The sequence below is a fragment of the Festucalex cinctus genome, chromosome 6 (genome assembly GCF_051991245.1).
Source record: "Festucalex cinctus isolate MCC-2025b chromosome 6, RoL_Fcin_1.0, whole genome shotgun sequence".
NCBI classification, from domain to species: Eukaryota; Metazoa; Chordata; class Actinopteri; order Syngnathiformes; family Syngnathidae; genus Festucalex; species Festucalex cinctus.
In genome coordinates this window covers 10,925,001-11,450,000 of record NC_135416.1, presented here as the reverse complement: position 1 = coordinate 11,450,000, position 525,000 = coordinate 10,925,001, and the positions used below count along the sequence as shown (strand labels likewise).

Here is a 525,000-nt window from a genome sequence, read left to right as displayed (position 1 = left end):
ATTTCTCCATGAAAGGTAATCTGTCCTGGACACAGTTTGAGAGACAGCAATTGTGGTTCTACAACCAGAATTCATGGATGCTATATAGATCATCAAAGTTTCAACGTATGTTTTGGCAAACATCCTCCCATATACTCAGACAGTCTGGTGATTATATAAGTGACTATTTTATGTCCAGTCCTTGAAAAACGAGTACCGCGAGGTGCAGATAAATGAAAAGAGCTAAACAAGCCTCCATATGTTCCTCCAACGTTCACACGCTAATGTAGATCAGAGTCAAATGAGCATCACCAGAATTTCAAATGAATGTTATTCGACAGGTCAGCCCAAGAAGCGGGAGCACAAGAATGATTAAGTCTATGCAGCCAAATTCAGGGCCTAATTCATAATGAATGAAACACTGTTAAGTTACTGCATAGACAGCATGCGGGAACGAGGGATCCCATTTAGACATCAGAGAATACGAAGACTTATGAAGTGGCAAACATTAATTATTCCGAATTGGATTGCTGATCCTCATTATTTCAATTGCAGTCACTTTTGGGCCACAAAAACTTGGGCATGTCAAGTTACAAGCACTGCCAATTAGAGGGATGATGTAACCAAAGCTGAGAATGAATTCAATTCATTTTCTGTGTCAGCGTGCACTCTTTATTCACCCATGGAGGTTGAGTGTTCACTTTGTGTTTCATTGCTATAATTTGCCTTAGAGGGTCATTTCTGAGAAGGCCGTGCACGCTCAAATGTGTTTGTCGGTGTATGAATGAGAGTGGCAGATATGTGAATGAAAGGTGAAGACAAAAGCAAATAGCGAGAGAGTTCCTTCCATTCCATTTTTACACCCCTTAGATTTGTGGGCAAGCTGTATTTTTATTTATTTATTTTTTTAATGTGGAAACTGGCCTGAAAACCAGATTCACGCCCCGAACCTCAGAACTGTGAGACAGACATGCTAGAGTGACAGAATTGAGGTCGGAAAATTTAAGCCAACCAGAGGCATCCCCACGGATTTGGGGACACATGAAAAATATCACATTCTGCCCCACCTCTTCAGTGCTGCAAATGGAAAATGCTATTTTGCAGGGTCACTGTCAGTCAACAGGCCCTTTAGAATCGTCGTCGCTTTTCTTCAGCTTATGACACCACTGCAGTCAACTAATGAAATTCTACATGAAGAAGAAGCGTGAAAGTGACAACTTTCAATAAGAACGTGCGTGCGTGTGTTACCTGTCAGCACCTCACTGACAGTTCAATCTCTCAAGTGAATTTTGGAGTGAAATCACCTGGTGTGTACATAACATAGCCAAAAAGGACACAACTACAGACAAATACTCAGGATTTGCTTTTTTGTATTAACACATTGACGACTGTGGTGCACTGTTGTTGGCGCTAAATTCATTAGCTCATTCACTAGCAGCCATTTTCACTGAAGCAACCCCCTTCGCTCCTGTTTCACTGGATTTTGACTGATTTTGCAAGGCCCACAGAATATTGTGTTCTACTGCTATAAAAACATGGAACCTCCCAAAAGAAAGATTAGAGTCTCTTATTTCATCGGGAAAAAGAGCATATTTGTATCTGTTTCCGTTTTGCAGATATTAGCATTAGAATATAGCTAAGTTTCATCATCATTCACAAACCTGCTCAAAACAATGGGGAAAAGAGCTTGTTGCAACATGGCCCTGATTGATCTCATACTCTGCTGCCACATTTTTTAACGTTTTCTTCTTTTTTTTTTTTTGTAATAACTACCATTGCTTTAAGCGACCTCTTCAGGTCAGAGACTGCATCAAAGCAGTCTGTATGCTATAGCATAAAAAAAACATTAAAAAACAAACAAACATATAAATACTTTTTGGGACCATGGCAATATTTAAAATAGAACGTTTTTATACAGCAAATGAATTAATAACAAAGGCCCCTCCTACAAATTGGCAACGACCGGACAAAGGAAGACACTGCCCCTTTTTGGCGCTGATTTCTGTAAACGTGCCCACCTCTACTGTAGGCAGCGTTGCATTTTATTAGAAAATTTATTTAGACCACCTGCCTTAAAACGGCTCTGCCAAAAACTTGCTCAGTTAGCACGTACTTTGAAGTACCTGTATTTGTGTGTGATATTGTAGTGCCAAACTAGTAAAAAAAAACAAAAACAAAACAAAAAAACAAAAAAAAACTATATATATTAAAAAAAATTAAAAAACACCTATATATATATATATATATATATATATATATATATATATATATATATATATATATATATATATATATATATATATATATATATATATATGATGATGATGAAGCTTTATTACAGACTCGAAGTCCAAACACACACAGACCAATAAAAAAATAAATAAATATATAAATATATATATATATATATATATATATATATATATATATATATCCAATAATAGTACAATGATTGGGTTCTAATTGGGAAGGCTGTTCCTGCCAATTACAATCTTCTAGGTTTCACTATCATTGATAAAGTGAGCATTGAAATCGCCCAGTAGAATGAGGGAACCACCAGAGGAACGTTAACCTCAAGAGGACTCGTGAGCCTGACAATAATTGGAACTTTTCAATCTTGCACACCAGCCCGCTCATGTTCCTTCCCTTCCGGAAAGGTGACACATCCACATCTCAAGCATCCGACCCCTTTGGCGCCTCCCACAGGTGGTGAGCCCATGAGAAGACTGTATGTTGCCTCTTCAGGCTGTGCCCTTTGGGTGCAGGCCTGGCCACCAGGTTCTCAGTTTTTGTGCTTTGTCTGGCCTCCTCACCTAGGCCCTGTTGCCTTAGGTGACCTCATCAGAACTTTATATGGGGTGAATTAGAAGCATTTTAAATAGCGGCAGAAACACGTTTTAGTCAATGTGATTGGTTTATTCTAAACACGTGCTACATCCCCAGCCACATTATCTTATTTGTTTCAGTTTCATTCCCTCCTCGAAAAGATATTTCTTTAAATTGAGTAATACAGGTTATGGTTACAGGTAAGATTGATCTTGCTCTAATTTTTTTTCTCATCACAAAAAATGGCATTTGAACGTAGATTTTTTTTTAATACCCACTGTATGAGCCTGGTGCCAATATCTTATTAATGAATATATCTCTCACAAGCCATGAGCTGTAATAGTCTCCCTTGGAACCAGACTGCAGAGACTGATGAGCTTGAGCTGGCTCGGAGTCAGCGTTTTAATTCATGCCAAATATATTCAATGGGTAATACATGGGCCCCTGGAATCTTTTGCAGGCCACAGAGGTTTATCCAAAACAAACTTGGAAAAGTGCTCATTATGGACCTCACTTAGGGCATGGGGTCATTGTAATTTTACAACAGGGAATGGTCCACACGCCCCTATTGACTGGAAAGTCAGACGATTTTGCAGTATTTTGTTTATCCTTAACTGGAAACAAGGAAATCATTACAGACTTCTCTTCCAAATGAATACAGAATACAAATTCAGTGTACTCAGAACCTACACAGTGCAGTAAGATTCAACAAAAGCTGTACTATTTAAAATGGCCTTTACGGAGATAATTACTGGTAAGTTCAACATGCAATAATTTTCGGACTATAAGTTGCACTTTTATTGTGGGAATGCTATACGTTATTGTGATTTTTTTTCTCCACATTTTTTTTTTTTGCCGCGGAACAACTCCCACATAATACTTCCAATTTACACTGTTCAAATTTCAACTAGCTTAAAAAAATCATGCCTCCCAGGGTATATATCATCTGATTACACATTACTTACAGTATTTGCACAATTTAACTTGTAATATCAACTTTTCTCCATTCATTCTCAATGGGACAGACATTGAACTTTTTCTAAGTATCACTTTCCATGCCCACTTCCATATATATATAAATTATCAGCATTACCAGGTGTCTTATACTGCTCCATGGCACAGTTGGTAAAGTGTCCAGTAACCAAGAGGTCATAATTTCACAATTTATCTCTCAATTTACTTCATAAGCATTCCACATGCATTCAAATCTTAGCATTCAGCTTTCAGCATTCCCACGCAATTTCTCCAGAAATTGCACTTAGTCTAGTTTTTATTATCTACCTATCTATCTATCTATCTATCTATCTATCTATCTATCTATCTATCTATCTATCTATCTATCTATCTATCTATCTATCTATCTATCTATCTATCTATCATATAATTTTGAGATACACATCCATACACACATTTTGCACAGTAATAGAATGACACTCTCTCAAGTAAAATATACTACGTGAAATAACTTTTGTTTAAATCTCTGGTCTTTTTTGTTTTACTTGGAATTTGTGACCAAGACTATTCTCTCTAAAGTGTACTTTAACTTCAGTGTCCATTAGGTGGCAGTAGCACAGCATTATAATCAGCTGCAGCATGCCGAGTGAGTCACAGGTCACAGAGGAGCATCAGCCACTCAGACAGACGGACAGAGGCGATAAAAAACAAACAAAAAACAAAACAAAACAAAAAACAGAAAACAAAACAGGCCAACGTGCTCAACTGGCCCAGGTCTCAGAGCTTCAACTCCTCTCCTAACCTTCCAGGATAAAAGCACCGCCTGTCTGCAGCAGAGCATCATCCCGGTTTCACTCGCTCAATAAGAGTAAAACGGATCACAACAAGAGTCATGTTTTATGGAGGAGGCATAAAAGGCCTGATGTGCTGTCATAATCCAAAGGTGGCGATCCCTGGCTAAATCGGACAATTTAGAAGTGGGGAAGTGACGCCTCTTATGGATTTCAGGGCAAGCTGTGAGGTGGCTGGTGAGGCATCGTTATGTAAGACAGCACAGGCACTACAAGTATGGTGCAGGGAGAATTTCTTTGCACTTATTCCAAGCATTCTGTACATTCTCTGTAACAGAGCACCGATGCCTCACAGGTTTGAATTTAAAAGATGACGAACATGGAAATTATGTGTATGGGACTATTTGAAGTTTTTTGGTTAAATGCTGATTTCATGTGTCCTTGATACTGAACCCTTAGTTCCACCTATGTTGCAACATCAATAGGCGATTTTAGACTGAATTAAAGTATTTTGAGTACGTTGAAAGTCGAAAGGGGCTATCCAAGTTAAATAAGATTTCATGAATATAAAGCTACAGTAAAAGTGGAGACGAGTGAGCAAATTTAGTGGGAAATCAACCACTTCAGGATGCTACATTGGTTTTTCTTTTTAATTAATTTTTTTTCAAACAAAAGCAATGACTAGACCACACAGACAGCAAACACCCTTCATGATTCGAGTATGGTACTTAAAAAGTTGTGCAGTCAAAGTAAGAGTGTTAATTCATTGACTAATCACAAAAAAATTATCACATTAATCATCTATTAATGCAGATTAAGTAAACTATCATTTTGACCGCAGATGATCCTTTAGGATGGTTATGTTAAAGGTAGCACATGTTGTGTTTGAGCAATAAACATGCGTGCATTAAGTAAAGCATTTAATAAATGTTTGTGTGTGACATTCATATTTTTTAATATCACAATATTGGCGTCATTTTTTTCCAGTATATACAAATAATTAACTAATTAGAAAAAGAGCAAGATGAGAGTGTGCAGTGGATCGAAAAACCTTGAAGATGTCCTAATAGCATTAAATAATTATCTATAAAATCTATTAAAAATGGAAATATATGTTTTAACTACCCAGCAGATAAAGCTTAGATCAAAAGAATTGCTTGGTTTTATTTACTTGGTTACATCAATGTTTACTATTGATAATTGGCTATTTGTTGCTTGGCAGAGTTCAAGTAGAACTCAATCAAAATGACCCCATAGATTCAGTATAAAAAAGTGGCAAATAATTTTTTTTTTTTTAATTGTCAGCAATATGTTTCCCCCTTTTTTACTGGAAGAAAAAATCGACTTCAAATATCGGTTATCGGCCTACTTGACTCAAAATGATCAGTATCGGCCCAGAAAAAAAAAAACATATCGGTCTATCTGTGGTGAGACTATAACGTAATAATAATTGGAATACGTTTACACATTGAATGAGGTGTGTCTAAACTTTTGGCCTGTGCTGTACATGTAGTGCTGGAGCAATTACAGTAGCCGACACTCTCTTGCAGCTGATGTTCTGAGCTTTTGGGCCACAAATTCTCATGCACATCACAAACGTCACCTCTTGCGATGAGCTATTTTAGAAAACTGCTTGATCATTGGTTGAGCAAAGGCTTCACACAATTTCCCTTCATTAGAGAAAGTCAAGATTCATACACTTTGGAGGGGAAAAAAAGCCAAATGGAAATGTATAGAAATAGGCTATGCTTGACATATTATGACAACTTGTTCAGCCGGTTTGCTTGGGAAGACTTATGCGATGAACTAATGCCAAAATGTGGAGGTGTGAGACCGTGGAGTGCGGTCAGGTTCATGACTGGTGAGACACTGACTCCTCTGGAGTCGGATATAAAAATATGAACCCAAAATAGAATATGTATAGTATGCATGGTAGTATGTTTTCTGGTGTTATAACGTTATGTGTGGACCTGATGACCGTGGCCATGTTGTGACATCACAGGAAAACTATCTAATCATGCATACTATTTTTTTTTCTTGTTCAGTCGTCATCTGCAAGTTTTTTTTAATAATTTGCATGCACTGTATATAATGTGTATGCATCCGAATGTTGAAGAAGTAAATTTGTATGTGTCTCCATGTGGTGCTGCGTCACTATCGAACTGTTCGGTGAAAACGACTGTGTCGTGTCCAACCTCCGCGGGTGTCATTTAATCCCGTTTCCTGATGCTAATCTGGGTATTGAGCTTCTGTATGGGGTGGAGGGGATGCTGACACCTGATGGCACAGAGGTCAAAACCGGGTGAACGCGCACCGACGTGCACGCGTGTGCGTATGTGTGTGCTCTTGCCCTTTCCAAATGTCACAGATGGGCCAACTCCTGAGGAGCGGGGCCATATTGTGGGGCCCAGCACACGATGAGTGTGCGCATGTGTGTGTGTGCTGTTAATCTGCAGCATTAAACACTTCAAACACATAGACACAGTGATGTTTGAGCGTGTATTCATCTGTGTGTGCGCGCGCATGGCCAGTGACTCTCCTCTGCATCCTATTCCCGATTCTCTCAGTGCATCTTTAATAGCGAGCGTGCAGAGTGCAGCTCATGAAAGTTAAATTTGGTTTCGAAAGGCAACGATGGAACGTCTGCACTCGTTCAGCCTTAGGTTTCAAACTGGTACACTGGCTTGTAATAATAAGAATTGTGTCTATATCATTGTCATGGCAACCCTAGATCATCAACGTATTGTGGTCTGGTGAGGATGGACTCACATTAATGGAAAAAATGTCTGTCAAGAGTAGGTGCAAAGTGCACAATAAGTGATGTTGTATGACATGCAAGTTTGGTTTGCATATAATCTGGCCATTTTATTGGATTGGCTTCTTTACAGTTGAAAAGAATTGTCATTGTACAGGACTGTCTCAGAAAATTAGAATATTGTGATAAAGTCCATTATTTTCTGTAATGCAATTAAATAAGCAAAAATGCCATACATTCTGGATTCATTACAAATCAATTGAAATATTGCAAGCCTTTTCATTATTTTAATACTACTGATTATGGCTAACAGCTTAAGAAAAGTCAAATATCCTATCTCAAAATATTAGAATATTTCCTCAGACCAAGTAAAAAAAAAAAAAATGCCATAATCAGCAATATTAAAACGATAAAAGGCTTGCAATATTTCAGTTGTTTTGTAATGAATCCAGAATGTATGGCATTTTTGCTTATTTAATTGCATTACAGAAAATAATGGACTTTATCACAATATTCTAAATTTCTGAGACAGTTCTGTACGGTGCAGATGCATTTTATTAAAGGTTACTATAGGTCAAGAAAACAAACAAAATAAATCTTTAAAATCACAAAATAAAAAGACAATAACTAATTGAAACTACATTTAACATTCACAAAACTAAAAAAAACAATAATTAAAGCAAAAATGTCCATTAAAAAAAAAAAAGAAAGAAAGAAAAAACCCTCACAAACCACTATTAAAATTAACGGGAAAAAAAAAAAATCACAAAATAAAAATACAATAACTAATTGAAACTACATTTAACATTCACAAAACTTAAAAAAAATAAATAAATCAATAATTAAAGCAAAAATATCAATTTAAGAACAAAATTAAAACTAATAAAAACTAACAAACCACTATTAAAATTAACGGAATTTAAAAAAAAAAGTCAAAATGAAACAAAAAATAACTACAATGAAAAATCTAAAAGTATTTTAACCCTTCGTCCACATTGGGACTGGGTAGCCAGGACTGCTTTTATAGTCCCGATGATTATACAGTTGTGCAATGGCATTAGAATGACATAATGAATCATTTTTGACAAAAAAAAGCAATGATTCAGTATTTGTCATATGAGTTCTGGCTTGAGGACTCATCTCCACGGAGCAAGTGAACGAGGCATCTTCTCACATTGCTTCACTTTGCCACATCCAATTGGTCGACACATTCATGGTGGGGTCTGTACATAATGTAAATGTTGTCTATGGTAATTTTTGCTAACATTTGTCATAAAGGGCGGTGTTCAAGACTCCTGACTTACTGTTGACAGTACAATCAAAAATATGGAGCAAAGTCCTTTAAGTACTCTCTGTAGGGCATTAATAATATTGCATTTCGTGTGCCTCTTTTAAGACTGTGGTCTGGAGGCGGGTATAGTAAATTCAAAATAGCTTCACCATTATTGTCATTATGATTGTTAATGATGTCTTGTCAGTAAGCTGACTCCATTGTAGGAAGCAAAAAAAAAAAAAAAAAAAAAAATCCTTATTCTGTCGTATTTCTTTTGATAGTTCATCATCAACTATAAAAAACATTCTATATTCTGCAAATAATTTACAAAGCTTTAAAAAAAAAAATCATAAATCCCCATTTTATCATTCAAATCTATCCCTTGCCCATGTGACTAATATGTGCCGGGGGAAAAAACAAAACAAGTGTGTTGCTGGATGCAGGCTCGGCTTGTCCGCCTACAGTCTGTCACCAGTTGGTCCTTTCTTATTCACTTAAATGAGATCCAAATCCATAATTTTCGCCTGAGGATTGTTGACCATCATTGCCAAATGAAACAGAAAACAGAATATGTCAAGCGTTGCTTTATGATGCTAATGTTTGTTTTTTATTTTCCAAGGGAGATTTTCAGCAACACATCTATTTTTTTCTGCCAGCTGGGACTGCACAAAACATAAGACAATGCACAACAGCAAACAAGCCATGCTTGATGTATTCTTTCTCAGCTATCTCCGCTCTCGCTCTATTTCCCCCACTGCTCTCTGAGCCGGCTTTCTTTTTGACAACTTATTATTTGAGTTACAAACACTGATGATTATGCTGTCCAAACACACAGGTAGCCTGTAATAAAATATTGATTATGTCGCCAAGATGTGGTTTTCTCGAAATTTCATCCGCATACTACACGTCTCATATCGATAAACACCACTTTTCTAAAATGCACACGCTCAAAATATGGGCTTTTGTAGTTTTGAAATGCGGCAATAAAAAATCGCATATTTACAGCCAGCGGAGTCAAACTCGGCAGGAGGTGGGGAGGCCGCTGACGGAGGGGTGGGAGCTGCTCTGCAAATACAGAAGAGCGAGAAGAGAATTGGTTTCTATGACAACAATAACACAACAGGTTGTCTTACTCGTGACCAGAACCTCTAATAATGATGTTTGAAGTTGCAAGAATGGGGCATAAAATATTGTCATTATTGGAGTAACAAAACTCCCACAACCGCTACACAACTGCCAAATTCCTGTACTGGGAGCGCAAATGTAAAAAAATAAAATAAAAATAAAAATACATCATTTAAAAGCTCAATAAAATTGCAGTAGAATTCCAGTCATCATTATCATCACTAATGATACATCCTAATAATAGGCTATTTTAGCATTGCTAACTTAGAAAGCCAGTTAGCTTTAGCAAGTAGGCTAATCAGTAAAGAAACAAAGTTGATTTGAAACTTAAATAATCACTAAAGCAATTAAGCTACTTATTCAAGGTTCCATGTTCTTTTTCAACTGTTACTTACTTAGCACTAGCTAAGCGTTACTTGCTAACTTGCTAGCTGTTTATGATGCTATAGAGCAGGGGTGTCAAACTCATATTAGCTCAGGGGCCACATGGAGGAAAATATATGACCAAGTGGGCCGAATCAGTAAAATAATGGTATATAACATAAAAACAATTGCCATCAATTCTACGCAGATTTTCGCTATTTGTGGACCAGCCCTAAATTACGGAGCTCAGCTGTAATCTATTGTTCCAAAAAAGTAACACGAATGCCAATGGAACACGGCAACACTTTGCCTGTATAAGTTCCGCATGTCTTAAATCTACCAGTTTTGCATATATATTGTTCACAGAATGCAATGTATGGCACAATTAATGAAGATATAAGGATGTTAATTTTTCTCATTTGTATTTGTCTAACCAGTAATTGAATTTGTGTCGTATTTACACGTTTGTCGGTCTATGATTTTATTTTATTTTTTTCAGAAAAATTTAAACAAACCGTTACTTTAGGTTGTGTGTAAAATAATGACTCTAGGACGATTCCTTGTACAAGTTGCATTGCTCATCCGAGGAATGCTTGTGAGATTACGAATTTATGTTTGGATTGTGGCCGGCTGATTTATTAGTCTGGCATTACAATTTTTTTTTTTTTTTTTTTACTTTACAAAATCATCTCGCGGGCCAGATTAAACCCCTTTGCGGGCCTGATCCGGCCCGCGGGCCTTATGTTTGACACCCCTGCTATAGAGTCTCTTCTGCTGCATTCGAGGATGGTCGGAAGTCGGATATATCCGAGTTGTTTTTTCCAAGTTCCGACCTGAAAGCGTTCAAGGCGAACGTAAACAACCAAAACGGCGGATAGTGATAAATTGCTTTTTATTTTGGTCCTCAAAACTCATTTTGACCTCTAGAAAACTTACCTTTTTGCAATTTTGCTTCATTTATAGTTTTAATCTTATTTCATAAGCATTCCATACAGTTAAGTAGTTGACCGTATAATTTCATGCAGGGAGATAGCAGCATTACTGCCACATACGTTGAGTTAAGTGGAGTTATGTCGAAGACTTATGAATGAAGAAAGCTGTCTAGTTTTATACGTGAGTAAATTGTGTTTTGCCATTCAGAGTGATGTCACATTGTAGTCCGCCGGTGAAGTCGGGGTCCTTTTTTTCTTCCGACTTCGCAAGTGGAATTTCCGAGTTCAAGGAGGCGTTCCCTTACGCATTTCCTGGTTTCAACAACGGAAAAGTCCGACTTCCGACCATCCTCGAATGCAGCATTTTTCCATAAAGCCTTCATCTGCCTGAAGAGCCCCCGTTTTAGCAACTTATCCTAGCCACAATATATAACTCTATTTTGAACGTACAAATGTGTTCTCTCAGATACCAATTAAGAAATTCACAAATATACAATAACAATCACTTTTTAAATTAATTTAGCTAACAGTATCTCAGCCTTCATTACCCGCATGATAGGTAGCAAACTGACATTAACCACCAATGAATTGAACATGTAAAATCTCCAAAACAAATGTGGTGGCATATTTCCTATTCATTTTTTGTGCTTACAAAGTAGAGATGAAGCCTCACTATCCAAACAAGGCAACACAGCCAAATATCTATTGTATAAAATAACCATTTCCAGTAGGGTAAAGCCTTTTCATCCCTCTGTTTCTTTATTTTATTTGCAGTCATTGGGTTCAATATGCTTAGGCAGTTCTCACGAGAATTAGATAAATATAACTCCTAGTTTCAGTTGCATCACCAATAATAAGAGAAACATTGACCTTGCTTTATCAATCTCCCGCGTATAATGTGTTGGCTAAAGTACTTGTATTGTTCCGAGCCAATTCACAAAGATTAATTCCACTGCTTGAGGTTGGATCATTTTAGCTTTGACCAGCTGGACTGTGTGGTAGCAGATGTCATGGGAACTTGGAGGGTCAGTTTGTGTTTGTGTGCTTCATTTATTCAGAGATTCCCCTGATATCAGATGGCAGCCGTTACTTTCTCAGCCTCTCTCATAATCCTCTTCTCTTCTCATAAGTGATTCCCAGACCAAAATGGAAAACCATTTGAATAATGAGTTTCGATCTGGCACAATATTTCACTTTTTATCCCATTCATCTGCTCCAGTAATAAGGCGACCACTGTTTGGGTTTGGACAATATGGCGAATTAAATGCCGTATTTATCTGTTGTTTGCGTTCATGAAGTAAATAATATTTAAAAAGCTATTGGTGCAACATTACAGTTTTTAAATCAATATCTTCTCAAACCAGACTATAGCTTGAACAGAAAATTATTTGGAAATGAAGAAGAATAAATACTTAAGTGTCGCATGCTGATGGTCCTTGACATGGCGGAGGAAGCAAACCTCCACGGGCGGATGTTCTAAAGTTGGCAGATGACAGCCCTGTGAAGTGAGCACTTGGAGACCGCCTTCCACCTGGATCGTACGTGTCTGTGTGAAGATGACGCACTAACAACTCATTCATTGCTGCATCACCCTTACACGTGTGTGAACCTGCATCCCAAACAGATGAGCACTTCTGCTAATGCTCACATCCAGAGCTTGAAATATCAACCCAGCTCAGTGGCAGCAATCATATGACACTTGAACATCACAGGAAGTGAGTAGAGGAAACATGAAAGCCATGTTAGTGTGTTTGTGTTTGCAAGTTCCACAGATGCCAAAACTAACCGGAAAAAAAACATGCTTGATAGGAATTATGAATTGCTGCACTTAGGAAAAGTGCATTTGAGGAGTGATGCATTATGTATCATATTCCACCCAGATAGAAGGATGTCCTTTAGTTGCTTAGAAGTTTTGATGTGGTTTAATGGTGCCACACTTGACTTTCAGTGTTAATTTTGACAAGAAATTTGAATTTAATTTTAGTTATAGTCTTTTGAATAAAATTAATTTAAGTTTTAGTCACAATTTAGTCATCAGTATTTTAGTTTTAATCCAATTTTAGTCGACGAAAATAAAGAGCAATTTTAGTCGACTAAATTGACAGTTTGGTAGATATTTTCCTTCAGCATACATTTCAACTTTTATACAGAAAATTATAACACACTTATTTGTAACTGTAGTTTGACACGTACGCCAAATTTAATACAGCGGTGTCTTTTTTAGTTTCAATGAAACATGTTGAACTGAATAATATAACTTAGTTTTCACCTTAATAAAAAAAAAAAGGGCATAATTGATTGAGATTAATCTTACAGCTGCACAATGAATGTAAACATCTTTGACATTGAATAAGGTGCAGTGAACACTGGACAGTTTCTCAGTGGTTCATTTTTCCCACCCGCGTTTCATTCATTCATTCATTTTTCGTTTTAGTCATTGACGAAATTGTCAGTCAATTATAGTTATCATTATTGTCTCAGTGGATGGCTTTCTATTTTAGATTTTGTTTAATTTCCGTCTGAAAAACAAATCGTGACGAAACATGACAAAAAAATTTCGGCGACAAAATTATCACTGCTTTCAATTGCCAACAACTTTGATTGGTGAACCTTATTCTTATTATTTACTCAAGTGAAAGTATACAGTACAGTAAATTACTGTAAATAGAAACAAAAAATCCATTATCTAGGGATGTATAGATTGGCCATGGAAAGTTGGGTGGACAGACAAAACAAAAGCTATATAATAAAGACAGAATGATAGCCAGATGGACACAGATAGACCAGTGCTTCTCAATTATTTTATATAATGCCCCCCCCCCCACCCCCAGGAAGAAGAAAAAATTCCCCAATAAAAAAAATTAAAAAAAGAAAGAAATATGGAACAAATTACAACAAAGAATAGCTTTATTAACTGTAACAGAAAAGAATTAAAGTGCATCTGAAATTCAAAAATAAAATCCATCCTTAATTAAACTGTAAACATTTTTTGACTAACCATGTCAAACCATATGATACGGAAAAATAAAATTACATAAAATCAATAAATAATAATGCATTCAAACTGATCACCAACATTAACTCAGGAGCACAATATTAAAAAAAACAAACAAAAAAAAACAAAACTTTAACCTGCAAAACAAAAATATATAAAAATTTGTGCTGATTTTTTTTGCTGTGTGAAAAGCGCACATGCTCGGTGCAAACAAAACCCCTACACCACCAAGCGACTGCTCCCTGCGCACACTCTGCCAATAATGAGAGCGCCACTGCCCCCTAATGTAGTGGAGGTGCAATTGCACTTTATTCTAGGACAGTTAAAAAAAAATCAAAATAAAAAAAGCATGTTCCCCGAGGTCAAACGCGCCCCCCTTGATGGAGCCTCGCATGGATGGACAGACTGACTGAAAGAAGACAGATCAAGAATTGAATGGATGGACAGAGATGGATGACCAAAAGATAGATAGAGGCAGACAAAGATTGACAGACTGACAGATCAGATGGATAGATCAATAGATCAACAGGTTGATGGATGAATCGACGAATAATACATAATGTGCAGTAAATGGATAATTGGTTAGACAAATATAGTAGATGACAGATGAAGAGATAGATGGAAGGATGGACAGGCAGATGGATAGATGTAAGAAAGTCTGGCCAACTGGACCAAGAGATTGATGAAAAGAGAGGAAATACATTAATGGATGAACAGATGGACCAAGAAATATGAGGATGGACTGACAGACATAAGGGTTGCTGGAGAGTCTGATGGAAAGACTTACACAGTATGGATCATTTAGATTAGAGCTGTCAAAATGAATCGATTAATTGGTTATCAAATTCATCGACAACTATTTTAATAATCGAGTAATCATTTGTAGCCATTTTTTTATTTAAAATGATCCAAATCCGATGAGTTCACCATATATTCCGTGTTTAATCAAAATAAGACATTTGCAAGCAAGTACAAAATAAATACCAATCAATGGTTAAAAAAACATAATCAGGGGAACAATGTTTTTGCAATACATTTTAATGCAAAATTAAAAATGAATCTGATTAGTTGATTAATCAATATAATTGACTCGAAAAATATTCTATAGTGACAACTCTAATTTAGATGAATAATTGGTCAGACAAATAGCCCAAAAAATACAGTCCTATAGTTTACCTATATAAACACACAATTTCTGCTTCTGCAATGTTAAGCACTGTGTGCGTTGCAGCCGCCCTGTTTTTAATGGGAACGTGGGGAGCCACTTCGATTGACCAGGAGTCAGCTGCGTTCCATCACACAACAGCACAAAATGCCCTGTTTTATCACTTGCGCTGGGCACGAAAATAGGGCCATAAAAGGTTTTTATTGGTGGATGGGATATGACTACAAAGGATGGACTAACATCAAGAGGAAAACGGACAGACAGATTATAGACAGTTGAATAAGAGGACAGAGAAATAGATCAAGCAAAAGATGGATGGACGGACAGACAGGACTTTTTTTTTCACTGGCTATTATTAGTCTCCCTGGAGACACGAGAAATGTTGGTACCAACAAGAGAGGTAAAATTAAAATTGAGGCACTCAGATGGGGAATGAATCAGGACGAGCTAATTAATGGAAAAATTCTTGTCCTTTTTCGGGTGCTGTGACATCTTCTACAAACTTTGCTGTGTTACATAAGCTATCAATAGGCTTTAGCATTTTTGTTTTTGGTACGATTAACCATCCCCCTCTGTCCTGCTATAATTTACCTTGATGAATATGCACAGGCAATCACGCTCTAAAAAAAAAAGGAGAATGGAACAAGTGCACGAGGAGAATACACAATCCCGCTAAGCGCATCACACCCAGTTCCCTGATATCTCTTCGCAACCTTCACGACCTGAGTGTGCTGTTAATTTGTCACTAAGTATTAACTGTTTGCACTATTTCAAAGCTACCCTCCTGCTGTGGATGCAGCCAGGATACTGCATTCCCACTGTGCGTCATGTGGAGGTGGCATTGTGGAAAGATAACCGAAAGACCTCATGCTGGATAACGTTCAAAGCTTCTACAACGCAGGTGTGACAACACAAGCAGTGCACAATAAGACATTATCCATTAAAATAAATAAATAAATAAATAAAAAGTGAGACGATCATCCAACATGGCGCTAAGTTACTTTTTTAAGGTAAATGTTTCTATACATATTTTCTGTTGTTTTTTTTCTCTGCCTGCCCCCTCTCAAACCTTGTTCTGTCAGACTGCATTACCAATAAATATCCATCACATTGCAAATAACCACAGAGGGAGTATATAACTCCCCAGTTGCACAGAAAACCGTTGCAGCATAAAAAGAATACAGATCCACAATATTGCATGAGCAAGCGGGCCAAACGGGGTATTCCAGAAGGTAGGTTAGGTGAAAACTCTTAAGTTAACTCTGAGAGTAACTCTGAAATATCCGTTGCATAAAGACATAAGAAAAAAATCGGAGTCGATCACCATGGTAACAGACTTTTGTGAAGCAAAACATAAACAGCTCGCTGGCTAATTTTGTATGCGAAACCCTGGCTTTCTACACATATTTTCATTCACACTTGAAGCAAATACAGATTGTCTGTTTGGGCACAATTCCATCAATATTGAGGCACAACTAACTCCCACATTCCTAAAACATGCATGTTAGGTTCATTAAAGACCCTAAATTGTCTTTTTGGTGTGAATTTGAGCATAAATGGTTGCTTTTTTACATCCTGCGATTGGCTGGTGGCGAAAAGGAACACGTACCATCGAACTGAAATGTCAAAGGAAGAAATAAAAGCAGGGTCTTGTGGAGAAACTATGACATCATGGCGAGGCCATTATGTTTCTGTCCATGAACTCATCTGTAATAAAAAGCGGCGCCCGTATTTCAACTATTAGTTGTGGGGGCCGTTAAAAGTTATACTGCAGCTCACATTTAACTAACCTACTGGCACATTTTGCTTTGGTGAATTTTCAGCTTTTTGCACCATTTAATTTTTTTGAACAATTCTTTTAACATTTGATTCAGCGCATTCACAAACCTGAAATCGTTGCGCTTCCCACTGTGAATGACTTGGGGTCAGTAACCACTTCTTTTTCCTATTCACACTATCACTATGGAAACATGCATATACAACAAACTGTGGGTGTGTCTACGCCCACAGAAAAGGACCTCTTTCATCTAATGCTGATCAGCTATAGCGCTTAATTATTCTACTGAAGAAAATTGCAGAGAAAAAAAAAACAGCTCTCACTTGGCATTTGACAAGAAAATTGGACAGATTATAGAAAATATGCTCTTTATTAACAGACCAAAAAAAAAAAAAAAAAAGCATCATTTGACGTCTTTTTCCGTCAATGGCAGTGAATGAGTTAATGGTTGATTTCACTCTAGTGTTTTTTTTTGTTGGTTTCATATATAAGTGAGCCATGGAGTGCAAAATATAAAGAAGACTAAATGGATGGGTGATTACATCCTTGTGAATGTTGTATTGGATAGTAAAGTTACTGCCCGACTAAGGGACATGACTGAGAACCATTTACACTTCAACTTGTGCAATTTCGTTGGCTTGTTTGAGTTTTTGTACAACTGCAATCGCAGAACCAGCTGAGCCTGATGCATCCACTGTGCGTCAAATTCACAACTTCTTCCAAACAGTGACTCTTCTTTTAACCCTTCCTATTTCTGAATATCACTCTTGCTATCTTCACACTTCCCCTAACGCAGCCATTTCCCACTCTCTCTTTTTTTCCACACACATACACACGCAATCTTTCATTTCCTCACACTCCTAGCAATCTTTTCAGACTCACTTCCTTGATTCAGATCTTTGATCCCCCCCATTTATGAACACTTTATTGAGAAGCAGAGAGGTGGCAGAAGAACAGACGTAATTGCCTAGAGGGATAAGTTATTGGAAAATGGATGAATTGCTTTCTTTGGGTAAGGGCTGCGAGAGTGTCAGGAATAAAGCAGGCTCCTTAATAACGCTGAAGGTCAGGTGTGGGGATGTTGGGAAGGCATTTCTTTATGCCACTGCGGTATTGTGTGGTGGCGGTGGGATGAATAAACACAAAGCTGTTTTCTCTCTCTCTCTCCCTACTATTGCATATGTAATTTATCAGAGAGTCTCTGAGGGTGTGTGTGAAGGTTCAGGTGTGTTTCGGGACTGCTGATATTGTTCTTCTTCTCCACGAGGGCTCGGCTGACTAAGGTCACAGCTTCTTTTGATTGCATTATTCCAGTTTGTGTCCAAGGTTGCAAACAGAATATGCAGGTGTCTGTCTTTTGTTTGTTTTTTGTGTGTGTTTTGACCAGTTCAACTAATGTTGTATTTAATTTCAGAAAAATATGACTCATCAAAAGGGACTCAACAATTTGCAATGTGGTAGAAGGGAAGAAAAAAAACAACAACATATTGCTGTGTATCCAGGGCTGGAGTGGCCATCTGGCATACAGGGCAGATGCCCGGTGGGCTGGCCTCTTTTGGGGCTGCTTTTTCGTTATTATTTTCCTACATTTTACTACAAGAGACTGGTCCATGGACCAGTCCAATAATCCATTTTGAATATAGGTAGCAAACTGAAGCATCACCAATAAACATCAATGGCAGAACTGCATGTTAGGCAGGCCTAAGTCAAAATGCCAAGGCAGCCCTGTGTGTATATGTATGTGTATCTATTGTATAAGAGGCTTATAAGATTGCTGATGTAATGACATTGGGCCAATTAATTGTTAAAAAGTTATTACCATTATTTTGATGCTATTTCTTAAAGAGAATGTCGTCTTTTTTTTTTTTCCCCAGTGATATGGCCGATTGTGTTCTATTGATATAAAAACATGGAACCTACCAAAAGAAAGATTAGTCTCTCTTCTTCCACCAGTAAAAAAAAAGTACATTTGTATCTGTTTCCGTTTAGCAGCAATTAACATTAGAATATAGCTAAGTTTCATCATTATTCACAAAACTGTTTAAAACAGTGGGGAAAAAAGATTGTTGCAACATGGCCCTGGTTGATCTCTTATACTCTACTGCCACATGCTGGCCATTTTTTTTTTTTTTTTTTTTTTTTTTGTAATTACTACCATTGTGGCTTCTTCAGGTCAGAGGTTGCATCAAAGCCTTCTGTATGCTCTAGCATTAAAAACAAAACAAAACAAAAAAACGTATAAATACGTTTTTGGGAACATGGCAATCTTTAAAACAGAACGTTTTTATAAGTGACATGACAGTGCCTATGGAATCAGCTTGCAAATATCCCATGACCAAATTAAGAAAACAGATGAGCTGTGATTGGTTGTTGAGCCATTAGCAACTGTGATGACATTTTCAGTTGACAAGTGGCAAAATTGCCGCCTCCTGAAATGGATAAATCGGGTGGATTTTGCTGCTTAATTCATATTTCACAAATGAAATATTAATCAGAATACATGCGTTTAGACTAGTGGGGCAGCATAAAGTGTTTTATTGTTAAGAAAATGTTGTGGTTGACTTCCTCTATAAATGTGTTAGTTTGAGTCAGTAGCTTCTGATTGCACGTTTCGGACCAACTGCATTAGAAGAACAAGTTACAAAACAATACAGTGCTCAGTTTGGACACTGTCAGAGAGTGACAATGTGTTTATTATTGTGGTTGTTAGTGGCAAAGAACTGCCCTGTATCAAACGGAGGAATTGAAAAAGGGGCAGGAATTAACATCTCTCACTTTTACATTACTGCAGTGCAAACTGCAACACAATAATAACACTGGTACATTAATACCTCTCTGACTGTGACAGATCAACACAGAGTTGTTAAGGTGGATTCTAAAGTAGGAATTTAAATGAGGACCGTGTTTATTTATTTCCTCTTTTATTTGTATTTCCCCCCTATGTTTTGGTCCCTAACAATTACTGTGTCAGCTCATACAGTGAAAAATCTAGTATGCTGCAGCCTCGCTAAGAATGTGACAGATAGTGTCGAGATGGGAAGCAAATCTGTTACACAGCATGACACCAGGCATCCATTATTTCTGTTTACCGCTACACAACATGTCAAAAACCTGATCTTCGCCCGGTTCTGTAACAGACCCAGATTTGATAGATGTTTGGGATGGAAGATTTCAAAGAAGAAGACTAAAATCTTTGGGTGATCCAGTCATGCAGTTGTATGCCTAACAATGTTTATAGTGTACATAAGTTCTAGACTTTAGTTTTGTTCAGAAACTAACTAACTAAAACACAATGCAGATCGTTTTAGAGAGAAAGGACAGCCAGAAGAGACAAAAAGAGACCATCCGCCAACAACAGAGGAGGTCTGGGACACCACTTATCTCCCACCTGCAGCGATGTTCTTTCATCCCAGCCCTAGGAGATTTTGGCCCCTCGAGACGCCCGATATTCCAACAGCTGTCATTTCCTCTCTGCCTCAGGTGACTGAAAGGATTCTCTCAAGGCTGTCATTACAACGGTCGGGAGAACTAATGAACCAAGCCTTAGCAGTGACCTTGATAACGACCCCACGGCGGCTAAACGCCTGGGACTCCCCCGAATCAGTTTAAAGCGAAGAAGGCCCTTGGATGAGCAGCGTATTGTCTTCATGAACGAGCCCTTGATTCGACGATCCTTGGGGATTTGTGACAGGCAGCACAATGAGCAAATTAAGTTTCCTTGATGGATGAGGCTCAGTTTAAAATAAACAGTTAATGTATATACCACTGTTAAAAATATTATGGACTAGATGTGTTGAACTGCTAAAAAAAAAAAAAAAAAAAAAAGACTAAAGATAAAAACAGCATTTAAAGTTCAGCCCTGGACTCTCTGTTTGGAAAGACACTCCCACATTCCAAAAATATGCACATTATGTTTATTGAAGACTCTAAATAGCCCGTAAGTGTGTGTGAATGTTTTGAATTTGTGTGACTGTCCTGCAGTTGGCTGGGTACCAGGCCAGGATGTACTCCGCCGTTCAGTTAGCTTACTTGCTAACCTAATTTAGAACAAACACTATAGAAAATGGATGGATGGATTTGCGGGTACACTACACACTTTTATTTCATATTTTAAGGGACATTATTATTAGCTCCACCAAGCATAAAACAGAGAGGTAATGATTTTATTGCTATAGTATTTCTTTTGTCTGAAGTTAGCAAGATCACACAAAGCCAGTGCTAAAGCTAACTTAGGTCCAAGACCAATTAAATTTATCTACAAATACAGTAGAGAAAAATGTAGGTCAAAATTACCTTTCTTAGCATTTGTTCCAAACACAAAATCCTGTCTTATATCATTCCCAGTGACCTGAGCTTGCTAATTACCACAAATACATGTTTTAACTTTTGCTAGAAGTTTCTATTTATTTTTATCAGGTTCAACAAATTACTCAAATTCAAATTCATCAACCAGAACTTCCCCAAAGAATAAAAAATGGTGAACTCACACGAGTCTATATTCTCCTTCATTTACGGTATGATACAGGAAGCTCTGTTGTTGCATAAAGCCTATTGACTTATGTTGAGGTTTATATGACATGATTTTATATTGCTAATCATCTGTCAGCGTTGACGTCATAATTTGTTATTCATTGGCATACTGCTGATTGATGAAGTGTTCATGGCGAAATGTGTTAGGAAAAACAAAGGTTTTTTTTTCCCTCTTACATATGTTGAATGTTCAAGTTTGGCTAAGGTTGTTATAGTTAATGAAAACTAACGGAAAAACTAAAATTGTAAAAAAAAAAAAATCATTTTAAAGAAATAAAATAATGAAAATGGGCTTTTAAAAAAATAAATCACTCATATAAATTGAATGTTCAATCTTGGTGGAGGCCAAGGTTGTTATAGTTAATGAAAACGGAAAAACTAAAATAAAAACCAAAAACATTTTCATTAAAGAAATAAAATAAAAATGAAAATGCTTTTAAAAAATAAAAACAAACTGAAGCGGTATCTTACGTTTGTAAAACAGAGTAAAACTTATAGTATAGTATAATTATAGCGACAATGTGCCTGTCAATATCACAGTCATTTGAAAATTGTAGTATACTTTATCACACAATACTGACAGATATTTTTTTTTGCACGCAACACTGTATATTAAAAAAAAACTAAAACTAATACTAAAGCTAATATAACCTTAACTAAAACAAAGTATTTTCAGAAAAAGAAAGAAAACTAATAAATACTAACAAACCGGTTTTAAAAACAAATTAAAACTAACAGAAATTAGAAAAACTATAATGAAAATTGAAAATTATACCCTGGTGGAGACCTGTGTTCTATTGAGAGCCATTTGTCAGCCACTACCATAGTGGTAGGATTCCTTTGGCGTTAGTTTGACGTTTGCATCTTTTTCCCTGAGTTATCAGTGAGGATATATTTTTTTTAAACATGTTTTAAAACAGTTAGTTGGACTAACAATAGATTAGACACATAATAAGCCCTCTGCAGGGGATGCTGCAGTCACAATATACTGAGGTCATAATATAATTTGAAAGTATAGCGGCAGGAGGCTGCAAAAGGATTGCATCACAATTACACAAATTGCAAGAGAGCCCCACAAAATGACACCATTTAACACTTACATGTAACTATGTACAGAAGAAAGTTTGCCTTTAAGATCCAGAGACAAAGTGGCTTCCTGTGAGTGATCTCCCGCGAACAAACGACACCCAATGACAACTCAGCGTGCTCCCGTCGGCACATATAGACTTTGCAATACTCGTTTGTTTGTCCTCTCATACATTTTCAAATCAACTCCATAAGAGCTGCACACTAGGAAAGTAGGACAAAGTGTTCTGGCAGCAGAAATGGAGAAAATCTAAGCATTTGGCAGACGTGGAGGCTAGCATGTCGTTCTAAAGCCGTTTCGCTGGTTGAAAGCGGGTGTCGACTCGTCTGGCTGTGGCAAGGTTCTCGTCCTGCATACAGAGGAATGGAGGAGGAAGAAGAAGGGGCTAAATTTGGAGCTTTCCGATGAGAATCTCTTTCCTGGTTGTAACAGGATGTATGGAGGGCAAGGAAGAGACAGTGAAGTGGAAAAGGCAAGTAGGGGAGCTGGAAATAGGATGTTCAGAAGTAAAGAGGATAAGACAAGAGAGCAAGTCGGAAAAAAAAAATGCTGATAGCGAGGTGGGGGGAAAAGTGAGTGCAAAAAATCTTTCTTTTTTGCTGCTTTTATTTTTCCTCACTTTTATTCGATATAACCACCCAAAAAAACATGCATACTGTTCACATGGGAGCTAAGCTGTGCCGTGTTTACCAGTGTGTGTATATCAATGTGTATGCGTGCGTGTGGGAGGTGTGAATTTGAGCAGGTGCGTAAAGGGAAAAAAAAAAAAAGAGCATGTGTGAGGCAACTATCGCTATAATATGTGAATGTGTATAGGAGTGCGTGTGGGTGTGTTATTGTGTGTGTTCACGCAAAGGAATGGGAGTATAATTAAACTGCTTTGGGTGTTTGCGGTGAAACGTATGCAAAAGTATGAGTTAAAAGTTGCATCAAGACCGAACAATATATAGTAGTCCAGATTGTTCTGCTTTTAGATGATTTTTTTTTGTTTTAAATCAATCCATGTTATAACTGCCATTGCACTGTAACTAATAATACACGTCTCTGACAGATTACCTCCACTGTAAAAGACACAGTACAATTAAAACATATCAACTGTGTTATTCTGTTCAGTTCTCACTGTTGAGCAGAGTCTACAAGTCGGAAAGTATTTCTCACAAAAATCAGAGCCTACAGTATGTGTTAAAACACACTAACACAATTGAATCCTGCTGCTGTGCGACATTAATGAGGTGCAGCGTGGGCTAATTTTCTCTCATCTCCATCTCTCTATCCACCCATGATCATAATTCTGCACTTTATTCACTTTAAAATGTCCGCCATGAGAGGCACACAACTGGATTAAGCTCTTATTCATTTCTGTGGGGATGTGTGATAAACTAAAGGATTTGGTCAGTCTTTAGATTAGACTGTTCTTGTCAGGGTTGACCAGTTTACAATTTGCAACCAGTCTTTGTTAAACATTCAGCTTTTTCAAATGTTATGTTAGGGGAAAAAACTAACTGTAAACAAACTAAAACGCAAGATGTGTGAGGTTCAAAAGGAATGTAGAAGCTCTACTGTGCCGTTTTTCTTTTTTTTTTTAACCACACATGCTGACTGGGTTGATCAGAAAACCAAACCAACTTCAACACATCATTCTGAACAACGCATGCTAACAACAACGACAATAGTAATGATGGTCTCCAGTATTTATTTATGGTAGCCACATAAGTTGACGAGCAGTGATTCATATCACCCATATGACACCTTCTTAAAACAATCATTTCTTCAGATTTTTCAAGAAACACAAAAAAATTGAACCATTTGCATCAAGGGAAAAATAAATAAATAAATAATTTTTAGTTTAAAAAATAAATAAATAAAAAGGCTTAGGCAATTATTTTAAGAGGGTGACGATATGGTTTTGGCTTAGCAATATCTACTTTTGCAGCTGTCAATATCCAATATCAAATTGATCGATATCTTTGTTCTTTACAAATGTGGTCATTTCTGCATTGTCTCCATACCTGGCATCGATCTGTTCACTCCAGCCGACTGCATCTGCTCTTGTTTCATCCACTTTCAAAGTCTCCTTTTTGGCCACTCACTGTGTGAACTGTGTAGTCAGACCCTCCACAGACATCAACCCTGCTCCACTCATTAGCTCTGCGTACAAATAAATCCACATTTCACTTTTATCGACAGTGTTTGGGTCTCTTATTTTACCATTTTAAAAATTCAATAAACCAATTTATAGTACGTTTCTCAGTCTCTGTATGTGGGTGGCGTTTGCTATCATTTACCTTATGTGCTTGGACGTGATCCATTTTCGTGTTCCACTCAAATTCTGGACACATTCTACTTGATCTCAAGCCTCCATCAGTAGATGTGCCACATGGTTATAAATATCTCGACATTTCAAATAACCCCGCATTTATTCCAGCAAAAGAAGTTCTAAGAAATTGGATGATGTCTGCTGATAGGATTAACAGCACCTTTTTTCTTGCCGTGTAGAAAAACAGAATCAGGGCAGATTTGGACAATGATCGAACTTTTTGAATTAAGTCAACCCAGAGACACATTGGGGCAGACATATATTGCAGGCACTTGCTTGCGGGTGGCTTTAGATAGATAGGGCACTGTTAATAAAATGATACGGGCAATAACTGTCTCAGATCAGATGCGATAGTGAATGCTGTTATTATTAAACTTCCTGTTTGTGTGCGTGTGCATGAGTGTGGGTATGGGAATTGGTCAGAATAATGAGAAGTTATACCACCTAAATATGCCATTGTTGATGTATTAGTGTCAGTGTCTCTCTTCAATTGTGTTCTTCAGGCATTCAGTGCTCCTTACCTAGCATGCTATAACCTTGACCACTGCATAATGGCTTCAGTTCACCACGATTAAACTTGCTATTGACACTTTTCCATGTAAAAAAAACAAAAACAAAAAACAAGGCATTATTTCTAGTAACTGTTCACTCCAGGGTTATGCGATTAAAGTGATGGAATGAACAGCTGGTTTGTCTTTCGTAGCGTTGATTATGAATCCAAACATGCTAACATTAGCTTAACTAGCTGCCATGTCTATGCTCGATTATGCTGCAGTCTTTTGTACTGCAATGTCTCCACTTTGCGGCTTGGGTCCATTTTCAGGTTGCCCTCCATTTTGAAGATATTTTTCTGTTAGAAGAAGAAAGAAAATCTCTCTTTTCTCCACTATATAGTAAATACTTACTGCATGATAAAGACACTATAATGCTGGCTGGGTAGGAGGTGGTTTATGGTTTGTTATGTTTGTTCAGAGGGATGAAATAATGGATGAAAGTATTGTTCATGGCTCCAACTAGAGAAAATTGATTGTAACTGTGTGGAAGATGGACAGATGCTTACAAAACTGGCTACTACATAGGCCTACAGTTGCTGTAGCTTGACAAGCAGCCAGAAAAAGACTGAACAATCAAGAAAAGCCTTGAGTGCTGTTGTTTGCTCTTCTTTCAATAAAGTGGTGTTGTTGAATTCCTTCCAAACAGCAGAAATGTGGATGCTGTGGATAATGTCTTTAGGAGTCTAAAGTTTTGCAGTATCTGTGTGAGCACCACGCTTGGCAAGTATGTGAGATTTCATTTCCTGTATGCCTGCACGTAACCTCAAAGCACCAAAGCCTTCATTCTTGTTCCCAATAAAAGTGAATCAGGTTCAAAACATCTTGTCTCTTGTGGTTTCTAATTTCTCCTGAGTGGACCACAATGAGTTGAGTTGAATGCACAGTGAGTGAAATCATGCCAGGGCCAGGGGCTGCTCTGAGCCGTCACAGTATTTGGAGAGTTTGATGCAGCCCCTCCTACTGTTACAGTAACACATCAACCATAAAATTGGGATTTTGCGTTTTTATTATGCATTTGTAGTATAAAAGAAAGAAAAAGAAAAAAAAACTAATCCATGCATATAAACATGTCCTAATACCAAGGACCAGTAACTTGAGATCTGCTTCTGTATTTTGTTTCCTGATGAAACTGTTGAGTGGCAGTGTGACCCCAGGTATATTCCACATGAAACAACAAAACTTACATTTCTTTCTTTCTTTCTTTCTTTCTTTCTTTTACTTCAAGCAAAATCAGACATAACTGAAACAAACGTTTGTGTTCTTTCGGCCAGACATAGGTCACATTAAGCAACGTGGCCTTCAACTGCGGAAAAAAAATACAGTTGGAAACTTATACATATATCAAAGAACTTTCCATCAGAAAAAAATTGTTTTTTATACTTGTTCTAAAATAATTATTTCATTGCTTTTAATTGCAATTTTCTGGAAGAAGAATACATTACCTGAGGTTAAACGTGAAATGATTCCCTTTTCACATCTCTCCCATTTATAATTTACAACTGATTCATTCCAATCTTTCTGCTCTATTTAAGGAAAAGACCATCATTGCTTTTAAGCAATACGTGACCCCTTTGGTGCAATTTTGTTTTCATCTTTGTGCTACTTTTTTAGGACTTGCCCAACTGAAAATACTAGATATGAAAAGAAGTCTATATTCTGAAATTAAAATGTCCTCATGGTATCGGCCAGTCAATTTTCTTTAAGCTACTGATTATGTCAACCTTCGACCGCCACTTGCCTCATATAATGAAGCCGTGTCCCAATCTTCTTTTCTCCTTTGGCTTCATTAGAAACGTGTCTCTCTACAGTTTTGGAGATCTTAAGCGGATAAGGAATACGTGGGCATGAAGGACATTGAATGATAAGTAAGGAAGCAGCTGAAAAACGGAAAGATGATGAAAATCAAAAATGTAAAATATACACTGGTGTGGGTGAATGAGAGAAAAAGGCAGACGAGTCATGATTCTCCCACCAGCGGTGAGCAGATGTTGGATCCACAGGCCCTCACCAGCACTTAGCACCAAAAGAACCCTAAAGCTGGCCCTGCACAAAACATACAAAATAGCTGTGCCAAACATGTTTTAGTGTGTTAGTGTGTTTAGCTCTATCTATCTATCTATCTATCTATCTATCTATCTATCTATCTATCTATCTATCTATCTATCTATCTATCTATCTATCTATCTATCTATCTATCTATCTATCTATCTATCTATCTATCTATCTATCTATCTATCTATCTATCTATCTATCTATCTATCTATCTATCTATCTATCCATCCATCCATCCATCCATCCATCCATCCATCCATCCATAGCTAGCTATAGCTAGCTAGCTATCTGGCTTGGTCTCTAGTTAGCTAGCTAGCTAGCTATCTAACCTGCTATATGCCTCAGTAGTTATCTGTCTAGCTAGCTAGCTAGCTAATTGTCAAGTAAAATGGAGCAATTATACTACTACCTGACTACAGTCTGGCGGATCTCCTGCACAGTCCAATCCTGTGGGACACAATTAGATTCTCATGCCTTTGTGATCACAATATCTCGCTCCTTAGATTTAACATGAGGATGAAATCAAACTGGTTTAGAAAGACAGCAAATGGTAAATTACACACAAATCATTGTTGCAACTCTGACTTGTATGTCAGAACATTTTTCCACACAAATATGTCCATTAGTTATTTTTATTTTGTTACCATAACTGATCTAGGATTACTATTACAATTTAAGATGTGACTTGTGCAATTATACCCCACCAACAAAAATCTGCAACATAATGAAGACATTTGTTTTCTTCACTTTGTGATTGAGCCCAGTCTTGCTGGAAGGATATGTGGCATGACTGTTGGTATTCTGCCCAGGAGCCCAAATTGAAGCTAAAGGCACTCAGCCTGGCAATCTGTTGCTCCTGACCTGATGAGCTGAGACGGATGTCTGTCCAGATGAGATGGAATCCTTTGTGTCTATCTGATGACGTTGCAATCCCCAGATTATCTGTCGCCGCCAGAGTCAACAATTGGTCCAGCTGATACAGATAGCATGACAGAGAAAACGTGTGCTTTGTGCCTACTTTTAACTTGTATTTATATGACATGAAATAAAAGAAATCAAGTTTAATACTGTCCCTACTGACGCCTATTACTATGTTGCTTCCGCTTTTAACTTTTTAAAATAGATTTCCCTGAAGTCCGGCTCAACCTTTTAGAATGGAAGAACAGTTCAACATGATTTGGAATAACAACTAAATTGTGAGCTCATTTTAAAAGAACAATTTGAATCCAGAGCAAGCTACAGTTGGCCTATTGAGTCCCAATTTGTCCTCATGGGGCTACAGTGAGTCAATGTTGCATAAAGTAGCTGTGGCCTTATTACGCATGTTCTAGTGAAGTTAATCATTTCTCTCTGACGTACTTCTCTTGACTGTGATGGTCAAAGGGAACAATTTTTGTTGATATAAAGCATCATTATGAAAAGTCTACAATGATGTGTTTTGACTGTCAGTGAAAAGAGAGCCCATGTTTTCTTAGGATGGAGCCCAAGGGCAGTAAATATAGTGAGAACAGTAGGGGCCCCATTACAGAGCCTTGTGGAACACCATATGACAGTAGGGCGGTGCAGCACTCGGAAAACCCAAGGCGAACACAGAATGTTCTGTCGGCCAAATGGGATAGAATAAATTGCTACATTAATGCGCTGCATCAGTCTGATTTCTTGTTCCTGTCAGCATCTGTTGTAGGGGGCATGTAGTCCACCTAATTAATGACCCTAATTAATCTTAAACACGCATTTTGATGACCTTCGACCTAAGGTGACCAGACAGCTGAAATTTGCCCTGACAAATTTACTTTTTGAGAGTTAAGAATAGTGTTGACTGTACACATAATGATTTGCCTTTGGCATTGGTGAACAGGTTTAACATTTACAATTTCGGCCATGACCTTTTTACTGAGCAGATCACTTTTAAAACACCCCACAGCACATGATAAAACCGTCCGGATAATCTTTTAGAGACATTCCAGTGATTCAAATTTTGCTAGGGAGAGAAAAACAAACAAACTGAACTCAAACTGGTGGTATATGTATAACCTTCTGATCCAACTAAAATCCGTGCAATCCTACGTATTTGGAGAAGTGCATCTCTTAAATTGTATTTTCACATACAAGTCCATCGTGCCTCCTCAATCTTCACTACTTCTTATTTATTTCCTGATGTAAAATGTATTTACTTGTAAAAAAACAAAAAAAAAAAAAACTGTATTCGCACTTCAAAATGTTTGCTTTGTTCTTGTTTGCTGCAAAACCACTTTGTATACAGCAATGCCTGTTCTTAAAGCGCTTTATAAATAAAGTTGAGTTGAATTAAAGGTAGCAATTCATCTGTTTTAATTCAGAATATTGGACACTTTCTCAGAAAAATCTATTATCATCCTGAATACTTCATGATGTTATTTAAATATTTAACTATCATGACTGTTTGATTTAGTGGAAAGTTGTTGTTGACATGTTTGACATACTGAATTGATATTATCATTTTACTTGTGTTATCAGGTATTTTAGTTCAATTTATTAAGTAAAATTTCATACACTCAAACCAAAACCCTGAAGTCTAAATGACAAATGAAGAAATTGAATACTGTAGTGCTTGTTGACCCTCTCAACCAATTAAGTAATCAATCAACTGCAACTAGGCATCTCGTGGATTTGTACATTCAATACATAAAGTTTATACACACCCCTGTCCAAATGCTTCTCTCTTGTGATAAAAAAAGAAAGAAAAATGAGACAATCTAAGCCATTTAAAAACTTCCTCCACCATAAATGTGACCTACGGTATAACCTCTACAGCTCAATCGAAAAAAAAAAAAATCTGAAACAAAGAAATCTTTTACAGAAGTAAAAACTAACAACTGAGAACATATAATAGCACAAGTGTGTATTTTCTCTTTTCACTGGCAATGTGGCTATTTTTAGAACTTATCAAATTTAGCTGTTGCATAAGACTTTTCTTGACAATTTTCTTGATTTGTAGTTGGAGTCTGAAAGTTCTGTGCTAACACTGACTGGATTTCATAACTATTTATAATTTTCTTTATTATTTTATCATTTCAGTAATTTATTCCATTCATTTGTAAAAAGAAAAAAAAGACTATACAAAACAATTTTTATCATTGAATGAAAAGGAGCAGAAAGAAGACAAGTCTTTTTGTATCTGTTTCTCCCCAGAGGTCATTTACACTGTAATGTAATTAAAAAATCAACATAAAAAAAAATACAACAGAAAAAAAATAAAAAATAAAATCCAAATTGTGAAAAATTGTGTTAACACAGCCTCAATTGAAACTAATTATGACCAAAAAGTTCTTTTTTTTTTCTTTTCTTTTTTGTTTTGGTTTGTTATTGCAAAATATAGCTGGGCTTGAATGTTTTTCTTTGTAAGCTATAAATGCTTCTGCCGATAGCCGAGATATGCAAAGAAGATAGGAGACTGCTTTTACTATACCTGCCAGAAATTCCTGCATTTTGCTGTTGGTCTCTTAGCAGCCTCGCTGATCAGTTTTCCTTTCATATATTCAACAATTTTGAGGGACATCCAATTCTTGGTTATTTCACTGTGATGCCTTATTTTCTGCCCTTGAAAATAATTGACTGTCTTTACGGTGTTCTATTCTATATTTAACACCTTGGGAATACTTTTGTACCCTTCTCCTGACTGATCATTTGACCATCACAACATCTGATGCTGTGGAAGCTCTCTACGGACCACGGCTACAAAAATGTGCGGAAATCCTGCTATTAATTCTGAATAAAACCACATTTCCAGTTTCAAGTTGGTGTATGCAACCACATTATGTCATTTTTTTATTATTATTTTTTTTTAATCCTCTATGAAATTGTCATGCCAGTGTTTTGTTTGGGGCAAGTGCCTGAATTGAACTGATGCAGTCAGCATGTAACCAGCAACTAGTTTCAACTGGTCAGAAGCGATGTGATGTCAGAAGCTATGTGATGTCATGAATCTGTAATCTCGTCATCGGGTCAGATGCCAATCAGTTTTACCCGCGTGTCAGTCAGCAGCGAATCAGAGAAATCTGTGTCAGTCCTGTTTTCAGCGACCAATCAGACCCATTCTCTGTCTATATAAGTCTGACAGAGAAGTGTGTTTTCGCCAAATTATTTCTTCTGCTCACCTCCACAGCCCAAGTTAGTTCCACGTCTCTTGATCCTTGATACCGTCTCGTTTCTGGTCTTGTCGTGAGTACGTTCTAAGAATTGTTATGCGAATAAAGTGTTAAACTCTTATTTGTGTCTGCGTTTTTGCGATCCAACTCCAGAGCATAACAGAAGTATTTCTTTGCTTTTGCAGGTGAGTTGTATAGGTCTGTAAATTTTGACATTGTCTGCCACCTAGCATTTGGTCACGGGTGTGTAGACTTTTTATATTCAGTGTGTATTGAAGTGATCCGATTCATTTTCATTGTTTGATGTCAAATGACAGCAAGTCAGTCAAGTGACCAATGAATATGCAGAGGGCTCGTCTTTTCCGGAAGTCTCTCTTTATCCCTTCATAACATTGTCTGCTATTAAATCAGCCATTGTCCCTGAGCATGGAGTGGCTCCTCTCGTTCAGACAGCTCCGGGGATGATTTAAAGCAATCAAAGGTTCGGCTTGCCCGCCGATCTCAGAATCGAGAGCGCGTATGTGTGCGTACGTGCGCGCGCATGGACGTGCATGGCAATGAAGGGTAATTGAGGTTCCCGGGCCCTGAGTTTTGATAAGGCCACTAATGGTGCATGCGGTTGTCGTGGAAACCTTTGTTTGAACATGGCAGTACAAGGATCTTCATTTCTGCACTCATACGCGCGTCCATCTTCCTGGCTCGCTCTCTGCTGTCATGAGAGCATACTTTTTTTTTTCCATCAGTGATTTGAAAAGAAGCGGCAAATACATAATGAAGAGTCCTTGGATGCTGCGGCAAACGGCCAACTTTTTTTTTTTAATCCTTTTCCCGCCTCGGGGTTGTGCCAGCATTGGACGTTGGACACATTTGGAAGCAGTAAAAAAAAAAAAAAGAGTGAAAACATGCATTAATCTAAACGGAGCAGATGTACACAATAGGAGCCGCGAATACACGGCTTGCACGCGGTTGACCTCGCGCCGAGAGAGTGTTGGTAAATTGTTAATATTGTGAGGTGCATTGCGGCTTATACATTTGAATGGTTCTTAAATTACATTTTAAATTTAGATGAGGTGTTGCAGTTAGCTGACAAATGTGTTGTCCTGCTCAGTGAGGGAGGGAATGTGCAATTGTTGGTGTGGATTTTATCAGTTGCCGACGAGGCAGCCAATCAGAATTCAAGATGTCACATTTCTGCTCACCTCACTCGTGCTGCCTGCGTGTGTTAGCTTTGTGAGCTGTATAAAATTAATTAACATCTTTCATTCAGGCACATCCTTTATAGCAGGTAATCATGCCCTCAGAAATGTAATCAAATTGAATGTTTGATGATTCTGCTGCAATTTCGTTTGCAAACTCCAACATTTACACACCCGCTTCTCACGCACAAGTACCTGTTGGTTATTGTCAATACGCCGCTGAACCCTCCCAGCTCACCCGCTGACTCTATGCAAATAACCATGATCTATGCAAATAATACAAGTACATGCAGGATGGAAAGTATGAGCTTGTAAATGTTTGCGCCCAATATTCAGCCGCGCAACTACTGAGCCAAGCATTTCGCAAGGATGCTCAGTATTCATGCAGTCGCCACGTTACGTGAGCTAAATAAATCCTTTATGCTCCCCAAAGCTGACTGGAGTTGTGATATTTACAGCAGCGATGCTTCGTATACAATATCGGTAACAGAGAGCTCATCACATCCCCCGTCGGACTCTTTTGAGGTTTTGTTTTTGGGAGTTGGCGTAAAATGATCAAAAAGTGGATATGTGGATCTAAGTTATTTTGACAAATGCCCTTTTTGTGTCTCTGCTTGTCTTTAACACAGTTGTACAATGACATCAGACGTACAGATAAGCTTATATTTTCCAGAAATTAGGAACCTTGAAGGAGGCAGAGCGTATTATTTAAAAAGAGGTAGAAATCTGATGTCACACAACAATTGCAGGGACATGCTAAAAAGGGGCATAGACTCTCAAGGGTGTAACAAAAACCGTTTTGATTTGGACAATTTTGATTGAAAAGATGCGAGTGCATCAAATCCAACCAAAACAAATCGTTCCACTTTCAAATGTGCCGTCCTTGAACCACATGTTTTTATATTAGTGCTGTCAAAGCGTTAACTAATTAATTAATCACAAAAAATTATCGCATTAATCATTGTATTACCACAGATTAATCACACTATGAATTTTGACCGCAGATGATCATTTTTAGCTGATAGCGGATGGTTACGTTAAAGGTAGCTGTTGGAGTTTGAGCAATAAACATAACTACATGCATTAAAGTAAAGCATTTAATAAATGTTTACATATGCCGTAGGTAATTTATTCCCATTTTAAATTATGCAAATAATTAATTGATTAGAAAAAGAAGGATGAGCGTGTGCAGTGGCTATAACTTTTTGAAGATGTCCTCGTAACATTAAATGTCGAAAAAATTAACACATAACAGGTGTGCTTCAAATTTACGGGCAAAGTATGTTGGGGAAAAAAAGCATTTTTAAGTCAGTGATTAATTGTGATTAATCAAAATTCTAAGATGTGATTAATCTGATTAAAATTTATATGTATTTATTTTATACATATCAAATCATCCTTTATTAGAGAAATTCACAGTTCTTATATTTATTTATTTTTCTTTCTGAACACAGCCATTTACCACAAACTGCAGTCTGAAAGTTGTTGTGCTGCTTTCATCACCAAATCATCCATCTTTTAGAAATGATTGCGTCAAAGGATGTATTCAAAAAGTGAACAAAACAGGCTGATGACCTTGAATAAGAAAAGATTTGTTTGTGAACAGATATTTAGACTTTTCAATAGTCCTGACCACAAACCTAATGTTTTATGGCAGCATGGATATAAGCAGTTTATGTTAAATTGTGATACCTAATACAACAAATACATGCAGGTAAATTTCGCATTATTTATGTGTGCCTCTTGATGAAGATGGGGGATGTCATTTTTGGGTTGGATCCATTTATTTCCCATGAATCTTCTTTTTTTTTTAATTATTATTATTATTATTTTTATAGTGATGTGTATCGGAACAAAACATTTTTGACCATCTTTACTTCCAACCTGGCCAGCTTATTTGCTCTCAGCAAGGTCCACAAAGATGATGGGGTGAAATTGGTATAGAAGAATTTGAGGGCTTTAATAAATGACATTTATGAAAGGATTCATAATTGTTGTAATACTGTATGTTTGTTTTCATCCAACACTATCAAAAAAACCATAGGAACAAACTAGTACAGCAGTTGTGAGTCAGGCTCTTTCACGTCCAACATCTGACCTCACAAATGGACAAGAATTCCCACAGCGACATGTCAAAATCTTGCAGTCCTCCCCGAAGAGTCGAGGCTGTTGCACTGAGCGACTTGCCTGCATTTGAGCTTCAAAGACTTCAAATTTAACCAACTGCAACACAAAAGCGGCAATTTGTGCATAGCAGTGTCTGAGACAACTTTTTATCTCATAAGCTGTATTATCTAGTATCTATTGTGTGGCCAATGTTCCTTGAAATGGACCTTGGGAATGAAGCATGTTGCATTTCTCACATAGATAGTGATGTACAATGGGTTTACTATTCAAAAATATCTTTGAATAAACAATAATCAAGAGAGATTGTCAATGTAATGTTAACAATACAGTAAAACTACACTACTACTACTAGTGCTATTATTACTACTACTAATACTGTTATGTTCTGGGGTTGGATCCTAAAAACGCAGACACAAATAAGGTTCAACACTTTATTCGCATAACATCAAGAGGCGTGGAACTAACTTGACTAAACCAGAAACAACGAGAAGGCATCATGGATCCAAAGTCATGGACCTAACTTGGGCAGAGAAGCAGATGAGCAGGTGACCAGAGGAATAAATCGGCACCAACACACTTCTCTGTCAGACTTATATAGACAGCGAATGGATCTGATTGGCTGTGGCCAGACATGTGACTACCAGGACTGGCATGGAATTATCTGATTGGCTGTTGACCAGATAAAGAGATTAAAGATTCCTGACATCACATAGCTTCTGACTTCACATAGCTTCTTACCAGTTGAAATTAGTTGCTGTTCCATGCTGATTGCATCAGACCCCAAACAAAGCACAGTCATGACAAATACATACCCCCCCCCCCCCCCCCCCCAAAAAAAATAAACAAACAAAAAAAAAACAGCATGACATTTGTGATGAATTCTTTATGATTCGCATTATCGCAACTTACCAACAATTAAAATTAAAATTTGGACACAAAAATTATTGGTAGGGTTAAAACGAGGTCAAATTGTATCAGAATGATGGAAAGAGAAATACAATGAAGGGAAGGAACAGCTCATGACCAAAAACATTGTCAGCTACAAGGCTCCTGTCTGCCACGTGGCGTCCCCCAATTCACCAATTAAAGAAAAAAATCCAATTAAGAATTATTTGTAGAAAAGCTGAATATTTTACATAATGCATATAGCAACCTTTGAGAAAACAAAAAACAAAAAACGATTCTTTCTTTGACACCTAAATTCCACTCAGTCGCCGTGAGAGCAAAAGTAAACCTTGGAGATGTGGCCTCTTCAACCTTCACTTGAGTCCGACAACATATGCTTTATTCACAAGATGCCGAAGAGTCAAGAGGCTCTCGGCCACTGACACAAGAAATAAGTCTCACCAGTCAAAAATTCCTCTCCCAAGGTGCTTCGCCAAGCTGTCATGTAATGTATCCATAGCAACAAGCAGCCGACATGTCCTGACGGGAATGAGAAAAGGATCTGTGATTCATATCCAAACAAAAGCCAGAGAATCCAAATATACGGAGGTAAAACGCGCCACCCCCAGACTGTGAGGCTGACAGCTTGCAGAAGGAGCACGAAGGAGGGTGAAGACGAAAACAAATACATTCTTTCTTCATTTGCTCATTGTTTGCCTCTAATAATCTCAACCATTTGGACTTCCACTGACACACTTTGTGTTAACTTATGGCAGCATGAAGGAATCAAGGGTAACAGCAGATTTGTTTGCGAGTCAGGTCCTGGAGGGCCTCGAGTAATTTGCGATGATTTACAGTGGCCGTTTCTGGTATGTGCCATATGTGGCGTTTCTGGTAGTGATAAAATGGTACGTGAATTGGTTTTCGTTTGGCATTCTGAAATGTAAATCATTGGCATTTTGTATAGTATTGTGTACAGTGTTGCCGGTGTTGCCAGTGTTGCCAGTGTTACTAAAAAAAAATTGCTTTCCAAAGTAACTAGTAGTCTAACGCGTTACTTTATTCTACAAAGTAGTCTGATTAAAGTTACTGTCCAGAGATTCAATGCGTTACTCCACATTTTCATGAAGAAGGCAAAATATCTCACTGTTGTAACAGTCACAAACAACTGCTGCTAACTACAAAGATGAGGCGGAAGTCATTGATCACCACACTGAATTCAGCCATGGTGTGGTCGTGAATGGTTTGCACATTCAAAACAAAAGTGATGATACTTTTACTACTAGTTTTATTAACCAACAGGCACACAACGCAACAAAAAAAAAGTGTACATTATGGACCATAAAAGTGGTAAAAAAATATATATATATTTTCATCCTCAACTGGTCCGTGAAGCATTCTGGGATGAGGTCGTCTCCGCCCTCTCTCCAGGGGGAGTGACGTCAGACAAGTCACTTTTTAGCATGCACAAGTCGACTCAAGTGTACACACTGGAATAGTGGAACAAACAAACAATAGAGGAATTAAGGGAATTTTCATTTTCAACCTGGATAGATTTTTATTTTTTTGTTTTATAAAAAGTATTTACTTTACAAGAAGTCAAGAGAGACTGCCTATTTTGTTTTTCATAAAAAAAAACTTTATTTTCATGTTAAAAATGCACTTTCAATAAAGTATTTGGAACTCCGTTTCTACCGCATTATTTTTATGTTGAGATGGTGTTATCGGCAGCTGCTGAAAGTAACTAAAAAGGTAACTTTTACTTGTACTTTTTTTTTAAAGTTACTTTTAAAATCAAGTCATCAGTAACGCAATTTAGTTACTTTTAAAACCAAGTAATCAGTAAAGTAACTAAGTTACTTTTTCAAGGTAACTGTGGCTACACTGATTGTGTATTCGTAAGATTTGCACCCCTTACACATTATCCGTGTCACTTAAATCTGACAACCTTGTTGTTCGAACATCTCTGTATTTGGGGGAAGAACTAAGGGTCGCCACTTATTAAATGGCAAGAGATTTCGAGTCCAATGGCCACAGACATTTTGTGGCGTTATTGCATCACACATAGAATAGTGCAGAGCACTTTAAGAGGCTCTGATTTTGTCGAACTGCAGCATATGCACACTCCCAACATGCCTACACAAAAGAGCTCCCACACCTGTGATACAACAAAACAACAGCACAATGAAGTAAACCAAAAAAGGTAAGTAAAATACACATATAACTACACAAAGGACTTCTAAACATTGGCACATAATTACCACAAATGTGGCCAAATAAACAAATGGAGAATCTAGGACTGACACTATCATGAGTTTCTTATTTGAGCTGGTCAATCGATTCACAGATATTACAAAATATACTTTTGCTTCAGTTCTGTTTCTGTTAATATTCTGTTTTCTCTGTACATTCGCAACAGAAATGGTCCTAGCAGGGATCCCTGAGGAACCTCAAAAGTCAGAGTTATCGATTGTGAGTTCATGTTTTTTTAAGTGAACATATTGTTTTGTGTTTACTAGACTACATTTGACACAGAATACACCCCTGTAATTCCATATCCATATGTAGTTTTTATAACGCACCACGGACAGCATGGTTTTTCAATCAATCAAAACCCCTGTGGCATATTTTTTATTTTCTGTTGCAGTTGTTATTGTGTTGACAATATTGAGAAGTGTGTGCCATGGTTTTGTTGGATACGCTTCAGCTCCCACTGTACATCGTGTTTTGTGACAAAATCATCAAGTCTCATGTACAGTAATTTTTTTTCCAGCATTGGCGAAAACAGTGGAATTAAATACGTGTATAGTTTGAGTGTACAGTAGGTTTATCAGAGGTATGATTTTATCAGGTTTCATTTGATTAGACAAACCTTTCTGTTTTTAGAGCTCTGTTGCAGGTGTTTATAAATGGTTTACTTTAACCACACGATCTACAATGTCTCTCGCCTAGTTAATTTCAATGCCATTAATTAATTCTACGTGTTTTAATAATGTCTAGGTTTCAACATAATATTTTTTCTTGGCTTGAATTTTAGATTCTCTTTCCCCTTATTCCCCCATTGGTGCATAAGTCCTTTTTTAAGCACCTCGCCTTGTGTGCTTTTCATTGACACATATTTTCCATCTAAATTCTAACACTCACCGGGTATAAGTTAATAAAGAATACCATATCAACAACGTGTGATTCATTGAGAATGGAAGTTTTCTGGAAATTGTGGATTTTTCCTGAGATTTGGGAACATCATTGAGATCCATGAAAAAGATCAAGCACACTTTTAAATTTGAAAAGGCCACTCAGGCAACAATTGCAATTTGAAGGACAGCATGTTTTCATACAGTTCAATCAAAACATTGTGCTAATGACTGATTGCATGTTTAGAGGTCCACCAATACGTCTACCATGTTCTAAATGATTGATATCTATTATTATTATTTCTTGAATAAGTACCGGTAAGGCACGAGGGTGATTGGTCTGGCTGGACAGCTAATCCTCCAAAAACCAGCACAGATGAATTCTAACCTCACAGTCCAGAGGAAATTGTTGAATGCATTCCATGGCACAATTGTCATGATCTAATTTTCTAGCATTTGTACGCTAATAAACAGCCTCAAAGTCAATATGCAGTATGTACTGTATGTGGTGATTCACTGTGTATTGTAACTGCATCTGAACGTTAAGTGCAATATTGTGTTGCACCTTCCTGGGGGCATTTGGCGTACTACAGCCTTTGAAGATGAGAGGAAAATGCTCAAATTGACAGAAGAATAGAATACGGAGAATGACAGAGCTGATGGAATGACCGTATTTTAGGGCGGCTCCACCCAAAGCACATATCTGGCATGAAGGTGCTGAAATGAAAGACTTCAGTCGACGGGAGAATGCTCAGACAGAAAAGTGTGCCTTTTCCCTCTTGAGCACAGAGGAAAATATGGCCCTTTGTGAGGCATTGCTTTTCAGGATATTTCTGTTTCACTACTTTACGAACCAGCGCACAGTGTTTATCACAAAGTGCAGTTGGAGATTGTGAGCGGTTATTTGGCAATCTTTCTCCTTTGACGTTGATTCTTGTCCAAAGTCAGTTGGGGTGGATACCAGGTCAGTAACAACTGTCAATAGTGGCTAGTAGCTTTTGGCTAGTGGTACTTTGTCATCTGTCAAATGTTAACTGTGTCATAGTAAAACTTAGTCAATGCTATATTAGTTATCTTTTGGAAATGTCTAATTTGTAGCAGTAAAGGGGAACTTTTCAATGGACTTTCTATTTGTTTGTTCCAGACTGAAGCCGAGTTGAACGTCAATGCAAGATTACTGTTATCATGGAGAAGCTGTAAAACAACCCAAGAAATTAATATTTGTCTGAGGGGACAATAATAATAATAATACTAATAATAATAGTAATAATGATAATAATAATAACTAGACTAAGTGCAATTTCTGTAGGAATTGCGTGGGAATGCTGAAAGCTGAATGCTAAGATTTGAACGCATGTGGAATGCTTATGAAGTAAATTGAGATATAAATTCTGAAATTATAAACTCCTGGTTACTGGACAATTCGCTTTACCAACTGTGCCACCGAGCAGTATCAGATACCTGGTAATGATAAGTTATATGTATGCAAGTGGGCGTGGAAAGTAGGGATGCACGATAATGCTATTTTCAACCGATACCGATAAACCAATAATTTAGAGGTACCGATGTCGATAATGTAAGCCGATAATTGTTTGCAAAATTAACTTGAATACAAATATGTTTTCGAGTCCTACTATCAGTCTAACAAATACATTGAAACATTGTTCTAAACTTTGCACAATGTTTCAGTGTATGTAAAGAACCATGAAGCTGAATTTTATTGATATGAGCCACAACCACAACAGATGACCCAACGTGGCATGCCTATAATTATTGCTGGATTTCTTTATTATCTGGTTTATCTGTATAAAATTAAATTGCCGATAATTATCTGCAGATTTCTCTATTATCTGGTTCATCTGTTTGACGTCAAATTGGTCGATAATTGCCGATAATAATCAGCCACCGATAATATCGTACATCCCTAGTGGAAAGTGATACTTTGAAAAAGTTCAATGTCTGTCCTATTGAAAATGAATGGGGAAAAGTTGATATTAAATGTTAAATTGTGCAAATACTGTAAGTAATGTGGAATACCCCGAGAGGTGTGAATTTTTGAAGCTAGTTGAAATTTGAACAATGTGGGAATGCTGTGCATCGCAGGAAGGGAGAAATGGGGAGTACAGCGTTTGAGAGTGTATACAATAAAGAGGGTAAAATCGCAACCAGCGTCTGCTGCTAACATACTTGAGAAACGTTACAGTGCTGCACTAAGGAAATATAGAAAATAGCCACTGGAAATAATGTAATTAAGTCCAACTGCGGGCACCTGGGACATTCGGATTTCACGACGATATCCGCTGATCCTCATGGGAAATGTGGTCCTCGTTTGCATGGTGCCGCCGAAAAACAACAAAAGCCGAATCTTACTTTAGATTGCTTGAAGAGTTTTCTTGCATTATTTTATTGGGCAGATGTACCTAATGAAGTGTCAAGACAATGTAAAGTATAGAGGTAATAAGTGGAAACCACTGTGCCAGACATACACTCATCGTAATAAAACATGCAAGTCCGACTGAATATTGGCCCCTAAAACCACAAGGCACATTTATGGCCAGCACAAACACACAAAGCCGAGAAGAGCAATGTGAATCATAACAAGCAAGATTTACATCTCGACATCACCGGCCCAAAAAAGGAAAAGTCCCTCGATGTGATGCGGTCATCTTCGTCACATTCGACCTGCTCTTGTCAGCGTTAGCCATCAACGCTGCGCCTGCTGGGGCTGTCCGTTGGAAGGAAGCTGTTCCTCATTACCAATTAGAAGAACAAGGGAGACTGGGGCCCCTGAGAGACACTACTTTGGTCTTTTGTGGAGACAAAGCACAGGATGCTCATCCTCACACTTGTTTACCAAGATTCACACTCACATTGTTTCACTTTTACTTGGCAGCAACACATCTTTGTATCCTCTCACTTTGTTTTTCTCTTCTTGACACTATTTTCCCCCCACATCCTTGGAAGCCCAGCTTATTTCAAAACATTTCAGTTCTCTGTTGAAACAACTTTTTGTCTCCCTTGAAAGTGAAACTGAATCTACTGGCTCTTGTGTTCTCAGAATTAAGGTGCATACACAGGTCAGAGTCAAAAGTGTAAGTGCAATATTTATTGTCAGAATGAACATCTGACTTATTTTACATCTCCTTATTATAGACATATAAATACTTTTATTTAAATGCTTCCAATGCCCCACTTTTCATACTGTATTGTTAGTTAATTAGCAGAACTAAACAATAACAAGGTAGAACCAAATACATTGGAAACCTTTGTCCCCAGGTGTTGGAAATTATTTTTATCACATGAGTTCCTTAGTTTCAGATAAAAAAAAAAAAGAAAAAAAAAAGAGGTACTCTACAACATAAGTATCGAAACAGTGAGACAAATCAAAAGATTAGATTTGAACTTTTCAGGTTTCATTTCTAAGTGCAGTATATATTATACATCTGGCTCACCCGTGTTTTCCAACTCAGGGTACACCACCGTGACGGTCTTATATATGAATGGACTAGTTTATTTGTCGTCCGGCAGAAATGAAGCCACCGGCGGCCATCTTACGTTGCCACTCACTAAGCCCGACTAATTAGAATTTAGACTTTTCTGTCTCTATGGCAAAAATGCCACCATACATGTCGCATCACCTCCAGCTCCAAATGCACAAACAATGGGCAATTGGGCTTTGTAATTGGTGGCTCCCAGGCTGTGGAACGCTGACAGCCTGAGGGCCTCGCAGTCTACTGATGCTTTTAAATGGGATTTTAATAAGATTTTTCTTTTTGCAAAAGCCTTCTAGGACCTCCCCCTTTTGTTTTTAATATATATATATATATTTTTTTTACTTTGTGCTACTTTGAGATTGCTGTTATAGTGCATTACAAATACATTATTATTTGTTTTATTATTATTATTATTATTATTATTATTATTATTATTATTATTATTATTATTATTATTATTATTCTAAGTCTGTGAGAAGTGCTACATGTCCAATTCATTGAAAATGTTGGGAACCGCTGTGGTCCATCATTTCGAAGTCAACATTATTTGTAATAAAGAAACACTTTTCTTAAATTTGTGCAAAAAAAGTCTTGGAACATATAAACTTAAAATGAACTTTAAACAAATTAAAGAATGAATAATTCGAAACAAATTTGTTCGGTGCAATAACTGCATCAAGCCGACTCAATGACATCACCAAACTTTTGCATTACTTTTTTTTTTATTACGCTTCCAGTATTTTACTGCAGGCTCTTTGCGTTTACTTTTTTGTTATTTTCTGAGGGGAGTAATAGGACTGATGCTAAATATGGGGTTAGTCATAGCCAACTTTAATCATGGCGAATTGAAGTGGCTCCTTTCATTCCCTTTAAATGTGTCACGCTAGTCATGCACTCGAGTCTGGACATTGCAGAGGCACATGAAATTGGCGAACATGCGCAGCGAGCGTTGATGTGAAAATCTTCCAGCATTTGTGCCACCTTGCAGATGTGCTATCTATGAAAACAAAGCCTGTTATGTAAATGTAAAAATTGCAGCAGATGTTTTGAGCACGTGAATTATGGGGCTTAACGATCCAGCTTCTCATTTGCATTGTCTACCTTCCTGGTGGGTATTCAATCTTTTTGTTATTAATTAAATGTGTTTAAAACATTTTTTAGCAGAAGAAAGTTTAATTCCAAACACAAAAAAAACCTGAAGGAATTTCACATGGCTGATCTCAACAAAGGCGCTTTGGCAGTAAGCCAGTGTTTCTACTGTATCTATCATACGCACCAGTGACAAGCCCACACCTCTTCCTCCCCCTTAGCCATCCCAGCAATAGTCTAAATGTCAGTGTTTTCTGGGCTCCTAATGTGTTCCTGAAATAGCAGCTCCATTGCTGAGGTGCTGCGAAAAAGGCACGCTGGAGAAAAGGCGAAGTGAGTGTGACTCACAGCAGAGGCAGCAGAAACACCGCCATCCCAAAGCCAATTAAACATGCATGGGGGTGTATGTGACCTCAAAAAAAAAAAAAAAAAAAAGCCAGAGGATTGATGTCCCCGTCTCCCCCGCATCCCTCCCGAACCCCCCTCACAATGTTTCACCAATTAGAGTGAATTATTCAGGGTGGCCCCTCACATACCTGTTAAGTGTTTTTCTTCCATGTGCACTCTGTTGGAAAATTGAGGTGAGGAGACAATGAGCGGTAAGTGTGCACACACTGAGACAGACAGCGGCCAATGCAAGCAGATGAGGCGGTATTAGGACTAGCTGTGCATGCACGCAGAGCAGGGTGGCACACTCGGGTCAGGGCAGGGAAACCCGTGTGCATGTTGATGCGATTCGAGATGTCAAAGGCCAGACTGGCCATTCTGAAACAGACTTGATGTGGCTACGGTAAATACTAATTAGCTTTCGCCCACAGCTAGTCGCTCGATTCAACAAAGGAATGGCCGCAGCTGTGCATGCTACTGGACATGCATTTCTTGGATGTTAACGGTAAGCTATTTTACCCTAGCTTGGCTGGAGCCTATATGCTAATGTTTCCCAGCCAAGTCAAGTACAGTACCAAAATCTCATGACACACTACCAAAAAAATAAATAAATAAAAGTCACCAAAGAAAAAAACAACTAAACTAAACAGTGATGCTCTTGGCTCAATTTACTCACGTTTATTGCCAATTTAACGGCAAATACAATTGCCACATCCAATATGGCGGATGCGCTGACATATCACTTCAAACGGCCTGTTTAAACAGTGTCTGCAACAAGAATTAAAAAGAAAAAAGGAAAGCAAAATCCAATCTCGTTTTGGATGGTCAAACAATATGTGGCTTTGTGTGTTTTTTTGTTTCCCAAGTGGCTCTTTAGTTGCCGACACTAATGTATGTCCCTGATCCTTTCTTGCCGTATGCTGGTCGTGTGCACCAGCATCCTTGAGTCGGAACTCCTTATTTACAACTATGTACATGTTATACAGGCATGTCTTGCCATAGTACACAATACCAAAGAATAAAACTTGCAGTTTCACTTTGAAAAATCTACATGACTCTCGCTCGCCAACATTGACGTGCCTAACATTTGTCATGACTGGGTCATGCAAGGGTTATGTTTGGGTCATGACCGTGTGGTCAAGTGTCTGTTTTGAACTGATGTAACCAGCATCTAGTTTCAACTGGTAAGACGCTTTGTGAGGTCAGAAGCTATGTTATGGCAGGAATCTTTAATCTCTTTATCTGGTCAACAGCCAATCAGATAATTCCATGTCAATCCTGTTACCCACATGTCTAGCCACAGCCAATCAGATGGATTCACTGTCTATATAAGCCTGATAGTATGTGTTTGTCAGATTATTTCTTCTGTTTCCTGAGCACTTCCACAGCCCAAGTTATCTTAGCGTCTCATGATTCTTGATACATTCTCGTCGTTTCTCGTCTAGTCAAGTTTGTTCCTACGCCTCTCAATGTTATGCGAATAAAGAGTTAAAATCTTACTTGTGTCTGCGTTTTTGGGATCCAACCCCAGAACATAACATTATTTTCAGTTAAGGCTGTGATGGAAATGAAATCACACCAGTTTCTTCATATTTTTTAAATGTCTTAGTGATATCTCAACATTAGTATTTTTAAACAAAAAAATAGCTACAATGAAAAATATAATTAACTCATTCACTGCCAATGACGACTATAGACGTCAAAAAGCTTTAATTTAAAAATTAGTTTGTTATTCATTGTTTTCATTCATAGTTATTAATCATTGTTTTTATTAATATCAATGATGACAATTTCATTGCTAAGTGCTCCCATCGTGCGTAGAACTGATTCCTGTTACCCTACAACACAGGCGGTCTTGATCTTACTGAGACCACATACTGGGTCTCTGCCTCCAAAAGTCAATTTTAGTTGACTAAAATAAATTGCTCTTTATTTTTGTTGACTAAAATTGGATTCAAACTAAAATACAATCAGGTGACTGAGTTATGACTAGGACTTTAATTAAATTTAGTCGGAAGACTATAACTAAAACTAAATAAATTTCTTTTTTTAAATTAAAATTTTAATATATATATATTTTTTTTCAAAATTAACACTGGCTGTTTGCTTGGATTTTTGACGTATATAGTTGTCATTGGCAGTGAATGAGTTAAAAAAAAAGTTTATTTTTAGAGACCTATGCCTCAGATGGTGGGCACAATCAACTTGGTGGGCGGGCACAGACCCCTATGGCCCGCCCATGGCGACAGGTGTGTGTTTAATGTAACAGATTACAATTCCACTCACAAATGGCGGAAAATATTCTCTGCATGCTTTTTAGTGCTTAGCCGCACGGATGAGGTAAATGGGATGGAAATCTTGAAATGCCACAGCATATATGGATGGGCTGATTTTCTGCATTGAATCAAATTCCAGTTCAGCTTTTAAATGTCACAGTTGCCTTAATTAACAGAGAACAATGTCATATTGGCCGACAATGGGGAGTGCTCGTTACGGTGTCATTCATTCCACCAACACTGGACTCTGCTGCTCGCAGCCTTTAAGTGGCTGGGAGAGGAGTGTGCACTTGCGAGCACAATTCAATCTTTTCTTCCGGACAATAAAAATCTATCCCGTTTATCCTGTTCAGGGTTGTGAAGTCTCAGCTGACTTCGGGCAAAAGGTGGATTGCACCCTGAACTGGTCGCCAGTGAGTCACAGGGCACGTTATAGAGAGAGATAAGCATTCAGATTCACATTCACACTCACTGAGTAGGACCTGAACCCACGCTGCCTGACCCGAGGTCAGACTACACCATCAGTGGCTTCCAGACAAAATGCAAATATAAATATTATCAAAGAAAACACGAGAGAAGAGTATCAACACTTTTTGTTGATATTATTCCAACTGAGTCCTATTGCCATTATTATTGACTGTTTTACACCACGTTTCATTTCAACACATTTTAAAAGCCTGTTTGTAAAAACACAATACAATTATCATTAACGTTAATTATCTCAAGCTATTAATTGTACATCATTACTGTTGATGTTGGAATGCACCTCGTAAACAACCTCAACAATCACTTTTTCTCTTAATGAGAATTAGAGGAACAAACACAAACAAATATTTATTAATTAACTATATCTACACAGGCAGGCCTCTGTGATTTGTGTGTGTGTGTGAGTCTGCGGCGCCTGAGAAACATGTCACCTTGTAAGACATCCTGAATACTTTCCCTTGAAGGAAAACAGAGAAACCGGGAAGATAACATAGCCAGGCAGCACTAAACGATCAGAGTGCTCCAGCAGAGATATGACCCACATAGACCAGCGCTCATTTAGTCAGCCTGTGACTGGCAGGAAGACAGAGAGGAGAGGAGGTGATAGAGGGATGGCGGCTGTTAGTGACCCGCAATGACTTTAAAAGACAGCAAAAATACATTTATTAAAAACAATCTTTTAATCTTTCATCATCAACTTCTCTCCTCATAATTGATTTATGCCCGTTCTTTTTTCCATAAGGCTATCTGAAACTAAGTTTCCACTGAGTGACACAGTTTAGTTCGGGACCATCCATCCATCCATCCATCCATCCATCCAGAGAACACGTCAGAACTTCACAGGTAATTGGTATTAGCTAACCAGCTGTTGACTTTTTTTTTTTTTTTACTGCGCTATGTAATTCTATTCAGCTAAGTGTTGTAATTAGTTAGCTAACTCAACTGCTGTTGTTAGCTAAGTAGCTGACTATTGTAGTTATATAAATAGTGCACTGTTGTAGCAATGCTACTTATCCAAGGCACACTCAAAACAACTACGTTTGGACTAATGCCAGCGATGTAATGTAAACAAAAGTCTATCAACATATTGTATACTGTATATCCATTAGCTCTGAAGAACCGTGCTACCTAAGTAGGCTATGTGTTGCCTGCTGTTGCAGATACATTGTTGTTGAAGTGATAGACCAAGTAAAAATTACATCATTATTCCATAATGACGGTCAAGTTTGTTTATCTTTAAGTGAGTCTAGTTAGCAAATAACCTGCACTGGTGTTGTGTCCATGCTGCTGCCTTTCATGTAGATGACCATAGTATGATTCTCAGCTGATGGGACAAGCCAAAAGCTGCAACAACAAACAGTTCCTGCATGAGCTTTGGCTTAATGGTCTACTTGTATGAATGATGTTGTGCAGACTGAGTCAAAATTCGGTTTGTGCTCTGTTGGGATTGACACATTTTGAAAGCGCATTTCATGCAAACTGCACTAGTGGGCTTGACAAGCGGAAAGCAGCTACCAACAGCAGGTACAATAAGTTCCTATTCTTGTATCTCAAATCTTTGAAAATAGTACAATAGATGTGCCTTAGATGTTCCAAGCACTATTTTTATTTGCTGCTGAACTAGTGAGAGAATTTTTTCTTCTTCTTCGAGAAATCAACTCTTCATACTTCAGTAATCTTCTACCCTCTTGCCCAGAGACGTAGCAATGCGTATCCACTACTTCCCTAGCTAACCTTAAAAAGTACGGTAAGGTACCGTGGCTACCCTAAAGGCCCACTCAGAGTGCAGGCTCAAAACATTAGAGTCTCCTGGGGAAAGTGCTGCAATATCTTACTCCGTAACTGCAACAAAAAAGTCTTGCCTCGGAGTCAAGATGGTCCCAGATGAGCTTGTCCAACATCCAAATTATTCCTGAGAACCTCAGCCGGTGTGACCAATACATGGCCTGGCTCTTTTATTTGGTATATATGTTAAAAGTGGAAGACAAGCCTGAGGCCACTGATGGGCCATAGCTCATTTTCCCCGGAGAAGAAAGAAGAGCAGCACAAATCATTCCTCCGTCTATTTTACTGGACTGCAGTTTTCATTGGACAGCTGCTTTGTTGCCTGCTTGGTCATAAATAAGCAGTGGCAACGGCGTAAATCATGATGAAATAGGATTCAGTTAGAAAAAAAAATAAGTTTATAGGTTTAGGTGCGACAGAGTGTAGTACAGAGGTTAGGTTAAAATAATATAAACTTTATTTGGCTCAAAATAGGGAAATGTGTTGAAATTCAAAATATCTATCTATCTATCTATCTATCTATCTATCTATCTATCTATACTTTTGACACTAAATTTGAATGTAGAACCCAAATTTTTTGCTGAAAACTTAGAACGCCAAATTCTCGTCAATCCTGCTTTTTCCGCCTACAGAAAGCGACAGCTTTAGGTTCTTAGTGAATTCTGCGATAGAATAGATTTTTGGCGAAGTAACCACTTTCAATTCATAACATATATCTTGGGGTACAATTGTGAGTAATAAATTGATCAATTTAGAAATTAAGGGTTTTGTTTACTGTAAACGTGTTTAAAGACCTTAGTACACAAACATGCCTAGGAAGTCTTTAAATAGCACCTTTCTAAAATCGTGGATTTCACTTATTGTGGGGGTGGTCTGGAGTGTAACCCCTGAGATTACTGCAGTCAAATATTTCATCTAAATACTTAAATGTCATGCAAAAATATCAGCGCATGAGTGAACATGTTCAGGTGCACCGGCACTGTTTGCTTTTCATCCAAATTTTCCATCTCAAGTATGAGAGGCAGAAGAAAAAGCCTCAAAGCTATGTCAGTAATTTATTTGTTGGCAAACAACTTTCACTGTTACAACAAATATTAGTTATGAGATCATTCAACTTGTAACCCATACAAAAAGAATAAATAATCAGCAATAATATCGTAATAATCAACATGATCGTAATAATTTAAAATAAAAAACAAACAAAAAAGAACCACCCAGTGCCACTCTATTTACTCCTGCATGAAGTCAGCTCTTTTTCCTCCAAGCTTGTTTTTGCTTTCTTTCAACCGATAAACAGATAAATAAATAATTTCTCTCTCGGGGAACTTGGAAGGGGCTTGTGGGATATATGTGCAAGCTACTCTTAATACACTTTTGAAATTTCCCTTCTAAATAAGTAAACATTGGCTTTAACATTAGACAGTGCTGCAGTGTGCAGTTCTTTCAGTGCACATCGACGGTGTTAAAAAAAAATAAAATAAAAAAATAAAAAAATCATGGCATTTCTTTCTGATTTTGACTTTCGAGAAGGACATTTGTTCCAAACATTTTTTTTTTCTTTTCTGCACAATGACATGTTGACCAGTACGGCTAGGTAATGTCAAATGCTAGAGTATTTGGCAATAAAAACGATATGCTTCATATATAAGTTGCTCAAAAATACCCGGTGTTTTTCTCACCCAGGTACCCCACCCCCCTCCCCCTTGTGCCTAAAGGAAGGAAATGTGTTATTAAATGAAAAAGAAAAACGTCAGCGGACCCACTTCCAGTAAAAGCGCTCCCATGGTAACCCCTCCTATTTTCCCTTTTAACTACACAGTGTAAAATATATAGTAACAATTTGCAAAATGTGAGCATGGTGTCACTATAAAAGGACCAGAAAGACGTGTGCGTAGGGTAAATGCATATTAGTCAGAGTGCGAAACTGTCTCGATGAAAGATTGTTCCTTATCCGCTCCTTCGTCCATCCGTGACCAGAACCAAAGGAGACAGTTCCCAACAGTTCCACAGACAACTGACAAATAAGAATTGGTCATATGCAACATTTGTCTCTGTATTCTATACAATACATAGAAATGATTGAATCATTTCATCATAATTCTTTGATAACTGAGAACTTTTACAGAAGAAAGGAGAAGAAACAACCCATTCGACCCCCACCCCCCTTTTGTTTGTTTTTTAAAACCTATAGTCTCTTGGATTTACAAGCTCTCGTCTTTGTTATTAGCGAAATAAACAGCAGCCGCAATCACTAGAACTCGCAGCAAGGAACATATGACACCAGCCTGGACACGACTCCCGTTGAGCAGATATGGACAGGAAGAGAATTGAGAACATCAGAAAACATATGGATACAGTTTGATTTCTATTTCCTTTTTATGTACTGTATGTCCCCCGCTTGATTGGCAGTTAGTGGGGCGAGGCCTTGCCCGAAACAAGTTCGATCACTCAAGGATGAGTCTTTTGAGCGAGAGAGACGCAAGGACGATTTCTTTCACCAGGAGGATGTGGGGGTGGTCAACCTCAGTGGAGACTATACGATATGCTGGAGGTCCACATTAGAGAACTTTCATGTCTAATCCAAGATTCCAATTAAACACATAGAATTACAGATCCCTCCCTACACCTCTCCCTTCCAGGTTCTACTCTTGTTTGATATTCACAAAGTGTCACCAAGCGTCACCCTGTGGCGACAATACATTCAGCCCCCAAATTGTCCTGAACCGTACACATTAAAAAGCAGGACTCAGTCCAGGGGCGGACCTGTTTGGCCTGTCAGTCAACAACACGCAAGTGGAAGGTTGTGAGAGTGGACTCAGGGAGGGATAGGAGTCTCTTGGTGGGCTCTATAGACTGGTGACCAGGTGGGAAGGGTCTACAGGGGGCTCCTCTGGCGAAGAGTCGGACTCCTCCTTGTTGCCGGACACCATGTATCCATCGCTACCTCCACGGCCCATGTGGTAGTAGCTCTGCAGCTCGTGGAGGTGGTTCCGGGAACCCAGGTTGGGCATACTCTTGTAGTAGACGTCATCTAACTCGGGAGCTGTGGCGCTCTTACAGGGCTGCAGTTCGCCGGAGCTGTCTTCCTCGCCGTCTGTTAGGCCGTTCATCTGGCCGTCCGGGAGGTCCGTGAGAACCGGCATGCTGGTATACAGCGAGTCTCTGTGGTTGGGCGAGTGCGTGTGCTCGTCGGTATGCTCGGTCAGCAGCGGGAAGAAGCTCTCGCTGGTCTCCTGCGGGATGCGGCGCGGCCTCGAGTAGTTGTGCGGGGGAGGCGGCGGCGGGTGGCTGTCGGGCGGAGGGGGGCGCGGCGGTAGGAGGGGAGCGTTGGATTCTTCTCTGATTATCTCCAGGCCCAGGTTCTCCTCGTGGGGGAAGGCTGAAGGGTTGTCCAGCACCATGGGACCGACGTCGTCTTTACCGTTGCCCATGCAGCCACTGACCCCGCTGCTACTGGAGCTACTGCTGCCTCCTGCCATACTCCCTGAAGGAAAAGATGTGTGCTTAGGATTCAACTCTTTGTGATCAAAAACACCTTTTGACTACACGAGAGTGTATGTTTTCTATTCAAACATTAACAGCATTTTTGGATCAGTTGAGCATGGAAAACACGACTTGAAGTTGTAGTTCTTTTTCAGTGCCAAGTCAAAATTAGGTGGAATTTATCATCTCCAGGGCTAACCAATTAGGTATGCTTATTAATGTAAGAATGCACACATACTGTCATTTATCGTGTTTTTTTTTAAATTTTTTTATCAGAGGTGGGCACTTCCATCATTACGTCGGGCCGTCATTGACGGATGCCCAACTTTCGGTGAGTCTTTTCGCATTTTTTGTGAGTGCTTTATGACATGAAGCCTTGAATAAATACACAGGGACTTAGCACCGGCTGAAGCAGTTTTTTGTCTGTCGAACCAGGTTAGTACAGATGGTCCTTCTCAGTTGACGAGACTTTGCGTCATAAAGTACGTGACGGGCCGACGTAACCACCACTGGTATTTATGTTTTGTTATTTTACAATGGTAAACGACTTTTCCAATTGTGTTATTTGTGTGACGATGTGTGAGGCCCATTTTTAGCTTTGTATTACACCTTAACTGCTGGGTGAGATTCTTAACTCATTCAAACACCAAAACCTAAAAATACATTTTTAATACTTTGTCCTACACTTCCAAAAACACATGTATACATTTTTATGTTGTTTTATGCTAGACATAAAGAAGGCTTTGATACAGCTTCTGACATGAAGAGGTCGCTTAAAGCTATGGTAGTTATTACAAAGAACGGCCAGCAGGTGGCAGCAGAGTGTAAGAGATCAGCCAGGGCTATGTTGCAACAAGCTCTTTTCCCCAGTGTTTTCAACAGATTTGTGAATAATAATGAAATGTAGCGATATTCTAATGCTAATTGCTGCAAAATGGAAACAGATACAAATATATGGTGAAAAAAAGAGACTCTAATCTTTCTTTTAGGTTCCTTGTTGTTATAGCAATAGAAAACAATATTTTGTGGACAAAATCAGTCAAAATCCAGCAAAACTGCTGCTTTTTTTTTTTTTGGTAGTCCAGTCAGCAAGCCAATTGTTTGGGCCATGTGTATGTCAATCACACAGTTGTCATAGCGATTCATACAATAAACCAATTAAAAAGTAATTTAACTGTTAAATTCCTTCTATTTACTTTCACATTCACTTTAGTTGCTAGCAGACATGTTTTCATCATCCCAGAACTCGAACTACTTCCTGTTTCCGTGTCTCAGAATCATGGGAAATGTAGTCCTATTAACCTAATGCTGTGGTCGCTGGTCAGAGCCAATGAAAATTGAGCTTTTCTGGCAGGATATATTCAATGTTACAATAGGTGACAAGTGCTAGATAAACGGCACAGCCAACTTCTAATAGTGACTGTGCAAAAAAGCGCATTGCTTGTTGAACTGTCAACCAAAAAGCATATATTATCTGAAGTAATAACACAACCACCCGTTACTTTTTTTTTTTTTTTTTTTAATTGACTACCGATTAAATTTATTAGATGTAGGTGGTGAGGAAAGATAACCTTCTAGGTTCTTAGTTACGCATGACAAGATGAATTCAAAGTAAGAGTTCACCTCCGTTGGCCATGTTGCTGTTGACCAGTTTGTTCATCAAGTTGTGACTGCGCTCGCTGGTGACCCTCTCGTGGTTGTTGAGATATGAGGGGATGTAATTGGAGGTGAGCTCCTTCAAGATCTTTTTTTCCAGAGTAGTCTCTTTGTGGTTGCTATGGGTGCCGTAGCCGCCGCTCCGGTCTAAAATTTGCACACAGTCACTCAAGTATTCGCTGCTGGCCATGCTGTAGTTGTTGCCGTGGTTACCATTAAGGGGGAGTGTGTCCATAACACTGGAGTCTCTTGCGTTGTTCAGGATGCCCTCTGAGGTGCAAATGACAAAAAGTGAAATATAACAAAATGGATTAAAATCTTTTAATGAAGTGGATCTCAGAGGAAACATGAATTATTAAAAATAATTAGCATGATATCATAGAGTTTGCAGATAACTTAGAATTAACAAAAAAGCAACAGTATTTTTTAGTAAGACAAGAAATAATTCGATTTTTTAATTATAGCCGTGACAAATGTAAATTCAACAGCAAAATAAGTCTAAGTAGCATTGAACTTAATTGAATTAGAAGTCAATTTAAAAGAAAAAGCTATTGCATTTTCATTCAAACCACTCAAATGTCATAAAATTAGATCTACAACATTCAGAAAATGCGTTAAAAGCATTTTCCCAGTGAGCAAATGCAGCGATTCAGTATGAAATCAAATAAACCAATGAAACGCTACTTTGCAAAGGCTGACAGCCAAAGCAAACTTCTTCTTGGCAGGAGAGAAACAAGTTTGCTTCAGAAGCGAGACATGAGAAAAGGAAGTCGATGTTACTGAAGTATTAATTTAGCCCGTACTTGTGTCTCGGTAAGATGCTATTGGAGGCATGAGGGACGAGAGAGAAAAGAGAAATGTGAGGTCAGACATCAGAACAACAGATGAGCAGTAAGTGGATGCATGATTAAAACACTTTGGTGCTCTACATTGTTAGCATATTGCTGTCGTATGTTATCGTTTACCAAATCAGACAGAATAAACATCGCAAAATATAGAGTCAACATTCTACAACACATGCACATATCCAAAGCGAGTTTGTGATGATGATGCAAAAATTTCATGATGGCAAGTATAGTGAATGTGCCATGCAGTGTTTAACTGTAGTGTAAAGCAATTCAGAAAGTGAAGTAAGACCCTTTCACACTGCACTTAGCACAGCATCAACCAACCCATTCAATGCATATGTGTTGCCTTAGCGCAAGGCACCTGCACCCGAATTGAAAAAAATTGAAATGCAGCAACTGTTACGTAATCTCGATGCATCCAATAGCAGGGGTGATGGCGCAGTGATTTCAGAGTGACAACAAGAAAGATATTTGGGGGGAGTTCGACAGTGAAAACAGCATGGAAGAGAAAATGGAGGAATCAATAATTAATGAGGTGTCTCGGTGTCTGAGCTCTGGGACACAAGACAGATGTCATGTCGTGATGAGGTAAAAAAGGCAATGCAGGGAGATCTCTACTACTTTAGTCGTACCAGGTTTAGAGAACGTGGTTGAAATGTGTGATATTTGTTCTCTGCTGAGCCTGCCGTACACCGTGAAGTGCTCCTAATGGGCTCTAGCTTACTAATGTTATTATACTTAATGAAAAGTAACACAATAACTCAAACTAAATGGAAAAAAAAAGTTTTCTTTAACAAAATAAAATAAAAATGAAGCATGAGCTTTTGAAGTTAATTTTAAATATGTCTAGTTAGGTATTGCTGTACATCTGTACAGAATAAGGAACGTCCAGCAGTTAGTTATTAGTTCAAACGAACTGAAGTTAAAAAATGTAAAAAAGTTAAAACATATTAATTTAAACAAAAATAATTAAAAAAAAATCCAAAACTATAACAAACCCTATGTTAACAGATGAGCACCCCCAAACCACCACCCGCCCCACCAATCTAATCTCTGCTTCTCATCTCCTCCTCCTCCTCCTCTCCATTATGAGCAAAGCCTTGGCCATCTGTTCTTACAGTGCCAAATGAGCTTTGGTTTACTTTACCTTTAAACCAGTGGGAAAAGGCACCAGACTACTTCCTGCTTTGTCACTTAGTAACCACTGCCAAATGGGCTAGCTTGCGCTGTGCAAACTAAGCGCAGTGTGAAAGCTCCTTTGGTGATACAATAATTTGGTACTTTTACAAATAGATTCATTCATTACTAGATTTACTCTCTTGATGAGAAGGAAAAAAAATCTCATATTTTTTAAATATTCATTTTAATGTGAGAGGAGAATCACTCTGAATGTTCAAGGCTCCTGTTTCTAAGATGCGTTAAGCAAAAATAATGATGCACGGAGGAGTTAGGTGATGTTAGCTTAACTTGCGTTAGCTGACATGTTCTTCCCGACTGCCAAATACTTGAGAGTAAGTGAGCGCCATTTGTTAACCAAATCTTCAATCCAATAAAGACCAATCATACATTTTTATTTATTTTTATTAGTTATGATCAATAATCAATTAATAAATGATTATGTCAGAGTGATTCCCCAATTATTTTACTCAGGAAGCTTAACCACACCACAGAAGCCAACATCTCAATAAAAATAATCATGCCAATGAAATTAAGCTAATGCACTGCATGCAACACATTAAGAATAGGAACATCAGGCACACCTTGGGTGTTGTACATGCCCACAGCAGGGTTGTTATAGACTGCAGAGTCCCCCAGGAGAGTGTTATAAGGATTGTTAGTGCCATGGGGACGAAGGAGAGCATTAGTTATAAGATGATTAGCCATGGTTCCTGGTACAGGCAGATAGAGAAAGGAAGGAGGGAGGGAAAAGCAACAGCCGAGTTAAGAGAAGAAAAAAAAACAAAAGGATAGAAGCATTTGGAGATTGAAGGCAAGAGAGAGCATGTAGATGCGACGCAGTGGGAGTAAGTACAGCAAGAGTCAGAAAAAAGATGAAGGGCGAGTGTGTGGAAGAAAGAGGGAGAGAAGAGGACAAGTGAATTAAACAAGCCAACGCAATTTGAGGTGAAAGCCTGAGTAAAGCAAGTCAAGTCATTCCTGCAGCCACAGATCGTTGCAAAGGGAGGAGACACATATACAGTGGGCCTCGAGTTGCTAGGAAAGTATTTTGCTACCCATTCATATCATTGTATATAATTGTGCTGTATATGCATTAAATTGACGTGTCAATAATATGACCTGTAAACTGTATAATAATAAAAACAATGAAATGTATGTGCAAACTGAAACTAATGTTTTGATGAATCAGCTTTTGCTATAATTAAATATTACTATATGGGTTGAAATCAACTAATTTGCTCCCAAAAACATATAAATATGTTCTGGTTTAAATGTTTTAAGTGTCCCAACGACATATTTATACGTTTTTGTTTTTTGTTTTTTTGTTTTCTTATGATAGAGTAGAGCATACAGAAGGCTTTGATGCAGCCTCTCAACCGCAGAGATCGGGTGAAGCAATGGTGCTAACAGCCAGCAGGTGGCAGCAGAGTATAATAGATTAACCAGGGCCATGTTAAAACAGGCTGTTTCCCCACAATTCTAAACAGATCTGTGAATAATGATGAAACTTGCTGCAAAACGGAAAAAGATACAAATAAACTTTTTTTTTCCCCGATGAAAGAAGAGACTCTAATCTTTCTTTTGGTAGTCTCCATGTTAGTACAGTCTTCCCTCGCTATAACGCGGTTCACTTTTCGCGGTCTCGCTGTATCGCAGATTTTTTTTTAAGTGCAATTTTGCATATTTTTTTGCAGTAATATACCCATTTTATAAAATTTATGAAGTTTTGAACATTATCAATGTTTGAACAAGAGAGAAATGTGAGAACATGTAAATGCCTCAATGAGAAAAGTGTCTAAATTGTGTGGTAGGGGATTTTAGAGCCTTCAAACATTTATAAGAATTGTAAAACATAAAGCTAACTACTTCGTGGATTTCATTTATTGCGGGTATTTTTTGGAACCTAACCCCAGCGGAAAACGAGGGAACACTGTATAGCAAAAGAACACAATATTCTGTGTGCCTTGCAAAATCACTCAAAATCCAGTAAAACAGTGAAGTGAAGGGGGTTGCTTTAGTGAAAATGGCTGGGAGTGAATGAGTTAACTGAATCTGTATTCAGTAGTGCATGTTATGGCAGCCTCAGACACAAAGGATGAACAGCTAAAAAAAAAAAAAAAAAAAAAAAACACTCGCCGCCCCTTATAGTGCCATATATACTGTACATAACTAAAACGAGGAGTAGATGGGTATGAAAGTGGTGGGTCCGAACACTTCCTTCACTAAGTGTGTGATAATTCAGACGGTGACACTCCATGTCTGCTTTAGCATCAATATGTCATGCTAACAGCTTATTAGTGGCCCGGAGGAAAAGCGAGCCACACCTCAACTTGGAGACTAACAAACGCAAGTGCGAGTATATTTCACTGTTTGGATGACACCCTCTTCCTTCGTCTTTGACCTTCACTGGAGGGGCGGCAATAGATATCACTGAATGCAGTGAACTATACTAGACGTATCTGTTTCATGCTCGCACTGGACACTTCATTGGCTCGACTTGCACGACGCAGAGGTTCAATAAAAGAGAAGCAACAATATCTGCCTCCACAAAGTTGACCACAATGTGTCCTATCTGAAATGTTCTTATGCATTCCACAAGTGGTTAGAAAGTGTTATTCAAGTTTGAGCAACCTTAAAGGTATTTATGTAAAGCTTTTGAACAAAAGTGAAAGAGATGATAGCATTTTGGTTTTGTTCAAGTAATATATAAATAATGTATACAGTAAAAGTGAAACAGATCATTTAAGGGTTAACTATGATAGGCCAGGGAACAGGTGAGACCAATGAAGCTACTAACGAGGTACAGTGTGGCTATATTTCACCTGTGAATGAAATTTAAGTCGGATTTGGCCTTCTCATTCAAATTGAGGGGTTTCATTTTCATTCCGTGAGGCCATTTGGATTCATTCAAATCAGATTACAAGGCTCCACGTAAACCCGACTATTATTCCTAATTTCCTGATAAAAAACTGTTTTGCAATATGAACAAGTTAAAAGTCGACCAACGCCTGAAATTGATTGCATTCAACGTGCACAGTATATGATAAAAATTTGAATGTAAACATTTTTAGCATTATTATCTTTAGAAAGCAGCAAAAAAAAAAAAAAAAAGTAATATAATCTAGGGGTGTCAGGCGATGCACTACTTCATCGTTAACTCACGATTAATTCTATATCTGCTCTAAATGTACAATTAAATGTACAAAATATTTCGTTTCTAAGTTTTCATACGCTTGTTAAGATAAAAGTGGAAAAAAATATTAAACTAATAGAAATATGGCTGCATCTTTAAGTCATTGATACAATAATTTCACAATAATTCATAAAATTGAGTTAAAATTAAAAAGATGTCCTGTACTATTAAAAACGAGTGATATTGATTTGTGTTGAGGTCATTTTTCTGCCACTAGATGGCATAGTTGCATTTGTTAGACGTGGATAGCTGAGTGCATTTTTCTTGTCATATTAAGAGCTATCTAATTTTTATCACGAAGTAACTTGTGAAATTCTGCACATTTTTAAAATTATGAAATACAACTTGACCCCAGTCTCAGCAAATATATGCATTATTATTCAATGTGTTACTGCTAATTTTTGACGTGGACGTGTCTGCTGCATTTACGACAGGAATTCCGCCAGCACAGGCTTTCCAAGTAAGGGGCGGTCATTAAGCGCACATTAAAAAAAATTGGTGGCGTTAAAGAGACTTAAATTAACACATAAATTTTGACACCCCTAATATAAACATAAACCATTTTTAGAATGCATTCCTAGAATATGTACTTATAAATTGTGATGGGATGTTTTTCCAAATTATTATGCTCAACGAAAAGCGTCCTTGCTGTTTCATCAAATACTCAGATACAGTATGCACCCTACTGTTGAGGTGTCACATTATGGGATGCATGGACTGCTACCACTTCACTAAATGACAGCTTTTGATAGCTGAGCCTTGTGCAACCAATAAAGAGGATACGTTGACAGTGATGGGGATGCAAATGTGTGGTATCCCACCGTTACCTCTGTTAAGCGTGGCGGAGCTGTTTATGTCTCCCGTGATGAAGGAAGACTCCTGTTTCCGCACGGTGTCATTCCACATCCGCCTGATTCGGCTCTACGCACAGACGGGGGGGAAGCCAGACGGAAAAGGGAAGAGGAAGAAGTGGTGTGGAAAAAAAAAGAAAAGGAGAAACCATGATGAGAGAGGGAGGAAGAAGAGTAAGGTAGAAACAGTGGTGAGTCAAGGTAAAACAAATTTGCGCAAAAAAAACAAATATGAAAGGGTGTGATGTTCAGAAAAATGGGCAATTAGCATTGAAAGGGTAGCCAAAAAGGCATAACAACAAGCAGCAAAGGGATAATGGATTGGGGGGGGGGGGGAAATAACCACCCGTCTATTCCATTTACACTTCAAAACAGTTTGCCAGCATCTACTGTATGGGCACAGCTGTGAGTCAAGGCTGAGGCTAGCTCCACTTTCAACTCCAAATGAACTCCAAAATGTTGCATGTACTTAGCTAAAATGAGTTCAATGCGCCAAATTGGATCGACAGTTGAAAGTGAAACGTGATAGCCCAAAACCCTGCCGGCGTGCAGCTGTCTCACCTGAGATTCTGCTGTGCTGTAGCGTCCAGGTGTGCAGGCAGGTAAGCTCACCTGTGAGCCAGTAGAGTAGCGGCCGGGTGTCCGAGAGGTGGTGGTCTTGGAGGAGGAGATGGAGGTCTCCACGCTTTTGCCGCTACAGCAGTGAGTACGCAGACACTTGCCGTACTCTTTACGCACCTACAAACCGGGTCAGATAGAGATTGTCGCAGGAATAGATTTTGAAGGAAACAAACAATGTTGATAAAAATCTGGGTGGAAACTGACACAGATCATCACAATTGCTAGATTTAGCCCTTTGTTTTAACTCTAGAATTTGTTGAGAAAATCATTTGAGCCCCCAAAGGCTAATTAATGAAAAAGTTAGCATCTGTCAGTCGTGCCAAGTAAGCTATTCCGATGAACAAAAGGCTGACGTAGTCCTTTTGCAACTAAATCACTACGGCAAACAAAATTACTCATCTGCTGGATATGGTGGGCCACCGCCGACCGTTCCCAGTGGAATCGTCGTTCATTACAATTATGTTGTGCATGGGTTTATCTCCAATTATAATTGTTTACAAGATAGAGTATGTATATATATTAGGACTACTAATGTCAATTTGTTGGAAAACATAGGGTGTGGAATGCGGCCTAACGGCCAACACCAATGCCAATTTTTTTTATATTGCTTGATAGCGTTAATTAAACAGAATTTCCTGAGGCATTTGCAATCATTTTTACGTGCCCGATGCATACTGTATGCATACATCAACCTCTGAAAATATATTTTTAATAAATTATCGTACCAATAATTTGTACTTTATGGATGAATGACGTCGTTGTTGTTTCTGCTCTGTACAGCTTAATGGCGCTAAATGGGGAAAACGCTTCTGCACCTCTCGGTCCAACCTCGCTTATTGATAATGTCATCTTTCTCGCAACTGTTACAAAACAACCATGTTCTTGGCGCAAATCCATTGGCATATGTGGTAAATCAGTTGCAAATTTGCTCCAAGCTGTCAGTTTTGTGGGCGTGTTTGCGCCAGTATATGATTAGAGCAATATCCTTAGTGAATAAGTGGGTTAACTGGGCGCAGACTGCGGGTGCAATTGTGGTGCAATATTTCGCGCTATTAGCGGACACAGCGCATTCTTAGTGAATCTACCCCTCAGTTTTAGAGTAATATTTAGACTTGAAAGAAAGTAAAATAAAGAATGGAAAATAAATAAGTAAATAAAAGTCACTCAAGGGTTGAGGAACAAACTCACAATCTTCAGCTTGGGAGACTGCCACTCTACCACCTGAGCTATGCCACGCCTACTGTTTGCTTATATCCAAGAGAAGACCAAACACATTTTTTTGCTCATGGAGTTACGAATATTATGTACAGTTTGTATGAAAGATTGAAGATGAATTAACAACTATGGCTTTGCATTTAAACAAACATTGATGTGACTCTCTGCCATGTGGTCTATTTCTTTTCTTCAAACACATTGTTTTATTTTCACGTTTTGACATCAAATAAAAGATACATTTAGTAGAACACTGGTTGACAAATGTGCCTAGCGGCGCACTGACAAGAAACCTATACAGACCGAAGTGGACTGCGGCCACATCCTGTGTCTACACGCAGCTCCGATGGGCCAATAAGGTTGGCTTAATTTGATATATTACCCTGTGAACTGCTTTTCTTGCTGAGGTTTCTTGAACAAACATCGACTCCACCACAATGTCGGCGTTAGAGGATTAACTTTTAACTTTCCCCATTAACACAGAGCCAACTTTATGACTGCATTTGTAATGGTCATATTCCTCCAGGAGTCATATGATGCACTTGTACACACAAAACACCTGCATTTAGATCCTAATCAACTTCGAACAAATAGCAGTGTAATTGCTTTTTAACAAGCTTGTTGGATCGGCAGCCGTGTTTTGCCGCGCGCTCTGTTTGAACAGCTGTGTGCTGAGCCACTCGGTGCATCTTGGGAGAAACCATGTTGGGCTGCAGCCAAAGAAAACCTCAGCATCGTTCTAAGGACTTTTCTCTAGACACCTGGTCTGATGGCCTAACGCATACCTTAAGTAGATCTCGGACACACACACGCACATTCACACACACGGAAAACCCAAAACCCTCTATGGGACTGACGCTACATTAGCGTGGATTGAGTATTTGATAAAAATTTATCGCCATATCCTGCTCCTCTTCTATTCTCCCAGGTAATGACAAAGTGTGGGAGGCCGTGGAAATATGATGGAATGTGTAGTCTCCTCCTGGAAAACGCCAGTAATTCAAATTTGGAAGAACAAAAATAAACAGTATATGAGGGCTGCAGCTGTTTATTTTAAGAATTGATTATAATCAGTTGATTATTGTGTCAACTAACCGATAAATCAGATAAAACAACATTTTTTAATTTTCATCCCTTCATTCAAAAAAGGACATCATTTCAAATTGGCAGTGAGGAAAATGTGCTAATGTTTAACTCATTCACTCCCAGCCATTTTCACAGAAGCAGTCCCGTTCGCTCCCGGCTGTTTTACTTGATTTTGACTGATTTTGCAAGGCCCACAGAATATTGTGTTTTATGGCTATAAAAGCATGGAACCTATCAAAAGAAAGATTAAAGTCTCTTCTTTCATCGGGAAAAAAAAGTATGTTTCTATCTGTTTCCGTTTTGCAGCAATTAGCATTAGAAGAGAGCTAAGTTTCATCAGTTTTCACAAATCTATTTAAAATTGTAAGTAATTGAGCTTTTTTCTACATGGCCCTGGTTGATCTCCTTTGCTCTGCTGCCACCTGCTGGCCGTTTGTGTAATAACTACCATTTCTGCAACCTTTCTTTGCAGTTGAGAGGCTGAATCAAAGCCTTCTGTATGCTCTAGCATAAAAAAACAACAACAACAAAACGTATAATTACGTCTTTGGGACACTTAGAACATTTTAAAAAAACATATTTACACGTTAATGGGAGCCAATGAGTTAATCATGATTAAATTACGGGTTTGGTTTAAAATGTTTTTATTGATTTCCAAAGTAAAAGCAGATGTTTGCAAATGACTTATTTTGAAAAACACAAACATAATCAATAAGCTCCAGAACACGTGACCCGAAAAAGGAAAAGCGGTTCAGAGAATGAATGGCTGCACAAACATAATCAGTCTGCTTTCATGGTGGACTACAGAAATCAGAGACTATTTATTGTTCTATGTACTGAGATGCTGAGATTCTGATGGCAATTTTAAGTTTAGCCAGGTGACCTTGTGGATGGAATAAATTAGCGAGCATATACATAGACATAAGGTCACCCCAACCTAATATATCTGTAAGGGGTTAGTCAGGACATTGTGACTACGTGAGAAGTTTTCTTGCTTATCTCATATAAATAAAAGATATACAATCACAATCATGCTGAAGCATTCCTACATGTTATTCTGCTTTTTATTCCCCACACTTTTTTGCCGTGTAATAACTCCCAAATAATACTTCCAAATTACACTGTTCAAATTTCAACTAGCTTAAAAATTTCACGCCTCCTGGGGTATATATCATCTGATTCCAAATTACTTGCAGTATTTGCACAATTTAACTTGTAATATCAACTTTTCCCCATTCATTTTCAATGGGATAGACATTGAACCTTTCTCAGTATTACTTTCCACGCCCACTTCCATTAAATATAACTTCTCATCATTACCAGGTGTCTTGGTGGCACAGTTGGTAAAGTGCATCGTCCAGGAGGTCATAACTTCATAATTTATCTCTCAATTTACTTCATAAATATTCCACATGCATTCAAATCTTAGCATTCAGCTTTCCAGCATTCCCACACAATTTCTCCAGAAATTGCACTTAGTCTAGTTAATCCATGCTATTTATACCGTAAACGTTGTACAAGGTAATTCTATCGATATAAACTATTGATGAATTTGCATTATACAGTAGAAGTTAAATGCAGGAGTAAAATTTTCAATTCTACCAATATTTATTGGAAAAATATGCAGCATATCCAAAAAACTTACCTTCTTCTGGAGAATGCAGTGGAAGATGAAGATGAACATTCCCTGCAGTGAGTTGAAGATGGTGAAAAGGTAAGCCATGATGACGGTGCTTTCGTTGATGTACATGAGACCAAAAGCCCAGGTGAGGCCCAACAGACACAGCAGGGCTATGGCCCCGATCACCCAAGACCTGCAGGGAAGGGAAGATCTGTGAGAAAAGCTTTTCCAGTTGTGTTGCACTCAACAAACTACAATCTTTGAAAAGAATGATTATTCTCCTAATGTGTCAGATATAAAGGTCAGTCGAAGCCATGGATAATGGACACCTATTACGGACAGAGTCCTTTTCGGTTAGCGCTACGCTAACCTTATCTCTTGCCCTCGATCAGAAATGCTCTTCAGCCTACTGTGCTGCATGTGCTACCATAAAGGATGAGAAAGGGGTGAGGGAGGGTTCACCTAAATCCCTGACAAAGTTGGATGGAGAAAACCAAGGGAGGTGTTCCTTAAGAGTTTCAAACTCGAACAGGAGGCATCAAACACCGCAGACGTGGAGAAAAGGTAGGAGAGGCCGTGACCTCGCTGATAGCAGCGCTATCGAGAAGATTTTTTTTCCTAAATCCTTAAGTCTTTGATGGGATCAAATCTTATAGACGTTTTCAAGTTCAAGTTCAACTAAATCTTTATTCAATCTATTTTCTATACCGTGCTTCGTCATCAGATTCCTGGGACATATCCGAGCTAACTTTTGTGCGAACCACATTTTCACCATGCTGTCTTTTATTATATAAACCGTATTCCAGCAGTCTTATCAATTGAACATTATTTACCAAAAAAACAACAACAGAGAGGACACGTTTTAATGTGGTCTTCATTTTACTTTGCATGCGGTACATATTTATTTATCTTTTTACTTTTAAGCTTAAAATGGCCTGATCCAAATTTAGCTCTATCCCTTCTTACATCCTCCTGTTCATTTTTTTCCTTCTTATGCAGACATATGGAGGCCAGCCTGGGAAAGCTCACGCTATATTTATTTTCTGAACGGTACAGATTTCCTTTTACTTTTCAGCTCACAAGGTTGCCGCATTCTTACAGAGCCAAATGTTACTTTGCAGTTTGGTGTGCTTAGCCTGCTGTAAAATTCCACTCTACTGTATTCTACTATGCAAATGTTCAGTATTGACATGGTAATTTTGAAAATTGGGACTCTCTCGGTTCACTTTTCATACAAGACGGACTTGTGTGAGATTTTTGCTTTAAATAGTCTTACTTCAAACTTGGCAAACTTTGTCGAACAGTTTAAAAAACACATATTCTGAGCTAAAATGCGACATATGGATAAATAGTCAAAAGTAGTCGACATATAGATACATAGTCGAAAGTAGTCGCAAATAGTCGTCATTTTCACTTTTAAGTGTCTCGGTCAATAAAATATATTATATTCCTGTCACTCAGCACGTTAATAACGTAGTCAGTTTCCTCTCTGCCACAAAAATGTGGTTCTGTCCTGGATTGCTATGTTTCACCATTTTTGTTTATCTCTGCTTGTGTATTTCCGATGGCTTGCGTGCCAAATACATGGACTTATAAACACGTATGTATCGCAGTCGTCGTGGCAAAACGTTGTACCGCCAAATTGTTGCTTTTCAGGAGACCCCCCCCCCCAAAAAAAACGATTTTTTTTCAGCTGTTAATTTTGAATCAACAAAAAAAGAACAAGCCATTTTCAACGCTTTAGATTCGTCAATAATTTGTAAAAATAACACCCACATGTGGCCTGACCAATAGAATTTTGAAAAAATATTAAATTTGGCAAATTGTGACTTGCGAGGTTTTGGCCCGACGTCATCGAGTGTTTATTGCACAATGTGGCTTTTTCGCTGTAATAATGTGAAAATGCTGCGGAGATCAGTGTATTCAAGTTAGGCTCGTTTAACGAGCGGCAACGTAAGATGGCCGCCGCACAAACAAGTAGTTCAGACGAAGATTCCTTGCGTAGAGAGCCTGCGCAGAACACAAACCAAAGTTCCGTTGAACGGAGGTACCCCGATACACGTTATAAGACCAAATATTGGGGTTAGAAAAGGGGTAACATTTGTGGTTTTATATTATTATAATATTGCCAATATTTTTTGAAAGTATTATTGTTGACTGTAGTGCTGTCATGATTGAATATTTTTAGCAATGATTAATCTCCTAATCAGATTCATTTTAATTTTGCATTAAAGTGTATTACAACAGTATTTTTCCACCCTGGTTACTGTTTATTAACCAGTGATTGGTGTTCATTTCATATTTCGTATCCATATAGTGATTTAAAAAAAGGTGGATTTATGTTGTAGTATGTTACGAGTTTGGTCATTGTTTTCCAAAGTAAAAACAGATGTTTGCAACTGTCTTATTTTGATTAAACACAGAAGATAATCAGTCTTCTCTACAGAAATCAGTAAACAATTACTGTTGATCTGCGGAAATCAAAGGATTCGGACAATTTTATTAAAACAGTTATCGATTAATTTGATAATCGATTACTTGTCAGTCGATTCATTTTGACAGCTCTCGTTGACTGCATGTGAACGTAATCTGTGATTGTGTCAAAAAGTGTGGGTCACATAACAGCACGTTCGTCCCGGCATGCGTCCGCCCAGTGTGAGGATTCGGTGGGCGGTAGGTTGGCGGACTTTACAGCCATCAAAAAGCGGCATTTCCCCACAAAAGGTCACAGTTTCTGGTCCGCTTCAACTTCAATAACGGCCTCTAATGCGATTGGCTGACTGGGCAGCGATCACCTCTCGCGGAAGGGATCGAGACACATGAGGAGGGGGATATAGGAAAGGATATTAGCGAGATATTAGAGGAGTCAGGAGGAAGGAGGAGAAAGAAAAGAGGCGAGTAAGTGAGTGCGACTGAGGTGATTGATTTGATGTTGCCCTCCGTGGCACCATTCAGCCGAGACATAAGCGCCAATAAAGCCCGTCTGCCGACCCTCTCCAATAAAGGCGCACACTCATCCCTCTTTTCCTTCCTTCTGTGCCCCCTCTCTTCCCCCCGTTGGTGCTCCCTTAAGTCAGCCTCTCAGCTGCTTCCCCTCGCTCACATCTAACCATTGTAACATTTCAACAGCACATTGGGCAAGTTATATGGGTCAAAGAAACAGCTCACAAATGTCACACACATTCAAGTAATTCATATTCCAGGGAGATGAGTAGACACGACTGGGTCTATTAAGGAAGGGAAGCTGCTTCTACAGACAAATAAAACGACAGGGAAACCAATCAAAATGTCTGCAGGGAGATGCCGGGGCATCTTGATTGGAGGACGGCCTTACCAAAGACAACGTATGATCTCTTGAAATTAAACAGACAAAGAAAACAAAAAAGGAATGAGACAAAAAAGGGCACAATTATGATTAACGAGGAAATGAGACATGACTAATAAAGCCAACTAGATTACAATCTATTCAACCTTCAGCATATTCAGAGAAAGAGAGAACGTCATAAAAAAAAAAATGGTGGGGGGAAAGATCCAAAAGCGTCGTTTTTCTTGAAAGTGCTCTTTGATTTTAATCTATCCTCGGTCCTTTTGATCGCCCCCCTTGAAAGGCACTGAAGGGAAGATCATGTGGTTTCTCCTTAATTTCTGAAATGCTTCCCAGCGCTGCCGCTAAAGGAGACGGCACGGCGGCAGCGGTGTTTATAAGGAACAACAAATGATCAGACCATCTCGTGATTGACTTTAAACATTGTGCGCCGCACGTCGACAGGGCAACCCGCCACCGAGCTGCGGCATATTGTTCAAATTAGACTCAAGCCTTTTGTCTGGCGCGTCGGTGGAATGAGAGAATAACACAGTCGTGATTAGTTAGCAGAAGCAGACAGAAGAGACGCGGCGCTCATTGGAAATGAAGTCATATTTTCAAGTAATGTTCTCAGAGGGTCATATGCAGACAATAATGATGTGACTTTCAATAAGAGGCCTCTCGAGATGATGTCAGACAAAAAAAATGAGATGTGTTTCATGCAAACATGCTGAATTAAAGAAAGACAATGGGTGTTAGATTGGAAGAAACAGTTACACGTTCAGACGTATCTCCCTTTGGGTTTGCACAGTGAATGTGGAGCCAGAATGCAGATCGCTTAGCTGAACACACACATGCAAACAGGTCAAATGCAGCTCAGAGCAAAAACAAAACAATGTGGGGGATGGTGGAGTCTTTGGTATGTTTTTTGAAATGCATATTTCGAGAGAGAGAAAATATATATCTATCATTAGATTCGTAGCCGGAAGATGATGAAATGCTCGTACCAGAATAAGTGGCTTTAAAAAAATAATATTAGTGGTTGACTGACTGGATGATTATTTGGTACCCTATGAATTTTGTTGACATTTAAAACTCACTCATGGAGCTAACACAGCTATTCAGCATAATGTTTTGTTTTGTATTGCACAATTATAAACATGTTTAAACTCACTGACCACAAAAAAAGCACACAGATCTTGATTATTAACAAAACTATTCACACATGATATACTATGATAAGGAAATAAACTAACAGATATAGAAGATAATATACAGAAAAGTTGTTCAAGTTTAAATGGAGTGTTTGCAGCTAATACGCAATGTAGTTTACGCCACAGAATTTTTATTTTGGACATTTTCCAGGATTGTTTGTGTCTAGTATATCTAGTATATCTATCTATCATGCTCCAAAACAAAAAAATAAAATAAAATATGATAAAAAATAAAAATAAAAATCTGCAAATATGTGAAACTTCCACTGCATTTCGATATATATCTTATTTTATTTTAAAAATCAATATTATAGTAAATATTGCAGGTTGCAGTCCATTTTAAACTAATTAACGTACCAAATACGGTACTGAAGTTTAAATCACAGGTGTCAAACTCAAGGCCGGCGGACCAGATAGGGACCGCGACATCATTTTACGTGGCCCATGAACACAAATCATGCGTGTTGACGTCTTGCTCCTTGCTAATTGTCTTCACTTTTAAACAGTTTTGCGATATGAGATATTGCAAGCATTTTTTGTTACCAATCACTCCTTTAAAATAAATGGAAAAAATAGTGTAGAGGACTGTCTCAGAAAATTTGAATATTGTGATAAAGTCCATTATTTTCTGTATTGCAATTAAACAAACAAAAATGCCAAACATTCTGGATTCATTACAAATCAACTGAAATATTGCAAGACTTTTATTATTTTTTAATATTGCTGATTATGGCTTACAGCTTAAGAAAACTCTAATATCCTATCTCAAAATGTTGAAATATTTCCTCAGACCAAGTAAAAAAAAAATGCCAGTCAGCAATATTAAAATAATGAAAAGGCTTGCAATATTTCAGTTGTTTTGTAATGAATCCAGAATGTATGACATTTTTGCTTATTTAATTGCATTACAGAAAATAAAGGCCTTTATCACAAAATTCTAATTTTTTGAAACAGTCCTGTATGTGCACCTAAATTGGTGGCTAACGGGTGGAGTTAGAAAAACATACTTCGATTCGCAAGGTGTTGCAAAACCAGCAATTTTCTTTTTTTTTTTTTTTTTGTCTCCATGGTGTTGCTGGGCAACAAGTTTAGATGTTGCCCAAGTGAAGCCAATTGCTTCAAAACGTCCATTTTTATGGATCAAGCAGACAATACATAATGTGTTGATGGGCTTTAAAGCGACTGGTAGATGGATTCCAGGATAGAGCAAGGACAGCTTTTCTCACTTTCTCTATAAAAGTAAAAGCTGGGTGCTGGTCCGTGCATTTTACACTTCAAATGTCTCAGCTTTGTTATCTCACATTCTAAAAGATAGTATTGATGTTTCTTATCTTTATGCACATGAGCGTGCACCGTCAGCAGTTAGCCTGGACCGAATGTACACTCACTTGATGTTGTCCAGACAACCAGAATCCGGTTTGAGGATGGCTGTATGGTGGAACATCTTATAGAGAGCAATGCCGAGGAAGATTACATTGAGCTGAAACACACAGACAGATAGTAGTTACTTCCTTTGTCCTTACTCAAACACACAATTCATTCTCAAGCAGGATACGGGACAACAGTAACAAGTTTGGTGACTTCATGTAGTGAAGGCAAAGAACATCCTGTAGTCATTATATCCATTCAGGATCACTGTTGGAGGACATATCCAAGTATCACAGTTGCCGTTGGTGTTTTAATAAAGACGTTTTGTGCTACATCTCCGAGGCTGTCTGGTTAGCGGTGGGTGTAAAGTCTGCACACTACACTGCCCCCTCTCATAATCTTGGTCAGATCAGCGATAGAAGGCAGCAACAGCAGGCCGACTTTCAGACAAGCACAGAGCACAGCAGTGTGCATTCTGGCATTCATTTAATTGGGAACATGTCCCACTGCTACCAATCCGGTTGTGTGCGGATTGTGTATTTTATCCGCGTCTGACAAAAGCTCCAACTCTATTTCCAGCTCTGTGTTCAAGTCAAAGTACCAGACGAGCGCTTCCTCTTAGAACAGATTATGAAGGGACACTAATATCCACGCGTGTTCCCCTTGTTACATTGCTGGCACTTTATTAAAGAAACTGAAGTTTTCAAATGTTTGTGCTCGCAGGCTCTTGTACAGTAAATGGTAGAACCGCGTGCAGCTCAAGATATGAAGATTGATAAAGCTTCTTCAGTGAAGTGTACAATTACTGGACCCAGCAGAGACACATTACTACCATCCATCTATTGTCAACAGCTTATCCTGTTGAGGGCCGCGGGGGATCTAAAGGTCATCACAGATGACCGCGGTCAAAAAGGAAAGATCGCCAACCTTATTCCTGAGTACTCTGATGGAGAAACAATTCTGGGCTCAACTTCCTGTGTGATACCAGAAGTAGCAGAGTGACATTTGTTGCAGCGGCTTTCGTTTCCCAGAGCGGTTTATTTGAATGGTTTTAATTTCTTTCCTAAACAATAGTAAGCTATTTCAGCATTTAAAAAAAGTCTTGTACGGCTTGGGGACTTGTATGCTATGAACTCATTCAAACCCAAAAACGTATAAATACGTTTTTTAATGTTTTGACCTTCCCTACCAAAAACCTATTTATACGTATGTATACGTTTTTGGTTTTTTTTCTATGCAAGAGCACACAGACGGCTTTGATGCAGCTTCTGACCTGAAGAGGTCGCTTAAAGCAATGGTAGTTATAACCAAAAAAGGCCAACAGATTGCAGCAGAGTATAAGACATCAACCAGGGCTATGTTAAAACAAGTTCTTTTTCCCAGTGTTTTTCAAAATCCAGTTGCTTTTGAACATGCACCGAGGACGAAGAGTGAACGCCATATAAAGATTGGTAGCTATGTCACATGAACATCAGGTTATTAGTTTGGCAACAATATATCATTTTTAGGGATAGGTGATACCATATATCAGTTATCAGTGCAGATGTGAGCCTTATTGTAAGATATTGTACCAATGTTATTTTAGTTAACTAAAACTAACAAAAAAACTAGAACTAAAATTAAAAAAAAGCAATTTAGTTAATTTAACTCATTCACTCCCAGCCATTTTCACAGAAGCAATCCCGTTCGCTCCAAATGTTAGGCCAAGTTTGAAAGCAGTCAGCTCACTTAATACTTGACATGTCCATCAGATGCAGTATATGTTACTGTACTATGACAGGTTGTGATGTCACAATATGCAAATGATCAACTTTGTTTTTCTTATTTTTATTTTGTTTGGATTCGCTTTATCTTTTATCTCACTGTTAGTGACTGACATAAAGGCTGAACTGAAGATTAACTCATTCACTGCCATTGACGGCTATACACGTCAAAAATCCATTTTAACTGGACTTTCAGTGAATGAGTTAAGCAGCTGCCAAAAATGACTATAAACTGAAACTATTCGAAATATTTTCATTTTTTAACACATTCACTGCCAGCCCAAAAATGTATCATTTGACGTCTTTTTCCGTCAATGGCAGTGAATGAGTTAACTCAACTAAAATATGAGCGTTAATCCACAAGTAAGGAGATTTTAAATGATACATTTTCACACCAAGGAGGAGATTTGGCAACACTTCCACTTAAGTTGCACAAAGAATACGGCAAGCCAAGCCAAGTGCGCTGAGAGTGAGCATGCATGCGTGTGCGCGCGTGTATCTCACCATTATGATGAGTGTAGCAGGGCCTATAAAGCTCCAGATAAAGTATGTATCCAGTCGCAGCCAGCACCTAAAGAGAGAGGAAAGATGCAGGGGGATTAAAACATGTCTCCGAGGGATGCTGGCTGGCAAAGATTTACTAGCAGATGACAGCTTATGCATCACACACGTGCACTCGCGCGCGCTCCGGAGGGGAAGGGGAACAAGTTATTTACATGACTTTCAAATGCATCACGACAGAGGTGGAGGACAAATGGAATTGGGAGAAATACGGGAACGATGGAGTGAAAGACAGGAAGCACATGGCTCAATCATACATCAGAACACTGAAGGTGAGATGGCGAGCGATGATCACCTGTCATTAATACAACTTTACTCTCCCCCATGGGCACATGATGGGGTGATGAAACATATAACATGATGTATTCATGTGAATAAGACTGGAAGACTATTTATAGAGTGTGGGGTTGAGAGTACTATGAAGAACAGAGGGTAATACATGCAACACAAATACACACTTTGCATAATTACACAAAAACTCATTTCCATAAAACTTCAAGGTACCAAAGGAAAACTCTTTCAGTTCTGGCGAGCCAGATCAGTGGTTCTCAAACTAAAGTCACCGCATGTATGCATATATTGCTACACCTAAACTTTCCTCATTTGCAGCATGCAAGGGATGAAAAAGCGCACCTTCCACTCGGGGGGTTACACCCCCGCGCTGAAAAAGTTTCACAGGAGCAAAATGGCCGAGTGATTCACGGCCAGCTGCTTTTGAATTATTAATCTTTCAATTTCCACCACATTAGAGCGCTCCTCCATTACGGGGGCCCCGCACTGTGCCACTGTATCTTCCACCATGGCCTCCTGCGTCAAGTCATCGCTCCCCACCTTCATTATGAGACATGAGCGAGATTTGGGGCGCAATAGGGGGCGTTGTATCATATTTTTGTTCAAAAAGACAAGAAGTGGTGCCATTTCCAAGGCGGTGGTTGATAAATGAGTCGCATAACTCATGTTTTGCTTCTACAAATGGTGCCATTACCATTAGCTGGATTTAATATCCAATCAGTCATGGAGGGACACAGGTTGTTTAGGTGAAACATTACACTAACTGGCCACAAAGTTCGGCATATCTACACATTGCAACAATCCAACACATTGCAAAGGTACTGTATTAACAATGTGATATATTTGTCACTTACATTTTGTCATACAGGCCTTTGTTTGATCACATTTACTTACTTAAAGGTTTGAAATATTAATAAATAAATATATATAATAAATATAATTAAAAAAATAATAATTAATAAAAACTGTACTATGACTGGGCAATAAATCAAATTAATTCAATTAATCATCATTTTAAAAATCGAATTGTTGAAAATGTGCTAAATTGTGAAGTCAAATTTTTGTCTTCTGGATTATTAAAAGCTGTTGTTCTTATGTTTTGTTACATCCAAATGTTATTGTGAGTTTTTGCCCAAGTGGCGGAATGCTGGATGGGTTGTTTACAACACGTTTACAATACAACTACTTAATTGTAACATTTAAGCACAAACTATGAATGTTAAGTTTATGTTAAAACTGATTTAGAATTATTATTATTATTATTATTATTATTATTATTATTATTATTATTATTATTATTATTATTATTATTATTATTATTATTATTGTCTGAACATTTTGCATCGGAATTATTTTAAAACAAATGAACCTTTAATAAATACATTTTTTTGTTTTCTTTTTTAGATTAAAATTTATTAAAATAAAAATATACATATGTATTTATATCATATTGAGATTTCAGTTTTTGGGCATATCGCCCAGTTCTGAACTTCACACATTTTTTAATAGTTAGTTGTACCAAATGACATGTCCAGTGAATTATATGAAGCACTTTTTTATGCACTTCAATTAAACAAATTTTCCCATTTTATTTGGATGAAATAATCTTCAATTGATATGATAGCTGCTGTTTGTTGTTATTGACACTGTCAAGGTATTTTAATTTGTGAGAAAAAAAAAAGACTATTTTGGGCTCAGGCCAAGTTTGATTTGGAAGATGAATCGCTTGGTTTGATGCTCATGTGAATGGAGGCCTTGTGATGAATTGATAGCTTCAAATCTAATATTATAATTAAAACATGTTTTTGAAACTTGCTGGTTTGTGACAACACTCTGAAGTCTATTGTAGTAATTTTGTCTTTTTTACTGTGCAACAAATCTAATTGTCTAAAAAGATTTCTGTCAGCTGGCCCACAAAAGTACACCGTGTGAACATTCAGCTGGAGCCCGGCATGCAGATTTATCTTTTATTGATTATCCAAAGATGAAATATTGAACTAAGTGGCATCGGTGCATCTTCAACATCAAATTCAAGCCTTTCCCACTTGCCCAACTTCCACAGAGTGATGCGCACCTCGTGGAAAGCTGAACTTTTACAAACGGTATCCGGAGCAGCAGAGTGAAAATGTGAATCATTTAACAGCTTGATAATGTGCTGTCATTGTTCACTGCCTGCATGGAAGCACTTATTTATAAGGCACCCGGGCAATAGATTTTAAATGTTTAACATAAACGTCTAAAGTTTGAAAAATGCAACATTCATGCACAGTCCTTATATTTCCCAGTGCATCAAATATGTGTGGTGCATTTTCAAATCATGTCTTAACTATCCAATCAAAATCAAGTATATTCAAGTTTGAGCTTTTGTTTGTTGCCTAAAATGAAGCCACAACATTAGGTACACCAATACAGTCTGATGATAGCCAATAGCGCACGGACACACAAGCTACATAGTTGGAGGTCTCCAAGACCAACTTCTTAGATCTGTGACCTTCCTAGCTAACTTTATATATATCATCCAGTCATACCTCAGTTCATTTTTCTGCGATGTCAAGGACTATCAGTGTGTTTCCCATGCTCCACATTGAAAGGGAATATGTCATTCATGGTCACAACGGCGCACAACAAAAATACCAACACTTGGTCTAAATCTGTAAGGGCCGTTTTAGACCAATTTTTCCATTGCAAAACATACTCACATACTCAAACTCAGACTATTTGTATGGCACAGTGGATCTTTATAAAGTGACATGGCAACTACTGACCTGGTGTCAGTATCACAATTATTTGTGTTGAACAGGGTAAAGTTTTGAAAACACTGTCATCTTTTACTGTTTTTACTTGGTTATTGTGTCCAATCAGAGTGTTCGAGTATAATTCCTGAATCTCTCACATCCTATGATATAGTTACATGGTAAACAGGAAATTCTGTCGAGTAAATTTTACTCTATTTAGAGTGGGACCAAATAGACTCAGTTATAGAGTGATATTTAAACTTGGAAGAGAGTGAAAATAAAGATTTGGAAAAAATAAAAAATAAAAGCAACTCAAGTGTGGAGGAACGAATTCACGACTTTCAGCTTGGGAGTCAGCCGATCTACTCCCTGAGACATGCAGCTCCTGCTTTCTGTTAGTATATCGCTCGTGTCAGCTGCAGCTGATTCCATGATTGCATGGACTCTTCCTCTCTAAGAGACCAAAAACAGTCTTTGGAGATAAGCAAACAGTAAGAGGGGCAGAGCTCAGGTGGTAGTGTGGCAGCCTTCCAAGCTGAAGATTGTGAGTTCGTTCCTCAACCCTTGAGTGCCTTTTATTTTTTTGTATTCTTTCTTTTACTCTCTTCCTAGTGTAAATCTTAGTTTACTCTAAAACTGAATCTATTTGGTCCCACTCTAAATAGTCAAATTTACTCTACATAATTTACTGTGTATCTGTGGATTTCCACAAAATAGTTGAATTAAGCAGCCCTATATCTATTCTTTCATGCATTTATGAATGGCGGGAGCATTGTTAGTTATTGGGCTGTAATTTTAGTCGCGTATAACTCAACAATATCATGGTGGTAGTGTGGCCCAATGGTAGAGTAGTTGTCTCACAACCCAGAGGTTGTGGGTTTGATCCCATGCCATTGTGACCATGTCAAAGTCTTCTTGAGCAAGATACTGAACCTGATGCTGTGTCATGAGTAGTTGAATGTGAAGTACTTTGAGGGCGTTGTAAGATGGAAAAGCGCTATATAAATAAAGTGCCATTTACCAGGAACAATCATACTAATATTTTTCATCCTGATATTTTGTTGTTGTCACTAAATAAGCTTTAAAATGTTATTATGCAGGCTTATGTAATGTTGTGGCCAGTGAGTGCACGAGCATCTCTGAATAAACTGGTGACCTCATTCCCCAGGCATAGGTCATACATGTTGAAACTTTCATGAGATTGACTCTTGCGCATGGGGCATGCATATGCTTCGTACGAATGAGGTGTTGGCTGCCTTGTCTCTTGGATTCAGTCTGCGGCTCAGTCAAGCATGCATTCATATGTCGTCATGTACGTCTCCCTCTCGGGAATAAATCTGCTGCACACAAAGAGGCCAAGCTTTCGTATTCACACCCTTTCAATATTCTCACATTGTTGTGCTCCTGTAGGCAGTCTCACTTCTCTCTGCCCCTATTCCGCCATCCTTCACTGCTTTTTCCCTATCTCAGCCTCTCTGTAGTGACACTTCTCAAGCGCTCGCAGAGTCCAGTGCCACAGCCAAAACGACAGCAGGCACACTCCCTCCATCCCATCCCTCCTTCACCCCCCCCATATCGCTTACACTCGGTCGGTGCCGTAGCTCCTGTAGTCCACTGCTGCGGAGACGGCCACTATGACAGCAGGCACGCCATATCCTGCCAGGTAGAAGTACTTAGTCCGGGAGTGTTCGCTCTCAAACACCTCCACCAGCATGATGTATAGCTGCACCCCTTCCAGGAACATCCAGGTGAAGGCTGCCAAGAAGAAGAAATGGAGCAGGGCAGCAAAGACTGCGCAGGCAATCTGGTGAGGAAAAAAAAAAAAAGAGGAGATGATTTAAATAAATAAACACTATCACAGCACTTATATAATATTCAAATTGATGGCTGTACAGTTTTTTTTTAAGAAAGTTTAAAAAGAAGGCAAAATAACTTTGGCTGTGACTCAGATTCCTAAAGCACTCCAGTAGTTTATCACATTCAAATAAGGGAGGAACTGTGAGCATTTGGAAACTGGGTTGCTAATAGTGGAATTGACATTTGAGTTGAAGGTAGACTAAATAGAAAAAACAGCACACTCTCACTCATCACATATTCTAATGACAATTACAGACAACGGAACCACTTCGAGACAACACTAATGGTGGAGCTGTTTCTTAACCTCAACAAGTCCCCAAAGAAGACCGGTCAAAAAATATAAGTGACAAGCTGGCGCCACAGACGCTGATTTACACTTGCTGGTGAGACAAGCGCACCCTTCAAAAGGTCTGCGAGGAAGATTAAGAAATGAGTTGGGGTGACGCTCAAGAGGAATAGAATGAGCAAAATGGTTTGGATGGTTGAGCAGTAAAAAGACAAGAAAGGCCAAACTAACCAGCTAATTCATATTAAATAGTTTGTGTTGAAATTAAAATTTATGTATGGATTTCCTGATGGAAACAAATGATTAACATTCAAAGACAAAATTACTGAAGTTCAACATTATCATCCATTTTCTATATGATTTATCCTCATTAATTCGGGTCATGGATAAACTGCAGCATATCTCAGAATCAGATTTATTGGCCAAGTATGTAAAGCAGGGGTCTCCAAGTTCGGTCCTCGAGAGCCCCTATGCAGCCTGTTTTCCATGTTTCTCTCCACTAACACACCTGAAACATGATCGGGATCGTTATCAGGCTTAAGGAAGCCTGACGGTTTGCTAAACAACGCCCTGAGTTTCTTAGGTGAAAAAAAAAGGACAAATATGAGGAAGAGGGGAGTGAAAAATGATTTTGGAGTACAGCAGGCAGGCTTGAAGACAGGCCCTCCGCAATGATAGCCGACATACAATAGACAAAAGTGCTATACTTTACAGTATTTAATCATAACTTCAATGCAGTTGTGATTCATTGGTTGCAGTAAATAACCTCAAGCAAAGACCAACATTTTCCCTGCCAATGAACGGATTTCATTCAAAATAGAATTATAGTTATCATAAAAAAAAAATGAACGACTATAATGCCATGGATATACTGCATTTGATTTTTTTTTTTTTTTACCCCCACACAAAACACTGTTCATATAATAGACACAACGTCCACACTCATTTATTTACTCAATACAGTTAGGGGTGTAAGACATAAGTGTGAACACAATACACTTCTACTAATTACAGTGAATTACAAACTGTACACAATTATTGTAATAACAGGCTGCAAATAACAGCATTACCTGTGCTAAGGCATGGTTAAATGTTGCCAATGAAAATGATGAATGCACGTATATCACATTGCGGTCGCCAGCACATGCTGACAGATGATAAAGATGTAAAATGAGTTAGAGAGGCAGATGATGAGACATTTAAAAAGCCCTCTGAGAGAGACTGTCTGGCAGATATATACAGTATATATATATAAAGAAAAAGAGAGCAGCAAAGATGAGCAGTTGGAAAATGAAAAGAGAAGCATCGAGCCTAAAACAGCATTAACAATTGAGGAAATAGGGCAGGAAGAAAAGAATAGTGCTTAAGAAAAGAGGCAGAGGGAAGAATGATCTGTGCGATTTGGACCATCATTTCCATGGCGATCTAAAGAGTCGTTGAATGAAAACGCTCAAAGTGTGACTTTTTCTAATGAAAGCGCTTGCAGAGGGAGACAATTACCTAATGTCTGATAGACAATGAGTTTAGGGAGCCGGGGAGTCGCTCATTTCCATTTCTAACGACGCCGCGTTTTGTCTTTATGCACACAAAGACACACACAGGTATAAAATAAGGCTGTGCTGCTTATGCACAGTCATTTGGTTTTCCTGATGGATTTACTGGCTTAACCGGCTACAAGCTAAGTGACGCTGAAGATGTTAATGGAGGTCACGAGTAGCCACCGGTAATTAACGGGAGAGTGGTCTGCGCACGCACGGCGGCAAGCGCGCATAGAAAGACACATGATCCCGTCCACGAAGCCGCAGAGAAGCACACGACCCCAAAAGACAATATCGAAATGTGTTGTTCTCTTCTCTGCCATTGACAATTAGAAGCTTTTCCTAATGGACACTTGCAAAGCTACTCTGTGGAGGCGATGAAGGATGCTGCCAGACAGGCGGTCCATCAATAAATGTTTCTAAAACACAAAATTATGTGACCTATACAGAGCTGGATCAATCAGTTCCACGATTGGGGGATCTCGCTAGGATGAATTAGTCATGCTTTTGTGCAAATGACTTCTTTTAGTCACAATACAACATTTGCGCCACAAAGTTGACTAATACCAGTTGTTTTCATCAAAGATGACGACAAAAATATTTCTTTGAAGGCCCTTTTTCATGACAATAACAATGATTATAACATGGCTAGAAGTGCACATTTTTGTGGATGAGATAATAGGGGACGGAAATGTTCGTGTCCGGTGCGTGGCAGAATTCTGCGTGGAGGCTGGTTAGACCTGATGTTGGTAAATCAAAAAATGAGCACAGGCTGGTGGATCTGTGTGAGGCACAGCTGTGAAGCCACAACCGACTTCAATTATCAAACCCGCTCCTTTCATTCCCTTTGACCTTCACTCCCAAAAATGTGTTTACATGTTTTTCTATGCGTTTTTTTTTTTTTTATGGAAGAGCATACAGAAGGCTTTGATGCAGCTTCTGACATGAAGAGGTGGATCAAAGCAATGGTAAAAACGGCCAGTAGGTGGCAGAAGAGTATAAGAGATCAGTCAGAATTTATTTTTTATTTTTTATTTTTTTCCTCAGCCAGGGCCATGTTGCAACAGGCTCTTTTTGTCAGTGTTTTCACCAGGAATGAGAATATTGTTGAAACTTAGAATTATTCTAATGCTAATTGCTGCAATACAGAAACAGATACAAATATATATATATATATATATTTTTTTTTTCCTGATGAAAGAAGAGACTCTAATCTTTCTTCAGTGTAAATGGCTGTTAATTGCGGTGCTAGCGTCTCGACATGGTGGAAGCACATCAGCGCTGATACCCAGTGGAATGATGTCAAAAATATAAAACAACAATTAAGAGGGTTTTATGCCTGCTGTTTACATAATTATGAATGAAATACTTTGTAGTCGAACAGCTGTCTATCCTGTGCTGGTGTTAGATGTGGTCTGAGTATGCGTAAGGTTCAGATTGACTTCCTGCCACCAAATTGTCACTCGGCCAGGCGCATCTTCCAGACATTCCTTCAGCTGTGCCTGCCCGCCAAGCTTGGCTTGAATTGTTTGCTAAATTGGCAAACATGCACATATGCAGTGAGCCTTGCTGATTAAAAAAAAAATAAAACAAAATCAGTTGGATTGAAAATCAATTGAGTTTGTCAAACACATACACATACATACCCAATATATAATGCATACTGTATATCCAAAAGCCGAATTGCTAGAAATGTTGTTTCATAATTGATTGATTTTTTTTTTTTTTTTTTTTGAATGAATGGAGCTTTACTTAGTGTGCATTACATTTGCAGCCTTGAAAAAGTCCCAAGGTGACGTGTCCGTGTCCAGCTTTGTGTCACTGCATGCTTGATGTGTGGATAGGCAAACTTTTGTATATATGCTAAATAAACTACTTCATTTCAAACAATTCTGCTTGCTGCTACGCCTCACCGAACTCGGAAAGAGATAACATTGTTATCCTGATATGTTTGCCGGGCATTTTTATTGGGAAAATTGGATTTCGTTTTGTCATTGTTAGTTTCTGTTTTCAGTTTGCGGCTACGTTGACTGACAGCAAATGAAGCCCACAAGGGATTTACTTTTGTTTTGCATCGTCATCTGCACAGAGTATACTCTAATTGATCAGCTAATGTAACAGATTTAGCTCATGAGTCAGCAAGCAGGTTGAAAATGTGTTTTGATTTTTCTTTCTGCAGCGGTAACAGAAACAAAAGATATATAATTATAGTTAGAGAAAGCACACTAAAATGAATGAGCTTGACATCCCAAATTAACCTACAATCTAATTCCCAGCTTCTAAATCATAATGAATAATTGTTTTCAAGCCGAAAGTATTGGAATCACGTCAATTGAGATTAGCGAAGGGTCTGGCCAGCCTTGGCTATCGCTAATCAACTGAACGCACTGCATCAGTGAGCGTGATGAATATGACCAAGAAGACCATGAAAGGACTCCACTTCACACTGACACAGTGACCCGGAATAAAACTGCTCAAAATGATCTTGTATTATTGGATATGAACTCAGATTCTCAGGTTTAATATGAATATAAAAAGACAAGTGTGCTGCTGCGCAGGCATCATTTACATATTTATGTATTTATCCCTTTTACATCCCAAACATACTCAATTCACACAATAAAACAGCATTGGAAAAAATGTGTCTGCTTAATGTCTGCATGTTGAATGTGTCTGTATGGAGCAGCTTGTAAAATGTAGGTTGAACTGAAATTCATGCATTAAGATCCCTGGCAGAACCAAATGGATTTTGGGATTAAAAAAAATAAAATAAAATATATTCATACTAACCTGAGGGTGAATGACTCATGGAAGAAAGTGAAGCAGGATTGAAGTTGCACATTATTAGAGGCAGAGCCAATACATAGCCATGTGCACATACTCCATTATGAAATGTACCATATTTTTCAAACTATAAATCACATTTTTTTTTCATAGATTGGCTGGTCCTGCGACTTATACTCAGGCGTGACTTGTTGTATATTAAAATAAGAGCTTGGACTGCCACACAAAATCCCCATTCCCAAATCATATTGACATTCTGTGCATTACTACCTCTTTCATTCCGCTGGTGGTAATGCACCAAAATAATCTGCCAAGCGGCAGAACAGTAGAAGAGGAAATGGAAGAAGATATGGAAGAAGTCATGCATGAGCGGTTGGTTGCACCAAAAGTGGCAACTGCCAAAAGAAAGTAGAAATGAAAGAAGAAGAAATATAAGACGAAGATGAAGTAGTCGTCATGGCAACTAATGTGTGACATAATTATCACTAGCACGCAGTCAAGACAACAATTTACTATTTACAGCAGCAAAAGGTGCACTAAATCAACCAGTATTCTATTTTCTATTATCTATGTGACACAGGATTGTACGTAGTTAAGGTAAGCCATTTTAAACATAAAACAACAACAACAACAAAAAGTGTTCGTAGTTAGAAGAATTCGAATGCAACCAGAACCAGCAGTTGATGAGCTGTTTTCTTTCCTTGTGCTGCCTGACAAATTGAGGCTTTGGCACTCCTTTTTTGGGGCCATGTGAATATCCAAAATGGCACATTTCAACAATGCTCTCAGTTTCTGAAGGGTCAAGAGTTGAAACAGTGCGCACTCAGAGCGTATTTCCGATCGCACCCACGGTTTGGGAACGGGAAATTTGAAGGCGAATCTCAGCTCTACTGTTCTTGGTCTTGTTTTTTGTAAAACAAATTTCCACTCATAAATGTGACTTATACTCTGGATTTAAATGTTGTTTTTTTTTTCTTTTTTTTCTGCAAACATTGCATTGACTGGTGTGACTTAAACTCTGGAGCGACTTATAGACTGAAAAATATGGTGCACGCCTCTGGATTTAATGGTGTATTAATTTATTTAATTTTGGCACTTTTGGTCCTCCATACATGCCTACAGGGATATGGCAGGGATGTAGCGCCTACGATCCATTTTTTTCAACAATACTATACGTATACAGTGCTCAGCATAAACGAGTACACCGCAACAGTTTGTGAGAACACCTTTAGTTTCCTATCAGAATTAAGATTTTCTTTTTGATACTATACTAGAAAATACTCCCACAAATGTGGGCCATTGATTGCAAACAAGATTTGTTAATTAGTATCCACAAAAAGTTGTATTTAATTAAATTTATTAAAGTCAATTTAGCACAAATAAGCAGACCCCGAGAAAAAGACAATTTGTTAATTCCAGGCCTAGCAGACAAGTTGCTATCCATAACAACTCATGGAGGTCACAGAAAATACTAGGTGGTGTCGTTACTGTTGTGGAATGCATTTTTTTTTTTTTTTTTTTTTGCATTACTTAATTTCATTAAACTGAAGATTTTGTAATCTATGCATTCTATTACAACCTTAGTTTCATATTGTGAGAAGTGCATATTCTACAGAAAACATTTTGTCAAAATTTAGCAAATTGTTCTTATGTTCATTGAGATATTGAATAAAATGTTTACATTTTTCGAAGGGGGTGTACTCATACGATATATGCTGAGCACTGTATATAGTATGGGACTTATAAACTGAAATGACTCTCTGATAGGAAAAAGGTTCCCCACTTAAATAAAAAAAAAAAAAAAGAAAAGAAAATGGGTCTTCTGCATTCCATATAAGACATTTCAGTCACGCAAAGTTACTTCTATTACTGTTTTTTTTTTTTTTACTTCACACAATTAAAAGAAAAATGTTATGTAATGCTGGTTTGACTACAAAGCCTTTATTAGAGATTTTTTCAGTGCCGGATTTTTTGGCAATTAATCTGAGTGAAAAAAAAAAAAAAGAGTGGCTTGTGGGTCAGGAAGAAATTGAAACCTGTTTCATTCCGTTTTTTTATTTTTAATTTAAGCTTCCTCAGCCATCTTGTACCACACGCATTACTACTGCACATGATGACAGTGGCTCATTTGCAAGGACTTAAGGTTTTGGAATCACAAGATCAAGTTTGAAGAAAATGTCAGATGGAAACTAGCTGTTGGAGAGATGCTAGTTTGCTTTCTGACTACTATAAAGGTGCCCTTGAGCAAGGCACTGAGCGTGTTCCTGAGCTCAAAAGGTACATAACGTTTGCACATCCTTTTCAGTTTAACATCTCTCCTTTGCCTGCATGTACGTAATATGGTTATTTGTGGAGTCTGGGTTGGGTCAAGCTGTATTTTACAATTTTCAAAATGTGCAGAATTTCACACATTATTTCATGTTAAAGATTAGATAGCTCTTAATATGAAAAGGAAAATGCATTGAGCTGTCACCAATGTCTTACAAATACAATTATGCCATCTAGTGACAGAAAAATGACCTCAACACAAATCAATATCACACTCGTTTTTTTCACAGTACCGTACAGCTTTTTAATTTTAACTCAATTTTACGAATTATTATGACATTAAAATACTGATCCATGATTAAAAGACAAAGCTATATTTCTATTAGTTTAACATTTGTTTTCCACTTTTATGTTGACAAGAGTATGAAAACTTAGAAAAAAATATTGTACATTTTATTGTACATTTAGAACAGATATAACATTTATGATTAATCCTGAGTTAAATACTGAAGTCATGCGATTAATTACGATTAAAAATTTTAATCGCCCGACACCCCTAAAAAAGTTAATATTTCTGGCCCAGGACAAGTTAATAATAATAATAATAATAATAATAATAGTTAATAATAATAATAATAATAATAATAATAATAATAATAATAATAATCCATTTACTGATCCGCTTATTCCTCACAAGGGTCGCGGGGGTGCTGGAGCCTCTCCCAGCTGGTTTCAGGCAGTACACCCTGGACTGGTTGCCAGCCAATCGCAGGGCACACAGAAACAAACAACCACTCTTACTCACAAGCACACCTAGGGACAATTCATAGAGTTCAAGTAACCTGCCAAGCATGTCTTTGGAATGTGGGAGGAGACCGGAGTACCCGGAGAAGACCCACACAGGGACGGGGAGAACATGCAAACTCCACCCAGGAAGGCCAGAGCCTGGACTCGAACCCGAGTCCTCCGTACTGGGAGGCGGACGTGCTAAAAACTCAACCCCTGTGCTGCCCAATAATAATAATAATAATAATAATAATAATAATAATAATAATAATAACCATAATAATAATGCTCCAAATTTCCAAAGTATTTTGTCCATATAATGCATACAACAGCAGTGATTTCTGCAACGCTATTAAAAAAAAAAAAAAAGACTGCCTGGTCCTACCATATTGCATCTGTTTTCTTACCGGCTGGTCTGCTCTGTTGATTCCGACCAGGAAGAGCGACTCAGCAATGAAGAGGCTGATGCAGAGGTTCTTATGGATGGTGTTGCGGTCGCTCTGCAGCCCGCGGAAAAAGCAGAAGGTGAAGATGCAGATGAGCAGGCAGACCAGGGACAGCAGGATGCCCACCCAGGTGATTACGTCCAGGAGCAGGTCGTGGATGCTGTCTGCTTTCTGTGAACAACACGAGAGAAAAACACAAGCAGTGTATATCTGACCAGAATATGAAACAAACAATGACATGAAATGACCCTCCCAGACGTGAATGATGGCGGTCTGGCTGTGTGTCATTGAGCGTTCGGAGTCAGGGCGTTCCACAGTGTTGCACAGGTGTTCCACCTCTATCTATCAGTGTCCTGCAAGCTGGCAAGCTGATCTGTGTTCAACACAGCAGTGGCGTGATCGATATACCGTTTCAAAGCCTCACGCTGCATTCGCATACGGCCGCCAAGTAAGCGAGCCCTGACAATGACCTCTCTTTGAAATAACACTCGTCCTCTGGCTGAGAGGCAGTGAATAGCAAAACATAATTGACCCTATTATAAACATATAGTATTTATCTCTTTATTCTTACGTGATTTGGACTGACTGCGTTAACCAGAATAGCAAACAATTGATCGTAATCAACAATCTTTGTTGTTTAAATTGGCATCAATCACTTTGAGGTTTGAAAGTGAGATATTTTGTGTGGGATAAATCCAACTTCACACCTTCCTTGAATGCAGCATTATGTATGACTAGTAATTGGCCCCCCGCGGCTGAAGCCAGAGGGCAGCCATCTTACATTGCAATTTTTACTGGCAACTTCTGTTTTTTTGTTTGCTGAAAACACGTCAGTGCGTGTTTTTTGCTAGGAACCCCATATGGAGTCATGAGAGCTTCTCAAAGAATGAACTTCACTGTTTACATTGACCATTCAGAGAATTATATTATATTTTTCATCATTCATGTGATTCAGAGTATATTATCTCAATATTTGGGACACGATTCACGCAAACTTTTTCTAATGTTTGCAAAGGTAGCACATTTTGATTTCTCGTTAAAGGTCACAACTTTCACTAAACGTTCGACAAATGTTTGAAACCTTTTGCTTGTTGCAAGTAAATTTTAACGTACGACATATTGCAAGGCTGACACATGCATGACTTTTGGCCACGATCTTGTCGTGGCAAGTCGTGCCATTGTGGGGCACGAAATGGGAGGTTTCCACACTGTTCACGACGACTTCACGAATGCGTGACCATTCGTGTCCACATTGACATGAACTGGCACGACGAGTTTGCGCATAGTTCGCGCATAGTTTGCGCATAGTTTACGCACTTCCCACATTTGCACGACGAGTTCGCGCAATCTGGACGGTGTCGTGCCGACTTGGGCACGCCATATAAAAAGGGGGCCTCCCCAACCCCTATTCGTGGCACTTCGTGACAGTTGTGGCATGGCGCGCATCCTTCCCGCATCGTCCAGACGAGTTCACGAACAGTTTGCGCATAGTTCACGTCCCGGTCGCGAAATTTTGTCGTGACAAAAATTTTTAACATTTCAAACACTTCACGCCACATTACGACTAGTTCGCCAATTCGTGCAAGCGTCAGCCTTGCATATCCTTGTGACAATCTAAACCGTCAAAACGTTAAGCAAACGTTGCGACAATGAACTAACTCTTTGAGTAGCACTCAGATACACCTTAACAGAAAATTAATAATCATATTCTTAGCGATGAAACGTACGTTGCTACAACCGCACGCCACACACTATTGCATTTTCACCAAAGTGACAGTAAATAACGTGAAAAGCTGCAAAGAAACCAATATGCGTATTCATTAAGCTGTGCAAGCTTAGCGAATGGCAACGTAAAGATGGGCGCTGCTGGCATCACTTCTTTTAACGGTGACTAAGTGGCAGTGTTATTCCATTCATATATACAAATCTGTGGACAGGGGGCCGGCCCTTGATGATGTCAGCATTTTTCCGTACTCTGATTGGTTGGCGGCTGCCCACAATACATTTAACATTCTGCATCTCTGTGGAGTATAATGTGATTTATTAAATGTTTGTGTTTTGAAATGTTATTAGATTAGTATTGATTAATGTTGTTCCGATACCATTTTTTGGCCCCCGATACCGATACCCAGCTTTACAGTATCGGCCGATACCGATACCTAAGGTTTTTTTGGTTAGTTTTTTTTTTTTCTCAACATGAAAAAGCTGTCCTGCCATTGGTTCAGAGCATTCAAGGGCCAATAGGATATCTTAGATCGGCATGCAGTGAACATGTTACATATCAGTGAATGTTGTGCACGAGCAAGACACATGATGCTGCATCCAAAATCCTATATTAGTGTTGGAATTAATGGTATCGGCATGTTACTTGTGAGTACTCACCGATACCACTGTTTTAATGCAGAATCGGCACCTTTGCGGAACAACACTAGTATTGATTCGAACTGTAAATGTGCCACAGTTGCGTGCTGTTGCATTTTCGCAAAGGAGAGGTGGATTAAGTCCCGATTGAAAGATAAAGTACAAAATGCATGGCCCGCCACTGCTATCTACTATATCTAGATTGTGTGTTTTAAGTCCCTGGTTTGTTATAATTTAAATAGTAACATCTGATATTATGATCAGGACGTCTTAATAGAGTTTGTCAAATCACTTGTAAAACTTTCCAAAGTATGATAACTAAGTGGTGGAGTCTAGAGAGTTTTAAATCCATTTGCCAGATGCCGTGGCCCATTCTCTTCCTGTCCTCCACCTCCCTCCTTTTTAAGATGTGTTACTGCAGCCTTGCATGGAATCTCAAATGATTCTTTCCAGAAGCATGCTGGTCAGGCTCAACCAAAGTCACCGCCTACCTTGACCTCCACGTGGGCCATGAGCACGGCAAAGCTGGTGAGGTGAGTGCAGGAACAGCTGGTGTGAGTGCGATTGGTAGCCAGCAGACGACAGTCCTGCGTGGACCAAAATCCCGTCATGGTGCGCTTGGAGTAGCTCCAAAAGGAACAGTTGGGATTGAAGTTCTCTTCGGAATGCTGGTGAAGAAGAAACGGGAAGTCGATTTAAAGATGGGACAAAAAGCAGGAGGCAGGGATGGCGAAGATGATAGAATAACGGAATTGTGTGAGAAAACATTTGGAGGGCTCGGTGAAACAAACAGGATGGGGTAGAACGATTAGAGTACAACAAACAGAAGGGACAGAATACGCAGCGACAAATGTCATGTCAAGAGGTGACGCAGCAAAGGCTGCTTGTGTGTGAGATTGTGAGTGAAGGAGCTGGTGGTGGTGTGACAACGGAGGAATGTGAGTGCTACTTTCCAAATGAGCACCTAAAACATGAAGTGTTCTTTTACTGCCGACAAACTGGACTTGCATGCTGCACGAGCAGTCAGAAACAGTCAATGGTAGTTTGATTTTCAATAAAATAATCTGGGATGGTAACAATTATTCTCCTTGGGGGTGAATCCTCATGTACACTATAAAATAGTCTCTAAAATTACGACAAACGTCAACAAATAAATACCTGTAGACCTTTAAAACTCTCTGGCGTGATCACTACAAACTTTGAATGGCCATCTAAAATGTCTCCCAATGGGCAGCCTCAAATGTATGTACAATATATATCAGTCATGTTCCAATAGTAAAATCAGATCAGATGTGATAAAACTGTTAACAAACTGTTTAAAAAGTTCTCAGCCAGCCGACGTGAGAGGACCACACTATTTAGCCCAATTGGTTCTCAGGGACTACAATGACTTTTTAAAGCCTATCAGGGTATATAAAAGCGACACATCATAAAGGGAATGACAATTTAAAAGTACTAATGTGTTTCGGAGAGTTTTTAATCACAAATAAGGCCCCTGACCCTCGTTATTACAATTTACTTGTTGAGTGTTGTGCTGGGATTTGCTACTTTAAAAATCCCTTCTTTACATGCTTTATGGACAAAAGTATTGGGCCTTGTAATTATGAATCAAGGGATCTTTAAAGCACTTAGATGTAGCACTTTTGCAGCAATTTGGGATTTTTCTTTCGTTTTGACTTTTTTTATTCAGATTTTTTAATTAGTATTTAGAGCAGGTTTATTAAGTTACGTTTTTTATAATTAGTTTTTATTTTTTCGAAAATGGCTTGGTTTTGTTTTTTATTAGTTTTAGTGTTAGTTTTCTTTTTTTAATATATATGGAACATTTGCAAACATTTTATTCTATTATTATTATTGATAACCAAATTATTTCTTTAAATTTTAGTTGCAGCTATTTTTAGTACAACAACTTTAGCTTTTTCACAGTCGTATAAATAGTATGTAAAATGTATAATAATGTTTAAAAAAAGCCTTTTTTTTTCATTAAAAAAAAAGAAAAAAAGAAAAAAAGAAAAGTCAAATATTTTCCTAACTTTGTCCACCATTAAAGGTGGGTTCAAGAATATTTTTTGTCGCTGCGTCTTCCGGATTGGTCATCTTAACGATTGTTTCTCGAGCCTGTCAATCAATCTGCAGAACGAGCAGGAGAGCTGGTAGGATGGTCTTCCGCATGCGCAGTTTTTCAAACGTGACAAACAGATGTTCGGCTTCCACTTTTCGAGAACATCATTGAATCCACCTTTAACTCATTCACTGCCAATGACGACTATAGACGTCAAAAATCCAAGCAAACAGCCAGTGCAAATTTTGACAAGAAATTTGAATTTAGTTTTAGTTATACATTGTTTTCATTCAGAGTTATTAATCCCAATTGTTATTAATAACAACAATGACAACAATTTCATTACTAAGTGCTACCATCGTGCATAGTGATTGGTCTTGGTCTAACTGAGACCACAAACTGGGTCTCGACCTCCAGAAGTCAATTTAGTCGACTAAAATTGCTCTTTATTTTTTTCGACTAAAGTTGGATTAAAACTCAAATACAATCAGGTGACTAAGTTATGACTAAGGCTTTAATTATATTTAGTCAGAAGACTATAACTAAAACTAAATTGAAATTTCTTTTTTTTTTAATTAAAATTTTTATTTAATTTTATTTAATTTTATTTTTGACGTCTATAGTCGTCATTGGCAGTGAATGAGTTAATGTGACTTTAATGTAACTAGAAAAATACATTTCAGAGAGTAGTAGAAGTAAACAGAAATAAATGAGCTTATGTCTTTGCACAATTGTTTGTGTGAGCCTTACTCACCTGGAGATGTTTAACGGTGAAGATGACAGGTTCCGACAGGTAAACCTTGTTGCTCTCCTTGTTGATGGATGCCATGATGACGGGGGAGTTGACAATGACCGAATAGTTGGGGTAGACGGCCTCGCTGCTCAGTCGGACGCTGGCGTTCTCCGTGGAAAGATAGGAACCCAAGTTCCTATAGAGGACAAAGGCCATCCGTATCTCACCTGTTGGAAATCAGCACGGAGTTGAGCCGGATCACCACAAGCAGGAGTTAGTGTGAGAGATCGGTTGGCGCGAGAGTCTGAGATTTCCTCGTTACCGTTTCTACCGTGCTGCTTGAGAGTGCTGGCTGACAGCTGGATGGAGTTTCCGTGTAGCTCAGACTGAGGGAATGTCAAGTCGGTGAGGCTCCCATCCGTGCTAAGCCGAGCCACTTCCAACTCTGGAACACACACACACACATACACATACACATTAACACACCCTCAAGTCAAGTCATTGCACAGCATGTTACATCAGGTTTGTTTTGTAGACTCTTGTACAAAGCGTGTTTTCTCACTAAGTGCTTCACGGACGTCGTTCCTCAAGCAATTCTCACTCATACCTCAAAACTAAAAATATCTGACACTCATTAAAGTGAAGTAAATTATCTTTTAAACACTAAAGTGGCAACAGTGTCTTTAGGTAGATAATCCTTACATTGTGTGAATCTAATTTGGCCGTCGGAGTTTGTTAGCACATCCTTGATTAGGGCTGCGTAATGTAATAGATAAAGACTCTAATTAACAACTAATTAAGGCTTTGGTGTATCACTATCATGGGTTTCGGAGAGATTTGATGATTTAGACACTGCTTTCCATGTGAAAACAGCTCACACATCAAATCAACCACACAAAGACATTTTAGATGAAAAGAGGAGGTCTAGCAGGAGGGTTGTGGGTAGAGGGAGAGGTCAAATTGAGGTTCTGAAATGAGCTAAAAAGAAGACATTTCAGTTACAGGATTGGGATGAAGGGTTGTCGGAATTTGGTGTCATTTCACCTTGAACAAACACCTTCCACATTGTAGGGATTGAACCCTGGCTATTAAATAAAGAACATAGCATCAGTCATCGCCATGACAACCCAAGATCATCTTGTAACATTGTTCAACCAAACAATTTAGTTGTATCATTATTTGAAAAAGTGATGTGATGCCTCTGACTGGTGTGTACTGGTTTAAAAAAAACAAAACAAAAAAAAACTTGCTGATGATTTTAATTAGCTACAAAGTCTTAAAAGGGAGCCACAGTAAAAAAAAACTAAATAAATAAATAAATACAATAAAGTAAAAAAAAAAAAAAAGAGCCCATTAAAGCCACTTATTGCTACTTTCAAACCTTTATTTTCCATTTGAGATGAAAAATTAAAATCATGAGAAAATTATTTTGCTATGTTTTCAGTTTGATTACTTGATATTCTTTAAACTCAATGTGTATATATATATATATATATATATATATATATATATATATATATATATATATATATATATATATATATATATATATATGTATGACAGTTTGAACGTATTTCTATTCTTTTATTTATCTATTTATTATTTATTTATTTTATATTATTCTTGTTACAGCTCTCCATCATGAGTCTTTGTACACATACCAGAAAATAACCAATAAAACACAATCTAGCTTGCTGTTAAGCTGCCCAATAAACATTTGTCCACTATCCAATATCTAACATCACCTCAGGAAGTATGTCAACAAACTTTGAAGGAGCCCAACATCTTTGTTTTCTTACTGTGGCTCGAACGACAAGACCCAGCCACAAACACACGCGCACATCCATACACATCTCGGCGGGCTATCAAAACAAGCTGCGCCTAAGCTAATTAAAGCATCCTTGTCATGACGATCCACATCATAAGAAACACACTCGTTCATTATTGTCATCACACGTGTGCGTGCTGATGCCGCCGTGTTATCCCTTCAAATCACTCCTTTGCTATCGCTAATAATTAAATCATATGCCTATTACTGAAGCGTACACATTCAATAATGTCACATGCTTCTTGGGCTTCTTCGGGATGTCATTCATATTCCTGTTGCACACATCCATGAAAGACTCAGTGGGGGGGAAAGTAGGGATAGAAGGGAGAGGAAGTAGAGGAGCATGATGAGAAGTGTGATCAGGCCAGTTATGAATAAAAAGAAGAGATAATCGCGGCGGATCTGCCCACTGGATTAGCTGGGAGGGAAGATTAACGGCACAAAAAAAGAGAAATGAGCACACAGCAAGATTATTTCCTGTTTTTAGTTCTTTGGCGATGAGCTAGCCTACATTTTGGTGTTAAGGAGCAAGGAGGGAAAAGCAAATGACAGTTTGTGGCAATGAAACCTATTTCAACTGAAGTGGGTAAAGTGTAATGTTCGAAGCACATTAGGTGAATAGCTGTGATTTCATTGCCTAGTGATGTGAAAGAAAAACTCAGAGCATCATGTGACATTCCACCACCGCCATCAGCCTCGAGCACGCACTCGTTGAGTCTTCATTGCTCGTCGTCTCTGGCTTCATTTCCCTTCCTGCTCCTCCTTTTCACCTCTGATGGCGTAACATACAAGCGGAGTGAGCCTTCGCACCGGGGGTGCTGCTTGATGTGATGTGTGGGAAACGTAAGATCAAACCACACACGGGTAGAGAGGAGGAGGAGCAGGGTGAAGGAGGAAAAGACAAGAATGACACTCCATGTTGTGGGTGCAGATGAAATGAAGGCCAACACGCAAACTACAAATCACCGTGTCTTGTTCTTGTGAAGCGATCACTGATTAGCAGTAAGGAAATTCACTTTAAGTTTGGCGGTTAGCAATAGCTACCTCAACCTCTTGTATTAGATGATTATTCTAAGTGATTCGGGTACTTACACAGATACACAACAATCATTTTTGTGAGACTGAACATTGGGTCCAAACAATAATCTTCTGTCTGAAGTCTCGTAAATAATAGAAATAAGCCTTAGCAATTTGCTGTAAAGATGTCGACCAATAATCGATGATCAACTTAATCAACAAGTATTTTAATAATAATAGTAATCATTTAGAACCATTATTTAACTCCAAATTGTAAAATCAGTCCTCTGATGTCAACTGTACCGTCTTTTTCGGACTATATGTTGCTTCGAAGTGTAAGTCGCACCAGTCAAAAAAAAAGAATAAAAAAAATAAATGCATCATGAAGAAGAAGAAAAAAAAGAAAAAAAACAAAAACAAACATAAGTCACTCTGAGACCCGAGACCCAGAACGGTAGCGCTCGGACTAGCAAAAAAACAAAACAAAACAAAAAAAACGTTCCCTAAAAGTGTTGACGGCAGCCGACGAATTCCGGTCGTACTGAAAACTTCCGCTTCTAACTACAAAAATGTTTTTCTTCATACTTTCAAAATGGCTTTCCTTAACTAGAATTGTCCATCACATTGTGGCTAAAGGTAGAATTCTAGTTATTGCGCTTTTTGGTGTAAATCGTAAATCCTTGTCATAGTGGAAGCCACATGCTAGAGAAGATGGCGGTAATGCACCAAAAGTATTTGCCAACCACCAGAGATGGGCACTTCCGTTGCCCATCGTGTGCCCACCTTTTGGCCAGTGCTTCCGCATTTTGGCGCATGCTTTATGACGCAAAGCAGCGAAAAAATACACGTACTGGTCTGACCTAATTAATGGACGTAAACCTGCTTCAGTCGATGCTTAGTACGTGTATTTATTTGTGGCATCGCAACAGAACTCACTCGCCGAAAATGCGGAAGCACTCGCTGAAAGATCCGTCAATGACGTAAACGACGGAAGTGTCCACCTCTGCCAACCACCAAAAGAACGTAGAAGAGGAAATGTTAAGAAACAGAAATAGTCATGGCAACAACTGTGGGACGTATGTGGGTAGTTTAGCATGGGGCATCTGCCACAACAAGGATTTACTATTTACAGCAGCAAGATTCAACTGTTGTTCCCTGGTCGTTCTAGGACGATCGCTTGAAAATTTGGCCCAGTACTGACAACCAACATGTTCCCATGAGAGACCTCAGTGACTTCTGTTATATTTAAGTTTAGCTAACCCTTAAAATGAACGGGATTCCACCTTAAAAATAGAACAATCATCCAAGTGGCGAGCGGCAGAGAACTATAAAACGCTGACAAGACATCCTCCGCAGGATGTGGTTGAGCAGTGACCAACCCTGCATAGGTTCTGTCCCTTTACAAGGACTAAATTGAAGGCAGGCCCTGAGCATGGACACTTTTCGGCTTTTCACTCGGCCATATTTCAGACTTTTTTTTTCTCTGCAGCCGACTGATCAGAATGATGGGATCAGTGAGAGGAGAAATGATGGAGGACCGTGAGGCAGAGAAGAGAAGGCAGGATGCACAACGCTATAATAATAACTAGCTTTGTTTTTCTTTGCCTAGAAATATGTGCACGTGTGTGTGTTAGGTATGAAAAAAACAGGTGTCTTTGACAAATTCATTCCCTGTTATGGGAGCCTCAAGGTCATTTTCCCCCTCTATCTTGTGTTCACTCAGCAGACGTCTCAGTGGAGTCAAAGCTTCTCATTGAAGCTCTTCATCCTGCCTTGCCTTTGACAGTTACACACACCCGCTCAGTGTAACACGTGCGCATGCATCTTGCAAATTCAAGAAGCCGCTATCCCCTAGCACAGAATTATTTTAGGCAAATGTGATAATCACTGTGAAAAGCAATTAAAGATCTTTATTAAAGATTTACTTTGATTCTGAATCTCAGGGCGTCGGTATCAAAGCGACAAGTATTGTTAAACAACTTTCTACCTTTTCAATTTGTGCTCTAATAATGTTGGCATGTTCCAAGTGCTAAAATTAACAACACCTCATACTTGCCACAGTTCTTCAGGCAGCTCAATAATACAGTCTAATACAAATAATACTTCATTCATGCGAAATTCTAATGGACTACTTCCATTAAATCACAGTTAGGAGAGAAGATACATCTGCACATTTGAGCAAGTCTTTATCCTTGAGCTACATATTTTTAAAAAATATTTATTTAATTCGAACTATTCATTTAAAAAATAAAAAACAATAATCACATAGAGCAAACTTCTAACGTATACTTTTAACAAGTGTAAGTAAGTAAAAAATGTGGGACTAATTGGCCACGAACCATACCTGAAAAACAACTTGGGGGACAAGAAATACAAATTCAATTCATCCTCTGTGTACTACAGTATGAATTTAATATCTAAACCTTTTGTCCACTGTTAAAATGACTTTTCTTTTCGACAGTCTACATTGGGGAGCAGTATTTTTAAAACTACTCACGGATGTTGTCAGTAGTCTCCTGCACAGTGTCGGTCTTGAGGAGGTTGTCAGCTAACATAAAAGCGCCGGTCTCCACCGTGTCGAGAAGCAGCGTGGCCGAGTGCAGCTGCTCGCCGGTGGACAGCTCTCTCCACGCTGTCTGGGCTCGCGGCTGCAGCAAATTATTCACCGTCTCCACCATGGCCTGAGGGGCGAACAGAAACATTGAAGGAAACACTTAATAAATGATTGGAACGTGACCAGTTAATGCCAATCCATTAACAGTGCATGTAACATTAGTGTTCCGTGACAAGCGTAGTCAATAACACGAGACAATGGGAATGTAGTAGCCTCTCATTTATCATGTTGATAAATTATGTTGACAAAAATGTAAGGGATGCAAATGCAGCATTCCCATGCAGACGGCAAAAGAAATAAAACAACATTAAAAAGCACATTTTCAAAAAATGTGACCCAATCATTTGCTGGGTTTATAAACTTGTCCCCCCCCCAAGGTAAAGCTGCCTTTCACACAATAAAAACAAAAAACAAAACAAAACCATATCACAACAAACCTTTTCTCTTATTACTCAAGAGAATGGACAGTACAGACGACTACAGTAGCTACACCGATAAAGCTGACTGGATTTTTTATTTTTTTCAACATCATGAGCAAATGGTTTGCCTTCACCGGGCTGCTATAAGGCATGTTGTCCTCATATCTGCTAACATAGTAATATCATGTTTATAGGCTAAGCTACATCATGCTATGTTTATATGCGACTTGTTACGTCATGCCAGCACAGATACCCTCACACATGCTAATACCTTCTGTTTATATGCTTCTTGTTGCTATGTTATGCTAGCCTCATACATGCTAATGCCATTTGTTTGTATGCTCCTTGTTGCTACTTTGTGCTAGCAGCTAGCCTCATAAAGGCTAATGCCATCTGCATGTGCTACTTGTTGATGTTATGCTATCTTCATACAAGCTAACACCATCTGTTTATATGCTACTTGTTGCTACGTCAGGGTATCCTCATACATGCTAACACCATCTATATGCTACATGTTGCTATATCATGCTCTCCTCATATGTGACTTGATATCATGACAGCTATATTCATGCTAATACCTTTTGTTTACATGCTACTTGTTGATACATCATGCTATGCTCATACATGCTAACACTATCATTTGTTTATATTTGTTATATGCCACTTTTAGCTATGTCGCACTATTATCAAATGCTAATGCCATCAGTTATGCTCATATGATACTTATTGCTATGTCATGCTATTCTCATACAAGCTAGTACCATCTGTTATATGCCACTTGTTTCTGTCACAATGATGTGCCCTTTCGGGTAAAAATTCCAAAAACAGCATCACACAGCATTCACTTATCAGATGCCAAAAATATCTTTAATTAATGTGCCGACGTTTCGGCACAGCCTTTCTCAGATCATTTGTTGAGACACAGCATGGGTACAGCCTGATTTCCTCAGGTTGATCAGGTCATAATTGGAATGCATTTTTTTTTTCACCACAGAGTAACCAGACCAGAGTTGGTTCATGTTCTAATGTACTTTACATTGAAAAGTTGGATCTATTTTGGATCTGACCAAAAGTTTAGGAAACACACCTAGAGTCCAATTAAAAGGGACTAAGGATGCTAGTATAAAAGCGCCATTAAAAATCTTCCAGCTGTTTGTTCTGAAAATCAAACTAAACTAATGAGCTGATTGCGGCTTCATGCAGGAGTATCTTTTATGTTTCAAAACAAACACTGCCTTTTTGAGTTGGTGTTCTGGATGGTTCAGAGAAGAAATGATATATGCGATTGTCTACTGGGTCACATTCAGCCATGCATAGCAGCTTGGAGTTTAAAATGATTAGCCAAGTAAATGGAAGAAATGTAGCAGAAGAAATATCTTTTCGGAAACAATACTTATTTTGTCTCCAGCCCACATTCCTTCATGCTCTTAAGAATTTGCCTCCTCATTTTCAGACACATTTTAAAAGACCCTGGGAGAGATAGAGAAACTGAGAAAAGGAGGGGGCCGGGCGTGGAGGGGGAAGAGACACGAAGGGAGTCATGGGAGAGCGATAAAACAGTCCAGTGCTTCCACGGTGACAGGCGTCCCCTGGGAGAAGTAGAAGAGCGAATACAGGTGCTATCATAGGCACACATCGCACCCTCCCATCTGCCTCTCAATTTTTCCTCTATTTCTCACTCCCGACTTGTAAAGCATCCTCTCTGCAAACGTCCCGCCATCGCTCACTCGTGTCTCGCTCTTTTGCTGCCTCTCGAGAAGGAAGCTGGAGGAGAGCAGGTGGCCTTATACAAGCATAAGGGCTCGTTGGTGAGGAATGGCAGGGGTTCGGGAGATGAGTGAAATATGTCTGTTTATTGGCGATCTGAAGGGGATCGTAATGGACATAAAAATAAATGGTACTTAGTTGAGTGCATACCTTCCACAAGGCCGAACAATATGAATTTAGATTACCGCCATCCATTCACTTACAATTTTCTTCAGATGTTTGAACCAAGCTTTATTGATTCAAACTACGTCAAATCTTACATTACGTACACATTTAGTTTTTTTTTTTTTTTTTTTTTTTTAACTCACAGATAAAAGTGACAACTTATGCATGTCAATTTGCTAAAATCACACAATATGACCGCTAAATTCAATCCAAACTGTTTTCTTTTTATTCAAATAAACCTCGGTATAATCACATATGAAATGAATCCGGGATGCTAAAATTATAGTGTGATGCCCCGCTCCAGCTAGCAGCTAATTAGCTGTGATGCATGTTGCATGAGTTGGGGAATGGCTGCTTGTAAACCAAACTAATTAAGCCAGTGATTCGGCAAACAAATAGAAGTTGGACATAATATTAAACACACAAATGCGTGCCACGTGCAAAAACATTCGATTTTTCCTGTTTAGTCAACATCAAGCTTCAACAAAGCCTCTGATGGAGAACTTTACACACAACAATGAAACATAGAATTTAATTAATATTTACCTTGTCAAATTAGACTGTGCCATTTTTTTTTAAATCTGCTATTTAATGTGATTTTCCCAGAACACCATGGACATAACCATATTGACCCGCATCTCATATCAAAACTCTTGATTCAAACTTTTCAGATCTGCAATAATTGCTTTCAATATATCACATGTCAGCTTCTGGTTCAAGTCTTGAAGTCAGCATAACTTCTCAATAAATTGTCCACCTAGGATTTAGACTGATTATTAAAAAGAATTTTTAAAGTTCTTCATTCACTACAGAAAAATTTCTTCTGTACAGAAAATAGGTCACAGTTTTACTGAGACAGGGGTCGTCAACCTTTTTGAAGCTGAGTTACTTCTTGAAAGCGCTATATAAATAAAGATGACGACTTGGGTAATTATTAATGAAAGTGGATACCAGTTTGAGACACTCTTCTGAAATAATAAATTTGCTCAAATTATCTTTAATGATGGTATTATTAGGGCCCGAACGATTTAATTGGCCAATATTAGCTATTATAAAATAATCCAAAAATGACACCCCCTAAAAAAAACAAAAAAACAAACAAAAAAAACAAAAAACATTACAGCATAGATGGACAAAGATAACAATGTTCAAATATCCACCCACAAAATAAATAGGTGAAAAAATTGGCCATTTAAAAAAAAATGTTACCTCTCTATTTTAGTTACCGCTAAGTTAGTTATTTATCCATCCATCCATCCATCCATCCATCCATCCATCCATCCATCCATCCATCCATCCATCCATCCATCCATCCATCCATTTTCTTAACCACTTGCTCCTCACAAGGGTCGTGGGGGTGCTGGAGCCTATCACAGCTGGCTTCGGGCAGTAGGCGAGGTACACCCTGTACTGGTTGCCAGCCAATTGAAGGGGCTGGTAAGTTAGTTAGTTTAGTTAAATAAATACTAAAGGACAAAGTACTACTGCATAAAACAGTCAGACATTGGGGCTGTTATTCATATTTTTATTACAGTTAGTGTTATGTTTTTTAATTAATTAGCTAAATAATTGGTTATCAGAATTTTGATTTGCCAAATATTGGACTTGGCACAGGCTAAAAAAAAACACCTCCATATTGGTTGGGCCCTCGTTATAAGTGTTATCATTAGAAATTAATGATATTCATTTATGTGAAGACAGTGACAATTAAACTGATTGTCAATACATTTTATTTCTATAAATATGTGCCAGTGTTCACATTTTCAATTGATCAATCCTGGAAAATTACAATTGTGCCATCAGTGGTGAGTTCTTTTTAGAAGGGGCTTGCAGACTACTCATGTGGTCTTTGCGGGCTACTTGGTGACCCCTGTGCTAGGAACATGTATTAGTAATGACTTGTAATAATGTGATTGGGTCACAATGGGTTTGTCCACAACCCTAGTACACATTATTTAAGATAAATATCAGTTACAGTATTTCTTTGTGCTTCCTTTTACGTATTGGGAATCACATCTGATAGAAAATGAAAATGACAAGATATGAAAAGCAGTGTGTGGGTGCCTTTTTGTTTAATATGCGAGCTTACAAATGTATGAGATGTGTTTGTGTGTGTGTGTGTGTGTGCATTGGGGGGCTCAAGAGGAGAGGCATTGCAGTGCATCATTCTGCTCCACTTGCTGAGACTATTCTCAGTGCAGGCTCTGTTTTCCATTCCCTCATGCTGTACTTTGATGTGTTTCAGATAACCACCAACTGCCACCCACCATCCCATCTAACTCTCATTAAACTTCTCATAGCTTTTTATTGAACTTTTGATTATCTTGCATTTTCTATTCCCTATAATTTTTTTCCATTGAAATGTAATTCTCCGCTGCCGAGATTACATCTGCAGAGGAGAAGGTATGCGATTTCTTTCAGGTCCAGACATCTACACATCATAAAAGTCATGGAGTTGATAGTTGTGTGTGCGTGTGTGTATGCTTTAAAGCACAGTTGCCTTTGGTGACGTCTACACAATTCTGGCGACTGGAGGGCTAAAATTATGGCCCCTTTTTTAGGGGGTTACTCGCTCTGCGGAAAAAGATAACGGTGTTCATTTCTGCATTTGTGTATGCACATAACAGGGACGCTCATGTGCACATTGAACGCACGCATGCACGCCAGTAAATGGGGCAGAAGTGAACTCCTTTGAAGCGTTGGGGTAATCCAGCGTAAACAAGAGCGGCAAGACAGACGAGAGGCGGCCTGTTCCACTTCTCGCAGCAACGCGAGGGCTCCACGTGCGCACGCACGCATGAGCGCTCGCCCGTGGACGGCCGGTGCGTACGCTCACGCACGGCGAGACGCACTTTTAAACTGACAGCATTCGGATGTAAAAGTAGAAAAAAAAAATCTTTTCTTTCTCGCTTGACTGCTCTTGAAGAAAGTGCATGTTTTTGAGAATGTTTTCATCCGAGAAGCAGGCTTTTCTGTCATTTGTTGTCGGACTTCTCTTCTGTCCTTCCTGACAGAACGAGTTTAGAGCTAAATCGGGCTTTACATTCACAGCATGTCATGTTCTGACCCGCCATCCATAAATAGAGGGCACATTAGACATTGTCATTGAGCATTGCAGTCTCCTCACTGCCCATTCTTTTTTTGGTCTGATCACATTTCTGTTTCTGCAAGTGAACGACATACTAACTGATCCTTGAGAATTCAATCATATGGAATTGATTGTTGATTAATCAGATCTTGGCTGCAAGCAGCAGAGTGATGACTCCACTCATTTAAATCCATAACGTCATCAGCTTTTTGCTATGTGAAAAACATTAGCGAAATCAATGGAATAGTGTCTACACCTGACTAAGCCTTGTGTTTGTCTCCAGAAGGTGAGGCTTTTGTGAAGGCATTCTAAACGAGCTGTAAAAGTGCTGCAATACATCCAGCATGCAACTGCATGAGTCCCTACTGTATTGTGGCCCTTATTTTCCTCTTGTAATTCGGTATCGAGGAAAATAAATATGGAGTTAGAATCATGCCAAAATCCCGTAAACACAAAAAACCTCATCTACGTACACAACGTGATCCACGTACACTAAACTTGTTCTACCTACACAAAGAAGCATATCTTCAATTACAACAACAACAAAATGTTTTGCGTACGTAAAAAGCTATTCTACATTTACGGATACAACTCACGTGACCTTTGGCAGCGATATTCTGCCGAGCAGTTTTACGTGCCGAAAACCCATGATCCACAAGCGCAAAGTCAGTACACTTTACAGCAGGGGGCGCTGTTGTATCAGCGCCGTATTGAGAGAGCGTTTGGCCAACACGTTGAAAGAACTACTACGCTGTGATTGGTCAACTGCTGGTCACATGACATATGGTATCGGTATCGGCCGATACTGATGGGTATCGGTATCGGTATCGGGAGCCAAAAAACGGTATCGGAACAACACTAAAAATTAGTCAACCATTCAAACTTATACAGGATTCAGTGGTTAAATAGTAAATATGTGAAAACCGACTTGCTGTATGAGCTCAGGTACAAGTTTTTACGAACTGGCACAAGTTTAAAGCCAATCATTCCAGTTAAAACATTTCTTACTCTCTCACACTTCCAACAAGCTGTGCACCCTCAAAAAATAATCATCAATCCATCCATTGATTTACAAATGCTCCCCATGGGCCTTCAAAGAAAAGTAGTCAAATGCCCGTTGTCTTTCTGTTGAATTTCTACCACGCGTGCTCTCCATCAATCTTCCTCTCCGTGCACCTTGCACACGCTACCTCCCTCCATCAACCAGCCTGCAGCATCAAAGCCTCTTCAAATAACCAACTTCATCACGAATAAATTGCCAATTTAGTGTACATGAAACGAGTCCCCAGTTCCCCAAACGGAATGTGTGTGTGTGAGTGAGAGAGAAAAGGAGAGAGAGAGAGAAAGTGGGAAGAGAATTCAATTATTTTTCATCTCTATTAAGAACCCAAACCTCCTGCACGCTCTCCTCACTTGACAATTAGTGCAGCAGATAATTAACGAGGAGAGGGCAGCAACACACCACATCCCTAATCACGCACATTTCTATCTGGCAGAGTAGGGGACTGCTGCTATAATTTTGTTTTGCATTACACAGGCTAATTATATAATCGATCACTTCCACCCCCGCCAACGCAGAAGGTGTGTTGTGATGTCACGTTCGGAAACTGGAAGGAGCCGATGGATCGGCGACGTAAAAGATCGAAGGGAAGGCATCAAAAAATAAATAAATGGCGCACCGCTGTGATGTGACAGTGGAAAGATCATCAGGGGAGTTTATATTTATACATCGGCGACGTGTGCGTCGCGTGCGTGTCAGTTCGCATACAGTTATAAGCCATGTTCGTTGATGTGACATTGCTGACTGGTGCTGACGTGGATAGATTTTGCAAAGAAGGGGAGGTTGGGAAAAAAAAAAAAACAGCCTGCATCAGGAGAAAAAGAGCTAGCCCATCAAGGGTGTGTATGAATGCGTGCGTGCGTGCGTGTGTGTGCGTGAGCAAAAATGAGACGCTGCAGGCTGTCTCCGGCACACAGATGAGGTAGGTGCTGTGGTGCCTTGTCTTTGTGTTATTACCTCTTCTAAGGGAGTCCAAATTCTAGAGTGCCATTCTGCTTTCTTTGTTTGTTAAGAGGATTACACCAAAGATACTTCGCCCATTTCCACTGTACTTTCTCGGTGGTTATCGATTGGCACGGCAGCTGCACGGTACCGGCATAGCTTTACTGTACTCGTCACGCCTCGCTTGCCGTTGGGGTGCTTGTGGGCCACTTCGGAATGATGCTGCTTCGCTCAAATCAGCACTCTAAAATCAGTTGGGTCAAAAGTAACCCAATTATGGATCAAAAATGGACTAAGCCACTCTATGGGTCAATTTGACACAACTTTCTGGGTTGTTTTATACAAAATGACCCAATTTTTTGACCCAAGTCAAGGATATGACCAATATTTAGGAGTTGTTTTACACTAAAAGACCCATTTCTTGACTCAAAGTTGGGTAAAATTGAGCCAAATAGAGGGTTCGTCCATTTTTGACACGTAGTTGGGTTATTTTTGACCCAACTGTTTTTAGAGTGAGTCTAGCCGAAAGTCATAATTGATTCTGTTAAAGTTAACGTGCCTTGTTGAACCACACAGTGAGATTATATTTATATATATATATATATATATATATATATATATATATATTAGGGGTGTGAATTGCCTAGTACCTGACGATTCGATTCGTATCACGATTCACAGGTCACGATTCGATTCGATACCAATTAATCCCGATACGAATTTATAAGTCGATTGTTGCGATTTTTTTCATTCAAATTTAGAAAATACTAATCAGTAAACTTGTAGAGTGTAAGATTTATATGAAAATGTATTATTTATTTATTTATCTGAAATTTCAGTCTTATAGAGGTTGTAATCTGTTTCATGTTTGAACAGCATTAAAATAAAATATTAAGGCTTAATGTTCCGTTCATATAACATTCTTCCATGCTCAAGGTGTGAATCCTAACCCGAAGTCAGACGTTTTGTTGAATATTTTTCCATTAAAAATGGAAGTTTAAAAATAAAAAAAAAAGGCAATGATGATAAGACGTTGAATCGGTAAGACTACCGAATGAACAATTATGAGCTCTTAAAAAAAATAAAAAAATAAATAAAAAAAATAGATTTTTTTTTTAATTGAATCGATTCGAGAATCGCGCGATGTAGTATCGCGATATATCGCCGAATCGATTTTTTTTAACACCCCTTATATATATATATATATATATATATATATATATATATATATATATATATATATATATATATATATATATATATATATCATTTGGCGTCTTCTCATGGTGCAGTTTCCTCTCAATTTTCACGAAATAATAACAAATGGATACACCCATAAGCTGCATGTTCGTTTTGTGCATTTTCAGTCAACATTTTGAAACATTTGGATATTAGACTTGCTACTAATAAAAATTGTGAGCGTGAAATATGATACCTGCACAAAACCATCCAAGAGAGACTATTTCATGAAACGCATCTGTGTTGTGTGTCGGTTTCAAACAGCAAATCACCAAGTGAACAACAGGAGCAAGTTCTTGAGCTGTTTTGTTTACAAGCAACCTGCCCTGGGCATTTTTTTAAAATTAGTAATTCATTTTACACAAGATACAACAAACAACCAAAAATTCAGAGGCCACTTTGGAGCCAGCTCTTATCAGGGAGCCGAGCCAGTAGAAGTGACTCCTCTTGGAGAGAAATTCCCATCTCTACATCAGTGGAATTGCTTCCAGTGATCGACTCCACAGATTCAATGAGGGTGTTTGGCTGCAAATTCGCAGTCTAGTGGGTCAACAGGATCTTGAAGATAGCAACCAAGAAGATGAACGGACTCAATAAATGTGACTTGTCTCTTCCTTTGAAGGGTTAGCAAGGATTCTTTTAAGGAGAGATTGTACTTCTACTACACGCACTCTTATTCTTTACCATGTAATTTTAGAGTTGTGAAATTTTTGGATTTGTATGTTTTTAAAAATTTTTTTTTTCTTTTTCCTGGTTTTGTGATGTGTTATGGTTAGGTTTTATGTTATCTTGGAACATCCTATATTTTTAACTTTGACTTGGGACCAGAAAAACCCCCCACTATGATTTTACTAATTTCTAATAAATAAATAAATAAATAAATAAATAAATAATTTTTTTTCATTGTAATTAATCACATGACTTCAATAGTTAACTATTAATCACACATTTTATATCTGTACTAAATGTAGAATAAATTGCACAATAAAATATTTTTTCTAAGTTTCATACTCTTGTTAACATAAAAGTGGAACTAAATGTTAAACTAATAGAAAAAAATGACTGCATCTTTTAGTAATTGATACAGTATTTTCACAATAATTCATAAAATTGCTTGAAGTTAAAATTAAAAATATGTACTGCACTGTAAAAAAATGAGTGTGACGATTTGTGTTGAGGTTATTTCTCTGCCACTAGATGGCATAATTGCCTTTGGAAGACATTTTTCATATTAAGAGCTATCTAATCTTTCGTGAAGTAACTTGTGAAATTGTGTACATGCATTATTATTACATTTATTACTGCTAAATTTTGATGTTGACGTGCCTGCTGCGTTGCAACTGGAATTCCCCCAGTGCAGGCTTTCCAAATAAGGGGCGGTCATTAATCATGCGTTAAAAAAAAATGTCATGAGCCGGGGGTTGGATCCCAAAGCGCAGACACAAATAAGGTTTTAACTATTTATTCACATCGAGAGTCGTAGAACAAACTTGACTAGACGAGAAACAAAGAGAGTTGCACAGAGGGACAGTGGTAACAGAAGTAATAATCCGACCTCAGGAGGCTTATATAGACAAGAAATCGATCTGATTGGTTGTGGCTAGACATGTGGGTAACAGGACTGACATGGGATTATCTGATTGGCTGTTGACCAGGTAAAGGGATTAAAGATTCTTGACATCACATAGCATCACATAGCCTAAAACCAGTTGAAACTAGATGCTAGTTACAACAGTTCAAAACAGACACTTGTTACATCAGTACATAACAGACACTTGACCTCACGGTCATGAACCCAACTTGACAAGTCATGAATTCAAACTTAACCCTGGCGTGACCCCAGACATGAGAAAATTAGTGGCGTGAAAGGAACTTTTAAATTAACGCAAAATTAACACACTAATTTTGACACCCCAAATTAAAATGTGTTTTTGACTGAAAGCCATTTAGTTAATAGCAATGTTTACGGACACAAATAAAAACATGTTTAAATGATATCACATTGTGTGTTCAAGGTTGCAACGTGAATCACAATCCACAGAGCGACAAGGACATCGAAGCCATGAACACTGAGCAGAGCAGACACACGTTAGTCTGATTTTAAAGGAGCGAGACCATGATCAAGAACCGGCGTGCAACAAACTATCCATCATTCCACTTCACTTTCTCTGATGCAGCGGTGGCGGCAGAGACGTTTCAATGAATGGAGATGGATAGCGAGTCATTTTGCTTCCAGGCAGGCCGTTTACAACCCGGCGCACGGTCCTGCAAAATAGATGAGCTACTATTGATATTGATCATGGTCTCTTATCTGTACCTCTGATTGCAAATGATAGGGAAAAAAATGGAAATGAAAACAAAAGAAGCAAACCCTTTGAGGAGATGAAAGTACTGTCAGCAAACACCTGTGGATTCCCTTGATTGATGCTGATGATTTTTTATCGTTATGGGCAAGGATGAAGTTAAATTAGCCCCCCTCCTCAAAGGGTTTCAATTCAAATTGTAAAACCTCTGCTGCAGAGTATAACTACAAACCAACAGAGCGCATCGCAAACGTGTGATATCACACACAGGCTTGCTTGATAAAGTACATGCTGAGTGTGAAAGTAAAAAAAAAACAAAAAAACACACACACACGCGCACACAAAAAGCGGGGTATGGCAAAGCAATCAACGGATACCAGGAAGCGGAAATACCTGTGTGAAAAACCTGCAGGATCTCTCTCTCTTCTGAAGCTGTAAATTCAAACAATTCAACTGTTAGCGATGTGACACCTCGCAATCTCACGCACGCGCACGTGGCTTCGGGTGAGCAAACATACGCGCTCACATAGATATGTCATTAACATCACTCGGATAGATTGAAAATAGATCATTATTCTTCTCACTCACCTTTGTTTTCAACACATCTCCCAAAACACGCACATTTCTCTTATTCTTTGTGCTGCGTTTGTTTCCCAAGTGACCTCACGCCTACAGAAAAGGCTAGTAAAAATATATTGTCACTCTCCAATTAAAACTGTTTGGTCATATTTTAGTTTGACAACTTTTTACAGCAAATGTAGTTCATAAAGACACCATAAATGCAGACATGGTGCCAGGATTTCTCTACCGGGGCTAAAAGGGTGCGTGATTGAGAAAATGATTTTTTATTTTTTATTTTTCCCCTTAAAAAAAAAAAAAAAAAAAAAGAGAGCGAAAATGATTTATAAATATGTTTTAAAATATCAAATAAAATGCTGGAAGAGCTTAACTGGGGCTACACAGATTTCTGACTAGGAATAGACCGATTATCGGCCAGACCGACTATCGGTGCTGATATTCACAATTTGTCGTTTTAAAGAATCACACGAATGAAAATAGATCTTTTAAATAAAATTTAAAATTGTGTTAACTTCAGGGAGCTATTGATTTAAATTTCTAGTTAACTTTATAAGAGATACTGCTTACCCTGGCAACTGTCTGCAACTTCTGTTTTTTTGTTTCAAAAAAAAAAAAAAAGATATTTCCGGTCGTTATATATTTCAGAAAACGTTATTTACTATACAAATCAATAGGGAGCTATTTACTTGTTTAAGGTTTTTATTTAACGTTTTTAGACTGAGAGGTCACTGAACGTTTTGTCATAAATTTAAACCAAAAATGTATATTTCCTAAAAAAGAAAAATAATAATAAAATATTTTGCTATATTTAAAAGTTGCTTAAAAAATAAAAAAAAGTTAGTTTGGAGTTTCTAAAATTTTGATGCCAACATTTTCCGCTATAATGAAAACATTTGCTCCCAATGACTTATAAATCTGTTTTTTTTTAATGTTATAAGTGCCCCAAAGACGTATTTGTACGTTTTTTTTTGTTTTTTTTGTTTTTTAATGCTAGAGCATACAGAAGCCTTTCATGCAGACTCTCAACTGCAAAGAACGGTTGCAGAAATGGTAGTTATTACACAAACGGCCAGCAGGTGGCAGCAGAACAAAGGAGATCAACCAAGGCCATGTTGAAAAAAAAAAGCTCAATTACTCACAATTCTAAACAGATGTGTGAAAATTGATTTAGCTATATTATAATGCTAATTTCTGCAAAACAAACACATAGAAGATTCTTTTTCCTGATGAAAGAAAAGACTTTAATCTTTCTTTTGATAGGTTCCATGTTTTTATAGCAATAGAACACAATGTTCTTGCAAAATCTGTCGAAATCCAGTAAAAAAAAACGGGATTGCTTCTGTGAAAATGGCTGGGAGAAAATGAGTTAATATTAGCTCAAAATAATAGTTATTGGCCTCCTTAACTTCTAATAATCGGGATCGATATAAATCCTGGAAAACACTTATCGGTCTACTGTATCTCTATTTCTGACTGGGCTATGGTGTGGTGCCATTGTTGAATGAATAATAATTGTTCAACAGGCCAAGAAACAAGTCATTGTTGTATGTTGTACGTGTGAATTTTTGATATGTTGAAGCAAACAGAACATATAACATACTACAATATCTATCAGTTATTTATCTTTGTCCTGTAGCAACACAGATCAAGTACTTTTGGCTTTTGTCTTCAGCATGTTGTGTGTATGTTTTCTATCATCAAACAGAGAGAATTTCATTAAAAAGTTAACTGATATTTTTCTCCAGTGGTGCAACATGCTTGGATTTTTTTTTTTTTTTCTCACTCGCAGATTCTTCCATTCATTTTCTGTATCTACTATTAAGGCTTTTATTGTAATCCACTCAAACATGAATGGTCATCATTTTCAAATGCAGCGATTTAATTATGAATTGGGGTCATTAATGAGATCAGGAGCACCACTTTTCCTCTCACAGCCAACAATACTTATCTGGAAATTCAACCTCTAACTAGCCATTTGGTCAACAGTAAACCAAATATTAATGGAGTCCACTTGCACACAAGCTTTGATGAGTTCATTTCAAATAACCGAGGAGAAAGGGCAAAGGTCGCAGTGAGATAGAACGACAGATTGGGAGAGTGTAAATAGGTGCAGTCCCAGTAACTCAGAAAGTAAAGTTAAAAAAAAAAAAAAAAAAGCCACAGTGAGTATATAAGAGTTGGCAGCAGCTGTCAGTCTCGCTCCCAAAGTCGGCGTATCACTGTTGACCTCAGCAAAGACAATCAAGGAACAGTCTCCCATTAAATGAGTCAGCCAGTCAATTAGGCAGCCAAGGCAGCCAGTCAGCGAGTCCCCAATGACTTGGCTCACTTTAATGAATGCCTACATGAACAAACTACAGAACTAAATTCTTCCTTGTTCACTGCTGATAAAACAGATCCTCTGTATGCTCAGTTGAGCTACATTTATGGAACTACAGTGACAATAATTTTTATTGGTTGTTTTTGTCTAATATGTACGTTTTCATGGATTTTTGACTTTTTTTGTGTGTGTTGAGAAAAGCCCATTTCAAATGATTTCCTGTACATTTAGTTGACAACGCAATACCTTAGTGAGGCTGCGGGCGGCGCTGTCCTTGCCCCCGGGGGTGAGGTTCCTGAGCTGCACGTCGAGCAGCTCCACCAGCTGGGCCATGGCCCGCACGGTGGAAGGCACGTCGCCAGGACGCAGGAGCCCTTTGGTCTGCTCTGCCAGCTCCCTGGCCACGATGGCTGCCGTCTCACCCGAGCGGAGCTGCATACAAACACAAGCAGCACAGTTGGGGTGAGGGGGGGGTGATAGGGGATGATGGATGGAGTTGAGGATGACGTAGTGGGAGTTGGAGCAAGGAGAAAAAGTTGCAGTGAAAGTTGAGTGCAAAGAGGAGGATGGGGACATGCAGGAGAGAGGAAAAGTTTAAGAGAGTGTTAGGAGAAAAGGTATAATGAAAAAATTCAGAATTATTCATAGAATACACTCGACGCTGCTTTTGCACTTGGGCAGTGTCAAGGTAAACAGTTGCATACAGTGAAATCTTGACAATCGAACACAATCCGATTAGTTGGGATTGAAAAAATACACACATAAATAAATATAAATTAACCATAACACGTAAGTTGGGCTGGGGAAAAAGTCGACCAAGTCAACTTCAAAAATAAGTTGCTTGAAAATGTCTGCCCGTGAAGCTCTGCCGGAAACATGTTTGCGCTGCCTTTTTTGCAAACGCACACATTGGACAGGAACTTATTGAGCTCATTGTAGCTAATGGGCAGTGTCAAGAAGCTATCTGTGAAGATCGGCCATCTTGGATCGCTAACTACGGCAACCACACGAGAACAAAATACCTTTATATGCCTGCGCAATGGTGCGCGTTCGTAAAAACATGATACAACACACACACACAAAAAAAATGATACTTGATGCATTTAAAAGTAACTAAGTAACTTTTAATCCTTTAAAGATGAACATTTTACTTTTGACCCCATTACATTTCCAGTGAGTCCGCGTTGTCATACTTTACAGTAAGTCTGCGGTGTCTGTGTTTTAATTAGGGATGTTCGATACCACTTTTTTTCAGACCGATACCGATACCAGTTAAGGCCATCGGGTCACACATTCTCACATAGGGAGGCTGAGCCATTCGCCCATGTGGGCGGACGGCCTAGACAGTATAAATGCAGGGACGATTTTGAATAGATCAGTTCCTAATAGAAGAGGGCTCCGCAGCTGTGTACTCGATCTTTCTGGCATCCAGTAAATATTTCAACTGAGAACATGCAGTCTTCTGGTTATTATGTTAGCATTATATCGTGAGCATTAAGATACAAGAACCAGTGGAAGTTCCCACCCAGAACTTTACACTGTCCTGTACCTTCCGCAATGACTGTTTCATTTAGAGTGTGTGACGTGATTTGACCAATGTGGTTGCCGTAGTTAGCGATCTAAGATTGCCGATCTTCTGCGCATGCACGTCAGATTGTGAGGGGGTAACAGATAGCGCCTTGGCAGGCAGCTCGGCTTCATTTTTACTCATGGAAAATAAATAATTAGAAGTTAGCCATAAGTAGGGGTGTGAATTGCCGAGTACCTGGCGAGTCGATCCGCAACCTTCTCACGTTTGATGTTCATATCTTACTGACAAAGTCAATGATGGGAGCAGCACTGTTTGGACTTGGCAAAGTAATAGCTTACCTTTCCGCACAATGTTTGTTCATTGCGTTTGGCCTCTAGCGCCCTTTGTCTCACAGTATTCACACAATATTGGCATCTTGGAGAGCAAAACAACACAAATGCTGTCCTTTCTGCAAAACCTGGACATATCTGTACTCCCCAACAGCTATATACAATCTCGTCTGTTTCAAGCACTAGTTGGTAGGTTGACAAATGGAGACGGATACATGCGGGATAAATCGCTCCCTGTGGTCGTTGTATCTCCATGCGTGAGAAATGATGCTCCGGGAAACTCCACACTTACTTTCTGCATGATGTGGTTGACCCAAGGAGACGTGCAGTTGCTGAGGTCAGGGCCTTGAGGATCCCAGTAGCCCAAATGGGCCATGCACATGTATGTGGCCACGCCTGCAAGACAAGCAAAAACTAATAAGGTGAGACAGCGCTGACATTCACCGAAAGACTTGAACACTTCGTGCGGTGCCCGCAGGGGAGCGCGACGGAAGTCTTTGTCATGTAAGCAGATTAACATGAACAACGTATCCCGTGGAGGTACACGACAATGTGCTGCGATGAATGAACCTACAGTGTAAAACATCAGCGCTCCACTTTTGGGATATGTTCATCACTTGGGGTGTGCCAAAAAAAAAAAAAAAGATTCTCATAAGAATCGCCATTTTCATTTAGTATGATTCAGAATCACTTTTAAATGTCTCAAAATCAATTTTATTTCAAACATTTGATACCGTCTTGCCCTTGTTTGTTTGTTCATGTTATACCCGATTTGGCCACTTAGGGGCAGTGTGGTTCCACACATTCTGATATTGTTCTGTTAAGTTGTAGACACAGAGCCTATAAAAGTTGTTTGTTTGTTTTTTTTGAGCGTAGGAAGAGCATATGCCGGTGAGCAATGTTAAGATGCTTCTCTGTATACATACCTGAAGCGTTTTGCATGAATAGACTTTCTTTTGAATGATAAAAGTGCGCGCTAATTAGCATTAGCAAGTCAGACTGGAGTAGATCATGACGATTCTTTGCACCATTATTACGTTTGTCTGCCATTTTTAAATTTAGTCTCTGTTTTAGTCCAATTTCAGTTAGTCGACCTCATCCCGTTTTTATTTCGTCAATTTTTAGTCGACTATAAATCTAGCATTTTAGTCTTTATTTCAGTCCAAGAAAACGTTTTATACGTCTAGTTTTAGTCAACAAAAACTGTCAATGTTTTAGTCTACTTTTAGTCAGGACAGTCATTTTATCCCTGTGTTTTTTTTTTCTTTTTCTTTTTTTGTCAGCAGATTGTTGAACATTTCAGATCTATACTTTTTTTTTCTAACAGTGGTTACTATGGCTCCATGCTATGAACTAGTGAGTTAGCCAGCATTATTTAGTGGTCACATTAACATTATTGTTGGAACTCTATAGTAGTTGGATTAATTTTACATTATAACTATAATTTTTTTATTTAGCCTTACACCATGAATCCACCTCCTGTCTGTCCCATGTGTTTGTGCTGTGTGTCACATGACAGTGTCACAGATGTGACAGATTAGCAGAGACAAGATTTTACAAAACCATACAATTTTTGTCTCGTTTTTCTTCATACACTAAAACGTCCAGAGATTTTAATCCAGTTTTTATTATGTGAAGGGGCATTCTCGTCTCGTCTTCATTCGTCGATGAAAATGCATACTGATTTAATCCCAGTTATTGTTCATTAATGAGGGTTTTAGTCTAGTCTAGTCTAGTTTTAGTCCGGTGGAAAATGTGCGTTGACGAAATAATTTTTGGTTAGTTTTTTAACACTACTTTGCACAGCTGTAAATTGAAGCAGAAATCATTGTCAATCGAATCATTTCACAGACCCACAAATTGGAATCGAATTGAATCGTGAGACAGTCAAAACTCTTAGCCTTGACCTCCAAAATTAGCTACACTGTTAAATCTTGATAATTTCCTTGGAACATTTGAACCTTCTCCCAAAAGGGCGCAAAAATCCTCATTAGTGAAAACAGTCCTAATTAGTAGAAGACACTTTAAACATCAAGATTTCACTCAATGACATCATCCACCGATGTTCCTTACCGAGTGTCCCAACCGGGCACGGCTGTTTGGCGAGTTGGCCTTGCTGGGTGCGGGGCCACGAAATATCCGCCGTCACTCTGGGACTACAAAAGTCCTGAGGAGGCAAAGCTGGGGGCTGCGGTGCCACTGGGGGCCCCTGCACGGGCGGGTAGCGTTCCCCGGCTTTGCGGTTAGTGTCCGGGATCTGATTGGTGTCAGATGGTGAACCGCCGGCCGGATTCATGACGGGCTGGCGAACCGTTGTGGTGGTGCGGTAACGTTGTCCCGGTGAGGTCGTGAGGAGAGGACGCGGGGTGGTGAAGTAGGGGGGAGCGCGAGTGGTGGTGGAACGGCTGGTTGAGGATGAGGAGCCCCCTCCGATTGCACCCCCGCCTCTGTTAGGAGGGATCATGGGTGGGCGGAAGTCTGCGTAGGAAGAAAAGTAACAGAAAGACAAAAGTTATGTACACAACACATTTAAATTGCATTATTTAAATACAAATTAACATTTATGTTCATTGTGTAAGTATTCAAAAATACAAGAGTAAGGCTAAGTTATGGATGGTTTGCACTACAGACTGTGGGTAATTATTTTGTTCTTTTTATATATATACATATATAAAAGTGATGAAGAGATTAATACTGTATACTAGTGCTGTCATTGTCGAATATTTTTAGAATCGATTAATTGATCGATTATGTAATCGATTAATCGACTAATTGGATTCATTTTAATTTTGCATTAATGTGTATAACAAAAACATTTTACTTTTTATTACTGTTGATATGCTGAATTTAAAAGATTTGGACAATTTTAAATAAAAAAACAAATAGCTATAAACCATTACTGTTGTCAATTAATTTGGTAATTGACTCCCTGTCGATTAATCAATTAATTTTGACAGCTCTATAGTACAGGTATACTATACTATACCCTGAGATATGGGTTCAATTAATTCTATAACCACAACTGTAACTCAAAACACTTGTAAAAATACTAGACAAAATATTATGCATAGCTGCCAAGCTTAATTCTACTGTTTAATTACGTTTCATGTTTTAAATAGTTGCACCTTTTATATGTATTTAATTCAATGATTCTTTCATATTTATTTCAGTGATTTGCATACCACCGCAGGGAGTTCGCATACCACTAGATACCAATCTATTGCTGTATTGGCTACGTGGAGGTCATGACATCAAAACATCCCAGTGAAATGTAAACAAAAAACATGGCTGAAAAGTTAGTATTTGTTTAGTCATGCATCATTTGTTATTTAGTAGAACTGGGCCTTGCCCCTAGCCCCAACGCCCTCCTTCCTCATGTTTCCTTTGTTCTATGTGTAAGAAATTTAGGGGCGCTAATTAGCAAACCACCAGGCTTCCTGTTCTGTCTCCCTCTGTTGGTCATTGCCATTTTTTGAGTTCCCGGACAGGTTGGGACTGTGAAGACAAATTCTTTGTTTGTTTCATATTGATAAATAAATCTAATTCTGATGTATTCTGATACAATGCAGCACATTCATACAATTTACATTATTATATAATCACAAACTATGCTACAATTACATGACCATACACTACCATATTGTACTTATTCTGATACTATGTTTAAAATATGTATGTATAAAATAATCTTAATTATTCACATTGAGCTCAGAAATAAAGAAGGAATGGATGAGATGGCAGGAGTGAAAAGAATGGAACAAGGTTTGATGCACAGCGTCTCCAAAAGCGCACATACTATAGCAGCTTGTCTCCTCCTATCTCTGAACTTGCTGCTGCAGCTCTGTGTGGTGCAAATCAATATTGCATTACGGAGTGTTAGATAAAGGGAAATATTTACACATTGCCTTCATAGAGGCCAAGGCAGAGCCCGACCTCACATCTTTAATTAAAAATGCTTTCAAACAAAGCCTTTAGTGAGGACTTGGCAGGGCATCTATTTAATTTTTATTTCCATCTTTACTGATTTACAGAAGTGTGGAAATGTGGAATAAATATTTTGGATTGTCAAATACTTTGGAACTTATTTGCAAATATGTTTAAACATATTTACCGTATTTTCCGCACTATAAGGCGCATCTAAAAGCCTTCAATTTTTTTCAAAAGCTGACCATGCGCCTTATAATCTAGTGCGCCTCATATATGGATTAATATTGAGCCGCAACAGGTCTTGCTGTCAATACGCTATCGGTGACCCTGCACGATCGGCAGAAGATCCCGCCATCTTGGATCGCTATCTAATACTAACTTTACCTGAGAGAAAATAATAAAACAGCTGTTTATTCATTTTGGGAGTGAATGGAGTTGTCAGAAAGCTGGTTTGTAATCTATTAATAAAGTTTGACTGACCTATCTGACTGTTTTGTTGACATTCCCTTTAGCGCAGCACCATCTAATGGATGCATAACGTAACCCCAGCCTCTACTGTAGCGCCTTATATATGGAAAAAGTTTCAAAATATATCATTCATTGAAGGTGCGCCTTAAAATGCGGTGCGCTTTATAGTGCGGGAAATACGGTAAATACATCTGAAAGGGATGTTGGCTTTCACATGCACATACCAACATATGGCATTACGGGAAAAAGGAATGCCGAATGGAAATTATGCACTACAAACAAGAATATATACTAAGGATGTTCCATATCCCACCTTCAACGATATTACCCGTGTATTTTTTGGGGTGATGAGAATTTGAAATATCGCGAAATTGACGTGGTGACGTACACGCGTCGTTTGCTGCTGCATAAAAACAATGCCGGACCGTGTGACTGTGAGCAAAAGTTCTTGATCAGATGCACTCCTTATGAAAAATAAAGAAGCAGACGGTGGTTGGATAATACTGAAGGAGTTCAGAACATTCCCAATAACAGAAACTCCCCTGTTAGATATTAATTTGAATTGATTCATTGAATGATCATTAATTGTCCTTCCCTGAAGGAACTTTGGTCAAATGCCCATTCTTCGACTTACTTTACCACAAAACAACAAAGAAACAAGGAGACAAAACAATACAGAGAGACCCCTCTCCCCTGGTGCTTTTGTACGAGATTGCTTGTCATGTTTAGTGTTGTAATGAGAGTCAGCTAAATGAGCATTTTTTTTCCAAGAAATCTGTTTGAGGTCATCGCGTCACCTTCTTTTTACTGCGATGCTTGTTACCATTGATTTAACGATATTTGCACAGTCCTTTGGGTGTGAATAAAAGAGTGCGCGGAATGAGAAGCAGGTCTTTTGTGGGTGTTTGCAATGAGGGGGTGTCTATATTATTCAGTGTGACCAGAAGCTGACCCTTCCTGTGGACTTTAATGAAAACCACCTTCCTTCTCTTGCTTCTCCCTCTCCGCCCGCCTGCTTGACTGGCAGCCGTGAAACATCCTGCTGTACATTCTGTACGTTCGCTCTCTCCATAACTTAATGGAGTGTTTCTCAACCCAAACAGAGCTGCTCCCTGTTCCTGAATTATTGCTGGCCCTGCCTCCTGCATTCTCCACGGAACATTGCCATCAATCATGTGTGTCAGCAGTGGCCTAGGGACGAGCTGTCAATCTGTGCGTGCGCGCGCTCTTGACGAAAAAAAACAAAAAAAACAAGTGTGTGTGTGGGATGCGCGATTAGGAGCCCTGCCACAACAGTAATGGTGTGAGTGTGTGTGTGCGCGTCTGAGGGTGATGTCTGCTGTCATTTGAGTACAAGGCTGAAAACAGGGCTGGCAGCTAGAGGTGAGGCAACATAAAAGCCTGCGAGCATCGTAGGCAAGGGGCCACAGCATCTCTGTCTTTTCTTCTCCTCTGCTGCTCTCTTGACATTTTCCACCTGACATTTTCTGACTTGATTGCTCACTCGCAACTTTCTTGCTCACACTTCCATTCTCCCTTTTCCGATTTCTATTCGTCAAAACACGTTCTTTTTTTGGTGGTTTGCATTCCACGTCTCTTTTTGAGTAATTACATACTTTGTAAATGCCTTGAATTAATCATGACCGTCACTCAAGCTGCTTTTAAAGAAATTGCAGGCAAGTACGGGTATACGACAGAACGGCTGCATGAACTTTTTAGAAAGAAAAGGGGTATGTATGGGTTAGTCATTGAGACTGCCATGTCACGCACATCAAGGCTTAGCTACATGTGCAATGGCAACATCATGAGGCCACCTAAGAGGTGAAATGTTCCCTGGAGACTCTTTGCTTTGTCAATAATGCTATCGAAGCTGTTGCGCATTACGCAGAAAACATCAGCATGACACATATTTCTTCTCACTACAATAGCTGCATCTAGGTCTGAGCAAATGGTCAAAATTGAATTACGATTTCAATTTTGGCTTGTGAGGATCATAAAATACGAAGAAAAAACGGTTAATGCGCCGAAAGGCGCAAGTCCTACATTGTGAAAGTACCCTGAATGTACCGTGTTACACAACAAAAATTATTAAAAATATGTAATTAAAAATATTTATATACATTTAAATATTAATTAAATATATTTAAATACAAGAAAATATTAATTTTAAAAATTGTTAATGCTAAAGTCAATGTAAAATCCCATTGCTATGCTAACGGAAAATTAGCATCAACTTCCGGGAGTGATATTCCTACAAATAACGCAGAGTTAACACATTCATCCAATTTCTTGACCGCTTATTCCTCACAAGGGTCGTGGGGGGTGCTGGAGCCTATCTCAGCTGGCCCTGGGCAGTAGGTGGGGGACACCCTGGATTGGTTGCCAACCAATCGCAGGGCACAAAGAGCCGAACAACCATCCACACTCACAAGCACACCAAGGAACAATTCAGAGCGCCCAATTAACCTGCCATGCATGTCTTTGGAATGTGGGAGGAGACCGGAGTACCCGGAGAAGACCCACGCAGGCACGGGGAGAACATGCAAACTCCACCCAGAAGGCCGGAACCTGGACTCGAACCCAAGTCCACAGAACTGGGAGGCGGACGTGCTAACCACTCACCAGTTAACACAGATTGTCTATATTAGTGAGTTATTAGCCATTATGGTAAAAATACTGTACAATTACCGCTGAGCTTATATGTCTATTCCAAGACAAGATGTTAAACATTATAAATTGTGCTAGTGTTTATGGCCTATTTTGACTGACCTGCTCTCTCTCAGTTCAAATGTTGAAAGTTATGTGAGAACCTTTGCCCGGTTCTTTTAATCTTTAACGCTAGCTATATTATGCTAACAGGAACTACCAGAACACTGCATACTCTCAGTTGAGCTCTTGAGTGAATGCCAAAAAAGATTGAGCCTTTTTCCGATGGATGCGGATGGTCTAATCTGTCCAAAATGGTTCCTAATCTTTATACTCACTGAGACAAACACACCCACACAGAAGAGCAGCTCATTTGACAATAGGTGGTTCCAACGAGATATGTGTCCCAAAGTGCAGAAGATGCTGAGCCATAAGGACAGGTCACAGCCACAAAACAGCCAAGCTCAAGTCACCTAATTATTAAGAGGCTTAATCTAACAATGTAAATTCTATTTTACAGATGTAGGGGTCATCCCTCCGTCGGGGAAAAAAAAAAATCTAGTGAATTTCTTAATATCACATAGATAAGAAGTTCTTCACATGCCTGGAAAAAAATGAAATTAATTAAACTTAACAGACTCTGACAGCTGAGTAAAATGATATGATAGGATCAGAACCTTCAGATGGGCGGCTAATTATTTTTGATGAGATTGTTTTTTTTATCAACTATTACGCTGCAGCAAACTCTTTCAAGGAAACTTGAAAGCTCTGCAGCAATGTTCGTATATCGCCTGGGGCTATTTGTTCCAGAATGACAATACCAAACTTCCTCTTGACGGAAATCATAGGCGAGACATAATTGCACGAGGAGATAATACAACCACCAAACATTATCCACATGTTCAAGATCACAATTTATTTTTTTAGGTACAATAATTCTTTTGTCAGCAAAATGTACTCTCTACATGTAAGCTATCCCAGGGGACCAGTGGGTTGTTCTGTGTTGTGCCCTGGGACCAAATCCAGATCCTGTGTCAGCGCCTTGGTCAATGAAACTGACAGAAAATCGATCTCACTTGATTTTGTGTTGTGGAAGATAACAAGCATGCAAACTACACAGAGAAAGGCCCCAAGTCCGATTTGAAGAGTGATTAATGTCAGCAGTGGACTGAAGTATGTCCAGTTAGCTAGCTATAGCTAGCTAGCTATAGTTGCAAGCACACAGCAGAGACACATAAACAAGTGGCTCAAGTCAGTTCGCAATGGTAGACTTGTCACCTCACCAACGGGGTTAAAAGTCAGCCTGGAAAGAAAACATGCCATCCTGAAACATGTGGTCAGACGTGTGCAGAGAGAGGTTTCGCCATGCAGCTATAAGACTGCATATATCTGGCCGCATGTAGCCTGGAGTACTCTTGTTGACTTCTCACTCAATAAACAAAGGACCTATAAATCGTCAACAACAAAAGGCCGAAGGGTGGGAGAAAGAGCAAGGGCGAATACAAACAAGTATTGTAGGATTCCCACATGGTCAGGAAAAGACAGGCAGAGAGACAGGAAGTGAGTAAAAAAAAAAAAAATAAGGGTGGGGGGTGTATTAAGGAAGTGGAGATGTGGGCCTTACAATATGCAGTAACACATTCACAGACACACACACACACACAACTTGAAGAGTGGGGAGGGGCGCTTCCAAGGCAGAACGATAATCTAACTGGAGGACACAAAGCATTCGAGGCTGCATGGCAGCACAAACATTGGACAGGGCTGCATACTGCGATAACACACTGTCCCTATGGCTGGCACACACACGTACACACGCACGCACGTACACAGCTCGTGGCGAGTGGCTCGAGCTTGCTGATAAGACAGAATAGAGCACTTCAAAGCAGCGATACTTTCGAGATAGAAAGCCACCTCAGCTAATAAAGCCTCCATCCAAATGGCTGGCAGGGCTTGACAAGTTCAGCTGCTAATTTTGTATGCACATTTATTTATTTGTTTTTTCTTTACAAATACATCCAACTCATACTGGATTTTCAGTTACATAAGCATGACATGCTGAGGTCAGCCCTGGTTTGAGGCCTACCCCTTGTTCAAAGCAAAAAGGCTTAAGGGACAAAACATATTTTGTTTTGTTGCTATATTGGTACTCTATCTGGACTCTACCTGAAAATCAAGTTAACTGCAGTCTAGGCATGTTTATCCATCCATCCATTTTCTTGACCACTTATTCCTCACAAGGGTCGTGGGGGGTGCTGGAGCCTATCTCAGCTGGCTTTGGGCAGTAGGCGGGGTACATCCTGGACGGGTTGCCAGCCAATCGCAGGGCACATAGAGACGAACAACCATCCACACTCACAATCACACTTAGGGACAATTCGGAGCGCCCAATTAACCTGCCATGCATGTCTTTGGAATGTGGGAGGAGACCGGAGTACCCGGAGAAGACCCACGCAGGCACGGGGAGAACATGCAAACTCCACCCAGGAGTCCTCAGAACTGGGAGGCGGACGTGCTATAAAATTTCAAATCTAACAAGAAGAGTTCTATTCTAATGGTTTGGGTTTTTTCATTATACCGTAATTTCTGGACTATAAGCCGCGACTTTTGTCACACGCTTTCAATTCTGCGGCTTATACGATGATGCGGCTAATTTATGCATTTTTTCTAACGGCTGCCAGGGGTGCTCGAGCAGAAAAGGTAATAGTGAGGCAGGTGGAATATATGTGTTGAGGAAGACGCAAGTTTAATGTAACTTTGCGCTTTGTGCATGAATAAAATTTGCATGAACAGACCCTCATAATGGAAAATACAAGAAGTCTCAGTCTCAGTGACTTTTACTGGTATGTTATTTTTAACCAGTCCTGTTAGTGCTGTGTTACTACCGTATTGCTGTTGTGTTACTGCCGCGTCACAGGTACTGTGTGGAAAGAAAAGCTAATCTATATTATTAAACCCTTCTGTGTACCGTCTTTCTTTGTAAATATCTCATGTTTCAATGTGGGCACATGCGACTTATAGTCAGGTGCGGCTTATGTATGTACAAAATGCTTTTTCCTTTAGAAAAGTACTGGGTGCGGCTTATAATCAGGTGCGTTCTATAGTCCGGAAATTACGGTAGTTTGGTGGCTCTTAACATGGGTTCGATCGGACTCCAGGGGTTCAGTAAGCCAGTCGTTAAGCTGCATGGAGATGGGAATACAAGTACACAATTCTTTCTAAATTGAAGGTAAAGAGAGCCAGATTTGATGAAAAGGCTACTCATGTACATACAAAGATTGACCACAGACTGCACAATTTTTCAATGTAAACAAATTGTGTTTGACTCGGAACGTGAATGTATATTTTATGATCACGTACAAGGTCTGTTATTGAAGCTGCTGTAGCTGTACATGCCGGCAATATACGTGTAAGAATGACAGCACAAGTCAAGTCAAGTCAAGTCAAGTCAAGTCAAGTCAAGTCAAGTTAAGTCAAGTCATCTTTATTAGTATAGCGCTTTCAAACAGCCTTAAACTGAAGATTTGTGCCTTGGCTAACAAGCACGTTCATCGTGTTGCTGCCGTACACAAATTTTCTTAAACACATGCTGCAAAGCTCACACCTGGCTCCTCCAATTTGTGGCAACAACTTCCAAAAGATTTTTCATCTCCACTTTTTTCCTCGAGTCATGTCTAGCATCATTTTTTTTAAACACCCTTTTCAATGAATGCTGTGTTTTCATCGTGTTCAACAAATTTAGCTTCCATTTTCTAAACTACACAGATTGTGTTTCGGGATTTGTCGTCGCTCCAATGCTCGCGGTAGATACCCTAGTCTGTCTCTGATTGGTGAGCACCTGTTAGATGGATTTATATGCCTGAGTACTTTAAGTAGTACTTTAAGCCATGTGTATTCCTCGCTGTAAGTCTGCATTAGGTTAATCAGTAAAATATGAATAATAACAATTGTCAGTTGTCTTTCATAAGCTCCCCACGTGTGTCCTGTGTATTCACTTCTTGCAAAACCGTGGGTTTTCCCTCCACTCTGGCGTTCTGAATATGCCAGCCTAATTTGGCACCGGCCGCTCGGTAGATGGAGAAGCGGCGTGGGAGCCAAACACACGCAGACGGCCTGGCAGGGGCCTTTCAATCGATAAGGACACACCGCAGGAAAAGAACAGGTGTTCCAGGCTCTCTAAAGCAAAGTCTCTGGTGAGGAGGCTGCGCCGTAATCTGTTTAGCAGAGGAGAAGATGAGGCTGGGAGTGAGAAGGCTGAGAGAGAGAAGCGATGGATGCAAGTGGAAGACGTGAGGAGAGGAGAGCAAGTGTGGAATAAAGCCCCTTAGGAGAGAAGTGAGAGCAGCAGTATTAAGGTGTAAGATTGTGATATCACACTTTGCAAGTTGGTAAAGTTTAGATTTAACAAGATTCACAAATGTTCTCATAATATGATTTATCACTTTAAAATGTAACCCCCACTCACACGCACAACGCTTTGGATGAAAAAGAAGTCAGCAGTAGCAGCTCAAGGACACACGCACCCACACACACAAACCGGTGTGTGCTGAGGCCCAGAGTAATCAGTGATGTGGTGAAAAGGGTTCTCCACTCCAGCCATAAACCCGTGTTATTCTCTCCACTTAAGCTTGTTTCCAACATTTCCTGCCATGCTTATCCCTACCGGCTGATTGCAATCAGGAAGGAGAGGTGGAATGGAGGGGCAGAGGGGAGGAAACAACAGCGGGAGAGGAGAGATGGGGAAGAGGTTGAACAGGAGAGAAGAAAGAGAAGAGGAGTGAACAGGAGAGGACAGCACAGGGGACGAGGAGAGGACACGAAGGGAGTAAATAAATGGCCGAGGGTTAAGACAATAGCTACTCCATGCTTGACTTCCCAAGGAAATGGGACACTGTGATCTCAGCCATTAGGGGTTGAGAGGTGAACTTTTAAATTTCCGCTAACTGACAGAGTGGCGAGAGGGGGCCAAGTCGAGTTCACCCCTGTATGGCCAACTATTAAACACAATGATATAATGCCACAATTTGATTACTCTCTATGATTAAGGATATCACTTCTGGCACTTTGAACATATATACAAAAGGGGATGGCGCTAATTGAGTTTTTGGTTGTTGCTTCAAAAGGTCACACGTACTGCAAAACTGCAATGAGAACTTGGTATGATATCTATTGAAACCACTGGTAATTGTGTGGACCAGTGTTGCCACAGTTACCTTGAAAAAGTAACTTAGTTACTTTACTGATTACTTGGTTTTAAAAGTAACTAAATTGCGTTACTGATTACTTGATTTTAAAAGTAACTAAATTAGATTAAAAGTTACTTTTTTAGTTACTTTCAGCAGCTGCCGATAACACCATCGCAACATAAAAATAATGCGGTAGAAACGGAGTTCCAAATACTTTATTGAAAGTGCATTTTTAACATTAAAATTAAGTTGTTTTTTTATGAAAAACAAGATAGGCAGTCTCTCTTGACTTCTTGTAACATAAATACTTTTTTTTATAAAATAATAAATAAAAATCTATCCAGGTTGAAAATGAAAATCCCCTTAAATCCTCCATTGTTTGTTCCGCTATTCCAGTGTGTACACTTGAGTCGACTCGTGCATGCTGAAAACGTGACTTGTCTGACGTCACTCCCCCTGGAGAGAGGGCGGAGACACCCTATCCCATAATGCTTCACGGACCAGTTGAGGATGGAAATAAATTATTTTTTACCACTTTTATGGTCCATAATGTACACTTTTTTGTTGCGTTGTGTGCCTGTTGGTTAATAAAACTAGTAGTAAAAGTATCATCACTTTTGTTTTGAATGTGCAAACCATTCACGACCAGACCATGGCTGAATTCAGTGTGGTGGTCAATGACTTCCGCCTCATCTTCATAGTTAGCGGCAGTTGTTTGTGACTGTTACAACAGTGAGATATTTTGCCTTCTTCATGAAAATGTGGAGTAACGCATTGAATCTCTGGACAGTTACTTTAATCAGACTACTTTGTAGAATAAAGTAACGCGTTAAGACTACTAGTTACTTTGAAAAGCACATTTTTAGTAACGCGTTACCGGCAGCACTGGTGTGGAAGTGTTTTGAAATCACTGACAGATGAGTCGCAGAAGTGTAATGAACAGGTGAAACAATTGTATGTTCTACCTTGAAGTAAGGACGCAAGTAATTAACTAATAGAAATTTACTTGGTAAGTTAATGAGTAAGTAAGTGGGAAAGTATGTAGGACGGTAGTTAGGCAAGTAAGAAGGTAGATAAGAAAAACGTAGCTAAGTATGCAATTAGGTAATTAAGTACATAGATAAGTAAGTGGTGAATAAGTAACTATGTAAGTAAGTAGCCAATGTTCGTAGCTAAGTAAGGAAATAAGTAATTAAGTGATTAGGAAATTATGTAGTTCATTAGATAGGTAGGTATGTACATAAGTAGGTAAACACGTAAGAAGGTACATAATTAACTACAACGGAATGTAAGTCAGTAGATAGCTAGATACTCTGTAAGTACGTAAGAAAGTCAGTCAGTCTGTTAGTCAGTCTGTCAATAAGTAGTAGCCTTGGTTGTTTCCTTCTATGGCTGTGCGATAAACTTGAAATTCATCACATCGTATATATTGAATCCTGTCACAGAAACAGTATATAATGCAATATAAATATCACTGTAATAATTCTATTTTCTTTTAGCAATCTGTTAGCAAATTTTCAAAAAAAAAAAAAAAAGAGACTACAAAAACAACAGATTAAAGATATAATTTAATTTTGAGAACATTTATTGTATTGCTCTAAAAAACTCAAAATAAAAATTGAACTCTAGACTATTAAAGCAACCAAACAAATAAGAATGCTGACATTATCATAATATTATAATTTTGACCTTATAGGGTTTTCCAAGCTAATTTATGTGGTAACATACTAATTTATTTCCAGTTTTTGGACCTGCCGTTCATGCGAACTTTGTCTCTGTTCCTCTCGAAACACTTTATCTAGTCATTTCAAGTTCATAATTTGCTAACCTCTTCTGCAATGTGAATCTAACCAAACTTGTGTACCACTAAAGTACGTATCTGTTTCACGAGTCTACGTTTTTAGATAGCTTAGCGGTTAGCATGGCTTCTCGGTCTCCTCTCTCTTTGCTAGGTGTGTCACATGCTTTGCTCCTTGTCCTCCTTTAGAGATAACAATACTTGTCAGAAGTGTTGCTCATTTGCCGCCATTTGTGAGGAGTAAATCTACTCCAAGGAAGGTGAGTGTTTTGCCGTGCTAGATATCCAGCACCGAGTATTCTCTTGGTAGTTCACGAGGAGCTGCGAAAGCAAGAAGAATGTGCGACTCTTTTACATGGATGCACCATTTTTATTTCTTTTCTTTTTAGCAGCTCAGAGCTGGTAAAAAAAAAAATAAAAAATGGTGCTGGCACACCCTCCAGCTCCATTGACAGATGTTCTTGAAGACATTTTCACATTGCGGTTGACACAATGACTTCATCAACAGGCGTTATTGTGATTGTTCCATAGAGGCCAAATCCATACCAAATGTAGGCCAAATGTATACCACCCGCTGCACATGCCATACATATTGTACCGCACGCCCCTGTCGACTTCCTTTTCAAATACTCGTGCATTCTGTGCACGTGGCTTCTGTCACCTGAGCTTAAATAGAAAAGATCAGCCGAACTGTAAAGCAGGATGCAGAAAAACGAGCGCAACGAAGCTGGGAAAGGGATGCGGATGCAACATGAATTACGTTTTGCGACTTTGTTGGGGAGAAAGAAGGAAGAAAAAAACTTTCCAAAGAGCAAGGCAAAGCAGACTGGATGTGTTAAATTATTCAGACGTTTCATCTGCGCCATGCTGCTTGCGTAGGCTAGGACTCTCTACAAAATGCATGTTCGAAGACATGATGAAACAAGTCCATAAACAGTAGTGAGTTTGCATGGGAAATGTTTGAGAGTGCAGGATGGGAGAGAAGGGCAATGTCGACAAGTGACTTTGACTTTAGACATTCATGCACACGGCTTCTATATTACATATACATCTGAGGATGCTCCTTATGTGATCTGGAAAAAGAGTCGGGAACAGAAAAAGAGGGCAGATTAATTGGGAGATAAGAGCAAAGCTAGAGAGAAAAACAAGGCTGACTAAAAGAAAGATATATGAAAAAGGGAAGGGGAAATGTTGAGATTCCTGCCATTGTGAGTGCTTGTGTGCGCGCTGACGAGTGAGAGAATGGGGGACTCAACCAACAAAGACTAAACACAAACAGACGTGGGACTAAATAAAATGAGACGCTTCACTTTCTTCCCAAGTGCCAAGAGAGAGAGAAAAAAAAATATGCATTTCAAGCAGCCAAATTTCCACTGCCTACTACTTCAATCTGGTGCAGTACATGTGGGTATTTATGTGTCACCTTTTGCTTAGCCTGAAAAGATTTCTTGTCTGTGATATTCAAAGTCTGATTCTTAAAGGAAACCTTATAGGAGGTTTTTTGTTTTTTTTAAACTGAGCTGTGACGCTGTATCTGAGGTAAGCTGGTAGCATATTGATGAGACTTTTGAAGACTCTCTCTCGCTTTTCCTAGCAGAAACAAAATACCACAAAGTAATGAAAGCACATCGCAAAAACTAAGCAAAACAATTGAAAAGTTTTCTTCAAGTAAGCCGACACATTTGGACAATTTTGTCAAAGCAGGTCAGAATGTGCGGCTGTCAAAAGAAAAAAAATGTCATCTATGAAGTTTCAGGTTTGTGAATCTTACTTAAAAGATGAATGAAAATTTGACAGTGTGTGGCCAACTGTATTTGATCAAGTGAAGGCACGAGATTGCTTCATTAAAGGGTGTATAAATTCATCCCTTTAATGAATCAGCCTAAAATCTTAACCTTCACTTCAGTTCCTTTTGTGTCTTTTATGATGGCAATAATTTGAAAAGTTGGGTTTGAAAGTTGTCCTTCATTAACTGTTTTTACAACTGTTGAAAAAAAAAATGGCTCTACTTTTTTGTCTTGTTTGACATGTCTAAGAAATCCATATGAAGCAAGACAAAAGTAGATCCAAATCAGTAATGACACGGAAACCTTCGCATGGCCTCCTTTCCTTGGCCTGCTCCCTGGCCTGAATAAGGGAACGTAGGAATACAATTACGCTGGAACGGTGTCAGTTTGACCGCTGTTAGCTTAGACTACGACGGGTATGACTACAAAAAGTGGAGAAAATCAAACTTAACTATGCCGTCACCAATCATTTCATGAGGGATGCTGTGGCACCGTGTAAAATTGGACACTGTTGCGGTATTATCCCGCTTCATAGGTGGTCTGGAAAAAGACCTGCTGTTAGATAATGTTGGTGTTGTTTGAGAGTCACTTGTGACTGCTTGCTGAGCGTTAGCGACCTGTTGCAGCTGCTCCGTCTGACTTTCTCGGAATGTTGTTCCGTGTTGTTTACGATGCTGAAGAAAAGCTACTGCCTTGGCTCTAACATGGAGACATCCAGGAGCGCCTCGCCAAAGAATGCATCAAGCAGACATGAAGATGGGCAGTCAAGTAAAATAAAGCAAAGTGAGACAGAAGATTCGAACTCTTCCTTTGATTGCTCATTATTGGGAATGTAAGGTTACTTGCAAATTAACAGTGGCTAGAAAACTGCTGTTGTTTGTTTGCATCCAACCATCAGCCTCTGCATTTAATGTGAGCGATCACAAGATTATCATTTCAGCTCTTGTAATGGCTGGAGGAAGTTTTAATCATGTTCCTCTCACTTATCTGTTAACACATTTACACTGCACAAAACTCTGGTTTTATGTTTGTAAAAATATATTATTATTAAAAATGAACAATTTATTAATTATTATTAAAATTATCACTATGTTTTTTTTATTTACATACATCATGTATTTATTTATGTTTGCTTTTTTTTTTTTTTTTTTTTTTTTTTTCTTCGAAAAAATGCAATTGAGTTGAATTGAGAGTCACGGCGGGCTCCACTGCAGCAATTTTACGTGATCTCTATAAAAGAGGCTTACTTGTCACCCTATTTTCCCCACAATGAGAAAATCATGCAGTTGAGGTAGCTAATTTATTCCTTGTCTTCATTGAGCGATGGCATCCAGGGAGGCGCAGAGTAAAGCAGCGAGGACGCATTGATTGTATGTATTTATCTCTCGCTGGTCAGCAGTCTGGCTTGTTGATGTGCATTGGAGGTCATTCTCCACATTGAATCCCCATTGATCTCCTCTTTAGAGCCTCCTGACACACTCAGAGCTCCATTATGACAGTGATCGCACTCAGGTGTACGCCGATAAACATGCATGCGCAATCATGAACGGGATAGGAATAGGATAACTACATTACACACGCGATACACACGATCACACATTTTTACAGCAGTGATCGGTATAAACCAAGTTTGATGCCGCTTCCCGCTGTAATTCTGTACGGTGCCTCTTAACGGCATGTAAGAGCATGCGTTAATTCAGACAACATTTAATAAGACACACAGCCGACTGTCTTCAAGACTCCATTAAAAGTGTTGAAAGAAGATTACACTTAGAAAATAATACTTATGGCCTCAGTCTTACATGCCTATGTGTGAGGAGACAAGAGTTACATTACTGTTTAGTATAAAGTGATCTCTCAACTTGATTCAACTTGACTCCATAATCTCACGCTCACTAAAAAAAAAAAAAAGAAAAGAAAAAAAATGGTTCATCCATCTAGGTCGTCCATCTGATTAGACAAGTAGCATATTCATGCATATTTAAAACTAGATAGCTGCATATTAATATTTGCCTGTTTATTTTGCTAGCTAAACTTTGAACCAACAGAGACTGAACCTCTTCCCACACCAGAGCCCAAAACAATGCATTGTGCGTAGGCGGATGGTTGTCAGTTGTGTCTGGTAGCAAGAAGAAAACAAATAAACAACACAAATCGAACAGCTGCTTTGTTGCACACAAATCTGCACAGAAAACAGAAGTGAATAGAAACACATTTTGATGTAACAGTAACACTGTTCATTACTTGGAAACTTAATATAAAAACAAGAGCAGTTGGTAGTACGGTAGCTTGCAAGAAAGCGCTAACATCATGAAGCATAACTGCATCCATTAACATTATGGTAAATGTTTGACTCAAGTGTTGTATAATATGACAATAATTCTCATTGTCAGTCTGTTTTTGTTTTGTTTGTTTTTTTGTCGTTGTTTTTTAATGTAACAATGTTAGTTTAACATTCATTCACTAAACAGTTTCACTTTAAGCATTTTAGTTTGGCTTAGGCTAACATTTGTGTGCTAAATGTTGTTATCGTTAGCATTTCTCACACTTATACTACTATTATGAGATAAATACTGAAAAATGTTAGCTTATTGTATTGTCAACAAACGGGGGTGGGGTTGGGGGGGGGGGGGGGGGATGGGTTAATAAACCCAGTTTTGGAAGGTCCACAATGTTGTTATTGTTAGCATGCTAATCCTCACACATAATATTTAATTTATGGTTAAGAGGTAAATACTGAATGATTTTCACAATGTTACAATATTGTTTGGTCAACAAACAGCAGTTTGAGGGTCTCATGGGGGGAAATATATATATATATATATATATATATATATATATATATATATATATATATATATATATATAATTTTCAGACGCTCCACATCAATGCTGCAAATTGAAAATACTATTTTCTAGGCCATCTGTCAGACATGTGCCCTTACTACCATTATCACTCACTCATCACTCCCCTCTAGATACAAAACAAACAGCTTCCGTACGTCATTGTCCTATACAATATGACTCATCCTTTGATAATCTTACCAATAATCAAGCATTTTCCAGTTGCTGAGTTGTTTCATGAGGCTTGTTTACTCCACAAAGATCAGGAAAACATGCAGATTTTCTTTCAACTCGCTTTTTGATTAGCTTCAAAGAAGGCAGTGCCATCCAACTTTAAAAGTATTCACAGGTTGTTGTTTTTTTTCTTTAATCATTAAAAATGTAGATACCATGAGTGGGGTGGTGGGGGCCAGTCATAATTGAGCACTGTCGGCACAGATGGTGATTTTTTTTCTATCCTCTTTATGATATTTTTCAGAATTTAATTATTGGCATAAGATTAGCGACTGTGAGTATCCCTTATGTCACTACAGAAAAAAAGCAATTGGCATTAAATTCTTAGAGTCATTACAGAAATGCCAAGGTACAGCTAATATTAAGGGGAAAAAAAACAAAAAAAAACAGCCTTCCCGAGGGCTTATTTTTTTTTATCGCATGTGTCGTAGTACAAAGCTGAAAGCTCTGAAAGTAATAGAGTGGCAAGAGAAGTGGTAGGATTTGGATTTAGAACTCACCGTTGTTGCCGAAGTCGAGTGAGTACTTGACCACGTGATAGTTATTCCACACGTAGAGGAGGTTGTCTCTCGGGTTGTAATCCACTGCGGCGATGTACTGATACGAGTTGGGGAACGGGATGTTCACGCTCGTCTCCTTGCTCTTGTCCGTGTTGTACATGTAGTCAATCTTGTTCCCTGTCCCTTCGTTGTCATCATCTTCATACACCGTCTTGACTACGTACAGGACGCCGCAGATCATGAAGGCGTTGGAAGCGGAGCGTTTGTCATAGCTGGTGTCCCAAGAGCCTTCGATGCGTAGGGTGTAAGGGTTTAACTGGCTCACCACCACGCGCCCGTTGTTCTGCTCGGTTGCATAGATCACCCAGAGTCCGTTCTCGTCCACCGCCAAGTCGATGTCCGACTTGCCCCCCCAGCGGTAAGGGGACGTGTCATGATAGTTAGCATTGGCAATGATGGCCTCGCCGCTTTTGATGCGCGTGCGGAGGTCAAACTTGACGATGTTGCGCGTGCGCTCTTTGTTGAAGAACAGGGCGCCGTCATAAACGACGAAGCCGGTGCCGTCCACGCGGTGCGGCAGTTTGTATGTCGTGGTTGGCCGGCCTGCGATGAAGTCTTCCTTGGATGAGTACTCAGTCAACGTGTCTGTGCGGTACGGAGTCCAGGGCATGTAGTAAATCTTGTCCGAGGCCTGCAGCGGGTCCTTGCACCAGGCCCCAGATTGGTGGTCGGACTCAAAAAGATGTTCGCTTTGGTACACCCCTCGCAGAATTCCAGGGCAGAGAAACACTAAGGGATGAATAACAGCATATTTACATTAGGGGCCTTTTATGGAAGCATAAAATGTGAAATGTCAACTCGCCTGACTTTTTCCTGACAAGTACATTAATTTTACATTGTGTTGCAGCTTGGCTGAGATTGTATTGTGATGAGCCATTATGATTGCACAGCACAGGAACAGATAATACCAACATATTGTAGCTAAGACAAAACGGGCACATTTGCCCACCCCGCTCTTTCCCCGAGTCCCACTTTCCCTCCCATCCCAGCTCCTCATTAGTTGCATAGCTCTTTCTTCCTGCCTTTCTGTCAAGTTTTTTTTCCCCCTCTGCTGTTTCTGAACTTGCTACTACAATTAATTTCCAACTCTGTGTTTGGTTTTCCCATCTTGGAATACGGAGGTCATGTGTTATGAGCAATGAGGGAGATGCAGTGAATTGTGGGTGGCTAGTGCGACCAGAGTAATAAGGACTTCAATAATTTAACTGGAATGTAGTCCCCTCTGTACACACAGACTACCAGTACACAGTATTTATATAAATGAGACACAGATAAAGACATGCCAGATGTTCATTGCGGCTTTCCACTTCTTCTCAATAATATGATTCCAGACCGTATGCAACCGACTGGGAATATTAATTGAACTTTGATTAGGTATTCAAAGCACTGGTGTCATTTTCATTTCACATGGGAAGAATCTGAAATATTAAATGTCAAAGCAATCCTCTATTCATTGGCTCGTCATGAAAATGTGCTTGACCCTTGGAGAGTTTTGTTAAGTGACGTTCTACCCGATACCTCGGAATAATATGGAGTGTATCTAATGAGAACCAGTGTTGCTAAATTGCCTCGACATGCTGAGATCAAGCTGTCTTAATATAACCACAATGACAACGAGATGGATGGGATTTGACCATAAGGCACACAATGTTAGTTCAGATCATGGGCTATGCATGTTGTTCTTACCTTTTTGTTCGACCTCTGCCGGGGCGGGGGGTGCATCGACGAAAGTTTAAGGAGTAAAAAAAAAAGAGAGAGAAGACAGAAAGAAATAAAGTTAGAGGGACAGGAGACAAAAATTGATTAACGATGCAATAATAGGGAAATCATGATAATAAAATCTCCGATCTTCATAATTGTGGTCATATTTCATCCTAACCTTGTGAAAGTGCACGGAGGCTCTCCATGCGCGATGGCTAATACGATTACATAAAGGAGGCACATTTGAGATGCAGTAGCTTTAAATGTTTCAGACACACAACTACAAAGTACTCCAGGTGTTTATTTGCAGGAGTCATCAATTTGACAAGGAATGTTATTTATACAGATGCTTGATCAGTGATCAAAGAGTTTGGAAAAAATGATAACCGATCACCGATTCGATCGGAAGATGGCGCAATATATCTATTTTAAAAACTTTTTTATTGTTACGGTATGGAGGACCCAGGTACGGGGAAGAGGGTGGTGGAGGCAGAGGTGCAGTAAAAAAAAAAAAAAAAGATTTAATTAAACAAAAACAAGGATCTGGCTAACAAATATATCCAAAAAACAGCACTGAAACACATGGGGGAACATCGAGGCAAAAACGGGCGGCATGATGGGAGGAAACCACAATGAATCGACGCGGACAGAGGGGAGACAAGAGACTAAATACACACACACACACACACACACACTAATTGACACAATTACACACAGCTGGGCAAGACACAAGTGGCAGAGGGTGCTGATTGGTTGACACACTGAAACTAAAAAACAACAATAAAATCAAACCAAACTCAAACTAACCCCAACGCATTACGTAAGTAAAAAACAAAAACAAAAAACAAACCATGATATATATTTACGATACAGTCAACAGCCGGCATTCTCGAGGGAAAGGGACTCGCAAATAGAGAAAAACCGTGTTAATTGACGTCAATTTAAATGCATGGGGGAAAAAAACAAAAATATAAAACATAAAATGCTAATAAACATTAAATATAACATGTAATGTTTTATTTCGTGGAGTTGATTGGGCAAATTAAGACATTACAGTTGACCACAGATTTTGCATAAAATGCTAAATATCGTCTGAGCCTGTTCCAGCCCCAAACAAAAAATAAAAAGATTATGGGCAGAGACAATTTGAGACACTCATCCGAAGCAATTAAATGAGGCGCAGCATCTATTAGCGCAGAGAATGTGAGGATATACGCCTTCCTTAACAGGTTTTACTCATAGTGCAGGGTAGACTATGCAAAAACAGGAAATGACCTGAGGACACAAGCTTTTAATATATGCTAATAACAACAGAGTAAAAGAAAACCACAAAAGCTGATGTGATTACTGGGATTCCATTTCAGTCGACCAAGTGATATTGAAGCATTAAAAACGCTCCGCGCTGCACGGCGGGCGAGTTAATGTCTTGTGGACGTCACCTCCGCTGTGTGACTCTGCCGTATGATTGTGCAAGATGTGTGGGATCACGCTGATTGTGCTGCTTTGCTTCCATTCCCAACAAACCAATTCCCTCTCTTATTATATTCAAAGCACTCTCCTCAGAGCTCACTTTGGCTGAGGGTTATTCACGTCGCCCCCTCAGTGAAATGTGCACACTTGCTCAGAGCCTTTAAAACATATGAATTCCATTCCACCTTAGCCCCTTGGGGGGATGAGTGGCTTGTGAACATAGCAGAAACCTAATCCCGCAAGCAGTTCCCCATGTGTCTTTCAAGACAGTTAGCTACCTGCTGAATGGAACTGCTCCCCTGAGAGACGAAAAGAAGGGGAGGCACGGATGATGCTTTCGAGGTATTTGGAAGGACTTTGGACTAGTGCTGCCACTATTGAATACATTTAGAATCGATCAATAGATGAAACTGATTCATTATCATTTTTGCATGAGAGTGTATTACAAGTTCGTTCATTGCTTTCTAAAGTCAAAACAGATGTTTACAAATGTCTTATTTTGATTAAACAGAAGATAATCAGTTGTCTTTCTTGAAGGACTACAGCAGAGGTATCCAAACTACGGCCCGGGGGCCATTTGCGGCCCGCCGTCCATTTTTTTGGTGGCCCGCGACATATGCTAAAAATGGCATTGGACTCAAATAAAAATAAAAACAAAAATGTTTGGAGATGGTCAAAGTAAGAAGGGAAGGTGTCAAAAACACAGATGCTATTAAAGGTTATTTTAGTTAAAAAAAAAAATTCAAAAAACAATTTCGTTAACGAAATAAAACAAAAACGAAGATGCTTTTTTAAAAATGAAAACTAACTGAAACTACATTTTATGTTTACAAAGGTAACTAAAATAAAACTATAATTACAGCAAAAAAGTCCTTTGTTTTAGTCTTTGGTAATTAATTTAATGCATGAGCCTTTGGGGATTTTTCAAATGTGACTTTTAGTATATTTATTTTGATATAAACTGGAATAATGACGTCGCGCCCATTGTGTTTTTTAAATGTTGCGCACGAGTAATACACATTAAAAAAAAAAAAAAAAAACAACCTAAAACTAATACTGAAACTAACTAAACTAAAGCTCAGCATTTATTAAAGAACTAAAACTAATAAATAAAATGAACAGAACCACCCTGAAAAATAATTTAACTAAACTAAATTTAAAAAAACAAAACTAAATATATAACTAAAATATATCTAACTAAATATGCAAAAGCACAAATAAATTATTTGTACAATTTTTAGGACTAAACACAATTTCTCTTCATAACATCATGTGGCCAATTTTTTTTTTTTTTTTTTTTTTTAATTTGCTGTAAGACATACAAACATGGTAACAATCAAAGATTTTCAGTATAAATCAACAATAATTGCCAAGGGAACAGTAGTTTACAGAAAAATATACACAATGATCAAACATAGAATGTACACATACAATTGTAAATAAACAAAAAATACAAAAATGAAATCAGGGCATTCACATCAACACAAGAGGTATTTTTTTCCAAGATATTATATATAATTTGTACTTTGGGCCTTTTAATCAATTGCAAAGATTTAATATACATTCTAAATTCGTTTACAAAATTTTGAAAGATGGGGGGAGATTTTTGAAATTTTTTCTTGTGACATTATGTGGCCCATGCGTCCTTCTGATTTTCTGTATGTGGCCCTCAAATAAAAAAGTTTGGACACCCCTGGACTACAGAAAGCAGCCTTGTCATGTCCGCCTGTAGTTGCCTGCCCTTCCTCATGTGTCAACCAATCAGCACCCTCTGCCACTTGTGTCTTGCCCAGCTGTGTCTCATTGTCAATCAGTGTGTATGTGTATTTAGTCTCGAATATTCTGTTGGTCTGCGTCAGTTCATTGTTGTTGTTTTCGTCCTGCCTTGCTGCCACTTTGTTTGCCATGTTTCCCTCATGTTTTGGTTATGTTTTGGCGTTAGTTTTGGTTTAATTAAATTACTTCTTTTTTGAGCACCTCTGCTTCCCTGCTTCGTTGGCCTCCTGTACTTGGGTCCTCCTCCACACCTTTTCATGACACAGACAATGGATGGATAATACAAATTTTTGTTCAGCAGGGAAAAAATGCAGGTCTGAACATGTTAAATATTTAAAAAAAAAGTCTCCAAATGATTGCTCATTATTAAAATAGTTGTCGATTAATTTGATAATCGATTACTTGACGATTAATTTATTAATTTTAACAGCTCTACTTTTTTCTTTCTTTTTTTTTTCTTTTCTTTTTTTTTTAACAACACAAGGTCACTCCACATCTCAAGGAGTCCATACATTATTTAACACATTATAGCCAAAACTCACCAGCACCCACACCACAAACATGTGTGACGCACACAAACATATGGCAACGCACACGTACATATGCGCCCATTAAATCCCTAGCTCATGAAAAATGCATGACAACTGATGCGGCTGATAGCAATCTCTGGTAAAGGGATGGTGTTGAACTTAAACAAGTGGTTTGGAGAGAGAGCGAGAGGGAGAGAGAGAGAGAGAGAGAGAAATCAATTAAAAAAAAAAAAATTATAGGCTTTCTAATATCCAAAATATACCTAAAAACAAGATGGCAGTCTTCTTGAAAAAGTTGTAAGACAAAGCTGGCATATGCAAAAAGAGGAGGGGGTGTCGGAATGACAAATATCACACACTCTCGGGTGCCCATATAACACCTGCTGGTCGCACGCTGTAGATGGAAACCCCGTTGACATTGAACGACGACTGCAATTCAACTGCGCTTCCTTCATATCCTTCAAAAAACGGGAAATGCGCCCGCTCCAAGGTCGCCTTCCACAAAACGAAAATGGAGCGTCGGCAACAAGTGTAGCAAATGACACACCAAATGTCATACAAATGCCATTCAATTTGTTTTGCTGGTTCTTGTGTTCCCACATTAGCGGACCTTTCAGTCAGTGAGCTCATTGCAGGACAATTTCGAGATATCCCTCCTCGTGATTTCGAGGAAATACTGCAAAACGTCTCATGAATCACTGGCCTCATATTTTTGTGTTCAGAGTAAAGCCGATTAGTGGCACATATTGAGACCTTGAGGTTTTTTTTTTTTTTTCAAGGTTAAATGTAAAATGAACACCATTTCAAGTAATATAGCTTTGTGCAAAAACAAAAAAAATCGACACACAACAATTAAGTACTGTATATACTTATGTAATAGATAGTATTTTTAATTTGTGTGTATGTGCGTGTGCATGTCAGTGATTATTGATGGATTGGGTCTTGCAACTAAAACAGGAACATTTGATTCTGCTTTGTATCTCAAGAAGAGGCATCATGATGTCAGCGATGGAAAATTCCGCTACGGCTGCACCTGCTACGACACACAGCTCCTTTGGGGCACATTATTTTGCTTAATGCTGGAATTGAAACAGGAGCAGAAAATTGAGAAAGCCAATCCTAGTAAATAAGAGTAAATTTTAAAATCCCATTGATCAATATGACAATTTTATCAGATATGCCTTTATGTGTCCTGAAAAATATTTCTGATGCTGCATTTTTTTTAAGCTTTGTGTTTTTTTTATATTATTTTAAGTTTATTATTATTATTATTATTATTATTATTATTATTATTTCTTTATTTGTTTATTATTATTATTGTTATTATTATTTTACTTTTTTTAAAGTTTGACCTATAAAAGTTTACACAACACGGATTTTACGTACGGTTATATAATTTACAACGGTTCAGGAAAAAAAAAATCCACATGTTGCTGAACATAACGCTTTATTCATTATATTATTATTATTATTATTATTATTATTATTATTATTATTATTATTATTATTAATTTTATTTTTTCATTATTATTTTATTTTTTACTTTTTTTTAAGTTTGACCTATAAAAGTTTACACAACACAGATTTTACGTACGCTTATATAATTTACAACGGTTCAGGAAAAAAAAATCCACGTGTTGCTGAACATAACCCTTTATTCATTATTATATATTACTTATGATTATTATTATTATTATTATGATTATTATTATTATTATTATGAAAAAATGACAGTCGATTTGGAATAGTGCAAAATATTATCTAGAAAAGTTTATTGCTTAAAAAAAGAATCTGTCAAAATATGTTGACCAGTGTTATTATTTGTAAATTTGATTGAAATTGCATAGAATGCTGGCGCATGTAATGCTGCGTAAGATAAGACCTGTATTAGTTTCAAGTGGTGATCTAATTTACTTAGTTTGATGTTTTTAATGAAACTAAAAGAAAATTATTAAGACATAATATTAAAACACATTCACTGCCTTTGACAAGTATACTTGACAATTATATATTTTTTTGAGCGGGGATAATGGGGGAGAATCTTATTATGCTCCACTGTAAATGTCAATCTTGCAAACAACTTTGCTGATAGCCAGCCACTGGTAGATTACATCATTGGCCCATTCTATACGAAATAAACACAGTTTCAGAGTCCATGGGAGAAATTTTGAAATTTTCTAAAATGGCTGGTAGTGAATGAGTTAATATGATAAATTGTGAAATAATTCTAGAGAACTGCTGAGTTTAATATTGTTGCCCAATTTATTCTATTTTTCAAACACGCACGCACACGTACTTACGGGCAATGTTCACCTTACTTTGCAGCGGTGTGAAGATAATTAGCATTTTTATTGAAAACGTATGCTTTATTAAGGATGTATCGGACTGGGCCGAAAGACGGCGTGCGTCCGCGTGCGCATGTAATGTGTGTGTCGCCGCGGGGCACACGCGTGCGTGTGTTTTGTGTGTGTGTTTCGGCAGACGAGCGGTGACAGAAGCCTTACCACGATTATCTCTAATCTCCAATCAGCCTGCTATAGCCCAAGGTCAATTACGGGCATTTTTTTTTTTTGGTCTTTCTGACTTCATGATTATCTTATTTCTTTTCTCGGCCTGCTCTTCCTCACCTGACATTGTGCCATTTCATTCCCTGCTTTTCTACTATTTCTTCCATCCCGGAGCCTGTCCACCTCTCCGCGCGTCTTTTATCAGTTAATTCCCTATTTCTGCTCTTTGTCTGCTGGCCTTGTCTAACCTATTTCCCTCTATCGCTGTTTCGACTGTCACTCCGCCTCCTTCGCTTTCCTTCTGTTCCTTTGCTTCCTTCTTCCATCTTCCCTCGCCTGGTATTGAAAACACACGCGCGCACACACAAATAGGCCTTCTCATGTCATCATGATGGAGTTCTTCCAAGGGCCCAATTTGACAGAAGTCTTTAATTGGACAGACAAGAAGGTGATTTTATCTTTTAATTAGCTTTCCTTCCGCGCCAATCGCTATTGTTTAAAATAGACAGTGTGGGTATTGCATAACATATCACTGGCTTTTTTCTGATTAAATGGTAGTAGGCTAATTACTTCATAACTGCAATTGGAGAGCCTCTGTGTGATGATGATGACGCCGATGATAGAGATGATGATAGACATGATCACACGTGTTTCTCATGGATGAACATGAATGAAACAATGGAAGTCATTATCTGGAGGTTTTGTGTACTGTAGCGGAGATTAAGCATATCCATGCATCTCCAATTGTGCGTTGATAATATACCGTAAAATCCCGGGAATAACATGTACACGTGTACACCCTAAAAAAGCTTCTTCTTTTTTTCTGTACTTGTGTTTTGTAGTTAAAGGGATACTTGCCTCATTGAGCCATTTTCATCAGTAAAACGTTCATATTTTGTCCAGAAGTAATTTAATAAATAACTTCATTATTTTTTAAATACCTTTAAAATCTATTTTTCCCACTTGTTGTCGATTGAAGATGACATCACCTGTGCTGAGGAAGTAGGTAATGATCAATCATGGCTCAACATATTTGCGAGTATGTTCGAACATATTTCAATACTTTTGAACATATTTGCAAGTATGTTCGAACATATTTGAGAGTTTGCTCGAACGTATTTGCGAGTATGTTGGAAAGTAATTGCGACTATGTTTGAACATATGTGCGAGTATGTTCGAACTAGGGGTGTTTAAAAAAATCGATTCGGCGATATATCGCGATACTACATCGCGCGATTCTCGAATCGATTCAATTCAAATCTTTTTTTTTTTTTTTTTAAGAGCTCAGAATTGTTCATTCGGTAGTCTTACCGATTCAACGTCTTATCATCGTTGCCTTTTTTTTTTTTTTTTTTGTGTGTGTGTGTGAATCGATTTTTAAACTTCCATTTTTAATGGAAAAATATTCAACAAAACGTCTGACTTCGGGTTAGGATTCACACCTTGAGCATGGAAGAATGTTATATGAACGGAACATTAAGCCTTAATATTTTATTTTAATGCTGTTCAAACATGAAACAGATTACAACCTCTATAAGACTGAAATTTCAGATAAATAAATAATACATTTTCATATAAATCTTACACTCTACAAGCTTACTGATTAGTATTTTCTAAATTTGAATGAAAAAAAATCGCAACAATCGACTTATAAATTCGTATCGGGATTAATCGGTATCGAATCGAATCGTGACCTGTGAATCGTGATACGAATCGAATCGTCAGGTACTAGGCAATTCACACCCCTAGTTCGAACATATTTGAATACGTTCGAACATATTTGCAAGTATGTTCAAACATACTTGAGAGTATGTTCGAACATATTTGAATACATTCGAACATATTTGCAAGTATGTTCGAACATATTTGCGAGTATGTTCAAACGTATTTGCGAGTATGTTGTAAAATATTTGAGACTATGTTTGAACATATTTGCGAGTATGTTCGAACATATTTGCGAGTATGTTCGAACGTATTTGCGAGTATGTTGGAAAATATTTGCGACTATGTTCGAACATATTTGCGAGTATGTTCGAACATACTCGCAAATATGTTCGAACATATTTCAATACGTTCGAACATATTTGCAAGTATGTTCGAACATGTTTGCGAGTATGTTCGAACATACTTGCGAGTATGTTCGAACATACTCGCCAGTCAAAAATGTTTACTCCACATTGGTAGCTCTACGCTTCCATATCTTAACCTCCACTGAACCCTTGAAATGGAGGTTAAGAAACACTGCCTAGGTACTTGTTAACATCTAAACAATGAAAAATATTTGCTTCTTATTAAGCCCACCGTGTAATACCCACGCTCAATTTGGGATTAAAAAAAATGCCATAAAATCAGTGTTATTCACAAGATTTTACAGTAGATCTGTTTATTGGACCTGCACCGCTTCTAGCCAGTAAATAAAGTACAGCTGGCCAAATCTCGCTTGCTGGACTGGCATGCAACTGTCAAACACTCATAACGCAGAGGGCTGGGGAAAGCAAGAGCCAAAAACGAGAGAGAGCACTTGATTTTAGCTTTGGAAAAACGCCAAAATCCAGCAGAGCGGCGAAGACCGATGAGGAGTTGAGGAAGTACTTCAAGCCAAAAAGAGGGGTTGGGATGATGGCGCAAATTTCCCTGAAAACTCAACCGTACATAATGTAATTACCTGTTTTACAACCCACTTTGAGATTTGCTTACGGCATCCGCAGAGACGGGAGCGTACCTGCTGCTACCCTAACCTCGGGAGCCCAGGGAACGCGCACGCCGGCGTGAAGTGGCGTCTCATTGGAGCGACGCTCATAATCAAGCTCTGATTAACACCAGATGGTTTCAGAGGTGATCGCTAGGGGTCAAGTGTTCGCACGCTGCAAATGGAGCACTTTCACTGCGTTTAATGCATGGGGGGTGGTATGCGCTCCCTCGCCACAACTTTGGGTACACGTGCATAAGCTAAAGCCTCGTGTCGACTGTTTGGGGATGTACGTAGTAATCAATTCATTGATTGTTAAGATGTATGTCAATTGGATGGAAATCAGTATTGATTCATTCAGCAGACGCACTTTGAATTCAGTCTCAACTTGTGTGTGGTCCAAAGAAGAATAGAGTTTTTTTTGTTTTTTTGTTTTTTTTCCAGGTGGTAATTCATAAGCTTGGATCGGAAAAACACATGGTACTTCCTGCCATCCCTAATTTAAATCACCTTTTAACCTCCCACAATGGTAATTAAGGACAACTAACCAAACCGTATTTTCTATGTTCACTTTTTAAAACTCATTCACTCCCAGCCATTTTCACAGAAGCAGTCCCGTTCACTCCCGGCTGTTTTACTCGATTTTGACTGATTTTGCAAGGCCCACAGAATATTGTGTTCAATTGCTATAAAAGCATGGAACCTACCAAAAGAAAGATTAAAGTCTCTTTTTTCATCAGGAAAAAAAAAGTATGTTTCTATCTGTTTCCGTTTTGCAGCAATTAGCATTAGAAGAGAGCTAAGTTTCATCAGTTTTCACAAATCTATTTAAAATTCTAAGTAATTGAGCTTTTTTTCTACATGGCCCTGGTTGATCTCCTTCACTCTGCTGCCACCTTCTGGCCGTTTGTGGAATAACTACCATTTCTGCAACCTTCTGTATGCTCTAGCATAAAAAAAACAAAAAAACAACAAAAAAAACGTCTTTGGGACACTTAGAACGTAAAAAAAAACACGTATTTATACGTCATTGGGAGTAAATGAGTTAAAGTGAAAACTATATAAATCGAAGAATACAATATAAAAATACAATATTTAACTGCATTTTTTTTCGCTACAAGGCAGATGAATGACTGACTTTATGCAAAACAATCATTCACCAGCCAAATGTGGCTACCAGGAGACCACCGCTGAATAGTTTTGGAATTTTACTTATAGTATTGTTTGTGTTGGAATTCTAATTCATATTATTCTGCAAAGAATCACATTTTTGAGACCCTAAACGGGAACAAAAACTCCCCAAACTCTACACATGCATGGGGCCTGGCGAAAAATAAAATACAGTATTCTAAATTTGTCGTGCACTTGTACATATAGCCATATGCAAAAATGTACAGGAAATGAGTTTTGAGTATTTGAATACAGTTTTAACCCATTTTTGCTCATTTATAAGGATTATGTGACATGTGACTTCAAACTTGGACTGTACCATCTCAACACCTGGGAAACAGGAAGTCCACCATTTTGATGTACTCTGGAATTTGTTGTCATTTTTTGGCGTTTTAAAAGAAGTCATATTTTATTTAACAAACTTCTGTTACATAATTTCGCAGGTCGTTTTCAATTTTTGCATATTTCGTCTAAAGATGTTTAAGATGAAAATTCATTGACCACTTTTTCTTTTATAGCATGTTGTTGCCGTGGCGATGCATTATTTGCAAAGAAAAATGATGCTGATTTTGAACTGGTTCAAAGAATATTTATTTAGTTATTTCTTGTGATTTAAAAAAAAAAGTCTCAATAGCACCCACTACAAATATTTATTTTATTTTATTTTTTTATTAGTTTTCAGAGTTTTACTTTTTATTAGCTTTAGTTTTCTCAAAATGTTTCATTTTAGTTTAGTTTTCATTAGTTTTAGGGTAAGATTTAGCTTTTTGAGTTTACACTTAATTTGTACAAGATTAAAATAAAAACAATCACACTATGTATTGTGTAGTACAAATGTTAAAAACAGCCATCCACAAATTAAATACAGGTACTGTTTAACAGTCAACAGACTTTGAAATACGGTGCAGTGCATTAATACTGCCTCTATTCAAATTCAAATAGATCAATAAATCCCACCAGGGGGAAAAATGAATTCTTCACTTAGGATTTAAAACTATATAAAAAGTAAATGTTTTTAACAACCGAGAAAAGTGCCCTTACCAATTGGTTCAATTTAATTTTTGGGAGGAATAAGCTTAGTATTTTGTTGTTGTCATTTATAGTGGTGTTGACCTGCACCACATTACACTGAGAGCTATTTCTCATATTTTTATTCATGTATTTAAAGTATAGTCGCACGCATACATATTGTTGAATTAAGCTGACAGCGTCTGCAAAACAGAATGATCTTTATGAAGGCCGAATCGTTGATACAGCTCCTGTGTTGAATTTCATGAGATGCTGAATAAAGTAATCTGCTTTTAGATGTAAATATGAGCGACCGCCTGTTGGTTTTGCGAGTGTTTTTTGAAAGGCGTGAGTTTAAGTCGACTGACACGTATTTCACAAAAGGGCCCTCTTCCATTGATCTGTCTTGATTTACAGCAACAATTTGGAGATATTTCACTGCTTAATGTCTCGTAAAATTTATCTCGCCAACAAAGCCGCTGACAACATTGATTTGCTATGTCAAGCGCGGCGCCTTGATCAAAGACGGCTGGATCTTCGGACAGGAGTATCTTATTCAAAGCTTCAGACATTATTGCGCCTTTCAAGGAAAATAGATTTCATAAATATTTGAAGGATACAATACTCGGGATTGTTGTAGGGCGTTTGACAATGAGTCCTGCTAGAGGTAAAACAATGTGTGTAAGGTTGAGTGGCACATCCAATCGTCTATATAATAGTTTTGGGCTTCTTATTTCATATGAATAAAATTTACTTACGTGTATATACATCCATCCATTTTCTGAATTGCTTAGAAGATTAAAATTAAAAAGAAAATGTAAAAAAAAAGGCTTTATGGTTAGAGTTTATGGCACCACCCGTTTAGCATATACTTGACAGCCTATGAATGAGTTCCTATATTGATTTTTCTTTTGTTTGTTTGTTTGTTTGTTTATTGAACATATAAACAGCCATCCATCCATCCATTTTCTGAACCGCTTGCTCCTTACAAAGGTTGCGGGGGGTGCTGGAGTCTATCCCAGCCGGCTTCGGGCAGTAGGCGGAGTACACCCTGAACTGGTTGCCAGCCAATCGCATACATATAAACTAGGGATGGGCGAGTACGTATCGGGCCGATACCAGCCTTTTTTCAAGTACTCGAGTACTCGTGACCCCGACGAGTACAAGCGACCGATGCTTTGTTGAGTGAGTCCTCCTTGCCTGTAGCTATCGCTACCCTGCAGCAGTTTAACACCATGGCAAATCATTAGGACCACTTCCTGTTTTCGACAATAATGAACCCACGAGCGTTGGCGCGTGTTTGCGTTTTTCACCAAAACTTCACCGTTTTGGAAATACTTCAAAATTGACAGCCAACTTTACTTTCTGCAGAAGACTGATTATTTTTGTTTAAAAATATCTTTTAGTGATTTTTTTATTTTTTTTATTTATCAAAATGTACTACTGGTATCGGCACTTGGTATAGGTATCGGTGAGTAGTGAAGATCTGAGTATCGGTATAGGTATCAGTCTGAAAAAAAGTGGTATCGAACATCACTAATGTAAACATCTAAACATAGACAAGTACCCGAAAAGAAAATTTAAAATAAAGAAGATATATACAGTGATGAATGACAATTTACATGTTCAAAGGGAGTAGGAAGAAGTTGAAAAACTATCTGGTCCTACCACTTATTCTTTGTATCTTTTAACTTGTTTCATTATTAATACAATAGGTTACATTTCAATAAAAATATGTAATCCTGCTCATGTAGCGTATGTACATAAAATTCATAGTAATACATGATAACAATACATCCTCATACTCACATATACAATTTTCATTACACTCGTACTGGTACATTGAAGAAAAAAAAATACATTTTATTCACTCATGTCTGATTTAAATAATGCTCTTGAACTTTTAAACATTTTTAAACTCAGCAAGTGACTTGCATCTTTTCAAAACGTATTCCACAAATTAACACCTCTTACAGAAACACACCATAACTTAATATTTGTTCTTATTATTATTTTTTTTTGTAGACACTTATACCCCTTATGTCATAACGGCTCTAATTTCAAATAGCTTCTGAGTATTTTGGCAGAGTAAATTGTTGTAAGCTTTATACATTATTTGTGCTATTTTAAACTCAACCAAGTCATAAAATTTCATTGTGTTTAATTGAATAAATAGTGAATGTGTTGGTTCTCTATATTTTGATTGATTAGTAATTCTTATGGCTCATTTTTGCAGTTTGAAAACAGGGTTGGTATTTGCTTTATATTTGTTCCCCCAGATTTCCACCCAATAAGTCAGATATGGTAACAATAATGAACAGTATAATGTGTATAATGATTTTGCATTCGGGGCATCCTCAGTTTTAGAGAGTATCCCTATAATATTTGACATTTTCCTTTTGACATTTTCTATGTGTGACTTATAATTTAATATACTGGTATGGAATTTGTGTTGCTGATTTATGTGTCACACAACTAAAATGCATTCACATTGTGAGCAGATACATTCAAAGTGAACAAGATGAGCATCTGAGCAAAAACAACCACACTTCCACTTTTAAAGCTGTTCATGTGTGTCGAGCGCGCCCATGCATGGTCGGGCATTAAGCGGGTATCAGGTTGTGTTTCCATCTGCTCCAAAGAGGGCTCTGATAGTCATATTATTTAATCTGACGGTCATTCTAGACGGCAGGCAAGAGCCGTTTAGCCAGACATAATTGAATGCTTCAGAGTGGGCAATCACCTTGGCCGCTGGACGGACTTGGGTGTCAAGGCTCGCTCAGAAAAAAAAAAAAAAAAAAGACTCCAAAGAAGTATCTGATATCTGAAGCACTTTGGGAAACGTTCAAAGGACACACGTGCATTTGTGGTACTTTAATGGTGACATAATGCATTGTGACCGCAACCGGCTATTACTGAATTCTAAAACCAAAAAACGTAAGTCGCCCAAACAGCTGTTTTAATGTGTTCTCATGAAAATCAATTCTAAATAAACTGGAATAATACTTTTTTTTTTTTTTTTAATATATATATTTTTAGTTTTAATTTTTTTTTCTAGATATTCTTGCATAGCAGATTTTATTTTTTATTTTTTTGTATTTTAGGACTGAACAACGACTTGAATCAATAATTTATAATATATTTTTTAAAAGTTGCAAATGTGTGTGTTTGGAAAGAAAAACAGACATAGACATTTACTTATGGTAAATCTACAGAAAATTGTGAGTTTGACACTTAAGGGAAAAAAAAAAATAGAGTTTTACCAATGCAATGCTTCACATGAACAATACAATATAGATCTATTTTTCTCTTAGTAATATATTTTACATTTCACTAAAAAAAAATTAAAAAAAATTATGCTTTCGAACTCACTTCATACAAATCCAAATTGATGTTGAATTCAGTCATTATTCAATTATTTTTGTTCCAACAAAGAGCGACCTCCTAATCTAATGTTGCACTGTCGTCTTGTTTATGACATATGGCAAAAATCAAATCTGGTGTGTGCAAGCTACTTTTAAAACCTCTTGTGCTAGAAAATAAAGCACGGATGGAATCCATTCACAATTGCTCCATAAAACTAAAACAGAAGTTGTGGTTCAAACTGTGCAATTGGACAAACCCTCAAAGCTTAAATGTGACAGGAAACATCAAGGACAAATAGATGTCTTCAAACCGCAAGGCTTTCCTTTGAACTCCCAAACATTTGCTGAGCCGAAAGCTGGAACCCAGATTTGGAAGAAAGTATGTTGAAAGAAGAAGTCAAAAGAACGTTTCGCACAAGTCCCAGGAAAGTTTCACTCCAGTGGATACAACCTCCCAGACTGTTATCGCTTGGTCAAAGGTCATGTGACCATCTGTCATCATTCAGTGTCTCATACTTCCCTCCCTCAGACTTTTCCCAGCTAGCACTAGGTCATTCTCATATATATATAGGTTAGGTTAGTTCAATGCAAAGAGTAACAAATGGAAGTAGAAAAGAAAAATACTTACTGTAAGGAACACATTCATACTGGACTTCCAGGTACTTGTACGTTCCGGGACAAGGATCTGGGAAAACATCTGGGCCGGCCACCACAGCGCACTGGGTACGATTGTTGCATCTACACAGAGAAGCCAACACATACCGTACATGTAAACAAACATTTGCAGCAGACCTTGACATAGTGTTAAATCAGATGTATTGCAAGCACGCAAACAATATAACACATCAGCAAACACACGATGCATGAAAAGGCACTTTAAATTGACAATAATGCACAGAGAATGGCTTTGCTGGTCATACTCGCAAATATGTTTGAACATACTCGCAAATATGTTTGAACATACTCTCGCAAATATGTTCGAACATACTCGCAAACGTGTTCGAAAATAGTGGCAAATATGTTCGAACATACTCGCAAATATGTTCGAACATACTCGCAAACGTGTTTGAACATACTCGCAAACGTGTTCGAACATACTCGTAAACATGTTTGAACATACTCGCAAATACGTTCGAACATACTCGCAAATATGTTCGAACGTACTTGTAAGCTACATGCTACAAAGTTAGCATACCTTCCCATAATGCCACGGGGTATTTGCGCATGCGCGAGTGAAAACAAAACCCCATTTTTTTTGGCATTTGGGCCACATTACCAACTCATTAGAAAATTAAGTAAACAGTGTTCATTCGTAATGTTTACGATTTATTATGTCTGCCGTGCATGATTTAGGGTCGTCATTTTTTGCCCCATAATGCAACAGGGTATTGCGCTTGCGCAGTTGAGTACCACAGCATTATGGGAAGGTATGCTAACTTTGTAGCATGCAGCCGACAAATACATTCAAACATATTTGCGAGTATGTTCAAACGTATTTGTATGTTCAAACATATTTGCGAGTATGTTCAAACATATTTCAATACGTTCGAACATATTTGCGAGTATATTCAAACATACTCGCCAGCCAAAAATGTTTACTCCACATTGGCAGCTCTATGCTTCCGTAATTTTGGATAGTCTATACAAGCAAAACACACAAGCAAGACGAGCTTCTTCCACCCTTTTGGATTGTGTGCGTGTCTGTGCGCAGAAGCAGTAACGATAAGTTATGGCTTTAAGAGTGTTTTGACACACACTACAGATAATGAATTCCAATTATCAAGGGGGGGGGTGGGGGTGGGGGGTATGTCTCCTATGACATGAGAAAAGTAAGTATTGCTCTCTCTTGTTAACACAGGTTCCAAAACGCACAGCACACTTTGTATATTTACTGTGTAGTCTTTTGGCATACTTGTATTTGTGTCACTATTGAAACAACATTTTGAAAGGGCAAATATGACCTTTTAAATGCTGGTGTTTGCATTAAAATGTTTGCTAAAGCCATTTCTCACAAACACGGATGATTTGTAGGCTAGTTGGATTTTTATTGTCGGTACATACATCTCAATGGGAACTCCTGCTCTTAAAAATAATTAGCCAAACTATTTTGAAAGAAAAATGTGCACAACTTGGAAGAAGAAGACCTATTTTCAGGCAGATGAGGAGGTATTTCTTTCCTCTAGTGAGAATTTTCTTTCAATTAGTACAACTGTTCCATTCCTCAGTCTTTCCCTCTGTGCACCTGTCAAACAGGCGACATTTACATTAAAAACATTCTGATTTCTCCCATTGAGATATTTTTAATGAGCGTGTCAAACCCGCCTCAAGTCTCTTCTGCTACAGTGCCATAGTGTCATTTGCATATAATGAAATATGCATGAAAACTAATTTAATTTTGACTTCAATATTCACGTAGAACACACTGAACTATTATCTGGGTATGAGAAATCATCCCGGATCTGGTTTGCGTTTGTTACTGACGGTCGCATCCCCGCTGGTGTTCTCGCACTCTAAACAGGTCTAAAACTCGTATTTGTTGCAATGTCTGTCATATTCTAATAACAATACCCTCCAGTCCTCACGCCGCTCACCCTCCCTTCTTTTGTCTCGCATCTCTGCTTTTTAATTTCTTGCCCCGGTGCCTTCATCATCGGTCACCTGTCACCAGTGCAAGTTGCAGACTGCGCGCGTCTAAGTGTGTATGTGTATAGTGACGTTGGGGGAGGGGGCGGGGAGGCACACCATTGGAATTTGGCGGAGAAGACCGACTGATTGGACTCGAGTGATCGGCCCACAAAAGTGAAAAAAAAAAAAGTCTTGTTTAACGACCTGCAAGCTGAACAAATGTGTGTGTAGATATGATGGCAGCAATTGCATCAACCTGTTGAACATTTTACCACCAGTTTGATAGCTAGTTTTACGATATGGAATGAACTGATTTTAGTCGAGTAACTCATTTGCTCCCAAAAACGTAAAAATATGTTGCCGCTCAGCCCAGGTTATGTGTCCTGCAAATGGCATGCACTGCTGTCATGATCCCGAGATCGAAGTTGCGGCAGGTTAATACATGCTTTCCATAAATGTTATTTGCGTCATGGAAACTACATGTGGCTATTTGAGCTGGCGTTAGTGAATTAGACGCTGTATATCAATGAGTCTCATTTGCATCGGGGTGGGCATATTTTGCGTCAAATGTATGCAAATTTACATACGCTCAAATAACACCGGTGCACCGTGGCACAATCTGGTTGGCAGCGCTCTTAGTGACGGATTTCCCCGTCTGCGCGCGTTTAGTGAATTAGGCGCTCCCGGATTGTTACATTTTTACCGGTTAGCGTTGTAAAAAGGCGACGCAAGCCTTTTGTGAATATTCCCCTCAGAGCCCGATTTTCATGCCCAGTGCAAGTCTAGCGCAAAGCGCATTCTAACTGGGTGGAGATTTCTTTCTTTTGGTATTTTTGCTAAGACTAGCGCAGATAGAAGCGTGTTTTACCGCTATGCATCTTTGTGGGAGGGAAGACAGTCGACTCCCGGCCAGTCTGTGTTGGAAGCCACAGATAAAATACATGAAATGTGAATTAGCTAATTCAGTGGCTGTTCTTTATAAAGTAAATGATTTCCTAACTAAAGCCTGGTTCACATATAAGGATTTTTCAAATATTAAAAGATTTTTTTATCTTTGTCAGATGCTACACATAAAGATAAAAAATCAGACATTGAACAGCTTTGGTCGTATTATGTGTAAAGTGCCCAGATAATCTCATCACAGCTCCCTCACAAACATAAAAATTATCATCTCAAAACTGGTCAAGATTCCAGTCCTCCGTGAGAGACCTCTCGCGTGATTATATGTGATCGAATCAAAACTTGGGGGGAGGGAACTCCTTTTTTTTTGGAAGTAATGATGGTGTTTTGCAGACTACTTCTCCCACGAGCTGGTCCTCCATGGAAGAGTTTTGGAATTAAGCATTAAAAAGAAAAGAAAAACTATGTGCTTCTGGTCGGTATGCGCGCACTTCCGTCTTTTTCAGTTAGGGTGCCTCTTCATTGGCTACATTCCGTTTGACGTCACAGTTGGTGGCGCAAGCACAGCTCGGCGTCCCCGCCGACGTTAAGATTTTTGTCGTAAATATTGAACATGTTCATTATTTAAGATTGTCGGCACCGACTGTTTTGGACCCGATTATCGGGACAAATCCACTCTTAACACATCTCACATATAAAGATAATCTTATAAGATAATCGTGTAAGACAAAAGATTGTCGGGCGTTTGGTGTCCTTGGTCGGGAAGGGGCAATATCGGGACAAAAACAGCCCGACTCTCTTTCTGTGTGAACCAGGCTTAAGAAAGGTTTTCATGTGCTCTACTCTGTTTGTGTTTTCTTTTCTGGGTTATGTATAGAGCCGAAATAAACTATTCATTCATTCATCTCGAGTCAAGGAAAATAAGGGTCAAAGTGCAGATGCACATAGCACAAGGCTTTATAGAGCAAAAGATTTCATATGGGCATACATATTTCATCGGTTTTAGTCTTTCAGTTGTCTTACTTTATGCTAGCGAAATTGAAAAAGAAAACAGGATTTATCCTTTTTTTTTTTTTTTTTTTTAACTCAGAATGCAATCACAGCTGACCCGCATTAAATCAGCAATAATGCAGAAGAAATAGAAGATGCAAATATCTTTGACGAGAGCAAAAAGGGAGAATTTCAAATGAATGTGAGCATGTTTATTCCTGCTTCTTGACAGCTCAGGTCCTCGAACTTTCTTGGCTGAGTCATAAAACACTGAAGGTTTCTGACTACTATTTTAATTAGAGGGTATAGAGCAAAGATTTGACATAATCTTTCCTGCTTGCTCCATCACTCTGCGCTATCACTCCTTCCTTCTCTATTTTTGTCTGCACCATCTTCCTTCATCTCTCTCTTCTCCACATGCCGTCTAAGCCAAGATCATAAACCAATTTCTCTCACTGCCATTGCCTTTATCCTTCCTGCCAGAGAATTATTCTTCTCCCTTTCCCTCGTCTTTGTCTCTCATTCCATCTGTCTGTTTATCAGCCTTAAACTCACTCTGCGGCAGCTTCCGTACCCAGATATGTTTGCTCGACTTCCTATTCGCTGTTTCTTCCTGGCCCGCAGTGTGTCCTCCTTAATATCTTTTGCGTTCCAAATCTCCCCCGGAGCCTCATCTACAGTGCCCCCCCTACACAGCCCCCTCGTTCCCTCCATCTTTAGTCAAGCTTGTGCTGACGTCACAGTTCAGTCTGAGCCAGTTGTCTGAGTCATATCCCAAAAAGACTTCCTTATGCCCCCCCCCCCACACACACACACACACTTCTTATCTCCTAATGTGTTCATCCAGCAAAAATTCATGAGTCGCGCTTTGCCCTTGTGATGAATTTAGTGTGCGCACATGTATCCGCCTTTCTTCAGCATTCTTTCAACAGTGGAAACGGCTCTATCTGTTCCTCCCGTGCTTTGCCTGGTGTTGGCAGAAAAGCTCCCCCTTTTTTTTTTTTTTTTTTTTTTAATTAGCATGACCACATCAAAACAAGGCAGTGGCCTGGATTCAGCCTTGCCTGCTGGCTTTCTTCCCCGCAACACACACAAACAAACTAGCAACAAAGCTGAGCTGCGGCAGACAGGCGAAGACGGAGCCGCGCTTCCGCAATGGGTGCTGCTGTTGTTATCATCTGTGATGTTTTTTTTGTGTGTTTTTTTTCACTTTGTTTGGCAGGCCTCCCTTCACTCCGTCTCTGCCTCGCTTCCTCACATGAACATGACTGACTAATGATTTGATGAGGCTGACGGAGCTTCTGATGGAACGCGCACGTGTGCGTGCAAGCGTGCCCATGTTTGATGCATGCGTGTGTGCGCGTGTGGTGAAGGGGGTAGCAGATTCAAAATGGAATAAATATTTGTGAGCGTGCACGTGTGCGTGTTGGTGTCAGCTTGCAAGTGTGCGCCCGCTTGAGTGCAGATGTGTTGAAGAACTATATAATTACAGCCTAAGTGAGAGCTGGGAGCTAATCCTCACGAGTTGAAAGAGTTGTCTGAGTCTGTGACGCACAAAGTCTTTGGAATCAACATTGAAATAGAGCACAGTATAGACACGCTAAACACATAGCATGGAGTCGAGCAATTATATACTTGCTTTTGCTTCTTTTCCATTGTAAAGTATTGGCGCAACTCTGCTACCACTGTGAACAACTGAGAAAACCACCCCGTATCGAACGCAACAGTAGGAACGAGACACGCTAACAAACAACAACAATGGAGAACAAAGATCTCATATGAGTGCAACAAAACTTAATATCCATCCATCCATCCATTTTCTTGTCCGCTTATTCCTCACAAGGGTCGCGGGGGCTGCTGGCGCCTATCTCAGCTGGACTCGAACCGGAGACCTCAGAACTGTGAAGCGGACGTGCTAACCACTCGACTACCGTGTCGCCCAGAACTTAATATAATTACTATTATTATTATTATTTTAAGTACTAGCTTATTTAGGGTTGCCACCTTTCTCATCCCGAAATAAGGGACAGGTGCACGGCACGGTGCCATGGTGGTGTGTGAAATCAGTGTAAATTCTGATTAGATTCGAAATGGACAAAGTTTGTACATTCCCTTTAATCCTTACTGCAGGCCATCATTATGTAACCTCATAAAAAAACCTTAAAGAAACCACAATTTGCCTCTTTATCCCCACCAAAAAAACAGGTGCAAAAAAAAAAAAAAATGAAATGCAAAAGAGGAGCGTGGCTCACCAAATTTACACTACACTACACATTATTATTATTATTATTATTGTTATTATTATTATTATTATTTTCTAGCCACTTACGCAGTATAAGCCGCGACAACAAATGCACGTGACGATGCCTTGTCTTTGGAATGTGGGAGGAGACCGGAGTACCCGGAGAAGACCCACACGGGCACGGGGAGAACATGCAAACTCCACCCAGGAAGGCCGGAGCCTGCACTCGAACCGGAGTCCTCAGAACTTTCTAATAAAATATTTCTAATAAAATAACCAAAATCAAATGACAACCTCCATTGGTCTTTTTTTTTTTTTTTTTTTATAACAGAGCCCCACACATAATGATAGCAAGTACAGAACCCCACATCCACAGGAGCACAAGAAGAACACACACATTTGCCCATTTACTGATCTTCGGAAAATAGGTACTCAATACTTCACTTTATAATGAGCAGGCCAACACCAATGTGATGTATTGCATTCAGAGATTGTTAGCAGGGAGACGTGTAACACAAGTCGACACCCATTACTTGTTTCCTTCCACTGGTGAAATTACCAAGAGCTTTATGTCCTGCTGTTTTACACACTTTGTATCTGTGCTGTTTGTGTCGTAACTGCTCTTTATATGGTACCATTAAAGCGGCATTATGTAGCAACTGTACCTTAAAATAAGGTTTTGAATTAGAGAGAATAGTGTTTGACTCCATAACCGGAGAAAATGATATTGAGCATCCTGCAGAGGCAAACGGTGCTAAAGAAAAAAAAATTAAGTATGTTTTGTTGTTGAAATATATAGCTCAGAATTTGTATTAAAAATGCAGGCAGACAATAAAGTGCCAAACTTACTTTTTCAAATAGCACAACACCAAAAAAGGTGAATACATCATTATTCAGTGTTTATGATGCTTTTCAGGAGTGCTACATGCATATTCCTGAAACAGTCTTTCAATAATTTCATATAGGGTAGATACATGTCACATGTCTAAGTTGTGATTATCTTAAATTATCTTATCCACCTTTTCTTCCTCAATGTGATCAGGGGTCATATAGCAAATTGTGAGCTGAGATGAGTGCCAATTAACCACTTTGCACACCCCAAAGTCATTTTACTATCTATTTTTAAACACATTTCTTCCAGATAAAAACCCTAGCAGTGATCTGTGTGGACTTGGTAGGGGATAGATCAAGGCATCTTTTTTCTGTTTAACTACAACTTTGCAAACATGTTAGTTTGGGGCAACATGTCACGGTCATTTTGTGGTTAATTGTCACATAGGCCAATGAAAAATGCACCTATGACAATTTGGTTTACGTATGCCAAAATTGCCGTTCAGTTGATGAATCTGACGAGTAAGGAAATTTGTTGGTCAGGTTTTGTTTCAGTGTATATAAATGCATCTTCTAAGTTGTTGACTGGTTTTAAGTTTTATGATACTTTTCCTGCTTCAAATTCATCTTGAATTTTCCGTTTCCATTTGCATGTTGCATAATGTTTTATGTTAACATTTGTTCAATGTCAAAGATCAATGACAAAACATTTTCAGTGTCTGACTTCAATTTAAAAAATGAGTACTGCACAAATGTTGTCCTTGTTTTATCAATTGCAAAACAGTGTGACATCTTACCCTATATAGTGAATAAACTTACCTGCACGGTAAATTCAGTAGAGTAAATTTGATTCTATTTAGAGTAAATTTGACTCAGAGAGAGGAAGATTCAGTTTTAAATAAAAGTCACTCAAGGGTTAAGGAACAAACTCTGAACCTTCGGCTTGGGAGACTGCCACACTACCACCTGAGCTATGTCACTCCTGCTTTTTGCTTTTCACCAAGAGATCAAAGATATTGTTTTTGGTCTCTTGGAGTTAGGAAGATTCCATGCAATCATGGAATCAGCTGCAGCTGACATGAGTGATATACTAACAGAAAAAAGGAGCGGCGTGGATCAGGGAGCAAATTGTTGTCTCCCAAGCTTAAGGTCGAGAGTTTGTTCCTACACCCTTGAGTCGCTTTTATTTGTTATTTTTTCCAATTCTTTATTTTACTCTCTTCCAAGTGCAAATATTACTCTAAAATTGAGTCTTTTTGGTCCCACTCTAAATAGACTCAAATTTGCTCTACAGATTTTACTATGAGATTGTGGGGTAACATGTCACATGTTTAAACTATTTAATTGCTTATCACTGACACAAAATATGAAAATGACATGAATACAAAATATATAACTGATATTTCGGTCTTTCATGTCTAATATATACAGTACTTTATTTGCAAAAACACTATTATTATTCCTCGGGATGGGCGAGTACCGATACCAGGTATCGGTATCGGGCCGATACCAGCCTTTTTTCAAGTTCTCGAGTATTCGTGACGCAGACGAGTACAAGCTGAGTCCTCCTTGCCTGTAACTGGCGCTAGCTTGCAGCAGTTTTTCGCCAAAACTTCACCGGTTTGGAAATACTTCAAAATTGTGAATCTTAAACTAAAAGAGCATTTTTGTGTTTTATTTTGAGCGTTAAGACTATTGAAGAGTGACTGTGCTGTTTTTTTTCTTGTCAAAATTAAAGGAAATATATTTGTTTAAAAATATCTTTAAGTGATTTTTTTTTATTTGTCAAAATGTACTACTGGTATCGGCAGTTGGTATCGGTGAGTACTGAGGGTCTGAGTATCGGTATCGGTATCGGTCTGAAAAAAAGTGGTATCGAACATCCCTAATTATTATGATTATTATGATTATTATTATTGTTGTTATTATTATTATGATTATTATGATTATTATGATTATTATGATTATTATTATTATTATTATATCTGCAAATATACATGAATAAATAGAAATGAATGACTGAATAACAAATAATTTGTTTTCTCAAGCAGCTACTGGAAGCATAAACATCCCATCCTTTATGCTGTTGACTACAGTTGCGGTGCATATACATTATTTACTCTTTATTCTACCGGCCACATTGTGCAACTGCTTTACACAATATTTTATCAGTTGCTACATCGTAATGTTGCAAAGATAGATACATTCAGTTCAAACTATCCACAAAACTGCAATAAGCGCACTATTGACATCATTCTTTTGTGAAGCCTTAAAGCATCTCCCAAGGTGAAAATCAAACATGCACCGTGACACATTCTGAAAACAAATTAAGTCGCAATCCTCACGCTGGGAGACACTAAAGTGTGAGGACAGTGCAGTTGGAAAAACATAAAACAGAGTGCAGTTGGTGAAAAATAACCAACGGAAGGGGGCAATGTGATTATCCTCAGGATCCTCGGGCCCTTTGGGACCCCAGGAAAGTCATTTGACAACAGACAGGATATTTACTGTATGTTGCCGCAGAATAAAAACGCAGTTAGGCTGACCATCCCCTGGCTGTGTCACACCCATAGAGTGCATACCGCCGATGCTATTACCCTTGTTTCTGCTTTATTACCTCCCTGATGCGGTGTTGTGCTGTTTGGAAACTGACAAATGGAGTGCTGCGTGTCGAATAGGAGCACAAAACACAACTGCGGAGGAAGCCACTGCAGGTATTGTGATTGGCAGAGGTACGGAAAGCGTGCGCGTGTACGTCGAGCAGGGGCTACGGTACAGCGTCACATTCTTCGCCAGCGCCGGCAAGCTGTACTTATAAAGAAATGACAGATCTCTCACATTCAGAAACACCAACACACTCCTGTGCGGTCCCAGAATGCAATTGTGTCAGCTTCGGAACAGCCTGTCAGACAAAGCCACAGGTAAAATAATGTTGCTTTCCCCAGCGGGGGAACAGCTTTGAAATGTGTTACATTATGAATGTTTGGCTGGAGGATGTCACTCACGCTCCATCCTCCCTCCTTCTTTCCGAACATGTCGTTTTTTACATGACTTTGGAGCCACATACGCTTATTCAGTTTGTGTCCATGTCAATAAACGCTGCAAAGAAATGCATAGGCAACGTTATTATGGTGTCAGCATCGAATTCAATTTGTGGAGATGCGAAGTGATGCACTCTAATTAAGTTAATTTGTCAGCAATCTCCAGCAGATTGTTTTTCCAATGCCGTAACTAATACAGGGTTGCAAAATGCTTAACAGGTGGGCATATAGCCAAGTACATTTTTTTTCCCGAGCTCGCCTCCTCAAACGGTAACCATGGCAACCTCCTCCTAGTCTGATCCCAGGACATACATAGTTTTCCTTCTCGTTCCAGCACCTCCACTGACATCCCCGCGCTTCTCCGTACATCAGTGTGTCTGGCCGCGTCTCACTCTGCAAAAAAACACTTTTTCTCCACGCTTTAATCCAAGACCACCTGCCTGCACAGACTCGAAATCCCCTTCAAAGCTCCAATACAGCTAACGTGTCAGACAGCGAGGCTGCTCTCTCTGCGAGGCAAGTAGAACACCGATGCGAGCCGGTGCCGCCGCGTCTTGTGGGATTTTTGTCAACCCGATGCGTGAATGTGCATTTGCCGTTGCGCGTCCCGACCTGATTTTGCGGGTCATGGAAGCGTCAACGCAGTCCGTCTTCGCCTGCGTTCCTGACTCAGCCTGAATGTGTCACATTGTCCATACATGCACTATCGACAATAGTGTAAAAATACAATACAATAAAAAAAAATGGCCATTTGCATGTTATGTAGAATCCAAATCTAGAGTTAATGATAGAGATGTAACGATAACAGCAATATTGTGATATTGCGATATTAAAACTGCCACAATATTGTCCTCATCATGTCATGATATTAAAAGTCGAAAATCTGCTGATTTCCATTTTTGCAGTTCTACCACCCTCTGGTGGCTAGTTTTTTTAGTGCAGTTTAATTTTCACAAGGCATGTTTTGGCCCTTCTGTGTTTAAAATGCACACTAATCAGAATGAAGGGGAACGTAATATGCTTGTGAAGTGAGTCAATATGTGGAGGAACTCAATGTGTCCATACATTAGCAAGTAAGTGCCTCAATATGAAGTCTTATCACATATTGTAGGTGGTTTATATGCATTGCTGTTATGTAAAAAAAAGCCACAATGGCATATCCAGCAAAATGATTTGTTTTGTTTGATGGCAAGGTGGAGTTACTCCAATTGTACAATTACCCACAAGGCAACACATCATTAAAGATAGCATAATACAGACACTGTGACACACGCACGCATATGTGACAGCTGGAAATACAGAAGTGTGTGTTAGGGTGCTATCGTGTCTGCATTGTAAAGTACTGCATGTCCTCTAATTACCATACTGAGAAATTGGTGACAAGCCCTCAGGATCCTTCGGGTCATTTGGTGCAGGCATGGCAGCAATATAGACACACATACAGTACACATTGCCACACTATGTAGGACATTTCCAAATATGACCTCATTTGTTGCTGTGCACAATAGTTAGCCAAGAGAAACGACTACTAGACCATAGACAGGCAATATGAAATCATACAGTCACAGATACTCTGCTGTATACAAATAAGAACTGAAAAGAAAGTTAGCAAAAAACATACAGTGCATCGTTGCCGGAGCTTCAACTGAAGCATCATTAATCATACTTAAGAGTCATAATGCAAAAAAATAAAATCAAAATGTGTAAGAGTTTTTATGCCGCCTCTCTCCGAGATGGATTAGAGTCAAATGGAGAAGGCATATGAAGTGCACGCACGTCTGAAAAGTAAATGCCAGACAGGAAGGCTGTATAGTCCGTAGCTTCTATATACGGTGCTGGAAGCGCCGCTATATCCCCCGCTTTGAATCAAGTGGCTTTCGAAAATCAAAGACAGACAACTTCAGACGTTGCCTTACAGTCTCTGGTGTGAATGGTTCAAATTAGGGATGCACCATAATGCTATTTTCAACCGATAGCGATGAAGCAATCGTTTAGAAAGTGTAGATGTCGATAACCGATAAGTAAGCCAATAATTGTTTGCAAAATTTACTTGAATACAATTGAAATAAAATTGGTCAATAGTTGCCGATAATGTTCGGCAAATTTCTTTATTATATGGTTTATCCGTATGAAATCCAATTGGTCGATAGTTGCCGATCATTTTCGGCATATTTCTTTATTATCCGGTTTATCTGTATGAAATCAAATTGGCAGATAGTTGCCGATAATTTTCGGCAGATTTCTTTACTATCCGGTTCATCTGTATCACGTCAGATTGGTCGATAATTGCCGATAATTTTTCGGTGGATTTCTCTATTATCTGGTTTATCTGTTTGAAATCAAATTGGTCGATAGTTGCTGATAATTTTCGGCATATTTCTTTATTATCCGGTTTATCTGTATGAAATCAAATTGGTCGATAGTTGCCGATAAATTTCGGCAGATTTCTTTACTATCCGGTTTATCTGTATCACGTCAGATTGGTCGATAATTGATGAAAATTATTGGTGGATTTCTCTATTATCTGGTTTATCTGTATAAAATCAAATTGGTCGACAGTTGCCGATTTATTTTCGGCAAATGTCTTTATTATCCGGTTTATCTGTATGAAATCAAATTGGTCGTTAGTTGCCGATAATCAATCATCGGCGGATTTCTCTATTATCTGGTTTATCTGTTTGATGTCAAATAGGTCGATAATTGCCGATAATTATCGGTCACCGATATTATCATGCATCCCTGGTTCAAATGTATGTAAAAACGGCCTAAAACAGACAACAATACATGAGCAAGTAGACCAAATGATGCGTACTTTCACTCCACACAGAAAACGAGTGGGCGTGCATGTGTGATAACGCAAGCGTGTTTATGCATGCGTGTGCATGTGTGCATACAGCTTGTGTGTGCCTGTGTGCTTAATACTGGGTTTTGGCGTGGGGTCATGTGTTACTGTTGTCTGGCATATTTGGTAAAAGGCTAAATACAGCCAGCTTGCTACACCCATAATCAGTCCTGCACTTCAACCTCAAACCTTCGTCACCCACAATGAGACAGCAGGAAATTGCTGTAAAAATTCAAACAGAATGTGACAGTGAAAGTAAACAATTTATTTTCAGGGACAAAGTTACTTCCAATGACAAAAATAACTTCCAATAGATATGAAACAAAATTATTTGTGTCAATTGTCTACTAAAAGTTCTCGTTTTTACAACTCATTTGAAATAGTTGCGCGGCAGCAGCATTATCATTTTTGTTTAAACGCAGCCAACATGATTTTTGAGCAATAGTTTTCCAGGAGGAAGAAAACAACAGTGATTCTTCTTCTTTTTTTGTTAATCATCACTATGTGACAATACATAATTAAAATAATAATACAATCATGTGAAAAAAATAGATATCAGCCTTCCTGTCACAAAATGACAGAATAAAAGCAGTCTTTCTGGGTTTGTAGTCATCCTGGAAATGATCCCTCGGAGAAGGTGCAATTATTTTCCTGCACAATATTGAAGATATTCCAAAAATGCAATTCTCTAAACATGTTTTATTTGCGATGGGCTAAAGTATAGAATATAACTAAATGAATTGAAATAGAGATGCCAAAACTAATTCATTATTGACCACCAAACAATTATCAAAGTAATCAACAACTGTTTAATAACTGTTTTATTAATCGAGTAATCGTTTAGAGTCAAATAAAATTGTCAAAATCCTTTAATTACATACTCTCAACAGCAATTTTTCTCTGATTTCTGTTAGGGCTGCTCGATTTTGAAGAAAATATTACTCACAATTATTTTTGGTAATAATTTAAATCACGATTAGGACAATAATTTATCTTTTGGTACAAAACACTAGTTCATTTTGGATAATGAAACAAAATTAATTAGTTATTTTAATTTTAAATTTAAAAAGGAGCAAATGTAAAAATGTAAACAACCCAACTCAAAATTAGTATTAGTAATCTTTTTTTTTATGATTATGCTAATTTTGTAATTGTGGAGTGTAATCATTGAAATTGTAATTGAATTTCGGTCAATTGCACAGCCCTAATTTCCCTCAAGAAAGCTGACTATCTTTTATTTTTTTTTATATTTAATTAAACAAAATAATTTTTGGGAAAACAGTGACCGAACCAGTAACTGAATCAGTACATCAATAGCTTCTGTGATATTTAGTGATATATACTTTTTTTTCTAAACAATACCAAAAAACAACAATTTGGGGAAAATTGTTTTATAATAAACTTTAACAAAAACTGAACATTTATCAGATTAATTAATTAATCGATGGAATTAACAACATAATAATAATGTCATCTCTAGAATGAAATCCAGTTGGAAAGAGCACATTTTGCAGTGTGTCCAATTGGAATCTTTTTGTAAATGATAAATGCAGAACCTGATGCAGCCTTTTCTGGATGTCATTAGGCTAAAAGGTTCAAAGGTTAACCTCCCTCGACTCATTTCATGATGTAACTTCTTAACCCGAACTATGCCAAAATGTTATTATATTTCCCAGCTCCACCCCCCACCCTTTATAACTAATATATAGTATTTTATTGCATGTCTGCCCTGTTTGTGAATAGATCATCTTATATTGCGGTCAAAGCAGAGGAAGCAAGTATCCCAACAGAGAATTCTGTTTTCCTTTCATTTCAATATGTGTTTGCATTTTATTATTAATTCTGAGAATAGTGACTCAATTGCAAAATGAATGAGTATAAAAAGGCCTGACTTCATGTTTTTTTTTTCCCTCCCATTCCCAGGGTCTGACATTAAGAGTTGCTCCGATGGCCCTGGTGCAGTCTGGCACTGTGTCGGACCACCACATACCTGCAAGCTCCTTGGACCAAGCCAGGTGAAATTATATACATAATATGATTAAATCAACAAATTATTATTAATTTATTTTACATACAAAACAACTAACTACACAGATGTAAAGTCTTAAATAAAACAGTATAAAGAAAATAAATATGAAATAATCACAGAAATTAATTTCATTATATGATGAATATTCGGGGCACTGATAGCAACCCGCCAGGCTTCCCATGTGGATGGTTGTAACAGTGAAGACAAATTCCTTCCGTCTTTTTACATATAAAGATGATTCTGATTCGGATATGCGAGACCATGTGTAATTCGGACTTTAATCTCTCTAAAAATAAAAAGTGAGAATTCTGAGATTAAAGTCAGAATCCTGAGATTAAAGTGAAAATTCTCACTTTAAAGTCAGAATTCTGAGATTAACTTTTAAGTAAGAATACTTATTTTAAAGTAAGGAATTCTGATATTAAAGTAAGAATTCTCATTTTCAATTCAGAATGCTGAGATTAAAATGAGAATTCTCATTTTAAAAAAAAACTTGCATTTGCACTTCAAAATGTTTGCTTTGTTCTTGTTTTGTTACCTTATTCTTTACTGCAAAACTGATATTTATGCTTATGTACAGCACTTTGTATACAGCAATGCCTGTTCTTAAATCGCTTTAGAAATAAAGTTGAGTTGAGAATTCTGAGATTAAAGTAAGAATTCTGATTTTAAAATGAGAATTCTGAGATTAAAGTGAAAATTTTCACTTCAGAGTCCGAATTCTGAGATTAAAGTAAGAATTCTTATTTTAAAGTCAGAATACTCAGATTAAAATGAGAATTCTCATTTTAAAATCAGAATTCTGAGATTAAAGTGAGAATTTTCACTATATAGTCAAAATTCTGAGATTAAAGTAAGAATTCTTATTTTAAAGTCAGAATTCTGAGATGAAAGTGAAAACTCATTTTAAAGTCAGAATTCTGATATTACAGTGAGAACGCTAACTTTAAAATCAGAATTCTGAAATTAAGCCTAATCCTCTTCCGTAGTTTTTAATACAAATTTTCCATGCATTTACGATTAAAAAAAGGAGCATCATTTTCCAAGTATTGGCCCCACCACATTACTAATTGATTATTGTAATGGACAGGTCTGGAAAAAAAAAAAAAAAAAAAAAAAAAAATGTGTTTCTTGTCAAAGTTTTCTTATGTGCTGAGGGATTGTTCGAGTTCAAATAGCGTCGAGACAGATGCAAAGAGGCGGGAGGAAGAAAGCGAGGAGGGGCCCCGCAAGGTGACAGAAGGTGGGAGAGGCGACGCGGGGCCGCGGAGAGAAAGTCTTGTTTGAAGTCGGCAAGTCATTTTCAAAGCCGAGAGCTGCGAGGGAGGCGGCCAAGTGGAGTGTGCGGGGTGTGTATGACTTTGCGTCGGCCAACGCGTCCACACTCGGCGCCTCGAGTGGCTCGTCTTGAGAGCGAGCGAGCGCGCCGAAAGGTGGCCGCCGAGCACTCAAGTATCGGTAAGGGACAAGTGGCGCATTGTCAAGCGTATCCTGAGAAGCCATCAGGCGAGTTTTATGTCAACACAACAGCATCACTTGAAGCCATTGCAGCATTTCTGCTCGCAGCGCTTTCCTTATAGTGCGCCACTGAACTGCAGCGAGAATCCCACGCCTCCGTGCCACTCCCCCTGGAGATATTTGAATGCGCACCCAACCAAACAATTTAACCGTCATGGCTTCCTTGAAACACGGAAAAACAGTAGGGGTGTGCTCAAAAAATCGATTCGGCGATATATCGTTGCGGGCCTCATTATGGTACATGTATCGATACGCAGGCGTCAGAATCGATATTGATCGTTAACTTTAAATAGGCAGCTCGCGCATTGCTGTACAGCCTCTTTGAAGTTGCGCAGGGGAAGTGCGTAGCGTGGTGCGATACTGCAAATATTGGTATCGATCCGATACAAAGTAACGTCACGATACGGTATTATCACGATATGAAGCTCACGGTACGATAATTATCACGATCTTGTGGGCAGGTTGGCGATATTTTAACTCTTTTTTTTTTTTTTTACTGCCAGACGTTATCAAAGAAAAACTTTGATATGACAGAGGCTTTGATCATTGACGGAAAAAGATACAATGCTTCCATCTGCTGGCCATAGTTTAGAGTGTTTTAGATTCCACAACCCATTAACCGGGCAGCGCTGCACTTAGACGTTGCACTGAGAATTTTTTTAAAAAAAATTGTTGACATTATTTAACGTTCATGGCAATATACGTCGTGATTTTACTGATCGTTATTAAACGTTTTTGGCAATGTCACAATATTGTAAAAAAAACAAAAAAAACAAAAATGGGTTCATACTAAAAAAAAAAAGCACAATATTGTGCTTTTGTACATAACATCAATGTTATGTTGTTATTAGGGATGTAACGATAATGGCAATATCATGATAACGCGATATTAAAACTGACACAATATCGTCGTCGTCATGGTCATGATATTTAAATGCAACACATCTGTTAAAAAAAAGTCAGGTTGATTTCCATTTGTGCAGTTCTAGCAACCTCAGGTGGCTAGTTTTTTTTTTTTTAGTACAGTTTAATTTTCATTAGGGATGTTTTGGCCCTTCTATGTTTAAAATCTATGCTAATCGTTAGATGATCGTCGTAATATGCTTGTGTAGCGAGTCAATATGTGGCTTGCATTAGGTGAGTAAGTGCCTCAATAGGAAATGTTGGTCGTTTATATGTATTGCTGTTATGTACAAAAGCACAATATTGTGCTTTTTTTTCAGTATGAGTTCATTTCTTTACAATATCGTGACCTTTTTTAAATATCGCCAACCTCCCCACAATATCGTGATAATTATCATATCGTGAAGCAGCGGTTCGAACGTGCGTGCGCATGAATATTACATAACGCCACAGAATAGCTAAACCGGGGGTACGGTTTACTAAACTGTGGGTAAGGATTAGTAAACTGTGGGTACAGATTGCTAAACTGTGGGTACAGATTAGCAAAAATAAATAAATAAATAAATAAATAAGACCCTGACACCAGAGGGGCTCCGTAGTATTGGGATATACAGTACTGTATATATATATATATATATATATATATATATATATATATATATATATCGTGACCACTGCATATCGTGATACGTATCGTATCGTGAGGTTGTTGGCAATACCCAGCCCTAAAAAAATCAAAACAAGACAGGTAGTGGAAGGAACGACAAAAACAACAACAAAATTATCAGTCGTCACTTTGAAAGGACGGAATCCGTGACCGGCTCAAGTGACGCCACTATCGCGCCTAAAACAGATTTGGCGCGACTTTCATGGCCCACGTTTTGTTTCAACCTTCAACCCAGCAGTTCCCAAAGGGCAGATAATCTGGGAAACGCTGCGATATCAGGTCCTCTCCGGGTTGCCTGAGAAGCCTTGTGAGACCCTCTGAAGATATGAGGCTTTGATATCAAGACCAATTATGTGCTACGGGCACACACTCACACAACAGCCCCGCACGTAAAACACACACACTCACGCACAAGCTCTTTGGCCTTGCTGAGCTGGAGGAGGAAACAAAGCGAGGATGTGATAGCGAGGAAACGCTGGGCAGGCGGAACATGCTGATTTTATCGTCCAGGCCAGTTGAATGCCAACGACAGTACGCTCGTACAATGAGAGCGTACCGGACCAAATGAGGAACAGGCACAATATTCCTGCAATTTTGTCGTATTCTGCTTGTTTGCAGTCAATGATATTAGATCATGGTTATTACATTGTTACTTTGAAGCAGTAAAGCAGCTTATTTGATAGAAAACATTTACCTTATCATCAAAGATCAACATCTATTTCCAATTGGATTTGCAAAATGAAAGACCAGTGATTATTAAAGGAGTTAAGAACGGAATGAAAGGGTAACAAAGGTGTTTTTTTTCTTAATGGGGATTGATTTTAACCTATTCAAATATAACCATAAAATTAAAAACTCTATAAATATACAAAGTGAGTTCATTTTTCCCAACCTTATGCATTTTTGCTTTCTTTCAACCAGAGGCGCAAAAATTACTCAATTAATCAAAAGCAAATCAATAACCAAATATATTGATAATATTTTGATCATCAATAAATTGTTTAGAGACCTATAATTGTCCAAATCCTCAACAGTAAATAGTTTCAGAATTATTTGATCTATTAAAGGGGACTGATTATTATTGTGTTAGTATTGCTTTAACTTTCAAAAGCAATGATCAATATTCTATTCAATTTTGTGATATGTTACCAACCGAACCAATAAACAAATCATTAAAAAAAAAATCATGTTTGTGCAGTGTCAATTAAAAAAAAAATCCTGGTTTTGAATAAAGGTCTGGAAATTAAAAGTTTTAAAAATCTGATTCATCGATTAAATCGATAAAATCAAGATTAATCAATTATCACAATCATTGTTAGTTGCACCCTACTTTCAACTTAATTTTTTCATATTCGTGTATTTCAATCATTTGTATTTACAAGTTAAATAGAATTGCAATGTACTGTAAAGCTATCATGCAATTATTTTATTGTTAAAAAAATTGAGGAAATATTGAAAAAAAAACAATGTGTTTAAATGTTTTCTACATTTTTGAATGTCTTTTGTCTGTATACTCTGCCCTCATCCTACAGTCCAAAAACAAAATGTACATGCTAGCTTAATTGAAGAGCAAAGTGTACATAGTCGTGAATGTGAGTGCGAATGTTTGTCTGTTTCTATGTGTCATCTGTGATTGGCCAGCAACTCGCTCAGGGTGGACCTGTCGCTCATTCAAACTCAGAAAAGGCTCCAGCTCCCCGGTGACCATGAAGAGGATAATTGGTGGAAACTGTTTGAATGAGCGAACAAAAAGAGAATTTCTATTAGCATTGTGTCACCAGGAGCAAATCTTCCCCAGAAAGTGTTGAGCAAGTGGAAAAGGAATAAATAGTTAAAAACAGAGCCACAATGAGGAAAATGTGTCATTTAAAATGAAATATAGCTCAATAAAAAAGTGCTGCTTGATGATGGATCTTGGCAATGCTAAGCATATTAGGGATTAACTCCCTTTCGCTATCGTTTGGGGCTATTTGGAAGTTGTTATCTACAGGGGTGGATGTGGTGCCTTCATTAATGCTAACTTTATTTCGTGAATTCAAATATCTGACTCATTTTTGTGAATGGGAACGAGAATGGTTGTTTGTCTCTATATGTGCCATCGACTGGACTGGATTGCAACCAGTCCAATGTGTAGTTCACATTTGTCTGACCTTGGCAAGGTTCGCGCTCACCCACAACTAGTCATGGGCGATTACCGGTTTGGCAGTTAACCTGAGCTTTAAAAAGTCAAAGCTTCAATAACCGCTAATACTCTCCGTGACCAGTAATTAGCTGAGGGCACTTCTAAGCAGAGCACAAAGATTAGCTGCTTGGAAAGATGAGTAAAGGAGCTGCCTCTTTGAATTAAAATGGGGTCAGTGGTTCTTTATTTTCGAAAGAGAAATTGCAAATGTTGATGTTTGATTAATGTGCTTTGTCCTTAAAAATAAATAAATAAAATAAAATAAAAATATGGGTCAGTGGGTACTAGTTAGCCCCAAAGACAACATAAGTTGCCTAAATGTAAAAAATAAAAATAAAAAAGGACATTTCAGAGCTATAATTTTAATAATAATAATAATAATAATAATAATAATAATAATAATATTTTTTTATTACTATTGTTATATATTAATAATAATAATTTTATTATTATTATTATTATTATTATTATTATTATTATTATTATTATTATTATTATATCAAAGTTAAGTTATTATACCATCAAAATGTAATAGCCCATGTCTAGCTAGCAACTGGATAAACAATAAAGAAAATGGATGGATGGACATATTCATTTTAGTTAGGAGGTGGCATTTCAGTAAATTGACTTTTTTTGTCATTTGTTTATATAATTTTACTATGATTTAATGTTCTGTTATTGTTTTATTGAGTTATTTATTCTTCTTTTGGACACAACCATCTTTGAATGAAAATGTTTGGAGACACAAACACACGCAAAAGAAAAATGCATACAGGGAGTACTGTATATGTGCTAAAGTGTTGTTCTTGGTCCGAGTCACCCCTAACAGAGGATCCCTTAAGATTTTCGTTTGGCCTCTGGCTTTACTAATTGGAGCTTAAAGTCTGGCGTAGCCCCTGGGCAGCGAAAGCTTGCGTGTGACACAACACGAATGCGTGTGTATGGGTGTGCAATATGTGTGCATGTACGGTATATAAATTATGGATGGCAAGTGCAGCAGGAAAAGTGGCCACACAAGCTGCAGCTGCCGGAGCAAGTGGCGAGCGGAAGGAAGGCCAAAACAGTCGCAATCAGAGCACTGTCACGTGACGCAGACAGGTGGTTTGATACAGATACATTACGAGGTGGGGGTGTGGTGAGTGGGGGGAGGAAAATGAAAGTAGCACAAGTGAAAATAATGGGAGGATGGGACGTGATGTGAGGAAATGAAGTTACTCATGGTGCCATAATGAATTAGTTCTGTCTGGACATCCTCATTTCACAGAGCATTGCTTTTTGTTCCGCTATAATGTTCCAGTTACTTCTCATCAAGCCTCTTGAGCCAGATTTGCACCGCAGGTCTTAATGCCCAATTATGATTTAGTGCCTTTATTTGATTTATTTTTTATTTTTTTATATTGCCTGATTACTTCTACCTTCAATTGGCGCATATTATCACTTTATTTGCATTTAATGAACACAAAATAGAAACAAACGTGGCAACATTTCTCCCCCCTATCAAATGATGACCTCCAAGATGCAGTAATCGTTCAACAGTTTTCTTTGAAAACATGTTGACATATTTCTAAAGCTCAAAGACCAACGTCCCTGAGCTAGAATGATACTTTGTAAAGCACAAACATCCACCAAGGCCAAATAATAACACCACTCAGCACCAAACTGGAAATTCCTTCTCTTCCCTTTCCACTTTAGGAGAAAAGTAAAGATGGCTCGCCCCTAAAAATTGTGATAAAAAAGGAGAGCTGTGGTCAGTACAGATCAACTGTACAGTCCAAAATCAATTTAGAATGTGCATTATAAATTGATCATTAAAGTGGCAGTTACTTTCAATTATGACACCTATAAAAGTGATTCTTAAACCGGGTTCGATTGGACCCCAGGGGTCCGGTAAGTCAGTCTCAGGGGTTCAAGTGGCGGTCAAGACACACACCCGTACTCCCCACTTGGCCATCTTTGTACAATGTGTGATTTCTTTATGATTTTAATCTCTTCATACTATGTCAAGCAAAAAAAAAAAAGTGGTCGGACGAATGCAAAATTCAATTACGGAACGTATGGTGTTCCACAGGGTTCAATTCTGAGGCCTCTGCTGGTTTCATTGTATCTGTTCACCACTCATTTCCAGTGATGGTTATTTAAAAGTGCTCTACAAATATAGAATCAAGTTGACTGCATGATTTGCAATGCCAACAATTCTAGTCCAGCACATCTAGCTATAGCAAAACTGAAGGAACACTTCCTTATGTTGCATCGAAATGGAGAATACAAGAAAGAAAGACTTTCAGAGTTCAATGTGGAAAGTAGGGATAGACCGGTTATCGGCCGGGCCAATTGGTGCCAATATTTGGCATTTTGACAAATCGGCATTGGCCATTTTTTGAATCTAAAGCCCAATAAAGCTGGTATCTCACGAAGCGGTGAATACTTGACAACATAGCGAATTTGGGGTTTTCATCACGAATTGTAAGACGTTTGTTAATTTGGAACATATTCATACAATTTTTCACTGCAAAGGTCTTTTGAAACGTTTCACGAACCCTAACAAAAACCTCAAATGAGGTACCTTCGCATGCATTTGTCACTCAGTGAGATGCAGGGAACTTTTCATTTATGGATCGATTTAAATTTCCACTTCATTAAAAATAGGAACTTCCTACACTTTTTATTAAAAAAACAAACAAAAAACAAAAAACAAAAAATAAATAAAAAAATAATAACAAATCAAGAAATTACGTTGAAATCTTAGAAAACTTTCTTTACAGTAGAAATCTTTAGGGATCTATTTACTTGCTTTTTAATTGTTATTTATTTATTTATTTATTTATTTATTTATTTATTTATTTATTTATTTATTTATTTTTAATTTTGCTAAACTCATGCTCATGACCCTGGAAGCTCACTGCAATTTTTGTTATCATGTTTTTAAACAAATTTATCAACATAGTTTAAAAGTTTTTTTTATTATTTTTATTTATTTATTTATTTATTTTTTTCTATTTTACTGCGAATGAATATTGGCTTGAAATATCGGTTATCGGCCGTCTTGACTACTAATAATCTGTATCGTTTTTTTTAAACAAATTTGTCAACATAGTTTAAAAGTTTTTTTATTATTATTTTTATTTATTTATTTATTTTTTTCTATTTTACTGCGAATGAATATTGGCTTGAAATATCGGTTATCGGCCGTCTTGACTACTAATAATCTGTATCGTATCGGCCTTGAAAAAACCATATCACTCTATCACTAGTGGAAAGAGCCAGATTTGATGAAAAGAATCCCTTATTTTGTTCAACAGTAAAACCTATACCTATGTCTTGAATAAAAAATAAAATAAAAATCATATCTTATTTTTCAGTGAAGAAGGGTTCGGCGAATGCGCATAGAAAATTGGTGGGATTCCGTACCACTAACCTATAATGTTTACTAGATCCACACCCAATTTGAATTGTTTCTTCCTTGGCCATTACTAGCACGCCACCAAAAATATTCACTCCTCGGCAGAGGTAATAACCAAGCGCTATATTTCAACTGCAACAAGTGAAATTACATGGCCCACTTCCATGCGTCTTTAAGGATGTGTTGCCAAAAGACTTTTATATTTTGATGCATCCACGGTGTGAATTGTTTGGAGAATAAAAAACACCTGCTTGAGTTCAGGGAAAGATGATGAATTGTTCAGATGAGCTCTGCTGTTTATGCCTCCGTATGCACCACTGGCATCTACCAGTGACTCATTTATGGACAAAGAAAACAGTGTCGAGAGGCGGGGGGAAAGATCTGCTTGCAAGAAGGGTGGTAATTCTTTGTAAAATGTGACAAAAAGATAAGGTTGTACAGCAAAGCGCAATTTACTTTGGCTTCGACATCAGACTTTTTTTTTTTCTGCCATTTCAGCAGGTGTGACAGGAGTGTTGCCGTGTTGTGACATTTCTATGTTGTGTTTGCTTGCTGTCAACTTGGGTACAGTTAGTTAGCATGTGGGAAGTGCAGAATTTGACACTGATACTTTAAGAGGATGAATACAAAATGAGCGGTTGACAACACGCTCACTTCTCCCGCTCGTATCGGATGGCAAAAAGACACCTCTTGCTTTTTTTTTTGTTTCTTTTTTGTCACATATATTTTAAGTATACTTTTATTTCTATAGACATGAAGGAAGTTGTCATCCAATAATTTACAACAGTTAGAGGTGAAGAGTTGGATTTTTTTCTGTATATTTATAATAGCCGTATAAAAATATAACTTGATCACACGGACAAAGTAGTGAAGCTTGAAGTAGGGCTGCTCAATTATTAAACAAAAAATATATATTAATCACAATAAATTCGGGAATAATTGAATTCACAATTATTCAAACGATCTTATATTTTTGGGTACAAAGGAAGAAAATGTTAAAACGTATAAAATATATATATTATTATTATTATTATTATTCATATAAAATTCTTTGAAACACTAATTATGAAAATTTGTTTAAAAAACAAAAAGGTACAAATGTATAAATTCAAATATGGTTTCCATAAACAAACATCGTTCAATGGAGTTTACTTGCTGTACATAAATTGCCATAGAACTTTTGTACCATTTAAATAATTTAAATTAATATTATTTTTTTTTTTTTAACAATTATGGCAATTTTGTAGTTGTGGCGTGTAATAATTGAAATTTTAATTGAATTTCGATTGATTGCACAACCCTAGCTTGAAGTACTAAATTAAACTACCCGCTACAATGGCACTTGTAATGTGTTTGAAGTATTTTAAAAAATAAATAAATAAAATGCTGTCTACAAAGCTAATTATGCTTGCTTGCATATAGAAATCTAATACAAAATCCAGGAGTGATACATATATTTCTAGACATCTAAAAATATGACAGAAATAAATATTACAGTTTTTTTTATTTGTTCTCATAAAAGTTTGCTGCTCTACTTTTGACTCTACTTCTACTGGTTTGTTGTAAATTTGAAAGAAATCATATAAAAAGGCAACTTGGCCTCCAACCGTCCAGCATTTAAGTTGTCCATGCCTGCACGAGACTATTATCTTCATCTGGATTGCATGTATGGACTTTTCTTGACTCAGGTTTATCGTAAAAAGTAACTGTGGACTAATTTAGCAAAGGACTGCTGATGTCTATATTTGAGTTGTCACATCCAGGCATAATCCGGCACACTGACTGACCTGAGCGACATGATCTTGTAGGCGTCGGGCAAATAGCAGCGCGTGTTCTCCATCTGCGCCGGGTCCGAGTCGCAGATCTTGTCGTCGGTGCGGCCGTAGTTGGCGCTCTCGATCATGATGACGTCCGTGCCGGGGCAGCGGAGTTCGATGGGGTAGGATTCACACGACAGCTCCCGGCGCACCACTGCCATGGGGATAGGAGCGCGGCTGGAGGCTGCAACACACATCAGGACTAGGAGTCATTAACTCATTCATTCCCAGCCATTTTCACAGAAGTAGTCCCGTTCGCTCCCGGCTGTTTTACTGGATTTTGACTGATATTGCAAGGCCCACAAAATATTGTGTTTTATGGCTATAAAAGCATGGAACCTATCAAAAGAAAGTTTAAAGTCTCTTCTTTCATCAGGAGAAAAAAGTATGTTTCTATCTGTTTTTGTTTTGCAGCAATTAGCATTAGAAGAGAGCTAAGTTTCATCAGTTTTCACAAATATATTTAAATTTGTAAGTAATTGAGCTTTTTTTCTACATGGCTCTGGTTGATCTCCTTTGCTCTGCTGCCACCTGCTGGCCGTTTGTGTAATAACTACCATTTCTGCAACCGTTCTTTGCAGTTGAGAGGCTGAATCAAAGCCTTCTGTATGCTCTAGCATTAAAAAAAAAAAAAAAAAAACGTATAAATACGTCTTTGGGACACTTAGAACATTTAAAAAAAATGTATTTACACGTTATTGGGAGCAAATGAGTTAACAGGTCTTTTAGCCAGCAAGAAGCGGTCGTTTGTTTTGCAACGCTCTTCTTTTAGAGAGTGATTATCCATTTGAGGAACAGAACAAACAAGAATAAAAATGATTGTCGACATCCGTTTAATTTTCTGGCAATTACACATTTGCAAAAGATAACTCAAAGTTGCTGATGCCTAATTATGCTCTCTGTCTTCAGATTCAATGTAACGTCCACTTTCTCAGTGCTTAAATAGGAAACATGTCAGCAATCCCATTGAGACCGAAAATGACTGATCTGCCCCAGATCTTCTTTGGCTGCTGGTTTTCATTCCCTTGATTTTTAAATGAGTTGATTTGATGATGCCCCCTTTGCTGACGAAACATCTGCCAGACTGTAAAAAAAGAAAAAAAGGAAAAGAAGAGCCAAGCGCTGGTGTGCTGCTGACGTGGTCTGTCTGGATTTTGTTTGACCTGGATTTAATGTGGTTTTTGCCAAGGGGGAGAAAGCATTGTCTGGACCTACACTAAAGAGAATTCTGTAGGCTTAGTAATTGACTAGACATATGCTCAACACAGTCATAGTCAAACTTAAAATCAAAGTACTTGGTGGAATCTTTTCTTTCTGCTGCGTATATAATGTTGGATTAGCTGATACGCAGTAAATTCTGTAGAGTAAATTTGACTCTATGTTGAGTGGGACCAAACAGACTCAGTTTTAGTGTAATATTTACACTTGGAAGACACTGAATAAAGATTTGAAAAAAAAAAAAGTCATTCAAGGGTTGAGGAACGAACTCATGACCTTCAGCTTGGGAGACTGTTACTCCCTGAGCCACAGAGCTCCTGCTGTGTGTTAGTATATCGCGCATGCCAGCTGGAATCTTACAAGGGAAATGCTGATCTAAAAACCGCTCCTTTTAGAGATAAGCAAACAGTAGGAGGGGCATAGTTCATGTGGGAGTGCAGCTCTCTCCCAACCTGAAGACTGTGAGTTTCATTCCTCAACCCTTGAGTGACTTTTATTTATTTATTTTTCAGTTCTTTATTTTACTCTCTTCCAAGTGTAAATATTAGCCTACTCTAAAACTAAAACTCTTTGGTCCCACTCTCCATAGAGTCAAATTTATTAGGGATAGACCAATTATCGTCCGCGGCGATTATCGGCATCGGCCATTTTCAATCATCATATACCCGATAATAGATGCATTTAAAAAAGTGCTAATTTCAGGGAAATAATTATTTAAATTTCCAGAGATGCTGCTGGCCCTGCACCTTCTGTATTTGTTTGTATGAAATTAAAACCAAGTATTTGTCAGTATGAAATTAAAAGCAAGATAAGTAAAATATTAATACAGTACTTCAGATATTTTTACATTTCTTAAGTTTTTATTTAACTTTTGAAAACATGCTACTGCCCCTGGGAGATCCTGAACTTTTTTTTTAGAATTTTGAAACAAAGATGTCTATTGACTAAGATTTTTTTTTTTAAACTGCAATAGTTTTTTCAAGAAACATATTCTTCTTATTATTATGATTATTATTATTATTTTAATTTAAGAGCTGGAGTTTGTATTTTTTAATTTATTTTCAAAATTTTGATGCCAATATTTTACTTTTTTTTAAATTAATATCGGCCCCAAATATCGGCTATCTGCGCCATGTACTACTAATAATCAGCATCAGTATCGGCCCTGAAAAACATGTATCGGTCTATATCTAAAATTTATTCTAAATAGAGTCAAATTTACTCTACAGATTTTACTCTGTACTGTTACTTTCTTTCACAACGATGTTGTTCAAACGTTATTAAAAAAAAAAAAAAAAAGTGATGCTGACTCCTTTTCACCTCCCACAACTTAACCTATAGTAATACTTTTACAACAGTTTAATGATGTGGCAAATATCTCGAGCCCGAAACTGATGATGTGTGCCCGAATGTTCCACGGGGGATTTTGGTTGTTGTGGAATAACTTGGATGTTGTTATTCGCTATCCGTAGAGTGTAAAGATCCCTGTGAGCACCTGCTATCATCCCTTGATAGATGAGGCTGTTGCTGAGGTATTATCCACGTTACCAAAGAGCCAGGACTAGCTGTGCCATTCCATTTGAAATATGCATCCCTGCGTGGTGATAAATACACTAATCAACCATGCCTGCAGATGTATCAGAAAGTTTGCCTTTAAGAAAAGAAAAATGCTCACTCTCATGTGATGTTTGCAAATCGCAGATCTCCGTTCGGCAAACACCAACAAATTTACATTTTGGGCAAGCAAGCAAACATGGTGAAGCAGCATTTTGTCATTGTGCTGCACACAAATGGAATAAGTTGTCAACAGAAATGAATGAAGACCCAAGTATGGATGTGTTTAATAAAGGTAAACAATTATGTTTACATTCCTTTTGATTAAAATCTTATAAAAATGTTTTAAATCAGTTTCACTTTACAGTTTTAGTAATTTGAGAAAGCCATTTTTTAAAATTGTTTCCTTAGCTTTTAAATGTCTTTAAATCTGGTCTCTAAATGCATTTAAATGTTGTTGATATACATTATTTTAGTAATTTTAATAATCACTGCTACGTGAAAAACACACGTCCATTTTTGTCGTTTTTTTGTTGTTACATTTTTATGCTTTTGTGATGAAACTGAATGCAGACATCCCAAAAACATAAAAACAACCACATAAAACACATGGTTGTGTGAAGCACACTGAGTTGCCTTGTGCATGAAATGTGAAATAAATTTAGCTTGCCTTGCCTATACTGCAAGTGTACATCAAGAGACCTCGATTTAGCAACACTTTGAATTAGTTTGGAGTTTCGCTATCATCCACCAGCAGATTTAATACATGATAAAATCCAGATGTTCACTGTGATGCATTGTGGCCATTTACACCAGTCAGCCCTTATTTTTAGGATGCATGTTCTGGCCGATAAGTGGATAGCACTCTGGTGTTGTTGCGGAACATCTGTTTTGTTGTCGTTGTAGCATTTTGAAGACTTCTACAAAGCAATTAATACTCTAAAACCTGCAAAAATAAAAATAATAAGAAACGAAAAGTCAACGTCCCTGAGAGTGAGGTTCGGCAGCAACTTTCTTGCGTTCCCTTTTCTAGTAACCATGGCAACCTTGTCATCCCTGCCTCTGCCATTGGTTGGACGAGCATCAGGGTTACACAGATGCAGCGAAGAATCTGAATGAGCTCAATGACACGCTGCCCGGACTCTAGTTAATGTTGCCCTTCACCACACACACACACATGCACACGCACACACAAATACACAAATGATGACATGTCGAGACATAAATTCAAGGCTTGCATTGCGCAATATCAACGTAGCTCTGGAGGGCTCTGCATTGATAATGGCATAAGACTGCTCAGAGATAAGACTGATATATAAATGACATTTACTGAAAAGGTCCTCTCTAATGAACACGTCCATGCTGACACGCACACACATGCATAAAGCCCCACAGGCTATCATTCAACCTTCAGCACAGCTTCTGAAAAGATGTGTGTCTTGGTGGTATAGCGGCATAGTGGGCCAGTGGGTCATTACTGCATTAATGCATTTCCTTGAATGGCTTTTACCATGTCTTAGTGAGCATGAATGTCCGTTTTGAAGAGAGGTTAATTGCAGCATGCCGGGATCAATACATCGTATTGTGATGCTGTAGTCTAGACTGACTTTGCCTTAGATATGTACCAACGTTGCCTTGCAGGATCTCCACGGGGTATAAAGGCCACATTATGACACAAACACCTCAAACACATAATAATCGCAAAGCAGTAAACACTGTCTATTTTATGATTGCGTATTAGGGTCACATATATGTTTATTTGTTTGTTTGTTTGTTTGTTTGTTTGTTTTCAGAGGGAGGTGGGGTGATATTTCGAGACAAAACCTCACAAATTTGCCACTTTTTGCGATAAAAAACTCAGAAACTTACGACAAATACACGTAGCGTAGCTATAGTTTAATGTGAGGATTTGTTGATTAATGGGACATTGTTTATAAAATGAAAAGGCAGGATGGAAAGGCATTCATTCTTAATTTAAAGTAAACTTTAAGCTAGAGCGACAACACTTCCTGATCCCCTATCAGCTGATTAACACTAACCAATCAGAAGCTAGCATACTTTAGGTAAACGTAAGTGAATAACGGACAGCAGCAGATTCGACACAACAAACTAGCTCCTTGTACAAAAAAAAATATCAAAATGTATGATCGTGTAAATAAGAATTCTGGAAACATGTACAAGTAAATATGCATTTTAACAAATTAACTTAAATGCTTGATCCTCAGGGTGTGGACCTTCGCAAAGCGAGGCATCTTTGTCGCTAGCAGTACCCAACGCTTCAAAGTGCGAACAAGACTTATGAAAAACTAACCAGCTATTCTGTGAAATGGTTAATTTGAAATCTTCCCTGAGAAAAATGCCAATTTCTGTTGAGCGATTATGATTTTATAGCACATTTTATGAATATTTTTGCGTTAAGTACTGTATCGGGCATTTTGGTCACGTGATCGTAACGTATCGTCTACATAAAATACACATTGAATGACATGACATGAATGACAACAAAGAGAGTCACAAGGAATTATCCCACGGCGGACATCAAAGGCGGAATTACGCCTTACAGAAAAGAAGTACTTCTTCAAAAGCAGTTAAGCCACGGAGGATACGCCAAAGATTTGTTTCCAACCGAAAGCCGGATGAAACCGGTAGATCCAGCCGCCGGCGAGTCGGAGTGAACGGTAAACATCCGGGTGACTTGTACTCTGCTAGGCTAAGCTAGATGTCGTGTGCTAAGCACGCTTTATACGTGGCCCTAATATGCTGTCGTACTATTGGACATGTACCGTCTCATCTTTTGTTAATTTTTTTTATTTGAAGACTCACCTATAAAACTATCTCAGTGTTTAAGACGCCTCTAAAAAAAAATCACTTTTATTGCATATTTGTGTCAGTCATACAGACTGCTCTTGGCTAATATGTAGCCATGAGTCTGAGCACACATGCGCCAAGGTGCGAGTGCATGTTAATGTGTCTGCGCCGGTGTAAGTGGTGACACAAACTTGGCAGCCGCAGACGGCACAGACAATCTTATTTGGACGCTCTCGTCGCCTCGGGGGACTGAAACAAAAGGATATCGATTTTTACATTTGGGCCAAGAACAAGAGAGTGGCAGATGAGGTGAAGAGATGGAAAGGAGAAGGCGAAGGTGAGGGAGAGGAGGAGATAGACTTATAAGGCGATTCCCGCGCTTGAACTGCCAAGTGTTTTGGCTTTTGTTCATGTTTGAGCAACGGATGCAAACACTGCAGAAGATATTTTAAAGGATAAAGCGGGCGTTAGTGTGAGACTGCAGGGAGAGTTAAGCAATCACTTTGATGTTGTTCTCAGTGGCAACTCCACAATAGAGGGAGAGGGAATGTTTTGCACTTCTCTCCCACATGTTTTATAATGAATACAGAGCAGAAGAATTGGTGGTGAATCAAAGTGATACGCAAATTGGCCATTAAAAACGAATGGCGACATCAGGAAGTATTAGCATGTACTTTCGACAATGTCTAGCCGGCTAATGAGCATCATATGCTCATATAACTGTTAAGCAGTCAGTCGACAAATCCCATCTAGGCCGTGTATCAACACTTTCGTTAGTACTTCGCTGTTGGCCATTGATGACATCCTAGCACGAACATACCAGATAGACGAGCCCTCACAGGGGTTAGCTTAGTGCTAGCTAGTTGCTACAACAGACATGACACAAGGATTTGATACTTTTAACAAAACCGGGAAAAACAAAAAACAAAAAAACTGGCTTCTGTTGTTGGCCAGTGCACGGCGAAGGATCCTGGAAGGTGAATTAAGTTATTTTAAACGAAAATTGAAACCTTTCCGTAGCTTGACGCGGCTGTATTAGCACGTCGGCCGCATACAAATGACTATGTGCAATCCGATTTTAGAAAAGTGTATACGAGGCTTGGTGACAACATATGGTGTACATGAAGCACTATTTAACTCCACTCCATTTACCATTCACTATTGTGATAGAGTTGTATTTTTCTTTTTTCTTTTTTTGAACTATGACCTGTTTTTCAGCAAAAGCAACCCATTGAATGGATTCAGGACGAAATGGTAAATGAATACATACGAACGTGTATTTAGTGTACTAGCAGGCTCGACAGAGCAGCAATTACATTAACACATTTTGGCTGAACTGTCAAATGTAAGGTCATCAAATTCAAAAGCATTCTGGGATTCCACTGCAATGTTCAAGAATGTTCTATTTATCCCTCAAAGATCTAAGCACTGGCTAAGAATCAAATCATATTTCTCTGCTCCTATTTTCTTCTCATATATTTTAGGAGACATACAGTATTTTGCATTGTATCTGAGCTTGGCTTTGATATGCTGTGACAGACTTATATTATTTTCTTTCTTTGCCATTCTACCTCAGAGACAGCATCATGGTTTTCTCACTCAATTTTTGATGGAATCGCATTTTCGAGTTCTAGTTTCATTTTATTGTCAACGAATGAAAAAAACAGCAGTGAGGTGAACCATCTAACAAGAGCTTGTGTGTTCCTCTGTCCGGGACCAGACAATTTATGTGTGCTGCAATCTATACAGCTATAAAAAGTTATAAAAGAATATTTTGGAGCTGAGATTCAACATATTATAGAAAAACCATCCCCACATTCCCTGCATGTGCACTTTTATCGAGGCGAGACTTTTCTCTTCAGTGGTCCCAAGTGACTGAAACGTTGCCTCGGTTGAGGCAGGAAAAGTGCAGCAGATTTTCCTTACATTGTCAAAAAACGACTCCAATCACATAAATCAGCCACCCCCGAAAAACACCCAGTGTGACATTCAGAGGTCACAGAAGTGACCCTTTGTGGGCATTACAATTTATTTTAAATCAGTCCCACATTTACACTATTGATGTAGTCTCCATGCTCGTGCTTATTTAGCATATCACACATAAAAGTCCTTGGCATTGGCCAAAAATGGCACACAACTCTCCCACTGCGCTAATGTGCCCCCCTGGACTGTTTTAACTCACTTTAGAAAACAAAACGTTGATTTATGACGTGACACAGCTATTGTTAAAACACTTACGTGGACAGGAAGGTCAAGGTTTAACTTGCGTGAAGTTGTTTGTTGAAGTTAGACAGCCTTCAGTGTTACATTTGCACAAATAAACCTGTTGGTGGTGTTCAGACAATCATGACCTTTTGTTGAAGGAGGTCTTAGGGTGGCAGTATAACAAATGTGACTACAGATGGAAAACAGATTTATTGATTTTGGCATTATAGTAATACCCCAAAATTTACTATTTTGCTAATTTCATTTTTTTTTTCTTTTTCACTTTTTTTTTTTTTTTTTTTTTTGGAACATAGACTAAATTATAAGAGAGTCTTGCACAGTCATGCACACTTTTGATGCTTTTTTTTTTTTTTTTTTTAAATCAAATCATCAGCAAGTCATTTATTTTTAATGGTAAGATTTCAAGATGACTTGGAAATTACATTAAACTGTAGGGATGGTCGAGTACTGAAATCAGGTGTTGGTACCGAGCCAGTACTGATTTTAAAGTAAATGTTAAATTGCAAATATCAGGTGCTCTTGGAGGCTGTCGATAAAAGCCATCGGTACTTAAGACAAAAAAAAAAAAAAAAAATCTGACATTGACTCCTTGGCAGTAAGATGGTTACTGTTACTGGTGTCCGTCTAAAAAAAAAAAAAAAAAAAAAGAAAAAAAATAGTGGTATTGAATTTCCCTATTAAAAAGTTTTAGATCATACTTTATACAAAATTAGGGGTTATGTAACTATGAAGCATTAATATCAGCAATTATGAACAATTTAGGGAGGGTGTGTGATTTTTCATTTGTGTTTTTTCTCAATTCTCCAATGATCGGTCCCTATCCCACATGCATTGCTGAGAATTACTGTTAGTTTGGTTCCAACTATAGGACTGTGATTCTCCAAGTGTAGTACGACTACCATTCGTGGTACACAGACTGCCGCTGGTGGGATGTAGAAAACAAAATATATATTTTGTAATCCACATTTTTTTTTTTTTTTACTTTTTCATGCACAGTATAGTATATTTGTAATTACAGTTCATTTGTATTTAACTTTAAATTACAATACATCTGCATTTAAAGGCCCAGTCTGCTGGTTTCACTCAGGAAAATGCACATTTTAAATACAGGATTTAAACAAACAACTTCTCAATTTACAGATCTGGGCTTCTCTTCATGTCTTGTGGTGATTTTGTCCTAACCACCCCCCAGCCTGCATTTTGCCCATTTTGGGTTTGTTTTGTAAACAGCGGGATGTTTCTGTGGAAAGACAGTGTTTAAACCCATCCAACCAATCACAGAGCGGTGGTGTGTCGCAAACGGGGCCGGACGAATTTGTCGGCTGCGTGACGTCGCTTCCGCGGATTTTGACGCACGATTATTATTTTTTTCACTCACTCACTCACTCACTCACTCACTCACTCACTCACTCACTCACTCACTCACTCACTCACTCACTCACTCAGCCAACTCACTCACTCACTCACTCACTCACTCACTCACTCACTCACTCGCAGAAGCTTACATGTGTGAATGAGTGAGTGAAAAAAAAAATCCGTGCGTGCTTTCAAATTGCCGCTGGAGTGACGTCACGGACAAAATCACCACCAGACATTAAGAGAAGCCAAGAACCTGTAAATTGAGAAGTTGTTTGTTTGTTTAAATCCTGTATTTAAAAAAGTGCATTTTCCTAAGTGAAACCGACAGACTGGGCCTTTAATATTTCACTATCCATTTTTAATATTATATTGATTTCTTTTTCTTTTTTTTCTTTTTTTTTCAACCTGTGTCCAATAAATGTTTTGTAATTCAATCATTGTATTTCCCCCCCAATGTTTAGACAGGGTCTTACTGTTCAAAATGTGCACAATGTTATCGTGGATTACAATAAGAAATGTACTTTTTAGGAATAAAATCTGTTTTTCATTGTTTTGATGAACATCTACTCCGTTACTGTATTTTAACAAAATTTATAATCCTAATTTTAGTCTTTATGATGAACTCGGACAATACCCTCACAGTGAACGAGTTCTAATAGAAGACTTGCGTCAAATATTTTGTCTTTACAGCTAAATATTATGACCTTTGGATTTTATTGTAGAGCTCGATTGAAACAATGATTTGTGTCACATAATGAATTAAATTAATGCATTGCTAAAAAAAAAATATTGTGTTCATAATCTTTTGCACCGCAGATCCAAATCTTGTACGACTGTCGAAACAATACACAACAGTAGAGCATTATTAGAGATGAATAGAGAATCAAATCATTACATTAGTAGTGTGCACAGATGCAGATTGCATTCGTCTCAAAATGGAGGTGAAGATTTTTGGTGAATGAGTGTTTTCTTTTCTTTTTTTCAGGAAGAATGCATTGCTTTGTAAGCTATCGACGGCTGAATTTCATGCAGTCAGAGTCGGATCGATTCTCTCTCAACGAGCGTAGTTGTGATTGTGAGTGTCCTGTGGTCGACTGGCAACCAATTCAGGGTGTCATCTGCAAGCGGCGACATCTCCACATGACCCTGAACAGGATAAGTGGCATAAAATGGATGGATGGCATTGTGTGGGCGGCTTGATGGATCTTGGAGACCACCAGTTACTCCAGTTTGTGACGCTCCTGTGTATTATTACAGAAGTAGTCACGCTCCAGTAGAACCGCTGCAGTGATCTACATGGGTAATATCGAAGAAGAATGTTCCCCATAATGACAAGCCATGCCTCTGTGGAGAAGCTGCCGTGTGTCCTCGAGCTAAACGGTCTCTTTGTTTCAACTAATCCTGCCTAAGTATCAACAGCGCCATTTGCATATGTCGACTTATTCTTTAGACGTCGATGCAAATACCTTTGACTGAAACTCATCATGTGGCGTAAAAGCGAAAAACCTTGCATGCCTGAGTGTTTTTTAAAGGCAGCCTGGTTGGAAACCACATTTCACATCCCACCTCTGCGCTGTCAGTATGCAAGTGAAGGTGCACACGCTCGAGACCTGCGCATGTGTGTGAGGCTGCGAGCACATCCGCAGCAGCTTTTCCTCACAACGGGGTGATTGACAGAAGCCATTAATGGGATTAAGTCCAAGAGGGCCAGAGCTCCCTCTAGCAGACTTCAAAGTGCAGCAGCAACAGGGGGAAATTCACAGACAAACGAGTGGGGCATCTGTGCTCTTGCTTGTGTGTGCAGGCAATAACTGAAGCAAAAAAAAAAAGACAAGCATCCTCATTGTTATGAAAAATGGCAAAAACATGAGCGATCCTGCAGCAAAAATACATTTAAGTCTGTTTTGCAAAAATGTATCCATTATTGCAGAGGGAAGTGAAATGCCCCTAACATCACACACATTCAAACTCTTGTCTTGTGTGATGTCACGCATATCTCAAATTTGTCTGAGATTTGCTGACTTCAGTTTACGGAGCACCACTGGAAGGATGCGACAAAGAGGAGAAATATAATAAAAATATAATGGGCTCCGGTGAGTGGTTAGCACGTCCGCCTCCCAGTTCTGAGGACTCGGGTTCAAGTCCAGGCTCTGGCCTTCCTGGGTAGAGTTTGCATGTTCTCCCCGTGCCCGCGTGGGTCTTCTCCGGGCACTCCGGTCTCTTCCCACATTCCAAAGACATGGATGGCAGATAATTGGGCGCTCCGAATTGTCCCAAGGTGTGGATGGTTGTTCGTCTCTGTGTGCCCTCCGATTTGCTGGCAACCAGTCCAGGGTGTACCCCGCCTACTACTTAAAGCCAGCTGAGATAGGCTCCAGCACCCCCTGCGAAAATGGGTGGATAAATGGATAATGGGCTCCAGGTCAAGCGGCATAGAAAATGTTTGGAGGGAACTTTTTCAGGTTGTATGTTAGTTAAGAATATGATTTTGTTCCTAAATTTTTTATGATAGTAAGATCTTATTTATATTTTGAATGAATAATTGGATGTTTGTATGATTGATTAAAGCGGAATTCAACCCAAACTTTTTTTTTTTTTTGCAATATGTTCTATGCAGCCCCACTGGTCTAAATATGGCATTCTGCTTTTGAGTTAGTGGAATGTGAGTTAAACCAAAAAATGCAGCCGTTTTTATCCATCTCCACGGGCGGCCATTTTGTCACTTGCTGTCCACTGAAGATGACGTCACGGTTGCTCGGGGCTCAGGCAGCAACCAATCACAGCTCACCTGTTTTCTGAAGCTGAGCTATAATTGGTCGTTACCTGAGCCCTGAGCACCATTGATGCCATCTTCAGTCGACAGCAAGTGGCAAAATGGCCGCCCCCTGAAATGGATAAAAATGGCTGGATTTTACTTCATAACTCTTTTTCCACAAATGTAAATTAATCAGAATGTTATGTTTAGACTAGTTAGGTCACATATAACATATTATTGTCAAGAAATGTTTAAGGTTGATTTCCACTTTAAATGCTTTTGAAATACCAACAATTTTGATGTTGACCATTTGTCCCACAACAAATTGTGTTATGTTTTGCAGGAAGTCATACATATTGGTAGTTGAAATCTTTCACATCATAAATTGCATGACCTTAGATGCATTTTACCTTGTATGATATGTTTCATTATATGACCAAAATGTTCACATTTTGGTACCCCAATGAGATCGCTAGTAAAGCTTGTGTGTTTTCTTACCAATGGCAATGGGAGCAAACAAGGTTGAGAGGAAGAGTAGGCATCTGGTCCACATGACGTTCGCTTGGCCCGGAGTAGAGGAGGATGTACTTCCTGCTTCTTATTAGCGCACAGGCCTGACACAAAAAATAAAAGAAAAAAAAATGACATTAAAAAAAAAAAAAAACATCATTTATGTTGAAAATAATACAACAAGGTTACAAAACATAGAATGCAATCTTGATCCAAGTAATTGCAGGCTTTAATGAATTTTTATTTGCTAGTCAAATATTACTTTCCATACGTTTCTAATCTGCGGAACACACTTGGGAATGGTAAAAACCTTTTTAATAATGCATCAGTAAAAAAAACAAACAAAAAATAAACCCTTCATATTTCTACACTGAACTGTACACTAAACAGCCCGTGCCGCTTACTTTGTTCACACATAGACGCCTAGTTGGCTGCTTCATAATCTAATAATGTGTGCAATATGTGGAATATCAACCGTGTGTGGGGAGCAGATGTTTAAAAGCACACAAATCCATGAAAAACTCATCAAAATGACTCCTGGTGCCGTGACATATTCTTTGCTGTTTTCCTTATAAAATTGCATTAATATTCGCTTCTTTAATTAATATTCGTCACCTCCCCAAACGTACCTTACTTTATCGTACGCCATTGTTTTGTGACTACAAACGTATGTGTGACGTAATATCCGGTTAAAACGCCTGACGTATATCCAGTCTTGTCAGCGTTTATTTGCAAAATCTTTTTCCATACCCAAAATTTGCATTTTCCTTCTTTCAATACGCTTCAAAATTCGCCCCCTCAAAGCGTAAATTTTTTTTGTGAATTTCAGGCCCTTTTTCGGATTTCTAACGTTTCCATTCAGTTTTATTTTTGCATTTCTTGAAAATTTGGGGGGAAAAAATGGGTGGATGGAAACCTGACTGTTGCTGTTTTGACAGTTCCAACATTCATAGTTCGAAAGTTTGAAGCACAGATGAGCATGCATGAATCCTAAGATATGAGTCTGTCTAAAATCTCACAAATCACAAATCAGTGCCTTTTTAAAACAAGTTAAATGTTGCTTCAATTGTGGCTAAATCTCCATTAAGACTCAATTCAACTGGTGTTTCTTGTCAGCTTTAAAGTATGAAATGTATTGATGCGTCAGTCTAATTGTGCATCCCACAGTCCAACAACAATAACAGGATGGTGGCTGTGATTTTTTTGTAAACAATATGTTGGAAAGTGTCATTTCTTGTACTGTTTGCAGTGTGAAAACATCCATGGATTTTTGTGGCAAACCATCAAAGCAACATTTTTCTCACTGTACTTCTCAATTGCCACATTCTAACCTTATTGATCTTTCATCCCACTGATACATTTCCAGGTTATGTCCAATTAAAATAATACGGTCATTTGTGCGAGCGTTTCAACAGTAACAGCAGCTCAAATCCCTCAAAGCCCTCGCAGGGAAGCTGAGAGGAGCGCAGGCAGGCGGATGGGACAGATGGAGCGAAGCAGCAAGTCGCAGCCATGGGAAATATATCATGTGTAACAGAGACTATTGATCAGGGTGACCATACAGTTCGGGGGCCCAGCAGAGACGAAGAGACAGAGTGCATCTCCATCATGTCACTGCTGTGTAGGCAAATAGCTGCGTTGCTTCTGCTGCAACTATTATGTGTATAGCAGGTTTTTGTTTCATACATTTAAACTGTCCAGCTGACACGATGACCTTCTGTAAGCACCAGAGACGTGCTGTATATGCATAATGCATCCCCTGAGCGGCCACAATGAGAAAAAGCTTGACGGTGGAGACAGTACAAAGAGACATGTGCACACTTGAGATTGCGCTTCATTGGGAACGCTCACACGAGGCAGATACGACACAAGCAGTGTGGTTATCTGGGGTTTTATTGACACTGTGCTTTATGAGAGGTCCAAATAAATCCTAGAAATGGGGAATACACTTGAAATTATGGTAATAAATTAGAATTAGCACCTAGCAGCTGACCTGTTGCAGTTACTGTACGTCCATCTGGAGCCTACACTGTATATTGAAAATATGGGGCTATAATATAGCATAGTAATAATGTCAACAAAAAATATATTACCTTCCATTGTTCAACACTGTATTTGATAAACCATTTACAGTGCCTTTCAACAAATATGAACGTTTTAAATAAAACTATTCTGAACTACTAAAAAAAAATGTGTAACCTACGTATCTGCTTCTCTGGTCATTTTAGTGTGTGGCAGAATTTTTAATATGTTTGACATTTTCATTATAGTTAGTTTTCATTTTGTTTTGAGGTTTGTTTTAGGTTTAGTTTTAATCAGTAGTCAGTGTGGTTTTATGAGTATTTTATTAGTTTTCATGCTTCATTTTAGTTTAGTTTTTAGAAGTTTTAGTATTAGGTTGTTTTTTTATTGTCTATTCCCTGATGGATTCTTGCAACTTTTAATCTTTTTTTGCTCAATATGAATCCAAGTTGCCATGGCTACCATTCTTCTTCTTCTTCTTCTTCTTCTTCTTCTTCTTCTTCTTCTTCTTCTTCTTCTTCTTCTTCTTCTTCTTCTTCTTCTTCCTTTTAAAGCTGCCCAATGCAGGAAATTGAATTTTGAATCGCTATAGCCACATATGGCCGAAAAAAGAAACTGCATACTTCCTTAATTCAGCAGCTAAGGTGTTGCTCTGCTAATTAGAAGATGTTTGAGTCATGAATAGTCAAATAAAAAGGCTATTGTAAATATATTTTGGGGTAAATTTCTACATTGAGCAGCTTTAAATAAAATAACCTTGGTGAGGGGGATTTGAAAAAAGACTGCAGCACAACTATTTCACAACAACAGTGACAAATACATTTTTCTGTATTCTGATTCGCACTCGAAATTACTGAAGAGCACATTGGTATGCACTGATGGGTTGTGCTCAAAATAGAGTCTCTCAAATATTGATGCAAATCTATAAACGTCCATTCTACAACTTGCCAGCAGCTAAAAGGGAGGAAGGGAAAGTATAGCAACCATTTTCTTCGACGCTCTAAACGTCTGTCAGTAGAAAGCAGATTCAGAATGTAACTACTCCCGTCTCATCAACTCAGGCTTTATGTGAAATCATCTTTGCACGTGACCTCAGCGGCTCTGTCAGCTCTGTGACATCCTCAAGGTGATGTTTTCTTTTGGGGGCTCATTTCATATCTTCAGTACCTGACAAATCCCTAATGGCACCAACAATAGACACGCGTTGCATTCTGGCCCCGTTTAAACAACTCAACAAGCTGCCCCATTTTGATTGATTGCTCCCTAACTCGCTTGAACATGAGCAATCTGACCAGCTGTCCCTCGGTTAGACACAGGCGGTATACACTGACATATGGCCGGACGCCACCAGCCGCAGCATTCCGCTGTTCCATAATTCAAAAGCTATTCTATCACTCCGTATGCTGCGCGGCCACCATATCCCCCATCACTTAATTAACCCTCTCATTTCCACCACGCTCGCGCTTGACTTTGCACACAGGAGCAGTTGCGTGACAGCCCGAAGCGAATCTGACTTCAAATCATTCAACTTCATAATTCACAAGAGTCAACGTTCAAACGTTGGCCGGGCTCATTATGTTCTAGTCGCATTGATCGGAGATGGCTTCGAGCGTTGATTTGTTTTTGTCAGTTTTGATGAACATATGATGAGGTAAATAGGCAGTAATGGTGTTTATCAGCAAAACATATGTGATGTATTTTACACTCTCACTCATAAGGTTTGGCAATCATGGTGTGCTCCATCTGAACCCACTCTGTGTTAAATTGATACAATAACGGTGGTGTATATTAGAGATGAGAGCTGCATCATTAACCCTCAACTAGTTATAGTAAGTTGCAATTTAAAGCCTGAAATTTCACATATTAGATTAGAAAAAAAAAAAGTCAGTTCCAGGTTTCAAACTCAGTGCAACTGCCAAAGACAAACACCTTAAAATGAATGTGGAAGTATTCAAATTAAAATAAAAAATATATTTGTTTGCACTATGGCAAAAAAAAAAAAAAATCCACTTAGACTAATAATGATCAACCAACTGGTGTTGGTTTTTAGTTAATCAACTTTTTTTTCTTTTGTACTTAAATTTAACTCATTCACTGCCTTTGACAAGTATACTTGTCAATTGTATTTTTTAGAGCGGTGCTAAATGGGGGCGAATCTGAGCATGCTCCACTGTAAATATCAAACTTGGAAACAACTTTACTGATGCCCAACCACCGGTAGATGACATCATTGCCCCATTTTATAGGAAATAAACACAGTTTCAGAGTCCATGGGAGAAATGGCTGTATTTTGGCAAACCTACATTTTTCTGCTGTCAATTATAAAAGAACGGGACGGGACAAAAAGTAGGGAGTCTATTCTGTTATTTGGTAGATTCGGTTTATATATAATTATTGAATGTAATATCACGTGAGTATTGGAAATGTAAAAATTTTCTATAATGACTGGCAGTGAATGAGTTGGTCTTAGCAGAGCACTATTTTCCTTACAGGTACATTAATAGGCAAGATTTTTGAAGAAAATTGGTAGGTATTGGTTTATGAGTATCTTCCAGAAACACAGTAGTGATTTTTCGATCTAAAACAGCACATTTGAGTTTGCTGTGATCAGTCAGAACGGCAACTGTAGTGGGGTTTCCATCCACCTATTAAATATTACATATAAATACATATATTTTTATTTTGAAGCTCACCTTCTTACCATATTGGTGCCATGTTATTGTCATGCACTGTGAACAAATGTTGCTTGTTACTTCTTCTTGGCAGTGTACAAGAAAATAAGTGGCCATCCAAGGCAGAAAATGTTTTTTTTTTTTTTTTTTTTTTTTTTTTTTTTTTTTTTTTTTTTTTTTTAACGAGGTTGTCAGGGTTACCTGTTTGACACGACACAAAAAGGGGAGAAGACATTCAGTTCAGGGCTCGTGAGGAGAGAGGAAAGGAACTGACTGATACAATTCACTCCTGCACTCTCTGAAGATTCCTCTCCTCACCCTCTCTTTTTATTTGGTTTTCCACGCCCCTAGTTACATGGGTGTTCCAACCCTGAAAATGCAAATGCAAGGCATAGTTGGAATAGAGTGTCCTTGTTTGTCTATGTGTTGTGCATGTGAGTGGAAGATTGCTGAGTAATGTGTGGTCAAGTTTGCAATCATTTCTTAACAGAAAACAGGCAACCTCAGCAGACTGGCTCGAACCATTCTGCTGTGTTAGATGTTGTGGTTCTTCAGCTTTTGAGTCATCTTCAAATAGCCAGGCTATGTGAATGTGAGTGGGGACAGAGCAAAGCATTCTTCTTTGCAACTAGAATCAATTCTTCTTTGCAAGCAAAGCAGTCTTCATTGCAGCAAATGTATAACTTATTATTTACAATTATTCCTACAGAGGTACACAAATTACTCGGGCGCATTTCACCCTTAGAGTTCATAATCGTCTGAAAAACTATATGTGGAGTTCCATCCAATCATCTTTCCTCTCTCAGGCCTCTTCAAATACTATGCTGTGGTTAACTTCTTATGAAACCAACAGTTGTGAATGGTAAAATGCTTAAAACGTTGCCTGTTGTGTTAAAAGTTTTTATGACACCTGGAACCAATGTATTCACTTAATATTTGAGAAAATGGTTTTGGAATTTTACAAAAGTCAACCAGCGTCTTGGTAAGGATTGTGTTCCGCTTTGGAGCCCTGCTGTACGTCAGCCTCTGTTCCTCACATCTGTTCAATGCATCTTGGAAAGGAAGTCTCAAGGACTGAAACAATGTGTCTGAATTTATAATGCAAAACTCAATATACTGCATGCCTTGGAGAATTAGTATTTATGTCCTGTATATTCTAGCCCTGAATAATAACTTGTTGCAGGCTGTTGCCGGGGCCACAACACTGACAGAATAGATTGCAGCCATCTATGAACTAATTGATGTTGTGCAGATTGTGTGCACCAAGGCGGTCTGACCCTCGCGGTGTGTGTGCGTGCGCGCAAATGGGTGTGCTCTATCCCCTAACGAGAGAGTCCTATCTGTCGTAGCACTCCTCATTCGGGGATTCTCTCTTCCACTAATGAGTGCTGACCGGACTAGGCTACCTTGTCAACAGATGTCACGTACACACACACCCATGCGCACGCAAGACACATTTACACACATGCTTATCACTAGGAGACCAGATACCCGAGCTCCCCCTTCATATACCCGGCCGACCTTCCCCCTCAGCCTTGAGGCAGAGATTCCCAAATGTACCCATGCTGTGTTGGCAAACCAGCCTGCATCATGCCCTGGAATAATATTGCGTGCTCGTGTGTGTTTGTGTCGGGTTCAATAAAAAAGATACAACAAATTCCATAATTTTCTTGTTCATTGTATTTGCAAGTTTGTCCTAATTAGAATGAAATCCAACGGCGGAATTCAGTCGTGACAGACAAGCATGCGCGTAATTAGCAAACCACACGTCTCACAAACAAATGCTAAAAATACTTGATGACAAATTGCTTATTGTAATTAAAGTGCATAAGAGAAAACGCAATATGAGTTATATTGGTTTCATCTGGAAAACCTGCATCGCATATTCTGCCTCTGCCCGTGCCACTGTCAGATGTAATAATTTAATGTTTGTTATTGTTATGGTAATTGTCATGTTTTGGTTTTGTGCGGGTGGGATTTTGTTTTCTTTTGTTGTTTTTGGTTGTCATGTATTCCTTGTCTCTTCCCTTGTCCCGTTATGTCTAACCACGTCCACCTGAGTGTGTCTTCCCTTCCCAGTGTGCTGACCAATCAGCTCCCCACGCCTCTTGTATCTTGCCCAGGTGTCTGTTGTTTTCTCGTTACCATGTGTATTTAGTTACCCTGCTTTCTTTCAGTTCTTGTTGAGTCATTGTTACTGTTGCTGTTGTTGTTGCTGTCCCTTTTATCCATGCCATGCCATGCCTTGTGTGTTTTTGACCTTGTTAATTTTTCCGTAGTACCCTGTTTACATTTTTTTGTTAATTAAATCCCCTTTTTTACTTGCATCCCTGCCTTGCCCTGTTTTGTTGCCCCCCTGCATTTGGGTCCTGCCTCCAACATCCCCCCCCAACGTGACAGTAATTTTGCATAATTCCCAGATCTTTTATTAATATTAGATTAGACCAATATGTTTTTTTTTTCGGGTCTGATTATCAGTAGCTAAGGAGGCCAATAAGCGATATTCGGGGCCAATATTTGTTTGTAATAAAAGTGAAAAAATTGTTTAATAATACGCTATTCAGATTTGCACTATGTTATTTTTTTTTTAAATCTTAGAAAACAAATACCTTTGTTTAAATATTCAAACAAAAAGTAGAGCGCCTACAGCATATCTTAAGATAAATCTAAATTTCAACAAATAAATAGTTCCCTAAAGTTTTCTGCAGTAAATGCAAAGTTTTACAAAATTTTAGGGATGAGCCTGCATCGATACTAGGACCTTATTTCAAGGTAGGCCTATTGGTACTGGCAACGGCTCTCTTGTGGCCGATAAAGAACTATAATTTAGAAATTAGAAGAATAGAAAGTTGTCATTATTTTCAGGGATTTTTAAGGGAAAATGCTATATTGGGATATATCGGTATTTGTTTAAAATTACAGTGTTCCCTCGCTATAACGCGGTTCACTTTCCGCTGTATCACTGTAACGCAGATATTTTTAGTGCAATTTAGTATTTATTTTTATTTTTTTTCAGTAATGTACCCATTGTATCAAATTTATGCAGGTTTGAACATTATGTGTGAAAATGTAAATGCATCAGTGAAAAAAAAGTGTATAAACTGTGTGGTGTTTTTTATTTTATTTATTTATTTTTTTATTTTTTTTAAGAGCCTTAACATATTTATAATAAATGTAAAACATAAAGCTAACTACTTTGCGGATTTCATTTATTATTTTTTGGAGCCTAACCCCAGTAGAAAACGAGGGAACACTGTATCTGTCATTATTATTATTATTATTATTATTATTATTATTATTTAGTTATTTAGTTATTTATTTTAGGGGGAGATTTTATAGGTTAAAAGGACTAATGTTATCTGTACTTGGTATCAGTATTGGTGACTACTTTAAATATAAACTTTAAATATTAACATAATTAAGGTATGAGAGGGGAACAATACTACAATATTATAACAATATGTTGTTCAGAACACTCAAAAAAAAAAAAAATGCAAATCCCATTCCAATTAAAATGTGACTTTCTCTGCAAGGGGGCGCTAGAACACAAATGCCTCTTTTATTGCACTTTCTCCACTTCCTGTCGTTCTTGAGTCTCTCACCCTTTTGTGCTCCATTGGAGTGAAAAGTCTGAGAGGAGCAAAGCTCAGGGGGACGTGCGCTGTGTTCAGTAAAATGGCATGTGTCTGCCAAGCTATGCTAAATTACCTCCAGTTGGCTTGCTAGGGTGGGTTAAACCACCGCGGACCCCTCCCGTGTGTGCGTAATGAGGTTGTGTGGGTGACAAGAGTGAGAGGGCAGCGAAGCACGTTATCATCGGCAGCAGACTGGTAGACAGGCAGAAATTTGATGAGAGTGACTCACACACTCACACAGGTAGCTAAAAAGACAATTGAGGCCGGGTGGGTGGCTGTTCTTCGCGTTGCCTGTAATGGGCTGTAATGAGCGAGACGAGCACTTGCAAACAAGCGTGCACAGTGAAGTGCATCGGATGGATACTGTGTAAATACACCATGCACACAGTTGAACCACCATGAGCGCTTTTGAATGGAGACCCCCCTCCCCTGCTATCGTAATTGCCCTCCGCTGATGATGGCGAAGATAATGATTAACAGTGAGGGGCCCCTGAGAGTGACTAGAGGCTCGCGCAACCTGTCAGCTCCCGATGACATGGATGTCGTGACGTGACGGCCTCAACATGTATCCACACTGGCGTCGCATGTGGCGGCTGTTTTCGGGGAAAAGCCCCCCCTCGAACCAAATTAAAATCCTAATTAATTAAGAGTCATATGTTTGTGTTGTCCTGGCCAGGTTTGAACTAATGTTGTGCAAGATTTTGTCATGTACTGAAGGTTGGATCCCAAAGCGCGGACGCAAATAAGATTTCAACTATTCATTCACATCGAAAGGCGTAGAACAAACTTGACTTGACGAGAAACAAAGAGAGTTGCACAGATGGACAGAAAGCAATAATCCGACAAACACACACACTTCTCAGACCGCTACTACAGACAGTGAATCGATCTGATTGGTTGTGACTAAGTAAATGATTAAATATTGACATCACATAGGTCCTGACATCACATAATATCACATAGCCTAAAACTAGTTGAAACTAGATGCTTCAGCATTCCCACAATTAGTAGCGCAGTTTTAACAACCAAAAATAAAATGTTACGTACATTTGTCATTGGATCATTTCGCAATCAATGTTGCGATCAATCAATGAGACATTTAGATCACTGGTATCAAATCGATTAAAACAGCAAAATTAGAATTGATATTGACACTCCACCACTAATCCTAAAATTGAGCTTGCATAGATTGACTGCTGCCACTAATTGGTTTAAATGAGGGTAACCTTGGATTATTCTACTGTCATTGGTTTCCTCATAATGATCAATAAGTATCACCATTTTAGCTGTCTCTACTTTTGCTTTAGTATAGCTATAACGTTTGTTTTTTTGTTTTTTTTCCCCTTGTTTGAGCAGATGCGGTTGTCAGTATGTCACATTTTAGCAAAATCCGGCACATTCAGACTTGTTTTGACAGGACAGATGAGATCTCTGGTATCATCTGATTTTATTATTTTTATTTATTTATTTATTATTATTATTTTTATCTTTACGCTGCTGTGATGTTTTGCCGACTCGGGTATAAAATGTCAAAATTGTGTCACCTGAACGGTGTAGTGTCATTCCAGCCTCAGAATAAATCTATATTTTTATGATGGTTAAGAATGTGACAATGCAGTCAATGAAGGTTTTATGTTTGCCCCTGAAACCGATTATTACCATTTCCATTGTTTCATTTTCCGCCCTCACTCCATTATCTGAACAAATAATCCGATGTCAACCAGAATCGCAGACGATGAGCCATTGTATACATTGGCCCGATGCAGCTTGCTGCAGTATTGCTACACCCACGAGTTGTTTTCTACGCCACAATACAGCACACACACACACACCAATAGATGGGTGAGGGGACTGCCTCACTGTAGGAATGTGCACTATTGTCATGGTGCCCCGAAGACAAGTGGCCTGCCTGGCAATTTACAACATACAGTGTGCCTTAAATCTTTTGTGTGGCTTCCCAGCACAGAAGTGCAGGAGTGTGTAGCCTTAGAGCAATAGGTCACCCCTACATCAGTCTGACATGCTGTGGTCAGTTTAAAGTCCTCTCAGGCAAACGTCTGACAAATGTAGCCTGGTATTTATATCTCCTTTTAACTCATTCACTGCCATTAACGGAAAAAGACGTCAAATGATTTTTTGCTGGTCTGGCAATGAATGTGTTAATAAATAACTTAAAAAAAAATAAAAAATCAAAGTGGCCCTTGCAGCTTTCTATTTTTCTGTATGTGGCCCTCAGAGGAAAAAGTTTGGACACCCCTGCTGTACATTACATCAACAATTTATAATTGCTTCATTGATTTTTACCATGTTTAACTCATTCATTGCCATTGACGGAAAAAGACGTCAAATGATGCATTTTTTGCTGGTCTGGCAATGAATGTGTTAATTGTCTTTTGAGTTCATGTTTATGTTTTATGCTGTATTATCGATCTGACATAATTGACTGTGACAGAGAAGGCTGATGTTTGGCCTACTTGGCAATCAGCATAAAATAAATGTGCGATGACAATTCATTCTGAAGCTATTTACATCTTTCAAATGTTTTTTATTATATTTACATTAGGGTTTTATCACCCTCAGTATCAGTGAAACATCTACTGCGATGAATGCTAAGTGAGCGAGCTCAGCATTTTGATTTTATTCTGCAAATCAAACAAAGCTAAATGATGAACATTTAAATGCAAAAAATAAATCTGTGATCCTTTATGAGCAGATTGTAACCATTCAAAGAACCCAGTTAATGATTACAGTGCTAATTTCCACATTTTTCCACATTTTCCACATTTTGGCTTTGAAATGTTAGGGTACATTGGCCTCTGTTTTGAAATAATGGTCAAATTAAAAGTAGCAATGATAACACATGTCCAAAAATAATAACTTTAATATAAATGCTGGTCCATAGTTGGTTGTAAAAAACAAAAAAACAAAAAAAAAAACACAAGCAAACATGTACGCCAACTATAACACAGTAACACCAGACTGAAAACACAAGATATGAGCTGGCTCCCATTTTTACAGTAAGACCTTTAGCATTTATATAGAGACCGTGGCAAAGTTTTTTCCGTAAAACAGTCCAAAATACATTTTTTATTGTTTTCAAGGATTGTAAAATTGTTCCACAACAAATACATACCAACCAAAAACCCAATTTTTATAAGACCTTTCTGTAAGAATGTTTGTATGATGTTATGTGATGCAATTAACAGATCATTAGTTATGAATTTATGTCTGTCTTTATGTCTGTTTCTTTTCTTTTTTTTGTTTCACAACAGGATCTCTCGGGTTTCATAACCAATTAGGAGGGAAGAACAATTTCTAGTTAAAGATCTGTCCCTTTAAAAATCATTTCTCCCTCCAGAGTAGTTCAAAGCTACAAGTTCAGCACCCCCTCCTCTCCCTCCATGTTAGACATTCTATGCCCGTCAGAAAATTGCATCTGGAAGCGTTTCGGCTTTGACCGGACCACTGCCGTTTCCGCGTGGCTGCCCCCAACCGCTCCAAGGATGCACCCAGAAATCTGATGCGCCCAAAACCACCCCGGAAATCCACCGCCGACGACCTCGTCTGTATGCTCCGGCGTTTGGATCCCTCACTGCCTGGCGGCGAGACACTACATTCTGATCCAATGTGAACTTTCTAACGCTGCCGTCTAATCAACTGCGCGCGTCCTCCTTCCCTCATGAGACTAGACGGCGTGGAAGGAGGGAGGAAGGAGGATAAGGGAGCGAGATAAAGAATATGAGAGCGGGAGAGAGAGATGAAGGAGATACGGAGGTCAAGAAGGAAATAGGCTGAGGAAAATTGAGATGGAAGTGTGGGATAAAACGGTGACAGAGGGATGGAAGCTGATAGGACGGAGGCAGATGGAGGGAGAGGGCGTGACAAAAGCGATCGGAATCAACCACATATACCGTTCTGTACCCTCCCATAATTGAACACATATTTACAAGGAGCACCTTAAGACCAGGCCACATTGGTACACCTGCACAATTCACAAATTAATTTTATACGAGAAAGATAAAAATGATAAGAATAATGCTACTGGTAAATTAATCAATCCACTTTGAGCATGTTTTTTTTTTTTTTTAAAGGTAGCTTATTGATTCTGTTGTTGTAACTGATCTCATTAGATCTGGCAAATATAATTTCAACAGAGGAAATGTAATGTTACATACAAAGCAACATTTGATATTTGTGTTAAATAGCCCACTTTGCTGTCTTTCATGCTTTTTACAACATTCATCCAACACATGTAAAGACTTTAATTTTATAGCCTGTTCCTATACTAAGCTAAGCTAAACTAAGCTATACTGTCCATACAATTAGCTTAAATGCCACAAAACTCTGGACCCATTGTTGTGTGCCAGTTCGTATAAGAATTGAAATTGACACATTTTAACAGCAACATTTTAGAAAAGGGGAATCATTTTACGTTGTTTGGCTGTAATAATACGTTACAAAGTCTTATTTGAGTGGTTACCAGCACATTTTGAATCAGAGTGAGAAGACTGAATATTTGTCACCAAAAAGGAAAAGTTTGGACTTGCCAGCAACATCAGAAAATATCTTACTTATATTATGCACTGTACATTCATTTATCTCCACTTTCAGTGCTTGCATTCTAGTTTAGTACTTATTAATAGAGTTATAAATCACACATTTATAAAAGCTTTATGTTGGAAATCAATGCTGTAGACATACAAGAACGGACCATGCTAACTGCTATCTAGCCTTGAAGCTAGGTTAGCTATGTTAGTCAAAGTCAGCCTTGGTTTAGCGAAAGTAAGCCAGGCTGTATTCTGTGTCATAAGTGAAACAGTCTCAGTTTTATTTTCAGTTATCTTAACACACTAAGGCAGTGAGAGATTTTTTTTTAACTTTCTACCATAAATATATTAACTCATTAGCTCCCAAAAACGTATAAATACGTCATATTGTAAATGTTTTAAGTGTCCCAAAGACGTACTTATATGTTTTTTGTTGTTGTTGTTGTTGTTGTTTTTATGCCAGAGCATAGAGAAGGCTTTGATGCAGTCTCTCTACTGCAGAAAATGGTTGAGTGGCAGCAGAGTATAAGAGATCAACCAGGCCATGTTAAAAAAAAGCTGACTTCCCCACAGTTCTAAGCAGAATTGTTAAAAACGATGAAACTTAGCTATGTTCTATTGCTAATTGCTGCACAGCGGAAACAGATAGGAATATACTTTTTTTCCCTGATAAAAGAAGAGACTTTAATCTCTCTTTTGGTATGTTCCATTTCTTATAGCAATAGAACATATTTCGCGGGCCTTGAAAAATCTGTCAAAATCCAGGAAAATACTTAAGTGAAAATGGTTGGGAGTGAATGAGTTAACCATAATGTTAATAAATAATAACATACTAACAAAACTCTGCTTCTGTACTTTGTGATATTTATTGATATTTTAATAAGGGTCTTCTACATCCCTACTGCTTGTGTCATATAGATTAGTTTATATAAAAAGTTAGCCAGTGCTGTTCTGACACTTTTCATTTATTGTCTGTACTGGCTACTTGACTGTTGTGGGCATGCAACATTCTCTTAAAGTCTAAAGTAGTTGAAAAATGTCCCAGTGACTACACATATTTTAAGATTATCATTATGAATGTGTGGAAAAGGAGCTCATTTGTATTGCTCAATCCAGTTTCAGTTAATAGTATTTTAATTAAGGATTAGAATGCAGATTATTCATTGAGTAACTGTTGGGTTTGTTAATTCTCACGTTCAGATAAACAGCCGAAAATATTAATTTATTGGGGTTGAGATGTCAGAAAGATGTAGTCTACTATTCAATAAAGTTTTTCTTTTTGAAAACATGGTTAGAAGAAGAAAAACAAATCCCGACGCTTTTGGTTTTGCAAAAATAATCTAGTGAAATTCCACCACATTTGCCACACACAGTGATCCCCACAGTTCTTCGTTGGCGTTAGGGGAGAGTTAATGGTTTACAAAACTGCCTCTGATACGATCAATTATGTCAACTCGAGATACATTGATGTTGATTCCACTGCCACAGCCATTGTTTTCTTCTCTTTGATTCATCTGCATTCTCCGTCACACACTCGCTCGCTCCCCTCTCTTCCTCTGTCGCTGGGCTCCGAAGCCAGTCCTGTCACAGCGTATCCATCAAAGCCCTGCCTTAAAGCCACAGGCGCGCCGACGCGAACTTTGCGCGAGTGTGGATGTGTGCGTGTGTGGGGGGAGAAAGTTGTCCTGTACAGTCGGGAGAACAGCCACCTCAGCAGTGAGTGATGCTGCACTCAAGTGCAGGCAGACGAACAGGCAGGAAATGACGTGCGTGGCCTAGATTTAAACCCCCAGGAAAAGCCAAGACCTTGGTTATCTTGTTCTGCCCATTTAGCATTTTTGTTAGTGTCCCTTCACTTATTTCATTTTATAATTATGATCCTTATAGAGAGCTGCCAATGTTGGGAATTTCCAATGTAGATTTTTTTTCGTGCACAGCTCAAGCCAGTCTACACTTGGAGGCTGCATTCAATTCCAGATCATGTGTCAATTATTTTCCTGATCAGCCCATCTAAATACCGTATTTTGACTGTCCGTTCTTGGTAAATGGTACTTCGCGCTTTTCCACCTTACGTGGCCCTCAAAGCACTTTACATTCGACTACTCATTCACCTACTAATGACGTAGCATCAGGAGCAACTTGGGGTTCAGTATCTTGCTCAAGGATACTTTGACGTGGTAACAATGTCATAGGATCGAACCCACAACCTCTAGGTTGCAAGAAGATTACTCTACCATTGAGCCACGCCACCCCTTTTGCAATATTATATATCCCCTATATTCCTGAAAGCTTAATTTGTACGCAATTGTACACCCACATCCAAATGAGTCTTGTCTTTTAACTCATTTGCTCCCAATAACGTATAATAAGTTTTTTTTAATGTTCTAAGTGTCCCAAAGACATATTTATACGTTTTTTTTTGTTTTTTGTTTTTTTTTATGCTAAAGCATACAGAAGGCTTTGATGTAGCCTCTCAACTGCAAAGAACGGTTGCAGAAATGGTAGTTATTACACACACGGCCAGCAGGTGGCAGCAGAGCAAAGGAGATAAACCAGGGCCATCTAGAAAAAAAGCTCAATTACTCACAATTCTAAATAGATTTCTGAAAATTGATTAAACTTAGCTATATTCTAATGCCAATTGCTGCAAAACGGAAACAGATAGAAACATACTTTTTTTTCCTGATGAAAGAAGAGACTTTAATCTTTCTTTTGATGGGTTCCACGTTTTTATAGCAATAGAACACAATATTTTGTGGGCCTTGCAAAATCAGTCAAAATCCAGTAAAACAGCCGGGAGCGAACGGGATTGCTTCTGTGAAAATGGCTGGGAGTGAATGAGTTAAAAAGGTTACTCTTCAATCCAGATTCAAAAGGTTGCAATTTTAATGTTATTGTCATCCAAACCACCCAAAATCAAACATAGGCTTGCTGTATTATCTTAAACTTAATCTCTATCCATACTTTCTGCCTTTATCATCCTGCTTCCTCCTCTGTCTTCTCCGTCCTTCAATCCAGCTGTGCCTGATGCTGCGCAAAGAAGATTAAAAATGTCCGCTATCCTCAGGCTCCTTAAATCTATTGTTCTCCCTTTTCACAAAACTTCTAAAGATTCAGATGACCTCGATAAAGTAACAATGGTTTAACTTTCCCAGAAATTCTGTGACAGATTTGTTCCGAATCAGCAAATTTGAGTTATAATAGCGTGGATGCAGATGACACTGATTGAATTAGGAAACAAAATAATGTTTGCTTGAGATGTTAAAGCCTTGCCACTTGCATTGCAGAGCAGGTAGGAACTGGGTAGATCAGGGTATTGAAATATTTATTCCAAAAGGCCCTTTCCAGACGGGGCCCTGTTCATAATTCAATAATGCATGAACGCCAACGCTAGTATAAAACATCCACTTAACGTTGGATTGTCTAACTGCTGAGAAAAAGGCATCAGAAATATGAAGGAATCCACCTAGGAGGACTGCATTCATTTTCCACATTGTCAACTTGACTCACAAAAAAAAGAAATTCACCAGTGGGTGCTCGAAAAACATGTTTCTATTTAGTGGAGTGACATTAAAACTACCTCTTTTGGAGTCACTTTGACAGCCGAGCAGCTCAGCGCAACCGTGTGCATAAAATGTCTCATGACAGATGTCCGCGGCGATATTGGGAATATTTGTCAGCAAACACGTTCGTCAGATATTACATTTTCCCGTCTAACTACGCAAACGGATAGAAAGCCAAGAAGCGATTTTCTTCAAAGTATACGGGGACTGAGGCGACGCGGCGGCGGTTATTCAGAAGTGTACCTGGAATATTATCAGATAAAAATCGAGGCGTTTATTGTCCCTGTAGAGCTGAAGCTAAGCTTAAGAGCGCAGCTTGCAGGCATATCTTGGGATCGAAGTTCACATCTCCATCACTGTCAAGGTGAGAGCTTCAAACCTTATTCCAATGCTTGGAAACATATGCTAAAGTTCTTTTTTTTTTTTTTTTTTCCAGATAGCAACATTCAATATTGTTAACTTGCATTCGCGTGTCAGTCACCCTTCCATGATTGCGAGGGCATGTTATTATTTTCTGCACGAGCACCGAGCGCACAAACTGTTGCATTTTTGATAAGCTGCATCCATCACTTTTCCCTAAATAGCACAAAAGTGATGATACAATGAGCTCCGGCAGGACATACGGCGAGCGATTTGGAAGCAATCAGCGGAGACAGTAAAGGTAAACACGGACGCTAAATGTCAGCATGGTGATTGCGCTGCTACAATATCACCTCGGGGCGCGGGACCCAAATAACCAAAATCAATAATTGAATCATTTCATATTCAAATCACGGCTGGGAGAGGTCTGGATCCTATTGCGGTCTCATATCCCCCGTGTGCTGATATATTCCAATCAGCAAAGGTGCGCCGGCATTGAAAATATAGTAATCCAAAGGAACAGATGGAGGACAACCGTTACGACCGTGAATCTCTCGCCTATAATAGATTATTTTATGGTTATTGTGTGCTTTATATTATGCTATATGTGTAATACATCATACTTTAAATGCATATGTGGTATTGTCATATCAGACAGAGGCGACAAGTTCCTTTCTGTCTAAGTCTATTTGTTTGCACTGCTTCAAATGTCACCAGTTCTGAATCCCAAGAAATAAGAGAAAATGACAACGATAAAACCAGTTAATACTTTATAAAGTATTACAACAATCCCCGATTCAAAACAAAATATTATCCTTTATTTTCCATTTTGAAATGAAAGGACATTCTGTGGACTGTGCATGAGATATTTGAATTGTGTTTCGTTGTGTGCTCGTGTCTCAGCACTTACAACAACAAAAACAGACTTTTGACGAAGAATGGGCGAGTAGCAGTACCATATATCGGTATCAGGCCGATATACGGGCCTTATATCAAGGAATGGCCGCGAACAAATTTTATGAACAAATGGAAGACGGATATTAATTTTTAAATGTTGTTTTTAATAAAACTTAAGACTAAAGTTAATGCCCCTATCGTACTGCTTTTACATACACGCACACCCGCACACACATGTACATACATTATGTATATGCATATAGTCTTTACTGTCCATTATGATTTTTAATCATAATTAATCGCTTGAGTCTCATAATTTGATTACAAATTTCATCCATCCATCCATTTTCTTGACCGCTTATTCCTCACAAGGGTCGCGGGGGGTGCTGGCGCCTATCTCAGCTGGCTCTGGGCAGTAGGCGGGGGACACCCTGGACTGGTTGCCAGCCAATCGCAGTGATTACAAATTTGTCTCACGTTATATCTGTTCAAAATGTACAATAAACAAACCATAATCTTTTCATAATCTTGTTAATTAACAAAGTGGACAAATCTAAATGAGGTTGTATCTTTCCGTAAAATGATACAGTAATTTCCAGTAAGTAATTCATAAAGTTATTTGAAATTAAATTGATATACTAAACAGTTAAAAGGAGTATGCAACATTGAGTCATAGATTTGTGGTGAGGTAATTTTCTGCCTCGAGATGGCATGAGTGTTTCCTGTTAGACATTGTTGATATAAAACAGTACATTTTTCTTTTTAAATTCAGAGTAATTGGCATTTGGAACATGAAGCAACTCGTGGACTCCAGGACATTTTGTTAATGGGCTCTTTGCACAAATCCAGCACTTCCTGAACTCAATACCACTGCTTCATTTCCTGTCTTTCATGAGTGGACCAGCTGATTAATTCAGGTGTGTCGGACCTCAATAATCAGGATGACATTGGTCAGACACACCTGGATTAATCAGTTTGTCCACTCATGAAAGACAGGAAACAATGCTACATTGGGTCTTTTTTAAATTGTCTTTCATTGAGGGGGAAATTGTATGAATCGGACATACAGTACTAGTGGTACTTGGTTTCAAGAGTTGAGTATTTATAGTGGTATCCCTCTGAAAAAATAGTATTGAACATCCCAACTTTTGACTATTTCACTATTCGGCGCATATACTGTACTATATTGTGACAACTTTATTTCTTACAGCCCGAATGAAAGAGAATTGCCGTGTAACCGCATGTACACTCTATGTTTATCAATGTTTAATTGTGCAAGGAATTTGTGATCAAACTTTCATTGGCCGCTCCTCACATCTCTTATGCAGGGAGCCGCTCGAGGCCTTCAACACTGATTGCCAGGCAGAACAAGTTCTGAACAGATTCAAGTTTCTAAGACTGAATTGAATTGAGAGTCACAAATGGATGAGGCTTGTGCCAAATGCATATCCACAGGATTTTGTCATAAAACATCAACTAAAAACTTTTGCAGCCGTTTTGGAAGTAATAGTAGGTCTTACTTTGTAGTCTCGGCACTTCAACTTCACATTAGAAATGACTTTGCCCAATGAGCATCAGAACCCAAAGTGGAGCAACACAAAAGGAGGAGAAACAGCAGGGAAGAGCAAGTGAAACATGGCATCACTTGTTTTGTCTCACACGGCCACTTCACAAATAAGATGGCGTCGCCTTCAAGGAATACACTGATGCTAAATAGATGTTCTTTTTTTTTCCAAGTTGTTGACAAAAGTTATCTCTGAAGGCCATTTCCCTCTTGTCAAGTGTGTGTATGTGCGTATGCACACTGGTGATGGTGCGCCGTGTACCTCAGTCAGGTCACAGCGTATTCATGCTCCTAAGTGCTGTATGTGTGTGCGTGGGCTACGCCGGTGCATCGTCATGATCCTTGGAGGGAAATTAAGGCTCCACAAGGGACGGGCTGGTATCTTTGGCACAGTCAACAGGATACTTAGAAGATGAAGTCAAGGATCACACATCAGCAGCGAACAAAGCTTCTAAGATCAAGTACTGACTATGAAAGGCAGTATTTGCTGTTTGTGTTTTTGTGCTTTTGTTGTTAAACGTATCCAAAAGAGAGTAGTCAGAAGAAGGTGTATTCGGGTGTGATTGTTTAAAAAAAATAAAAAAAAAATAAAAAATGATATTTTTTAGAAGCTTTGTTAACTTTGTTTTCGACTTTATTTGCAGGTGCAAAAACAAAAATTTTACTTAAAACATTATCTGTACTATTAATAATGTTTTTTTTTTTTTTTTTTTTTTTTTTTTTTTTTTTTTTTTAAAATACTAAATCTGAAGAAAATGGAGTTCAACTAATGTTCCCAACAGGATTATAATAGTGGAATTTTCATTATAGTTAGTTTTTATTACATTTTGTGTTTTGGTTTTTAAATTTAATTAGTGTTTAGTGTTAGTGTTTTTTTTTTTGTTTTTTGTTTTTTTAGATTTTGTTTAAATGCTTTGTTTTAGTTTTATTAGAATTAGTTTTCATTTATTTCAATTTTGTGTATTCTTGTGTGCAAGATGGTTAAAAAATCACAGGCAGTATTGTGTAATAAAAATTCAATACAATATTATTTTAAAACATTTTAAAAATAACCATCCACAGATCCTGTACACAGATTTTGAATTAACGACTGTGCTGTAATACATAAAAATAAATACATTTACGATCACATTTAAAAATCAACCCTAAAGGCTAATTTATTAAATTGACAAAGCTGAAAAGAAAGCACATTTTCCCTCTAATGATAATGAGTTTTAGTTACTTTTGTAACTGTAAAATGTAGTTTCAATTCGTTTTAAAAAATCATTTTAAAATTATTTTGGTTATGTTGTTTCATTTTCGGTTCCGAATCAGGTGAAGTCCTGGATGGCTGACATTTGAACTGAAGTTTGCGTTTTTACAGAAACGTTTTCCCTGAAAATTTAGGCTGAATTTTGCAAAGACCTCATTCAAATTTAGAGATTATTTGTATTATAAACCATTCTAATGATGCTAAATATTGCTTAGACCTGCCTTCTGGTTGAGCGAAGAGTAAACTCTTCAGGGAGGCCATTGTTTGCTTCAGCGGTGAAACAATGAACCCTTTAAATTGAAAAACAAAGACGTTCCACTCTAGTTCTTAGTCATTGTTCTTTCAAAGGTGGACTCAAAATCCAAAAGAGCACATGATTTCATGCTGCCAAGTCATGAGCCCCATTTAAGCCGGCTCATTGACCGAGAGGGGAAAAAAATAAAAAATAAATGTTGCATGAATGGCTAAGAGGGGGTTTGCTTGAGAGGAAGGAAAAGGTTGGATGGCTTTTGCGCATTGAACATAGTCGCACCTGAGCGCCGCTCAGCAAAGCCACCGCCACCTCGCACTGATGGCCACCGAGATGTTCAGCTGGAACAACTAAAGGTTAAGTGCTGGGAGGTCAAAGCCCTGATGGCAGTTGTTGAGGGATTTCAAGTACCAAGATTTTCACAGCCACTGTAGTAGTCGGATTCCAAAGCATGACCTTTCAGTCCCAAGCTCATTTCCTGTGAGCCGATATGTTACTGCGGGTCAATACAAGTCCAAAGAGGCCTAATGTAGAGATGGAGGACTCAGATAACCAGCCTGATAGATCACAGAACAGCCAATACTGTGTTAACTTTTTTCGACAGTGCCGCATTATTTCACAGGCTGAATTTAGTCAAATAAATTCCCACCACCAATTTAGTACACCTTCACCCACTTTTTTTTTTTTTCAGTCTGTCATTGTAGGTGGTGGGAACGGGTGACATGCTGCTGACAATTCCAAAACAAATGTTCCTACAGGAAATAAGGAACTGGAAATAACCTTTCAGGAAAAAGGGAAATATAAAATAATCAATTCCCAAGCCGCAAAAAAAAAGACAAAGGAAAAAGTGAAATAAACCGAGTATGTTGCTCGCTCAATTGACAAGCTGCAGTAGCAATTTTTTATTGAATTGCTAGTTCTGGGAGGTTCCACTAAAGACATAGGCAAATAACGATACCCGGTCTTATTTCAACAGGGCTTCTGCAGGTATCATCAAATCTAATTTAATGCAGTTTAAAACTAATTTAATGCCCATGTTGTACTGCATATATTGTTTACATATTCGGGCTTTCAGTAGATTATAATTTTTAATCGTAATTAATTGCATGATTCATAAGTTAACTCGTGATTAAGCAGAAATTAATCACAGGTTACATCTGTCTACTTTTTCATGCTCTTGTTAATTAACTAAAAGTGGATAAATATGGTTACCAACTACATATGTAGTATTTTAGTTCATTTATACAATCATTTTATAGTAAGTAATTCACAAAGTTACCGTTAAGTTACAGTCAAAAGGAGTGTGAAACATTGAGTCATAGCTATGTGTTGAGGTAAGTTTCTGCCACTAGGTGGCATTAGTGTTTCATGTTGGATGTTGGTGACAGAAACAGTATTTTCTTATTTTCATGTTCAGAGAGAAATTGGTATTTGGAACATGAACTTATGAACTCCAGGCCAACTAGTCAACAGTCCCCAGTAATACATTTATTTTGATCATATTATTGCTGAATTGTGTGATAGTGACTCCGTTGCGCAACGTTGTATGTAAAATAAAGCATGTACAACCAATGTGTGGACATTTTAAATGTTTCTCAACTTTGTATTGAATTTTTCTTAATGCCATTTCAATCTTTCAATTTTACTTTTAATGCTTTTTAATGAGCTATGGACCAATTTGATGCCCTATTGTGGTCGTTAGTGTTGTTCCGATACCGTTTTTTGGCTCCCGATACCGATACCCAGCTTTGCCGTATCGGCCGATACCGTACTGATACTTGAGGTTTTTTTTTTTCCTCAACATGAAAAAACTGTCCTGCCATTGGTTCAGAGCATTCAAGGGCCAATAGGATATCTTAGATCAACATGCAGTGAGCATATCACATATCAGTGAATGTCGTGCACGAGCAAGACACAAGATGCTGCATCCATATTCGCCTTGGAATTAATGGTATCGGCATGTTACTTGTGAGTAGTCACTGATACCGATCCCACTGTTTTTTTTGTTTTTGTTTTTTTGTTTTTTTTTGTTTGTTTTTTTTGATCCCACTGTTTTAATGCAGTATCGGCACCTCTGCCGATACCAGTATCGGTATCGGAACAACACTAGTGGTCGTTTCACAATCAGGAACTACAAATGAGAAATTATATGATTAAAAAAAAAAACTGGCCTTAATTCCATGTAATTTTAAGAAAGATGCTATCTTGGGATAGAAATGTCATTGGGAATTTTTTGTACTAGTGGTATCGGCTGAAAAAAAATGTATCGACCATCCCAACACTAAATACTGTAATTGTTTCCTAGTTGTAGCTAGAGAGCTAGACAACTATTGACTGATATTGATTGACTAACTGACTGATTGACTGATGCCTGTTTTGCTTAGGACACTCTCGCTCCCAAGTTTCCACCGCATCACGGGTGTCTATCAGGTTTCGTTTTTCAGAGACATCTGCTTTGTGTGCGGCTCTCTGAGTGTGTTTGCGCGCGTGACCGTGCGCGTGTGTGCAGGCCCGTACACATATGTGCACACTAGGGAAGATGGCTGATTTTAATTGTGCTAGCCCATCTGGCGATTCTTGAGAACAGGCTTGCATCTTACAGAAACAAACAATACAGAGAAACACACACAAGTTCTTTCCTCCAAGCCTTCAACTTGGACCCCGCACAATCTGCACTATTCCTCTAGCAGCTGGAGGGACAGCATTGACTGGCAGGGTTTCCAATATGGAGCCCATTGTTTTAGGACAAAGGCCTCTCTACTCAAGGCAAAGGTCATATTTTGAACAATAAGCTCGCATTAATGGCGACTGATGGCGGGGGAGCAAAAAAAGCATTTACATGTGTGTGAGGGAGATCCAATAAAATGAGTGTAAGGGCTGATAGAGCTGGCCTTTGAATTATAATTGCATACAAATGCTAATTTACAGTTCACTCACCGACCAAAACATTAGCTTACCGTATTTTCACGACTATAAGGCGCACCGCATTATAAGGGGCAACTTCAATGAATGACATATTTTAAAACTTTTTCCATATCTAAGACGCTACAGTAGAGGTTGGGGTTACGTTATGCATCCATTAGATGGTGCTGCGCTAAAGGGAATGTCAACAAAACAGTCAGATAGGTCAGTCAAACTTTATTAAGAGATTACAAACCAGCTTTCTGACAACTCCATTCACTCCCAAAATGAATAAACAGCTGTTTTATTATTTTCTCTGAGGTAAAGTATTAGTATTAGCTAGCGATCCAAGATGGCGGGATTTTCTGCGCATGTGCGCCACCGATCGTGCAGGGTCACGATAGCTCTTGACAGCGAGACCTGTTGCGGCTCAATATTGATCCATATATAAGGCACACTGGATTATAAGGCGCATGGTCAGCTTTTGAAAAAATTGAAGGCGCCTTATAGTGCGGAAAATACGGTAATTAGAAAGTGTTCTCGGTATAGGAAGCAGCTAGCACCACTGCAAACCACAATTGTAAACAAATTGTTAATTAATACCTCAACACTGACTGTGTCAGCCCAAAACGGAATATTATCTGCTAATGGCCAAATTTATGATTAAAGGGATACTTTACTTATTAAAACACATTTTACAACTTGCTGTCGACTGAAAATGACATCACAAGGGCTCAGGTAACCAATCACAACTCAGTTTGTGAATGTCACATGGCCAAACCTAGAAAACAGGTGAGCAAACAGGTGTTTTTAAAGGTAATTGTATGTGAAAAATAATGAAAAATAAATGAAAGTATCAAATTAATTCTAGACAAAATATTAACTTTTTATTGTTATAATGGGCTAAATAAGTGAAGTATCTCTTTAACATCAACATGTACAGCGGCCAGTTTGTGTATTACACATTTCACATCAAGGTCATAAATGAGAATCCTTTTACGATCTTTACATGCAATCATATATTTACTGAATGAAACGGATAGACTTTAAAGTGGGCTCTGACTGGTAATGTATCAAATGAACTTTTTGTAATTGTGCATGTCAAACGGGAAGCACATGCCCGCCTCACATCCCAACCTGACGACTGATATGTCCCCTTTCCTGTTGTTCTTTCTTTGCTGCATTGTCTTGGCCAAATGAAGCATTTGTATCACCGAATTAGATTTCAAAAGAAGCATTCCGACTCATGTGAGAGCCAGGAAGGGAAACGTTTGGGTGACGCACTGAACAGGAAGTTCATTAAGGCATACGCCGACACATACACATACAGATAAACAATATTAGGTACATCAGCTCAATCCCATTCATAAATATTTTCTATACTTTTCTCATTGACGACTGTCGACTGATGACATCAACTGTGCTGAGAAAGTAGGTATCGACCAATCACGGTTCAACTGTTTTCAGCAAAATGAGCCATGATTGGTCATTACCTACTTCCTCAGCACAGGTGATGTCATCTTCAGTCGACAGCAAGTAGAAAAAAATAATTTTAAAGGTATTAATTGTACATGAAAAAATAATGAAGTTACCACATTAATTATAGACAAAATATTATTTTTTTTTACTCATGAAAATGGCTCAATGAGTCAAGTAATCCCTTAAAGTCAGAATTCTCACTTTAAAGTTATAATTCTGAGAATAAAGTGAGAATCCTGCCAAACTTTTTTTTTTCCTCTCTTCACTGGCCCTAATTCTCTTCTGTGTGTTTATTTTAAAAATGGACTGTAAACAAAAAATTGCACTATAACAATATTTTGAAAAGTAAAGTTTTGGAAGTTGAGGTATGAAATTTGCTTTAGCGGGCCGCATAAATGATGTGGCAGCACAGATCTGGTCCCCCGGCCTTGAGTTTGACACCTGTGAGAGTGTAAATAATTCTATACTGTTATAAAAAAATCATATTTCTGCAAGTCTAAGTACAACTTACTGTATTTTGTAAAAATTCCAGTGACCTTGAACAAGAAAAACAAGATAAAATTATCCTTCATGTTCTTTAGTCATTAAATAAAGATGGAGCATATTTCTCCTTTTAGTCGAAAAACATGTTGATAAGGATGTTAAGGCTGCCAGCCGATACGCAGGAACAGCATCCTCCTGTACCGTCAATAAATTCAATGTACAATTCATCAGGCTGACTGTAGAAGACAGTATTTCTAATTAAAAAGGCGCTCGTAAATCCGACATTTTACAGGCCTCGCTCAGCTTGTAAATGCACTGTAAATAAGTTGCACTGAGTGGCTTCATGGACAGATGAAAGCCCGCTTTTGCGCTTTAACTCCTCGTGATGCCTTCGAGCCACAGCGGGCTGACTGAAATGAAACCGATATCGATGCCGTTTTGTGTCCTGCAACATTTGCATGCAACACGATGACGCTCCTCTGTCCGCCATGTGGTCATATTTGGAATGTGGCCTTTACGCGAGGTAATTTCTAACCCAGCATAACATCTGCAAACAGGCGCCTCAAACATCTGTCACCAATTATCATATAGGCTGAGCTACTTCTAAAAAGTTAACAACTAATGAACATTTATTGCCTGGCTGTCTGAGCTCCACATGGTGCAGCTTTCGTGTTGTTTTTCTGTTCGACTTGTATTATTTAGCAAAAGTTGCTTTATCTGGATGAGGCTGAAGCAGAAATCATTTCCAAAGGGCAAAAATGGAAACTCGAGACTATTCTATTGTATGTAACAAGCTCTGCACATTGCATGCTATTTTGTGTACTCTCACATCACACTGTCACATCTGATTGCATTACCAGTCTGAGAGGGCACATTTGTCGGGCCAATTAGTGCACTTTCTGGCACAGATGGAGCCCAGAGATCCCCAGAGAGAACAATGGGTCAAATTTGGGTCCTTAAAAAAATATCATCATCATGCATAGGCTACAGTAGCTTCTGCAAAAAATATAAAAAATAATAATAATAATAATAAAAAAAATAGCACACCAGGTGCGTGGGTATATTTTCGTGACTATGCCCCCGGCCTATGCTGTGTATGGAAACCCATTGTGACTCATCATCTCGGTGGAGTTTAAAATGATGATGGATGGACATACTGTGTGCTCAGCCTGCAGTCACAAGGAAGAAGATTTTGGATTATTTTTGTACATAAAATTATGCAATGTAATGAAAACTCAAGTTGAATGCTTTTGAAGTTCCATGTCTTTGTAGATTATGAGTGTTATAGAATTTTGAATTCAATTAAAATCTACTATGAGCACTAGCAACTGTTCACTATCAAAGACTTGTTTTATTAATTTGTTTTTCACAGTGCTTTCCTTTTGCCCTTGCTAAAAATTAAAGCAAAAAAAAAAAAAGTGTGGGACGCATGTGTGACGGCAAATTATTGACCTTGTCATTCTTTATGAAAATGTTTTATTGTTTCAATATTTATCCATCACACTGGTTAACTTTGATGTGTATGTGACTATTCATAATGTCAAAATATTTCTTGAAACATTGCCCGTACAGTGAAAGTAGGGTTAACAATCCATATTGATCCATGAATTTCTTATCCATTGCTGATTTATTGCATCTTGAAAATGAAGTATGCTATTATTGATGATAATGATGATGATGAAGATGATGATTTCAGTTAACTCCTAAATCCATACAGACTTCTATTGAGCAAAATTGTTATGCTTAATAAGATAGATGTATTACAAAGAGTTTGAAACATTCAGATTTATTATATAACAGTTTGACTTAATTTTTTATTTTATTAACTGCTTGAAAAAGCTATTTTCTATTAATGCCATTTTACATGATGATGAGTGTGGTGTGTCATTTGCAACATACTAATTTTGTAGCATTTTGTAGCAAAAAAAAAAAAAATTGTATGGCAGTAATGGCACTATAATTAGTAGAAAAGTGTTTTGTTTTGGTTTGTACGACTACCTAAAAAAAAAAAATAATAAAAAATAAAAAAATAACAAAAATCCATTAATGGAAAAAAAAAAAATAGCTTTGCTTAGGGTGACCGTAATTTGATTTTGTCATGGTTTGGGTTAGGTTTCGGTGAGTTTTTGTTTTATTTTTGTCATGGTTCAGGTTTTGTTTGGATTTTGTCTTTACTGTATTCTCATGTTTCTTTAAATTTCATCCATAATCTGTGTTTTGTTTTCCTTATGTGCCTCCCTTGTCTTGTGAAGCATTTTGTCCACCTGTGTTTTGGCCCGCCCTTCCTAATGTGTCAACCAATCAGCACCCTCTGCCACTTGTGCCTTGCCCAGCTGTGTCTCGCTGTATCAATTAGTGTATGTATTTAGTTTATTGTCTCTCCTCTCGATTCATTGTCATTTTCCTCATGTCATGCTGCCGGTTTTGTTCCACCACATCTTGCCTGGTTTTACCCATTTGGACTTTGTTTTTGTTTCTTAGTTTATCGCTCATTTTTGCCTCCTCGTTTTTGTTTATTAAACTTCTTTTGACCTCATTCTTTGGCTCATCGCCCTGCTTCCCTGCATTTGGGTCCACCAACACACATCGTTCGTGACAGATTTTCAAAAGAAGAGGACATTCGGCCCAGCCTCAAGATATAAAAATAATACTCAGAAGTTTACTCACAGATGCCATGCACTATTCATATGCCTCCTGTGTATTGGTAGAAAATAAAACTAAAAACATAAGTCTCATTTTAAGTCTTACTTGACAAATTAATAAATAATGGTTGCGATCAACCTTTTTTCTTCTCCTTTTTTTTTTTTTTTTTGCAAGTGCAGGGGACTAAATTTTACTGAAATTCTGGGCCACCGACACAGCTTAGGACCTTATTTGAATGCTCAGGAAGTGAAGTATGAAAAGCTGACCTTGTCTTTTTCTTTAACTTTTTTTTTAACAACAATAACAAACAAAACACGCCTTTTTTTCCCCCCTACATTCCTCACAATCAATTTGGTAGAAGCCCGCGGTCTACCAGTCATGGTAACAATATGGTGAACACCACCTATCAATAGTCCCGCAATGAAAACAGGACATTTTTATGAATTTATTAGGGGGGTGGGGGAATCAGACACGTGGACAGGATGAAAAAAAAGTGAACATGTCCGGACAAAAGCGGATGTTTGGTCACCCTAGTTTAGCTAAACAACATTGCTCATTAAAGTAATAGCAAAACATAGCCTTCAATGAGGCCGTTTAGCAATTATTTAGGCTTCATCCAGTGATCATTGTTCTGTTAATTAGTCTAGGAAAGCACTGTTTATACTTCCATATATCTTCCCATCAAATTCTTCAGGGAACCCAATATGACCAACCCTCCATTCACACAAACTGTCACATTCCTACCTGTTATAGCACACTTTGCTTTGTCAAAGTGATATGGATGCCCAGGGAATCACATCTCACTGGCAGCTGGACGTCCAAGTCCTGCGAAGAGCGAGAGAGAGAGAGAACAACGATAAAGCAAAAAGATAGTGGGAGGTAGTGGAGGTTATTGGAGCTCACTGAAGTTAAGCTCGAGTCATTTTTCACAACAGAGACAGAAAGCCGTAATGTGAAGTGAATATGGTGTGCACTGTGAGAATAATGGCACCCTCCAGATTGTTTGAATAGCCATAAGCCACTCAAAGACAAGAAGCACAAAGCCATTTTCACTCCTGATTGCTTGTTTAGGGTTCGCAGTGATGTGCGCGCGCAAGGTCCTCGCCTGCCATGTAATGACTCCTTAAGTGACACGGTATCAAAGTCCATAATGCCGTAATGATCTATCGCCATGCTGCTGCTTTATCTCTTGCCAGGAACACCAAGTTAAATGATCGCCGTTTCTCTGACAAACACCAGAGTCCATTTTTCAGTCAGTCAAATTGTCAGCTCTCTTCCTAGCATACAAAGTAGCATTTATTCCATTAGCTTTCTCTGGTACCAATCACATGCTGGGGTTCAATGCAATTTTGCTATCTTCTCTTATTGTTCACAAGACTGTAAACAGGAAGAAAGTTTGCTGTATTGACTAGTGAGTGATAAGCAAAGAAAGCGACACAAAATGGAGCCAAACGGACGTTTGCTGATAAAAGTGAACAAGATAGCAGGGTGCAGTACAACAACAAATTGCCGAGTGCACTTAAGAAGCACGACTCAAAACACATTGTGGTCATTAGTGTGGTGAAAAATGTGCCGCTATCAGACCTTTAAATAAAAACAACACGGCAAATGTTGACATGCTCAACCAAAGACACGTCCGTTAAATCAATGGTCTAATCTGTTTTTGATGCCATCTGAAGTGTGGAAAATCTAACAATACTTCACAATTGTGAATGCTGCTGCACTCAAAATGAATGACCTTGTGGGCAGGTAGCTTTTCACATCACATGCAAAAGTCACTTAAGTTAAATGTGTTTGACTGGTTGATTTGGTCCGCACCACAGAGTCTGTTTTGTTAGAGGTGCAAGCATTGAAAACACACTTTAGATTCTCCAACATCGCCTTTTCCATCACATGCATCCTATTTATTCAATACCAGTGCCTACTCGCCAGGCTAGATGCTCAAGCTAAAGTAAATTCATCTCACCAAGGTCAACCTCAAAGTGAGAGTGCCTTCAATGGAATGACACAGTGTGCTCTCATGCTGGCAGCTGTGTAGCATTGTTGTTTACTGCAACGACTGACGGAGCGGCAAGAAAAAAGCGTCTCCCGGTTTGGCCTTGGCTTTGCCGCGCAACAATTGTTGCCCAACATTCCACGCCAGACTTTGGCACACAAAGGACGAGGAATTGTAAATCAGAAATTGCAGTTGGTGTGAATGCCGATGCCACATGACAAAGAAATTTATTGAGGATCAAAATGCTGATACACAGCAATCATGATAGAAACCTTCTAAATATAAGCCAGAGCTGTGACTATGAATAGGGATGACATCAGAGCAAATTGATTGAATGTTTTTAGTGGAAAACATTAACTGTCAGTACTCCCCTTATTTGATGACATTTTAAAATCAGATATAGTATCTTAGAATTGTGATTAATCATGATTAATCACTTAATTAAAAATGCTTTTTAGCAACATTTTTTGCCCACCAAATTTGTACAGAACCTGTGCTACCTTTTCCCACTGTCAAGCTAAAGGATCATTTGCGGTCAAAATTAATAGTGTGGTTAATCTAAATTAATACATGATTAATGCGATAATTTTGTTGTGATTAATCAATGAGTTAACACTTTAACGTTATAATATAATAATATATGCACATTATAAAATTATATTTACTAATTGAAATTTGCATAATTTATAATTCAGTTAAATTTAACAGTGACTGTACCCATCCACTAAGTATTTATTCAGCAGTTCCTAAACTCCTTACTTTTTTGTCAATCACTTGCTCAAAACACCATTATTCAACAGACCAGCAAGACAATTCCGACAAGTGTTTATTGATCAGTAATGCAGGCGAACACCAAAATTAGAATCGAATTAAAACACTCATCATTAAGCACACGGCACATTCTTTAAAAGTGGACAGTAAGCCTGGGTTTAGAAAAATCAATATATTGAAATTGTATAAATATTTCTTTTCATAGCCCAATATAGATTCATAAAACCATGAATCAATATATTTTTTTAATATGGCTACCAAATGCAAATGTGCCCTTCTGTTATTCACAGTACCACAAGAGGAGCCCAGTGTTTTTGCCACTTTATTTAAATAGTGCTTTGTTTGTAATCAATTTCAATTATTATTTATTGTTTTGGTTATGCCATGTTCAATAAAACATACATGATTAATGTAACTGCATGGGATTCAGTTTTAAAAGTTAATATTCTTTTTTTTTTATTTCATACTAATGCACCAGTAAGAGCAAGAAGTTTCTACTATTTGCAGCATTGGTAACCCTGAGAATATTTTCCTTATAGAAGTAAGATTGGTACTGCATGAAATCCTTAACTGAATCAAAAATCAATGTGAATTGAATTGAATCGATTTTGGAAATCTGAATCAATACCCAGCCCTAGTGGACTGTGACAGTATCATTATGGTGGTGTGTCAATGCCCTACTGTGAGAGATATCAGTGTGATATATTGACATATCCATATTCTGTCTCATTCCTAATGAAAATATTTTTAATAGACACAATGTGAACGCTTATCTCGCAGCATTAACAGACTGTAGCACTCACATGAATCTCCACACAGCATCACTGTCGCGACCTCAATGGAGCTTTCCAGCAGGGCTGTGCAGTAATTGTATCTATTAGGCAGTACAAGAGGCCATGAGCAATACCTTTATGGTTGAGTGGCCTGAGACTGCAACAAAGGATGCCTTCACTGGCCAGAGTGTTTTTGCAAATGCACACGTCCTCCTAAATATACATGTAATGCATGTGTGTACGTATGAACTTGATGTTGGAGAAAGTGCCAGGAGCAACAGATCAGCGAAAGAAATAAGTAAGGCGTGAAGCCCCCCGACCCCCCCCCCCCCCCCCCCCCCCTCCTCCCTCACCGCCCGCCCAGGCAGCATCTTAATTCGTGTCTGCCCTCTCTCAGAACACAGAATGCATTATTCACACTGAGCTGGTCAACAATGCTGGGATCAATGAATGACGAATGGAGGAATAGAGGTGGAAAGAAAGTGATCTAAATGCGTAGGTGTGAAAGGAACAGGTTGGTACAAGGCATGAAATGAGATTTTTCATTAGGACTCGTTTGCATGAAGGGAGGGAAAAACTCGAATGACTAGATTAAAGCTGCAGCCACTGCAAAAGTTCATGCATACATTAGCTGTGCACTCTTGCTTGATTCGCTCCCAGAAGAGAAACACTTAACGACAGTATTGTTCAATTTTGTAAACAGAGCAGTCCAAAAGCTTCACACGTTTGCTTCGTTTCAAGACACATCTCTTTGTCTTTGTCATCTCCACTACCAAATGTTGATTGCCAACGTAGGACATTGTTCATCTTCCGTCTGCCGCCGTCACATTGCAGATGGGTTTGCTGCTGCACACATGCAGTCAATATACCACAACTTCAAAAACAATTTCTTTTTCCATAACCACAACCTTGCCCTAACCTTAACCTTCATGCACAGTTACTGTAGAAAGAAAGATTAAAACATACATTCCTCCAGGGTTTCTCAATAATAAATCTAAAGGTCAGTTTCTTTAATCAAAGCAATGTGAGGATGATACATCGTCTCAATTTTCCCATTGGTCCCATTTGCTTTCCCAAAGGTCAAAGTCTTGTGGTCCAAGAAAAGTAAACAAGTCACAGGGTTGGACATTTTCTTCGATTACTGGCCCGACAGCTAGTGGGAAAATTTAGCAGAAAACAAGGGCTTCTGGACTTTGGCTCAAGTGACACCATTTAGATCGGTCACTCTCAAGTGGCAACAACCTGGATATGGGTCATGGAAGCGGGAAGAGAATAAAATGCCTGGATCAAATCCATCCTCTCAATGTGCACTTCAAATAATTGGAAAATTAATTTGTGATTCCTCCCTGAACCATCACTTGTGTCCCACTCCCAGTGATCCAAGGTGCTAAGTTGTGTTTTATGCTCCTGATAGGGTCACCCATAGTAAAAAGGTGAGAAACCAGATAAAAGCACATCTCAGAACCCTTTATGATAATTAGAGAAGTAGGAACATGTTTTCCCGGAGCCCCCCTCTGGAGCGAGACCTGGTTGAGACCTGGTAGCTGGGCCTGCACTCATGGGTCCCGGACGATTACCGCCCAGACGGGTAGGGTGGCAGGCAGCTAGTTGGCCTGATCCTAGGATACAGAACTTTGTTACAGAGAAATGGAATGAACCTGAGCTGGTTTAAAAGTTTGAGGGTTTTGGCAAGATATAGTCCAGCTCGCCTCTCGTCATTGTTGAGAGGGTGTCCCACTCTGGAGTTGCCCCTGGAGAAAGTCACTGACCAGTTGTGGGTATAATTACTGCCAACCCAGCTTGGTGCCTGTACATTGGGGTTCATCCCAATGGATGAAAGGGTCTTGACTGTTGTTTGTGTCTTTGGACCAAATAGCAGCTCAGAGTACTCACCTTTATGGAGTCCTTGGAAAGCATGCTGAAGAGTTCCGCAATACTCACGTGGGCAAGACATGTAGGATCATACTCGTCACCTTCCCTGATAGGGTATGTTCAGGTGTACGTTTTGGAGAGGAGGATCCATTGGTAAGTCGAATCTCAGATACAAGAAGAGTAGAGTGGTTTCTGTCGTTTTTGCCGTGGACCAATGGACAAGCTGGTGTATAGGAGTTCACACAATCAGTCTACATGTCCTCTGTGGATTCAGAAAAGGTGTTTGACCGTATGCCTCTGGGAATCCTGTGGAGGTCATCCGGGAGACAACCTGGGAAACAGGCTGTTCGTCCCTTGTAGGACGGGCGATGTCAAGTTTAGTATGCATTGCCGTCAGTAACTTTTATAGTCTGCACTGAGGGTTGGACTTCACCAAGACTGCCCTTGTTGTTGTTATCAGAATCAGTACCCCCAAATATGAGGCCATGATCCTCAGTCAGAAAAAGTTTGACCCTCTCCAGGTCCACTGATACAAGCAGTCAAAATTAGTTTCTTCAGCAAGGTTTCTCTCTGACCTGGTGAGAATTCCATCCAGGACCGGCTCAGAGTAGAGCTGCTTCTCCTCCACATTGAAAAGAACAAATGATATGGCCTGGACTTTTGGTTAGGATGCCTCTTAGATGCCTCCCTAGCACTCCCACGGATAATAGAGTACATCTACCGGCTAGCCTTTAAACTATACAGGAACCCCCTGGAAAAGCAAGTGGCTGGGGAAAGGGAAGTCTGGGCTTCTCTGTCCAAGTTGTTGCCCCTGTGACCTGTGCTTGAATAAGTGAAAGAAAATGGATAGATTTTGTCGCTAGTCATTAACTTAACACTAAACATCTTATTGTTTTTACTAGGGCTGTCAAAGTTAAAGTGTTAATAGATTAATTAATCACAGAAAATTGTCAGATTAATCACGTATTAACGCAAATTAATCGCACTATTTTTTTTTTACCGCACTTGAGCCTTGAACGTAACGGATGGTTACATTGAAGGCTGCGCAGGTCAGTGATTAGGTCAATTCACGGCATTTCCTACACCTGTTGTTCCAAAATGAGCGGGGTGACTCCAGTTGGTGTGCTCGGTGGTAAATTTTGCTTTAAAAAACACCCCGACGGGACTTTAGATAAAAACAAAAGTAATTTGTGTTTAATTAATAATTGCTGAATTGCACCCAATTGATATGATGCTGATTCGTTTTGAGCAATACACGCATGCCTGCAATTGCGTACATACATTTAATCGATGTTTGCAAATGACATTCATATAAAATGCGTTGTCAAAATATTACGGTATTTTATATTTATTTTATATGACACGAATACGCAAGTATTTAGCTGATTAATCGTGATTAATCAAAATTAAAAAGTGTGATTAATCAGATTAAAAATTTTAATCGTGTGACAGCACTAGTTTTTACCTAATTCTATTGTTCATTACATATTATATTTGAATTTCTGTTAAGAATGTTGAAATGTTAATAAATAATGAAATGTTAATAAAGGTGACAGTTAAGGCTGTTTGAAAGTGCTGGAACATTTTTTTCTCAATTATTTCCTGTGAGTAAGATAGTCTGGAAAAGCAATCAAATTGAAGGTCAAACAACAAAATGCCAAAATTGCATAGGTTCGACTCTATTTGGAAAGGTTTTCCCACTCACATTGCTGACTCGGTCAGAATATTTTAATTTATTTTTTCAAAATATTAAAATTTAACATGACTCCCCCCCAGTAAAACTATTTCCATTACTGGAGGCAGGATGCACTTAAAACCCATGTGACCCTCATTACTCACAAGTCGGTTGTTTGTAATTAGGGTGACTGTACAGCACAAAGTACGATACACTCATGATACTGTTTTATGTACAACACCCTTTGTAATTATACTTTCAACAACAGATTGCAACATGAGACTGCAGAAATGGTGTGGGTGCAGATTTATGCGCCGCGTTCCTTTAAAGGGTGTGGTCTCATTTATTGGGAGGCCACAACTTTCCCCCTCGACTCGGAGAGATATGATATGCTAAGGATAAGCAATATGGACGAGTAATGTGTATATGTGGCGTAGCCAAGCATAAAATTAAAGGCTTGTCGTGTGTCCCACATAAATATGTGAAAGAGACAAAGAGCAAGGGAGGGAGGTGTGTGATTAAACTAAAAAGGCTTGATTTGTCCAGTGATTGTGAGTCAGTGAACTGTAATCAAAAGCACTCAGCACCAATACAATGAGACTTGTCATTGCATGTACACGCACACATTCACACACGCAATCAAATAAATCCGACCCTGGAAATAAATTATACAGACAACAGTATTTTGACACCGCTTTTAATCAATTAACGAACTTATCAGGGGTCAAGCAAGACCTGAATTTCAATTATCCAGATGTGCAAGACATTTTGGACAATTATACACTTCCAAATTAGCATAGTGACACATTTGGAAGAGAGTGCCACTACCAATATTAACAGTGAATCTCTAATTTGAAGCCCCATCACAAATGCCATTTTCTCTGGATTCATACAGCTGAATGTGCCATGGCACACCATTCTTTTTAAAGACCTAGATATTTAATTAAAAGAAATATATATATATATATATATATATATATAAGGCGGCACGGTAGTCGAGTGGTTAGCACGTCCGCTTCCCAGTTCTGAGGTCTCCGGTTCGAGTCCAGGCTCGGGCCTTCCTGGGTGGAGTTTGCATGTTCTCCCCGTGCCCGCGTGGGTCTTCTCCGGGTACTCCGGTCTCCTCCCACATTCCAAAGACATGCATGGCAGGTTAATTGGGCGCTCCGAATTGTCCCTAGGTGTGCGTGTGCGTGTGGATGGTTGTTCGTCTCTGTGTGCCCTGCGATTGGTTGGCAACCAGTCCAGGGTGTCCCCCGCCTACTGCCCAGAGCCAGCTGAGATAGGCGCCAGCACCCCCCGCGACCCTTGTGAGGAATAAGCGGTCAAGAAAATGGATGGATATATATATATATATATATATATATATATATATATATATAGAGAGAGAGAGAGAGAGAGAGAGAGAGAGAGAGAGAGATATCTCAAAGTCCAATGTACAGTTCAACAGTGCATCATATTATTTAAAAAAAATGTCATAGTTGTTTTAGATATTGCCTAATCAACAAACTAAAATGCAAAAAGCCTAAAAATTCCATTGCTCCACATTCAGTTAATTAGTGAGGATTTGGTATTGAAGGATGCCTTGTTGAATGCGAGTGAACGTGTGATTGAAAATTTAATTAAATGCATTAAATATAACGTGCGTTAAACAAAGGAAAGATAAATTGTGTGAAAATTACAAATTATTAATTGTAGATGAATGATAAATGAAAGAAAGAAAAGTTGAACTGCAATCAGTCTAAGGTGGGATTTGAACCCTTTCACCAAACTCCCCAGTCCTTCGCGTAAACCATTGGTTTACCAATTATTGTCATAGAAGAATCTGTGACATTGTATGTAATTGTATTGCATGTATTAAGTGTAATAGCTGAATATAGAGTAGGGTTGCCAAGTGTCCCGTTTTAGCCGGGACGCCCCGTATTTTGGGCTAAATTGTTATGTCCCGTACGGGACCTCAATTCTTATACTAAATGCAGCGAACGGCATCTTAGCCATTTTTGAACCACGGGTGCTCCCGTAGGTTGACAAGTGACAAGGAAGTTCCTCGTAGCCAATAAAATGAGTCGCTGGGTATGACGTTATATGTGGAGATCTTGCAAAGTAGAGAGGCAACTAATAAAAATAAATAAATAAATAAATAAATAAAAAAGAGAGAGAGGCACTTCCTGGTTTCGTCACAGCTTCATGTCGCCTACACTCACTCTAAATGCCGATCTGCCTTCGGTGCCGGTTGGCGTGGGTTCACTTTTTCGCCTGGGAGACCATGTGTGTGGCTTACAAGATGTAAGCTTGTGTGAGTGATAACAAAAAAACAAAAAACAAAAAACAAAAAAAAAACTCTAAACGCCGATCTTAATACGTCGGCTGTGAACGGGGCGGGAGCAATACAAGATGTATTCTCGTACTATTTTTGAACAAATACTGCGAGAAAAAGACTGCTCGAGTCAGCCAGAAGCAGCAAAAAGTATCCATGGAAAAAGTCAATTTGTTGAGTCACGCTCCTCTTTTTGCAACTGATTTTTTTTTTTGCACCTTTTTTTCTTTTAGGGAAAAAAGACAGTTGTGGTTTCTTTGAGGTTCAGAATGAGGTTACATAATGATGGCCTGCAGTAAGGATTAAAGGCAGTGTACAAACTTTGTGCATTTCAAATCTAATCAGAATATACACTGATTTCACACATCATGCTCACATCACCATGGCACCGTGCCGTGCACCTGTCCCCTATTTCGGGATGAGAAAGTTGGCAACTCGAATATAGTCTTGTAGAAAGTTTTCCTAGAAGAACAGAAGGTGTGTAGACCACAATTCACATGTTTTAGGGAGTCCCGACAACCAGCTCATTTTATGTAAATGATAGATAAAACAAGGTTGTTTTAAAATATAAAATGTAATTCATCAAAGGCTATTTCAGTGCAGCTGCTCTCCAGGGAAAGTTCTGGTCCAGTTCCCTCTTGATACATATGATGGATGTTGTCTTATCTCATCATACATAATGCTGAGCAAAAATCCAATCAGGAGGCTCAGAGTGTGAACGCTCCTCGTAAACATGCATGCAATTTCTCACATGGTTAAAACACACATGGTCCATGTGAGGCACTGCTGCAGGCCACGACGATGCTCATCTGTCTTGGTGCGACACTATCAGACTCCTTTACGAAAAACACTCAGGTGGCGTAAAATGATTAAATTGCACAAGGCAGAAGATGCGTCAGAGGGAACGTGACAGGCGCCGCTCCGTCCCATGTAATAGTAAAGGGCCATGCTTGATTTTTATCTCAAATGATTGTCCTGTCCTCAGCTGAGAGTAGACCGCTGTGCTTATTTTAACATCACCTGCCGCTAAGTGTGCTAAAAGTAAGCACAGATCTCTGCTCAGTTATTCACCAGCTAGTTCAACCTTAGACCCGACAAGGCGCTATATTTACACTTCACACAAGCGCAGGGAGCTCGAGGGGCGAAAACAAACACGAGTGATTAGCAATGCATTGATCACGAGCACATCTGATAATATCTTTGTTCCGATGAGCAATGACCGCCCGGCCCTCCTCCTCATCCTCACCCAATCGCGGCGCACCATCAAGTAAGCTCCGGGTCAATACTCCCTGGCACATATTCTCCCTCTCAAAAGGCAGGGAAAGAAAACGCCGCCATGTCGATTTCCATCTCAGCTGCGCCACCATCCACGAGCGAATAAATGACATTTATTGTTATTTTCTCCAATTTACTTTTAAAGGACATCGGCTAGGGCTGCACGATATTGGAAAAACATGTGATATGCGATATAGTTGTTGAATATCGCACTATCGATATTATTGCGATATTTAACATGTACCTAAAGAAATAACATTTTTATTGTCAAATGAAAGAATAACATTTGTTCATGTGGTAAAAAGCCAGTTCAATGTGTTCCTAGTTAATTAATTGTAATTACACTATTATTACCCTGTAATAACCCTGTAATTACCCTAAACTATTAGATGGTGATGCACATTTAAGTTTGTGTCTGATTGGTCAATTTCAGGTAAAAGCCAAAAATTCCATATGAAAATTATTGCATGTCTTTGCGATATGCATATTGCATGGGCCAATATCGCGATATCGATATTTTTTCGATATATTGCCCAGCCCTAACATCGGCATATGTTTGCTTCTGCATCTGGGTTAACTCTAAAAAGAACCAGATGTAAAGAGAGAAAGAAGATGCATGTAATGCTGTTCAAATAAAAGCCCAGTAAGCAGGAAATTTAAGAGGAGCCCTGGGGATGATGGTATTACATCAGGCTCTGATTGTGGACTATTTGCTGAAGAAGGAAAAAAGACACGGAAAATATCAGAGGATGCATTCGGGTGGATACTCAAGAGGCATGTGAACACTAGGAATGGCTTTGCAGCAGTTTGCAATAAAGGTAACAAAACGTTATGTCAAATACAACTGCAGCAGCATAATCGTGCAGCTTATCAAAATTAGCACAACGATTATGTGTAAAAGACGAAAACAACCGCATGATATTACAATATCTATTTAAAACAGAACTGTGCATATGGTATGTCGCGTCGTGTGAACACCCTGCAAAACATTCGATCACAACACACGGCAGTGTTTGTGTGTGTATAGAAATATTTAGCCGGCTATCGATCATTAAATTCAACTGTTAAGCAGTCAATGAAGCCCACAGCGGCATACGAAGCGAGTTCAGTTCAGTCATTTGCACGCTGGAGTGGAGACGAAAATAATGCTTAGAGCTAGCTAGCAGCGACCACAATGGTCCAAAAATGATAAGCAGTTTATAAAATGGAATGATGGATGGTTGGAAGAACAGCCTGGGTTCTGCCATTTGACAGTACACGGTAAGAGATCTTGCCGGTTAAATGGTTCAGTAAGGTTGATGTTGTGTGGCTCTTCAGTGCTGGTATACGATCCTGATAAGAGGCTTGGTACAGCACTTTGGACAACATGGTGTAGATAAAGCATAAAAGTGTACTTCATTTATCATTTGCCAATCTGATAAAACTTGATTTTTCTTTTTTTTTTTGATATGGTGTGTTTTTCAGCAAAAGTACAATTAGTAAACCGTTCGAATTGATTCGGGATTCGGGATACACCGTCAACAATTTTAATTGCAGGTTTGGGGTACAAGTTCAGGCTTTACATATGTTACACATCCAATTTGATAGGTAAGCGGGTAAATAAATGGACAATTAAGCCCAGATTATTATTTTATTTATTTCATAACTCTACGTATTTTGCATCTTCACTCTACAAATAAAAAACAAACGACCAGTCGAATTCCTTATAAGGACCTACACATTTCATTGAAAAAAAAAAATCTACTCATGTATCCATATAGTAATGCAAGTAGTGCTGTCACTATCAAATATTTATAGAATTCATTAATCTATCGATTATTCAATCAATTAATTGACTCATCGGATTGTTGGTTATTCCGTAAGTCATATTCATATAGTGTAGTGATAGACTGATATGTTTTTTTCAGGGCTGATACAGATACCGATTATTAGTGGCCAAAGAGACTGATAACCGATATTGCAAGCCCATGTTCATTTTCAGTAAAAGAGAAAAAATTATCGCCAAAATTGTAAAAATTCATGTTTGTTTTTTTTATTTTCGCATTTGCAACAATGCTGTATTTTCTGACTCTTGTTTCCTCCATTGATAAGAGACGCTAGTTTTATAACGCGGCACCGAGAGATTTATGCCCCCAGCCCTGCCGTGACCTCATTGTTCATTGCCCCATAATTCAAATCTGCTCTGCTGCGTTGCATCACATTGTGGATGACTCATTTCCAAGCTAAACAAGGGGGCCCTCCTAAGCATGCGATTGTTGAACGGCTGAACGACGCAGCTTGGAATTTCCCCCATCAATAGTGTGGCAATGGACCAAAGACACACACGCACACACATCCAGTTAAATTGACTCAACTCGGAAGAGGGGAGCCTGGCGTAAGTGCGATTGTAAATGATTTCCTGCAGAGACAAAAATAATCGTCAAATCTTTTGAGTTAGCGTCTTACGCTCACTTGTCCATTCATTCTGCATTCAGATCTTACATGGCATTGAGTGGATGTGTGTTACTAGGGGTGTGCCAAAAAATCGATTCATAAAAGAATCGAGATTCTCATTTATGAATCGAATCGAATCGATATAATATCCAAAAATCGATTTTATGGAAATTAGATATGAAGAAGAAGGGGAAAAAGTAGTTGTAGCCCACATGCTGTTTTTGTGGAAAAAGTCACTTACAAAACAAAATGTTTAAACAAAACCCCCCCAAAAAAAGATACTTTAATGTCTCTAATTGTGATTTTTTTCTTGCAAAGCAGACTAGAGTAGATCATGACAATTTTTTGCACATCTGTAAATTGAAAATCATTTGCCAATCAAATAATATTGAACCGAAAATCGTTCGAATCGAGAATCGAATATCGATTTTGAATCGAATCGTAGACCCAAAAATCGTAATCGAATCGAATCGTGAGACAGTCAAAGATTCCCAGCCCTATGTGTTACTATATGCTAGCCATGTCTATAATGTGCTTTCATTTTGCATTGTGTTTGTTTTGTTTGCAAATGCCTGAAAATGTATTTTTAATTATGTGAAGCACATTGAGTTACCTTGTGTATGAAATGCACTATAAAAATAAATCTCTCTTGCCTGACCTTGCCTTGGTGTTTAGAGTGACGGCAATTGATCGACGCGTTCATGTGCATATAGAGTATCTGTCGGAGGAAAGGCATGCGTGTGTGTAATTCCATTGTGCATTGACGGTTGAGAAAGAAAAAAAAAAAGAGAAAAAATGAAGGGAGAATAAAAGTAGATTGAAAATAACATTTTGCATGACATTCTGCTTGGTGAAAGATAACTTTGAGTGAGTGAGATGGTTGACATGAACAGGCTGAGTTTATTGCAGAGAAAAAGGCTGAAAAGTGTTGTTTAGGGGCAATTTGAGTCTTGGTAATAACTTCAGAATCATTTTCTGAATAAACAAGATTATCATGAACAATAAATGCAAGATGATTTTTCCCTGTATTAGATTTTATCATAATTTGACCATTTAAAAATCATCACGACTGCATTACGCCAAACAACCAGTGCATAAAATAACCATCTTCACAGTACATAGCATGTATTTTTTTTAATACATAATTACAATGTATTATCTATGTGTATGTATAAACAGAAATCGTTGTCACACTAAAAGACAGGTGTGAAATCACCCAAATGTATCAAGGCTGATTTTGTGTGATGAAACTGACCATCACGCGAAAGAGAATTACCACATTGACGATTCAAAATTCTATTATACAGTTTCCATGAATTGTTATCTCTTTAAGTGACATTTCATAGGAAATAACTATAAACACCTGTGAATTAGGGCTGGGCAATTAATCAAAATGTAATTGTGATTTCGATTTTGGCTTCTCATGATCATAATCTAAGAGAAACTTTTAATTGGCTGAACCACAGTGTGTCTTTGCAAGCTCCTACGTTTTGAAAACACCCCGAATGCACCGTTTTGATTGTGCAACAGGCGTGTGACGGATATTATTCTTCCCTCCCGGTGTGTAATTTAATCTGTTTAATAACTCCCCAGTTGGAGTTACTGTAAAACTAAACACACAAGAAAAAATTATACACGTTTCATATTTGCAATTTTGTATGCAAGACATAATTTGTGCCAGTGTTAATGCTAGTAGCAATGTAAAATCCCATTGATAGAACAGACTAATAGGCAATTAGCATCAAGTTCCGGGAGTGATATTCCTCAAATAACGAATATTCACATACAAATGCTGTAGGGACATGTACGGTCGGACAGGTAATATTAGCACTACTTAAAGGCATACATTCTTCCTTATCTGTAAAAAAAAAAAAAAGAGTTATATGAATAAAGCTCACGCAATACTTCTACTATTATAACTCTATGCTAGCATGTACGGTACTTTGTGCATGCATGGCACACCACTGCCCCTATAGGCCAAGATTGTCACGCATTTGTTTTGTTTTAACATATAATAATAATAATAATAATAATAATAATAATAATGCATCGGATTTATGTAGCACTTTTTCTGAACAATCAAATGCCTAAAAATGGATACATTATTGAAGCGCTCACACATTCACACTCATATTATTATTCTACTTTAAAACAAATTTATTTTCTGTTTATTCCTTCAATATATATTTGAAGTTGAGTTTGGGTAGTTGAATTGGCTAAATACTACGTTTGGAAATCAATAAATTATGTTGTTTATTAATCGTGATTTTAACATCAGTCAAAATAACTGTTTTTTTTTCCCCATAATCACCCAGTCCTGTTACTGACTTGATCTCAACTGGACAGTTGTCAAAAAAAATTAATAAATAAATCCCCCAATTATAATATAGCGCAATTATGCATTTGGGCTTTAAAATCCTGCTTTATGTGTATTTGACTACATAACTATTCAGCATAATTAGTAGATTAAAATCAGTGTTATTGGGTTAAAAATATCGTTTGTTTGTCCACCAAAACATCAATACTTCAAGTTGATTGGGCAATGCATCCCCACAGATGTTGTTTAACAGTGTGATTACAGTTTCCTGCTGAACAATACAACCATTGAGCTGGATTACGACATGTATCACAAGCAATTGTGCACGCACACACAGACATACTTGTAGTAGACAAACTGCTCCACTCGGAGAGAGCAAGAGTCTGGCCAACCAGTTTACATTCCCGAGTCCAAACATCCCAAAAGATGGAGTGTTTTTCCAGGCTTCCCAACAAACTCTATGCTGGCGAAGATATCTTTCACTTCGGGGTCGGTCTGGTCAAGGCCATCGGTGCGAGTCAGTCGGAGCCTTGAGATTATAAAGCCAGGCGGACGTCGAATCAGGTTGCAAAGTAATGGCGTCGTGCTCTCAAGCCGAGTGAACCTCTAAATGGGGTTGAATTAGTCGGAGCCAGCTTCACACGTACGGGGGAGAAGTGAGTTGTCACTAGTCCGGGGTTGAAAATGCAAGGAGCCGCGGTAGTTCTTTAAGGAGTAATGGAGGCTGGAAGGAAGGATGTGTTAACACATGACCGAGTGCTTTCGCTGGGTGAGGAAGACCGTCGAGGATCTGGCCTCATTAATTCAATACGGCATAGAGATGTCGTTCAGCGCTTGAAAAGGCTTCTTTTGAATTAGGTTAAAGTGGGGTTCAGACTGTGAATGTGAACCATCGTCACATCAGGAAGTAAAGTGAAATTCACCATTTCTTCTTCTCAACGGAATTTCATATAATAATCGCAGCAAGAAGTTTGCGTTTCACAGCTTAAAACAAGGGTGACTATTTATTTATGCAGGGAAGTTTGTCGTCTCAATGAGCGAAAATCAACCTTCGCCTGTTTGTCTCTGAGGCGCAAACCTTTATCTCGAAGCGCATAAATTAGCTGAATAGCTGAGGAAGTGCTGATTCTTCACAAGAGTCTTGATAAAAGTGATTTTGTGGAAATCAGCCCCGAGGTTCTTTGTCAACGCATTGGACTAGCAGCTCTAGTAACCCTTGACTAATAAAATAAAGCTTGGCAGACATTGAGATAGGACTCTTTATCTTCTCATTGATTTATTTTATCTTTGCAAGCTCACAACAATCCTACTGTGCTTTTTGCATCTGTCATTCATAGCAGTCAATCTTGTATTCTTTAGCTTTTTTTTAATATACTTAGTGAGTGCACTGAGAATAATGTGCTCTTGTCCAAACTACAAATGCAGTACTCCGATGCAAATTACAGTACAACCTCTGAGACTGAACACAATCATTTCCTGACGCTGATTGTCCGGACTTTCCCATAGGAAATAATGGTAATTGAATATTCCATTCCACGGTCAAACGTCTACCCTTATTAAATCTTTAATTGACGTACAGGCCGCGCTTTAAGTTACATTTTAACTGTTGTTCAAGAGTAAAAATAAGCTTTCGGAGGTCTTCGATAAGTGTTTTTTGTGGAAATTAGCTCCAAAGTTCTTCATCAACACATTGGACTTAGGAGCTTGAGTTACACTTGAATAATAAAATAAAGCTCAGCAGATGTAGATTTAGTGTTTTTTTAAGAAGGGATAGTGGCGGGTGATGGTTAACTCATTCATTCCCTTCCACGAGTTATCTCGGGTATTTAATCAATGCTTCTCAGCCCCATCCCCGAATTAACTCTGGTTTTGCGTTTTGTTTTTTTTTGTTTTTTTTTAATACACTGGACGTAGTAGGAGAACGTCATGCAACTCCCCAGCAAGTATTGAGCTGAAAAAATAATTGTAATGAGGTTTAGTTGCCAGCAGATGGCCACAGTAGCTTTGATCAGTGGAGGGCCAGCATGTAGGGGGAGTAGAAGAAACCCACAGTGGACAAGGAAGTAGAGCGTTAACTTAGCTTTTTTTTTTTTTTTTTTTTTTTTGCTTTTATTCAGTCCAAAACCAACAAACATCCAAAACCAACTGAGCACACAGAACCGTGCTGTCGAATCAGACAATAACAAAAAGAAGGACAAGACAAAAAAAAAACAGACAGTAATTTCTTCAAGTTATTAAATACCAACAAGGCTTGCTTCGTCTTAACCCTTCCTAATGTCCTTGCAAACCCTTCAATTTCCTTATAAAAAATAAAAAACAAAGGTCGACATTTACCAAATCTACATCGGTGAATAAACTGTTTTGCTTAGCAATTTGTTAAGACGTGGGAAGCCACCGGGCGATGTAATAATAACTGGTGGGGTCAGCTCGGCAAAAACACTGAATAAATGAAATGATCAAAGATAAATTGGATGCCATACAATAAGAAACACAAGGCTTGTGGTAATAAATGCAAGTGCAATCGGCACGTGCAGCAACAAAATGTATTTTGGACAACCACTCAAGCTCCTCCTGTTTGCAGTTTAAAGGAAGGTAAAAATAATTCTTGTTTCTTCACATTGCAAGAATGTTCCCATGTACCCATGTTTATATGCCCATAGAACACTATATTCTGTAGGCCTTCAAAAATGGGTTAAAATCTGGTAAAATGGTTGGCACTGAGGGGATGGCAGCGCTACAAATGGCTGGCATTCAACGACTTAAATAGTTAAAATAGAAAATAGCTTTCAAAGATGCCTGATTTTAGACCTCGTATTTATCACTTTATTATAGCCTATTCACGAGCCACTCATGTATAATGTCCCCCTAACATTCTGCCATTAGCTGACTTTCAGTTTCCGGCTCTTGTCACATCCACTTTGTGACACATCCAGCATCTATAGGCAGACTCAAAAGCTGGCCAGGCGATTTCAATTTACATGCAAGCCTTACAGTCTGCGAATTATTGGTTCCAGCGTGGGGCTGTTGCGACGCACGCAATACCAGAATGATGTTGTGATCTAGCAGCGGCATCAAGCACATTCTAAATTCCAGACTCGGCAATGGGATGACAATGTGGAGCGAAGAAAAGAAGCAGAAGGAGAAGAGTAAAATGGAGCGTGACAAACTGCACTGCAGCAACTCTCTCACTTCCCTCTAAGTTAATATTGAGTTGTCGCTTTGACGCACTCCAATAGTATGTCGAGGTTGAAAGCTGTCATCAAATTATTGCGTCAGGGTGAGATTCTGGTCCAGAGGCAGGCCCCACCCATCACTTTTTAAAGTTGCTGTGGTGAAAACATATGGAGGATGCCGGTCGCCCTAAATATGGTCTACAAAATCTTGCTTCGTGCTTTTCTAAATTGAGTTTCATTCTTCGAAGCTTGAGCTTGTCTTAGTGTACAGAATACGCCAGTATTTTGGCAACCTTAAACATTTCTTGACAATATTATGTTATATGTGACCTCACTAGTCTAAACATGACATTCTCATTAATATTACATTTGTGGAATATGAGTTATTATGAAGGACGATCCAGCTGTTTTTATCCATCTCTGGGGCAGCCATTTTGCCACTTGCTGTCGAGTGAAGATGACATCAATGTTGGTCAAGGCTGGGGCAACGACCAATCACAGCTCACCTTTTGCTGAAGCTGCGCTGTGATTGATTGTTACTTAATATCTGAGCAACATTGAAGTCATCTTCAGTCAACAGCACTGATCTGCATATATGACTGGATAGTCGAAGCCCATAGATGCCCTTGCAAGTCGTTGAAGCCACGGGGCGGCCATCTTACCCCACCCATCTCTCGAGCAGACTAGTGTATAAACTATATGTTTACGTACGTATATGTTACGTATATGGTTACGTTTTAGACAGATACAGCGCGTAGGCTCTTACTAGGGGGGTTGGTGGGATGGATTCTTTTCTAACAAGTAGACGGTAAGTGTTGCTTTTTCTTTTATCGCTCAGTTCCTTAGACCCCAATATTAGATTTGGCAGAGTCATCTTTTGTTGAATTACAGGTACAGTTCTTTAATAAAAAATATACAGGTTACTTCCTGTAAACATCATTAAGCATGTAATTTATACATGTATTGAAGCCATGTTGTTTATTTTTAACACATTTAAAAAATCATAAATCACACTGTTTCTATTAAGTACTGTCTCAAATGTTCTCCAATTTCGACACTGTAAATGAATATTATCATATGCCGAGAAACGTTTCTTGGGAGTGGTAATATGGCAGCCCCGCGGTTTCAAAAGTCTTGGCCTATCGGCTATCCAGTAATACAAACAGATCAGTGTTCGACAGCAAATAGCAAAACGGCCGCCCCCTGAGATGGATAAAAACGGCTAATTGTTGCTACTATTCCACTAACATCGTATTAACCATATTCCGACTAGTGGGGCTGCACAGAACATATTATTGTCAAAAAAAAAAAAATGGGGGGTTGACTTGCCCTTTAAAGGTATTATATCACAGTACTTTAAGCCCTTCCACAGTTAACTATAGGGGTTTTCAAAGGAGCCACTTCCATTGGCCAGGAAGCAAGTCAGCTGTGTTCACTCCCACAACGGTACAAATGAAAGATACTATGAAAATACCAAAAGAAAGAAGCTTCCAGCATGTGCACAGTTCAACCGCACTTCGACGACAATTCGCCCTGGGCACAAAAATAGTGCTCTTAATATTTATAATTGTTAAACACCGTCACCCCCCACTTGGAATATGTTTATGCATAGGCTACAGTACACAAATTGCCACTAATCTCACCTCACCTTTCTCAGTTACTACTTTTTGACAATTAAGTTTCTCTGTGCTTCTTTGTTTACTTACTTTACTTTGTTTACTACAAATGAGCTGAATTCACGCCTACACGTCGTCATATCAAAGTGTGTGTTTTCATATATATATATATATATATATATATATATATATATATATATATATATATATATATATATATATATATATATATATGTGTGTGTGTGTGTGTGTTAATACTGTCGAGAAAGGTTTACTTTGGGGTTTCAACGAGACGACAAGGCATGTGACGATGAATCGCTTATTCAAATCACAGCGTGCTTCTATTACCGGATTTAATATTGTTATATCACTCACTGCATTCCTAACCAAATATTGTGCAGCATTAACAGCTCGGAAACAAACAAAGCCATTAGCCAATGAAGTGGAACACTCTGAATGTGCACAACCATCATAATTTGCACAGTTTCCCCCAACAAGCAGCTCCGTCTGCATTGTGAATCACAACAAGTGAAATGAATCAGTGACCTAATTAAAGGACGTTAAGACCAACAGGAAGAAAAGCAATTCTTGCCTACTGCACTTGTGTGCTTGTATGCCTTTCTAGTGTAGTATTTTACAGCCAGTGCTTCAAATACTGTACATCATTAAGGTAACCTTTGCTGTTGCGGGCCATGACCTAAGATGCTTGCTGAAACGCCCTCTCGGTGTGATACGGCACAGATGCTTGCAAGCCTGTCAGAATCGTTAACGACAAAGATAAGCAGAACTGCTGGAATTGTAAAGTATGGAAAACAATACACAGACAAACATACAAAATATGAATAGCTTGCCAGATGAAAAATTCCCCAACAAACAGATGAAACCAATACACTTAGATTTTAGCAGATGCGGTGAAGACTGACATTTTATTTAGAGGTGTCAAAATGGATCGATTAAATGACCACAAATCAATAGTAAAATTAATTGACGACTGTTTTAATAACTGGGTCAACGTTGTTTAAATTTAACTACAAATGCTCTGATTTTGGCCTCTCGATAGTAATTATTAGTGTTGTTCCGATACCATTTTTTGGCTCCCGATACCGATACCGATACCCAGCTTTGCAGTATCGGCCGATACCGATACCATACCGATACTTAAGTTTTTTTTTTTCTTCAACATGAAAAGGTTGTCCTGCCATTGGTTCTGAGCATTCAAGGGCCAATAGGATATCTTAGATTAGCATGCAGTGAACATGCCACATACCAGTGAATGGCGTGCACCAGCAGGACACAAGATGCTGCATCCAAAATCCTATATTAGCGTTGGAATTAATGGTATCGGCATGTTATTTGTGAGTAGTCACCGATACCGATACCACTGTTTTAATGCAGTATCGGCACCTCTGGCGATACTAGTATCGGTATCGGAACAACATTAGTAATTATTCTCTGAAAACAGACTGATTATCGTTTGTGTTTATCAAAATAAGACATTTGCTTTTATTTTGGTAATCAATTATGAAACCAGAAACTCAATCAGTTTCAGAAAGGTACATAATTGTTTATAAACAAAGAAATACTTGTTTATGAAACAGAAAATGTTAGTTGTTGTTTTTTTTTATGACTAAACACTACTAAATAAAAATAACGGTTTAAATTAATAAACAATAATCAAAAAATGGTTTAATGTAAAATAAAAGTTAATGGTTTATGTTGATTAATTTATGGAAAAATTAATAAAAATAACTGATTCAAAAAACATTCAATAGTGACAGCCCTAATTTTATTAATATTTATCTAATCTTTTAAATATATTTGAATTGATTTTGAAAGGTTCCATTTCAAATGTGTATTTTCCCGAGTGGTTCGATTGATGAATAAACAATGTGAAGTATGAAATCAGGTTACCATGATGTGGCATAGGAAGTCAAATAATTGAATACAGTCGTGCCCAAGTCCAGTCCTCGAGATCCTCTGTCCAGCCTCTTTTCCATGTCTCCCTCCTTCAGCACAGCTGAATCTAATGATCAGCTCATCAGCCAGTTTTGCAGAAGCCTGATAACGATCCTGATCATGAATCAAGCGTGTTCGTGGAGAGAAACATGGAAACCAAGCTGGATAGGGCCTAGTGAGGACCGAACTTGGGCACCACTTTTTTAATAGGATTTCATGGGGAAAAAAATAATTGCACTGTAACTATTAGAAAACAGACAAATGAAAAAAAACAAAAACACTTGACAGTATCAGCTCACTCACTAGGGATGGGCCTGATAATTGATGAATTCATTAATTGACCATGTGTCCGTTGTGCAAAATGTAATGTTTAATCATGACTTGGATCAATCGAGACAAAATGAAGTAGAGACGCGCTGCTTATTCAATCGTAACTTGCCTGGTGTCAAGAAATTGTGATATATCTACTACTATGCAGGAGTTTAGCACGTTTAGGCAGATTCTCCCTGCAGATCTTTACAATGTAAGCAAATCATTACAGGCTAACCTTGACATGAACAGATGTTTAAGTGATAGTTCTGTTCGACTTTATTTTATTTTGAAAGGGATTTGGTCAGTTCTGTGAGACCCAAACTAAGGACGTGACATCCTGTTGTCATAATGTGGAAGAATATATCTTTCTCTCACAAGAATGGGGGCTCTCTCATTTCCAAAATAAAGCTCGGGCCGGTCCTTTTTCCGGTTTTGAAATTGAATCATTGATACCAATAGCACTGTTACCACTAGAACTTTGAGGCATAATCCTGAGTGAGTTAAGAAAGCTGTAGTTTCTCAAACCACCCTTGAATTTGGATGATGAGGTGCACTTTGGAAAACAAGAGTGCTCACGTATTGTTTGTGCTGCTTTTGGAATGGATCAATTGACCTTTTCTAAGTCTAATTTTCTGTTTATTCGAGACGATGCATACTCGGGTGTCGTAGTTTGCCAAACCGGATGAGGTTCAACTATATTATCCGTAATGGATATGATGTCATGTGGATATGTGCAATGAGCCAATTTAGCAGGACTCCACGCAAAAATCATTGCACTATAATTGGTAGGGTCGACGGCAGAGAAATGAAAGTGATGCACTTACACGCGTGCTGATATTTTTTAAATACACTTGTGTTGCTCTCTGTATTAAAAAAAAAAAAGAGACCTGACTAACCCCGAGGTATTACATCATGCTCCCATGAGGTCCCGTTGAAGAGCCTTTTTGTACAAAAAATGATGCACTAACTGTATAGTCGAAAAAGCAATAAATGAGGGCAAGCATGGGATAACCTTGACTTATGTGTTGATGATGTGATTTTTTTTCCCCAAGAATATTTATCTTCTTTAATCACATTTTGTGGCAAGACCTTACTAGAAATGACATCGCATGACCCCTTATTTGCTACAGAAAATTTTGTGGATTTTTCACAAATTAAGCCAAAGTACTGTAGGCTCACTTGGTCTCCAGCCAATGCAGTTATGGACATTTTTAATGGATATCTGATCTTTTTGGTATATTTTATTGAATTATGAAGGATTATGAAACAGTGTTTTGGATTTTCTACAGATTTAAGCAAATTATTCGACACCACCCACTTTGTTTCAGACTGATACTCAGCTAGTTAGTCACTGACACATCTAGTGCTTTTCCTACATAAAATTGTGAAAAATAAATAAATAAATAAATAAATAAATAAATACATTTTTAGTTTTATTTTATTTAAAATTTTCAACGATCTACCCCTATAGTATTTTACTTAAAGTTGCATGAAATTAATGCACTAATATATATATATATATATATATATATATATATATATATATATATATATATATATATATATATATATATATTTATTATTATTATTATTATTATTATTATTTACGTTTTTATTTTTTTTTATTAAAAATACATTTTTGGGTTTTTCATTTGTTCATAAAATACCTATTTTGTATAGAGCAATAAAATAATAATAACATTTATATATATATATATATATATATATATATATATATATATATATATATATATATATATACATAAATAAATGAATAAATAAATAAATACATTTTTAATGGGAATTTGTCAGACAGTGGTCGTTATGTTCCTGATCATAAAACGACCAGAAGAGAGTGACCAATACTGATATCGGCCTCTGTCACGAGTACCTATCAGTACTCTTACCGATACCAGGTATCGGTACTTGAAAATCCGTAGAGATGACATCACATGAGATGAGTGTGAATTAACAAAGAACTGTTCTCAAGTTAAGGTACTCGAATTTTGTACAAAAAAAAAAACTGCAGTGTGATTATAGCGAACAAATGAAGGCAATGCACTATGGGATAACTTTGACTGATGCTCATTCTATGAATCTATAAAAATGGAATTAGCCCTAACTGCAACATGAAATCACGCTGCTATGATGTGTCATAGAAGAAGGTGTTTCTTAGAAAAATTTAATAAGACAACATACAAAATAGTGCAGTGGAATTAGCGAATTACAGACGAATGAACGCAATGCACTGTACGATCACTTTGACTCGACCAGATGTGGCGATGACAGATGTTTTAGTGATATTTATGTCATCCACAAACATAATGATGTCCTCAGAGACAGGACGGGCATGCGCTTCGACAGATGCTGCCAAAATGGCAGTGAAGCAAATCTACATGAATACGACCAAAGATAAAGAAGCTGCAGCGTTTAAGTCCAAAGAAGACGCCATTCACGAGCGCCTGCGCTGACCATTTCCCCGCCGGCGTTGCTCATCTGACACTTTTATTCCTTTTAAGCTGTTGCAATGACAGATGAGTCAACACATTTTGTCACCTACTCCAGCCTGCGCGCTCGCATCCATGCCGCCTTTGTAACACACACAAAGAATTTGCACACTGTGTCCAAGCTGAGAGCCATTTGGATGCTGAGTGCCGATCGCCAGTGACTCACAAGGGTCAGAGCAAAAAAAATAATAATAATAAAAAACACTGAAGCACAATACTGAGGACAAATTGCCAATGAGGGTCATACAAGGGAGTACTTTTGCTTTCCATTCCACGTCACATTTCTGAATGGAAGTGCTCCGGATAGCGCAACAACAATAACGCATAAATGCGTGTTATTGTGTTTATAAAGAGACTGTGCCACCTTTTGTAGTTTTCATCAAGGTCATTTACAACCCAGGGCGCCTCCTCAGTAAATAAGAGTCAGAGCTTTCACTCATGAATCCGCATGATTGACATATCCGTGTGTGCGTTGGCCTGCTTTGATTACAGAGTGGCTACATTGACTCTGGTTTTTAAGACTCGCCAAAAATCAACCTTATTGCATTCCAATATATCCAAATGACAGCTTGCTAACATGGGAGAAACGCTGAGAAGATGAAGACTGCCTGTCATCCATCACGCCACAGAGCAGTGCATATGCACCCTGCAGTGAGGCAGACACATGCGGAACAGAATAATAATGTGCTGGCTCCATCCGCCACTGTAATGTGATTACATTGCTTAATTTTTTAGCATGGTTGGTATCATCATCTGACATCAGTGTGACGCCCATACAGCCACGCAAGCTACTGGATGGCTATGCCATATAGCTCCTTTACATTACATTACACTCTAACCCCCCCATTCTGCATCCAATGGGACCGGTCAAGTGTTGCCTTGCAGGCCACATTCCCATGAGCAAGTCAGGGTTGCCAGGCAATTTGCATGGAGCGCTGCACACAGGTTTATATGAACAGCCGCATTTTGAAAGGCAGAAATGAAATCTTACCGTGTCACCAGTCGGAGCACATACATACACATCCAGTGCACTAGAGGCGAAATGAAGCCCTCTCTTATACAGTCCTTAGATGCAAATAGGTGAGAAATGTCTTCTGGCACAATGAAAATAATAATAAGAAAACGAGATCTTTTTTGTTTTTGTTTTTGTTTTGTTTTTCCTTCTTGCAAAGCAGCAGTAAGGTGGCGTGCTTGGTATCCCGAGGCACGCGAGAGGATGGACGGATGGAAGTCCGCTGGAGTGTGCAGGAGAAGGAGGATAGAGGCGTATTTCTGTCCGCCTGTCTCCTCCTCCCTCTCTTTCTCTCTCCCTCTCTATCCCTCGTTATCTTCCCCAGACGCCTTTATCGCCTTCACTGACTTTTCTCCACAAGCGCCAAAACAGTGCGGTCAAGTCACTTGCGGAGGGTCAGCGATGACAAACCGGTTTTGTTTTTTTGTTGTTGTTTTTTTCCGAGGAGCCAAGTGGACGCTCAGTGGATGAGAGCGCGTAGCCCGGCGACGTGAGGCTCGTGTGGCAGCAAGGCAAGGCAAGGCGGGCGGGGTGAGCTTGAGGATGGGTGGGTGGCTTGTTTTAGGAGGGATGGGGAGGTGGTGATGATTTCTGCCAAGGGGATGCACACGGAAAGAGAGCGAGAAGGCAAGAGCGGGCGCGATCAAGTGGACTATCTGGGGGAAAACGCGGAACTGGAATCGCTCGGAGATGTCTGGAGTTAGGGCTCCACCTACCGTGTGTAAACACACAAACACTGGGAAAGGGTTGAAACTGCAGCAGAAACCGAATTCATCCTACGCAGAACTCAACTGTAGCTACTTTGTTTAAAAAAATAAAATAAAATAAAAAAATTAAAAACACTTACTTACAGCGTATGCCAACTTTATTTGAGTGCATCAGGCACACGTTAGAAAACTAATGCAAATAGGTCACTGGCTAAGATAGAGGAACAAAGACAGACAGTATAGTAATGAGCCCATTAGCTAAAAGCAACAATCATTATATAAGTTATAATATCAACAAAAATGGCAATGTGCTTGCTCAAAACCGCTCTCAAATTTCTTTCAAATAGGCAATTCAGTCAACTCTAGGTTAAATATGTCTGTAAATTAAATGGAGATAAACCGAATTCTTCTTCAATCTTGTTTGTTCAGATTTTTTTTTTTATTTATTATTTTTTTTTTTTTATTATTATGCTGTTCAATCAATCATCAACATTGGGATGGCCGTTTTGCAGAAATTATGTAAATAACAGAATTCAGCCCAACATTTGGTTTCATTAAATAATTAAGAATTTTACATATAATATTTTGAATACATAGGCTATTTGCGAAACTGTAAATTAAGAGATATATTTAAAAAAACAACAACTGCATAACAGATAAAATGGTACTGATTTGAATATTGTGCCATTCGGTAAGATGGATAGATGGATGGACGGATGGATGGTCGGACAGACAGACAGACAGACAGGCAGATAGATAGATAGATAGATAGATAGATAGATAGATAGATAGATAGATAGATAGATAGATAGATAGATAGATAGATAGATCATCTCTAAAATAATGCTATTGAAGCAAGACAAGTCATGCTCTCTCATCTGTGTCTGCCTAAAAATGTCAACATTTCAGTCTACAAGAACTCCACTTAAATTCACACTTAAGAAAACACATTGCCGTTTACAGTTAATTGAAGACCATTTCTTGTGGTTGAACTTGTCTTAATTTATTTTGATTTTAGTCAAATTGAGGTTGCTGGTCAATAAACGAATTTGCACATTCCCAACATGTTTGTCCATTCGATGCTTCTTCATTTATTTAAGAAAATAAATCAGAAGTCCGAGTAACGCATACTCATGTAAATTAGGATATTTGAAGGGCGACAGTTGACCTTTTCCTGAGAAAACGTCTTGGTAATCAACCCACCTATGCAATAAGTAAATAAATAAATAAATAAATAAATATTGAGACAGGCTGCGATTGGCTGGCAACCAATTCAGGGTGTACCCCGCCTACTGCCCAAAGCCAGCTGAGATAGGCTCCAGCACCCCCCCGCGACCCTTGTGAGGAGCAAGTGGTTCAGAAAATGGATGAATGGATATTGAGACAGGCTGACAGCGCTTAATTGTCTTGGCTCCAGGTGTACCTAATATTGTGTCCCAAGTGCCAGGGCAGAGGATCAGTGGCCGACATGCGCACTGGCGTCCTGTCAAACAAGGCTGCAAGAAAAAAAAGAAGGAAAACAACCTGTCTGCTTCTTTGATAGCAGATCGTGTGCCATTGCATTGTAATCACTTGTTGTTTATGGAAACTTTGCAATATTGTGTATTTTTCTGGCGTCTCGCGGCGAACTGGAGGAAGCGGTGAACGTCCACAGCATATCCGGGACCTGTTGCTCTTCCCCCGGCGTGTGCCCATGGATCTTCCGTCCATGATGAAAGTCTGCTCGTCACGGTAATGGACGGGACTAGATGCTGTCTGTATATGTCATGTCAAATTAATACCTAACGCGCATATTTAATTATTCTATATGATTTTCATATTGATGTTGTCTAGTCTGCATCGCCTTATTAAGGGAAAAGAAGTTCGAAATTAGCCGTGAAGGACGTTTACGTATCGGTTGCCTCCAAATTAGCTTAATGAGACGTTGTTGTTGCTAACTGAAACCTTTAGTAGCCTACACAAGTTCTTCATAGGTACACATCCTTTTAAATATATCACAAATTCTACTTATCTTTAGAAAGATTATACACACCTATGTGTGGGAGGTGATAATTTAACACAATTATTAATGGCTTAATGTGTTTCACTGATTCAAAAAGTGTTTTGTAATCTTCATTACCCCCCCCCCCCCCCCCCCCCCAAAAAAAAACAAAAAAACAAAAAAAAAACTAAGCAACCGATTCTGTCAAAACTGATACATGTCAATATTGATACATTTTTTAAAATATATATTTTTATTCATTCATTCATTCATCTTCTTGACCGCTTATTCCTCACAAGGGTCACGGGGGTGCTGGCGCCTATCTCAGCTGGCTCTGGCAGTAGGCGGGGGACACCCTGGACTGGTTGCCAGCCAGTCGCAGATATATATTTTTATGTATTTATTTATTTTTAATTAATTCATACGTCAGCTCTGGCCGTACCCGTCTCCAAACGGGAGTTATGTGTACCAATTGTGACCAGTGAATGCATTATTACTGTATTTACAGTGGACTGATGGGGAGGCAGTATGTCGCAGTTAATTACCATCGGGGGTTGGTAAACCCTTTTGGAGATTTAAATCCCGCTAAAGAGCATTAGTTGACAAACCATTCGCTTGTTAAAAAATAAATAAATAAATAAATAAATAAATAAATGTGATTATGGCAAGGGAAATGAAGTGTTGCAGAACAGATGTGCAATGCATATTGGACGCATTTCTTTAATTATGATGGGAAGATGATTCCGTGTGCAGTTGCAATTAATTGATATCAGATCGTTCAGAAGTAAGCTGGCAGCTTTCTCACATAAAGTGACAAAAGTATTTATTCTTTTTAGGTGTTAAAATCTTAGGTGCCAGAAAGGAAATGACATTTAACTGAGACACGACGTCACCAAGGAAGTGTTCAACCAAGCAAACCTATGATGGAGATCATGGGTAAGTACATTAAAGACTTCCACACAGATACACATGCAGGGGTCAGGCAAGGTTGAAGTGAAGAGTTCCAGGTTCAGGTATTGTACGTAGGGCTCATGTAGTCAAGATGTTCACAACTTTGTTGTGAAAGAGTCTACAGCGTCTTAACCCTCTGCCATGTGCAATTACCGAGTTTGTGGCTCATGCTCATTAGCTACTTCCTCACAGAATACAGCCTGCCAACTTGACCCCATGTAACCTTTCAGTGTTTTGTGACCCCAAACACTATCATTGGTGATCACAGCTACAAGTGAAGCTCGTTGGATTTTTGCCAAACTTCAGCTTTTATCGTTCTTTTTCTTAGCTCACAGAATTTAAAAAAAAAAAAAAAAAGCAATTCTCAAAGGAAATAAATCAAGTAGACTCAACGAGTCACACTTTTACCCTTAGATGCAGAAACGTTATAAAATCTACCGTCAATGTGTTAAAAGGTAAACCTTCTTGACGACTATACACTGTAAGTGTAAAAGTCAGTTAACCCGGTTAATATTGGTATACCCTCAAAGATGAAGTCAACCCAAACATTTTCTTTCCATTAATATAAGTCTATGCAGCCCGTGTAGACACGGTATTCTGATTAATAATGTGTTTGTGGGTATGCAGCAAAATCCACCCATTTTTGTCATGGGTCGGCCATTTTGCCACTTGCAGTCGACTGGAAATGACATCACAAGTTGCTCATCCTCAGGGCTCAGGCGACCAATCACAACCCACCTGTTTTCTGGGTTTGACATTTGATTGGTCATTACCTGAGCCCTGAGCAACTGTGAAATCATTTTCAGTCAACAGCAAGTGGCAAAATGGCCGCCTCCTGGGATGGCTAAAAATTGTGAATGTTGCTGCTTTATTCATATTCCACAAATGCAATATTAATCAGAATGACGTGTTTAGACTAGTGGGGGCACTTACAACATTTTATTGTGGAGAACATTTTTGGGTTTGCTTCCTCTTTAAATCAAACATTCTTTAAACATTTCCTGAACGAATTAATAAAGAGAGCTATGATATGTATCAAAACATTTTGTAACTATTTTACAATACAATGTATGTACCCACTAATTTAATGATCAAAAATGAAACAATAAAACAATATACTTTTTTGTAACAGGTGACAGTGTTAATTGCAATAAATCTGTCATCTGTTGACAACTCCAAAAAGCCAAAGAAAAATCATGCCACATGGAAAAGTTTTTTAATTTGATGGTCACTGAAACAAGCTCTAGGAAGGTGAAGTCTTACAACTTGAAAGAATGTTAGTAGAGCGGTCAAAATTAATCGATTAATAAACAAGTATTTGATTATCAGAGTAATCAACAATATTATGATAATCAAGTAATCATTTGGAACCATTTTTAATTTAAAATTGTCCAAATCCTATGATTTCAGCATATCAACAGTAATTGTTCACTAATTTGTGCAGTCCGTCATGACAGAAGACTGATTATCTTCTGTGTTTAACTCATTTGCTCCCAATAACGTATAAATACGTTTTTTTAATGTTATAAGTGTCCCAAAGACGTATTTATACGTTTTTTGTTTTATGCTAGAGCATACAGAAGGCTTTGATGCAGCCTCTCAACTGCAAAGAACGGTTGCAGAAATGGTATTTATTACACAAACGGTCAGCAGGTGGCAGCAGAGCAAAGGAGATCAACCAAGGTCATGTAGAAAAAAAAAATGCTAAATTACTTACAATTTTAAATATATTTGTGAGACTTAGCTCTATTCAAATGCTAATTGCTGCAAAACGGAAACAGATAGAAACATACTTTTTTCCTGATGAAAGAAGAAACTTTAATCTTTCTTTTGATAGGTTCCATGCCTTTATAGCCATCGAACACAATATTCTTTGGGCCTTGCAAAATCAGTCAAAATCCAGTAAAACAGCCGGGAGCGAATGGGATTGCTTTTGTGAAAATGGCTGGGAGTGAATGAGTTAATCAAAATACGACATTTGCCAACATATGTTTTTGGAAAATAATGACCGAACCAGGAACATAGTACAAGATAAAGCACCCCCCGCCCCCCTTTTTTCTTTTTTTTTTTTTAATCGCTATAGGGTATATGCCACGGAAGAGGCAGGACGTGATTTTGCACAACAGTTTATTTCCGGTCCGGGTTGCGAACGCGCAACCCAGGGGCACAAAGTCGGAAGCACAAGTATTTTTGACCCAGCACACACGTCGCAAACCGAACCGGAAACAAACTGTTGTGCAAAAAACAGTCCCGCCTCTTCCGTGGCATATACCCCATACAAATACCAAGTACAAACTAAATACCAATCAATGTTTAATACAATATAACAGTAATCGGGGGAAAAACAGATTTTGTAATACACTTGAATGCAAAATTAAAATGAATCTGTTTAGTTCTAAAAATATTCAATTGTGACAGCACTAAATGTGAGACACATGATCCCCCCCTTTCTGGATCATTTTGGTCAGTTTATTCTTTGTACCGTTGTAGCCTTTGAATTTCAAGGTTCCACTGTACAATACAAGGCAGGCTTCCATTTATGCTACCAAAATAAAATATGCTAGATATGAGTATTAAGGACACCACAGAGCTCTAGGGATAACGGCAAAGTCATCCAGGAGAAACCTTGAAGCTGAATGACACACAAATTAATGATGTACAATTTCTGCGCAGATACTCAGCGTGCCTTGGAGGCTGTGGAGCGACTTCAAGCCAAACTGAAAGAGCGAGGGGAGGCCCCCGCTCAGGAGAAACTCAGCCTGCTGAAGACCGTCCTACGGAGCCCCCTCTTCCTTCACATTCTCAGCTTACAGAAGGCTCAGCGGAAGCCCCCAGCCAAGGTACAGCGCGAGCTCAAGTGTGCGTGGGTGTTTGGTGTACATTGAATGGTGAAGAAGGAGCTGGAATCGTTCCCAAAATACTGAATGCAGGAAGCAAACCGGATGAGTAATCAGCTTACCTTGGCTTACCACTAAACCCTGAAGACAGAGAGAGGGAATGAGAAGGAGGGGTGAAGGGAGAAGCGGTTATACTGTATGTAATGTCAAGGAGTTTGCAATAATCATTTTTAAGTTGTTGCTTATGTGTGGGATGTGCATGGCCCTGGTTGCAAGTGTTACTCGAAAATAGTTATTCACCCTCATTTGCATCACATAGCATGTGAAAGACAAGACACAATCAAGGTTATGTTGCTTGGCAGTGTATCAAGGCTTGCTAAGTGTGATTAAGCCGTAATAGACTAACACTGCAAGACCGACGCAAGCATTATTACTTTAGAGAAGTGGCATGATGCATCTTCTAGTCAACTTTCAGGAGACATTAGGATTTATGATACCAAATAACTGTTTAGTATTCATATTTATGCATCATTTAAAATTTTTGGTGTCTTGCTCAAGAGCCCCTTGACAGAGATCAAAGGCATACTCACAGAAATATTTCAAGCCTAAATTAAGATTTATGTATTTTTTTTACATGATAAATTCCCAATTACGTTTTAGATCATTTTAACACAAACCTACCAAATAAACCTTATATGATACATATTCATAATTCTAATAAAGCCTTTTTTATTTGAAATGCATATTCCTCAGGTTTATGTATTTAGTATTAATAAAGCAATAATTATGAGAGCATTTATTTAAAATACATACATTGTTTGAATTGCATTATCAGGTTACTTATACATAATAAATAACATGTCGTCACTACTATGTGAGAAACATTTATGTCCATTTTATTTTTTTTTGTACATTTTATGTTTTTGGGATGACACTGAATGCAGACATCTCAAAATGTAAAATACATAAAGCTGAGGATTATGTATTCAAAATAAATAGGCGTTTGCAATCATTTCTGAGCAGAAAATAGGGGGCCTCAGCAGACTGGCTCTAACCATTCTGCTGCGTTAGATGTTCTGGTTCTTGTGCTTCTTGGGGCATCTTCTGTTAAAATAACATATAGCTAGGCTATGTGAATGTGAGTGTGGAGCAGAGCAAAGCATTATTCATTGCTAGCAGAAGCAATTCATTGCAGCAAATGTGTGATAACTTATATTTACAATTATCCTTACAGTATTATATATGGTTTATTTGGTAGGTTTGTGGTTAAATTATCTCCCCCTCAAAAAATACAAAATGGGAATTTATGTAAAAAAAAACAAAAAAAAACATAAATCTGAACTTAGCCTTGAAATAATCCTACAAATGCACATTTGCACCTCTCCAACACATTCCCAATTAATATAGTAAGAGTCAAACTATTGCTGCCGCCCATGTTCCAGGCAGTCAAGTCAAGTCAAGTCAAGTCAAGCCAAGTCAAGTCAAGCCAAGTCATCTTTATTTATAAAGCTCTTTCAAACAGCCTTAGCTGTCACAAAGCGCTTTACAGAAACACAACAAAACAAACATAACATAACACATTAACAGCAGCAATACAATACAATCACAACGATTCAACATTTTGTCATTCCTACTACATCAGTGTCTGTTCAGGCCTTTTTGTCTGTCCTTTGCATTGCCTGAGTCACATGTGATAGGCTTCAGCCTCAAGGGCACCTTTCCCAGGAATAGAAATAAATCGGTATAAAAAATGTATACCACGATTAGTGCAAAACATAGCACAATCGCCTAAAATACATGACTCTTTGTATTTTGTACCACAGACCTGAATGATATAGGCGACCGTGATTGAAAACGATTGTCAGTGTGCAATTTTGCGTGGGGAAGATTTCAGCCGACCTTACTTGACCAAAATAAACCTCGCCTTCATTTTCCTGTTGACGACCATAATGGTCAAGGATAGTTTCCATCAGTGAAACACTAAATAAATAAACATTTCCACTCGTGTGCTTTATCCATACTAATTCATTCCTTCAATTTCACCCCACTCATCCTATTCCTCTCTGTCTCTGTATGTGCTTTCTACAATTAATGTCTCCACCTTCACCATCTCCTTATCGCCCCCATCCTTTCCCCTCTCGATGTTTCCCCTTCTCCCTTGCATCGATCAACCCTTCTCTCGTTTATCTGTCCTTTCCCTATCACAACCTACCTTCCGAAATTATCTCCACTTTGCCCTGCTCTTTCCAATCCTCCCCGGATGCTTCAATCCTACCAGGGAAAGGGTCTTTCCAAGTCAGTGTCTATGAACTATGGTCAGTGCCAGGCTGTGGCGATGGACGCCAAGACGCTCAGCCATAGCGACTCCTACACGTGGGCCATGGAGAACCAAAGACCCGGCAGGTCGCTCCACAGGGACGGGAGCGTTTCCTCTCTGGACTCGCAGGATTTGCCCTTCTCAGACGTCTATCCAGACAACTGCATTCACGCTGAATCCCAGGTACCTCAAATATGAGTCATAAGCATGGGATTATTCATAGTAATGGGGAGCAGCTTGCTCCCAAAGCGCTCACTCACTGAAAAGACGCTATATATTGCCTTTCAAAAATGTCAGTTTGTTTGAGAATATCGCTTCAAATGACACAAGCATTGCTGGGTATAAACGTGTGATGCTGCTCGGCTTACTTGATGTCACTTCAGGTTTGTTTGTCATTTCCTTTAGTACTGCACACCACCTCGAATATCCCGAACCATGTCCATGGGGAGGAATCTGGCAGCAATTGCGCATGAGGTAAACAAATCTCTCTCTCTCTCTCTCTCTGTATTTTTGAGGGGTTTATTTATATACAGTACAGCAATTTTGTCATTATCAGAGTTTTGGTTATATATTTATTTATTTATTTATTTATTTATTTATTTATTTATTAGAGGCGTCACCTGGAGATCATAGAACTGACCAATGATGGGAAAGGGCTTGGCTTTGGCATCATCGGAGGACGAAGCACAGGCGTCATGGTCAAGACCATACTGCCTGGTGGAGCAGCTGGACAGGTAATTCGAAAATCACTTAAACGGTTAAAGTGCAAATTTTTTCGGCTATCATATAATATAGGTCAGTAAGTATAGGTTCTCAGTTATAGCACAAAAGCAAGGTAGAATGAAAGAGTTGTCATTCGTCCTCAATCATTGTTTGCAAGTGCCGACAACTGTTTTCCGTGAATGTGTTGAAAGCTGTTTTGTATATAAGTGCAAATTAATAATAAATAAATGTAGCTGTTTAAAAAAAATATTATTATTATTATTATTATTAGTAGTAGTAGTATTATTAATAATAATAATAATAATAATAATTATATTAAATATAAGTATATTAAATAAATAATAATAATTATTATTAACAATAATAATAATAATAATAATAATAATAATAATAATAATAATAATAATAATAATAATATTTTAATCTAATTAGATAACTGGCTACTGGCTAGTTGATGTATTATAAATAATAAAATATATACAACATAAAATACCATATATAATTTCTTGTATAATTCAGTAATCCTACTCCAGGTTGTGGTTATTTCAAATGAAACGAATAATGAAACATCAGACAAATTAATTATTGTGATGTGATTATATATATATTTTTTCACTGCATCTGGAATGACCCGGCCCATCTGTCTGTTTTCAAAATCAAATGTGGCTTTTGAGTACAAAATCCCTACTCAAAAAACATATCACAGCTTTTCAGAAAAGCTGCCAGAAGTCGAACAGTCAATCTTTAGCCTCATCGTCTCTCCGTCGGCCAAAATCGTCAAGATTGCAGTGAATAAAACCAACCAACATAACTCACTCATCAATGGAGATTCTCTTTATTAATTGATTTGATTTGATGTAATTTAGAGTAATTTCTGTCCAATAACATAAGTCTCTATTGTCATTACAACAAAATTTTAAGCCTGTCTGATCTCAATGGCCTTAATAATGCTGTTTTTGAAGTAATATTCTTTTTGTGTCTATTTGATGAGATGTTGCAGTTTTTTGTCTAGGCTAATAGCACCTCATCTGATCATTCAGTCGACATAGTATGTTACTTTTTTCTTGGACATTGGGGGCTTTTTTTTTTTTTTTTTTTTTTGGGCACAATTAATTCTGCCAAGTAACAAGTGGAAAAAAAATTTGTGATGTGACCAGGAAACTCTTAATGTAGCTATAGTTGGAATATGGTTACTGCATCTGCTAGACAGAATTGTTTTTCCGCAAAGAGGCTTTATAAGGAGCCACTGATCATCATTATTCATTACCAATTGAAGAAAGTAAAAGTTTAAAAAGCTGGTAAGAAAGTAGGAGAAATTAGTGTAGTGTTGCTACTACAGTGTGAAGCCAAGCTAATTGGGAAGAGCCCTACCATTTTCTTTTCCCATAAAAGACTCACTAAAACAGTCTCCATGCTGCGGGGTGACAGTGCTAAGTACTGTCCCGCTGTGACAGTAAAAAGCCTTTAAAGCTCACCAATTAAGAACAAGCAAATGAATGCAAGGTTTTGATATAGCCAGTTAGTTACCATCTTGTTCGTGCTAATTTAAGCTACCTTTCTGCTGATTCCTCCTCCTCGTCGAATGCAGACGTTTTGTCACCTAATGTTCATTGCTACCCAAATTAACTGTCGCATTTGCACCTTTAATGAATTCAAAGAAAAATGTGTTGTGATTAAAATGTGGCACCCCAAGGATAAACGGCTGCGCAGTGGGGATCAAATCTTGCGCATTGGAGACACCGATCTGGCTGGCATGAACAGCGAGCAGGTGGCGCAGGTGAGTAGATAGATAGATAGATAGATAGATGTTCATTCATATTCATCCTTCGCCTCCTGGGCCAGGTGCTACGAAATGCTGGTAGCAAGGTAAAACTACTCATCGCCAGGGACATCAACAAGGACAACCTTTCCTCTCCTGTCCTCAGCCAGGAGTCCTTGGATGGCGAGGTGTGTTAATCGCAACAATTACTCAATATAAACAAAAGGCTGCCCCAAGACAATTGTACCAAGGTTTGATTGTGTCAGCAAGCAATGTTTTTTTTTTCTTTCTTTGTTTGCAAGTAATCGTGAGTGCATTTTCTTATATTTTGATGACCTGATTTACATTTCTCAGTGAACACAAGAGCAATTTTAAGAAATTGCCTTGTCGTTGTGTACTTGTGTACTCATACTTACATAAGAGGGGCACACTATTAGCAACACTCCTTACCACGATTCAGTGCAGTTAATTAAAATTAACTGCCCAATAATGACTAAATTGTTATAACAATACCTCTCAAATGATGTTAAAACTCTGCACTATCATTCTTATCTAAATATTGTTAATAGACTGTGTAGGCGTTGCTGTGGGTGTATTCAATGTTGTCTTTCTGCTTCTCACCAGCTCTTTGACTTGAATGATGACTATGAGTTCAGTGTGCAGTTCACTAAAAACAGCCGGGGGCTGGGATTCACCATCTCCAGCTATATAGGCGACCTCAACTCAAGTAATGAAAGTTGTTTCATATATAAAAATCAAAACAAACAAACAGGCCACTTTTGTGTTGAGCTTTTTTTTTTTTATTTTATTCCCCCCCCTATTCAGTATACAGCGCTGGTGTGTCAGTGAAGAGCATTTTGAAGGGCAGCAGTGTCGACCAAGATGGGCACATTCACATTGGAGATATCATCCTGTCTGTAAGTTTGAAAAATAAAATGCCTTTTTTAAATCGTTTTGCACAGTAAAGTTAAGCACAGTCTAACTGTAAGTAAACACAACTTCGATTGAGTTTTGATTCTTTGGCGTTTAGAACTAATAATCTGACAGACATTGGGGACTTCAGACACATTTTTAAAAATAGGAAGTTCATTTCTGTCTGTGTACCACCATGTACAGCATGTACCCAAATGCTGGGTTTCAAGATACAGCAGTTGTTTGTCCAGGTAAAGGTCTGATCCCAAACTATAAAAGTAAACTGCAAAAAGCCTTTGAAGGCCATTAAGGTCCAACGGTATGTTTTCTGGTGTGAGAGTGTCTGGTAACTTGAAGAAAAACTGCAGTGTCATAACCCTAGCAGTTACTTCTATGTATAGTACAGTAATTCTGTTTCTGCTGCCTTTGTGGCCCAACATTACCCACAAAAACACAACAACAAAAAAACACCCTGTAGGGCACATTTTGTACCGCTAAAAAGTTCATTTGTTTATTTATTTATTTTGCTAGCAGATTGCATGCAGAGGAAACTTAAAAAGTCTGGGAACTCTTGGTAATAATAAATATCTCAAACAAGAAGCTCCCATGACAGTTGGTCCCCCTCCATGCAATAGCATCCAAGCTCAAACCCACTTGTTTATTTTAATGTCCTGAAACAGCCAGTGCAAGGTTCACACAAAGTCAGTTACAGACCAGAATAACAGCAGTGCGGATAAGCTCGAGCCTTAAAGGGGATATGTTCTGGGAAATTGACTTTTCAACTGTTTGTAAACAAATAATTAGCTCTCCGGAGTGCCTGCTCACCCATCAAGTGTGAAATTAAACAACCAAGTAAATCTTTTGGTAGCTGCCATTTCTGAAAAATGTGTCCTGACCTTGAATGAATTGTATTGTCACAATAATTAAATAGCAAGGGGTGGCTTGGCGCTAGTCAATTCATTTGCACTATGTGTGTGGAAGGGTGAGTCTGGAGGGAATTTCAGACTCTCCAGAAGTTTCCAATAACACCGCAAAAAGTGAGTGCATTTGTGAGTCGCTTTATATGAAATATAGTCACCAGGGGGGTCGGAAAAGTCGCTACACTGTATTCAGTTGTCAACCCCGAATAGCCCTCACTCTGTCGCACTGGTTGTCATGGTAACAAAAGTCTTAGAGAGGTTTGCTAAGTATGACTAGTGGATGTTAATTGTGCTCTAGTTCTTTTTCCTTTGTGTATTTTGATGGGAGAATGTCAGAGACCTTTTTTTTCAAGCCTCATTGGAACTGTTTTAATTTGTTCACAAAAAAAAAAAAAACACGTCTCTTGTGGGTAGTTTATTTTATGGATATGTGCTACGCACTTGTGCGCATTTCTTCACAAGGGATTTTGCGAAGTCTGTGGAAGAATAGGGAAGGAGGAACAACATTGAAGTGATCTCATTGGCTATCGTTCCTGTTATGACCCTTTTGAATGTGATATATTTGTGTGTGACACATTCCCGATGCCAGGAGGGAGCCTGAAATATTGATCGGTTGGATGAAAAATGTAATGGATCCTGCAGCGGGCTGACTGATGCAGGACTGGAGCCATTCAACTGGGAATATGGGAATATTGTTTGAAAGTTTTAACATGTGGTATAAAAGATTAAGAGTAACTGGTCCTACCACAACCCTCAGGTGGCCACAGTTCTTGGAGCGTGCACCACTAAAAGTGTTCACACTGCTTCATTTTTTTGTCTTTGGTTTGTCTTTCAATCCACTTGGGACAGCGGTAGCTCCATTTGTAAGGACTTTTTACCCCAGGGACTAACCCTGGGGAATGGAGTGTGACCAGTTAACGATCAAAACATGGAAGTTGGAACTTGCTAGTGAGATGCCAGTTCTAAGTTGCATATGTGGAATTGGCAAGTCAGTTACTTGGTTTGAGCAAGTCATACCACTGTCATGACCGTGTTGCCTGTATGTTATTTGGGGCCAGGGTTGTGTTGGGATCATGACCGTGTGGTCAAGTGTCTGTTGTGAACTGATGTAGCAGCATCTAGTTTCAACTGGTAATACGCTATGTGATGTCAGGAGCTATGTGATGTCAAGAATATTTTTACCTAGTCTACAGCCAAACAGATAATTCCATGTCAGTCCTGTTACCCACATGTCTAGCCACAACCAATCAGATCGATTCACTTTCTATGTAAGCTAACTGAGAAGTGTGTGTTTTGTCGGATTATTGCCTCTGTTCCTCTGTGCATTTCTCGTTGTTTCTCGTCTAATCAAGTTTGTTCCACGCCTCTCGATGTGAATAGTTAAAATCGTATTTGTGTCTGCGCTTTGGGATCCAACCTCAGCACAAAACAAACACAAATAGTTATGTGTACACCTGTTAAAGTTGAATGAACAACAAATCAGTATGAAATTAACTAGTGATAGACTGATATGGGCCTTTCAAGGCCGATACCGAATATTAGGAGTCAAGGAGACCGTTAACCAATATTTCAAGGCAATCTTCATTTGCTCGTAAATTTTTTTTTTTTACTTTATTAAACATCTGAAGAATTTGCCAACTTTTTTTTAAAATTATTTTTTTTAAAACTGCATGTAGCTTCCAGGGTCATCAGCATTCTCCTGTTCTTGACTCTTCCTTGTCCCTTCCCCAGGTGGATGGGGTGAGCCTGCAGGGCTGCAGTGAGCAGCGTGCAATGGAGGTGCTGAGGCGGACGGGTCCTGTAGTCAGGCTGAGGCTGCTGAGGAAGGCCGTCCGGCTTAGTCACATCTTGCCACCGGTCCCGCCGCTGCAGCCTCTCCGACACTCCCACAGCTTCCAAGAGGGCAATCCCTACAGAGTGGGACTCAACAAGATTTATGAGACAGGTGATGTGGCAAAAGCATAACATACTAGGTTTATTTTTCATGTTATTGATATGATTTGATGGTGAAGCACAACCACAGGTCCTACATGAATTGTTTAGATATTCCTGTGTTCCTTTTAAGCTTGTTAGCTTCAATGAACAAAAACAAAGTATTTTTATATAAATATAAAATAACAATATATGGACGTTCTGTCCAGAACATGTGAAGAAATTGTATGGGTGTTTCTTCATTGTGTAAACATGGCGTTTGTTTAAATCCTCGCTTCCTCTCAGGAATATGCTCACTGCGTGAAATCTCCCGGCGTGCAGCATACGCCAACAGACGACCCCGACATGATTCAAGAAACGGTAAGCTCCCGTTTCCTCATGCTGCACTGCAGTCTGCGAGTGGATGACGAGACTCGCTCTGATACTCTTAAGTAGGCTTGTGGAAGAGCGATGTGGCGGCGAAGCATGCTCTTTGATGAGAGTCTATTTATAGTGTTGTGCAATCATGTGTTTATCCAACTCATTCAGCTCCTTCCAGATGATTTGCCTCTTAGCCTGCCTGCATACGCGGCTTTATTTAGACGGCGATCTTTGGGTTTGATTGGGGAGCTCTGTTAAATAGGCCGTGATTGCTGTGAGGCATTCAGAGATCAAGTACAAGAAAATTTTTGTTTGCCAAGAAATCTGATAGTGGGTGTGATAATGCACACTTTAGTGGCTTTTGTGTGTAGATATCATGCACGGCCCCAAGGTCAGATAGTTTTCTATGTGTTAAACAGTAGAAAGATAATGACTCAATGCTTTCTATTCTAAGCCCAGTATGAATAAGTGGTATCCATTCATCCATTATCCGTATTGCTTATCCTCACTAGGTGGTATATTACCATATTTAACTGTGTTAAAGTGGAAGTCAACCTTAAACATTTCTTGACAATAATTAGATGTGACCTCCCTACTTTAAACATGGAATTCTGATTAATATTACATTTGTGGAATATGAGTTAATGAGCAAAATCCAATCATTTTTATCCATCTCAGGAGGTGGCCATTTTGCCACTTACTGTCAACTGAAGATGACATCAATGTTGCTCAGGGCTCAGGTAACAACCAGTAATAGCTCAGCTTCAGTAAACAGGTGGGATGTGATTGGTCAGCTTCAGAAAACAGGTGAGCTGTGATTGGTCATTACCTGAGCCCTGAGCAACTGTGATGTCATCTTCAGTTGACAGCAAGTGGCAAAATGGCCGCCCCCCCAAGATAGATAAAAATGGCTGCATTTTGCTGCTTAACTCATATTCCAATAATGCAATATTTTAAATCAGTGAGGCTGCATAGAACATATTATTGTTAAGTATAAATTTTTGGGTTGACTTCCCCTTTAAATGTAAACGTGTGTCTGTGTTCCCAGGAGTGCGCCTGACACCAGCAGAGGAAGAAGACTTAAGGATGAGGTGGCAACATGCAGTTGGACCAAGATATGAAGTCATAGTATGTCTTTTTTTTTTTTTTGCAAATATATCTGCATCAATTAAACCGAAAAAGCATTCCATTCAAATCAGTATATGATTTATACTTATACACATGCAAATGTCGGAATTCATGTTTTTTAACCTACTCTGGCCGATATTTTATCCTTGTTATGTTTTGTGTTCGTATTTGCATACATTCAATTTTGTGAGAAGGACTGTCAAAGGATTATCTTATTTTATCACCGGAAGAACTGTATAGTTGTAGGCAACCACGATTTTACCACTGTATGATTACAGTATTGTATACTTTAATTAAGCCGATGATAGTCTCAGCAGTTTCCACTGCTTGATTGAATAGGTTGCACTTGAAATGATGGAATAGATATGGGGGGGAACCTACCAGTATTGGCCAATGTTTTGATTCTTACTATTGCTGTCTTAGGTTTGTCAGCTGGAGCGCTTCAGTGAGACAAGTGGCCTGGGCATCAGTCTGGAAGCTCGGGCCGGACATCATTACCTGTGCTCCGTTTTGCCCGAGGGCCCGATTGGTCAAAGTGGAAAGATCTTCACTGGCGACCAGATACTGGAGGTGAGAAGCATAAACTTGTAAATAGATTAATAGTTATTATCTTAACTGTCCTGCTGGTAACAACAATACATATAGAAAATGGTGCTTAGAAAATGGATGGATAGGTGGGTGATTAGCTTGCCTGGATCTATGCAGGCAGTATGCTGAGGAAGAGAACATGGTCAAGGCCAATGGAAGTTGTCAGCCTCAAACTGAGTTGGGATGTGTTTCTCGCCAAGTTCATGACATGAGGATTACAAGTTTTATTATTATTATTATCACTATCAACATTTCATTTAGGTCAGCTTTTAAGAGCACAGTGTAGTTTAGCAACCAACACATAAGTTTCCCTTAAGGCGGCCAAGCGGTAATAAGAAGGTGGGTGTGGGGGTGCCCTGCATTTCTGCACTTAAGGGAGGGGAGTATGCACTCCCACGACTGCACTGAGCAAGTTCATGAACCCACACATATTACTCGTCCTTCGTGAAGAGATGTTTGTCTGTTGAATTTGTAAACCATTTCCGGTCTCCACAGTCACGATAATACTGCGGCCATTTGTGGGCTGCTGCTGTCCTCCTGCAGTCCAAATCTATGTCACAGTGCTATGCTTTGATCTTCACCTCATGATTTCAGCATAGCAACGCTGATTTTCTTCTCCAGTTTTAAAACCAACCCCACATTTCTCCGTCTACGAGGATTTTGAAGAGAGGAATTGTACTCTCTGACCCCAAGTGTGACAGTTTTAATGTACGGGTCACACGGACAAAATTGTATGAAATATTTTGCACATAACAGTTTTGAATGAGCATGGGAAAACAATGCTTTAACCCTTTACTTTTAACTTTTATACGTTGCCATTCTGATATTTTGACTCACTTCTACCTGTACCTGTAGTTAGTTGACATGTACAAAGGTACAATCGTCAAGGTTGAACACATTCTATAAGGTATGTCAAACAAGTTCCAGGACTGTTATAACAAAGGAAATATTTAAATTCCAAACTACACACTGCAAGTTTTCCCCTTTGATGTCATCCCCCTGAAGTGTAATGCACTTTTCCGGCCTTCTCTGCCACGCCTTTGTGCACTCCTGGAAGGATGTTTCCATTGTCATGGCTAGCTTGATGCTGTGTAAATCTTCAGAAAGGGCCCCCCCTCATAACACCCTTGAGCTTTGAACTCACACAGCCAGGTCTGGTAAGTAGATTTCTCCAGCATGGCAGTGTTGTTCAGCCAGTAACCGGGATGCTCAGGGCATTGTGAGCTGCTGCGTTATCATGTTGAAGCAGCCACAGCTCTTGCATCTTCTGAGCACTCAACTGTCTTTGCAGACATCCTGGTTAATTGTCTGGTCATGTGGCAAGAATTCAGAGTGGACCATGCTATATAATATATACTATAATACTTATAGTAAAACTTTGAAGTGTAAAATGGATTATCCCTGAATTTGATGAAGTATGTTTAAAACCAGCAACAGAAGACAAAACCATGTGCAACCACTGAAATTGTTCTGACCAAAAGTGACATTTCTCTCACCTTTAATACAACTTGCCTTTGAACAAAGAGCCCATGCACATAGTCTATAATCTTCCTTGCAGGTGAACGGTATCCCACTCATTGGAGAGACACACAAAGAGGTGGTCAACATCCTCAAGGAGCTGCCCATGTGTGTTTACCTGGTGTGTTCTCGCATTGTGCCCCCTTCCATTCCCGACAGCGATGAGGAAGAAGACGACGACGGCCAACTCACCCTGAAAGAGCTGCTGGCTGAGTTCAATGACAAGGTGAATGCAGGAATAGGCAGATGTGTGTTAGAGGCAGATCAGAACGGAAAGACTGCTTTTTTATTCCATTTCCTACAGCAGGATGAGATTTTTTTTGTTTTTTGTTTTAATTTTCTTTTCCCAGTTGGACCAAGGCTGTGTTATTCCCTGTCCTACGGCTGAGGACATCACAAAGCGCGGTGTGCCGCCTATGTCACCTCCTTTGGCTATGTGGGAGAGAGAGGCGCAGGTGGTAGAGCTGGAGAAAGGGGAGTCAGGATTGGGCTTCAGCATCCTGGACTACCAGGTAATAGACAAGGCCCTTAGCCTTTCTAAAAATAGATCAGACAGGAATAAGCTGCAGTCTCACAACAACAGTGTCGCCTCAATGAAGAAAATAGAGAAGGCAATCTAGCAGGGGTTTTGTATGTGACAGAGAGATAGAGAGAGAGAGAGAGAGAACTTTTCTTAAAAAAAATGCATAAAACCCCAGTTGCACAGTATAAAAAAATAGTTTGAGAGAATTTAAAAATATCATGATCAAAACAACCCAACCCAAGTTAGCTATTCCCATGAATGCTCCCACAGATAACACAATTAAAAATAAATATAATCGGGGACATTTCCTCTTGAAAATGAAGCCCAAGCTTTTATTATGTATATGTTTGTATAAAGAACATCAGAGATAAATTGTCTGTCTTAAATGTTAAATGAAAACAGTGTTTTTAAGTCTGATGTAGAAATCTTTCATTTATCGTCACCCATATGCTTGTCTTGCAGGATCCGGAGGATGCCACTAAAACAGTGCTGGTAATCCGCTCCTTGGTGCCGGGCGGTGTTGCTGACCGAGATGGCCGCCTGCTCCCGGGAGATCGCCTCATGTTTGTTAATGAGACCGACTTGGAAGGTTCCAGTCTGGATTATGCCGTGCATGTGCTGAAGTCCACCGGTTACGGCCCTGTGGACATTGGTGTTGCCAAACCGCTGCCAGTATGTTGTGAAAATGACAGTCCATGTACTGAATCCAGGCTAGGTGCAAACAATGCCTCAAGACCACCACTCCATAACTTTGTTGAATACTATATCATAATGTGGCACTTAGGCTGTTTTTTTTTTTACTTCTGTACTTCTGAAAATACAGAAGTTGCTTACTTAAATTATTTTGCAATTGATGTCATTTTAAGTAATTATTATTATGTATGTTCTAATTATGAATACCATTTAATAAGATGTGTGCAACTATAGTCCCCTTCTTATAACTCCCCTTGCTCCTTAAAGATAAGTGGTCTCCTCTACAGTTGGGTAAATAAATGAAGAAACACGGAAAATGACAGATGGCCATGTTAGACAGTACCAGTCACTTTATTAGGTAAAATCTAATGTCAATCAATCAATCAATCAATCAATCAATCAAACTTTATTTATATGGAACCTTTCATGCATTAAAATGCAACTCAAGGTGCCAAAAAAACATCCATAATACAATAAAAGAAAAAAAAAACATGCATACCCCCCCCCAAAAAAAAAAATGTCGAGGCACAGAGAAACCATGTGAGGAAAGGCACCCAAGAAACACTGGAACTATAAACTAAAAGACAAAATAAAAATAGGTAAAAGCAAAAAGAAAACAACAACAGGCAAAAACAATGCAAAAGGGCAATATGATAAAAGAAGCTGGTAACTAAAAAAAAATAAAATAAATAAAAGTAAATAGATCATGTATATGGGCAAACTAAAAAAGTGTCTTCAGTCGGACCTGATGCCGTCTAGCAGGCTATTCCATAGGCGAGGACCTTTGCTAAATGCAGCCTCACCGTGAGTTTTGGTCCTCACCGTAGTAACGGTTAAAAGGCCACTGCCAGAAGATCCGCGACGGTCGATACGATAAAGCACGTCAAATAAATAAGTTGGCCCAAGACCGTTAAGACAAAATCAATCCTGAGACACACGGGGAGCCGATGTCAGAGGAGCATTAATTACATAAAAGGTTACTACTGTGGTTCCTGCGGTTTAAAACTATTAGAACTGTCATGCTAATATGTGTCAATATTAGTCCTTCCCGTGTAGCTAAATAAGAAGATTTGAAACAGCTCTCAGTATGATGCAGAGTATTTTTAGCTAGCTCTTGAGCTCATTAGATTGTGCAGGTGCACCCAAATATGCGACTCATAAACTTTTTCTGATGTGCCCAACTGATAAAAACTGTATTGTCATTAGAATAGATTTCCTTTCAAATATGATATATACATCGCGACTAAACTAACAGCCCCGTGTGACTCACACAGTGTGTGACATTTTATTATCCAAGATACAGTAAGTTAATTACTGAGCGCACTTTCAAGAACAGTTCTCGTTTGTTTTGTACCGTGGCCTAGTAACAAGGACCACGGGGTCCAGTTACAGGCCGTCTGAATATTTAATGCCCCTCCGAGGCGAACACAAAGCTCAGCCACACTAGAAATGGAGAGGCAAGAGGAGGAGGAGTGACGGGTGTCTAATTTACTGCCACCTTCCCCGGCCTCATGCGTTGTAATTTTGGCACTTTTCAGCACAACGATACATGGATATTCTTGTAATAAGCTGCTACATTTCAGATTGCTATTCGTGTGTTGTCAGTTGGAACTTTGCGGCGGCCTGACGCCCATCTTGGAAAGGAGCACACGGGCGTCCTGCAATGACAGCGAGAGCAACTCTCAGGTCACCCTGCTAGCTGACGAAGCCGAGGCCAACGATTGCAACCTGACGGATAACAACGGTCAAGCATATTACAACAACTCGGTAAGCTCCATGCACAACACTTTAACTAGCCAATGGCTCTGACAGCTGTTTTGCTTTGATGCTGTATTTGTTTTGTCTATCTTGCACACCCTTCAAATGCAGGGGTCTATTTCTTGGGTACTGATTAGTGGGAGAGGTTTGACACATGCGTTTTATACACACTTGAAATATATAAACATTTTCTCAATGTACCTTTCATTATATGTTTACTTTTTAATAATTAATCCTGCAACCCGATTGAGGATAAACAGTACAGAAGATGGATGGATGGATGGATGGATATTCATTCATTCATGTGAATAGACTGATAATGTTTTCTCAATAAGTTATTTAACAACGTATAAAACATATAAATATCAATATGCAACACTTGTATTCTGCAAGAATATACAGTACATTTTTTTTAATGATTTCCTCTACAACCTTCCTAGGAAATCACAATGTTCCATCACTGGTCAGCTCTATCCACTCAGAAAAATGAATTATGGCTCATTTTTTAAAGTATTTTCATCTATGTGGATGGATGGATGATTTTATTTAAACAAACAATTAGATAAACAAATAGGTAAACTTGTAAAACTGTTATTTGAATAGGATAAAGTGCATGATTCTCTTTATAAGTACAACAAATACATTGGAGTAATTCACATTTTAAACACATTGGATTTATTATATGTGCATAGATCTGTTACTGTTTATTCAAAACATTGAATTTATGAGATATTTTACATGACTCTCATTCTTAATTGTGTCATTTACATTTGACTGAAAAAAATATATACAGCACAAACTAGTTTACTGTCCTGTTTGTTACATTTTAAGTACTAATTCAAATGGATGAACGATAAATTTTATATGCAATTGAAATACATGAATCTTGTAAATAGCATAAAAATGTCTGAGAGTGTTGGTGACCACTTAACTGTATATACCCATGCATCAAACTGTAATCTTGCACATGATATGGGACACCACATTCTTTAGCTAGCAATTTTGAGGAACGTGTGTCATGAATATTATCAAAATACTAGAATAAGTGCAATTTCTGGACAAATTGCGTGGGAATGCTGAAAGCAAATTGAGAGAGAAATTATGAAATTATAACCTCCTGGTTACTGGACAATGCACTTTACCAACTGTGCCACAGAGCACTATCAGACACCTGGTAATGATGATAATTTATATATATGGAAGTCGGCGTGGAAAGTGATACTTAGAAAAAGCTAATGATTATGTCAATGTGACATGACAATGACAATGTCCCATTGAAAATGAATGGGGAAAAGTTATTAAATGTTAAATTGAGCAAATACTGTAAGTAATGTGGAATCAGACGATATATACCCCGGGAGGCCTGAATTTTTCTAGCTAGTTGAAATTTGAACAATGTAAATTGGAAGTATTATGTGGGAGTTGTTATGCGGCAAAAAAGTGTGGAGAATAAAAATCACAATAAGATATATGGGAATGCTTCAGCATTCCCACAATTAGAAACCGCTCTTTTCTGGATCTAGTTATATGGTGCAAGTCATTATAATGTTGTTCAGTGTATCAGGTCTTGAGAGCCAGCATTATTCCATCTAAGAAGTCCTCATTACATGCCTAAAAGTAGATCACTATGTCTGTTGTTGAGAGTGTTCGCTGTATCGGTATCACTGCGTCAGGTGCGGAGAAAGTGCTCCATGTCAAAGGCGTGTTTCTCTCTTGTCGCGGCCTTTTGTGCCGGACTTTGCTTAATTGCCTGCAATTGTGTCTTGCTGTAAGCGTATGCCTCGTGTTCGGAGATGGCACCCGGTGCAGCACAAGAACATGATCTACCCTTGTCTGGCACGTAGCTAAGTTGCACACGCTGAGGTTTCTCATCAAAGGTGTTGCAAAGGTAGCGTCTGAACTTCAGTGCTGCCTGTGAAGGTTCAAAGAACTTCTCCTCACTGCACCTTTCTCTTTATGGAAGCATCCGCCGGGACCAAAGTAGTCTACTTTTGTTGGTGTGCTCCATCCTAGAAGCAATCCCGAGGCCTTCACCCTGCAAAGTTATTACTCTTTAAATTATTTTCTTGTCATGCTGCGCTCGCTGTGCTTTTGAGGACAATGTTGGAGTTAAAAATCTTAAAGCGAGCATGCTTGCCTACTGGAGCAGCTGTATTCCGACACATTTTTCTGTGCTATTGTTTCTCATGAGATCTTCCTATTTGCCGAGCAACCACTACTAGAAGAAAACAGTGTCTGGGTTATTAATAGCATTAACAAAATCTCCAGATATCTTGTGCAAGCACTCTACAGTTCAATGTTTAACCCTTTATATGGCACTCATTAAAATACTGCGGAACTGTTATGGTTGAACAATATCCTCCTCACAAATCTTCTCAAAATCCAATTTGAATATATGTTTTGATAGTAGTTTGTCGAGATGGGTGAGTACCAATACCAGTGTCGGTATCGGGACGATGCCAGGACAGATTTCATTTCATAAAAATTAAAAGCATGGATTTCAAACAAGATATAATTATACATCACACACTTAACAGCTTGAAGAATTCTTAACATGGTAGATATTACACAATTGCTTGAAACACTATTGTATTGAGTTGAATTCTTAGCACTTCACTGTATTCCTTAAAAGGAAGTTGTACAACTACACATTTTGATTGGGACATAGTTTGATTTTAATTTTCCTGGCCACTGGATTTTTTGTTTCGTTTTATGTATCTATTTTTTTTAAATTCATTTTATTCGGGCTCTATGCAAAATTACTTATGAGTAAATTATAATTGCCAAAATTATAACAAGCAATTTAACGAAATTTGCTATAATTGGGATATATAGTTCTTAAAAAATATATCTATCATTGTTTTTTTGGAAATTTTATGTACTAATGGTATCGGCACTTGGTATCAGTATCGGTGAGTACGAAAGATTTGAGTATTGGGACCAAAAGCTGAAGCATTCCCACATAATTGTGATTTTTTTATTCTCTACACTTTTTTCCCGCATAACAACTCCCACATAATACTTCCAATTTACATTGTTCAAATTTCAACTAGCTTAAAAAATTCATGCCTCCCGTGGTATATATCGTCTGATTCCACATTACTTACAGTATTTGCACAATTTAACATTTAATAGAAATTTTTTTTTCCCCCATTCATTTTCAATGGGACAGACTTTGCGGAGGTTACAATTTCATAATTTATCTCTCAATTTACTTCATAAGCATTCCACATGCATTCAGATCTTAGCATTCAGCTTTCAGCGTTCCCACACAATTTCTCCAGAAATTGCACTTACTCTAGTGGTAAGTATAATAGTAACATTGGAGACACAGACCACAGAAACGTGTATTGTTAAGAAGCCAATTTTTCAAGGTTTTTTTTAATTGTTTATATTTTAACAACAGTGACAGTGTACCTGCACTTGTGCAAAGCTAAAACATTACCTTAGCCGCTGCCAACCTCACAAGAGTTGAGGAATAAATTGCTTCAAAAAAGCAACCAGAATTGTGCTGTTTTTGGGCACATTTCGTGAAGAATGGCTTCGTCACCATAAGCTTTCACACGTCGCAAATACATTTTTCGACACAGAGCCACGCATACACACGTTGGTCAGTCCCCTCTGGTGGCTGTGAAGTCGTGCAGCGTTGTTGCTATGATGGATTGAAGCGAAAAATCAGACTACATCTGAGAACCAGCCGGAGACCGTTGCTTTGCGCTGTCAGTTTGCCTCAGGGTGCTCGCTGGGCGGCCGCAAGGTCGCCGGGCGGCACCATGTGGGAGAGAAAAACTTTCCCTACAGGCCTCAGAATGCACTATTGCTGGCCACAAGACTGCCGATGGCTCGCTTAATTTAAAGGGAGCCAACACAACAAAGAGACATGAGAGCCACATATCGCCCACATATCGGGAAAGAAACCAATCACAGGAAAGCGATTTTCCACATTAAAGAGATTGATGCGACCCAATCGGGTTAAGCCTCAAACTAGTTCATCCCTCATGTCCGGCGTCAAATACTGCAAACTCCCTTTCATTTGTTGCTAGGATGTCGTGAGAGGTCAACAGCAAGGCATTAGTCATAGCTGGGCATCAGCAAAGCATTAACCAGCTAAATATTCCTATTGCTAGCCTAATACACACTTAAATCATACTAAGCGTACACGTAACAACTCGCAACTAGGAATGCAATTTTTCAATTTTGCATCTCTTAAAAGCTGTTTAGAAACTATATCTTACTTTAAAACACCTCCCCTCATTTCTTCCCTCACCAAAAAGTAGTTTACTTTACATACATAGGGGTAGCTTCACTAAAGGTTTGCGTAGCCTTTGCCTGGCGCTACCCGGTAAAGATAAAAATGGACCAAGCGTCTAATTCACTAAACATGCGCAGATGGACAAATCCGTCACTAAATGCACTGCCAACCAGATTGCGCCCCGGTGCGGCGTCAGTATTTGCGTGTATGTAAATGAGGTAATTTGCATACATTTGACGCAAAATATGCCCACCCCAATGCAAATGAGACTCATTGATATACAGCGTCTAATTCATTAATGCCGGCGCTAATAGCCACACGGAGTTTGAGTGACGCAAATAACGTTTATGGAAGGCTGGTGTAAACTTGGCGCTCCCTCGGTCCTGGGATCATGACAGCAGTACATGGAGAGCCCCCTCGAGCTGAGAAGAGATAGAGAGGGAGGGAGGGGGTATAATTTTTAGTATACTTAATTTTTAGTATACTTAAAAAAGTACAAGTACATTCTAAGTATATACGAGATTATGTCCATTCAGAAAACCTGTCGAATATTTTGTTGTGTTCAATTGATTTTAAAAGGTATCTGAATTATATTTCTATTTCTATCCCTTCAGGAAGTCCAGCCGCATCTGCGTTTTGGCATCAAGGAAGACAACGACATGCAGCCCGCCCCTCCTCTGCCCCCGCGCACCAGCTTTGAACAGACAATCACAGTTGTCCGGGGCAACCGTAGCCTTGGTATGTCCTCCGTCTTACTCATGGTGATGGTGTCTTGGTGCGTGTACATTGCAGGCATGGCCATAATGGCGATGATAGGCAGTGGTGATGATGACTACCCTGAAGAGGAATGGTGAAGTCTTGTGTGACTTCTTATGTGCAAATATAATCGATAATTACATAGCCTGGCTGGAATTTCTCACTTCTCAGACATTTTGAGCTTTCGATGTGTTCTCAAGCTATTTTTCCCAGTTCAAGTTGGTTAATATCTCGTAAAAATAAAAGTGGTGGGACAGGCACACATTCTACTCTGGGAAAATGGGTTCATCCTCTGCCTCTGTCACCAGATTTACATGTGAGTTCTGCTGAAAACCATCAGAAATCAGGCCTAAAATAATTGCTGAGTCTTTAGGGGGGTGGGATTTTGAGTGCAGACATCATTTTTAAGTCCAGAACTTTAAAATATTTGCCAATATAACCTGTTTAATATACTGTACAGTAAACCTCCCTCCATCATGGGTTACACGTCTGTGGGCCCGCTTTTTCGCAAATATTTATTATTATTATTATTATTATTATTATTATTATTATTGGTCCATTAATATCTCAGTATTGTTTTTATTTCTGGTTATAATTCCACTTTCTGCCACAGGGGGCAGCACACTATTGTTCAACTCGATACATTTAGAAGAAGAGGTTTTTTTCAAGCTCCGCTAGCTCACTTACACTTTATAATGTATTTATCTTATTAATTTATCTAGGTCAACATATTAAATGTGTCCTAGGTCAACATATTAAACATTATTGTGTATTTGGAAAAAAATTGAAAAAATAAGTGCCATAAATTTTGACTACCATTCCTATGGAGTATGTCGTGTATTACCCCCGGAGTTTTTTTTTTTGTTTTGTTTTGTTTTTTTACTCCATAGCGAGGAGTCTCTATCTAGACTGCCAAATTAAATAGAGTTCAGTATAATATTTTGGGTATTTGGGCACAGACAAAGTCCACCAAATTAATGGTGCCACATATTACGTAAGAAAACAAAGTGTAGTCATCCATTATACTGGTGTCTTGCAATACGGTTAATACTACAAATAGTTTTTTGCTTGTGTTTTGGAGATGTTATTCATCATAAACAAGTTCATCCATTATTGACTTATTGTTGCCAGAGCCATAGAGACCTGAGTAGGCAGGGCCAAGACGTGTACTATTTTCCTACATCGCAATAAGTTACACTTAATTGCCATTTTATGGTCATCACATTTTCTTCCTTATCATTGGTATTTCTTTTTTTTTTGCATTGTCACAAAAACATAAAATCCAAAGAAAAAAAAAGCAAAAGTCTTGCCTTATGTCATGCATGAAGGATTTTTAAAAGGCATATATTCCCTGAAATTAATAGCTGGCAAAGATGTTCAGCTTTAGAAGTTCCACTTTATGTATGTTTTCAGTGTTTAGCTAAATGCATTTATTGACAAATTTTAGAAGACTTTACAGTATATATTTATATTCTTATCTTGAGGTTGAGGTGCAAGGTTTGAGTAAGGTGACCTCTCATACAATACTTTTTTTGTGATATATTTAGAGTAAAACCTGTTGCTTAGCGTTGTCAGTTTGTCAATTGTTGGAAATCAGACATATACAGTACAACCATGTTTTGAACAGTATATTGTATGCAATTTTGAGGAGATGGTTCAGGGCTTGATGGATTTGAATTAACGTCACCTTACTCATTAGAACAAAAAAATGTTTTTGTGTAGTTATATTCGCCATGTTGTAAGCAGTTTAACTGTAATAGTAATATTTTTGGAAGTACTACCATCTGTGTCACTCTCTCATTGGGATTGTGAGACATTCATGATTTTGTCTTTCACTTGTCATGTCTTTGAAATGTGTCTTCTGTTTTGTCCTGTCGACTTCACTAGCCGTCCATTGTAATCCCATGCACTATGATTGTATTGTAATTTGAATGCAAAATAATAAAAATATGTATTTGATCAAAAGCAAGCAGTCATTTCTTTGACCGGCTTCAAATTATGTACGAACATAGTGTGGTGGATATGTCTTTCATTAGACCGTGATGCGTGTGCGTGTGCGTTTGTGCGCATGATTTACCCACTCCTGTAATCAGCCTAGCTTACCACCTGATAAAGCCTCAGTGAAGTGTTTGTGCAAACCAGCATGTGTTACCCCTCTGGTCACCTGTGACCTATGACCTCTGTGGGTGTGTGCGTGGGTGTTCTTGATACAGGTGAGGGGCTGATGCTACGTGAATGTCAAGCATGTGTAGCCGTGTTTGTGTGCTAATCTGCCTAGTGTCTGTCTTGATTATGCCGATTATGCCACTGTCAGGTGTCTGTTTGGACAACTGTCTGTCTGTTTGGCATGTGCTCAAAGGCCGCTTTAGTCAACCCTGCGCTCACCTGTATGTGTGTGTGTGTGTGTGTGTGCGCACATGCACGTTGGCAGGGATGTCGGTGAGCGCTATCAAGGACGGCTCAGGCATGCTGGTGCGCAATGTGGCCCCCGGGGGCTCTGTCAGTCAAGACGGCAGACTCGGGGTGGGTGACGCAATCTTGGCCATCAACGGCGAATCGACGTCCAACCTGACCAACGCCATGGCCCGCTCAATGCTGCGCAGACACTCTGTCATTGGGCCGGAGCTCAGGTGAAGCATGCGTCGCTGTCTCACAGCGTTGAAAAATGTATTTCATATTCATGGTCACTTAGCGCTATTTTTAGCAAAAGTCGAATAAATAGCATATGGGTCTGAAAAGTGGACTTGTCAAGTGGAGATTTGGCTTTACTACACTGAAACTACACTGGACTCGCTCTTGCGTCCTCAGCTACGAGGCCACCGTGCCGCCCGAGTTTTAAAATGTTTAATTTAATTTATTCACCCACTCAAGGTTTCTCCTTTCACCATTTCTCTTTAGATGTGCTGTCAAAATGAATGTTAATAAATGTTACAATCTTTATAAAAGCCAATTAAAAAAAAAAAAAAAAAAAGTAAAATTGCGCATTTTTACTGTTAATTTTTTACGGTTTTAAAGGTGAATTTTTACAGTTTATTCCAATAAATAACAGACAAATACCCGTGATATTACAGTACATTTTCGAATGTATTTTAACAGTCAATATATGTATCCTAATGATCAATATTGTTTTTTTTTTTACAGTTACATTGATTACATATTATTTTACATTTGACATGTAAAATTAGAGTTTATTTTTGTAAGTTAAATGCTATTTTTAAAATACAGGAAAAAACTAAATTAAAAAGTAAAATCTATTAAATTACTTTTTTTTTTTTTTTTTTTTTTTAACAGTGTAGGTAGTCCAAACTAAGCAAGAAGTTAGTAATGTACAGTGTTGGGGACATTATTTAAAAAAAAATAATAATTAATTATAGTTACTCATTACTTGCTTTAAAAAGTGAGTTAGTAATTGAATTACTTCATGATAAAAGTAACTTGTTACCAGGCAAAGTGCATTATTATTATTATTATTATTATTATTATTATTATTATTATTATTATGTTAATACCAGATATACCAGAAAAAGAATATATAAATGCCAGCTTTGGCCTATAGGCGCAGTGGTTTGCCATGCATGCACAAAGTACTGTACATGCTATCATAGTAGAAGAAGAATTATTGACTTAGCTTTATTAATATAACGCATCATTTTACAGATGAGGAAGAATGTATGTATGTTATTATGATGATGATGAGGCTATATAGGGTGTTTTCATTTATTTTTGTGAACACATTTTCTCCTCTCTGCTGGAAATGCCTGACTAAAAATGACCTCTTCGGTCAAAGGTCCAAATATGAGAAATATAAATGAAGTGAAAAAAGCAGCAACAGTTTCAATATGTTCCTCAAAAAGCAGCAATATGATCTCAAGGTCCAGATTAGCAACACAGAGGAAAAGCCTCTTCCGTTTCCAGCATGCACTTCCCTTGAGTCACAGGGACTTTCTTTCAATGCTCATTTTTTATTGTCTTTGTAAGAAAGAAGCAGGTGCTAACTTCCTCATTTAGTGCTCGAGTTACATCCTGACATTCAGCAGTGGTCACAATAAAATGACCTCATACATATTGCTCCATTACGGAGGTTTGATTGCATGAGTTTTACTAAGGTGGCTATAATAAACTTTTAACGGGGTCTTCCAGCATCATCGCTGGCTTTATGTAGAGTTCTCGCAAACAGTTGTTAAATTATACAACAACACAATATTAGAATAACAATGCTACAATAAAAATTGTTTATTTTTAGTGTTAGTTCACAAACATAAAATTAGTATGTATAAACGTGCAGCAACGAATCAACTTCAAAACACAATTCACACTATTAATTTTCACCGTAAGAAAAACACCGGCCTGATTTACAGTATTTTGCATTCTAATAGACTTTTTCATGTCATATATCAAAGCACCGTTGGTAAGGAAAATACAGAGTTCGCCAAAAGTTTCCATAGATAAGGCTTGTATCAGGAACATAATTTTTTAAAAGTTTTTATAAACACAATTTTTAAACAACACATTTTAAGACATATTGAGAGTAGTGCTGTCACTAGCGAACACGTGAATGATCAAAGCCTTGGTCACATTAAATCTAATTCACAGAGTATCAAAAAAAAATAAAAAATAGTGTCAAAGTCACTGTTGTGCAAAAAATTATCTTTTCACAAATAGCTTGTTTTCTATAATTGTTTTTTTATTTTCGCTAATGTGGCTCAAATGACCTATTTTCGAATGGTGATTACTAAAGAACAGAATATGGTAGAAACATACTTTTTTTGTGTTTATATATTTTGTTTGTCTTGAAAGATGGGCGAAAATGCTTGAAATTGGCTGGCACTGTTGGTGTTGTTTTTTGGATAATGTTTAGCAGTCAAAGAGTTAATCAATTAATTTTGACAGCTGTAATTGAGAGAGAAGCAAGATCAATGGATACGTTAATACAAAAGTATTGTGCAAACAGTATTTATTAAAAAAATAAAATAGAGTAACAACTCAATTTCAGTATTTCATTTGGTTTGGAAATTGAGACAAGAGCATCATTATTTTTGACATTTTGGTTTGGTAGTGTGCCATGATATTTTCTGAATGTACAATTGATACTTTGGCTCAAGAAGTGGAGTATGGAAATAGTTGGTCACCTAAAAGTGTTTTATTTCGGCAAAAAGAACACATAGTGAGCTTTCTGGTTGCTTGATTATCAATAAGATATGACTTGTGGTTGCTTCGTTATCCTCTCAATATAATTGAATTTGTTTATCTTATTCGCTATTTTGTTTTCACAGCGGCAATGATAGTTTGTCAAAGGCACCACAATTAAATGGAATTCAATCATACAATGACAATTTCACAAGCGTATTCACTCCATGTTTGCACTTGCACTCGCATTTGTTGTGGTTGTGATTGAAGATGTCCCTCATCCCCACTGCACCGTGGCCCTGCAAAACACCCACTCACCCATTCCCTTCAACCGCTCTCATTCATGCTTGCTTGTACACACACACGTGCCGCCTTTTAATGGCCTTACCTCCCAAAACATCCTTTTGCTGCTATGAGAGGCAAAAAAAAATCTCTGAATAATTCATCTCTCATCTCTCACCTTGAACACTGCACTTCAGAATAAAGGGACGTTTTAAATAGCGACCCATGGATGCGCACGGAAGCTTAGCGCACACACCTACACATGCTCGCACACATGCTCACACTGCCGCCTCCTGACAGCACTGCAGACAAACTGAGAAGTGAGTGGAGGCAGATGAGCATTCCAGTAAGACAGACATGCAAGGGTGAAGGCTTGCCATTATAAATATAAAAAAAAAGTGCTTCTGCTGAGACAAGCCAGGCTGTCCACATGGCTCCGTCACAACCGTTTAGTCGCCACATATTCAATCAGCCGTCATGAGTGGAAGCAGGAAATTGGCCCGTTCAGCCGATTCAAACAGCATGTTGGCTGGCAGAAGGGAAGAAAGTGGGAGAGAACGTTTAGTGTGTCCTTGACACTGGAGGTAAATAAACATGATGCATGTTTGTACAAGTTAAGCTTTTAAAACCTTTTGTAATTGTCGTCGACTCTATCAAATAATTGCGAAGTGTATCGGCCAGCATTTAATGTTTTAAAATATATGATATCATTAATAAGACACCTATACGGTAAATTCTGTCGTGTAAATTTGACTCTTTTTAGAGTAAATTGTGACTCTATTTAGATAGGGACCAAATAGACTCAGTTTTAGAGTAAACTAAGATTTACACTAGGAAGAGAGTAAAATAACAAATTTAAAAAAATGGAAAAAAAAAATACTTAAATAAAACTCACTCAAGGGTTATGGTTCAAACAATAGATGACTTCTGTTTTACCTAATAAACTCATTGTCCAAATACTACTCGCCCTGACTGCATTTGCTCTCTATTACCATTTGGGTCCTTATGCAGAGACCACTCATGTTTTGCTGTTGTGGTTTTATTAGGGCTGGGTTTAAAAATATCAAATAATCGATATCAAATCAATTTTCCTTTTCGAGCCCGTCGATTAATAAAACCAATTGATTATTATACTAGTAAAACATTTAGAGGCCATTTTTTGGTATATTATTAATATTATATTGCTACTGTTTTCTTGAAATTTACTGTTCACATGAATTTAAAATGATTTTCTTACATTTATGAAAGACCTGACTTATTGCCCTTTAAGATAATTCAGCTATTGAATTATCCATCCATCCATCCTTTTCTTAACTGCTTATTCCTCACAAGGGTCGCGGGGGATGCTGGAGCCTATCTCAGTTGGCTTTGGGCAGTAGGCGGGGGACACCCTGGACTGATTGCCAGCCAATGTTATTGAATTATTAAATTAGAATTCTGAAAATATTTTTACCTCACCCTCACGGAAGTCAATGTTTTTGTGTTACACTTAAGTGATTATAAGACATGCTTCTTTCATTAATAAACTAAATCATTTAACCAGTTTCTACCTCCGCAAAATTTAATTTGGAATTTAAATGGGAAGTCAAACAAAATTTTTTTTACTTGACAATAATATGTTCTATGCAGCCCCACTAGTCTAAATATGGTATTCTGGTTGATATTGCGTTAGTGGAATATGAGTTAAGCAGCAAAATCCAGCAGTTTTAATCAATATCAGAAAGCGGCCATTTTGCAACCTGCTGTCAACTTAAGATGATGTCAATGTTTTGCAGGTCTCAGTTAACAACCAATCACAGCTCAGCTTCAGAAAACAGGTGAGGTCTGATTGGCCATTGCCTGAGCCCTGAGCAACTGTATGATGTAATCTTCAGTCGACAGCAAATGACAAAACGGCCGCCCCCTGAGATGTATAAAAACGGATGGATTTTGCTTCATAACTCATATTCCACAAATGTAATATTAATCAGAATGTCATGTTTAGACTGGTGAGGTCATATATAACATATTATTGTCAAGAAATGTTTAAAGTTGACTTCCACCTTCATGTTTATGGAGTTTTTAACATGTCCTTGATATTTAAGAAGAATTGATGTTCCACAATTAATCAATATTGCTTGAACTCTTGTGAATCGAAATCTAATTGATCGACCAAAATAGAATCAATACCCAGTCCAAGGTGTAATACAGGTTCCGACATTAATGATGGCCCGAGGCCACCTGAAGGTCACAGTACAAATTTCATAAATAAATGTCATGAAACCAACATGTTCTTTTGAACCCATTTGCTCCCAAAAACGTATAGATGTGTTCTATTTTAAATATTACGATGGTCCCAAAAACATATTTATACGTTTTTTTTGTGTGTATTTTTTTTTTTTTTGCTTTTTAATACTAGAGAATACAGTATAGAAGGCTTTGATGCGGCTTCTGACCTGAAGAGGTCGCTTCAAGCAATGGTAGTTATTTCAAAAAAACGGCCAGCAGGTGGCAGCAGAGTATAAGAGATCAGCCAGGGCCAGATTTGTAAATAATGATGAAACTTGCTATATTCTAATGCTAATTGCTGCAACACGGAAACAGATACAAATAAACATTTTTTTTTTCCTGATGAAAGAAGAGAGTCTAATCCTTCTTTTGGAAGGTGCCATGTATATAGCAATAGAACACAAAATCAGTCCAAATCCAGGAAAAAAAATCATTTTTAGTATTGTTTTGGTCAATGCCAGTTCCGAAAGAACCACCACAACTTGGCTCGCACCACCACTCAAAAAGGCTTCATGTCGGACCCTGTTATGTAACTTGTCCATCCATGTACTGCCTGTAACTGTTTTATGTTTTCCTCCCATCTTCCATTCCTAGCATAAATTATGTGCCAGCACATCAGGTGGATGAGCACCGTGCCCGACTGTGTTTGCCCCCACTGGCATCCATCCTAGAAGACCCAGCTCCCTCCCCCACACCACCGGAACATTTGTTGTCCAGATCCCCAGTCCTGTGTAAAACCTCGGGTCCAGATGTGACCCCAGGCAAAACATCGTTCCTATTAAAAGACACGGCCATAGTCCCTAGTGAGAGTCCAGATCCAGAGTTGAGGTAACGTAATCTCCGCAGCTATTATTCACGCTCACCTAATCCCGACCCAGTGAGAGATAAACCTGTCTCAGCTTTATGACTTTATTGGCCCGCAAGGCTGCTGTTCTATCACATATTGATATGTTTGCTGCCGAGAGGCTGTGAAATGTGCAGCTATACATTACGGGGAATGTAAATTCTTTAATGTGCTCACCTTAGGAATTTATGAGTGTAACGCATCACACATCTTCATTTTCCCAGCAGCCTCGCTCGTGCTAATGCGCTGAGTTATTACCGGACACTTTAATTACCCCCCATCCATGAGTATGCCAGTCTCCAGTCCATATTTTCTCCCTTCCATCCTTTGTGGCTGTGTGTCTTCCTCTCGTTCTCTTTCTCCCTCGCTCTCCCCGCCTGCATGTTGAATCTCTTGAGTTATATTTAGCCGTTCGCTTATGGATCTCATTGCTGACTGTCAGCGAAAATGAATTGTTTCGCTTCTGTCTGTCCCCGCTTTCACTCCGTCTCCCTGACTCGTCCTCTCTCTCGCTCCCATTTCTCTCCTCACTGCCATCTTTCAATACTTTTTCTATCTCTTTCTTCTGGTTGACTCTCTGTGTCCCTCTCTCGCCTCATTTTTTTCCCCTCTCCTTCCTGCCTTCATCCTGTCCTCACGCTCTCCCCTTTGGATCCCCCCCCCCCCCCCCCCCCCCTTTCAGCCCAATTGGAACTATTTATTCAGCCTACTTCAGAGTGAGCTAACGGGCTATATGCTCATGGTGTGCAAATAGCAACACCTCAACAGGCTTAATACAACCATCCACCGTTAAATATATTCATGAAAAAGATCTGTTTCAAACATACAAATAGAGTATCTCACTGTGACCAGACTGGCTAAAATGGAGTATTTAAACGGTTACTTGGCTCACTGAAGAATTTTCAGCAGTGAAAACTGAATATTTTGTCCAGAATTGAATTTGCTAACTTCATTATTTTTCATGAACAATTAATACCTTTAAAAAGTAATTTTTCTACTTGCTGTCGACTGATGATGACATCACCTGTGCTGAGGAAGTAGATAATGACCAATCATGGCTCACCTGTTTTCTGGGTTTGGTCAGTAAACTGAGCCACGATTGGTCGTTACCTACTTCCTCAGCACAGGTGATGTCATCATCAGTCGACAGCAAGTAGAAAAATTACTTTTTAAAGGTATTAATTGTACATAAAAAATAATTTACCACATTAATTATGGACAAAATATTAACTTTTTACTGCTGAAAATGGCTCAGTGAGTCAAGTATCACTTTAAGGACTGTTTGAAGCTACTGTGCAAACCAAAGGTACTTTTTCTTTGGCAGGACTATCGATTTTTTATAAATCAGTCTTTATTTTTATTTTTATTTATTTTTTTCCCATCAATAAATCAAAAAGAGCACTAGTGCAGCACGAGCCCAACGCAAAATAATCCTGATTTCGATTGGGACCTTGTAAGGTAGAAAATTGTTATAAATGAAGTAACATTTACCATTTCCGGCACTTTAATAATTTGTAATAATAACACCCACATGTGTGGACTGACCAAAAGTATAGATTTTTGAGAAAATATATGAAATTCGCCAAAGGGCCGATGCGAGCGATATGCTTGAATTTTGTCATTAGGATGAATGCTTTTTAAAAATGTTGACCCAAATTGTTTCTATTACCTTTTTTTTTTTTGCATATTTTTCATGTTCTTTATTTATATTTAACCAAAATATAAAGGCAATGTTTTTGCTCCCATTTTTTTATGAGATGAACTCAAAGATCTAAAACAGATACAATATCACAATTTCTCTCAAATATTGTTCACAAACCAGTCTAAATCTGTGAAAGTGAGCACTTCTCCTTTGACGAGATAATTCATCCCACCGCACAGGTGTGCCATATCAAGATGATGATTAGACACCATGATTAGTGTACAGGTGTGCCTTAGACTTAGGTGCAGTTTTGTTTTTTTATTGTTGTTTTTTTTCACATATGATTTAGCCTTTAAAATTCGTATTATTATATGTATTATTATTTTTCAGTCTATTATAGAAATGGAAAATATTCTTACGATCTTGAATCACAAAAATTGACTCTGAATCTTAAAATGTGTTTGGTCAAGTCGTTAATGCATTTTCTTTTCATTTCCTTCATAAAAAGTACAGCAATTTGCAGTTTGTTTAACTAGCAGTATGTTTCTCTTCAGTCATCAGTGCCCAAAATCTCAAGCTCACAAAAATGGGGAGGACGAACCCGAGGGAGAAGAGAAAAAGGAGGAGAATGTTGTGGATGATAAAGTGCTGATAAAAGTGGATGGGAATGAAGAGGCAGAAGATGTTCATTCTCGCACCCCTGTGTCTTGGGATCAACCTAGAAGGTCAGTGAATCGTTGATGCTCTTTCATAAATCTTTCCGTTAATAAGAATTCGTATTAATGCAGCACAATTTATTTCATTTTGTTTTGATTTCCTTTTATTCACCCCTCACGGCTTCTATCCTTCAGCGTCTTCGGGTTATGTTCAAAGCACATTGCAGACTAAACATATATTACTAAAGCCCATCTCAAGCTGTTCTTATGGTATTTATGACCGCATCCCACTTGGATAAATCACATAAGCTGCACTGTGTGCAAAGAGCCGCTTTTGTGCGTCTCCCCTCGGCAGGTATGATATTCTTTTGTTTTGACTTAATCTGTAAGACTCAGCCTAAGGCAGCGAATACGGAGAGCTGAAAGAGAGAAAATAAATAGCGCTGGATTAATTAGCCTTGCTGTAAAATGTTTCAAGCCAAGTAGGCCTCCATCAGGCAGACAGGAGAAATGCATTCACACCATTCCCACACGTTTTGTGTTGCGAATGTTCGAATGTTTTATAAAGTGCTTTAAACTGCACTGTAGGATTATTTTTCGTTACGTGCTATCTGACTGACCGACGGGAGACGCTGATTCAAACAATTAGGAAGTCAACTTTTGAGTTTCCATTGTATTACAGAACATAAAATTTATGCTTTGCTTTCATGCTCACCATTTCCTCTCCCTCGGCTATTCCAAATCTGAATTTTATTATAATAGATAAATATTGCTCTTTAACTGTGAAATAAAAAGTATTTTTCATATTTATGAGGTTGAATTTGATCTTGGTGAAGGTGGACAAAATCCTGCAGGGTTCCCATCGTCTACTCATGGTGGATTTATCACTATGCAATAATGTAGCGCATGTGTATTTGACTGCGTTATAGAGTGCAGCTCGCTCGAGCTCCCGGCCAGTCACTCGGTATTGGCATCATGGGAGGCAAAGGCATGGGCCAGAGACTGAGTGGTGGCGAGATGATGAGGGGCATCTTCATCAAGCACATCAGCTCCGATAGCCCGGCAGCACATAACAGCACCATCCAGGTTGGAGACAGGATACTGGAGGTATGTTTGGGTGCGAGTGAGGTCGCTTTCAGGCAGAGAAATTTGATTGACAGCGATGCTGCGTGTTTATGGGCAAAGGTGTGCGGTGTGGACCTGAGTGATGCCAGCCACGAGCAGGCGGTGGAGGCGATCCGCAGGGCGGGAGACTGTGTGGACCTGCTGGTTCAGTCCAGACAGCAGCGAGCGCAGGTAGACTAGATCACGTCAAAGTGTAATATGCTTATTCATCTAAAAAATGTACATACAGTACACACTGCATGCACCACGCTGTGTCACAGGTGAGTCCTTTGAGGCTCCAGTTCACTCATTTATCGTTCCCTTTCCTTTTCGCTCTACATTTGTCCATATTTATGATATTAATATTTAAATCTGACATCACAATTTGTCATTTGTACTAGGGCTGCACGATATTGGAAAAACATGCGATATGCGATATACTTGCTGAACATAGCGATATCGATATTATTGCGATATTTAACATGTACCTAAAGAAATTTCATTTTTATTACCTAATGAAATAAAAACATTTTTCATGTGGCAAAATAAGCAACCTTAATGTAATCTTAGTTAATTAATTGTAATTATGTCTTGATAATTTTCAACTATTGAATGGCCATGCACATTTTAGTTAGCATCTGACTGGTCAAATTCATATAAAAAGCATAAAATTCCATATAAAACTTATTGCATGCCTTTGCGATATGCATATTGCAAGGGTCAATATCGCGATATCGATATTTTTTCGATATATTGTGCAGCCCTAATTTGTACATAGATATTGTTACTAATAGATACTAGATATGCTACTTACTAGTATGTTGATGAGCAAATTCATCATCTTCAGCTATCCACTATAGCTAGTGTATCCATTCATCCATGCAGACATCCATCCATCCATCCATCATCCGTCCATCTATCATTCATCCATCCATTCGGATGTCCATCCATCCATCCATCCATCCATCCATCCATCCATCCATCCATCCATCCATCCATCCATCCATCCAGCCAGCTATCTTCCATCCATGCAGGCATCCATCCATCATGCATCCATCATCCATCCAGTCAGGCATCCATCCATCCATTCAGGCATCCATCCATCCATCCATCTATCATCCATACAACCATCAATCCATCCATTCAGGCATCCATCCACCCGTCCATCTATCATTCATCCATCCATCCATCCGTCCAGCAACCCATCTATATTCATCCATTCATGCATCCATCCACCCACTCAGGCGTCCATCCATCATTCATCCATCCATTCAGGCGTCCATCCATCCACCTGTCCATTCATCCATCCATCCATCCAGGCATCCATCCATCCAGGCATCCATCTATCCATCCATCCAGGCATCCATCCAGCTATTCCATTATAGTTGTCCATCTATCATCCATCCATTCAGGCATCCATCCATTGATCCATTCTGGCATCCATCAATCTATCCATCCATCCATCCATCCATCCATCCATCCATCTATCGTTCATCCATCCATTCAGACATCTATCCATCCATCCATCCATCCATCCACCCAATATGATTATACTTGTGTTTTTTCCCCTACAGTCCCCTTTGCTTCCTCACAACGAAAGACCAACTCCAACCTTGCCATGCAACTCACACAGCAGCCAGGTAAAAACTCATTTTGTCAGTGCTGTGATGTTTGCCATGTCTTTAAGATGTTATTGGAAAGAAGTTTGGAAAAGAGCTATTTTTATCTGCTTTAAACTCCCAACCATAACTTTTCAAGGCAGGCTGTGATGTAATATTTCTCCTCCCACACTTTTTGTTGGACTGTAGCGTATTGGGACTGCTGTATATAGTGATGAGTCATTCACTCCTACATGGCGTTTCTGACAAATGAAGATGCTTCAGCGAGATGTTGTGTTTTTGTTTGTTTGTTTTTTTGTTTGTTTTATGGCGATGATGCATTTAGAGCTGGCATCTATGTGTCTCCCCTCATGATCATAGGGAGTGCAGCATCTTACTGGTTTGTTCCTTAGTCTCTCCCCTACAAACCCCTTCACTCCTACACCATTTAAGGTTAGTACCTTGTTTTGTGTGTGCATCATTGGGGATAATCAGGATACTAAATAAAAGCAGTTCTGCATTTGCATCTGCGCCAAGCCAATTTTCCCAAAATTTTAATTAAGGAACGTATTTGTGGATAGAGCCCTTGTTGTTCAAAGTCCCTCATAGCTACCTTGTTTGTTCGATCCCTTTGTTTTCCCTCTTTGATGGAGATTCATAACTCGCTAGAATAAACACTGTACTCTTTTGAAGTAAGTTTGCATGCATTTGTAAACGGCGTTCAAAAAGTGATGCATGATTTTGGTCATCTTTCATGTTATTTATAGCGTGCATTGAAATAGCACACATTAATGCATCCCGGGCGTCAGTTTTTCTCCCACAAGCATGCCGAACAGGCCTCAGGGGTAGTCCAACTCATGCCTCTCGGATCCCCCGAGGCATCGCCAACAGCCTGTTCAATAATGCAAAACCTCTCCCAAGGTGCCTCAGCAGACTTCCAATCGAGCAGGTCGGCAAAGCCCCGTGACTGTAAAGACATCAAACATCGCAGCCTCTGATGATCAGGAGAACACTGGCAGAAGTAAGCAAACTTTGCTAAGACCTTCTTCTAAAGATGTGCAGAACTAGAAGTGAACACACATGCGTGCATTACATGAACGGAGTATTGGGGCACAAAGCTTTTACAAAAATGAAGAAAAAAACAAAGTGGAGCTGCTTTGCAATTGCAACAGCTCTCACTCTTCTGGGAAGATTTGCGACCAGATTTTCAGATGCGTCTGTCAGACTTTTTGTCCAATCATCCGTGTCTGTGCTTTGACTTTTTTTTTTCCCGTCTTTCTGAGAAGTTCACTACAAGCAACAATTCTGTCAGAACTAGGACTGTCATTTTGATAATTAGTAATCACCAATTATGTTTTTGCGATTCATCAACAAATCGGATCATAATTATGTAATTTGCAGCTTATTCTTATATAACCTTCTTTAGCTTCAAGTGTTTTAGGCATATGCAAAAAATTCGACTTTTACATGTAAACGCTGTAGCTTTTTTTTTTTAATTAAAGCTGTTTAGCCCGTTTTAAAATGGAGCCAAACATGGAACTATGGAATTTGTATAGTTGCACAGGACTACTATAGCTTATACTAGAATAAAAAAAAGAAGGCGAAGAATTGCTTACTTCTTAGGTATCAGACTTAATTTGAATTTTTTTTTAATTTTCTACTACTTGTCTGTTAATATGTTTATATGTTCAACAAACAAACAAACAAATGTAGACGAGAGTGCAAACATCTGTGTAAAATCAGGGCACTGTGCTAGAAGAAAACTAAAATAAATGCATAGGTTTTGCTTGTCTGTACAATTTGAAAGTAGTCAATCAAACAAAAATGGAGCATATTGTTTTAGCCCTATAACATAGCGTTATAAGATATAAGCGTAACCAAATTTCCTCTTCAAACATGGCATCTCTGTTGTAACATTGCATCAAACACATTGCCTACTGTATGTGTGATAAGGCTAATGCAATTGTCATCATTAGCCTTAAGCTAACATTAACGTTTATAGCTAGCTTACTAATGTTGACGCTTATGTTAGTAGCTAACTAACTGACAACTGTCCTTCTTCATCAGAACGTAAATCAGCCGCACCATACTTCCTGTTCAGATGCTTATACATGACCGTTGTGCATCCATGTAGGGCAAATTTTGAAATACAGCCAAACTTTTGGGCTCCATTGCCAGTTAGCTGTAGCTCTTCCGGTTACATCGCGGCTGACCTGGATTCCCGTAAATGTGCATGTGTGTCAAGGACAGAAAAGCAGGCAAGGCAGAGGAAGTACAGAGGCAGTCTTGAGAGAAAAAAAGGCTTGAAAAAAAAATTATTATTAAATGTCAAGAATTTTGCTAATCAACTTAACTCTTTGACTGCCAAAAACGTTTAATAACGAGTAGTAAAATCACGATGTATGCCGCCATAAACGTTAAATGATGTCAACTAAGTCTTTTGTTTTGTTTCTTTTATCAATGGGCAGTTCACCGTCTAAGTGCAGGGCGCGTTGCCTGGTCAATGAGTTGTGGAATCAAAAACACTATCTATGGCCAGCAGATGGCAGCATTGTATCTTTTCTCAATGGGCTGCCGGTGTATGAAATTACAATGAAATCTGATAAAATCTGATGAAACGTTTTCAAGGATGATGTAAATGAACAAAGCCTCTTCACATTAAAGTTTTTTTTTTTATAACGTGTGCCAGTAAAAGAGCCAATTGTGGCTAGCTAGCCGACTAATCTTGGCACTCTTAGTCAGAGCAAACGTTGTTATCACAAACTTGCAGAAATAACAGTGTAATGTAAGACAATTACCGGTGTACGATGAAACTTTTGAGATGGAAATGCTCTAGTTTTAAAAACTTCCTTCATGTGAGTCACCAATTTTACCAAGGAGTCAAGTAACATTTCCTTTTGAATGTTTGGTTCAATCTCCCCAAGCAACAAATCAAGCACTTCGTTCAACTTGGTAAATTGTTTTCATTAAAACATCATAAAGCCTCAATAAATCCGCAAATAAATGAGCACCTCCTCTCATGTGTCTCGTATGTGACTATGATTACAATGATGAAGTGGACAAGGACGTCTCACACGCGCGCATTTGTCATCCCGGATATGTGCATTCTGTATTGAACACAGCCATCTTTCAGCATTCTGACAGCATGTCTGACATCATCCCCTCCAGACAAATTGCTGCAACACACACCCACACGTGCCCCTCTGGAGTGTGCCGCTTGCTCTCCACATGAAGTGTCACTCATTACCTCCAGCATGCTATACTTTTTGAAGGTTCACCATCGTCTACTCTTCTCCTAACAATCGCTTTCTCTCCACTCTTCAGAAAAGATGCTCCAGCGTTATGGCAGCCTGTCAGGGAAGCTCCATATGATTGAGTTGGAGAAGCGCACAGCAGAACATGGTTTGGGAATCCGCCTTGCAGGCAATAAAGATAGCTCCAGGGCCCGTATGAGCGTCTACGTGGCGGATATAGATCCTCAAGGACCTGCGGGCTTAGATGGGCGAATACGAGTGGGGGATGAGTTATTAGAGGTAAGACGGACAGAGAATGGGAGCAAAAATGGAGGGCGCTGATTAAAGTCTGATTTGTCTGGTTTTTTTTGTTTTTTTTTAGATTATTAGTTTCTAGGGTTGGGCAATACAGCCAAAAAATAAAATCTTGATATATATATATTTTTTTTTGGTCAGTCATTCAGGACGATTACGATTTTAATCTGTTTTAGTCTAATAAACCCAACAGACATCATTTTAAGGTTTCATTTATTCGAAAATAATTCCTCTGCAAACTGTTCAGACAACAATAATGTATACGGATTCTAAATCAGTTTTAACAAACTTAACATTGATAGTTTGTGCTGAATTCCCACAATTAAGTAGTATTGTAGCTATTGTAAAAATGTCTTTGTAAACCACCCATCCAGCATTCTGCCACTCGTGGAAAATTAGAACTCACAGTAACATCTGGATGTAACAGAACATAAGAACATCTTTTAATAATCTAGAAGACAACAGTTGATTTCACGATTTAGCAAATTTTCAAACATCCGATTTTCAAAATGACAATTAACTCATTCACTCCCAGCCTTTTTCACTGAATCAACCCCCTACTGGATTTTGACTTATTTTGCAAGGCCCACAGAATATTGTTTTCTTTTGCTAGAAAAACATGGAACCTACCAAAAGAAAGATTAGAGTCTCTTCTTTCATCAGGAAAGAAAGTATTTCTGTTTGTCTCCGTTTTGCAACAATTTGCATGAAAATATAGCTAAGTTGCATCATTATTCACAAATCCAATTAGAATTGTGGGGAAACAACTTGTTTTCAAGATGGACCTGGTTTATCTCATATACTCTGATGCCACCTGCTGGCTGTTTGTAATTGCTACCATTGCGTCACCCGTTCTTTGCAGTTGAGAGGCTGCATCAAAGCCTTCTGTATGCCCTAGCATAAAAAAATATAAACATATAAATACGTCTTTGGGACACTTAAAACATTTGGGAGCAAATGAGCTAATCGAATTAACTTGACTGCGATTGGCTGGCGACCAGTTCAAGGTGTACCCCGCCTACTGCCTGAAGCCAGCTGTGATAGGCTCCAGCAACCCCTGCGACCCTTGTGAGGAGTAAGCGGTCAAGAAAATGGATGGATGGATGGATGAATTAATTTGATTTATTGCCCAGTCCTATTAGTTTCTGATCTGTTATTTCTCACAAAATTTCCAATTTGTCCACTGTACAGGTCTCAAACATGAGCAGCAAAAATGGAATTAGGATTTATGAGGAAAAATAACCTTGAAGAATTGCTGTTTGAAATTCTTGCAATGAGTGATGGCGTTACAGAGCTGAGTTGGGGAGGGATGTGTAGCGAGGGAATGATTGACAAGAAACAGCAGAAGAAGATGACAGAAATCAGATTCATGTGGTGATGGATGGGATCAAGTACACAGCTGGTTGTTTTGATTTATAGATCAACGGCCAGATCTTGTACGGACGCAGTCATCAGAATGCCTCCACCATCATCGACAATGCTCCTTCGAAAGTCAAGATCATTCTCATCAGGTGACGCCACACAAATCCTTCCTGAGCCACATTCAGTATAAATCCCAATGACCATATTAGATTGTATGATGTTTCCATAGAAATAAAACAGAAGCTGAAATGTCCCATAGCTGCTCAACTATGAAGGGTGATGACATTCGAAGCAGTCAGACTGATTCTGAAGTTCATAAAGGAATCTCTACAGATGTCAACTCATCACAGGTGATGTAATTATTGTCCTTAAAGGGATTACACCACGGTATTTTAAGCCCTTCCAACAGTTAACTATAGGCATATAATGATTAAATCTTACCTTTGACACCATGGCGATGCAATTTTTTAATGAAGTATTAGGTGTTATGCTAGTTAGTTTTCTAACGTGGAAGTAAAACGCCGGTTCAGTAAAGCCCCACCTCGCCACGTGTGATTGCCGCGCCCCCGGCGAGCTGACTGCAGTCTGCTGTGGTCGCTCTGCGTACTCCACGCAACTTGACGCAAGCCAATTCTTCAATGAACATTAGAAACAAAACGACTCCTTGCCACAAGATATCGTAGAGGAGGAGTGGAGAAGGGAGAAGAAAAAAAAAAAGAACTTGGGCTGGTTTCGAACCAGGGACTTGCTGCTTAGAGCGTGAGCAGTTAGTGCAAAAGTGCAAAGGTTTTACTCATTTACACGACTGTCAGCCAGAACCTGGGGGATTTTAAGACAGGCAATTGTCGTTGCACTTTGGCATTGTAAATGTGAAAGATAATTGATTGCTTTGAATTCATTTGGACAGAATGTTTACTGATAAAGACTACTTTTGTCACTATCCCATGGAGGTGTCAGAGAAAGTGGGTTTAGTCCGCAGAGGCGGTGCGGGGGTGGGTCCGCACCTTATGATGTCAGAGTGCCACCACCTCGTTTTCTCAGGTTGGGAGGGGCTGGTGCTTGGAGAGCAGAGTGACCTAGAATTTCTCATAGAGGTTAAATGGAGGAAAACACCACTTCTGTCATGTGTTTGGTGAGGAATTAGCATTTTAACACAGCTAAAAGCTCCAAAAAGTTTGATTTTTCATGTTGCTGTCCCTTTAACTTTATTTGGCCCATAAGTCAGGACAAAATTAAAGTCACTTTGAAGCAGTGAATTTTAAATGCCCAATGGATTTTAACCTCAGTTAATCTTATCTTCATACAAATCATTACTTATTAATAAAACCCATTGCACATAGCTCCAATAGACTAACGTACTGAACACCTCTTCATCCATTAACACATTAATTCACATTTAATTAGAGTTTGAAAAAAGCCGTTTTCTGTTCCACTTTCACAATGAAAAGATCAGACGCTGTGAGCCGGGCCCACTCTCAGGTCCCACATCAGTGACCTCGGACCTCACAAATGAGCACAAATTCCCAACGACACAACAGTCTTGTAGGAAAAGGCTTTTATTGCCATATCCATAATTTATCTTGCTGTAGGGTGTCCCAATGCAATACAATAATGAGGGCCATGTCAGCGCATAATGTATGCAACTGTAAAGGTTCTCATGATGAGTGTTCTCCCTTGCGATTTCTCCTCCTAATTGTACGAGATTAACCTTGAGTTTGTGGTTTCCATGCCCGGCTCGTGATGTCGTCATCCACTAATAAGCTTTCATGTTGGGCCCAAGGCTACAGCTATTGAGATATTTGGCCAGAGGGTGTTTGAATTTTAATCTCACTCCTGTGTGACATAAATTCGCATATTCAATGCTTCACTCTGTTTGCAGGACAACATGGGAAAGGTTGGCGACAGTGTCAAAGCGGTGAATGACGAGTCTGGGACCCGCATGAATGTGGAGAAGGTACAAAGCCGTCCTCATTGGAGGATTTCATCAGGTGTATTTAATTATTGACAACTTAGTTGTCTTCTCATTCGTGGACACCAGGCCACTGTCAAAGTGTCCGTCAGCTGCCCTGAGGCTACCTCATCGACTTTATCCCCCTTGTCAAAGCCTCATCAAGCAGCACCGCCCCTTTTGGACCCCTCCTTGGCCCTCAGTGCGAAGCAGAGTACTCCTAAGGAGCCTTCTGATTGGCGTGCATCCACTTCAGCGTCTGACCCGCTTAACTGTCCCGTTGTGGCTGGCAAGGAAACCACTATTGAGATTTTGAAAGGAAATGTGGGCCTGGGTCTCAGCATTGTTGGAGGATGTGACACTCTGCTGGTGAGAGTGAAAATGAATAAATAATTAAGTTGTCACCTCATTTAAAATGTTCTTTTTTCTCCTTAATAAGAGACACTAGCGTCTGCTTTTAAGCGCACCCAATTGCAATCAAGTAGTCCATGTAGTTTCTAATATCATCCACTAGGGGTCAGTAATAATCCACGAAGTGAATGATGGAGGAGCAGCGCAGAGGGATGGAAGGCTGCAGGCTGGAGACCAGATATTTGAGGTACGATCAACAATTATTTGTTTGACGTGAAAGTCAGCCAAGGTACCGAAAAACTCACCAAATTGAAATGCTTGCGCAAAGTTTGTGGTATTCATGTAGATTTCCAGTAGGTGTCACTGTACTGTAGCGCCTGACATTGTTGAGGGCAAGTCTCAGAATGTACAGAATTCGTGTCTATTCTCTATATTTAGACCTTTTATATTACTTGTATTGGTTTCATTATATGTATAATCACTGTTCTATGCACATAAAACTAACTTCCTCTCTTAAATGCATAAAATCTAAAATGTTTTCCCAGAAGAGTGCATTCTGTTATAACTGCCAATGGGAGAACAGATCCAAAATATGTCACCTTTGAACATGTAACAGTAATAGCTTGGTGTCCCAAAACTGTACAGTGGTGCCTAAGATAAGAGCGACTCAAGTATCTTGTGAATTTTTGAGATTTTTATTTATTTATTTTTTCTGCCTAGTTGTATGGTGCCAGTGTATTTACTTCAACTCCTTCGCAACAAGAAGTAGATTGGCAGATTTAATTTTAAAAAGATGTTTATTGTCACACCCAATTGAACTTTTCTATCAAACTGAACTAACAAAGAGAATTGCACCACATAGTTTAGCCTCTCCGTCTGCTAGCTTAATTCTAACACTGAATATAATCTCTGTTGTGGTGCTATAATATACCACTTGCAGCAATTGATTGAATGCTAATAGTTCAGCAATAGATCTACACAGAAAATATAACAGGACTCACAATCATATATTCTTGATCCTCTGCAAAGAATGACTAATACAAGTGCCGTACTCATGAGCTGAGAGGAGTTGAGATTTCTGAATGAACAGACTGATATATTTGTTTGTTTGTCTTATAGTGCCCCTATGTGGCGAAGGCAGGAATATCAAAATGAGCAGCACATTGGCCATTCATTTAATTGATGTACAATAATATGGAGTGTTTTTTTTTCATTATGAAAATACATTTTGGAAAGGTTGGAAATTAAATTCAATGGTGGAAGATTATTTAAAAGTTGAGTGTTTTCACTCCATTTACGAACCACTGCGCTTTGATAGTTTAGGAAGATCTTATCAAAGTAACTTGCACCATTGAATGTGCAAGTTACTTTTTTAATGCAGGAAACTTTGATTTCTATTTTTGGAATGTATTTAGTTTTCATTTTCAAAATGTGAATGTACATATCGTTTCATTTGTCAGTGCCGGTTGTGTTTGAAATATTTTTGTAGACCAGGACTTAGCAAGAGTTGTTAGTAATTCACAATGCTATTTGTAATGTCTCTTCAGGTCAACGGTATCGATCTGAGGCAGGCCACTCACGATGAGGCCATTAGTGTGCTGAGACTCACCACCCAACACGTTCAGCTGCGCGTTTTCAGGCACCAGGTTGCCTACAGGGAGGAGGACCTGTGGGATGTCTTCAGTCTCGTCCTCAGGCCTCATCCTGTCAAAGGCCTGGGCTTCACCACTGTTGGTAAAAGGTATGCCGATCAGTATCACACTGCCTCAATGAACTTTAACACATTCACTGCCAGCCCCGACAAAATACATCATTGACGTATTTTTCCGTCAATGGCAGTGAATGAGTTAAACACGGTCTACGATGGAATATTAATTACTCAATATAATTATGATGATTTTTTTTATATAATAATTCAATACCATTCGAAATCAGTTTCGATCAGTTTCACTTGATCTGACCTTATACTGGAATCTGAGATTTTGTTAATTGCACACTATCGTACAATTTACATAATGAGTCATAAGCAATAAGAAGATACCTAATGACATCGTAGTTTGAAATGGCCTTTCTTTATATTTGGCCATGAATTCTTGTCTGAAATAGTTTCTTGCTTTTGACAGTGAGTTGATTGATCCATGAAAGCAGGTGGAGGAAGTTTTCATGTTGATGCTTTCAGTTGATGGATGAGGTTATTTATTTTTATTTTTTTTCATTTATGAGTTTCCCAATTATGTCGCATGTGATGTGATGAATGATGACTTTGGCCTGAGAACATTATTGATAAAGGTGTCTTCATGTGGAATTGATCCATGTCTGTCACTGGGTAGCCTCACTTTCTATTATTGTGCTGTCACCTTTGACCTAAGATATTTGTGGCAACAGGCCATTTTGGGGGATAGCCTTAATTAATTTCCATATTTCAAGGATTATAAGACAAACAAATTAGTAGTAGGTGGGGGGTTTGAGAGGTCCAAATTCAGATCTGGGACTAAATCAGAAAGAAGTCTTTTTTTTTTTTTTTTCTCTTTTTTCTTTTTTTTTTAATTAACTCATTCACTGCCAGTCATTATAGAAAATTTTTACATTTACAATACTCACGTGATATTCCATTCAATAATTATATATAAACCGAATCTACCAAATAACAGAATAGACTCCCTACTTTTTGTCCCGTCCCGTTCTTTTATAATTGACAGCAGAAAAATGTAGGTTTGCCAAAATACAGCCATTTCTCCCATGGACTCTGAAACTGTGTTTATTTCCTATAAAATGGGGCTATGATGTCATCTACCGGTGGTTGGGCATCAGTAAAGTTGTTTCCAAGTTTGATATTTACAGTGGAGCATGCTCAGATTCGCCCCCATTTAGCACCGCTCTAAAAAATACAATTGACAAGTATACTTGTCAAAGGCAGTGAATGAATTAATATGCTGTAAGCAGAACATGTGCTCTGTCATAAATTCTACTGAAAGTTTTTACAAATAAGAAAAGTATGCAAACCCTTTGTTGTGACCCGAATTTCTGCATAAATTGGCCATAAAATGTGACCTAATCTTCACCTCATCACAGCCCGCCTTAACTAATGGCACACAAAAAATATATCTTTTCTTGTTTTTTTCTGGACACATCATCTAAACATTCATAGTGCAAAATGGAAACCGTGTATGAAACCTTAGAATAGTTTCTTTTTCAATAGCTAATCTGAGTGTGGATTCAGCCAAGATAGAGCCCAGTCAACACTACACAATCTGAACCATGCATAACACAAATGAGCTCACAATTTAGAGTCATGAAGGTGTAAAAGGGCCACTCATGTAACATGAAACAAAATGTCTATAAATGGCAGTCTATTAACTCATTCAAATCCAAAAATGTGTAAACACATTTTTAATACTTTGCCTTTCACTCCCAAAATCGTATTTTCAAATGTGTGTTTTTTTTTTTTTTTTGCTTTGTTTTCTGCAAGAGCATACAGAAGGCTTTGATTCAGCATCTGTCATGAAGAGGTGGCTTAAAGCAATGGTAGTTATTTGATAAAACGGCCAGCAGGTGGCAGCAGAGTATAAGAGATCAGCCAGGGCCATGTTGCAACAAGCTCTTTTTGTAAGTGTGTTCACAATATTGATGAATATATTCAAATGCTAATTGCTGCAAAACAGAAACATATACAAATATACTTACCCCCCTGATCAAAGAAGAGACTAATATTTATTTACCAGGTTCCATCCTTTGATAGCAATAGAACACAATATTCTGTGGGCCTTTCAAAATCCAGTAAAACAGAACAGAACAGAAGGGTGATACAACAGGTTATTGTAATTCTAATTCTCTTGCACCATTTTTTGTTTTTGAAGACATTTATAAACAGCCCTCAAAGTTATTTTGTTTTAATTTATAATATCAGACAAATACTGTAACATCTCCACATTAAAAGCTATATATTAATGTGGATTGTGCAAATGCACCAAATATTGTGGCTGCTAGCATAAGTTAGCATCACATTTCCACAATATACAATCTATATATAAGGACATAATGAAATCACTCAGTTGCAGCGTCCTCCAATGACCATAACAGGCAGATAATAATCACACTGCATCTCAGACACGTAATAAATTATTCTCGATGAGTGCAATTTTTTGATGGTGCTTCATATGCTGTAAGTGTGGCGTTATGCAAAACAGCCCATTTTCAGGTGCCATCGTGTATTCGCTTTCCGTGCGACAGACACAACTTTGACCTCTCTTTTCTTCTTACAGTAATGACACCGGCATCTTTGTGTCAGATATCATCAAAGGAGGCGTAACGGATTTGGATGGCAGGTTGTTGCTAGGTGACCAGATCCTCTCAATCAACGGGGAGGACGTCCGTGCAGAAACACAAGACCTTGCAGAGAGGCTTCTGCAGGTAAGGCAGATTTCAACCCGTCTGTTTACCACAATGTCAAAATACATTTTTTTTTGTGGATTAATCATTTTTGATGTAACAGAATTGCAGTGGTGTGTTCCACCTGGAGGTAGCTCGTTTTAAAGCCGGACTGCAGTACCCACAACAGAACCAGGTAAACTCTTTGCATACCCAACTTTTTTCTACTTGAAAAAACCTGTTTTGTGTTTTTAGGTTATAAATCTATTCTTAATCAACTTTTTCAAATATGCCTGTGGTTTATAGAATATGTGCATGCAATAATTTAACAATGTTACTTTGTGAATGTAGGGCTATTTTAAGTTGTGTTTTATCCAGAGTGAAGACTCGGACTGTTCCACCCTGACACCCTCAAGCGGATCCAATACTTCTGTCGGCCAACAGAGGGAGACAGAACACAAAACAGGCAGCCTGAGTGAGTCGTCACCATTTCTGTTTGTCATGATACATTACAATTATACTAAATACCTGCAAACTAGAATAGATTTTGGTATGGTTAATATGTGAAAAATGAAAATGCACAACGATAACTTTGCTCACTTTCTGCTCCAACAGCATTTGAAAACTACTCTGACTACAGAAAAGTTGTTATTAAAAAGGTTAGCCACTCTTAGAATACATTTTTTGCAAGTTGTGAAAGCATATGAATGTAGTAGAGTCAAAAAAAGTTGCTGAATGAAATGAGTCCAACATTATGCGCATACTGTGGCATCATCACAGGCGCCACGTGACTCCCTAGGCATCGCTTTAGCAGGAGGAGTGGGCAGTCCCCATGGCAACGTACCTCTTTTTATTGCAACCATGGATACCAGCGGATCAGCTGCCAAAACACAGCAATTAAAGGTGTGTGCGTGTGTGCGCCCGCGCGTGCGTCCGAACTACGTAGCAGGAGCCGACATCTGTCATTTCCATCAAATTACAGCGACTCATCTGTCAACTTTATTTCTCACAAGACGCGCTACTCATACATATTTATCAGATTATTGACCAATATTTCAAACAACGTGAGACGTGTTCACGGTTGACAAATTGTCTAAATGTTTGAAGAAGTTGGAAGTTTCAAGTCGTTGAGATGTCACAAAAATGGTAGGGTACTTTTTTCCCCCCCTTTTCGGGCATATTATTACAACAGATTTCACTGATCACATCGTTTACAACATCAACAACACAGTATGAACATATTATGCTAATATATGCTAGCAGCCACAGTATTTGGTACATCTGCACATTTTTTTCCCCCCACCAGCTAGGAGACAGGATCCTCAGCATAAATGACGTATCCATGGAGGGAATGACTCACATCCAGGCTGCAGCCTTGCTCAAGAATGCCATCGGCGCTGTCACCCTGCAGGTAATGTCAAAGTTTACTGCCACACAATGTCAAAACATGTTGAAGTAACCAAAATGATAACATAGTTTTGTTGAGAAGAAAATTGAGAAACTTTTACATTTGATAGTGTGGATATGTTTGCCAGTAGTTGCCAGTGATATTTAGCCGAATTAAATCACGTTCCCTTGATTGCATGTGGTCTTATTCTCGATCAGACAGAGGATATAAAGCTGGAAATTGGAGATAGCTGCCCATGATGTTTAATCTGTTTACAAAAAAAAAGCAATATCCCCTGAAACTTTGACATGACTTAATTCCGAATCTTCCATCTCATGCCAACATGCTTCCAAATGGGGCTCATTTCAATGTCTTCCCTAGAAGGAGTTCGTAAAGTATGAACCTGGGAATTTCTCCAAGATAGTATTTTTAAAACAAAATGGCCACCTTGCTGTTCAATTTCGGATACAGGTTTCTAGATTAGGTTACATGTGTTAGTAGAGCTGTCAAAATTAATCGACAAGTACCGGTAATCAATTATTAAATTAATTGGCTACTTTTTTTTTCTTTTCTTTTTTTAATCATGAAGTAATCATTTGGAGCCATATTTTTTTATTATTAAAATGGTCCAAATCCTCACTGAGTCACTGAGTTCTGTAGTCCTTCCTGAAAGAAGACTGATTATCTTTTGTCTTTAATCAAAATAAGACATTTGCAAACATCTGCTTTTACTTTGGAAACTAGTACATCACCCCCCCCTTTTTTTATCACTATACGAATATGAAGTATGAATCACTGGCTTATAAACAAAATAATCCAAATATCAAACTAAAGTAATACATTTTAAGACAAAATTTTAATGAATCACAGTCGATTAATCGATTGGATAATCAATTCTAAAACATATTTGCTAGTGACAGCATTACGTTAGCAGAAATGTATGAGTTGAAAAGGCCCTATTTAAGACACCTGAAATGCCAGACTAATAATAATAATAAGCAGCAAATTCAAGATAGAAGCCCCTAATAAATGTACGCAAACAGATACTTTTTGTGTGTATCCTGTAGGTGGCAGCAGGACGCAGCCTTCATGATGTACATGAGCGGCCATCAGACCAGCCTGGTGGCCCGTCATGCTTTCACAACAATCTCTGGTAGGAAGTTTTAGTCTGTAGTGACCTCACATGGTTGTATGGTAGTACCACATTCATTGTGGGAATGCTGAAGCCATCCCACATACCCGTATGTTGTTGATTGATGATTTTTATTCCCCACACTTTTTTGCCGCCTAACAACTCCCACATAATACTTCCAATTTACATTGTTCAAATTTCAACTAGCTTAAAAAATTCACACCTCCCGGGGTATATATCCTATGATTCCACATTACTTTACACAATTCCACTTTTCCCCATTCATTTTCAATGGTCATTGACTTTTTTTTTTTTAAGTATCACTTTCCCCGCCCACTTCCATATATATGAATTATTATCATTACCAGGTGTCAGGTGGCATAGTCGGTAAAGCGCATTGTCCAGTAACCAGAGGTTATAATTTCATAATTTATCTCTCAATTTACTTTCAGCATTCCCACGCAATTTCTCCAGAAATTGCACTTAGTCTAGTTGAGTAAGTCGTAGTGAGTCGAGCGATATATTAGTTGTCTGTATACAGAATTAAGTTTTACTTTGTCTGTCCACAGCACCCGGATGTACAAAACTGTCAGTCTGGATCGCGACTCTTCAGGCCTGGGCTTCAGCATCGTGGGAGGTTTTGGAAGCCCACATGGAGACCTGCCCATCTACATCAAAACGATCTTTAACAAGGTCAGACACATGACATGTGGACACATCATCAAGCAATTCATCACACTGTTCAGTATTCTGTATTTTTTTTTCTGCTTTATTGTGCTGGACAGGGAGCGGCCATTGAGGACGGGAGGTTGAAACGAGGCGATCAAATCATCGCGGTGAACGGACACTGTCTGGAGGGCGTGACACACGCTGAAGCTGTGGACATTCTCAAGAAGACCAAAGGGACTGTGGTTCTTACTGTTCTCTCGTGAGTTTGACATATCATTTTAGCAAAGCTCATTATTCGTGTGCAACTATTATAGCTCTTATAATATTGAAAAGGGAAGTTATTTTAATTACGTACTCTGGATCAACTACCTCTTTTACTTCTAGCACAACATGGATATTTTTAAATGTAATCCATAGTTCCAATGTACATTTCTATAACGACATAAAATTATATCACTATTTATAAATGCCCGGTCTTATTTATTGTGAACTGTTTTTGTGAAGGGAAAAACAAATCTAATTGTGCTGAAACGTTTTAAATGATGTCCGAGCTCTCGAACGTGATTTCCTGAAATATGCCAAGTGCTTTTGCCAATGTTTTGTATGGCATCAAGGTGTAAGGACGAGGATAAATATGTTCTTTATTATTTAATGATGATAATGGACAATCATCAACACTGACACCTCTTCAGCTAGAGTGTGAATAGTGTTATAATGCTAATTCTGTTTTGTTCCGTTAATGTGTATTATTTAGGAATGATGCCCATGATGAGTGATTGCTTTCTAATTACGGTATTTGTATTCTTATTTTCTGCATACATGAATGTTATAGAGACAGTGTTGAGAGTTGTACAACAACAAAACATCCTGTGTTTTTATTAAATCATCTTTTGTTAGTAAATTACATTGTTGCACGCTTTTGTGTAGAGAGAAACGGCCTTTGTTTAGAATTCCAAATGGCAGTGAACGGTGAACAATAGCTTTTCTGTCTTGCTTTTGTGTCTTTGTTTATTTGCCCTCGCATTAGGAAAATAGCATCCACGCATGTCAGGTTTATTGAAACCTCAAGGTCAAATATGTAACTAATTATCTTCTTCAATGTTAAATATAAATAATAAATAAATATAGATAGTGGAGAGACACCAGCTACCGGGCTCAGAACTACCTCAGACACATTTGGTTCGTCCAAAAACAGTCCTTATTACGGCAGCATGGAACTGCCAATGTAGAGTAAACGTGTTCGAACGTACACGCAAATACGAGCATATGCACAAATATGCAACGTTTGAACATACTTGCAAAACTGCTCGAACATGCTCGCGACTACGTTTGAATGTACTTGCCGGCTAAATGCTACAAATATAGCCTATTTTCCCACAATGCCACTGGGTATAACTTGTGCATGTGCAAGTAAATACCCTGTAGCATTATGGGGAAAAATGCTGAACCTAATTCATGCACTGCAGACAAAATACATCGTAAAAGTTACAAAGAAAAAATGTTTACCATTAATTTAATTTTTAAACGTATTGGTGTCATGAGGGCCAAATGCAAAGTTTTTGTTTGTTTTTTACTCACTCATGCGCAAGTAATACCCCGTGGCATTTAGGGAAAATAGGATTTGCGAGTATGTTTGAACGGATTTGTGAGTATGTCGAACGTACTTGCATGTTAGAACATATTGGTGAGTGGGTTCAACTTCAAACGTATTTAAAAACATTCAAACATACTCACAAATACAACATACTCACCAGTCAAAAACGTTTACTCCACATTAGCAGTACCACACTACAGTATGTTACAGATGAACTATTTCTCCAGAGTCCCGACCTATACGTTTTTGACTCATTTGCTCCCAAAAACGTATAAACACGTTCTATTTTTAATATTGTCATTGTCTCAAATAGGGCTGCACAATATATCGAAAAAATATCGATATCGCTATATTGGCCCTTGCAATATGCATATCGCAAAGGCACGCAATAAGTTTTATATGGAATTTTATGCTTTTTATATGAATTTGACCAGTCAGATGCTAACTAAAATCTGCATCGCCATTCAATAGTTGAAAATTATCAAGACATAATTACAATTAATTAACTAAGATTACATGAAGGTTGCTTATTTTGCCCCATGAAAAATGTTTTTCTTTCATTAGGTAATAAAAATGTAATTTCTTTAGGTAAATGTTAAATATCGCAATAATATCGATATCGCTATGTTCAGCAAGTATATCGCATATCGCATGTTTTTCCAATATCGTGCAGCCCTAGTCTCAAAAACGTATTCACATGTTTTTTTGTTTTTTTATGCTAGCGCATAAAGAAGGCTTTGATGGAGCCTCTGACCTGAAGAGGTCGCTTAAAGCAACATAGTTAATACAAAATACGGCCTTTAGGTGGCAGCAAAGTACAATAAGAGATCACCCCAGGGCCATGTTGCAACAAGGTCTTTTCCCCAGTGTTTTCAACAGGTGTGTGATACAAATACACTTTTTTTTTCCCTGATGGAAGAAGAGAGTCTAATCCTTCTTTTGGTAGGTTCCATGTTTTTTATAGCACGAGAACACAATATTCTGTGTGCCTTGCAAAATCAGTCAAAATCCAGTAAAACAGCCGGGAGCGAATGGGGTTGCTTCAGTGAAAATGGCTGGGAGTGAATGAGTTAATGGTCAACATTTCATGGTCAAGGTCAAACATGTGCACCTCTCCCACACCAAAGAAAAGTCCAAACTTGGTTCCAAAAACTTTGTGGGCAAACCGTACCATTCAAAAGATGTGGCACGTTTATTGAATGCAAAAATATGTATGAGGTCAAGCTCTTTAGATTATAAATGGATGGTATTGATTTTTTTTTTCTTGTCCTTTTATGCAACCGAAGGCCTTTTAAGTGCCACAATAAAGGCTGTGTGATGACGACTGTTCATTTGACTGCAGCAGCCGCGACTTGAAACAGATGTTTACATACAACAAGTCAGAGAAATACAAAAAGGCCAAGTGAACCTGTGCTGTATATATTTTTTATAATTGCACAGAACTTTTGCATTTAATTAGTGGAGTTGCTGGTGACAACTTGACACGCAATCCATTTGCACACAAATGTCTCATTTAGGAAGTAGGAAGCACCGAGGGAGATCCTGTCTGGAGCTCTCCACATTCATCAACACCATCTGCTCGCCTCGGCGCTTTTATTGAAAGGCAGCCATGACAGTCTGCTTCATCCCTCTCCACATGAACAATTGGCTATGAAGAGCCTTTTAAAGTGAATGAATGCCAACATGCTTTATGCATTTAAATGCACTATTATTTGCTGCATTAGAATAACTCTCAAGGCCAAAATTGGGAAGTCTGAAGTATCGCATGCACTTCTAAATACGTTCCATCATGTCCATCCAAGTCTTTCTTCTCATTCATTAGGAAACTATTTACGAGGGATAGACCAGCAGAACACAAACAACAGACTGATTTTGATGCCTTTTAAGCCCCATGGCTGTTGAATTTTTCAGAAACTGTCTGCTGCCCCGCTGTCACAATGCAGAGTGGGTTTTCCCCAACTGCAAAAAAAAGAAAAAAAAAAACATTCTCAAAAGCTCAGTTGACATACAAGCTACTCATGATCCTCACTCAGGGGGGTTTGAGAGGTCGGCCCATTGACTGCGAGCTCATGTGACGGTCACATCTGTAATATCAACGGATAAATGAGTAATGAAATGATTGACTAAATGTCGACTTTCAGCTTTTGTTTTAGTGATGTTGCAAAAGGCCCATAGTACTGCTAGTATGAATGTGCTATGGCCACAAGGTGGCAGTGTATGTGCTCTTATGGCGAGATGGAATTTTGGCTGTGCTTCACATGGTATCTCAATGCTCTGATTTGCGTGTTAGCTTCAGGGCTCAGACAAGCCTGCAGCCATATCTGAAATTCAATTCAGGGCTGTGTTCATACACAGCACATCATATTACTTAAGTGTGAGGTGTCATTTAGGCACCCTGCAGTCATTTGACTTTACAGTACACTACATTGAAGACAATACATTTGCATTTGCAACGTACCATTTAGTAAAAGTCTGATTTTACAAATTGGAACGTACAAAGGCCAAAAAAAAAAAAAAAAAAGTCTTAATAATATGGTCAGAAAAATAAATACAATCAGAATTTAGGTTGTGATACTTTATTAAAAGACATTGTGGGGCTTTCTTAAAAAAATGCTTCAACATGTTAAGGCCTCTTCATAAAGGCGTTGATTTAGACAACAGACTGCGATTTGTCCAACCTCCGGTCGTCCTCTGAATATCTCCGGAAAGTTTCCCCCAGCAACGGCTCCAAGGCCTCAGCCGAGCGGTAGGATCGGGCTCGCATCGCACAGGCGATGACTCCGCCCACCACCGCCACGACCAGCACCGCCGCAACGATGGCGATGGTGATGATCTCAGACAGGGTGTAGGCGCGAACTGTGGAGAATCAGCAGGTCAAGTTGTGGGGGGTTGACTGGGTTGTCGTTCGTCTGTGTGTGTCTGTATGTTTCCCACCTGGCCACTGGACCTCGTAGGAGTAGCCCAGGTTTTGAGGGGCGGACACAAACATCTCTGCGTTTGTGACAGGAGGCCAAAAAGGAACCATGTTGAACTGGCGGTTGTGTCCAATTGGAGCATTCTCCTCAGGATAGACTATCTCACCTGTGATTAAAAACATAATAATAATAATAAAAAGATAAATTCATCTAATTGGTCTTTCTAGGACGGTCAAGCAGACTTTTGTGCTCAAGAGCCACTTTATATATATTGAGGTGTTGGGCAATTCCACATTAATTGTGATTAATTGCATGATTTCCCTGCAAATGGCTGGAAACCAGTTCATGGTGTACCCCGCCTACTGCCCAAAGCCAGCTGGGATAGGCTGCAGCACACCCCGCAACCCTTGTGAGGAGCAGGCGGTTAAGAAAATGAATGGATGGATGCATGATTTCCTTAGTTGATTAACTGCAAACTAATTCCCCATTTTGTATTTGTTCTAAATAATTAAAACTAAATAATTAAGTTTTGTATTATATACCATATTTTAATGCGATAAAACATAATATTTAACATCAAAAGTAGATGTTTAAACTTCTGGTACACTCTTCAAACCGCTGGGTCAAATATAACCCAATTTTGGTTAAAAAAAAATTAAAAAAAATGACCCACTTGCTACTTCGGTCATTTTGATCCAACTTTTTGTTGTTGTTGTCTTTTTGTTGTTGTTGTTTTTTTGTTTATTTTATTATTAATAATAATTAATTCATTTATTTATTTATTTTAAAAAAAAACAGGGTTTTGTTGTAAAACCAACTTTTTAGTGTTTTGTACAAATTATTATTATTATTATTATTATTATTACCAAATAACAGGAAGTTGGGTCAAATTGACCCTGTTACGAGGTCAGTCTGTTTATTTATTTATTTATTTATGTATTCATTAATTTATGTATTTGTTTATTTATTTTTCTATTTATTGACTTATTTATTTAACCAAAATTGGGGTGTTTTTACCACAGCATTTTTAAGAACGTAAACAAATTCTAAGGCAAAATAAATGGAATGAATATTGGACACTTGGTAATGTAAAAGTATGCCACCCAGGCCATACCAACTTTCTGACACAAGACAATCCATAAAAGTTGACCCAACTGTTATGGGTTGTTTTTGACCCAACATTTTAAGGGTGTTATGATATGATTATGCTGTATTGAATATTACCTGGTTGGTGCCTACTGAGCCATTCATCGAAGATAGCATCGGTGAAAGTGTGCAGCAGGACGAATATGGGATCATTAGGGGAGAGGTGAGTTTGTCCGCCCGTGCCGTTGAGGAAGAGGTGGGCCAGGTTGTGGAGGCTGCGGATCACTGGATCATACATCCCCTGGGGGGCACTGTAGCCTTAAAAAAAAAAAAAAAAAAGAAAAAAAAAAAAGGAATAGCGAAGCCTTTAAAATGAAGACAAATCAATTGTCCAAATCCACCCGTTTTTATCCATCCCCGGGGACGACCATTTTGTCACATGCTGTCGACTGAAAATGACATCACAGTTGCGTAAAGCTCAGGTAACGACCAATCACGGCTCACCTCTTTTCTGAAGCTGATCGGTGATTGGTTGTCCGCTGAGCCCTAAGTAACTGTGATGTCATTTTCCAGGCGGCAGCATATAACAAAATGGCCGTCATCGGAGATAGATCAAAACGAGAAGATTTTGCCATTCAACTCATATTCCAGTTTTAACTTGAAGTGAAGCTCAAACTGTGCATAATTTTTTTTAATAATTAATATTAGGGGTGTGAATTGCCTAGTACCTGACGATTCGATTCGTATCACGATTCACAGGTCACGATTCGATTCGATACCGATTAATCCCGATACGAATTTATAAGTCGATTGTTGCGATTTTTTTTCATTCAAATTTAGAAAATACTCATCAGTACGCTTGTAGAGTGTAAGATTTATATGAAAATGTATTATTTATTTATTTATCTGAAATTTCAGTCTTATAGAGGTTGTAATCTGTTTCATGTTTGAACAGCATTAAAATAAAATATTAAGGCTTAATGTTCCGTTCATATAACATTCTTCCATGCTCAAGGTGTGAATCCTAACCCGAAGTCAGACATTTTGTTGAATATTTTTCCATTAAAAATTGAAGTTTAAAAATCGATTCACACACACACACACACACACAAAAAAGGCAATGATGATAAGACGTTGAATCGGTAAGACTACCGAATGAACAATTCTGAGCTCTTAAAAAAAAAAAAAAAAAAAAAAAAAAAAAAAAAAAATCGATTTTTTTTTATTGAATCGATTCGAGAATCGCGCGATGTAGTATCGCGATATATCGCCGAATCGATTTTTTTTTAACACCCCTAATTAATATATTCTCTGACATTTTATTTCTGCCCTTTCTGCTTAATAAGTACATGACTCTTGCCTTTAAACATTACTATTGTGGCGCATGTTTTATGTATTTAGAAAGTTCACTCTGTTTTGCGCTCCGACGAGAAGGAATCGCTGCAAACCTTCAATGGAGTTCCGGAAGCTCTCGGAGGAGGTGGAGTAGTAAGGGGGTGTGTCAAAGGTGTTGAGCTGCAGACAGTCCAAGACGTCCTGGGGCTCGGGCAGCCTCTGCACCATGGGCCGTGCCACGTTGCCCGCCGGGTTCCTCCTGATGGGAATGGTCTCGGTGTCTGCGAGCGTAGGACGCGAGGTCAGCGTCAGTGTTTTCACTTGCGCGTTAACAAGCACGGCACAAACGAAAAGGATGACTACCATCTAGCCGGAAGCAGTAATTGCATTCAAGGATTTTTACAAGGGAGGCACTCAAACTGCAGTTCAGATCCAGGTCAGTTGTCCCCATGGAAATGAAGAGGAAGGGGATGTGATGATTTATGTTGTATTATTCAACAATTCTCTAATTCTATGTGGGAGACTAGACTAGTTTGATCAGTCTTTAACATGACAGCATGATAATTGTTCACTAAATTCCAACAACAGTGAGTGGGAGCTTTGCGAAGTCTCCTTGCAAATATGACCTCCTTCTTGTTTTCCTTTTTTTTTCTCTGGTTCTTCCCCTCCATCACACACACAAGGGTGCAATCAGTCGGCTACATAACAAAGTTGTCGGTGTGAAGATGATTCCCACTGATCAAAGTCTGCCAGATTCCGTCTCTGACAAGCGCACAGAGAAACGAGACAACCCCCCGTAACCCAGTTAGGGAGAAGTTGCTTGTTGACGCAGGAAATACCGAGCCTGTCGTGACTCTCCGAAGGGATTAACCCGACACATCACTCACACCTCAGCCACTCACGGATCACATTTTTCAGCGGACTCCAAATCCCTCAAGTTTTCTTGTACATTTGCCATTGAACTGAAAGAACCAATTACGATTAAGTAGATTGATAGTAGGAATTATTCCACAAATTGACATAAAAAGAAAGTGTTGTATTTTAAAACTGGAAGCCTGGTGGCGACTTGGGGATTTCAAGTCTGGTGCCAGTGTGAGGCAAGTTCCAATCCGAGCAAATCTGATCACCTAAATCTGATTTCTCTCAGTGTCTCACACAGTTGCCTTTATTCTAGTCTGTAATACTGCAAACTATTTGGAAAAACTGCTTGAAAAAAGCATGATACAATGTGCACTAATTGATTAAAAATAAAGACCATTAACGTCCCTGGTGCCTCTTGCAGATGGTCCTTCATCTTGGTTCTGGTAATTCACAAATTTTGAACAAAGGAGACTCAACTGTTTCTTGGTTGTTGAAAATGTTCAATCTTTAACAATGGGTTTTAGTACGGAAAGAAAAAAACAACAACTCTGGGTTAGATGTGAAATATTTGAGTTACTTTTACCCACTGTAAATTCAGTTATTTTGCCAGATTGAATCTGGGTGAACAGAAGAGTTGAAGATTGTCCCATTTTGGATGCACCTGTGTACTGAAGTTCAAGTAAATTTAATGTAAATTCTTAGAAAATGTTGGCGGTGGCTGGATGGCGCAGTGGGTAAAACCGCTGATGTTGTTGGACATGGAGATCGGCTAGATACGGGTATGTTTTGTCAGGATAGATAACCGGTGTAAAACCTATGCCTATCACTCGAGTAATAAAATCAACATTATTTTTAACCACATAATCTGGTAACCCATTTCTTGGTATCCTTAACACATCATTATGAGTTTTTACTTTTTACTCCTTGTTGGATCAAAATTTTGACTGGGTCATATCCTAAACCCAATGTTCTGGATATAAATAACTCGGTTATAAAGTCATGAAAATGTGCGGTTAATTTATTTATTTATTTATTTATTTATTTATTTATTTATTATTTATTTTTTATTAATTAAGTTATATTATTCAAATAAATATTTATTTTTATTATTAATTATTTACTTTTTCTTTTTTTTTGGTTCTCTGAGTTGACCTGCATTGTCACATTCCATAGCGCCGCCAGGTACCAGGTTTATTTATTATTATTATTATTATTATTATTATTATTATTATTATTATTATTATGAAAATTAGTATTATTAATAATTAATTAATTTTAAGTTTAATTATTTACATCAATATTTATTTTTATTATTAATTGTTTATTTTTTCTTTTTTTTCTTTTTTTTCAGTTCTCTGTGTTGACCTGCATTGTCACATTCCAGAGCTCCGCCAGGTACTTTTAAAAGCCTCTCAATCATGGAAAAAAACAACAAGGTAATTCCTAGATCATGTTGCTCTCAGAACACACTTGTTGTGTGCCGAAGGGTCGGATCCCAAAGCGCAGACACAAATAAGGTTTTAACTATTTATTCACATAACTTGACTAAAAAAGCAAAACCTATGAGAATGCATCGAGAATCACGAGACGGCAAGCCCCCTTGGGCTGCGAAGAAGCACAGAGGAACAGAGAGCAATAATCCGGCAACCACACACATTTCTCAGACATCTTATATAGACAGTAAATACATCCCATTGGTTGTGGGTGACATGTGGGTGCCAGTACTGACATGGAATTATCTAATTGGCTGTTGACCTAGTAACGCGATTAAAGATCCTTGACATCACATAGTTCTTACATCACATAGCATTAAAGATCCTTAGCATCACATAGCCTAAAACTAGTTGAAACTAGGTGATGTTACATCAGTACAAAACAGACACTTGACCTCTGTCACACCCAACAGGTCATGAACTCAACTCAACTCAAACTTAACCCCGGCGTGACCCCCAGACATAAGACAAGACCCAAACATTACTCCTGCATGATGACCCGAGTCATGACAACACTAATTGAAACCTGCGATTGACCAGTTGACCAATCTAGGTTATGATCCGCCTTTCTTCTAAAGTCAGCTGTGATAGGCTCCAGTTTTCCCCACGAATGGATGGTTGCATAGCAAAAGGACAAGCTAGTGACTGAAATTGGATTTCCTTTGCATGGTGTCTGAGCTCTCACCTTTCGAGATTGGGCGAGTAGCTCGGTCATTCAGAAGAGACTCCATGGGGAGAGAGGAGTCAGCAAAGGTGGTTCTATTTCATATGCTTCCTGAAGGCTACGCTAGGGAGGTGTTCTGGGCATAACCCACCCGGGATGAGACCTCAGGGCAGTATTCAGACACGCTAGAGGGAATACAGTATGTCTCATAGCTGGCCTGGGTACACCACTAGAAAAGTCTGGGCATTCCTGCTTAGACTTCTGCTCCGGCGACCCGCATAAGCAGAGGAAAAAGTTGGAGAGTGACGTTTTTTGTGAGTTCAGCAGACAACTGACTTGGGATTTGAACTAAAAACTTTGGGAAACCCTGCTGGTGTAGAATAACTTAACAAATTGAGTTTCTGACAGACTGTAGCAATTGTGAGCAATTTCAAACAGCACAGCAGCAAGGGGGTAATATTTATAGCAGCTAGTGTCATACATGCTCTATTTATGAGGTGGGCGCCCTCATTTTGCTCACATCAACATAACTCCTTTGCGAGCCGAGGTATCGCGAGCTACCGTGTGAGACGATTGTTCCTTACTGTTGCAGATGGTGCCAAAAGTGTCGTAGTCTTCCACGCTCTCGCAGACCACCCTCCACTGGGAGAACACCGAGTTGGGGCTGATGGAGTTCATGTCGAAGGAGCTCCTGGCTCCCAACAGGTCGTCCGTGCAAATGTCGCAATCGCTGCCCCCGATGGCGAAGTTCCAGTAGGGCAACGCAAAGGAGGAATCGCCCAGCATGTCCTAAGTAATGATCGTAGCCTGTATTAGTCTGATATTAGGTCTGAGTCCAGGTTTGTAGGCAATTCATTCATTACATTGAGTCAGTCAACCCACTTGCATATCTCTTTCCAGTTGCAGCAGATGAAAGCGGTGCCAGGTGACAAAACCGGGGCCCTCGTGGGAAAAGTCGACTCCTCCGAAGCTGGACTGGCCTGGGCCCAGGAACGTCTTACTGACAGAGTAGTAATGGCTCCACACAAAGTAGTTGTAAATGGTGATGTTCTCAAACTGAGGCGTGTTGCCATCAGGTCCATATATATCCTGGTAACTAAAAATGACAAAAAGCAGCAGATTTTTTTTTTCTTTAACTCATTCACTCCCAGCCATTTTCACAGAAGCAATCCCGTTCGCTCCCGGCCATTTTACTCAATTTTGACTGATTTTGCAAGGCCCACAGAATATTGTGTTCTATTGCTATAAAAACATGGAACCTATCAAAAGAAAGATTAAAGTAAGTTTCTATCTGTTTCTGTTTTGCAGCAATTAGCATTAGAAGAGAGCTTCATCAGTTTTCGCAAACCTATTTAAAATTCTAAGTAATTTAGCTTTTTTTCTAGATGGCCCTGGTTGATCTCCTTTGCTCTGCTGCCACCTGCTGGCCGTTTGTGTAATAACTACCATTTCTGCAACCGTTCTTTGCAGTTGAGAGGCTGCATCAAAGCCTTCTGTATGCTCTAGCATAAAAAAAAAAAAAAAAAAAAAAAAAAAAAAAAAAAGTATAAATACGTCTTTGGGACACTTAAAACATTTTTAGAAAAAAAAACGTATTTACACGTTATTGGGAGCAAATGAGTTAATCCAGACAGAAGCTGCCAATGGAACATCAAGTGTAAAAAGCCTTTCTGGGTTCTAGCAGGAAGTCACTTTTGATAAGGAGGTCAAAAGGTTTGCACTTACCGCAGTCGAGAGCAGCTTCAAATATTTATGTACGGTTGCTCCCAAAATTATTCTACCTGCGGCTTGTACAGATAAATCTTTTCAAAACAATCTGTTGTATTCCCACGACGAAGAATGATGACTTCATGCGTTGTGAAAATATAATGAGGCACTAAGCATAAATACCGTCTTGTACAGATGACAAGGTCGGGGTGGATCGTCCTCTTTGCTTGGTCCAGAGCGTTGATAAATGCCCGCTTCTCAGTTGCGCTCATTTGCATTAAATTTTTCCTCACTGTAGAAATGTTAATGAAGGAGAGAAGAGAAAAGATTGTTACTATTTGACATCACAGCCATAAATTGCAACATATGATGGTATCAGATGACACAGTACAAATTATTATAGCCAACTAGTGACACCATCGTCCAAATCCAGTACTCGAGGATCACCATCTTGCATGTTTTCGATGTTTCCATCCTACAAACACACCTGATTCAAATGATCAGGATCATTATCAGAGCTTTGAGTTGATCTTTTGAATCATGTGTGTTGGAGGAGGAACATTTAATACAGGCGTGGCCAAATCAGGTCCTCGAGGGAAACTATCCTGCATGTTTTCGATGTTTCCCTCCTACAACACACCTGATTCAAATGATCAGGATCGTTATCAGAGCTTTGAGTTGATCTTTTGAATCACGTGTGTTGGAGGAGGAACATTTAATACAGGCGTGGCCAAATCAGGTCCTCGAGGGAAACTATCCTGCATGTTTTCGATGTTTCCCTCCTACAACACACCTGATTCAAATGATCAGGATCGTTATCAGAGCTTTGAGTTGATCTTTTGAATCATGTGTGTTGGAGGAGGAACATTTAATACAGGCGTGGCCAAATCAGGTCCTCGAGGGAAACTATCCTGCATGTTTTCGATGTTTCCCTTCTACAACACACCTGATTCAAATGATCAGGATAGTTATCAGAGCTTTGAGTTGATCTTTTGAATCATGTGTGTTGGAGGAGGAACATTTAATACAGGCGTGGCCAAATCAGGTCCTCGAGAGAAACTATCCTGCATGTTTTCGATGTTTCCCTCCTACAACACACCTGATTCAAATGATCAGGATCGTTATCAGAGCTTTGAGTTGATCTTTTGAATCATGTGTGTTGGAGGAGGAACATTTAATACAGGCGTGGCCAAATCAGGTCCTCGAGGGAAACTATCCTGCATGTTTTCGATGTTTCCCTCCTACAACACACCTGATTCAAATGATCAGGATCGTTATCAGAGCTTTGAGTTGATCTTTTGAATCCGGTGTGTTGCAGGAGGGAAACATTGAAAACTGCGGTTTCCAAATCCATCCCTCATGGCTACTATTGTCATGTCTCTGCGTTGAGGCTTGTTGTGTTTTTAATTTCAACTCATCTTGAATGATGGTGGGCGGATCCTCTGGTGATGCACCTGCCACTGATCAGTAATCAGTCTGCTTTTAGAAGGCAGCTCAACCTGCTTAGCTTGCTCACCTCCATGTACCAATTGTCAGTCTTGAGGCAGATTGTTGATACCTCGCTATGCCTTAATTTTGATTCATCAGATTTGTTGTAAGTACATTTTTGTGGTTTAGTTTCCCTGCTCTTTTTTTTGTAAGATTTGTTAGTTAATTCCTCCTGTGTTTTTTCGTGAACTTTCTTTAACCTATTGCCATTTAGTAAGTAAGTGTTTTCTGCTTACATTTTTTTGTAAATAATTGTTTCAGTAAAACTTTTATTGCCCACATTATTTGGGCTTGTCTTAAATATTTCCCTAATCCAGCAAACATGATTCAAATGTTATTGAAGATCATTTGAATTGTGTGTCATCTAAAACATGCAGAATAGTGGTCTTCAAGGGCTACTATTCTGCATGTTTTAGATGTTTCCCTTCTCCAATGCACCTGACTCGAATTATCAGAATCATTATCAGAGCTTGCTGAGCTGGTCATTTGAATCAAGTGTGTTGGAGTAAACAATTAAAACTGGGGTGTCCCAATCCGTTCAAGTGCCACTATCCTGTATGTTTTAAATGTTCCCCTCCTCCAGCACACCTGATTCATATGCTCAGAAAGCTCTGACAATGATACTGATCATTTGAACCAAGGGTGTTGGAGGAGGGGAACATCTAAAACATGCAGAAAAGTGGCCTTCTAGGACCACTATCCTGCATGTTTTAGATGTTACCTTCCTTCAAAATATGGTTCAAATAATCTGGATCAGCATCAGAGCTTTCTGAACTGATCATTTGAATCATGTGTGCAGGAAAGAAAAAACAAAAAATGCAATATAGTGGTCCTCGAACCGCTATCCTGCAAGTTTTAGATTCCCCCTCCCTTCTCCAACAGACCTGGTTCAAATGATCAGTATTGTTGTTGGAGCTGTGCTGAGCATTTGAATCAGGTGTGTTAGAGGAGGGAAATCTCTAAAACATGCAGATTAGTGGCAATCAACACCTGATCTGATTTGAGTAAATACAGTGTATATATATATATATATATATACACAAAACGTTCTCCTTTCTCTTACCCACAGAAATCCTCTGATCACAGTTCAGTCCAGTCAGTCCATGTCGACATCGTCCGCAGTCGTAGCCGCTGAAATTCCCGTTACACTGACAAGAGCGGTTGAAGAATCGCAGAGGCCATCTCTCTCGATCATCGCGCCCCGCGTAAGGGTACTGGGGTCCGTGGCGCCGGTTGTCGGCAGCGATGGACACACACTGACCCCGTCCCGTGCTGGAGCCGCACTCATCCCCTGCCTGGCCTGACGGGGAGGGGCAGCACTGGCCGCTGCGGAGACCCTCTGGGGTGACGCACTCTCGAGGGAATTGGGCCACCGTCATTGTGACGCACAAGGTCGCCACCAGGAGAATTGCTCTCCAATTGCTTGACAGGTGAGAGAATTGAGTCGTCATCAAGCATAAAAACAAACTTATAAATACGTCTTTGGGACACTTCGAGCATTAAAAAAAAAACATTTATTTTGGGAGTGAATGAGTTAACTGCAGGCGGTTTGAGCCATTATTCATAATTCAAGTGGCAATTAGCTTCCAACTCTCACATGATCAGAAGCACTTATAGAGGTTTGAAATTATTATTATTATTATGTTCAGATATTTCAATTCAAATTTTTATTTCATTGTTTAAAAGAGAGAAATGAAAAGGGACAGAAAGAAGTGAAACTTGTGACATCTTCCCCTGATCACAAAGATGATGATGATGATAATAATAATAATAATATCAACATAAAATAGATGACAGTGAGCAGTCAAGATGGTAACAATTAAACTAAAATGATTCAAGAGCATGACCTTTTCCAGTAATTGAGCTTTTCTATAAAAAAAAATGTCTTCATACATATGGACTGAGATGATTTAGTTTTATAATCTAGATTGACTGACAGTCTGAGTAATTAGATTATTGTTTTTTTCTTATATGGGCATTATTTTTGTGCCTAGTGCAAGTCTAGCTCAAATGTTACCACCAAAGTGGGAGTGAACACAGTCGACTTGATTTCTGGCCAGTCGAAGAGGCTATTCTCATTCCCTTTTATATTCATAGTCCAAGAGTGCTTGTCTATGAGTTTGTACAAAATTTGACTTTCTGGAGTCCACGCAGAAGATCAAATCGCACTAAGTACTGTATGTTTAAAAGGAAGGGCAAGCAGGCCTCCATGGGTGGCTGATCACAAATCACCACCGAGCACTCTGAGACCACCTTCCACCCCGATCTTGCGTGTGTATCTGTGACAACCCGACCAGGGAGGAAGATGTTTATTAAATAAATCAAATCCACCAAAGTTGTGAAACAGCACCTCCGTCACAACTTAGACCTGCTTTTACCTGGTCTAAAGTCTAGTCTACTTCTCTGTCACCGACTTCACAGGTGAGCTAGGGGCTTGTAATCGAAAATGCCCTCATTCCGCCAGAACGCAGAAAAATGTGCAGCGCTGACAAATTCCCAAACACAGTAAAACTCGACTTGCCCCGGCACAAAAATCAAGACGCGGTTTTTGGGCCAAGCACATGTGTGCCAAATGCCAATTTATGAAAATAGAACAAAATAAGAGGAAAATTAAAGTAAAGTAAAGTAATGAAAGGAGTAGACAATTTAATGATGTAATGTCAATTTTATAGATTATCGCATTATAATAATTAGCTTTTTATTCTGTATTTGATTTCCTTACCTGTGAATGTGCATCTTGATCCTCTTGCTATGACCAACTATAGCCCCCAAAGAATTAGTTCATCCTGCTTCTTTGTCTTAAATAGCTATGGAGCACATGACTAAACCTTTTTTGTAGCAAGTATTAGCACCCTCCACTCCCTACCCCCGAGTTAGTCCCTGATGTGCACACACACACGCACACAAATGGATGACTAGAAAAGGCTTGCATCTTGTGATCATAACTTTGGAGCAGACTGCATATTCTCCTCCATAATGGTCAGATAATATGCAACTATTGTCTTCTTGTCTGTGGATGGTCGATCAAACTGGGGATCCAATAAAAAAAAAAATGTGTAGATCCAGGGGTCATCAACCTTTTTGATTGTGAGAGCTACTTATTGGGGACTGATTAGTGTCAAGGGATACCTACCAGTTTGACATTTTCAAATGATCTCTTAACTGGTGAGCTATTTTTAGCGCCCCACATGCACCAGGTTGGTGATCCCTGCTGATATGTGTGTATAAGCTTATTACAATGTTATAAACTATAAAGCAATACAATGTAAAGATTACTTTAAAAAAAAAAAAAAACATTTTCTAATGTAAGCCCACTTTTCACCAAAGATCTGCTCCGGCAAGTACCGTGAACTGCTGACATTTATGATTAGAAAAGTGTCGTGTATTTGCGTCCACCCCCCGTCATCAATATTGACAAAATCTGTCACCTGCATCTGTGCCATCAGATTAACACATCAAGCTGCACTATTTGACACACCTGAGTATGCGGATGACGGTGTCATATTTTAATAAATTGTTGCTAGCAAAGGCAAACATTTTAGATAAATGTGGCCTTTCTAGTAAACAATGTGTATATGTTTGTAGATGTATTGAATTATAAACCCTTCATTACGAAACCCTTATTGATATAGCATTTTTCAACCAATTACTGGATTATAGCCATTAGACAAATGGATAATTATTTATTTATTTTTAATCTTGCACAACACTTTTATGGTGATACAAATGCAAACAGTTATGAACAGTATAAATCTGTTTTAAATGTTATACTGGTGGCCTTGTGACTATATTGTGCAAGACAAAGGGAACACTTGAACAGCAAACAGTCCCGTTTACAGTCAACTCCCCCCCCCCCCCCCCCCCCCCCCCCCAACAAACACTCACACAAATATAAGCATTCAGTCACACCATGTACAAACTGAAGTGATAATCATTCAAAAATAGTCAGTCTGGTTTGATTACTGTTGGACAAATACTTTATATTCAACCACAAAAAAAAAACAACAAAAAAAGTCCAACCACCCTAGAGCATGGAAGTCCTGACTTGTGAGGAATCTGGTCCAGCCTTGGTCGAGTTCTCTGTGGCACCGTTTGGGAGCTTTGACATGCTAATCACATGCCCCAGTTTGTGCCCTTTGCTGTTTTGTGCCAGGGTCGTCACTGCATCACATAGGTCAGTTGCTGCAATTCTGTCAGTGATTGGAGAAAAAAAAAAAAAAAAAGCTTTCATATCTTTGACCCATTCATCCAAGACGTTGAAAGCATCACATGTGTGGCACACCGAGTAGCCTTTGGAGCGTATGACCTTACAAAACGGCTTGAAGGGAATCAGCTGAGAGGTTCATAATTGGACCTCTGTAAGTGGACAGCTGTGCGCACGAATGTTAAGAGTAAGACGTCAGGAGGCAGTTAGGGGGTATATGAGCGAAATCCTAAATAAACATGGCCTCAATGGTATGTTTATTCATTGAGAGATTTCATTCCAACCAACAACAATTCAAGTTAAAGACTTGGGAATTCTCATGGAAGACTGCCATTATTGAGCAGATATAACACCCAAGGACATTTAAAGATGACACTGGTTGTGTTCAAAATATGACAACAAACTTTTTGTTCTTCATTCTGTGCTATGGTGTAGAGTCCTGTTATCTCTCAAAAGATATGTAATACTCACAAAAAAAAATGTTGGTCATAATCAAAAACAATATACAGTTGAAACAAATCTACAAATGGCCAAAAGTATATCACTGAAACGTTTCACTTCCATTGTATCAAGATGTATTATCGACTCATCTTTTACTGGAGAGATATTTTTGACTGAAATGACACCTTTTATAGTAACAACAAGTTCAAAATGACAAGAAAAGACATTGCATCATACCCTGTTGAACTGAGCCGTACCATATTGAATTGAATCATACGTACACACACTCACGCAAACTTACTGTCGTGTGTCCCCATTTCCTGCGTGGAGTGTGTCGTCACTGCTGTCACACCCGGTGGTCACCTCTGGTTCAACACACCCGTCCTCACATGAGTGCTGTGTCGCCAGGCTACTGCATACAATTACAGGATATTGTTAAGAGTTTGGGCACAATACACAATTACACAAATAGAGGTATTATTTTAAGTAAAAAAATAAGGAAAAAATTGTTGTAATTGGTGCCAGTATGAATGTAGGCAGTTTTCTCATTCAAAACTAAAGCAATGTTACAAAATACATACAAAAGGGTGAGACTAGACAATATTGTCCCTTGGGCCAAGAGGTAGCTGTAAATAAATCATCTTATTATAATGAATAGGGCATAAATTCCTACCTGGTTTTGTTTCGACATTGAAAAATATAGATGGCAATGACAACCGTCTCCAAAACCAAGAACACTGCAGCGATTGTGGCACCGATCTTCCATGCATCCTGGCCCATTTCCTTTGTTTCTTAAGACATACATTCAAAGACATAAGAGAACAAAAACCCAATATGTTTCTAGTGACTTGCATATCAGGAATATCATGATCACAAATGTCATCTGCTTCAATGAGTTAGAAAGAGTGAGTGAAATGATAGTTTCTTGAATGGACTTTAACCTTAAGGACCTTTTCATTCTTGTTTTTACTGTTTCTTCCATTAATCACAAGCAAAAAGTTAGTCCCTGAAACTTATTTTAGGGTTAAACCCACAGAGAAAGACAATCAAAAGCATTAGAACATAACGCTGTAACTCCTCACCTGGATCCACAACTGTATGTTCAACCAGTTCTCCTCTTGCCTGAGGGGGGATCACCAGGACATCGTTCACGTAAGAGTCTAGCATTGGTTGGGTCTTGTTGGAGTCACAGGCCAAAAGGTCATCAGTCGGAGAGAGGATCTCATTGCCGTGGTCAGTGACGACATTCTCTGCAACCTCAGTGAACGCCGTGCCCTGGTTTCCGGGTCTCTGCTCGATGGAGACTTCAGCGTCATCCTCAGGCTCTGGAGCAAAGATCACTGTTGTTTCTAGAATGGACGGTTGGTATGTGACACAGAAATGAAAATGAAGCCCAGAGGCCAAGGTTTAAGGTTTGTCGAGTGGGCCTAAGGAATGTAGAATAATGTAGTGATGTGTTTCAGTTAAAGCTTGGTAGACTGCGCCTTGCAGGTCTCTTAAAGTTTGCCCAGTGCCTATATTGTTATTGGCATCTCACACACTGATAGTCAAGATAGTCTCTCTAGACACGACAATCTACATACTGTATATGTTTTCCATTGGTGGAAATTAGAGTAAATGCATCGATGTAACCTTGATGGGTGGATACAATCAGATTAGAACCACAGTCTTATCCATCCATTTTCTGAACAACTTATCTTAATACTGTTTTTATACTTTTTTTTTACCACATTGTATTTTGTACTTTACTGTATTATATTTAAAAATATCCCAATCAGAATTCAATTTCTCACCTGGTTCTTCTTTGAATTCATATGAAGTCGGCGATGGAACCTCTTCTACTCCAGCTTGTCGCTTATCCCAATCGTCGACCAACACTTCATATCCTTGGTCGAGGATGTCTTGGTGATTTTCACTACCCTCTGAATCCATTTCTGCACCTTCAATTTCAATAGCTCCCACTTTTTCCTTTACATGGCTTTGCTCCACATCATCTTGGCTTTGTGGATTGTTCATTGTGTAATTATCTTCGCTAACTGCCGGCTCGTCTATCAAAGGCTTTGTTGCCTCAGTGTTGGAATTATCAGATGGCAGGGTGATCACCTGACCTTCCACTTCACCTACTACAGCATCTTCCTCCATCTGCCCGACTGTCCCTATTTGTTCATTCACTAGACTTGGGTCAGTGTCTGTACCAGTCTCCTGCACTGGCTCCCTACCAAAGTCTACGTCTTGAACTGTTGGTGTTGTCTCTGTTTTGACTCTTCCATCTAAGATCACAACCTGCTGGTTGCTGTCCTCTACCTTTTCACTGTCTACTACTATATCTTTGCCCATCTCCTCTAAGGTAGCCAACGTTTCCTCTAAAACCTTCTGACTATCTTTGGTATCTATGGACTCATCAATAACCGCCTCAGTTCCAACGGTTTCTACACCAACTGTGGTCTGTTCCATATTATCAGCCACTGTTTCTGCCTCTACTCTTTCCTCAGCTTCCTCTTTACCACTATCATCTATCCCTACCACCACCTGCTCAGACACCTTTACTTCGGTCTCATCTTCAGGCCCCACTGGATCCTCCCCTTCCCCTTCCTGCACTGCCAGCTCATCCTGTTTCCCTTCCACTTGTCCCAGAGCTGCTTCCATCACCCTCTTCAGGACCTCCTCAGCTGTGCCACCTTCCACCTTCTCAGAGTCCTCTTGTACGGCTTGTTGCACCTCTTCAAGGCTTGGTGGGGTGACTACTGGCACAACCTCGGCTGGATTCCATTCTGCTTCATGAGGTGAGGAGCGTGTATCTTCAAGAGTGACTGTGGAAGACTGGACTGAGGTAGGAATGCCTACAGACATTGAAAACATTTTTGTAGGATTTAGAGAGGGACAGATTGTGATAAGCCCATAGGGGATGCAATGTTAACTGGATTATGTCATTAATGCATTCATTATTTCTTATCAAAAAGGCATCCAATTACAGTACAACCATTACATAGGTTGTTGCTCCAAATACGACCCCTCTGAACAACTACCCCAATAGTGACAGGAGGAACACCGCGTTGGTATTGAGTGTGTCTATGCCATTGGGTTGAAAAGTTGTGGTCAAAAGGAGCCTTCTGAGTGTGTTCGCCACATAGAGATGAGTGGGAAGGGTGCAGTACCACATGTCCTTAGAAGAGGGACTCTCCCTGGATGGCTGAGTTTAATATTGGCTTTCGGTCGGTTTGTAATTTCCGATTATTTACAGGGGTTGCTTACATCTAAAACGTAGCGATTGGTCATACTTTGGTCGTCTCATGTGGTCGTCTCTTATGCAATCATTTATACAAATGTATTTGCTCGTTTCAGACAATTCTTATACATTAATTGTGATTGCTCTTCCTTATTGTCCCTATTGTTTCTTTGAAACTGCTCAGGATTGCCCCCTGTAAAGTTAAAAACACAGCACCACTGCCTCTAGGACCTAGAATCTAGGTCCTAGATGCACAAACATTTGAAGGCATATGAAATTGCCTAAGATGTACAAAAACAGTCTTGATGAGTCATACTCTAAACTGAACAGAAATTCTGCCATTTCGATTTTATTTTGAAATCATTTTTGTCCTTTCATAGAGGTGATATTTTAACAAACTCCTCCGAGAAAAAATATCTGATCATCTTCAAACTTTCATTTCATTGTCATGGTGATGTGGTGTTTGAAAAGAAAAATTATACTGCTTTTGAATGTATGAAACTTAGGACACAGATGAGGCCTGTCCTCTGTGCCCAGTGGCCGAGGTTGCAAGGGTCCTTCTTAGCTGCTTGCAGCTCTAGTTATGGTCATGTTCCGTTTACACCGAATGCCCTTACTTACACTACTGTCCCATTTAGCTGTCCTTCAGAACAGGAGTGGATATCTCCCATCAGTGGGACTTTGGGCACTTAATGCAAACCAGGAAATGCTGTAATCTATACCACAAGACAACTAGTGTGTATATAAAACACATATGTATATATCTTGGGAAGAAGCTGCAGGGCTGCATAGTGCCAACCTACCGTCAGATGTGCAGTGTTTTGTTAACAACAGCACCAAGAATCCTTTTAAAAAGAAGTACTCCATGGTTTCCAGGAAGCAATATTGTGGAGGAAAAAATACAATCCCAGTCTGTTTTTATAAAAACCTCTTCACCCTCTTCGTTATGGTTCCTTGTAAACGAGACATGTACTGAGTGTGTAGGCTCTTGACGCTTGGACAGTAAATTTGGTCTGGGCTGGGAAGATGTTAGCAGGTGATGCTGAAATGAGGGTGGGTGGAAAAAAACGAGCAGCATGTTAAATATTGCCTTCGAACCTACAGGTGTCTGTGATAGATGGCGTTGTGCGGGTTTGAAGTTAGTAAAGTTTCACCTCATTGTTGAATGCATTCGGGACCCTGACACGGCCCGTGTGACGCTGTGGCGGCATGTCGCACACAGAGTGGACTCTGCTGAGCAATTATAGATGGGCCGTGAGTTTGTCTATGAATGATGCCTTGACTGGGAAGTAGTGGAAGTCTCTGGGTGTACCATCAGAAGCAAATCTTCATAATCACCCATTTATAGTGGGAAAAGTGTCATTTCATAGGATTTATTTTTATTTTTTTAACTATTCTCAGTTTCTATCACATTTGAGCAGTGTGATAGAGAGAATTGGGGGGGGGGGAGTTGACACTGCTGTCTGTTATAATACAGAGTATGGTCATGTTTCATGGATTTCAAGCATGTACGTGTTTAGTTTGCTCATGTTACTAAGGGAATCGGCGAAAGCTATTTACTGTAAGTAATTGAGATCTGTTTGGAAATCCAGTGTCCACTGTTTGTATTGCCAGAGGCATCGAAAAATCCCCAGATGGGTTTTAGAGGAGCAGATTATTTACATTCACATCCAGGTTAGCATCAAGGAGACTCCCTTAGTGAACACAGCATACGCTCTGATAGGAATGTTTGATTTTTGCCTTAGCAGAAAAAATCTGACACTGATTGGTTGAATGAAATCTAAAAGTCACGGTGGAATACGCTCTGGTTTTTCGTGATTCTGAAAGGGACACTGAATAGAACTTAATCACACACCACACTAATGGAAATAATACATGGATGGATGGATGGATGGATGGGCAGTCAGTCAATCGGGTTAGTTCTCCCATGATGCTTTAGCAAATTGATACATGTGATACAGGACAGATGGTTATGTATTGAACAGCTGTGGCTATGGTGCAATATAAAACGTTTTGAATTCACCTAGTAAAGGGAAAGCAGTTGTGATGTTGGTGTCTTATGCTATTGAAGTTATTGTGCTTATACAGGCCATTGGGTTACTAATACTATGATCTTTATGATGATAACATGAGATGTGTTAGCCACTCATAGTTTTGTCTAGTGTTATGCGAATGTCGCTTATGATAAGAAGACTATTGTCAGTTGCTATGGTATGTTACTCTTATTTTGCTTGGTCACTCTTTGTCATACAGTCTCTACTGAGGTTTCCTATCCTTCCTCTTACATGCAAGCTGTGTTCCATGTGTTCTGCATCCAGCACCGCTTGAGGTTCTTAGCCAAGGTTTAAAGGTCAAGTTCAAGTCTGAAATTTGTGTGCTCATCTGTGTTTTCCGCTTTCTGATGTTACTTTGTATTTTTGTATATGAAGACTCTGTTACCCATCCCCAGTGTCTCCCGTGTCTACGTTTGGGTCCTCAAATCCACACTTTTTTTCAAACAATAGTCAGGAGCTGCTAACCAAAGGCTTCATTGATTCTCGTGTCAAAAGACTAGTGTGATAAAACAATAAGCTTATGTCACGGAACATGGGATCTTCTAACATTAATATCTTCTGTGTGTGGTTCATATTTGTTCTATTCATCTCACAGCTCTCTGTTGTTATGTGGTTCATGGATTTCCTTTTCTTTGAGGTTTTGATATTTAAGCAATTAGTCATGGGTCCTACAAAAAAATAAATAAAATAAAATAAACTACTTAAACTACTTGAAATCAATGCCAAACCCTCTGAAACACAATTGAGGCCATTAAGAATAAAATAAAACAGAAACAACCACTTTTGATAACTTCTAATCCTTCTTGTTCTCTTTCATTCGTGACTGCCCAGGATTAGATGGGGAAGGTTAATACAGTCACATGAGCTCCACATTGTGCTTTGTGCTACCAGGCAGTAGCACTACATACGAAGCTTGTGACTGGGTTGGAGCACAGGATTATCTCAATGAACCTTATTGTGCACATACACGTACCACACACACTTCAGCTTCATAACTCAAGGCGCACGAATGGTCATGCACAGGCTGAAGAATGAACAAATGCTTAAATATTGTCTGTGCAAGAGATAATTGCAGAATAACTATTGGTACGATATCATTGCCATATATTATGACTGATGAAATAATTATTGACACATTTATGAGATTCAGTTACACAGCTACTTTCAAAAACATTATTAGTGTGAAGTTTTATTTTCAATGACAAGAAACTGGATTTAAAAAAAGGAGTGTAGAGAGTGCTGGCGTTTTCCTGGGACGTAGCTTACCTAAGTGCCTGGTTCTCAACCATTTCTTTTTCATAAGCCACTAGTGATTTTAAAATGTAATTTTATCCTTTTAAACAGCACATTTTCTCAAAGGCAGCTCACCAATTAAATTGAGGTGATTACATTATATAAAGGCAAAGTAACCTTTGGGCGAGTCAAACTGTGTGTGAGAGCAGTGTTTCCGAATCTTTGATTAAACCAGAGAAGCAGCCTGGGGAGTAACAGGAAGGCCATAGGAGGAGTTTCTGTCTGTATTTCACATGTTAGTGTTGGAATTTCAGATGTCCTCTACATGAAGGGAGCACACGATTGTGGTGTATAACCAATACTCAGCGTAGTCCGTTCACACTACTAACAGATGCAACTTATGTTATACATTACCATCCGAAATGATAAATTGACTTTTTTTCCATGATTGTGAACAGCAGTCAAATTTTAACTTCAATACAAAGACTACCTTTATAATCATCAAAAATGCTTTTCTTCATAATCATTTTTTAAATGTGATTTTAATGTTTACAATTGTGGCACAAGAATCATGTGAATTATATGCACGATTCCCCAAAATCATACATACAAAGCAACCCCCCCACTCTATTTTCTTGACCATAAGTCACATACATGTGATTAAGGTCTTTCAAAGTATTTAAAATCCAAAAGTTTTTGTTCTTGCACTTTTAGTGAGCTATTTTTTCCCTTGCTTTACTTTGCTTTTAAATCTCTTTAACACTATTTGTAACTGCTTTTAAAGAGATTACACCACTGTATTTTAAGGCATATTTATAGTCATATAATGATTCAATCTTACCTTTGACACCATGGCAATGTAATTTTTTTTAAATGAAATATTAGGTGTTTTGTAACACGGAAGTAAAACTCCCGGTTCAGTAAAACCCCGCCTCTCCCCTTGTGATTGCCGCGCCCCTGGCGAGCCGACTGCAGTCTGCTGTTGTAGCTCTGTGTTTGAGTATGCCACGTAACTTAATCCAAATCAATTTTTCAATCAACATATAAGCTCCTTGCCGCATGAAATCGTGGAGGAGGGACCAGTGACTTGCTGCTTACAGAGAACGCACACTAACCACTATACTGTTCGTTCAGTTAGGTTCAACAGTGTAAAAGTTTTACTTTTAAGTGTCAGCCAGAACGGGATTTTAAGAGCCAATCAATTGTCATTGCACTTTGTTGGCATTGCAAATGTGAAGGATAATTGATTGCTTTGAATTAATTTGGACAGAATGTTTACTGATTAAAGGCTACTTTTTGTCACTATCCAATGGAGGTCTCAGAAAGTGGGCGTGCGTTTAGGCCACAGGGGCGGTGCGGGGGTGAGTCCGCACCTTATGACGTCATAAAGTGAGCACTAGCTCGTTTTGTCTGGTTGGGAGGGACTGGTGCTTGGAGAGCAGAATGACCTAGAATTTCTCAGAGAGGGACGAATGGAGTGAAAACACCACTTCCGTCATGACTACAAGCTCCAAAAAGTTTTTTTTTTTTTTTTTTTTTTTTTTGCATGTTGCTGTCCCTTTAAAATGTTGTACGTGCAATTTTAATTATATTAAATAGTTATGTTGTATACAAAATGTGCTATAAATCAATTATCTTTTTTTTGTTTTTTTACAATTTCTACATACTGGTAAACGTCTGCACAAGGTGAAGATTTTGTGTTACTTATTAAGCCCCTCGTATAATTAACCTCACCCCTCCTCAATTTGCAATCATTTTATTGGCAAGAAAAAAAGTGTTTTCATTGGTTTTACTTGGTTTTGACCTTGGCCTGACCTCAAAATGTATGCTGGTTTCACGTGTGCAGGCTGACGCATAGAAGCCATCAAAGGGAACGTTCTATGCAGGTTGGTGCAAATGGGAATACAGTATGTAGAGTAAACCCCAAAGCAGCGTGCCCTGATGACCTGCTGATCCGGGAGCACGTGCTCTCATGGGTAGGCCTGCACCTGCTCCCACTGATGAGTCCAACTCCCCGTCACACTTTTTAACACACTTGTCCGTGGACTGCACATTCTAGAGGAGCTACTTAGGGTTTAATCTCTCGTCCCCAAGGTCAGGGGTCGATCATACCAAAGGCCGCTTGGGTTTTTTAGAACAATAGTACAAGGACTTTCCTCAAGTAACCATGAATGACTGGAATTTTGCTGTGGTTTAATAAAACCACTGAGGCCTAGTGGCTTTGGCTTGAGGTCATTATGAATGACACACCACCAGAGGGGGCTATCCCCTTTAAATTGGTTGTAGTGTGGACGGGTTGCCTCATCTTTGGTCAGTGGGATCAGCAATTTATGTGGTCCTCTCACTAGTAATTACATTGAGAGACATCTTCAACCTTATTATCATTAGGATAATATAAACCAATAGCACAAAACCTTTTTTTTCATAAATTAAAAAAGAAAAAAACTCCAATCTGTGCTTTTATAGTACACAAATGATTGCATTTGCAATTAGACAATACAAGAATTACTTATTTATCTTCTTTTTGTACTTTGCATTACATCTTTGTGTCAGTAGTTTCAGGAATATTTAAATACCAAATATCTGGGCCATCTTTTGTGGGTCATACTTAAAACTTGTGAAGTTACCTTTTTTTTTTTTTTTTTTTTTTTTCCCCGCTTTGCATACATGGAGATCTGAGACTTCCTGTTGACACAAACAACAACATCCACCAGTGCCAAGCAAGAGAAATAATGTATGCTCTCATTATCATTCCTATTTAGACTTCTAATTTATTCGGCCTTAGTGGGGAACAGCCTTTTCAAAGGAAAAGTGGCATGTTGATAAGGTTGTGGAAGTTGGGTCGAATTATTCAGTCCTCCCCAAATTTTCTCTCGCCCGTGAAAACATGAACTCGTAGCCCGACTTGTGTGCATCACTCACACACTGCCAGCCTTGACAACTTACAATTAATTAGAAAGAATTCAAATTTCTGGGCATGATTATGCTTCTGCAAAGGCTCTGTGATCAGTAGCTCAAAGCAGAGTTTTAAGCGTAGGAACTTAAATCAGCTCACTGAACGACGAACTGAAGAATTAAACTGTGCAAAGCTGTGCTATAGTTTTGTGGGAAATGACTGACTGGGGAGAAACTCAACGACAGTCCGACTCGTGTGTTCATATTTTTTGCCAACATACAAAAGAGTTCCTTTTTTTTTTTTTTTTTTTTTTTTTTTTTTTATAAATGTGATGCGAATAAAAGAGGAGAAACAATACCGCCTCGCCTTGTAAATGGAACAATTATATAAAGGCGCCCGAGCGGATTACATAAATGTTTTAATGTTATCAATATTTCATTCTCTGTGCATTTGATGTCTGGTAATTGGATATTTATGTTGTGGGCTTCCACACAGTAATGTGGGCATGTATGTGCATGTATGGTGATGGTTAGTTGTATATTTGGCAGTGTCAGGAGTCACCAAAGGATGAAGTGTGTCTTAGTGGCGCTATTTTTTTTTTTTATTTATTTTTTTTAAGTCACAAAGTGATGGGCATATAAAGGAGAGAGTTTGAAGGTTTGTCTGGTAGTTTATGTTTTCTCTTCGGCGCAGACGGTGCTGATCGTCCTTGAAGCTCGAGAACATGGGAGGAAAGGAAGAGTAGGAGGAGCACTAGTTTAGAACTCCTTAGTGGGGAAGCCTAATAAAATTTTCATATAACATAGGAATTGTCTTAAAAGCATCTTGGCAAAAAAAAAAATCACGGAACTCCAAGAAAACAACCACCATTGTATGAATCCCTGTCGATTACTCTTCTGCTATGAAGTTTCTCAGAGTAATCTCGTCATTGTAGCATCATGCACAATCTGTATCTCTCCCACACAGCTCAATGTCAACAATGTGGACAGGATACAAAGATGCAGCAACTACTCACGAAAGGCCTTCGGGTAAAACCTAAAATAATAAAATTCCAAGGTGAACTTGATTTGACCTTCTCTAAAGTTTTGAATGCACCAACTTTTCCATTGTTACTGCACTTTTTGCACAACGTACTCTTCTCTAATAAGGAGCTGAATGGCAAAACTCACAAAAGATATTTGATCTATGAATGGACCAATATCTGTCGTGGTTGAACGAGAATTGGTATTTAAGGCAATTAGCAAAACACAATGGCTAGCCTGCTAGCTAACATCATCCGTACAGCAAGCTGTCCATTTCACAGATGAAAGAACCCATCTGTGCCATTTATCTCAACTATATCTAACTATATATCTGATTTTGAATACACTTAAAATGTACGGCCAGCTGTCCGTCTATGACAGTAACATTTTATTTTTGACCGACACGTCACACGTTCAATCTACAGCCGTAGAGAACAAGGCTGGCTATAGCTATAGCTATTAATCTGCTTTCTCAATAACTCCCTTGGTCAAATGACATGTATGTTGTTTTTTTTTCTCACTCTCTGCTAGCAAAGACACAATGTGCTCATCCTCATTAGGTCACGAGTGAGCTGGAGCCAATCACAGCCAATTTAGGGTGAAAGGAAGGGTTGCCCGACCACAACAAAGACAAAATTCAAACACTGAATCTCATACCTGTGAGCCAGACGTGCAGTACACTTGAATCATCTTATATTTTATAAGGAGAAATACACCGGTTGAATATTTAAATTGATAACATACTCTTAAGAACTAATATAAGAAAGGCTAATGGAAGCCCAAGTTGTTAAAATCACATTTTGTGGAAAAATGAGATCACAGGCTCATTTCCTCACTGGTGCGTATGGCCTCCACGTACAAGCTGTACGCAATCCTTACTATGTTCGGGTATGCTTTTGATGTGACGGATTGTGTCCTTGGGGATCGCCTCTTAAAATTGGATCAGGGTATCAGTCAGCTTCTGGACAGGCCAATTGGCCAGCAAAGTCTGTCTGTAAGGCTTCTCGTGGTCCTTTTGTGTACAGCACAACATATTGGGCTTTTGGGTGAAATGTCACAATGAGCCTTAGATGTATTAATCTTTAGAGGTGAAATTCATTTGATCTTCCATTGTCCAACTGCTCAGTGTTTCACTACTTGCAATTCTCCAACAGGGAATTTGACAACAAAATTCACAGGTGAAGATTTGATTTGATTTGATTTTTTTAATAACCTATGCCTTTGTGTGACTCTTCCAGGCTCTTTGTAGCGCCGTTGCAGCCTGCTGACGACATCCTGTGACACTCTAATCTCAGTGGCCATCTTTGAAAACATCCTGTATGAGAAATCACAATGGCGAGGTACTGTTGATCAATTGTTTGATTTAGTCTTGATCTCGTGAAAACACCTGCTTATAGCCAACCTAAGCAAACATTTTATACATACTGTGCCTGTGTGAAAATGTGTCCCACAAACTGTTTTGGTTCCTAGTCAGTCCCTTTTAGAAGACAGTCCAGCAATTTTCTGTGTACTACTGCTGAAGTTTGAATGTGTGACGTGTCAATCAAAAAATAAATGTTACTGAGACAGATGGAAATGTATATTTCTACTGTTAAGTTCATTCAAAATTAGCCATGTAGTTAATCATAGTTCCATATACAGTATAGCTGATTAGTGAATTGAACTTTCTGTTGTCAGGCACAGATGAGCTGAGTGCTGTACAAACGATGTTTGCTAGCATGCTATTGCTAGCCACTGTGTTTTGCTAAATTTATCAAAGACAACACAACCAAACATATTGTTCCACAAACCCAATGACGAAGTTTTAGTTCCCAGTCTGTCCCTAGTTTAGAGGAGGCTGCTGTATCAACTGCAGGGAGATTTTCTGTATACAACAGTGATAGCCACTCAATTTATCCCCCATCACTCACAGGTCATACTGGATTTATTTATTGATTTTAAGGAAAGAAATAACATTTTGGGCTATATCTGGTGATGCAACCCCAAATACATCAAGTATACATCATTGTTTCAAATCAGGTCAGCATTAGCCGTTTACTTTCTTGCCACCAGGAAATATGTTGCCTGCCTATACACGCACACTTCAACCAAAGATGACACAAGAGTGTTCCCTTCATTTTAAATGGTGTAGTTTCCCTTTCTGGCCATGTAAAGGCGCTGTTGAGTTTCATTGCAATGCTCCCAGAGGATTTGAAGCCTGCCAAAGACAAAAAGAGAAGCTGGGATGACAAAGGAGGAAGTGAGAGTGAAGCAGCAACAAGGGAGAAAAGTGGGGAGGAGGAAGGAGTGAAAATAAAGAGTCTGACTTGTACCTTCACAAACCATTACATCACCTCCTCTTGGTAGAATACTCCTCTCAGGCTTACGTCAGTGGGAAAGACTCCAACGGATGGTTTAGAAAAGCAACACTTTCATGCGTACATCAACAAAGTCTTCGGGCTTTGAGCTTTGTACGACACGTTCTTGAGCTCCAATCAGACTTGGACGATGTGACATTCCAGTTCACACTGGTGTCAAGCAGAAAGGAGACTGCTGAGAGGCGAAATGTTCCTCATAGCAACTGTAGACAGCTTTACTGCTCATCAAACTAACAACACCTTTGCCCCTCTGATGCTGATGTGTCTGCTTACCTGCTTGCCTCCTCAGCACAAAGTAGTCGGAAAGTACACAAGAGAAGGAGGCGGCGCACAAGAGTTTTTTTTTTTTTTTTTTGGGCACTCATGGGAAATTCGGAATATTTAGCTCCGGCCAACGTGTGTGTGTGCGAGGTGGAGGTGGGGGTGGGGAGGGGCCTAATGGTCCCGAGCACTCCTTCACCAGCATGTGAAAAGCAGCTCAGTGCCTGCAGGTCCCAGATAACCTGTTTGGGCCATTTCTGCTGCGGATGCGAATATTGCGGCCTCATCATCAATCATTAGACTTTTCTCATTGGCTCTTTGAATCAGGTTGAGCTGGCTGTGAACACATTTAGTGTAACAGGATCTGTGTGGGCGTGCGTGTGGGTTTGTGCGAGGGTACGCATGTGTGCACGGCCCTCTGTGAACGCACATGCAGCAACACTCGGCACTGGACACAAGAGTGAGAATGTGCAGAAGGATGATGATGATGATGATGATGAGAGAGGAGAATGGATTGAGTGTGAACTCACATCAGTAGGAATCAAAAGGAGAGGTTTGGGGAAGGGGCTCGTCGTGAACACAAAGCATTTTTACATACAACTGTATGATTACGCACATGGTCATGCATCATCCAGGTGCAGTGGGAGGTGTCTGCTTATGATGAAGCAGCAACTCCAGGGCAAAAATAGGTCAGAGAGCCTCAGGGTCTCTAGAGTCAGCTGGTCCTCTGCTTTGTTTTTGCTTTTAGTATGCAGATTTGTAACGTTGCTTTCAAGTGGTGTTATATTCACTCACTGGTTCCTTATTTAGGCACACCTGCACATCATGCAATCCGATGATGTCCAATTCAAGTGCTGCAGCAACAAATCATTTTTGAATGAAGCTGGTAATAATCCAAATGATAATAACCAGAGGTATAACTGATACTTTTTGGCTATCGTTACGAACCATGACATCATAGCGGTCAGCTGGACTGGCCACTTGGCATACAGGGCAGATGCCCAGTGGACTGGCATCTTTTGGGGCGGCTACAGTTCTTTTTAGTTATTTTCCTCTATTTTAACCCAAGAGAACCATTTTGAATATATACAGCAAACAGAACCAACATCAGTCAAAATGTTAGTGAACGCGTTAGACAGGTATGGTCAGGAGTCGGGCCAGGCCAGTAGGCATAAGTCAAAATTCCAGGCCGATTGATTTTTGAGGCAAATTGACTGAGGTTGGCCACAGTTGAATGGCTTTTTCCCAAGGTCAACTGGGATCCATCCCAATTGACTGCAACCCTTAACAAGATAAGCGGTATTTAAAATGGGTGACCTGGGACAGTCCCGTTTTGAGCCTTAGGTGCCGAGTCCAGACGGATTTCGCCAACCCCCATTGTTTTGTCCCAATGTTATGCTCTGTGACTGTGCTGACAGCACATTTATTCACGACACTGATCTGTATGTATTGCTGCATTCAAGGATGGTAGGAAGTCGGACTTTTCTGACTTAAAACCAGGAAGTGTGGATGGGAACCACCTTGAATTCGGAAATCCCACTTGCGAAGTTGAGGAAAATAAAGTACCCCAATTTCACCGACTGTGACTGTGATGTCACTCTACAAGGGCGATCCCTTTGGAAACATACCGTGAATGGTAAAACATAATTTACTCGAGTATAAAAGTAGATGGGTTTCTTCATTCATAAATATTCGACACAACTCTATGTAACACAACATATGTGACAGTATGCCGCCATCTCCCTGCATGAAATTCATACGGTGGACTACTGAACTGTATGAAATTCTTATGAAATGAGAAAATCAATAAATGAAGCAAAATTGCGACAACACAAGTTTGCTGGAGGTCAAAACGAATTTTCAGGACCAAAATAAAAAACAATTTATAACGATCTCCCATTTTGGTTGTTTACTTTCGCCTCAAACGCTTTCAGGTGGGAACTGGGAAAAACCGACTCTGATAAATCCGACTTCCGACCATCCTCGAATGCGGAATAAAACTGGATAACTGATTGGCCAAGACTTGACACCGGGAGGATGCCATATTACCACTCCCAAGAAATGTTCCGATGCATTTACATTATCGAGACTGGAGAACATTTGAGACAGTACTTACTAGAAACGGCAGAATTTTTGAGTGTTTTAAGTTTCTTCGACATAAACAAGAGGACTTCAGACATTTTATAGCTTGTGTTAAATACATGTATAAATTAGATGCTTGCAAATTTTTTATGAGGAAACTTGTCTAGTTTTTTTTGTTTTTGTTTTTTTTAAGAATTATATCTGTAATTCAACAAAACATGCCTCTGCCAAATCAAATATTGGGGTCAAAGGAAAATAACTGAGCAATAAAAGGAAAAAGTGGGTCTTCAAACTAGCACATACCGTCACACTTGTTAAACATAGTGGTCAATGCATTCATATCATTAAAAATATGCATCCTATTCAAGTCAGGTTTAAATAATCAAAAAAATGTTTCTACAAAAAGAAATCTTTAAAAAAAAATAAAAATCATGGCAGCAAAGTTGAAGACAATCATTTTGGGAGTCCTTCTCGATGAGGTGTCTCTTATTTATTTTTCAAGCAGTTGGCAACGCTAGTCGCCAGTATTGGACGCAACAACACAATCTGAGCATTCTAGTGGCATATTTTGTTACAAATGTGGAACCGGTGCAACTTAAACAGCACAGCAAGCTTCCAATAGCTGCCGGGACAGAGCAAAAAAAAGGGTGAGAGCACTGATTTGTTTAGCGCTGTTGAACCGTCAATCAAGATAGCATAACTGTCAATCAAGATAGGACACGACAAGATTGGATTTGCCACAATCCGTCTTCCGGAAGAGCTACGATTTGTGTCTGGAGGATTGCCAACTTCTAGATGTTTTCGCTACATTTAGCTACTTTGTCCACCTCTCTAGCAACAACCCACCCCTCCAAAAAATGTTGGCAGCATTCTTACTAAAACTTTAAAACGTTTGTTGACAATGCGTACATTGGAACAGTGGATTAGCTAGATGCTCTTTTAGTAGTTGAATGATATGGAAGCGTTGTAGTAGAAGACAGCTGGAGTATTATTAGCTTTGCTGCTAGACAAACAACAAAGTTGTTTGCCAACATGATAAATGAAAATACATCTGTTAGGGGAATGTGTCACTTTTTATTGTCATGTTTTACAAGAAGAAACCCAATCAATGTGAAGTCCCAGGCACATATACATCCTTTACTACATGTTGGAAGGCTGAGAGGTTCAATGACTTAGCGTCTTCTTTCTGACTTCATATCACCCTGCAGGCCACATACCTGCTGCTAAACCATAATGATGAACCCGAGCAGATATTGGATTTAGGTGCGTTAGAACCTTCAGACTTGCAGTGCTCATTTACAAACAAGAGACTCCCGTGGTTTGATTTCATGAAGCTCAGAATGTACCAGAACGCGAGAGCCATTGTCCTGCTGAATCCATAGACAACATATCATTGGATCCCTTTCATTTGCTATGCGCTCTGTGTCTTCACAATCACACCGCGGGGATGCGGAAAAGGGGGCTTTCCTCCATCTTGTTTTCCAAAGCAACATTTTGCAGCCGATGCAAGCACATCAGGGCCACCATGGGACCAGGTGGACGCTCTCCCGCCTCATAGCATAGAGCAGAAAAAGTACTGGCAGGACAAATAAACAATGTGCTGCTCTCTTTCTCTTCTGCTGTTCCTGCCATGGCCATGAAACCCTGGGCTCCCTTCCCAGATTCACAAACAGATATCGGGAAAGCTAGCCTGGCTATCACTAGAGGTGTAGCCCAAAAATGATGGCAAACAAAAAGTGTGGAGCAATATTTAGCTTCACAGGAACCAGCAAGTGTAAATCAGTGCCAAGCTGCGAGATGATTCCGTAGCGTTGGAGTATCTCTGGAGATCTGTATGTGGACGGAATCAAAACATGCACATTACTATCGTGACAATTTCTGTATGTTTAGATTCACATTTAACGAGTAGCACTGTTTGTAAAATATAAAATCCCAGCAATAAGGAAGTGGAGTTAATGAGGGATTGACCTCAGACTAGGCCACTCAGCAGGAAATGATCTGAGCAAGATCACCATTGGTATTCTGAAGCAAATAAGATGGTGGGAGCCAACACATGAGCCAAGCAAGAACGTATTACATTTTGGTGATATTATGTGTGGCCTTGATGCCACTACCTTAATGCCAATGCAGCTGTGATTGGTTGGAACATTGATGTCATCTTCATTCGACAGCAAGTGGCAAAATGGCCGCCCCCTGAGATGGAAAAATGGTTGGATTTTCCACTAATGTGTTGTAAACTTTCAGTGATTGTTGTTGAACATTAGGGCAAATATTGATTTATTTATTTATTTTAAACAAAATGGCTGAGCAGTCAACACTCTTAATCAGAGCACTTGTATTTTTCATCCCATTTACCTCAAAGACCACTCTTGTTTGTCACATATATGTAAGTACCATTCATTTTAGCCCACCTTTGGTCCATTTTCCAAACATCTGACTTACTTTTATTATGGGCGACCCACCACAAATGTACTTAGAGTTGAGTTATGAGCACCTGAGTTATCACCTCCTGACGGAAGGCTCCCTGTTTTATGAAGTGTCATATAACCGGGTCCAAACAAAATAAAAACAAACACAAAAAGTCTGCCAACTCCTCTTTCTCTTTTTCCTTTTCCTTCTCCAATCCTAAACTGTATCCGGATGCGGGATTAGTGGCCATGGCCCATGGCCGAGGTGCGGGAATGAGGTTTACCTGCAAGTGGGAGCCTCGTCTTGAGTCCCTTAGCGGAGGAGGAGGAGGAGGAGAAGATAAACACACTAGCAAGGATTAATGGATGCATGTAATGTTGGATTACTGGAAGTATGTATATTTATACAGTTATATGTGCTTTAAAAAGAAAGCTTCTTAAAGATTACTTACAGTGAAGTTGCTGTGAACTGCATGGAAATTCACTCGATGAAGATTAGTTGGTGAATCTAGAGTGGAAGCATAAAGGTCGAATTAATCTGTTTTTGACACTTTGGTTGGCCTCAAATTCATTTGTAATCGGAATACTTTTTTTTTTTTACCAAATGAAATGCTTATATCTGTTGTTTTGAGGTTGTAAAACAGTACCTCACAGTTCAGAACTCAGTTCTGGCCCTCTGAACAGAATTTTCATGTGCACCCCCCTCCCCCCCATGCATGTGGGAGTTTTCTCTGGGTTACCTGTGGTGATTATCAGCCGTTTTCCGGATTTGCAATTCCACTGAGACAAAACAATAATCTTCAAAGAGGACTGAGGAGTCTGGTTAGTATCCAAGGTGGGGCGTTGAGGACCCTCATTGTGTGTACCATCCTTCTAACGATTGATTTAGAGGTTTTCTGTCAGTTGTCCTTAGAAAAATCGATGTGGTGCCCCTAGAGGCGCTTGAGGTTACTGCAGGCATTAAGCTCGAGTCACCCTCAATTAACTCATTGAATGCCAGCCATTTGCAGAATATTATGTTCTATGGGTATATAAACATGGACCCACCAAAAGAAAGCTTATACCCTCATCTTTCATCAGGGAAAAAAAAAAAAAAATCTCTCTAGCATTTGTCATTCCTGAGTAATCAGCAGTAGAAGACAGGCAAGTTTCACCGAAAATCCTGTTTTGACAAAAATAACGGAGAAATCTCGAGTTTTGTGAAAAGATGCATTTCAAGTAAAAATTCAACTTTGAACTGACCCGACCAGTACTTATAGTGCACTGCTATACAGTATAACACACGAGGCAATAGATCAATGAGCAATAGGCATCATATGACATGGGCTGATAGATGCACAGTGAAAAAGTCATCTTGAAGTTGTGAAAGTTAGCATGGGACCAAATTCGTGCTTACCTACATCGCGATTGGCGACGCCGCTTGCCCGTCTTTGATCGGTGGCGTGAATACGTTTGCCCACGGCGATTCATCGGGTGAACGCGGAAGTCCGGAGAAGCCGGTGGCTTGATGAGGGGACGTTTCAGCTAAAAAGCCATATGACGTTTGCTGTGTTGCTTCTTTGGATCAATGTGGTGTCACACCTCGATGCGGTTTGCCCAGGAAGCGTCATCCGGTGAACAGGAAAGTCAAACAGACGTGCGATCGCCTGGTGGCTTCCCACGTCTTAACAAATTGCTAAGCTAATGCTCCTGCTCAATGCTCCACCTACTTCCTTGTCCACTGCCTACATGCTGGCCCTCCTCTGATCAAAGCTACTGTGGTCATCTGCTGGCAACTACACCTCCATTACAATTATTTTTTTCAGCTCAATACTTGCTGGGGACTTGCATGAGGTTCTCCTACGTCCAGTGCATTAAAAAAAATGCAAAACCCGAGTTATTTTGTGCATGGTAGCAAGCCGCATATATTAAATACCCGAGATTACTCGTCGAGGGGAAGGAATGAGTTAATATTGACACTTTGCCCACTTAAGTACTGAGCAGCCAGGACAGAGATGTAATAAGTTCAATTGCCTTTCCTAAGTGTTATTATACAAAGAAAAGAAAAAGCCACTTCACAAGGTCTGCTGACAAGTCTTGCAAGACTTATTTTGTGCAACTGCTGTGGCATTTGCTGCGTATAAAGACACATCAATGTTACGCTACATTTCCCTCCATTTTGGGATTCATGTCATGTTGTTTACACACACCGACGTCAGTCAGTTGGTGGCTATTTGTTTTCGCCAATCAATATTGGTATTTTTATTCTGTTTACCTGCAGGTTTTGTCCAGTCAGTGAGTTGGCAGCTATTTGTTTGTCCCAAATCAATATTTTTGTTACATCCTCACCTGTTAAGCAAAACAGCTGCCATTGCAGGGAAAAACAAAACAAAACAAAAAAAAACAGCTTATATAACAGCGTACACAGTCCGCCAAAATGAGCCCCTGACTTATTGCGCGGGGGGAAAAAGAAGCTGTTTTGTGGACGTATATGTGCTGCGCTTGCATGCACACCACCGAGGTTTGTTTTCATTCTCGCGGAAGCTCAATCAGGGAAGGGCAGTGATTCGCTGTGCCTCATTTGAAGAGCAACTTGGAGATGTAATTGGTCTCCTGACACATGAAGTCGCTCAAAGACACAAACACACGCGCACACACACACACACACACATTTCCTCGCACGTCTCACGTTCTCATTCCATGTTTCCCGGGCCTTTGAACCCATCAGAATGCATTACGCCGAGAACAAAGACTGTGTACACTGGATGATGTTGATTAGCTCGCCATACACAAGATGATAAGAAAACGCTTATAGAGCTGAGCTCATGAATATAATACCTCATTATGTCCCACAACTTCCTCTTTTCAAAGGGGTCTTCCCGCTATTTAGAGCGCCACATATAAATAACACACTTGGCAAGCGTCAATCATGCAGCTACTTTGAGCAAATGAGGAAATGATTTGTTTCAGTCAGGATGCATATTTGGAACAATTATTAAATTATGTCATGAAATACAGCATTACCAGCAAATGATGTGTTGACATTTTTCTGTATGTTTGTTGTGAAATAAGGCTGTCCAAATTAAAATTCAATTCAGCGATCATATATTGCGTGATGATTGTTAGTACTATAATGCATGTAACTTAAGTTTGATTCTGGAGTTAATACCGCATTATGGCCTACAATGATTCGGGATATGGAAAGTCACCGTTATGTTTTACTATACAACGGCTAGCTATTGTTGTTCAAAAATAATATATACTGTAAAACGAGTTGATACAGTTTTCAATATGTGGGGTGCAAAGCGATTCAAGCACCGCTTGATTTGTAAGTGGAACGATTCGATTTGGTTTGAGTCAGCGGGGTTGCCATTGGATTCAGTATAATTCTTTTATCGTCATTTTACATACATTTGAATGGACTTGTCAGTAGTACTGTAAATGTGCCACTTCCATCTAAAATATATATCTTCAATAAAAGATTATTCGCTCTTCATAGAGAGATTTTAAATCAAGAAACTCAGATTAAGAACTTTTTTTTTTTTTTTACTCCCTTAATATATTTGCATACATTTTTCTCTGCATTATTTGTAGCACATTAAATAAATTAAAGGAGAAAAATGTCAAAGTGACCCTTTCATCCTTCATATTTTTTCTGGATGTGGCCTTTGAATGAAACAGTTTGGACATCCCTGATCTAGAGCAGTGAGTGGTTCTCAAATGGGGGTACGTGAAGGCACTCCAAGGGAGTCCTTGAGATTTTAAAATATATTTATAAAGTATGCAAATATCTAAAAAAATATAATTTTATATTTAGTAGGTAATTGAATTTCAGTGTCCTAAAAAACAAAACACGATTTCCCCCAAACCAGAATGGTTTGACCCAACTTGTCATACGCCACCAAGAATCACCTGTCAATCACTTGAAAACTTTATTTAAAATTCAGTTGTTTCATTTTGAGAACAAAGCTTTATGATGATCCCAAAAGATGACACTGTATGTTGATAACCTCTGCTACCTTGTCCTTTAAGTGTGATGTAGTATAAGATAGAAACATAATAAGATTCAGAGAGATAATCCCAAAAGAGAAGAATTGCAACCTACATACAAAAAAAAACTCTTATGGACCAAAGGACATGCCCTATATATTCCCCATGGTTATACTGTTGGTGGAATTTCCTGGTGACATGAAATGAGGGGGGGAACCCTACTTAGTAAAATCTCCAAATTTTCAAAATGAAATCATCTTTCCCGTGAATCTTCGCTTTGGTCCCGCACGTCTTGATTGGCTGTCAAATATTAGGTCAGAGTTTTCAGAGGAGGTTTCTTATTTTGGGGTTGAGGGAGGCGTTGAAGGAACTTCTTGTGCTCGCTGCAGAATTCAAAGCTGCATTAGAGCAGCAACGTGCGCAAACAAAGCGTGTTTCATCTGCACTTTTAAGAGAACCTACTTCCTATTTATATCCCATCGCCAGCAGAGGAGGGATGACATCTTTCTCGCCTTTCGCTTGCTCTCCCGCTCGCATTCCTCTGAAGAAATTAAGAAATCGCTCACTTTCCCTTCACCGTTGTGGAACATTGACACCAGTTTGTTCACATATGAGTGAGCGTGTGTCACCGTCACCAAATGTGTTGTGTTTGACTCGTGCGTTCCCTGCACTTCATCTATATATAAAAAGTGAAGAACCCGTTAATTTGCTAGCTGACAGCTCCTGCATATCAAAGCGTGTCACACTTGCTCCTTTGTAAAATACACAAATACGTTTGACATGAAGCCTCAAGTTGAAGTGAAAAGAAAAATAGTGACGACGCGAGGAAGCCCAGATGCAAAGGGCGATATAGAGAAGTGATGGAAGAGGGGCAATGTATATGTTAACTTTTTAAGTTGATGAAGCTGAACAATCATATTTATTTGAGAACATGTGAGCCTGTTCTCATGAGAATGTTTGAAGTATTTGTGCAAAGAGCAAAGCACTATAATTAGTAGAAAATATATTATTTTTAGATGAGTTGGTCAAGCTTTGATCTTTCTTTTAATCAATGAGTGTTTGGAAAATATTTTTTTATTTGTCTGGCAAGAGACACACATTAATTAATGCTTAAGGACAATCTAGATCAGTGGTTCTCAACCCAGGTCCTCGAATACCCCTATCCAACCTGCTTTCCATGTCTCCCTCAGCCAACACAGCTGAGGATCGTTATCAGGCTCCATGCAGAGCTTGCTGATCGTTTGAAACACCTGTGTTGGCTGTTGGAGACATGGTAAACAGGCTAAACTCGAGCACCGGTGTTGAGAACCACATATCTAGAGCATTAGTACATGGCGACCTCCATTTTCCTTTTGAAGTGAAGTCACGACCCATTTTAGTAGACGTGAAGAACAAATAAGAAAACATACTGTTTGAAAATAACCTTTAAAAACGTACGTGCATCATTAGACTGTGAGGCAGGTGTGAATGATTTTCGACCAAAGAATTTCCACAAACACCTGTCAAAACCGAACAAAAAATGTACAAAAGTGTTTAAAAAAAAATAATAGCACAGGGTTTGTCTCTTTACGCCAATTATCAGGACTTCTGTCGAAAAAGTGGAACACGTCCTAATTTAATGGGATTCATCTTAATTGCAGCACTTTCTGCTTGTTGTCTTGCCTGGAGTGTTGAGTCCTCGCCTTCTTTCTTGCCTCCAGAAACCCTGTGGATGTAACGATTAGAGAACCTGAGGAACATATTAATGGATGCCGAAAGGAGCTTCTCTTCAGGCAAAAGCTCACATTTCTCCCGCTTTCAAACTGTCCTGGAGCATTACATGCTACATAACAAGTAATCGCTATTTCTGTTCGGCTGTGGAAATATCTCATCATCTCCTTTCACCTGTAGATGTGAAATGTGTCTTCTTTTAAACCACTTTGTAGCGACTATGAAGTAGAATCACGTCTCAGTAAAAATGTCCATCTATTTTCTGTACTGCTTATCCTCATGAGGGTCATTGGTAAGCTGGAGACCATCTTGGGGGGCAATTTCGATAAGGTCAAAAAGGAGGACATTGTAGGAATAATTGTAAATAATAAGTTATCATACATTTGCTGCAATGAAGAACTGCTTCTGCTTGCAATGAAGAATGCTTTACTTTGCACTCACATTCACATAGCCCGGCTATTTTGAAGATGACTCAAAAAGCTGAAGAACCGCAAAATTGAACGCAGCAGACTGGTTCGAGCCAGTCTGCTGATGTCGCCTGTTTTCTGTTAAGAAATGATTGCAAACTTGACCACACATGTACTCAGCAGTCTTCCACTCACATGCACAACACATAGACAAACAAGTACACTGTGTAACTTCCAACTATGCCTTGCATTTGCATTTTTAGGGTTGGAACACCCATGTAACTAGGGGCGTGGAAAACCAAACAAATGGAGAGGGTGAGGAGAGGAACCTTCAGAGAGTGCAGGAGTGAATTGTATCAGTCAGTTCCTCTCCTCTCTCCTCGTGAGCCCTGAACTGAGTGTATTCTCTCTTTTTCGTGTCGTGTTTAATAGATGTCAAACAGGTAACCCTGACAGACCTATTTAAAAAAATTAAGACATCAGGCTCGCGGTGGATAGGCCCTTACAGCTGACATCACTGCTTAACGCCCGCTGCACCTCCCGGAAGGCAAACATTCCATAACAAATGAATGTAGAGAGCTTGATTTTCGGCGAGCGTTTTCGTTAAAAGGTGGGAAATATGTCAAGTGTCACAGAAAACGTCTCGAGTAGGACACTCAATGAAACTAGCCGTTTGGCGCCGCTAGCTACAAAAAAAAAGTTTGTTGGAGGGAAAAGTGGAAATGGAAACTTAAGGTGTGTTGTTTTTGGTTCAAACAGTACGTCGATCATTACTTTTCATGGTGTAAATTGTCATTCATGAAATCGTTTGTGTACGGATATACTCGTCTTGCTGTATATCGAAGTCTTCAAGCTATCTTAGCTTGCTAGCTTGCTAACAAACAGACCACACGTTTACAACACATTCCTCAGCAGAGATCAAGCCCGAGTTAAAGTGCTAATATGATAATCGTGTTAAATCGTTAACTTTTTGTTCAGAATTACTTGTATAGTTATGCAAAAAAAGTATGAATGATTGTTTCACTAAAGATAATATGGCACATTCATCACGTCTGCCTGGAATTGACAATCAGAGGTTAATGTTATGACCCACTGTATATGAAAAAGAAAAAAACTACCTGATATAATTATGATCTGAGCATATCCTCGTACTTTTTATGTGTGCAAAGCAGTTGCGTCGGAGTTTGGCGCTAACCACCGTGTTCGTCTTTCACTCCTCACTGTCTTCTGCCTGGTTTAGAATTACTGCCGGCAGCCGAACGAATGATCTCTCTCTTGAGCCATTAGAGCTATAAATGCTATAAAGATCATGTTTGTGTAACTAAATTGTAAAAAATATCAATGAAAAAAATCTAACTTCCTTTTGTCTATTTAATTTACAGTAACCATGTTTTAAAACCACTAAGTAGTGACATGCTTATGTAACAGTGCAACGTGCCACAAAACAACTTATTTTGAAAAGTAAATAAGGAAAAAATGTCTTCAAGGATGAATCACCTTTTGCCTGCCTCTTGCTTTTATGCTTCTCCGTCCCCGCATGACTATGAAATCAGAATCCTGCCTATAGTCGAAACCTCTTAATAAGGGTTTGAATCTCCGAAAACATTTTTGAATGACTGAAAATCTCAAAAAAAAAAAAAAAAAAAAGCTTTGAAATAAAAAGACTGTAAAGAAAAAACACACATTTTTAAATGTATGACTTTATAGTGATTCACCCACAAATTTTCAGGGGTTCAAAACGGTCACAAGACGAGTTTCAAAAACGGCATTTTGGCATTGTTCTCCCTGGGCATTGATTTAGTTCCCATTTTTGAAACGTGTAAACTCTGAACGTTCTCAAAACAGTGAATTTTTTTTTTTTTTTTGCAAACCTGAAAACTGGGTTCAAATCTCCAAACAGCCTATTAAATCATTCAAAAAGTAAAGCCAACAATTTTTTTTTTCGGTCAGGAGCCAAATTTCAAAAAAGGCATTTTGGCATTGTTCTCCCTCGACATTGATTTGTTTCCCATTTTTGAAACCTGTAAATGGTGATCATTTTTAAAACTTGTAACTTTGGAAAAACATTGAATGTCATGTAATAAAAGTATAATCTTAGTATTAGATCCAGTCAATATATTGCCAGACATGAAATCCTTTGTAAGCTCAGGTGAAGCCTAATAGGCAAGAAAACTGCATTAATGGTAGGAGCCTGTCGATGTTTGTGCTCACAGATGATGAGACAGTTCTGGGCCAAGGCTGCGCGGTGAAATGTATCCACGTGATCAGGAAAGGCTTCATGCACAAGTTTAATTCCCTCTTAAAACTTGCTGATTTGTTTTAGATGAAATATGGCAGCTTGTTCACTCGACATTTAGCTGATCGGAAAGATTTTGCATCAATTATTGATTCAGCGTTCATTTTTAAATGGGATCTATCAATTGTAATAGGCAGAGATTATAGAAGCAAAATGTTATTGTCCAGCAATTCAAATCAAGGTGCAGGCAAACTGTAAAAAGGTCCCAGCTGTTTTATCTCTCTCTTTTTTTTTTTTTCTTCCCCCCCATCCTGGTGTCCTGTTTTGGGTCATGTGTATGCCAATCACATAGTTGTCATGGCGATTCCTACGACAAACCAATTAACTCTTTGACTGCCAAAAACGTTTAAAAACGATTAGTAAAACTCGATGTATGCCGCCATAAACGGTAAATGACGTCAACTTTTTTTTTTCTTTTTATTGCCTGGGCAATGGATTGTGGAATCAAAAACACTAACTATGGCCAGCAGATGGCAGAATTTTATCTCTTTTCAATAGGCTGCCGGTATACGAAATTACAAGGAAACATGACGGAATCTGATGAAATAGAACGTTTTCAAGGATGACGTGAATGATCAAAGCCTTTGTCAGATCAAAGTTTTTTTTTTTTTTTTGATAACGTATGGCAGTAAAAGAGTTAAAAAGGAATTTAGCTGTTAAATTCCTTCCTATTTACTTTCACATTAGCATTCTCATTCTTATCCACATCTAATGGCCAACAGGCGTGTTTTCGTCTTACTGGAACGATAAGCCCTACTTCCTTGTTTAATCATGGGAAATGTAGTCCTACTAGCCTAATGCTGCTGTTGCCGATCAGACCCCACGAAGGCTGAGCTTTTCTGCAGCCATATTTCCAATGTTTTAATGCAGGACTGGCGCAAGGTCAACGGTACAGCCAGTTTAGCAAATTTGTAGTGCCCTGGTTTTAATTTTAAAAACATGATCACCGTACGGTAAATATTATTATTATTATTATTATTATTATTATTACTATTATTATTATTGGGTATGTTTTAAATGAAAATCAGACTCTAATTGAATTAAAATTTCAATAATGACGTTTTTAAATCATATGCTGTTCCAACAATTCTCACCGAAAGTGTTACATTGTTACTTCCTAGATAATTGATTTTGCATACAGAGTACTGCTGACCCTCCAATTAATAATGTCCTTATTTTGCCGTTCCTTGGCGCAGTATACACAGCTTTGTTGAATGTGACCACTCAGTCTCAGTATCACACAATGGGGGCATGAATCTCAAGAGATGCTTCATCTTCTCTTCCTCAAAAGTTTGGAGCTTTTTATCATTATGATGAACAGCGCAGAAAAGAGAACGTTCGTCAAAGTCCTCAAAGGTTACAGTAATTCATTCAAAGTATCTGCTAGTCATTGTATTGTTGTTCAACGATCATTTCTAAATATCATGATTTCTACCTAGTCGACTGTGTAGTGACTTTATCAGTTTTGCACCCTTGAAAAAGATACAAATCCATGTCTTGTGGTTGTATAATTCTTTTTTTAATGTCATTATCAAGTTCCTCGTTTTTCCTAATCGTAACATTTCTATTCAAACAGCAGCGCAGCATGTTGCTCGCATGGCAATAATGTTTCATTTCAACACCGTGTTTTCGCCGGTAAATAAAGTGTATGTAAAAGTAAATACATTGTGGCGATGCAGTGTGCATATCAAATGCTATCAGGATTCAGAATATGGCCACCCCCCGTCGTTGGAATCATTTTTCAAATGATTCATTTAATTCACAGGATATAACACAGTGCCTTGGTGATGGGGTTTCCATTAACAGGCCCACCGTGTTGTATTGCTGTCAGATGTGTAAACATACAGTGCCGCAGCTATTGACGCGCTCGTGCCCTTGCACATTTGCATCGTCTTTACTGTGTGGCAGTCGGGAACTCAAGTTTGTATGAGAAGTATCCGAGATATCATTTAATCAACAGGAGGCAGGTGAGACCCACAACAACAGGTGTGGTTATTTTTCTTGAATTTAGATATGTTTAGACTCTAATATTTAATGGTACTTTGAATTAAAATGATAATATGTAGACTAGTGTTGTATTTATTTAAAAAGATGACAGCTTTTCCTTCCCAGGATGAACAACACCACTGTTGGAGGCTGCATTTGTTCGACCGTCTATAATTACGTCTATGACGTCTGCTCACTGCCGATCCCCAATATGGCCAGTCTGATGTTGAGGCTGCCCGTCCATGCCTACATCCTGCTCGTGCTCTTTTCAAGGCACTGGGTCGCATCCAAATTGTTCCAATTCAACGAGGCCGTCTCCGAGCTCATCATTTGCCTCTATGACGTGTCCAGCATCGTTACCTTCTACTATGAGAACTGTTTTATGGCGACGCTCACTATGTTTTTCCACACCTTTGCTTTCACTCGGCCTTTATTCATGTTCTTAATTTGTGCAGAACGTTATGTTGCTGTAGCAAGACCTTTGCTCTACTTGAGGTTCAAGTCACTGAGGTTCAATCTGGCCTTGTCTGGACTGTCTTGGCTGTTGTCACTTGCCTGCTCCTTGGGATTGTTATTTTTCCACGCTACTGCCTTTGTTTTGATATCTCTATACTTGATATGTTCTTGGATGAAGCTTTACTTTTGTGTTGCCACACTCCTGGTGCTGAAACAACCCGGGCCAGGAGAGAGAGAAGAGATGGACCGCATACTAAAAGCATTTAAGATAATATTGGTCATCTCAATATCAGTCATCCTTGTTTATATACCACTGGCGAGTATTGCGAGTCTGGCAGAATACATCGACATGCTTTATTATAGTTAACTCTTTAGTGTGTTCTATGCAGCGACAGCCATTTCAGCATTTGTACAGGCAATGATGTTCCTCATAAGTTGTGGTGAGATACCGTGTGTCACATGCATATGATATTGCTCTACAGCAGGGGTGTCCAAACTTTTTCATTTGAGGGCCACATACAGAAAATCAGAAGGACGCAAGGGCCACATAATGTTATGAAAAGAAATTGTGTGTAGTCATAAAAATTGTACAAATAATTCATTTGTCCTATTGCATATTTATAAAAATGCTACAGTACATAAACCAATTTATTTGTAATGTTTTGGACTTTTTTTTTTTTTATTTTAGTTTTTATTTCATTTTGAGTTTTTTTTTTTTTTTTTTAATTTAGTTTGTTTTAATTAGTTTTCAGGGTGTTTCTGTTAGTTTTTATTATTTTTAGTTCTTTAATAAAAGATTAGGTTTAGTTTCAGTATTAGTTTGAGTTTTTTTTTGTTTTTAAATGTGTATTACTTGTGCTCAATATTTAAAAAACACTATGGGAGCAACGCCATCTGAAGGTGCTTTTCTATTGGCTGCTGGTAGATGACGTCACTTCTGTGTGACATACTTTCAATTGTCATTATTCCTGTTTTTATCAAAATAAATGACTAAAATTCACATTTCAAATAATCCCCGAAGGCTCATGCATTAAATTAATTACCAAAGACTAAAATGAAAGACATGTTTACTATAATTATAGTTAGTTTTAGTCAGTTTTGTAAACATAAAATGTAGTTTGTTAGTTTTTGTTTTTTAAAAAACATTCATTTTTATTTTATTTCATTAACAAAATATTTTTTTTCATTTTAGTTTGTTAGTTTTCGTTAACTAAAATAACCTTTAATGGCACCTGTTTTTCGACACCCTCCCTTCTTACTTTGACCATCTCCAAACATTTTTGTTTTTATTAATTTATTTTAACGGAGTCAAATGCCATTTTTAGCATATGTTGCGGGCCAATGAAAAATGGACGGCGGGCCGCAAATGGCCCCCGGGCCGTAGTTTGGACACCTCTGCTCTACAGCATAAAGTTCTCTACATTGCATATTGGATTAAATGCATGTAAAAATGCAATATCTTTCCGCCTTTGAAGTGAACACAGCCAAATTAGTTCCCGGCAAATGGAAGCAACTCCCCCATTCCCTTTAAATTCACTCTTTGACATTGCAGAAGTATTAATTTCTACAATGAGAGTTTGTTGCATGCTAGTTTCATATACAGTATAGCAGTGCCGAGCGGGCATTATAAGCTATTAATGCGGTGCATGCCCTCGCTTTTCAAAATAAAATCATTGAAAATATTTCTGTCAGTGTCCTCTAAAATACAATTCTATACAAATTCTACTGTTTTGGTCTTAAATTCCTGTATATTTTGTCCTGTTTTCCTTGCGGGGAGCGGAGAAGTCGACAGTTTGTGTCACGCATACACAATGAGAACTTAATTGTGTTAGTTCCGTGAACGTTGTTTCTGTACATGAGTCTTTTGAATGGCAAAAAAGCTGACAGTCAAGCTGCATGGCTGACAACGCGCATGCGCACAACTGGCATACTTGGCTTGTTCTGCGGTAAACAGTCACTGGTTCAGTTCAAGTTCATTGTCGAATCCCAATGAGTGCGCTTTTCCCGGAGAACTTTTGAGGAAAAGAATAATTCAAGTGGTCGTTCTACTCCTGAAGTAGTCATCACGAAAACAGGGAAAAATTTCATCCATCACTTTCAAGCCAGGATGTACGAGAAACATAAATGGCTCGTTGACTTTCCAGAGGTGAGGTGAGGTTGGTTGAAATCGCTTGTGGCTCCGCTGAGTTTGTAAAGTTTTGTACAAACGTCACCTGCCCCAGAACACACAACACTTAGTTCGTTACAATATTAATTACAGCCTTTGTCAGTCCTGAATATTTCCCCTTTAATTGTATACCTACACAGTGGTATTAGATAATAATTAGATAATATTTAATAAAATTAACAATAAAAATACCCCCAATTTTTTTATTTTTCTCAGTCCACCATGCCCACTCGAAAAGGTCACCACTCGTCACTGCAGTATATGAATGAAATATGACATCCAGTCTGCCTGCACCTTGATCAAATTCACCAAAATAGCTGCTAACCACCTGTGCCATAAATTAGACCTGGTCGAGCTGGTCTAAAGTCTAGTCAACTCTCGGTCACCAAATTTTCAGGTGTGCCAGGGGGGTGGAAAAAGAAAATATATCGTTCACTGGAACACTCAGCATGGTGCAGCACGGCCTGCCAAATTCCCAAATATAGCAAACTAGACTTGCCCTGGCATGAAAACAAAGATATGCCAGTTTTTACGGCGAGTGAACATGTACCCGCCTGCAAAAATAAATCTCTTAATTAATTCGCCATTTGTATGGCCCATTTATATAACACATTTCTTAGAACCTATCTTATATTTTTCTTACTGGAACTCTAGTTTGTGCTCGTGTAGAACTGCACCGCAACATGCCGAAAGACGTTTTCCATATTATGACGACCATAACTTGCTACATGAGAGGCGCAACAAATCACACTGGATTGCAATATCATGGCTGTGAGTTTGTTACAATCAGACAGAGATTTTAGAAGCTGTTTGTACATTTGCTTTGATATTAAACAAATACAAATGTGTATATTTGCATTTCATTTGACAACACGTTTGCATCAGCGCTGTATCATTCCTCCACTCGAGTCTCTCTGAAGCAAATAGCTAAAGTTGCATTGTAGAATGCTTGTTAATAATGTTGGCACAGTATGTATGAATGCATATTTATTTTCTTGTCTGTCTTTCTATTGTTTGTTGTTTTTTGTTAGCCTGGTTGATCTGCACAGTATGTGATCATATACAGCTGTTGTGTAATATCTCATTATGTTAGTACGCAGGTGTTCTTAATTTTATACATTAGTTGGTGATCATGTTGTCATGCTTTCATCATTTTCTCTAATGTATTCCTTTATGAAAACAAATGTCAACATGCTGTGTCTGATTGAATAGCTTTTGCTAACCTGTACATGCTCCTACACTATTTATTAGACGTAAGCCAACTCCAAGTTTTCTATTTCTTGCAAGCGCTTTTGCACGACCTTGTCTTGCGCGAGGACGCATCGGACATCTTTTGAGAGATCACCGGAATCGCATTTCCTTATGTTATTCGCACTCACCATGAGCTCGTTTCAACTCACAAGTGAACATTTGAATATGCAAATATCGCACCACACATTTACAAGCCACACTCAAAGCAATATATCTCTGTTATTTAGATTAAGACAGTGAATTAAATCTTGCCACGTGTTATACTGAGATTTAAAATTACAAACAATTTGTTTAGGTAAGTTATTTATTTATTTATTTATTTATTTTAATAAGGTTGGCTTAGGTTTTGAAGAATGCAATTTCTTTCAAATATTCTTATTCTATCTTAAATATAGCCACTGATATAAAGCAATGTTTTAAAGAGTAAAATGCCCTTTTAAAACGTCACAGCATGTCGTACCAGCATCCAGATACTGTTAAGACTTACTTGACTGCTTGTTGAATGTTCCTCAGAGGGATTATACTGTATCACTTAGGGAGCATGTAAAACCCAACATGTCGTCATATCCTGCCTTGTCCCCCCCCCCCATCTGAGAGCCTGTTCTGTGACGACCACTAAAGGAGACTTTTCATTGAGACCCGGCGCGCACACACCAAAGCCGCCCCCCCCCCAGCCACCTGCTTGCCATGAACGGCGTCTTTGTGATTGACACAACGACCTCATCGGCCTTCTCCTCACGATCGGCAAACACCGTGGCCAAAAACGCAATGACCCGGTCTGTTTGATGAACAGATCATAAAGTTGATTTTAAAGTGCAGGTCCCGGAAACTGCGTTTTAAGCTTGAGTGGAGGTTGGAAATCACCTTGATGGAATTTGCTCCTGACACACAGCACATGTGGAAAAAAGTAGGATGTGACTTTCTTGTCCTTGTCACCTTATTCAGAAATCGACAGTCTATAGTTTCTCTATTAGAATCAAACAATCATTAGAAACCAAGTACTGACTGATTACTGTTTAGCGGAAACATTTGAAATACAATCTCAATGAGCCACAAACCTTTTTGTTTGTTTTTTCTAAAGCCACACAAACACTCCGAGAAGCATGCATGTATCACACTTCAGCTTCAGGGACCATTGTTGGTGCCATTGCCACAGAATAGCAACATGATTTTTGTACCACAATGGGAAAATTGCACGTTTCACATGGACCTAGAATTTCCTGGTAAAAATGTTGCGTGCAGACCGAAGGCAAAACATGAAAAAAATAAAATTGTTGCCATGATCTCACACATGAGCTCAACCCTAATTAGAATAAGTGGAATACAAAATACATGGATGGCACACAAGTCATTTTATATTGCGTGCTACCAGGCAATGTTATGTTTTTTTCAATGAAGAAAGAAGTAAAAAAAACAAAAAATTTGTTTATGTGCGCATAAAATAGCTGACAAATGAACATGTATATAACACCTAGTTGAAGTCAGTTGGGGGAAAAATATTTTTTGCAAGGAAAATTAAAAAAAATAATAAAAGAAAGTTGTTGCACAAGTGTGCACACCCTCTTATAAGTGGGGATTTAGCTGTGTTCAGAATTAAACAATCGCATTAAAACCAATGTGAAACAGGAGTCAGCACTCACCACCATTTCAAGTGTTTCCAAATACCCCAAATACACTTCAACTGTTCCAGTAGGCTTTTCCTCACAATTTTTTAATTAAAAAAATAAATAAAAAAAGACATGCAACCACATTATCTATTTATTTTTTTAAACTCTGGTTCGTGTTCATTTCAAAGTTAAAGTGTTAACTTGTTTTTTTTTAACTTGAAATAATTTTAATTCCCAAACTCAGTTAAAACTGCTTTATTTTCTTCTTGTGGCGGCCTAAAAATTCTGCTCATGTGTGTAGCTAAACTCAAAGGAGTCACTTGCGTCAAGATGGACAAATACGAGCTATAGGCAGTTTTACCTATAGGTGATTTCAGAGAAATCCAAAGTGGGCTCATTTGCACACTTTGCAAAGGCAAATTTCAATACCATAAAAGCATGTCCAGGGTTGGAAGTGTTACTGTTATTAATATTTATTTTTATTAATATGCGAATGAAGATGAAATAAATTAAATATCTCAACAATAAATATTTGTCTGATCTTTTTGGTCTTTGGCCTCAATGTTTAATAATGATATGCATGGAATAGTTCGACAAGACGTGTTAACCACTTGTTCACTGTGCTAAAGATGGATAGACATTCAGGAAACGACAAGTTGGCCATTATTATTGTAAATTTAGTGTTTAAAAAGTAAATCTGTGGGTGATTCATACGGAAGGTGGAACTCACGTGTAGCGGACCAGCAACAAACTAGCGTCACCGTGGCAGGACGCCCACAGGACTCCGACAGCTCCAGCTTTTCTTTTTAAATGTTATTGAAAGAGAAATCAGTCCTTCCGTGTGTACGGTCCTATCAGTGAATAGTGGTCACGCTTCCTCCTTTCTCCTGTGCTGCTTTCAAACTGGCGGCATGTGGAAGACGCATGCATTACCAGTTACCCGCTTCACCAACTGTACATGTACATCCATTTGTATTCAGCAACACAGCGCATGGAGTCACGGTGGCCCATTGTGAAATTATGACAATTTATCCACTTGTTATGCTCAGGGCTCAAATAAACAACCGGGCCTATGGCATCTTTCTGTCTGCGGAGGAATTATAATCCTGAGAAATAATCCCCATTTTTACAATGGGCTTCCATCGCAGCGCCCTGGTTATCCAATGAGTCACTGCCTCACTTGGTTTTGAAACAGACACACTTCAGGGCCAGTTAACTGCTTATTGAAAATAGTGACGCACGTTAGTAAACTTGTGGCTCACGTAGTTATATACTCACAATACTTTGTGTTTAATACGGTAGCCCAAATACAAAATACTTGTAGCATCCTGGGAAGTTGCATTTTTCAGGAATTGAATGACTGCAACTTATTTAGCACAAGTACATCACAACTGATGTATCCGCAGGTTAGCAAGTTAGCAGGCTAGCAATCTAACGTCCTACTAGCGAGCAAGCACGCGCGCTGTCATCATCGTCCAATAAATCACCGCCTCACTCGGTTTTGTGCCTTATGTGTACACATATAAAGCGGTGTCATAAGGAATGACAGCAAGAAGTACTTTATAAAGAGGGGGTGGGCCAACTCATGCCAGAAAGGCTAAACATCACCGGGCCTTGTTTTAAGCCACGTCCAGACAACCAAAGTGGTGATGGAGTTTAATGCGGTACCTCAAATATTTTGTACCACAGTCTGAAATATTTTCGGTAAACAAACCTATTCTTCTTGTCTATAGTCACTACTGTATTTATTTACTATAAGAATATATTACAATAGAATAAGACTTGATTACTCCATCTCAACAATGTGCCTGACCTTTTAGAAGGTTCTTTTATCTGAAATAAATTCTACTGTATTCAAAACCCCCTGGGAATCTCACCTTCGCAACTCAACTGCAGATGAAGTGATGCATCACTCCACCACCTCCCACCATCTTCAGCTACCACCTCACTATCCCCCCACCACCTGCCCTGATTCTTTCCCGTCACTTCCTCTCCTTCTACTCCTTGAAACCTTCAAGTCCATCTCCACTTTTACTTCCTTTCTTGTGGAAATTCCCCCTTTATCTCCTTCCCTCCCCGCCGACTTTCGTGTCTTTCCCTATCTCGCTGGCCCCCCTCCACATGTAGCGTGTGTGAAATGTAAATGCGCAGACAGCTGCTCTCATTCTCCAAGTTTTTATTCAGCCATTGGCTTAATTAACGGCTGCGAACTGTGACTCATCTCCAACTAGGTGAGAGCATCTCTGTGGGCCCAATGGGCGCGCTCATTCTTCTCTCTGTATGGCTCCTTGTGTGTCATACGCTCACTACTCAAATGCAGCCAGGCTCTGAGTTAACGCTAAAAAGGGAGGTGAGCTCCCAGTGGCCGCCCAGTGAATTGTTTTTCCACTTCACTGCTGTTTTTAAGCCTTTGTCCCACATTTTATCCTCCTATTTTTATTTATTTATTCTAACTAGTACAACCTGCAGCAGATTCTCTGCAATTCGTCCCAGTCTTCCTTCTTATCTTCTTTAATTGGGATATCAATAAGCAGAAAGAACTAGCATCACAAGGCCTTTTGAGAATTCCCAGTTTTTGTACACAACATTGAAAACCACACGCCTCTCGTGAACATTCGCTCCCAGTCTTCCTGTATTTTCTTAGAGGGTGTTGTGCCTTAGCATAGGGTGGAATGAATCATTGTTTCTGAAATCTCCTCTTGTGCTTGGCCACTTGCTATTTATGCACAAGCAGAGAGTGTTTTCCTTAAAAAAAAAAAGAAGGAAAAAAAAAACTTGGCAGGGTTTGGAGCGCAACTGTACACATATTGCACTGTTGTCTCCTGACAACATGGCAAGCCTCAGAGATTTGACTGTGGCAATGACCCAAAGATTTGTGCATTATGAAAAACAAATATCATCCCACCTCCCTCCAAAAACAAATAAACCACACCCCCACCCCAGAATAAAATGCTGCTTATTGCAGCGTTCTGCATCAGAGAGAAAACTGGTAGACTGATTGACAAGATATGAGGATGAATAGACCTTTCAATCACAAATCAAGTTTTTCTTTTCTATCCGTCAAAATTACCGTATTTTCCGCACTATAAGGCGCACCTAAAAGCCTTCAATTAATATTTCCCTATTAATATTTCCCTAATCCTTTAAATTCTCAGTTACCTGTAGTTCAAAAGTTATACATGTGTGGATTTATTTTTTTTACCTGGATTGTCTTAATATTTAATATTTATTTAATATTTCCCTTGATATGAAATTAATATAAATTAATAAAATATTTCCCCAATCCTTTAAGTTCTCAGTTACCTGTAGTTCAAAAGTGATACATGTGTGGATTTATTGTTTGACCTAGATTGAAAATCATGCATCAATTATCCATTAAGTTCAACATTTTCATGGACAAATGGGCGTGAAAATCGGTTCATATGCACATGTACAGGACCTGCTGATCTGACCCACCCTCTGGTATGAGGGATGTTCCATTGTTGTTATGCAGTAAACATAAACTTGCTTTCTGAAAACTGGTTTCCCACTATTGTTTTATTTAATGAATGAATGGACCTGCCAGATCCTGAAAGTTCATGCAAAATTTGTAAAATGTTCACGGACAACATTTTAATTGGGTTCCCTACAATAAGCACTCTTCCGGGACAATTTAATAAAACGTAAAGTGTGATAAATGTCTCCTAATTTTGGTGTTATATGCTTATGCAGTTACAGAATGGATAAAAAAGTAAGTGGCAGAACTTGTTTATAGTACTAAAATGCTACTAAATAAAGTACAAAACCTTGTGTTGATTTTGTTAATTTGAGTGAAATGATCTTTTTAGAAACTGTGCCTGAAGCAGTTTGTTTTTTCGCAGTGTTAAAAGAAAAGAAAGTGATTTGTCTTATCTGTGAAATGCAGCACAGAAACTAAGAAAGAGCAAGTCAGTAAAGACAACAATTCAGACTAAGCGGTACATTTCAAACATAGCACAATTGTTCTCCGTGCTTTTGCAGCATAAAGGAAGTAACAATAAATTTAGTAAACATTCTCTCTTAATAAACATTGCTCTTTCATCGACAATGTCCAACAAGTTGTCATGACCCCACAATGTGTACCTACGTGATTTTTCTGCTGCTTTGTGCCCTGAGGGTCCTGAGGGCAACAGGGGGGAAAAAACAACTATAATCAATGTATGACTAGAAAAAGATTTGATGGGAGGTTGACCCGTCATGGCAGAGGTGGATATAGGCTAATATCAATGGCATTATAGATAGTCCCAGTTATTTTGAAAGAGGAACATTTCAATGGTTGCTGCGCCACTATTTTGCTGACTAACACTTTCAAAGGGTAAAAAATGGTAACTAAAAATATACTTTCACTTGTATAGCACTTTCCTGTCTTCATGCTTCTCAAGGTATTAACATTATCTACTGCAAACACCAACTGATGAAGCTTGATGCTAGGTTTAGTAGTAATGTACAGTATATTTTAGATTAGTATTATTAGAAGAATACCAGTATAAACATTATTAATTAAATATTTCTCTGGATTTATGGTGTCTCAAACAATAACGTTGAAACAGAGTTGGCCGTTACCGGCGTCATTTACCGTCTGGCTCTGAGTGATTGCTGTATTTGATGGGACCTTTCCACATCCAATATGGCGACGGCACATCGACCATGTGGCCATGTTGGATGTGGCTCAGCCAGGCTCCTGCAGTGTTTTCATATTCAGCTCAGTGAAGTCTCTTCAACGTATTTCGAGCGAAGAACATAGAGGCTGGGCCACATCGATGAGAACGAGTAAGAAGTATGGCGGATTTATGGACTTAATCATAGGTTTCAAAATTACAGATACACAGGATAATGTCTGTAAAAACTTGTCACTAGTCCTGACCATGCTCTTAGCCTAGCTTAAATGCTATATGGCTGTTGAGGGAGCGTGATGTGAAGCCAATAGCATATGGCTTTTTCAGTGAACGCTGATGATTTTTCTGGCATGACTTCCATCCCCAGCTTGAGTAACTTTATGTTTGTATGCCTTTAAACATAAATAATAGCCTACTAATGTAGTTAAAACTTTATTTATACAGCACTACAACGACGACAGAAGAGGTAAGAAAGTTCTGTACATACATGGCAATAATTAATCCAATAGGCCAATGATAACTCATTAAAATGTTAGATTAATAACATGATAGATTGAATGTTGTGTTAAATATAATTTGCCTTTTTTTTCTGAAGAAGAGATAAATGTATTATTATTTGCAATTTAAAAGCAGACGTGATTTTACTGGTAGCTACGATTTGCAGCCAGCACGGAAGCGGATTCAATAAGTTAGAACCTCTGACGTGTTGAACTGTGTGAGTGTAACTGTCGCCTCTGTGATCAAATTAAAGGCAACCCGAGCCGATCCCATTCGTATCCATTATACTTTGAAATGGATCAATGGCGAGAAGGTGCGGGGCTCATCGCTCTGGGCCTGTCAGCGAGGCGAGCCGTGAGCTAGAAGAGAATGAGCGGGCACCAACAGAACATCGCGTACACGAAATATTGATGTTTATCAAGCCGGGAAAGAATTTATTATCATGTGTGCGTGATGAAGTGTTTCTGGGAAAATATGCGCTATCAGATGGGATGTCTTTGTGCATGCGTGTGTTGTCTTTTTGCTCACCCTTTATGTGTTTCAAGCACTTTTTTCCTCCTTATTTCAACCATGTTGCCGTTGTACCCCATGAGCCTTGAAACCCCTGGGTGGTCGCTTTGGCCTACTTTTGGAATTTCCTGCTGCACACAAACAACCAACACGCGCACAATGCACAGTCAGCCCAACTTACGCACACAAACGCACGCAATAGAGACCTTGTGAGCACACCAACGCAATGTGAATGAAAGCACTTTTTCCTTCATATCTTATTGAGGACGAGAAATAGGAGTAAAGATGACAGAAGGGGAAAGCAGAGTGATGAGGGGGGGTATGGTGGGGACAAGAAAGTAAAAAAAAAAAAAAAAAAGACGCACCCAAATGATAATACTATGTCACAGTGTATGGTGCAGAGCCAAGACACACTGTGAATAATATGCAGTGCTTTTCTGCTGAGCTGGTTTGTCGGAGCGTTAAAAATATAGCAGCAAACAAGTTCCACCGGCGAGCCTTAATGATGACAGCCCAAGGGATGGATAATTAAGACGGAGAGAAGAGGAATCGGCCTCGCTACAGCATTAATTGTTTTCCAATGTAATGGCTGCAATCTACCGTTCACTGCCATAGAGAGCTGAGCTCAGTATCCAATCGGCTATGAAGTTATACAGTAGGGTGTTTTTTTTCCAAATTAAATTACTGCAAATGTCCTTTCCAATTGCCACTTTCCCTTTCTTCACTTTCATTAATAATGGCTGTTTGATGCTGTAATATGAAATGCTAATGTCCTGTTATAATTTGATTTGGGGAGAAAAACCCGAGTCACAGAAATATGTTAATAATGAATACTATGAAATAATAATTGAATCGGGTGTTACTGCACATACAGGTCAATCTCTGAATGCCAATGTGCAGGCTGTAAAATCAAGTCATGTCAAAACAATAATGAGTTTGACTATTAAATAAAGACTCGTGACGGTAACAGCCAAAGTAATGACATCTCCTCTGCCTGCCCTTCCTGTTCACAAGGAGAAGTAAAAATGATCCGATTGATTAACCACTTCTGAAAATGACCACGTTGACTCATTGATTCATGCACAGCAGGGACACGTCTTTCACGTTACTTCCCCTCATTGTTTATTTGTGGATGGGACACAACACATGCCAGCTACAGGAAGTAAACTACAGACTTGAGATTTGTTTAGTCTTGGTTGAGCCGCCCAGAGTATTCCGCTAACCACAGCTTCCAGGGCCAACTTTTTTTTTTTTTTTTTTTTTTTTTTTAAACCTGGTTTTACTATACATCCATCCATTTTCTTGACCGCTTATTCCTCACAAGGGTCGCGGGGGCTGCTGGCGCCTATCTCAGCTGGCTCTGGGCAGTAGGCGGGGGACACCCTGGACTGGTTGCCAGCCAATCGCAGGGCACACAGAGACGAACAACCATCCACACTCACGCGCACACCTAGGGACAATTCGGAGCGCCCAATTAACCTGCCATGCATGTCTTTGGAATGTGGGAGGAGACCGGAGTACCCGGAGAAGACCCACGCGGGCACGGGGAGAACATGCAAACTCCACCCAGGAAGGTCCGAGCCTGGACTCGAACCGGAGACCTCAGAACTGGGAAGCGGACGTGCTAACCACTCGACTACCGTGCCGCCCTTTACTATACAGTAAACCTTTTTTTTTTTTTTTTTTTTTTTTTTTACAGAAAATGTTTGTTTTTACGGAACAAAACCTGGAAGCTGTGGTCACCAGAACTAATAATAAAAATTACTGTGCAAATACAAACAGAACTTGTACCTTTTAAACTTGTACATTCAACAGTCATTTACTGACAGCCGAAGAATAACAGGTTAGCATGGGTTAGTGGAAGAGGGGCTTGCACCCCTGAGGTTGTTGTTTCGATCCCAGCGCAGTGTGACAGTGTTAAAGATCAATGACAGAGTAATCTAAATCCAGTTGTTTCTGATGCTGTTTTTCCATTTTTTTTTTAACATAATTACGAGTTATATTACATAGGTCGTCACAATCTTTAGGTTGTTGCATTCTATTGGTTCACCACTAGATGGCACTAAATTCTACACACTGTGTCCTTAGTAAAAAAACAAAAAAAAAAGTGTACAATGCATTCCCTGTAGTGGAAATATGAAATTATGAGATTTGAAGAACAGTTTGTAGTCGATTGTTGCGTCTTTGCACCTAGGTTATTTTAGTTAACAAAAACTAACAAAATAACTAAAACAAAAATTCAAAAACCATTTTCATTAAAGGGATGCTTTACTTATTTAGCCATTTTTGGCAGTCAAACATGAATATTTTGCCTATAATAAATTTGATATTTTCATTATTTTTCATGTACAATTAGTACCTTGAAAAATACATTTTGCAACTTGCTGTCGATTGAAAATGACATCACAAGGTCTCAGGTAACCAATCACAGCTCAGCTTCTGAATGTCACATGACCAAACCTAGAAAACAGGTGAGCTGTGATTGGTTACCTGAGCCCTTGTGATGTCATTTTCAGTCGACAGCAAGTTGCAAAATGTGTTTTTAAAGGTGCTATTTATACGTGAAAAATAATGAATGTATCAAATTAATTATAGACAAAATATTAACTTTTTATTGCTATAATGGGCTAAATAAGTGAAGTATCCCTTTAACAAAATAAATAAAAAAGAAACTATATTTTATGTTTACAAAACTAATTACTGTATAGTGAAAATGTTCTTTGTTTTAATCTTTGATAAATTAATGCATGAGCCTTTGGGATTGTTTTAATTGTGATATTTAGTACATTTATTTCTATAGTAGGCAGAATAAGAACATTTGAAAGTGTTGCACACAAGTGATGTCTTATATCAGCAGCCAATAGAAAAGCACCTTCAGATGATGTCGCTCCTTAGGCGACAATTTTCAATTTTAAAAATAAAATTAAAAAAAAGATATATAGCGAGAGAAGAGGAGGCGGCAGTCACGGAGCAGAGGAGCGCCTAATAAGTGATAGTTATTTGATCATTACACGTGCTCCAAATAATTTGACTCCCATCGCTTTGTGGTACATATCCTGCATTACCCCCTTTTTGCGCCACTGACCACAGCTGCCGGTTTTCCCCCGTAAAAACAACGGAATTTTTTTTTACAGTGTACTATTAATTCTGAGGGGGGGATGTGAATCCTGATTTCATGTCATCAATTGTCTTTTTTTTTTTCTTTTTTTTTTTTTTTTTTTAATCCTGTTTGGTACACGGGTAAGCAGTCAGTGACAGTTAAAAAAACGATTTGTAAGCATCAGTGGAATGTGTAAAAATGGTGAAAATGTGATGATAGCATACAACAAACTGGCAGACAAAATGAAACATAAGGTTAAATACAGGGCGTAATCCTGAACAACAAGGCGCAGATGTGAAAAACACAATCAGGGGCAGGTCACAGGTGAACGCATGGCGGGGCGGGGGAGGCAGAACACACACGCAGACGTGACAATCAGCTCTCTGTATCAGGGCAGCTTTACAAAATTAAAAATTAAATTAGCAAAAAATGTCCATTGTTATCATAAGGGCGACAGAACTTGAATTAAATTAAATAGCGTCCGTAATTCTGTAGCCAATTGGTGAGTCTATTTACAGCGCGAGTACAAAGGGGCTGCACGCATGCCAAAATGAACACACACACTTCATCCCACATGGTCTGTAAATAGAGAGCAGGGTGTTGTGGACGTTTGTTCACATGAACAAACGAGATGATCCTGGAAAGAGAGCGAGACAGATGCCGAGAAAAGCAGTGAGACCCACGAGATAAAAGGTCGAGTGACATGGTGAATGAAGATGAAGATGGAGAGAGAGAAGCGAGGTGGACAGAACATACAGTGAGTCAGGAATGAGATATGAAAAGAGCCAGTGTTTGGATTTCTCCACCTCCTCTTCCTCATCCGGCAGTTTTTCTTCTATCCATGGGCATAAGAAGCTACATCTGGATCTCACCCTTAACTTGGCCCTTCTTTCACTTGTGAACATCTACCTTGCTCCTTATTGTCTATTGTCCAGCCTATTTATACTACTTGTCATGTAGGAGATATAGGACATGTATTCTCTAGCACAGCAGGGGTGTCCAAACTTTTTCCTCTGAGGGCCACATACAGAAAAATAGAAAGCTGCAAGGGCCACTTTGATTTTTTTTTTTTTTAGTTACTTATTAACACATTCATTGCCAGACCAGCGAAAAAATGCATCATTTGACGTCTTTTCCCGTCAATGGCAGTGAATGAGTTAAACATGGTAAAAATCAATGAAGCAATTATAAATTGTTGATATAATGTACAGTTACTTATTGAAAACTGCTAACAGTCACAAGGCAAATAGTGACCCCTGTGTGCCACTATAATAGATACGCCTATCCACTGAGCAGCAGCTGAATCCCAACTTGACATTCTGAACCACAAGAACAATCGGTCGTCAACTGACCACACTTAACAACCATTAATGTGATGTTTTCAATTTTTTTTTCATTAATAATTAATGTGATGTTTTCACAAATTGGACGTTGACACTAAAAAAAAAACAAGTGGATGAAACTATTTTTATTTCTGGAACTGAATTATTAGCTGCAAATTTGTGTCTTTGCGTAGCTTGAAATGTTTAATCCACCCTCTCTTTTTTTTTTATTTATTTTTATTTTTTTTATCAGCATTGAAAAATTCTTTTTAGTATTTGCCGTGGGCCACCAAAAAATGTATGGCGGGCCGCAAATGGCCCCCGGGCCGTAGTTTGGACACCACTGCTCTTACAGATCATTAAAGTATTGTCAACATTAAATCAGTATGGTGGGGGAAAAAATGCAACATATGAGACATTCACCAGCTTGCCAAGTAGGAATGCAGAGGGACAGCTAATTTTAAACACAATCTGTTTCTGATTTATTCATATTTCCAAACATGTTTCCCGTTAGTAAATAAAACAACCAACAATTATACCCACGGACAATTTAGTCTTCAATTAAATTATAACGCACGTTTTCGGAATGTGGGAAAAAAAATGGATTACCTGAGAAAACACACCCAGGGACAAGGAAAACATTCAAACACCACAATTTATATCTATGGTGATCATTTGTTTCACGTTCCAGGTGTGGAACTGAAGTACAGAATCCAACACTGACACATAACAATAATCCATATTCATAAGTAAAGGAATGTAAACCTCCAACCTGATTATTATCATTCAGATTGACAGTTTATTACAATGTGTACATTTTGAAATGACACATCGTGATTTCAATCTTGCCGTCCGTGTCACTATTTTGGGGGTGTATGGGGTTTTAATTTACATTAATGTTAATGTCACATCACAACAAATGTCATGTTCCTGCGTGGAAACAGTCGTGCAAATTCAAGCTCCTAAAATAGGCTACACTTTGTACTGTATTAGCTTCACTGATAGGAGGAAACAAAAAAAAAAATCCTGTTCTTTTTTATGAAATATAATTCTAATATATTTGTTTATATAGCACCTTGCAAGCATTGCAAAGGGCTTTACAAACAAATAAAAGTACAGGTACATAAAGTCAATCAAATAACCATGTGGAAATTAGGAAATTAAACATAAAAAAAAGTAAAAGTGAGAAAAATAAGACATACAAGCAAATACACCAGCACAATATGACCATAAATGGAGCCTTAACTGAAAAGGCTTGATCGCCCTAGGTTGAACTAAACTTTAGAACAGCCAAAAAGGTTTGCTGAGTAGATCTAAGCAGTAATTTAGGTCTGTGAGGGATTTTTGTCATCATATTCGGTAGCCTATATGCACATACACAATTTTGATAAACACTGTCACAGAGTTACTCTTTTGACAATATTTTAACTACACTGTACTTGTAGGCAACCAATCACAGCACATTTTGTATGAATACACCTGTGAAAATTGGTCAAGTCTTTTGTAAACACAGTACATAACAAAACATAACAAAATTAGACCCAATGCGAGAGCTGCATCAGAAATTGTATCGTTACAATATGCATGGTTTTGCTTTACTTTTTTTTTAATTTAATTTTTATTGAACATACATCATAAACACACAAACAGAGAGACAGCAGAAAAGAAAATTTTAACATAAAAGAAACATAAAATCAGTCAATAACAATCTGCATGTTCAAAAGGGAGTAGGAAGAAGTTGAAAACTTATCTAGTCCTACCCCTTATTCATTATATTTTTTCACTTATTTCATTTATAATACAATAGGTTATATTTCAATAAAAGAAAATATATGATCCTGCTCATATAGCATATATACATAAAATTAATAGAAATAAACGATAATACATCCACATACTCACATATACAATTTTCATTACACTCATTCTGGTAAATCGGAAAAAATAAAATACAATTACATTACTACAATTGTACTAGCTTATGTCAGACTTAATGCTCTTGAACTTTTCTTTTAAACATTTTTTTAATCTCAGCAAGTGACTTGCATCTTTTCAGCTCATTACCAAAATTGTTCCACAAATTTACACCTCTTACAGAAACACACCTTAGCTTAATATTTGTTCTCGTTTTAGGTTTTTTATAGACACTTGTACCCCTTATCTCATAGGGACTGTGTCTAATTTCAAATAGCTTCTGAATACTGTGAATACTTTACTTTATGTATTCAGCTCGCAGTGCACTTCCACAACATATCCGCATAGTTTATTTTAGTTTGTGATGAAAACATTTTATCAGCTTGAGCAACTTTTACGTGATTTATATTCGCTGCGCCCCCCACCCCACCCCCTCCACTTTCTCTCTCTCTCTCCCTCCCGCTCGCTCTCCCTTACGGTGTGCTTATCTCGGTACACATCGTCAGCTCCAGTGTGAAGTCAAGTCTGACAGCTGCCGCCTGGCCCGGTCCACTTGCCGCTATCTGGTCCATCTCACCCCCGCGGATATCAATTAGCACGCTAAACGTGTGTAATTATGGATGCAATTTTCTGCCTTTCTTTTTTTTTCCCACCCAATTGTTTTTGTACTTGTGTGTTTACCGCCAAGGATGCGTTATGTCTTCCTCTCACCTATTTCCTTTCCTTCCTTCCTTCTCCCCTCCTCGTCTCTTTTGCAGTTGCTTCGGGACTGTGGGAGCGCTGCTCGTCTTCAACTTGAGGGGCGAGGAAAGACGGTTGAAAACTCCTCGGAATTCTCCGCGCACCGTGCACACATTGACACTTTCCGGTGAGCACACTTTCTTTTTTCCCTTTAATTATTGGTTTTTGGACGGCTTGCTTCTTTGCAAAAGTAGTTCGCAACATGTCGTGTTTGTGCTTGTTTCGCGCGTAAATTGGACCGTGAACGCATCCGTCAAGTCATAACACAAAGCTGGTGATTGACGACCAATTGTGCTGAAAAACAAAAACAAATGTGTATTGTTTTTTTAAAGGTAAGGTTTCTGATGCACAAGAATTGAAATGTTGTCTGGTTAGTGTTCAAAATCTCAAGCGTGCGGGAGATGAAAGCAACATTTTTGGGATGCCTCAGGGAAGTTGCCTTTTTATTAGGCCCATTGTTAATTGGCTCTGAAATGATAATATTGTCTCGTATTGTTCTGCAGCATTGATGTACAAAGTCCAGCCTGTGGGACATTTGCCATGCCACCACAACTTGTTTTAATCACATTAGGACTATAAAATTAAGCAAATAGCAAACTAATTACTGAGCATGAGCGGCCAGAATATTACACATGACTGATACTGATCAAGACACAGGACAATATATATATATATATATATATATATATATATATATATATTAGGGGTGTGAATTGCCTAGTACCTGACGATTCGATTCGTATCACGATTCACAGGTCACGATTCGATTCGATACCGATTAATCCCGATACGAATTTATAAGTCGATTGTTGCGATTTTTTTTCATTCAAATTTAGAAAATACTAATCAGTAAGCTTGTAGAGTGTAAGATTTATATGAAAATGTATTATTTATTTATCTGAAATTTCAGTCTTATAGATGTTGTAATCTGTTTCATGTCTGAACAGCATTAAAATAAAATATTAAGGATTAATGTTCCGTTCATATAACATTCTTCCATGCTCAAGGTGTGAATCCTAAAAAAAAAAAAAAAAAAAAAAAAAAAAAATCGATTATGCCGATTATTGAATCGATTCGAGAATCGCGCGATGTAGTATCGCGATATATCGCCGAATCGATTTTTTTAAACACCCCTAATATATATATATTATAATACGCTGTTGACATTCTTAGATTTGTCTATAAACAGTCAGTGGAAAAAGTTTGTACAACCCTCTTATTTAACCTGATTGTGGGAATGCTGAACAGCAAATATTTAAAACTGCTCTATGTAACATTTTGCCCCAAATATCTTTACAATAGACTTTTTATTGATGCACTTTTTTGAATTAATAAAAACCTCAGCTGTTCACAGTGGAAGCTCCTGTAAGCCTTTCGCCACTAGTTTTCAAACTGGATTTGATTCTGAAATTCCCGTACTCTGTCTGCGTATGTGAAATCTCCATTCATTTCCAGTGACACATTCACTGGCATTCAGCAAGACATCCTTCTGTACACATTTCACACTTCAATGACAACAGCAAGTCTGCTGTGGATCAGTGGGTGGTGCAGCGGAGCTTTGACCATTAAACCACTTTAGACTGGTTGCAGTTCAACTTTTGTTTTCATTTATCATACAACTCCAATTAATAATTACTAATTTATCTTTTAATTTACTTTATAAGATTTCACGAGCATTCCACATACATTCAGCTTTTATTAGCATTGAGCTTTCAGCATTCCCACGCAATTTCTCCGGAATTTGCACTTAGTCGTTCTAATATGCTGTTAACTCCATGTTTGCATGAGTAGTGTAGCATAGTAGGATTTTGGGGGCACTTGTCTTCTATGTATCAACATACATTCAGCTTTTATTAGCATTCATCTCTCAGCATTCCCACACAATTTCTCCAGAATTGCACTTAGTCTAGTTGTAATATGCTATTAACTCCATGTTTGCATGTGTAGTGTAGCATAGTAGGATTTTTGGGGGCACTTGTCTTCTGTTTATCAATTAAGCTTGTCTATTATGGCGATCTCACACTTTCTCCAAGCTAAAACATTCCTCTCCCACGCACCATCCGCCGACATCGCACCTCCCACATAGCCACACTTGCTGTCCACAGTCGATAAGATGGTGATGTGCCACCGTTTGCACTAATAAGAGGGGCCTTCCTCAACTTTATTGGCGACTCATGGTTCTTGTCAGGCCAAGGGGCCGCTTAAACGTTCACCAAGAAAGTCATCAAGCAGAGATGGAGAGGTCAAAGACACACAGGAAAGAGATGGTCAGAGTAATCTGATGATGTGTTTCTTGGTGCATGTACAGTGTATGTGATCACTGTGAACCGGTTACCAAGGAAATGTGCGTGCGTGCATGCATGCATGCATGCTTGTGTGCTTTTGCTCACATATTCAATGCAAGGGAAAGTGAGTGGAAAGAGAAGAGAGTGAGATTATGCAAACTCAAAAGTATGGCAGGAAGTGGAATACCCATGTAAGCAGTTTTTCTTTTATATTATTATTTAGCTGTCAAGGCCTTCACTTGACGGGCTCCTTGGGCTGTGACATGCTTGTCACCAGCTTGAGGTTTATGCAGCTGGCTTATTTTAGCCTGGCATAGGCAAGAATACGTACTCCACTATTTGGACTCAAGTATGGGGACACGATCAATCACTTCATTAATCAAATTTCCATTGGTTTCCTTCACCGTAAATTGTTCAGCGTATGAAGACATTTTGGAATATTTTCCAACTTTGTGGGAACTGAAGTGCACAAACGTGGCCCAGAAAGACATCCTTGAATGAGTGAGGGACAGAACAGCCCCATTAAACACTTTTGTGATGGATTTGTGATGGATTACACTATTTATTTATTTATTTTTTATTCTACCCAAAAATTTAACATCTGGAGTGTAATTTTAACATTTTCATAGTTAAATGGTGTCCAGAGTAGGTGCTATTTTACCGAGCTGTTCACATTGTGTTAGATTAACTCTACCAAGATGCAATTAAGCTCCGCCTTCGCACCTGCTCTTCTCCAATTTTGAGAGAGACAAGTCAGCTCCATTTTCCTCCTCCTCACTTTTCACTGGGAAACACTGACATTCAAACAAAAAAAGTTTGGGCACTTGAACTCATTTTCACTCACGGAAGAGACTGCACTGCAAAAACTGAAGTTTTAAAGTTTGGTATTTTCATCTTCTTGTGTTAAACATGTTCATTATGTTAATATTAACATTTACAGTGTTAATGAAAGCAACTCATTGTGAGTGTTACGCAATACACTGGATGGTGTAGCACTGGAAACCCGTCTAGTGTAAAATCAACACTGAGAAGTGTTGACTAGTGTTACATTACCACTACCATCACAATTGGTTTAACTTCATCTAAAAAAAATAAATAAATAAATAAATAAAAAATCCCATTTTCAGCACAGTTGTTTTAACTGCATTTAGCGTGGACCAATTTAGACACTTTTGAAGTGTTAATTTTAACACTGTTGAGTTTGCTGTGCAGGAGGATAAACAATGGACAAAAATTCCAGCAAATATACTCAAAAACCTTGGAAAAAGTTGTCCAAGAGAGTAATAAGTCCCACTCCTTATCGTTATAATGGAAACCCCTGAGGTGCTACAAATTTGGAAGTTGACCAAAATTTCCAGAAAAATTTACTTCTAATGTGGGCACGGTGGGTGACTAGTTCGCACATCCGCCTCCCAATACTGAGGACTCTGGTTCGAGTCCAGGCTCCGCCCTTCCTGGGTGGAGTTTGCAGGTTCTCCCTGTGCCTGCTTGGGTCTTCTCCGGGTACTCCGGTCTCCTCCCACATTCCAAAAACATAAGAATATCATCAGAACATCATGGAAGACCTCTGTAAACATCCCTAGTTTTTACTTTCTGCATTTTACAGTGGTTAAAAATGGTTGTGGAATGATGTGAGATGCGTCAGCATTGCGACTCAGCAGTAAATTCAATTGAGACTGATTTCCGTATTGTTTTCTCATCTTAATACTTGCATTGGTTGTTGTAATTTTACACTTCGATGGCGGTTATGAACATTAACATGTTGCTTCAAACATTGAATGTACAGGTAAAGGTTTCATAATGGGGACAGTTTGACACTGGAACAGGGTCAAGTTCATTTCCATTTCCAGTATTTCCAATGGGGGAAAATGTTTCAAGCTCTACACTTTAAAAACAAAAAAAAGTGAGGTCAAAGAACAAAACAGAATGGATTGTATTTATTCTGTTTTCATCTGTTGATATAGTGGCCCAGGTGTGTTTGTGTGGTTCAGTAGTCACAGTGACCTTGTTCAATAATGACGAAGGCCTTCAGCGCTTTGCCTACCACTCCATTTCCATCCATGTGGGGTAAAGCTAGCATAACAATCACTCTTTGTTTATGGCTGATGTTTTTCATTTTTATGTCAGTGCGAGTCGGCCTTCATCAACCCTTTTTTTTGTGGTCTGTCAGGTGAAAATGAGATGTATTTTAGGATGATGCGCTGACGTCGTGTCACCAATGTGCTGTTGATGTGATTAGCGTCAATATCGCAATGGCAGGAGAGAGAGAGAGAGAGAGAGAGAGAGAGAGAGAGAGAGAGAGAGAGAGAGAGAGAGAGAGAGGTGCGTTCATTACGTAATGGTGAGAACTGCTGAAACCCGCTAAATAAGATCCAAGTGACGTTATTTCAACACCGAAGAGGCAAACACGGGGTTAAAGCGCTAAGTGCCAAATTGTGACACTGACAGCATGAAAGAAAGAATGAAAGAAAGAAAGAAAGAATGGGCCGCTTGTGTTTGGTGTTGCTGGGAAGATGGCAGGCTGGCAGAGTCATCACAGCCTGAAGAACATGACAGTCCATGCAGAATGCTTGGCATACAAAGCTAAATCAGTTTTTTTTTTCTCCATGTGACAGATTGTGTGTGTGTGTGTTTGTGTGCTCTTCCGCACGTACGTGTGTGCGCGTGAGCGTGCGTGCTCCCTCTTTCCTCCAGTTGTTGTTTGTTCTTGAGATGCATACTTATGACATCACACATTGCAGCCCCATCCATGCTCCTGTTATCAGCAAAACTGGAGACTTTAGCCGCAAATATGTTTGATTGGTTGGAGGTCAGGACGCTCGCATTCTGCCATACCAAACTCATCCAGGCTCATTGGGAACAGAAAAGCGCCTTCTCAAAACTGTTCAGTAGTTGAAAACAGAATTACACAAAACTTGTCAGGAAGATGAATAATTTAAGATTTCGGGGAAATTAAAGATTCTTTTCCAACTCTTTGACCTTCATTCAAATTTATGGAAAGATACATTGATTATTATTACGAGTGTCATAATATTTTATAGTCAGTCAGTGAGGTAACCACCACGGCTCGAACCTCTTCTAACTCTCCTCTTATATTCGTTTGTCAGAAACAGCAATTCATTTCCTGGGTCAATTTGACTGGGTAGCTGATAGCCCAATCACGCCTATGCAGGCCGTTGAGGTCACAGGGCGGCCATCTTGTGCCTCCGACCTCGCGAGCAGACTACTGTATATTCTATAGGCACTACATGATCAGATTAGACAATTGCGGTTAATATGTAGGGCAGTTTAATTAATCAAAATTCAATTATTACACTCCGTAATTATAAAATCGGCATAATCGTAAAAAGATAAATAAATAAAACATTAACAAAAAAATATACAAAATATATTTTTTTAGTTTAAATTTATATATTTGCACTTTTTTTTTTTTTTTTTATTTAAGGATAGAGGTCCACAATCTACTAGTACTTTCCATGATCAAAAACATAGTCCAATATAGATGCCAATACGACAGATAATTTCAGAATTCATAAAATGGATGGATGGATTATGGTAAATACCACCAGTCGAGTAGAAAACTGCCCGTGAACGCCCCCTCATGTCGTATTTTCTACTGGACAACTGGGAACTTTTATTTTGATACCCGAGTTTCCGAGTTGAGAGAACTTTTCAAAGTTTCACCATTGCGAAGAGCGTTGAAGTGAATGGCAAGAAATATTAACTTATAAGCGCGTAATCGTCCACGAGCAGGTTATTTTAGAATCTACACAATTACGTAACATACACAATTCAATGTCCTGTCATTTACATCTTATTATTTGCCATAATTGTTCGGTTTTGCGAGCAAAGAGTATAGAAGCTGCTCTGTGTAGTTTTTCGCTACAACAACAAAGCACAACTCGGTTGTAATTAGGAGTTTCCGACAATCAACAATTTTGGAAAAAAAAACTGTTTATTTCACCTCTTGACTTCATTTATCTATACAAACATTATTTATTATTCTCACTTAATTCTAACTAGCAATCCTTCGTCCAACATAAAATGCAATATGTGGGCACAAATAATGGCAAAAAAAGCCATATAATATATGTATATATTACAATATTAATCTACACTTTCCATTTCAATCATACTTACCGGTGAAATGTTTGTCCACAGCCTTGGTACTGGCGATTTGTGCAGGGTACTTCTTCACAAGTCGTCATTTACGTATGTAACGCGTAGTCTAGGGGTGTGCTCAAAAAATCGATACAGCAATATATCGTTGCGGGCCTCATTACAATACACGTATTGGTGTCAGAATCGATATTGCTCATTATCTTGAAATAGGCAGTTAACGTTTGCCTTTGCAGCTTACATTGTACCTAAAAAATAAAAACCAGCAGCGTCTTTGAAGTTAATTGACTTCAATTAATGCAAAAATAGCTCAGCAGTGATTGGACACTGTGTCTTGCTAAGAAAAATGAAAACAGAGGAAGAATATCAACATTTATTTACTTCTAAACTTAACATGGCACGTGTCTTTAATGTAACAATTTTTGTATATTTAGTTTAAAAATTAAATAGAATGTGTTACACAAAAAAAATGTTTTTATTTCCCCAAATATTTCAAATAAGCACATTTTAGAGCTGTAATTTTAATACTTTGATATTTTTTGCTCATATTGGCTCATGCATATTAATAAATTTTCCCGGTGTGTCTGTGAAAGCTGCTCCTTGCTCTGCAGTGCGTGCACATTTAAACCAGGCATGCCGCTTGCTGGTAAACCACAAGAGCTGCTCACAAAAATATTTTTGTCAGTCAGCATAACAAACATATCCTTTAGGTATACATATGACTGTTATGCAAGTAAATTAATGTAATATATCGGGATACGTATCGCCTTGAAGATCAAGTATTGGGATACATGTGTATCGTGATACGTATCGTATCGTGAGGCTGGCGGCAATACCCAGCCCTAATTAGGATACATGTGTACCGCGATACGTATCGTATCGTGGCCCGTGTATCGCGATACGTATTGTATCGTGGCCCCTGTATCGTGATACGTATCGTATCGTGAGGCTGGCGGCAATACCCAGCCCTAATTAGGATACATGTGTATCGCGATACGTATCGTATCGTGACCCGTGTATCGCGATACGTATTGTATCGTGGCCCCTGTATCGTGATACGTATCGTATCGTGAGGCTGGCGGCAATACCCAGCCCTAATTAGGATACATGTGTATCGCGATACGTATCGTATCGTGGCCCGTGTATCGCGATACGTATTGTATCGTGGCCCCTGTATCGTGATACGTATCGTATCGTGAGGTTGGCGGCAATTTTCAGCCCGAGCGTAGTCCGAGAAAGGCTTCCTGGGAGGTGCAAGATGGCGGCCAAGCGACTTCAAGATTCTTGGCCTATCAGCCATCCAGTGCTTTATTTAGGTCAGTGGACCCGTCATACTAAGTGTCTGATGCAAAAAAATAAATAAAATAACTTTCTTACTCATCATTTCATGAATAATTATAGATTTATTTATTTTTTTATTTTTTTTTGAGTAGCTACACTAACGTATCCCCCCAAACACACACTCATGCACTATTCAGACAGCCATAGTGGGCAGACACTTACCAACCCCAATAACGAGGTTGATGTTAGTGAAAATTTTTGCTCACTAGTCAACCTCCTAACCTCTTTTTCCAATCTGATTCCTCCCAAAATGAGATGTTTTTCCAAGAGAGGAGACTTAAAACAAACACACACATACACGCGCCCCGTCTTTTCCCTCTCTTCCCTCCGTCTTCTTGCCAAATACAGTTAAGCTCTAACCCCCTTCTCCTATTGCTCTCATACGCTGGCACACTATCTGTTTCACACCCTGTTCCTCCCGCCCGTTCTCTCACATCTCTCTCTTCTCACCTCCCCTGGCACCTCGACGTGTTTCTCTTTTAATTGAGATGCATTTCAATGTGGTGCAAATTAGCTTTCTACCGCTCCAGTCTCAACCTGTGTACGCGAGTGTTTTGGTGTACAATACGCGTGTGCTTATGAGGGTGAAAAGAATTCCCTCAGTTGGAAGTGAAGGCGCCACCTTCCAGTTTGCACCTCCAACATGACTTCTGTCTCACAAAAGTATATTTTTAGTGCGGTATTAGCAACATTTGGAGGGCACTGATTGGCAGAAAGAATCTTATTATGGTTTTCCTTCCTTCCCTGTGATTTTGATAGTGTGTGTAGCAGCTATATTAGACTTAAAGACACAGTGGAAACATTCAACATGATCTTTTGGGGCACATATACATTTGACTGGAAATATAATGGATACTTAATTCGTTCACTGCAGGGTCAAGCAGCTGCCAACACAAAACTTTTATTAACTGGTTGGACAATGTTTTAAGTAGCCTTTTAACGACAACTAGAGTAAAGTCAAGATTAACACTGTTCATAGTGATACATAAAAGCATACCTATTTATTTATTTATTTATTTAATTTTATTTTTTTTAATGGCAAGTGACAGAAGCTGTGATGAACGTACAGGGAGGGGGGCATTAGAGAGAATCTGATGATTTTAAGCAGGGGTGTCAAACTCATGTTCGCTCAGGGGCCGCATGGAGGAAAATATATTACTAAGTGGGCCTCATCGGTACAATAACGGTATATAACTTCAAAACAACATTTATACGCAGATTTGTGGACCAGCCCTAAATTACGTAGCTCAACTGTAATCATGTTCCGAAAAATAACACAAATGCAAATGGAACGCGGCAACACTTTGCCCGGATACGTTCTGGATGTGTTAAATTGACCGGTTAATTGCATATATATTGTTCCCAGAATGCATTGCGTGGCGCAGTTATTAATGTCATATCTAATTGTGTTACCAGTAATTGAATTTGTGTCGTATTTAACACGTTTATGTCGGTCTATGATTTAAAATAATAATAATAATAATAATAATAATAATAATAATAATAATAAAACAAATGAAAATAATGACATCCAGGACAATTTGACCGTACAAGTTGCATTGCTCATCTAATGGACTACTTGTGAAATTACAAATTTTATTTATTTTGATTACTGATTAATTAGTCCGACATTGCAATTTTTTTTTTTTTTAACTTTACAAAATCATCTCGCGGGCCAGATCAAACACCTTTGCGGGCCTGATTTGGCCCGCGGGCCATATGTCTGACACACCCGTATTAAAGGCTAAATACAGCTCATGTTCAAGGCTGTTTTTCTACCATTTTTTAATTTACATTGTACAACTGCCTGGATAGTGTTACAGAGTGTATAGAGTAGAATGAAAGAATAAAATGTCCGTTTGTCCTTTCGTAAGATATAAAGTTGCCAATGTATTAAATCAAGCTTCCCCAATCCTGGTCCTGGGTTTTACATGTTTTCATCCTACAATGCACCTGATTAGAAAGATCAGGATAATTGTCAGGCTTCTGTAGAGCTTGCTGATGAGCTGATCATAGGAATCAGGTGTGTTGGAGTACGGAAACATCCAAAATCTGCAGGACTCCGGCCCTCGAGGACTAGGATTGGGGACGCCTCTATTGAATCATTTCCATGTCACGAAAGTGCTGAAAGACAAATGACATCATTTAACTTGAACTTTTCCAACTAATGACACACTGAATTGTGATCACATTTGCGGTTAAAGAAGCCCGTCATTGCCACTTGATTGTTCAAAGTGAGTTATCCCCTCTTTATGGAACTTAAAAATGACAGAGAAAGTGGAACGTGGTTTCTAAATCTGAGCGCGGAGAGCCCCTTTGGGCTTGTGCGCAGCACACATTCAGTTTGTTGACTCTTGTCTCATCTTTTCCCTTATTTTGAAAAGTTATTTCTTTATTTCTGCCTTGCGAAACGGTGGGTAGTTGCAACTCTTCAGACCTCTAAAAACTCTGAGTCTTGAGGAAGGGAAGTGCGCAAAACTCACAGAAGCATGCAGCCTCCGGCAAGGGGAAACAACTAGACAGCACTTAGTTTCATCGAGACGCTTGCGATGCCAAAATGCGACGAAATGAAGGCTTCACCCCTCGGTTTCAAGAGACAAGAGGAGGTGTCACATTTTCACACTTAAAGGCAAATCCAGCGTGGTGCGCTGGGGCGTTTCTCCCCAGGGTGGCCGCTGCGGGTCTTTTGTGTCGCCTTTGTGTGTATACGTATGTGCGCACGTATGCATGCGAGGGAGCGAGAGGGGTCGTTAGGGAGAGTGATGCTGACAGTGGGGTGACCTTGGGGCTCCCTGTCTTCCTCCTGTCGATGAAGGGGATGACTTAGTGCCTCCCTTCCCACCCATGATGGCTCATTTATTATCATTAGGCACACAGTCAAAAGATGCTGCTCAGGCCCTTAAGACAAAGCGTGTCGCTAAAAGAGAGAAAACAGAAGCGAGACACAAATGGGAGTCTTTTCTTTTCGAATACCGTAAGCGTTGCACACTCCAGCATATGTAGCTGTCAGCCTGTGTTTATCGCCCGGCGTTGTCTTCTCAAGCGTGTGTTTATCTTTAGTTCCGTGGCAAGACGAGCAACTTGTCATGACAGAGCTTCCACCTCCCCCTCTACCTGCTTATCCTGCAATTTACATAGCGCTTCATGTCATAATCTAACCTTAAGTCACCTCCGACAGCCGGGGAGGATATATATGGCAGTGCATATACATATATACGGCGGCCACCTCAGGCCGACGTCCCTGCCGTCATTTCTCAGCGTGATGGATGGAGACTTCTGCGGGCCAGTCAATACCCAATCTGAGCCCCACTGTCCTGATTTAAGATACAGCAGCACCCAGGTGACACACTCCGAAGCGAGCCCACTTTAATCACTCCAAGCATCAACTCTACAGTGTCAAGACCAGTGTGTGTATGCGTGTGCGCTTTTGTAGTATCTCACTCAGTCAGCTGCAATCAGTGCACACACTTCTGACTTCGGAGTTCACTTTTCTGTCACGTAAACAAACAACATAAATATGGTGTGGGCTGGATTTGTATTTTGCATTAGCTGGACGGATGGGCAAAGGTATCGTGACGCACCTGACGTGACGATAAGCGCAATATCGTGATATAGTGATATTAAAATTGCCACAATATCGTCGTCGTCATGTTCACAATATTTAAATGCAACACATCTCTTATAAAACTCAGGTAGATTTGCATTTGTGCAGTTCTACCACCCTCTGGTGGCTAGTTTTTTTAGTACAATTTAATTTTCATTAGGGATGTTTTGGCCCTTCTATGTTTAAAATCTACACTAATTGTCAGATGAAGGGGATGTGAAGCAAGTCAATATGTGGAGGAACTTAATGTGTGCATACATGAACAACATAATAATAATATCATAAAAATAACAATATTGCTGCTATGTAAAAAATCACAATTTTGTGCTTTTTTTTTAGTATGAGCCCATTTTTTTTTACAATATTTTAACCTTTTTTAAATATCACCAAACTCCCCACAATATCGTGATAATTAGCGTATCGTGAGCTTCATATCGTGATAACATCGTATCGTGACGTTTAGATATCGTTACATCCCTAGCACCTATAGTAATTGATAATCGAATAAAGTATGACATCTCAGTTCGAAAGAGTGGAGTAAATACTTTAGACTGGGCTATGTCGTTCGAAAGTACTGCTGAGTAAGTTTTTTGAACTTATTGATTAAGTCATTAATCATTGTGATAAAGTCGTTCCAACATACTGCAAAGTCGTAGAACGCATTGATATGGTCATTCAAACATCTGGTAACGTTGTTCGAATGTAATACTTAGCAATACTTAATATTCATATGTAAGTCTGTGAGTAAACAGTAGCAGTGGGTGGATGCATGAGTAAGTTCAACATGGCTACTCGATGAGAGACAGTGAATGACTTATGTCAATGTTGCGGTAAAAAATTCATGATAGATTTCCAACACGGAAAAGTGACATTGCTGACGAAGAACACGTCACAGTAAATAAAGCAGATTTAATTGCACGGTTCGTTTTGAGCCTGGCTAAAATCGGTTTCAATGGCCGAGTGACTCGACCGACTTTCTTTCGTTCAAGAAAGTGGGCGTGGCTTGCCAGGCTATAGTTGTCGTCATTCAAACATACTGTAAAGTTGTTTGAACATATTGATAAAGTTGTTCGAACGTAATGATGAAGTCATGGAGTACTAGTACAATTTTACATTTACAAGTTAAAATGTTTTTGTTAGCATTTAGCGTAAATTTTCAATACTGTACATTCTAAGAACTTTTTATATGCTCGAACAACTTTACCAATACGTTCGAATGACTTTATCAAGACGTCAAAACAACTTTGCACTACCTTCAAGCTACTTTATCATAACGTTCGAACGACTTTATAAAGATGTTCAAACAGCTTTGCAGTACATTTAAACAACTTTACCAATACGTTCGAACGGCTTTGCAGTATGTCCGAGTAACATAGCCCAGTCATAACTGTTTACTCCACATAGTCAGTTCCAAGTTTTTTTTATTTCAGGCTTTTCTGGGAAGCCTTTCATACTGTCTGTGGGTTTTTTTTTGGTCAATGTACCTATTTCCTGATGTTGGGCCTGCCAGAGGATTTGTCTCACAAACACTGATGTTCATTTCAAAGGTGTTTGGAATGATGCTCAGGTCAGTTGGCTTGCACAAGCTGAAGCGCACAGCCTTCTGTGTGCTCCCAAAAGGCTACTGAAAAAAACACTTGTTTGCTGAAAATGTATATTGTGTGGAAATAAAATAAAAAAAATATCAACGGTCTAAAAAAAATGTTTACCATCTTACTGAATACAGTATAGTCGGTGATTGTGGTGTAGCATGGGCAGTAATGCTGTGAAGGGTGCATACACCTGGCACGATTTGGGAGTGAGAAGTTTCAAAAGAGGAAAGTAAAATACAGAAGTAAATGTAGAAATGGTTATCATTTTAAAAAGGTACAACTTTAGAGTTGCAACAGATGCTTTAAATTGACCTTTCTTGCTGTGCATGTTTGTTTGTTTTTTTTTACACTTTTTGGTATTTTTGGTTTATTTTTGCTGACTTCTGCAACATAGGATGTACAGTTAACCTAAAGGGACAAAGAGAGCAAATTGTTAGGTGTTGCGGTGGCTAAAAATTTACTTGGGCTCAACACTCAGGGGTTGAAGAAGTTTTAGGCAATGTACCCTCTGCGGCCCTTGACCACATTTAATCCAGCTATGGAAGTCTGGGATCTTAGGTTCTTCTAGACCAAACTCACCTTAGCATGCTATTATGATTTGTGCACTGGGGCAAATGCATACTAGGGCGGAAACGGGCCTTCTCCCATTATGTTGAAAGCATACAGTTGCCCAAAATATAGAGAGCTATCCTGTTCATACACATAATAAGAAAGAATAATGAAATGTTGTCTTCTCAAAGACAGCCTACTTTTTATTTCTTTGTGTCCTTTTTTTCCCTTAACCTTTAATATATGGGTTTTCAAGCAATGTGTGGCAGAGTTGACTAATTTGCAACTGGGTTCTCTATAATTAAACCGAGTGGACTTTTGGGTGAGGTGTGCTTGGATCTGTCTTCATTCCAAGTGGAAGTTTTCATGAAAAGAGAAGTCAGAGGTGCTGACTTAATAATTAAACCTAATCTGAAAAAGAAACTCTCAAGTGACCCTCCAATTGTGCTTGCAAATTATGGCGTGTCGCCTGTGATGTGATCTCACCTTGATATACGCTGATGTGATTCAGGACCAATGTGAGCCCTTTGTGGAAATAGCGGTGCTGGATGTGGTGTAGAAGAACTGCAAGTGAGAGGCCCTCGAGATTAATTTGCAAGTTTCCATAGCAGAGCTTTTATCATAGGTGAACATTAATTCATTAAAACTAGAGTATAGAACAGCAGTGAAGGTGTTTCCTGATGGAAAAGATGTTATCATATCACCCTTTTCTTTGGCTACTCATCAAGTGTTATGTTACTTTGGAGAATGCTTGGAGTGTTGTTTTGTTTTTGTTTTTTTTCCCTGAAAGAACCTGCCCCTTTTCAAGCATTTTCTATCAGTTGCTTAACCACAAAGTTGTTAGGGAAATTAACCATCTGGAATGTTGTGAACAAATCATGAGTCCCTTCTTAAGTCGGCTTCAAGGCAGCTTTTAAGAGACCTTTGAAATGTTAGCTTTGCTTTCTTGTCAGCGGCAGATGTTGGGAGAAATCAGTACGTTCACTATGAACATGTTGAAGTGAGCAATGTGTTTCTAACTAGGGCCTGACCAGTATGAGTTCCGATATTTGGCAGAATAAGATCCTAATAACTGATTAATCGGATGATTAACTCATTTGCTCCCAAAGACGTATTTATACGTTGTTTGTTTGTTTTTTTTAATGTATTTTTTTTTTATGCTAGAGCATACAGAAGGCTTTGATGCAGAACTGAAAAAAACAAAAACGCTTGAAGCAATGGTAGTTATTACAAAAACAGCCAGCAGTTGGCAGAAGAGTATAAGAGATCAAACAGAGCCATGTTGCAAAAAACTTTTCCCCACTGTTTTAAACAGATTTGGGATGAAACTTAGCTATATTCTAAAAGAAACAGATAGAAATATACCTTTTTTTCCTGATGAAAGAAGAGATGCTAATTTTTCTTTTGGTAGATTCCATGTTTTATAGCAATAGAATACAATACTCTGTGGGCCTTGCAAAAGCAGTCAAAATCCAGTAAAGGGGTTGCTTCAGTGAAAATGGCCGGGAGTGAATGAGTTAATTGCTTCCCAACCATGGATACGCAAAAACATTACAGGGGCTACATGGAAAAGTTTAATATTTTTTTCCAAGATGAAATATTTTCAGTCATTTCACAAGCCTGTCAATAAAATTGTATGTGCACTACAAGTCGTTTCCCTGGAGACGATAACCCAAAATAACCACAGCCGTGTGTCAGCTCAAGTTTCTCGTTAAACTTCCAAAAAGAGAGTAAACCCTGTAGTGAGTCTTAATATTATTGTGAAGTGTTTTGTTCCTGATATTTCAAGTTTAAAAGGCTGTTTAAAGGGGACTTATTTAGAGGTGCTCTGTTTTTTGGTAAATGTTTTATTTGTGGTAAGAGATGTATGTATAGGCAGGGTTCATACGTTTTTTTAAAATTGGTATTACTTGTTTATTAAGGCAACATTATTCATTTTTATGTTCAATTTGAGTTAAAAAGAAGACAATGCCTGAGAATTCAATTCAAATCAATGAGATGAAATAAAAATGAGTTTCATTTTTAATAAATCAGTTGCGTTACATTCTACTTCTAGAGGATTTTGGGAGCGAAGTTTTGTAGCCTATGACAAAAAGGTTCGGAGGTATACAAGGCAAACGGCTCTGAACCAGCACCTTAACGTACAACACGAAAGATATGAATGAAAAGCAGAACACTTGACTGTTTTACAATACTTTGTTCGACACTGTCGTACAAGTCGGAAAAAAATAAATAAATGGGGGAGGGGGAATGGTTGTTATTATCTTTCTCCAACATTGTAATATGTTGATGGATAAAATAATAATAATAATGTTAATAACGTTAATAATATTATTATTATTAATAATAATAATAATAATAATAATAATAATAATAATAATAATAACAAAAATCATCCAAAAAAGACACCCTATTTTTTTTTTTTTGTTGCCAACTTTGAAAAACGAACATCGGCTCATTAAATCAGATGGCAGATTAATTCGTCCAGCCCTCCATCTACCCAATCAAATGCTATCCAAACTAGCACAAGATTTAGCAGTGACCTCTGCCAAGCATGTGCAGTCTGAAATAGTCCTTGTTTGACTGACCAAGCCGGCTTTATTGTGCAAACTCCAGCACCATCTGCGGCATGTGGTTGCCCACTGCCCCGTTTGGCCAGAATGAAAATTAACTGTACCAGTGTAAAGTTTAAATAAATTGTACATGCCCCTTTATTAATTTGCTCTTCGTCAAACTACAAAGCTCTCTTAATACCCTTCAACATTTATTTCTTTTTTTTTGTACGTATTTCTGATGCAGTCTCCCGATTTGCTGGTGTTCATGCTCAAAAAGTGGGAATTAGTGTCTGCATAGTAATATACAGTAGTAGATTGGGATTTCTTGTGCTCAGACGTAATGATTGTATAAAGGGAATTTGTCTTGCCTTGCTAACAGTTTCGGCTGTCATGACTTTAGCTGTATTTTTTTGTGTAAAGGGAATTTGTTTTGCTTTGCTAACAGTTTTGGCTGGCATAACTTTAGCTACTCACGAACAATTATTTTGGCCCGAATGTTTATTTGTCCCAAAACGGGGAAGAGGTTTTTTTTTTTTTTTTTTTTTTGGTTTTTTATTTTTTTTATTTTTTTATTTTATTTTATTTTTATTTTTTTGTACAAAACTGGCTTCCCCATATGGCAAATAGTCTCTTCCAAAGGCACTTTTTTTTTTTTTTTAACCACAGCATCATTTCACAATTATGTACTATCTATTATCTACACTAAATAAAACATGATCTGCGCTCTATCCAGGAGTTATTTTCTTCCTTCGTTCTTGTGACGTCATGTGCACCTAGTTAGCTTGCGCTTTCGTGAACGCAAACAACTTAGGGGTAAGACAAGGTTAAGGGGTAGAATTTGGATTGGCCCTAAATGTACTGGCGGAGTGAAGCTTGTTAGCCTAAAAAAAAAAAAATCTATTGATTAGCCACATCGTTGTTTGGGTTCAAATCATGTAAAAAAGTAGCATCTAAAAAGAAATTACAGTGAATTATCTATATGTGCTTTGCTACCAACTAGTGACTTGTCCATGATATAACCCACCGCTAGCCGAAAGCCACCTGGGATAGGCTCTAGTTCACTAGCAACCCTAATAAAGAAAAGTAGTATATAAAATTGATGGAAAGAAGTGAAGAGTAAGTAAAATATGAACATTAACACTGAATGTGTATGCAGCGTTGGCAGAAATACTTTTTTCTTTCACCAGTGGAAACATGAGAATATATGGCTTGAATAAAGCGCATGGCAACTGACATTCAACATCTTCGGTGTGTTGGGTGTCCCCGCTGTTTCCGTTTATACTGCGGCCGAGTGCGCTCGGCTACGTGCAGCAATCACGGCGAGATTGTATTTGCGCCAGCGAGTGATTCGATATCGCTACTTTATCAGACAGTAATCTGCTGGTGCTGGCCCAAATGACTCCCCTCTTGACGCGTCATCATTCACATACATGCGCATGTGAACACGTCTTCACAAGCTGGTATACACACATTTTACAGCCCCTCCACTTGGGCTGTTAGTCTAATTTATGAGGCGCCGTTAATTTGGCCTAAACGCTTGTTGCGAGACCTCCCTCCTCTCCTCATCTCCGCAACCCTCCTTCTCGTCCTCGCGCTCATCAGTCACTCGGAAGAGTAAATCAGAGGGGAGGTATTGCACAGCAGGCAATACGTAGACTGGACACCTTGACTAATAAACCGCTGTCCTTCTCCCTCCTCTCTGTGAATCTCACCCCCCTCCCCCGCAAACACTTCTCGCCCCCATCCCCATCTCGGTCTGGCTAAATCAAATTTGTCTCCTCTCTTCATAAATTGGGCTCTTCCTTGTTCCCATTCGCACTTTTTGCCCCATCTCGCACACTTCTTACTGATACACTTTGCCTCCACTCGTCCCCTGGCGCCTCCACCCACCATCTTCTGGCCTACGATGCTGGTTTTTCCCTCCCCACCTGTCTTTCCTCACTCCCTTACCTCGCCTTCCTACCTCCGCCTTATACCTTACCTCCTCCCCCATTTTTCTGTTCTCATGTTGGGTGTAAATTTAGAACAGAAGGCATGAGGGGATGCTTTGTGTGAGGGAGGGAGAGAGAGAGAAAGAGAAAGAGAGAGAGAGAGACGGGGAGATGGGGACAGAGACGGAGAGACGAGGACAGGGAGACAGACGGAGAGAGAGAGAGGAAGGAGAGACGGGAAGAGAGTGGGAGAGAGGGCGAGAGAATGAACATGAAAGCGTCTCACAGTCCCCATCCAGCACTCAGATGGGTGTGATTAAGAACCCAAGCCTTGGTTTCCACACACACAAACACGCATTTACACACACACACACACACACACTTAAGACGCACATTTAACGAGGCACAAACTCTCATGCAAGTATACACTCATCTGCCACTTCATTAGGTAAAGGTGCAGTTCTACAACCGCAAACTACAGTACAACCACTCGTATTGTTTAAGCTAAAACCTCTCAGATAATGCATTATTTTGTTTGTTTTCATACACTTTTATCGGATCTCGTTTAGAATGTGTAGGTGTAATGTTGTGGTTGGTGCGTATGCAAATACGCCTTCTCTACAGCGTCTGATTCCTCTGGATCCATATAGTAAACATTGACACAAGGTGTTTCGTCCCAACATGTTAGAAGTGAACAGTCTCCCACTTGGGTCGATGGCGCATTGTTCTCTTTAATTCGATTCACGTCGCACACATGAGAGTAAGCGGGTGTGATGTCGCTGCCCAGTCCTGCCCAGCACGCTTTTACACGACTGTCCGTGTTTGCACGACTGTCTTTTCGAGCCTGCCCTTAAGTACACTGAAGCCCCATGTCTATTTATTGTCTTTCTTTCGCTTCTCATTGCTCACTAAACCTTCTCCCCAGAGTATCTACCTGGCTGTGTCCTCTTGCCCCCTGCTGACTTTTCTAAATTCCCAGAGCTCGAAAACTACTTTCAGTAAGTCTAAGAACATCCCAGCCCCGCCATTCCTGGCCATACACACCTTACTTCCTCAAGTTGGTCTCTGACTGGAGTCCATACGTAATGATACAAGATGATTTGATGATGATGCCTTGTTCTTATTACGTTGTAAATTGTATACAACTTACAGAAAGTGCACTCTAAAAACAGTTTGGTCAAAATGAACCCAAATTGGGTCAAAAAGGGAGTGACCCAACTTTTTGGGTTATTCAGTTTACCCCCCCAAAAATGAGGTAAAAAATAAAGAAAGAAAGAAATAATCCACAAAACGAACCATCTAATTGGGTTTCTTTTCTTTTCATTTGAACTAACTTTTTGGGTTGAATAACTCAAATTTGGGTTGGTTCATTATTGACCCAATTCAATCGGGTTATTCAATTAAGCCCCCCCCCAAAAAAATAAATAAATAAATAAATAAATAAATACATAATACATGGGTCAAACGAAAAACCTACAAAATAATTGAAAAAATTGGTTGCTTTGTGGGTTATTAATTTAATTTGACCCAACTTTTTGGTTTAAATAACTCAAAATGATGTTTGTTTGTTTTTTTTACCCAATTTGGTCGGGTTATTTAATTAACCCAAAAAGTTGGGTGAAATGAATAACCCACAAGACAATCCAGAATTGCCTTGTGTTATTCATTTGACCCAAGGTTTTGGGTTTAATAACATAAAAAATTGTGTTGGTTGATTTTTAACCCAATTCAATTGGGTTATTTAATTAACCCAAAAAGTTGGGTCAAATTTTGAGTTGTTTTGTGGGTTGTTAATTTAATTTGAATAACTAAAAAAACTTGGGTTGGTCCAATCTTGACCTAATTTGGGTTATTTTATATATTGTATTCTAATGTAGGTGCAGTAATGGTATTTTGAGAAGGTCATTGTCCAGATGGTCATTATGAAAGCATTTCAGAATGAAATGAAATTAACAAATTTTTGTAATTATTTATTACTTTTTTTTGTATAATGTATGGGGATTATAAGCAGCAACTCTTGATCAAAGGAGCAGTGTATAAACTCTCATATACAAGAAGAAACTTCAGAGTTTGTTGTCGGTTGCACCATTGAGAGACCAAACTGTCCAATTTAGTGGCATCTAGAGGTGAATGTGCACATTGCAACCAGCCCACCAGCACCTTTTCCTTTTCCCCAATGAGCCCCAGAACCCTCCGTGGCCTTCAGTTGTTATCAGAGTATAACGTAAATCACTGGCTGGGAAAAGTCGGCGACCCTACTGTTAGCACGCTGCCAGCAATGTCAGAAGTGATAAATCCTGATTTATGCTGCTGATCCCATGGAACATGACCAGAATGTGCTTACAGGTGGATTTAGTTCACAAGTCAGGCAGGAGCTCCCACAGAAAAGAACCAATTGCTTCCTGTTGCATCTACTGCTATTTTCTTTTGTTTGGTTTGCTTTGTTTTTTTTCCCCTCTTTTTTTTTTTCTATGGACAGCACGGTGAATGGGTGATTAGCACAACTGCTTCACAGTTGTGACGTTTGAGGTTTGAATCTCAGCTACAGTCCTCTTGCGTGGGGTTTGTATGTTCTCTCTATGTTTAATCTGGTTTTATTTGAGTACTTTGTACTAGTATGTATGTACGTGTATGATCACTGTAATTACATCCAGGTAATTCAGAAGAGATATGACAGTCGTGGTTTCATGTTTATTAAATTACACTCACTCCTATTACTAGCTAAGACAACTTAGATACCATTTTCATCACCACTTTTTGTTAGCAGAATCTGATTTTGATGGAGCTCTGAGGAAAGGTCACAGATACAAAAGATCCTACAGATCTCTTATGTCCATGAATGACATTGAAACACAGTAGAGTTCATCTCCGAGCTGTTATAGAGATGCAAGAAATAAAAAAAAAAGAACAAAAATCTCGGCCCGTTTGCTGAACATCCCCTGAATTGAACAGAGCTTCGGGAAGATGTTTCTTCAGACAGATGAGACAAAAGTAGAATGGAGACGTGTTTTGATTGGTGACAACCAAACAATTCATTTTCTGCAACATAATCTTATCCCAGCTGGGAAGCTTGACAATGGTAGCTTCATCATTTGCTTTTCCTCTGCTCCAGGATGACTCGCGATCAGATGAGACTGTACATCTGAATTCCATCACTCCCGTCTGTTGCAAAAAATATCTAGCTGCACATGAGTGGATTAAACATCAAGGCAACTACCGTAAAATATCATGCGGTGGTTAAAGTTAAAGACGTGTAATGTTTTATGAGGAGGAATGGGATCGAATATGTAATGAGATGAACGCACAGGGCTTGTATACATCTATGGAAATGTTTTGGTTGACGTTATTGGTACAAACAGAAGTAAAACTTATACAATTTTGAAAAACGAGAAAAAAAGAAAAGAAAGGGAGTAGCACCCATGTGGTATCGATTGCACAAACAACTGAAATTTGAGCTCAAATGCATCTGCAAATGCATTCCGGTCATGTTTTATGGGATGAGAAGCCTTAATCGGGGTTTACCGGATTCTGACATTGCTGCCGAGCCTGCAAAGAAGCGCCAGGAAGAAGAAACAAGTACAGAAGGAGCAAAGGCTGTTCTATTGAAATAAATAAATAACACACATGCATTTGTATTGAGTGTTTTAGGTGTGATTATGTGCATGCTCATTGGGGCATGAAAAAAGTGATAAAAGTCAATTTCTCAAAATTGATTGGTCGACGGACGTGCTATGTGTTAATGAGTTGACTATTCTCTCTATGCAGAGGCGCTAGTACTCGTTGCACATTCTCCGACAATGAGAGCACCACTGCCACCTACTGTAATGGATATGCAATTACACTTCATGGAGCAAATGGAACAAATGAATAGCACCCAACCATTTTCTGAACCGTTTACTCCTCACAAGGATCGCAAGGGGTCCTGGAGCCTATATCACATGGCTTTGGGCGGTAGGCGGGGGACACCCTGGACTGGTCGCCAGCCAATCGCAGGGCACACAGAGACGAACAACAATCCACGCACATAAGCACACCTAGGGACAATTCGCAGCGCCCAATCAACCTGCCATGCATGTCTTTGGAAGGTGGGAGGAGACCGGAGTACCCGGAGAAGACCCACGCAGGCACGGGTAGAACATTCAAACTCCACCCAGGAAGGCCGAAGCCTGGACTCGAACCCGAGTCCTCAGGACTGGGAGGCAGACGTGCTAACCAGTCAGCAACCGTGCCGGCCCACAAATGAATTCCATTCCATTAATTTTACTGGGGAAAGATGATTTAATATACAAGTGTTCTGAGGTATGAATGTGATTACAGAACAAATTGAACTGAAGTTCTTTAGCACCCTAATGACACAAGATGGTAACAAAGCTAAGTAGGACTCATTTTCTATTAGACAGGAGTTTGGAGCCATTTTAGGGCATTTCATAAGGAAAGATATTGATGAGGTTGTGAGGAGTGAGTTACAAATAGACTGGGGATGCTGTTTTTCAAATATTTTCGATCTCATAGAGACATTATGGTTTTAAAATCAACTAAAAGTCCAACATCGTTGCAGCAAAGATGGCTTGTTTACTGCCATTTTTTTCTTTGCCCGATTTTGTCACTTCCCTTACACCGATATACAGTGATATTGGCTATGTCACTTGAAAGTAGATATAAAAAGAGAGGTTGTGTCGGAAATAGGCACAAAATGGGAATTGGGCGAGACTGGGAAGTGTAATTGCAACTGTAGACACGCATACCCGCACACACACACAGGCATGCAGCTTAATCCCTGAGCGCCGAGTGGCGAGCCACTAACTTGTCCCTCTGTAGCGGCCGACAAGGATGTGGTGGGCCCTCTGGGGAACTCTTAATCATGTTGCTCATCTCGCCGTCGTTACGTGCGTGCGTTTTGACAGGGCGTGCGTGTGAGTTATGTGGAAGCTTGTGTCTTTATCTCCCTTCCCCTTCTGTCTCTTTGCCTCCATCGCTCTTTTAGCACCTCCATCAACGTCTGTCTGTTCAGCCGCTCATCCCCGTGTCTTATGTCTGTTTGTCTTTTTCTTATCTCGCTATCTTTTTGTTCTCTTCCTCAACAATCTCACACCAAACACCCACATTTCCCTTCTCTCGTCACCCCCCTTTTCCTACTTCACTTTCTTGCCCTCTCCTTCTCTCCCTTACTTTTCTGCTTTGCGGTGAGAACGATGGCGGATGTGCTTGAGGAGATTTACGGCAGGATCCCATCTATATCAAGTGTGGAGACGAAAGGAAAGCGATGAAAGGGGGAAACAGATGGAACAGGGCACAGAGAGATGAAGAAGAGGGGAGGGGAGGAGAATCAGAGAATGTGTTCAAGAAAAGTAAGGCACATTTTAGACATTCAGGTAAGACAACAAGGAGAGTGACGGAAATGTATACGGCAGTGGTTCATAAACTTGTTGGAGGGGCTGAACTCCACCAGTTTCCTATGCGCGTTTTTTTTTTTTTTTTTTTTTGTTACCGCCGGTAAACAAAATGAACAGGAAGAGTAGCTTTTTCATCAAATCTGGCTCACTTCACCTTGAATTCAGGAAGTGTTGTGTTTTTGTAGCCTATTCGCTCCCGGCTGTTTTACTGGATTTCGACTGATTTTGCAAGGCCTACAGAATATTGTGCTATTTCTATAAAAACATGGAACCTACCAAAAGAAAGATTAGAGTCTCTTCTTTCATCACAACCCCCCCCCCCCCCCAAAAAAAAAAAACACATTTGTATCGGTTTCCGTTTGACAAAAATTAGCATTAGAATATAGCTAAGTTTCATCAATATTCACATTCCTGGTGAAACACTCTCTTATACTCTGTTGACACCTGCTGGCCATTTTTAATAACTACCATTGCTTTCAGTGACCTCTTCAAGTCAGAAGCTGACTTGTATAAAAAAACAATAACAAAACGTGTAAACACATTTTTGGGAGGAAAGGGCAATGTATTAAAAACGTTTATACACGTTTTTGGGATTGAATGAGTTAAGGGTGTGTTCTTTTAATTTTGATTGATACTAGTTGTACTGGACTAGAGTTGCTCAACCTGGCATTGCAAATCATGCAGTTAGGATGCTGACAATGGCAATGGCAATGTAGTAGAATGCAATTTTCAAATCGTAAAGGTTGAAATTAGAGGAAAAAAACAACAATCTGCTTCATTTTGGTTTCTCTGCTTTATTTTTTTATACACATGCGTAATTTATTTATTTACTGTAGTGTCGACGGTAATTTCAGTGCCTCAAACATTGTTTCATGAAAAGCTTAAGTGATATAGCGATAGATTTGTTTGCATTATTGTTATAATCTGATTTTTGATTGACTGACTGATGTTTAGATCACATTTGTTTGGTAGAATTTCGTGAAGTTGTTGTAGTGAAAGCGTAAAAGACAGCAAGTCAAACTGTTTGAGTAAATCATCCATCCATCCATTTTCTTGACCACTTATTCTTGACAAGGGTTGTGGGGGGTGCTGGAGCCTATCTCGGCTGGCTTTGGGCAGTAGGCGGGGTACACCCTGAAATGGTTGCCAGCCAATCAGTTTTAGTAAATCGAACAAATTGAATGAAAATAGAAACATAATCTGTCTTTCACATTAGTTTGTGATTCAGCTGCCTTTATCTTAGCAGGAGCCTGAAACACATTGCGCACAATACATCTGATATTGTTGATTGTAACACAGAACAATTATCGCATCGTAATTATCATCATCATCATCATCATCATCACCTACTTTTGAGGTATTTACTATAAGAGGACCAGCTAGAGCACCTCTCATGTCAATGTAGCATTAGCTTTCATGCTAATGTGTTCAGAGTTGGGTGTAGTGTGAAACTTGGGGCTTTTTGATTAACATTTCCGGCACTACCACATATGCCACCGCAAATTATAATTCATAACTGTATGAGGAGCCCAGGACAGAATTAAACAAATTATTGTTTTGCATTTAGTATTGAGTTGTAGCTTACGAATGACTAACACATCAACCTGTGCTGTCAGTTTCCAGGTTGAAAGCTCAGCAGCCACAAACCAATTTGTGATCCTGAAGCAAACGGAGCCGTGTCACAGTCTTGTTTAAAGCTCTCAACCGTAAAACGCTCGGCATTTTTTTTTACGACTTGAACTTGCAGCCAAGTTGGGCTGCAGTGAATATGTTTAACCCTCTAATAGATTATTGACACAGTTTTATGGCCCCGAGACGTAACATCCATCTTTAAAGACTGACTGCCTTAAGTACAGTTTGCACACATCATTCTTCTTCTACTTTGCAGCAGCCTCGCTACTGTCTATAAATAAGCACTTGACTTCAACAAGATATAACTGCATATGCCTGCCCAGGATGTTTTAATATTTCAATTAGGTGACAATCACTGATGCGTAAGCAGTTTTGAGACAGTTCCTAAAATAATTTAGTAGGACTTTATGCAAAAGGTGATATAATAAAATGCCTTGCCAGGAGGGAGTGTAGAAGACACTTTATATATGTAGTTGCACATTTCTGATGAAATGGTATAAAATCCCGTGCAGGGATCAAATTGTTACCACCATGAAGTCTTTGCCTGCAATGTTTTAAGTAACATTTAAAGATGGTATTTGTAATTCTCGCTTGGTTCCCGAAGACTGATTTCACTGCTTGTATTGTGCTTTTAATTTGTTGTGTTCCAAGACAGGCGTGATTCATCAGATTGTGTGCCGCACTTCCTGCCATACTAAAAGATCTTCTTCCAAATTGATTCAGTTTGTATTTAAAATTAGAATGGGGTGTGTATTTTTAGCAGAGCGGCGCAGGAAGACCCCTCTTGAACGCTTCTAAAAGCGTACTTGCCCAGCACTTAAGGAAGTTTATCCGCATATTAAATAACATTATAGGGAAGAACGTGCACTGTAAAACAACACTTTGTGCCTCTAGTTATATAATGATTAACATATAAGAATCTTTTATACAAAGCGCACACTGGTTTTCACACAACCAATGACAATGCCCTATATCTATACTGTACTGTATTTTCCAATGTGTTTTGCTTTTAAAGTGCAATACTCCGAGCACAGGACCCTATTCTAATTTGAGTCTTCTTTTCTTAAAGCTTGTTAGAGAAGACCAATGTTAACAGCTGAGCAGACATGTAGTGTCTGCAGGCTAAGATTTAAAATGTCTTCTGTTTTCATTAACCCATTAAACATACAGTATATTATTCCACTGTACCGTGGCTTGTATTTTTTCAATAGGGCCAACCTTCAGACTAAATCTGGGGGGGACTTGAAACTTTTAATTAATCATTTTAAAACCATATTTGCGACACCCGGAACCAATGTTTAGCCACTTCCATAATTACTGACATTTGACAATGACGGACAGTCCATCAGCAACAACTGTCCGACTTCCATGGACCAATACTCACAAATTAAAAAAGAATTTACCCGAGAAATCGGTAGAATAATCAAGAAAGTAATTGATTCTGAAAAGATTAATTAAGTCATTTGCTCCCAATAACATGTAAATACGTTTTTTTAATGTTCTAAGTGTCCCAAAGACGTATTTATAATTTTTTTTCTTTTTTTTTTATGCTAGAGCATACAGAAGGCTTTGATGCAGCCTCTCAACTGCAAAGAACGGTTGCAGAAATGGTAGTTATTACACAAACGGCCAGCAGGTGGCAGCAGAGCAAAGGAGATCAACCAGAGCCATTTAGAAAAAAAGCTCAATTACTTACAATTTTGAATAGATTTGTGAAACCTGATGAAACTTAGCTGTCTTCTAATGCTAATTGCTGTCTTTTTAAGTAGAAATTATATTTTAATTTATATTCCATCGAAAATAAGTGTGTCATGATTTGGCATGGTTGAGGAACCAAGTGCAACGAACCAGGGAGGCAAGACGGGCGTACTCTCCATAAAGGGAAGTTAATTTAAAAAGAACAAAAAGGCAAAGAAGGTATGTGGATATATCAAAAATACGACATTAACAAAAGCCCAAAAATCTAGATTCAAAGTAACAAACAAAGGCTCAGTCCAGACTTAACATTACACGGGGATATGTCTACTGGCAAAAACAGTGACAAGTTCCCAACACAATAAACAGACAAACACAGAAAGCAAGAAAATACAAAGTGATGATTGGAAGACACAAAGGACCAGGTTGACGAGCTCAAGTGGAAACAAAAAAAACCTAAGGGACAGGCCAAAATGAGCCAAAAGACAAAACCAAATTCCAATGTAAACAAAAAAAAAAAAAAAAAAAAAAAAAAAAAAAAAAAAAAACGCAGCTCATGACAAAGCCTCTAAAGATAATTATTGGTCGTAATTTGTTGTTTTGGCATTTTTGTCTCATTAAAGGTCATCAGCTGTCATCATAATTGATATTGGTGATAGTCCTTTCCCGAGTTCTGTCAGCAGCCTTCTGTACTGCCTTCGCTTATTAAGCTTCTGATCATTTACAACTGTCAATTTTTATTTAGCGCTGTGGCATTTCAGGATAACACACAACCTGCTTCCGCTTTACATCTTATTTTTGACAATATTTGTATTTTATGTCATACCATATTCTTTTGCAACAAACGGTACAGTTAAAGCAGTTAATATTTCCTCTGTTTGACAGTTTAACAAACAGTGACAAATTCAGTTAAAGTGTAGGCAGGGTAAATGTGCATGAATCCAAAAAAATGACAACATTTCTATTGAGGGGAAAACAAAAGAAGGGTGACGTTACCACTTTGGCAGCGGTAAATAAGGACTTTATCCTCCCATCTGTCAAGCAAATGGAGCAGAGACATGGCAAAAAGACTGTCAGCCTTGATCTAGTTGGTGGAAAACATTGAATACCTACTGTATATGTACCTATGTATGAATAACCTGGATGCTTTTACATGGAAAATAATTATATTATTCATTACATGTTATATAAATGTGTGTGCATTCATGCACGTGGGGAGAAGCGCACAGACTGACAAGCTTTTTACCAATGATAGTTATCGTTATTTATACAATATTCATGAAAACTAATTTCAATGGTATCCCTGTATAGGCTATCCATCCATTTTCTTGACCGCTTGTTCCTCACAAGGGTCGCGGGGGGTGCTGGAGCCTATCTCAGCTGCCTTTGGGCAGTAGGCGGGGTACACCCTGCAGCTGTATAGGCTAGTGAACCATAATTTGTAACATAAATGGATTTTCAAACTGGACTTCAAAAGCCTCACTGTGATCATTATGTGAATAATTAATAACGACATTAACTCATTTCCTCCCAAAAACGTATAAATACATTCTATTTTAAATTAAGTGTCCCAAAGATGTATTTATACTTTTTTATTTTTTTTTTATTTTTTTATTTTTTTATTTTTTTTTTAAATGGTTCTTCATGCTAGAGCATACAGAAGGCTTTGATGCAGCCTCTCAACTGGTTGAATTAATGGTAGTTACACAAACGGGCAGCAGGTGGCAGCAGAGTAATGGAGATAAACCAGAATCATGTTGAAAAAACTCAATTACTCACAATTCTAAATAGATTTGCAAATAATGATAAAACTTAGCTGCATTCTAACGCTCATTGCTGCAAAATGGAAACATAGAAATATACTTTTTTTTTTGAAAGAAGAGACTGTAATCTTTCTTTTCTATGTTTTTATAGCAATAGAACACAATATTCTGTGGGAATTGCAAAATCAGTCAAAATCCAGTAAAACAGCCAGGAGTGAAGGGAATTGCGTCTGTGAAAATGACTGGGAGTGAATGAGTTAAAGTAAATCTCAAATCTGGATTCTAGAACGGCCTTCAGTAGACTGCCAATGGTGAGCACGCATGTGCTGTGGGTGGAAATGGATGTCCATGGATCAGAGTTTTAAAAATGATAAATAAGGAGAAAAAAATGGATCAGCACCAAAATGTAATGGTTTTTACCTTGGCCTCCACGGAGTTTGAGTTTCTTCAAGTAGTTTTTGAGTTATGATAACATGCCAGCAAATGCTCCTGCATGGTTGAGGTAAAAAAATAAAAAAATAAAAAAATAAAAAAATAAAAAAATAAAAAAATAAAAAAATAAAAAAATAAAAAGTAGAGACAGAATTTCATTTTCATGGTTATAATAAAATATGTATTAAATCTTGCCATAGTTTGACATTTGGAAAATTGAAAAATTGAAACTTTCAAAAACACATTATTCATTAGCATAACAGCAAAATAAACGTGCGTACACAATACAAATAAATAACTAAATAAACATGAATGCATTACAACAACCTTTCACAATAAACCTTTTGTCTTTGTACTGTACCCGTTCTTAATCATTAAAATAGCTTCTAGCATTTCACACTGACACTGAGCCACCTAATAAGAAATACTTTCTGACCCTCTATACATTTCGGAAACTCTGCTATAAAAAGTTAATGAATGACTCTTGGCTGCTACAATCACACTTACATTGTCAACCTGACAATGCAGACACTGTGGACGCACCAGGACCATATGAGGGCCGCAGACACTAGAAAAACGGGTCATGGCAGAATGTGAGAGTGAAAGACAAGACAGCAGGAGGAGAGAAATGACAGTGTGCTCCTGAGAGGGACAGTGTGTGTATTTGTGGGGGAATGTGAGAGCAATGGTGGCTAACTTGTCTGTCAGTCGCAATCTGTGATTGGCACCTTGGGGTACGCTGGACCTCACTTGGCCCACTGGCTCCTCCTGTCAGGATTTAGGGCACAGGGTCACACCCACACACCCACATAATTGAACAGGAACACACCCAAGCAGTATTTTTACATCCTGGTAGGCTGCACTTCCAAATATGGGCACGCTGGCAACCGATCATTTCCCGTTGACGTACGACTCTTTCACACTAAGCGAGTGCAGTGTGAAAAGGGCTTTAGGCCAGCAACGAATGTAGGCAACGCTTCACCGCACACCAAATCATTTAGCACTGTAAACATACTGCAACTGTTAGGCTGTGTTGTGTTGGCTTTTGAGGCTCCACATACAGTATTCCGTGCTGCATTATTTTTTTTATTGAACTACAAAAACATGGTGCGATTGTTAACACATTCATTGCCAGACCAGCAAAAAATGCATGATTTGACGTCTTTTTCCGTCAATGGCAGTGAATGAGTTAAACATGGTAAAAATCAATGAAGCAATTATATAATTGTTGATATAATGTACAGCAGGGGTGTCCAAACTTTTTCCTCTGAGGGCCACATACAGAAAAATAGAAAGCTGCAAGGGCCACTTTGATTTTTTTTTTAAGTTATTTCTTAACACATTCATTGCCAGACCAGCAAAAAATGCATCATTTGACGTCTTTTTCCGTCAATGGCAGTGAATGAGTTAAGGAAAAAGCAGTTTGCCACCAGGAGGGGAAAGAGGAGACAATAAAGGAGAGAGTGTGGATATTTTGATGGACTGTGACAGAGACTCTTCATGCTTTGCTTTCTAGCCACAGGTACATATGAATTTATATGTATAAGTTGAGTATTATCGTAAAGCACTACATATACTGTTTATCATCGCTGCTATGTGCAAATCACTTTTGTCCATTTTTGTCATTTTATACATTTTTGTGTTTTTGAGATGTCTGCATTCAGTTTCATCCCAAAAATGTAAAAAAAAAAAAGACAAAAAATGTACATAAGTGTTTTTCATATAGCAGCGACAATATACTGAACTGGTCCATCTTGGTCAGTCAAATTTTGATTCCCAGAAAATTAGTTGCTGAATGGCATGGATGAGTGGTTAGAGCGTCCGCCTCCCAGTACTGAGGACGCAAGACCGAGTCCGGGCTCCGGCCTCCCTGGGTGGAGTTTGCATGTTCTCCCCGCCTACTGCCCATAGCCAGCTGGGATAGGCGCCAGCACCCCCGTGACCCTTGTGAGGAATAAGCGGTTAGCAAAATGGATGGATGGATGGATAGATGCTAAATCCTTCAGTTGAGTCGGTTTTGTCTGTGTCACTCAGTTTGTCGGGTCTTAAACAGAAAGACAAAAGATCACACATTCGCTCACACGCGCACAGAATTCACACATTCTATAGACACGACGAAGACACTGTGTGAGCAGAGGTGAAGCCTCTTGTGAGATCCACTCTTGCTGACTGGACTTTATTTAACCTTTGATATTTGGCCTATGACATTTTACGCTCTCAGCAATATAGTTTTCCACTCACCACGTCCTCCACACCCAATCTGTGTATACGCTTATATTTATGGTAGTGTCATATTTATAGTCTCTTTCTCATTCATGTACACATATACATAACTCACATCTAAGTCTCCATTAGACAAGATGGCTGAAAGCTGCAGAGCAGTGTCCTCTGTTGGACAGATGATAAAAAGTGTCCAGAAGACTGAAACACTGTTGTGTGCATGAAAGAACATCACCATTTGATTAACGCCACGATATCGAGTGCCTTTGAATGTTTCCTCCTGAGAGAATCCATCAAACATTTGGTCAATAAATGTATGTAAAAAAAAAAAGGCAGGATTTCATCTGTCAAAATTAATGTTAATGTTAATGGTAAACAAAGGACGACATCATTTCAATTCAAGTGAATGATTGACATAGATCATTTTTACAAAAATGGTAAAAAAAAAAAGGACATCTGCTTATCCTCTTGTCCATACTGCATAGTCGTTTTCGCAGTAATATCGACATGTCCTCAAGTTTCCCGATAAATATTCACTTGGCTGCTATTTCCGATTTTTACATTCCAATCAATACAGCTTAACGCCTTCATTAGCGGCGCTTTGTCCACGCAGCATTTGGTAATTACACCAGTGTGTGTGCGTGTTCACGCACACATTAATGAGCATAGGTGTGCGTGCATGTGTACGTGTCTAAGTGTGTATATACTGTATATCAGTAGGGGGTTGTGGCTAATGGAGCCATAATTGATGCTGAGTCTGGATCACTGCTGATTGCTATGGTTGGATGCCGAACTAACGAGGGCAAAGCAACACACACAAACACGCATTTGCGCGTTTTCATTCCTTTCAGACTTTATCTGCAGTACCTTTAAACCCCTTTAATTAAAATACAGTATAGTCACGGGCCCAGACATCCCTCCCTTGACCTACATTATATATATATATATATATTAACGCCACGATATAGAGTGCCTTTATATATATATATACATATATATATATATATATATATATATATATATATATATATATATATATATATATATATTAGGGGTGTTAAAAAAATCGATTTGGCGATATATCGCGATACTACATCGCGCGATTCTCGAATCGATTCAATAATCGGCAAAATCGATTTTTTTTTTTATTTTTTTTATTTTTTTTAGGATTCACACCTTGAGCATGGAAGAATGTTATATGAACGGAACATTAAGCCTTAATATTTTATTTCAATGCTGTTCAAACATGAAACAGATTACAACCTCTATAAGACTGAAATTTCAGATAAATAAATAATACATTTTCATATAAATCTTACACTCTACAAGCTTACTGATTAGTATTTTCTAAATTTGAATGAAAAAAAATCGCAACAATCGACTTATAAATTCGTATCGGGATTAATCGGTATCGAATCGAATCGTGACCTGTGAATCGTGATACGAATCGAATCGTCAGGTACTAGGCAATTCACACCCCTAATATATATATATATATATATATATATATGAACACAATCCACTTTGAGATTTTGGTTGACCTTCAGTTTGTTCAGATTTCAAAACTATTTCCAGCACATCATTAGCCCACTACAGACAATATTTTAATTCACATGTCATACAAATAACTACTGTTAAGTTCTGATGTGAGTTCTTCTTTTCCTGTCTCACATTCATCTTCTCTTAAATTTTAGGAACATTTTTTACTGAAAATTACGGGGAGTTCAGATATTGTATTTTAGTGCAAAAGTAAAAAAGCAAAATAATGACTTGACTGACTTGATAACTTTGCACTATTAAAATAAAAACCTCTGCAGGCAAACTATTGTCTTGCCTGTTATTAAAATGCTCATGCTGAGAAGAAAAAAAGAATAACTGGAAGCTGAAAGTTAAATTCTGACAGGTTCGAAAGCACCGAACTGACATCAGGTCGTGCACGAGTAAAACAAAACAATGTACCGGCGACAAAAATTGTTAAATTAGCAAATGAATGAAACTTGAAACACTGTAGATGTACATTTTCAATGTCAGCAGCTGGTGGTTGACGACACATTCACCACCAATCATTCTTGAAGCCATCAGTATCAAACAATTCTTTTCAATAAGGAACGTTGTGGGGAATAAATTGCTTCTCCGGATTTGTTGCCATTGTCAAAATGCTCAACATTTCATATTCCTCCATGTTGCTGTTGCCCCTTTTTGTGCCGTCCGTTACAAGGCCGCAAGATCTCAATCAAGCAACCAATCAAGATATGAACCGCATCTCTCAAACATCTTTTTTTATATTGTGCATATCCACAAGCTGATTGAAAAATAGATGTAAAAGCAGTCCAAAAAAAAAATCACTACTCAATTAACTCATTGACTTCCATTGACGGAAAAATACGTCAAATAATGCATTTTTGCTGGGCTGGCAGTGAATGTTTTATACACAATGTGCCAATATATTTTGTGATTATATTGCAGCATCCTTTTTTCCCTTTTTCTTTTTTTAAGGCAAATTTTGCTTAAAAATCCGTCAATTTTGGTTACATCTCATCTTAACTCATTGATTGCCTTTGACGGAAAAAGACGTCAAATAATGCATTTTTGCTGGGCTGACAGTGAATGTGTTAACAATACATGGAAAAAATACTTAAAGTAACAGCAACATACTTCATGTGTAAATGACAAAGAAACATGCAAAGAAAGTATGAAGTATTTAGACCGAAGTACAAGACTAGAATTTACTTCTTTTTTTCTATACTTTAGTATTTGTATTTATTTATTTATTAATTTTTTAATACGGTAATTGCAACTATTTAGCTCCAAATATGTCAGGATACACTATGTCATAATATATACAAATGATAGAGAACGTCTCTATGAGCAAATGTATTTTTAGAGTTAGACAGCTAAATATGTTTGCATGCTTGATTCCATTCACATGGCTCAGTGTCGCAACTAAAAAGCTAAAAACTAAAACTAAAAAGTGTTACAAATTGTTTTGGCTTATATTTTTAACTCAACTATATATACCGGTAACTAGAAAATGCAATTTCTGTAGAAATTGTGCGTGAATTCTTAAAGCTAGATGAACTATTATGGAAATATAAGGAATGCTTTGGAATTGGAGGATATAATGAAATAGAAGAATGATATTCAACAATGTGGAATCATGTGGTGAGATAATGATGACATAGAATTATGTGGAATGGTATTGAACGATGCTGATTGATATGGATGATATGTCATGGAGTTATGAACAGTTTAAAGTTGCAACAGTTTGAATTGATCTTGCAATGTCAAAATAATAGGAAGAAACAAAAACAAATAAAATAAAGTGAAAATAAAGTTGGCTTTTTTCTTGATTTTTTTTTCTGGGCAAAGGTAGTGGTTGGACTAAGCTGAACAATTTAAAAGTTGAATTTTGAATTGGTCAAAAAGTCTGGAAAGTTTAAGGAGGGAGGGGGGAAGGAAGGCTTTTGTCTGAAAAAATGGGGAAAAAATGTAGTACTGTAGTAGGAACAAAACTATACCGTGTATTGCATTCAAGCAGCAGCAATAATAATAATAATAATAATAATAATAATAATATATTGACCAATCTTATAGCATCCTTCGCAACTAAAATATTCTAAACTGCATATTGGGAGAGTTATTATTATTATGTTTTAATCTTAACAATAACCTTGTGTAAACTGAAGACATGGACAGGAAGTGTGATTTAATTTATCTGTTTTGGTTTTTAATTATCAGTATGTTTACTGGACTGCACACTTAACTGATGCTAGTGCTAACACAACACGAGACATGTCCTGGCAGGTCAATAATTAGATAATAATAAGCCAGAGAATTTAGCTCTTCTCATTACTTGCTAGTACCGCTACCATTTTTTTAAGTAATCTTTGGGTCAGTTTACAACATCCATCCATCCATCCATTTTCTTGACCGCTTATTCCTCACAAGGGTCGCGGGGGCTGCTGGCGCCTATCTCAGCTGGCTCTGGGCAGTAGGCGGGGGACACCCTGGACTGGTTGCCAGCCAATCGCAGGGCACACAGAGACGAACAACCATCCACACACACACGCACACCTAGGGACAATTCGGAGCGCCCAATTAACCTGCCATGCATGTCTTTGGAATGTGGGAGGAGACCGGAGTACCCGGAGAAGACCCACGCGGGCACGGGGAGAACATGCAAACTCCACCCAGGAAGGTCCGAGCCTGGACTCGAACCGGAGACCTCAGAACTGGGAAGCGGACGTGCTAACCACTCGACTACCGTGCCGCCCATCAGTTTACAACATATTATTTTTTATTTATTTTTTATTTTTTCCTGTGATTTTATGTGATGCCAAATATGGATGTGTCAACATGCTCAAAGACGGATCCTTGCTTGTATATTTACTAAACCCTACCCCGCTTTCACTTCCCATAAATTATACTCTAAAACTGTTTATTCTCAATAACAAGTCCATGGGGTGGAAAGCTGGAGAGTTCATGTGGTGATTGCATGCCTGTGTATCTATGTATTGTGTGTGCGTGTCTCTTGTGTGTCTGTGCTTCTACAATGTTCAGTGTCCCTGAAAGCTACTGAAGTTTCTAAATCAAGTCTTTTATGAAGTTCTGCTGCTCTGGGCACACCATTAACATTTCATGTCACCCTGACTCCCACTCTGACGTCCTCCCATGGGCGCCACGCAGAAAGCACCTCTTTCAATAACACACTCGGCAAAAGTGCGCCGTATTTTCTATATTTTGATGAGACCCGATATTATTTTGATGTGAGAAACGCCATTTAAGAGCGAGCGGCTGCCGACCTTGAACCTGCAAGGATTCCGACATTTCTTGTTCATTTTGACCAGTAATGCCTTAAATCTCCTCTTGGGGAGCAGGTTTTGTTTTTAATCAGAGCAGTGCCGTAGGGTGGAACGATTTTTTTTCCCTCGCTCTTAAGTTTCATCACTTTTCCCAGACTCTTTTTCTGTCATTGTGTCCTCACTCACTCAACACTCTGCTCTCACTTGTCAGTTTTTGACGCGCGGCTTGACTTAAGTATCGGGATCGGGCACGTAAGCTCATCTCATTATCTCCCCGTTTGGGTGTTTGTACGAGTGTGTGAGTGATGGGTGGAGTGGGTAAGCCCCCCGCTCCGTGCCCACCCTCCTCCCCACCTCAAGTCTCCGGCGCGCTGTTTGAAATAAAGCGACAGATAATCGCAGGGCTCTGGCGAAGTGAGCTCATCTGAGCGCCAATCGATACGAGCGCCATAGCTTCAAAGCGAGTCTTCAAAGGGGAGAGGAATAGCCATACGCTCGACGTGCTTTCAACGTGTGGAAGTGTATCAGAGTGTGTGAGAGACGGAAGGTGGGGGGCGGGCGAGCAAATGTGTGGAGAGAGACTGATATCAAGATCACCAGAACAAAAGTGGGTGAGATTGAGTGAGGGAGTGAGTAGTCTTTATTTGGAGGATCATCATCAAAGTAATACGGTCACGTTAAAAAAAAAAAAAAAGTGTTCCTCAACCTCTTCTGGGCACCTATTTTACATGTTTTTTTTTTATTTTTATTTTTTTTTATCTGACCTCACACCACCAATCACTCTCAGTATGAAATCGGGACCTGTTTTGTTGAAAACAAAACAGATGGACTATCGAAAGTCAGGATGTTTTCTGTTGAGGAATGGCAACAGGTTGGCCAAACGATTTAGGATAGAAAATGCAATTCCAGACAACGCCGAAACTGTTTTTTTTTTTTTTTTTAATGGTATCCCTAACTGACCCAGAAACTGTTAATTATAGTGATGTCAAAGTTAAAGCGTTAACTCATTGATTAATCACAAAAAATGATCACATTAATCATGTATTAATATTCAACATTAAGTCAAAAAAAATTAACACATAATGGGTTCTCTTTAAATTTGGAGAGCAAAAAATGATTAAAAAAACTTTTAATATAAGCGATTAATCGTGATTAATCAAAATTCTAAGATGTGATTAATCTGATTCAAAAATGTAATCGTTTGACAACTCTAATTATTAATCATATTTCGACATACACTACAGACATGCATATATACATACTGTACATGCATGCATATATTTCATTTCATAAATGTAGCTCAGTATTCCGTATCTCCAGTTGAGAATTGACGCTGTGAAGTGCTTGTGATCTCTCCGGTGTCGCTCCTGCAGTTGGACAAAATGAGTGTTTCGTGAGCCGCTAATCTCCTGATATTGCGACTGTCATCTTTTATTCAGCAAACCGGCAGCAGCTGTGGTCTTTGTTGAGAAAATGGACCGGGAGAACTCACCCACATTCACGCATTCATACACGCATGCGTGTGCACACTGTATAAAAGCATATGGTGAGAAGTGAAGGAAAGTGTGAGTGAGAAAGGAGGTGTTGGGAATGCGTACAGGTGAGAAGAAAAGATAGCTTTGTTTAGAAGTGCGATCAACATCGCACTGAAATTGAGAACTTGTTTGCGTGCGTGTGCATGTGTGTGATAAGCTGAAACAAGCAGGTGTAAAACAGTAATTAATGACACAACTGACTGACTTCATTATCTGCATGCCCTTCGGAAAATATACTTGCACTCACACACGCAAACGTGCACGCATGCAAACACAAACTGGTGCTTATGGTTTTGGTAAACGCTGTATTGAAAAGATGTTTTTGTGCCTTCGGTAACTGATGATTTTCACAATGGGACATTTGTGGTAACACTGAAAGCATAAAATTAATTTTGAAATGATGGAATTAGGAGTGGTAATGGAAGACGCAAATTAACATCTGACTGAGTTACGCAAAATAAATCAATCGCTCCAATAATTTTACTGTAGGTGATTATGTGCATGACTCCTTCTTGTGATTGGCTCCATCCAATATTGCTTTGCTGAATAGATGATATTTCATTCACAATTATTTTTGTTTCGGCATTTCAACAAAGGTTAAGATGGGCTGAAAACTTTTCCAACTGCCTCTCATTCGCCTGCTCTACTTTTTTTTTTATCAATCACATTGCACATGCTAAATTAAATCTGTATGCAAATATCCTCTCGGAGCAGGAAAACTGCACTGCATGGCAAATTCGGCACTCAGGTTGACCGTTGACCTAATCGCATGCGATCAACTTTGTGATTCTTTTTACTAGGGCTGGGTATCAATTCTAATTTCCTTAGTCGATTTGATTTCGGTTCACAAGACTTCAGTTATAGTCAAGAGATGTGAGTTGTGTTAAAATATACATGGTAGGTTGATTTAGGACTCAAAATTGTCTCTAGGTGTCAAAAATCCCAAAGATATCATTGAAAACATCTTCATTTGTCTGTCAAATATTAGTAGACCGCGCCATGGGAATGCACTTTTTTTTACTTTGAAATAACATCCACATTTTGTTGACGGTACACTGGCTTGTAATAGGAAGAGTAGCATTTCTGTTGTTGCCATGGCAACCATGGTCCATTTCCAGACTGATGATAAAATAAGTTGTATTTAGTGAGGCACATTATAGTCAGGTGCGCACATAAGTGTCGTGCAAGTGTGCGTGTTCACCGTGAATATTTAAAGTGCACCTGGCTCAAGTGTGTTACTGCATATTTGCGTAGCAAGCATTTTGCAGTACATATCATGAGTCTGCTTTTTGCCAAGGAAAAATCTAATTAATCTGAGGTGAATTGAATAGTGCGGGACACAGTAGATGGACCTGCGCAAATGTTTGATGTTTGTGATTTAGCTGAGTGGAAGACAAAATTGGTGACAGCGAGTATGAAGTCAGGTAGCCGCTGTCAAGGTAGAAGTTCGTTCCCACGTACGTCAGATGTTGGAGATCAGGGATTCCCTCGTGCGTCTTCCGTGCACAGCCCACCTCATACCTGGCCGGCACAGACACTGAACGAGTAAAACATCTTTTTTGTTTTTTTTGAGTGGATCAGGAGTAGTGTTGTGTAGTTTGTGAAAGGCTCGTTCAAGCAAACAAATCTGTCGTGAATGGAATCACTTCATGAGCTGATTTTTTTTTCCTTTTGTCTGAACTCAGTCATATGTTTGCTGCACAAGAAACTCTGTGGCAAATGGGGTAACTCGCAGGGCAGTGACGGTGGTAGGGACTCCTCCAACTTCATTTTCGTGCTGGGACAAGTCAAGTTTAGCGTGTTTGAGAATTTGGTAGACTGTACTATGCCTTGATAAGCATTCTGGGATCGTGCAATATGGTGACCAAAAGTGGATTAGATTTTAGACAAGCTATAAGTAGGTCTAAATTCTGGCACAGGGCCATTTTGGTGCATTTGATCAAGGCGCAGGAAGATAGATTCTGAGCTGTCACTCGTCAGGTTTCCATCCAAATGTTTCGAAGCGAATTTTATAAAAATACGCAAAGCGGACATGCAACTTATGCTCGTTTCCATCCATTCTTGTTTTGCGAATAGTGAGAGGAGACTGTGCTGCGAGATGATGGCATATAAGTGCGTCTCTGCCACACGACACAAAATGGGCATATTACTGATCTCAAATTGCTAAAATTAAATTTAACGGGGTTTTTTTCTTAACTCATTCACGCCCAGCCATTTTCAAAGAAGCAATCGGCTTCACTCCCGGCTGTTTCCCTGGATTTTGACTGATTCTGCAAGGCCCACAGAATATTGTGTTCTTTTGCTATAAAAACATGGAACCTACCAAAAGAAAGATTAAAGTATCTTATTTCATCAGGAAAAAAGAAAGCATATTTCTATCTGAATCCGTTTTGCAGCAATTAGCATTTGAATATAGCTAAGTTTAATCATTATTAACAAATCTATTTAGAATTGTGAGTAATTGAGCTTTTTTTCCCAACATGGCCCTGGTTCATCTCCTTCTCTGTTGCCACCTGCCGACCGTTTGTGTAAAAACTACAATTTTTTTCAACTGTTCTTTGCAGTTGAGAGGCTGCATCAAAGTCTTCTGTATGTTCTAGCATAAAAATAAATAAATAAATAAAAACAACCCCAAAAAACAAAAAAAAACAAAAAACGTATAAATACGTCTTTGGGAAACTTACAACATTTAAAATAGAACGTATTTATACGTTTTTGGGAGCAAATGAGTTAATTATAAAAAGAATCGTGTTTCTTCGTCTCCCAAACATATCTTACTTTATCACCCGCAATTTTTTTGTGACTACAAACGTACGTGTGATGTAATAAAGATCACATATGTAATCACATATGTAATAAAAATCACAATAACATATGTGGGAACGCTGAAGCAAATGTTCAGTGGGATACAACCTTTACTCCTGATTATTGTTAAAATAGGCTAAAAACACGAATGGTCATTATTACAAAAGGCATTGAAAATACTTTGAATTTTTCTTGCTAAAAGGTCAGCAATTAACTAAAACAGTATATGGAATGGCCAGGAAACGTCTTGGATTGTGTTAGTTCTGGCGTCTGAGCCAGTGTTACCATTTCGAGTTGTTTGCAATAAACTTGAACACATAATCAATGTGTATTAAAATGCATAATGTTGTTAAACAGACGAGTTGTTAGCATTTAGCACCACATGGACCATCTGGACTTATTTAGCTTGTGACCATGTGTTTTTCAATTCATCACTCTTTTTTTTTTTTTTTAAGTACTATGGTGGAAGCCCTGGAGCAAATGAAGTCCAACAATAATTCCTTCCTGTTTTAGTACGAGGCAGTAGCGTTGGGCTTAGCGGGCTAAGTGGACACTATCATGATGCACGTAGCCATTGGGCCACTCAGACTCTCATTTCACTCCTAAATGCACTCATCACTAATGAATCACAAGCTGCTTTAGCGCAGGCTGAGCACACAGTAAATCCTTGGCCGGGCTCCAGTAGGCAACACACACTGGCTTTGACAGAGATTGAGAGTGTGTGTCCAAGAGCCCCAATTACCTTCACATCCAATGTAAGACAACAAGCTGCAAAGCTAATTACAAGGCGGCCGCATGGAGATGGCAAAACACTGGCGCACGCACATGAGATACCACTTTACGCACTTTCTCGTCACATGATTGCTTGTTTGCGGCACATTCATCATAGGAATTAGTGCCGTTGTTATATTATTAGCATAAATGATGATTACAACCTCTGAGCCAGCGATCTTTATTGAGTCATCAATAAGACCGTGATTGCAGTGTTGGCCAGATTGATTTACACTTCACTTGTCCTGCCAGGAGATCAAATGATACAAGATGCCCCCCGCGTGCACCCACCTTGTCATTCGGTAAATCTCATGAATTTGTTTTATTTATCACTCCGAGGCTATCAATCCCGGGCGTAAATATCACCGATGGTGGCTGTGGTTGGCTGCTCGTGATTGGACAGAGTAATTGGACCTAATGAATATGCCAACAGCTTGCTTCTTTCGCTCTCCATTAAACACAACTGGGTTAGATTTACTGCGCTTACTTTAACAACTTAAAGACTCCATCAGTAGGGTACTTACTTTATTCACACTTTATATACGCACACACACACACGGAATAGCTTAGCTCAGTGGATCGATGGCCTCTTGGTCAATGTCTCCTTTGGGAGGGTTATCTATCTGCACCTCACTAATGAAACACTCTGATCTCCGTTAGCGTGTGCGTACACGCGCGTTTCTGTGTGTGTTGGAATGCATCTGTACATGTCCAGCGTTTATTGATATGTTATAATTCTGTTTGTTTGTCAGTTAATTGCAGATTAGTTTTATTTGCAGCAAGACGCACCCAGTTTAATTAAATTCTCATATTATTCCCATAAAGAACCCAATTACTCAAGACTTATTTTCAGTATTTTCTTTTAATTGAGTCAATTGTTCCCTTATAAAGAATATTGTACCATGGTGTTCTACTTCCTTATATGGTAATGATGAGAAACATTCAGTCACATGGTTTGGGAAACAATGAAGCCAATTATGGAGGTTGTTTGCAATTTTTTACCCACATAGGACACTTCATGGGCTCGAGATATCAATAGATAATAATGATCTCAGAGTGGTGTTCATTTACCATTGTGTGTATTACTGTGGCTGTACATTGCCGTGGTGAAGCTGCTTTCATACTGAGAGCTGTTTCTGCTAGCTTGTCCTTTCCCTCTTGGCAAAATAAGGTCATCACAATATAACAGCACACCAGCCTCTTCAACCTCCACATTTTTATGTTCTCCACATGGTTTTTGGCTGGCACGGCACTGATAGACCCTATTTCACAACTTGAAAGGTGCTAGCCAGTCAACAGTCAAAAACACTCTTGCAAGCTCGATCCTTTGATACCGTTCAAGTAGGGCCGGAAAATTCGCCGGAATTTAATCACGATTTAGAGTTTGGCTTTTCTAAACGTTATAATAGAAGAAAAACAATTAACGTGCACAATGGAGCTTCGTTTACAAGTTCCCTATGTTGTGAAAGTACGCTGAATGCACCATGTTGTTTGCTTACGTATGTGATTCCGCCATCTCTAAGCGTCCTTTAAGCTGTTTAATGACACCCCAGTTGGAGTTGACTGTAAAATTAAACACAAGAAATATGTACATTGTATGTTCAAATACAAACCATGCTTTGTTTTTAAAACATCCCAAGCGCTAACGCTAACGTCAATAGAGGATTCCAGTAACATGCTAACAGGAATTAGCATCAACTTCGGGTGTGATATTCCTTCAAATAACAAATATTCACACACAAACGCTGTGGAAACACATCCACACACGCAAGCTAACGCTACTCAAAGGCACATTTGATTCCCAATCTGTGAAAAATGACATATTTACTAATTTGCTCCCAAAAACATATACATACGTTCTATTTTAAATATTACTATGCTCCCAAAGACGTATTTATACGTTTTTATGTTTGTTTGTTTGTTTGTTTTGTTTTTGTTTTTTAATGCTAGAGCATACAGAAGGCTTGTGTGCAGCATCTGTACTGAAGAAAATGCTTGAAGCAATGGTAGTTATTACAAAAATGGCCAGCAGATGGCAGCAGAGTATAAGAGATTAACCAGGGCCATGTTGCTACAGATTTCTGAATAATGATGAAACTTAGCTATATTTTAATGCAAATTGCTGCAAAAGTGAAATAGAAACATACTTTTTTTTTTTTTCCTGAAGAAACAAGACGCTCTAATATTTCTTTTGGTAGGTTCCATGTTTTTATAGCGATAGAACACAATGTTCTGTGGGCCTTGCAAAATCAGTCAAAATTCAGGAAAACAGCCAGGAGAAAAGGGGGTTGCTTCAATGAAAATGGCTGCGAGTGAATGAGTTAATAGAGATGAATTCAACATTCTTCTTTTTGTGTATTCCATGCATGCATGGCACCACACTGCCCCTAAGAGGCAAACATATGCAAGAACAGCCGTTATGTATTTGTTTATTTTTAGTTGCTGTTATTTTAAATTGTATCATATTCTTATTGTATATTTTTCTTATTCTTTTAAGTTACCATATGTGATATGTTATGGAGTTTTCCTTTCTTCAAAATTCAAGGATACAAATATTCAAGGATTTTTATTTTGTCGTGCCAACTCACATTTCCACATGACATGGCACAAAGATACATATAATCCCAGATTAGCCCACTAAATCCTCAGATTTGTGAAAAATAATATAAGATATAACAAATGTGACAAAGAGATAATTCAAGAGGCTCAAGGTCATTTGTTACTTGACAAATAGAATCGAGTTTCAAGAGTAAAGTGCTCAACATTTATTTGAGTAGCTGACTTTTAGTAGTTGAATAAATACTTTTTTTTTTTAAACAATACTAATCGTTTTATTAATCGTGACTTTAAAAACACAATCAAAATCAATTTCTACATCTTTCATTAAATGTCCTTTATAGTTTTATGTGACTTTTTTTGGCACTTGAATTTTCATTGCACATGTTAAAATAAAGATTCTACTTTTCTATTCTATTCTATTCATTAGAATGTGCACGTGTACCTAATGTTGTGGCCTGTGGAGCTAAGTGAGTGTTGCAGTCAAAATTACAGCAATGTACTGCATCGTTATTTACGTCTGGCACGAGAAAACAAAGAAGGAGAACCCACAGTGCACCAGCACTATCGCCCCACTTTCAGCCTCGCTCTGCTGGGGTTTGAGGGGAATAAATATTGTACAGGTTCCAGGCATTCAGCAAATGAAGGCTGTTTTTCCGGAGTATTTGTGTGCTTATTTGTTTAAATTCTGCAAGCTCTCCCATGGACTCAAGCGTCTTTGGGAGCAGCCTCTTTTATGATTATTTCATGACATCCCTATCAAATGGTTTTCATTGGTGCAGCTTTGTACTACTTCTGTCTGCATCTGCATCACTCCCAGTTAAAAGATTCAACTTGCAAGGGGTGCTTTGGCTCGGTAAGGGGTTTCCCTCGCAGTTAGAGAACCGTAAGATCTGCTGAGGCTGGATGATGTCTTGAACTCCCTTCTTCCCAACGCATGATGATCTAGTGTTTTCTGTGTGAATTGAACTTTTTAAGCGCTAGCTTTCACTGTTATTATTATTTTTTAAATTGGGCCCGCTGTGGGTCTCTACTTAGAAGCTTGTTGACCTGTTTGAACTGGTTACCATTCAAGATTACTGGTAAAAAAGTGCAACTAACCTGCAAAGACGATGATAAATTTGTGTGTCCTAATTGCAATTAATGTGGTCAGTCTTAAAAATGGAATTCTGTTTGATATGAAACAAACAATAACCCTGAACTACAAATGGAATGTTGAATACACGCTCCACAAAGATATGGATGCTTGAATTTGGTGTGGAAAATCTACATGTGTTCTTATGGATTCATGGTATGAGAAGGTTATGTAATCAGCCTGCTATCAAAATCCCATTTTCATCTTCTAACATATGATTGCTTCACTCACCTTATGAAAATCATACATGGCTGCTGCTTAATCGGTGATTGGTTGAACAAATGTGCATAGGGGGAACTTGTTCCTATAGACAACATGCGTGGACAGCTTCTTTTTTTTTTTTGCCATTTTTATTCATTTGATGAAAAAGACACTACTATTCAATAAATAACAATTTTACAGTATATATTAGGGGTGTTAAAAAAATCGATTCAGCAATATATCGCGATACTACAGCACGCAATTCTTGAATCGATTCAAAAGGCAGCCGAATCGATTTTTTAACATCCATTTTTGATGAAAAAATACTCAACAAAATGTCTAACTTTCACACCTTAATCATGGAAGAATGTTATATTAATGGAACATTAAGCCTTAATATTTTATTTCAATGCTGTTCTAACATGAAAAAGGTTACAACCTGTTTGTTAAATACAGTGGCTCACAGTTATAACACTGAAGTTTGAGATCAATAAATAATAATTTTCATGTACATGTAGTGTACAGTGTACATGTACAAATTTACTGAATGGTATTTTCTAAATTTGAATAAAAAAAATTGCAGCAATCGACTTGTAAATTCATATCGGGATTAATCGGTATCGAATCGAATCGTGACCTATGAATCGTGATACGGATCGAATCGTCAGGTACGAGGCAATTCACACCCCTAGTATATATAATTTTTCATGAAAAGAAATATTTTCAGTTTTATTTCACGCCATTCACATCACATCTATTGCAGCAAATAAATGTGAAATAAATAAATAAAAGTGCAATTACTGCAAACCAATCTATAAATATAAATATTTTAAGTAAACTGCACATAAAGATATAGTCAATATCAGCATCAGTTTATTACAGATAACTGTCGTCACCATGTGATGTGTATATAATTATTTTTCCAAGAAACCATTTGTGTGAGTTTGTGTGAGTTTGTGAAAAATGATCTAAATGATGTAATTTTCCTCTTTGTGGTTGTATTGTCTGTTTATAATTATGTATAGAAATGCATGGGGGAAAGCTTAACAGGCCTCCTTGTGCTTGCACAATTAAATTTACCAACCACCTTTTTTCAATCTTTTTTTGTATCCATGCCAACATTTCTATTAAAACTGTTTTTCTCTAACCCCCATCTCTTTCCTTTTCTCTCTTCACAGTTTGACGTGTTGAAGTGCTTCTTAAGGTAAGAGAGGGTCTCATTATTTCCTGATTCATTTTCACCCCTCCATCCCCAAAACACAGCAGGCCAACGGCACGCCGTCCCATGTCCTGTAGCAAAGCAATCTACATTGGCAAATGATGTCGAGCTCACTGCACGTTGTGCTCACATAAAAGAAGAGAAATGAAACATTGCACACCTGCTAACGTTCGCAAATGCACAGAACCTGAGCTGATGCAAGAAAGATGATTACAACTAACACAAGGCAGACTGAAAATGGCAAAATTAACAATGTTTTGTGGTATGGTATTTATTAGGGGTGTGAATTGCCTCGTACCTGACGATTCGATTCGTATCACGATTCACAGGTCACGATTCGATTCGATACCGATTAATCCCGATACGAATTTATAAGTCGGTTGTTGCGATTTTTTTTCATTCAAATTTAGAAAATACTAATCAGTAAGCTTGTAGAGTGTAAGATTTATATGAAAATGTATTATTTATTTATCTGAAATTTCAGTCTTATAGAGGTTGTAATCTGTTTCATGTTTGAACAGCATTAAAATAAAATATTAAGGCTTAATGTTCCGTTCATATAACATTCTTCCATGCTCAAGGTGTGAATCCTAAAAAAAAAAAAAAAAAAAAAAAAAAAAAAAAATCGATTCTGCCGATTATTGAATCGATTCGAGAATCGCGCGATGTAGTATCGCGATATATCGCCGAATCGATTTTTTTTTTTTTTTTTTTTTTTTTTTTACACCCCTAGTATTTATGATGTGTTATGGGAAATTGTGTGGGCAAAAAAAAGTTATTTGTTTTTTTTCCCCCTGATTAACACAACACATAATGCCCCAGTTATGATCCCTGTGGACTAAACTGCATACATTGGTACCTTACTGCCTTGACTTTTGAGCTTAATTCATTTTGTGACCAAGCTTGTAAAAAACAGTTTATTTGTATAGGAAAGTAATATTTCTATCATATGTTCCAGCACAAGCACTGTTTTAATAAAGAGGAAAAAAACATTATTTTGTATAAAAAATAATTACAAATAATAAAAGAATGTGTAAATAATAAATAAATAAATGAATAAATAGTTTGTTGAATTACTGTATGTTGGGACAAAAAAAAGTCACAAAACCAAAATATATAGTTAGGATCATTGGCAGTTAGTCTACGTGTGAGCGTCTGGATTTCTGTCTATGCATTGTGACCTACTTTAGCTGTTTTCATTTTGTATTTGTGAGTTTGACTATTAGTACTGTTTCATAAATGGCTGGAAGGTCTCTTATTATTTTCACAACCAAAGTTTTTGCTCACAACACACACCAAAAACAAAAACAAAAATATAGATAGATAGAGAACCTCGTTAAAGGAATAGTTCGGATTTGTTGACATGAATCTCTATTTCATCCTCACCTCCAGTGTGTGCGATCATCACTGACTTACCCCTGACAGCGTTCTGTGACACGAGTTCTGGTCCGGTGTTGGACGAGAGGAAATTAGTCCAGCAAGCTGGCTGGGGTCACGGAAATAAAAGCGTTTTTCTTCTAAAAACAATTTGTGTTCAAAAGAATGATACATTTGCATCACTATACTCCTTTCTGAAAAAAGTCAGACGCCATTACCGCCGGCACTACTTTTCTGTTCGTTCGTATCACTGAGCGGCGCCCCGCATGCAGCTGATAGACGCGCACTAATCTACAAACCTGTTCCAAACAGTACCTCTTAGCTCTAAGGCTAATACTAAAACTACCTGCCAGGTGTCCTGGTTAGTCCAAAAAGTCCAGTAATGTTGGTCATTTGGGCTCAGCATGGCAATAGCTGAGATCATTGTTTCCTTATTCCCACCTAGTAATGTATTTTTCAAAAACCAGTGCAAGCGTGATCTGTTAATCAAGGGCACCCAGGGTTGAATCTGCTCAACATCTGCTAAAAATCTGTCAAACTTCCTTCAGGCCCATATCACCCATGTGTGAAAGAGGGGAAAGGTGCACAGGTTTTCTAGCTGCGCATATTCAGTCTACTTAATCCTATCACTGCATGCGCCTGTTGCTAACAATGTGCACAATCTGTTAAACTGAATTGATACACAATTTAGCATCTTTGAAAAAAAGTACACACACACTCAATTTAGTGCCCGCTACTGAGTAAATCAGGCCCTCGGTGAGTAGTGGTAGTTGCTTTCTGAAGACATAATAGAAGAATCTTCTAGCAGTTAAACTATCACTTTGAGAACATGAGATTTAATAGAATAGCCGTGTTATTGCATTGAACTGCTCCCACACAAACAATAATGATAACATAGAGTACAACAAATCCTCATCCACAATGCTTTCTAACTGACTGTCACAAACTGTTAGTCATAACCGCCTCCAACTTTTACCGAGCACATCCGCTGTTATTGTTTATTTGCGGATCAGGGTTTGCAGCTCGAGTGGATCTCCAACTTATTACTCTCAGGCAGAGATGATGTGTCGTAATAGTCGACTTGAATACTTCAAGTTGAGGTAAAGTATGTCATGTGCCAGGAACAAAATAAGGCTCTAAGGAAATTTACTTATTTATGTATTTATTTATTTACTGTGGTCTGTAACAACACAAAGAATAATCAACAAAGCATCAGTGTCATGTATGTAGCATGTACACAATCATGAACACGTTATATAAACAACTATAATCAGTAGCTAAATTATTCAGTGAGAACAAGCCACTATAACTCTGCTGCTTTTCTGTGCCTTTTAATTGCCCTCCGGGGATAATATAACGACAACCGTATCATATTAAATACAAGACATTTTGAACCCTCTGTTTCATGAGCTCAATATTTTTTTTTCCCATTAACCCTGATGTATATGATCTGACACATGCATTGCACGGATAATCCATTAGAGGTCAGTATCACCCCGCTGATCTTGCAAGATCGCCCCAATTGAGAAAGGAGAGACACCTATATTTATGAATAGTGAGAAATGTTCTGATTTTTGAAAATACTAATACATATGTTTAATATGTCTCTTTTTTTTATTTTTTATTATATGACAGTTTTAGAATTTAAAGCATTGTGACCAGATGTATCAAATATGACACAAATCAAAATTAAAATGTGGAAGTTGATTTAAAAACAAAAATAATAATAATAATCTATAAATGCTCTACAAAGAATCAGAATTTTCTCTCGTATTTCATTGATCGGGCTTTACAGGGATAAAAATTGATTGATTGATTGATTGATTGATTGATTGATTGATTGATTGATTGATACATCTGTAGTTCAGTCACTGACCACTCCTGGATGATATTTGCTAAAACATAGTAGTCAATTAGAAAGTCGTTACTATAAGGTAGTTCTGTTTTTTTTTTTTTTTTTTTTTTTTTTTTTTTTTTTTTTTTTTGCTGCTGGTGAAAAAAATAATAGTAATAAAGTATCATTTAGCTCAATATTTTAAATATATGACATTGTGACCTAAAAATATAAACAAAACCTTCCTTAAATGTCTAACTAAATGATACTGCCAAGCAATAGCATGTTAGTGTGCCCCTTGGTGTTTTATTTGCTTTGGTGCTCAAGGTTGTTTTTAAGTGTGTGTTACAGCCCAGCCTCCCTCCCGTGATGTGTGCCTGGTCACCACTATTTGGAATGGGCTCAGTTGGAGTTACGAGTAGAACCTCATTAGCGGCTAAGCTTTGGCTAGTGCTGGTCCACTAAACGCACTTGAGGGCACAAAGGCGCGTGTTTCACTTGCGTTGGCCCATCTGTCACATTGGCCCCAATGTGAGACTTTTTCATGTGTGCGCATTCATCTTGGTAAGTCATGGTAGAAAATAAATCAGTATAATAACGAGCCCCCAAGTGTTGTTTAGAGCTTTTCATTGTATGCTATTTCTGATATAATAAATTAGACTGAAGATCTCTCATCACATTTTTGTATTCTTCTCTACTTGTGTTTATGTTCCCTCTTGGTCCTCACAAAGATATATATTGTCAGTTTCTCAAATGGAGTAATAAAATAACAAAATAAATACATAAATAAATAATGATAAAGGGGGGCAGCACGGTGGTTGAGTGGTTAGCAAGTCTGCCTCCCAGTTCTGAGGACTCCGGTTTGAGTCCTGGCTCTGGCCTTCCTGGGTGGAGTTTGCATGTTCTCCCCGTGCCTGCGTGGGTCTTCTCCGGGTACTTCGGTCTCCTCCCACATTGCGAAGACATTCATGCGAGTGTGGATGGTTGTTCGTCTATGTATGCCCTGTGATTGGCTGGCTACCAGTTCAGGGAGTACCCCGCCTACTGCCCGAAGTCAGCTGGAATAGGCTCCAGCACCCCCCGCGACCCATATAAGGTGCAAGCGGTTAAGAAAGTGGATGGATGGATAAATGATAAACCAAATGAATAAAGTAGGTAACTTTTAAGGTGGATTTCCTACAAAAAAATAAAATAAAAGATGTTTGAATGTGTAGCTAGTGTATAACTGAGATGTTTATGAAAGCTTAAAGGAACACAAGACTTATAAAAAACTAACCAGCTAATCTGTGAAATGGTTCATTTCAACTCTTCCCTGAAAAAAAAAGTCAATTTATGTTGAGCAATTATGAATTTATAGCACATTTTATGAATATTTTGCAATTTAAGTACTATATCGGTCATTTTGGACAGTCACGTGATCGTCGTGATATTGCGTAAAATACACATTGAATGAATGACAACGATGAACTCACGAGGAATTATCGCGGGCCACGGCGGACATCAAAGATATTCATCTTTGATGTCCGCCTGACAACAAAGAATCACTTCTTTAAAAGCAGTACAGCCATGGCGGACACACCAAAGATTTGTTTCCAACTGAAAGCGTGATAAAACTGGCAGTTCCGGCCGTCGGCGAGTCCAGTGAACGGTAAACATCCGGGTTCTCTGCTAGGCTAAGCTACATATACTAAGAACGCTTTAGCCCACATTAGGAGCGGACACCACCCAACCGGCCCACCCCAACACGGAATGACGTGAAACCGGGCGTGTTGAGGACTTTACTCTGAACAGTATTTGGGATCCAAGACGTCTTTTTCTCGCTCATTACATCAGCAAATTCCCATGTAAATGAACGAAGACGGCTTACGGGATACGTGATCACGAAAATGCAGGGAATAAGATGCCAAAGATATTTGGACTTTTATTCTTTGTACACAATTGCCTCATCCAATACTGGGAAATTAGTAATTCATGTTGTGTTGCTTTAAGGCTATATCTCATTATTATAGAAAATTTAATATGGACTTGGAACAATGTCCTCTGCACGATGCTGAACACAATGTCACTGTATGTGTTCAACAGCTCTTAACAAACCAACCTGTGTCATGGTTTATGATCGTGACAAAACCCCTTTACAGTCGTAGTTTTAATAGCTCGGCTCAGCAGGAGAAAGGTTAATTACCACATCCTGCTGCACGCACACACATAAGCGCTCAGTGGGAAGCGCGCAAGTCGATCAAAGACGCTGCTCCGTGTGTGTGTGCGTGTCATATAAAGATGTAATCTAGCATCTGTTTGTCCTCGTTTCCCTCATCACTGGGCTGGAGCCTCGATTGCCGTCACTTTGGCAAAATTCGATTTGAGCGTCTTATTGTGGCGGGAAAATGTCAAAATTCCCCTTGGATCACATTTCTTACACTTTGATAGCATGTGCGAATTGGGCAGGTCTCAAAAAGTGGGGCGCAATTTAAGAAGAAATGACAACTGAGAGGACAGAGTTGTGAAGTGGGTGTGACTCGGTGAATGATTGCTGTTTTGTTGCCTTGGAGCCTAACACACACGCTCACGCACACGCGTACACGATGAAAACGCAAAGAAATGTCTTCATTTGTAACAAATGTCCGATCATGAACCTTTCTCAATGTCTTTTTTTTTTCGTCTTCTCGCTAATCTTATTTGTCTTTTCTTCTCCTCACTCACTCCATCACTGGTCTAGACGTCTTCAACAGCAGGTGCCGAAACTGGGAAGGGTGAGAAAAATGGGGTGAGGAGGAGGAGGAGAGGTGGCAAGGGAGTAAAGGAGCCAAGGGGATAAGGAAGACTGAGTGAGAGACACAGAGAGATTAATAGATCAAGCGGTGAGGCGTATGATGAAAGTTTAGGGAAGAACGGAAAGTGAAAGAGCAAAGGAAAGGAGAGAAGGATGTGAGGTCAAGCTAAGGTAGGCTTGCAGTGGAGAGAAAGGGGGAGATCTAAGTGAGAGGCTGTTTTAAAGCAAGGGGAGAATCCGGTCCTGCAGGTAGGGACGGAAGAACATAGCTCAGACATTTACCTGAGACTTTGCACCTTTCTTTCCATCTCGTCCCTTGTTCTTCCGTCCCGACCTGCAGGACTACGAAAAGTAGTCTCAGGTAAATGTCTGAGCTAAGAGTCAATGGATTCATGGATAGATAGTTTGAAGGATGTTTTTTTTTTTTTTTTTTTTTTTTATTGGATCAGCTAGAGAGGTCTAAGACAAGGGTGCTTAGGAATATACAGTAGCAAGATAGCTAGATAACGATGGATGGATGGATGGATGGATGGATGGACAAAAGGTTTTGCGATGGATGGATGGATGGATGGATGGATGGATGGATGGATGGATGGATGGATGGACAAAAGGGTTTGCGATGGATGGATGGATGGATGGATGGACAAAAGGTTTTGTGATGGATGGATGATGGATGGATGGATGGATGGAAAAAAGGGTTTGCGATGGATGGTTGGATGGATGGATGGACTAAAGGGTTTGGGATGGATGGATGGATGGATGGATGGACAAAAGGTTTTGTGATGGATGGATGGATGGATGGATGGATGGATGGACAAAAGGTTTTGTGATGGATGGATGGATGGATGGATGGATGGATGGATGGATGGATGGATGGACAAAAGGGTTTGCGATGGATGGATGGATGGATGGATGGATGGACAAAAGGGTTTGCGATGGATGGATGGATGGATGGACAAAAGGTTTTGTGATGGATGGATGGATGGATGGACAAAAGGGTTTGCAATGGATGGATGGATGGGTGGATGGACAAAAGGTTTTGCGATGGATGGATGGATGGATGGATGGACAAAAGGGTTTGCGATGGATGGATGGATGGATGGACAAAAGGTTTTGTGATGGATGGATGATGGATGGATGGACAAAAGGTTTTGCGATGGATGGATGGATGGATGGATGGATGGACAAAAGGGTTTGCGATGGATGGATGGATGGATGGATGGATGGACAAAAGGTTTTGCGATGGATGGATGGATGGATGGACAAAAGGTTTTGTGATGGATGGATGATGGATGGATGGATGGATGGACAAAAGGGTTTGCGATGGATGGTTGGATGGATGGATGGACTAAAGGGTTTGTGATGGATGGATGGATGGATGGACTAAAGGGTTTGTGATGGATGGATGGATGGATGGATGGTTGGATGGACAAATATTTTGTGATGGATGGATGGATGGATGGATGATGGATGAACAAAAGGGTTTGCGATGGATGGCTGGACGGACGGATGGATGGACAAAAGTGTTTGTGATGGATGGATGGATGGATGGATGGATTTTTTTAATGTATCTTATTAAGAAGCTCATTTTAAGTTCTCCTAGTCTCGGCCATTTTGTGTGAGACACTGTAAAATCAGTCGGATTCTTGCTTCTTCATGGAAAAAAAAACACGTGTGAAAGTTGCACACTCAGCTTGACAAAGGTAATAATTCCCAATTTTTGCTGAAGCTTGTTGACAATTAAAATTAAACCAATTACACAACCACTTACAGTATGAGCACATCCGAGAAATTAAAATCAAAATCCTGAGCATTTTGCCTCTTTACGGCTCTTCCAAAAAATATGTCCAACCAATGGCAATCGGAGGAACACACACACGCACGCACACAACATCCAAGATGAACGTTCCAGGCTCACAGCAACCCACAGTTCAAAGTTCAATCCTCCTTAAGAGGTGTTTTGGTGCTAAAGCGGTTGCAGTGGCAATTTGTGAAAAGTGGAAGGTTTGCCCTTTCTGATTGCTGTTTAACAGATCGACCATTTTGTGTTTTTATCTAACTACAACTCCCCACCAAATTTCATCAAATTTTCTGCAACAAGACCAACAGACGCTGGTAAAAATATAACCTTCTTCTAGGTGGTAATTACTCCACATCAAAAGTGATTGGTTGCATTATTCATCAGCATTACTCGGAGTGATCAAAGGTGCTTTTTAAACCACTTCAAAGTCTCCATATTTACTTGCAGCATCTTTTGTGTTGCATCCATGAAAAATCAAATAAGGCGACATTAGCCCGAGTGATTACAAACACTGCTTAATTGATTCTCAGTTTTGTCCACACTGATCCAAATATTCCTAAATTGTATAGACATCTCAGCTACTTGTGCAGAAATATTATATCGCAAGGCTCGAATAAACCTTTTTTCTTTTCTTTGCGGAGCACTTTTGCTAATAAGTGACCTCATTTAAAGGGATACTTCACTTACTTGGCCCATTATAGCACTAAAAAGTTAATATTTTAGCTATAATTAATTTAATACTTTCATTATTTTTCACATACAATTACTATCTCTTAAAAAACATTTTGCAACTTGCTGTCGACTGAAAATGACATCACAAGGGCTTAGGTAACCAATCACAGCTCACCTGTTTTCTAGGTTTGGTCCTGTGACATTCACAAGCTCAGCTGTGACAAAAGGTGATGTCATTTTCAGTCGACAGCAAGTTGCAAAATGTGTTTTAAAAGGTAGTAATTGTACATGAAAAATAATGAAAATGTCAAATTATTATAGGCAAAATATTAATGTTTGACTGCCAAAAATTGCTAAATAAGTAAAAAGTATCCCTTTAAGGATAGGTCTCTGCAGTTAATCGAAGTTCAATTACAATTTCAATTATTACACTCCACAATTACAAAATCAACATATTCGTCAACAAAAATAAAATTATTATTACTAATTTTGAGTTGTTTAAATGTATATATTTGCACCTTTTTTATTTTAAAATATCTAATTTAATAAATCTTGTGTGGGCTAAACGGAACTTGCATAATTATAACATTTCAAAGAAATTTATTTGTCTTAATATTTATTCATGTTTAAACATTTTCTTGTTTTGTACCAAAAAAAAAAGAAAAAAGATTGTCCTAATCGTGATTTCAATTAGTACCAAATCAATTCTGATTAATACTTTCCTCATAAATGAGCAGCCCTATTTAAGGAGCAATTTCTTGGCAGGTTATCCCATCATCCTGAAGCAATCAAAACAATAAAAAGACGACAATATAACAAATGAACAATTGGTTTTGTTTTTTATATAATCAACAGTGTTGTATTCCTTAAATATACATTATGCATAGCAGCAGACTGTATTTTCTTGCCCAGAAACATTTTCAATTTGATGATGATGATGCGCCACAACTTAGACCTGCTTTTACTTACTCTATAATAACTACCATGGAGTCTCGCTATAATATGCAACCGAAACACATACAACAATTTGTTGTTGTGGTGACGACCTCCTGCAGGTGTCCCAAATAGCTTCCTGCAATTGAGTCAGCGACAAAAAAAATTCGGCATAATTTTCATCGAAACGAAAATGAAACAAAAATTAAGATAGAAGACATTCATTGAGACTTTAATGTTAACTAAAATTGACTGACGATATTGTCAATGAGTAAAACGAAAATGAAAACAACACAGTGAGTGAAATTCACACAAACCAATCAGAAGGAATGAAACACGGAAAGAAAAGAACCACTGAGAAACTGTTCAGATTTCACTGCATTTTCATTAAAAAAAAAAAAAATAATCATCATGTCAAGCACCACCCAATGAATACAACTTGTCTCCCCTCAAATAAAAGCCATACTTCCATAAACCCCAAATACTCTCTGCAGTTGATTAAATGAGAGAAAAAGGAAAATTTTATTATTCCTTCCGTATTGGCACCATGAAATGATTTGAGGTAAAACGTAGAAGGACATCGACGGTGATGTCATCAACTCAATCTCATTTTCCGGCCTTTGAAATGAAAGTTCATTTGTGCTGTTGTCATTTCCACGGTGACATTTCCCGCCACCGATGCAGACTGACCCCCGTCGGACTCGTCACCCGCTCAAGTCCAAGTAATCCGAAGGACTAATGGTTTGGGTGAAATTGAATAGAAGAATCTTGACCGGTCATTTTTGCCCATTTTAATTAAATTCATGTATATTCTCAACCGGTGACGAATTTAGGGCAGCTGCATCAATGATGGGAGAGGAAGAAGCGAGAGGAGCGATAGAAAAATGGGTCACTTTGGCGCAGGGACTGTGAGGCTTCATTAGGAAACCCTTTGCAGTCATTCTGGGGCTTCTTCTAATTCTGCTTCGTGTTCCTGCACGTCTGGGACTCCAATATCAGACTAAAAATTCCAACTTCGGTAAAACAAAAAAACAAAGAATAAGACAGAAGAAGTTGCCGGGTGGTGCCCATGTCACACAATAACACCTGGATGACATTTTTGCCACATTTTTTCTATTAATTCACTGAAATTAATCCTCACCTGCCAAGGTGCAAGAAATGTCAGGTGTTTCTTTGCAAGTTAGTGTGTCAGATTTGCTGAACAGTGAGAGAACAGAAGAGCTGGTAAAATTGTATTCAAACGACAAGAAGTAAATGTACCGTTCTGTCATTCTGCAATACAGTATAGCAACTGTAACAAGGCAAAGCTCTGGCACTTTCCCCTCTTTCATACTTAATTTGCACCACCTCATTTGCACTCTTTATCTGCCATCCTGGGTGTCATTCTATTACACTTGTTCATTATTCTTGCATGGCGTCTGAATTGTAGACACTTTCTTTAATGTCTCCCACTCGCTCACTCTTTCGTTTCTTTGGCCTCCAGCTCAGTAGTGTCGAATACGTCTTAAAAAGTAGGACGCCGCTGAGTAATTTGTTGCCGTACCAAATGATAATTCTCAATTGTCACCATATCTATGACTCCGGGGCCACCCTGAGCACGTCTGCTCAGTCATCGTCATTTCATTGGAATTTCTACGCAATTATTACGCAAAGGTATGACATGTTTCCACACCAAAAACTCTTTGTGCACCTTATGTAAGTAGATTTATTATGCTTTTAAATGCGCTTTTTACAGGCACAATGTGTGATGTCACTTACAATATCTTAACCTGGCAATAGCCAGATGGTACCTCTCCACAGTCATTTCGTCAGGAAAAGGCGGGACATTCTGGACAATAATTCGAGCTGATTGGACGATGCGACATGCTACACCAGTGGTGTCCAAAATATGGCCCAGGGGCCATTTGCGGCCCGCCGGCCATTTTTCAGTGGCCTGCGGCATGTGCTAAAAATGGCATTTGACTCAGTTAAAATAAATGAACAAAAACACAAATGTTTGGAGATGGTCAAAGTAAGAAGGGAGGGTGTCGAAAAACACAGGTGCGTAAAGGCGCAGTCTGCCGGATTCACTCAGGAAAATGCGCTTTTTAAATACAGGATGTACACACTTTAACTTTCTCTCAGTCTACACATCTGTGTTTATGTTAATCTTTCGTGGTGATTTCGTTTTTCATTAATGTACCTCCAATTTTGTTGCAATTTCATTACCATAAGAAATCTCATTTCATCACATCTCTGCTTTCTGAATGGTCAACTCTGTCAACATGTCTGTTTTTTTTTTTTAAATCTATTTCTTGATCTTACTGCCAACAAGGTGCTCCCAGTCCCGAGGAACCTGTAGCTAGCATGAGCCACTAGCAGTGATACTGAAATACCACACCATCATAAATCTTGGACTACCGACAACTCAAATACATCCCCGGGGATTCTCGTTATGAAGTCATCCATCCATCCATGTTGTGTAGCGCTTATGCTCCAGCGTCACGGGAAGCTGAAGCCGATCCCAGCTGACATCGGGCGAAAGGCAAACTACACCCTGGACTACCTCGCCACTCAATCACAGGGCACATATAGACAGACAACCATTCACACTTAGTCACTGAGTGAAAACCAAACCCATGCTGCCTGCATGGAACTCAGGAGAGTGAATCATTGCACCGTCAGTTACCTTACAATATGAAGCCATTGAGGCTAAATTAATTTCACAGGTTGGAAATGACCACAAGTAATTCAGACCAGTTTGCCTTAATGGCTGCCGAAAGTGAACATTGTAGGCCTGAGAGACTGTGCTAAACCTAACCTGTTAAAAAAAAATAAAAAATAAATTGAAAATGGATTTAATGGATTTAAAATGGGAAATGGATTAAAAAAAAATGAACCACCACCAAAAAAAAAAAAACAACAACTTTAAAATACTGAAAAATGTTTTAAAATGCAATTAGAATCAGTGGTATTTTAACGTTGATATATAATATGCAATTTTTCACCTGTTACTAATTGCACTGCAATCTTTAAAGGGATATTTGACTAATTGAAGCATTTTTAGCAGTGAAAAGTCCATATTTTGTTCAGAATTCATTTGATCAATTCATTATTTTTCATGTACAATTAATAACTTTAAAAATTATTTTTTCCTGTTGCTGTCGACTGATAATGACATCACCTGTGCTGAGGAAGTAGGTAACGACCAATCATGGTTCATCGTTTTTCTGGGGTTGGTCGTTACTTACTTCCTCAGCACAGGTGATGATGTCATCTTTAGTCGACAGCAAGTAGAAAAATTACTTTACCACATTAATTATAGACAAAATATTGTTTTTTTTTACTGCTGAAAATGGCTCAATGAGTCAAGTATCCCTTTAAGAGAGCAATTTAATGGCTGTTTTTTTTTTTTTTTTTTTTTTTTTTTTGTAAATCAGGCACTTTTAATACCAAAGTTCAGTGTATATGACCTTTTGTTTTGTTTTTGTTGTTGTTTTTTAAAATAATGATAATAATAATGATAATAATAATAATAATAATAATAATAATAATAATAATAATAATAATAATAATAATACTTCAATACCCCAGACTGGTGAAATCTGTTCAAATTAGCCCATAATACACAACAAAAGAAAAAAAAAAAGTGCCTTGCAACTGTTCAACTCGTCCAGCTGTCTATAAAGGAACAGTCCCTTCCTGTTAAGTGCTGTCAAAAAAAAAATAAAAAATCCAAAAGTTAGTAAGCCTCGCTTGTAAAGACGGCACATCTGCTGCCCCGCTTGCCCACTTTCCTTGATGTTGAGGCCAGTTGACAGAACCCGAAGAAGAATGTTTCACACATGCTGAGTGACTGAAGATCCGCTGATTTGACCTGCTTGGGGTTACATAGCAAAACAGTTTTTTTCTGGGACACTGCTTTGCATAAGTAGTTTTGGTTCATAGAATTAACTTTTGTAGGTTTCTACTTTGTCACTTCAGTGAACGTTTTCAAAAATGATTTCCCGCGGGATTTCCTATAGGGAATCAAAGCTTAAAAAAACAAAACAAAACAAAACCTTAGAGCAGTCCTAATAAATAATTATTTTTCACTCACAATTTGGAACAGGGAATTAAGCACGGATTATTCCTTTAAAACTGATCCACCAATATGTTTTTTTATAGACAATGAAGTGGGCGATATGAAGTCACCATATAGCAATGCGCAAGATGCTGTTATCGGTTTTACAAGCAGGCAAAGCAAGTACACGATTATTTTGAAGCAGTATTTTTCAGGTCAGTTCACAGCATATTTCTACTTGAAAGCATTTCACTTCATATCACAGGTAAATCCCACAATTCAAAGGGGAGTCACAGGTTCTTTTGATGGGGATTGGGTCGGATGAGAAAGGGCTTAAATGACTCCATAATTTTTACTTGAAACTGTTTTTAGGCTTCCACCGTGAGAGAAAGTGGAAACTACAAAAACACAACTTATTGCACAGGTTGTGTAAACCATAAAGGCCTGCTTTCGACACAAGCTTTCCAAATGTTCTACTTTCTCCTCGTCCAAGCAAGGCTGCTGATTTCTGCTGATTACGGTACTTGTGTTGGCCCAAGATTGGTCTGATTAACAAGGTGGTTGAGTGAAAAGTTGAGTGAAAAAAAAAAAAGTATACTATAAAATGAACTTAATATTTTCTGTAGAGCTTGTTGAAATTGAAGTAGATCTAACAGGGAGGAAAAGATATCCTATACGAATTTGTATTTATTTATTTTTTATTTTTCTGTCAGCTGGCGTAATTAATGTCATTTAAAAATAATTAATTAATTAATTAATTAATTAATTAATTAAATAAATAAATAAAAGATAGACAAGAAAAACTATTTACGCATATGATGTTGGTAATTTTTGGAATTAATTTGCATATGCCTGTCTGTTCAGAAATTAAACTTGACAACGTGTTGGTAAAATAAACTCATTATATCATAAACTTCTTAAAATAATACGTCGGTCATATTTTTTTTTCTTTTATCGGATTGTTTAAATCACATTATTTATTAATTAATTAATTAATTAATTTATTTATTTATTTTTTATTCTTTATTTATTTTGCCTTAAAAGGGCAGTCAACGCACAAACAAACAAAAAAAAAATCTTGACATTATGTTGTATGGAATCTAATCTAAATACAGTATTGTAGTTAATATTGTGTTAGTGGAATATGAGTTACGCAGTAAAATCCAGCAATTATTATCAATATCAGAAGGCGGCCATTTTACAACTTGCTGTGGAGTGAAATGACATCACAGTTGCTCAGGTCTCAGGTAGCGGCCAATCAAAGCTCAGCTTCAGAAAACAGGTGAGCTGTGATTGGTCGTTGCCTGAGCCCCTGAGCAGCTGTGATGTCATCTTCAGTCGACAGCAAGTGGCAAAATGGCCACCACCGAGATGAATAAAAATGACGGGACTTTGCTGCATAACTCATATTCCACAAATGTAACATGAAATCAGAGAGTCATGTTCAGACTGGTCAGGTCACATATAACATTATTGTGAAGAAATGTTTGAGGTTGATTTCATGATACTGGTCACCTCTGCTAAAATCTGCTACGTCCTAAGCGAAACAGCTCATTCAATTCTACCCCTGAAATGAAATTAATAATTCATACAATATAATCAATATTTGGTTAAATTTTCGTGCTTTCTGAAAAATATTATTTTAGGAAGATGAAACTATGGGAAATTGTATTTAGTTAACTGTATTGCTCATATTAGCATATCTGCCTCACACGTCTGCGGTTGGGGGTTCGATCCAGGCTCCGGCCTTCCTTTGTGGAATTTCAATGCTGTCTGTTCTCTTTCCACTTTCCAAAAACATGCACGTTAGTTTAACTGGGGTATCTTCTGTCTAACTGTCAGCTGGCGTAGGCCTCAGCTCATCCACGACCCTAATGAGGATAATAGAAAATGGACACGTTTTGTACTGTGAAGCCAGATGTAGTTGAATTTCTAGTCACACAGTTATTTGCCACAATTAAAACTTCAAATTGAACACTTTGATAGTTCAAGTGTTTGAATTTCCTCATTCCTTGCACTTATCACAAATGTGCCACACATCTACCGTCATCATTTTGATATTTTGACCCCAAAATAAGTTCAGAAGATTGCAAGTGTCTTAGTTGTAATTTTCATAGCAGTCCCTCCAGATCTTTACATCAGAAAGTAATATATGCTGCCATCATCTTCTGCCCTTATTTAGTAAGTCGGTCACAAGCAGAAATGCAGAAATGGTGTAACAGCACAGACTAGTGGTGGATATGCGTTATGGCACCTTGCTCCAGTTGCAAATGAAACATGATTGTGCTCACTGAAGTTGGATGAAGTTGTTTGGAGGCACATGTCAAATGATTTTATGTTAAACGTAGCTAGTGGTTAGCATGTCTGCCTTATAGTTGTGAGGTTCTGTGTTCAAGTCTCTTTTCTGGCTTTCCTGTGTGGAGTTTGCATGTTCTTCCTCTTCTTGCGTGGGTTTTCTTCAGGTAGTCTGTTTTTCTCTTTTGCAAAATAAAGCTGACATCTTTGAATTTATGTGGTTGTAGCCTACCCTCCCCTCACCCAAAGTCAGCTGAAATAAGCTTTAGCTCACCGTGTCCGTAATGAGGACAAGCAGAATAGACTATGAATGGATTGATGGATGTATAAGACCACACAAAAAGTTCCCAAGTCATGACAGCTCCGAATTCAAATGTTTTAATTCCCTACACAGATGATGGCAGTAGGTAATTTTAATTGCAAACCTCCAGAGAGTTCCCATTTTGAATGTGCAAATGGACACAGCGCCCCGCTGCTTACGTCGGACGCACTCCCGTGTCAGTATTCACACGTGTGTCCTAATGCAACCCCATTTGATCTGTCAGAATGTGTGCTTATCATACAGAGGTGCTGCATGCTTTTCCCACACTGACTTTGCGGCCCACACGCACACACATTTGGCTGGCAAGAAGAGGCCGGCCTTTTAAAAGCCTTAAAAGCCCCCCCAGTGTGGGAGCTGAACCAGGGCTGCCCGTTTGACCCATGTGCTTTTGCAACTCGGCTAACTCGAGATGTTACTACGAGCCAAACGGCGTGGCATCAACAACCCCCACCCCCACCCTCCAACACACACACACATGAGCGCACGCACACCCATGTGAGCGCCAGAGGGAACTCGGCCCAAAAAGCCCGAGTTGATTTTAAGAGTGTTGAATTTTGAAAGGCGAAGGCTCTGGTTCCTAATCTCCTCATCCCTTTCCCACCCCTTCCCACTCTCCCTCTGTGTTGCAGGAGAATTCTGGGGAGATTTCTGACTCTTTCAATCCTCAAAGATGAAGCAGCACTGGGGACCTGTTCACTGAGGCGGGTAAGAGCTCAATGCTTCCGTGACCTCCAAATGCAAACGTTTTCACATCAAGCCTCGAAAGATTCATGCTGGATTGCAGTTGGATGTAGGTTGCTAGAGGTTTTATTTTATTTTATTTTTGCAGTGTATACGCAAAAAGAGGATTTGGGCCATGGGAAAGTAAAGTGGGTGTTCCGATTTTTTACATCTCTTGAGAGACCCCACATATTTATCGTTTTTGGTGTACTGAATAACATAGCAGGGCGGCACGGTAGTCGAGTGGTTAGCACGTCCGCTTCCCAGTTCTGAGGTCTCCGGTTCGAGTCCAGGCTCGGACCTTCCTGGGTGGAGTTTGCATGTTCTCCCCGTGCCCGCGTGGGTCTTCTCCGGGTACTCCGGTCTCCTCCCACATTCCAAAGACATGCATGGCAGGTTAATTGGGCGCTCCGAATTGTCCCTAGGTGTGCGTGTGGATGGTTGTTCGTCTCTGTGTGCCCTGCGATTGGTTGGCAACCAGTCCAGGGTGTCCCCCGCCTACTGCCCAGAGCCAGCTGAGATAGGCGCCAGCAGCCCCCGCGACCCTTGTGAGGAATAAGCGGTCAAGAAAATGGATGGATGGATGGATGAATAACATAGCACACCACATATATTCCAGGGTGCTCTCCAAGCCCAAGGTCTGTCGTAATACCAAGACTGACCTGTGGGAGGGCAGCATGGTGCAAAAATATACAAAGCTGAAAAAGTAGTCGCAGAAGAAGAAATAAAGAATCGAGCTTATCTGCTAATTACATTGCGGCTGAAAACTCTTTCTTCAGCTGTGTTGGGAATCTCTCCATATCAGCAAGATCGGGGTCATCAACATTGAGCCTGCACACAGCAGGACTTTTCTGAAAATAGTTAACGTGGTGGGACATTGTGATTTCCTAGGAATGCCGTAGATCATTTGGAAATGTAAGCACATGCAAACATTCTCTGATAATGACCTTGTTGTTGTTGTTGTTGTTTTTAAATACAATGTACGTATTTTGAACATACATTGGAATAAAAGTAAAGTTTAATGCAGTAACTTATTTCATTAAAAAATGCAAAACTAAGACCATCAAAAATAAAGGATGTTTTATTTTTAAATTATTACTAACAGTCATTAACATCAAATTTTAGAGTTGGCTTTATGTGTCCTTAAACATATTCTTGTTATATATATATATATATATATATATATATATATATATATATATATATATATATATATATATATATATATATATATATATATATATTTTTTTTTTTTTTTTTTTGGGGGGGGGGGGGGGGTTTCATTAATATGATCACTTCTTAGATAAATATAATTGCATACAATTGAAGGTAATTTAAGCAAATGTTTTGTTTCCAAAGTGTATATTAAAACCCATAGGCCATATCTTATTTTGAAATGACTTGGTCAGAACATTCAAAAAGCCTAAAACGGGTCACAATACTGCCTACGGGTTAAGCTGGTTGGGGACTCTTGCTCTACAGTGCCCTTTACCTATGAGCCCGCCATTTTGTTCAAATGTATTTCACGAGTTGAGATTATCCGCTAAATGGTGTCCTCAGTATATTCCAAAATGCATCTTGAAAAGTAGTGAACAACCCGTGATCACTAGAAAAGCACGTTCAAATTTTACTGAATGTTGGTATGTGTGCAACCTGTCTATGTGACTCCTGAGGGACAAAAAATATGAAAGTTTAACCAACATCTTCTACTGAGTGGACAGACTTGCAAAAGAAGCAGACAAGACAGAGCGACAATCCTCGTCTCTTTTTAAAAGACCGCCTCTTATACATTATTGACTGCAACGCATCGCTGAGCTTTTTCTCTCCTGTCGACTTTTGCATGGCGTCACCATTCTAAATATAAAACATGTGCTCACCCCTTTCTACCCTGTTAAAAGATGCAGGAGAGACCGTGTGTGCTCGACTCCACAGTGCCATTTTATTCTTCCTTAGTCTGAGTCAGAAAACTTGCAAAATAAACCACACAGTTTTCATGTCATTCTTTGAAAAGGGCCTTCCAAAAAATACAGACGGGAGGAAGTCACATGTTATAGCTTTGGAATCACACTGTTGCTTAAAAAAAAAAAAAGTCAGGTTGATCACAATTTGTGTAGTATTCAGTCTTGTCTATAGGTGGCAGTGCAGTAGCATACCCAATGGGTATGTTTGAGATTTGCAGCCTTTCCCAAACATGAAGCCCAAATTGTCAGTGTTTAATGGATAACTGTCATTCATTCATTCATTCATTTTATTACTAGTGAAGCAGGCACATGAATTATTGCCACATCCTTACTTTAGCTTTTTTTTTTTTTCTTCTTTTTTTTTTTTTATTATTATTATTATATCTTTGGCTTTTGAATCAGCATTTTTTTTCATGTTTTATGTTACTGTGCTTTGTGTCATTCATTTCTTAGTATTTATTTTATTTACTTGCTTTACTACTTTATCAATGTTATAATCTTATTAATGCATTGTTGTTTATTTTATTACTTGTTTACATAGCTACGTATGATATTTATGAATTTTTTTTTGTGTTATTTTGTTTCACCAGTCTTTACTATATCATGTAACTGATTTTTATATTCAGCAATGTTTGTTTTAAAGTGCTTCATAAATAAAGTTGAGTTCAGTTGAGTTTTGACAACAAACAAACACTGCTGAGTATATTTAGAATATTTTAAAAATTGAATTTTCATTCATGCAGAAAGTGTTTGTCGGGTCCATACACAATTTCTTGCTCTTTTAAATTGTGTATAATGAAAAATAATACAAACTATTCAAAGCCTATTCATTACACTTTTTTTAAAATTGAGTTCAAAGTGGATGAAAACATTATCAGAATGATGTGTAAACAAAAAAAAAAACATTATAAAAAGGGTGGATTGTTGTTGTAATTGGTACAATACGTTTCTGTCACATTAGTGAGAAGAACTGCATTTCCAATTTGGGTCTTGAGCTGCAAAAGTTTGTAAAAGCCAGCTGCCGAGGAATTGATTGGCCCAATTTGGCATCCAGGGCATTTGCAAGCCTCACTTCATTTATCTTCATCAAACAGACAAGCTTATCAAGCAAATGACTCGTCCTGGGCTTAGAAGAGAAGCTATTGGCTCAAGAGTCAACGCGTCTGTTGATCGATCGAGTTTGCCGAAAGTTTATACTCTTGTCTTGTACTCTATTTCAGCTCCCACTTCAAAACATCCTGCTCGATGATGAACCATGACTAAAGGTAATGCAATGTATCGTGAATTTGTGTGTGACCGTATGCTGCCAGGTGGAGAGTTTAGGTGTTGCTGTTGATTTTATTACTTATGCTGTAAATGTCTGGCAGGATCTGTGTGTGAGGTTGCTATAGTAACAGTGGATATTAGCGCTGGGAGGAGGCCTGAGTGGGATATGAGGGGTGCACGGGGTGAGGAGAGGGGGTGGAATTGGAAATTAAGTGCCTCCAGCCTGCGTGCGTGCGTCTGTGCGCGTGCATACGGTATGTCGAGGTGTCGTCTTTGGACAGGGAATTTCACATACATACACGCATACATATGTTTTGTCTGCAAAGGAGCGCCAGCGTAGGTTGTGACTAACCTGCATATCTGCCTCACAGACCAGCAAGTGACATCATGAGTGGGTTGTGTTTGCTCTCACTTCCATTGCCACCTCAGCAGAGATGTTACGACGATTTCATGTCATATTTTCGGCCGCAGTAGTCATTGCAGTTATTGTCAACGTATTGTCTCGAAATGGGGAAGTAGCACATTGCCGCTGTTTGATGATAACTGTTTTTTTTTCATGAAGAGTAATAAAGACTTGTAAAAGGAACAGCCGTAAAAACACAGCCAGCAGACTGTTATCAGAATGGAGATACAGTGCTCCAAGATTGTTTTCTTTCTTTTTTTTCTACTTTTAATAACTGTTTCAGCTTAGCAGCTCTGTGCTCCACTGAGAACAAGTTGTGGTCGGTTGTTATTAGTTTGCAGGACTACACATAAAACTACCAACACAATCTTGTGGCTAGAAGACTTATGCCCAGAAAGAAGACATTTGTTAACATTACTCTTTTTTTGGGCCTTGATGGTAGTTTGCACAATATTGTTATTGTGGTTCAGGCACATAATGTAATAACAAAATCTCTGAATAAATACATAAAATGTCATTTGTTTCAGAATGCCAGCTTCTTCTAAGGAAGTTTAAATGTGTCATCTGCCCCCTTGTGGCTCTTTTTGCCATTGTAGTATAGCAAACCTATGTGACCTTCGTTAAAACCACTCCATCACCTCTGTGGTCATGTCATTATGGTTCACGAAAGAATTTCTAGGAAACACAAATGAAGAATTTTCATTTTCCAAGTGTTCCAAAGAAAAGTTATGCAACATAGCAGCTGTGGTGAAACATTCTCAGACTTGCACAAGAAAACGAAACAGCACTGAATCATCTGCCGTTTAACTTGAAGCTGCATTGAAAAAATGATCCTTTTTAATATCATTAGACAAGGATTTAAATTAATTCAGCCTGGAACATCAAGATTATGCTGCGGCAACATTCTGTGCAAGGCGGTAAGTTACAGTAACACCACTTCTCTCTTATTGCTGCGCTTCTCTGGAGCTCATTGCTATGCGCTCACGTCACACTGCTAAATGGAGGCAATGTTGAAATCAAATCATTTGAAGTGAAATTATCTCAGCATTTTATTTTTTTTAACATAAATATTGCTTCCTCGGACGGCACGGTGCAAAAGTGGTTAGCACGTCCGCCTCGCAATTCTGAGGACTCGGGTTCGAGTCCAGGTTCCGGCCTTCCTGGGTGGAGTTTGCATGTGTGGGTCTCCTCCCACGTTCCAAAGATAATGCATGGCGAGACCCTTGTGAGGAATAAATGGTAAAGGAAATTGATGGATATTGCTTCCTCTTTTTAATAATACATATTGCTGAGGAAAGAGATGCTGGAACACTATTGCTCTGACATTTTGTATTTCTGTCCTAGAATATGGCATTTTTATGGCCAGTGTTTGTGATTAATGTGACAATTTGGGTGGTCACAACAAGTTGTTGTCAAGGCACAACAATGTGACATGTTTTTGGTGTTCAATGTGGACATGATGTTTGCACATGTCGAACAAATATCAGACTCAACTAAATATAAAGCTCTTAACGCATCACGGAAAATTCTGCAAACTGCTTATGAGGATGTGCTGGAAGCTACCACTGTTAGCTTGAACACATATGGTTTACTGATTTTTACTGTTTCTACCATCTTTATTTCCATGCCATGGCAAATCTAGTTTAGGATGTTTTTGAATTTGGTTGACCATGCTGTGCCTCGATAGGTGTTCTGGCATATTCTATTCATCTGGAAATTTGGTGACCAAAAGTAGACTAGATTTTAGACTACAAGTCTAAGTTGTGGTGCATGTGGTGGAACGTGATTTTTGGATTTTGTGGATTTGATCGAGGCGTAAGCAGACAGATCCTGAGATCTGCGGACACGTATGGTGGACGTCATCCTGTTTCATTCAAAAATATGACAAGAGCGTGGACCAAACCCTGTGAATCATTGCACATTAGAATTCAATTCATTGAATGAAAGAGCCCCCTGATCGTGCAGCACCACTGGTGGTAGGGTGGAGTCACATACGGACACATGATCAGGGGTTGAAGGCAGTCTCCAAGTACTCATCCAAAAGTGTAGACTTTTTTGTATGTCCATTTAAATGTACATCTACATGCCATGTAGATGCTGCGGCTTAATCTGTACTGAATTTAAAGAGTGAGTGAGGGGAGCCGCTTCGATTGGCCGGGAGTCGGCTGCATTCCCTCCCACAATGGTGGCCCATTTGTAGTGCTGTCACTATTACACTGTTTTACAATTGCTTAATCGATCGATTATTTAATTGATTAACAAGTAAATGGATTAAGTGCGTTTGGATTAAGTTTGTTTCATACTTTTTATTTATATAGGGATTTAAAAAAACAAAACAAAAAGGGGGGCGAGGGGGGTGTTGTACTATGTTACCGGTTCGGTCATTGTCAAGTAAAAGCACGTTTGCAAATGTCTTTTTTTGATTAAATACAGAAGTTAATCAGTTTCCTTTCATGAAGGACGGTAGAAATCAGTGAACAATTACTGCTGATATGCTGAAATCAGAGGATTAGGACAATCTTGAACAAAAAAATAATAATAATAATGCTTTCTCCATTATTAAAATACTTATCAATGAATTTGATAATCGATTACTTATCGATTAATTGATTAACTAGACTGCGCTTTGTGCCAGACTTGTGCTGGGTGCCAAAATGGGGCTCATATAATTAAAATAAATAAATAAATAAATTCTTAGCCCAACTTAGTTTGTATTTTTTGTTGACAATGGTAACAAGTATCATATCATTTCTACTATTGTGGAAGTATGACACAAAATTAACATTTCCTCGAAAATGCTGCAGTCTTGAAATGGCAAAAATGATGTAATATTTTCACTAATATTTAATTTAGACTTCAGAGATTTGCTTTATTGCACATGCTGATGCTGAATTATCCAATAGAGAACATGTGAATTATTTATTCTGATGTCAAAACTAGAAGATGCGTGTTTTAAATCTTTAATTTCTTAAATACCCGGGTAAAAAACAACAACAACAACAACAAGCTGCCATGGCTTTTTTGGGGGGGAAGGGGAATAAGCCGGCCTGACATGAACCTTTCATTTTGGATGACATTTTAAAGAAGCCTTGAGTCTTTGCAGCATATGCCCGGCCAAGCAACCGCACACACTCGCACACGCTTTGTTTCCTGCGTTTGCACAATGTGCAGCCTGCTGTGTGTTCTCGCCGCCTTGCACCTTGCAAGACTTGGCTTCACACGGCGATTACACCTAGACCATTCTTCAAAAGCGAATTCAGCATTGGCCAGTCGGGCCGTGCGGAACGGGACCTCACTGATGTGGAGCCTTGGCCAGATATGACGGAGAACAAAGCGTAGGCAGATTAGCGGGCACGAGGAAGAGGAAGAGGTCGGCGCCTGACAGGCCGTCTCTTGGCAGCTCCTCCCAAATCTCTCCACTCTCCCTAATGAAGTCTGAGGGAGACATTATCCCCCTGGTGTCTTTTTGACTTTCTCTTTGCCGAGCTCTGTCCGTTTCCCTTCCTGTGAGGTGAGCATGTGGGCGAGAGCGGAGGAAGAGTGCGGGTCTTAGCGCTTCATTAGCCCGTGGATTTCTGGGTCACTCGTAGCCTTGTTCCCACTGTCTCACAAGCTGTAATTACCCTCACATGAGTCACACCGCATAATTAGGATGGCCCCAGAACCCGCACGGTGGGGCCCACACACACAAACACATCAATGTTGGTTTTAGCACGCAGCGTAATTCTAATGAGATTATGACTTCAAATTTTCGTGGAATCAATTATTAGTTCTCCATAATCTAAATGATTCCATCCTAATTCGTCTGAGTTCTAGCATTAGGGATAGACCGATAATCGGCCCCGGCCGATATTTGGCATTTTGACAAATATCGGCATCGGCCATGTTTTGAATCTGAAGGCCGATAAAGCTCACTGAGCAGGGGATACTTGCGAACGTAGCGAATTTGGGGTTTTCATCAGGATTTGTAAGATGTTCGCAGTCAGTTTTTATTTGTCGTAAACACATTTGGAACATATTCACACAATTTTTCACCGCAAAAATCTTTTTGAAACGTTTTTACGAACCCTAACAAAAACCCCAAATGAGCTACATTCACATGAATTTGTTACTCAGTGAGAAATTATATATAGTTTGAAAGAATTCCCCCCCCTCCCCATTTTACTGCAAATGAATATCGGCTTGAAATATCGGTTATCGGCCGACTTGACTACAAATAATCTGTATCGGTATCGGCCTTGAAAAACCATATCGGTCTATCACTATTAGCATGTATGTGCCCCAGTGCACAATGAAAAATCCATAAATGCTCCAAAAAAACAACAACAAACCTCTACATTGTGAATCAGAATCAGAATGTCCAAGTTTGTAGAACACACAAGGAATTTGGCTTCACAGTCACAACCCGTCCAAGAAAAAAAAAAAAAAAAAAAAAAAAACGGGGGGCACAGAATGGGAAACCAGGCGGGTTGCTATCAGCAGGTAGTGCTTCTTAGCCTACAGAATATTTATTGAGCCAGGGCATGTTTTGCATAAGAAAAATTTCATGGCACACCAGCTAACAAAAATGTCCCGAAAAATATGTTTACAGAAAAAAAAAAAATGGTGATCTCATCTCAATTTACCAGAACATGTAACATACTAACTCAATGTGTAATATGGCCGTCTTTATTTGGGGGTGTACAGTTTGGATTCAACAGATTAATCGACTCGTTGCCGAGTTGATTTTACTCATCTGCATTGACGTTTCAAGCTTGTTGAAAAACTTCATACCATCTTAAAATCACAACTCTGATTTGCATGACTACGGTAGTGCAGTCACTTGCAAAAAATACACATCTATCCTTTAATACAAGATGACCCATGCTAATTATAACAGCATTCAATGTAATATTGAGATGTATTTTTAACACATATGCTCCCAAAAACCTATAAATACGTTCTATTTTAAATGTTTGAAGTGTCCCAAAGACGTATTTATACATTTTGATTTATTTATTTTTTAATCCTAGAGCATACAGAAGGCTTTGATGCAGCCTCTCTACTGCGGTGAATGTTTGAAGCGATGGTAGTTATTACAAAAACGGCCAACAGGTGGCAGCAGAGTATAAGAGATCAACCAGGGGGCCATGTTAAAACAAGCTTGATTTCCCCACAGTTCTAAGCAGATTTGTGAATAATGATGAAACTTAGCTATATTATTATCCTAATAGATGAAAAAATGAAATAGAATAGAAATATACTTTTTTATTTGTTGAAAGAAGAGAGTCTAATCTTTCTTTTGGTAGATTCCATGTTTTTATAGCAATAGAACACAATATTTTGCGGTCCTTGAAAAATCAGTCAAAATCCAGGAAAACAGCAGGGAGCGAAGGAGGATTGCTTCAGTGAAAATGGCTGCGAGTGAGTTAATTATTTCCATCAAAATATACCTACACATGAAATCTGCCTGTGGCCCAATAAAGTCTTGGGGACCGTTGTTCTGTGCTGTTGACTTTCATTACATTCGCATCGACTGCCAAATATCTTATGTTGTTCAAACCCTCGTAGACAGGTTAATTGCACCTTCCGCCATCTTGTGCAAAATAATTTTCAGCAAGTGTTCTGCCTGCTACTATACGTTGCTGGCATATATAGATGAACAAAGATACGAAAATCTAATAATTTATCACTCTCATTGTATAGTAGTTGGGCTTGCGTAACATCTTTTCCCAGTGTCCACTTTCCATCGGTCCGTCCATTTTCTATAACACTGTCCTCATTAGGGTCATGGCTGAGCTGGCCAAGAAGCCAAGTTGCACCCTGAAGTGGTTGCCAGCCAATCACAGCGAGGTGTGGGCGGGGTTTGTGGGGGTCCACTTTCTGTCCGGCTTACTGTATTGTTCCACTGCTCACATCACAGACGAATGAAATTGCTTGCCAGGTTTTTACAGGTGCTTCTGTGCTAGTTAGTGCCAAAATAGGCACAATACTTCACTAATAAAATGAACAAAGCGACGTTTGATTTGGGCTGTCCTATTAGAGGCAACATAAGTCTGCACTTGGCCATAACGAAGAAGACATTGGACGAATTCTATCTTGTCATCCATTCCCAAGGTGATAAATAATAAATGCTGTCCCGCAGTGATACATAAAAGCACAACTTCTCTTTTGTTTTCATCATCTCTCGTCTCACAAAACCTTTCAATTTGCACTGGATTTATTCTACTGACAGAACAGTTCATGGAAATATTGACCAGACTGTGCGGAAAGTCTGTGTCCAGGCTATTGTGTTGAGGGTTATCTGTGATATTACGTACATGTAGTGGGGACGTCGTGGGAAAGAGACCCTCTGAAAGCTTAAATACCGAGACACACAAACACGCACACACACAGGGGCGATGGATTAGGCTGGGGATTACGCAAGCATCCCATAGCTGCAAATCAGGCCGAGACAGATCAGTGTCATTCTTCATAAACATAAAGACAGGACAAGTATTAAGAATGTACAGTAAGTCAGGATGGATTTGGGTGTCTTGATGACTTAATCAATTTTAAAATGAGGAAAGAAAAAATATTCTGGTGAAAATATTGTAAAGTAATCTACTCCATGTAACATTTTTATTCCTGAACGGTTGAGGAATTATCTTGTTGAGATGATTGCTCATATGTTGCTTGTGTTTAGGCTCACAACATAGTTACACATACTCCACAAGACAAATTTTTGCCACTTTGACCTGCTATTGATGAGAAATGAGGTCCATACATTTAACTAGTAATGTATCCATCCATCCATCCATCCATTTTCTTGACCACATTTTCCTCACAAGGGTCACAGGGGGTGGGGGAGCCTATCTCAGCTGGTGTTCCTAATGGCTCAAGGGCGCAAATAGTTCTCAATGCTGTGTTCAGCTGAAGTGGGCAAAAAGGAATGTTTTTGGACGAGGATGTGATGCATTTCATATTGTAACATGACAATGACAAATTGACGATATTTGGCAAAAAAAAAAAAAAACGCCGCGGCTGTTACTTCCCTAACAGATTTCTTCTCACAAATGTATAATGTATTTTCTTTAATAATTAAATAAAATAAAAATCTGACTCCCCAAAATAAATATGACTTGTAGCATCAATCTAAAATTCCACTCTCATCCCACAGAGGGCAGTAATGCACATTGCAAAGATGCCATTAGACACTGTTGTGGATTTGTTTGCATGCGTTTTAGTTGTTTTAATTAGATCTCTGCTAAAATGCTAACAGACGGGTTTCAACCTCGCTGTGGTTTGTTGTCATGGACTTGTGTTGTTATTCACAAAGTGGCACTTTGGATCAGGCTGACATTTTGCACAATACGAGATCCTTTGTGTGCTCTTGGCCACCATCACATTCTATACACTTTGATATGGCGTTTAAAAATCCAGCCGCATAGCACTCAGTCATATCCTGCTCATCCATGATGGAACACTAGTCACTTGCTGACTGAGTTCCTCAGTCTGTGGTGAGCTCTGCTTCGGCTTGGCTGCGTCTCGCGTGTCTCGGGCCACCAGACATCTGTCATCAGCACGCAACTCACTGGAGGTCTGCGGCTCTCCGTGAGGTCGTCTTTTCTACCACTGTCAAATACAATCAGCCCTTTCATGTGCTTATTGTTTTTTCAATTCGCTCGACATGTTTCTTCCTGGCCTCCACCAACTCATCGACATATCGCCTCCCCTTCTTTCAGCGTGTTGTAATACATAGCCAGCAATTTGCCAATCACGCCCACGATTACACCCACGTATACGGATACGCACACACACGAGGCGTGCAGGCCACGAGAGCTGCTGTGGTGTATAATAACACATAATTGGCTATTGTGGGTTGGCAAAGAGAACCAATCACAGTGACAGCCACTTTGCGGGGACCTGTGTGAATGTGTCTACACGTAAGCAAAATACACACTTTTGAAGAATTCGTCAATCCAAAGTGCGCATCTCTTTTCTGTTTACATCCCTGTCATGGTTACATTAAGACCAAATAAGCTACTCGACTGCACTATAAGCATTCCAGCGGAGGTTGGTGTCTTGCAGCGTGACAAAATGCAGCCGCGCACTTCTTCACTAATATGGTCGCTGCTCAGCTTGTCACTCGTCATCCATTTGAAGGGAGTCAGCAGCCCTGGTTAATGGGCTGTCGTTTTGCCAGGGAAGCTGATGACTTCAATTGCTCCAAACTCCCAACATAATGTTCTTTCGGAGGGCAGGGGATGCAGGCTTCTCACAATAGTCCAGATGCAGACGGAATTTAGCAGGATTTCAGAGGGAAAATACGGTGCAGTAGTAATCGTTTTCCACATGCTGGTGCAATTTCTTTTGGTTTTGGAAACTATTTTCACCCTCGGAAATCCATCAAGGTAATGTTTTAAGTAACATGACAAGAATTGAAAGAAACATTCATAAAGAAATGAGTGACTTAAAGTTGTAAAGTGTCAAAACTGCTAGCAAGATTTGAATGTAGCCTCTCTTCACCATACCTATTACTGACACTGATCAGTTTTAATGGAATGTGATTACGAAAATGCATAGTTGTGATAAATAATCACAGAGAACGACAGAACGCTGTTCAGGTTCAACAAAATACTAAGCTAGCATTAGCACTGTAATCAAGCTAGCTCCCGCGTTACTGTAATATGGACTGTTATAAATTTGAAGTATTATTTTATTAAATGTACAATGAATTCATAACGAGATGGTAAATACAGTATTGACAATTCCGAACATCCGGGCATTTCTGATACTTCCCCAATGCAACGAACGCAATGCAAATGCTTCCTTTATATGGTGAAAGTAGCAGATAAGATTGTATTGCTTGTGCCTGTGACTGATACAAACCACACAGATTGTTAAAGTAAAACAATAGCTCATCACATTTTAAAATCAAAATAATCCTTACAGATCAAATTACAAGTCCAATGCTTTTCAGTGAGCGGAGAGATGTCTTTCACCGAATTGACCGCCATTTTGAGTCGTGACGTCATCTCGGAATAGTCAAAGCTGTTGAGCAAAAATGTAGCTAATTCTCATTTTTGAATCCTCACAGCTGCCTCTGTTTGATATCGCAACAACAACATAGAACAACCCGTAAAGGGCCCATTACTAGCTCTTGCTGGTTAGTGGCTAGTAGATGGTCCGTCGAGATGACTTTATTGGTCCATAACAATGACACCACCGCAGAAACCCTTGTAGACACTGCAATGACATACAGAGAATCGTTCATCTCTAATTTGGCCCCTCCTAGCAAGCTCGTTGGCTTATGTCAATTACTGTATCATAAAAGATTTATTTGCTTATCCTGTTTTTTGTTTGTTTTGGATGGAGGGTCTACAAACGCCTCTGTTCAGTTGTACTGTATGCTGTATTCTTAACCGTCCTTGTTGAGGCTGGTTCTTTGTTTTGGTACCACAGAAAAGAAAATACAAAACACGTGTTGAGCTCATTCAGCCTTGCTCCTTGCTGAACTGACGCCTCGTGCGAAGTCTCTCATGATTGTTGTTCAAATACTGAGGTTTTGTGTGACTTGGGTGCATTTTTCCCCAAATTATTTGAATTCCAAATTGTACAGCGTCAAGGACTTTCAGCTTTTCCTCTTGAGTTTCCTCTGTAAGTCACTGTTATTAGCGGAGAACAGATTTTGGGGGGCTTACATAAACGAAACTAATGTTGTGAAAATAATGTGCCTGAAACGATGGTATTATGGAAAATATTATGTTTCGAGCTATGGCATGTCAGCCATGTTTGTTGAGCGTGTCCACCATGTATAGGATGACTGCAGGTGTTGATTTAACTAGAATAATGTTCACTTCTGCTCTACACCAGCTTGTCACGACTCACGAGCCATGTAGAGGATGACTCATTTTATACTCAAGTCTTGCTTTGTAATATTCTTTTTTTTTTTTTTTAGCATTCGCCAAGTTTTATCATGTATTTTTCCTTACTTTACATGGCATGTGTCAGTCACCTCTTCCATACTCACTTTTTCCCCCTTTCCTACTCTCTGCATTTTCATTCTCATCCAACACATACACAGACTAGCCTTTATTTATAATGTGTGTGCGCTCAGCGCATACTCTGCAAATATGATCTTTTCTCAATTGCTAATAGGTGCTACCATGAAGATGCGCGCATCAGCGTGCATAGTTCATCTTCCCAAGCAGCTCAATATGCCCAAATGCAATTTTCTCCATGTGACGAGAGCAGGCTGGATGTTCATCATTCTGCGGGTCCCCTCTTAGTTTTTAATAAAAGCTTCTTCACGCTTGCTAGGCTGCTTTCTCTTGTGCACCCCCGTCACTCCCTCATTTTCAGTCCTTTGTCACAAATATACACACTAGGGGTGTTAAAAAAAAAAAAAAATCGATTTGGCGATATATCGCGATACTACATCGCGCGATTCTCGAATCGATTCAATAATCGGCAGAATGGATTTATTTATTTATTTTTATTATTATGTATTTATTTTTTTTATTTATTTATTTTTTTTTAGGATTCACACCTTGAGCATGGAAGAATGTTATATGAACGGAACATTAAGCCTTAATATTTTAGTTTAATGCTGTTCAAACATGAAACAGATTACAACCCCTATAAGTCTGAAATTTCAGATAAATAAATAATACATTTTCATATAAATCTTACACTCTACAAGCTTACTGATTAGTATTTTCTAAATTTGAATGAAAAAAATCGCAACAATCGACTTATAAATTCGTATCGGGATTAATCGGTATCGAATCGAATCGTGACCTGTGAATCGTGATACGAATCGAATCGTCAGGTACTAGGCAATTCACACCCCTAATACACACATACACAAACACTAGATCCATCTCTTGTACATGATTAAAGTGCATATCACACAGCTCATCCCTGACAGTTGCTTTGCAGCACTGCTTTACATTCCGAGCCGGGAATGCCATTATCCAGCCCAGCCAAGCGCATCTTGTATTGTGTTTGCAAAAAATAAAATAAATAAATCACTCAAACAATGAAGATTACAACACTTTTATATAATGAGATAGCATCTGCTTCAGTGAATTGATCAATTTGCCTTTTCAGAGGATCGCAATTACCCTTCTTCTCTGCTGCTAAGCCAGTAGAAGGGCTCGCTATTGTGAGTGCAGTTCCAACTTGTTTACAACGGGAGTCGAAAGAGGTGCACAATAGAGTTGTCACATAAGTAAGACACTGTGTGCTGCAAAGTGAAACTTTAAAGAAGCCGCCGTCGTGTTGTTGTCTCGTTTATTCTGCTTATATGATCCCTATCGACAAAAGCTTCAACAAGTTTGACAAAAGTGTCTTTAGGGTGTGAGTGAAATTAAAAAATATGATAAGTTAAGTTGAAAGATTAGGAAAAATTTAGAAAAAAAATATCAATTTTACATAAAAAGAATCATTTTATAATAGAAAGCTATTCCTATCCTAAAATGAGGAATGTCGAGGTTCTTGTCAAGCGACAAGGAAATGACCTCATTTGTTGAGTTTGTTCAATCATCAACCTGAAGTCTATTCAAGTAATATTTAACCATATTTGCTGACAAAGATATGAATGTGGCAAGTCTCTGGAGAGAGAAAGCAGCTGCTGGTCTGGTCACAGATTTTTGGCATTTACTCATTAAAGTTACAATTTATTCGTATCATAAAACAACTTTTTCTCCACATAATATGATTGTATTCTTGTAAATATACAACTTTATTTTCCTAACATTACATTTTAATTGTTATGACTTGACAACTTTTGTCACATCTTTTGTCCTCTGCGGGTCCCTAACTGCAAATGCTCCTTCTGTCATACTTGATGCATTGCTGTTTCCAATTATGACTTTATGACTTCAACAATCCGCGTAGAGTGCGTCTAAGAAAATGAGCGAGCAATATGAAATCAATTGTGGAAATACAAAAGAGCGTCATTGAACACGATACTTGTGTAAAGTGTAGCAAAAATTATTCATGTTTTTTTTCATTTATTTATTTTTTTTAATGGAGGGTGGTGCGTCCAGGTTTTTGGCAGCACTATTACTCATTAACCATCAGCGGCTGAGCCGAGTCATGTGACTGTGCAAATGGAAGGCGCTGCGGCTGTAGCTATGATACTGACATTAATTCAAATGTCATGGCTTTAATGGCCGTTCGGCTATGCACCCTCCTCATAAGTCACAAGCTGAACTTTCAAGGTGACGCGACTAGATTTGCCCGGCCTGCCTTTCTTTTGTAAACATTTTGTTAATCCTCTTGTTCATTGTTCAAGTTTGTTTGTGCTAATTCAAATTCCAGGACTTGACGACATGGCGACATGCACTACAGTCTACAGTGAATATGTCATCCCCTTCAATTTTGATCCTACTCCAGATCAGTAGAGGTCAGCACAATTTTAGCAGGAAGACATGCAAAATTAACTTAAGATGAAAACACTGACCTTGACAATTCGATTAGTTACTTTGTAGCTTAATAACTACGTTTTCTTTTTACCTTAAAATGGCTTACCTTATCCCGAATCCTGCATCACATTATCGCCAGAGGTGCAATCCTGGCTACAATGTGATACATTGTTATTAAGTGGACGCTGTGTCTGTTATGTGCTGGAGTCGGATCCCAAAGCGCAGACACAAATAAGGTTTTAACTATTTAGTCACATAACTTGAGTAAACGAAAAACAACGAGAAAGCATCAAGAATCACGAGACGCGGAGAAGCACAGAGGAACAGAGAGCAATAATCCGGCAACCGCACACATTTCTCAGACAACTTATATAGACAGTAAATCGATCCCATTGGTCGTGGCTAGACATGTGGCTCCCAGTACTGGAATGGAATTATCTGATTGGCTGTTGACCCAGTAACGCGATTAAAGATCCTTGACATCACATAGTTCTTACATCACATAGCATTAAAGATTCTTGACACCACCTAACATCACATAGCATTTAAAGATTCTTAGCATCACATAGCCTAAAACTAGTTGAAACTTGATGATGGTTACATCAGTACAAAACAGACACTTGACCACAAACTTAACAGGTCATGAACTCAAACTTAACCCAGGTGTGACCCCAGCCATGAAACAAGACCCAAACATTACCCCTGCATGACCCTAGTCATGACAGTGTCATCCTGTTGTGGTATCAGATGCATAGCACGCTCCCCTCCCATTAATTTCTGAATGCAACTGTTGACGTTCCTTGTGCTGCCTTCACTCGGCTTCGTTTTTTGAGGTACTCTGAATAGCTGAACAGCTACATTTGAAGAACATTCTGAGATTAAGAATGGTTTGATTGAAACACTGCGCTTGGAGTGTATTTCCAAACGTGCTTAACGGGAGCTGTCTAATGTTCATGGTCTTGTTTTTTGTGAAAAAAAACAAAAAAACTTTTTTCTTTTTTTTTAAACTGGGCTGACTTATTAGGAAGTAAAATAGCAAGACAACCCACAAAATAAATACCGAGGTAAAACTGCAGTAAATGAAGTCACAAATGAAAACCCGTGATAGAGTGAAGCCGCAATAACCAAACCACAAATTAACGAGGGAACACTGTCGTTGGTTAAAGACAGTATTTTATTAGTGTCATTAACTTACATTTAGGTAGCACCGGTGGAATGTGGTTCAGGGTAGGCTCGAGTTTCCAAGTCACACAAGTGCGCTGGATATTTCTAGATTATGAAAAACACATATTTGAGAACCGTTTCCATTAGACTTAAGAGGCAGAAGTATTTAGCCACCTTCACTGTGCCGTTGTAGGCAGTAGCTCTAATTTGTCAATTCCAAGATCACTACACGATAGTGTGTTTGAGGTTCAAGCTATGACACACGCTGATCAAGCGAGCTAGCTTTGTGTGGTGACTAGAAATGTCATGAAAATGTAGAGTTCATGCATGACTACAACTGCTGACAACTGATAAATTAGCTGCTTGATGGTATGTGTGGGGCACCTTGTGGGAGTGTGTGAAACTGGTTTGTGTGTATTTGTGTCTTTGAGGTTCCAAACAGCTGCAGTACGTGCAAAACCTTTGAATTCGGAACGTTGATAAATATTCATCAGTAAGCTCCTTGATTATGTGATGGAGAGCTGCTAGGAAGCGTAGATTTGTGTTTACACAGTCAGGGGTGTGAATTGACTGACGCCATGTCTGATGAAAAGGCACAGCAAGTATTTAGCAGAGGTCTATACGATAAACACGGCGATGCCTCACAGCTCCGTGCCTCGCGGTGCATTGTGGGGGCGCAGACAAGAAGACCCATCAAATACAGCCCGACGTCCTATTTCACCCACTGAAGTTATCTTGATAGCAAGGCCCTTATCTCTAATGTGCTGAGTTATTATCTATTGAGTGCGGCTATGTGCGTGCGTGTGTGATTGAAACTGTGCACAGCTCTGTGAACGCTAAGGAGCCTACTGTTTATAGTCGTGCATTTTACGGTATAATTTATGCACCAACAGTAATACTCATTTTCAATTTGGAGTATGATAATTGTTAATTCTTGTGGGTAAAATAGTAGTGTTCTTCCGATACCGATACTGGTATCGGCAGAGGTGCCGATACTGCATTACAACAGTGGTATCGGTATCCATGAGTACTCAAATGTAACATGCCGATACCATTAAATCCAACACTAATATAGGATTTTGGATGCAGCACCTTGTGTCTTGCTCGTGCACGACATTCACTGATATGTAACATGTTCACTGCATGCCGATCTAAGATATCTTATTGGCCCTTGAATGCTCTGAACCAATGGCAGGACAGCTTTTTCATGATGAGGGAAAAAAATCGTAGGTATCGGTATGGTATCGGTATCGGCCGATACCGCAAAGCTGGGTATCGGAATCGGTATCGGGGGCCAAAAAACGGTATCGGAACAACACTATAAAATAGTATGTAACACCTGACAATATTTTATGGTACAGATGGATGATCATGTGATAATAAGTAATAATATAAGCCAAGGATGCTTAATATTTTTGATTGCAATTGACCAGTCGATCACAAAGTTAGTATAGGTAGAACAACATTTAAAAAAGAAACATCCAGATGAGCGTTCAAATAAGGTGCTGCAAAATTTTAGCTCACTGATCGCGCTCTGCGCTCCCAAACTGGCAGTAGCTGATTCAATCACCGAGCGGCCACCTCTGGTGTAAGCAACTCGTGGGTCGAGTTATTCTTTTGATGTTGAAAGGTTTTTGCATTTTCTTGGTCAAATTCTGCATTGGGGACATTAGATGTCTGTATCGGTCAATCTAAACTATAGGCATAGACCGATCATCACCGCCGATATTGGGCATTTTGACGAATATCAGTATCAGCTTTCTGTTCAAATTCTGATGGCCAATAAAAGGTCAATCGAAAACCTATTTATTCTTAGGGAACTATTTAGTTGAATTTTCAGTTAACTTTATGAGATTCTGCTGACCCTGGGAACCTTCTGAACATTTTGTTTTTGCTCAACATTAAAACGTGAAATGTGAACGTTTAAGATTTCAGGGATTTTTTTTAAGTCTGAAAAAATATATTTACTGTAGAAAATTATTGAGAGCTATGTTTAAGTTTCCATTTAACTTTTTTAAGACATACTGATAACCCTGGTAACTGACCATTTTGTTAGAACTTTAAAAAGGATGTTTATTGTCTAAAAGAGATATAGATTGATATACAGCATTTCCCATATAACTGACGCATTGCCAATATCAGACAGTTAAATGAAGCATTTCCATAATAAAAAATTAAAACAGTAAAATTTCTGTGATGTCAAAATATGCCAAGGATCAAGAACATTTACCCTCTTTCGAACCGTCAGGGGCGGTCCCGTCTCATGCAAATGAGCCCCTTTTGATCCCTCCCACATCCCTGTGCTGTCATATTGATGAAGGGCGGGGATCCGCAAATCTGAATTTTACTTTCAACAAAATAAGAGCCTTCATGAAGACAAGAAAAGCATAAACTAATTTTTACTCATGTAGGTAGCACACGTCAGTTATTAGTTATTTTGTGAGACGCATTTTAATAATAATGCAGCTCAGAAAAAGTTTTGCCCTTCATGATTGGGCAATCACGCCAGGGACACAAATTTCGAATGAAGCAATTTGTAAAAAGCCGCTTTTTCATAATATTCCCTTTTCAAGGATAACTTGCTCCTCCCTCAAACTTATGCCTCAATTTTTCGATGCATCAGGAGGAAAAAAAAGTTTAGTAACTGTAATTCCATCTAAGTTTATGGAGGCATTAAAAGGGTTGAGCCCTTGAACTGTTTTACTAACTTAACAGCGAAGCAAAACAGCACATAAACCGTGTCAGATTACCGTAATTAAAGCGAAAGATATTTACCATGTGTAGTTTATGGAAACTTTGATTTAAAAGATGAGTTTGAACAAATAAAGGCCTCCGCATTTGCAGTTCAGCGAATTGGTAAACAACATTGCCTGCTTTTTTTTCAGAAATGCAGCGATATGAAATATGATCTTCTTGGCTACAATATTTTTTTTTCACTTTCCAATCTTGAAAGTAAACCAGAATTGCAAGCCACTTTTTGGACTTTGTGTACGTACAGTGCTGTATTATTGCCATTTCCGTTGTAACCGATTGCTTCTATTCAAAATATGCTGATAACACCTTCGCTTACAGTGTGTTTCCTGTTTTTTTTTTTTTTTTTTTTCCAGTGTGTGCGGGCTTTCAAGCCTGACCGTGGGGGTGCATGTGTGCCTGTGTGTGCGGTCCAGCCTGAGGTTGCGTTATCTTGTATCCACTGAGCTGAAGAGTTTCTGCAACAAAAGCGCGTTTATGCTCCTCCATCTCATTTACATCGCTCTAATGGGAATCTGCTGCACCACTGATTATATTTGGTGTTCAAGGTCAGCACACCCAGATTAGTCAGGGTGTGTGTAAGCGCGCATGTATGTGTGTCTCTATGGATGTCATCTTGTGCACCGACATTGTTTTGTTTAAAATTCCATCTTCCATTCATCCCTTATGCAAACAGTCCTGTGAAGACGCTTCCAAACGCGGTGTCGGCAAAAGTTTGTGGCTTCACTTTATGCTCACCCCAACTGTTGTTAGTTATCCTCCATGCCCCAAAAATGATGCGCTGTCATTCCCTGTATCATTCATTTGATAAAATTACCCACAAAAGCGTACTTGCCAGGATAACATATCTTTGAAGTGAGCTCGTTGGCATAGAGATCAATGTTGCACATACAGTCGACTGATGCGTCAAATTTCAACACGCGTTTCTTGTTTGAGTAATCAACACAGATAGACAAAGCCAAGTCATGATATCAAATGAAAACTTTTAAATGCTAAAAGCAGTGAAGAGGTTCTGAAGGGGGGTGAGCTTTGCTTTCGTGTTTTTGCAACATGACCATAAAATGAATATTTTTCAGCGGATTGCCACATCAAATTGTTTGTGTTTTTGGCCACACAATAGCTTGTGAAAGGCCCAACAAGAAGGAAAGAGGAATACTAGGAATAACAGAGAAGGAAAAGAAAAAAAACAATTCAGAGAATCTCAGCACTCTTGAGCAAACGAACGCAAATAGAACCACTTGTCATTAAGCAACAATCACTAATAAGCGCTCTTCATGACTGCCTCCCTGATTGTTTACACAGTGAGGAAGACTGAGAAGAAAAATAAACAATTAAGGCTAAAAATTCTCTTTTACCACCAAGCTCATTAGTTCAGCCCCAAAACAAAACAATTTGTGGGTCCCCCTCCGCTATCTTGAAATCAACACAAAATAATCACTGATGATTGATTTGATCTGAAACTGGTAAATACAACAGAGGGGGCAGCACCCACTCTTGCCACCCTGTGCTAATTACTGTATGCCAGGGTTACAGTAGCAGCGATGGACTCCATTATTGATTCATTGATCATTAAAAATTAAGTAATCGTCAAATAATTTGCAAATACGTTTGAAGTAGTGGCGATTATCGTTGATCCTTCGGGATCAAACATCACGGTTCGGATCGCACAACAATCCACGGTTTGGTTGGTGCAAAAAAAAACAACAAAAAGACAAAACAACATAACACACTATGCTAAGGTGAACTTTAAAATAAAGCTTACCAAATACTGTAATACATTGACGCCAGTGCAATAGCATTGGTATTGTAGACTTTTACTTTGAAGTTGGCCCGCGTTGTGGCAGCACGGCTAGCTTGACTTGTCTTTACCATGTTTCGGATTTCCTTATCACAGTTGACATTATGTAGTTGTGACCAACATCAACACAATGTCATCCCGAAATCATATTCAATCGCTAATTTAGGACGATAAGTTCTTGTATGATATATGATCCGACGTTAGTGGCTTGGCTAGCAACTAGCATGTTAGCATTAGCAATGAGTGCCTGGCTGACAACAGTACTTTACAGCTATTACTTGGTTAGCTTTATTTAATGATTTTTTAATTTTTTTTTATTTTGTACTTGTTTTTCCTTATTCTGGATCTAGGCTACTTTGCAATTCACTCTGCATTTTTTTTAAAGACAGGAATGTACCTTAAATTGCACTTTGAGGTCTTTTTCATTCAAAACAAAAAAGATAAGTATTCATTTATTTCATAAAACACTTTTGCCCAATAAACAAAAACAAAAAAAACAAACATTCAACTGAAAACTTCAAACATATTTGGCCATTTAGATATTTCACTTATAAAGTTATGTTCCTAAATCCGAAACGGCCATATTTGACTTTTTTCTTTTCTTTTTTTTTTTCTTTTTTTTTTTTGCTGATCCGAAACACGATCCGATCCATAACTCAAATCCATGATCCGATCTGAACCGTGACTTTTGTGATCCATTGCAGCACTTGTTTTTAACATATTTAAATATGTCAAATGTATTTCCAGTGCACATGTATGTTCTATTTGGAAATATGATTGAACATATTTCCACATAAGTTCAAACACATTTAAATGCATTTCCAAATATGTGTGAACGCATTTCCAAATACATTCGACCATATTTGCCAGTCAACAATGTTTACATTGCCAGTTCCCCATTTACGTAATTGAAAAGATTCATTTTTAAATTAAGTTGATCTGAATTTAGTTATGTTACCTCATTGTTTTATCAAACAACTTGAATGGCGCCTATACTGCACAACTACAGTATTGTAAACAATTATGTGCCACCTGGTGCCATACATTGTGGTTCCCCTGGCATCTGGGTTCAGAACACCTAATTAAAATGATTTACCCACCTATCAATACGTGAATGAAAAATAACTTTAGAGACTGGGATGTAGGTTTTGGACCATAAATAATATTACTATAGAAATTAAGTGGTTTCATAGGACCCTCTATGTCGAGAAACTAATTTACTGGATTTTAAGGGGAAAATGGATTTACGCAGGACAATTTTTAACCGGTGACGAAGGAAGCTTCCTGCTGAATATATCCCCATAAAATCCGACTATGCTTGACTATCTACGTGGCCCAACTTCACTCTAGCAAACCGTCAATACGGCGTCTGCCTTTCCTAAGTCGTGTTCACACTAGGCAGGAAATTATTGGAGCGAGAGAGAGCATGATTGAGGGAGAGAGAGGGGATGGGAGGAGAGAGAGGCAGAGAGGGAGGGAGGGAGGGAAAAGACGCGCGGGCTGGATCATTTGGGCAGAGCGGCTGCAGCCACGGTGGATGTTAACGCGAGGCAGGCAACGGACGGACAGCTTCGGTCTGCTCACGGTGACTTTCCCCAGACGCGGGCAGGATGCTGATATGGTGAGTGCGGGATTGTTTGGCATCAACTTCGCCGGCTGAACGCATCCAATCGGTCGTGCGTCACTCAACCTTCCTCTTCAGGTTGTTTCGCAACACTCGGGATGCTTTTGATGGATGTGCTGATCGGTAGATTTCTCTCATGGGAATTGGCGTTCTTTTTTTTTTTTATGTATAGCCTGTATGGGAATTATTAACATGAATATGTGCAAAATTGCATGAACAATTTGGGCTCAGGATCCTACAGTGGATTACTGGGGAGTCTTTCCCTCCACCAACCTCTTTCCAATCAAATTAGAACACCCTGATTACAGTTGATGAGGCACATCATGCACATATGATCTGATTTCATCACCCCAGCTCACCTTTCAGGTGTAGTTTGCTCTCCTGGCGTTTCCATTTCTCTTATTTACATTACACGCCTTCCCTTGCCAACAGCAGAACTGAGTGGCTGTAATGTGCTGTAGTGGTGCGCGTTAATGTGTGTGTACGTGCAGTCAACGTTTGTCAGCAGTCCCGCTCCAACATTATGGCGGCATTACAGCCCTCGCTCGCTGGCAATCAGTCATGCAAGTACTTTTGCAGCAATTAGGCTCAAGTATGTAAGGCAGATGTGGGTGAGACTGTATAGGACACAGTGCATATATACAGGCGGATACTGTATGTGTATATGCGACGTGAGGAGTGTGAGTGATGAATGTGTTAGTGTGATGTTTATGCAAATCATTTCATGACTAAATGGCTTTATGGTCTTGTAAAATCAAAACACATTGAGTGTACACATAAATACATACACATAGCTTATAGTAGTTGACATTTCCATGGCAACCATGAACTCTAGGTTTTTAAACGGGGTTTCCCATTCTTCGGCGCAGCTTTTATTGGTCCCCTGACTGTCAGAGTCAAATATTGGAAGATCATAAAGCACACAATTTGTTTATTTGTTCTCTTTGGTTCATGTTTGGTGTAATGAATTCACGTCTGTGGTGGCCTGTATTTATATCAGCTTCAATTCGTGATGGGCTAGTATACAAATACAAGACATTGGTATCAGTTTCGGGCCAATACCCAGCTTTATTTCAAGGTATGAGTACTCACAACACACTACAAATTACAAGAATAGAAACTGACATTAATTTCATGTAATGTTAAAAGGAAATGTGATATTCGGATATATAGATCTTTCTTTAAAATGATCTGTCATTTTTTGTAGGGGAAATTTTATAGATCAAAAGTACTAGTGGTATCGGTACTTGGTCCCGGTATCTGTGACTACTCAAGAGTTGAGTAGGGATGTAACAATAAGGGCAATATCGTGATATCGTGATATTAAAACTTCCACAATATCATCGTCGTCATGTTCACGATATTTAAAAGGAACACATCTGTTAAAAAAGTCAGGTTGATTTCCATTTGTGCAGTTCTAGCACCCACTGGTGGCTAGTTTTGTAGTGCAATTTAATTTTCATTAGGGATGTTTTGGCCCTTCTATGGTTAAAATCTACGCTAATTGTCAGGGGAACGTAATATGCCTGTGAACCGAGTCGATATGTGGAGGAGCTCAATGTTTGTGTGCATTAACATGTAAGCACCTCAATATTGTTATTAAAGATTGTAGGTGGTTTATATGCATTGCTGTTATGTACAAAAGCACAATATTATGTTTTTATACATTGTCTTTTTTTTTTTTTTTTTTTACAATACCTTTGTTAAATATCGCCAACCTCTCCACAATATCGTGATAATTATCTTATCATGCACTTCATATCGTGATAATATTGAATCGTGATGTTTGGATATTTGTTACATCCCCAGAGTTGAGTACTCATTTGGGAAGTTTGATACAGTTTTTGTTTTTTTTGGGGGGTTTTTTCAGACCGTACACAACTCTTGAATAGTCACCAATACCAAGTATCAATAACACTAGTTTTTGATACAAAAACATGTATTTGCATACATTAAAACACACAAAAATTACTTTCAACCAATGACAGAAAGAGCTATATATCCCAAAATTGCACGAGAATTAAATACATTTTGTATAGAACACAAAACAATGTATTTTAATCAAACAAACAATCAATCAATCAATCAATCAATCAATCAAACTTTATTGATATAGCACCTTTCATACATTCAAATGCAACTCAAGGTGCTGAACAATGAAAACATCCGTAATACAATCAAAAAGAAGATCCCACCCCTCCCCCCCATATCCCCAGTGTTGTACCCACAAAACACGCACGCAAACCACAAAATGGCGGGGCACAGAAGAACCCTGTGAGGAAAGGCACCCAGGAGGAGTTCATCCACACTGAAATAAATGAAATGAAATGAGATCCAGTGGCAATAAAAAGTCCCAAAATATGTGGTTCTTTCTACTGTTATTGGTATCGGCCTCCATTGTGAGTACTCGAAACTTTTGAAGTAAGACTTGTATTGGCCTGATCCCATTATCTGGTATCGAAACGCTCCCATTCCTTGTACTCAAAATGGTATAGTCTGGAAAATGAAGTCTTATCGACTATCAAGCATCCCAATACACAATGATGCTACAAGATGTTTTCTAAACTTGGCTGCACATTTTTTAATATGGGTCTTCAGGTTAATCAGTTTGGGAAACTAAAATTGGTGGACTGTCCAGTACGACTCTCATCTTGTGTTTTCACTCGCACCAGCGCAAAGAGATTTGCATGCAACCTTTAACAAACTTTGGGAAATGATCACACAATGTTGATCTCGATTTATTGACATTTACCATAGTTTAAAAGTCATTTGAACTTAGGCATCTCCAATTTTGGAGCAATAAATAGTGACTTGAAGCGCTCGTACTTTTGGTGAGCGAGTGTGACATGTTGTAAAAGTGTTGCCCTCCCTGAGATGGACATGGCTCTTTAAGCAAGCAGACTACAACCTGTTTTATGAGCCCTGCCAGCGACTCCCGGGTCAAGAGGTGCTTTGTCATATGGCGGTCTGTGACAAGACCCCGCTTTACCCCAGCTGATCTTTCGCTGGGCTACTGCCCCGCGCGCACGCCTGTGTGTGTGCGTGCCAATGCAGCTGTTCCTCCTTTCAGAGAGATTAAGTTTCACAAGATGTGATGGATGCCAGTGTCTGTCGAGCCAGCTGTGTGTGCGCATTTCTACATATTTGTGTGTAGCGATGCCTGCACATGTTTGCATATATGTGTCCCAAGTGTTGCGTCATTGCATGAAGGGCTGGGTCAGGTTAGGGGAGGTGACACGGAGGTCACGCATGTTACGAGTCGGCCTGGTAATTATAGCGACGCTCACTTTGGTTCTCACAGACCAGACCAACGTAGTCTAAACCAGGGAACGCGCGAGCCCGCCAACAGGCTGCTTTGCTGTCTGAAACAAACAAACACGCCGGCCAAGAAAAGATACGACAACTTGGAAGAAGAAATACCAGAAGGACTTCTGTTATTGCGCAAAATTTGAGATGCAACAAATCAACGACAATAATCGATCGTTAAATTAAATGTCAGCTGTCAATATTCTATGCTTTCTGTAGACCTCCATGAAAGCAAACTAATTATCTTTATGTCCAATCAAAAATGCAAGCATCTTTGGGGTCATATTAAATATTTTTGCATCTTTTCTGACATTAATATTTTTTATTTATGTTTTTCAAATTTTCAAAAACAACAACAAATACAAAGCAACAAGTAACAAACATTAATTACCCCCCCCCAAAAAACAACAAAAAACAACAATAATAAATAAATAAATAAATAAATAAATAAATACATAAATATTTTCTTTTCAATTTTAATCCAAGCTAAATGAAACATTAACATTTTAGTTATATTAAAAAAAGATCACTTCTTAACATTTCTGTTAAAAAAAAAAAAAGATAACCAGTCAGATTTAAATATTTTAGTTTAAAAAAAAAAAAGATAAACCATTGGATCTTCACAATTTAGTTAAAAAAAAGAAAGAAAAAAGATAACCCATCAAGTCTTAAATATTTACTTTTAAAAAATGATTAGATTTTCGTTAAAAAATGAAAATAAAAAAATAACCAATCGGACCTTAATATTTTAGTTAAAAAAATAAAATAAAAATGGACGACCGCCGATCCAATCAGGAGATGGGACAATACATCCATTTAGACAACTTTAGGCCAAAAAAATGACATCCCCAACTCCCGCAAAAATAAAATAAAATAATTGGAAAAAAAAAAATCAGACTGTTCATGCTGAACCCTTTGGATCATTGACAATGACAGCACAGAACGAGATTGTGTTTGCTGTAATGTTTTATTTTGTGATTCCGGTCAATGACTTCATTGATTGATCGACAGATTATCACTTTACAGCTAATCTGCCCACCCCATCTAGACGATCAGATCTGTGTAAAGTGCGCGTTTTACTGCAAATTGATATTGGTTCCAAATATCATTTATCAACCTCCTTGAGTATTGGTATTTATTAAAAAAAAAAAAAAAAAACATGTCGGTCTATTTCTACTTCTTGCACCGTGTGACGATATATTCTCTCCACTAGATACTTTTGAGTTGCACCACCGATATTCATAAACATTCTAAATATTGTGCTTAACTTAAAATGTTCCACTAGACCACGGGAAAATTCAAGCAAGTAGTGAAAGAACAATAAAAGACCGACAAGTACGTTTTGGGACTGGCTGGTGCCAAAGGGCAATATAAGAGGATTAAATCACGACGACGTGGACGGCCGCCAAGTCGAGTGAACAGCATGAAATATTCCGTCTCCTCAAACAGTGCAGTCAATGCAGGATGACAGTCTTATCTGTGGATCTATAGGCTCAAGCGCTCTGTGTCAGCAATTTTACAGACATCATATACGCTCTACCCTGAGGGGAGAACCATGATTAAAGATAAAATTAATAACAATTCAGCATCAGAGCCATGTCCTCATCAGAAGTTTGGTTGGATTTTATACAACAGCGCATAGTGTGACTACTTGAACAAGCTTTGTTTTTGAAGTGATTTGGAAGGAGTGCGAGGTGTCCAGTTTGTGTCATCCTTCAGATGTGCCACCGCCGAGCAGATTAAAGCATAACAGTGGCAAGGATGAGCGAGGAGGAGGAGAAAAATAAGACTTTGTGGTCTGGCGCCAGTTTGCTGTGTAAAAGCATCACGCGTGCCGCGGGGATTGAGGCTGGAGCGGCGATAATAATTAAGGACTCGGACAAACGTGGAAGTGGACTCAAAAGCCGAGCCGAGGTGGGAAACGGTTAATCCTTGCAGAAAAGCGCAACCTGTTTGGCTCCGATTATGTGCGCAAGAGTGAGTTTAAGCAGTTGGGTTGGAAAATGGAATTGTTGTGGCTGGGCCTGCTTTGCTGTGATTGGGTTGGCCAGGAAGAGAAGCCCCCATTAAAGAAAACGCTGAATCTCCCCTTCAATCGTTTCTGTCTGATCTTCATATCGTTTCCATTCTTATTCTGGGGGAAAGCCAGCGATGCAGAGCAGGCACATGGAGTACATGTAATAATAATAAATATGGAAATGTGAAGGCAGCATGTCTTTAATGGAGGAGTTGGCTACAGTGAAACATAGCTGAAAATATCTGCCAGCCCAAAAAAGTGTTTGCTCGCCTTCAGCTGCTACAACATCTTAAAAAGTGAAGAGAGGACCAGAACGGCAATTTATTTTAATTGGAAAATAATATGTATGTTTGTCTGTTTTTATTGGATTTAGGCCTGCAAGTAATGATTATTTTGATTAATCTGTTGAATTTTTTTGTCGATTAAACGACGAATGGGACCCTCCTTTATATTGTAAAACATTATTTCAAATTAACAGATGAAAAAAAATGTACAAACAGAAAAAAAAAATATGATTCAGTTAATGGTATGATCTATAAAATGTCAGAAAATAGGAAAAAATGTTATTCATTGTTTCCGGAAGTAAAAATCAGTGTTTGCATAAAAAAAAGAAATAAAAATATCCAAACAGAAAAAAAATATGATTCAGTCAATTTTATGATCCATAAAATGTCATAAAATAGGCAAAAACATTGATCATTGTTTTCCGAAGTAAAAGTCAGTGTTTGCAAATCTTGCAAGACTTATTTTGAAAAACACAAAGTTAATTGGTCCACATTCGTGAAGTACTACAGAAGTTGGAGAATATTTACTGTTGACAGTCTTGATATTTTAAAGATTTGGACAGTTCTAAAATTAACAAAGTTTCAAACCGATTAATCGGTTATCAAAATAATTATCAATTAAATTAATAATTCACTAGTTGTTGATTAATCGATTAATTGTTGCATCTATAACGTTATTATTCCCAATTATTTTAATTATAATCAGCATATTGTATCAACAAAAATATCAGAAATGTTATATATGTATGTAAAAATGTTTATTTTGCTCATACAAGGGGATAAATGATTAAAAAATGAATGATTCATTTCAGGAAAACACAGCAAAATCAGTGTGACAATTATTCCAGAACTGTAATGTAAACGTATGTGGCCCGCAGGCCATACTTTGACCACCCCTGCTAGTTGACCACTTTGTGTCCACTAAAAGGAAATCCTCTTTACCTTGAACATGGCTCAATATAGCATAACAGGCTTCAAAAGATGTCCACATTTTTCTTCATCATTCCCTTGTCGAGAAAAGGACAAAAAAGGCAAAAGAAGGAGTGACAAGACGGCCAGATGAAGGGGAGGCCGAGACGCGTCACAAGCCGCCCTCCCTTCACTTCCCTCCTGGCTGTCTGTTAAATCGATAGTATCGCTGCGCCTCCTGCGCTCCGAGCCGCTCGACTTCCTATCAAGGAGCAGCACAGCTGGATCCTGGCAACATGCAGCCTACTTGCCTGCCAAATCCTCCTTAAGGCTGGATCTCAAAATAGCCGCTTTAAAACGCAGTCCAACTTTGCTTCTTTTTTACATCCGGAGGGAACATTTTTGGTTGGAATTTTTCACGTAAGTTTGGTGAGAGGTAGGAGGAATCCATTATGTATTGACAATGACCTGCATTAAGGACTTGATCAAGGAATGTTTTGTGGTGAAACCCCCGATTTAACAGTTTAGTTTGTACCAATAACATTGGAGTCAAGTTCTGACAACGACAACCACATTTGAGGGTACATTAGCACCACTAAAACTTGAGCATCATCGTGATAATGCGGTCCTTCTTAAATAGTGGGGCAACATGTTTTTTTTGTTTTTTTTTTTGTTTTTTTTGCCATACTACAATGAAGTTTAATTGCACATCCGCTACAGTAGATGGCAGTGGTGCTGTCATATATATATTTTTTTTGTATTTTTAATTCAAGCAAATTGATGCACTTTAAATCTTTTCGATTACGGAAATTGATATGTTGTAAATTGAGATCTATTTATGTTTTATTAGTTTTTAATGTTAATAAGGATACAAATTTATGCAGAGGTATAGGGCTGGTTTAAAAAAAATCTATTGATTGAATCCAATAGATTTTCCTTTTCATAGCCTGATATTGATTCATAGAACCATACATTAATTATTAATAATAATTAATAATGTCTTTTTCCCATAAATTCATGAGAAAATATAATTTTAAAGACCTAAAAAAAAAATTGTTTTGTTTTTTTGTTTTTGTATGTTTTTATGTTTTTGTATATTTGTTTACAGGAATTTAAAAGTCCATAAAGTCTGTTTACAGTTTAAAAACATTATTACAAAGGTAGTTGATAAAATATCGTAACCAGATTTGCTTTATTTTAAACTGTGTTTATTAAACTTCTTAGTCACATTAAAATTTTGTGCTTCAGATATTGTGTTGATGGATGGGAGATCAAAAATAGATTTTTATTGTCATACTACTTCAGTAAATTTTAACTCCCAACGCTGAGAACTCAACGGGAAAAGGATCCAATCGCAGTATGTTAACATTGAAGTTTAGTCAACCTCAAAAATACTTGACAATAATATGTTATATGTGACCTCACTAATCTAAACATGACATTCTGATTAATATTACATTTTTGGAATATGAGTTATGAAGCAAAATCCAGCCGTTTTTATCCATCTCGGGGCGGCCATTTTGCCACTTGCTGACTGAAAATGACATCACAGTTGCTCAGGGCTCAGTCAACAGCCAATCAGAGCTCACCGGTTTTCTGAAGCCGCGCTGATTGGTTGTTAACCTAGACGTGAGCATCACTGGTCATCTTCAGTTGACAGCAAATTGCAAAATGGCCGCCCCCTGAGATGGATAAAAACGGCTGCATTTTGCTGCTTAACTCATATTCCACTAACGCAATATTAACCAGAATGCCATATTTAGACTAGTGGGGCTACATAGAACATATTATCAAAAAATATATATATTGTGGGTGTTGACTTCCCTTTTAAGAACCAAAAAAAAAAATACAGAATTTGCAAGCGACTATTCCAGGGCGTACTCGGCGCTTCTAGCCCCAAGTCAGCTGAGATTGGCTCCAGCTGACCTGCGACCCTTGTGAGGTTGGCGCGATTGAAGATGGCTGGATAAGAAAGGCTGTTGTCTTGTATCAGTCAGCGAAGGAAAAGCAGAACTGACGTTTTTATGGCCGTTTCATGGTTGGCTACTTCAGGCTAGAGCCAGGAATTTTCCAGTCCATTATACGAGCGGCGAGTGTTTGCTCGGCGTCCTCAGCGGGAGTCTTTACCTCTGCCGAGGCAAAGCTTCATTCAGCCCTCGCCTCCTCATGCACAAACTCCCCATTCACATCCCGGGCGGCGCCCGAAGGCCTCAAAATGGCCGCCACCCATCCTCCTCCGCCACGTCTAATTAATAATATGCGTGTTTAGGATTAGAGGTCCGGGTTACAAATGTGTCATTATTGACTTTGATTGTTTACTTGATTTGTTTCCACCAATGGAATCAAGATAAGACTGATGAGCTCCCACATTTCTTTTGTCCTGCTTGTTATCCTTCATCCTGTTGTCGTTCGCTTGCCTTCACCCTCTCGAGTTTGGCGGCGTAAATCCCATTTCCTTGTGTTTCGTGTTCAGGAATTATGTGCTGCCCCTTCATTCCCCTCAGAGTCCCTACGGCACCTGGGATTAAATGTGTGTCTGTCTGTGCCCGTGTGTGCGTCAAGCCCTTTCCCTCATCATTCACCATGAGTCGGGATTGTGCCGGGGCTTTCTCTGTGTAACAATCATGGGGAAGACAGACCTGAGATGAGGTTTAAAGGTTTACGGAATGCTAAGTATTGCTGTGCCATGTGGGCCGTGCAAGCTATTGTGTGCGTGCGTGCGTGTGCGGAGCCCCATGTGGATGAATAATCTCTTTACAAGCACCAAACATTTCAAATTGCTAGACGTGCTCTGACCTCCCAAGAGAGAACGCCACGGGCTTCAATTCGGACCTGACCTGAAATGTCCTGCAGGATCTTTGGGATTTGGGGGGTTTGATGTGTATGCTGCTAGGTTAAATGTGCGGAATACGTAGTAAAATTTGTGTTGTTGGAAATTTCAGTGGCTATGTTTACACGGCCAGCAATAAACCCCTAAACATGGTCTTATGAAGTTATGTGAAATGTGTGGATTCACAACCAACCTTCTCATAATGTCTTTGTCATTTGTCAATAAAGTTAAGATCATTCCACTGAATTGTTTTCAACTTTAGAGGTTTCTCCGTATTGTTACGATTCCCATTTACCTAACTAACTTATCATTCTATTTTTCATGCCAATGTCTGATTAAGCCGTCTGTAGTACCTCCTACTGTAAAATGTTGCTAAAATGCTAACATTAGATTCGCATTACATTTCGTGATGCATGGCAATGGTCACTAATCACAGGAAAAAGACTAAACAAAATACTCCTCTACTTTGGTTTACAAGTTATAGTAGACATAAAGTAATAATAATAATAATAATAATAATAATAATAATAATATGCTAGTAAACAAAGCCCGAACGTGTAGCCAAACGCGCATCTGGTGGGCATCCATGACTTAATTGGCAAGAGAAGTTCCTTTCACCCCTTTATGTGGCGGTATCACGAAAGCGACATGGAGTAAATGAAGCGGTTTAGCAAGGTATGTCCACAGAAATGGGCAAGACAACAAATGCTATCTTGCTATTTAGGTTGACAGTTCAAAAAGCCAATGTACGTTTGTACCTTGTGTCAGCCAAGCATTGTAACATTTGAAATACACTCTTAGAAAGCTCAATTTGTGTTGACTGACCAGCGAGTAGCGATCAAACTGGATAGCAGGACTACGTTCCCTATGTTTCTTAGATGCGAAACCAGGAAGTAGTTCTAGTTCCAGTGAGCGCCAGCTATGGATATGAATGAGTCGACAACGCAAACATGAATTTGGAAGTGAATTTAACAGTTTTAATGAGTTTATCATATGAGTCGCTATGACAAACTGTGATTTACATACACATGGCAAAAACAAACAAACCCAAAAAAAAACGGGATGCCGAGACAGGACCTGCATAATATTGGAACACAATTATGAGGTCCTCCAAGACGCAGAACTCAAGGCTCAAATCGAGACTATCCCGGTCAAACTGAGACGTCGTGTCACCCTACTCTAGTTAGCTTATTTGGCAGTACAGATGTTGTAAAACTGGCAATGTAAAAATAATGTCAAGTGTAGTAAAGCATAATAAGTTGGCACAAAAAAGATTGGTGACCACTGATAGACGCCCTTACATAGCTATAGTCACTACAAAATGCTGTTTATATGGGGTGATCTTTATGTTAGTGTCTTTTTCTGAGTAGTGCCTTCATATTTGACTATTATGATTGATGTAAACAAGCTGTCAATGGGGCAATGTGAAACTGCAGGAAATGAAGACAAAAACCAGACACCTATTCCATTACGATATCATATCTGCGCTCTCCTGCGTTCTTCGCACACTGCCTAATGTATCCCAAAGCCCTCGACTCAGCAACCACTCCATTCGTGGACAGCCCTCAGACACAGGAAGTGCCTCAGCAGGTCTCCCGATATTAAATTTGAACCGTCATTTAATACGCCAGCCCCCCCTTCCCCGCTAAAGTGATTGGCATCGCTTTTCCGTGCGCATCCTCAGAATGTCTCCACTAAGGCGTCGAGACACCTAACAAACTGCCGGCCTCCCCCGTGCCTCCCACAAGGAGCTCCTTTAATAGATTATTGAAAATAACAAGGTTGTCTCCTAGAGTTACAGACTCCGTCTCGGCTTGGACGTCAATAAACTGTGGAGGATTTCAAAACGGTAATGTTTGTATCTTGTCATCGGTGTGAATGGTGAACAGCTTGACGGCAAACGTGTGTAGGAAACACACAAGTGAGGACAGAACAAGCTGATTCGAAAATGGGTAGAAAGAGGCACAAAACAAATTCCCCTACATCTGCTCCTTTGGTGTTTCCCTCAAAAGGCTAAAAGCTTAAAGTGTTGCTTTCATGTGAGGCGTTTAAGAGCACCAAGAGAGTTTATTAAGCCGTTTCTCCTCATCAAATAGCTTCATTATATAAAAATAATTGGCCTTCAGTTGTTGCTGCACAGCCTCAATTCAGGTTCACAATGAACTGCTTGCTTTTTAGTGTGCGCACAACAACTCATTTGGCATCTGGAGTGTTTCTCTTTTTTTGGGCAGACATAATAAGGTGGCGTCAACGCCAAGTTAAGGGCACTAAAACGCAGGATTCTAACCTAATCTGACATTTCTTGGCTGATATGATGATTCACCGATTAGAAACCAGTCTGCCACGCCAGCAGCATATGTGTGTGTCTGTGTGACAACAAGAGACATGATGTGTGATAATGTGTTTGCGCAATTGTGTGAGTGTGTTAGCGGTGGCGGTGGGGATTTATTTGCAGGCGAGCTTAACGTATGCTGCCTGCTCGACTACATGAAAGAGAACAATCATCCGAATGAGAATTGCAAAGCCGCATATTTCAAACTGTCAACCGCTGTATTGGCATCCGCGCACGCACGCACACACTCCATCGCTCTCGCACGCACAGGCACAGTGTGGCAGTTTGCGATAAGCCCGCTCGCTCCAGACGGACCGCTCGCGTCCGCGGAAGCGGCGCAGGTTCGCTCGACAAATTTGCGTGCGCGTTCTGGAGGGTGCTGATACGTTTGCCGGGGTGTTGTTTTGTGTTGTGCGTTGTCGCTCGCTGGTGTTCATACGCTCTTTAGCCTCTTCTCTTCGGCGCTGGGTGGCAGCCAGCAAAATGGTGGCGCTCATTGTGGATGCCATTGATTTGCTCCAGCAGGTCTCTGGGAGGGAATATGCATGCGTGTGTGTGTTTGTGTGATTTAGTCACTAAAGTCTCTTGTTTAAATCCTTGTAGAAACACGACTTGTTTTCAGGCAAAAATTAAAATACATAGTAGAAGTTTTGTAGTAGAGGACTCGGGTTCGAGTCCAGGCTCCGGTACTTCCTGGGTGGAGTTTGCATGTTCTCCCCGTGCCCATGTGGGTCTTCTCCAGGCACTCCGGTCTCCTCCCACTTTCCAAAGACATGCATGGCAGGTTCATTGGGCGCTCCGAATTGTCCCTAGGTGTGCTTGTGAGTGTGGATGGTTGTTCGTCTCTGTGTGCCCTGCGATTGGCTGGCAACCAGTCCAGGGTGTGCCCCGCCTACTGCCCAAAAGCCAGCTGATATAGGCTCCAGCACCCCCCGTGACCCTTGTGAGGAATAAGCGGTCAAGAAAATGGATGGATGGATATACTTGGGGCTAACTTCACTTCCAGTGGCAACTTATTCCATTTGTGCAGCATAACACCTAAGTGACGCTTCACCATGTTTGCTTTGTAACCTGGGCTCCACTAATTGACCCGAATCCGCAGACATTAGCGCCCGAATGGGTTTATATTCAATTAGCATATCCTTAATTTATTCAGGACCCAAACCATTCAGTGATTTATAGTAGCAGAATATTGAAATCTATTCTGCAGCTGACCGGGAGCCAGTGTAAAGCCTTTAGGGCTGGAGTCATGTGTTCTGATGTCTTTGTTCTGGTCAGAGCCCAAGCTCTAGAATTCTGAATGAGCTTCAGCTACTTGACGTTCTTTTGAGTGAGTCTAAAACAGAAGACCATTGCAGTCACTGTAAAGAACAGAAGTAATACCATAAAAACCTAAAACGTGATAAATTACTATTACGGCCTCATCACTGTCAGCCATTTTAGAGCATTTTGACATTTTCAAGTCCACGGGATATTGTGCTCAATGATTATCTGTACACCAATTATTTATTTATTTATTTATTTATTGTATAACTTTTTTTTCATACTGTTGACTAAGTTGCACAAAATGCAACCATTTCTCCCAGTGGACTTTCAAACTATGCTGATCTCATATCTAAAAATGGGGCATCAGTGCTATCTACTGGTTGTTGTGCATCAATAATATTGTTTCCAATTTTGAAATTTACCTTGGAGTAGCATCAGGTGCTCCCCACCCATCCCCGTTGAAGAAAACGTAATTAAGTATACTTGTCAAAGGCAGTGAATGAAAGTCAATGAATTAAGGATAGTTAATATTCACTTAGTGATGCGTAACAAATTTGAAGCAAATATGCCGAAAGTGATCATGAATCAATTGACAATTCTTTACCTTGGGTCTCATGAGCTATGGAAAAGGTGACATTGTAGCTTTGAAAGCAACATAATCCACTGCTGAAGCTAACAAAGAGGAAAATACCAGTAAACAACAATGAAGAGCATCCAGTCTGAACAATCCAGTAACAAGTCTCCCATTGCAATGTGTATAGATCCATTCCTTCAGTTTCAGATCAATGCAGTGGGCATGTTAACAATAAAGTACCAGAAAAGGGAAGTGATGGTCCACAGCCATTTTCAAGCAGTGCAGTTTAGTTCACAATTTTCTACATTTCCGTTGTTGGGAGTCCCAAGATATCCAAAGTTCACTTTCATCGAGGGTACGAGTCGTACTTACTTACCGTATTCTGTAAAAAAAATAAAAAAATAAAATAAAAAAATAATAATAATAATAATAATAATAATAAAAATGTGTGCATAAAGCAGGGGCTCACTATAAAAAGAACATTACAGCTTGGTGGAAAATGGCCAAAGCCTCTAAGAATATTATTTTGCTTAGTCCCCAAATATTTTGTGAGTTGATTCAAATGACACCCAAGAATGGGGTCTTTATTAGATTCTTCATAATATATACTCTGCATATTTCGTTTTTCCATAATCACCTTTTGTTTCCCCACTCTTCAACGCTTAAGATGAGCGTTGAAAAACAAACAAAAGCAAAGCTAGCATTGAACTATAAATAATGCAGAGACACAGATTGGGGTCAAATGCTTTGGATTCCACGACGCATACCCCAGGATGGGAGCGCACGCACACACATTATACGCTGTTTTCTTTACCGTATCAGCGAGATGTGTTCCCTAGTGAGCAATCAGCGAGATGATGAAGCGTACGCCGAGCTCTCGCGTATATAGTTTCATGTGCACACGCGCTTTTCATCGGTGGGTGTTTCCCGCCTCCTTGTCCCTCACTGACAAAGCAGTTGGAGTGTTTTTGGAAATTATTTAGGTCTCGTGAAGCACCTATTGTGTGCGCAGCGGCTCAAGCCCGCAACCACCGCCCTCCCCTTTCCCCGCATCATTTGGTAACTCCGACAAGGACGAGTCAGCCTTCTTTCCACGACACAGCTCCGATTCATCTTCATGCTTTTAACCTGGTGCCGCCATGTGATAGATTAGTTTTCGTGCCTTGATGTATTGGCCTATCAGCTTTTGAAGAAGTGACAGATTGCATCATTAAGTGCGTTTATGATGTATGTTTCCTGTTGTATGTTTGTATGCAAAAGTTTGCTGTGTTACAAGAGAAGTCACACTCTATGTTGATGTTTTTTCTTTTGGGTAATTAGATTCACACATTTTGGTGTTAGAGCCCTGACGAAGTGCGTAAGAATCAGCATAATTACACATTTGCATTGTATTTTTTTCCCTTGAGAATGATTTTTTTCCCCCCCCACAAAATTTGACATATCTAGTGCTGTCACTATCAAATATTTTTAAAATTGGTTATCCTAAATCATGCCAACCCCATTTATTTTAATTTATTTTTTTAAATCCACTATGGTTGGACGTAAGTTGTATTGAGTGGCTATAAGTAAAGGTAATCATTATTTATTATCTTCTTAAAAAAATAGCTATGCTAAATGGTTTTAGCATTCACAATTAGCATTAGCGCACAAGCGATATGGTAAACAAACACTAACTACCATTTAGTTTACACATAAATCATTCTATTTACTAGGGGTGTCACGATTCGCCAACTCCACGATTCGATTTAAATTTCGATTTTGGGGTCACGATTCGATTTTTTTTTTCGATTTTTTTTTTTTTTTTTTTTTTCCGCTCCCCCACTTTATAACACAGAGGCATATGCTTCTGTAGGCTAAGGCTAGTCTATGATCATTGGTTCTATTCATTGTACAGTAAATCTTATTTCAAAAGATCGGCTACATATAGGTGATGCAATTTCCATATTATTTTTGTGTAAATTTATGTAATATATGATAATTGACATTAGGCAGGAATGATCAAATTCAAAGAATTTATTTACAATATAAAGTTAACCGTCTTGTTCTTACTGAAGTGTAAAATAAAAAATAAAAAAACAAAAACAAAAAGTCACAGTGGGTGCCTGCCATCTATTGACTGTTTTTGGTTACAACAGTGTGCTGTGCGTTCCTCTTAAAATAATGTGCAATGTGCAACAACAACAAAAAATATATTGTATCCAAAGTCATGGAACAAATACAGCCTGAACAAACTATATCCCAACATTTACAGTTGCTGGGCATACTGTAGCGTGGTTCAAGTACACTAATTAAATGTTTGAATCCAGCGTTTTCCAAGGCTGCAGGTCTGCTGCTATAAATAGACCTATGGATCTGGCGTTTCGCGCGAGCTGAAGTGTGTGGAAGTTTCACTGTAAATGAGGATGAAATAGTTGGTTGGACCGTTGTTTTCCCACTTCTAGTTGAATTTGATAAATCTAAATCTTTGTGATGCCTGCGTAAATGTCCCGTCATGTTTGTCGTGTTTCCCGTTGTTACGGCTGGCGGCTCGGGCCCGCCGCCGGCTCCGCTCCCCTAGTATGTATGTGTGTGTTTGTGTCGGCTGGTGCCCGTATAATGGTACTTCAGTTTGAATGCGCCAGCGCGACACTCTGATTGGAGGACTGTGCCAGCGCGACACTCCGATTGGACGACTGTGCCAGCGCGACACTCCGATTGGACGACTGTGCCAGCGCGACGCTATTGTGTATCCGTGTATTATACCCCTATTGGTTATTGTTGTTTCTCCTCCGTTCTGTCAGTTCTGTCAAATGCGGTTATTATTTGTTCACCTTCCACTTTCACTCCCTTGTCAAACCCCTGCCTGAAATTTCAATTAAAACTACTCAGATGTTAAAGTCGACCCGTGTTTATCTACTCTATATTTTCTGTTATTGTGTTACTTCCCTTCCCCTTGACGAGCCGGGCGTAACACCGTGGCCGAGTACAGTACGCGCACATAGCATATCTTGCAACTGTGGTCTTTTTATCGACAACGTGAACGTTGTCGACATAACTCACCGGGAACGCAAAATGTTTCCAAACTGGTGACGAGAGAAGCGGGAGCGGCTTGAAGCACCATTGCTGTGTCTGTCCGCGCTTGCCATCATGACTGCAGGAGAAGTCAGCTAACAAGTGCCGTTAGCTAGTAGCTGAATGGCTGCGTCTCATTTGCTTTCCTGGGAGGTGGCGGTGGCGGCGGTGGCGGGGGCATCGAATCGTGTGTCCTCTCTTCTATTTCGATGCTCGAAATCGTGACGTAATTTCGATCGATTTCGATAAAAAATCGAAATCGTGACACCCTTACTATTTACATTACACATGTAATAGTGTCTTAAAAGTCACTTACAGACGATGCTTCAACATTATTCCATGAGTAAACAAGTGTAGAGCTAGCTGTTTAGCTACATGAGGTTAATAACTTCCTGTTCCTGTCTTCTTCTGTGTACATTTAGTGCATGACTGCCCTCTATTGGTTAAGTGATGAACACCTAAAACTGAGTGGTTGGTTATACTGTATTTTGGAATAATTACAGCTCAAGTGCTTTTAGGGAAGCTCAATATGCTGTATTGTCAAAAAAAAAAAAAAAAAAAAAAAAGCTGAAGCACTGGGGGAAACCCTGTCTGATCAATTGAGGAAGATACTCAAATTACATAGTGTACCTAATCACGTAACGTCGCACGTTTTTAATATAATGCTTTTAATGGGTATACTGTCAACAGTTTTTGCTTTGATTTTAATTTTGAGCGTGCAGAGGTGTGAAGGCTGGCATAGAACATCATCGCATTCAAAGGAAAATCACTGTTCCTACGCTGCGTGATCTTCAAACAACCTTCTTCCACTAAAAGACGAAGCATTATGAAGGATTTCCTGCTCGCAAATTACCAGGGAATGCCTTAAATTCCTTTAATGGATGACACGGAGACAATCTTACGAGGATATAAAAGAAAATCTGTGATTCCATAACACAGTTTTATGGTAGGGGGAAAAAAATCATTACTGTATTAAAATCACATAACACCACAAGATGAAATATTTGGCCTACATATTAGCATTTTTTTTTTTCCTCATAGACGTCCCAAATCTGCAAAAAGAGAATGAATCAAAGTTGCATACATTTTGCTAATCCTGAGACTGATCTAGTTGATGCAAGAGTGATGTATGATTTTTTGTTTTCTTTTTCAATATATGTAATTTATCTGCGCCATATTTATCTGCTCCTCTTTGACGGTCTACTAATCTTGTGCGTGTAATAGATCATAATTATGGATGGTCATGCTCTAAGAGGCTTTGATTTTGATGTTGGTGTCTTTATGTATTTAAACCTACAACACTATCAAGCTAGATACCAAATTCTTACATGCTTATGTTTCTGTTTGTCTCTGAGCAAACATTATAGGATGCGGCGTCAGTCTATAAACCTGTTGTTAGCCTAACCCTGAAATCAACTGAAAGCGATGCAGTTATGTTTTTATAAGCTGCTGGGCGTACGAAGAGTACCTGTGCAGTTTTTTCATTCAGCCTAAGGACATTTTCCCTTAACCCCTCGCTCTCTGAATCCCCCACATCCCCACAGCAATGTGATTGATGACGTCATCACTGACATCAATGACACATGAAAACGAGAGTTGTCTTTGATAGACGGCCGCTCGTCCTCATCCGTCATCCTGGTGCCTCACTATGTTTGGACTCTGAATCTTCTTCATATCCGAAAGATGCTCTATATACCTGCTATGTAGTCAAAAGGATCTCCTTCCGTGTTTGTGTGGGAGTGACAGCGAGATCCCCGCCGTACACACTCATCCAGACTCTTTGGTATTCTCTTCATGGCTTGTGAAGTTGTCTACTGTAAGACAAGTTCAGCACTGCTGTCAAGAGCTGTTATATAAAATATAGAGTTGTACAGGACTGTTCTGCTCTGAGGACCACAGATGAAACTCGCATACATTCACAGCAATTTATTTATGCCCAATGAAAGGTGCAGCTGCACATATGGTCTATCACCATATGCACCAATCTTGCACTTGTCTGCCTTTTTAGTTTCCTTCATTTGCTGACATACACATGATGGGGACAAATTTACATTACACTCTATGTAACAACTTAAACTACAACTTCTGACAAACAATCGCTCAGATTTCATCAAGTTCAAAATTTACGCAGACAAGAACTCAGCAGTAACACATATGCAGTCGGAATTACATAATGCCTCAGAAATATATGTGATATTTCGGGGGGTAGTTGGTGTATTTTCTCAAGGCTAAAAATATCCTTGTCAACTTTCAAAACAATCCATCCTGTGATATCGCGCACATGCCACATTACAGGATCACGCTGTAATTTCCAGAAAAGGTACAATAACAACAATGGCAAATCAAAATAATGGAATGGTAGAATTTGTGTTACAAAATTAAGTTTTCAAAGTACCAACATGTCTTTAAATTGAGTATTTATTGGTCCTTTTGAACAAACAATTTTTTTTCAACTTCCACATATGACATTTGATTTGTGACATATTTGATACATCTGGTCGCAATGCTTTAAATTCATACATTTATAACTGTCAAAAATACAATAATAAACAGACATATATCATACATATTAGTATTTCCAAAAACAGAAAGAACATTGCTCACTATTTATTAAGTATGGGTGTCTCTCCTTTCTCAATTGGAGCAATCTTGCAAGGTCGCTGGAAAAGCCATCAGCTGGGTGATACTGCCCTCTAATGGAGTATCCGTGCAATGCACGTGTCAGATCCTATACGTCAGGGTTTTGATGGGGGAAAAATTATTATACTCATCAAATAGAGGGCTCAAAATGTCTTGTATTTAATATGATACGTTTGGCGTCATAGGGTTTTAAGAAAACGTATACTTTTACTCATCTAAAAGTCAAAATTCTTTGCTAAAGTCGCTATCTGTCAAGCCCCACGATCCTCAGTTCCATCCAACTTATTCCTTAATGACATCACTGGTGCCCCCAGCAGCAGCAAGTCGAGGAAGGGCGGAGGTTTCCGGCGCTCACGCTCCGATGTCTGATTTGATTGACCCTGACAACCAAGGAGCGTTTGGGAATCCGTGTAACCACGGCAACTCCTATCACAACACGCTGGGCGGTTTTTCAACAGGACCGGTCATGGCCGGTGTTCCTTGCATTCATTTTTAATAGCCAGTGTACTTAGTCGCTCTTCCCGAGGCGCGCTCCCCGCGGCCTCATCTTCAAGAAGAATAGGCAGGCGCTCTTTGTGGAAAAAGCCCCCATTACGTATTTATTGTCCATAGTCTTAATTATTGAGCTAGAAGGGATGTGGGTTCTAACTCACTCTTCCTTTCTACCCCACTGTCCTTAAAAGCTATGCCACTCTATATCCATATAAAGGAAGCGCCAGTGGAAAATGTGATGTTTAGCGTGTGCTGCACTCAAGAGGCTCGTGTTATGGAAAGTTTCACACACAGCTCAAACAGCGCAGCCAAAACCAGAAGAATTTGCCTATGCGACAAGTCCTAAATGGTCTTTCCTTCTGCGCACCACTTTTAAAGTGCAATATGTAAAGGAATACTTGTGAAATGCTGTTAATGTATATGAGCAGTTTCCCATGTTCTCTCTCAACTGGAAACATTTTACTAGCTGTACAGACAATCGTGCAGTTGGCATCCATTCATATTGTGTATGGCTTATCCTCATTTCCCAGCTGGATTTGAGCAAGAGGCATTGAAGTATATGACATTTTATTTATTATTCAAATATCGAAAATCATACACATGGAGTCCTCGAGTTACGTCGGAGTTATGTTCATACCCTAGCGACTTAAGTCGAATTTCCCCATTAAAGTCAATACTTACATCAAAATAATTTGCATCAAAAAAATCTAAAATACATTAAAAAAATAAAATAAAATAAATAAGATGCTGTACAACTGTCCGACTGAAGCCCAAGTCTTTGCCGATGTTTGTCGGTGTCTCTCCTTTCTGCGATCTTTTTATAATGTTTAGCTTCGCTTCCATGATAATTGTTTTTCTTTTGGCTGGACCAACATTGATCGAAGACGTAGCTTTCTTCTTCTTTGGGGCCATGATGTGGGAAAAAAAAAAAAAGAGGGTGAAAAAAACAAAGATTTTCCCACAAGTGCACAAGCGCTAGCACTAGCTTAGGGCTAAATAGCGGACGAGGGGGAAAACACTGCGAGCTATATGGCGGACGAGGAGCCAAAATGGCGGACCGGGGATAACCGTTGTAAAGTCGATGCCTTTGGTCGAGTGTACCTTAACGCGAGGACTCCCTGAATGTATAAATATATGTACAAATCAAATATAAAAATCAGTTGTAGTTGTATAATGAAATGTCGATGACATGCTTACGACAAAATGTATCACAAGGATCAAGAATGACAGCCCTGTTGAAATCAGTATAATATAATAATAATAATATAATATACGTTCCTTTATCATGCTAATGAGCCACTGATTACCTTTCCACCACCTAATGCAGGTTGTGCAACGACAAGAATGGATTTTTGTTACCATGATTCGTGCGGGAGCAGCTATTCTAAGACTAGGATCATAATTTCACTTTTGAAGAAATAGCAAGTGTGAGGTGCACCCAAGACCTCATACAAACAGTAAAAGTATCAATTGTTTTTTCACTTGTGGATGCAGCACTTCATCACCAAGCAAGCCCCTGAATTACACTATTACAGTTTTACAATCAACATTTTCCCAAACATTCTGGTTTGAATTACAAATTACAAAAAAAATCCGTCATTTTTCTATTTATTTTCTACGTGCTTGCTTCAAATCGAGAGTGTGAAAATGTTTGGAAATCTGTCAGCGGATCTCCCCTTTGCGTTTCCCTGCATGTTATTTTGAATCTTGCTCGTGTACTCTAGTGGTGGGGCCGGCCAAAATCAATGGTGGGGAAAAGGTTATGTAACCCCATCCTTCTCTTTCAGTCGTTATAACATGTCATCGGAGAAGATTGATCAAGAGGTATATTTTTGGACTCAATTGTACATTGCCTCTCCGTTGACCTTCATGGGGATGGGTGAGTGTTAACAATACATTGTGTTGGTTAGCTGGCATTCTTTACTTTTCAATGGACTTGTCAGATCCACTGCGTCTCTATGTCGGGGGTGTTTGGAGTGTGTCTTGTTTTTCATCCAGATGTGTAAACAGTCCTCTGAGCTCGCATCAGAGGGAAGCTGCGTTGCGTTTGACTCGCACCACATGAAACGCCTTTAAAGTGGGCACGGAGCGAGCGCGGCTCCGTTTTACTGACACTGTCGGTCTTCACGGAGTCGACTTTGACAATAGAAGCACTCTCTTGACTTGTGGTGTGCTCCGGAATTCAATGAATGTGTGGAGGGAAGTAAAGGATGGTGGGGGTTTCTCATCTTCCTCTTGTGAGGCTCCGTCAGTCATTGGGATGTGGATGATGATGTCATTTGTGGCATTAGGGAACAAGTGAGTCGGTTTCTGTAAGTAGGTATAGACTAGTTGAGTTATAAAGGGAGCAGCGTGTGGATAAAAGGTTCAGTTCTCGAAGGGTGAGCCCACTTCTGGGCGCCAGCAAATCCATATTTTATTTGACGCAGGAGCCCCGCTCAAGGCCTGTAAATTATTACTGCTGTGTTCCACCTGCTTGCGGAGGTCAGCCAGCCGTCTTGATCGCCAGGTGTGTGCGTTGCACGTTTGTGGCCCAGAGTCGGGCCCGAGCAGCAGCACTGTCACCATACCGCATGCTCATCCATCCATACTGTAGCTCCATCCGACCCTCCATCCATCCATGTAATAAAACACATTACATAGGTGACTGCCTCAGATGGGTCATTTTGCTCCCAGCATGAAAGGCTCACCGCTGGATGCAGCTGTGGGCCGAAGGGAACGTGTCGCACCACAATGAGACGCACACATGCATATACGCGGTACTCGCACGTGCGGGCTCACACCGAACACATTTGTCTTGTGCTGTGCATATACTGTATTAGTACAATTACACATATTATATAGCTCCCTTGGCAGCACTTAATAGCTACAGACACAACTGCTAGATTTATCGTTCCTTAACAAGCGATAAATCCACCGTGAACAGTATACTATAAATTCACAAACACAATAATTAGCATAAAGAAGATAAAGGCAACTTCGACTTGACTTAAACAAACTCATTGACATGCACAAAATAAATGAACCTCATTTGCTGTGTGCATTGTCCAAAAAGGGAACTCTGCTTATTTTCCTTTTTTTCTTTCTTCTATGTCTCTTTCAAATTTAATACTGTCATGTCTTGCTGTGTCTTAATGACACTTTCTCACTCTCTTTTCTAAGCTCTTTTCTCTGGTGTGGGTGGCGGCAAACACCCAAAAACAAATCAAAAACATAAATAAATAAATACATCCACACAAAAATGTGTCAATTACAAATGTTTTTTTTTCTCATACTTGTAAGTTATCTGGCATGCTAACATGTTAGCTTGCACACGAGCTAAAACAATTAGTTAGTACAATGACAAATACCAGAATCAGATTTATTAGCCAAATATGTAAAAACGCACAAGAAATGTGTCTTTTAACACAGTCAAAATCCTTCCGAGAATCCCGAAAGAATAACAACGACTGTAAGCAGACAGAACGGGAAGCCTGGTGATTTGCTAATTAGCTGGACAAAAGAAAAAAACATGAGGGAGACAAGGCCGAATCTGTTGATATATTGTAGTTTTTTTGTTTTTTTTTATTATTTCTCAGATGATTGTCAGAGTAGTGGCCATAATGTTGCGCCTGGTCCGTGATTAAGGTAATCAGTTGCAATTGATCACATATTTGGACATGTTTTCATTGCAGAAACAATATTTAATACTAAATAATAATACATAAAAAACAATGCAATACTGTTTCAGTTGTTCCAGTGCCAACTCCATCACCTTATAGACAAAAGTATTGTTAGACCAGCCAGGACACCACTAGTATATGGGCCATTCTTTCTTACCTTATTATTAAGAAATGCATATTTACCACAGTTTAATTTGCATTTATCTTGGCCGGTGACTGTTGTTATCTTAACAGAATGGCAAAAAGATGACACACCACCCAAAACATAATAGTCCTACTTTCCATTGAGCTTGTCTTTTCTCAAATAATAACCATTCACTTTATTGCCACAGATTAACATCAAATTAAAAAGTAATAAAAAATTAAGTAGCTAAACCATTTAACATTCGGTCCTTCTGGTGTGTTTTGCTTTGCCTACACAGCTCTTAAAAGAAAGAAAGCATGAAGTCGCCAGACATGATGTGCTAATTTATGTAAACAAGTGCAGTCGATAGCACATAATTCATGTTCAAAAGATCTGCCAATGACTGTGTAGAGTCTCTACAATCAAGAAATGTGAAGCAACTGAAACAAAACAAAAAAAAAGAAGACCAATCTGGGGAAAAAAATGACGTGTACCTCATCATTTAGCAAACCGCAACTGCGCTACTAATGCTGTTTTCAAATGATAACATGTATTTTAAAGAGAATAGACAACTGTTATCGTTCGTCCTTGGAAAAGTACTTTTTGCTGCCTTTGCGGTTGAGTACATTTGCATTAAATAGCATACAGCTGCTCCAAAATTTGACATTAGCGACTACTTTTCCCCGCCACCGCCCTTCTTTGTCTGGTGCTATCTTATGTCTGTCATTCCCTCTCACTGCACCCTTCATCTCAATTTCTTCTTTTTTAGCCTCTCTGCCCCCGCGCTGGTGCTCGTCCATCATCGCTCCCTCACTTCCTCCGACCATGCCTCGCTCTGTCATTTACGAGGCTCACACTAATGCCCAATTAGCCTTCAATGAGGTCTCCACTGAAAGCTGGGTAAATAGGTAATTACATGTTGTCGTCTCCCCACCTCCTGCTAATCCACTCAACTTTAGTCTCTCTCTCTCTCTCTCTCTCTCTCTCTCTCTCTCTCTCTCTCTCTCTCTCTCTCTCTCTCTCTCTCTCTCTCTCTCTCTCTCTCTCTCTCTCTCTCTCGTTCCCTTCTGCCAGAGGATGGCCCAGTGGAGGCCCAGCGTGGGCATGTTAGTCACAGCTGGCTTAAATCTTCGATTGGCCACTTTCACCATTCTGCTTAGTGGGCACTTTTCCTTTCTTTGCGCGCCGCTCTTGAGACGTAACAGCGGGGACACTTTATCATTAGAATGGGACAATTGGAGGCACCAGCGGGCTAAATGCTGATGTAATGCACAGCTGCTAATAGAGACGGATCAATGTGTTATCAACGCTTGGGATACTGGGACCTATTTTCATGCGCAGCACAGTCTAACCATGCGCATGGGAGAAGTTTTTTTTTCTTTTAACACTTTCCTAGAATAGCGCCGTTGTGGGAGGGAACACAGCCGACTCCTGGTCAATCGTGGCTTCCCCGGACAGTGGGGTGCTATTAAAACATTTTTAAGATGATAAGAAAAATAATTTGTTCAATGAATTAATTTTGACAGTGCTTCACATGGATTATTACGGAAGTGTATTGCGTATCGGGGTGGGGGGGACACCTGTTTTTCTGACCATTTTTGGGTTGAGGGTTTTGTTTTGTTTTTTTGTTTTTTATTATTTCTCTGTTTTTCTGATTTTTTGTTTTATGTTTTACTGAATATTTTTTCAGGGGGAATAAATATTCAGAAAAAAAACAGGAGGAAAAACTACGCAGAATAATACTTTGAATAATATTTTTACCCCTGTTTTTCTGAGTAATTCGTCCTCCTGTTTTTCTGAATAATTTGTTCCGTTTTTTGAAATACTTTTTTATGACGGAAAAAAATTCAGTAAAACAGAAAAGTAAAAAAAATACTCCCCCAAAAAATTAGTCAGAAAAATAGTTTTTTTTTAATTTATTTATTTTTTTAAATTAAGTGAATGTAATACGCTTCAGTAGATAATCCCACGCCGTTGTCATATTTATAAAAGGAATACGATCCACCGCACATGTCCACAGACCTCAGGATCTGGCAGGTCTGCCTGACAAATACATTACACCAAAATCGAGTTACATCACCTGCACCACATTTTAGACCTCCTTTTACTAGTCTAAAATGTAATCTGCTTTTGGCCACCACATTGCCAGATCGACGCCAGAACGCCAAATTCACAAAGACGGCGTACTTTTCATAAAAACCAGACGTTTATCAGTCGACAATTGTCCAAAGGCAGCATTTCTTATTGCATCATTTAGCATCACTTCTTCTCCAGCGAAAGGATGCCTTTTTTTCTCTTTTGTTTGGCAGCTACATCATCAGGGACAATCCAATCTACATCATCAATCTATTATGAAAGCCACAAGTGACAAGCACTAATATGCAAATGGTGGAAGGCAGCGCAAAGAATGACAGTGATTTCATCGTTTGTGTGCACCTTTAGAGATGGAAATATGTCAAGCGCGAGGAGGAAATGAGTAAGGCTGGAAATGGTTGAATACAACAAGGAGGGGGGAAGAAGGATGCAGAGGAAGTGATAAGTTGAGTAATACCAGACAGCCTGAATCCTCTTCTCAATCAATCACATTTTCCCTTCCTCTCCTCTCATTTTGTCCTATTGATTTCTTGTTTTCGCCACTGTGCTGAAAGCAAGGCTCAAATGACTCTGTGAGTTTTCAAGGCCTTCGTCTCCCAGGGAAAACTGCGATTTGCTCCTTTCAAAATGAGAGAAAATGCAACATGCTGCAGCTATTTTTAATTAAACGTTGAGAGGGGAGAACTTTGGGTAAAGGGGCAAGTTTATGAGTCAGAGCTCTGTCGTAATACTGCACTTTACTGTACTTTCATTTCTGTGTAATGGGAGAGAAAGATAACACACACTTGTGGCTTTCCTTTGTTATGAGTCAACAAAGACCTGTGCTGTAGAGGCCAAAATGTTCCCACAAAGGAAAAAATAATTATTCTGTTTATTCCTTAACTCATTTGCTCTCATTTTATTTTTTTATACTAGAGCATACAGACGGCTTTGATGGAGCCTCTGAACTGAAGAAAACGGTTGAAGCAATGGTAGTTATTACAAAAACGACCAGCAGGTGGCAGCAGAGTATAAGATATCAACCAGGCCCATGTTGAAAACAAGCTGATTTCCCCACAGTTCTAAACCGATTTGTGAATGATGATGAAACTTAGCTATATTCTGATGCTAATTGCTGCAAAACGGAAATAGATAGAAATATACTTTTTTTTTTTTTTTTTACTGAAGAAAGAAGAGACTCTAATCTTTCTTTTGGGAGGTTCCATGTTTTTATAGCAGTATAACACAATATTGTGTGGGCCTTGCAAAAGCAGTCAAAATCCAGTAAAACAACCGGGAACGAAGGGGGTTGCTTCAGTGAAAATGGCTGTGAGTGAATGAGTTAATATTGTAGAAGCTTTGAGTTTTCCTTTTAAAATATGCTTTGCTAAATTGATATATCAAATTACTGTTCTACAAGAAATTATCCAATTTCTCTCAATTGGTCTTAAAATTATTTATTTACGAATGTATCTTTGTTCATCTATCTATGCCAGTGATGTACAGGTACAATACTCTTGCACTTGGTGCTCTCTGTGGCCATTCTTACAATAAAATAGCAGTTTTATGTTCAGCTAAAACAAAGATTTTATGTGTGCAAAATTGAAACAATTATCATTATTTGAATATACAGTATTGTAGAGTACATACTGTTTGGGACGTTTTTGTACTGTAAAATATCAAATTACAAGGTTGTAAATCATTGTTATGTAACACTCAGAGTCTGATTTGCCAATATTCTTAATAGTAGGTACTCCAAGAGATTGCAAGGCTGTTGTTGCGTTGATGGTGAGTCCAACTTACATGTTCACTCACTCTTAACAAGATTACGCACGCTGTTGGCAACAGGTGACGGGTAGTGGAGACATCAAAAGAGAGGTTTGTGCTGTAGGTAGCGCTGATGGTTTTTAGCATGGAAAATCTGGAAAAGCACTGTACTTTGTGCGTAAAATGGAATTTGAAGTGATAGAATTGGAAGTGTTGATTAATTTTTCCATACATTTGTGCCTTGTTCCTAGATTAGTGTCCACATCTGTTTGCATGTACAAACAAATGTGTGCCCTTTTCATGCACATGCACCTTGAATAAGTCGAGCACTAAGTGAGGTAATGATGCCATCCTACAGCAGCATTACAAGCTAACGAGAGCTCATTTCTGAAGGTCAGATTACTATTGAGTATAGCTTGAAAGTGATTTTGTGCACCTCAGGTGTCAAGTGAAGCCAGCAAAATCAGAATGTAATCACTGCTGCCGCTTTTTTTTCCCCCACTAGCTGTGATGAGAGCGAATGCATTATCATACATTATAGATTGGGTGTTTGATGCCGTGGCAGTCAAAACAAACAACACTTTCCTGACAAGCCCTTTCATGAATCCGTTGAATCATGATACACTTTAATATACACTACAACTTGCCATGGCAGTACAACTCTCATCAGCTACTTTTGAAATGATGTCAACTAATGATCCATTTTGACAATTAATATATGGTGGTCAGACCAGCCTCTCGACATTATTTTTTAAAGAGAGAGCCCATTTGACCAACACGGCCAGACATTCTTATTCTACCTGCCAATTCAACTCACCTGAGGATACGAGAGCAATGCAGTGGTTCTTGCTGTGGGTGCAAAGGGAAGGTAAGTCACCCCTGCATGGAGGCAATTAAAAGCTGTCACAGGGTGATGTAATCAGCTGACATCCCCACAGACTTTGACATTGGCTTGTGTGCCGCCAAAGATCAATGCCTTGCTCTTGACTCGCTCAGGGGCTGCTCCAAGTCTATGTGAGTGAGTGTGTGCGTCAGGGGAGATTACAGCTGATCAGCAATCATGCACGCAGATGCATTTGTGCTATTCATCAGTGGTATCTTTGTTTGAAGTTAGTTATTGAATGATCCCAAAACTATTTCTTTCACATTTTAACACATGAAAAATGTAAGTTATATAAGCTTCATCCTTGTTACTCTTTAAGCTGTAAGTTGCAGTGCAGAAATCAACAGTGGGTTGAAAGGGGAAAAGTGTTATCACTACCAAAATTTAGAATAAACATTTTATCGCTGGGTATTGATTCTAATGTCCTCAATTGATTCAGTTTCGATTCACAGTTCGATTCAATTTTGATTTTTTTTTTATGATTCGATTCAATTCACTTCAATCTGATATTGATTAATTATGGAACATCAATTCTTTTGAAATATCAAGGACATGATAAAAACTCCACAAACATTAAATTCCAAATAAAATTTTGCTGAGGGAGAAACTGGTTAAATTCATCCATCCATTTTCCAAACCGCTCATTCCTAGTTTATTGATGAAAGTAGTGTTATAATCACTTAAGTTACACAAACATTGACATCAGCAAGGATGAGATGACATTTTTTTTCCTTTTTTTTCTAATTCTTCCATCTATCCATTTTCCATTTAAAAAGATTCAGAATTGCAACAAGTCAGGTCTTTCATAAACATGAGAAAATACGTCAAAACAGTAAATTTCAAGAAAACAGTAAAAAAAAAGCCTTCAAAATTCTATTTAAAAACAAAAAGAAAAAAGAGCTATTAAAATAATCAATATCAGACATGAAAAGGAAAATCAATTTCATATTGATTATTCGATTTTTAAAACCAGTCCTAAGCATTTTTGAATTCGTCATGCTTAAAAATAGGATTAATAAAGTAATGAAATGCCTGCATTTTAGTGGGATTTGTAAAAATAAATAAATAAATACATACATAAATAAATAAATACATAAATGAATAATTGTGTGGGCAGCACAGTGAATGAGTGGTTAGCATGTCCGCCTCCCAGTTCTGAGGACTCGGGTTCGAGTCCAGGCTCCGGCCTTCCTGGGTGGAGTTTGCATGTTCTCCCCGTGCCTGCGTGGATCTTCTCCGGGTACTCCGGTCCCCTCCCACATTCCAAAGACATTCATGGCAGGTTGATTGAACACCATGAATTGTCATGAGTGTGGATGGTTGTTTGTCTCTGTGTGTCCTGCGATTGGCTGGCAACCAGTTCAGGGTGTCCCCCGCCTGCTGCCAGAGGCCGGCTAGGATAGGCTCCAGCACCCCCTTGTGAGGAGTAAGCGATACAGAAAATGGATGGATGGGTAAATAATTGCGCTTTAAATGCCTCTAAAATCCCCTATAATAGATAAATCCACAAGGAAACAATTGCTGACTAAAAAGCACAACTTATTCTACTGCCCACACTGCTCTTCTCATGATGATCAATTCTCACTCCTGCAAAATTATGGTGAGCAAATAAGGTCAATATTCACTCATGACTTCTCTTTTCAATGAAAGGTCAGGCCCCAAGACTTCCTGTTTCCTGTTGTGATGCAACAAATCCTAATTGTCACCACATTGACATTTCTGTCAGTCAGCCACTGTTCCAACATGGCGAATAGCGTAAGTTAATAAGTGCGTCTAATTGCATTCGCTGTCTCAGCATCATAATTTGATTTGCTATTGCAAAGCTGAGTGTTGTTTTTCCTCGGTGCACACTTGGCCTTAAGCTACGCTTTTCAGGATCGGCCTTTTGTCTGCGTCTCTATCTTTGTCAGCCTCCGTTGCAGCTGCACGGCGCCGTCGCTTTCCCAGTCTGGTCCCTCGCTGCTTCCAATCATCAACCTACGCTTTCTCTTTCTTTACAATCCTCTCTTAGGTTTCTTCTCTAAATTCATTTTTAATTGCACTTATGTTACTGTAATCTTGCACCTGTAAACTGAATCCAATATGCTGGGGGTTGGTGCATATGAAAGCAGCTTGTGATTGGTTACAAGCAAAATCAGTGATGAAAGGCCACCATCTTGGATCTTAACGACATATGAAAAGAAAATTCTGACGACGTTAAGGGGGATTTTCAGCAATAAATCCAAACCGCTGCCTAATTTAAATCAGATCCATGTTAACAGCATAAGCACTTTCCACGAAATAACATTTACATCTGGATTTGGATTCTGACTTTCTCATTCTGCCCATCTTTATTTGTCACTATTCATTCAAAAAAGATTTTAAAAACGAGAACTTAAATGTCAGATATGTTCATACTAGACATTCCGTGTGCAGTGTTAATGTGCGTCAACGCTTCTGTCTCTAAATGGGGCCCTTTTACGGGCATCTAATCAAGACTGTAGTCTGATTTTCTCCCAAAGTCAGCTTGGGCAGGCTCCTTCTACCAGCTACCCGGGATGCATGGTCTTGAAAATAATGTATGGACTTCCTATGAAAATGAATACTTACACTATTAGTGAACGTAGAACAGAAGGTAATACAACATACAATGCTATCTAAGCATTGACCTATGTAATATTAGTTTACATTGAAATCAGCTTAACTCATTCATACCCAAAAACGTGTAAACACGTTTTTTAATACTTTGTCCTTCATTCCCAGAAACGTATTTACATGTTTTTTTTTTTTTGTTTTTTTTTTATTATGCAAGAGCATACAGAAGACGTGAAGAGGTGGTTTAAAGCAATGGTAGTTATTTCAAAAAATGTCCAGCAGGTGGCAGCAGAGTATAAGAGATCAGCCAGGGCCATGTTGCAACAAGCTCTTTTTGCCAGTATTTTCACCATGAATGTGAATTTTGATGGAACTTAGCTGCATTCTAATGCTAATTGCTGCAAAATGGAAACAGATACAAATATACTTTTTTTTTTTCCTGATGAAAGAAGAGACTCTAATCTTTATTTTGGTAGCTAACACAATATTCTGTGGGCCTTGCAAAATCATTCAAAAACAGTACATTCAAAATACAGTAAAACAGCCAGGAGTGAAAGGGCTTGCTTCAGTGAAAATGGCTATGAGTGAATTTAGCTTCCCATTTCTGATATGCTAACATACACCTGACTTGGTTCCGCCAAAACCTAACTTACTTTGTCAGTCATCTGCTCAAAACACTTTTTTTTCCTGCTCGTTGTTTGTTTATTCCAAAACAAATTGACTCTCATTCTACTCTTCCATGCTAGTTAATTGAGAAATGTGTAATCTTGTGTGCAAGCGTGTACGTCAAATGGAGAGATATGAAACAAAAATATGTTTTAGAACATGGTGTTCTAAATCCTGTTTTTATTGGTTGCTTAGCTGCACAGTCAACAGCTCTGTCTTAAACACAGAGAAGACTGACGAGGCCATCATCGGACAGCCGTGGTAATTGAGCATTCGCGTTACACGCAATAATCAAAAGGATTTCATTTTCACGAGCACTTTCCATTAGTTTTAATGTTACTTGTCTCACTTTTTGCACTACATTCTCTCATCTGGCTCTCCGATTTCTCCTCTCACCATGTGTCTAGCTGTCATTGAGCCAGTCTTTGTTCTGTCACAAGCCATCGCATAGATAAGTGTGACTGATGGCTGCAGGCTCGTCCAGACAGACAGTGTATATAATTGAGCGATAGGGACTAATGTAAGTGAATGGTTGACTGCGACTGCGATCCACAAGCTTAAACGCAGCGGGGGGCTTTCTGTTGGGCCCTCAGTAATGAACAACAACAACCACACATACTACCATCTGGCCACTACCTGGCCCATTCTATTTTCTTCTTTTTTTTCCTGTCTCCTTTCAAGCTCGCGTTGCCTCTTTGTGTGCCTGTTTGCCATTTCACGTCGACTGCGCTCTCTCTCGCCCTCTCTTTCCATTTGTCTCTCATCCTCTGTTATCTCAAGCTCTTTAATTAACGTGACACGCTGTGAAGCGAGATACTAAATAATGCAGACTTTCCCAGTGACATTAAATCAGCCGGCGTGATTAGTGGCCACACACACAAACACAGAGACGTTGGTTGGTCTTTTGTACTGTCGGCTTTCATTTTGCAGAAGATAATGGGGACTGTAATTAGAGAAAATATACATACAAATGACAGTGTATAATCAAAAAATAGCCTGACATTTATTCCATGGATTTGTTTGTGTTGGGTTTACTTCTGAAAAGTTATTTTGGAAACTTGTAAACAACATATTTTCCAACTAGATTTTTTCATTACTGGCATTATATGAAGCTCATTTTGACTATTACTTCAATTACATTACCTCTTTATTATTACACTGTAGCATTACAGAATTATGTGAGTACCCAACAATTATTGTCAACAACTCTTGACTACTAATTTAATAGCTAATACTGATCACTGAACTTGTTTTTTTTTTTTTTTTTTTTTTTTTTTTTTTTTTTGACTGATGAAACTGTCGATTATTTTGCTAATCACCCAAGAGTGTGTTATAACTAGCGATGGATATAGGATATATTATTATATTAGCTAATGAGTTAATTTAAAAAAAAAAAAAAGAAAGAAAAGAAATGAGAACATGCTCACCGGCTCGTAGTCAAATGTGTACATCTCCGTGTACCAGCTTCCAAGTGAGATGAGCTGCGCTTTGCAGTAGTTGTCCTATTGTCCATTTTTCATTAAAAACAAACCAAAGCCTTGCATAGCATCAATGAAGGGACATTTATTGCTGGAAGAGTGCATCTGTCAGCAACAAATGTCCACACAGAAACGCGCAAGCCGACAAACTTTGGTTCTGGGCATCGCAAAAATTTTGGAATTCTTAATTAATGTATTTTTTGGACCATTGGTTATTATTAGGCGCAATATTTATAAACTTGTTATAAGGTGCATTATTTTTGTGAAGCATTGTATGTTAAATACTTTATACCAATTGTACCGTATTTTTAGGCTGACCAGATTTTCAAAATTAAAACCCCGGACACTACAATTTTGCCGACAATGAAATGTACAGTAAATTTTACCAAATGTAATCGCTAGTCAATCTTTGGACTACATTAGATAATAGAACTACATTTCCCATTATTCTTAGATGTAATTCAAGTTCCAGTCGATGTGAATGAAAACACAAACATGAATTTGGAAGTAAATAGGAAGGAATTTAACAGTTTAATTCATTTTTAACAGGTTTATCGTATGAATCAACGACTGTGGGGCTGATATACACGTGATAATGGAAAGAAATTTTAATTAAAGATGATGAACTTAAAATTGTTATGGTTTGGGGGTGGAGTGAGAGATGTGTACCCAAGTTGAGGAGACTAATCAGACAGGGAATAAGCAACGTAGTGGTTTATTGATAAGTGGGCAGGAAAAAAAAAACATTCATTTAACTTGACAGAACTGGACGTGACGTGATTGAGCTTGATAGAACTGGACTCGACTTGCCTTGACTTGACAGAACTGGACTTGACTTGACTTGACTTGACTTGACTTGACAGAACTGGTCTTGACTTGACGTGCCAGTTACAGAACTTGACGTGACTTGACTTGACTTGACTTGACTTGACTTGACTTGACTTGACAGAACTGGACTTGACAGAACTGGTCTTGACTTGACTTGACTTGACTTGACTTGACTTGACTTGACAGAACTGGTCTTGACTTGACGTGCCAGTTACAGAACTTGACTTGACTTGACTTGACTTGACTTGACAGAACTGGTCTTGATTTGACGTGCCAGTGACAGAACTTGACTTGACGTAACAGAACTTGACTTGATGTGACAGAACTTGACTTGACTTGATGTGACAGAACTTGACTTGACTTGACAGAAATTGAAGAGATACCCAGCATAACCCACGTAACACCAGCAATGCACCCACCAACACCAAAAGAAAACAAAATTCCAACCCCACAGAACCAAAACATGACAAAAATACATCAGGCGCTCTGGATTACACTGGTGATTTTTGATCAAATTAAAGGATTTTAAGTTCACATTGTGAACCCGAAAATATGGTATAATTTTTAGGCAGAAATTTTAGTTTTGACCCATTTTTGTGGTCGATTTAATCAAGTTAGCTGACTTTTTTTTTTCAGCCTTAATACTGATGTTTTATCCTTTGCTAACATAGTCATTAAAATGTCATCACCAACAAATCTGAATTTACTGTAAATCCAATTTCTTTTTTAGAAAAAAACCTACAGTGTAAAGTCCAAAATATCATGATAAGTTCATTGTTTCAAGTTTCATCTTGCCTGGATGTGCTGGGCAGACATTCTAATAACACGCTGTTCTGGCTAATAACGAAACACAAATGCATGTCTGTGACCATGCACCATCATAATTCTGCTGTAGTAGTGTAGTAGTACTACAATCCAGGATGACTCAATCTGTGTAGGTGGGGATCTAGGTTATCCCAAAGCAATTGTTTCAGAGCAAACCTAATGGAAAATCCAGCGTGGGTTTAGTAGTTTGTTGCTTTGGCTTGCAGGGAGCTTGAGCGATTTAGGCTCCTGCTCTGATCTCTCTTCCCTGCCCCCTTGTCTCTCTTTTTTTTTTTAATCAGAAAGCTTGTAGAGGAGGGGATAAAATTTAGAGCGCTGTTGCTGTTTCTGCAGCAAAAGATGATGGCCGATTTTGGATACATGTTCCCATAAGTGTGTGAAACACAAGTGCGTTCAGATCGTGTTGCATGCAGGTGTGCCGTGAGAGACAAGAGAATTGTTACAGTTCAGTGCAAACAACAACAACGTGGTCATAAAAATAAATAAATAAATAAAAATACTGAGGGGGGAATTGCATCAACATGCATACATCAAACTTTTTTTTTTTTTTTTTTTGCTCACGCTGTCTGCCGCTCACTTCAATCCTGTCGTCTTTTGGAGAGGAACACTCATCCGTCATGTCGCATCGTGTCATGCGATTTGAGCTGTGAGTTTTGTGACACTCAAGACGTCGTCCGTCTCGACTGATGCCAGACAGTCGCAGGCGACTTTGCTGATAGCGGACAGACAAACACGCACACTGACTGACTGACTGAGGGAGGATTTAGATAGCATTGCATGGATACACGTTAAAAAAAAAAAAAATCGTAAAAAACAAAAAAACAAAAAAAAAAACGTTAATTTTCCGGCAGCTGGGGAGCCAGAAAAATACTGTGACGTAACAGAAAATTACTTTATCGTAAAAGCAGTTTTTCCCATAATTTAAGTGCAATTTTTAACTGTAAATTTTACAAGATTGTATGTAATATAACAGTATAATGACAAAAAAATAATAATAATGTGATTCATTTTTCAAACCATGGCCAATAACTGTTGAAAAACTAGATATTGGGTTTAAATTGCAACCGGTTATTGTTAGTGAAATTCATTTATATAGCATTTCTCCACCTTACGAGGCTCGAGCTTTACATTCTTACTAGTCATTCACATTCTTATGACACAGCATTTTGCTCAAGGATCCTTCAACATGTCCACCAAGGGGCTCAAACCCACAACCTCAAGGGTACCAGACGACCACTCTACCACTGACCACGTTGCCACCGTTGTTTATAATTTTAGATCTCATGAAACGTATACTTGGTCGTGGTGATGCCTCAGCAGAGGCATCATCCATAAGACCAATTTTTTGCTTTGCGTATTATTCACCCACTCAAGCTTTCCCCTTTACTTATATCACATTAGATGTCCTTTCAAAATAAACATTAATACAATGAATGCTACCATCTAGGTCTAGGACATTACAGAATTTGGAGTTATTTTATTTTATGTTATTTCACATTATGGTTAAAATTAAATATAAATATCTAAAAGCTGTTTTTGGTTTAGGGTTTTAAAGGTCAATTTTACATTTTATTCCATTAAATAACAGACAAATATTTGTGAAATTACGATACATTTGTGAACATTGTTTTATTTGTTTAACAATCAATATATGTATTTCTAATGGAGTTTTTTTTGTTGTTGTAAAAAAAAAAAAAATAAAATAAAAAAGAAATAATGTGTGTTTTTACGGTCACAGTGATTTTATGTTATTTTACATTTGAGACGTATGAAATCAGAATTTATTTAGTTTTGTAAATTAAATGACATTTTTAAAATAAAGAAAAAAAAAGGAAAATAAAAAGTACAATTCTGTTACATTACTTTTTTGTTTTGTTTTGTTTTGTTTTGTTTTGTTTTGTTTTGTTTTGTTTTGTTTTGTTTTGTTTTGTTTTGTTTTGTTTTGTTTTGTTTTGTTTTGTTTTGTTTTGTTTTGTTTTGTTTACACTGCATGTTTAAATATGTGATGTGGTAAAAGCCAGAGCAACATGGAAGACGGACTTGTGTGATGAAAGGATGATTGAAAAATCGGACCCTGCTTAGAGTATGAGGAACAATTGTGTGCAACATAATCTGTCTCCTTGCCACCGTGCGTCCCTCCCACTCCGCATCCTCTGTTCCTTTTCATCAATCACATTGTTTTGACCGAAATGCGGTCTGTTGTGCCGCTTGTGAAGCTGGTAAACCTGCCACAGACAAATTGAGGCTTTTGCCAGCAAGCACGCTGGATGAGTGATGTTTTGAAGCTGAATGTTGGCTGTTGGTTGAAGTTCAGCGGCTATTTTGCACACGCACACACGTGCGCACGCGCCCATGCACACACCTCAGGCAATGTAAGGTCCTGATAAAGTGCGAAGAGGAAGGCAGCTGCATAACTGGAGTGTGAGGCCTAGAGGGAAATCACACATATTCCAAAGTGTGTGCGCTCTCTTTATGCATTCCCTGTATAAATTTGGGCTTAAAAAAAAAAAAAAACGTAATGAGTGAATTCTCTCCTTTGTTTCTCTCCCTTGCAGGTTGTGAGGACTTGTCTCCATCGTCCTGTTGTACAGTGAGGCAGTGAGCTCACGGAGGATACAGCATGCATGTGTCGACATATCCCACAATGCACTCTGCCAGTCCGGGTCTGCTCCTCCTCAGTTTCCTCTTCCTCGCCGATGCCGACTGTGAGTGCTCTCGCATTCGCAACACATCCCGACGTTGGCTCAGGGAAACAGCCTGTCAAATTCATATGTATGAATCCGGGCCGAATGAACGCGTTTTTCTTCTGATATTGCGTCTGCGCTATTCAAGTGTGTGTTTATCTGTATGTGTTGGCAAGCAGGCTTGACGCGAGGCCAGCTGTTTTTGTCCATCCCAGTATTACTTGGCATGGTTAGGCAGACCACATATGGCAGATCAGATAATTTCGCCGCTGCTTGTGTGATTGCGGTGATACTGTGTGTTTGTGAGAGATCCGGGACTGTGGCAAATACGCCTGCTCATGTACAACCAACATGCTTTTTTTTTTTGCTCAGGCAACCCAGTTTCATGCATGTTTCCATGTTCGAGTATTAGGATGTGATGTTGACACGCAATCTCAAGGAACCAAGTTATTCATCTCCCAGTGCAAAGATTATCCTCAAATTTGATAATCTGCACATGGCCACAGTTTTACATACACTTGATTTGCACATTTTGTTCAAAATGTCCATTTTTATTCGCTTATTTTTTTTCCAGAGAGAGGGCTAATTGAAAAGTATCGTAATTTCTCAAAATATGTCTTTTTTTCTTTTTCTTTTAATAGTCATTCAAAATCAAAACAAAAAATCATCAAGATGCAGAGATGTTTGTTGGTACTTCAGGGTTTTGAAAAAGTTGTACTTTCATTCCAATATGATATGGAACGTCTAATGTTACCAATTTGGTAAAGGGATACTTGACTATTTTTGCCATTTTTAGCACTAAAAAGTTAATATTTCAAATTAATTATAAACAACATAACTTTTTACTGATGAAAATTGGAAAAGTATCCATTTAAGGATAGGCCATTACCAATACCAGATATTTCTATTGGATATAACTCTTGGTGGCTGCCGATACCAGCCACGATACTAAAAAAAAAAAAAAATACTCTTGGTGCTATGCTGTGGCACATCGGCGAATCATCATCTGCATCATAAAGCAAGTGCTTTTTTTGTCATGTCTACAAAAATTGAGGCCGAAGAGTGAATTTGCGTACTAGTATCAGTCTGAAAAAAAGTGATATCGGGCATCCATAAAATGATATATCATGATGTAGTGGTTTTGACTTATTTCCCGCAAGCAACAAAGGACCAATTTGTATGGTCCACAGCGGTGTTTTCCAGGTTATTTCCTTGTTTATCCTCTAAGCTTCGTGTGGTTTCATTCAGACAAGGCTTATCTTACTTGTACAGTAGCTGACTCATTTATTAGCCTTTTTAAAAATGAACCTATTTAATATTCCTGACAACATGACACCTTACAATAAAGAGCTGATAAAGGTGCTCAGAAAGTGATTTGAAATAAGGGAACGGTTTTGGACAAACATGGGAAACTTGGAGAAGAAGTGCTAGTTTGAAAAATATCCTTTCCATATAGGGAATGTGATTAAATTCCAATGAAGTTGCTATTCATTCATTTACACATACATATTCATTAAAAAAGAAAAGATTGACGATGTTTTAAAGGTCCCTGAAATGAGGACTCCCGTACTCTGTGTAGAGTACAAGTGTTACAAAACGAAAGCAATTGGAAAAGGAGATGCAGTGCTTGAAAACATGCAATGCCTACAGGCAACACTTTGATAGACACGATGTCAGCATGTCAGGTTGAAGATTAGCTGTGAGGATTCCTCTCTCCTAACATTCGCGATGAAATGGATTGACTGATTTGGGTTGAGACCACGGATGAAAAAAAATGGAAGGACAGAGTGAGGGATGCTTAAAAGATGTCATAAAATCGGAGAGGTGGGGTTTGGGGATGATATAGAAGACAGTGAGGGGAGAGAGAAATGGACTAATGAACATCTGGGAACTAACCCGGCATCAGGAATCAATGGTGCCTATAGTAAAGCTAACGTAATTATACCATGGGATAATATTTATAGCTACGTAAGTACATGCATGATTGGGTTTGTTCAAAGGAAATACAGGTTAGCTTTAAGCTTGTGGTGCGCTAAATCATCAGTAGCACTGAAACACAGGGCACAAACAAACAATAGGCTGGAGAAGTGGCATTTGGGGGCACATTGGACAGTGCCCCACCAGTTCAGTAAATTGCATAGTAGTGAAAAGGTTTATTTTATTATTGTTACATTATATGCCACAATTATAATATTCCTACTGCTATTCTTGTGACCCGTGTTACAAACTGCTGTAAATCATGTGTAATCAGTGTGTGCAATGTATGCTACAATATACAGTACAATTCCATTTAATAAATAATCAAGTTTTAGAATGAATCACAAATGACTACTTAATTTATGCCATTTAGTTTATCACCAGAGGTGGGCATTCCGTCAATATTGATGGAAGGTCCGTCAATCTGTCAATGACGGTCGCCCGCGGTATCTACCCCACACTTATAGCGAGCCGTGTTGTCGAGGAACAATGACAGACCTTTCAGGTTGGGAGACAGCCAACTTAACCACTGACCCATGCCACTCCCACTCGGTGTGAATATATCGCAGGTGTCAGGTGGAAGCCTCGTGTCACTCCATTTTTTGGTCTCCTTTGGGACACATCAGCAAAATGTTAGCTAACAATAAGGCTAGCATAGATCAACTGGTAGAGTGGCTGTCTTCCATTCTGAAGGTTGTGGCATTGTTTCTCAACCCTTGAGCTTTTTATTGTTGTTTGTTTGTTTGTTTGTTTGTTTGTTTGTTTGTTTGTTTGTTTGTTTGTTTGTTTGTTTGTTTGTTTGTAGTATTTAACTCTCTTCCAAGTGTAAAAGTTTACTTTGTTTAGAGTGGGACCGAATATAGTCTTTTGAGAATAGAATTTACTGTGTAGTATGTGTATATGTGGCAACATTAGTGAGGAAAGGAATAGTAACATAGCAAACAATGTCAATTGGAAAATAGGGACAAAATATAATTTAGCATGAGGGAAGTGTGGTTAAAATTGGTGGATTGACGACTGACAGCCCCATGAAATTTCCTATTACAGTTTGGTTCAGCTTGACGTTACAGTATAGTTCGGCATGAAATATTGACAGATTGACAATGACGGAAGGGTTTCTCGACTGATGACAACTGAAAATGACGAAGGCTCAAAATTCATTGGCATGCCTACCTCTGTTTATCACCAATGCAAGTTTTAAAAAACGAAATTCATCTATAAGATTCCTGTTGTCTTAGTATGCAGTATACCCAAGTGGTTGGTGCCTCACCATTTTTTTGTTTTTATATATAAAAAACTGGACAGGAGGCAGTGTTAGGATTGCCTGGCCAACCAGAGCACAGTAAAAGCACACCCATCAACAAGCACTCTTGTTTTCCTCTCAGCCTTGTGCCCTTTCGTCCCATGTGTAAGTTGCCGGGTCGGCCTGTAGCACTCCAGTCATCCATCAAAACGATGATGGTCCCAGACGTCTTTCGCGAGGGCGACAGGAGATTCCAGCAAGGCGGGAAGCATTTGTATTTGGTCTCCTCCTTTCCTTTTCCTCTACCCCGCCTCTCATTCGTCTTGACTTTCTTCAGCGCTCTTTACTGGCTTCTTGTCACATCCTCATAATGTGCTAAGATAGGAAGGACGGAGGGTTGGGGGTTTCTCCCATTTCTTTAATCTCACTGTGTGTGACGTGCGATGCCTTCTTTAATATCAACAACGGGGGCTCTGAGGCTATATTGAGAGTTGGAGGCATAGACTGTCACTGCCGGGATGCTTGTGTCGACATGTTTTTCAACTCTTAAATGCTCCCTGTCAAAATTTCCAATGTAATGTGAAATGAATGGAAGAGATACAGTATTTCTGTGTGTGATCTCAATCTTTTGCTCACCTTTGCCAGCGCCGTGTCATGCTTGCTTCACAAGCCGTATTCATATACGCTCATGGACTAAGGGTATTAAAATGCAATCAGATGGAAGTGCATCCTGTAGAAACGTTGCATGACACGGAATTGCACGTTGGAATGTATCTATACAATTATTTTTCATCTCTTCACATTTCCTCGTTTTACTTTCAGCCTTTCACTTCCCACCATTTTGGATATCTCAGTGCGGTTTTCGGCGCGTGTATGCAAATGTCATCTATCTGGTGGATTAAGAGTAATGCCCTGATCCCGTCGCAAACTAGGCCACTGCACCATGTACGCGGCGAGATGCCCTTTGTGAGAAACGCCATCTCTCCGTCTGTCGTTCAGGCGAACGGGTGCAACGGACACACAATTTTATTTCTTCTGACCCTATTTTTGCGTCACAACCTGTTGTGCCGCCTTAGACAGACTGGCTGGAAATGTGACAGAAAATGTTCGAGTCATTGCAAAATATTGCCGAGTGCTTTAGTAAGCAGACTTTGCCTTTTAAAAGCAAACAAGTGGCATAATATTTTAACGGTGTGTGATTCAATAGAAGAACAACCCTTTAGTACTCCCAGAGAGAGGATATTAAATTCACACACTGTTATTGAACCTTCGGAATGCATTATCATAGACATAGATATGTGCATATTTGTATGTGGATGACTAGAACAGGCGACCAAGGTCTAGCTGTTGGATCCATTTGGTCACTGTCCCACTTGGCTCCATTGCAAGTGGACTACAATCACTAAAAGTGGAAGTAAATTCATGTAGTATTCCCCGTTTTATCATGAATCTCACTAACACTGAATAACTGCTTCACAAGAAAGCATTCCCCAAACTTTTCTTCGAGTTCCGTTTTTTTATTTTATCACAATCAGGACTTCAACCAGATCAGTCCATTCCCATTTTCTACACCTTGTATTTTATATACATTACACATCTTATATTGTTTTCTACGGAGCCCCCATGGTAGGGGGAAAAAAAAAACTTTGCGTTCCCTCGCACGTTCCCTCGCAAAGATTGCATTCCCTCGCAAAACAACTTTGCGTTCCCTCGCAAAGTGAACGCAATCTTTTCGTTCGAACGCAAAGTTGTTTTGCGAGGGAACGCAAAGTTGTTTTTTTCGCCTGCCATGTCACCTTCGCTGCGCCGTAAACACTTCCGGGTCATCTTCCATGTGAACAAAAGCGACGAGGATGGAACGTTTGTAAGCATGAAACAAAACAGTGGGAAAGCTTTCCCAAAGCGACTAGGATGGAGCATGTATTTTCCCACTGCTTTGTTTACACGTCGCTTGTGTTCATATGGAAGATGACCCGGAAGTGTTTACGGCGCAGCGAAGGTGACATGGTAAGCGAAAAAAAGAACTTTGCGTTCCCTTGCAAAATAACTGTTCGAACGAAAAGATTGCGTTCCGCAAAGTTGTTTTGCGAGGGAATGCAATCTTTGCGAGGGAACGCAATCTTTGGGAACGCAAAATGTTTTGCGAGGGAACGCAAAGAGGTTGTTTTTTTTCTACCATGTCACCTTAGGGGCTCCGTAGTTTTCTATAAACCATACCAGTAGATCTGGGTTCATTGACAAAATACGTTATTTCGCACTCGTAGTGGCTGATTGACCTGTCAACATTCAAGCAGGCTGCCAGAACTCTGTGACGTGGTGGTTGACCGGGAGCTGAAAGGTTTCGGGGTCAGTTGTCCACAGTGACTGAACCATTACCTGCCAAAGCTGAGGAGCCCTGGAGCGAAGCAGCAAATAATAGCTGCTTTGACAGGAGCCTTCTGAGGTGGCCTGTGAGTTTGTGACTCTGTTATCCCTCAAGCACTTTGTTCAGTCAGTGGTCTGATTTACAACAGAAGAGCTGTAGAAGTATGTGGGTAGAATGTAGGCGAGTGCTGACTGTAATAACTTGCATGGAATACAGTGGAACCTCGAAGGTTGAGCAGTCCATTCTGAGACACAAACATATTTTTACATCGGAGGCTCAAGCTGCCACTGACGTAAAATTCTATATGCAATAATTTAGGTAGCATTTTTACGTTCCTAAACTGTGTAAAGTGTACAATATTGCATAACAAGAATAAAAACGTCTTCTCGAGCCTAACTTTGAGTTCATGGTACAGCGAGATAACATACACGGTTATTGCTTAGGTGAGTCAGATTAGCACACCCACCTCACAGATAGAAGACTGATTTGTCCATAGGTGTAAATGTGAGTGTGTTGTACTCTGTGGAAATGTGCTCCAAAACTTTCAGGTGACCAGTCCAGGGTGTACCCCATCTCTCACCCAAAATATGCTGGGAATGTATAGATCTTCATTCATCAAATCATCAACCAAATGACAGCATGTTAATATTGTATGCCCCATCACAGAATTTTCTCTTTGTGCGTTGTAGTGCTTAATGACATATGATTGAGTTGTTGTGAGTATGTTTGGAGTACTCCATACATGAACATGTGTCGTTGTTACAGTAGACAAGAGATTAGACTGCAATAAGTGTCTTGTTACGTGCAAGCCTCCACGTGGCTGATAGATGAAAACTATCAGGATCACACAGATCATATGGTCCTTCCCTCAGGGATTCTATGAGGGGTGTGTTTGTCCAGTGTTTCTGTGATTGATGTGTATTGCCTATTTATGTTGCAAAAAGGATGTAATATGTACACGTAATATTATAAATATGCCAAACTAAATTGTAAGTCGTTTGATAATCACATACTGATGTATCACATTATAGATTGCACTTTTATATGTAACCAAAAGGACAAAAGTTTGACATATCTAAAACTATCCACGTTAGTTCCATAAAATGGTTTCACAGTGTGACACTGACAATATATAATCCCGGCAAAAAGTGTTTAAGTCACACTGTACATCAAGAAAACTATTTTAATCCTTCTCTAAATAATAACTGTGTAAGCTTTATAATCTCACTCCCCCTAAAAAGTAAATTAAGAATTTAATTCAGACTTCATATATTAATGATCTTGCATGAGACCCAAATAAACTGCATTATACTGAGATACACAGTGTGTAATATTCTAACCCTCTTGTGTAGAAAAATCCAAAATAAAAGAACAGATGGTCAGCAAGCAGAATAAACATTTGTTCAATTTCTGACATTGACATGAACAGCACTTTTAATACACTTCTTGTATTCAAAATCAGTAGATTGTCTATGTCAATACGTTCTTAATTGCATACAGTGGTGCTTAGCGTTTTTATTGCAGTATTTGGAGTACAAAATGAACTTTACAGTCAAATTGCAGCACAGAGAATTTCTGAACTCATGTAGCATTTTATTATTAGAAGAAGATAAAACTGGCAGACTGGTCAGAGACAAGAACAGTCCATGTTGAGAACTTAAACATGAATATTTAAAACCGGTGTCAGCAAAGTTGCTGTGTCGGCTAGCAGCTAACACAGGCGTGCGTCCGGCCGTGAGTAACAGGAACTGACTGATACTAGCTTACGGTTATCTTAGCAGGTGCAACATTCTGTGAAGAGCCCTGCTTAGCGTTAGCGTTAGCTTAGCCAGCCACCCGTGTGTAGGTAATGCGCTCTGACCACAAACTCCTCTATTCTTCTTCATGGAAGCCAGTAGTGACCCAGTAAGGTTGTGGACCCAGCAGGCTAGTTTATGTGATTCTAATGGCCTGTGTAGTGGAAACGAAAACCCCATTTGATTAATTCCTCCCCTTGTGTTTCTAACAAATTAAGTTGATTAATTCGGCACTAGCCAGACCCAGGGGCAGTTACAGCGGGTAAGTGGCATGCTAATTAGATGTGCATTACTACCAGCAATCGCAGAATTGCTTTATTTATAGTATTGTTTGAGATTATTGTTATATCAACTGGAAGCTGTATCAACATGCCTGCAAACAAGCAAGTACACGTATTTGAAAATAATTGTGTTTAAAGTAAACTGTGTTGGTCTGAGACACAGCTGAGATTTACTGTCCAACAATATCTAACTGCAAAATACTGCAATTTTCCTTGCAGTTACTTGTATATAAATTCATTTTTTCTGCCTAAACAGCCTGTTTTGGCAAATATTTTTAAACGCATTTGAGCACTGCTGAGGGATAATAGTTGTCTCTCCGTGTTTAATGGCTCCAGCCATCCAATTTCATTTCTAGGACGAACGCGAGCAGCTGATAATTTGCTCTTAATGTGTCGGCTTGATGTTAATATGTTATGCTTCTGGCAAGCCTCCCGCCCACTCTTGAGGCCCACTATCATGGCCATGGCTCGAGCTCCACGTTTGGCCTCGTTCCTCAACTTGTCTGACAAGCCTGACTCACTTCTCATTTGCGGAGTCATCCGCTAACCGCCCACCACCACACGCAGCACAGTGCAGCGGGATCTTCCCTGGCAAGGCTCGTAAATGACTCATTACATGCTTAACGATCGACGAGTACCCACACACATACAAACATGGGGTGCAGGCACAGATGCTTGGCAAGTTGCACTTGCATCTAAAGCAGCCTTTTCAGATGGAATCAAAACATCCAAGGCGGAGGCATAGCAAGCCCCAAATGCTATTTAAATTCCACTTAAAAGGGAAACAACAAGCATCTTGTTCAAACATGAGGATGTGCCTGATATTGACCTGATCACAGAGTTTGATAACCAATTATCCCTCTCATCCTGTGAATGTGAGGGATGACCCAGTATTCCACCTGTGACTCATTGTGAGCAGTTACAACCGGCATACTGTACATTCTGGATTAGCAGCAGTAAACATTTGGACCCCGCAGCTTCTTCTTAGAATGAAAATGAAATGCTTGACTATATTCTCTAAAGCGGAGGGTTCTAATGTTCAATTTGCAGCTTTGTTACAAACCGGATTAGGCAGCTTGGGTCGATTTTATGCTGCAGGGGCCATTGATCTGATTTGTGCGGATAGGACTTTCCTCTTTATACCTTTTTGAGTCAGATCTGCAAAGTGACTTGGACAAGAAAGCACATTAGCTCAGGGAGCAAATGAATTGCAACGTTGGTCATTTTGTAGTTTCCATTGCTGACTTTGTGTATGACCAACAATCAGACCCATCTGCCCTTTGTCCTAAGTCAGTATTGGTATCTGGCCCTTCATCTATCAAAGTTCTTTATCCATCTGCCAGTTGATCCAAGTTCCTCTTCTCAAATATTGAGGTGTGAACATTTTCCATGAGATGCTGAAGAGAATGATCTCCCTATAGTTGAAACACTTCGTCTGATTCCCTCTCTCAACTATGTCTTCATTTCCATCCTTACTCTTAGTTGTTGTTTTTTTCTTTCAGTAATAAATCCATGTTCTTGTATATCATACACCCTGCAGGTTTTGTATTTCCATCTGCAACTCTCAAGCCGTGGCCCTTTGAGTTAAGAAAGTGTTTTCCAGCTACACTATCTTCATACACATTGCCCTTAGCTTCAATTAATCTTGCTCCTGGTCTTCTTGGAACCGCTACGCTGTGGAACCTTTATCGCCGCTGTGCAGTGTGCAGGTTATCTCACGCAGAGTTTATCCAAATGTTATATTTGTCACAGTTTACTGAATTAGAAAAATAGCTATAAGTGATGCACAGCCATACCAGTACTCAGCTTTAATGCACTAACTGACCTTTTTAAGGTACTTACTAGGAAAGAGCAATTGGTCAATTATGGATCATTAACTGCCACTTGAGCATTGTGACTGCCTAGTATGGGAGATTTATGTCTGATTTAGTGTTTGCTTCTAGCCATATAAAACTCAACATCGGAATAAAAGTAAACATCTTCAACAAGTTCAGCTGGCTTCTGCATTCAACTTTCGCAGATATTGATTAACATTGATATACATCCATCCATTTTCTTCCACTTTCTCCTGCCCTTTGATGGGGCAACAATCAAAAAGCAGCAAACCCCAGATTTCCGTTTCCCCAACCGCTTCATCCACCTCTGCTGAGGGAATCCCGAGACATTCCCAGTCCATTGCCTTGTTAATGCTAACTTTCAGTCAAATACATTCCTACAGATTGACACAATTTTTGTCTCAATGAAGTATAGATAATTGATTATTTACCCCAAGCCATAGTACTCACCAATATCTTCTATATTTGCTCTCTGAACACCAAGCCAAGAAAATATATGCAGTAAATACTTGTTGTTCTTTAAAAAAAAAAAAAAAATGTATAAACCATTTTGGAAAAGTTACAAGGCTGTGTATGACAATTTCTCGGGTTATCTGAACTTATTCAATGCACAGACAATCAGCCCTTTGAAAATGTTGCCATCTTCAAGTGTCCTTCAGCCTATCTGCCGTTAAATGTGATACTTCAATAATAAACAGAATGCCTGTGCAAAGTAGTCATGGAATGATTGTTAGGATCTCTAAAGAGGGAAACCACTTGACTGTTCCCATCACAAAGTGCAAAACACGACATCGGGTAAGACATGTTTATTCCTATTTTCGTCACCACTGCCCGTTGTGGGACAAATCCACTCACGACGCCGTCATGATTCTTAGTGAGTAGCACAAGTCATTTTATTGGGGTGCCAAAGAAAGGAAGTCGTAGTTAGCATTGTATATCACAAGTCCGTAAGTCCGACACACCAAAAACACACGTGGAACATACTATTTGTCACTTATTTCCGTGGGGAAATTATGACAAAACCAGCACAATTTATAGCAATTTGCAGAGCTGGGCACTTCCGTTAATCATCACTTCTCGCCAATGATAACGCCCACCTTTGGGTGAATGCACAATGACGCCAAACCTCGCAAAATTACACGGACTGAGCTCCGACCAAAGCAGGTTTATGTCCGTTGATTGGAGTGATTCTGTGTGTTTTTGTGAGGCTTTGCATTATAAATCATTAAACAAAAATGTGGAACTGAGCATTAACAGGAATTTGTATTATTTGACATTAACAATCACAAAGGAATCAAAGTGCACATTTTTTTTCATAACCCTTTGATACTGATAAACATCTGTACAATGTGATAAATGTTCTTTTCTTTTTTCATAAATCCATCTCAGATTTTTGTAAAGCGCAAAAATGAGTCTCAAGAAATGACAGTCCTCATATTTGGCTTTCAACTCAGTAATGATAGCAAATGACAAGCTTCTACCTTGGGATCAAGGTTTATCACACATCTTTACTTAAAAAAGTTGTCCAGTGCAGGGAGCTGACTCTGTAATCCCGGCCATCTGCTGTGTAGATCAGATCCCACTATATGCCGACCTTTATGTAGGCCATCCTCCCTCCAGCCGACCATCGAGCACACACACACACACACACACAACTACGCACCCGCGCACGCACTCACACAGACACACACAACCGAAGAGGGGAAGATTGGCACCGTCTAATTCCATCTAAATCTCTCGCTGCGGTACCACTCAGTAATTTCCCCCTCATTTCCATCTTGGGTCATACCGAGGAGATAGATTCTCACTGCAAAACCTCGAACTTCCTCTTTCAAGTTTACGCTTGTCGGGCCAACTACTCATTCAACATCGCTGAAATATTAAAGCTGCAGCCTTTTCACATACACTGTACATTCCATCACTTGGCATGAGACATGATCGCTACAGAATGGGAGAAAAAGATGGTAACGGAAGGGAGATGAAGAAGATACTAAACAAAGAGTGGGGTAGAGGAAAGTAAAACTGGAAGGGTGAATTGAGACAAGAGAAGAGCATACGGTTAAACACCCCCTCCTCTCATTAAGTCAGTCAGTGTGACAGGAGGACTTACATAACACCCCAGAGATGGAGGGAGGAGATGAAGAAAGAGTAACGAGGAGGAGGATGAAAGAGGTAGCAGCTGCAGAGCGGCGAAGACGAAAGAGTGACGAAGAATCGGGCGTACGCGCTTAGAAACGCAACCATTGAGGGGAGGCTCCAACAATCAAACATGCGCTCAAGTATTTGAATGAAGGGGAGCGGGATGCGGGGGGTCAAATAAAAAATAAATTGAAAGAACTGCCGTTCCTTTCAGTGTGCCTCGACTGGCTTTACACTTTTCATTTGTTTTGCGGGGTAGAGATTAGCAAGAGGATTAAGAGGGCGACTCTGCCGCTCCTCATCCTTTTTCTTCTCTCTCGTTCGCTACCTCTCAGATGGGAGCGTGCACATTTGCTCACTCGCTCATGCATCCCGGGAAATTAATGCACAGTTTGCGCGCAGGCTGCTTGGGGCTGCGGCTAACCGTTATTTTTATTTTTTTTCCGCCACCGAGCCAATCTGTTGTATTGTTTCAGATGAGTCGGTAAATTTTGAATTCGAGACGGATTTGGCGTTTTCCTAAAGCCCAGCGTGACATCTTAATGGTGCTTGTATGATGAAAGACAAATATTTGCGAATGAAATCATAGTGGGAAAAAAAGCATTTTGTGTTGATGAAATCTGCAATAGTTATTCCAGCAACCACACTAATCTGTAGTGTATGGAATCATACATATTTATCATTTATTGCAGCCCACATCTTTTTCTCTCAATGCTACAATCTACAACTATACTAATTACTAATTGCTAAAATAGTTCTACTCTGACATTTTAAACAAAAAAATATTGTACTGTGCCCTGTCAGGAGAAGTTGGAATCCTATGTCATTCTCCAATTTCTGATGAAGTCACCTTTTATCTGAATAGGCTCCTCTAATAAACAAAAAGTAAAGGGCCTGATTTACCAAGATCCCAAATAGCAGGCTATTAGATAATAGATTTGATTGCAGTTGTTGGTACCAGGTGTAGAAGTGGTGGGGATTGTTTTGAAAAGAGGGTTTTGCCCATTTGGGTAGTTCTGATAGTTTTCGCCATGGACTATTTGGGAGAATGCCAAATTCATAAAAATAAAGTTTGAAGTGTTGAAGTAAGAAGTGTTAATGGAAGACGTAAACAAAAACATTAATCTACAGAAGCTAAATCAATCATACCAGTAATTTTGGGGAAAGCCATTAATCACGTGCATGCATTGATTTGTTCATTTTAACTTGTCCAGAATGAGTCGTCATTGGCTGTGTGTGTCTATCCTGGGAAACAATGCATTAAAAAAAAAAGAAAGAAAGAAAGAAATCTGCTCAGCATCAATTGCCAGAAGGAGCTGAAATGACCAGACACACAAAAGTTGAAAGTTTTGTCATACGTGAACTGGCATGACTCCTTCTTGTGATTAGCCCAAGTCAGCCCTTAGATCATTCATAAGCTTGCTGGAAAGACAAAATATGTCAATAATTTTTGTTTGTGTGGCATTTTAAAAGCTCTCCACACCTTGTAGTCATTTTTCCCAAAACTTGAGTAAATCAGCCCCATAGTGTTCTGTAAATATTTCACTTTCAAAGTCGAAATTGTGAACAAAATTTGAGCATGTGCAGATTCAGAAGTCAAAAATGGTGCAGTTTGTATCCTTGTTGTGTTATCCTAGTTGTAAACGGCAACTGGATGTAAGTTCAGTTGTTGAATTTGCACCAGGTGACTGAGCATTCGCCATTTTCTCTCTCCCTCCCCTCACTTCCCACTTGTAGTAGCCAGACGCTCTCCGTCTTGATTTTCCTCTCCATCTGTCCCGCTCATCTTTCCCTTTATCTCAGTCATTCTCCTGTTCTGTCCTCCCCACGCTTCCAACACTCTCTGCGAAGCTTAGCCACTCTGCCTCCTTCTTTTTCAACAGCAAAAAGCAATTCCTCTCCCTTTGTCAGGGCAGTTGGCACTAAGCCCTTAAGTAGGGATTTTCTGGTTTGGCGGGAATGCCATTAGGCAAGCGGCCGATGACGTGCCGTGACTGACGTGCCGAATCTTTTTGATGTCGTGATGTCACAATCCCGCCGAGGCAGTGGTTATGATATTGTTGGCGTCCCTAGAATGAGGGGGCTTTAGTGGTCATGTCAGAAGTAAGTCTTCATAAATCCTTTATGGCACAGAAATATTAAGCTTCTTTGGTGGTGCAGGGGCAGAGAGAGGAACATGGTGGAACACGGTGGAACGTGAACACAAAAAAAAAAAATAAGACACTTGCAGTCACAAAGCCACCTATACTTTACACTCGCAGCTTTCGTTTGCAGGAATCAGTTAACGTTCGTAAAGAATAGCCAATTTCCGATTTATTTCATTTTCTCAAACTCATGGAATCTTTTAAATCTGAACGACGGGAGGTGTACGATGGCGTATTAGGGCCATACTAAATATATATTTTTTTTGAGGGGGCATTATTCCGAGGGAGAAAAAAACGTGCAAATTTGCCACTTTATAAATTGGCAAATTTGCGAGAAAAAGAACTGGCAAATTTGCCGCAGAAACTTGTGAGAAATACATGTAGCATAGTTTAGTCTGGACGAGGTGCTGGATTTTGTCCAACAGGAGCTAACGTGAAGATTTGTTGAATGGACCAGTCTTTATAAAATGAAAGGGCAGGATAGAGACGGATTTCTTCTTAATTTAAACTTTACTTGTCATACGCGACCGCTAGAGCAACAACACTTCCTGACCCCCCCTGTCAGCTGACTAACACTAACCAATCAGAAGCTAGCATACTTTAGGTAAATGCAAGTGAATTACGGAGAGCAGCGGATTTAACACATCAATTTAGCTACTTGCACAAAAAAAAAAAATGCATGAATGTGTAAATAAGAATTCTGGAAAGTGGAAACATAAACGTACAAACAAATACACATTTGAACAAATTAAGATCCTCAGAGTGTGAACTCTCAAATCGAGGAGTCTTTGTCACTGGCTTCAAAGTGCGAATGCTTAACATGATTTGGTTAATCTCTGCTAAAGCAATTACTATCTCATTATTTTAAAACCGGACCGAAAAGTATTGGCACAAACATCTGAATATTACGCTACGTGTATTTCTCGTAAGTTTCTGAGTTTTTTCCTCGCAAATCTGCCACTTTATAAATTTGTGAGTATTTTCTTGGAAAATCTAAAATATATAGATATGTATTAATATATGGCCCTAATACGCCGTCGTAGAAGTGACTGAATGCTCTGATTTAAATGCCCTTCTCTGTTTTTTTTTTAATTATTATCTCTCACTCAAACACAATTGCTGCAGATGTGCAAATGAATGAGTACGGCAGTACATCAATAATAGCTACTGTATGTCAGTATATTTGGTGTCTAAAAGCATTTTAAAAATACAATAATACACTAATTGGTGTGTCTATATGGCACTACACCATAGTGGTGTCATAAATGTCCATCAAAACTGCCCATACACACACAGGGCACACTTGTTTTGACTCTTTGTTTCTTTTCATACAGCCCCTCCACGATTTACTCGAACCCCAGAAGACCAGATAGGAGTCCAAGGCGGAGTGGCATCATTCGTGTGCCAGGCCGCCGGTGAGCCACAGCCTAAAATTGTGTGGAATAAGAAAGGCAAGAAAGTCAGCAACCAGAGATTTGAGGTATGATCCCACTGTCCCAATTGTTGACAATTAACTTCTTTCTTTCATATTGCATCCAATGAGAACAATGTTTTTCAAAATGGTGTAGGTTTTTTTTCATGGGACACAGGAAGAAACGACATTTTAGTTGGCTTAATTGACTCACACAAAAACTGGACTTGGCAATTCATGAAGACTTTTACCTTATTGGAAGTACACTGCTATAATTTGCCGACAAGCCTCATAAATTATAAATATATGTGGGGCGGTTTTCCCACTCCAAAATAAATACTGTTGTGTTTAACAGTGACCCATACAATTAAATATATAGTAGACAAAGAATGTTAGCTTTATTAGTATCTAATAAAACTTGCATTATGCAAGAGCTGTATCCAAAATTCTGAGTACTATAATGGTCTGATGATCCATTGTTTGTCGTATTTCTTTTCTCTCATGTATAAGAACCAAAATATTAGAAAAAATAACAATGCAGTACAGCCACAATACATTTTAGATATATTTTATTTCTTTATTTAAATACCTGTCTTGTGGCCAGTTAGTGTAAAAAGACTGTTGTACTCTTTCGCTTGATGAATTGGGCTACAATATATGGGATTTGTATATGATCGTTATTAGTTTCCCAAAGGCTTTAACCTTAGCTGCCCCCACATGTCAACCTCAGAAGGAAACACATAACCAGAGGTCAAGGAGCTTTCGAACCATGATAAGTTTATTTTCCTCACTGGTTCCTACTTATTTGTGATTAAATCACAGAGATTTTTTTTTTTTAATCCATAAAATCTAACCCTGCTGTATATTTCTCATGTCCTGTCCTGTCCATCGGGAGTGACTGCGGGAATTTTTGATTTATTGGATTTCAGTCAGCGGAAGCCTTCTGAGAATTCAAAATCCTGATCTTTCACATTGCATGTACTAATCATATTCAAGGGCATTTTAATCCAAGAAGTCCAGCCCACCAAAAGGTTTTACATATCCCGTACACATTGCATGAAGATGACTTTTGGTCAATACAGGAGGGGCCAAAGATGGTTTTAGGGGACGCATATGGTCTAGAACCGTAAATGGAGTTGTGATGACTCTATTTACTGGTTGGCATATTCATTGTTAGAAAGTTAGCAAGCAATGCTAACATGATGTCTGCAAACACCGTATAGTATGTTCAAAGTAGCAATGCTAGGGTAACAGTACGTTTTAACTAGCGATGATTCTGTAGGTTATAGACTAACCTTTGAACCCAAAACATTACACAGTGTGCTGATTAACAAATACTTGTTATTGTATAAGCATCAACAATTTATCTTCTTGTTACATATTGCCGCAGGTAATTGAATTTGACGACGGGTCTGGCTCGGTCCTGAGAATCCAGCCCCTCCGGACCCCCAGAGATGAGGCTATTTACGAATGCCACGCCTCCAACTCGGCAGGAGAGCTCACGGCCTCCACCAGGCTAAGTGTGCTACGAGGTCAGTGCCGTCACACGCGCAAACGAGCTGGGTTCGCATCCATTCGCCAAGCACAGATTTCCAAATCCGAAGGCTTGGATTTGAGTCAAAAGCTCACATGAAAAACACAACTCATTTGATTTGACCTTTTATCTCTGGATCTGCGCTAGTAATGCTATAAATATGCAATGATATTTATGTTTTCTTAATTCTAAGGATGGGTGTAAATTCTATTTATGGTTTTAGGATGTTTCATTTAACGCATGGTCCTTACACAGAATTCAGAGCATAGTGAGTTATACTTTTCATTTCCATTCTTGTACTCATAGATTGTAAATTAGAAATATTAATGCTGACAAAGCTGAAAGCTCGGAAGAGGGGTCTCTTTAGAAGTCAATAAATGTAAAGGCTGTGTCCGCTGCGCTACACGCTTTTGTTAGTGTTAGCAGCAGTCCATTAATGCAGATGGTGATGTTAGTGTTAGTGGAGTCCATTAGGAGAACATTATGCACCGGTAGTTGGAAGCTCAAGAGTGTCTTAGCGAGTGAAGCCGCTCAAGTGTGGATAATCACACTGGCTGCCTTTATAGTCCACGCTTGTGGGGGGGAAAGGACGAGCGCTCTATTGTTTCTATCCTCTCATCTTGTCTTTCTGAAGTACTGTACACACACAGTCGACATGTATTTGTTTTGTTGTTTTATTTGAACTCTTCTTACCTTGCTTCACTCCTCACTCTCGTCTCTCGCTCCGCATGCTCTTCCATACAACGTCTAAATTATTCACATCAGATGGTTCTTTGCATTTTCTGAGCTGTTCACCATCATCACATGCTGTGTGTGTGTATGCGTGATCACTGGCGCATGCACATCTGTATGCGCTGCTGCAGAGTCGTTGCTATTTTTGTTTTCCTTGTCTGCCTTGACGCGAACCCGTCGTTGTTTTGGAAGAACTCGCATGGGAGCTGCTAATAGCGCCTAAAAGACTGTCAGTCCAAAACGTCAGTTCGCTTGTGTGCACGCGCACGCGCACACACGTACACACAAGCACAGATGTGTCAGTCATGTGTCCCTCCTGCCTCTGTCCAGCAACCAGAGTGTCTGACAGGAGGGATGTGATGCTAAGGTCAGCCGACTTAATTACTAAGGATTACAACTAGTCCAGTCTTGGCCTTCTGTAATGGCTGTGATTGGCAAAAGGCTGAAATAATAATGAAGTGGAGAGCACTCAGTCACTTACTATAGGATCCCCTTGTAGAGAATTTATTCATACAGCCAGCATGTTCTTTCAAAAAGATCTGAAATGTACAGTGGTAATAAAAAAATAAAATAAAAAAAAGGTCATAAAAATATCAAAATTGATTTATTTTTACTGTTCTATTACTGGTCTTATTTATATTACTGAAATTAAATAATTAAGTTAATAAATAATAGGGGTGTGAATTGCCTAGTACCTGACGATTCGATTCGTATCACGATTCACAGGTCACGATTTGATTCGATACCGATTAATCCCGATACGAATTCATAAGTCGATTGTTGCGATTTTTTTTCATTCAAATTTAGAAAATACTAATCAGTCCGCTTGTAGAGTGTAAGATTTATCTGAAAATGTATTATTTATTTATCTGAAATTTCAGTCTTATAGAGGTTGGAGTTAACTCATTTACTGCCATTGACGGCAAAAGACGTCAAATTATGTAGTTTTTTTCTGGGCTGGCAGTGAATGTGTTAAGATTCAAATGCAAGCAAGAAACTCTAGTTGGGTAAGAGAGAGACTTTATATTTAAAAATACAACAAAGATGAGAGAGAGTAACAAAAGAGAGCAGGGCTGGAATATGATGTCCTATTCTAACGAAAATATTTGAATGGTCTTATTCCTACTTAACATTGTCGGCAAAATGACATGTCCATGGTAGGTCAAAATTAAAGAAATACAAATGCAGTGTTTCATGTTTGAACAGCATTAAAATAAAATATTAAGGCTTAATGTCCCGTTCATATAACATTCTTCCATGCTCAAGGTGTGAATCCTAACCCGAAGTCAGACGTTTTGTTGAATATTTTCCATTAAAAATGGAAGTTTAAAAATCGATTCACACACACACAAAAAAAAAAAAAAAAGGCAATGATGAAAAGACGTTGAATCGGTAAGACTACCGAATGAACAATTCTGAGCTCTGACAAAAAAAAAAAAAAACGTTTTTTTTTTTTATTGAATCGATTCGAGAATCGCGCGATGTAGTATCGCGATATATCGCCGAATCGATTTTTTTTTAACTCCCCTAATAAATAATAATTAAGGCATTTCTTAACTTGCAGTAGTGAAGACATATGCTGGGGCCTAGCTAAGTGCAGGGCCATTATATAAAAAAATAATGAATAAGGGATTCAAAAAACAGCTTCAAAATCTTGTCAGTATATCTTCATACCTGTGAGGCTGTTATTTTGGGTGGGGTCATGAGGTCATTGTGTTGTTATGGTCCTGTATTTGTCCCTTGTGATATTGACGTCAGTTACTATGCAGTTGATATGGCCTTATGATGATGATGTTGTCAGACGCTATGCGGTTGCGATGGTTCTGTTTTACTCACTCTTTGCACTTGCTATGTCCCTTATGATGATGATAACTGTCAGTTGTTATGCAGTTGCTATGGCTCTGTTTTAGTCGCTCTTATTTTGCAATTGCCATGTCCCTTTTTATGATGACGGTGTAGGATTGCTATGCAGTTGCTATGGTCCTGTACTCATCACTCTTATTTTGTCATATAGCCCTTTATTCTGACATATAGAGATGACTGAGTGACACTTTTGTCAGTATGTCAAGTTTTCTGTCAGCACGCCGAGGTTTCTTATCCCAAGTCTTCCATGCAGTGTTTTCTTCAAGGCTATCTGAATCCAGCCCTGCTCTCTTTTGTTACTCTCTCTCATCTTTGTTGTATTTTTAAATATAAAGTCTCTCTCTTACCCAACTAGAGTTTCTTGCTTGCATTTGAATCTTAACACATTCACTGCCAGCCCAGAAAAAAACTACATAATTTGACGTCTTTTGCCGTCAATGGCAGTAAATGAGTTAACTCCACATCTTTCATTGTGCCACAACTCAGCCAGTTACAAAAATAAAATAAAATGTTTTGTTTTAATATGGTACAGTCAACTGAAGGTTGCGATAATAAAATAAAGCTGCCAAGTAATATTTCTATTTACAGTAGTTATTCATCAGCCAAGGTTTTGATTCAAAAAAGTGTTCTATCACTGGAATATGATGTCCTATTCTAACGAAAATATTTGAATGGTCTTATTCCTACTTAACATTGTCGGCAAAATGACATGTCCATGGTAGGTCAAAATTAAAGAAATACAAATGTAGGTTTCGTATAACAGCTGTGTCCAAAAGACTGTGGTTGTAGAGTATTTCTTCTTGCCACATGTGACTTGACAGGTAAAATATAATAATGACCTTTATACAATGTATTGTATATTCAGTAGTCTGTGCGCTCCCTCCTAAGCTCTCTCAATCCCGTGGGTGTACTAAAATGTCAGACAAATTCAACATTATGAAGTATTGCAGTTGTAAGTTGTCAAACCTATTGCGACGTAATATAATAATCGGGCCTTTATTTTATTGTGTCAACCCACATACTGTTTAGTGTGTCATGAATGGTTGAGGCAGCCAGGAGAAAACGTATTACACTTGGGCCTTCTGATGCTTTTGTTCCCAGAAACGCGCTCTTTCACGTTTCCAGTTGACAAATCTAGTGAGCAAATGTGCACACAATTCATTTTGGATCTCCTATAAAGCAGATGCAGCAGTTTGTGAGGCAGTTCCCATGACTCTGAGACTGGCTTTGTCTATGAGCTGTGAAATTATCTGGACTATGCTCAGTGGAAACACTCGAGTGGGAGCACATCCAAATGAAACAGTGGGAGGCTCCGTCAACACGGGAGCGTTGGGTTACTCGTCTGCTCTGACCTCAAAGAGCAGCAGCGTTACCCTGAAAACACTTTGGTGTTGCTTTACACTTGTCCCGATGATGGATGACAAATAGCTTGTGTTATACATGTGCAAATGTCCTCGCTTGTCCTTATGTAGGACATTTTCTTCAAGCAAAGCAAAAATAACTGTTACTGTGCTCATCTAGAGACAAAAACTTTGTTCTTTTGGTGGGTTGGGCAAATACTGGTGGAGCTCTTAGAAATGACTATAAATCAATCAAATCTCTACCTGCCTAAACAGAGATAGTCACATTTAAATTGTTTTTAACATTTTGACGGTGACATACCACAGGACATTGTTAGGAATTACCGGATTAAGGTCTGGTGAGAGTTTTGACAACCGTATGAGAGACCGCTTACAAACTTTTGAGAATTTTCTGGGCTGTCAGGAATACCATTTCTACTTCATATTTTAAAAATACAGTGTAAGTACTGTAGGTTTTTGAAAGGAATGTATCTGTAGGGACAATGTACTGCATAGCATTAGGACAAAGTCAATAGTAACTGAAAATTTAGTTTTTCTTTTCCCATTACGCTCCTAACATAGAAGTGACATGTCTCTGTCAACCACTTAAGGGACATTACTACGTTTAGCTCCAACCCACACAAATTACACTGGGGGAAAAAAAAAAGGTAACATTTTATAATAACTATCCGTTATAAGTAGTTCATAGATCATTAGTTGATTGTTAATTAATGAGTTGTTAATGACTTATTAAATGTTTGTTAACTGTTTGTTAAGGATTTATACTTATGACTATAAACAGTTAATATGTCATTATTAAACTGTTAGTTATTGAGTTATAAATGACTTGTTAACTGTATATTAATCATTTGTAACTATATATTATAAATTAGTAAGACTAAGTTAACAAACTATTAGTAAATTACTTAATAATGACTTGTTAAGTATCAGTTAATAGTTTATATCTGTTATTAGGACGTTATTCTAAAGTGGTAGCTATTCCTCATTTATTAACTGTTATTAAATGAGGAACAGTTGCAACTTTACGATAATATCCCAATAGTATAAATTAGCTACTTACTAATATTTAACTTATATATTAGCTAATTCTTTACAGAGTAGATGTTAACCATCTACTAATAACTATGAAACTTTGTCAAACAACAAACAGGTGGAACAAGTTGAAAGTGCAGAATTTGAAGGTGAAATTTAAAATATAAAATTACTATGCCTTACCATGCCTAAATATAAATTTTCCGTACCATTGAACTTTTTCCACTCATGTGCTCCTCTACAAAGTTTCACTGGTATAGTATTAGTAGATGGTTAACAAACTATTAACAACTGTTGTAAAGAAGTGAGTTAATCTACTACTTAAATATTAGTTATTACTCTATTTATGTTATTGGGACGTTATTCTAAAGTTGCAACTACTCCACATTTACTAACACGTAATAAATGAGGAATAGTGGCAACTTTATAATAACGTCCCAATAACCTATACAAACTATGAAGTAATACTTATCAAGTCATTTGTAAGTAATTTTCTAATAGCTTGTTAACGATGTATTACTAATTTATAAAATATAGTTATGAATAATTACTATACAGTTAACAAGTCATTTAGAGCTCAATAACTAACAGTTTAAAAATACAATTTTTACTATTTATAGACATCATTTTAAAACCTTAACAAACCGTTAACAAACATTTAATAAGTCATTAATAACTCATTAATTAACAGTTTACTAATGGTCTATTAACTAGTTATGACGGGTAGTTATTATAAAGTGTTACCAAAAAAAAATATCTTTAGTTAGATTTGTATGATCATTAAAGCTATAATGGATATGTTGATTCCAGTATTGCCATCAGGTTTTTTTTCCCCCTCCCATCTTACCCTCCAGATAAGCAAAATTCCCCCGATTAGCTGTAGTAAGACTGCAGTAAAAAGAGCTGATTAACTTGCAACTTGATTGTGAAGTCATTTTTGAGACAATTTGGGTAAATGCTCCCAATAGGTCAGTACTAGCAATAATGGAAAGCCAGCATAGTAGAAATTAAAAAGAATAGTGCTGGCTTTTTTTTTTTTTTTTTTCAAAGCTTATAACTATTCAGTCTTAGTGTTTTGTTTACATACAAAGTGTACACATTTTTTTTTTTGAAGAAGAAGAAGAAAATTGGGATTTTATAGCTAAAAAAAAATTGACATAATAGAGAAAAATTTAGATCAGTTTTGGATTCCGCACCAAAAATTAGTCAAAAACAGCTGTCAGAACTCAACAAAAATTGTGGTATCGAGTAGTGTTGTTCCGATACCGTTTTTTGGCCCCCGATACCGATTCTGATACCCAGCTCTACAGTATAGGCCGATACCGAAACCATACCGATACCTAAGTTTTTTTTTTTTTTTTCCCCTTAACATGAAAAAGCTGTCCTGCCACTGGTTCAGAGCATTCAAGGGCCAATAGGATATCTTAGATCAGCATGCAGTGAACATGTCACATATCAGTGAATGTCGTGCACGAGCAAGACACAAGATGCTGCATCCAAAATCCTATATTAGTGTTGGAATTAATGGTATCGGCATGTTACTTGTGAGTTGTCACCGATACCGGTACCACTGTTTTAATGCAGTATCCATATCGGAACAACACTAGTATCGAGGTGAACCGAACCGTAGGCCAATAATTATCCCAGCATTTTACGTCACAAGTTGATTATACCTGGAAGGACAGAAATTTACTGCCACAAACTACTATTGTGCTGAATGAAAACTGCATTATGAATAGAACATTTTCAAAAGCTGGCTTGTTTGTATTTCAAATGAGGTCAAATAGTCGCGTTGAAAACCGCTTTATAATGTCACACTTGTTGACATTCAAATTAATGAAACGTTTTTGTCCAAACAAGTGTGCTTTTGAAGATTTCGAGCTACCTACAGCAACACATGATTGTGACAGGCAGCAGCTTTTTTTTTAAGCATGCATCCACGCCATTCAGCACAGTGTCCCACCCCAGGTAGATGAAATAGAATGCATTATAGCTGCCGATGAGGGGCTTTCTTTGAAGTAAGTGTTTGCATAATGAAAGCGAGGAGAATCACGATTGTTATGCCGCCATCCATCCCTTGTGCTTCCTCTCTCTTCGTGTCTGTCTGTTAGTTCCTACTTTCTTTTTTTTTTGGCCCTGTTTTCCTTCCTTTGTCTCGCTATTCAATTTCACTTTTGACATCTTTTTTTTTGTGCAAATGCAGCTGTTTTCTATCCACCATCCTGGCCAACACCTCATCTTGTTCGCTTTGGTTTTTGATGTCCATGTTTCCATTTGTCGGTGTTATGATTGATTGAAACCGGAGCTGTTAAAAGGCCACACACATATGTTCTTTCAAAAGCTTCTGTCTCGCGACCCGCTGGCTACAGTTCGATGGGTTAGTACCAAAATTAGCATCTCCTTGGCGAGGTTCAGTGTTAAGATTTCCCGTTAATGAGGCTCGGTGTGGTTGAAAGCGATCACAAGGGATACTGGGTTTTTTTTTTTTCTTCTTCTTTTATATGAGGGAGGTGGGAGGACAAAGTGAAAATATCTTTAAGATCAAACACACACACACACAGGACCACAAAGTCTTTTTCCTTGTCTGTTTTTGTCATGGATGACTCATCAGTCTGTTTACTTAATGTAACCCACCATGGGATCCACATCCACACTATTTGCATAAAACAGGTCACTGTTTGATTGGGATCTAGTTCAAATTTAGTGTGTAAGTAAGTCCTTGAAATGTCATGTATCAAATGTCTGAGGAACCCCGTAAGACGGCATTAAAAAAATAATAATAATAATACATGGAGTAGTTGATGCAATAATTTAATGGATAATTTGACATTTTGTGTTTGGTTTAAAAAAATGAACTTGGATAAAGCGGGGCGGGATTTTACAATCATTTTTACGTGCCATACGCATACTGTACGCCCACGCCAACCTTTGAAAATGCTTTTTTTTTTTTTTTTTTAAATGATGGCACCAATAATTTGTACTTTATAAATGAATGACGTCATTGTCGTCTCTGCTCTCTACAGCTTAATGGCGCTAAATGAGGAAAACTCTTCTGTACGTCTCGGTCCAACCTCGCTTTCTGATAATGTCATCTTTCTCGCAACTGTTACTATAGCAACCATGTTCTTGGCGCAAATCCATTGCCATGTGTGGTAAATCAGGTGCAAATTTGCTCCAAGCTGTCAGTTTTGTGGGCGTGTTTGCGCCAGTATATGATTAGAGCAATATCCTTAGTGAATAGGTTGGTAACTGGACGCAGACTGCGTATGCAGTTGTGCTGCAATATTTCACGCTATTACCTGACGCAGCGTATTTTTAGTGAATATGCCCCTCTGTTTTTTCCTTCTTTTGAGAATTTGTGCCCCAGTGCTACTCTGCTATCCATTAGTGTGAATTACAAAGCACAGAAATACTGTTAATTAAGGGAATACCTCATTGAGCTGTAATAAATTTAAGAGCAAGCACGCAAGCATAACAATATGATGTCATAATGTGAGAACAATCCCACACACAACCGTGTGTGAAATTTCCCTAAGGATGAAGCCATAATATCGCCATCCACATTTGATCCTGCTTTATCCTGCATGTGATGCAATGCTTTTTTTTTTAATCCTAATACATGTGGATGCTCTGCGGGCTTATATAAACAGGTAAAACACTGCACACCTCTGTTCTGACACTTGTCTCTAATCCTTGCAGAGGACCAGCTGCCTTCGGGGTTCCCCACCATTGATATGGGTCCCCAGCTGAAAGTGGTAGAACGCTCTCGGACCGCCACCATGCTCTGCGCGGCGAGCGGCAACCCTGACCCAGAAATTACTTGGTTCAAGGATTTCCTGCCAGTCAACACATCCAATAACAATGGACGGATCAAGCAGCTGCGCTCAGGTAACCAATGATTGAGTCATGTAGTTCTTGTCCCTTCCTTAAATCCCACGTTTAGTTCCACCTCAACGGCTTCGATATTCCCCGATCCTTTTTATATTTCTGTTGACCTTTTGTGAACCTTGCCCCGATTGCTGTTTTATACACTTCCTGGCGTGAATACTGGCCGTGTTCTTCTGCTGTCCCTCTCCGCTGCTGCTGGTGCTGCTCCTGCTGCTATGAATTGCCTTGGATGGTTGCCAACCCCCTCTAAACTCTTCTTGGACTTTGAAAGTGAAAACTCCCAACTTTTTTTTCCGCTTTGCTCCAAACACTCTGAGGCCTTCCTGCTCAAATCACCATTACGGCGTGGTTTATTTGACGAACGTAGCTATCAGGTTTTTCAGTACAATTTTATTCTTTTGACAAACTTGAAAACATAAACCCAGGTAATGGTGGTGTGTTTTAAGGGAATTGCCTCTTCTAAGCAATCTCACTGCTGTGACTAATCAAATTGATAAAATAACTGTCCTTTTTTTCTTCAGAGTGAAAATCAGATTGAAATTATTGTGATCATTTCAAAAACAAAAGTGGCCTCATTATGTTTTTTTATTTTTTTTATTTTTTAAATAGCCACAGTAGTGTGTAAACCCTCAATCAGTCTTCACAGTCCCTTCCTGCTACTTACTTCCAGGGATCAACTCTGGACACAAAACCCTCTCTTGTGATCTGTCTCCCAACTTGAAAAAAAACTTCTTTGCTTCTATACCTGCTTGTTTAACTAGCTGGCTCAACCCAACGTCCTTGCTCAGAGTCCCCTTATAACTTTCATTTTATAAAATAATAAAATGATTTTTTTAAATAATTGCAAAGCTATGTGAATAAAAAATATCTGGCAGATTTCTCTATCATTTTAATTAATTCGTAAATAACCATAATTTTTCATGTCATAGATAGCGAATAGACTTTTTATTTGGCTTTTTGGGGATGGGAGTTCCAGTGTTTATCAAGGTGTGTCATCAATGGACCGATTGTAATGCCATGTCTATGCTGTTTCTTTTCTCTTTGTATCTTTTTAACCACAGAGTCCTTTGGTAAGTGCTTCTGTCCCGAGGTCCACACCCTCACTGTCCACTCTTCTTTATACCTTTCACTAATATTGCTGCTCTTCCTACTGCTGCTCACCTTTACAACATAAAGGCGTTATTAAAACGCATGGCATGCACCATACTAACAGCTACACTGGGCACAGACAAGCATAAAAATGAAACACAGAATACATAAAATGTATAGACACACAACAATGTGCATTCATAGCTGTAACACTCTACATATTGCAGTCGCCCGAGACATACATGTAGTTGGCCTCACCTTCACCTGTGCACCTGCAGCCTTTCCACACCCAGGGAATTATAAAAACTTTCTCCTCACACTTGCCAATTTACTTTTTCCACTCCTTCACTTATTTAATTATTCCTTCCCTCACTCACTCTGTCATTCACTCACCTACTTACTTTCCCCTCGCTCCACCTTATAGAGTTACCAGTCAATAAGTCATCAACTTTAGATGTCTGTTAGGTAGGCCTTGAGCGGAGCCACTGTAAGAAAATCAATGGCTACTCAATTTCAGACTTCTAGACAGTAACTGTACAGTTTAGCCTGTATATAGCTAACCTTGTTACCACTGGTTTTCTATACCAGTATGTCAGCGTGACCATCAAATTCACAGAATTCTGTACGTTGAAGCCATGGATACTTACTATACTCTTATGTTTTAAATTCCCAATTTGAAGTGATGCACTGGAAAATAGTTGAGCCGCTTTTCCGCACAGAGGTGATTGGTAAAACTTGATCTGGCTTGCGTTTTCCCGCGTTTTACAGCCAATCTTATAGCCCAAATTGTTGTAGTTGCTTCGACCACTAGTTAAAGGGTGTAACATAAGGCGATCATCTGATTTTTGTTCCTATAGCATTGACGTAACCCCATTTTTTAAGTAGGTTTGAACATGCCCTATTCATTCACCAACCTATGTTAACACAGTAGTAAGGTCATATTTACAGTGAATATTAGTATGAAAAACACATTTCTAGGCCAATATAAAGCAATCTAATGAAAACCATTTAGTGCAGTGGTAGATGAGCATATGCCTTTTTGTGCCATGTGATGACATGCCAATTAAATCTATCCAAAGAGGCAAAATGCGATTTACTGTATTTTTTATTTTTTTTAATGGTACCTTCTTTCTATTTTCTGACATCCATCCGACAGACTTGTAGCTAGTTCTGCTACAAGTGTACTGTACTTAAGCACTGTAACTGTTAGGCTCTACAACTGTAGAAATGTAGTCTTGCTAACATATATACTTAAAAAAACAGCGATTCTTGGTCAAAACAGGGCTTTAGTTAGCCTGCTGTAAGCCAATTGCCTCTTTCCTATATAGTAGCTCAACCCTTCATCCGCTTTTTTGAGTGTCAATTTTCCGATTACAAATACTATGGCAGCAAACTGAAAACCATGACATTGGAATAAGACATGCTAACAACATCATTTTTACTTCTCATGATGCAGCAGTTGGCCATGTAAGGATAAAAGTTTTATTTGCGATTGAGAGCAACAAATAATAGAGACTGTGGAATATATCCACCATCTAGAGTTAAAGCACAGTGACAATGTTAGCATACATGTGTCATTTCAAGCCATGTATCCTCAAGTAATTTGATGCTGACGAATCACGTCATCCATGCGGTCTGATCAGTGAGCAGTATCTTCAAATCCTGGCCAATGAGGAGGAGGTACCATGTAGTTAAAATGGGACAATGAAATGAGGGTAACGTACAACATACAGCAGCTACTACTACCAATAGACTAGCTGTTGTCTTTTGATAATTAGAATCATAGTCAACTTTATTGGCCAAGCATTTAAATATACAAGGGATTTGTCATCATAATCACAACCTGTCCAAGAAATGTGAAAATAACATAACAATGACCAACAGAAGGAGACAGAATGTGAAGCCTGGAAGTTTGCTAATTAGCAGTCCAAGTTTCTTAGATGGGGCACTGTATGGGATTGGGCTGGAAAAAAAAATCATATGGTTTTACATGATTCATTTAAAATATATTTGCTTTTTTTTGGGCTAAATTTAACACAAAACATCCATCAACTCGCGACAAATTTAGCAAGTTTTGAAATCTTAATGAAAGGACGAACAAAAAACTGTTTCCTAATTTATTTCACTTGTTATCTAACCTAGCTGAAGTGAATTTTAGTCTGCAAGCTTCCGAGTAGCATCGGCTTCACATTTAAAGCTGAAGTTTCAGTTTGTTGTAAATGTCTTGGATGTCAGAACCTCTTGTGGTCACTCCAGAAATATATTTGCCCAATGGTACATCGTGTGCATATTATTTGTAAAGTTCTGGCGGTTGGATTTTTCTCCCGCCCACAAAAAAAAGACACATTTACTCAGCACAACTCTGATTTTAATCCACACGGAGGACGTCTACTGTATCTTAATGCTAGGGATGCAATGATATCCAAACATCACGATACAACAAATATCACAAATTCACAATATGGTGGGGAGGCTTGTCAATATAAAAAAAAAAAAGTCCACAATACTGTATAAAACCACACAATATAGGCTTGGCCATGTCATGTTCGGCTAAAGCAGCCCAAAAGTAATGCTTTTTTTGATGAATATGTTGAAAACTGCCAAAGTGACCAAAACATGCCTAATTAAAATTAAACTGCACTAATAAACTAACCACAAGAGGGTGCTAGAACTGCACAAATGGAATGCGACATTGCCTTTTTAGCAGATGCACTACTTTTAGTATCGTGACAACGATGACGTGGCAAATTTAATATCGTTATCGTTACATCCCTATTAATACTGAGCACAAAATGCATTCAGAGTCTTTGAGACTGAGCACAACCACGTCTACTTCCTTGCTCAAAATCAATGAAGTCCACTCAATAACCCATCTCCTTATAGCTCTGTCACTCTGTCTTTCTACAATCTGTCTCTTTAAGCTTATTCTGTCTTGAGTTTCAAATTTTCAGCTCTTTCTTCGTTTTTTCTCTCTAATTTGGTTCTTCTTTCCAAGTTACTCCCCCAGTTCTGTCAGTATCCCTCCCTTGTCCCTTTCCCCTTTTTTGTGCCACTAACATTTTCTTCTTCTTCTCCCTCTCTAATCTCGTGCATTCATTGCCCACTCAGGTGGCACGCCCATACGAGGTAAGACTGCTGGGAGGACCAACGTGACACAGTGGCCTGATTCCATTCCAACCCTCTGCTTCCCCTTGCACCAGTGTAAGGAAGCAGCTGAGGATGAGTGCACGTGCGTTGCCGTACTGGCAACCGACCGCTCATCCGCCGGCTGCTTCGCATCTGCAGTGGGAAGAGGAGCAAGAGGAGGGGGGGATTGGAATTGAGCGAGCAATTCATTATACTATGACTTTTAATCACCTTCCCTCTTCTCATCTTTTCATTATCTGCTCATCTGTTCATTTTGCCATGTCAGCCCCACACTCGTGAACATAATTCCATTGCTTCCTTAATCTTCATATAGTGATCCCTCTTTTGTACCCATCACTTTAATGTCAATTAGCTTCTAACATTGAGCGAGCATGGTGTGTTTTAGGTGACAATGATCACGTTTTCGCAGCCTTTTTTTTTTGTTTTTGTTTTTTTGTGACCTGATTTCTTTCTCTTTTTTTGTGGGGGGTGGTCGTGCCCTAAGCTTGACCCCGCCCCTTTCCTTCTACCTTGTCTATATTTACCCAATCAAACGTCCCACTTTTGTTTTCCCTCCCAGCTGTTATTCGCTCAACTCGAAATGTCCAGATGGCGAAGCCACACTTTCAGACATTAGTGTGCTCGCATACACACATACATGCATACACACGTTTCTTCATGCGTTTTTTTTTTTTTTTCCCCAACCATTGCTTTCTCTCTTCTCTCTCATTACTGATAAAAAGCCCCAAACAACCACTTTTTTGATAAAGTTTTTATGGGCGCTTTTTTGCCTTCCAACACCATCAAAATAAAAACCTCTGGTTGACTTTTTTGACAGTTTTTCTATTTTCAGGGAGTGAGAAAGCATCGCCCCCCTTCCAAAGGCTTTGCGTATGTCGTTTATTTTTATTTTTATTTTTTTATCTGTTGGCCTGAACAAAGGTCAGTTGATTTCTTTACCACTTTTATTGGGTGTGTATTTAATGACATCACACTCCTGATCCCATTGGTGGATCCGTGAAAGTCAGGGTTGTGTTATTGCCATGGCAATGCTTTTGCACCGTGATGTAACTGCGACTCAATTTTCAGACCGTTTTCAAAAGGCTATTTGTGACGGGATTTCTCAACATGTTGATTGCTTGGCTTATTTATTTCTGTCTTGCATGAAGAACCATATTCCCTCTTATGGACTTTTTGTTTCCCTCCCATTTCTAAATCAGGATGCTGACCTTTGTTTTTGAGGAGATTTTTGCAGACAGTGACAGAAATGTGTCCCCTTTTAACGGGCTCTTTTTTTTTTTTTTTTTTTTTTTGATAGCCCTCGTCTCCACCGAGTTCACTTTTTGCTGATATTCAAACTCATTTGTCCTTTATAAATAAATGTTCTGTATCAGATTATGATGTGTTTAATGACCGTTCATTCAATGTTTCTGTCCTCCTCTGTATATTTTCATTTCCTCGTTCCTGCATCCAGGTGCGCTGCAGATTGAAATGAGTGAAGAGTCCGACCAGGGCAAGTATGAGTGCGTTGCCACCAACAGCGATGGAACTCGCTATTCCACCCCAGCTAATCTCTACGTCCGAGGTGAGCGGAAAACTTGAAGGGCACTGAAGTACCAATTCGAAATTTGTATAAATGTGTGTATTATCTCTCAAGTACCAAAATGTAAATATAATTTTATCAGGAGACGCAGCAAATCCCCACAGCAAAAACTCCAATCTTACTTTACCTTCGACAGAATGAGTGATTGAGTCATCTGCCACAATCATTTGGAGTAGTTTGAAGAAAGATGTGGGTTTGGGATGGACATGAGCACTCCCCACGTTCTTACGTTACACATTCCTCATTCAATATGCTACACATTCAATATGCTATGACCTTTTCTGACTGGAATCCGTTTGCAATAGCCAATTCGCAGCTCAATTCGAGTTACCACTGATTCATGCACAGCCGTAATAGATACCAATACAGACTATAAAATTATATGCAACAGAGACTGTATGAATTATGTACATGGAAGTATATGTTTTTTGTTTTTTTTCCAGGACTGTGTGTTAATCAGATTATACATTTTATTGTACAGTATTGTACACAGCGCAATATCATTTAACTTATTTCACTTCCAAGCCATTAAAGAGAAGGCTTCCAAAACAAGGGTCGTCTTTCCACACAGTTAACGCAGGCCTGAGTGTTTTTACGGGGGCTATTAATCTCTCTGCCCTCCCTTTTTAGCCTTTAGACCTCTGAGAGAAAACAAATCATCGTCTGGTTAGGACTTTTCGTGTCTCTAGCCAAAATCTGACAGGCGCCTTACCTCTTCGGGCACTTTAAGAGCACGCATTCTCACACACGCCCGACCAATGTTAGAGTCTTGAAGACATTTTTAATCCGGAGGCCTTTTGCTCTGTTGCCACCCCCAACCAACTCAAAAAAAAAAGGCAACCTTTAAAGAGCCTGATTGTTGCTCACCGCAGGGAATTAGAACCACACAAACACACGATAGACATACAATTTTCAACCCATTAATGTCATATACTAACAGATATATGTAAATGCACAAACAAGAGCGTCAGTGATGTGCGTCTAGTACTTGCAGGCTCACAAAAATATCGCGGCGCATTCAAGTGAGTGTTTGACGGGCTGTGACGAGCTTTCACCGACACACTGGCCCTCCACAGATTCTGTTTTTTTTCCCCGCTTCCCTTCTCGTCTGTTGCCACGCTCCTCTGTCTAACGTGTTTTCTCTCCCTGTCTCTTCTCTGATATCGGCCATTTTCCTCTCTTTACCCCCTCCGCCCTCCTCCTCCTCTTCCACTTGCCGCCCCCGCTCTGTCCTTACTCCCTCGGCAGAGCTCCGAGAAGGTTGGTACCGTGAAGACAGTGTGACTCTATTGAATCTCAGTATTGAGTGTTTCATTTGGTCGATTAAGATACCATTTGTGTTGGTGCTTTCAGCCCGGTTTATGTGCTGTGCAGTTTTTTGTTTTTTTTTACGTTTTCCCCATGAGTGCACGTGCGTTTTACTGTGCTTTGTTTTTTGTTTTTTTGTGGGTATCATTTGGATTTTCATGCATAAAATATTTAGCTCCCAGTGCTAACACCATGAATAAAACATTTCCATATCACATGCGCCCAAGTGGTGACTTGCCATCCTGTTGGAATGTTTGCTGTCTTTTCTGATTGCCACGAAATTTCATTTGAAAGCACGTGGCACCCTGAAAACACATGCGCACGTCCCTATTGTGTTGCACTTTAGTCGACGACACTCTCATAAATGTCTAATGGCGCTTCCTTTCCTGCCTTTCTGCTTTTATTGCTCCACGGTCCAGTGCGTCGCGTCCCCCCTCGGTTCTCTATTCCTCCAGCGGACAGCGAGATCATGCCTGGGGGCAACGTCAACATCACCTGCGTGGCAGTGGGCTCGCCAATGCCCTATGTCAAGTGGATGCTGGGTGCGGAGGACTTGACCCCTGAGGATGATATGCCCATCGGTCGGAATGTCCTGGAACTGACGGATGTGCGCCAGTCCAATAATTACACCTGTGTTGCCATGTCAACACTCGGCGTTATTGAGGCTGTGGCGCAGATTATTGTGAAAGGTGAGTTTGGCAATGAGTGGAAAGAAAGGAAGCTTCTGGTTGAGCAGAGAGCACTTAAGCGAGTAAGAATGGAGGCAAGAGTTGATATTCTTAGAAGTCTTTCATTCGCTTCCATGGCAATTTTAATTTTCTCTTCTGCCAAACTGAACACTCTAAACATCAGCTTCGCGTTGAAAACACAAGAAATACAGTCAAAGCCTCAAGTAAAGTAAATCCATGATAAATATTTTAATGGTACTTGAACGTAAGATTGGATTTCACTAATGAGTGGAATGAGGAATCATGAGTTATCATTTAATAGGGTATGGTAACTTTAACTCGAGTGGAAATGGACCCCACGTGCATTGTTAGATCTGATATCTCCTCGCCCAATACTTGGTTCTCCAAATACCACCATGATGACTAACATTTAAATATAGTAATGTAGTATGCCAAAATAATGTGCAAATGCTGTATAGCATTATGCACAGCGTGAAAATGATCTTCAATAAAAGGACATGAAAATCTGTACTTGAATAAATATTCAAATGAAATGTATTACAACCTAAAAATGTGAGTTGAAGTGATTGTTCTGTACGTCAAAGTTAAATATAACTGAACTTGGTATTTTCGATACCACTATTTTTATGGCCCTAACGAGTACATTAGAATTTTCTATTCTTTGAATTGCTAATTACTAATCCCTGACCATAAAACAGGAAGTATCGGCCGCCAATGCGAGTATCGATACCTTGAAATGAGCCCAAGTATCAGCCCAATAACGATACCGATCTCTAAACTGAACTCTACTTAACAAATGTACTCTACTGGATTTTAAACATAGATTACACCACTATAAAATTATGCACAATTTGAATATTTAATTCAGTGGTTCTTCTACCACCAATGGTTAACACACTTTGAGAACGACTGTCCTAGCCAATGAGCTATTAAGGTTCATAATAATGAACAATTTTAATTAATACAATGAAGAAAATTATATTTTATTAATATAATATTATTATGACTGCAATGATAATTATTTCAAATTGTACAAAGGTCAACCATAGTTTTTAAGGGTTAAAATTGTTAGTGTAATACAATACTCTACCCCACAGACTACTGATTGATCTGCAACCTGAAGTCCAAAATGGATGTGCTAATGCGTATTTTTGATTATTTTCATTATTCCTACTGATTGTATGCACATTGGTGAATTCTGTTTCAATGATCCATTTTTACGGGGCAATAACATTTGACACTGCCGTTCCTTCAGCTCTCCCAAAGGCTCCTGGCACACCCGTGGTGACTGAAAGAACTGCAACAAGCATCACTCTCACCTGGGATTCTGGCAACCCTGAACCCGTCTCCTATTATATCATACAAGTAAGTGACCAACATGCGAAAGTTATTACTGCATCGATTGGCTCAAGCAAAGCTGAATATGTATATGAAAATGAAACGCAATAATAATAGTCACTGTAAACAAAAAAACAATGTTTCCAGTACCCCCCATGCTGGCATTTATTTGTGTAATGTTGTGTGACCAAATGCTCTATCCACAGATCCCTCATCTTGTGTCATAAATCATAGCATGTGTTGGTTTAATGCCCGCGTGTTATTGTGTCTTATATCTTGATGCCCTCTCTCTCTCTCTCTCTCTCTCTCTCTCTCTCTCTCTCTCTCTCTCTCTCTCTCTCTCTCTGCAGCACCGTTCCAAAGGCTCCGAGGACCCCTATAAAGAGATTGATGGCATCGCCACCACTCGCTACAGTGTGGGTGGCCTGAGCCCTTACTCCCATTATGACTTCCGCGTGGCAGCTGTTAACACCATCGGCCAGGGTCCCTCCAGCGAAGCGGTGGAGGCTCGCACGGCAGAGCAGGCGCCCTCCTCACCTCCCCGACAAGTAATTGCAACGCCTTGAGCACTCAAAGTGACTTGTCAGGCATCATAAATATATCGTTATCACGAGCAATGTTAAATGTGTAATCTTAGCGTAGAGGTAAGAACGTGTCTTCAAAAATATTATTTATATTACATTATATTGTTATTTAGAATCTATTGTGCACAGAATTCTTTGTCAAATTTTGTGTACTTGTAACAGTCCGTCAGATCTTGACTTGGGCCAAAAATGTTATTTATTACTTCATTGTCATCAAATCCGTTCATTGTACATGTGGTGAGGGGAATGGACAAGCGCCTCCAATTGGAGAGGAGCTAGTAGAGTCATTTAGTGTTATTTTGGCGTATTTATTTACGAGTAATGACATGATTGAACGATCCAAGTTCCTGACGAGCCATGAGTTTTTTCTGCCGCTCATGTTCTCCTCCTCCCATGTTAAAATGAGCAAAATCTTTCTTTTGCAACAATACATCTTGTCAAAGTGAGGTCAAAACAGCGGCCAAATCTCTGTTTTTACTTCCTGGTAGGCTTCTATGTCAGCATATCCAAATATGGGCATGCTTGCAACATGTCATTCGCATTGCCACGTAACTGTGTCATAATGAGCCAGTGCAGTGTGAAAAGGGCTTTATACTGATAAGTCAGGCACTCGTCATCACTGTATTTAAATGTAATGATTTTCCTGATACATTTGCATATGCTGTACCTTCACTTCAACTCATTCTCTGCCAGCCCAGCTAAAATGGATCTTTGACGTCCAATAGCCGTCAATGGCAGTGAATGAGTTAATTAGTGGTAGTAGGGTAAGTGTTTACTATTTCGCTCGCAGGTCAGAGGTCGCATGCTGAGCACCACAACGGCAATCATCCACTGGGATGAGCCAGAGGAACCAAACGGGCAGGTAGTGGGCTACAGGGTTTACTACACCTCGGACAACACGCTGCCAGTGAACCAGGTATTTGTTCACAAAGTGCGACTAAAGACATGCGTACTCCGTGTCAGTTGAGTTCATCCATTGCCTTGTGTATGGGTGCTATGCAGTGGGAAAAGCAGATGGTGCGAAGCGCCAACTTTATCACCATTCAGAGCTTAACTCCTAACAAGACGTATTACATCAGAGTGTTGGCATTCACCTCTGTTGGAGATGGTCCTCTTTCCCAGGACCTGCAGATTATTGCCAAGACTGGCGGTAAGACTCCAGAATATGTCACCCTTTGTAGATCAAACAAATAAGTTAATAATCACTTTGTTCTTGAACTCGTCAGTCCCATCCCAGCCGTCAGAGTTCAAAGGGGAAGCCAAATCTGAGACGAGTATCCTGTTGTCCTGGGTAGCTCCACCCCAGGGTGGCCCTGACAACCAGATCACGGGGTATGAACTGGTTTATCGACGAGCAGACGATACAGAGGAGGTGAGCGATGGAGATGAGAAGGGTTCAATGCTTGTTGGTTGGTCTCTGTTGAACCTACAATGCATGTTAATCGAGTTTGAATTATGGCTTTTGACATTTACGAAGTTATGAGCGACCGACGTCAATATCCGTATATATTTTCTTTGTCCCTTTAGAAGAAAGTAAGCTTTGAGCCAACAACCTCCTACCTGTTGAAGAATCTCAAGCCTTTCTCAGCCTACACTTTCCAACTGGCTGCCCGTAGCAAACATGGCATTGGTGCATATACCAACGAGATTTCCATTGACACGCCTCAGACGCGTAAGTTCAGCTGCATATTGTAGCTAGTGTGAATGGGGTATGTGAAAAGTCAGGCTTGATTTGAACAATGCAAAAATAGTAGTTGAATCAACGAGCAATAGCTCAACATATATATATACTGAACTTCATCAATAAAAAGTGCAACAGAAGCATAACTTTAAAAGGGGTCGGAAATGTTCTCCATCGTCATAATTATAAGCATTTTTTGTTTGCATTGTTACAAATAGGCCAACCTGAATTCTCACTTACATTGACCTCAGGTTTGATATTTTAACAAATCAAAGTCAAACATGAGTTGCAAAACCTGGCATTCCTTCTTGATTGGCATAACGTAGTAAAGTCATTTATATTGCGGGATATCAATGTGAGGTCTGTAAGCGATTCAGTCAAAGCATGGGTAAACAAATCACAAGTTTGTAGCTGGAGATGTGATCTCCATCATGGATCAAGCGCTTGAGTAGGACAAGTAAGTTCCAGGCAGGTATGTTTGTGTGTTCTAAGGTCTAGTCAGTCTATTTTGTGTTGCGTCTCTTTGAAGTCATTCACTCTCTTTTCATCAGTCAAACAGAAGTCGACACCCATCATTCAGTATCTTTGTTCAGTCATCTTGCTTTCTAGTCAGAGGGCCATTTTTCTTGATAGCTTCCGTTCTCCAGTGTTTTGTTTTCATTTTATGTTTCTTTGTCTTCTGTTCTCTGTTTGTGTCTGTTCCATTCCATCCCCATTCCTCCACCTCACCCCAATTACAACTTACACACACCACCAACTCACATTTAACCCAAAACAATTCCAATTCTGCCTCCTCAAACTGGCCAATCAGTTCCTTCAGCACCTCCCCAGGACATAACATGCACCAGCCCTACTTCTACCAGCATCCTGGTAAGTTGGGCACCACCACCTGTGGAGTTTCAGAACGGCGTCATTACGGGATACACCATCCAGTACTCCACTACCGGCGTCAACAAAACATCCAAAAGGATTGACGGCATTCCTACGGAAGGTTCGCCGTATCTCTTAGAAAACCTGGAGAAATGGACTGAGTACGGAATAACAGTGCGCGCGCAGACGGAAGCCGGCGACGGACCTGAGAGTTTACAGCTGATTATCCGCACCGAGGAAGATGGTATGTTTCCAAACAGTCTTAGGATGTTCTGCCCTGCTAGCAATGGCTACAGCTACCCCACTAACACGACTAATGAGCTCCAAGCACTCGTGGCTAACTTATTCAACAATACGTTTGAGAACAATTTTGAAAACCATTTTATCCCTCCCAACCACCCAAACTGGAAAAGTCCCCTTTCTCTTCCCTTGCTACTGCTTTCTCTCCATCTGCAGCAACTTTTTTTTTTTTTTACATGCTGCTTTTTTTTTTTTTAAATCTACTTTTTACTGCTTTTTGCCCTTTTGGTCCCAAATCCTAATGTGTGGATTTCCCTTTCTTGGAATAACAAATACCCCTCAATAACTTTGGCTGAACCTTGGCCTTCCCTCACTCCTAACTGCCCTGCCAAATCCCTAACACCTTCACAGCTGTTTCGAATGTGCTTTAGCCACGTTTCATCAATGTGTTTTCCCAATTTTGTCATATTTTCAGAGATATTTTGACTATTCCTACCTAATGGCTGATACTCCCATCGTTCCGCCAATAACACTGACTCCAGTGTTGTGGGGGAGAAGTGTAGGTCTTGGCAGCAAAAGAATTTTTTTTCTTGATAAAAGTATTTTCTCTTTGACTGTCTGCCACTGTTTATCTGCCCGTGGCGACAAATCCCGTTCTATCTGCCATTCTTATCTTTCTCTACATTTGCTTCTTATCCGTCACTGCTTTTTCCTCCATGTTTTTCCTCGAGCACCCACATGTTTTTTTTTTTTTGTACTATTTTGACCTTTTTTCCCCAGACATCACTGAAAATTTAGACTTTTTGGATGGCTGCCTTTTTACATCAGTTGTTCAGTGACTTTTTCTGCCCCTGATCTATTTTTAATTATAAAGAATACTTCCGCGCTGACGTTTAAGTGCCCATCATCAGTGACCCTTGACCTCTATCCCAACATGCATTTATAGTTCCAAGTGGTCCTCCTCGAGGGGTGGACGCAGAGACAGTGAACGCCTCAGCCATTAGGGTGAAATGGCGAGCGCCAGCCCCTGAGCTGCAGCACGGTCAAATCCGAGGCTACCAAGTCCACTACGTGAGAATGAACTACGGCGAGCCTCAGGGTCAGCCCTCCATCAAGGACATCCTAATAGAGGACTCACAGGTAACCCTCCCAAATGAATTCTATGTAAATCGATTTACAGCTTTAGCACCTTATTTTAATAGTTCCTTCTTTTTTTTTTTATCACTCAGTGGGAATATGACCAATCAGCACAATACGTGAGTCAATATTTCTTTAAGCTTGTTATCTAATGAAAATGATGATGATGATGATGATGATGATAATGAGAGTAATACAGCATGAGATGTAAATTATTGTATTGTAGTCTATTCATCTTAACTCAAAAGAGCAGCAAGTTGAACAATCCAAGCAGAAAAAGTAGCAGAATAAAATTTCACAGGATGATTTTTACCTATGAGTTTTAGGTTTTCACATTCTGGCATTTAGAATAGCCATCGTTGCAAAACGTTTCAGCTGACCGACAGCTCATTGTGTTGCAGGAGGCGCTGCTTGGAGGCTTGAATGCGGACACTTCCTATTCCATCTCAGTCGGAGCTTACACTGCCAAGGGAGATGGCGCCCGCAGCAAACCTGTTGGCGTCTGCACTGCTCTGCCACGTAAGTTATGGAAATATATTAATTAGGGCTGTCAAAATTAGTGTGTTAATTTTGAGAGAATTTAAAGTTCCTTTAACGTCACTATTTTTTTCAACATGCGATTAATGACCGCCCCTTACTTGGAAAGCCTTTAATGGGGGAATTCCAGTCGCAACACAGCAGACACATCCATGTCAAAATTTAGTAGTAATAAATTTAATAATAATTCATATATTTGTGGAGACTGGGGTTGTATTTTACAATTTTTAAAATGTGCAGAATCTCACAGATTAGATAGCTCCTAATATGAAAAAAAATGCACTGAGATGTCACCAATGTCTTACAAATGCAATTATGCCATCCAGTGGCATAAAAATGTCTTCAACACAAATCACTATCACACTTTTTTTTTTTTTACAGTAGGCTACAGTACATATTTTTAATTTTAATTCAATTTTCTGAATTATTATGAAATTACGATATCAATAACTAAATGATGCAGCCATATTCTTATTAGTTTAACATTGTTTCCACTTTTATGTTTACAAGTGTATGAAAACTTAGAAAAAAAATATTGTACATTTTATTGTACAACAAATACAAAATTAGTGATTAACCATGAGTTAATTACAATTAAAATTTTTAATCACCTGACAACCGTAATATTCATGAATTAATATCATCAGGTTTATGCACATTTTTTGCACTTTATTCATTGTTTGGTTTTCCTCACACTCTTTTCTCTGAATTACTTTTTGTAGTGCCTGAAAAGCCCAAACTAATGGCAAGCGCAACTGACTCAGGCACCGCTCTGCTTCAGTGGTACCCGCCGCCAAATCCCCCTACACCACTCCTGGGTTACCGCCTCACCTTCGGCCGCGTCGACGTCCTTCCCTTCACAGTGGTGGAGTTCCCCACCAAGGAGAATCGCTACACAGCCCAGGACATCCACAAGGGAGCCAACTACGTGTTCAGACTGTCCGCCCGTAACAAAATGGGCTATGGAGAAGAGGCAGTTAAAGAAGTGACCACGCCTGAAGGCACCCCAACTGGATACCCAGAAAATATTATCTCAGAAGAAATGTCCGCCAACTCCCTACGCTTGACGTGGAAATCAGTGCCGCTCATTGAGCAAAACGGAAAAATTGTCAAGTACTCAGTGCTGTACAAGGATATAAACAGTCGGGGCAATTCCTCGGAAGTTGTGGTGCCCACTCCAGGGTCGAGTGTTTTGTTGGAGGGTCTGAGTGCCGATACTGTGTATGATGTCAGGGTGTGCGCGTTCACGTCTGTCGGGCCCGGTCCGTACAGCCCCGGTGTCCAGTTTAGGACGCAGCGGCTAGACCAAGGTAGGACTCAACACTCACTCCCTAACAACTCATCTTCATCCTTCAGGACACCAGACACACTTTCTAACTTAGCACCCTCGGCCCAACATGCACACAATCACACGCACATCTGGTTACATCCTAAGTGTCCTTTTTCATTGTCTTGTCGCTGTACTCTTAGACAAAACATCCTTTTCCTAAAGCAAGGTAAGATTCTTGGGTCACTCTTGACTGAATGCTGACCCAAGCAAGTACGAGTAGATGGCTTGTACTAGAGACTAATACACAGTTTTACCCTTTAAACGGGGTTCAGCAAACAAAAATTCACCATCAAGTTATTTTCATTTTGTATGTTTTTGTCTCTGTTTGTCCACCTTAGTTTTTGCCACCAACTTCAGAGTGAAGGCTGCCATGAAGAATTCGGTTCTGTTGTCTTGGGAGGTCCGAGACAAGAATCCGACCCAGCCATTCACTGTAAGTATTAAAGGAATTACACAACGGTATTTTAAGCCCTTCCAACAGTTAACCATAGGCATATAATGATTAAATCTTACCTTTGACACCATGGCGATGTAATTTTTTATAAAATATTAGGTGTTTTGCTGGTTAGTTTTCTAACGCGGAAGTAAAACGGTTCAGTAAAACACCGCCTCTCCATGTGTGATTGCTGCTGGAGATCTGCATTTGAGCACTCCTCTGAATGCGAGCCATCAATTCTTCAATAATTATTTGAAACAAAATGTTTCCTTGCCGCAAGAAATCGTGGAGGAGGAGGGGAGGGGAGGAAAGAAGAAGGAGGGGGGGGGGAAAAAAACAACCTGAGCTGGTCCCGAACCGGGAACTTGCTGCTGACAGAGCAAGCACACTAAAGAGTGCCAACAGCTCGTTTTGTCAGGTTGGGAGGGGCTGGTGCTTGGAGAGCAGAATGACCTTGAATTTTTCAGAGAGGGGTGAATGGAGGAAAACACCACTTCAGTCATGTGTTTGGTGAGGAATTAGCATTTTAACACGGCTAAAAGCCGTGCCTTGTGTAGGATCTCTTCAATAAAAGACAATTCGATACGTATCTGGATATAATCAGATTTTACAGGTGTATTTTTAGCGCACATTACTAAGATTAAGGCAAGGCAAGGCAAGGCAAGTTTATTTATATAGCACATTTCATACACAAGGCAACTCAATGTGCTTTACACGAGAAAAGACAACACATAAGCATCAAAAAACAATAGTTAACATTCAGAGGGAAAAAAATAAATAAAAATAGGTTACAAAATAACAATCTTAAAACATTATTCAACAAACTTTAAAAAATTTAACATAAAAAAGTTTAAAATGATAATAATAAAAATAAAAATAAAAATAAAAATAATAATTAAAAAAACACTTAATTAAAGCTGTTTAAAAGTCCCTAATCAAAGGTATAAGAAAAAAGCAAAGTTTTTAACCTGGATTTGGGGTTGGT

At 38.9% G+C, this 525,000-nt stretch overlaps 5 protein-coding genes and 1 long non-coding RNA gene across 51 annotated transcripts in view; 3 read left to right on the top strand and 3 right to left on the bottom strand.

The window, feature by feature from the left end:
* Positions 1–49,502: 49,502 nt before the first annotated feature.
* On the bottom strand, positions 49,503–240,659 carry adgrl3.1 (adhesion G protein-coupled receptor L3.1). 14 transcript variants are annotated; one of them, XM_077523789.1, is made up of 27 exons: positions 240,105–240,659; positions 214,865–214,945; positions 185,841–185,956; positions 173,393–173,606; positions 148,064–148,173; positions 132,906–132,920; positions 131,160–131,948; positions 113,843–114,247; positions 112,062–112,165; positions 110,156–110,341; positions 107,404–107,442; positions 95,911–96,094; positions 90,891–91,013; positions 90,590–90,795; positions 88,265–88,441; positions 85,374–85,583; positions 77,031–77,251; positions 72,365–72,431; positions 70,118–70,209; positions 64,236–64,404; positions 60,233–60,409; positions 59,648–59,741; positions 56,209–56,337; positions 54,404–54,421; positions 53,814–53,870; positions 53,568–53,747; positions 49,503–51,945 (listed from the first exon to the last, which is right to left on the bottom strand). In XM_077523789.1, exons 3-27 carry the CDS (start codon positions 185,893–185,895, stop codon positions 51,308–51,310), a joined length of 4,659 nt encoding a protein of 1,552 aa, XP_077379915.1. In that variant the 5' UTR covers positions 185,896–185,956; positions 214,865–214,945; positions 240,105–240,659; the 3' UTR covers positions 49,503–51,307. The 14 variants fall into 14 exon arrangements, with proteins under 14 accessions (XP_077379915.1, XP_077379920.1, XP_077379912.1 ...); XM_077523794.1 differs by having other exon boundaries at positions 56,209–56,247; XM_077523786.1 differs by having other exon boundaries at positions 53,568–53,870.
* A 1,646-nt stretch (positions 240,660–242,305) lies between these two features.
* LOC144020470 (multiple PDZ domain protein) lies at positions 242,306–296,110 on the top strand. Of its 4 annotated transcripts, none has more exons than XM_077523999.1 (43): positions 242,306–242,563; positions 243,650–243,749; positions 246,438–246,604; positions 248,880–249,101; positions 249,324–249,392; positions 249,530–249,652; positions 251,335–251,418; positions 251,484–251,588; positions 252,025–252,127; positions 252,226–252,317; positions 254,964–255,177; positions 255,450–255,524; positions 256,573–256,652; positions 257,076–257,222; positions 258,799–258,984; positions 259,109–259,270; positions 259,744–259,953; positions 261,580–261,741; positions 266,599–266,722; positions 269,172–269,370; positions 275,012–275,245; positions 277,458–277,628; positions 278,489–278,666; positions 278,745–278,855; positions 280,238–280,303; positions 280,643–280,714; positions 281,183–281,282; positions 283,586–283,794; positions 285,229–285,320; positions 285,401–285,521; positions 287,051–287,125; positions 287,210–287,488; positions 287,634–287,717; positions 289,018–289,211; positions 291,733–291,880; positions 291,963–292,034; positions 292,190–292,313; positions 292,454–292,497; positions 292,619–292,741; positions 293,145–293,249; positions 294,293–294,378; positions 294,927–295,050; positions 295,143–296,110. In XM_077523999.1, exons 2-43 carry the CDS (start codon positions 243,734–243,736, stop codon positions 295,287–295,289), a joined length of 5,499 nt encoding a protein of 1,832 aa, XP_077380125.1. In that variant the 5' UTR covers positions 242,306–242,563; positions 243,650–243,733; the 3' UTR covers positions 295,290–296,110. The 4 variants fall into 4 exon arrangements, with proteins under 4 accessions (XP_077380125.1, XP_077380126.1, XP_077380127.1 ...); XM_077524000.1 differs by having other exon boundaries at positions 292,217–292,313; positions 295,143–296,109; XM_077524001.1 differs by lacking the exon at positions 280,643–280,714 and having other exon boundaries at positions 295,143–296,109.
* A 3,070-nt stretch (positions 296,111–299,180) lies between these two features.
* On the bottom strand, positions 299,181–311,030 carry tyrp1b (tyrosinase-related protein 1b). The gene is made up of 9 exons (XM_077524845.1): positions 310,892–311,030; positions 309,233–309,591; positions 306,865–306,973; positions 305,857–306,070; positions 305,559–305,763; positions 302,070–302,237; positions 300,760–300,939; positions 299,555–299,701; positions 299,181–299,476 (listed from the first exon to the last, which is right to left on the bottom strand). The coding sequence occupies exons 1-9, from the start codon at positions 310,903–310,905 to the stop codon at positions 299,271–299,273; spliced, it is 1,602 nt and encodes a 533-aa protein (XP_077380971.1). The 5' UTR covers positions 310,906–311,030; the 3' UTR covers positions 299,181–299,270.
* LOC144020924 (uncharacterized) lies at positions 308,120–324,814 on the top strand. Its single transcript, XR_013283994.1, has 3 exons — positions 308,120–308,275; positions 309,239–309,599; positions 324,484–324,814. It is a non-coding gene; the product is annotated as an uncharacterized LOC144020924 (long non-coding RNA).
* On the bottom strand, positions 312,161–315,664 carry LOC144020274 (uncharacterized). Its single transcript, XM_077523582.1, has 5 exons — positions 314,608–315,664; positions 313,897–314,163; positions 313,488–313,605; positions 313,116–313,226; positions 312,161–312,359 (listed from the first exon to the last, which is right to left on the bottom strand). The coding sequence occupies exons 1-5, from the start codon at positions 315,662–315,664 to the stop codon at positions 312,194–312,196; spliced, it is 1,719 nt and encodes a 572-aa protein (XP_077379708.1). The 3' UTR covers positions 312,161–312,193.
* A 33,841-nt stretch (positions 324,815–358,655) lies between the features above and the next one.
* LOC144021419 (receptor-type tyrosine-protein phosphatase delta-like) overlaps positions 358,656–525,000 on the top strand; it is a 202,966-nt gene continuing 36,621 nt past the window's right edge. For 4 of the 30 annotated variants that reach the window (XM_077525683.1, XM_077525682.1, XM_077525679.1 and 1 more), the window contains exons 1-26: positions 358,656–358,786; positions 358,939–359,048; positions 405,016–405,041; positions 421,732–421,807; positions 425,004–425,048; positions 482,318–482,467; positions 497,561–497,706; positions 499,028–499,169; positions 507,859–508,047; positions 509,109–509,117; positions 512,245–512,262; positions 513,737–513,847; positions 515,114–515,125; positions 515,593–515,862; positions 517,118–517,227; positions 517,551–517,748; positions 518,575–518,700; positions 518,787–518,934; positions 519,011–519,156; positions 519,312–519,456; positions 520,277–520,579; positions 521,522–521,715; positions 521,805–521,831; positions 522,114–522,231; positions 522,972–523,559; positions 523,918–524,012. In XM_077525683.1, coding sequence (XP_077381809.1) covers positions 482,383–482,467; positions 497,561–497,706; positions 499,028–499,169; positions 507,859–508,047; positions 509,109–509,117; positions 512,245–512,262; positions 513,737–513,847; positions 515,114–515,125; positions 515,593–515,862; positions 517,118–517,227; positions 517,551–517,748; positions 518,575–518,700; positions 518,787–518,934; positions 519,011–519,156; positions 519,312–519,456; positions 520,277–520,579; positions 521,522–521,715; positions 521,805–521,831; positions 522,114–522,231; positions 522,972–523,559; positions 523,918–524,012 — 3,180 coding nt within the window. In that variant the 5' untranslated portion in view covers positions 358,656–358,786; positions 358,939–359,048; positions 405,016–405,041; ... (1 more) ...; positions 425,004–425,048; positions 482,318–482,382. Of the gene's footprint in view, positions 358,787–358,938; positions 359,049–405,015; positions 405,042–421,731; positions 421,808–425,003; positions 425,049–445,069; positions 445,179–469,437; positions 469,577–482,317; positions 482,468–497,560; positions 497,707–499,027; positions 499,170–507,858; positions 508,048–509,108; positions 509,118–512,244; positions 512,263–513,736; positions 513,848–515,113; positions 515,126–515,592; positions 515,863–517,117; positions 517,228–517,550; positions 517,749–518,574; positions 518,701–518,786; positions 518,935–519,010; positions 519,157–519,311; positions 519,457–520,276; positions 520,580–521,521; positions 521,716–521,804; positions 521,832–522,113; positions 522,232–522,971; positions 523,560–523,917; positions 524,013–525,000 lie in introns of those variants that run through there. The other 26 variants (XM_077525696.1, XM_077525697.1, XM_077525677.1 and 23 more) reach the window with 15 other exon arrangements.

Excerpts from the sequence above, each read along its gene's own strand:
- LOC144020274 (XM_077523582.1), bottom strand. The coding sequence starts at position 315,664 with ATGTCTGTAGGCATTCCTACCTCAGTCCAGTCTTCCACAGTCACTCTT. Across the intron at positions 314,164-314,607 it reads TGAATTCAAAGAAGAACCAG|AAACAACAGTGATCTTTGCT; the intron begins GTGAGAAATTGA and ends CGTCCATTCTAG. Across the intron at positions 313,227-313,487 it reads CAATGTCGAAACAAAACCAG|TAGCCTGGCGACACAGCACT; the intron begins GTAGGAATTTAT and ends AATTGTATGCAG.
- adgrl3.1 (XM_077523786.1), bottom strand. The coding sequence starts at position 185,895 with ATGTGGACCAGATGCCTACTCTTCCTCTCAACCTTGTTTGCTCCCATT. Across the intron at positions 85,584-88,264 it reads TGGCCCACGTGGAGGTCAAG|AAAGCAGACAGCATCCACGA; the intron begins GTAGGCGGTGAC and ends TGTTGTTCACAG. Across the intron at positions 59,742-60,232 it reads ACAGCACAGCAGAATCTCAG|AGCCGAATCAGGCGGATGTG; the intron begins GTGAGACAGCTG and ends GTCTGTGCGTAG.
- LOC144020470 (XM_077523999.1), top strand. Across the intron at positions 292,498-292,618 it reads GAAAAGTTGTTATTAAAAAG|GCGCCACGTGACTCCCTAGG; the intron begins GTTAGCCACTCT and ends GCATCATCACAG. Across the intron at positions 293,250-294,292 it reads TCGGCGCTGTCACCCTGCAG|GTGGCAGCAGGACGCAGCCT; the intron begins GTAATGTCAAAG and ends TGTATCCTGTAG.
- tyrp1b (XM_077524845.1), bottom strand. Across the intron at positions 302,238-305,558 it reads TTTTGGCACCATCTGCAACA|ACACCGAGACCATTCCCATC; the intron begins GTAAGGAACAAT and ends CTACGCTCGCAG. Across the intron at positions 300,940-302,069 it reads CTTCCGGAACTCCATTGAAG|GCTACAGTGCCCCCCAGGGG; the intron begins GTTTGCAGCGAT and ends TTTTTTTTTAAG.